We start from the raw sequence: 537,017 nt of genomic DNA, 5'->3' as shown, positions 1-537,017 counted from the left end.
AACACCAATTTGTTACGTGCTCAAAAAAAAATACGGTTCCTATAGCCTATACAGACAGGTAGTATCTGTTATGACTAATAAGTAGTGTATGTATTTATGTAATATTTTATTATATATTTTAATATTTTATTTAACTGTATATTTGTTTATGTATTAATAGTTGTAGCACTCACTGGCGAAACAGTATACTGGAAGAGATCTGTCATGTCCATGGTACTTTATAAATAGATTATTTTATATGTCTTATAAGGCAATAACGAATATATATATAAATATTTTTAATGTAATATAATGTAATAAGTCCATCATGTAATATAATTGACAAAGTTCAACTTGTTTGTGACATTCTTGATTTTTTTATATACAACTTGTATATAAAAAAAAAATAACATATAACATAATAACATATTATACCCACAGTTCATGTCATCATCATCATCATCATCACATCGGAATTATATATTGGTATTTAAATGAATTGACATAAATGCCATACTTTCTAACCCTTCTTTGCATGATTATTTTTATTGGTGTAATAAATCAAGGTTTTCAAAAATAAAGGAAAAATGGTTAAAAAAATAAAATTGACAGCTATGGTTTTTTTTTTCTGCAATGGACATTAAAAAGGTATCCAGACACAATCAACTTAAAGTGAACTTGTTATTTTATATAATTTTTGGGCATTCAATATTATGATGGAAATTTCCACCATTACGCAAAGAAGAGTTAATTATTTGAAACATGCGTCAACTACGCGTACAAAATATACCGTATGCAAACAAGCTAACAGCGTTTGAACGCATCATGTGTTATGAACCTTATTATTTGTGTTGTAGGAAGTTACGATCAATAAAGTTAAACAATAGCATACGAATGATTGAATAAGTTAACATAATTACATAATTACTTTTTCGGAAACTGTCGACGGACCTAGGCAAACGATTTATCAGTACTACAAGTAGATTGTATGATAATTTTTAAAAATTATTATTTCGGAATAAGTTACTGTTTTATAACCAATTTTTTTTGTACTTGACAGAAATAGTAAATAATTTATTTACATTATAGATAGATAGATAGATACTCTTTATTGTTTCCTCCAAAGATTACAATAGTAAACTTATTATAAATATAAATAATTACAAGAAATGATCATAATGAGAAAACAATGAGCGACCTTATCGCTAAGAGTGATCTCTTTCAGGCAACCTTTGGATGGAGAGGAGTTATTATAAACACATTATTTACAGAATTTAGTTATTTAAAAAATAAAATAGATGCGGTTGGTGTTTTTTTGTGACTGTTTCTATAATTTTGATTATGTATGTATGATTATTTACCTTATGATAATTTGACTTTTGTAACATTTTGTGTACGGAATCCTAAAAATGCTTTATTTATTTATTTATAGGATCACCAACATAAGATACAGCTAAACATTCCAATACAATACACTGGCAGATTAGATCTAACTGTTCTTACATTTATAGGCAACCACAGCGTGCCTCGTGTTTGATAAACATTAAAATAGAATTAAATTATTAAATGTCATTAAACGAATAGAAATACTAACAATATGAATAATAATATAATTATAAATAATGGAAATTGTAATTTAACTGTTTTTTAATTATAAATAAATATAATGTAATGGACTTTAACCGCCCCATTTGAGAGTAGATTCATAATTTTACTTAACTATAGGACATTATCATTCCTATCTTTATTGTCAATGGTACTGCTCACGTCTATAGGCGACGGTTACCACTTTCCATCAGGTAGGCTGTCAGCTTGTTTGCCATTCTAAGTTGTAAGTTGTTGCTTGGCCTTTTTACAGCTTAAACAATTTCAATGAAATTTGGTATACGCATATAGAGAAGGATATAGGCGATTTTCTATACCGGTCAGTGAACAAAGCCGCGAATAAAAGCTAGTATAAAATATAAATGCTTCGAAAGTCCCTATTGCTAGTAGTAGTTATGAAAGGATCAACTTTAGAAGCGTAGAACTTTTCAATTTACTGAACTGACAGTATTGAATATTGAAATGTTATAATCAACGGTTGGGGAGAGCCCTCGCGGCTTAGAATCTCTTCTGTAAATTTGTCTGGCTTTAGGTACGGGAATACCATAGAAATATGGCGTACTATGTGGCCCATTGTTTTCTCATTGTGATTGTTTCTTGTAATTGTTTATATTTATAATAAGTTTACTATTGTAATCGTTTGGAGGAAACAAAGAGTATCTATCTATTCATTTATTTATATTTATATTAAAATATAATATAATAGATGTACAACTGGTATTGTGAAGAGAATAAACCTTACTATTATAAAAAAAAAATATCGATTTCTCGTGACAATTACTTTTCCATCTTAGTCTTATAAATTGTAGCCTTTTAATTAGATATCTTTTAGTTATCTATCTATCTATCTATCTATCTATCAGTATTGAAAATAATGATTTAGACAAATGGGGTATCGGGTTCGTTTCTTGGTCGAGTAAATAATTTTGTATTATATATGTAATAATTCTAGATAAAAATACGTTAGATTTTTGAGGAAAAGAAAACACATTTTTCACCCACAATTGTAAATAACTTTTCGTCATCATAATATCAGCCTTTAACTACCCAATGCTGAACAAAAGGCTTCCCCTTGGTGGGTTTTGACCATTTACAATTACATCGTATCACATCATTAATCAGGCTGTATGCTTCTTTCGTGGTACAAAAGTATAATAGTGGAACAAAACCTTAAGTTGTAATGTAAATATTTCACAGGCGCGTCACAGTGGAAACTTGAGTGTATAAATCGTGAAACCACTATTAAATTGTCGAGATAAGTGACCAAGTTGACTCCCTTTGTTTGGCGATACGATCGCGACGTGGCGTTAAGTAACTCTCGCTTGGAACTTAAAAGGAATGTGCGGGGCGCTCTTCTAACTGTGAAGTTGCTCACTTTACTACGAGTATGGACCTCGTTATTTATCTAGTTTCAGTTTCTAATGTATTTGATGTTAGCTCATTCACATTACGTTAAGTACACTCAACGCTACATTGTATTTTACTACATCATCTTATATATTATAAAAATCACTTTCCGTTTAAATTTAATCTTGCCGGTTACTCTCGAACTGACGTTTACATTTAGTAATATTAGTAAGTAGGTAGATAATTCCAATTAAAAGTTAGTTAATAACCATGTGGTCCCGGCATAGAATAGGCCACCCCTTCCTTTCCCGTATTAGTCGTAAGAACCGAGTAAGGAAGGATAAGGGATGGGTAGCAGCGTACCTCTTAAACGTCTCTAAAGCCTGTCGGCGTTTGCTAAATCGTCTGCCAAGCATGGCAACTACTGGCAAAATCATATAATCATGATGATGATGCCACCATAATTATACAAGAATGCAGTAACTGCGTCTGCAAAGGTCGTGGATTTCTCCGCAGTATGTATTAGTACATTAAAATATACATTTACATATTCACATTATTATATCTATGTATCTCTCTATATGCATTTAAAAAACGAACAGTTCCTAGCCAGTTTGCCTCCAGTCGAATTGTTTATAAATACTCTTCGCCATCCAAAGGTTGCCTGGAAGAGATCGCTCTTAGCGATAAGACCGCCCATTGTTTTTTTTATTTTTTTTTGTTTTCTTAATGTAATATTTTCTTGTTTGTATCTATAATAAGTTTACTGTTATAATCTTATGGAGGAAACAATAAAGAGTATCTATATATCTTTATTGAATTAAATTGACATGGAATATTATATTGAGCCGTGAAAGTTTCAATGGGCTCCGAGCTGATCGTTGAGCTCACAATATTTACTTTGTATATCAGTTATTTATTCCTAACAGTCGAGTATCGGATTGTTTCCACTTTTGTAAACAAGCCCAAGACGAGGGAACTTGGAACGAAAGTTTATTTGCAATTAATTTTCACTCTTTCAATTCGCGACGAGCAGGTCCGAATTGAAAGCAAACTTCTATCTCTTAATATACACGTTTGAAATGAACGTAGCTGCTCGCGACGACGGTATAATCTGCTTCGGATTTATTAATTTTTACCACAGGACTGTTGGAATTTAATTTTGTGATTAGAAAAATTGATTCATTGGGAATTAATTAAAGAAAAGCCAGAGTGTTCATTCATTTGCTTTTTGCTAAAAATTTAAGCGAATTCCTAAAGTGGACGGTACGCGATTACGTCGTCCCTTCTCAACCGATTTTACTAATTCTTTTATGTAATCAATAGGGTTTTACTTCTACATTAGACTCATAAATCTACAATTAAAGCCGCCGTATAACTAAATATAAATTACTCTATATGCAAACATGCCATTTTTAATTCTACATTCAGATATTTATTTTATGTGTTTATTTATTTTTGACTATATTATAAACAAAAATACTAGTATCATAATATGTATGTATGGAATCCTAAAATTATACAAACGTTTTTTTTTTTTTATTTTATCATTTAGCGATATGTTTGCTCACGATTGAAGTAGATTTTTTATTTAACACGGCTAGTCTCTCGCGAATTTATTCGCTTAAATTAAAATACAATTATCGCATGTGTTAATTTAGGATTTTGTTTAACTGTATATTAAATTTCATTCAAAACCGTTCAACCGGTTTGTTTTTCGGGTGTTCGCGGCCTAGTTCCTGTTTTAAAGCAACTTCACAAAGGAAAAGGTTCTCATTTCGCTTTTAATATTTTGTTTGCACGTTACGCGATGTATTCTACAATTCCAAACAATTGTTAATTGTATTCACAATTTTATCACGATTGCTATATATCTTATCTGCAGAGCAAAATACAATCTGTTGCGGGGAAATATAAATTTATAGCTATACAACCCTATATATATTCTTAATTCAAATATTTTATGCCGCGTAGGTCCCGGCATAGAACGGACCATCCGTTCCTTTCCTGTGGGTGTCTTTTTTTATATGGTTTGCCAATAGCGAGGACGGGATGTCTTAAATACTGTACCAGTATTTAAAACATCCCGTCCTCGCTATTGGGTTCGGGTGGCGGAATGCCTATACAAGAGGGTACTTGGTGGACGTAATTTAGACACAATATTTGAGGAGTATTAGGAAGATAAATGAACGGCCGGATTCTGCAACAAATGAGTATGTGGTCGGCCTCTGAACTGGCGACCTCTGCTGTCTACCGGTCCCCAATTCGAAGAGGCGACTAAGGGAGCATTTGGTGGAGAGATGAGCAGTAGCATCCGCCTTAAAACTTCTGTAAAAGCCTAACTGCGGTCGCCAACCCGCCTGCCAAACGTCTGCCAAGCAACTACTGCCAAAATTCTCCTTTTGGGGAAGGCTAATGTTCAGCAGTGGACAGTTATTGGCTGAAATAATAAAAAAAAAATTCCTTATCCTTATAATATCTCGTCTTTCATCGGTATACTATCTCGTTTATCATCGGTATGCTAAATTAATTTTAAAATAAGAACAGCAATTAGTTTTGTCACAATCAGAGTTAGAATTTTTTACCGATCACAATGTACTTGTTAGCCGTAAAAAACCGTATCTAGAACGCGAACGTGGCGGACGAAAAAATGGCGCGATCAACGATACTCGTAAAGTTTCCCACTTGAAAAATCTCACCTTGCAATGACGGGATGATAGCCGTGACGGCGCGTCGCCCACTCCGCCGTAACGGATGGCGTATCGTTACCCGTACGCGGACCGCTCACGCGCGCATCATTATCCACGTATCGGTATATCCTTAACCTTTGAGTGGGCATCGTTATATTGACAGATGCGATCATTTGTCTGCAACATCCCAGAGCGTCGACTTAGCGTTGTAACTTTTTATTTTTGATGCAAAACTATAAATCTTTGATATAGGAGAGGATTGTTCCGGTTTCGATTCGTGACAGTTTACTTTTATGGGCGCCGGCCCCTTTTATTGTTAGGGTCCTATGCGGTGGGTATGGAACCTTTCTTTTGGCATATTTATTTATTCTTCATGGACTATGTTACAAAACAATATTAGGTACAAAAGGCGGACTTAATGTTATATACTCGTAGCATTCTCTGCCAGTTAAAAACTGAAACGTAATTAGGCGATGAAAGAAATGTTAAAATGGTACATTGACTACCTATTTATTATCATACTATTTTTAATATATATTATAGTAGTAATTATCCAATTCCATGTGATTAAAAAAGGTGAAGTTCCTCTTATATTTTTAACCCTTTTTTGCATAATGATGGAAATCTCCATCATAACATTGAATACCCAAAAATGACATAAAAGAAAAAGTAAACTTTAAGTTGATCGTGTATGGATACCTTTTTAATGTCCATTGCAGAAAAAAACGTAGATATCAAATTAATTTTTAAACCATTTTTCCTTTAATTTTGAACATGATTTATATCATCTCGATTTATTTCACCAATAAAAAAAAATCATGCAAAGAAGGGTTAAATCAAACAACAAATTTTGATACAAGTTTTACTGTTCTTTAGATATTTACTTATGGATGGTTTGTACGAATAGATTCTAATTAAATTTTTGCGTCAGCCCCAGCTTAAATACACGTATTTTCAATCTGAATTTAATAATAATTTAATAATTTTTTATGTCATAAATAAATGGTTATAATACTCAATATTAATAACTTAATTTTAATAATAAAGATCTTAAAACAACACCAATATCTAGTTGCGATTGCCAACCCTCCTGTGCCAAGCGTGGCAACTATTGTCAAAACCCCCCTTATAGGGAAATTTTATGTCCCGTAGTGTATAGGAAACGGAATATATATAGTATATTCATACTGTTTAACTATGAAGATAAAAACAAAATATAGCTAGGAACTTTGATAATATATCAGATATCACTCTTGGTTACTTTTTTATTGCTTATTGCAGTTTTGCTGGACGAATAGTCACTATTTCTTTCTTTCATAAATTGAGTTATACAAACGTATGATTGTTATTCAAATTTCAAATAACACAAAACAAGGGAAATGTAATTAAGAAATTAATATACAATATTATGAAAGGAAATTTAATTAAGTAGTTTAATGAAATCAGTGTATTTTGTTATAAAAAGATTGAACGCCTTCATTGAGGGATCCTGCCTTTTTATAAATTACAATATTGTGTTCAAATTTACATATATATCGTTTATCTATCATCCATCTCTTAGATAAGGTTACCTTTTATATTTTTTTGGTACTAACAACGCTTGTTCTTTAAGACTGATAGTCTACCTAATAGTAAGCGGTTACCGTAGCCTATGAACGCCTGCAATACCAGAGGTATTACGCACTCGTTGCCGACCCTGAAGAAACTTACCTCTTTACCCCCCTTTTGAAGAACTCCATGCTGTAGTCTCTTGGGAAAACCTCAACAGTTGTGTATAAACACGAACAGTTTATAACAAGTGATTACTATGGTCCAACGAATGCAACATAAGTATCATTCTGCATTTTATCAACCTTTATGATATGAAGTTTCACGGTGAAAGTGTCATATTCTATCCTTACGTTCAGCGATGACCAATGGAGAGTTTGTAATGATGATTCCATCCATACACATACACAAGAATAGCATTCAAACAAACTGTTTGATAGTAAAGAGAGATGAGATAATTTAATTAATTTATTTATTTTTTGGAAAACGTACAGCTGAATTACAGTGAATACATAATCAAATTTATATCTATGTTAAGCCATGAATCGTTTTCACATTTGCGTAATGACACAATTGATCGGTTTTTATATATACACATACATACACACGCATATATACACATCTATAATATAATAATTAAAAAGTTATAAATTTTAATGAGACACCTTTTAGCTTAATAAAATAAATAATGTCCATGATAATTCAAGATTATTTTTTTTATTAATTTTTTTACAGTTTTTTTTTTTTAATTTCATTCCATTTTTTCTGTATGCGATGAAAATTAACATATGTATCTATTTTAAAAATACAGTAAATTAATGATAGAAGTGCGATAATGTAATGGATTGTTTTACATTCAAATATGGAATGGAATTATTCAAAATTGCCGTACCTAATAGGTATGTAGCTGAAATGTTTATTGCTTGAATGCCTGAATGTGACAGAAAGTCACCTCTGATTACCCCTCTTCTAATGGTATCTGTTATTTATTTATTTAGATTAAAATATCAAATGATAGCAAATGCAATGGACACATGCAATGAAAAAAAAAAAAAAGAAATTTTATTCATATTTCTTTTTTTTTATTACTATTTTTACTAACGAATTTCACGACTGCCTCTTGACCATAACAGAATATCAGTGTTTTGCTCTTTTGAGAGCAAAGCAATAAGTTGAAGAAAAAAATTGTTGTTTTATATATTTCGCTTTCTTGTTTTTCATTCCTTTATCTCTTTTTACTGTGTATGTCTGTATTCTGTGTATATTTGTATTATTATTTGTGTGCTGTAAGTAATGCAAATAAATTATCTATCTATGTATGTATCTACCCCGTTAGTGTTCATTATTAGTCAAGAAGTTTGTTTTTCTATCCGTTGTCTACTTTTGAAGCCGTGTGTATAGTTCATTGCGAACCAATTTACTTGTATATTGCTTTATATACGAGTATATTAGTTGCCTTTTTTTATACAACTTAGAATGGAAAACAAGCTGACGGCCCACCTGATGGAAAGTGGTAACCGTCGCCTATAGACACGAGCAGTACCATGGACATAACAGAGTATACTGTTTCGCCCATGATACCCCCCATGCGTTGCCATTCCTGAGGACTCGGGTGTTATTCCTCTGTACCCAGTAAATTCACGCCATATCCCACCTTTCATACCGAAACACAGCCATGCAAACACAACTGCTTCACGGTTGTAACACGAACGGGACAGAGGTACCCAAGCAATCGACTTTTGTACAAAGTCTCCCTCTGGTGCCTGAAGAAAACAGGCTATAGCGAAAAGTTAGTTAATCATTCATGTAACACTGTACATCTTATTTAAGTTACACACCGTATGCAATATTGTCCTGAAACTTTACCGTACAAATACATACACGTTCATTGCTCTGTACAAATCTAATTATAACTTATGCGGTACTCTGAATTGCATTTCTGTTTATTAGTTAAATATCAGTGTGCTATAGTTGCAAAGCAGACCCGCTTATAGGTCCAAAGTGGAACGGAATATTACTAAATAGAGAGACAGGAATGCTCATGTAATAAAAACTTATACAACTTCTGTATGGGATGTGGTAAGAAAAGAAATTCATGAGATAAGACATTATTCTATGAATAGCGAGTATCCATAAAAGAATCCAGTGATAAGAGTCACTTGTTAAAAATAACCTGTCATCAGATACGCTATCATACTAATTGCATGATCCTTAAGCTTGTTACCTAGGTGGCTCATACCGTGTGTAATAGAACACCAAACTAAATACCTAAGGTCTCATTTCAGAATATGAAAATCTGCGACATGCGACAATGTTATAAATTGGATAGATAGATAGATAGATACTCTTTATTGTTTCCTCCAAAAGATTACAATAGTAAACTTTTTATAATTATAAACAATTACAAAAATGATCATAGTGAGTAAACAATGGGCGATCTTATCGCTTGAAGCGATCTCTTCCAGGTACCTTTGGATGGAGAGGAGTAGTTATAAATAGTTTGATCGGAGGCACAATGAATATCTTTTCCTGAGGAATAAACAAATCGATTGAAATGCATAGTGTTACTTGTTAGTATGTATCTTTTATAAAATCGTCATTTCAAGTAATTAGTTAGGATTAGATTAAGGATAAGCTGAAGTTGCAATAGGCTGGTCGCATAACTCGAAGAACCAACAATCGATGGGGAAAAAAGGTTCTCGAGTGGCGAACGTATACGGACAAACGCATTGTAGGACGACCACCCACTAGATAGAGTGACGACCTGAAATGCATTGCAGGGATTATCAGTGGATGCAGGTGGCTCAGCATCGTTCTTTATGGCAATATGGAAATACAGACTAAATTCGACTAACCATAATAAATTAAAATATCAAATTTATTCTAAAGTATTCAAAAAGATTATTAAACTAACCAAACGTGCACAAAACAACTATGACATAAAAACATCAGATAATAAAGCTAAAACAACATGGAAAATTATTAACAATTCTAAATTCAATATACCTAAAGATTTTATCCGGACAATAAAAATAAACAATGAATACGTTAGTAACCCTAAAAATATAGCAAATCATTTCAACAATTACTTTATCGACAGAATTAATCGTACGACTAACTGTGGAAAAAATATAACTGCAAAGCTCCATCATAGAACACATTCTATGTTTATGGCCCCAAGTACACCCCAAGATATAAAAAAAATCATAAGAAACTTAAAAAATACAAACAGTGTTGGATATGATGGTTTTTTAACTAAAATTATTAAAGAGGTAAATGAACATATATGCGCTCATTTAAGCTATATTATAAATTTAAGTATACAGACAGGCATTTTCCCCCAGCAACTAAAAAAGACCACAGTTAAACCTCTTTACAAAAGGGATGATAAAGAGGTAATGGAATCTTATAGACCCATAGCACTGATATCTATATTTTCAAAAATATTTGAAAAATACCTATATACTGAAATTAATGCCTACTTAGAGAAAAATAACATTATCTGTAATGAACAAAAGGGTTTTCGAAAAAATAAAACTATAAATATGGCGATTTATGATTTTTTGGAAAAAGTTATGTCCGAAATTGATAAAACCTCACCTGTTTGTTCTATATATTGCGATATGACACAAGCATTTGATCATGTAGACCACAGCATCCTAATACGTAAACTCGAGGCATATGGGATAAGGGGTAATATCCTTAATTTGATAAAATCATATTTATCAGGTCGACAACAAATTACAGAAGTGACAAGATTAAATTGGAAAACAAAAAAGCAACAAACGTTTACATCAAAACAGCGCACTGTAACATTTGGTGTACCCCAAGGTAGTGTGCTGGGTCCCCTTCTTTTCCTAATATATATTAATGACTTGCCTAACTTTGTTGACCAACCTATGACGTTATTCGCTGACGATAGTACAGTTACTGTAAATTGTAATGATATTAATTTATATGAATATATTATAAATAAATCTCTGACATCAATAATTGCTTGGTTAAAAAATAATAATTTGGTAATTAATTTAAAAAAGACTAATATTATGCACTTTAATCAAAGAACACAATCTAAATCTAATATTAAAATAATATATGAAAATAATATTATAAATGAAGTTGACACGGCTAAATTTCTCGGTCTAAATATTGACAAAAAACTAAACTGGAAAACTCATATAGACGAAATAAACAAAAAAATATCTAGCCTGGCATATCTACTCTACAAGCTGTCTAGGACCGTAAACAATAACGTGCTACTTACAGCTTATCATGGTTTAGTAGAATCGATATTAAGATATGGCATTATTTTCTGGGGTAATTCAACAAATAAAGATATGGCTTTTAAGATGCAAAAAAGATGTATAAGATCCATGTTTGGATTGAATGTCACAGATAGCTGTAAGCCATTATTTACTAAACATAATATCCTCACTCTTCCGTCCTTATATATATTTGAAATGGCCTTATTTGTGAAGTTAAATCCAATCTTATTTCCACGTCTATCTGATAAAAATTATCGAAATAGACGTAATAAAAATCTATTATGTATACATCCAGCCAAAACCACTTTATTGCAAAAAAGCATTATATGTATGGCCCCAAAAATTTATAATAAAATTCCAGATGTATATAAAAATTTAAACACAAACTTATTCCGGAAAAAACTGAAAATGCTACTGATTGACAAATGTTATTATAATATTGACGAATTTTTAAATGACAACCTTTAATATGTTTCTCTTTCGACTTTTGCTATTGACATTGTAATTCCATTTGACTTTTTATTTAGTTTATATATAATCTTCACAAAATATTAATATGTTTTGTAAGGCATGGATAGATAGGGGGCATGGATTTGCTTTGTAAGGCACTTGAAATTGCCACTGTCCTTGAAATAATATTTTGCACGCTAATGTTAGCAAAACATGTTAGGACTATACAAATCCTACAATGAACAACAAGTATGTCTTTGCACTTACTATGTACACATGTTTGCAAATAAATTTATCTTTATCTTTATCTTTATCTTTAATATATATTTTTTTTATACAACTTAGAATGGCAAACAAGCTGACGCCCACCTGATGGAAAGTGGTAACCGTCGCCTATAGACATGAGCAGTACTATGGACATAACACAGTATACTCTTTCGCCCATGATATGGGGGAGGCTTATGACTAGCAGTGGACGGATAATGGCTGAAATGATGATGATGATGAAGTATTAGTTAAAAAATACGATTTGAATGGTCGATCCGGTGGCAGTTGAACCCGCATCTCTGTGCTTTTCAGGCCGTACATATATGTCCTAGATAGAACGCAAAAGGAATACTATCAGTCGCTAAATCTTTCAACCACTTTTTCAAACGGATAGCAGAGATTTCTCTGCTATCTGTTTAACCCGCATCGGTGCGTTCGAATGTCATCGATCGAACTGTCGGAAGATAAATTTTTCAATATATTTTTTTGAATTCCCAAAAGAGACTTACGTATTTTACAATATGTTCAAAGATGTTTTTGAGTATTCTATATTTAATGTAGGCAATTCATATAATAAAACTACAACTAGACGGTAGCTGTATATAACAGATATTTAAAAATATGAGAGAGTTTTTGTTCATCTGCTTCTATGTGTTTAAATTCTCCAAGAAAACCTTAGGAGTTTGACGATATTCATAGAAAAAACAGTTAAAAACAGACAAAAATCGATAAAATAACCAAATCAATTCAAGTTCGCATATGTCTCTTAAATTATAACACTTTAGGATTAATAACAAAAAGAAGTTTTAGATACTAGAGCATAGAATAGGAAAATAGTTGAATGACCTAATAAAAACACTAACAAGATTTATAAAACAGCAAAAAATATCAACATAGAGAGAAATCAAAGCAAAACTCGCTTTGAAGTTTGATTTGGCTATATTTTAATTGACATTTAGACACTATGTGTATTTGTTTCAGCATTACGCGAAAATTATTGCATCAAATTGAATGCAGTCTACAGAGGAACACAATCCTGAAAGACTCATTTAAAATCTTATAACATGTCATCTAGAAGTAATCACGTAGTTACAAAACCCATTGGTACAAATTTGCGAGAAAAATCTATTTCAAATATATATTGACATTTATAGTTTACTACCAGGAGACTTTGTATAAAAATCGTCTACTTGAGCACCTCTGTCCCATTCGTGTTTCTACCGTGAAGCAGTTGTGTTTGCATGACTGTGTTTCGGTTTGAAGGATGGGATATGGGAATGTAATTACGGGGTACAGAGGCATAACACCTTAGTCTTCAGAAATGGCAATGCATGAAAAATATCATGGAGGACACAGTCTGTTTATGTACATGGTACTGTTCATGTCTATAGGCAACGATTACTACTTTCCATCAGGTGAGCTATCAGCTTGTTTGTCATTTTATGATGAATAAATAAAAATTAATGCCTATTTAATACAATAACGTACAGTTTGATAAACAATAAAAAGAACTTAATCAAAAGCCTCCAATAATATGATAGTTTTATGCAAAACATGCATTATACATAATAGATATGACAATAATACCTCAAGGCTCCATTACCTACCCTGTGGGTAAATCCATAGAGCTACGACGTCGTTACGTAAGTAGACGAATCCAACAAAATGCTTTGCGATTAAATATGGCGTTATAGCATTAACCGATATCACGCGGTTAAATTAAGAGAACCGCTTGTTATCCTACTATCTTACTACTTTTAATAATATTATACCAAAATTGTAAATATGAAAGTTTCAACGTGTGTTCAGGCATGGCTCTGTACCGTTCTTTATGACAGTCTATAAAGAGCCCGTAGGAAGCCATATGTTAATGGTAATTAATGTCTGAAATGATGGTATAAATTAAAAAATAATAAAAAACATATAACAGTAGTGACTGTAATGGGTATACAAAATTATTTTTATTCATTTATATATATTTATTTTTTTGTAAAATTTTTTGTCAATCTCTCGGTTGGCTTTTGACTTTTGGCCATAACAGAATATCAGTGTTTTGCACTTTTGAGGGCAAAGCAATAAACTTAGTTGTAATCATTTTGTGTTACTGTGGTACATTCACGAAAAATTATGTTACCTCTTTTATGCATTTTCCTTTTTTTTTTTATATGTATTCTTTTATTTCTTTTTTTTTTAGTATGTACCAATATCTTTTGTTATTTACGTGCTGTAAGTGATACAAATAAATTAAATATCTATCTATCTACATGTATAAGTACATTATAATATAATACACTTGTATTACTTTCACAGATAATTAATATATCTTCGATTATGCTTTAATATCGAGAAACCGCTAAAGTTACAAAATATTCTTACTAGCTAATATGTATTATAAATATGAAAGTGAGTTTATTTTTTTTGAAAGTGAGTTTTGTTTGTTGCCTCTTAGAATTGTTCTGCTGAACATATTATTATGGAATTTAGTGTACATATGGTATTCCAGACTCCACCAAACACTACTAATAAACAAAATGTATTTATTTATTTATTTCTTATTGTATTCCAAAATATAATTTGTAGATAACATTTCAATTATGGACCCTGTTGGGCACAGCAAGTACGAGAGAGGAGGACAACACTTCTTTCACTTTAGAAATAGTCTAAGGATCTGTTACAATATTATCCAGTCATTGATATTGTATCACGATAGCTACGTATTTTCTTATTATTATTATTATTATTCATTATTTAAGTATCGGTGTGTATCCATTCATATCGTAATTGTTATTAGTATTGTAATGTATACTCTGTATTGTCGCAGCGGCAGCGGTCTGCAGCGTCCCTCTTAAAACATCTCTTAAGTCTAACTGCAGGTTTTTTTTAATGGGTGAAAATGGTATGGTAACCCCGCCTGCGCTAACGGGATACGCTGGCGGAGCACCAGTGATAGATGACTGATGAGGATGAAAGCAGGTCAGTTAGCTCATCGTGATGAATTCGACTAGAATTAACCACGATGGTTTCCAGGCGGAACCGCGAGGAGATCGACCTGATAGGGTATACTACTAGCAATGGGTTCATTAGACCCCATTACTAACAATCCCTTCCCCCGTAGTCTAACTGCAGTTGTCAATCCGCCTACCATGTGTACTTACTACTGGTAAAATCCCCTAAGGGGAGGCTTATGTTCAGCAGTGGACAGTTAAAGGCCGATATGACTATGATACTATGTATTACAATAAAAAAAAAACATTAATCTGTATTATTGTACAAGTTCAAGTTATATTATTCACATTCATAACACATAAATCCATTTTGGGCCCACCTTTTTAATAAACGGCCTAAATTACCCAGCAGGTAGGTTTTTATTCATAATTATTTTCTTATTAGTTGCACAGAGGCCGCCACCTGTGCCGGACGGCTTACTCTTGATCATTTTGATACATCTGTACGAGTTTTATTACGTTTTTAAGGACAGAAAATATGGCGAGGCGTACCTGTTGTTTGGTAATTTAACGTAAACAACGGTGTGTCGTGATATAAACGTTCAGGTTAATAAATAATTAGGGCAGGTTTGCAAGACCTCGTCTAGCTCGTAACGGAAAAGTTAATTTTTTGACGATTTTCAAGGGAAGGGAGATCTGTTTTGTTTTGTTTGTACTAGATCACCCGGTAAATTTCGTATTACCTACAATGCCATCTATTAAAAGTATTATAAAATTATCTATTTTTAATTCTTCAGCTGAAGTTTAGAGACTTCTCAAGTTCGTTCTCTTTTAAACCTTCCCCTGTATTATTTTTCTTTGCGAACAATAAATACATATTTAATTCAATAAAGTCGTTTTGGAGTTTTAGTGAGATTAACGAATAGCGATTGATTATTTAATAATAATTAAAAAAGATTTGTATAATTGATCATACCAGAGGGAGACTTTGTACAAAAGTTGATTGCTTGGGTACCTCTGTCCCATTCGTGTTTCAACCGTGAAGCAGTTGTATTTGCATGGCTGTGTTTCGCTTTGAAGGGTGGGATATGGCGTGAATTTACAGGGTACAGAGGAATAACACCAGAGTCCTCAGGAATGGCAACGCATGGAGGGTATCATGGGCGAAACAGTATACTCTGTTATGTCCATGGTACTGCTCATGTCTATAGGCGACGGTTACCACTTTCCATCAGGTGGACCGTCAGCTTGTTTGCCATTCTAAGTTGTATAAAAAAAAATACAATGAGACATTCATTGTATTTCACTGTGACGAATTGTGAAGAGAAAATAAATCTATTTATTATTTATAGACTTCTATAAAATAACATGTAGTCTAATCAAATGTTTTTAATGCAACTTAGAATAGCAAATACTCTGACTGTGCATATAATAAAAAAATATGCATGGCTGTAGAAATTAATAGTACCATGGGCGTTACAGAAGATACTGTGTCATCCATGATAAGTTGTCGTTCCAAAGAAATAATACCCTGTAATTTCACTACCATACAACTGAAACCGCAATACAGCCATACAAGCTAAGCTGTTTCATAGCATAAATGTGAATGGTATAGAGGTACCTATACAGCCAATTTTCGTATTCAGTATTCTTCTGGTTAATTTTAATTGATTTACACAAAACCGCATGCAATTAAATTGCAGGTAGCAAATTCATTCTTTGGTTCTCGCCCTGCTGCACCTAATTGACTATTTTGGTAATGTTGCTTTGCTTTATATTGCTTTTGTTTTGTTATTATATATTAAGCTAATAGGTGTCTCATCAAAATTTTTTACTTTTTAATTATTATAGATGTGTGTATATATGCGTGTGTATGTATATGTATATGTGTGTATATGTATATATTTTGCACATGTAAAAACCGATCAATTGTGTCATTACGCAAATGTGAAAACGATTCATGGCTTAACATAGATATAAATTTGATTATATATTGACTGTAATTCAGCTGTACGTTTTCCAAAAATAAATAAATAAATCTATTTCTGACCATAAATAAAGATACATCGACAGCCATGTAGGTAGGTACATTACTCTTTTCACGTAAATCACACTCGAATGTCTTTCTTCCAATTGGAACTGTTAATCTTAAGACCCACGTCTTAGAATAAATTGTAGGTCTGTCTTGAACTGTGATCCCGTAGTTTCCTTGCTTATTTCTAATGCCATAAATTATTTCGAACATTGCTAATTACAATTTTATGGAATGGTTCGACGATATAAATATATTATATATTAATTTGAGAGCCAAGTGTGGCAAATAATGTAGCAGAAACTGTTTGTTCTTCAAAGGATGTAAATGGAATAATAACCTTGCCTACTGTCTTGGTATACATTGATGGAGCAAAAGTGAGGGCTGTTTGGTGAGGACGAAAGCAAATCAGTTGGCCCAGTAATGGGGTGCTAGTTCCCGTTACATCCATTTAAGGATTATTATCATGCATTTAACTCTTCAATATGATGTCTACAGTCACCTTTCACCATCGTTTCGCCATCGGTTAAGAATGGATTATTTCCATTTACCAGAGGGAGACTTTGTACAAAAGTCGATTGCTTGGACCTCTGTCCCATTCGTGTTTCAACCGTGAAGCAGTTCTGTTTGCATGGCTGTATTTCGGTTTGAAGGGTCGGTTATGGCGTGAATTTACTGGGTACAGAGGAATAATACCTGAGTCCTTAGGAATGGCAACGTATAGGGGTATTATGGGCGAAATAGTATACTCTGTTATGTCCATGGTACTGCTCATGTCAATAGGCGACGGTTACCACTTTCCATCAGGTGGGCCGTCAGCTTGATTGCCATTCTAAGTTGTATAAAAAAAACCGCACATCTTAGAATCTGAAAAGTCACGTACAGTGCAGTTTAAGACGAGCTTCCTCCCGCGAATACTCAGGTTGTGGAATGATCTTCCTGCCGAGGCTTTACCTAGAGACCACAGCATGAGGTTCTTCATAAAGGCCATATAAGGTTTCTTAAGAGTCGGCAATGCGCATGTGACATCCATGGTGTTACAGGCGTCCATAGGTTAACGATAACTCCGTTTACCATCAGACGGGCCGTATGTTTGTTTGCCACCATAGTAGTATAAAAAAAGGCAAACCGAGTCCACTTCTCTACTTATTCTAAGATGTTTAAAGTTTCGTAATTAAAGGTAAAATCAACATAAACAGAGAAACTGTTAACCCCAATAGGGGTTTGGGGGGAAAGTGATTGTTAGTAATGGAGACCGAGAATCCCTTTGCTAGCAATATACCCAACCAGGTCGACCTCCTCGCGGTTCTTCCTGGAAACTATCATGGTTAATTCCTAATGAATTCATCATGATGGGCTAACTGGCCTGTTTTCATTCTCATCTATCACCCTTCACTGGTGCTCCGCCAGCGTATCCCGTTAGCGCAGGCGGAGTTACCATTCCATTTTCACTCATAAAAAAAAAAAACCAATAGGGGGAGGATTATATTCTTTGACCAATGTCAGTTGTGTTTTACAAACAAATAACTGGAACAAAGTACTATATGTACTGTTATATACTTTGTGTACTTTATTATGTACATTGTTTTTAAAATAGACCCGGAAAAACATTTATAAATATTTATTAGAAATGCTAAATAAATTAAACTAACACAACACTTACGTATTCTAAATTATACTACAATGGAATTGATGGTTTTTTTTTTTTTAATAAATATTAATGAGCGGGTATCCCAAATTTATGCATATTTGTTTATATACGTTTTACAAAAGAAAGGGCCGATTTTAAACCGATTTTCGTATTTCAATTTGCAAGCTTGTAGGTTCGATACTATAACGCGCTTTTGATATAGCTATGTATTTCCAAAATAAGTCCGTTCCTATCTCTAATGAGTATTGTGATCCTTGGTTCAGATGTTGTCAGCATAGTAGAGTTCTACGGCCAACTTAAAGACAGGTCAAACTCACTTCCAAACATCGGAGATATTAATGTAAAGCGGAGCAGAACCCCGAAACAAAGACGAGTTTTTTTTTATACAACTTAGAATGGCAAACAAGCTGACGGCCCACCTGACGGAAAGTGGTAACCGTCGCCTATTGACATGAGCAAGTACCATGGACATAACAGAGTATACCGTTTCGCCCATGATACCTCCCATGCGTTGCCATTCCTGAGGACTCAGGTGTTATTCCTCTGTACCCTGTAAATTTACGCCATATTCCACCCTTCAAACCGAAACACAGCCATGCAAACACAGCTGCTTCACGGTTGAAACACGAATGGGACAGAGGTACCCAAGCAATCGACTTTTGTACAAAGTCTCCCTCTGGTAAAACAAGTACGAGTAAGAGGGACGCTGCTGTTCATTTCTTGTCTTTCACGATTCAAGGTGAGTAAGTTCTATCTATTGTGAAAATTTGTACAGCATTGCGTTAAGTACTCTCAAAAAAAATGTATATATATATATATATATATATATATATATATATATATAAACATCATTGATATATTTAGTAGTAGCCTGCCAAAGAAGTTAGAAGCGGCTCAGAACTATCTTGAGTGTGGTTAAATACACTTAATAATTCTTTGTATGTTTTCTTTAAAGGATGATAATGGAATGGTAACCCCGCCTTCGCTATCGCTATACACAGGCGGGGCACCAGTGAATGATGATAGGTGAGGATGAAGTAGGTCAGTTAGCCCATCGTGACGAATTCAACAAGAATTGTTCACGATGGTTTCCAGAGGGAACCACGTGGAGGTCGACCTAATAAGGCATATTGCTAACAATGGGGCTGTCAAACTCCATTGCTAACAATCCCTTTCCCCCAACTTTGTATGTTAGCACACTAGATTTATAACATTGTTTTGGCTTTTGCTGTTATAATGTTGTAATTATTTTTAATGAATAAATAAATAAAAATTTAGATGAAATGAAAAGCTTGTACTTTTGGAAGTCGCTTAATAAAATAACAACGGATTACAGTATATCATGGAAAATGTATTCAGGGTTCCGTCGGTATATGTACTATAATTAAATTATTGATTGATAATAACAAATTATAGAATACACTTTAATACATATGTAACTAATATATATAGGGGTCATTAATAAAAACGCTGTACAGCGGATCTCTCAGGTACTCTTGTATTGAATTCGCTTGAACTTCAACAGATGGCGTGGTAACTATAAAAAATTTTCCTCGCGTATCACTCAGATGGAGTTTATTAAAATGCCAATAATACCCGATAGAACAATAATGACACTTGACAGATAGTTCTGCATTTTCAATCGAATCGGTTTTATTTTTTTAATGTTCCTTACTTCATAACTCCGTCAGTTGTAAACCGATTTGGAAAATTCTTTTTTTTTATCTTTTTTTTTATACTACTGAGGTGGCAAACAAGCGTACGGCCCACCTGATGGTAAGTGGTTACCGTAGCCTATGAACACCTGCAATACCAGGGGTATTATGCGCGCGTTGTCGACTCTGAAGAAACCTCTTTACCCCCCTTTTGAAGAACCCCATGCTGTAGTCTCTTGGGAAAACCTCGCCAGGGAGCACATTCCACAACCTGAGTGTTCGTGGAAGGAAACATCTCTGAAACAGTACGCGACAGTACGCGACTATTGAGGCTGTAGGACATGAGGATGAACTCCTTGTCGATGGCGAGCCGTACGATGGTAGAAAGTGGTATTCTGTGATACTCTCCATACTCTGTGTTTCCATTACCATATCCCACACTTTAGACTGTGTAGGCACTTCACCCTACAAACACGAATGGAACAGATGTACCCATGCCGACGAAGTTTACACAAATACTCTCTCTGGTTAATAATGTAAAGCAGACTTGTTTTCCTACTGCGAAACGGTATTCGTTGTACGGAATCCTAGATAATTAAGAATTACATAGTTATGTTACCCATTATTTAAGTTGAATATGCAATGAGCTTGTTATTTGGCCTATGAATTATTTAATTGTAGTGATAGTATAATTTTATTGTAATGTGTGTTAATTTAAACTAACTAACTTCTGTTACGTAGATATTTTTTGAATAAACTTTGGATTTTGTGAATGTTTGAACGTTTTATGAGTCTATCTATCTATCCTATTTAAGAGCTGCGCTCTTGTCGGTGGAGCACTTGCCACTCACTACGATTTTCAGTGAGTCTCTTCACCTCTTGATACGACACGACACCAACTCCTTCCTTGATCTGCCTGATGTAACTATATCTCGGTCTCCCTCTTCCCCTCCTTCCTTCTATCTATCCTTCTATTATAATGTTCATAAGTTCGTCGTGTCGTATCAAGTGTCCCAACATTTTCCCCTTCTATCCTCAATAGTTCTTATAATATGTCTCTTTTTCTAAACCCTAAGCAGGACCTCCTCATTACTAATTCGATCTTTCCACCTAATTTTCTCCATCCTTCTCCAGCACCACATTTCAAAGGCTCTAAGTTTATCCATTTCCCTCTGAGTTAATGTCCACGTTTCACATCCATACAAAACTATACTCCAGATACAGGTCTTGATAAGCTGCTTTCTGATATCTTTTGTTATCTTAGCTTATAAAACGCGTTTTTTTGTTTTATGAATACACGTACAAATTGAATTTTCAAAATTCTCAATTTAAATAATACTGATGGAATAGAAGCTCATTTTTCAGCGTAAGTAGACGCTGGGTCTCATAGAATGAAAAAAGTGGAGGTTTTCAATTTATCTATATTTTTTTTTACAAGATTACGTTGCTATGTCTGAACCGATATTGATATATTTTTGGAAATCGATAGCTTTTTTTTTATACAACTTAGATTGGCAAACAAGCTGACCGCCCACCTGATGAAAAATGCTAACAATCGCCTATAGACATGAGCAGTACCATGAACATAACAGAGTATACTGTTTTGTCCATGATACCCCCATGCGTTGCCATTTCTAAGGACTCAGATTGTGATGGTCCCCCCCTTTTGCACCCCTTATAATAATAACCCTCTAAACTAACCTACACATGGAAAACCTACAAAGCCTAAGAAAAGCCTACGAAGGCTTAACCTAATGAAATCTATGAAAATCTAATGAAAACTTACCCTAAAGAATGGCCTAACACCCTCAATATAACCCCATACCTATATTGCCTTATACACCCCAAACACCCTATGAATCATATAAACCCTTACAATAAACACTTAATATTGAACAGATCTTATAGTAGAACACTTGATCATCTCGCCAAATAAATAAATGTGTGATCGTCTAGTAATGTAGGACCCGTTGTGTGTGTAATAACCAAAAGGTTCTTTAATTGGTATATGATAGGAGTTAAATAATGAAGATGATTGATAAATCTTTAAGGATTAAGAATAATTAATGAATTATACTCATAATTCATGTAACTAGGAAGTTATGTTAATTTAATAGTAAATTACAGAATAACTGTAATAATAAAAAAAAATGGGGGAGCGGTCGGGCCACTCACACGCCCGGACCAGTGGAAGACTTTCCAACTATCTATAACTCTTCCTCCTAAAAGGTAGGGAAGGGTATTTATTAATGCACTCTGATGGTAATAAGGGAATGAGTATTCTCAGTTCCAAACCAAACATAAGTACATTTACTTCAACATTACAGTGGCTCCACCAGCCCCACGATGCTTCCAGTATAAATTAGTGTTTGCCAGAGGCAAACGGATCGGAACTGAAATCCCAGGATCACTCCGACACGAGAGCTTACTCATGGGCGATGACCCTTTCAGTCCTATATGGCGACATAGAGATCACCCACTAACAGTACGAAACTGTTTCCCAGCGTCACCCTGTTACGAGCTTACTCAATGGGGGTTTCCCTTCGGCTCCACAAGAGATCAGACCAAGAAGCGAGATCACCCAGACACCAGAACCTACTTTGATGGGACATAACCCTTCGGCCCTATAATGTGACATTAGAGATCACCTGTGAAGACAGTCCGATAGAGATGAAGATTTGTGTGATAGGGGATACCTTCCACACCCTGGAATTGGCCAAGCCATATAATGTTGATAATTGCTATATCATAACATAGCATTGTCAATTTAATATTATTTACTTAATACCAAGAATACTCAAGGTTCAAGTTACATCTGTTGATTAGGCCAGAGCCTAAGAACGAGTAGTCCAACCCATAGGTCGAGAGCTACTAAAAGTAATGAGTGCTATTGAATGAATTATAAGTCCAGTCAATTATATATAATATTATTGTTGATTAACCACATTGTGAATTAACCAATTATTTATTCAGAGAGATATATCTAAAGGAACTATAAGTCCTTTAAAAGACACTGATTAATCACAAGTTAACAACGTCTCGTGAAATAACCAGTTGGGTTTTCTATAAGTTTGAGGACACTAAGTCCAACAAGCTATTATTGTGTTGAGAGTAATAGAGATCTTTTGTAATGTTTGTAGAGGTTTGATTAATCACATTGCGAAATAATCAGATTAAATAATTATGTAGCTTTATAGAAAGGACTATAAGTCCTAATTGGTTGTTGACGTAAGTACTGATAAATTACACATTAAAGTGCCAGGTCAATTATTATATATAGGTATATAGGAAGGACAATAAGTCCTATTTGTGTATGTTGTAGTAGTAGAAGAAATATATTGAATAATTATAATGTGAAAGATATAGATTAAATATATATTTGTATAAAAAGGACAGTAAGTCCCATACAATTATTGTAGCTGTACTATAGTTACACTATATCTACTTCCTTTTAGTGTCTTAGTAAACCTATTTACTAAGAGGATTTCTCAGATAAACAAGTGTTTTAGTGTTTAAATCATCATGATTAAATCCCTAAGAAATTAGGTCTTTAAATAATTATCATATCATTTAAGTGAAATTTTTCATATAAATAATTCCAATATTTCCCCTACAGTTATTATAAAATAACAGAAAATTATATAAATTTTCTATAGACTTAGATATAGAATCATAACGTGTATAATCTCCTTTTGTTTGACATTTGTCACATTAATGACGTATTGAATGACGTATTGATGTATTGAATTGAATTTTGATTATCTATCACAACTGTCAACGTAACAAATACTAGCAAGTTTGTTTATTTGTATTTGTTTAATATAATTAAATATAAAATCATCATATATCAACCGTAATATACAACTACATTATCAGTGACATAAATAATCATGGTTTACACCAGAAATAATTAATAGTATCCAGTAATGCTGCAGTTTTATATTTATATCAGTAGCCAAGCTTACTTTCAAATTCAAGAATGAACAGAAGATTAGAAGTTTAACATTCTTATTGCAATTGTACTTGCAATAATATATACATACAGTACTAATTATCAAGAACATTCCTCAAATACATGTGTGGTGAAGATTTCCCAATATGCTATCTATTTGATTCCTAACCTCTAATGTAAATTTATTAAAGAAGTGAATAATCAGTGTTAGTGTTTGCTTTATTAATATTTAAAGTAATTGTCCTAACTTGATATTAATAGGATAATATCTCCTTGGATACAGTCCGACATAAACATATAACTCAATAATTAAATTTATAAAATACTAATATTATATTTTACTACTTGTATATCTCCATACTATTCCCATAAAATATTCAAAACATGTATATTAAATATAAATCCAGTAAATATTCACTAATATTAACCCTGTCTGAACTTGTCTAGTCAATATAACATGAACAAACAACACACATACAAACCTTATCGCCAGGACAACTTCCTTTCTAAATATGAGTAAAATACATAGCTTCACAAGTGTCATACAGTACCAATTTTATACTGAACCTCATACCTAGTTAAGAGTAACTATAGTCAGAGAATCTTTTATTAATTTTATTACCATTAGGAAATAAATCCACACCTATAATATCAGCATAATTAAATATTATTAGTAATCAGTAACACACACAGAATTGTTATTATCAGCTTGCTTACTACAACAAAATCAATATTAAAGTTTATAATAAATCAAGAAAAAATATCTATTTAAACAATACAGGCTTGTTTACCATAAACACCCCACAGTCACATGAATTTATCTAGTAACACAATTAATAATGTATTAAAAGTATTACATTCACATAATATCACTTGCAACAGTTAAGCTGTCTCTTTGTACATCTGGTGTAAAACAAATCCCCACATGTAGTCATGGATAATCAAATATAGACTAAGAATCATTAATCTGGTCGACCGAGTAATGGTATAAAAACATTTCACCATGAAGCGTTAAGTATGAACAGATATTCCAACCCAACACTGTAATAGTGTAATAAATACAAATATTTCATCATCATCATCGTCTCAACCATCACCAATCCACGACTGAACACAGGCAATTTCCACCGACTGACACAAGGAACGGCCCCACAATACACATAAAACAGTCACTCCAACCAATGGAGGTAGCCCACACCGCACTTGCACACACAGAGTCGCCACTCAATAACATCTCTGTCTCATCAATGGTTGTTTCCCCAGCAATGAGACCAGACCACAGCCACCTCAGTCTATTTATCCTCAATAAATAAATAATTTATAGTAACTAGATATGAATCTAGTTAGTATTATAATAGTTTAATAGCTGATTTAATAAGTATTTTCCAAAACTGGACAATTAGAACATTGAATCAAATTGATGAAGTTCTATCAAACGACCATATAATTGAATTTTGTATATAAGTAGAATAACGTAAGTACGTAAATTATATTGATGTAAAATTTGTTCAAATGTGATTGCATTTAACGATATACGCATTACCTAAAGGTATATGGACTCGACTAAATACGTATTTTAATAGTTGTTGGGAAAAATATTAAGTATAGACTTTGCCTGTGATCACAGTCAAAAATCTAACTACGTAGTAATAAATGGAACAAGCTCACCGGATTCTCCAGTCTTCTATTGATTAATTTCACACACTTAATCCACAGTGATACACTAAGATCTCAAACCCCTTCATCGAACCAGTCCCTCCTAGATCTATATCCTAGTTATTTTTTTATTTTATTGCGCAGTTCCTTAAAACACGACTCCTGCGCCATTTTTTTTTTCTCTTTTTTTTTCTGCGCAATTCCTAAAAAGCAACTCCCGCGCGCCCGCCGATCTGCCGGCTCTCCTTTTTTTTTTTTCTCTCTATTCTTTCTCTAATAACGTCATAGATTATGTCACCGAAGGGTAGATATTTCAATAATCAGATTTAGCCTATTATTCGAACTGAACTTTTCTTTAAATTCAATTTAATTATATGTTAACGTATTTTGGTATTTTATATTAAATTGATTATCGAATTTATAAAACTTTAAAGGCTCTCATAAACCTTATTAAACTGTGTTGTATGCATCCTTTTTTACATCTGATGATAAAAGGTAAACTATAATTTAGTTATATATAAAATATAATATATTTTTGTTTAATTTATTAAATTTTCTTGTGACATCCACTACACTTTGGAAACACATCAAAGGAGTTTCCTTTCTGTGTCAATATTTCATACATGGTAACGTCTTCTCTGTACGCTATTGTGAACCTTGACTTTAAAGTTTGTTTATATTAAATAGCTCAGTTTTCGTAGCGGTCACCCATAGGAACCCCTGTTTCTTTTATGTACTTATGGTATTAAACCTATTGTACTATAGGCGAACCGTCACATCCGGCCCCCTAATTATCAAGGAGTTTACCGGATTGATAATTATAACAAGATAAGTTTATTGTTACAATTTTTTTTTCCAACCCTAAAAATGTACTTCACATATGTGTATATAATTTAACTTTACAGAGCTTAAGATCATCATTTAAATTTTTCATTGATTCATCGATACTAGCCTAACACTCTGACATTCTTAAGACTCAAAACAATAAAAGTATTAAAAAGATCTTTAAACCCGAAGTTATGTGTTGTTGAATGTTATGTGTATGAATAGCCTTAAAATTTCTACTCAATATATTAATAATTAAGCATAATATTTATTTATGAATAGATTTGTAAATAATTATTTATAATTAATTTGCATACGCTGTAATGATAGAGTGAATCCATTAAATTTTATAATTAAAATTTTTATACTCGTTTATTTATATGTAATAAATTCAATGCATGTAATTACAATGTCATAAACAGCATAAATGAATACAATCCTAAATGTGTGTAAAGGAGTCTATAAAACCTAAATGTATGAAAAGCCTAAGTATGTGAGGAGTCTAAATGTATAAAACCTAAATATGTGAAGAGCTTCAAGTAAAGAACCTAATAGATACGTTATTTGTATCAGTAAATTTAGATAAAGTATCTATTTAAAAGATACGAGTTAAAACATCTAAATGGAAGTTCATAATTAAAAGCTTAAATGTATGAGTATAACATATCAACAAGCGAAAGAGCCTAAGTAAAAAACCTAAAGCGAAATGAAGTGAAATAATTTAAGCATTAAAATGTAATAAATGCAAAAAGGAATCCTAAAATAATTGTCTAAGTGTAAATAAATGATTAGATAAAATCCCAAGTTAATTAAATATTAAAATGAAGATGTTCAAATAAATTTGTTAAAATAAATTTAAACAATACGAATAAAACTTTATGAAGCGTCTAAGTAACCACAAATACATATTTCATCTAAGAAATAACCTAGTGTTCATTGAATAAAAAAAATAATAGTCCCTAACAAAATTCAAATAAATTTAATTTTTATTTATTAATTTTAATCATAGAAGTAAAGCTTATATAAATAATAATTTATCACCACCGGCCCCCCTGTCTGACAAATTTTGCACGGCCCCCCAATTTTAAGACTCCTATAAATATGTTGCATAAAATAATACAAACGGCCCCATAGTTTAAAACTCTTATTATAAGAAATTCCTTTAATATACTTAAATTACCAATGACTATTTCTTAATACTCTCAGAAATAACATGATCAATAAGTTTTATAATAAAATATTATGTAACCACATTAGATAGGTAGATAGACACCCCCCATCGCCTCCCCCAAAAGATCACAATAGCAAACCTAACATAAATACAAACAACTACATTAGATACATCAATTAATTTATTTTGTACAATAAATTATTATTTCAAAAGATACAGATGTCTTGTGTTATGTGCAACTACAAAGAACTAAATAACTAAGTGTGCAAAATCTAAGTATGTAAAATACTTAGGCATGTAAAGAGTGTACTTGAATAAATAACCTACAAAATCTCCCTCTGATATAAGTATAAGGTTTTTTTTTTTTTTTATAAAATGTCTAATTCGAAATAAGTGAATAATCAAATAGAATCTGAAATATAATTGTAAAATGCAATAAATAAATTATGTGAAGAACCCTAAATAATATATTTATAATAGCATCCTAATTAATTGTTGGAATTAAATTTAACAATATGAAAACCTTTAATAAAATTTTCATATTTAGATAATTAAATAAGGTAACTAAAGGCCCTAACTAACCCTAATGGTATTTTATGAAACGTCTAACTCTCAATTTGAAATCCCTATAAAACATTGTATAAGCTATTTAAACATCCTAAATTAAAATTAAATCATAATTATTTAATTTTTTTTTTTTATATATAATCAATGTCACTGCATCATAACATTAATTCATCTTAAATTATTTCTTTGATAATAAAATGAAATTAATCAATTTTTTGTATAAGTTATTATAGCATAATTATTGTCTATAAAATTAATATAATGTTAAATTAATAGTTCAGTAAGTATTGAGAATTAATGAAGCAAAAGAATAATAAATGTGTCCTGTAGCATAAAATTAGATCAATGTGAACTGAATATAACCTAGTAAGCTATCCTCACTACTATTGTTATGTACCTATTAGTGTAATACTTAATATTATTTACTCAATTGATATAGAGTAAAATAAAATATAAACCAAATCATGTAAATTTGTTGTATAATTGACTCCAATAGGTAACCACTAAATGAATTTGATAAATTAAATCCTAAGAACATGAGATAACAGTAAAATAGGCTATTTACCTATAGACATAGAAATCATGAAATTAGGTCCAAATCCTAGATCTATGACGGTATAATTATTTAGTCATAATCATCAAAGTTGGTTTTGAGTTATACTATTAGCAGATATTACTGTTTAACTTTATACTCCTTCATATTTTAATAACCAATCCCTGAAGTCACAAGCTCCAATTGTGACCAAGTGTTCTTATTGATCTGATATGTAAATAGCCATGAACCAATTATATCCTGGTCACGGCACCAATTGTGATGGTCCCCCCCTTTGCACCCCTTATAATAATAACCCTCTAAACTAACCTACACATGGAAAACCTACAAAGCCTAAGAAAAGCCTACGAAGGCTTAACCTAATGAAATCTATGAAAATCTAATGAAAACTTACCCTAAAGAATGGCCTAACACCCTCAATATAACCCCATACCTATATTGCCTTATACACCCCAAACACCCTATGAATCATATAAACCCTTACAATAAACACTTAATATTGAACAGATCTTATAGTAGAACACTTGATCATCTCGCCAAATAAATAAATGTGTGATCGTCTAGTAATGTAGGACCTGTTGTGTGTGTAATAACCAAAAGGTTCTTTAATTGGTATATGATAGGAGTTAAATAATGAAGATGATTGATAAATCTTTAAGGATTAAGAATAATTAATGAATTATACTCATAATTCATGTAACTAGGAAGTTATGTTAATTTAATAGTAAATTACAGAATAACTGTAATAATAAAAAAAAATGGGGAGCGGTCGGGCCCTCACACGCCCGGACCAGTGGAAGACTTTCCAACTATCTATAACTCTTCCTCCTAAAAGGTAGGGAAGGGTATTTATTAATGCACTCTGATGGTAATAAGGGAATGAGTATTCTCAGTTCCAAACCAAACATAAGTACATTTACTTCAACATTACAGTGGCTCCACCAGCCCCACGATGCTTCCAGTATAAATTAGTGTTTGCCAGAGGCAAACGGATCGGAACTGAAATCCCAGGATCACTCCGACACGAGAGCTTACTCATGGGCGATGACCCTTTCAGTCCTATATGGCGACATGGAGATCACCCACTAACAGTACGAAACTGTTTCCCAGCGTCACCCTGTTACGAGCTTACTCAATGGGGGTTTCCCTTCGGCTCCACAAGAGATCAGACCAAGAAGCGAGATCACCCAGACACCAGAACCTACTTTGATGGGACATAACTCTTCGGCCCTATAATGTGACATTAGAGATCACCTGTGAAGACAGTCCGATAGAGATGAAGATTTGTGTGATAGGGGATACCTTCCACACCCTGGAATTGGCCAAGCCATATAATGTTGATAATTGCTATATCATAACATAGCATTGTCAATTTAATATTATTTACTTAATACCAAGAATACTCAAGGTTCAAGTTACATCTGTTGATTAGGCCAGAGCCTAAGAACGAGTAGTCCAACCTATAGGTCGAGAGCTACTAAAAGTAATGAGTGCTATTGAATGAATTATAAGTCCAGTCAATTATATATAATATTATTGTTGATTAACCACATTGTGAATTAACCAATTATTTATTCAGAGAGATATATCTAAAGGAACTATAAGTCCTTTAAAAGACACTGATTAATCACAAGTTAACAACGTCTCGTGAAATAACCAGTTGGGTTTTCTATAAGTTTGAGGACACTAAGTCCAACAAGCTATTATTGTGTTGAGAGTAATAGAGATCTTTTGTAATGTTTGTAGAGGTTTGATTAATCACATTGCGAAATAATCAGATTAAATAATTATGTAGCTTTATAGAAAGGACTATAAGTCCTAATTGGTTGTTGACGTAAGTACTGATAAATTACACATTAAAGTGCCAGGTCAATTATTATATATAGGTATATAGGAAGGACAATAAGTCCTATTTGTGTATGTTGTAGTAGTAGAAGAAATATATTGAATAATTATAATGTGAAAGATATAGATTAAATATATATTTGTATAAAAAGGACAGTAAGTCCCATACAATTATTGTAGCTGTACTATAGTTACACTATATCTACTTCCTTTTAGTGTCTTAGTAAACCTATTTACTAAGAGGATTTCTCAGATAAACAAGTGTTTTAGTGTTTAAATCATCATGATTAAATCCCTAAGAAATTAGGTCTTTAAATAATTATCATATCATTTAAGTGAAATTTTTCATATAAATAATTCCAATATTTCCCCTACAGTTATTATAAAATAACAGAAAATTATATAAATTTTCTATAGACTTAGATATAGAATCATAACGTGTATAATCTCCTTTTGTTTGACATTTGTCACATTAATGACGTATTGAATGACGTATTGATGTATTGAATTGAATTTTGATTATCTATCACAACTGTCAACGTAACAAATACTAGCAAGTTTGTTTATTTGTATTTGTTTAATATAATTAAATATAAAATCATCATATATCAACCGTAATATACAACTACATTATCAGTGACATAAATAATCATGGTTTACACCAGAAATAATTAATAGTATCCAGTAATGCTGCAGTTTTATATTTATATCAGTAGCCAAGCTTACTTTCAAATTCAAGAATGAACAGAAGATTAGAAGTTTAACATTCTTATTGCAATTGTACTTGCAATAATATATACATACAGTACTAATTATCAAGAACATTCCTCAAATACATGTGTGGTGAAGATTTCCCAATATGCTATCTATTTGATTCCTAACCTCTAATGTAAATTTATTAAAGAAGTGAATAATCAGTGTTAGTGTTTGCTTTATTAATATTTAAAGTAATTGTCCTAACTTGATATTAATAGGATAATATCTCCTTGGATACAGTCCGACATAAACATATAACTCAATAATTAAATTTATAAAATACTAATATTATATTTTACTACTTGTATATCTCCATACTATTCCCATAAAATATTCAAAACATGTATATTAAATATAAATCCAGTAAATATTCACTAATATTAACCCTGTCTGAACTTGTCTAGTCAATATAACATGAACAAACAACACACATACAAACCTTATCGCCAGGACAACTTCCTTTCTAAATATGAGTAAAATACATAGCTTCACAAGTGTCATACAGTACCAATTTTATACTGAACCTCATACCTAGTTAAGAGTAACTATAGTCAGAGAATCTTTTATTAATTTTATTACCATTAGGAAATAAATCCACACCTATAATATCAGCATAATTAAATATTATTAGTAATCAGTAACACACACAGAATTGTTATTATCAGCTTGCTTACTACAACAAAATCAATATTAAAGTTTATAATAAATCAAGAAAAAATATCTATTTAAACAATACAGGCTTGTTTACCATAAACACCCCACAGTCACATGAATTTATCTAGTAACACAATTAATAATGTATTAAAAGTATTACATTCACATAATATCACTTGCAACAGTTAAGCTGTCTCTTTGTACATCTGGTGTAAAACAAATCCCCACATGTAGTCATGGATAATCAAATATAGACTAAGAATCATTAATCTGGTCGACCGAGTAATGGTATAAAAACATTTCACCATGAAGCGTTAAGTATGAACAGATATTCCAACCCAACACTGTAATAGTGTAATAAATACAAATATTTCATCATCATCATCGTCTCAACCATCACCAATCCACGACTGAACACAGGCAATTTCCACCGACTGACACAAGGAACGGCCCCACAATACACATAAAACAGTCACTCCAACCAATGGAGGTAGCCCACACCGCACTTGCACACACAGAGTCGCCACTCAATAACATCTCTGTCTCATCAATGGTTGTTTCCCCAGCAATGAGACCAGACCACAGCCACCTCAGTCTATTTATCCTCAATAAATAAATAATTTATAGTAACTAGATATGAATCTAGTTAGTATTATAATAGTTTAATAGCTGATTTAATAAGTATTTTCCAAAACTGGACAATTAGAACATTGAATCAAATTGATGAAGTTCTATCAAACGACCATATAATTGAATTTTGTATATAAGTAGAATAACGTAAGTACGTAAATTATATTGATGTAAAATTTGTTCAAATGTGATTGCATTTAACGATATACGCATTACCTAAAGGTATATGGACTCGACTAAATACGTATTTTAATAGTTGTTGGGAAAAATATTAAGTATAGACTTTGCCTGTGATCACAGTCAAAAATCTAACTACGTAGTAATAAATGGAACAAGCTCACCGGATTCTCCAGTCTTCTATTGATTAATTTCACACACTTAATCCACAGTGATACACTAAGATCTCAAACCCCTTCATCGAACCAGTCCCTCCTAGATCTATATCCTAGTTATTTTTTTATTTTATTGCGCAGTTCCTTAAAACACGACTCCTGCGCCATTTTTTTTTCTCTTTTTTTTTCTTTTTTTTTTTTTTTTTTTTTTGCGCAATTCCTAAAAAGCGACTCCCGCGCGCCCGCCGATCTGCCGGCTCTCCTTTTTTTTTTCTCTCTATTCTTTCTCTAATAACGTCATAGATTATGTCACCGAAGGGTAGATATTTCAATAATCAGATTTAGCCTATTATTCGAACTGAACTTTTCTTTAAATTCAATTTAATTATATGTTAACGTATTTTGGTATTTTATATTAAATTGATTATCGAATTTATAAAACTTTAAAGGCTCTCATAAACCTTATTAAACTGTGTTGTATGCATCCTTTTTTACATCTGATGATAAAAGGTAAACTATAATTTAGTTATATATAAAATATAATATATTTTTGTTTAATTTATTAAATTTTCTTGTGACATCCACTACACTTTGGAAACACATCAAAGGAGTTTCCTTTCTGTGTCAATATTTCATACATGGTAACGTCTTCTGTACGCTATTGTGAACCTTGACTTTAAAGTTTGTTTATATTAAATAGCTCAGTTTTCGTAGCGGTCACCCATAGGAACCCCTGTTTCTTTTATGTACTTATGGTATTAAACCTATTGTACTATAGGCGAACCGTCACAAGATGTTATTCCTCTGTACCCTGTAAATTCACTGTCATATCCCACCCTTTAAACCGAAACACAGCCATGCAAACACAACTGCTTCACGGTTGAAACACGAATGGGACAGAGGTACCCAAGCAATCGATTTTTGTACAAAGTCTCCCTCTGTTTACCGTGTTGGTCCTATATTAATTCTGTGACAACTGAACACACTAATTTCATTTGCATAGCAAAGTCTACTAGCAGACACATACTTGCACTAAATTAAAATAGTTTTGGTTTAATTTATTTTATTCCTGTTTTTGGAGTTCTTTTTATTTTTATAAAATAGTAAGTTTTTTTTTTATGTATAAGGTTTCTAAGTGTTAGAATAAGACTGCATAGTCATAGTTGTACTACATAATACACAATGTACTACATACATTTACATAGGGGGGAAAGGGATTGATAGTAATGGAGACTGAGAATCCCATTGCTAGCAATATACCCAACCTGGTCGACCTCCTCGCGGTTCCCCCTGGAAACTATCATGGTTAATTCCCGATGAATTCATCATGATGGGCTAACTGGCCTGTTTTCATCCTCATCAGTCATCTATCACTGGTGCCCCGCCAGTGTATACCGATAGCGCAGGCGGGGTTATCATTTCATTATCATCTATTAAAAAAAAAATACATTTACATAATATATTTGTGTCTAATAAATAAGAAAATAAATAATTTCTTTAGTGCATGTTTATATGTGTGGCAACATTAGCACAAAGAAAATGTACAATTATTATTGTTTATCACTTCAGCCGTTAATTACCCACTGCTTAGCAGATGAGTTAGCAACCGCTGCTTTAGAGATGTTTTAAGAGGGACGCTGCTGTCCAACTCTCCGCCTTTCCTGAGTCGCCTTTTACGACACCCACAGGATAGAAGCCCTATTCTATACCAGGAATATATGTTTTTTTTTATAGGTGAAAATGAAATGGCAGCCCCGCCTGCGCTAACGGTATATGCTGGCGGAGCACCAGTGAAGGGTGATCGATGAGAATGAAAACAGGCCAGTTAGCCCGTCATGATAAACTCATCAGGAATTAACCGTGATAGTTTCCAGGGGGAACCGCGAGGAGGTCGACCTGGTTGGGTATATTGCTAACAATGGGATTCTTAATCTACATTACTAACAATCCCTTTCCCCCAGCACAGTCATAATTAACATCACACTTTTAAAAAAAAGCATTAAATACACCAATGCAAGTGAAGCAAATTTCAAAATAAACAATTATACAAGATATAACCAGAGGGAGACTGTATAAAAATATATTTTTTTAAGAAAATCCGAGCAGTCGTCCAATCATCACAGTTCAAAAAGAAGAACGAAGGACACTATCAAATACTTGTAACATATAGAACTAGTAATATCACGGAGCTCGTTTAACTTTGTCGCAGTAGAGTAAAAAAAATCAACACTAATAGCAGGATAGTCTAATAAAATTTCACTCGTTACCCGCTAACAAAGTTAGACCGAGCGAACTTCACTTGGCCTGCAACTATTCCGCGTTAAATTCCGTGATATATTAACGTTCTTGATGAATACAGCTCGTTATCCGGTAGTTAGACTACACACTCATTGTTCCCATTGCATAAGTTGCATTATGCAAATTTTAATATGCATGCACGTAATGGCTCAAATAAAGTGTTTATCTATCTATCTATCACTTAATAATTTATTATTCTGTCTCTTTATTATTACCAGAGGAAGACTTTGTACAAAAGTCGTTTGCTTGGGCACGTCTACCTTATTCGTGTTTCAACCGTAAAGCAATTGTGTTTGCATGGCTGTGTTTCGGTTTGAAGGGTGAAATATGGCGTGAGTTTACAGGGTACAGGGGAATAACAACTGAGTCCTCAGGAATGGCAACGCATGAGGGGTTTCATGGGCGAAACAGTATACTCTGTTATGTCCATGGTACTGCTTAATGGTTACCACTTTCCATCAGGTGGGCCGTCAACTTGTTTGCCATTCTAAGTTGCATAAAAAAAAATTACAATTGTAAACAAGTTGACGGAACAAACGATGGCAATTTTTATAGTTAGGTTTTTTTTTATTTCTTCTTCTTATTTTTTGATTCAATTGATTTTTATTATTTAATTCATTAATTTATTGGATATCTATATTTTATCTTGATTTTTTTTTAGTAGTTTAAGTACGTCAGTTAAATTTTGAATGTCATGCTCGCCTTTAATAGATACTTGTATCTGATCTTCTTTTGTATAAATTAATAAATAAATAAAATTAAAATAAATAAAATAACTTAGTAATTATCGCATCGCATGAATATTTTCAATCGGATGTGTCTACGAAACATCTTGTCGTATATTGATATGTGTGTATTTACAATTGGATTAACATTTTTCTGTTGTAAAGTGCACTTCACCGTTTGTGTTGCGACTTCTTCATGGAAATATTATATTGTCTATATTAATATAAAGGTAGTAAAGCATAGTATAAGTATTTGTATAATATTATTATACAATATAATTAAATGTACTGGTTATTACTAATATTATAATTCCCCATATTACTAAAGGAGGTTGGGACTGTGGCCCCTTAACACAGGTTATTATATTAACCTATTTAGGAGCCCAGTTCTAAAACCATAACTTCTGCACTCTTATAAAATTATAATATTAATATTAGTTAAGAAACTTCAGTTCTGTTTTTTACAAATAAATCTCATTTCATTTCATTGTGTTCCACAAAAAGAGAAAATCTATAAATACTGAACAGATTTCGATAAAAATTTTATAGAACTATTTAAATAAATAGAATCAAATAAAAATATTTTTCGAAATTGGTTTACAACTGACGGAGTTATGAGATAATGAACGTAAAAAAAAACACATCCAAATTGTATTTAATTTTCTTCTTTTTGAAGTCAGTAGATATGTGTCTATATTAATATATAATATGATATAGACACATAAATAAACAATAATAAAATTTTATAGTTTTAAATACAAATACATTTTAGTGCATGTATAGATAACGTAACGTCTAGAGCACAGATCAGTTGCAGGCATTTGATACTTGGCACCAGCATTTAGATCGCCCACCGTCAGATCACGTAGGAGTGGAGAGATAAAATGGCTGTAAAACAACTAAAGATAAAAGGATATAAATGCGGTTGCAGCAAACTGTTAAACGATTGCAGTGACTTATTCATGCAGTGAATGATTCAGAGGTTTATTGGACTAGCCAGCTAATATATGTGTGACAATTACTCAAGATCTTTATAGAGCACGGTCTACCAGATGGTAATTAAAAACTGCTTCATACAGACAAGATAGATATTATAATAGCATGCCATTATAAATAATAAACATAAATAAATATAAATAGCATGAATTTACAGGGTACAGAGGAATAACACCTGAGTCCTCAGGAATGGCAACGCATGCGGGGTATCATGGGCGAAACAGTATACTCCGTTATGTCCATGGTACTGCTCATGTTTATATGGGACGGTTATCACTTTCCATTTGGTGAACCGACAGTTCGTTTGCCATTCTAGGCGACGGTCACCACTTTCATTCAGGTGTGTTTTTCTAATAAAAAAAATTAATAAAAAAAAATTAGACTAATATAAATTGTTATATTAATTATTAAATAAAATAAAAAAATATATTAATTAATTTTAATTTTATCATAAACGATATGGCGGTTTTTTGCGAAAATAAATCTTTCGTGAGTTTGTAACATCGACTCGTGTGCAATGCAACAAACGTACATCTTGGCAAACATTTATCATTTTTGAATTTGGATTCCGCTTCACTACTGTTACCTACACATACGAGTACAATAAATCACTAAGACATTAACTCCAAGCACTTAATTAGCTAGATCCGTGTCATGCAGGAACATAATTTTGTCATAGACTAGAAACAGCAGATGATGCTTTATTATAATTATTATAATATTATTAAAATACATTAATACTGTTTTACCATAATGTTATAATTTAAATATTCTATTTAAAGATCTAAGTCTATGGTTATGTCACTTATGAAAAACATTTATCCTTTCTTTAGAATGGAACGATATCTTTATCATCGTGTAATATCTTGGTTATTGAATGTATCTCTTTCAGTTTTTGTTAAGTTTCTTTTGATTTAGGATAAACGAAGATGTATTTGCTTTGTCTACAATCACAGTTCGTCTCACGCATGTATGCAAGGTTTGGTGTAGTTAATTAAATAACACTTTCTGTTTTTATTTCATGCAGTACTACTACTGCTCATGTGTAGGTGTCGCCCTCTATAGTCGATCGAAAAACAAAGATGCGACGGGATATTGACTATATATATAAGCGACTAAAAAAAACCGAAAGAATGCAAGAGTGAATCGGCAGAGATACCAATTGAATGTGTTATTGTGTCGTGTTTTCAAAAAGAAATAAATTAAATATTAAAATTAATACAGGTTCACCTAGTGCGGGGTCCAATGTACTCGCGTTGTAAATTTCTTGTATTTAATTAATAAATAAATAAAATAAATAAAAATTAAAATATTATAAAATTTATCATACTCAATACATCATGTCATGATGGTATCTCAACAATACAACACTTTCATTATACCTTGTACTTTATTGACATATATTGAAAAGTTTCAATTTGACCATCTGATCATGTTACTTGATATATGAACTATTACGGAGTAGAGACAAACCCGGAGTGTTAATCTGTTGCAAGGAGTGAACAACAGAGGGAGATTAGTAGCTACATTGTTATGTAAATCACGGAGCTATTATGTCCATAATGACATTATTGTTTGGATGAATTACTACTCGTAATGCCAGAAGTTATATTACATTATTATTGTAGTGTCTGCTACCTCGTCTACGTAACGGAGACTTGTTGGTTGAAACAAAAGTAGTTTATGCTGCCGTGTTATGTACATCTATATTAATAATCATTATCATAATAGCCTTTAACTGTTCATTACTGTACATAAGGCCAGAGGGAGACCAGTTTTTGTACAAAAGTCGATTGCTTAGATACCTCTGTCCCATTCATGTTTCAACTGTTAAGCAGTTGTGTTTGCATGACTGTGTTTCGGTTTGAAGGGCGGGATATGGGGTGAATTTACAGGGTACAGAGGAATAACATCTGAGTCCTCAGGAATGGCAACGCATGGGCATGGGCGAAACGTCAAGGTACTACTCATGTCTATGGGCGACGGTTACCACTTTCCAACAGGTGGGCCGTCAGCTTGTTTGCTATTCTAAGTTGTATAAAAAAAAATTAAAAAAGGTTCCACCTTGGGAGTTTCGCCAGTAATTGCTATGTTTGGCAATCGAGTTGATAACCGCAGTTAAGCTTTTAATAATGCTTTAAAGGGTTCTGTGCATAATATACGCATACGAAGTTTCTTCAAATGAAAAGAAAATCAATTATATAAGAGTAGATTTTTTTGATTGAAGATATGTTAATCAACTTATTTTTTTTATACAACTTAGAATGGCAAACAAGCTGACGGCCCACCTGATGGAAAGTGGTAACCGTCGCCTATAGACATGAGCAGTACCATGGACATAACAGAGTATACTCATTCGCCCATGATACCCCCTATGCGTTGCCATTCCTGAGGACTCAGCTGTTATTCCTTTGTACTCTGTAAATTCACGCTATATCCCACCCTTTAAACCGAAACGCAACCATGCAAACACAACATATTTATAAAATATAAATTGACAAATACTGACAGATTGACAATCTTCTCCTTTTTAAAGTAGGTCAAAATAAGACAAACACCTAACAAACTTCATCGAAAAAAGCGAAGCGCAAAGTGCGATGACTAGATTAATAAAAGCGTCTTAAAATATTGCAAGGTACACTTGTAATTTATTCCGCTGGCCGCAAAGTTCTATAAAACATTTTGATGGACGTTTATTAATTTCGGTCGGAACCTTTTCCGACAATATTTTAATTTTATCACAACGGTTTCAAATGAGAATTCTATTGCGATTGCTGGGGGACATATTTTTTAAAATAAATCCATCAGATAAGCTCGTTATTGGATAAAAGGGTTTACTAACTTGTAACTTCTGGAGTAATATGTAACACGAATGGCCAACAGGTTGACTGCAGTGTACGTGTCCAGCGCGGAGTTATTTATTTATTCCATTTATTTATTTTTTATTAACCGCATATTTTTATAGATGATATTGGAATGGTAACCCCGCCTGTGCTATCGGGATACGCTGGCGGAGCAGTGAGGATGAAAAGGCAGGTCAGTTAGTCCATCGTGACGAATTCCACTAGAATTAACCACGACGATTTCCAGGGGTCACCGCGTGGAGGTCGACCTGATAGGGTGTATTGCTAGCAGTGCGTCAATTAGACCCCATTACCAACATTCCCTTTTTCTTCTATTGACCACTATACAAAATATGTTTGATAAAAAAAAGCGGACTCAATGCTCTATAGCATTCTCTTCCAGTCAACTTTCGTAAAAATAGAAATGTAAAATTATGGAGAGAAAAAATTGAAAATTGTTACAGATATATTTTTATATATTTATATTTATTTTTATTTATATATTGGCTCATAAAATATCATCATCATCACTTCAGCCCATATCCGTTCACTGCTGGACGTAAGCCTTCCCCATAGACTGCCATAAAGAATAGTCCTGAGCCATCTGCATTCACTGATTCTCTGCAATGCATTTCAGGTCGTCACTCCATCTAGTGGGGGGGGGGGGGGGGGGGTCGTCCTACACTGCGTTTGTCACTCGGTCGTCACTCAAGAACCTTTCTTCCCCATAGATTTACGGTTTTTCGAGCTATGTGACCAGCCCATTGTCACTTCAGCTTGCTTATCCTTCAGGGTATGTCGGTTATTCGGTTTCTTTTGCGGATATTCTCATTTCAGATTTTATCGCGCAAAGAGACTCAAAATATATAATATATATAATATAAGAAACATCAATAAAAAATATTGGACTAAGAATTTCTAGGTACGTAGGTCTCTGATGTGAATTAACGGAGGAGCCTTTGATGTCCTCCGAAGAAAGAAGCAACGATAACTTTATTGTTTTTATTATTTATATACTTTATTGCGGACGCTAGTCAACCAGAGGAAGATTTTGTACAAAAGTTGTTTGCTTGGGTACATCTGTCCCATTCGTGTTTCAATCGTAAAACAGTTGTCTTTGCATAGATGTGTTTCGGTTTGAAGGGCGTGATATTGCAGTGAAACTTCAGCGTCAGCTTGTTTGCTATTTTAAGTTGCATAAAAAAAATAGTTTTTAATTTACTTACAGTTAATCATAATTTATAAATTTTTACGAAAACTAATTCACACAGAGTTATTAATACAAACACTAAAAATTTGCTAGTTAAGACAATATGTTCAGAGCACATTTTTAACTAATAAATTTATTATTATAATAAAAAAGAGCTTGTTTTATGAATCCTATAACAAGAATAAAGGTCTAGCTAGATATGGCACTGATGTATTTTTCTTTGTGAGCTATTACCTCTGAAACGTACCTTTCTTCACTTCAAACCCGGAATTTTGAGTAGGGTTGTCACAGATTTATACACAATTAATAAATTATATACAATAGCAATAATGAAGAACTGCTCGAGCGATTTTGTGCAAATAAACCATCTACTAAATAGTCCGAAAGCCTAAACATTTGATTTGGTTAGATGAGCCCGTTATTGAGTTATAAAATTACAAGGAAAAGTGGCATTAATTTATATATATATATATATATATATATATATATATATATATATATATATATATATATATATATATATATATATATATATACCCATACCTAGTACATATACGAATATATAAAACAAAATATAAATTGACATTTAAATCGATCAAAGTCAAAATAAGACGAAAATATATATATGGAGATAGACATAGTCATTTTATTTCGTTCAATGAACATATGCCGTTAATTTGTGACAACCCTACGCGCAATTTATACAGTTCCTTAAGCACCAGAGGAAAATCTGAAGTGTAAATTAACATTATTACGGAATATTGTAGTTTGACGGTGTTATTTTATTACATTACTGCTTTAACTTTCCCAGTTAATCACGAGCAATACATATATTAGTCACGTGGTAACGTGATTTTTGTTATATCCAATTGTTATTCTATTGAACGTGCTCAGTTATAAGTTTATAAGTGCTCTTATCTTATTATGAAGAAATAAATAAACTTGTGTTTAGTTACAGTAAGTAGTCTTTACTTTTATTAAATTAACTATTTAGGGGCTTATTGAACTACTAGCTGCGACCGTGACTTTATTCGCGCGATTGGTAAAAAATAAATACAAATACAAAAAAACTTTATTTTGTTTGAAAAGTGGTATAAAGGATGGTACATAATATTTAAATATTGTTTCACACTTTTTACCATAATCTGGCATACTAAATTTATTTAATTGTCCTACTATACTATGCTACGGACACAAAACAAAACTGAACGTCACAGTTTTATTTATATCGTCATATTATATAAATGTCAACATATTTACAAAAATTAATAATAAAAAACGTTCAATGATACATGGTAATTTGAAAATATATGTTAAATGTAAAAAAAACATGTACGTACCTATTTATACTATAAGATAGTCAGTTTAAAAAAAACCTTTCCCTAATATAGAAATCCTGTGGGAACAACTATTCGAAATAACTGGTTCTTAACAAAAAAGACAGCTACATACAGCTATAAAATCCTGATTAGACCTGTACAGCTTGTACTCTGCAATCCAGGGCGACTGCAACAAATTGTAACGTCTCTCCGTGGAAGGCAAAAAGATTATACAAAAATTGAATTGCAGGAGCGTAAAACATTCAGATCTGGAGCAGACTGCGTATAAATCCGGGGCTGCACCCTTGTCACGCGTCGAGATAAGTGACCGAACTTCTTTGCCGAGTTCCACCGTTCCTTTCTATCTACACAATGATCTCGTAAATTTTTCTAATCTTTCAACTATTCGTTTTATTTTTATACGGCTGCTCTCGACTGTCGTAAATTGAACGGGATTGAAATTTCTTAACGTTTTAACTATGAAAATATAAACGTTAATTAAGCGTTATTTTATTAACTTAATTTCTATTATGCCTACGATACCAGAGGGTGACTTAGTACAAAATCGTTTGCTTGGACACCTCTGTCCTATTCGCGTTTCAACCGTGAAGCAGTTGTGTTTGCATGGCTGTGTTTCGGTTTGAAGGGTGGGATATGGCAGTGAATTTATCGGGTACAGAGGAATAATATCTGAGTCCTCAGGAATGCAAACGCATGGGCGAAACAGTATACTCTGTTATGTCCATGTTACTGCTCATGTCTATAGGCGACGGTTACCACTTTCCATCAGGTGGGCCGTCAGCTTGTTTGTCATTGTAGGTTGCATAAAAAAAACATTGTTCATATTTTATTTAACAAAGTGTTATTTTGAGGAAGTTTAAAGTACTAATTAGTGGATTAGAATTAATTTGTTTAACTTCGATATTATACATTAGTACATGTGTGTCCGCCAACACTCGAAGATTCGACATGGCATACACTCAACAAATAGACACCTCACCTGTTATTACATGTCCTTTATTGCAACAACAATGGTTAGGCACTCACAAAAGAGCTTTGCACCGCTTCATGAACGAACACAGAAATTGAATCAGCTCGTACAGCATGGTGACTTAGCTTGGTCAAAGCTTTATAACTTTGGCTTGTGAGCATTTTTCACCATGTTTTATTAATTTGTTTTTAGATTAGATTTTTTTACAACCTATTTCCTTAGCTTGCCTTTATCCCGTTGAGTGTAATAAAGTTTTCCAAGTTACAGACCATTTACATTGTGTTCCTTATCTTAGCTTAACAAGGAGAGGGAGATTTTGTACAAAAGTCGTCTGCTTGGGTACTTTTGTCCTGCTCATGTTACTGTCGTGGATGACCTGTTTTAATAGCTATGGTCCGATTTAAATTTGGGATATGGTAGTGCAAAAACAGGACATGAAGGCATAAGATCTTACTCTCCAGGAATAGCAACGCATAAGGTACCAGGATTACTAACAACCGATAATAAGTAATGAAATATAGCAACCTCAGCGGTCAGGTCGATCTCCAAAGGGCCCTCCTGAATTCTAAATAACTTTGGATAATTACGTCTCGATGGCATTGACCAATTGAGCTGACTTTTCCTTAACTATAATCAGTCACTAATCCTCCGGCAGTAATACCAGCGTAGCGTAAGGAACTTTACTTATTTTTCAACTAGATGGCGTTACATAATGATAGGACGAAAGTCGATTGTTTGGGTACCTCTGTCCCATTCGTGTTGCAACCGTGAAGCTGTGTTTCGGTTTGAAGGGTGAGATATTGCGTGAATTTACTGGGCACAGAGGAATAACACCTGAGTCCTCAGGAATGGCAACGCATGGGGGGTATCATGGGCGAAACAGTATACTCTGTTATGTCCATGGTACCGCTCATGTCTATAGGCGACGATTACCACTTTCCATCAGGTGGGCCGTCAGCTTGTTTGCCATTCAAAGTTGTATAAAAAAAATCTGCTCCAATATTCTCAACAATTCAATGTCTAATCTCGAAAATTTGTAGGTAATTTATACGTTTGCTTAGATATAAAATGATACATTATCGTATCTGATACACACAGGAACCGTTATTCAACATCATAATATTTATTAAAGCAGGTGTCACTGATATAAAAGAATAAAGTGCTAGTAACTTAGCAAAAGTTATAAATCTAACCCTTTTCATGGGAGATGGAACCTTTGCTAAGAGAGCAACGTGCCGGCCATACTTAGCAGCTCAATACGTAAGGTCAACTTCAGAATGTACCCGCAGCTATGATCAAAAGGTTAGTATTATATTTTTAATTATGCAAGTAAGGTACTTTACTAATAGTATTAATATTATAATATTTTTTTATGCAACTTAGAATGGCAAACAAGCTGACGGGCCACCTGACAGAAAGTGGTAATCGTCGCTTATAGACATGAGCAGTATCATGGATATAACAGAGTTTTTTTATAACAGAGTATACTATTTCTGTTTCCACGCGAGAACATGCCACAACTACATGTGGCATGATCTCGCGTGGGGAAACCGATCAAATTATTTGTATTGGCTAAAGACGGACTGACCAAAAATATTGTACACTCCATTGCGCTGAGAGATTAATTTTTGTTTATTTTTTAATTGCCACAAATATTAGTAGAAATATAAAAAAAAAATATTATCGATGTATAGATAGCTATCAAGAATTGTAATTTAATATGTATTTGTTATTTTGAATATTTTATTAACATAAATAAAGTATACTTTAATTGCCTACAATGCTTCATTCCTTTTTCAATTATAATTACGTCCTAACACACTTATAAAAAAATGTTTATGGCAAAACAACATTTTGCAGGATCAGCTAGTGTATATATAGTTTCTTTCCAGTTCTTGTCAACCGTAAAATACTTGACGAGTTGGATGATAGAAAAAAACTATATAAACGTGTGTAAGTGACTAAGAAATATCCTTTATGAATAGATCCTTTCGATTTAATTGGTATTTCCTATTAGCGGAGAATTAATTGGAATATATTTTTGTCGGCCAGATTCCGATCCCCGACCTTTGCGGTCTAAAGTCTACCTAGTATATCGCTGGGCTGCCATATTCTCCTACTATACTAGTGATATAAATATTTCACATTTACAACGAGTATGTATTTCCTGTATGACATAGGCTTATCTGATACCTACTTTGTTATAAATTATGGGGGAAGCAACTGTAAATTTGCATCGCAGCGCTATTACATTGCAAATTCTGTGTATTATATGCCTTATCGCATAGGGAAATGCATGCTAGTGCCATGCGTCCGACGAAAATGTAAAAATATGACACGTTTATAAATTTATTAACAAGTATTAGCTATGCCCGCAACTTTGTTCGCAAGATCGGTATCAACGTGTTTGAAAGGTGGTATATGGCAGTGAAATTGTAGGGTACTAAATCGTACCTACTGGGGGGAAAGGGATTGTTAGTAATGGAGATTGAGAATCCCATTGCTAGCAATATACCCAACCAGGTCGACCTCCTCGCGGTTCCCCCTGGAAACTATCATGGTTAATTCCTGACGAATTCATCATGATGGACTAACTGGCCTGTTTTCAATCTCATCTATCACCCTTCACTGGTGCTCCGCCAGCGTATACCGTTAGCGCAGGCGGGGTTACCATACCATTTTAACCCATCAAAAAAATCGTACCTACTTGTACAACAATTAGTCTATTACCCTAAGGTTGTTTTGAAAAGATTGCTCTCAGCAATAAGACCGCCTTACTGTACTCATACGACTGTATCGTTACATTTATTAATTGTCTTGCTTATTTCCTATATTATATAATGCAAATAAAATATACTTATTCATTCATAATATGTGATGATTTTACTATAATAGATAGACTGTCTAATCCATGTATCAAATCTCACAGTCTGTTCGTATGTCAAAACATCATAATTACTTCTGCTGCACAAACTGGAACTTTATAAATTAATTTCTGATAAACTTTATTTACCATTTCACCAAAAATGGTAACATAAACTTGTTCGTTTGCAGCAGCAAGCCATGAAGTTGACAATTACAGTTTCTAATTAAAGTTAACCGTATCTAATTTAACTTTTGGCAAACTGTACAATTCCTTATACGTAAAATTCTACGCACGCAGTGCATCTTACTAACATAACAACTAACATAACTAGACCATCTGTAAATGGGAGATATTTGAGAAAAAATATATATAAAAGTTGGCTGTATGGTTTCAGCATAGAATAGGCCACCCCTTGCTTTCCCACGGGTGTCGTAAAGGTCGATTAAGGGACAGAGAGGAATAGGCAGCAGCGTCCCTCTTAAAACTTCTCTAAAGTTTGACTGCGGTTGCCAATCCGCCTGCCAAGCGTGGCAACTTATTGTAAAATCCCCCCAAGGGGAGGGGGGCTTATTTTCAGCAGTGGACAATTAAGGGCTGATATGATGATGATGATATATGAGAGTTCTTAATAAGACTAAGAAGACACAGAAAAAATGTCTAAAAAATATTTTTTCAATTTTCAGACTTTTTCCTGTCTGTTTGTTTCTCTATTTGTCATAAAAACTACAGTCCCGCATTGAATGTGGTTCACAGATGTGTTCCTGAAGGTCTAATTTCAAATATATATATATACGTCATCGAGAAGTAGTCGTTGTCATTGGGTTTCTACTTCTGAAATCCACCCGGACGAATAACGTACAAAAGGTCTATATGGACTGTAATTTAATATATGTTTAATTGTATATTCACTTATAAAATTGTTTATCTTGACTGACTACCAACACAGAACTAAAACAATTATAAAAATAAAGTGTCAATAAAAAGCTGAAATTTGGAAAATAGATTTATTTTAGAAAGAAATAAAGAAATATTTTTATTCAAGCAAATTTTGAATTTTAAATATTTTTGAACAGTATTTTTTTTTTCATTGCCGCCCATTTAAAATTTGAACATCCACATTTCTTTATTTAAGAGTTTCCTCTTGTCGGTACAACTAATTCATGCATCTTCCTCCAGCCAGCTCTATCCCAGGCCATATCTTTGACCTTCCTATACCACATTTCCTTTATCTGTCCCATGTAGTTATTCCTCGATCTTTCTCTTTTGCCACCTATCTTTCCTTTCCCTATGCTCATAAACATCCATTAAAAAACGATTTTTGAAAAAGCTTAGAAGAAGAACGTCGTAAGGAAACGGTTAGTGTTGATTATTAATCCTGAGTCCTCAGGAATGGCAACGCGTGGAGGGTATCATGGGTGAAACAGTATACTCTGTTATGTCCATGGTACTGCTCATGTCTATAGGTGACGGTTAACACTTTTCATCAGGTTGGTCGTCAGCTTGTTTGCCATTCTAAGTTGTATAAAAAAAATTTAATAATTATTACTGTAGCTTCGATTCATACACAAATATAGCTGGTGAACTCGCGATAAATACTGACTTTGAATGTGTTCACGGCTCGTAACAGTTAAATTGGAAATTACTGAACGGGCGGCTGTGCAGCAGAGATTAACCAGAACTAAAGCGGCATGTCTTAATAGGACGGTTTATGGTCGGCCCGGCGGCGGCGCTGCTGCGCGCTGCAGTAAAATAGGATTTAATCTTTTTACACGACCGTTTACACGGTTGGCATTTTTTCTCCTAAACGACAATAATGCAACGCCAAATAAATATATACAAGCTTTTCCCCGCGAGTTCCTCTGTGAGACCAAGCGAGGATAAATATTAATTTATGTAATTCTCCATTTACAAGTATCCTCCAAATGCAGTATGTGTATACCAAAGATCTTAACTATTGGTTGAACTATCAAGACTCTAAAAGGTAAAAAATAAACACACTATTATGTATATATATATATATATATATATATATATATATATATATATATATATATATATTGAACCTTACCTGCACATTTATAATATTAGTAAGTATTAGGATCTTAACGCCAAGCCCTTGCGGGGAAGGCAGAAAGAGCCAAGTGACACCACGATGTTACAAATATGAACTGCCAACGTTACCCCGCAATTTCTGCACGGTCGCATCGTATATAATTATTACATAAATACAATATATTATTTTAATGACCAACTTTTCTATGACAATGCCATATTATTATTTCCATTAAATACATAGCATTTTTTCTTTAATCTGCGGACTGCAATTGTAATGGTGTGTGTAGAAAGCTCACGAATGCTTGCTAGAGTTAATTATCGCGTAAACCTCTGTGGCCGTGTGAAGGCATTAATTACCACGTGAACCTCTGTGACCTTATGGTCCCGGTATAGAATAAGCCACCCTTTCTTTTCCCGTAGGTGTTGTAAAGGTCTAAGGGACGGCGAGGGATGGGCAGCAGCGTACCTCTTAAAACATCTCTAAAGTTTAACTGCGGTTGCCAATCCGCTAAACGTGGCAACTACTGGTAAAACCCCCCAAGGGGGAGGCTTATATTCAGCAGTAGACGGTTAAGATATATACACGTTACTATATTGTATTGTATTTATTGTATTACAAACGACTTGATACAAAATCTTGCACTAATAATTCCAAGCATTTATTTATTTATTTAAGGAACACCAACAGCATATTGCATTATAACATATAGGTATAACAAACATCAATTACAATACAATATTAATGCACATGCCTATTATAGGTATTCACAGCATTCACTTTAACATAATTATACAGTGTAAGCATTCTCATTCTATGAGCAAAACAAATGTTGTGTTTTTGCTTACATCCAGTGTGAACTGTCATTTATTAGCGTCGTATCCAATATGCAAATGTGTGATCGTAAACAACTCATATAAATCACGTTAAAGACACATTATCTTGAATAAAATATCAGTGGCGCATGCATTATCAGGGCGGGGGCATTTGTATTTTTTTCAACCAAACTCAAATAGGAACAACTTCACAATGCTACTGTATATTTTGTATATATTTCCAGCACGTTATCTTCGCCAATTCTGAATTGGTTTGAATTCCATTTGTATAATTATTTTTTAATCTAAGAGTACTATCGTTTCATTCTAGTTCGCACTGATGCTGATATGTATTGTCTTGGAAAACCAATCTTAAATTAATTTGTTATGACATAATTAGAGAAATATTTTTTCTCTTCCATGAATTGTGTTATTTTAAGAAAAAAGTTTAGCAAGAGGTGGCCATTTCTATGCTTTGTGGTTCAGGCATAGAATTAGCCACCTCTTCCTTTCCCGTGAGTGTCGTAAGAGGCGACTAAGGGAACTTAATGATCAAAAGATGGGCAGCAGCGTCCTTCTTTAAACATCATCAAAATCTGTTTTCAATTCACCTGCCAAGCATGGAAACTACTGGAAAAGCTCCCCAATGAAGGTAGGCTTATATTCATCACTAGAAATTTAACAATTGACATGATGATAATGAATAAAAAAATCTTTCTAATGATATCAATAACTGATATGATTTTTAAAACTTATACATATACATATATATATAACGGAAGTTTTACTAACTTACTGTGTTTGTTGCTCACACACACACACACACACACACACACACACACACATATATATATATATATATACGCTATGACGCAAATTGTTGTTGTTCTTGATAACAAAAACAACTCAAAATTTACGAAGTATAAAAGTAAATGAAAATCAGTCCTAAAATGTACAAATAAAGCCCATTAGTATAATAGCTAATTTGGACTAGTAGGTCAATTTTAAAATTTTGAGTACCAGTTTTGATTTTGCAAAGATAATAAAAATATTTTTCAATTGTTTCTATTGCAATATGTGCGAACTAATGATATGAAAAACTATTACAAATTTGAAATTGGCAGCATTAGTAGTTACCGTGATATAACTCTGTGACAGACAGACGGACAGATATAATCACACCGTAAGAGATCTTAGTACCTTGTTGATACGGAACCTTACATCTTTTAGGGTTATTAGGCTTATTAGGGAATTGTTTCTTATAGATACTCTATGTACACAGGGGGGAGGGGGCAAGGGTTTGTTAGTAGGTAATAGATTTGAACAACCCCATTGCTAGCAATATACCCTATCGGGTCGACCTCCACGCGGTTACACCTGGAAAATATCATGGTTAATTATAACCAAATTCTCATGATGGGTCGACTGACCTGCTTCATCGTCACCTATCATCCCTCACTGGTGCACCGCCAGCGTATACCGATAACGCAGGCGGGGTTACCATTCCATTTTCACAAATTAAAAAAAAATACACATTTGTGTATGTAACTATAAATATCAACCATGTATATGGTGTCCAGGCTATGGTGTATGGTCACGCTTTATATTTCTATACATTTTCTATGCAACTTTGAATGGCAAACAAGCTGACGGCTCACCTGATGGATAATGGTAACCGTCGTCTATAGACATGAGTACCATGGACATTACAGAGTATACTGGGGGAAAGGAATTGTTAGCAATGGAGTTTGACAGCCCTATTGCTAGCAATATACCCTATTAGGTCCACGTGGACCCCCTGGAAACTATCGTGCACAATTCTTGTTGAATTCATCACGATGGGCTAACTGACCTGCTTCATCCTCACCTATCATCTCTTACTGGTGCCCCTCCAGTGTATACCGATAGCGCGGACGGGGTTACCATTCCATTATCACCTATTAAAAAAAAAAACAGAGTATACTGTTTCGCCCACGATACCTCCATGCGTTGCTATTCCTGAGGACTCAGGTGTTATTCCTCTGTAAATCACTCCAGTAAATTCACTGCCACATCCCACCCTTCAAACCGAAACACAGCCATGCAAACACAACTGCTTCAACAATTGTATTGTCAAATCACCAAAGCACAGTTATACCATTTTACAAACGTCCGCCGAGCATTGTTCGTTCTTACAAAAAGTTATTGTTACGCTTATAAAAACAAAAACAAAAAAAAAATACACCCGCGAGATATTTTAATCGGCTATCAACACGATTAACAGAGTCTGTTTGTTCCATTATTTTTTTTTTTTTTTTTCAAGGGAAAATAAAGAGGATTAGTCGGTGGGTAAATTAATTAATAAAGAGCAAAACAATGGCCTGGACCCGCTGGGAGGCTGTATATTAAATACACAATAGGAACGGAATGTGCAGTGAGCTGGAATAATGCGACCGTCCCGCCACCTGTGTGTGCTGGTTTCCTTTTTTCAGCACTGCAAACGAAGCTACGTGCTGTCTGTATGTAGGTATTAACTTATATTTATTCTCCAATATATCATAATTGCCGTGTGGGTATGTTTATGTTATTTATTTATTTATACTTTTGCACACATTCAAATGTGTCTACAGGGCGTACTTAATGTCTGATAGCATTTTCTACCAGTCAATGGTTAAGCTAAACAAAGAGAAAATGATTTTATTTAATTTGGTGAATTGATTTAATTTTTTTTTATTAATTTTTTTATGTTATAGAGCTTTACTCGCATGAATTAGGTTAAAAATTATGTTTAATCAAAATATGATCTATCTATATAATTAATTGTATCTAAAGTAATTCAGCCGATTAAACGTAATTAAACAACAAACATATTTACAAGCTTTTACATTAAGGCTTTGTTCACGGTATCGTTAGTACATCGCATTTTCGTCTTTTTCTATGATAATTAACATGACAGTGCTGCTTTAATCTACTCGTGACCACGGCTCGTGGTATCTGGTCGAAACGTCGAGACAATTCAGGTAAATTATTACCATCACCATTTTAGCCATTAACTGTTAACTGTTGAACATAGGCCTCTCCCATAAAGGGAGGGGGGGAGTTGGCAGTAGTTTCTACGCTTGCCTGGCAGGTTGGCAGTTAGTTTTTTTTTAATGGATAAAAATGGAATGGTAACCCCGCACGCGCTATCGGTGTACGTTGGCGAGACACCAGTGAGAGATGATAGGTGAAGATAAAGCAGGTCAGTTGACCCGTCGTGACGAATTCTTCAAAAATTAACCACGTTGGTTTCCAGAAGGAACAACGTAAAAGTCGATCTGTTAGGTATATTGCTAGTAATGGATCTGTTAGATCTCATACAATCCCTGTCCCCCCACCGTAGTTAGGTTTTGATGATGTTATAGGAGAAATGCTATTGCCCATTTCTCGACCATTAACTTCCCTTAATCGCCTCTTACGAGACCCACGGGGAAAAAAAGGAAAAGTAGTACATTCTATGCCGGGATCACGCGGCAAGTATACATAGTTTACCTAAATGACCGCGTAATTCCCATAACAATTAAAAACATAGATGCTTTATTATTAATGACTGTGCCCCATAAAAAACCACCTTTAAATATGAAAAGACCAGTTATTTTATTCTAAAAGTGAACTACTAAATAAACTTCTGTACTGATTTTGATAAAATATCTATGATACCAATTTGTAAATGTATCCTTTTACATAAAAAAAGGATTTTTCCAAATCGGATTTGAACTTACGGAGTTATGACGTAACAAACATTGAACCGAATTAAGAACTTTCATCTTTTTCAACTCAGTTGATTAACCATGTTACTTGAAACTCTAAAAGTTAATATTTACAATGGATATTTTAATATAATATTGATATTTTAAGGAAACACGAAAGCCAACGAACCTATTAACGTATTTCCTGATAAGTATAATATTTGGTCGTCTAGTGTTTACTCATTTGACCCCAACTGGTTGCCAGTACCGGAATATAGCCTTAGAGAGCCATGGACTATAAAACATAATTACGGAAAGGGTACGCAATATAAGAAGGGTCGCTTTATGAAGTCACTTAATTTGTGTAAGTAACTAATTTCGTGCTCCCTATTAAGAAATTTGGTACTGACACATAACTAAGTCTATAATGCACGTGTGTATATACGCAAGATCAGTGTCGCGATGGGAGAGACAGAACTATTACGATTTCTTGTAATTGTTCTTGTTTATGTGGTATCGACCGCTAACTGTTCACTGCTGGACATAGCCTCCCACATAAGAGAGATTTTTATTAATTTATTTATTATTTTTAAGGGAAGGTTACTAACTATTTAACTATACATGACTGATATAATTAATAAACAAACAAAGGGTACTTCTGTCTCATTCGTGTTTCTACCGTGAAGCAGTTGTGTTTGCATGGCTGTGTTTCGGTTTGAAGGGTGGGATATGGCGTGAATTTACAGTGTACAGAGGAATAACATTTGAGTCCTCAGGAATGGCAACGCATGGGGGGTATCATGGGCGAAACAGTATACTCTGTTATGTCCATGGTCATGTCTATAGGCGACGGTTACCACTTTCCATCAGGTGGGCCGTCAGTTTGTTTGCTATTCTAAGTTGTATAAAAAAAATCATAAACAAGTTCAGGATACTGTTGCCAATCCCTTGTATTCTACAATGTATAAGAACGAAGCTGCCTTTTTACGCAAGAGTGTGTCAAAATATTAAAATTATGCACTTTAATAATTCAAATACATTGCGATCTTTAAGATTACATGTTTCTTGGATAGTGTCAAATTGCCACTTGCATTTACCCTTTCCGATCCCTCAAAATCGTATCAACATTATTCAATTACATTATGCAAATAAAGAAATGCAAATTGGCAGCCCAACCCTTCAGTTTTGGTTTCCAGGAAAATACCTATTTGTTTGACCGAAGTTTATCATTCGGTAGGCAAACAACCCGAGGCTAGGTGTATTACATTTATTACTGGCGACCCACTTACATTCTGGACTATTAGGCATTGGCCGGATATATAGGTCATTTCGTCATAGTCGTAGAATACTGACGGATATGTATATTTAATCTTTATCTGATCCGACAGTATTCTACAACTATGACGATTTATTCTTCTTTTTAAACAAGTTAAAAAAAGCAGGTTCTTTATTTCACATATTTTTAAGTCACTTGAAAGAAGAGTAAGTTCTTAGTTTATGTTTGTATGTGTATTTATCACATTATGCGCTATTTTTAACATTAACTAGTTGTATTACCGTGGTTCCGGCATAGAATAAGCCACCCCTTCCTTTCCCGTGGGTGTCGTGAAAGGTGACTAAGAGAAGGCGAGGCTTAGTCAGCAGTATCCGCCGTAAAACATCTCCAAAGTCTAACTGCGGTTGCTAATCCGCCTGCCAAGCGTGGCAACTACCGGTAAAATTCCCCAAGAGGAGGCTTATGTTGCAGTGGACAATTAAAGGCGTATATGATGATATCCATCTTGAGACTACACTTACGTAAATTAGTACATAAAATACAGTCTTATTTGCTAAATAAGTAATAATACCTTGGGTACCTTTGTCCCATTCGTGTTTCTACCGTGAAGCAGTTGTGTTAAAACTGAGTTCCTCAAAAAACTGGGTTCAGTCGTGGCAAGACCAGTAATTTTAAAAACTAGACTACTGAATAATTTTTGATAAAATTTCTATGGAATCAGTCAAAAAATATATTAACGGGACGGGACGGAACGGGACGGGATGGGACGGGACGGGACGGGGCGGGACGGGACGGAACGGAATGGATATTTATTGTGAGCTGTATATTATAATTTTTCGTAAGATGTTATTAATGTCCTAAAGGGAAACAGCCTACCCATACATCGGGCATACAATACAATTAATTACATAACATTATTTTACAATCATAAAATTAAATCGTCAATAAAGTTGAAAATTAAATAAAGCACGTCAATCGACAGTCACAAACTAACTCATGGTCACCATTAGAATACATTAATTAAATTATTTATTAATGTCAATATAAAAAAAAATGTCAAAAAGCAAAGAATTCATTCAAATTGTAAAAAGAATTTTCAAGTAGCTACTTTATTTTTGCCGAATTAAGAACTTTCTTCTTTTTAGAAGTCAGTTAAAAAGATATAAATGAGTGAAAGTGTAACGTTATCTAACGGACTGTTCTGATTTCCTATTAAAGATACATAGATATTTGTCTTCATCCTTCAAAAACTACTTAAAAAAAGTATTGGGAACTTTTTGGAAATTGCACAAATATAATAAATCTTAATAATCAGTAAGGAGTGATTAGAAACAGAAGAGACATTACCATAAATCCAGTAACGAGAACCTGTTTACCGTGACTCACTCACGATTCTGTGAGTGTGTTTGCATTCGTTGTGAATCAAAACACATATACGTTATCCCAACTAAAATGTGTGACCACATTTCGTGTACTGCCATAAGGACATTTACACAACAGGACTTCTTTTATATTTTGAAGCGACTTCTAAAACGTGAAGAGCCTTAATTAATCAATAATTCTTTGTACAAAAATCGATATGAGGTGAATATAGACATCGATTTCATATATAATTTGTGATAATTGAAAGAGAGACTGAATTAAACAGATTTATTTACACAGCAAGCAATGATTTGTTGAACAATTATACATTTACAATTTAATTTTCATCATTTGTTAATTTTATTTATTTAGTTGAAAGACCAACAGCTTTTTCAAAAATAACAGTATAATATGAAACAGATAGACAATAATAGTATAATATGAAACAGATAGACAATAATAGGTATACATGCATAGTTATTATATATAAAACAAACGTATATCTCAATCGCAAAATTTTCTTTGATTGTCTTTAAATCTAAGAACACTAGTATAATTACAAAAATGCTTTACAGCATCTTATGTTGGTGACCCCATAAATAAATAAATAAAATATTTCTAAATAGGTACAATGTATCTATCGTTCACTTCGTCGTATAGCGGTACATTTTATTAAAACAAGTTTAAAAGTAAATAGTTTTTACCTACGACTTTGTCTGATTTACTGGGATATTTCCATTGTCTGGTATAAAAATAATCTATGACCTTCTCCTTTCCATATTGTAAGTATTTATTAGATTAAGGCGAAACTAGGTGACAAAAAAATTGACGTTGGATGTTAATTACATTTTTACGCAATAACTACTGAACAGATTTGAATAAAATTAGGTACACGAGTAGGTTAGTTAATCATTCCATTTTAATCCATCAATAAAAAAAATATTATCGTCACGCTGTCGAATCGTCACCGCATTCATAAATCGATCCCTTTTCCCCGGAGCCAAGTGTGGAAAATAGAAAGAGTGCGATAAATAAAACCGCTTCCCAAAGCTAATTGGAAAAGCCGACATATAAATCAGTGGGTACTCTAACTCCTGATGCCAAACACCGAATACAATTGCCGGACTAAATGGCCGGCGCGCCAGTTGGCGGGAACAAGGATTCTGAATTTAAAAGAACCAATAATGTTGCAATAGCTACTTTTTAATGTTTTTTTTTAATACTGAGTGTTACATTTGTGAGTTGGCGGTTACGTTTATCAATAATTAAAATATATAAAGAATAATTTAAATTTTGTTTCATAAAAAAATTGCTTGACAAAAATCGTGACAATATTAATGTTGACTCAGAATTCGAATTCGAAATTTTTAGAACATGTGAATGATATGTGACATGTTGTCTCACTGGAACATTCAAAATATAATATGAAATTGTGTTCTACAAAATAAACCGTCAATTGTGACAATATTACTTATTTTCATTTAAAAACTAAACTACAAAACTAGTTTTGATAAACTAATCAATAAAAAAGATTTTATAAATTGATTTACAGCTGAGAGACGGAGAAACTTTGTACAAAAGTCGTTTGCTTCGGTACCTCTGTTCCATTCGTGTTTCAACTGTAAAGCAGTTGTGCTTGCATGGCTGTATTTCGGTTTGAAGGGCGTGAATTTACAGGGCACAGAGTAATAACACCTGAGTCCTCAGGAATGGCAACGCATGAGGGGTATCATGGGCGAAACAGTATACTCTATTATGTCCATAGTACTTCTCATGTCTATAGGCGACGGTTACCACTTTCCATCAGGTGGGCCGTCAGCTTATTTGCCATTCTAAGTTGTCTAAATAAAAATGAAAAGCCTTCACGCCTTTCCAAATAGCAACTTGATAAAATAAAACAAGTTAACAACTTCTTATAAATAATACACCCACGTACACTCCACAAGGAAGTAACGAAGGTAACCTTATTCTACGTAATAAATAAATAAATTAGCCAAGCCATTTACGGGACTCGGTCGGATGACCACAAAGTTACGCTCAGGACACATTTGGGGTGAATATACGAAAGTTAGGGTCAGATCGTTACATAATAATACTGGCCACTGTGATGGCGGAAACGAGCACACTAATGGACAGTGCCTTCTTATGTGTTACATCCAAATATATATGTATATATATTTTTATATTTACAATGATGGACTTTATTTTTATCACATAATAAACAAAAATGTGACTCTCCACAAGTTAAATGCTTGTTTGTTTATTACATTATATATTTATTTATATTATTTATTTATTCGTAGGAAAACCAGGGCTACAATAGAGCAAAAAGATACAGTTTAAGATCACAAAATAAGCCACTAATAGTTTTTCACAAGTAGCAATAATATAAATACAAGGCTCTGCACACAAATATATATATATATATATATATATATATATATATATATATATATATATATATATATATATACATATATATATGTGTGTGTGTGTGCGTGCGAGTGCGAGTGCGCGTGCGCGTGCGCGTGCGTGTGCGCGTGCGTGTGTGTGTGTATATATATATATGTTTATTAAACAAGTCTGTGATGGTATGTAACTGCCGGCGCCCATAGTCACTCGCAACATTAGACAAACTTTTTTTTAAATGGGTGATAATGGAATGATAAACCCGCCTGCACTATCGGTATACGCTGTACCATGAATGAAGCACCAGTAAGAAATGATAGATGAGGAGCTATTTGTAAAATTTGATTCGACAATAAAAATTAATTTGTTATAAAATTAGTTAAATGATATTTCTTTTATACCACTGGGATGGAAAATAAGCATACGGCCCACTTAATGGTAAGTGGTTACCGTAGCCTATGAACACCTGCAATACCAGAGGTATTATGTGTGCGTTGCCGGCCCTGAAGTAACCTCTTTACCCCCTTTTGGAGAACCCCATGCTGTGGGCTCTTGGAAAAACCTCGGCGAGGAGCTAATACCATAATTTGAGTGTATATATATATATATATATATATATATATATATATATATATATATATATATATATATATATATATATATATATAAATTATAGCAATAATACTAGAATCGACCTATTTATTAAGTGTAAAAAATATTATTAAAATTGGTTTAGAATTAGCGAAGGTATCGCTTCACGTACACACAAAAATCACCTCAGTTTGAGGTTGCTGAAGAAGTGCTTACATAGAGAACTAGTTTTTTTTTATACAACTTAGAATAGCAAACAAGCTGACGGCCCACCTGATGGAAAGTGGTAACCGTCGCCTATAGACATGAGCAGTACCATGGACATAACAGAGTATACTGTTTCGCCCATGATACCCCCATGCGTTGCCATTCCTGAGGACTCAGGTGTTATTCCTCTGTACCCAGTAAATTCACGCCATATCCCACCCATCAAACCGAAACACAGCCATGCAAACACAACTGCTTCAAGGTTGAAACACGAATGGGACAGAGGTACCCAAGCAATCGACTTTTGTACAAAGTCTCCCTCTATTTTATATTGTCCTATATTTATTGCTTTTTAGGGCAATGGTTTGAATTTCATAGAAGTTAATACGTCATACCGCCATCTGATGACGAGTTACAACAAAGTGAATAGCGGAAAAACCTCTCCATCAAAAATAATATACATATTATATATAATGTGGCAAATTTAAAGGTGATCGATCAAATTATATCGAAGTCATATCAATCTTAAAGATTTATTTATACCAACATGCAAATTTATTGAAAATGCTTATATATATATCAAAGCTTTGATTGAAGTGTGACCTCGGGATTATATGTATATCAACTTTTGAAAACTGTTGAAGTTTTTAAAATGCATACATGAATTATATAAGCATACATAAAAATATATATATCCATTTAAAAAAAAATCAACAATTTTCAAGTTAACTCACTCTATTAAAAACCAGCCAGTAATGAAATTTAAAAGGTCGTTAACCAAAATACTATGAGAATATAATATATATAATATTGATGAATTTAAAATTGATATTTATTGATTATTGATGAAATTAATCTTTATGCTTATATATATCGCTAAGTCCAAATCTGATTTTTTTAAATTATAATGCCTTCCCTACATTATATATCTCTAATTTTAATTATATATTATATAAATTGGAAGACTCTCTGACAAAAACAAAATATCTATAGATTTTATACGCTCTTTATGTATATGCATTATAATTTGTGATACTGAAATAAATTTTGATATTCAGTATTTGCGATTAACATTAAAAAGTGCTTTGACAGCGAACTGATACGTGAATCATGCAAGAAATTTTTATTACGTGTCCACTAAATGTTTTGTAAGTCATTTCTGATAACTAAGATAATATGCCTACGTACTTTGTATGCTATACTTTTTCGAAAACAAGTTTTTCTAAAAATTTCAAACAAACTGTGCAACGTATTCTGTGATTAAAGGTCGCTGTTATATTTTTTTTAATTAATCATAATTAAAAAAATTGTTTCATTATTTTTGAAAATTGATAAATAATTCACCACCACCATTCAAGGAAAGTTAATAGAGATTTTAAAATAAATATAAGACTTTGGAATGCATGGTGAGCTTTTTAAAAATGTTACCAAAGATAACTGCTTAAGTTTATCGCAATAAGGCAACTTTCATAATGGCCCTATTAAAAATCTTTTAAAGTAATATCCAGCAGAAAACAGTTTTATATCTCCCAGTGGCTCTATGAATGAACTGTGCGAGTATGTACCTACATTACTAGTACTAGTTTAATATAAAGTAAGTGCTGTTATCATCCTTACGCTATGACATGTAGCAGTTTTAATGTTGCAAGTTTTATGGCTGTTTGGTCACGTTTCTGATTATGTACACCGTCAAATCCACGTCAAGTTACAAGTTAAGTAATCTTTTACCTGTATTTAATTATATTACAACTCTCTATTTTATAAGTGTCATAAAAAAGTGATTTAATCCTAATAAGTTAGATGGGAAAGGTTTGTTAGTAACGCGGACTACCAATACCATTGCTAGCAATATACTCTGTCATGACCTTCATGTGATCCCCCTTGGAAACTATCGTGCTGAATTCTAGGTGTATTCATCACGATGGACTAACTGATCTGCCTTTTCATTCTTACCAAATCACCCCTCAATGGTGTCCCGCCAACGTATACCGTTAGCGCAGGCGGGGCAACCATTTGATTATCATCTTTTAAAAAAACTGACCTGCTTTATCATTCTCTCCTTCAATGTTGTTCCGCCAACGTAATCGCTAGCGCGAGCGGGGTACCATTCCATTCATTTATTTATATATATACGTATATATACAAGTATATATATATATATATATATATATATATATAAATTGAAACATTCAAATTTCATATTTTTGTTTACACATATTTTAAATACACTACACAATCGGGACTTAACGCGATGTAAAAGCCTTTACCGGTAAATAATACCTACATACATACATGCTTATATAAAGAAACAATAAATAATAAAGATTGTGTATTTAAAATATCAACAGACTGTTTATTATTATCAGGTTAATTTGTTTGTTTATTTACATTTTCATTTAATTTTTTTGAAACAAACTATATACATATTAATCATTGTCTTCGCGTTGTTTTCCATTCTGAACGTTAAAATGTTTTCTTGTTAAGATCTACCGAAGTTCCAATCTATTACAATATCCATTAGACATAGGAAGTTGCCGGTAAATAATAAATTTAATTCAACATTTAAATTTACTTACTTTGTTATAAAAAACATCGTAATTAAAAAACCAATATATTCATACATCTTCTAAATATTATTTGTTAAAAAGTTTACTATTCTAGGAAAGGTTACGATATTTTATAAATAAAGCGTTTACAGTAAGGTACTCTATCCAAATATTTTTAATACAGTTAAAACATAAAGAAACATTGCACAAAATTCCACTCGTGTTACAATTGACAATTAAAAATAAGGCTAACTAAACACAACGTAGAAGATTGGACCACATTCAGTTTTCATCTTTTTTTGTATTTTATTTTTATTTGATATACCAGATTAATAAAAATGTAATAGAATAATTTAAAATTATGTCTCTTAAAAAAGTTATCCAGTTATTTTAATTTAAAAACTAAACCACTGAACCAATTTTGATAAAATATCTATGCAACTGTAAGTATATCTCTTTAGTTTTTCAAGGCGCTTTCTGCCACGCACAACCATTCTTTGGAATCAACTTCCAGCAGCAGTATTTCCGAACCGATACGACAACATAACCTTCAAGAAAAGAGCATATTCCTTTTTAAAAGGCCGGCAGCACACCTGCAATGCCGTAGGTGTTGTGGATGACCATGGGCGGCGGTAGTCACTTATCACCAGGTGAGCCGCATGATCGTTTACCCCCTGTGTTGTAAAAAAAAATATGTTTTTAGATAAAAAATCCAAATCGGTTTACAACTGACGGTGTTATGAGGTAACGAACATAAAAAATACAACCGAAATGAGAGCGTTCTTCTTTTAAAATCGGTTGAAAATATAAAGAGATTTCACTAGTGTCAGCGACACACCACTTAAGAGTACATAGCTGTTGTGACAAATGGGCATGATAGTTTAATTACTGGGGCGTCATAACGCTTTAGTGGTCAGGAATGGCAACGTATGAAAGGCAGTTGTATAATTTTATGCCTGTTTAGTATACGATCTAGCGAAATATATTAATACTAGCGGCCCGTCCCGGCTTCGCACAGGTGGACATTTTTACAACATTTTAAAAAGTGATTATTGTGACATAACGATAATAGTTGGACATATAGTATCACAAAGTTTTTTGTAGTTATTGATATTTTCTTCAATATTGTGCAACATACTTTTGTTCTATCACCAATAGTCTCCGCAGCGCATGCGACAAAAGATATTTTATAGCATTTTTTTACATCTTCAGTTACGTTAGTAAAGTTTTAGTAAGGATCCCTAATCTTTTCTAGCAATAAATATAGCCTGTTACTTAGGGTAAATGTAGCTTTCTAATGGTGAAATAATTTTTGAAAATGGCAAAGTAGTTTTTAAGTTTATTCAATACAAACATACATACACACAAAAATAGATAATAAGGAAAATGCCGTGTGTGACTCGGCATAGAATGGGCCAACCCTTCCTTTCCTGTGAGTGTCGTATGAGGCGACTAAGGGAGGGCGAGGGATGGGCAACAGCGTCCTTCTTAAAACATTTCCAAAGTCCTAACTGCGGTTGTCAACCCGTCTGCCAACCGCGGCAACTACTGGCAAAACTCCCGTTATTAGGAAGCCTTATGTCCAGCAGTGGACAATTAACGGTTGGAATAATAGTAAGGAAAATATGTTCACTGATTTCATACTAAATACATTGGTAATAACTTTGAACGCAATCCTCTTGCACTTCCAGTGGATATATCCCGAATAAGCGGATTAAATCAAGTTTCAAACAGTTTGTGTTCCACTTACTCACTGAATTTACTTGTTAGTTGACAGATTCGGTGCAGTTATTACATTAACTTCAATTCAAACTATACTTTGTACTCTTAAAATAGGCAATTTAGAACATGCTCAGACTTTGTACAAAGATATTTATTTATTTATTTATTTATAGCAAGGCAACAGATTACAAATTAATACATTTATAAAATAAATATAACATAAAACGGCATTAAATTTGCACTCCAACAACTGCTCTGCATAACATTCGATATTATATACATTAAAAGAATGACGGCTATAAATTTAAAGTAACAAATTGGCAGCCTTAATGTAACATTGCAAGGATTGTTGGAAGATATCAAGGTCCTTGCATATCGGTATATAAAATAATTTTTGTATTCTTTTATTACCTGTACGAAATGAAACAAGGCTCAACAATGTGCTACTGTCCCATTTATAATTTATTATTTTATAAAGAGTAATGAAGTCAGACATAGATCTTCTATTTATAAGAGAATTAATGTTAAAATGATTAAGTCTTAATTCATACGAATGAAGTTTCCTTCTCAGACCAAACTTAGTGCTCAAGAATCTAACAAAGCGTTTTTGAATTGCTTCTATTCTGTCAATGTGGTTCTGATAAAAAGGAGACCATATCTACATGATTACCTCTGTGTCTAATTTGCGTTTCAGCTGTGAAGCAGTTATAGTTGCATGGCTATGTTACATGTATCACACATCTTCATATTTAGAACTAATAGAATATTTCATCGTGCCTCCGATCAAATTGTTTATAATTACTCCTCTCCATCCAAAGGTTGTCTGGAAGAGATCGATTTTAGCGATAAGGTCGCCCATTGTTTTCTCATTGTGATTATTTCTTGTAATTATTTGTATCTATTATAATAAGTTTACTATTGTAATATTTTGGAGGAAACAATAAAGAGTATCTATCTATCTATATTTCGATTCTATGTGTGGCATATGGTAGTGAAATTACAGGGTAGAGAGGCGTAATATATTAGTTCTCAGGCGTATAGGCGTAGAGAGCAATTTTGCCTATAATGCTGTTCATGGATAAAGTATATATATATATATATATATATATATATATATATATATATATATATATATATATATATATATATATATATATATATATATATATATATATATATATATATATACGTTTTCGTATTAGTATGCCGACTCTATAATAACTATAAAAAAAACAAATAAACTATCATTAGATTTTCATCATCATCATCATTTCAGCCACTATTCGTCCATTGCTGAACATAGACCTCCCTCATAGACTGCCACAAGGAACGGTCCTGAGCCACCTGCATCCATTGACTCCCTGGTCTAGGTCGTCACTCTATCTAGCAGGAAGTTATCCTACACTGCCTTTTCCCTACGGATTTGCCACTCAAGAACCATTATTCCCCATCGGTTGTCGGTTCTTTGAGCTATGTGACCAGCATAAGCTTGCTTGTCCTTCGTATAATGTAAAATTCTTCGTGAAACTTTATCGAATATCTAAAGAATAATATCTGAAGAATGTTACACAATTTGTGACAGAATTTAAAAAAATGCCCAGTAAAATACTGGGCATTTTTTTAAATTCTGTCTTCATTACAAACTTGCTCGAACTTCAACGAAGATGAGGAAAAAGAAATAAGCTGAATTATGTTTTTTTTTTAAGATTAGCAACATATTTAGTGACAAATTTTTATTTGTAGGAATTTTCTAACATCTCTGTAGCATTCACAAACAAACAAAATCCCAGTCCTGAACGAGAGACAGCGACAACAATGCACCGAAGTGGGCACCACATTACTGAACCGTCACGACCACGAATGAATTCTCATGCCTTGAAATAAAAAGTCCCAATTTCATCTCCCAATAACTCATCGAATATTGCCTGAACAGATTTTTATTTCTTTCTAAAACGAGAACTGTTTGAAAAGGAAGAAAACATTCCAGGAAATGGATATGAATAGGGGTAAGGGCCTTTGAAAAATTAATTTTGGTTTGATTGGATTTGGATGAGACCCGCAACTCAACGGAGTCTCAGTTCTTTAATAGAAGATGGTTTTTTTATACAACTTAGAATGGCAAACAAGCTGACGGCCCACCTGATGGAAAGTGGTAACGTCACCTATAGACATGAGCAGTACCATGGACATAACAGAGTATACTGTTTCGCCCATGATACCCCCATGCGTTGCCATTCCTGAGGACTCAGGTGTTATTCCTCTGTACCCAGTAAATTCACGCCATATCCCACCCATCAAACCGAAACACAGCTATGCAAACACAACTGCTTCACGGTTGAAACACAAATGGGACAGAGGTACCCAAGCAATCGACTTTTGTACAAAGTCTCCCTCTGATAATATCTATATATGTATTATTAATGTTAAGGAATTGAACTGAAATGCAAAAATAACATACGAGTAATTAGGTATTCATTAAATTTGTTATTAAACATATATTCAAGTACATTCATAACTTTATCTTGTTGTACGTAATATTATGTAATATTATAGATATACATTATGAATGTGTACTGCATATAGCAAGGAGCATATGTTTCGAAACTTGTTCTCGCTTCAACAAGAATATTGGAAAATATACGGCGGAGTTTTAATGGATGTGGCAACATGTGGTTCGCCCCGAGCGGAACTGAATTAAGATGGCCAAATATAAATGCAGTTAAAGTTAACAATATAATTTGAACCATTTGATCCAGTATCACGACAACATAGAGGGTTTTTTTTTAAAAGATGAAAATGGAATGGTAACCGCGTCCGCGCTATCGGTATACACTGACGTGGCACCAGTGGAAGATGACAGGTGAAAATGAATATAGGTCAGTTGGCCCATCACGATGAATTCGACAAGAATTAACCATGATGATAACAGGGGGAACCGCGTGAAGATCGACCTGAGAGAGTATATTGCCAGCAATGTGCCTATTAGACCTCATTGCTAGCAATCCCTTTATAATGAGGTACGACAGGTGAGGAAGTTACTGATAATTAACCACATTGGTTTCCAGGGAAACTGCGTGGAATCCGGCATAACTAAATATGACTAAACAAATATAATAAAAGGAAAGATTTGTTTTTCTTTTTTTATATTTGTTTCATAATAAAAACTGTTAACTGTTCACTGCTGAATATTGGTTTCCCAATAAGGGAAGTTTTGCCAGTAGTTGCTACGTTTAGCAGGCGAGTTTGCAACCGCAGTTAGGTTTTTTAGAGATGTTCTAAGAGGGACGCTTCTGCTCGTTCCTAGACCATTAAGTTCTCTTAATCGCCAAAAGATATATGTTAGTAAAAAATATAGGGTACAGAAATACAACACCTTAATCGTCAGGAATAGCGAAGCATCATCATCATCATCATTTTAGCCATTGTCCGTCCACTGCTGGACATAAGCCTACAACATAGACTGTCATAAAGAACGGTCCTGAGTCACTTGCATTCACTGACTCCCTGCAATGGATAATTTAAAAAAAATACTTAACTCATTTAAAAAAATTCTATGAACTATAGAAAATTGCACTCACAGCGAATGAAACGGGCTGTAATTAAATAAAAGAAATTTTTTACTTCAACCCGCGCGAAACCGGGACGGGTCACTAGTATATTATATTTCTGGCAACAGGGTAGGTACTGTTACTAACAATGATACTTCTCCATTTTGTTCTACGCCAAAGAGCTGATAATAATTTTATACATACTTATATAAGAAAGAGGTTTGTTTAAATCGAAGCATTTGGCGTTCCATTGTTTCTGCCTACCCTAATGGGAGAGAGGCGTGACAGATATGTATGTATGTATGTACATACTTATATAAACAGAAATTTATTTATTTACTTGGTTTATGTTATACCTTGTGAGATTATCTAGTTTTTATACGTATAATAAATAAATAAAATAAATCAAATCACAATTCGACGAAAAAGAAAATAATAATACCCATACAAACAAAACAGTAATTTTTTGAATGCGTCTTACATACTCGTGCCCGCTAGCTGCATGGCAGTGCTTGCTATTGCTTTGTTATGTACGTGTATATATGTGTGCGTGTGTGTGTATGTGTGTGTGTGTAGCATTGTCTGGGTGTCTTGGAAAGGTCTAGATTATTAGGATTCCGGGAAAACAGATGCTGAGAGAGATTTTTGCTCTATATATGTATGTATGAAAAGAAAGAAGAAGGTGCAATAAATGTAACTGTAATGTTATATAACATATAGAAGTCTCAATATAGTTAATATAGTGTCTATCAAGTTTTAATTACAATTAAAACTATTTAGTAGTTTTTGCGTTAAAGACTAACAAACAAACATCCAATCTAAACATCCATGCAAACTTTTACATTTATAATACAGGTAGGATATGTCAATATATACATTTTTTAAGTGAAAACTTCATTAGGCGCGTTGTGCATTTTTTGAGATGGGGAAAAGCCATTGTATTTACGACAATGTTACCGTTACCGTAACCGCACCTTTGATAATTCAAAATATACACATGTAGGGGAGAAAGGTACTGTTAGCATTGGAATGTGACAGCTCCATTGCTAACAATATGCCCCATTAGCTCGACCTCTACGTGGTTCCCCCTGGAAATCATCGTGACTAATTTATAATTGAATTCACCACGATGGGCTAAGTGACTTGCTTTTTCATCCTCACCAATCATCTGGTGCCCCGCCGGTGTATATCGATAGTGCGGATGAGGTTTCCATTCCATTAGCATCCATTTAAAATAAACCACAGTATGCTTTATACTTGTGAACCATTATTATTTTATTGACAATTGAGTGTACCGTTAAAGTGGCAAGAGGTAACAAACGAACATATATTCATAGTATGTTAATGCTTGAGGTTGTTGGTACTGGGGGACGGGGGGGGGAGGATTCATAATTAATTAAAGTGAGACAACTTGTGCATACGTTTATATGTACAAGTCTTAGATTACATAGAAAGCACCTCAAACATGGGTCAACTTTTTAATTTGACAATTAGCTGATAAAAAGTTCAAACTGAAACACAGCCATGCAAACACAACTGCTTAACGGTTGAAACACGAATGGGGCAGAGGTACTCAAGCAAACGACTTTAGTACAAAGTCTCCCTCTGTTGATTTTTTAAATGCAATGTGAACCGAGATCTTAACCTCAATCAATCACTATAAAAAACCGGCAGCAGACCTGCAATGCTGCCGGTGTTGTGGGTGATCATGGGCGGCGGTAGTCACTTACCATCAGGTGAGCCGCATGCTCGTTTGCCCCCTGCGTTGTAAAAAAAAATATAAACATATACAACACGTGTATATTACATATATATATGATGGAGAAGAATAAAGATTACTTTTACCTCGGTCAGTAAACATATCGCGGTCACGCGGACAAAGTCGCAGGTGAAAGCTAGTTACAAACATAACAAAATTAGACACATTACGTATAAGACTGTCTCATAATAATTATATTATAGCCCTGTTTCCTATTACAATTTCATCTAACTTTTTCGTTGTAGGCGGTGCGCCGCCGTAGATTAGGACGGCTCCGTGATGTTCACCCAAGAAAGTTATCTCGTTAGACGAACTGGTCAACAGCGTACACCGGATAGTTTAATAAGTAGAGATTATTGAGTTGGTGTTTTATGGGACTGTACGCAGTACTCACCGCGTATGGAACTGGCGGAGAAACGTTACAAACTTAGATTATATAGATAGAGCATCGAACCTCAAGAACGGGTGAACTTTTTCTCAGCTAATTGTGAAATTAGTCGACTCGTTTTTATCAGTGTTGTATATTGAATATATATTTATTAATTTAGCAAATTTAATGAAAATCTAATTACTCGTATGTTATTTTTGCATTTCAGTTCAATTCCTTAACATTAATAATACATATATAGGTTTTACCAGAGGGAGACTTTGCACAAAAGTCGATTGCTTGGCTACCTCTGTCCCATTCGTGTTTCAACCGTGAAGCAGTTGTGTTTTCATGGCTGTGTTTCGGTTTTATATGTAACTAAAACTAATATTATGTTTATGCTATTACTTTTTTTTTTTTACAACACAGGGGGCAAACGAGCATGCGGCTCACCTGATGGTAAGTGACTACCGCCGCCCATGATCACCCACAACACCAGCGGCATTGCAGGTGTGCTGCCGGCCTTTTAAAAAGGAATATACTCTTTTCTTGAAGGTTATGTTGTCGTATCGGTTCGGAAATACTGCTGCTGGAAGTTGATTCCTAAGAATGGTTGTGCGTGGAAGAAAGTGCCTTGAAAAACGCACGGTGGAAGACCGCCACTCGTCCAGATGATTGGGATGAAACTTTAGTTTGTGGCGGGTTGTACGGTGGTGAAAATCAGCAGCAGGTATCAATCCGAACAATTCCTCAGAACACTCCCCATGATAAATTCGGTAGAAGATCCACAGAGATGCAACATCTCTGCGCAGTTTCAGTGGGTCAAGTCGGACAGTAAGGCGTTGACTATCGATACTTAAATAACAGTTAAAGTTTTAGCAATTTTTACTGTACAAAAATAAACAATTTTTGGTTTTTGAAGACAATCTAATACTCTTTTATTCTTTTTATTTTTCTTTAGGAATCTTAAAGTTGAAAGAAATTTTCTATTACGAACTCACTTTTTGGTGGCCGTATAGTAAACTAACGAATGAGGAAGTCCTGAAAATAGTGAACGAGAAAAGAAAATTAATTAAAACAATAGAGATTAGAAAAGGCTGGGCCACCTTATACGACATGAAAATTTTTTAAGAGCATAGTAGAAGAAAAAATAGAAGACAAAAGAGGAAGAAGAAGACCGAGGAATAACTACATGGAACAGATAAAAGAAACACTAGGTGTAATATCGTATAGGGAAGTCAAGGATATGGCCTGGGATAGAACTGGCTGGAAGAAGATGCATGAATTAGTTGCACTGACAAGAAGAAACTTTTAATATATAATCCCGGCATAGAATGTGGCCGATTCTTTTCCATGGGTATCTTAAGTGGCGACTAAGAGAACTTTAAGTCGAGCAATGAGCTACAGCGTTATTTTTAAAACATCACCAAAAGCTTAACTGCAGTTGCCAACACGTCTGCCAAGCTTGTCAATTATTGACAATATCCCCCTTTTGAGGGAGGGCTATGTCCAGCAGTGGATAGTAAACAGTTGATGTAATCATAATAATAATAGTATTAAGTGAACAGAATAGATAAATAATAATAAAAAACACACACATATACACATAGAGGGAGAGACAGAGAGAGGGAGAGAAAGACACACGAAATTATATATTTTAGAAAATAAAGAAAAAAAGGAAATATCTTTTAATTTTTATTAATTTATATTTTGAATGTAAATATGCTTTAAATAATTGACTCTTTGAATGCGGTATTACAGAAGCATTATAAACATACAAGAACCGTCAATTGACTCGTTGACTACGACTTGACATTATAAACAAAAACGTGAAAATCTATTATTTCAACCATAATTACTAGAAAATCCAGAACTGTCACAAGCACGCATTCACGTTATACGAACACAAATAATGTATCTAATTTTGTACGTACGTATCTAATAAATTTTAGCCTCGTCTGTGTCCTAGCATTTACAGTCTGCTAGTACGTGAGTGCATTATACTACGTCCATGGGTCCGATGCAATAATCATCTATGGGATAAGACCAGTAACTTCGTAATGAGACCAGCGAATCACAAATGGAATGGGACTGAATAATATAATAAATATAAAAGTGAGTTTGTTTGTTGATTCATAACGTGTTAACATTTTGAAGAGTGTGCTCAAGAACTCTATGACCTGATTCCTCTTTCACTCTTTCGACATAGGACTAACAGACGGGGCGAGAGCGTCCACGTTTACGTCGTAGACATACCACTTAATATTACATGTTGAGGGGAAAGATATTGTTTGTAATACGGTCTTATGAAACCATTGCTAGCAATATATCTTATCAGGTCGACCTCCACGCGGTTCCCCCTGGAAACCATCGTGGTTAATTTTAGTGGAATTGGTCACGATGGGCTAACTGACCTGCTTTTATCCTCATCTATCATCTCTCACTGGTGCCCCGCCAGCGAATACCGATAGCGCGGGCGGGGTTTAATTCCATTATCACCCATTGAAAATAAAAAAATTACATATTATTAGTAATACATATGTACGAAGCGCTTTGCGTTTTCTTTCATCATACATATAGGCCAAGGAACAGAACTTTCTTTCTGCTTATGTTTTTCAATACAAATATGATCTGCATTAATTTAAAATAAATTTGAATAGGCTATTCGGGGGCTCGCGAGCCCTATCTTAGACCACATTATCGCTTTCCATCAGGCGAGATCGTGATCAATCGCGGGACCCTTTTCAATAGTAAAAAAATAACAAATCGTATAAGTAGCGGGTATAAGTTAACAGTTTTTCACAATTATCATTACTACTAATAGTTATAATTGGATGAATTAACTTTATATAAAATCAACATTCTATATGTAGCACTGAAAAATTTGCTGAACTAATATTATACTATGTAATGAGGGTTGAGCGCTGTTGTCTGAGATACAGGTTTTATAACCTAGTTCAGACACAGATGTTTAAACTGATCCAAATGTACAAATGATTTCGTACCTACTTTTACTGTAATTTCCAGTGTTGAGTTTGTTACAATCATGGTTATGCAATAAAGTTATTTTTATTATAAGTTATACATTTTTTCTTCACACGTTGTATTGAAATAAATAAATAAATGAATGAATTAATATAATTTTGTTTTTAGAAAACTACTGTTCAAATATCTTCAAATATCACAAAATTTGTGAATTTTAAAAAGCAAGCTAAATGCAAAGCCGCGAGACGAAACTAGTGTTATTATAATAAATCAAATATAACCCACTAGTGTGTGCCGAATACGAGATTAAACGTGGAAACACATTTGTGTCACATAAGGTAAACACCAGGTATACGAGAGGTGTAGGTAAGCTAGTTAGTCAATTTTGTTGACTAATGCCAATAAACATACATAGGTCGATGACCATGACATGATAACCACAGATGGTGTAGTCAGAGCTATTTATCGTTACCATTGCCGTGAGTTTAACATTTGACGTGACATTATTTCGCTGTGCATAAAATCTAGTGTTGCCGGATTAATCCTAGAAAACTCTATCAGTCAAAATATAATGATCAAAATCGAATAACAATTATTAAAGATGTCGTAATTATATAAAACAACAAATATAGCAATATAATATAAATTAATAGAATTAAGAACCTCATTATTTTTACTATCTATCTTTCCTATTTAAGTGCTGCGCTCTTGTCGGTGGAGCTCTTGCCACTCACTACGATTTTCAGCGAGTCTCTTCACCTCTTGATACGACACGACACCAACTCCTTCCTTGATCTGCCTGATGTAACTATGTTTTGGTCTCTCTCTCCTCTTCCTTCTTTCTATCTTACCTTCTATTATAATGTTCATAAGTTCGTCGTGTCGTATCAAGTGTCCCAACATTTTTCCCCTTCTGTCCTCAATAGTTCTAATAATTTGTCTTTTTTCCTTAACCCTAAGCAGGACCTCCTCATTGCTAATTCGATTTATTATTTTTACAATCGGTTAAAAATTACAAAGGAAGAATAAAAAGAAGAAAAACTCAGCGTGAGATCGTGGGCCATATTATAATAGTTTAATATAAAAGTAATTGATTATTTCTTAAGTTATTTAAGCAATCATATTCTAAACAGGTACATTATACTCAAGGCAAAGACGCAGGACATACCTAGTATTAATTAAACAGTAAATACAAATACCAATTCATGTCCATGATGTATTTATAATACAAAATGTACTTCACTCGCCTCCTCTCTACACTTGACAATTTGTAAATACAACACGTATATGCAAGTTCGACAATAGACTTTAGGTAAATGTAATAAGTTTCAAATCAAATGTAATGCACAGTATACACAGTATATCAAAAACATATCGAAACCCAAAGACGTTCAGTGTAGCATCATGAATTAGTGCTGCTCCTAATCGATTGTTGGATATCGAATCAGGTGATGGGAACAGACTACGCAATGTTCGATGAAGTGTTAACGACTGATAGGTGGGATTTGTTCGACGACAGATCAATTGGGGTTAGAGTGAAATTAAATGTTTGTTGTTGACGAAATTATTATTGTACTGTTGAAATACAATTAGTTTAAATATGGGGGTAATATTATAGATTAACCCATAGTTTTCTTAGTTAATAATCCTAATAATCCACACCTGCATTATTTTGCTTTCCTAGTACTTTACATGGAATTAACTAGATACTAGGAATAGAACAGATCGGATATAATAAATACGGTACCATTTACATCAAAAGTACTGATAATTCCATCGCCTTCATTATTCATTGTACAACACCTTTTACTCGTATATGAAAAAATATAATAAATCCATTCTTAATCAATTGAGAAACAGATATCAAATTGGTGAACAACATGTTAATTAATGTAATATTTCCTATATGTCATGAGATTGTACGCTAGCTATACTCACGTATTATGAAATTCACGACGTCCAGTCACATTATTTAGTTCCGAGTTAATTGCTCTAGCAGTGTTTGTGTTTAGCAGTGATAAAATACAGTTTTCAGAAAAACCCTTTCCACTGCGATTTTAAGATGCCCTTTCTGTTACATTTCCAGCACCACGGTTCCTTCTTACGATAAGAAGTCTGCTTTGTATTTGACTCATCTTCCTCGTTTCACATTGTTCGTTTCTGATATACTCAGAAATGGAGTGTTCTTCGTGCGAGAAAGCAAGTAGTCGCTTGATTCACCGCGAGTTGTCCAACGTTTATCTTATAATAATTTAGTATTAAAAATAATATCTATTTTAAAAATTTCAGTGGCAACAGTCAGTATTAAGACTCCAACAATCCTCTGTTGGGCCTATATATACTTTATTGAGACTGATGCAGGTTTTGAAAAATATCTAAAATTACAACACACTATGGGTTACCCATTTCACCAAAAAGTTTTAAATTACTTTTTTTGAGATTATCATTATTTTAATAGAGTATGTGGTTCAAACGTTACCGTTTATGTTACATTAAGGAGAATTCCAGAAAAGATTTTTAATTCGTCTTGTATTTATTTATATATTACGTGTCTAATTACATTATGTTCTTAATTATTCTTTCTCAAATCGGTTTTCTATTGTTATTTTTCTTTTTACACATTTTATAGTAATTCACAAAATATCGCGGACAAAACAATGCGATAAAGTCAGTGTAATAGATGTGTGTTTAACAAATACGGACTTAAACACAGAAGTGTCGCGACATATTTACGACATATAAACGAACATTAGGATTGTGTTAATACTACTTTCCTATCACAGGAATTTTAGAAAATTTAGTTATTTAGTTTTGTGCTTACGCTGATTCTTTGAATCCAATATGGGATTCGTTTGGTATTTGAATTCATTATGGCAGGAGGTGAGTTTATCGCCGTATCTAGAATTAATTTGATTTATCAACTGTATTTTGTATTATTGGATTGTTTAAAATCCATATAAATTGACATATAAAGTTTTGTATATCATTTTGTGTTAATATATAATAAACCCGTTCAATTTACTCTCATTTAACCAATTGTAATGAAATTTGACAAATGTGTATTGTTCTCTCTAAATTGAATTTTTAACCTGATAGGAAAAGATGGAGCCGGTAGGTGGTAGTGGGGGTCAAAATAACGTACTGGGTTAACTAGTACTTACATTATTACATTATGTACCTACTTGATGTTCTCGCGACAACATTTGCGCGTCGAAATTTTGTATTTTCTCATGAAAGTCAGGCTTTTTATCTCACAATCATTAATTCTTCTCTAATCTACTTGCCAGAAAAATACAATAAAATTATATATAAGAAGTGACTCTTATGAATTAAAAGTAACTGGTTCAGCTAATGTTGCGAGTGTCCCAGTGCAAGAAGTACAGCTATACAGCGCTGGTCTTCAGCCAGGGACTGGGACCAGGGACAAGAGAGGGACTTTTAACAAAATACAATAAAATATAAACAGGTGCAACTGCATTTTATACATATACATATTATACATCATAAATCACAAACCATCTAAATTATGTAACAACATTAAAGGATTATTGGTTTGTTATAATGACGGTAAAATTTTCATGCAAATAATAATATTAATGACTGTATTCCACGTCCATATGGGTTAGTTTTATTAAACTAGGATATTGTTTATCTATGTACTAAATATCATAGAAATCTATTAATGCGTTTGAGCCTGGAATATAATAAACTTGACCATTAAATGAAATTATAATCCGCTCAGTCATTTAAGCGTAATTAAGTAATAAATATATAAACTTTTATAATAATATTATGTATATATTTTTATGTATTATAATTATATGTATTTGCAAAATTATATTTTTTAGTTGTTTAGTATTCATGGTACTAGATCTACTCAGTTCGGAACTAGATGGCGTTGTATAGTAATATTTATTTATATTAGTAAAATAAATTAACGGTGCGCGAGTCCGAATGTTTTTGTTATTCGAATAATTAGTAATTACTAATTTCATAATTCGACTACTCAATTAGTAATATACTGATTTTCGTATTCGAATGATTTTTCTAATTAGTAACAATTAATTCTATTTTATATACTTTTAATACTACCAAAGTTCGTTCTCTGTTATCCACTAATACAACAATAGGTATAGGTGATACATGAGTGACGACTAAAAAAAAATCCATACCCAACTGCATTCATTTCCAATACACATACTAAAAATAAGCAATTATTTATATTCCCTTCCAATATGCGTCTATAATTATTAATTATAATAATACAATTATCTTTTATTATTATTACAATAATCGAAATTTTGTACCTTTTATTACATATAAATTGGTAACACTCTTGCTCATCCAAAAAAAAAGACATGTTATATCCGTGGTACTATTCATGTCTATAGGCAATGGTTACCACTTTCAATCAGGTGGGCCGTCAGTTTGTTTGCCATTCTAAGTTGTATAAAAACATTCTAATGATCGGCTCCATTCAACTATGTTCATGCCATCTCGTACATCAACAACTATTAATGAAATAAATTAGTAACCAAATGATATTAGTAGTCGGACGACATTAGTAGTCGATTAAATACAATTAATAGTCGAACTATTTGAAAATCATTCGAATAATCCAAATGATTTGCTCAGTCGAATAATTAGTAGTCGGATTAGTAAAGTCGCGCATCACTAGAATAAACCTGCTGACATACGGGATAGTCCTTCCATTACTTCCTTCAAGACAAGACTGAAATCACATCTTTTAATCAATTGTACATAATAATTCTATGCACTTATACATATGCCATATTATTATCTATTTACTTATTTATTTATATATTTATTCACAAAGTGTTTGTTGTATTTACATTATTTTCACCGGTACCTTTCCTGCACTGGATTACTCAAATTAAATTATTTTCTCTCTTACTACACTGGGTTGGCTGGAAGAGATCTCTTTCAGAGATAAGTCCTCCCTTGCTAACAAGTTGTTAAACTAATCGTTGCAAAGTGCAAAAAAGAATATAATAAATTCATTAGTAAAATTGTTAAAATATCGATATCTCCGCAGGCACGTCACTAATTATAAGGCACTCAACATCGTGCGATCGTACAATTCCCGCATATCTTGATTGTGCTCTTAAATACTCAAGCATACATTGATTCTGTTAATTTTTATTCATGTTGTTTACATGTTCATTTATATACTTCCATTCTTATATTGTGATAACATATATTCCCAGGGGGAAAGGGATTGTTAGCAATGGAGGCTGAGAATCCCATTGCTAGCAATATACCCAACCAGGTCGACCTCCTCGCGGTTCCTCCTGGAAACTATCATGGTTAATTCCTAGTTCATCATGATGGGCTAACTGGCCTGTTTTCATTCTCATCTATCACCCTTCACTGGTGCTCCGCCAGCGTATCCCGTTAGCGCAGGCGGGGTTACGATTCCATTTTCACCCATCAAAAAAAAACATATATTCCCGGTATAGATTAGGGCTTCTATCCCGTGGGTGTCGTAAGAGGCGACTAAGGAAAGGCGAGGGATGGGCAGCAGCGGCCCTCTTAAAACATCTCCAAAGCCTAACTGCGGCTGCTAACTCGTCTGCTAACCGTGCAACTACTGACAAAACTCCCCGTATCGGGAAGGCTTGTTTAGCAATGGGCAATTAACGGCTGAAGTGATAAACAATAATAATTGTACATTTTCTTTGTGCTAATGTTGCCACACATATAAAAATGCACTAAAGAATTTTTTTTTATTCATTAAACACAAATATATTATGTATTCTGTAGTACAATTTTGAACTAAATAGAAGTATGTCTTCGAAGAATTTGAACTTACGCCATTTTCAAAGTAAATATATTTGTAACTTTATTACTACGTAAATTGATAATGATAATAACATAACGGAATAATTAACAGATATTATTAAAAAAAATTTTTACAAATATATTGATGTATTGTACCTTGTATTGAACGAGTTTCATAAACTTTAAAAAAGAGTTTTAGACTTGTGAATTCATATAACGCTTTATTTAATGATGTTAATATTATTAATGAACGCCCAAGCACTTTTAAAAAGCTAATCTCTAAAAGATTCACTTAATTTTTAACTGTTCTTGTTTGCTTCAGCTATTTGCATTATATTTGAATTGAAACTGTGGTAAACAGCGTCAGTGGCAAATTTATTCAATGTTTCCTTTGATTACTATTATGTATTATTTTTTAATTTGTCACTGTTAGTTTTCCCAAATAAATGAAAAAAAAATATTTGTAAAACTAAATTTGTAACGCAACATTAATTAAATAAAAACTAATTAAAAGTACATACATTTACTTTCAATAACACTACTTTAGTCCACAAACAATAATTACAGCAAATAATAATAATTACTTAATATTAACAATAATAAATTTACTACAGTAATCTTATAAAAAAAAAACAATATCTGTCTATCTACAGTAAATTTAATCATAATCAGATTACTATAGATACTCGGTAGTTGTCGATGCGAATTAATCGAGCGCGTGCCATACTGTCATTAGAGAATCACACGTGGCGGTCACGCCGGTGTGGGCAGCCGCCGCCACTCGCCCGCCGACTAGCCAGCTAACACGGCAATAAATTAAAACCAGTTACTATTAACCTTGTACGTTTAAAGTGTTAACAATTATAATCGTAAATACGTCAAGGAAGTCTCATTTTCATATCCTGGAACACCTTCGCCTGACAAGATTCCCCAACATTTGGGCCTTCGCGCCGGATATTGTGGACTTTCATTTGGACGAATCGTGACATATTGTATTTTGGATCTTCAATTTAGGTTTGTGGATTTAGAACCTCCCAAGATCCCGCTGATTCAAGCGCAAAATCTCAGGGAAAATCAGGGAAGAATCATTATTTTACGTTCATTTAAAACTACCTACTTAAATACCTACATCAGAAACCAGTGACACTAGTGAAAGTTATTCAATGACAGGCGTTACTGTGCTAGCACAACATTAGTCACAGGCGCAGTCAAATCAACAATCAACGTTAATATTGCCGAGAAAATACGAAGCAGCGCAGTGATAATCATTATAATACATAATTATCAATATTTGTACTAAGAAGGTTAAAGAAGAAGTTAATATTATAAAAAGAAAGATCAAGAATCGAGAACAGTCTGGAGAGGTGTAACATTGTGAGTTCGTTCCATATTATTTTGCATATACCCCCAATATCAGTTTATTATTAATTAAATTTCATTTTTATACCACTGAGGTGGCTAACAAGCATACAGCCCACCTGATGGTAAACGGTTACCGTAGCCTATGAATGCCTGCAATACCAGGGGCATTACACGCGTGTTGCCGACTCTGAAGAAACCTCCTTACCCCCAGTTTGAAGAACCCCGCGCTGTAGTCTCTTGGGAATTAAATTTATTTATAAATTAAAATTATATTAAACCTATTTAATAAGATCATTCCATTTCATAAATCATTGTTATTAATTATATTTCGATTTTATTTAGTTTAAGCCAATAAAAATATGTAACATACATTCTATTTTATATCCTTTAGGTACATGTAAATTTTATAAATCCTTATAGATTTCTTAATTAATCTTTAGACATTCACGTTAGACATTAGTTTAGACATGATCATTGACAATTTTGTTAGATTTATTAATATTTTTTTTGATAACATTTCAGTTCAACGCGCAAGCGTGGATCTACACACCTATCCCGGCGTACCGTATCAGCCGGCGTCCACGTGATCGCTGCAACTGAGGCGGCTTCCAGTCAGCTGTTCTTGCGGATCGCTTGCTACCTATCCACCTGCTAGTTCTGCACTGCACGCTTACATTTAAGTAATTTCTCATTATTTTCTCAATGCAATGCATTTGTATATATATCGAAACATTATTTATATCTACGCGCACAAATTTTAAGGATTCTTTATGCACACAATACTACGTATCATTTTGCTATATTCGTAAATTGTTACATTTAGTTCTCACATTTTAAAATAATTTAGGTATTAAGGCGCACATATTTTTATGGTTTAGCGTACCATATCATCATCATCATCACATCGACTGTTAACTGTCCACTGCTGTATATACTCCTTCCCCTATGGCAGGTTTTGCCAATAGTGGCAACGTTTAGCTTGCTATCGGCAACCGTTAGGCTTTGGTTATGTTTTAAGAGGGATGCTACTGCTCATTCCTCTACTATTTAATTTAATGGACTAAGGGTAATCGCCTTTTACGACACCCACGAAAGAAAGAAAGGGGAAGACTATATATATACATATATATTATTATTTCAACCGATAATTGTCCACTACTGGACATAAGCCTTCCCCATCTAATACTTTATACCTAATATTGTAAATCACTACAATATTGGGTGTTTAATTCCTATTCTAAACTATATTTGGGTTTTAAGATGCACATATTTTTATGCTTTAGCACAAAATGTGAATAACCTACACAATCATTTTTTATTCTACATTCTATATTAAGTGTATTTATTTTCCACATAATGGCTACATTGACTGACTTACGAAGGAAACGTGGCTTATATAAAGCAAAGCTAAACAATTTATTTCTATTTAAATTATTGCCTCTGAAAAACCCAGTAAAGCACAACTTAGTGAGTTTAACATTAGGTACTTTAAAATTGAAGAGTGTTTTAATGAATTTGATTCCTTACAAATTGAAATAGAAGCCTTTATGTATATTTCAGGACTTGATCGCAAAAAGGAATACCTGTACTGCGAAATCTTCGAGAACAAAACTTCACGTCAGTTGGCAAGACACACGAGTTGGTCAGCAGGTTTTCTTTAGCACAAAGCGTGAACGATGAATCACCGCCTTCGGTATCTGGTAATGCTTCAGGTAGGACAAGCTTATCTTTACCTACAATGTTATTACCTACGTATTCCGGCTGGACCGACAGCTGGTTACAGTATCACGATACTTACGTTTCGCTTATTCATTGTAACAATAATATAATTAAATAAATAAATTCCATTACTTGCGAGCATCGCTTAATTAGCTAAAATGTTACGACTCACAACATATTCAATATGAATTGCACTCGAAAGATTAAATGGTGAGTCCATTCATATTACAAAGCATTCTACCGTAATCATATGCTCACACGTTAAATCTTACATCACAAACGTTGATTGTTTTATCATAGAAATAATACAAATGTTAAGTAATGTAATAGTACAGTTTACTGCCACTTTATTAACTACATGGACCATCAACGTTAGTTGGAAAGATTTTTTTAATTACAATCGGTCACTTTGCCTTCAAAATTTACTATATTCTTATATTCGCATATGGGGTCTAGCTGACTCATTGCACGTCGACCCACGCTCAACCACTCTTTGGAATCAACTTCCAGCAGCAGTATTTTCGAAACGATACGACATTATAACCTTTAAGAAAAGAGCATATTCCTTTTTAAAAGGCCGGCAGCACACCTGCAATGCCGTTGGTGTTGTGGGTGATCATGGGCGGCGGTACTCACTTACCATCAGGTGAGCCGCATGCTCCCTGTGTTGTAAAAAAAAAACGACCATTAGGATCTGTTGTGCTTTAAAATTTACTAACAAAGAAAACGTATTTTGTGGTTGCAAATACCATTAAACCGATCACTGGATGTATTCAGTGATTTCCATGAACAAGTATTGAATAGGTTTTTATCACTGGCCTGCTCAAGCACACCTCACACATTTTTGCCAAAACATGGTTAGCCTGAAAGGAAAATGGAATGTAAATTTGTACACAAATTAAGTGCTTTTTTTTACAAGTATACAAATTTTAGTTAAGTTGTAGCAGTTTGTCACAGTAGCTGACATTTATTTATAATAGCGAAGAGGTTACAGGCACCCTAACAGAAGTATATCCCAGTATCTTAATTGCTTTAGGGAATGTGATGGAAGATGAAGGAATAATGTTTTTCCCGACTGTGGTTAATAAATCCATGACTTTTCAGTTAAAATCTGGGTGCCATTATTCAAAAACGGATTATCGGAAAATATATTTGCATATATATATATATATTTTGTTCCTTTTTGAAAGCCACTTAAACTCAGAGATTCTGGCCACTATTCCTAAAACTGGGAAATTGCAAAAAAAAGATGTCAATTTTCCGACGATAATTGGGGATAGGAATCCTGGTCATAAACAGAGGACTCAACTTCTTATTAACAGGTACTAATAATAAGATCGAAGTAATAAAATTTATAAATGACGGATGCTCTTATCGGATCTTCGTTATCAAAATACGGAGAGTATAATAAAATTCATATATCCGAGCCTGGATAAAAACGAGTGCTAAACAAAGTCAACGGATAAAGAAGATCTCAAGTGCATCGAAGTTTCTATCTCCTGGTGAAACTGGCATGTCCCTTTACTTGTCAAACAAGGGAATAGGGGCGAGGAGGACATTGGAGAACCAAGCGAACATTAGCTCAACCCACGCGTCTTCAAACGAAACAACACTAATCCAAGACACGAAAGTCAGTACCTCGTCGTTCCTAAATTAAGTACACGTAGATAGACTAACAAATAACTAATAAATTAGTTCTTAAGTGGATTAACAACGGTATAGGCATCCCTTTCAAATAACTCTTTACTCAAACATATGTACCCACTTCATCACCGCCGAACTCAGATAAACGTAATTTGGCATTAGCTATGAACAATCTTTTAAAATTAGTGGCCATATCAGATTTTTTTTAATGGGTGAAAATGGAATGGTAACCCCGCCTGCGCTAACGGGATACGCTGGCGGAGCACCAGTGAAGGGTGATTGGTGAGAATGAAAACAGGCCAGTTAGCCCATCATGATGAATTCATCAGGAATTAACCATGATAGTTTCCAGGGGGAACTGCGAGGAGGTCGACCTGGTTGGGTATATTGCAAGCAATGGGATTCTCAGTCCCCATTACTAACAATCCCTTCCCCCCCCCCCCCGGCCATATCAGTTTGCAAGTTCAGATAGCTAGTTCATTTCTAAAATATTCTTAGCTCCAAGACTTAATAATGAAAATAGATTTATTGTAAACCTCAAATCCCTAAATAGTTACGTAGTCGAGTCACGTTGTAAAATGGAAGACTACAGAACTGCTTCCGAATTAAAATTAAAGATTGTATCCGTATAGAAAGACAGTTATCTCGCTACGATAGAATTTAAGTAAGCATATTTATTAATACCAGTAAATATCGACTTCCGTATATATTTACGCTTTCAATATTGAAGACTTAATTTCACAGTTAATCACTTATAAATTTACCGCCACACATACAGCTTACGCTGGAGCGCAGCGAGAATCTCGGAGCGACGTTCCTGAAACGAAATACTCCCACTCCCCCCTTTGATGCTATAAAACTGATCTTGACTCCACTATCCGACAACACTAGGATACAATATAATGTAAGTTATCAACTCTGGTGGTAATTCTATCAGGTCTATCATGTAGATTTCTCCCAGGATTCAATTATAAATAACATTTTTGACTTGTGTGTTTTATTTTCTCTTTTTTCTTTCCCTATTATTAACAAATAATATCAATTTACTAAACGTCTTCTTAAAGAAACGTATAAACCAAAACCTTGTAACCAGAGGGAGACTTTGTACAAAAGTCGATTGCTTGGGTACCTCTGTCCCATTCGTGTTTCAACCGTGAAGCAGTTGTGTTTGCATGGCTGTGTTTCGGTTTGAAGGGTGGTATATAGCGTGAATTTACTGGGTACCGAAGAATAACACCTGAGTCCTCAGTAATGGCAACGCATGGGGGGTATCATGGGCGAAACAGTATACTCTGTTATGTCCATGGTACTGCTCATGTCTATAGGCGACGGTTACCACTTTCCATCAGGTGGGCCGTCAGCTTGTTTGCCATTCTAAGTAGTATAAAAAAAAACCCTAAACGTTCCCATACATGAGAACCTCAGTTTATGCCAAATTTTATATTAGAATGATACCTCCATACTGATACTGAATTATGCAAACTTTCAAAAAACTTAGTTACATTATTGATCCTTTATACTGGATAATGAATTCCAACTTTATCATTAATTAAATTATATAATATTCAGACTCTATGTTACTTTAATAGTCAAAAAATGACCATAAAGAACATTATTAAATCATTAGCCTCGGGGCGGGAACAACTAGATTTCTTTCTACCGTTTTTCGATAATTTACAAATTTGCCCAGTTACCGCAATATTAAATTGTTTGACATACAAAATGCTTAAGCAGTGGTGACGATCAACGCTTGATGCTGATCTTTAAAAGTCTTTTCAGAGCTGCCACCTCCCAAATCATTAGCAGATTTTTTTTAATGATAGATAATGAAATGATAATCCCGCCTGCGCTATCGATATACGCTGGCGGAGCACCAGTCAGGGATGATAGGTGACGATGAAGCAAGCCAGTTAGCCCATCGTGACCAATTCAACAAGAATTAGCCACGATGGTGTCCAGGGGGAATCACGTGGTTGACCTTGATGGATATTGTTAGCAATGGGGCTATCAAACCATATTACTAACAATCCCTTTCCCCCAACCATTAGCAGATGGATAAAGTCTGTGTTTTCGGAGGGCGGAGAGGAAATATCGGTTTTCACTGTTCACAGTACGCGTCATTCAATCAGACTACATCCAGGGCTAGTGCCTCAGGAGTATGCGTCTCCATAATACGTAGGGCTGTGGGATATACATATTATAGAACATATATATTTGCGGTTAATGTTTTTTTAAATGTTCTTATAGATATCTAGTCTATAAATTAATATTAAATATAAAGCACGTGGAAGCGAAGTGTGAAATCTCTCGATACAAACAATTATCTTATTACATTGTTTAATTATTTACATAAAAACAACAAAGAACATAATTACAAACACACACATATATATATATATATATATATATATATATATATATATATATATATATATATATACTATATTTTTGTTCAAAGAAATATAACACGTAAACTCTTTATAATCTTGAAATCAATAATGCAAAAATTACGTTCGAAGAATAATAAATTTTGTGAGATTAAAAAAAATATATATTTGGTAACTAATTATGTAAAATATGTATTCGGATATTATAGTAAAATTTGGATTTTAAACTAAAAATTGAAATTAAAAAATATATCAGAATCTACTTGGGTAAAAATCGTTTCAGGTCGATATTCTGCCGTTATATTATTAATTTATTAAATTTATTAAATTTTTCCTATAACATCCGTTAACACAGAATTTAATTAAAAAACAAATTAACATATCTTCTTTTACGACACACAAGTTAAACGTGCGTGTAGTTTATTTGAACTACACGTATATCGAATCGTCGACGAAACAAGCACATCCTTATTTGTTAACTGCACTGTCCCCCTTTGATCCTAAATCTCATTAAGCCTATCACATAAATTTTATTTCGGGGGTTAAGCTCTGAGTAGATTACGGATAGACTCATTACATTGTTTAGATGATGCTGATAGTGCTTTAAAGTAGCAAGTTGAACGCCGTTTGAATTTTAGGGACCTATTTATAAGGGTGCAGGCAAAATTGAAATGTTGTTTATTCACTGTTATCTGAGATCCGGGTTTTAACACTCGTAAATAAGCTTTATTTATAGTACCATATATAGTGCGACCCGTGATTGGGACGAGATAAGAAAAATCTGTTTAAATGGACTTGTTTACATGGTTACAACAGACATACTATTATTTGACTTTAATTATTAATGGGAAAATTTGTAATGAAAGATATTTGAATGTAGGTACCTGTCTCTATTAATGGGAAAATATTTATATTTTTTCCATTTATGTATTTTTTTAAATTATATTTGATTACTAGCGGTTCGTCCCGGCGTCGCACGGGTGGACATTTTTACATTTTAAAAAGTGGCCATTAAGGCTGCACACGCGATGGAAGCTTAAAAATGGAGTAACTGCTCCCATTTTCCCAACATTTCCCTTCACTGCTCTGCTCCTATTGATCGTAGTGTGATGAAAAGTGTACTATAAAAGTATACCTGCCCAGGAGTATGAAGAATAATTGTATTAAGTTTCGTTGAAATCCGTCGAGTAGTTTTCGTTTCTATAACGAACATACAGACAGACAGACAAAAGTTTTACTGATTGCATTTTTGGCATCAGTATCGATCACTAAACACCCCCTGATAGTTATTTTGGAAATATATTTCATGTACAGAATTGACCTCTCTACAGATTTATTATAAGTATAGATATATAATAGCTGTGTAGGGGCATCCCTTCTTGCGGACTATGAGTCCCATTGCTAGCAATATGCCCCATAAGGTCCTGTCGGGTCGACCTCCACGTGGTTCTCCCCCCTGGAAACCATCGTGCTAAATTCCTGGTGTATTCATCACGATGGGCTACTTGACCTGCCATTTCATTCTCACTTATCACCCCTCACTGGTGTCCCGCCAGTGTATACCGTTAGCGTAGGTGGGGTAACCATTCCATTATCACCAATAAAAAAAAAAATCTTCTTTTCCCATGGGTGTCATAAGAAGCGGCTAAGGGAACTTACAGTCGAGGGATCGTCTCTAAATAAAAAAGTAAAAAAAAAAGTAATATTATTTTTTATACAATTTAGAATGACAAACAAGCTGACAGCGCACCTGATGGAAAGTGGTAACCATCATATATATATGTCTATTCTTAAGGTAGCTAGTATGTTAATACAGATAGACAATTTCCTGTTATAAACATATATATGTGAGAAGTAGGGAATCGGTTCAATAAACAATGTTTCAACGATAATTTTGATATAACTTCATCTCCGACCATCCTTTGTTTTATTTTTATATTTAATATGCATACAATATATATTCAAGTATCCTTTGTTTATATTAGGGTTGTCATTATCAAATTATGGAAACCAGGATTTGAATGGTTTTTCATGTACAGAACGTAAACAGGTCAAGATAATGATAATTACATTTTATTATTAATATTTACATTTTATTATTAAAATTAATGTAAATAATGAAAAAAGAATACAATTTCTTTGTTAATTATCATATTTTTCATCACTTTAACTAATATTATAATAAAGATAGGTTTGGTATTTTGTTTGTAATGGGTAAATCCAAAAAATATTGGTTAAATATTTTTTGGATTTATATATTTTGACATTTTGAAAATTCTTATTGGCTATATGTTATGTAAAAAAAACCCGTTCGCTGCCGGTTGGATTGTTAGTAATGCATAAAGAGTGACATATTATAGATCGTATGCAATCAAAAGGATATTTTCTATAATAGTTCTTTAAACAAAATTAATTTAGAAAATACTAGTTAACAGATATACCTATATATATGTATTATACCTGTGGTCAGGGATACCCCAGGATACTCTAAACACATGGACGTACAAGTATAATAGAAAAACATGACAGGTGGCAACCCTACTTACACGGAGTGTATGCAAGCGATGCGAACACTTTCAGTTCATTTATTCCGAATAATTCCGCTATCTGGACCGTTTTGTCTACTACAGCTAATACCAAAATCCCTTAAAATCTTCCCATCCCTCGAATAAAATTTATGGGCCCTGCTTAATTTGTTGCCACCACTATTAGACGAATTTGCGCACTTGACAGGGGTGGATGTGGGGCTAGATCTGTTTGAATACAAATTGAGATACTACTCTTTATTATGCATGATTCTGTTAGCTCAGATTTACTTACTAAAGGTTAGAATAATTATGAACTATTATTCACAAGTACAGGCTCTCTTAAGTATTCTATTCATCTTAGAATAATGTTAGCTACTTAATAATACCAATATTGGTTTGATTGTAATTTGTATTAAAAACTTTTAAATGTATTCAAAAATCAAAGTGATTACTTAAGTTTTCAAAGTCTAAGTAAACTCAAGTTATTTCTAAACAAATGTAATTAACTCAGTAATAGACTACTTAAATGATAAAAAAAATATGAAATATAATATGTGTCCACTTTGTTGCAGCCTTTATAATATTATAATAAATTTATATAACTATTTAAGTAATATGTATTACTAGCGACCCGCCCCGGCTTCGCACGGGTGCAATGCCGCACCGCTATGACCCAGCATTTTAAATCTGCAATATCTTCGAAAATATTCACTTAAATTACATGCTGTGAAGGGCCATATTGATCTATATTAAATGGACAATGTATTTAAGGTACTTTATTCGATAAAAAATAATGCTGTATTGCTTAAAATCACTTTGTAAATAAGCCATTTTTTTCTGTAAAATGTAAAGGATAAAAAATTTTTATTGTGGGTTATCCTTAAGAGATAGACATATACCATCGCAGACTTTTTTGTTAACCTTTTTAAGGTATACAATACTGTAGTACATTATTTTGATTTATCTCGTGGGGTTCAGCCAGCGTTTGCAACGTAAGCGCAAAAAATGTGTTTATTTACGACATCACATTAGAAACCTCTAAATTTACCAGTGCTTCTATACAATAATATGCATGTATTATACATATAAACCTTCCTCTTGAATAATTCTATCAATAAAAATAAACCGCTTCAACATCCATTGGGTAGTTTTAAAGATTTAAGCATACATAGGGACGGACAGACAGCGACAGCGATTTTGTTTTATACTATGTAGTGATTTAGAAAAAAGTGACAAAATATTTTTGCTATATGAGTAAGAGATCGCTTTTAGCGATAAGGTCACCCATTGGTTTCTCATTGTGATTATATTGTAATCTTTTGGAGGAAACAATAAAGAGTATCTAACTATCGTCATCATCTTACCCTTATCCCAATCATTTGGGGTCGGCGTAATATGTTTTTATCCATATTACAAAAAGATTTGGTTTTTAGTTTTACGACCAGCCACCTGCCTGACGTCAACCCTCTTTGGGAATTATTTATTTATTTATTTATTCTTTATTGTACACAAAAAAAATTACAACATATAATATATATATAAAATAAAAATGTACAACAGTCGAGCTTAACTCTGTAAGAGTTCTCTTCCAGCAAACCCTGAGCGGAAAGGAGCATTAATTATTAGCGGGCAGTATTACGATGATATAATTTTTATTTTTTATATAATAAGTGTTAATATTTGCACGCCCACAGTGTGGTCGAAAAAGATTGGACTATAATTCCCTTCTATTGTAACACCTATAAAAATGTACCTTATTTCAGCAAATAAATAAAGTCTAATTCTAAACTGTAAAGATATTGAGATGCTAACAAAGACATTATGGGATTTTAAATTTTGTAAATATGTTCTGGAACTAATTTGTTGTTTTCTCTTTTAAAAGAGATTGTTTTCATATATTGTGATCATATAAATCACAGATATATTATAAATAATATATATAAAAATATTGTAAACATACTATACCAAGCTGCTACTAATACTTACATAAATAATATTAATTTAAATATGTGTAACAAAATGGGTGATAAACGTACTTTGGCAGGTTGGAATAGGCATGTGAGCGAGGCTCATTTGAGTGCCAGGCGACATTTTAGTGAGTGGTTATTCTTTGGAAAACCTTCCAGTGGGCCATTCTATGAACGTATGATCGAGTCACGTAAGATATTTAAGGGTAGACTGAGATGGTGTCAGCGCCATCAGGAACAAATCAGAATGGACCAAATAGCCACGCATCACTCTGGAGGTGACTTTAAGAGATTCTGGAAAGCCACCAACAAGCTGAATGTTAAGCCTGGCACTCCGGTGAGTGTTGATGGCGCTTCCAGGCCTGCACATATTGCTAAAATATTTAAGGAACATTTTACAGTGCACTCGCCTTTGGGACCATCGTCTCGGGGGGTCTCTCATCGTCTCAATGTTAGTGGTCAATATACAGTGTCAACGAAAATTGTAACCAAAGACATTGAGTATGCAATTAATAAAATGAAGAAAGGTAAATCACCGGGGCACGACCACCTCAGCATTGAGCACCTGAGACATGCTGGCTCTCATCTTCCACGGGTACTCGCAATGTTATTCAATGTATGTGTGAGTCACTCGTATTTGCCTCCAGATTTGATGTCGACTCTGGTGATACCCATTGTCAAGAGCAAGACGGGAGATATGTCAGATAAATCAAATTATAGACCCATTTCCTTGGCAACTATTATAGCCAAGGTGTTTGATAGTGTGCTGAACTATTACTTACATAATCATATAAACCTTCATGACGGACAGTTTGGTTTTCGGCCCGGATTGTCTACCGAGACTGCTATATTTAGTTTAAAGCACACTGTCAAATATTATACTGACAGACAGACTCCAGTTTATGCCTGTTTTCTAGATCTCTCGAAAGCTTTCGATATGGTGTCGTATGACGTTTTATGGCAGAAATTAAATGATACCGGGCTGCCTCCAGAGTTGATTTCGGTTTTTAAATATTGGTACCTTGAACAGGAGAATCGTGTGAGATGGGCAGATGAGCTCTCGGAGTCATACAGACTGGAGAGTGGGGTGAGACAGGGAGGGTTAAGCTCACCTTTACTTTTTAACCTATACATGGATTCACTGATCGAGCGACTCAGTGGCATGCGCGTTGGCTGTTACGTGGACGGCGTTTGTGTTAATAACCTCAGCTATGCTGATGACATGGTGTTGCTGGCTCCCTCGGTCAGTGCATTAAGAAAACTGCTCGCTGTGTGCGAGTCGTATGCTATTTCACACGGTTTGATATACAATGTAAAGAAAACTGAGTACATGGTCTTTAAGGCGGGTACCAGGTGTCCAACATATATACCTCCTATTATGTTGGATAGTGTTCCAATTAGAAGAGTGCATCAATTTAAATACCTTGGTCACCTGGTGACCACCAGCCTTAGAGACGATGTAGATATGGAGAGGGAGCGTAGGGCTTTGTCGGTCCGAGCCAATATGTTGTCTCGCCGATTTGCGCGATGTACAGATGCAGTAAAAATAACACTATTTAAAGCGTATTGTACATCGTTGTATTCGGCGAGTCAGTGGTTCCAGTATACTCGGGGGGCCTGCAATGCCTTGCGTATCCAATTTAATAATAGTTTCAGGTTACTGTTGCGGCTTCCGCGCTTCTGTAGCGCCTCAGCGATGTTTGCCGACGCTCGCACAGATAGTTTTGACGCAGTCTGGCGAAAAAAGACAGCTTCGTTTTTACGTCGAATACGCGGGAGTAGCAACAGTATCCTGAACATGTTTGTTAATAAATTGGATAGTCCTCTCGTGAAAATGCTCTCCGAGAGGACTAGATCATTATTAGTAATTAAGTATTAACATAGTTTTTAAGTACACTTACTAACAAGAATGGATCCCAGTTGTCTGGAAATAAATAAATAAATAAAAATAAATTTACTTTAACTGTTACTTCCATTCTCTTCGCAGAGTTTCTTGTGGATTTTTCTCAGTAGATAATAATTCGATCCTAGTAGTAGAATCATAACATTTTAAGATTATGTTTCACAGAAAGCCGAATTAAATTCTGGCAAAAAAATTGAATTAATAACTAAATTACTGAACCGATTTTGATAAATTTTCTATGAGCCTAACCGAAAATAATTCTTTTTAATTAAAAAAAATCAAAATCGGTTTATAACTGACCTAGTTATAGAGTAATAAAGATAATTCTATCAAAAAGGGGGAAGGGATTTTTAGTAATGGGAGAATTAGTCCCTATTGCTATCAATATACCCTATCAGGTCGACCTCCACGCGGTTCCCCCTGGAAACAATCGTGACTAATTTATCATTGAATTCATCACGATAGGCTGACTTGCTTTTTCATACCCACCAATCATCTGGTGTATACCGATAATAAAGGCGGGGTTACCATTCCATTATCATCCATTAAAAAATATAATCGAATATGGTAAAAATATAATCGAATTGAAGATAAGATAAACATATATTTATTTAACAAAGTATGTTTGTATTAGCACAGAACTTATCATTGCTTCCTACACTAGGCTGAGCCTGTCCTGTAGGAAGCAGAACTCGTGTTATCACATACATGCATATAGATATTAAACATAGGCTTTTTAGCAGTACTCACAATTGTGTAACTAATTTGTATAATGCAATCATTTCATTTGGGGAGAAGGGATTGTTAATAATGGAGACTGAGAATCCCATTGCTAGCAATATACCCAACCAGGTCGACCTCCTCGCGGTTCCCCTTGGATACTATCATGGTTAATTCCTGATGAATTCATCATGATGGGCTAACTGGCCTGTTTTCATTCTCATCTATCACCCTTCACTGGTGCTCCGCCAGCGTATCCCGTTAGCGCAGGCGGGGTTACCATACCATTTTCACCCATCAAAAAAAAATCATTTCACTTAGATTTCACTACCAATACACATGTAGGGATAAGTATTATGATTGTGCGTGTGTGCATGCGTGTGTTTGTTTTTGTGTGTGTTTCTCTCTGTGTGTGTCTATTTAATAAATATTTATTTAATAAACATGTCTATTTAAACATCATAAATAGAATATTTTTATAACATTCTCTGATCTGGAAGAAGGCATTACTGATGGGATTCTCAGTGGGAAGACTCTGTGCTCGATTTCGTGGAACTTACCGACTTAGTAGAGATTGCATTGACTCTTGTGAAGTTTAAGCCAAACAACAATATGGCTTGTTGTACTTCGGTTTGAGTGTTGTTGTTCGCTCCTTTTCTAAGTATGCACGCCTTAATACCCGCCATCGCTTTGTACGGTTTCGTATTTACATAATTAGACATAAATAAAACAACATTATATAAAAAATTACACTTAATTTATTCATACAAAACACCTTGTCCAAATATCCTATACAACTTTTTTTTTTTATTAAATAATTATCAATATATGCATGAGGTGAACAAATTTAAGCCGAATTACGATTATTTGTGAAAATTTATTAATTTAAAAGCGTTGTGGTTTATTTTTTTTTCTACTCTTCTTTATAGTATATATCTCTTTCGCAGAAAGTTCATAAATTCAAATCTGACTGAGAATCATTATACAGAAATCATTAGTAGGTATATAGTTATACAGTTAGCGGTAACTTACATATGTAAAAAACATATGTAAGTTACCGCTAACACATTTTTATATCTGTCCTTTTTCTGTAATCTCGTTCGTGAATTTAAATTTCTACCGTCACGTAAATGGGCTTACATGTTTGTCCTGGTTTATAGAATATAGAGACATAATACAAGTACTTTACAAGCATGTACGGTAACGTAAGGATTAATAGGCATTATAATGTCAGTGCAAGCGATAGTGTCCACTATGATTAACGTATTTAAGATTACTATTGCGAGAAATGGGGCGTATAAACTTTTAAGATATATCTTTAAGCTTAGCGTGACAATAGTGAGGAGGGCAGAGTCCATTCCTGCTCACTCTCTTCAAATTCACTAACAGTTATGCATAGTTATATGGTTATAGCTATCACCATGCCCTTCCATCACCATTTTCCTATTCCTTTCATCTTCCCGTTTTTCCCGTTATTACTATGCTGGCCACGTGGCTCGGTACAGGGAATTATTTTGAGTTTTCCTTGTTTGCCACTAGTATTTAGTGTTTTGTTCCCTTAGTAACTTGTTACAATATTCTGGCAATAAAAAGTTGAGTTGACACATTTTTATCATACAAGCCAGACAAATTTACAAAATGTTTTCAAATTTTAATATGAACATTAAAATATTACAATGATTTGATTATTAACATGTAAAAAAGTATAATTCAGTAAAGTACAGAGTTATTTTGTATCTTGAAATATAGATGTTATATATGTAAACTGTAAATATACATATATATTCATAAAACCCATTATATATCTAAAATTTTTCAATAAATTATTTCTAACAATCAAAAATTATTAATTGCACTAAAATAATAAATTAATCCCTACATATTTATTATACATTTCTTTGATATTAATCAGTCGTAATAAAATATTTATTAATATATTAAAAAAAAAGTTATTTGAAAATATAATATTTTAATTCTAAACCCATTTTTCTTTATTCTATTTGGGTATATCAGAAGATTTTATGACAGTAGGTTATACAGTATGAAAAAACCTTTGTTCTGTTCGGGGTTCTATAACGGGTTACATTTCAATGCCCCGCAGGGATTTACATGTGCAACAACAATGATGTATGTATGTACTAACACGCTGTGTATATACAAAAGGCATAAATCATAATGCAATTTAAATGGTAATTTTATGAGATGAATTTAATTTACAACATTAATCTACGTAATATTAATATTACGATAATTTACGACATTTATATGATAATTATAATCACAATTTTCTTTGCATAAACATTTAAGTGCTCATTAATTTATTACATTACAATTCAAATACACACTAGTGGCTTAAAGTCTGTAGTTTAAATTTAATCACTATTTTCACCAAATTGACTACACAAATGTGCACAAAACGGGAACGTAAAACAATAGAATCGTTACTATTTTAATTGATCTGGCAGAGTTCATCTCTTGGTGTCTATTTGTTTTAATTTTATTCTGCAATGGCATCACTGGATCCATCACAATTTGTGGCACTTCTGTGGTTTTCGTAACTTCTCTGGGGCAGGGTAAGTTCTCCGGTGGTATTGTAAAGAAAGTTCTGGTCAAAGGTAACTTAGTCGGTGATTTTCTATCTGAATATTTGGCCTTGTGAGAATTTTCTCTCTCGGAGATATTTATATATTGAGATACTGAGATATTTATCTTGTCGTCTGCCTGTGATATCCCGTGATGGCGATCTCTTTTATATTCTATGACGTGGAACATTTTGCTGTAAGCGGTGCTGACTACAGTTGGATCCATGTTACACGTCACATTATCCAGCGCCAGTATTGTATTTTGACTTTGTGTTTCATTGCGCAGTGTGTGTATCCATTTCATTCTGCAGTCGCATACAAAATTGTTATCTGTGGAAATAATAAAAATATAATTACAAATAGAGGTACTTATAAACAATGCCCCTATTAGTACTCTGTTTTACTTTATAAATGATGTGTCATTGATACATGTAAGAAAGACTCTGTTTTCCGCACTTAGCCTCTCATTTGGGCCGTTGTGCGTGTTCATTGATACATTAGATTTAAGATATTTGAATTTAGAATGTATAATCATAGATGTCAATATACAATATTTTGCTCCTGATGCATAGCAAAAAGTTACACTTCCAATTATTATGATATCAGGCAATGTAAAACCTATACTGGAAATGATTGTTGCAGCCTTGTCTGTTGCAAAAATACTCGTTATTATCAAAACACGTTTAGAATTAGCGTAATTGCGTAAAATAGCCACAAGAAAATGACTGAGAATCTGTTGTATTGGACAACGTTAAAAAGCTAGATTACAAGATTTAGGAAAGGACATTTTCCCAGATGATTAAACTAAATTCATAAGTTATTCTAAAATCAACGGTTTATACAACACTTTATACTTCTATTCACCTCAACTTTACGACTGTTTTACTCTTGGGATGAATAAAAGAACAAACTTCTCGAGTGTATTAAAGATAATAATGACGTATCTATATCAACACGTTTAATATTCAACGTGCGTTTTAAACTTGTCAAAGTATATACAGGGAGGTATTAAATATTCATTATTACCTTGGAGCAACAAATTACTGTTCTGTGACTTTAAGTTGTCCAATATGGGTTTGATGTTGTCTAAAGTTAATGTGTATAGTTCATTGGAACGTAAATCCAGAGAGATTAAACCCCTCACGCCCGCAAATAAACCAGACGGTAAGGTGACTAATTTATTATCATCCAGTGATAACTTTCTGAGTTGTGACAGGCCATCGAAAGCCCTTTCCGAGACGTACTTTAAATAGTTTTTGCCTAGTAATAATTCTTGTAGATTCCACAACTCCGCAAATGTGAATTCAGTCAAATTATGAATGTGGTTTTGTCTGAGATCCAATTTCCGCAAGTTGGCCAGCCCATCAAAGGTGTGGCGATTCATACGGAATATATTATTTCTATTCAAAAATAAATCTAGCAATTTGTACAAGTACTGAAATGCACCATCTGCTATCGATGATATGTTGTTCTTAGTGAAAATAATTTTCTGTAGCTCGGGCAAATCGTAAAACACCTCTGTGCCAATCTCCGTAATCGTATTATCTTCTAGATTTATTAGAGTTAGATTCGGCAAATGAGCAAACGCGTGCTGGTGAAAAGTTTCTATTTCATTTTGAGGCAATATTATTTCAGTTAAATTTGTTAAATTATTGAAAGCGTACGGAGTGATGTCAGTGATTGCTGCATATCTAATTGTAAGAGATCTAAGATCTTTTAAGTAGTGCAATGCTTTCGACGGTATATAGTTCAATGTGCCATCGACTCGGATGCTGAATGATAACGTTTTTAATGCTGGTTGAGAGGCAAAACTTTGCCAGATAACATCGTCCTTTAAAATACCACTATTAAATACCCAGCATTCTGCTTTCGTCGCATTCTTCAGTTCTCTGGAATTTTCACAGTAGCAATGAACTTTAGACTCGCGATCTGTGACGTCGCATATATTCTTTCGAAAGCCGCCAGTTTTATCTCTGAATCGGCGTTTGTTACTTTCCTTTGCTAGAACTTTAATTGACATTTCGTTCATTAGAGCCAAAGTTATAAGGACGAATATTATTTTTGTGATTTTCTCCTCCATTGTAATTCAATCTGAAACAAAGAAACGAAAATAAGGTTAAAACAAAGAATTGGAATATGTCAATATTGTGTATAATGTGAAATTTGATTTTTTAAATAATCAATATATTGAAACTGAACAACTTTTCTTAAGGTTTGTTCCTTGGGAAAAGTTGTTCCGTTCTATAAGTCGCAAATCGATTACGTGACCGCGCAATTTGTATAGAAGTTTTATAAATTATTTTTATATTAATATTTTGTCCTTTGAAAGCTGTTCTATTTTATGAGACACCATCGCTGAAGTTCAAATCATACGGCGTTGCGGCTAGCATACATAAAGCTTCAAAAGCTTTTCAATTAAAGTACAGTATTTTATGGAAAAGTAATTTTTGAGTCAATCGAGAGCCTTAGTTACTACTCATAAGATCCAGACGTCGTAAGTTCAAATGAATACAATTTCTTGTTATATTAATAACATTTCTTTGTATACAAACTTTACGACTATGTTAAAATACCCGGAGATGGCGGTAGACTTGTTTCCTGATACATTACTCGGTAAATATGGGTGAAACAATCAACTAATGTCTCTAACATTGAAAATATACTTATGAGTATGTTTTACACCTACTTAGTAGTGCATTAAAATAGTACTAATAATAGTACCATTGTCCAAAGATACCGAGGAATAACTACATGGGACAGATAAAGGAAACACTAGGTGTCATGTCGTATAGGGAGATCAAGGATATGACCTGGGATAGAGCTGGCTGGAAGAAGATGCATGAATTAGTTGCACCGACAAGAGGAAACTCTTAAATGAAAAGAAAAAGTCCAAAGATACTTGCAATATCAAGAACATTACGAGCAAAAAGCTATTGATTTTGAAGAAACCTTTTTTTAAGAACTCCATGCTTGATGTAAAATTACGCTCTCGTTATGTATTATTCCTCCATAAATAGGTTTTGCTAGTAGTTGTTATTCTTGGCAGGCTGGTTGGCAACCGCAGCGAGGTGTTGGATGTTTAAAGAGAGACGTTTCTATCCATCCCTCAATCATGAGGTTCCCTTAGTCTCTTACAACACTCACAGGAAAGGAAGAGATACCCTATTCTATGGCGGGACCACACAGCAATTATTATTATGAAAAATTATACATCTGCAATATCCAGGAAGTTCTTTAATTTACAATACTAACGATTACTGTAAGTATGAACACTCGTTTGGGACAACATTTGCGTTCAAATGTTTAAAGTTGTAGCTGGAATTAGCATGGTATAATGATCTTTATTTGTTATATAGATAAGCTTTCCTACCGTAGTCGTTACAGATAATGCGACGTCGAAAGCGCCAGTTAGTTCTAGTTAGTGACTTCAAAAAGAAGTGATCCTTAAATCATCATAATTAGGAGAGGAGGGGAGAGGGAAGGGATTGTTAATAATGCGGACTGCCAGTCACACTGCTAGCAATATACCCTGTTAGGTCGATCTCCACGTGGTCCCTCCCTGGAAATCTTTGTGCTGAATTCCTTGTATATTCATTACGACGGGTTAACTGACCTGCATTTTAATCCTCACCTATCATCCCTTACTGGTGCTCCGCCAGCGTATATCATTAATGCAGGCGAGGTTACCATTCCCTTATTATACATTAAAAAAAAGAAAACAAAAATATATTTTTTTTGTGATTGTGGTCCGCAATTACTTTTTTAGCGACGGTTTTAGGCGACGGTTACCACTTACCATCAGGTGGGCCGTCAGCTTGTTTGCCATTCTAAGTTGTATAAAAAAATAAAATTAATAAGTTTATTATAATATTATTTAATCATTAAATTTGTTTCACAATAGATACATATTTTCTGTATTATTATTATTAATTATCAGTATTTACTCCCGCGCTAGTCCTATTATGCATTGAAATAGTTACAAATAATCTGTTTCTTTTTCTACTACCTAAATATTGAATTATCTATGACCTTTAGGAAAACTATCAAAAATACATACACTACATTAGTATCTTTTGTATACCTAATAGTAATAAAGTTAATTTATTTAACAATTATAAATAAACCCTATATCCAAATACGTGTAACAATGTAGAGGCATAGTCATATTTCACTAAAGACAAGTAACCCGAACTCTTGGTCTCATATAAAATTATACAGTTGTATAAATAATTAAATAGCATTAATTATGTCGAGTCACATTCACTTAGCTCTCAGTCGGATTACGTGCGTTGTGGCGACAGAGCTTTTGAATGTAATATATACGAAATGAACAGCTAAGCATAAGCAACGAGTAATCTAAATGAGATCTGAATAATTAACAAGTCCAATAATTTGAAATGGTTTGCGTGAAATTTAATTATTGTCTATTTTACGTCCTTATTTGGGTGATAGAATCCGAGATGAGGTTATTCGTAGAAGAACTAAATGTCAGCGGTCTTAGCTAAGATTAAATAATAATAAACCAGCCATGAAGTTCGAAGAGACGATAATTTGATAGGAAATGTAGGTTCTCTAGTGAGGACTTTGTACAAAAGTCGATTGCTTGGGTACCTCTGTCTCATTCGTGTTTCAACCGTGAAGCAGTTGTGTTTGCATGGCTGTGTTTCGGTTTGAAGGGTGGGATATGGCGTGAATTTACTAGGTACAGAGGAATAACACCTGAGTCCTCAGGAATGGCAACGCATGGGGGGTATCATGGGCGAAACAGTATACTCTGTTATGTCCATGGCACTGCTCATGTGGCGATGATTACCACTTTCCATCAGGTATGCCGTAAATTTGTTTGCCATTCTAAATTGTATAAAAAAAGACCTTTTACTGATAAACGCAATGTAGTAGCCACTGTACTGTATGTATTTCAGGGATGTATGTGGGTCAATAATAATAAATGCACATAATCACACTAATATCTTGATCCTCAAACTAGGATCCCCTGTGTTATGAGGAACCAGGGAACAGACAATAAAATAATAATATATAATATCATATCTACAGGTAAACAACATTCAGGATCAAATTTATCACTAATTCAGAAAAGTTCGTTTACTAAAGTGATCCGACCAGGATTCCAATCCAGGGCTCCATTTGTGCAAAGCAACGTGTCCGCTACTACGCTATGCAGGTCATCATGGATGCAGATAATTCAGAATCGTTCATTTTGGCAGTCTACGGGGGAAGAAGCAATGAATAATTAACTAACTGAAATGAGAATGATGATGGCCCTATCTTTGAATTTGCTTAGTAAGAAACTCTAATATGGTGTATGCTTCTCTTACACAATATGCTCGGCAAAAAAAAAAAAACAGCTACTCTGATATGTTACAGATAAGTAATATTCATTGCTATGCAGACGACAGTACAGGAGATACATTATATACCGGTCATGCAAGGATCTCGCGGGCACATACCGATGAGTGCCGGAATAGACTTGTGTCTGAAATCGAAACTTCACTCCATCAAGTTTCGATCTGGGGTGAACAAAATCTTGTCCAATTTAACCCCAAAAAGACACAAGTCTGCGCGTTTACCGCAAAAAAGACGCCGTTTGTCGTATCTCCTCACTTTCAGGGCACTTCCCTTGATAAAAAGTCGAGTCTAGGAATTCTGGGCGTTGATATATCTTGCGACGTCCAGTTTTGCGGTCATCTGGAGGAGAAGGCTAAGATAGCTTCCAAGAAGTTAGGAGTGCTCAATAGGGTGAGACGATATTTCATGCCAGAACACCGCCTGAAATTATATAAAGCCCAAGTCAGGCCGCATATGGAATACTGTTCTCACCTGTGGGCAGGAGCGCCACAGTACCAACTCCTTCCGTTAGACCGCATTCAAAGTCGGGCGGCTCGAATTATCGATAGTCAACGCCTTACTGTCCGACTTGATCCACTGAAGCTGCGCAGAGATGTTGCATCTCTGTGCATCTTCTACCGAATTTATCATGGGGAGTGTTCTGAGGAATTGTTCGGATTGATACCTGCTGCTGATTTTCACCACCGTACAACCCGCCACAAACTAAAGTTTCATCCCAATCATCTGGACGAGTGGCGGTCTTCCACCGTGCGTTTTTCAAGGCACTTTCTTCCACGCACAACCATTCTTTGGAATCAACTTCCAGCAGCAGTATTTCCGAACCGATACGACAACATAACCTTCAAGAAAAGAGTATATTCCTTTTTAAAAGGCCGGCAGCACACCTGCAATGCCGCTGGTGTTGTGGGTGATCATGGGCGGCGGTAGTCACTTACCATCAGGTGAGCCGCATGCTCGTTTGCCCCCTGTGTTGTAAAAAAAAAAAAAAAAAAAAAAAAGATTATAATTAAAGTACCGATGATTGACGAGATGTTTCGCGTACACGTTCGATTGAAAACATTCGAATTTAGAATGCAGAAACGCAAACACGATTTTGCTTCGCAACGGCCAGTATTTTCTACGCAAAGGAAAACGGCAGCTTCAATCGTCACAGAATGAATACGAAACCAACGCGGTAGTAAACTCTTTCAATTGCTACAAGTCACTGCTTTATGTAACATGGAATAGCAAATAAGCTGGCGCTCTTCCTGTATGTAACACCTATTGACATGAGTAGCAGTATACACATTACAGACTATACCATGATATTCCTTATGCGTTACTGTTCTGAGTTTTTTTTTTTTTGTGGATGGTAAAGGAATGGTAACCCCGTCTGCGTCAACGGTATACGCTGGCGGAGCACCAATGAGGGATGATAGGTGAAAATAAAAAAGCAGGTCAGTTAGGCTATCGTGATGAATACATCTAGAATTCAGCACGATGGTTTCCAGGGGGCACCACGAGGAAGACATATTGCTAGCAATGGGGGTACTAATCGCTATGACTAACAATCCCTCCCTTCTCCCCCCTATTCTGAGTATTAAGATATTATTCCATCACACTCTGTAATTTAACTACCATATTCCATATTTCGAACCAAAATACAGCTATGTAATCACAAATCTTAGCAACCGAAACACGAGTTGGACAAAAGTACCCAAGCAGATATTTTTTGTACGTAATTTTATTCTGGTATCTTCATTACTTAAAAATAATTATAGTACCTTAGATCAAATAGATTGTTTAATGGGTCAATTTTTAGTCCACTAAATTGACATTTCATTATCTCAATTTGACACATACTTTTATAAGCCAAAACAAAACGCGCCATCTTTTTAGTGTTGCAAGTAATTGAATTAAAAATTTCCCGCATCAGGTTGATTAATAAATCTTAATTGGAAACTATTTTTTTTTTGATATAATTTAAATATACATATTGCTTATAATTAAACATAAATGCAATCAGTTGTTATTAATGATTTTAAAACGAAAACAATTTTGACGTCTGTAATTGGATTATTTCCACATCAAAGTAATCAGCAACGATAAGCATCATTACAAATCTTTATGCAATATTCAACTTGCCCTAGTTCATATTTTTATATTATTTTTAATTTTTTAATTTAACTTTATAATGTAATTTCTCCCAAGTACTGAGTAATAAATTTACATTATGGTAACCCTATTCACGCACACATGCAAAGCATTTGTATGGCGAGTAACACTACCTATATAATCTAAGACTAGTACCCACTCCATATACCACTTTAATTCACAGATACAAAGTAAGTTACACCGCCTCTACTACAAACTTCTGACGGGCTTTGAAATTCAAATTTCCGAATGCATGTTTCATAACGTTGCTTATCTGGATTCCCTTTTCATAAGTCATCTGAATTCTGTTTTACAAATCGTCATAAGATTTTAAGCCTCCATTTTGAATTACCTGATACCTCGTAATGGTTATGAATATTCATGTCAGCGAATGAAATATATTTAATTATTTATTGACAAGCCAATTTAAGTAGACACAAGTAGCTGTAAATTATACACACGAGATGAACTACTATTGTACGAATGATTTCCATTAGAGGATTATAAGCTTAATTGTAATTACATTAAAGATCAAAGAATAACAATCGTAAAGAAATTAGGTTGTATAAAAATATTTGAATTTAGAATGCGGTATTATGAATTTACAAGTATATAATAGATTACTATTGATTGACAATTGTTGGCTAGTAGAGAACGCTTATATAGTTAAATTTGCTTTATTTACTACATTTTATTACTCAATAAATACTTTTTATTTCATTAAATATGTTTTGTTTAATTCCGCTACCATTATTATATGTGTAACTGCCAACGCTCGAAGATGGGCCATCACTATTACTAGCAGAAGTTCCACAATCCTCAATATTAGCTATCAATCTCCAACTACCATTTCATTCACGCACATTTTGTTACACGTGCTTCACTTCTAAAAGAGGCTTTTTATCGATAGAACAGTCGTAAAACGATGTACCCTTACAAGTTGACTTTAAATGTTTTACAGGCACCCAGTGAAAGCAGGTAACTCAGAACCGGTTTTTTTTATGACAGCCTATTGAGAAGACCAATGCTCGGTACCGTGTAGTCCTGGAATAGAATGGGCTATCCTTTCCTTTCCCGTGGATATCAAATCGAGGAGACTTAGAGAATATAACAATCGAGGGATAGGTAGGAGCGTATCTCTTAAAAAATCACCAAGGATTAACTGCGGTTTCAACTACTAGCAAAATCCCCGTTATAGGTCAGAGGGGTCTATCATGAAATGTTTTTCGAAATTTTGGAGCCAAACGAAACACAAATTTGATGTTAAAATTACGTAATACATGTCGTTTGGAAGTATTAAAAATGTTAAAATATTGTTCCTTTGGACTTTTATGATAGGATGTATGACGATCGAAATGTTAAACTCCATTTGTTGGTCCGATTTTGGTATAAACAAAAACACGAAATTGAGTCCGAAATTTCGGAATTTCATTTCATGGTAGACCCGCTGTGTTTAACGGTAGACAGTCAACGGCTTATATAATAATAAAATATATAAATGCTTAGCAGTAAATAAATTATCATTCTATTCTTATTATATTTTTTTTATACAACTTAGAATGGCAAACAAGCCCACCTGATGGAAAGTGGTAACCGTCGCCTATAGACATGAGCAGTACCATGGACATAACAGAGTATGCTGTTTCGCCCATGATACCCCCCATGCGTTGCCATTCCTGAGGACTCAGGTGTTATTCCTGTATACCCTGGAAATTCACGCCATATCCCACCCTTCAAACCGAAACACAGCCATGCAAACACAACTGCTTCACGGTTGAAACACGAATAGGACAGAGGTACCCAAGCAATCGATTTTTGTACAAAGTCTCCCTCTGGTGGGTCTATATCTTTGTACAACTACATTCAATTATTAAATCCGAAATTAACAGAGCTAATATCCCAACGATTGACTGATAATCACAACTGCTTACTGGCTACTATCTATTACGAGACACGTTTTGTAATACCGAAAAGATTGGACGTTGAATATTGCTGTCACGTAACGACCATGTAACCTGGTGTTATCACTTCGGTGTGATCCATTTTCTCGGGAAACGTGGCGAGACACTGATACACGAATTAGGACGCACATCCGAAAATAAATCCGACACAGCGATCCCTTGACTTTTCATACTTCCTACTTCGTACTAGGTGTTTCGTGAACCCTTTATTTCGCCTTACCTTGAGAATGTACGGTAATATTTTGTTAGTGGATTTTCATGCTCACATGATCAAGAAGTTTCAAGTTTCTTACCTCTGTCTTTTATCGTCTTAAGTCTCTATTCTGCGTGAATATGATCAAATTTTAGGATGGATCTCTTAGGATCTGGAAAATTATTGCTAATTTTTATTGAAGTCCGACTTGCCTTTTGAGCACTTTTTCTGTTAATTTTGAATATCTACATCTTTTTTAACCTTAATAGAATGCTACGTGTTACTATATAGTATAAAACAAAGTCGCTGTTGCTATCTGACCGTCCCTATGTATGCTTAAATCTTTAAAACTACGCAACGGATTTTAAAGCGGTTTTTTTTAATAGATAGAGTGATTAAAAAAGAAGGACTATATGTATAATATATGCATAATATTGTAGAGAATATACCATTACCATCAGGTGGGTCGTATGCTTGTTTGCCACCTCAGTGATATAAAAAAATTAGAACATTAATATGTATTACGCGAATGTATATTACAATGTAAACGTGTTTATAAAATTTGTATGGGAATCGCGCCATCTATCCAACACAATTAGAACTGTGAGAACAAATCGCGCTTTATTCGTGGCCGCAGAAAAACCTCCAACGCGTTATAAATAAAAGCTAGGTGTCGGACGCTCCACATTTTGTTATGTTATATGGGAAACACTTTTACAGAAGGTATCAAAAACTGAGGTTCTTCAAAAGGGGGGTAAAGAGGTTTCTTCAGGGTCGGCAACGCGCGCGTAATACCTCTGGTATTGCAGGCGTTCATAGGCTACGGTAACTGCTTACCATCAGGTGGGCTGTATACTTGTTTGCCACCTCAATGTGGTATAAAAAAAAAAACAACTTTGCAAACTCTTAAAATATATATAACATATATTTACTATAATGTCCTCGCAGTATACATATGTCTACTTTTCCCTAAAAGAAGGCAATAATTGTAAAACTAAAGAAAAAAATGTACAAAAAAAAATAGCGGGAGAAAGGTTATGTAACAATTTGTTTTACATTTCAAATTCATAAGTAAATTAAAAGTAACACAGTCTCTTTAGTAAATGTACGATTATTTTACATAGCAATTACACGGCGAAATAAAAATTAATTAAATACTTACCCAGAACGTATTTTAATTTACTGGGTACAGAGAATTAACACCTGAGTCCTCAGGAATGGCAACGCATGGGGGGTATCATGGGCGAAACAGTATACTCTGTTATGTCCATGGTACTGCTCATGTCTATAGGCGACGGTTACCATTTTCCATCAGGTGAGCCGTCAGCTTGTTTGCCATTCTAAGTTGTATAAAAAAATAAAAAAAAAAACTAAAACATGCGACCTGCACCGGCATCGCACGAGTAACAACTGCTTCACGGTAGAAACACGAATGGGACAGAGGTACCCAGGCAAATTATTTTTGTTCAGTTTTCCTCTGGTAAGTTATAACAATTATTTAAATACTACTACAATATACCTATAAAATAAAATACTTTGTGTGTCAATTTAAAAATTTCTAACTCATTCTTCGATGATTGAAAACACCCGTAACAAACCAAATTAAAAACATAAAAACGACATATACACATAACAGAATAATCTCTACGTACGAGTATTACTATCGATGCCGGCTATGAAGCTACTTGAATAAAGTCAATAAATATTTCTGGAACCAACCCGCGGGCTCTCCCTACCGAATAAAAAAAGAATTATGTGAACCGTGAGCGAAATCTCGGCGACAACTATGTAAAAATCAGTGTATAAAAATATAGCTTTCTGAGTTTTGGAAACAATATGGTTATAGTTAGGTACTGAAATTTCTAACCGACTTCAAAAAAGGTTAACGTTCTCAATTCGCTCGTATGTTCTTTTAATGTTTGTTAACTCATAACTCCGTCATTTATAAATCGCTTTAGAAAATTATATTTTTTATCTGAATCAGATCTCGTGGAAATGTTATCAAAGACAGCTGAATAGTTTGGTTTTTAAACCAAAATAAATGATTTTTCCATTTGATAAAGTTTTTTTTTTCTTTCTATGAATGAATAAACTAACAAACGCAAGAATGAATATACCTGAACGCCGTTTGAGGCAATTTCAAATGTTATTTACATTTATGTACTTAATTTAAGAATGGCTAGAATAGTTAAAAACAAGTGGTTAAGTGAATTTAGTAGAAAAAGTGTACTAAAATATAGTAGGTAATTTTAAAAAATATATAGTTGCCAACATAGGTTCATTATTTTATAACGTTGAATGATAAATTATTCAACTTCCAGGGATCGACAATGACAATTATAACCATATGTATATAATTTTAATATATAATATGTAAATAATGTTAAAAATAATGTTACAGTTTAAATAAATAAATATTAGATAAAAATAAATAAAAATAATAATAATGCTATAGTGGAACATTTACTGTTCATGCGGCTAGACTATGGAACTCTCTTCTACTGCAGATTCGCGAAAGTCAATTGCTAAATGTTTTCAAAAGCAAATTAACAGAGCTTCTTCTGTCCTTATAAACTTATATTTATTTATTTATTTATTTATTTATTTATAGCAAGGCAACAGATTACAAATTAATACATTTATAAAATAAATATTACATAAAACGACATTAAATTTGCACTCCAACAACTGCTCTGCATAACATTCGATATTATATACATTAAAAGAATGACGGCTATAAATTTAAAGTAACAAATTGGCAGCCTTAATGTAACATTGCAAGGATTGTTGGAAGATATCAAGGTCCTTGCATACATTGTTATATTTTATGCACACGCGGATAATTGAATTGTGATACGATACATTATTATTACAAATCGGTATATAAAATAATTTTTGTATTCTTTTATTACCTGTACGAAATTATGTAGGTATATATACGTATTTTGTATTAGTCATTAGTCATTTATTCAAAAAACAATGTACATTGTGTCTGAAATAAGGGATAAACATACAAAAATCATTACATTAATCTGAATATTACAACCATCCAATAACTATAATAATAACAATAAATTATAATAAATAAATTCTGTAATAAACAATGTCAACTTCATCGTAATATTATATACATATGTCAAATTCATTTTTAATTATTTACATTAATCAACAGTACAGAAGTCGTGTACGGAGTAGTAACATTACTCCAGTAAAAGGGATCGTAATTTAATCTTAAAAGAAATGAGACTTTGTATAATATTTAACTGGACAGGTAATTTATTAAATAACACTACTGATGACGTGTACCATGTTTGACAATGTCCAGACGGGGCACGAAGTTAGTATTAACACCCTTCCTCCTAGTACTACCTAGTATATATATATATATATATATTTTTTATTATTATATATATGTATTTTGATTTCAGTTATATGAGTTACTCTGTATATATAATAACATATTTATTATTTCTTAATAGAAACAACTATACTGTTCCCTCCTATTATTGTACGCACACTGCCCGCTGGTAATTACTGCTCCTTTCCACTCAGGGTTTGCTGGAAGAGAACTCTTACAGAGTTAAGCTCGCCTGTTGTACATCTTCATTTAATATATATTATATGATTGTATTTTAATGTGTACAATAAAGTATAAATAAATAACTTTAAACAAGATAAGATAAGAAAAAACAAGTATTTCCGAACCGATACGACAACATAACCTTCAAGAAAAGAGCATATTCCTTTTTAAAAGGCCGGCAGCACACCTGCAATGCCGTAGGTGTTGTGGGTGACCATGGGCGGCGGTAGTCACTTACCATCAGGTGAGCCGCATGCTCGTTTGGCAAACGAGCATGCGGCTCACCTGATGCCGCATGTGTGCCGCATGTTGTAAAAAAAAAAAAAAAAGATTTATATAACGTATCTTAGGATACATTGCAATAATAATTATGTCACTTAATTAGTAATAATTAAGATAGTAATATTACTTTATTACTATTACCTATACTGTGGTAATATATACTAAGATTAAATACGAGATATAGGACACAAACTGAATATTGCTAGCAAATTACGTCGACTGACACAATGCGGTCAGAAGTACACGCCGCTGGCAACGCAAGCAATGCCAGATGCCAGACACTATACTTCACATAGAACAACTACATAGATGTGCTTCATTATGAAACGACATATTTATTATTTAGAGTTTAATAGTGTTTTCTCAAACATGCTTGGAAATATGAGCATTATTTTAACAATCTTCTTCGAGATAAATCAAAATTGCCGTACTGGCCAGATACATGCGGGCAGCGGCCGGCAAAAGTTGTATGAAAACCCATTTCTGTCGTGTTTTGCGGCCAGATAAATTACTATGTAAACTCATATCTGTCCTGTAATTTAAAAATGGAATGACCTTTTAGGTACGTTGAAACATGGCTACCAAGGAGGTAACTAATAAAAAGTTTTATTTAAATTTCGAACGGGCTTGCAAATAGAAAGCTGTTTATTGAAAAACAAACAAAGGAACATTATGGCGCGTGAAAAATTAATATTGTTCGTTATTCGTCATTGAACTTAAAAAGTAAAATTGTGTTTTGGATTTCCGCGCATTGTTTGAGAAAAGTACTATACAAGCCTTGGCCACAACTAGCCATTGATGGACTCACGTATAAGTGCCTCGGCTACGCCTCGGCCCACATTTGCACGTTCATCCATCAATGACTCAGTTGCTAGCCGCTGCAGTAATGTACTATATTTACTTAGTTTTATTTTATAATACAACACTAGGGATATATCGTCATGTGGTCTTTGCATAGTATAGGCCACATCTTATTTTCCCGTGGGTGTCGTAAGAGGTGACTAAGGGAACCTAATGACCTAAGGAAGGGCAGTAGCGTTCCTCTTAAAACATCACCAAAGCCTAACTTCGATTGCCAAACCGTCTGCTAAGCGTGGCAACTGCTGGCAAAACCTCCCAAGAGGGAGGCTTATGTTCAGCAGTGGACAGTTAAAGGCTGATATGATGACGATGATTATAATGATATATTGATATTATATTGATTGCAGTTAAAACCCCTTCTTTTCCCATGGGTGTCGTAAGAAGTGACTAAGGGAGGGCGAAGGATAGCCAGCAGGAGCGTCCCTCTTAAAACATCACCAAGGCTAACTGCGGTTGCTAGGGGGAAAGGGATTGTTAGTAATGGAGACTGAGAATCCCATTGCTAGCAATATACCCAACCAGGTCGACCTCCTCGCGGTGCCCCCTGGAAACTATCATGGTTAATTCCTGATGAACTCATCATGATGGGCTAACTGGCCTTTTTTCATTCTCATCTATCATCCTTTACTGGTGCTCCGCCAGCGTATCCCGTTAGCGCAGCGTTACCATACCATTTTCACTCATCAAAAAAAAACTGCGGTTGCCAGTCTGTCTGCTAAGCAACTGTAAGCAAAACCTCCCAATATGGAGAGGTCTATGTCCAACAGTGGACAGATAAAGGCTAATATGATGATTATCACATATAGAAAGTATTTGGCTTTAATTAAAAAGAAAAAATTCATTATACATTTTTTTTTATTATTATTGTAAGGGCTTTTACCTTCTTCAGGTATATCAGTCCTATCGTACCCTGAATTGATTTCTCAACAAAACTTTATGTTATACGATTTGAAAGTCAAACATAATTATATATGAATTACGAATTAAATGAAATAACATTTAAGAATACTACACTAATTCAAATACATATTAATTAATTCCATTTGTACTAATTATTATATATTTCAATTAGTACTACATAATTAATATATAATTTTAACGAAACTTTGGTGACACACAGGTATTTATTATCCTACACTAACTATTTTTATTTAGCATATTGTTCAAAGATACTTGAGGCATTCGAAATGTGGACATGGAGGAGAATGGAAAGGATAAGCTGGACAGAAAAACTAACGAACGAGGAAGTCCTAAAAAAAGTAAACGAGAAGAGAACATTGATTAAAATAATAAAGAATAGAAGAGGCAAAGTGCTCGGCCGCCTTATATGACATGACGATTTTTTTAACAGCATAATAGAAGGAAAGATAGAGGGCAAAAGAGGAAGAGGAAGACCGAGGATTAACTACATGGGACAGATAAAGGAAACACTAGGCGTCATGTCGTATAGGGAGATAAAGGATATGGACTGGGATAGAGCTGGCTGGAGGAAGATGCATGAATTAGTTGCACCGATAAGAGGAAATTCTTAAATGAAAAATAATAAAATAAATAGCATATTGTTTGAGAAATAATTCTTCTAAGAAGCAATTACAGTGGTACCCTGCATTTTGGTTGTACTTTGTTAAGAGAGGGACTGGCTGAGAACCAGCGCTGTGCAGCTGTTCACATTGCGCTGGGACACTCACAGCATCAGCTGAGCCGGTTCCTTTTGGCCTAGTATGGGACACTTCTTGTATATGTATTTTCTATATTTTATATTGCGATTGTGTGTTTACTGGCAATAAACGTTTTCTGTTCTATTCTGTTCTATTCTATTTGCTCGTTACTTCGTAGGTACGCGTGGATTTTAGAAATAGTTAAACTAATGAAAAAAAACACTTCTAGATATTTTTTTTTATACAACTTAGAATGGTAAACAAGCTGACGATCCACCTGATGGAAAGTGGTAACCGTCGCCTATAGATATGAGCAGTACCATGAACATAACAGAGTGTACTGTTTCGCCCATGATACCCCCCATGCGTTGCCATTCCTGAGGACTCAGGTGTTATTCCTCTGTACCCAGTAAATTCACGCCATATCCCACCCTTCAAACCGAAACACAGCCATGCAAACACAACTGCTTTACGGTTGAAACACGAATGGAACAGAGGTAGCCAAGCAATCGACTTTTGTACAAAGTCTCCCTCGGGTGATGGTAATCAGCATAGTAACTAAACATTTAAATGGAACATTCTAGACGTAGACGTCCATTCTTTTGTGCTTATATTGTGAATCCGATGAATACCAGTAAATTTAACTTCAAATATAAATTTAATTAAAATTCATTGCCTTATAAATAATTCATTAATCATATTTAAAATCATAAGCAGATGAATGTTAAGTAAAACGTTTTAGAAACTGAATGCTTCAGTTAAAGTAAGAAAATAATTAATAAAACCAAACCATACCGTCACCCGCAGCTTTGTCTGTGTAAATTTGAAAAAAGTATTCTATACAAGAATCTTACTACTATAATAAAATTGTAGTATTGCATGGCTGTGTTTCGGTTTGAAGGGTGGGATATGGCGTGAATTTACTGGATACAGAGGAATAACACCTGAGTCCTCAGGAATGGTAAAGCATGGGGGGTATTATGGGCGAAACAGTATACTCTGTTATGTCCATGGTACTGCTCATGTCTATAGGCGACGGTTACCACTTTCCATCAGGTGGGCCGTCAACATGTTTGCCATTCTAAGTTGTATAAAAAAAATGCTGAATTTGTACTGATAATAAAAATAATAATATATCATTTCATCATCATCATCATCATCATCATTGATTGGTAATTAGGTCTTCTCTAATTGTATAATTGTTACTTAGTATACATTGACGCTTATCTGTGAGAGCTGTATACACATTTATTTGATGTGTTCATATGGCTTTAAGCTTGGTAGTGAGGAATGAGATGTTTTTGTTCAAGTAAACTTAGATTTAAGTATTTTTGAATAGTAATTTTTCACTTTTTACTTACTTATAACATTGTGCATTGTCTGCTTAATTGTTGTGAGCATATTGTTGGTGTGTCTTTTATAAATAAATAAATAAAATCATATCAGCCGTCATTGTGCTCTGCTGAACATAGGCTTTCCACTGTTAGAGACTTTTGCCAGTAGTTGCCATGCTTGGCAGGCAAGTTGGCAACCGCAGTAACCTTCTGGTGATGTTTTAATAGGGACGCTGTCGCCTATCCCTCAATTAAGTTCCTTTAGTCGCCTCTTACAACAGCCACGGAAAAAAGAGAAAAAAAATTATAATTACTACTGAAAATATTGTCGTGTGGTCCCGGCATAGAATAGACCAGGGGTGGTCTATTCTATGCCGGGACCGGGACTGTGCTTTCCCGTAAGTGTCGTAAGAGGCGACGAAGAGAGAGCGAGAGAAATGCAGCAGCGTCCCTCTTAAAACACCTCCAATTCACTTGCCAAATATGGCAACTTCTGGCAAAACCTACTTTGAGCTTATATTCAACAGTAGAGAGTTAAAAACTGATGACTGAAAATATTACACAACGCCATCTAGTTACAAACTGGAAAGAGTTTGTTCTACCTAATAGACAAATCTACATACAAATTTCAGATGTAAATATCTATATATGTTTATATATTATTATGAATATATGTCATACTCGTACGTTCATATATAGCTATGTTAACATAGTTTGAAAATGATTTTTTCTCAAACATGCTTGGAAATGTGAGCATTATTTTGACAATCTTCTTCAAGATAAATCAAAATTGCCGTACTGGCCAGATACATGCGGGCAGCGGCCGGCAAAAGTTGTATGAAAATCCATATCTGTCGTGTTTTGCGGCCAGATAAATTACTATGTAAACTCATATCTGTCCTGTAATTTAAAAATTGAATGACCTTTTACTTCGAATCATGGCTACCAAGGAGGTAACTAATACAAGGTTTTATTTAAATTTCGAACTGGCTTGCAAATAGAAAACTGTTTATTGAAAAAAAAAAAACAAGGGAACATTATGGCGCGTGAAAAATTATTATTGTTCGTTATTCGTCATTGAATTTAAAAAGTAAAATTGTGTTTTTGATTTCCGCGCATCGTTTGAGAAAAGTACTATACAAGCCTTGGCCATAACTAGGCATTGATGGACTCACGTATTTGTGCCTCGGTTACACCTCGGCTCACATTTGTACGTTCGTCCATCAATGCCTCAGTTGCTGGCCGCTGCTGTAATGTATTATTAGTAACTATTTATTTATATTAGTGTGAAAATTTCCTGCTAGATTAGTAAAATATTATATTTTTTGCCTTACCACGATCGACTGGACTATTAGTCACGATCGGGGATGGTCAATCAGTCGGTCGCGATCAACCGGTTGGCCATCCCTGATCTATAAGTAAGTGAGAGCAGTTATTTCTAAGTGAGTCAAGTTTATGATCCTCCAAAAACAATCTAACCATTTAACCGCTCCAATTGGATTTACCTTACAAATATTTTCGTGCATGTAGCGGCCATGTTATTTTTATCCGACCGAGAACCTATGTTTGCTTGTTCTTTAAAGCCCCATATCTCAAAATAAAAAATGGATCCCTTATAGGATTACTTTGTTGTCCGTCTCTATGTCCATTTGTCAAGACCCTTTTTCTCAGGAATGGAGTGGAGGTATCAAGCTGATATTACTATCAAATACTCAATTCTGCAACGTGATTGTCGTCACTCCATCTCGCCGGAGATAGTGTGGAGTGACCTACAATATGTTTGCTTGCCCAAGATTTTTATCCTTTTCTCCCATCGGTTATCGATTAGGAATAACTTACATGGTATTTTGTAATTTATTCATTCCATTCGTGTTTCTGCCATGAAGCAGTTTTGTTTGCACAACTGTGTTTCGGTTTGAAGAGGGTACAGTGACAACACCTTAATCTTCAAAATGGTAACGCATGAGGTGTATCATGGGCGACATAGTGTACTCTATTATGTCCATGGTACTGTTCATGTCTATAAGCGACGGTTAGCACTTTCAGTTTCTTTGCCATTTTAAGTAACATAAAAATAATCCCTGTAAAGTAATTGAACGTGTGCGAGATGTCAGTATTACAGACAGTTCCAAAAAGTCAGAATCTAGCTTCGATTGCCGCGGGCTCCGGAAGGGATCCTTGTGATTTTAGGATCCACCCTCGATGGTCGACCACGCCCCTGTAGAGTACACTAATTTATGGGTTTAAACAGAAAAAAGAAACCCTATAAAAAGGCTTTTAAAAATGTAAAACCAAGCGAGGCATTTGTTTAAATAAATTAACAATAATAATGGTAATGAAGTCTCAGGTTCGTTTCCTCTTTACGTCGATACAGGAAACTTTTCTAAATTTTTTAGAATGTAAATATTTTTGGTTTGGTATTCCGATCAAATGTTTGCGGTCTGGTATCACAAAATAGAGTTTTTCTAGTTTGAGTACTAGGTAATTAGACTTGTGTGGTATATACTTATATCACCTTCTTCATCATCATCATCATCATAATCATATCAATCTTTAACTGTCCACTGCTGAACATAATCATCCCCTTAGGGGGTTTTTCCAGTAGTTTCTTTACTTGACTGGCGGATTGGCAAACGCAGTTAGGCTTTAGAGTTATTAGAGCTGCTGCCCATTCCTCGCTATCCTTTACTCGCCTCTTACGACACCCGCGGGATAGGAAGGGGTGGCCTATTCTATGCCGGGATCACAAGGCCATCATCATCATATCAGCCACTAACTGTCCACTGCTGAACATAACCTTCCCTCATAGACTGCTTTTGCCATTGAGAGGTATTATCAGTAATTGCCACATCTGGCAGGCGGGTTGGTAACCATAGTTAATCTTTGGTGACGTTTAAAGATGAAAATTAAAATTTAAAAAATTATAATGATGCTGCCCGTTCTTTGACCATTATGTATTCTCAGCCGTTTCTTACGACACATTCGGGAAAGAAAGAGGTGGTCCACTCTATGCCGGGACCACATAGCGATATACACTTATATATTCATAAAAAATAAAAAAAAAATTAACTTAGCTTTTCATCCCTGATGTTGTGAAATTAACATGGGTTCAGCTTTGAATATGGAATATATTTGCTTAAATAACAAGGAATAAAAACATCGCCTTCAATTCTAAGCAAATTTCAGATGAATTATTATATAATATCTTTGGAGCAAATATATTGATAAATGAATTGTTTTATATATTACATTAAAAAAATATATATTCTTTATTGCATTAAAACACTTTACACTTAATTTGTTACTGTAGTAACAACAATAAGTTAATAACAATGTTAGCAAAGGCGAACTTATCTCTAAAAGAGATTTCTTCCAGTCAACCTAGCGCAGTGGCATAGGAAGTAGTAAATATATCAATTTAAAACTTATAAATTTTATATCAAGGTAGCATTAACCGTCATATAATTAGTCTTAAATCGACACGGGAGGAATTTCTTATATTGCAAAAAGAATAATCATAATCAGTTAAAAATGATGAAGAAATTTTATAACATAACCCCAAAAGACAGACATATTGAGAACTTCTGCTTTTCGGAAGTTACGAAGACTGTTATAAATATATAAAATCAACAAAGGATCGCTTTAAAAAAAATAAAAATTGTTGGCACGCGTATGGCGTGGCAGTGCCAAAGAGGACAGGAGCTCGTTTAAGGCAATCATGCTTGAATATCCATCAAAAACTTATTATACTTCAGTCGCGAAAACTGTAGCTTTTGGCATGTCCTGATGCCAAATCTATAACATAAGTGCGATGTGGGAACGTACTTCAAAGCTTATTTTTACCGACTTCAAGAAACGAAACGATTCAAAATTTTCCTATGGTATCTACCATAGGGAAACTTTGTATCGGTTATGTATGTTTTTTTTTTTACAACACAGGGGCCAAAAGTGCATGTGGCTCACCTGGTAAGTGACTACCACCGCCCATGATCACCCACAACACTAACGGCATTTTAAGTGTGCTGCCGGCCCTTTTAAAAAGGAATATGCTCTTTTCTTGAAGGTTATAACGTCGTATCAATTTGGAAATACTGCTGCTGGAAGTTAATTCCAAAGAGTGGTTGTGCGTGGAAGAAAGTGCCTTGAAAAACGCACGGTGGAAGATCGCCACTCGTCCAGATGGTTGGGATGAAATTTTAGTTTATGGCGGGTTGTTCGGTGGTGAAAATCAGTAGCAGGTATATTCTAATTTATCTTCACACCAGGTACCTTGCGGTGTAAATCGAGAGAATTAAATACCAAAGAATTTTCTTCCTTGCTTCACCTGGTTTCTTATTTCATGCACACGCAAATTAAAAAAAGATACTGCTAAAATTAGGGACTTATTTTTCGCAGTTTGGATGGCGAACGGTTAACACTAGGGTCTGAGAAGCGATCTAATAATTTGTCGGTAGATGCCTCGTTTAGAGGTAAAACACGTGTTGAGACAAACGTGCGCAAACAAAATGGCTGTCGGAGATTGATAGCTAATACACGTATGGAAGGTTGTGGAACTTCTGGTAGTAATAGTGGTGGCCAATCTTTGAGTGTTGGCAATCACACACATACTAATGGTAGCGGAATTAAACAAAATAACCAATACATAGCATATCCAATCTAGATCTTTCTTTTGTATAATACATCTGTTTCGTCATACGCGTACATCCATTCAATATTCTTTCTATATGCCCGAAACAACGTTGCATATCCTTTTTTCATTTAATGTATTCCGTAACATTCGTTTTCCATCAGTCGTGGGCCGTCGGCTTGTTTACCATTATATTTTATTTATTTTATATTATATTTATATATTTATTTTATTATTTTTACTAGCATTTATCCATGACTTTGTCTGCTTAACGAGGATAACGTAAACCAAGATGAATATTAATATATGTTAGTGATTAGTTAAGCCGATAAGGCACTGAAATGACAAAGAAACTCGATTATATTTTTAATAATTAACCATTGGGAGACTTTGTACAAAAGTCGATTGCTTTGGTACCTCTGTCCCATTCGTGTTTCAACCGTGAAGCAGTTGTGTTTGCATGACTGTGTTTCGGTTTGAAGGGTGAGATATGGTGTGAATTTACAAGATACAGAGAAATAATACCTGAGTCGTCAGGAATGGTAACGCGTGGGGGGTATCATTTATTTATTTGAAAATTACTCACCACACTTACAGTTTTCCAAAACGTGTAGTGAGCCATAGGTTTATTTTACAAACTTACAAATTTTGTACAACATTTTAAAAATATATTTATTTTGTCATTAAATATGTCAGTATCTGGTTGCTGAACAATCAGAGAATTGAGCAGAGAAATAGCTTGATAAGTAGAAGCAAACTGAGCGGTACAAGTGCGAACCGGCGGTGCCGATAGTAGTCGATCATCATGGGCGAAACAGTACACTCTGTTATGTCCATGGTACTGCTCATGTCTATAGGCGACGGTTACCACTTTCCGTTAGGTGGGTCGTCAGCTTGTTTACCATTCTAAGTTGCATAATAAAAAATTAAAATTGATCAGAATTATAAGCGATCGAGTAAGACGAAGTAAATAAATAATTTCTACAAATAATATTCTTATATTATTTCTATTAATCAAATAAAACTGCCAATTAATACATTAATACACGCAAAGTATTCTTAATGCCGAACTATTTAAGAACGCTCCCAAGTGAAAGCTTTGAGTACTTTCAATGGAAATGTTTGATTAAATTTCCATTAACATTTTCTTTACTTTGTGGCTAATTTGGTCCTGTGTTGGATATAACTTTTTGAGCGGCATATTGATGTACTTGACCTTTTAAATGATTTTAACAAGAAATAATATTCAAATTGAGCATATTTGTAAACAACTTCAATAATTTAAGATTGAGTTCTTACAAAAACATCTTACAATTGTGGCAACATCGGTTATTTTGTTTCCAGTATTAATATACTGAACTGATCCTAATAAAAATTTCTAAATTGTTTCGCATTTAATAATTATTTCTATTAAAATTTAGTTAAAAAAACATTTTTTAAAACCAGTTTAAAAGTGATGAAGTTATGAGGTAACAAACAGAGAAAATACAACCTATTCGAGAATCTTTTTTTTTTTAAGTCGTTTGAAAAACAGAAAGTTTTTACTTTGCCTTAATTATTAATTACAATAATAATTATTATTAAAGTTTTAAATTCGTCTGAATTTTGTGTGAGTATATATCTCTTATAAATATTTTCATAGTAATTTTATATTATAAATTAATATAAAATTGTCATCAAGTATTACCGTTTTAGATCATCATCATCATTTCAGCCATTATTTCGTCCACTGCTGGACATAAGCCTGCCCCATAGATTGTTTTAGATATTTTATTATAAATCCTAGGTAACATACCAAAAATACTTTATATGTTCTCATGGCAAAATATCAGTAGGTTTATGTGTTTCCTATGCTTAATTCTGGGCTAAACAATGTTACAATAATAATAAATAATTCTTTATTATTTTCATATTTTATAAATTATTAGAATTACAATTATATTTGGGCCTTTCAACATACACGCAATACAATGGTTAATATAGAAAGAATCCAGTCTACTTGCTAACATGGCTAGAACGCTACCTAACATGCCCAGTAGTGTTCATTATTATGACAGACCTAAAATAATATAAACGAGAAAATGTCCTTGGGCTTGATATTTTCAATAAAACCTCTATCACGAAACGCCCTTAAAGAACAAAAGAAAATGTCACACAAACAAATTTCCAGCTAGCGCGCATTTATCACATTCGTATGAAGGGAAGTAGTGGCCGCGGGCGGCATCAGAATCCCTTATTTATATCCACTAAATCATCCGGAACAGAAATTCAATCAGGCACCCGAGGTGCGAAACGGGCATTTTTTCTGGTGGTCCATTTACCGGTGGAGCGGTAGTTTGCAAATATATTTTATCGGCCCGATGTATGGGATAACAATGGATAAATTATTATAGTAACCAATAATTATTTTGCGAATGAAAATGTTTCGAAGCGGGCAGTTGAGATTACTTTTGCTGGTTTTGCTGATTACTTTTGCGTGATCACTTAAGGTCACAAAAAATATAGTAATATTTATTTATTTAATTGTAATGCATTTTTATAGCTATATATTATTATTTACCAAATTCGAAATTGACATGCATATCTATTGTTTCCTTTTAGCTTGCCTTCACGGCCCTACTCTTCTAAGTTCCTTTGACTATTATACATATATTTCCTGGTTTCCTTTGTCGATCAAATATTTTGAATAACTTTTGGTTGTATTTTGTTAAAAGAGGGACCGGCTGAAAACCAGCACTGTGCAGCTGTTCACATTGCGTTGTGACACTCACAGCATCCGCTGAGCCGGTTCCTTTTGGCCTGGTATGGGACACTTCTTGTATATGTATTTTCTATATTTTATATTGCGATAGTGTGTTTACTGACAATAAATGTTTTCTGTTTTGTTCTATTCTAATGCACCGTGAAACTATGTACATATCACAGATTTAATACCGGTCTGTGTTCTCTATCAGTCAACTATTGAGCAAACCGAAAAATAAGTAGGCAGTAAAATTATTGAATCAAAGGTATATATATATATATATATATATATATATATATATATATATATATATATATATATATATATATATATATATATATATATATATATTATAGTTATACTTCTGTAATAATCTTTAATTAATAATTGGCAAGTATCTAATCGTGAGTATTCGTTAATAAATTGGATATAAGTAAATTTTATTTTCCTGTAAATATAATTTAAGTTTAGAAGTTTGAGTACTTTCAATAAGTACAAGAACTTTCGTAGAAGCTATTATTCTGAAGACACGAGATTGTAAAAGATTACTCACTCCTTTACTAATAGATAGAACTTTAATTTTTTAAATAATTTTCATATAAATATAAAGATAGATAGATAGATACTCTTTATTATTTCCTCCAAAAGATTACAATAGTCAACTATAATTATAAATATAAACAATTACAAGAAATAATCACAATGAGAAAACAATGGGCGACTTTATCGCTAGAAGCAATCTTTTCCAGGCAACCTTTGGATGGAGAGGAGTAATTATAAACAGTTTGATCGAATTGAATATAAAGACTATAAATACAATAGTATCTTAAGATTATTAATAGAACGCAACTCGGAGTCTGTCTGGAGATCGAACAATATTATGTGTTGAGACCCCAGAGTACGACAGTTTTTCATAGTCAGTCAGTCGTATTGATGGTAATAGAGTTAAACAATATATTTCTAGTCAACTAAGCAGTGAAACATTCTTTTACCGAATAAGGCATTATTTTGCCTAAACTTCCATATTAGCCGTTAATTTCCGACCGTTATTTAGTCCACTCATGTTTTGCGACATGTTTTTTTTTTATACAACTTTGAATTTTCTTTTTATACAACTTAGAATGGCAAACAAGCTGACGGTCTACCTGATGGAAAGTGGTAACCGTAACCTATAGACATGAGCAGTACCATGAACATAATAGAGTATATTGTTTCACCCATGATACCCCCCATGCGTTGCCATTCCTGAGGACTCAGATGTTATTCCTCTGTACCCTGTAAATTCACGCCATATCCCACCCTTCAAACCGAAACACAGCCATGCAAACACAACTGCTTCACGGTTGAAACACGAATAGGATAGAGGTACTCAAGTAATCGACTTTTGTACAAAGTCTCCCTCTGAATGGCAAATAAACTGACGGCCCACCTGATGTAATGTGGTACATGTGATTCACCTTGGCGTCCAAACTGCAAATGACTCATTGTTGGCCGCGTATTATTACCCTTTTAGAAGTGGAGGGATGGGGGGGGGGGCAAGGGATATTATCTTGCAATAAATCATTGCAACACTTCAGTGTAAATGATATTATTTTCACAATAATGATAACGGAATTAAACAAAATAATTCTAATCAACTGAACAGTGATACATTCTTTAATTTTTTTTGTTAATCTTCAAAATCATGATACGAAAATACACACGATACGTACAATGAATAAAAAACCAAATAACACTGGCGTGTAAGCGAAGAATAGAAATCCGCTAAGTTAGGAAAAAAACTGCGTGGGACGAGACGTGATTGGATTGGTAGCGAGGCTACACATGCGGCCGGTCGATGAACGCACGATGGGTAACCTGATGCTGGAACAAATATAGGTACGAGATGAAACTGGGGGTGACGCATACTAAATAGAGGGGAGGGATATTAGCAATAATAGAAATAAGTGTCCTTTTTTTATATACCACTGATGTGGCAAACAAGCGGTTACCGTAGCCTATGAACGCCTGCAATACCAGAGGTATTACGCGCGCGTTACCGACCCTGAAGAAACCTCTTTAACCCCCTTTTGAAGACCCCATGCTGTAGTCTGTTCGGAAAATCTCGGCAGAGAGCTCATTCCAATATCTGAGTGTTTAAAGTATATTGTTAGTAATAGGGTCACTAATCCCCATTTCTAACAATCCCTTTCCCCCCCATATCGTGTAGTTATTAACTTATTGTTAAACTAACTAGCTTGCTTGTAAATACCTATTTAGACTAGGAAATTTCCAGAAATTCCTTTCTGATGTAGGCGATCATTATGAACGGGTTTATTAAATTCTTACGGAAGCGAGCTGGAACGTCTAATATTGTAATCTATTTAAGCGGTGCCGAAGGATTTTTCTGTACCCAATTACAAGCTGGCAGTTATTTTTAATATATCCTTACTAGCGATTTGGCCCACCTTCGCACTGGTCTATTATATTTTTTAAAATAACGTATAACCTATGTTACTAAGTCATTAGTAGTTACTATGTCAGACAAGACAGACTTAGCCATACACGTCATATAGCATGCATAAATCACTATCAATTCATTGTTAAATTGAATGTAAAAATAACTGCTTTATATAAACTATTAGGCAAACAGTTACCTGTACTAGCAAGTACAGGTAACTGTTTGCCTAGTACTCTACAAATGTTACTCAAAAACTGACACAGACCACACATTTGCGGTATAAAAAAAAAACCTCGAAGATATTTTGTTCAATTTAATGAACAATGCAAGTTTCAAAGATGTTGTTACACTTTTTTTCATACATACATACACTTGTGTCTTATTAGGGTAAGCAGAAACAATAGAACGCTAAATGCTTCGATTCAAAGAAGCCGCTTTCGTTTCCTCCTTTTCATCAAACTTTTTATAATTTTTTCTTAATTTTTTCTAAAATCAGCTTATACTAGACATGAATAAATAATTATTTTGCGCAGACAATAAATCTACTATTATTTTAATATATAAAACATATTATCTTTAAAAAAAACATGTTTTATACCGTAAAATATTGTTCTTCTCGATTGAATCTGAACATGTTTTTCAAAGAAATATTGGTGGAAAAGGACAAAAATTGTTACATTTCTTCATGAAAACTTGAAAATTTTTGGCTTTTTCAAATTTCATTCATCCTTATCAACTCTAACACTTTTAAAGGGCTGAAGTTTAACCGTTTTATGTAACGCATATTTTAATATTTATTTGTATAGATTTTCCTTTTTAATATATTAGCGGATAAGCTTTTGCTCACGTCTTCTGTACGTGCGGATTTCGAACAAATAAAGTAAGCTACTTAGATGGAGTATCATGATAAAACACACTACAAATTTTAAGTTTGACCTTCAAGAATACAACTGAAATCCGAGTTCAAATTTTGCAGTAGTTTTTATTATAATAATAATAATTATTATTTAATCAGACAACATAAGACCCATTTTGTTAGTTATAAATTACTTAACCTATGTTAGTAAATGAGCGGTCATAACACTCTTGCATTGATAACTTGTCCCACCCAATATTTTAGGATGGGACAGTCCATTTTATCAGCAATTGTCTTCAGGACACTGTTTGAGCTAACACGCACCCTACCCAACAGCGAAACCATTCGTTTGCGCCGTATTGCGTAAAAATCATCCGTACGCTCTCGTGCAAACGTACTGCAGTGACTAGGTAGCCCCAACAGTGCCCTGAAGGCATTATTATATTGGACTCGAAGAGCATTGTAAGTTTTTTGGATTATAGTTGACCCAAAAGCAACTCGTGTAGAACACCTGATAAAAATCTTTAAACAGGATTATTTTAATTTGTTTTGTATATGGACTTGAAACAAATATATGTACAGTGGATAGGCAGAAAAGTTAAAAAAAAATTGATTTGCCTTCAATTGCTCTTTTTAAGATTCCTAATATAGTTTTTTCTTAAATCTTTTTTATGTACCGTCTTAATCTAGTTAGGATTTTATTATATAGATATATACTAGATTAGTAACAGCAAACGGTATACTCGTACTTACAAAACGTTTTTACCACTTTCAGCATTAAAATACTGAAATTAATCGCGTCGCCTTTCAATTTCATTGACTTCCAGATACACTTTTTCTTTCATTTTGCTTTTTCTCATTCAATAAATCCTTTAGTTCGCCTTCCCGTCACAGTCAGTTCAAACATTAATAAGTTTATTGAATGGAAAGAAAATTCAATTCTTTATTTTATTTATAAGCTTCATAATTTTCTTGTAAATGTTCAGACTCTGTTTTAAATAATTAAAACTCTATAACCAATTTAATTACTTAAAATTATTTATAAAACAAACGAGCATGCGGCTCACCTGATGGTAAGTGACTACCGCCGCCCATGATCACTCACAACACCAGAGACATTGCAGGTGTGCTGACAAAAATTAAATTTATCATTATGACAAATTAAACGTGCTCAAAGTTGATGAGGTTCACTTCATCACCATTGCTTCATTATTTTAATATATATTTTAAATTTCATCTTAGGCAGTTCCTAAGTCAATAACAAGATTCGGCAGTCAGATAATTGCAGAATTCTTTTTTTTTTTGTTGTGTCCTCACTACAGGCGGACTAGAGAAAGAAAATTGAAGAGAAGGCAATAACAGATAACACATAGAGAACCATGGATATTACAGTATATTAAGTGAGTTATGGTGCCGTCTTTGTCTATACACGATGGTAACCAGGTGGGTCGCCAGTTTGTTTGCTATCGAGAGAAGAATAAAATAAAAAAAGAGAAAAATATTTCTTTTTATAAGGCCGACAGTACGTCCGCAATTCTGGTGTTGCGAGTCATGGGTGGCGGTAGTCACTTACCATCAGGTGAGCCGCATGCTCATTTGCCCCCAGTGTTACAAAGAAAAATAAAAGAGAACTAGTGCAATAAACAGTTTTATTTGCTGTATTTACGCGAAACCGCCGTCTGAGAAGGAAACCTGTACGTTTCGAATTTTCCAGTAAGAAGGCTGACCCATGGGGGCCGTCAAAACTGTTTACGAGTGGGTTAAGTAAGGCGCCGGTGAAATAGTTTCATTTTACCCCAGCCTGTGACTACAACGACGAGACTGTAATAATCCTACGTCTTGCAGGATACTTATTGTAATACTTGGATGTACAAGACTAGAAATTTGTGCAAAAAGACTAGTTTGATAAGGAAATTAATTATCCCGCTGCTCCTGATTATCTAAAAGACCGATTCTTGTTTCTCAGTGAGGCTAATGATCATACTTTACGCAGTGTCAATAACCTCCGACTCAAATTTCCCACTCATTCTTCTTCCTTTTATTCTAAATCCTTCACTGTTCAGGCAGTTCGCCTATGGAACTCACTACCTGCCTCTATTCGGTGCGCTCAAACTGTTACTAGCTTCAAAACCTCTGTTAAATCTTACTACCTCTCACTTTAATACTATTTTCCTGTGTTCTCTCTTCGTTTTCCTTCGTCATTTTTTTTCTATTGTATGTGTGCTGTTAAGTATGTGTATGTTATGTATATATTTAATTGTGTATATATTTAAACAACCGCAGTTAAGCTTTGGTAATATTTTAGAAGGGACACTGCTACCTGCTCCTTTGCTTTTAAATTTGCTTAGTCGCCTTTTACAACAGCCACTGGAAGTGTTTACAGTATTACATATAAATTGTATATTAAGTTTACATATTTTTTAATGATGGCAAGTTTATAATCAGCTGCGCCATCTATATCCTTTTACAGTGGCGGCTATAATTAATATATCCACTGTTAATTTTTTTTATGCAACTTAGAATGGCAAACAAGCTGACGGCCCACCTGATGGAAAGTAGTAACCGTCGCCTATAGACATGAGCAGTACCATGGACACAACAAAGTATACTGTTTTGCCCATAATACCACCCATGCGTTGCCATTCCTGAGAACTCAGGTGTTATTCCTCTGTACCCAGTAAATTCACGCTATATCCCACCCTTCAAACCGAAACATAGCCATGCAAACACAACTGTTTCACGGTAGAAACACGAATGGGACAGAGGTACCCAAGCAATCGACTTTTGTACAAAGTCTCTCTCTGGTGAATTTATATACATAATGTCTAGCATTGTACATATTCACTGTAAAATCGATACTTCCGCACTTTAGGAAACCTGTCGTCTACAGGAGATCTTTTTACAAAGAGCGTTTCAACAACCTTAATAGCAGTGAAATATTTTTCCTTAATAATTTATTTTCTCGTCTATCACCACCGATTAGAGATGAAGTTTGTTTATGTTATGTGTTATAACACAGTGGCTCCCCCGCTGAAATAAATTGGCTGTAAGCGTTCCTGTTGTAAACCAATTTAGATTATTTTTTTCACAAATGATATCATGTACTTCCGTGTTTTTTTTATGGATGATAATAGAATGGCAACACCGCCTGCGATAACGGTATACGCTGGCGGGCACCGGTGACAGATGATAGGTGAGGATGAAAAGGCAGACTAGTAAGCCCATCGTGATGGAATTATATCTGGAATTCAGCACGGTGGTTTCTACGCAGATATCGACTTTACAGGATATACCGCAGGTTGGGTTCATTATCACTTATTAAAAAAAATCTACTTATTAACATGATTCCGTGTCCTAATCCTTATAAATATTATAAATGTGGGTGTGAGTTTGTTAAATTAAAGCGCATTAATGGCTTAACGAATCACTATGAAATTTGACATACACCTACTATATGGAACCTATACCTTATAGGTTACTTTTTATCCAGGTGAGTAAACATATCCCGGTCACACGGGGAGGGGGAGAAGGGATTGTTAGTAATGCGAACTACCAGACCCATTGCTAACAATATACCCTATCAGGTTGACCACGCGATGCCCCCTGGAAACCATCGTGATGAATTCTAGGTGTATACATCACGATGAGCTAATTGACCTGCCTTTTCATTCTCACCAGCATATACTGTTAGCCCGGCCGGCTTTACCATTCTATTATAATCCATTAAAAAAAAATCCCGGTCACACGGGTGAAATCGCGGTGTAAAAGGTAGTTTTAAATATTTTGAATCTACAAATCAACTCATGTTTAGTCGCGATTTATTAAAAAAAAATGTATTTGCTCATTTTTAAATATTTACATTCAACATTTGGAGGGTTATAGAGTTACTTGAATAAAAAAAAAAAAGACCAACAAATAACACTGATAAAATACCTGAACAAAACGCCGATGGATATACGCATTTTTCAACGAAAACTATTAGGGGAAATTGAAAAATAAACGAATACAAAAATTGCGTGCTGGAGTGCATTTTAATTATGACAATGCACCTGTGCATCACTCTGATATTGCAAGCGTTGTTTATTGAACGGTTGGTTGGAAAAGCGGATGCCTTTATAAAAACGGACAGAGGTGACTGACAATTCTTCTTTGACATCCACTAACAAACCATTTTTAGGGTTGCGTTCCAAAAACATACAACGGCTTCTATATACCATGTATTTTGTCTATATTTCTTATTTTTTTTATTTTTTTTTTTTTCAATTAAATTACGCGGCTCCCTTTTGGCCACAACAGAATATCGGTATTTTGCGATTTTTAGGGCAAAGCGATAAGCTGAGTTGTGACCATTTAGTGTTACTGTGGCACACGCATGAAGGGGAAAAATTGCTACTAATTTTATGTCTATTGTTGAGCTGAGGTAACAAACAAGCATACGGTCCACTCGATGTTAAGTGGTTACCGTAGCCTATGAACGCCTGCAATACCAGGGGCATTACGCGCGCTTTACAGACCCTGAAAAAACCTCTTTACCCTTTTTGAAGAACAGTATACTGCATTCTTTTGAGAAAATCTCGACAGACTCATTTTTATTTACATATAAGCTTATTTAGGGGGCTAAATAAGTATGTTATTTTAGGTACAGTACATTTAAATAACCACAAATATTGTTAACTGAGATTTTAAAGAGTAACTGTTGGGTTTCTTGCCAGTTCTACTCAGCAAATAACAAATTTCAAACCCAGCAATAGAATCATAAAAGGTGAACAAGTATATTAGAAGAAAGATGATGAATTAGAATTAAATAACCTACAATAATACTTTTTTCTAATGTTTCAGGATTATATTGCATCCCAGTATTCGCAGTGTAAAGGAAGTTTCACGATTTCACTCACGGGACTCATCAAGTCCTAGCAATTTGGTAATTTCAACGTGTCTGGTAATAAAAACTTTTCGCACGGTAGCGGTGCTTTTGCGTGGGATGTTTCGAAAAAACTATTTCTATGAATGTTCCTTATTGTAGTATGCCTCATATGGAGTTTGTATGTTTTTTTATATGTATATTTTACGGCTCTGGATACAAGTCCTTTTGAGCCTCTTCTTTAAAGTTTAAAATGTCAAATTTTGTCACTCATGCTGACAAGTTGACATTTTTTGACAGAATTGACAATTGATAATCACTAATTAATTATTAATATGCTAACATCAGTGCTGCCAGGTGGGATACTTTTGTTGCAATTTTGGGTTAAAATGTTTATGTTCACGACATTTTGAAAAAATTTAATGGTAGGAGAAAATTTTGGTAATTTTTTTATTGTTTGGATATTTATAAAATGTATAGTTGTATATAGATTAAATATTATATAGTTATTGTCAATGAGGCAAACCAGGTGAGCAGAAGAGCGAGTTCGTTATTGGGTAAAAGTGAAAGAAAATGTATCAGCTTGGAAAAAAAAATTTGACGTTTGGGTAAATTTATAAAATTTTTCGGTGTTTTTAATATGAATATTAAATATTAAAATAATCCTACTACTATTATAAATTTAAAAGTTCAACTGTATGTTTAGATGGATGAATGTTCGTTACTCTTTAAGGAAAAAACTACTAAACGAATTTAAATGAAATTTGGTATTTTTTTTTTATACAACTTAGAATGGCAAACAAGCTGACGGCCCACCTGATGGAAAGTGGTAACCGTCGCCTATAGACATGAGCAGTACCATGGACAAAACAGAGTATACTGTTTCGCCCATGATACCCCCCATGCGTTACCATTCCTGAGGACTCAGGTGGTATTCCTCTGTACCCAGTAAATTCACGACATATCCCACCCTTCAAACCGAAACACAGCCATGCAAACACAACTGCTTCATGGATAAGTTAGGATATAACATTGCGTATGAGATACTATATGTAATGATTAGTAAATAAATATAAACAAAATAGTAGTGATAATGAAATAACGTTTGACTGACGACGCATATTTTTTTTTATACTAAGTGTTTAAATATAAAACTTTTGGACGAGTGCACATAAGTCTTACAGTATAAAATTTACTATATAAATTATTAATATAAATTTAAAGGCAGAGATAAAAAAAAACAAGTTACTCTATGTTTATCATACTAATTGTAAGATATTTTTATCTGGATGTTGTTATTCTAAGAGCGATTTTAGTAAATACATTATTGAATCTATTTACCAAATAATATTATATTATATTGAGTAAAACATCCTCAGTTTACGATATCCCATCAAATTCGAGAACGTAAGCCTGTAAGCTCTGATTTCCCAAACCCTAATAAATAAACATGAGTGAAGAATTGACCAAATCGTGCGTATTCTGATAAAATACGTTAAGTAAATTTATTCGATAAAATTGTCCATCTATAGAGCATGTCATAAAAATAAACGTGACGCCGGGGAAAAAGGCTAGCGTGCAGTATTGAGTTTGGATGCCATCCAAATACTGTAGTCCGAGTGTTGCTCGCTCAGCTGAAATCAATTTTATAGGCGATGTAGGTTATTACAGTAATACATAATATATTGTACGTGCTTCTTGGATGACCTTTATTTTTAGACTATTTAAGATAAACATAAAAATTGGTAGAAATTAAAAAATTTAATAAATTATTTATTAATAATGTCACGCTCAAGTAATTTTGTAACTGGATGTGTTTATGGATTATTTAATTGAATTTTGATGTAGGGGGGAAAGGGATTGTTAGTAATGAGATGTTATAGCCCCATTGCTAGCAATATACCCTTTTCAGGTCGACCTCCATGCAGTTCCCCCTGAAAATCATCATGGTCAATTCTTGTCGAATTCGTCATGGCGGGCCAGCTGACCTGCATTCCTTCTCACCTATCTTCTTCCACTGGTGCCTCGTCGGTGTATAACGATAGCGCGGGCGGGGCAACCATCCTATTCACCTATTAAAAAAAATTTTGATACTGATATTTTTTTTATACCACTGAGGTGGCAAACAAGCATACGACCCACCTGATGTTAAACAGTTACGGTTACCTATGAACGCCTGTAATACCAGGTGCATTTCGCGTGCATTATCGACCCTGAAGAAACCTCTTTATCCTTTTTCTGATGAACCCCATGCTGTAGTCTCATTATCATTATTCTAAATACTTTATATTCTAGTTTATACAAAATAGATGTGAGTTACAGTTAGTATAGTAATATCTATACTAGCAATTCGCCCTGGCGTTCCACGGACGTCAAATAGGACGTAATAATAATAATAGTTCTTATTTAACAATCTTTCTTACAATATATAGAGTTACAGAGGAATAACACCTGAGTTCTCAGGAATGGCAACGCATGGGGGGTACCCCCCATGCGTATAAAAGTCGATTGCTTGGGTACCTCTGTCCCATTCGTGTTTCAACCGAGAAGCAGTTGTGTTTGCATGGCTGTGTTTCAGTTTGAAGGGTGGGATATGGCGTGAATTTACTGGGTACAGAGGAATAACACCTGAGTCCTCAGGAATGGCAACGCTTGGGGGGTATCATGGGCAAGACATTACACTCTGTTATGTGCATGGTACTGCTCATGTCTATTACTATAAAAAAAATTGTTTAAAGTGTTTGTACGTGAAGATTGTCTTACTGTCTAGCATGGGACTCCCTTTGAATTCGCCATTGAATGCGATTCTGCGCATACATGCGAAAAATATTGTACATACAAACATTCAAAGCGAAAAAGGTTATACAGGCTATACAGGTATAAATAACAGTAAATCTCATATAAAAATCCTTTCCGAAGTAAACGAAGACTCAAACATATTCAAAGGAATAACACCTGAGTCCTCAGGAATGGCAACGCATGGGGGGTATCATGAGCGAAACAGTATACTGTGTTATGTCCATGGTACTGCTCATGTCTATTGGCGACGGTTACCACTTTCCATCAGGTGGGCCGTCAGCTTATTTGCCCTTCTAAGTTGTATAAAAAAGTAATGTAAGTTTAAAGCATTATTCACATTAAATCCTCTTTATGGTTTGTTCATGAGATCTAATTCGCAATCGGATGGAGGGAATGGGATTATTAGTAATGGAGATTGAAAATCCCATTGCTGGCAATATACCTAACTAGGTCGACCTCCTCGCGGTTCTCCCTGGAAATTATCGTGGTTAATTCCTGATGCCTGTTTTCATACTCATCTATCACCCTTTACTGGTGCTCCGCCAGCGTATCCCGTTCGCGCAGGCGGGGTTACCATACCATTTTCACCCATCAAAGAATTCACTATCGGAACGCGAATATTTTTTTGTGACAAGAGCAAATCTTTTGTTTTCAAATAGATACATCGTTTTTCCATTAATAAAAGGTTGTTTTAATTTAACAGCTATCAAACGCGTTTTTATTACAATCATGGATTTTTAAACATTTTTCACTGGAGTTTTATTAAATTTATATGTTTTTAGAGAGATTCTATAGAATTGATTTAAAGTTTAAAACAGACAAATAATAGAATATATATTTATGGAGATAATATATTTGTAGACGTTACATTATATATTTTAATGCTATCAAAAACATAAAATAGAAAAAAATACAAAGTCTCACAACGCAGTTTTTCCACTACAAAAAGTTGTGACGTGACACGTACAACCAAGTTATATTCGCATATGGGGTCAGCTAAGCCGTTGCACGTCGACCCATCGGGATCTTTTGTGCTTCCCCCTGCCTTATACCATCATTTTATAGATCCTATGTGTTACCTTAATATCTTGCGGTTTTAAAATATCTGTAGTCCCCTAGTTCTGGATAAGCCGTTCCCAGTAGACTCATACGCATGCTTGCCAACGGATCGCAGTTGCACATCAAGTGTTCCATGGATTCCATTTTTTCACCGCACAGTCTGCATAGTGTTTTCGAAGATAAACCCATCTTGTATAGTATATGACTTACTGACATATGTCTTTTTTTTTATACAACTTAGAATGGCAAACAAGCTGACGGCCCACCTGATGGAAAGTGGTAACTGTCGCCTATAAACATGAGCAATACTATGAACATAACAGAGTATACTGTTACGCCCATGATACCTCCATGCGTTGCCATTCCTGAGGACTCAGGTGTTATTCCTCTGTACCCAGTAAATTCACGCCATATTCCACCCTTCAAACCGAAACACAGCCATGCAAACACATATGAAACCCAAAAAAAATTATTATAATATGTATTATTTTAATAATTATGCCAAGTACAATATAATTTCCTTTATGCCAAGTTTTTTACGAGACAGTAGATATGTCCTTTAATTACGTTGTCAAATCAGTGAAATAAAGATATAAATATTAATTAAAAAAAAAAAAAAAAGATAAGGTTTAAATATTAAGATATATTTATAAGAGTTTTTAGCAAAATTAGTACTCACTTAGCGTTAAATAAATGCTTACAAGATAAAAAAGGAAAACCATCAACAAAGTGCTTGTAAATAATTCATTTGATGCACGCACACCTAAATTTTAATTCACATCAACCGAGTAAGCGGCCCCGTCCGTGAGAAGCGCTGTCATAAGCAACGCGCCCAAAAGATCCCTCGAGATTATTGGGGGAAAATTGTGCTCCGTCGATGATCACACTTCGATGGAAGTGGCCACGATAAACGTGTTTGGCTGGAATTTAGATTCGATTTTTAAATTACGTGATTTTTATTCTTTTTTTTTATAATGAAAATAAATGGCTGTAGTCCTAATTATAATGCATTGTATAGTTCTAAATTAACCAGAGCTTATATTATAGATAATAAATATTAATATAAATGTATCCATATAAAAAAGAAAACACAATACATAGAAAAATGAAAATTGTCAATAATAGTGTTTGTTTTTGTGGCACGTCCAAATAAAAAAAACATGCATTTTTTATACAACTTAGAATGGCAAACAAGCTTGCGGCCCACCTGATGAAAAATGGTAACTATACTATTATACTAATAACTTTTCAAATCTCAGTCGGTAAATCAATCTTTAAAATTATAGAAATATATGAAAAATCTAATTCCTATTTCTAGTTTAATGTCATATTCTAAACAATTTATGTATAAAAAAAAAAATAATTGGGAATTACAAACTTCATATGAACGTAATGTGTTTTAAAATTATATTTTTCTAATATATGTACATAATAATCAACATCTTCCTACCCTTATCCCAATCATTTGTGGTCGGCATAATATGGTTTTATCCATATTACAAAAAGACTTGATTTTTAGTTTTACGACCGGCCACCTGCCTGACGTCAATCCTCTTTGTACATAATAATATAATTATAATTTACATATAATTAAAAATAAAAAGAAAAAAATGTGACTCTTAGAAAAGAGATTTAGAAAATTTGTGAATTTTAAAATATTACTTTTAAAAACGGCTGTTAAATGTCGTCTAAATATTTATCATATCTAGACAGGTTTCTATTTCTATAACGGCCGTAGGTTACCCCTTAAGGCTCAAATAAAGGTCATGTTTTATGAATATGGCAGGATGCGTATCGGCATTTCAAGAGCTTGATTGGAAAGTTCACTCCGCGTGTACACAATAATATATATATTATTACCACTATAATGTACAGGTCTTACTGTTATAAATTTTACGCAGGAATTGTAAATATTAGGTACTCGTTTTTTTTCTGGCTTTAAACAGTAATTGCGTGGTCTAAATTTACTTATTTATTCATTAGTACAAATATGGATGGATGAAAGAAGAATTACGAAAGAGATTTATGGAGCAAGAATGAATGGAGATGTCGGTAGGGGCCGCCCTAGATGGACGTATGTTGACCAAATAGGCGACGTGCTGATGAAGGGCCAAATTAAAAGTACCCGTAACCGGCGAGCGTGTATGAAAAGATTGATGAATGTGGAAGAAGCGAAAGAGGTTTGTTTGAATCGAAGCATTTGGCGTTCCATTGTTTCTGCCTACCCTAATGGGAGACAGGCGTGACAGATATGTATGTATGTATGTACAAATATGTGTACATGGCGGACTTAATGCTAAAAGCATTCTCTCTCAGTCAACCATAGGGAAGTGTCAGAATACTCGAATGTGGTACTAGTAATTATTGATATACATACATACTAAAATTACATATATAAACGAATAAATATATATATAAATAACAAATATACTTACACATATATGACATATACTATATTATACACGAAATTGAGAATAATATAAAGTACTTACTGCTCAGATAAAGTAAAAAAAGTAAAATTTACTGGCGTGTAGGGTTGCTAATTCTAAAAAGAAATATGGAATACCCTTTATAGTACACTAGCGGCCCGTTCCGGCTTCGCACGGGTGGACATTTTTACAACATTTTAATAAAGTGATTATTGTGACATAACGATAATAGCTGGACATACATATAGTATCGCAAAGTTTTTTGATAGATAAAGAAGATAAAACCAAAAGATAGCAAAATAGTAACTTTTAGAAATTGTGTCTCTCTGTCTGACATCACGTAAAAACTGCTGTACTAAATTAGAACAATTTTCACATTCGTGTTTCTGAATATGTAACTTAAAAACTCATGTATGGTTTATGCGTTTTTCAAGGCACTTTCTCCCACGCACAACCACTCTTTGGAATCAACTGCCAGCAGCAGTATTTCCGAACCGATACGACAACATAACCTTCAAGAAAAGAGCATATTCCTTTTTAAAAGGCCGGCAGCACACCTGCAAAGCCGTAGGTGTTGTGGGTGATCATGGGCGACGGTAGTCACTTACCACCAGGTGAGCCGCATGCTCGTTTGCCCCCTGTGTTGTAAAAAAAAATATCTTAATACACCATTTATAAGCAGTGTATTTTATTATTTTTTTCTATTTCTGAAATTGAATACGAAACATAGTTATTAAATAAATTCTTTCGATCAATATCCCCTTTCGTGTAGCCATATTATCATTTTGTTTCAGATGATTTCGAAAGAACCATTTTGTATGATTTATATGTTTAAATTTTAACATTTTATTTTGTGACAAAAAGTACTTACTTTTATGAACCCATTACCTGTATTGGTGGACAATGGAAAAAGCTTTACGAGAGATTAATTACTATTGAGGGCGAGCGTAAATTTACACACATTTTACATGAATAATACAACATCCATCAGAGTAAAAGGTCATACAAAACGAGCATAACATTTCGATTTTAAACGACTACCAAAAGGACAAGTTTCTGAATGCATTTGTACTTTTTTTTTTATACGACTTAGAATGGCAAACAAGCTGACGGCCCACCTGATGGAAAGTAGTTACCGTCGCCTATAGACATGAGCACTAACTACCATGGATATAAGAGATACTATTTCGCCCGTGATACCACCCCATGCGCTGCCATTCCTGAGGACTCAAATGTTATTCCTCTGTGGGATATGGTGTACATTCACGCCTTATTCCACCCTTTAAACCGAAACACAGCCATGCAAACACAACTGCTTCACGGTAGAAACACGAATGGGACAGAGGTACTCAAGCAATCGACTTTTGTACAAAGTCTCCCTCTGGTATATTTTCTGTGCATTTTTGTATTGGTATTTATACTTATACTTATATTTTATAAGGGTAATAAATATTTTTTCGTTTTTCTTTTTTATTTGCAGACCATAATGTGTCTTGTTATTGACTCTGACTAGTAAACAATATTTTAAGCCACATTAATGATATCTATCCATCTATCTGGCTATATATCTCAGAGATAATGCTCGTAAACGAAAAAAGGATCTAAAGAAATATGGAGAAAATAAAAATATCCAAGTAGAAAAGACGTAAGTACGTATCTTTTAAAAAATGACCTGAGATTTTTCTATAAAACCAACCGACTTCAACATTAATAAAATTACTGTCTCACGAGATGAAAGCAGTTCATTTAGATAAAAAAAAAAAACATTTTTAAATTCGGTTCGCAAAAGGAACAAAAATACAGTCTAATTAAAATATATACAAAACAAAAAATCAATTCTTTATCTATATAATTTTAAATGTTCGTGTGATCCCAGCATAGAATAGGCCACCACTTTTTAGCCTGTGAGTGTCGTAAGAGGCGACTAAGGGAAGGCGAGGGATGGATAGCAGCGTCCCTCTTAAAACATCTCTAAAGCCTAACTGCGGTTGCCAATCCAACTGCCATGCAACTACAAACAAACTACTGGCAAAACCCTCCAAAGAGTAGGCTTATGTTCAGCAATACCAGAGAGAAACTTTGTACAAAAGTCGATTGCTTGGATACCTCTGTCCCAATCGTGTTTCTACCGTGAAGCAGTTGTGTTTGCATGGCTGTGTTTCGGTTTGAAGGGTGGGATATGGCGTGAATTTACTGGGTACAGAGGAATAACACCTGAGTCCTCAGGAATAGCAACGCATGGGGGCGAAAGAGTATACTCTGTTAAGTCCATGGTACTGCTCATGTCTATAGGCGACGGTTACCACTTCCCATCAGGTGAACCGTCAGTTTGTTTGCCATTCTAAATTGTATAAAAAAATAACAATTTTAAATGGAATCTCTATTAATGATACAAAAACAATATACTGGCTGACATTGTTGCATTTTATTATGATCGAGCGTCCCTTTTAGATCCGCAAATTACTTGAAAAAGACTGTGCATATATTTTTGTTTGCAACAAGCCATCATTGTAATGTAATGTTTAATTATGACTAGTTTAAATAATGTGGACACGGTATTACAAATTACAAATGCGTAAGACTTTAATCCTCAGGAATTAAATCGCGCGAGGTGTACCATGGGTATTAAAACATATTTCGTTACGTCCATGGTATTTGAGTGAACTGGCAACTTATTTGTTATTCTAAGATTTTTTTTTATACAACTTAGAATGGCAAACAAGCTGACGGCCCACCTGATGAAAAGTGGTAACCGTCGCCTATAGACATGAGCAGTACCATGGACATAACAGAGTATACTGTTTCGCCAATGATACCCCCCATGCGTTGCCATTCCTGAGGGCTCAGGTGTTATTCCTCTGTACCCAGTAAATTCACGCCATATCCCACCCTTCAAATCGAAACACAGCCATGCAAACACAACTGCTTCACGGTTGAAACACTAATGGGACAGAGGTACCCAAGCAATCGACTTTTGTACAAAGTCTCCCTCTGGTAAAGATTACTTTATGTTGTATGTAATGAATGAACACGTTTTTTTTTCTATACCATTAAGATGGAAAACAAGTATACAGTCCATTTGATGGTCACTGTAGCCTATCGACGTTACACTCTGGGTGTTGCATACGTTGCCTACTCTGAAGAAACCTTAATACACTCTTTTTGAAGAAGCCCATACATAGTCTGTAAGGAAAATTATAATTGATAAATAAATTGAACATGCGATGTTCAATTTATTCAACAATCAATTTGAAAATCGAACACGAAAATTAATTAGCATCAATTATAAATATTAGAAGGCACGTTTACTTTATAAAAAAAATTTATTATGCATACTGATTTTGTTTTTGGTTTTTTTTTTTTTAATCTTTTGTACATGTATCGTTTTTTATCTTTTTTCACTTTGCTTTTGTATCTTTTGCTGTTTGTGTGCTGTAAGTGATGCAAATAAATTATCTATCTATCTATCTATCTATATACTTTATTTCCTCTAAACATACGTAGAATGACAGCTATTCGAACGTGAAATGCAAATTAATAATATGAATAGGCTACGAGCAATCTCGTTAAAAGCCGTCGTCAAAGACTAGTGTGTACAGACGCCGTGATGTTCCGTAATGCATTAAATTCTGATTTCAGGCTAAGGAAGTGGCGCAGGTGCAGTAAAACGGTGTATATATGTCAAGTTAATAAATTTAATTTATTTTTTTAATATAAAACGCTCTTTTTTCATTCTAAGCGCTCTGTATATTGTAGCCTTAATAGTGTTGCCAGATTGAGTGTTTTTTCGCAATTTTCGGTAAATTTACCGAAAATTGAGAGATATGAGAATATGAGAATATGAGAAATTTTAGAGTAATAATAAAAGAAAAGTGAAATCATCGGAAATGTTATTTTAAACTATTAAATTAGGATTTTTAAATTAGAATTGAGAATTAATTATTGAAAAAATGTATTGTTTTTATTGTTCCTGTTAATCTTACCATATAATTTCCCTCATTTACTTAGTAATAAATGTTTTTTTAATTATGGTAACCCTATTCACACAACGTGAATAAAAAAGATAATTTCTTTATAGCAAAACATTTCAATGGAGATACTCTATCTATATAATTTAAGGTCATTATTTAAAAAAATAAAAGCAGTAATATTTCTGTAAGAGCTATAATAGAAACTAAACAATGACGTTTAGAATTTTTGTCCATCTGTCTGTCAATCAAATAGTAAAAATTCAGAAGACCTTTCACATTAGCGTTTTCGAAATATTTTTTATGTATAGATATTTTATTATAAGTATTTATAGTAAGTTGAAATGGCAATGGGCTGGTCACATAGCTCGAAGGACGGATGGGGAAGAAAGGTTCTTGAGTGGTGACCACGTACGGGAAAACGCAGTGTAGGACGACCCCCCACTAGATGGAGGGACGACCTGAAATGCGTAGCAGGGAGCCGTTGGAATGCAGGTAGCTCAGTACCGTTCTTTACGGCAGTCTATGAGGGAGGCTTATGTCCAGCAGTGGACAGACTGAACTGATGACTGAAATGATGATGACGATGATGATTTATAGATTGTATATTAAAATGTATATTATTTCTTTCTTTCTTAATTCAGTTTCAACCTGGAGAGGGAGACTTTGTACAAAAGTCGATTGCTTGGGTACCTCTGTTCCATTCGTGTTACAACCGTGAAGCAGTTGTGTTTGCATGGCTGTGTTTCGGTTTGAAGGGTGCGATATGGCGTGAATTTACTGGGTACGAAGGAATAACACCTAAATCCTCAGGAATGGCAACGCATGGGGGGTATCATGGGCGAAACAGTATACTCTGTTATGTCCATGGTACTGCTCATGTCTACAGGCGACCGTTACCACTTTCCATCAGGTGGGCCGTCAGCTTGTTTGCCATTCTAAGTTGTATAAAAAAAAATCCTTAAGTTCACCACTTGACCTAATACAAAACGGTAGTGTTATATTCCGTTTCCTTCCAACGTACACACTCATATAGCAGGCAGTCATTTACGGCGAAACCCTCGTAACCCTTCCATTTACAGACTCCTAAAAACATACTTGTACTTACATTACAGCTAGCTAAGAGGCCTCTGCAAAACATGCCACGCGCAACGTTTCAAGTGCCTGGATTCAAGATATTTATAGTGCTAGCTAAATTATACGATATACAGGTATTTATTGACTCTACTTATCTATATAACGAGGCCATCGATATGTAAAGTCGATTGCTTGGGTACCTCTGTCCCATTCGTGTTTCTACCGTGAAGCAGTTGTGTTTGCATGGCTGTGTTTCGGTTTGAAGGGTGGAATTTACAAGCGTGAATTTACAGGGTACAGAGGAATAACACCTGAATCCTCAGTAATGGCAACGCATGGGGGTTATCATGGGCGAAACAGTACACTCTGTTATGTGCATGGTACTACTCATGTCTATAGGCGACGGTTACCACTTTCCATCAGGTGGGCCGTCAGCTTGTTTGCTATTCTAAGTTGTATAAAAAAAAATTGTTTCAACGTGACATGATGCAGGAGTAACGTCTTCGCATATTACAATTTTTTTTTTACTGATTTTGAAACAAAAAGTTAAAAAACGTCTTCATAGGAAGCTAGCGTAGTTCCCAGTGCAATGTAGATCCTTCAAGAATGTTTAATAGTGTAGTTCAAATTCAAATAATCTTTACTCAAATAGGCTTGTTTACGCACTTTTAAACCGTCATTTTTTCTTGTAATCTGCGGGGTTCAGAAGGTTATTATCTGTTGAGAAGAGCCCGCAAGAAACTCAATACAACATTTACATATATTTAATAGCTTAATTAAATAAAGAGAAAATCAAATATTTATATTATATATAAGAGCATATACAATTATTTAAATGTATTATATCTAAAATTATATGGTAATTAAAAAGCCCCTACATGATCGACTAACACCGTGCACGTATGTCATTCGAATTAGTAAATCGAAACATTATCAGTTAGAATCGAATTCACGAATCGAATTCAATACGATTGCAAACCACTTGACTATGACATTCTCGCATACGTAAATGACGTATGTAAATTAATCTTTTTCGCTTTAATTTTCCCAAATTACGGCGCAGGAATACCGTGTTCAATAATTGGATTTATTTATTTACAGCACGAAATCGTTAAAATAAAATGTCATCGTGACGTATGCATTTTTTTTTACATTTGCCAGTTGGGTGTACTCATATTAATATCGGGCCACGTAGATAGTTTTACAAATGCTAATAAATACTGGCCACTTATAATTTATTTAAGCGTAGACCTCTTTAAAATAAAAAAAAGCATTATATGAGCGTTCCAATTTCATTTTTCACATTTTTTACGCGCTAAATTGAAATACCGTGTCTCATTCAAAAATGGATCTCTGTCGGGAACATTTTGGCGCTATGATTACTTTTTTTATAATTGTCAATACCACCTAAAACGAGATGCGTCCTTTGATAGATTTCAAATTATACTTTATTTATAAAAATAATCCTAACCATGTGCAGTGTACCAATGTACACCTATTACTATTTTGTTATTTTTCAATCGAATTCATTTTTCAAGATTTGTATAAAAAACCTTGGCAGCAGCAGCAGATAAATATGAGGTCATTATACCATTACATTTAGATAGATACTCTTTATTGTTTCCTCCATAAGATTACAATAGTAAACTTATTATAAGTACAAATAATTACAAGAAAATATTACTGGAGGCACGAAACTCGTGTTCGTTTTTTAAATACATATAGAAATATGCATATGTATAATAATGTGAATATATAAATGTATATTTTAAGTATATATATATATATATATATATATATCTAAAATAAAAATAGAGTAAGTATGCCAATCAGGCACAAATTACGAGTATGATAACTTGCTCGGATGGAAACCCTTAATTTCTGTTTTATAACTTAGTAGGTACACTAAAGTATGTATATGGTAGAAGTTGGTAGACTATTCCCTAATCTTGCACCATTTAAGCAGAGGGACACTTTGTATAAACGTTATTTTCAGACATTTTCCTGTTTTTTTTTTGTAATAGACGATAATGGAATGGTAACCCCGCCTGCGCTAGCGGTATACACTGGCGGTGTACCAGTGGGGGATGATAGATGAGAATGAAAAAGACAGATCAGTTAGCCCGTCGTAATGAAAACATTTGGAATTCAGTACGATGGTTTCCAGAGGGGACTACGGGGAGGTCGATCTTGTTGGGTATTGTGCTAATGGTATAGGTGTCTTAGTCTGCATTACTAACAATCCCTTCCCCCCGACATTCTTTTACTGTGCAGCAGCTGTGCTTACATAGTTGTATTTCAGTTTGAAGGGTGGGATATGGCGTGAATTTACAGGGTACAGAGGAATAATACCTGAGTCCACAGGAATGACAACGCATGGGGGGTATCATTGGCGAAGCAGTATACTCTGTTATGTCCATGGTACTATTTATGTCTATAGGCGACGGTTACCACTTTCCATCAGGTGGGCCGTCAGCTTGTTTGACATTCTAAGTTGTATAAAAAAATATTAAAGTATGAATACAAAATATTAATACATATATACAAAAATAACCTATTCCTTCACCACAAGCATATTATAGAGATATTCTCTTTACAGAATTCGGCTTATACTTTACGAGTTATTTTAGAATAAGTACCGCAGACATTTCATAGCTAGTTGTAAAGGCAAAAGCGAATTCTGTGCTAGGTATTAATGTGGTATTATTTACTAACCTTAACGAGCGGCTTCACCCACGTCAATTAGTACATAAAGTATCCTATGTGCTAAGTTGGGATATAACCTACTCGTGTACCAAATTTCATTTTATTACGTTCAGTAGGTTTTGTGTGAAAGAGCAATAAACTTCCATCTATCCATAGTTACATTCTTTCGTGTTTATTTTATTAATATAATAAGTAAAAAGCCATGTGTATTAAGTAATATATCATAAAACATATTTTTTTTTATGCAACTTAGAATGGCAAACAAGCTGACGGCCCACCTGATGGACAGTGGTAATATATATATATATATATATATATATATATAGACTTTGTACAAAAGTCGATTGCTTGGGTACCTCTGTCCCATTCGTGTTTCTTCCGTGAAGCAGCAGCGGCTGGTGTAACTTGGTCGTCAAGTTAATCGCGTTAATTCCTGCCTCTTATAAATGATTAGCACTGCATAAATATAAAATCAATACAAAAATAACAACTATAGTTATTAAACTTTATTTTTATTTTAGCTCGACATGAAATGGTCACACCACATCATCCTGAGTAAACATAGAGACAAGTTCACGAATACGATCTTCCGAAAAGAGCATTATTTACTCTCAACGGTTTACCACACTATGCCGGGTCGCTAAGTGCTTTTCGCACTACTTTTTCAGTATTAGATGTTATAGAATGAAAGAAACACGCCTCAGGAGAAACCATTCCATTCTTACAGAACTGTTCGTGTAAGAGTTAGCAAATAATTTGTATACGAACGCGAACATTCAACCGTGTATGGATGTAGTCACTGGCCATCCTCCTGACGCGATATGGAGAGGGGAAGGTGGAATAAAAAAATAAAATACTTCTGAGCAGTTCCTATGTAATAGGTAGAGCTAAACCTCTACGTAACTGTAAATATTTTAGAGTTTTGCTCACCTGAGAGACTCCACGATACAAACAGCTCATCTCTGCAGAACATCGAAAGTGTGTAAGAGGTACAGAGTAGACCCATCCTAGAGTTCTGAGCAGTACTCCATACATAACTTTACTTGTGCTTTATACTTTTACTTGCGTACTAGTTAAAATATCACTATTAATTCTATTCAATCTAACGTGAAATTACATGAAAAAGTAAACAAACAAAACTTAAAAAATAAAAATTCATTGCAGCCTTTTTATGTAAGAATTAATTATGAACATAAGATTGTATTATTTGGAAAGAGCTTTGTTGTATAATAAATTTCTAGACACGTTTATGTTATTACTTTTTTTAAATGTTTCTTTTTATAAGTTTAAAAATTATATGTACCTACACTGTAACTTTATCGTCAGGGGTACACATAATAATATACTATTTCGTTTAATAATTATACCTGTATTTCATTTTAAGTAAACTTGTATATTTTTATGAGAACAATAAATTATTTAAACTTAAAATAAACCCGATATCGATTGTATAAAGGATTGTTAAAATCGATACAGAATTGGCGACGTGACTTAGCTACAAAAATTTACCAATGAATTCTGAACCTTTTGGGTCTCACATTACGCATAGCCATAGATCAATTTGCAATAATCATATTTGGTTGATACAATAAAAATAATACCTTTTCCCATACACACAATGGCAAAATTTTATTCTAGCCAATCATGGCCGGGATGCCACGTACCTGCTATAAATTATGCAGCTTCAACTTTCCTTCGTGATTTTTTCGCCGCGATGTGATAGGGTGATTTTCTTTCACAAATCATAAAAATTGCACGGGCAATATACATATTTTGTGTGTAGTATTATTGCCTGCATTATTTATTCCCTTATTACGCATATAGATGTGTATAGGTACTTGCTGAGGCTGGAAAAAGATCTGTTATCCCATCCCATTTCATTTCATCATAAGCATTGTATTCGAATATATGCAAGAATTCGAAATTTTATAATAGCAAAAAAGATTTTTTTCCTAGAGATTATAGTATAGGGTACTTCAAAAAGGGTATATTAAGGTTTCAGGATCAGCAACGCGCACCTGGTGTTATAGAGGTCTATAGGCTACAGTGACCGTTTACCATCAGACGGGTTATATGTTTGTTTGTTACATTTGTGGTATAAAAAAATTGTAGTTACACTATTCGAAATGGCATTTTCAACATTAATATATCTATAGATATTAATAACAATAGATTGTTGCAACTTTTGATCAACTAAACTAATTTTCATTAATTAAAGTTATTATAAGACTCTAATAATTTTCCTATATAATAATAATAATAATAAATAATAAATTTATTTCTTTATACAAAGGTAGTTAGTTACATTACAGGGTATATATATACAGGGTATAACTATATGTAGTTTACTATCGTTCTTTAATTTATTTATTTATTTCGATGATTTGCGACTACAAACATATGAACAGATATGAATTTTAAAAAGTATTAAAATATACTCGTATATTAGACTGTATGTATACCATAGCTTTTACCTGCTACTTGATCCGCATGACCGGAGTATGTTTACTAACCAAGATAAAAAGTTACCTATGTCCTTTTCTATCTTAAGTAAGAATAAGTTAATATGATATTATAGTACATGTATTCCAAATTTCGTAAAGACACTGAGAGGTAACAAACTAACAAACACACTTTCATGTTTATTATATTGCAACGAATTTAACGTCTTGTTGGTCTCTTCTTTTATATATATATATATATATATATATATATATATATATATATATATATATATATATATATATATATATATATATATTATATTTATATAAGCAAATTTTAAATTCGTATTCTGGTATATGTATTAAATTCATCAAAGTACCTCGTGCTGCATTCGCAAGTAAACGCTGTGTCCCCATATAACCCGCCTACAGCTCTGTCGAGATGTAAAGGGCTATCCTTGCGTCTAACTTCAAATAAATCTTGCCTCCAAGGGTAATCCTCAAAGAGGCACACCTGTAATGTTCCCGGGTAGGCAATAATTTTCCCCGGAGCGACCAACAACGGCCGTCAAATTGGCTTATCTCCTTTGTAGAGCGGCCGATTCAAATTGGATACGATATCAATAGCGGTTCCTTTCTGATTAATTTGATTCGTGAGGTTTTTGTTACAATAATATAAGGTTTGATATTAATTTTTATTATTGACACCATAAATACATTGGCGTCTTTATGATAGTGCTTATTTAACAGGCTTATTACGGTGCGGTGGACTGTGAAGAGGCGATGAAATGATGTAGACACGGAATTTAGTAGCGAAATAAATGTATTAAACAGCAAGCAAGGAACAGAACAAAATAATATGATATATGTCAAAAAATATAAAATATAAATTACAAATAATAAGAACATTCTAAAAGTAAATGTATATATAAAAGTATATTAATGTCTAAAGAGTTGGCATCGGCCGGTCGCCAATAAATCTTATATTTTTTCTTTTAAAATACAAGGGGTAAACGAGCATGCGGCTTATCTGATGGTAAGTGACTACCGCCTCCCATGATCTCCCACAACATCAACGGCATTGCAGGTATGCTGCCGGCCTTTTATAAAGGATATATATATGATACTCTTTATTGAACCAACACAATTGTTATAGCACAACACACTCTGTCCACGTGGACTGGTGTTTGAAGATTACAATACAATAAATGCCATTTATAAATCCAACCAATCCACTACTTTTTTAGGTATCACGTTAGATAAACACTTAAATTGGAAGAAACACGTTGATAATGTTTGTGAAAATATTAATAAATTTGTATTTGCATTGTATAAATTGCGCCAGATTGCAACCATACAGACTGTTCTTAGTGCATATCATGGATTTGTTTCATCGGCTACCAGAGGGAGACTTTGTACAAAAGTCGATTGCTTGGGTACCTCTGTCCCATTCGTGTTTCAACCGTTAAGCAGTAGTGTTTGCATGGCTGTGTTTCGGTTTAAAGGGTGGGATATGGCGTGAATTTACTGGGTACAGAGGATTAACATCTGAGTCCTCAGGAATGGCAACGCATGGGGGGTATCGGCACTTAGTTATGGTTTGATTGTTTGGGGGAATTCGCCTGACATAGAAAGAGTCCTCAAAGCCCAAAAAAAAATGTATAAAGGCTATTAGCAATGTGAGGTGCCGGGAATCTTGTAGGCCATTATTTCAAAAATTAGGAATCCTTCCCCTGACTTGCATGTATATATTTGCTATATGTACTTTTATTAAGCAATACCCTGAATTATTTAATACATACGGACAACTCAAAGAAGGCATTAGATCACACAGAAAAAATGAACTCGTGATACCAAAAAGAAATTTGACCTTGTACCAAAAGAATGTTTCATTTATGGCCCAAAAAATATATAATAAACTTCCTTCAGATCTTTTAGACCTTCCATAGAAAATATTTAAGAAACGGCTTCATCTATGGCTTCTGGATAAGGTCTTTTACAGTATGAGAGAATATTATGCCTACACTTCCCAAAAATAACATAATTATTGATAATATAAATGCTTAAGACTTGACATAAATTTTCTATTGACATAACATATGGAATGTAATTTGTATTTAATTAATAATAATAATGCAATTGTTAATTTTATTTGAAGATATTGAATATGTACCTACACACATTTATTGATTTGACTTGATAATTGTTTGAGAATTGTTTTTTCTTTTTTTTATTATTCTATAATCTTAATAATCACTAAGTTAAATTTGTATCCCTATTTAAGCAATAACTTAGATTTGCACGCCTACAATTTTAAGGCAATTAAACAGATGCCAAAAAGTTCTGTCACATGGCTTTTATAATGTCAAATGTCTGTTTAAAGCAAATAAATATTTCATTTCATTTCATTAAAAAATATATTCCTTTAAAAAAATTAATGTTACCAGAATAATTTTTTTTTTAATATTAAAATTTTTATGTTCTGTATTGAACAGATAGGTTATATTATATTGATATTTTTCCCCATAAGAGTATCCCATATCTTTTATTATTATTACCACAGTGGCCAAATGGTTTAATACAGGATTTCATTATTATTGTTACTTTTTTTATACAACTTAAAATGGCAAACAAGCTGACGGCCCACCTGATGGAAAGTGGTACCATCGCCTATAGACATGAGCAGCACCATGGACAACTGTTTCGCCCATGATACCCCCCATGCGTTGCCATTCCTGAGGACTCAGATGTTATTCCTCAGTGCCCTGTAAATTCACGTCATATCCCATCCTTCAAACCGAAACACAGCCACGCAAACATAACTGCTTTACGGTTGAAACATGAATGGGACAGAGGTACAAAAGCAAACGACTTTTGTATAAAGTCTCCCTCTGGTATTATAACTACTTTATACCACTGAGGTGGCAAACAAGCCTACGATCCACTTGAAGGTAAGCGGTTATCGTAGCCCATGAATACCTGCAATACTAAGGGCATTACTCATTGATTTAACCCGGAACAAACCTCTATCTCTTTTTTGAAGAACTCTCTGTAGTCTCTTGGAAAAACCTCGACAGGGAGCTCATGCTGTAACTTAAGCGAATTCGTGGAAGAAAACACGCTGTTTAATTCTTAAATTTCTAATAGAATCAAAATGGTAAGGTAACTACGCCTGCAGTATTGGTATACGCTACCGGGATACAAGCGAAAGACGAAGGTGAGGTAAGGTAAGGTCAGGATTTGACTACAATAGTTTCTAGGAAGGATCACGTGGCAGTCAACCTGACAAAATATGTTTTTTTTTAATGGGTGATAATGGAATGGTAACTCCGCCTGCGCTAGCGGTATACACTGGCGAGGCACCAGTGAATAATGATAGATGAGGATGAAGTAGGTCAGTTAGCCGATCGTGACGAATTCAACTAGAATTGTTCACGATGGTTCCCAGGGGGAACCACGTGGAGGTCGATCTAGTAGGGCATATTGCTAGCAATGGGGTTGTCAAATTACATTGCTAAGAATCCCTTTCCCCCTGACTAAATGTGTTAGCATCGGATTGTCCATCTTCACTACTTACAATCGACACGGATTTTATAGAATCATGAACTGCATAAAATATGCTGAAACGCTGAAGGTATCTCTCATGTATTACCAGTCTGAAAACTAAGGTTTTTATTTTTTAACATAGAGGGTAGGTTAGGTTAGGTCAATCATCTTATTGTAGATTCAACGTAGCTGTAAATACCTCGATAGAAGGCCGTACGTAGTGACATGAACCGGCAGTGCCTTTTATGGACACGCTCAATTTAACAACCGGCTGAGTGAATGCATTCACTCGTCCGAGCAACAGTAGCTATGCAACGCTGGTTAAGAACGTCCATACTGAAGCTTTCCGAAGCGTAGCCATATTGACAGTAACTGTCAATTTTCAAAAACAAATTAAATATTTTTGTTTTTTTTTTCTTATTGTTTATTTTATCATTTTATTTATTTATTAGTACTAAATGTGTACAATAGTGTACATAGCGAACTTAATGCTAAAATCATTCTCTTCCAGTCAACCATAGAGAAGTGTCAGAATACTCGAATGCGGTACTAAAAATTATTGATATACATACATACTAAAATTACATATATAAACGAATATATATATAACAAATATACTTACACATATATGACATATACCATACACGAAATTGAGAATAATATAAAGTACTCACTACTCGGATAAATTAAAAAAGTGAGCGTGAACGTTTTTTGAAAGACGGTTTATTATTATATTTATAAAGGTATTATTTGAATGAATGAATGAATAATTTTTATTTGCTTGAATACAAGTTATTAAATTAGAGGTATTTAATATTAAAAACAGTATCTCTGTATTCAACCGTGCGGTGCGATATTTAATTTGGAACTTGTACTTAAAATTTTATATTAAAATAGTCTTCAAGTGAGTAAAAATTGAAAAGTACTCTAATAGAGTACTCTAATTTTATTTTATAAATAAAAGTTTAACTAGATTTATTTTGTGACCCCTCAATAACTTTCTATTTTTGTCTAATAATTAACTGATAGGGAATGCAATACAGTATTTTTATTTTGAGATAAAAAATGGATAAATAAATCAGCAATGAATTTGTTAGTCTTATTATAATTTTCCTTCTGTACTGTTTCAGATGTTTTTAAATACTTTTTATTCACCGACATTACATTGACATTCATTTAGTTGTTATTGGAAATTGACAGATTATCTGTTAATTTTCAATAATATTTTTTGTTTTATACAACTTAGAATGGCAAACAAGCTGACGGCCCACCTGATGGAAAGTGGTAACCGTCACCTATAGACATGAACAGTACCATGGACATAACATAATCGTAATAATAATATTAAAAGTATTAGCTTTTTACAACGACTAAGTTATATACTTAGATTCTACAGATAGTATATCAAATATCAAAAACAAAACAAAATTTAGTCAACTGATATGACGTTTGGCTAACTAAATTATCCTACTTTTTTTAAATAAGCTTTTTTCAATGTTGCAAGCAAAAACAATAAGCTCGCTCCTGTCACGACGAATTCAAATAAGCTCGGGAAATATGGCTTATACAGTATTACCATATGTAATTTTAATAGCAATAGAAAATTCTATGCCTTGTGATTCCGGCATAGAATGGAACACCCCTTCCTCTATCGTGGGTCGAAGAATGGTCAGCAGCGTCTCTCTTAAAATATACCGCCTGTCAAGTGTGCCAACTACTGGCCCCCTTCAAGGGGTAAGTCTACGTTCAGCAATAGACAGACGGCTGTTATGATCATGAATAGAAATAGCAAAATATTTATTCGGTATTTCACATAAGAATACAAAATGGCGACATCACTGTCATAATTCTACAATTTTATACTCATGATTCTTGTATTGTTCTTTTTAAAACAATTGCGCTCCAGCCTCTTGTATTGTTATTTAGACAATCATCTTTTACCCCAAGTTATACGACGGTGGCTTTATGAGAAAAATACGCTCAAGACAGCATTCTTTACGAGTATTTTCTTTCTTTTTTTTACTTCCCTATTTGCCTACTAAAGGGTATTTTTCGGTAAAACTTCAAATATTTTTTATTTGTATATTAAATGTATATGATATAATAATAATAATTCCAAAACAGATTTTTTTTCAATTCAATAAAAATTTAAACCTATAATTAATCTGTATAGCTTAGGAGTAAATTTTATTAATAAGGGTATTATTAAGGGTAATATTAAAAGGCCGGCAACACACCTGCAATGCCGTTAATGTTGTGTGTGATCATGGGCGGCAGTAGTCACTTACCACCAGGTGAGACGCATGCTCGTTTGCCCCCTGTGTTGTAAAAAAAAATTACAAAAATTAATTTCATCGTAACATTCGTTACACTGCTGGACATAAGCCTTCCATAAAAATCAGTATACAATTGGGCAATTAGTGTAAACATATATATATATATATATATATATATATATATATATATATATATATATATATATATATATATATATATATATATATATATATATATATATACACTCTTTAGAATCAACTTCCAGCAGCAGTATTTCCGATACGACATCATAACCTTCAAGAAAAGAGCATATTTCTTTTTAAAAGACTGGCAGCACACCTGCAATGCCTCTGGTGTTGTGGGTGATCATGGGCGGCGATAGTCACTTACCACCAGGTGAGCCGCATGCTCGTTTGCCCTCTGTGTTGTAAAAAAAGAAAATATGTATAAGAACTTTAAGTCTTTTTGGTATTTACTTATTGAATTTTATTTCGATGCGTTTTACATTTTTTTTTATATAAGAAAACATTTTTTTTTCGGAAATGTATCTTGTTTTCAGTAAACATTGTACATTTTTATAATTATAGTTCAGACCTAAGTATTACAGACACGAAATATACTTGCTTGATATATTTTTTGTTTCTTTTTTCACCGCATTTGGAAAGCAATCTCCGCGCAAAATGCCAAAGCAAGACGGGCGAGAAATCCGTCTTCGGAGCAGAGCACGCTCAAATAAAATTAAGATTTGCAAATTGTACAGACGTGCATAGCTCGAAATAATAAATGGAATAAAAAACCTTTAAAAGAGTAAGTAATAAAAATGAATCCGACGCTTTCTTGAGCGGAGTTATAGGACTGGTTCACGAGTATGACGTACGAGCAAGTCTTCTACTTACGTTGGGAATGAAGAATGAATGAGTATACTTTATTTACATTATACAATATAGGAAATAAATAAGGCAATTAATAAATACAACGATACATTTGTATAAGTACAGTAATGTTTTTATAGATTATTTATTAGATAGGTTTTTTTTTTAATTGATTAAAATGAAAATAATGCAACTACGTATACCAATGCTACCTATACGCTCTTAATTCACCCGAACAAAGCCACGGGTTATAGCTAGCTATTTCAATAATTCCACCATGTTCCTTATTCAGATACATGAATATTATCACTGAATTTTGTGTCGTATTCTTGTCACTAATACAGTGTAGTAAGACGGAATTAGACTACACGGGTAAGAATTAGTCAAGCAACGATAGAATTTTTTTTTTACAACACAGCGGGCAAACGAGCATGTGGCTCACCTGATGGTAAGTGACTACCGCCGCCCATGATCACTCACAACACCTATAGCATTGCAGGTGTGCTGCCGGCCTTTTAAAAAGGAATATACTCTTTTTTTGAAGGTTATGTTGTCGTATCGGTTCGGAAATACTGCTGCTGGAAGTTGATTCCAAAGAATGGTTGTGCGTGGAGGAAAGTGCCTTGAAAAACACACGGTTGGAGACCGCCACTCGTCCAGATGATTGGGATGAAACTTTAGTTTGTGGCGGTAAAAACAAATAATTTCTGAAAAACTAAAATAGTTGAAAGATTATGGAAAGAATAATGAATATTTGAAATACTCTGCACTTCAAGATAAGTGACAAGATGTTTCACACTACAAACCGAAACACAGCCATGCAAACACAACTTCATGGTAGAAACCAGAGATACCAAAACAAACGACTTTTGTACAAAGTCCCAGAGTGAGACTTAAGTCTGGCACAGTAGTTTATTATAAGATTATTGATTCAATTGCATCGGGGTATTTATTTATTTATTTATTTTGGGAAATTTGATAATAACTACGCCTAATAGTTAATATTTACAAGTACAAAGAAACTTACTTTTTTATAACATAAAAGGTCTACATTTGGTAAATAGAGACGCATGGAGAATTCGCCCGCGTAGTCTAACTTCACCATATCGACTATCGTATCGTATAACCAACAAAACACGCGAGCATGTTTATGGACATAACTTTTTATATTATAACTAAGCCGATTGCGATATAATTTTCCCGTTTACGACGCAGTAAGAAGTTTGTTTATGTTCCATACACGACGGATCATTGGTCCATAAATATACTCGAGCGCTCATGTTGATACTAATAGCATACTAATGCGTTAATCGAAAATAAACATATTCTGCGGGTCTACCATGAAATGAAATATCGAAATTTCGGACTCAATTTCGTGTTTTTGTTTATACCAAAATCGGACCAATTAATGGAGTTTAACATTTCGTTCGTCATACATCCTATGATAAAAGATATTATTATATTATTATGACCATTATTATTACCACATTTCGAGCAAATGAATAAATTATAAATTATAGATATAAATAAAAGTCCAAAGAAACAATATATTAATATTTATATTTCCAAACGGCTTGTATTGTGTAATTTTAACATTAAATTTGTGTTTCGTTTGGCTCCGAAATTTCGGAAAACATTTCATGGTAGGCCCTCTGATCTAACAATCCGACTCGACTTCGCACGAGTGGACAGCATTATACGAAAATATAATTTATTAAATATATTTTTTTATAAAATATAAAATATAATTTTGAAATAATTAATAATTTAATTTATTTCATAAATGTTTGTATGTGTACTCTAATTATATGTTTATCACATTAAATAATTAAATATATTTATTTATGTCAGTAAATAATGTAATATTTAGTATATAAATTAAATATTTTTTTAATGAGACATCTTTTCTTTGCTCAATTATTTTATACATTTCCAAACTAAAATAGTGGCATTATTGAACAACAAGTATTTTTTTACGAATGCATTTCGATGCGTATTATGAAAAAAATGTTTATTGAAAAATACATAAATTTAAATTTATTTAAATAAAGCTATTTCTTTCTTTCTTTGTCATGACCCAAATCGCTGTTATTTTAGGGTACGTTTTTTAATTATACAACTAATTATATTAGGGGCTAATTAAATTTAATCGCAATTATTGTTGTTAGATGCATTTAATTTATGTTATAACATAACTTTTTTTTTGTACGTTTAAAACATAATCCTTATAACTCATATAGAATGGATTAAAGGGTTTTCTGAAAGGGTAAGATTTTCAATATACCGGTTCGCTTCAACATGAAGTTTACTCCTTTGATTTTTCAAGAGGAAATAATTTTATTTATAGCTTTTTATAACTCTCACTGCTGTAAACAACCAATCATATTTATCTTAAATACCTTTTTTTTTCTATTTTAAAAAGAATAAATGAAGAAAAAATTGTTTAATTACTTATTTCGTTTTTATACTATAAAGGTGGCAACAAGCATACGGCCCGTCTGATGGTAAACGATTACTGTAGCCTATGGACGCCTGCAACACTAGGACTGTTACGTGCACGTTGTCGACCCTGAAGAAACCTTGATATGCCCCCTATATTTTACTTAGACTTACCAGAGGGAGACTATGTACAAAAGTCGTTTGCTTAGGTACCTCTGTCTCATTCGTATTTCAACCGTAAAGTAGTTGTGTTTGCATGGCTGTGTTTCGGTTTGAAGGGTGGGATATGGCGTTAATTTACAGAGTACAGAGGAATAACACCTAAGTCCTCAGGAATGGCAATGCATGGGGAGTATCTTGGGCGAAACAGTATACTATGTTATGTCCATGGTACTGCTCATGTCTATAGGCAACGGTTACCACTTTCCATCAGGTGGGCCGTTAGCTTGTTTGCCATTCTAATTTGTATAAAAAAAAATCTATTGAATATCTGCAATGGGGGGGGGGAAGGATTGTTAGTAATGGAGACTGATAATCCCATTGCTAGCAATATACCTAATCAGGCCGACCTCCTCGCGGTTCTCCCTGGACACTATCATGGTTAATTCCTGATGAATTCATCATGATGGGCTAACTGGCCTGTTTTCATTCTCATCAATCACCCTTCACTGGTGCTCCGCCAGCGTATCCCGTTAGCGCAGGCGGGGTAACCATTCCATAATTATTAAACAAAAAAAAAAATTTGCAATGCATTTGAGGTAATCTCACCATTTAGTGGGTGTTGTTCCACACTGTATTTGCCTGTATAGAGTCGTCACTCAACAACCTTTCTAGCGTATTGCTTGTCGATCTTTAGACGTATTTAATTAGAATATTAGACTGGAAGTAACAAATTATGTACATTTAAATATAAAATAAAGGATTATTATTTTTATTTCCATCCCTCATGCGTTGTTATTTCTGAAGACAAACGTCGTATTGTTAACATACACACACGCTTTTTGCGAAATATTTTATACTCGTAATAACGTTAAAAATATCACAAACAAAACGTAAAGGAATGTAACATTTATTTCTCTAGAAAAATATTATGTGTACCTCTGAAAGTACACTAAAGGAATAGTCCGAAGACAACGGTTTACAATGTTCTCACAGAATAAAGCCGGTTGACGTAGGTTAAGGTACTTGACAAGTAGCGTCCGAATTGCGCCGCTGGGGACGGAAGGGTGTTTATGTAAATACTATCTAATAGTGAAAATCAAAGGATACCGCCGCATTTTGGGGTGTGTGTTCCGGTAAAACTGTATTTTGAGTCAAATTGGTTTTGCCCAGTACGCAGTACATAATATAACATTATTGGGAAGGACTTTGAAATCGATCGACGTATGTTTGTTATATAATTGCAAAACTGTAGGTATTTGAACTATTATGTGTGTTGTGGCAATGGGCTGGTCACATAGCTCGAAGAATTGACAATCGATGGGGAAGAAAGGTTCTTAAGTGGCGAACCTAAATGCATTGCATGGAGTCAGTGGATGACAATCTATGGGGGATGCTTATGTCCAGCAGTGGACGGATAATGGCTGAAATGATGATGATGATGAAGTGTATTTTTTTTCTATACAACTTAGAATAGCAAACAAGCTGACGGCCCACCTGATGGAAAGTGGTAACCGTCGCCTATAGACATGAGCAGTATCATGGACATAACAGAGTATACTGTTTCGCCCATGATACCCCCCATGCGTTGCCATTCCTAAGGACTCGTTATTCCTCTGTACCCTGTAAATTCACTGGTATCTCACCCTTCAAACCGAAACATAGCCATGCAAACACAACTGCTTCACGGTAGAAACACAAATGTAATAAAGGTGTATGTAAACGACTTTTGTACAAAGTTTCCCTCTGGTATATGCTGTATAAGAGTCACAAGTTAGGTCGGTTAATCCATCGTGACGAATTCACTAGGAATTAACAATGATTATTTATCTTTATTGGTTTGGTCATTTGGAGAGGATAGATGAAAGAAGAATTAAGAAAGAGATTTATCGAGCAAGAATGAATGGAGATGTCAGTAGGGGCCGCCCTAGACGGACGTATGTCGACCAAATAGGTGACGTGCTGAAGAAGGGCCAAATTAAAAGTACCCGTAACCGGCGAGCGTGTATGAAAAGATTGATGAATGTGGAAGAAGCGAAAGAGGTTTGTTTGAATCGAAGCATTTGGCGTTCTATTGTTTCTGCCTACCCTAAGACGGGCGTGACAGATATGTATGTATGTATGTATATTTATCATTACAATTCGCTATCAGAGCACTTTCAATTTTTTTTTTAAATTACCAGATATTTCTGACATTGCCTCATTCAATAAAGTTCAAAGAACTGTCTTAATGTGAAATTGCTAGAAGACTTCAATGGAACTAAATGAGCAGAAATAGGTATGCAATATATCAAATGACTTGTTTCATTCAATAAGACGATGATAGCAATCAGCACCTAACTTGTTTCTTCATTTTATTTCATTTATTCCAAGTCGTGTTGAAAAATTTAGACATTTTCCCCTCTAATTATAGTTATTTTTGGATACAATGCAGAGTTTTAAGTTTAATTTACAAACAAGTAACATAAAACTCTATCATAATATACAAGTAAGCCTCTTTATAACATAGTCACTACAAAGTTTCGTGGCATCGTTAAGTACAGGGAAAATGAGAGACGAGTAGCAAGCCTGTAGTTACACTTTGTTTTCTTTTCTTTTTTTAAAGATGGCGTGAAGGACGGTGACAGGTCTCTCCGAGTTATGAAGGGCTGGGGAGAATTCTACGTTTTTGTTTACTGAAAGTACATTTTCCTTTCGCGCTTATGGCGTCAGGAAAAATGTGTAATCTTCATTTCATTGGTAAATTTTTCTCCAATATTCGACACGAACGTTGTTCATTTTGGTAATTTCTTCTAACAATATATATTATAATGAATAATTGTAATAAAGAGGAAACTTGACGCAGTATAATTAAAATCGAATCGATAACTTTAGTGATTCTGAAATTCTAAGAAAAACGGTTTGAAATATGACAATAAACTTTTAAACTTGGCATAATTTGGAACAGTAAAATGCGGCCTGTTTAGTAAATATACGAAAAGACAGATGAATTTTGAGTATTCTGACACCTCCCTATGGTTGACTGGGAGAGAATGCTTTTAGCATTAAGTCCGCCATGTATACATATTTGTACTAATGAATAAATAAATAAAATAAATATTTTTTTCCATATGCATATAATTTGATTATTTAAATGACGGATATAGACTTTTATAGAAGGATTATGACTATACGGTCCTATAAAATACGAATCTGGTATCCATATTTTTTAATTCCAATTTTAAATTGACAAATTGAGGAAGGTTTTTGCTAAGTATTCTTTTATCTCCTTTTTTTTATAAGTCTATTTATGTCTGATGTCATTTGTAAATTGTAAATAATGCAAATAAATTATATATCCTATAAAATTATATTTATATATCTAAGATTTGATGTTGGTTACTCAGAACGTATACAAACATTATTCTAAGTACTTATCTAAATATTAGAGCAAATATTGAGTTTAAAAAACTAATAATTATAATAGAAAAAGTCTCGAATATGCTAACGAATCTATAGGAGCCGCAATAAGACTCTGATTAACGCATGCAATACCGCCGACTGCCAACCTCCATAAAACGAAGCTTAAAAGCGCTTCCACTTGAGCTAGTTGCCGGAGCGTGAAATCGTCTTAACGGATCCCGGCGACGGCACCACCTGATCTTAAAATATACCCGCCATTGGAATTAAAGCACGGAATTACAAGAGTATAATATAATTATTGTGCCAGATATTTTTACGCTTATTAGAATCCTTAATTCGTTTAAAAGTATTTAACACTAGCGGCCCGTCCAGGCTTCGCACGGGTGGATATTTTTACAACATTTTAAAAAGTGGTTATTGTGACATAACGATGTAAGTTGAACATATATATTGCGAAGTTTTTTGTAGTTATTGACTGACAGTTCTAAACCGATTTTGAATTTTTTTTTATCTAACAAATTGGTTCCATGGAAATTGCATCAAAGTCGATTTAGCAGTTTGGTTTTTAAATTAAAACAACTAGTTTTATCACACTTGAAGTTGTTTTTTTAGACACAATCTTTAATTATATACATTCCTGTAGAATCTGAGTACCTCATAAGATAAATTTCAATTAATTTTTCCAGGGATTTTTTTTTCCTGAGAAGAACATAAAATCTTTTTATCCATCCATTATCTCGTTATTAGGGATTTCATATCTTCATCTTTATGCAGTAAATTGATTAGTCTTAATTTTGATTCTAAGAATTAGGTTCACTTGAGGTCTTTCGCGATATTTGGCAACTTGGTCTAAAACTGCCTTTCTGCTTGCTGTTCTTACCTACTACTCGATGAAGTTAGTAACAAGTGCTCCAACTTCTGATATGGTTGGTGGATGAATAAGTGAATCTTTTGTTTCACAAAATTGACCCCAATAGCTATATATGAAAGAAAAGATTTATACGCACATGTTGACCTTCATAATCATTTTGTATAATGTTATTGTAAAAATTCTCCTACCTACATTTATCATGTACCTACCTCGATATATCTTAAGTGACAAATATTAAACTCAGCGGTTATGTAGTCACTGTGGGTTTGGTTTGGCACAAAGCCAAAGGCTTGAATTAGAACAACCATATATCAGGGAAGAATTCTAAAAGCAAGAAGGTGGGAAGAATGATTTAGATGCCCAAGTTGGCCGGTTAACGATCCTGTGCTTACTTACTTTTTCAAAATGTTTATATAAAAATACACATACATTTTAACCAGTTTCAGAGAGGAGGAAATTCTTAACCGGACTCTGTTCCTCGAATCTATTTCCTTGAGCAAATTATGCGATATTGTTAGCTGAGTCCATTACCTTTTTAAACTAAATTAATTAAGAAATCGCTCATAGCAATAAAAAAGCGAGTTTAGTTTTGAATTAAAAAAAAATGTATTTAGCCAAACGTTTTTTTTTTTTTACAACACAGGGGGCAAACGAGCATGCGGCTCATCTGATGGTAAGTGACTACCGCCGCCCATGGTCACCCACAACACCTACGGCATTGCAGGTGTGCTGCCGGCCTTTTAAAAAGGAATATGCTCTTTTCTTGAAGGTTATGTTGTCGTATCGGTTCGGAAATACTGCTGCTGGAAGTTGATTCCAAAGAGTGGTTGTGCGTGGAAGAAAGTGCCTTGAAAAACGCACGGTGGAGGACCGCCACTCGTCCAGATGGTTGGGATGAAATTTAAGTTTATGGCGGGTTGTACGATGGTGAAAATCTGCAGCGTCTAATTAGCTGTCAAAATTTGCCACAATTTTGATGTTCCCTGTCTATATATAAAGTAAGGCTAAATTGGACTCACTGATAATATCTCAACAACGTTGTACAGCTCTGTAATTGGACAAATTTGAAATATTAAACAGATTGTTAACAGCGTCCATAGTTCAGACTCGGGTCGATTCGAAACTGTTTGGATGTTCGCAATGAACTTAGATTGGATTTTGGCTTGTTATCTGCATGGAAACGATTCGACCTGTATTTGGCAGTTATGTAATAGGATGCTGCATTAACATTTATTGACCACAATGATATTCTCGTTAAAAATACTACTGTGGCATGTTTCAAACTTCTCTGTTTCCCTGTATTTTAAACTTGCTTCAAAAAGAAAGGAATTCATAATAAGCTTGTATTTTTTTTTATACAACTTAGAATGGCAAACAAGCTGACGGCCCACCTGATGGGAAGTGGTAACCGTCTCCTATAGACATGAGCAGTATCATGGACATAACAGAGTGTACTGTTTCGCCCATGATACCCCCCATATGTTGCCATTTTCTGTTTGTTACCTCATAACTCCATCAATTGTAAACCGATTTGGGAAATTATTCTCATCTGAAAGATTATACTTATATATTGGCCTCATAGAAATTTTATCAAATTCGGTTTAGTAGTTTAATTTTTAAATCACAATAATTGTTAATAATTTTTTTGTCAATCATTTTCCTTTATATCTATTGCTTGATTGTATGAAATGCTCATGAACATACTAAACACATTCGCTTAGTTCCCATTAATAAACCATAGGTTGTTTCTTAGAAGCACTTTTTTTTACAAATTTTAATTAAATTTGGTACACAGGTAGGTTATGTACCTTTTATATTAGAATATGAAATACTGAGATACATATAACATTTTTAATAAATTTGAAACTTATTAAAAACACTTATTGAACAAAGATTATTACAATCTAATCGTACATAGTAAGTGCAAAGACATATTTGTTGTTCATTGTAGGATTTGTATAGTCCTAACATGTTTTGCTAACATTAGCGTGCAAAATATTATTTCAAGGACAGTGGCAATTTCATGTGCCTTACAAAGCAAATCCATGCTGCATGTAAACTTGACAAATGCAACATCTTATCTACAATATTTTAGGCAAATGAATTTCATTCTATTTAATATAATAACATATTGTATGCATTTTGAAACATATTTATTATAGAGATAAATGATTCTTCAAATTTCATATTATGTTTATGACGGGTTTTTCGTATTTTTTTTGATGAGTGAAAATGGTATGGTTACCCCGCCTGCGCTAACGGGATACGCTGGCGGAGCACCAGTAAAGGGTGATAGATGAGAATGAAAACAGGCCAGTTAGCCCATCATTATGAATTCATCAGGAATTAACCATAATAGTTTCCAGTGGGAACCGCGAGGAGGTCAACCTGGTTGGGTATATTGCTAGCAATGGGATTCTGAGTCTTCATTACTAACAATCCCTTTTCCCCCCGGGTTTTTCGTATTAGATACATATATGTTGGGCAACGTGCACGTGACACCCCTAGTGTTGCAGACGTCCATACGCTGCAGTGACCGTTTACCATCAGATAAGTTGTACGTTTGACACCTTCGTGGCATAAAAATAAATAAAAAAAAAAACTATATTGTAAAGAGCTTTAGAAAATAGATCTGCTAGTTTCACTAGACGTAATAAAAAAGGCAAATTGGCTAAATGTTTATTTCTTTTCACAGAGTCTTAGTTACATTGTTTCCGTTATTTATGTGAGGTCAACAGCGCCACTATAAATAGGTATATACCCAAAAAACATCCGATAAACTACACACAACCTTTCCAGCCATTTTCCTTATATCGCATGATGTCAAAACTTTCTTCTTGCCTATGTTTTTGTTGTGAGCACTGAGCCGAGAAAGATATACCGGTTTTATTTCCCATCCGTACCTGCGGATAACCGGGAAACTTTCAGTTTTGGTCAAAAGAAAAAAAAAATGCTATCTACTTGGGAATAAACTATAACAAGTTGAACTAAGTTTTTAGGGTCTCTCGGTTCTCATATCAAGTGTAACAAAGTCTAATATATACATTTACAGGTGACTTGGAAAATTAGCATACTTGTAATATTATGATTCTGGAAAATTTAATTAAATACTTGTACTCGTAGCTTCTGCCCAGAATTTAGAAATAGGTTGCCACTTCCAGATAGTGTATCTCTATGTGTATATATATATATATATATATATATATATATATATATATATATATATATATATATATATATATATATATATATATATATATGTACTATGTCTAAAATTCAAGGTCATTAAAAAACCTGTCCGTGATCGACTAACACTATTTTATTTTATACAACTTAGAATGGCAAACAAGCTGACGGCCCACCTGATGGAAAGTGGTAACCGTCGCCTATAGATATGAGCAGTAGCATGCACATAACAGAGTATACTGTTTCGCCCATGATAGCCCCCATGCGTTGCCATTCCTGAGGACTCAGGTGTTATTCCTCCGTACCAAGTAAATTCACGCTATATCCCACCCTTCAAACCGAAACACAGCCATGCAAACATAACTGCTTTACGGTTGAAACACGAATGGGACAGAGGTACCCAAGCAATTGACTTTTGTACAAAGTCTCCCTCTGGTGCTTATAAATATGCTTTTCAATAGACTTTAAAAAGGAAATTATCAAATCGGTTGTATTTTTTTATGTTTATTACCTTATAACTTCGTCAGTTTTAAAACGGATTTTTTTTATTTAGAAAGTATAAACTTGCAGAGAAATTTTTGTAAAAATCGTGATGAATACACCTGGGATTCAGCACGATGTTTCCCAAGGGGGACCACGTGGAGGTCGACCTGACAGGGTATATTGCTAGCAATGGGATTAGTAGCCCGCATTACTAACAATCTCTTTTCCCCAAGCAGGTTAGTTGGCCCATCGCGACGAATTCAACAAGAATTAACCATGATAGTTTCCAAGATAAACCACGTTGAGGTCGAGTGGAAACACTAGGTTGATAGAACTACACAAGAGGACTACATTCGCTTGCCTCTATATTATTGCTTATAGACAATTGAATAAAAATACCAAATGGTAAACATTCGTATATTTTGTAATATACGATATGAGATAGGAATGGGACGAAATAAGACAGTTTATCTTTCCTGCTTCACTACTCACAATAATGTTGGCGAAACATTGACAGCGCCCGACGCGAGGGACACATGGATGGATATTGGATGTAACTGACACTTTAGGTGAACACTTAGCATATTTACTTGATACATAAGTATATATAAAGGTAGTACAACATAGCTGTACGAGTATATGTCGAAATGTATAAAGGATGGAAAAGTAATAACATTATTTATTTAGAAACAAACATATTCATATGAAGAAAATATGAAAATGTTGTGGTGTATTTTGATATGTCACAATAAATAAAAATCAATCATAATAAAAAAAACACGAGAGGGAGACTTTGTACAAAAGTCGATTGCTTAGGTACCTTTGTCCCATTCGCGTTTCAACCGTGAAGCAGTTGTGTTTGCATGGCTGTGTTTCGGTTTGAAGGGTGGGATATTGCGTGAATTTACTGGGTACGGAGGAATAACACCTGAGTCTTTAGGAATGACAACGCATGAGGGGTATTATGGGCGAAATAGTATACTCTGTTATGTCCATGGTATTGCTCATGTCTATAGGCGACGGTTACCACTTTCCATCAGGTGGGCCGTCAGCTTGTTTGCCATTGTAAGTTGTATAAAAAAAAACACGGAATACAAAAAGTGACAAAACATTATTGCTGTATGTATGTGTAATTCTGATGAGATTATTTTTATTTTTTTTGTATAACAAGTTTTAATATTTGCAAGCCTACAGTGTCTCAAAATAAGATTGGACTGTATTTTTTATCTGATGTGACACCTATAAAAATGTACCTTATTCTAGCAAAAAAATTAAATCTTATTCTAAATTTAATATATTATATAACAACGTCAGCAAGCAAATGTACCAAAATAGTTTATTTATTTATATTATTGTAAATTTATAAGAAACTTATATAATAATTTAATTTGAGTAAATAAAAAATGAAATGCTATTTATTTATTTATTATATCACTATCATATGGATTCATACTACATAGTCAAATATGTAACAAATTGACACATGTATCTTTTAAGCATTGTAATGGGTGCGAGAGAGATAGACATCCTATTAATACAGTTTTTATCACTAAGAAAATCTTTTACGTGATAGCAGGCCTTATTTTGTAGAAGCGTTTTTAATTATCTAACATTTTTACTAGGGGGGAAAGGGATTGTTAGTAATGGGATTTGATTTAGGAATACACCCTATCAGGTCGACCTCCACGCGGTTCCCTTGGAAACTACCGTGATTAATTCTGGTGGAATTCGTCACTATAGACTAACTGATCTGCTTTTTCATCCTCACCTATCATCCCGCACTGGTGCCCCGCCAGCGTATACCGTTAACGCAGGCGGGGTTACCATCCCATTATATAAAACAACACATTAAAAAACATACCTATTTTCAAACTTATTTAATTTCTTTTTTTTTTTGTATATGACGGTAGTTTATTATACATAATTTTTTTTTAATGGATGATAATGGAATGGTAACCCCACCCGCGCTATCGGTATACACCGACGAGGCACCAGTGAAGAATGATAGGTGAGGATGAAGCAGGTCAGTTAGCCCATCGTGGCGAATTCAACAAGAATTGTTCACGATGGTTTCCAGGGGGAACCACGTGGAGGCCGACCTAATATACATTAATATTGACATTGATATTTGACATTGATTGAATCACTGTTCATTGATAAATGCATCTCACCTGACGAGAAGTGGAGATATTTTTCTATTTTTTTTAATATATCTGAGAATCCAATTAAGTATTTTATGGAAAGTGGATACAACTTTACTTGTGAGATCTATTTATCCTTATCTTTACTAATATTATCGACGTAAAAGTTAGTTTATTTGCTTGTTTGTTACCTTATAGTGCTTTAACGCGCTTAACCAGCCATTGTATAATTTGGTATAATATTTGGTATAAATTTTGATAGAATATAGGCTATTTTTTGTCAAAGTCAGTCAGTAAAAGCAAAAAAGTATTCTGGTCATGCAAATTAAGTCGCGGGTAAAAGTGCGTATTACACAATTTCCAATATTTTACATATACAATTCGATTCAATCATTTATTGCTATTTCATATTCTAACAATATAGATCTCAAATTATTAAAGGTAAAAAATCAACATGAACTCTGGAAGGGCACAACAATCACATTAATAAATAATACATGACTTTAACACAAAATAACGCAAAATAAATAAAACATTATTACATTAAAACAAAACAAATATGTACAAATACAATTAAGTTTTCTCATTGAAAAATTCCTGCAGTATATATAACTTTTTATAATTACATATTTTTTTTAAAGCTATTTAAACTTTTCAATGTCATTTAGATTTTTTAAGTTTATTGGCATTTTATTGTATTTTTTACTGACATTGTATATTTCGAAAAATAAATAAATAAATCTTTCTAATGGACATAATTATTATTTAAATAAACTAAGGTAGTTACAAGTTAAGTATAAACATGATAACTCACACCATGACCTATTTACAACTGCATAATGTTAACTCATTCCATATAGAAAAAAGAATCGAGTGTTAAAATTGTAATAATATCGGGCCAAGCTTTTAGGAACAATGAATCCACAATCAAACGCACAGGTAAAAGCTTTAAAGTTAAAAAAGGGGAGGTATTTTTATTGGAAGTTAATAATGGCTAACATGGCCCACTCGTGACGTATAGTGCTGGTCGACTACAATACTGTATGGGGCAACATGAAACGATCACATGAACAGAAAAATGGCTCCATACGTAGATGAAAATTGCCGATGCATATGAACGTATCTATTCCATGCTGCATTCTCGTTAGGTCGATCATTCCATTCGTTACAAGCTAAAGTACGTATTTTGCGAATTGTTTGCGATAGCTGAAAATTGTAATATATTTGCTGTCAATCTTTTTTTTTTTAATTTTTTTATACAACTTAGAATGGCAAACAAGCTGACGGCCCACCTGATGGAGAGTGGTAACCGTCGCCTATAGACATGAGCAGTACCATGGACATAACAGAGTATACTGTTTCGCCCATGATACCCCCCATGCGTTGCCATTCCTGAGGACTCAGGTGTTATTCCTCTGTACCCAGTAAATTCACGCCATATCCCACCCTTCAAACCGAAACACAGCCATGCAAACACAACTGCTTCACGGTTGAAACACGAATGTTTATTTAGCAACCTACTTCAAAAAGAAGCAAGTTCTCAATTTCATTGTATTTTTTTAAGCTTGCTACTTCATAACTTCGTCAGTTAGGACATCTTACTATTGCTTGTTGATCACTTATAGTGCAATTCAAATATGCATTTAAGACATATAACGATTACGATGCATTTGCGCTACGAGATACTTTAAAAATTAGCAAATGATTTTTTTTATGCAACTTAGAATGGCAATCAAACTGATGGAAAAAGGTAACCGTCGCCTATAGACATGAGCAGAGTACTATGAACATAACAGAGTATACTGTTTCACCCATAATATCCCCCATGCGTTGCCATTCCTGAAAACTCATGTAATATTCCTCTGTACCCTGTAAATTCACGCCATATCCCATCCTTCAAACCGAAACACAGCCATGCAAACACAACTGCTTCACGGTTGAAACACGCATGGGACAGAGGTACCCAAGCAATCGACTTTTGTACAAAGTCTCCCTCTGGTAAATATAATAATAGACAAATTGTATAACGGAAAATAAAACCCTAAAAGCAACAGAAGATTATTATAATAAGAGAATACATTTTTGATACAAATTGTTAATAATCAAAATTGATTAATTCTTGTCCATTATAAATAACAGCTATATTACATCTATTATTGTTATTACACGATACCATAATTAGCATCTATTGTTATTGATTCAATCTACAAATTACTCCTGTATAGTAGAACAATTGGATCCAATTAGATGTAACAAAACAGAGCTTACGCCAGTACACTGTATACAGACTGAAAACAATTACAGCGTTCAAAACACATTTACAAATGTCGAATCGTTATCAGCTATTTAGGTTAATTTGCTGCCATCTATTATCGATTATCGTTATTAGTATAGAAAATTATGTTTTTTTTTTTATGGATGATAATGGAATGGTAACCCCACCCGCGCTATCGGTATACACCGGCGGGGCACCAGTGAAGAATAAGATAGGTGAGGATGAAGTAGATCAGTTAGCCCATCGTGACGAATTCAACAAGAATTGTTCACGATGGTTTCCAGGGGAACCACGTGGAGGTCGACCTAATAAGGCATATTGCTAGCAATGGGGCTGTCAAACTCCATTCCTAACAATCCCTTTCCCCCCTAGAAAATCATGTTAGAAATGACTAGATAAAAATTATCAAGCAAATGAAGACTTTTGTTGCGTTAAGTGTTATTCAGTCCAAGGTTCACATTTAGCGTTGCCATATTAAATATCTTTTTTTAGCAATTTTGGCTAAAATATTTTATATACGCGAAATTTTTAAAGAAATTTTTAGAAAAATTTTCGTGGAAAAGTGAAATTGAAATGGCGAACTTTGTATATTTTTTTCGATAGATTTGGTATTCATTTATTGAATTACAGAATATGCCAGTAAAGGTGCTGGAATGATATGAAGACAGCATAGAGAACGAAAACAGTTTTATTTCTGTCATCCACGTAATGGTTAAATGATAAAATATACTAAAAATGCAAACAAGTTTAAATAATAAGTTGTGAAAACAAAGGAAATCATATTAAGGTGTAAGAGATTGCTTTTAGCGATAAAGTCGCCTTTTGTATATGCACATTCTGTATATACACTCCTTGTACACATCTCTATTGCGCGTGATTTTTTTTACAACACAGGGGGCGAACGAGCATGCGGCTCGCCTGATGGTAAGTGACTCTCGCCGCCCATGATCACCCACAACACCAACGGCATTGCATGTGTGCTGCCGGCCTTTTAAAAAGGAATATGCTCTTTTCTTGAAGGTTATGTTATCGTATCGGTTCGGAAATACTGGTGCTAGAAGTTAATTCCAAATAAATAGATTATTATTGTTGTAATTATGTTAAATTTAATAATCATATTTATGTAAAGGGGACACGTAGCGCCATCTGCTATCGTTTTGAGAATAACTATAACTCTGCGCACGCCATATTGTATTATGCTCTCTGATTTCCTCTGTCACTTGCGTCGCATGTCTAGAATATATAAAATATAAGAAATATTAAAAGTTCTCGTCTATTTTTCCATCCATCCATCTCAACAATTATTATTATTAATTTGAAAAAAAAACCAATTGGAATTTAGATAGAAATAAAAATATGCATCTGGCGACCCTGTCCTTATCACTGATTGATTAGTGTTTTATTATTTTCCGTTACTGTTAGTACGCTTGCGTTTATAAACATTTGATATTGAAAACTGACTATTACTAAGTTACTAACTAACTAAATAAGTATTATGACCTTTCTTAATAGTTATCAATCTTTGGCTGATTTAATTTAAGAATAAAAAATAGTTTAAATAATTCTGATGGACGAACCAAAAAATTGGCAGCTTAATTTATTTCATTATCAATACAAAATAATTCTGACAAATAACAACAGTCTTTTAGACTATATTTGTTGCTTTGATTCTACTGCGGATTTCCAATCTGATCATTTCCAATTCTGACGCAGTACATTTTGCCTAATAAAAAAAAGCTACTTCAATCGTGAACAAACAAAACATTTTTATACAACAATTATGTATCGTCGATATCTCACATTGTACATATGTGAATTTAGAACGTGGGAACGCGTGTTTATATACATATATAAATGTATAGCAACAAGCAGTTATTGTTCTATAAATTTGGCAACTTAGATCGTTTCAAAATAAACATGGAATTAAACGCTATTAATTTTAAAAAGAAGTATGAAAATAAGTTCAAAATTAGAGACATAGCTGCGTCTTAAATAATTTAAAATCGTGTTTCACAAAAAAATACTTCATTTGTGGCAAAAACTAAATTTAAAAACTAAGCTACTATATATCTATCTATCGTATTTAAGAGCTGCGCTCTTGTCGGTGGAGCTCTTGCCACTCACTACGATTTTCAGCGAGTCTCTTCACCTCTTGATACGACACGACACCGACTCCTTCCTTGATCTGTCTGATGTAACTATGTCTTGGTCTCCCTCTTCCCCTTTTTCCTTCTATCTTACCTTCTATCCTTAGCTACTAAACTGACAAAATTTTAATAGAAGCATTTTGTCTTTATTTTGTACTTTTTAGATAAAAAAATAATTTTCTAAATCGGTTTATAACTAATGGAATTATGGGGCGACAAATATACAAAAAAAAAAAAAATATAACCGAATTGAAAAAATCAAGAAGCAGCTTAAAAATACGCTCCAAAACTGCTAGCAGCATTTGTTAGTCTAACAAACTAACTAAATATTTCTATTTGAATAGCAAACTCAATTACTGGCACGTCGTTATTAAGTTTACCCCTTATGTTTTATGTAAACAAATACATAACGCGCAGCTTCACCTACTTTTCGAAGTTGTATCGATCTGAACTTTGCGAATCCAACTTGGTTGGTGTGTTTGTAAAACTACGCCACATCTTTCAATCACAAAACACCGCAAAGTTTAAAGACGCATCTTTACTTAACTGTAATATATTACGCACTAGTTTCTACCCGCGACGTCGTTTGCTTAACTAGGGTTTATTGATTGACTGAAATAAACTTACATTACTTCCTTCAAGAAAAGAAGTGGCCATTTTTAACTAATAATACTTAATACTATGCACTTTCTTATATATGTATTGTATATGTATTTATATTATCTTTTGTACATATACATATTTACAATTTCTTATATTTATTAGTATACTATTTAGTTCTTTAGTTCTTTATTGTACACAAAAATACTATTTATTTTAAATTTCCATTCGTGTTTCAACCGTGAAGCAATTGTGTTTGCATGGCTGTGTTTCGGTTTGAAGGGTAGGATATGGCGTGAATTTACAGGGTACAGAGGAATAACACCTGAGTCCTCAGGAATGGCAACGCATGGGGGGTATCATGGGCGAAACAGTATACTCTGTTATGTCCATGGTACTGCTCATGTCTATAGGCGACGGTTACCACTTTCCATCAAGTGGGCCGTCAGCTTGTTTGCCATTCTAAGTTGTATAAAGAAAAAAAAAATTACGTTAAGTTCTTAATTTTCTTGTACCTTTCCTGCACCAGATTACCTGATAATAATTTTCTCTCTCACTACATTGGGTTGACTGGAAGTGATCTCATTTAGAGATAAGCCCTCCCTTGCTGACAAGTTGTTAAACTAATCGTTGAATCTTTTTTTACAAGTGCAATAAAGAATATATCGAATATAATCTTATATATAAAATTCTCGTGTCACGGTGTTTGTTACCAAACTCCTCCGAAACGGCTTTACCGATTTTTATGAAATTTTGTGTGCATATTGGGTAGGTCTGAGAATCGGCCAACATCTATTTTTCATACCCGTCGATGATAAGGGTGACCCACCCTAATTTTTTTTTTTTGACATTTTTTATTTATTTTTATTTTATTATAACTAAGCATTGAAAAATACATATAACTTTATCTTTTCTATTTTCATCGTTTTACGATCAACCCCTATATTTCAATTGCGATTTTTATATTTCGCAATAAGTGGTAAAACAACGTTTACGGGGTCAGCTAGTATATATATATATATATATTTTTGTTTGAATCGAAGCATTTGGCGTTCCATTGTTTCTGCCTACTCTAATGGGAGACAGGCGTGACAGATATGTATGTATGTGTGTATAAAGAATATATATGAAATTAAGTCAAAGTCCTTTTCTATTCCAAAGAATGAAATGCCAAAATACCAAACTGCATGACAATTGGTTAAGCCTTTAAAGCGCTAAGAGTTAATAAACAAACTCACTTTTACGCAATATAAAGAACTACTAAGGATTCCAGAAATAAGAGCTCATTTGGAAAAAAATGGGGAAATACACGTTACTGTTGTAAAGCTTTTTTAAGCCATTTTAAGTAAAAAAAATTTGTTGATAGACGTTGACACGTTGGAAGTCATTTCGCGAATTAAGCGCGTAAAAGCACGATAATATATTTTGATATCTTTAATGTTTAAAAAGAAAGGTAAAGTTTTATAAAATTATATATATATATATATATATATATATATATATATATATATATATATATAAATGTCTATATATATATATTATATATATATATATATATATATAGACATTTATTTAGATATATTAAGACATTTGAATTATAGTATATATACATTTATATATATATATATACGAGGTCTGTCCGGAAAGTTCGTATAAAAGTGTTCTGGAATGCGAGAAAGAGGAGTGGGGAGGCCAGGTAAGCGCAGGACCCCTTCCTTATGTCCCTAACAATGCTTCAGTTCTGGTCTGACCGCCGTGCGGTGCGAACTGGCTTGTCACGCCATCTGTGAAGTTACCTCTTAACGAAACCCCGTCGGCATGGAGCCCGCTTCCGTTGAAGAGCAGCGCGTCGTAATCAAGTTTCTCTCGAAACTCGGCAAGAATGGCCGTGAAATTTTTGCCGATCTCAGAACAGTTTATGGGGATGATGCTGTGAAGGAACCAACCGTCCACAAGTGGCTAAAAAGATTCAGAGAGGGCCGAGACAATGTTGATTGTTTTTTTCGATGTTCGGGGGATTGTCCATCAAGAATTCGTCCCTCCAGGCCAGACAGTTGATGGAAAATTCTACGTCGATGTGCTCAGACGCCTCAAAGCTCGTGTGGCACGAGTTCGTCCAGAATTGGCGCGAGAGGGGCGTTGGATTCTTCACCACGACAATGCCCCTGCCCACACCTCTCTTGTTGTCCGTGAGTTTTTGAGTAAAAATTCCATTACGGTGACCGAACACCCCCCTATTCGCCGGATTTGGCCCCGTGTGACTTCTTCTTGTTCCCAAAAACCAAATTGGTACTTCGGGGGCGGCATTTGGGGGACATAAATGAGATAAAAAAAGCTACGACGGGGCAGCTGAGAAACCTACAACCAGAGGACTTTCAAGGAGCCTTCTCACAGTGGAAACGGCGTTGGCACAAGTGCATTATGTCACAGGGGGAGTACTTTGAAGGGGATAAAATTGATTTACCTGAATAATTGTAAAATAAAATTTTTAAAAAACTTTTATACGTACTTTCCGGACAAACCTCGTATATATATATATAATTATGAAATTTAATTCCTGGTTAGTTGGTTTCTACTATGTAGCCTCGGCATCGTAAGAGGCGACGAAGCAAATTAATGGTAAAATTAACTACGGTTGTCAATCCGCCAGTCAAGTGTGGCGACTACTGGAAAAACTTCAATTACCAGAAACGATGATAATGGTATGACTTCCTGTTTGGTTCGGAAAGTATGGGATTTGGACTCCAAGTCATATGATATATTTTATGAATGATTATGAAAACGAATATTTGATTGATGAAGCAAACGATAATTTAATGTCAGAAATAAGATGTTATGTTACATTAGTACTCATATTTTCACTTTACAAAATAAAAATAGAATTACGTGTAGGATAGGGGTACCCACGTAGTCAATTTTTAGGGTTCAGTAACAAAAAGTTATAAAGGAACCCCTATGGTTCAACTTTGTCCGTCGATCAGTCTATCACTGTGCTATATCGCAGCAAGTACCAATGCTATCGATTCGAAATTTGAATTAGTTATACATATTGTTGGCCCACATATACTGCAATGGAAATAAATGAAAAAAAAATGTTCTTACTGGGGATACAAAAAAGGTACCCAAAATTTTAAAATTGACTTTTGTCATTGATCGCCAATTTTCAAATTATAACATGAAACGGCTATATTCGTACATTTGTATGATTTGGGTGCTGAAAGCTTGACACTAGGCTCCGAGCAGCGATCTATTAATTTGCCTGTAGATGCCTCGTTTGGGGTAAAACACGTGTCGCAAAACGTGCGCGAACAAAATGGCAGTCCAAGATTGATGGCTAATGCGAAAGGTTGTGAAACTTCCGGTAATAATAGTGGTGGTCAATCTTCGAGTGTTGGCAGTCACACACATACTAATAGTAGCGGAATTAAACGATTTTTTTTTGTTCAACTTAGAATGGCAAACAAGTTGACGGTCCACCTGATGGAAAGTGGTAACCGTCGCCTATAGACATGAGCAGTACCATGGACATAACAGAGTATACTGTCTTGCCCATGATACCCCCAAGCGTTGCCATTCCTGAGGACTCAGGTGTTATTCCTCTGTACCCAATAAATTCACACCATATCACACCCTTCAAACCGAAACACAGCCATGCAAACACAACTTCTTCACGGTTGAAACACGAATGGGACTGAGGTACCCAAGCAATCGACTTTTGTACAGTCTCCCTCTGGTATAATATAATGGAAATAATTCTAATCAAATAACCAATGATATGGACTTCCGCAAGATAACACCTAATTTAATAAAATATTCATTTCTTAGTTTTTTACTTATAATAGAAATAGTGAGAAAAAAGCCCTTTCCCCTTATCTTAGAAATTTTAGAAGACAAAATTTGAAAAATTAAAAGTATTTGTTAATATTAAACGAAAAAAAAAATCTCAAACTAGCATTATTTTTGAGAAATCAAAAAGCCCTTAAAACTAAAATAAGACATTCGAATTAAAGTATCAATAACTGTAAGGTATCTATTTTGTATGGGATTTGTAATAAAGCTCCTTTTATCTCAATCATGTGAAACCTTCGTGTGTGTGAGTTCAACTCCCACCTGACCTTTTATTTTTATAAAATCTCTCTTTTTTTTATACCACTGAGGTGGCAAACAAGCATACGGCCCACCTGATGGTAAGTGGTTACCGTAGCCTATGAACACCTGCAATACCAGAGGTATTACGCGTGCGTTGCCGACCCTGAAGAAACCTCTTTACCCCCCTTTTGAAGAACCCCACGCTGTAGTCTCTTGGGAAAACCTCGGCAGGAAGCTCATTCCACAACCTGAATGTTCGTGGGAGGAAACATCTCTGAAACCGCGCAGTACGCGACCATTGAGGCTGTAGGACATGAGGATGAACTCCCTGCCGATGGCGAGCCGTACGATGGTAGAAAGTGGCTGTGGGCATCATATTGAACAATTCCTCTGAGCACAATCCATTGTACAGGCGGTAGAACACGCAGAGTGAGTAAAAGTATAAAATTGCAAACATATTAAAGTTCCTTTAAATTGCTTTTATATATTAAAAAATATGTTTTAATAAATTGAAAATGACTTACACTATCTCATTATAAGGTAGTCTATATTTTTTCTTTAGCTTTCATTCAATGAACATGTTTTCTATAATTATGATGAGAATGTATTAAAAAAAAATCAATCTACTAAATTCAGATAAAATATTGTCGTGTGGTCCCGAAGTAGAATAGACCACCTTTCCTTTCCTTTCCTTTCCCGTGAGTGTAGTAAGAGGCGACTAAGGGAACTTAATGATCGACAGAAGGGTAGCTGTGTTTCTCTTAAAACATCACTAATCGCAGTAGCCAACCTGTCTGTCAAGCAACTACTAACGGAACCTCCCAATAGGTCTCATCTATGTTCAGCCTTGAACAGTTGACGGTTAATATGATGATGATGATGAGATAAATATTTAGAAATAATAGGATCTTCATCGTGCCTGTGATCAAACTGTTTATAATCACTCCTCTCCATCCAAAGGTTGCCTGGAAGAGATCGCTCTTAGCGATAAGGTCGCCCATTGTTTTCTCACTGTGATTATTTCTTGTTATTATTTATATTTATAATAAGTTTACTATTGTAATCTTTTGGAGGAAACAATAAAGAGTATCTATCTATCTATCTAAAATATGTCTTTGAGCAGTTACATCAAAATGTGATATTATAAAAAAAAAAATCATATTTACTTCTATACTAATATCAAAAACAGAGTAGTGAGTTTGTTTGTTAACCTAATTATAATTGTTTTTGGTGCCTTAATTATTTAGACAATCGTCAAGTAATTTGGCATACACGTAATATTTAATATGGAAAAAGATATAGGCTACTTCTTACTCTAGTCAAAATACTCCAGTCACGCAAACGAAGTAGCGATATAAAACTAGTATCTAATAAAAATATTAAATTATAACATTTGGAAGAGTCTGCAGTAATTAAATTCTTAATAAACAATATTACAAACATTGTAAGTTTGTTTGTTTGTCTCTCGGCGCCCCAACGGCTCAACCAATCGTAATGAAATTTAGTATAATGTTTGGGGTGGCGTAAGAGGGCTTATGTTTAACAATGGGCGAAGAGTAGCTTAAACGACGATAGAGATGGAAGATGCTATTGAAATCAGTTTGTATGTGTATTTTAGTTGAAACTAGAGATCTGTTCCGGTTTCACACGGATATAGAATTAGACAGACAGATATATAAATGATAAGAAAATCCAAAACAAAGTGTGCGGTTTATAAGAAGTAAACGAAGAGGTAGACAGGTGTAGACTGTAATTTTCTTTAATACTATTTAGAGATAAACTTACATTGTTGTTTTTTTTTTCCTGTTTGTAGAATATTCGAATTAATATTTTTTTTTATACAACTTAGAATGGCAAACAAGCTGACGGCCCACCTGATGGAAAGTGGTAACCGTCGCCTATAGACATGAGCAGTACCATGGACATAACAGAGTTTACTGTTTCGCCCATGATACTACACATGCGTTGCCATTCCAGAGGACTCGGGTGTTATTCCTCTGTACCCAGTAAATTCACGCCATATCCCACCCTTCAAACCGAAACACAGCCATGCAAACACAGCTGCTTCACGGTTGAAACACGAATGGGACAGAGGTACCCAAGCAATCGACTTTTGTACAAAGTCTCCCTCTGGTAAAATAATGTCGTGTTTTATACGATGTTGCGGTCTTTAAAGAAGGTATGGGGAATATGTTGTTCTTACTGATTCTGTAAAGGTCCTTCTGAAAACTGAAACAGAGCAAAATAGAAAAAATCGGGAGAGTACTAGGAGGAAGGATGTCAGTACTAACTTTGTGCCCCGTCTGGACATTGTCAAACACGGTACACGTCATCAGGCAGTAGTGTTATTTAATAAATTACCTGTCCAGTCAAAAATTATACAAAGACTCAATTCTTTTAAGATTAAATTACGATCCCTTTTACTGGAGTAATGTTACTACTCCGTACACGACTTCTGTACTGTTGATTAATGTAAATAATTAAAAATAAATTTGACATATGTATATAATATTACGATGAAGTTGACATTGTTTATTACAGAATTTATTTATTATAATTTATTGTTATTATTATAGTTATTGGATGGTTGTAATATTCAGATTAATGTAATGATTTTTGTATGTTTATCCCTTATTTCAGACACAATGTACATTGTTTTTTGAATAAGTGACTAATGACTATGGATACCGATCCGATATATATATATTGGGTTTCTCTGGACATTGATGGTGGGAAAAAGGTCATCACCCCATTTGAATATTGCATATATCGATCAGATTTCAATTTTCGAATACCTTAAAACACTGTTATCCAATATTATTTTTTGGATAACAAACTTTTAACATATGTATATGTATATGTATACACAAATATATATATTGCTATATATTGCCCAACCCTACTTTACTTTAAAGGCGATCTCGAACCTTGAATATCTAAAATGTAATCTGGTTTTCTTACATCAATGTTTTTTTCTTCAATACACGGGATAATGTTTTAACGCCAAGCGATTGTGAGCTCTAAAATTATGTGTGCAATAAACACTTTCGTTTGTAACTTTCATAATAATTTCAGTACGGCGTCATTAACTAGTTCATGTCTAAAGTGTTGCTATTATTATAAAGTTAGCTGTATAACCCTTTATATCGGTAAATTTATGTGGTAATAATATAAAGCAATAATGTCATTTCATAATCTTAAAAGGGGCAAAGGATAGTCGCTGTAATAGAGTAGGAAAAGTTACCTTCTATATAATATAACTACTGAATTTAGCGCCCTCTGGTGTGAAAAGTTTTTATGTCACAAAGCAAGTGATAATAATTTTTAAATTATTCAATAATAAATTAGAAACATTCAAAGATTTAGGCTGAGATTCGATTTAAGGACCATCGGACCACAATTAAACGTTAAAAAGCTCTCACTGCTTGCTAATAATTTTTTACTACTACAATATAATAAATATGAAAGTGTGTTTGCTTGCCTGCTGATCTGCGTTTTAATAAGTTTAAAACTGTTATTAAAAAAAAAAAACACTTATTGAACAAAACACACTAAACGATTACTTGAATGACAAAAGTACATGGTATTAGTCGATCATGCACTGGCTTTTAACGACCATGTAATTTTAGACATAATAGACATAATGTTAACAGAGATTTAAAAGAGTAATTGAGTCTCTTGTGGGCTCTTATCAACAGATAACAACCTTCCGAACCCTGTAGTAGATTAAAAAAAAATTGACGATTTAAAAGTGTTTGTAAAAAAGTCTTTTTGAATAAAGCTAGTTTGAATTTGGAAAATCGTTGGTTTCTTACCTTATATAATAAAAAATAACGGTCGATATCATCATCAACATATAAAAGTATAAAATATTCAAACTTTTTAGGAAGACACTTAAAAATTTTAATGCACGAAATGCCGCTCGTGACACAGCCGTGAATCGCGCTCATGAATAAGGGCTGATGTAGAGTTCGAAACTGGACGAACATCCCTAATCTTAAAAGATGAGTAAACTCAACATTAATAATAACTATACAGTATAACTCACGATAGTTATTATTTGACAGTAGTGTTCATATTGCTTACCTTTGTGTTAAATCAGTAGTTTAATTCATTTGCACCGAAGGTGGGTGTTGCAACGGTAAGTTCCTCCATTCCTGAAACAAAATATATCTAATTATTATTAATAAATATATTCCGCGGCTTTAAGTTAATAAATTAGTATTTTTTTAATGGATGATAGTGGAATGGTAACCCTGAAAGCGCTATCGGTATACACTGGCAGAGTCTTGTCTATAGGCGACGGTTACACCCTTTCTATCAGGCGGTAAAAAGATTTGGATTTGATTGTTTGCAAAAAAATATATATATTCCTTTATAACGAATATAATTACAAAAAAAAAATATTTTAAAAGTTTATGTTCTTTTTTAACAATATTCCTCACAATCTTAAGGTTGCAAATAAACAATAATAATAAATATATTTTGCAATAAACAATGTCAACTTCATTGTATTATAATATATGTGTCAAATTTATTTTGAATTATTTACATTAATCAACAGTACAGAAATCGTGTACGGAGTAGTAACATTACTCCAGTAAAAGGGATCGTAATTTAGTCTTAAAAGAATTGAGTCTGTATAATTTTTAACTGGACAGGTAATTTATTAAATAACACTAATGCCTGATGACTTGTACCGTGTTTGACAATGTCCAGACGGGGCACAGAATTAATACTGACATCTTTTCTCCTAATATATACGAATATATGAATGAAACCTATTAAAAGTATAGCAGATACAGTAAGTAACGCAGTTCATCTAATCATGGGCGTGGTTCATCAATCGACGGTCGACAAATAATCATATTTGCTCGAACTCTTGACTCTTGAACTCGAAACTTGAATGAATGAAGATTTAGATCGCATCGCTGCATGGTCTAATAATAATGCTCTTGTTCTTAATCCTTTAAAATCAAAATATATGGTAATTGGCTCGAAAAATCAAATTGAGAAGGCATCGAACAATAATCTAGTTGTAAAGATCGGTGATACAAATATTGAACATGTTTGCGAGGCAAAGAACCTTGGTGTGCTTTTTGACAGTAATTTGCGTTTTGAAAACCATGTGTTGGGTTTGGTCCGGAATTGCTTTTATCGACTTAAAATATTATACAAGATACGAAATTTGTTGTCAGAAAGATCACGAATTACACTCTGTGAATCTCTTGTGTTATCCAGATTAAATTATGGTGATCTGGTCTACGGGCCTCGTCTCCTTTCTTCATCTCGTCGAATGATACAGAGGATTCAGAATGCGTGCTGTCGCTTTTGCTTTGTTGTTTCACCTCGTAGTCACATTACACCATATTTGAATGAAGCATCTATGTTGAACATGGACTCACGTAGACGATTGCACCTTGCTGTACTTATGTTTGATCTTCTGAAATTTAAATCCCCTGAATATCTATATAAAAAACTCAAATTTCCGACTTTCAACAATTATTATGGATGTAATGTGTCTCGATCAACGCGGCCCCCGTTGGCGGTTCATAACCATAGGACAGTCGCTTTTACCGGATGTTTTCGCCACCAGGCGACTAAATGCTGGAATAACATACCCCCTCCAATGAGACTAGCTGCATCCAAATCAATTTTTAAAAAATTGATAAAGCAACATTTATTAAATAAGCAAAAATTTGGATTAGTCGCCTGGTAGCGACTGCTTTTAACATAATTACTGTGGCGAATTATTATTTATATATGTTAAATATTATGTTTAATTAATTAATGAAATATATTATATTATTTATGCATCATCTATATAAGTATGTGTCTATATAATATAATTTTACCTTTTGCTATTAAATTGGTTACACAGGTTATACTCTGGGTTTGTTGCACGCGTCCGTGTAGCCTTGCTTCAGGTTGCAGCTGAAAATCAGTGCTTTGCTTTTAAGCAAAAGTATCACTGAGCTGTAGCCTTTTTGGGTCACTGCGACACACTTGGTGAAAACATATCTCCAATATTAATTTTATGTTTTATATGTTGTTTTATATTTGAAAAATGTAAATAATCAAATTGTATCATTTTATTCATTAATTTACGTGTGTTAAATGGCTCAAATAAAGTGTTTATCTATCTATCTATCTATCTAACTCAAATTTCCCAGGTGCATCTAAAACCGCGTCAAAACGTACCGATAAACGACGAGATATTACGTAAATATTGTCATCCTATTCTGATCCTCTGATGGATATAACCCCCGCCCCCCTCAATGGCTTTAAATGAAACGGTGCACTGCTTTTTACCATCCACTTTCTTCCTACTGTCTAGCGAAGATTATCATCAATCGATCCAGGGGCGGAAGGGATTTTAGTAATACGGACAATCCAATCCCATTGCTAGAAATATACCATGTCAGGACTCCACGTGGTCCCCCTTGGAGACTTACCAAAGGGAGACTTTGTACAAAAGTCGATTGCTTGGGTACCTCTGTCTCATTCATGTTTCAACCGTGAAGCAGTTGTGTTTGCATGGCTGTGTTTCGGTTTGAAGGATGGGATATGGCGTGAATTTACTGGGTACAGAGGAATAACACCTGAGTCCTCAGGAATGGCAACGCATGGGGAGTATCGTGGGCGAAACACTATACTCTGTTATGTCTATGGTACTGCTCATGTCTATAGGCGACGGTTACCATTTTCCATCAGATGGGTCGTCAGCTTGTTTGCCATTCTAAGTCGTATAAAAAAAAATCGTGTTGAATTACAGGTGTATTCATATCATCCCTCACTGGTGCCCCGCCAGTGTATACCGTTAGCGCAGACGAGGTTACAATTCCATTATTATCCATTAAAAAACAGACCATCGGCCCATACAGCGCTTTCCTGTACGCAGAAAATTAAATTAAAAATATTCTAATTCAAAACAGGGAATTGTGTTTACAAGTAGACTTTGTTTCACAACAAACAGGCTTTTGCTCTGTAAAGACAAACAGCTGTTTTAATCGTCGCTAAATTAATATAAGACTAGCACGGTAGTAAACCTTATTGTAAAAAATAACCATTAAAAACAGTCACGAATAGGCAAATACATAATACAGTATAGCAATAAAAAATACGGACGAATCGAGAAACTCGTCTTTTAAAAATTGCTGGATAAAAAATCTCTTATTAATTAATTATTGGCTGCGTTTCTTTCCGCGTGATTTCTTTTGATTTACCTTCTTCTCTGTGCCAATTACCATGTAAGATATATACCAAATTTGATTCAGGCTTAAGGTGACAACAGGTAACAAATAAACAAACTAACTTTTACATTCTTCTAATATAAAATATGTAGAAATTTGTGAAGTCGGTAGGGCCGCCCTAGACGGACGTATGTTGACCAAATAGGCGACGTGCTGAAGAACGGCCAAATTAAAAGTACCCGTAACCGGCGAACGTGTATGAAAAGATTGATGAATGTGGAAGAAGCGAAAGAAGTTTGTTTGAATCGAAGCATTTGGCGTTCCATTGTTTCTGCCTACCCTAATGGGAGACAGGCGTGACAGATATGTATGTATGTATGTAAGTTTGTGAAGATGTTTGTATATCTCTTTCTTCTCTATACTCAATCACGTATAAACGCCTGGAAAATAAAAAAAATGGTTATATCTTAACAAATAGGATACTTTATGTATTTATCAGAGGGAGACTTCGTAGAAAAGTCGTTTGCTTGGATACCTTTGTACCATTCGTGTTTCAACCGTGAAGCAGTTGTGTTTGCATGGCTGTGTTTCGGGGTATAAAAGGTGGGATATGGCAGTATATATAAACTCTATAAATAATTTACTAAACAGTGCCTACACTATACTAGGCTCGCTGGCCTGTTTCGTACTAGTCAGCGAGTGGCTAATTAAGTTAATCCATATTTATTGCCATTTACAGTCCGGTTCTTGTACAATTTTATCATTTAGGTACTCGAAAGTTAAAATACATTATATAAATAGTTTATAGTATTCGTAAAAATAATTATGAAAGCTATTCCAAGCGTGGTATTTGAACATTAGTTTTTTTTTCGGTCGTGTTTATCATCGCTCACTAATTCACGTGAGCGAGTGACGAGGGTTGCCGCGCACTACTTATGAGTTTGCACTAGAGGGCTCATACGTCACGTCCCTGACTGCTACTGACAGTTTTCTCATTTTTAGTTCTCATTTTGTTAGATTTGCTATCTGTATATTTCCGAATGCTCACTAATATTGTGAACTAGTTGTTCGCCCCGTCTTCGCACTGTTGTATCGATAATTAAAATGTAACCAAATGTCCCCTTTCACTTATTCACTCACTTTTAATATGGAGATATTTTTAACACAAAATTTCCACTTTTTCAAATCATATTTAAGCTCCTTTTTCATACAAATTTTGGTCTGACGAGGCAATCATAATAATGTAAAAAGAATCACCCAAACAAGTGCATTCGTTCTGAAGCGACACATACTTTCGGTATTTGATTTCTATTTATGTAGATCATGATCATCAACATTTGATCCATTATCCGTCCACTACTGGACATAGGCTTCCCTCATAGACTGCCATAAAGAACGGTCCTGAGTCACCTGCATCTACTGACTACCTGCATTGCATTTAAAGGCGTCACTATACGGAGTCGCCACTCAAGAACCTTTCTTCCCCCATATGTTGTTGTTTTTCGAGCTATGTAACCAGCCTTTTGACACTTCAGTTTGTATTGTTATTTATATAGATATGAAACTGAGTTTATTTGATAACTCTTAGCAGTTTAACGGTTTATTTTGGATGAATAAGTGCATATGATACTTTTATTGATCGCTCAATATAACCCAGTTATGCAAACGAAGCCGCAGGTAAAAAATAATGTCGAATACATAGTTGTATTTGTAAATAATTTATATTTCAAAACGAAAAAGAGAATTGGACATTGTTTATTTTATCGCATTCAAATATGTAAATACAACATTTGGAATTACATGAATTCGGCTCTATTTTTTACTCAAAATTAATTTTATTGAATATGATTTGGTTTCATGGAAAATGTATGTGACAGTTAATGAATCTAAAGCGTTCTATGAAATTTAATTTTATATATAAAACAATGTATTCAAATAATACTAGAGAGAGGTCTGTGCACGCTCGTAGACCTCTGTCTCACCTATTTCTTTTGACAAGTAGCTTGCATGTATATGGTATGAATATTTATTATTGAAGGGTGAGATATTTCAGTGAATTTACAGGGTACAGAGGAATAACACCTGAGTCCTCACGATTGGCAACGCATGGGAGGTATCATGGGCGAAACAGTATACTCTGTTATGTTGATGGTACTGCTCATGTCTATAGGCGACGATTACCACTTTCCATCAGGTGGGCCATCAGCTTGTTTGCCATTCTAAGTAGCATAAAAAAAATGTTTTCTCATTGTGATTATTTACTGCAATTATTTATATCTATAATATGTTTATTATTGTAATCTTTTGGAGGAAGCAATAAGAGTATCTATCTACCTATCATTGTTTTAGGTTTTTTTTTCAATGGGTGATGATGGAACAGTAATCTCGCCTGCGCTATCGGTATACGCTGGCGGGGCACCAGTGAGAGATGATAGGTGACGATGAGAGCAGGCCAGTTAGCCCACCGTGACAAATAGTAGAATTAACTATGATAACTAGAATTAACCACGATGGTTTCCAGAGGGAACCACGTGGAGGTCGACCTAATAGGGTGTATTGCTGGCAATGGGTCAATTAGACCCTGTTATTAACAATCTCTTTTTCCCCCCATTGTTTCAGGTCTGATTATTGAATGTAGACACAGTTAATCTATGTCATACAAGCAGTCTATGCATGAGTATTAATACTCAAAACCATATGGGGAATGTGAATTATAAAAAGATAAAAAAGATTTTTAATCAATCAGGTCGACCTCCATGCGGTTCCATGCTGGTAACTATCTTGGTCAATTCTTTGTGAATTCATCACTATGAGTCAAGTGACCCTTTTTTATAATATAGGGGGTAAACGAGTATGCGGCTCGCCTGATGGTAAGTGATTACCGCCACCCTTAGGTTAAATAAATTGCAGTTGTGTTGGAGGCCTTTTAGGAAGTATTGTATTGTAAAATCTTTATTGTACATAATTTATATTGGATACATTAAAATATTTAATATATAAAGGCTCTATTCTTGAAGGTTTTGATATCAAAACTGTAGGCGCCTAACTCTACATGGATTCATCATTCCATTATCACTCATTAAAAAAAAATTCAAACATACGGTAAATTTCTATTAACACATAAGAAAATTTTCATAATATAATTTTAATTTATTATTTTTTATAACTCCAGAGTCTATAACACACAATCATGGGTAATACAGTGTATACCGTGTCGTCCACGGTGCTGTCAATGTTTATAAGTAATGGTTACCGCTTTCCATTAGTTGATGAGCCAGCTAAGTTTCATCAAAAATGCGCGAGAAATGTTTCCGGTGCAACAAGCGTAGACAGGCTGCGACGACGAGTCTATCTAGCAAGCTGTATTATTGTTGAAAAATAAAATAAAACAATATAATAATATAAAGTGCATGTGTAATAAAATGTGCCCTACTTGTACATTTTCTGCATAAAGAGTGTATTTTTATTTTTCAAGAGAGAGAGAGTACTTTAGAGCTCTCTTCATCTAAAAATGGAACGCACGAGTGTTGACATAAAACAAAAGATGGGATAGAACAATGTACCTCCTAAGTTATTACACAGTTAAACATTTCGAATACGACGCTAAGTATATTGCTTAACAATATTTCTGCATACTGCCATGTATGCAAAAATGTTGCATGTTGTTCAGTTACATAAACAACGTTGAACATGTCATCAAAATTATAAGCTTTTTTATGCAAAATGGAATGCTAAAAAATGTGACGTTCCATATCCAAGTAAAGTGGTAACTGTCATCTATAGACATGAATAGTACCATAGGCATAACAGAATATACTGTCTCACCCATGATACTCTATATTTTTTTATCGATGTAACTTAGAATGGCAAACAAGCTGACGGCCCACCTGATGGAAAGTGGTATCTGTCGCCTATAGACATGAGCAGTGCCATGGACATAACAGAGTATACTGGTTCGCCCATGATACCCCCCATGCGTTGCAATTCCTGAGCACTAAGGTGTTATATCTTTGTCTCCTATAATTTCATGACTATTGCCCAGCCTTGCCAATCGAACCACAGCCATGAAAACACAACTGCTTCACGACTGAAACACTGAGACAGAGGTATCCAAGTAGATGACTTTTTTACACAGTCTCTCTTTGGTTAGGTTAAAGAAAGAACAAAAAATATATATACAATACATCGCTTGAAGGTATATATTAAGGAGACTAACTATCTAATCGTAATAGCAATAATTATTTACAATAAAAAAGAAATTAAGTAAGAACAAAAGCTCTAGAAATGGTAAATAACTATGTCATATTATGATCCATAATATACGTATATCTAGTTATATCAACCGCTAATCGTCCATCGCCGAACATCAACTTTCCCTATAAGGAGAGTTTTGCCATAGTTGCCACGATTGGCAGACGAGTTGACAACTGCAGTTAGGCTTTTAATGATATTTTAAGACTAGCGCTGCTGCCTGTTCCTTGACCATTAAGTTCCCTTAGTCGCCTCTTAAGACACATACGGGAAAGTAAGGTGTAGCCAATTCTATACCGGAACCACATGGTAATATTACTGTATTCTATAAAATATCTGGTTAATCGATAATATTTAAAAATAATTCTATTATTTTGTTTAATTCCGCAACCATTAGTAAACAAAATAATTCTAATCTACTAACCAGTGATATTTTTTTTATACAACTTAGAATAGCAAACAAGCTGACGGCTCACCTGATGGAAAGTGGTAACCGTCGCCTATAGACATGAGCAGTATCATGGGCATAACAGAGTGTACTGTTTCGCTCATGATACTCCCATGCGTTGCCATTCCTGAGGACTTGTAGAATTCCACAAAAAATACAACTAGTTCAGTAAAATATACTTATATTATATTAAAACATGTCCATTTATTAGTTTTAATTTTGTATCTAATTACAAAAGGGCGGGGAGTCTGATATAATCTCATTAAATCTGATTAGCAAATAGATATAAGCATAGTTGTATAGCGGGAGTAACATGGGAGACAAAGCGACCATTTTGAGCAAAGTTTCTCACTGATAAAACCATTCTAGGGGAAAGGGACTACTAGTAATGGAGTCTAACAGGCCTATTGGTAACAATATGCCCTATATTGCTAGCAATAGGGCTCCATAGGTTCACCTCTACGCGATTCCCCCTGGAAACCATCGTAGTTCATTCTTGTAGAATTCGTTACGATGGGCTAACGGACCTGCTTTCATCTCTCACTGGTGCCCTGCCAGCATATACCGATAGCACAGACGGGATCACCATTCTATTATCATTCATAAAAAATGCTATTTCAGTATTTTATTCTCTCTGACCGCTGGATTAATGTTATTTTGTTTAATTCCGCTAACATTAATTTAAGCGAGACAACAAATAAGTGCTAAGAATTGGTGCTAAGAATTGATCCCCATTTGTAAAGGTTCAACGCTCCCTTATTAGTTAGTGGAGAATCTCCCTTCTTTAGTATCAATATTGCGATACGTGGTTTGCTTTTAAATGATATCACAATCCATTCACGTTCAGAAGCATTTTATAGACCACTGGTCGTTGTAACTACATTTTTTTTTATACAACTTATCATGGATATAACAGAGTATACTGTTTCGCCCATGATACCCCTCCATGCGTTGCCATTCCTGAGGACTCAAATGTTATTACTCTATACCCAGTAAATTCACGCCAAGATATTGATCAACCGAAAGCTGCGGAAGACGTCCAATAAAAAATAGCATTCACTCTCTTGCACATTGTCATACTTTCTAGAATAAGAGTTTATTTTTAGAACTGTTTATTATTATTCATTTTTTTTACGTATTGCAGATACATCTCAATTTACAAATTCTCAATGCGAGCATAAACCGCATTGGAAATGACTGAAGACGCTTCCTTCACTAATTGGACGGCGCAGCCTGTCAAAGGTCTCTCTCTACCACGATGTCGTTGCAAAAGGCATTGTTATCTAAAAATATCATCATTATTATTGACAATGTTATTTGAGGAACATTAAAAGTGAAATGAATTGAAATCGTGAACTTTAATGTCGTAATTCAATATTAAAAATAACAGGACAAGAATGCTACGTAATAATATTACTAGCGAAGTGCTCCGACATTGCACAGTAATTTATTTATATATACAAAGTTAAATGATATGAAATAAGTTTATTTGTATGTATGTGGTACTATTTTGGTACTTGTTTAATTACCTTAAGCGATATAGACATACATGCAAATATTTATGTTCTATAAAAAATTAAAAATAAAAATATGATACAAGTTTTTTTTTTTTTTTTTCTACAGCAAAGAATGGCAAACAAGCTGACGGCCCACCTGATGGAAAGTGGTAACAGTCACCTATAGAGCAGTACCATGGACATAACAGAGTATACTGTATACCTATGATACCCTCTATGCGTTGCCATTACTGAGGACTCAGGTGTTATTCCTCTGTACCCTGTAAATTCACGCCATATTCCACCCTTCAAACCGAAACATAGCCATGCAAACATAACTGCTTCACATTAGAAACACGAATGGGACAGAGGTGTCCAAGCAATCGACTTTTGTACAAAGTCTCCCTCTGGTAACTTTCTGTAAAAATATGTAAATGTCCTTTATTAAAGTCCGTTGCATGGTTTTGAAGAAGTAAACGGAGAAACAGACAGACGCAAGCAATGACCTTTTGACTATAAAATTATAACGAGAACATATTAGAATTTTTGTTTTTAATGGATAAACACAAAAAATACTTGATCGGCTGTAAAAGTTCATTCACCCATACTACTACTTTCAAAAAACCGCGCGAAGCCAGGTCAAGTAGCCAGCATACTTATATATTACATATTACACTTTCTGTTTGCACTGACTATATAAATATATATCATAATAAAGTGGCCGTATGGTCCCGACATAAAATAGGACACCCCTTTCTCTCCCGTGAGTGTCGCAAGAGGCGACTAAGGGAGAGCAAGGGATGGGCAGCAGCGTCCCTCTTAAAACATCTCTAAAGCCTAACCGCGGTTGCTAATCCGCCTGCAAAGCGTGGTAACTACTGGCAGAACCCCTGAGGGAGAAGCTTATGTTCATCAGCGGATGGTTAAGGACTGGCATCAGGATGATAATATCATATAAAGAATAAATAGTTAACAGTTTATACAGAAATTTATATATCTTAAACTCCTTAGGAATAGGGATCAAATTTCTAAAACAAAATCACAATAACACGAGCAAAAAAATTAAAAGCGATAACAATTTATACAAACATATTGGACAGGAGGACGCGTTAAATTTCCGCTGGGGTCATTCTGTCCCAAAACCCTAAACCTTTGACCCTGCTGACGGAATATTTAGAGTGTAGGCTCTCGTTTCTTTTGCATGTACATATATATATTTTTAACTACGTAATATGAGGAGTGTTTGGATTATGAATAATGAAATTTATATACGTAATTATATATTCTTTATTGCACTTGTAAGTTACATATAAAATAATCTATTTATAAAAGTTGTGAGTAAGGGTGGACTTATCTCTGACAGAGACCTCTTCCAGTCAACCCAGTACAGTAAGAAAGCATTTCGTTAGCGGGCAGCTGAAGTGCTACATGGATACTACTATTAATACATAAACAAATATACAGTTAAATAAAATATTACATAAATACATAAATTTTTAGTAAGCGTTACAAATTTACCAATACATTAGGTTTTTGGTTTGTTCTTGTTTTGTGTGTTACTGTGTGAGTCGCATGCTATTTTGATTAAATTATTCCTTTCTTGCTTTCATCATCAAAAACAAAAAATTGATAGATAGATACTCTTTATTCTTATTGATTACATTTTGTTTTCTCCAAAAGATTATAATAGTAAACTTATTATAAATATAAACAATTGCAAGAAATAAAATAAAAAATAATCAAAATTTTATTTACACCATAAAAATAAACATTAAAAATGTAATTTTGCTTAATTTGTTACCGCCCTACGTAACTCTGTGGCAGTACAGTGAAAAAAGTCCAGTTCTGAACTCGCAACTACCTCATTGAGCAGACGTAGCGCCCTCTTGAGTGGCGCTTGTTCAGCATGGAATGTTCTGTTGCATGGTAGGGCAAATAATGCGTGATTATGTAATTATGCTTTGTTTTATACAACTTAGAATGGCAAACAAGTTGATGGACCACCTGATGGAAAGTGGTAACTGTCGCCTATAGATATGAGCAGTACCATGGACATAACAGAGTATACTGTTTCGCCCATGATACCCCCCATGCGTTGTTATTTCTGAGGATTTAGGTGTTATACCTCTGTACTCTGTAAATTCACTGCCATATCCCACCCTTCAAACCGAAACACAGACACGCAAAAACAACTGTTTCACGGTTGAAATATGAATGGGATATACCTATATCCCATTCATATTTCAACCTATGTATATGGGTACCTACCCAAGCAAACAACTTTGTACAAAGTCTCCCTCTGGTCTTGTAACTTACATTATTCGTTGATAGTACAGCATTCTAAAGGTGAAAGAATTTTTAAAATGAATTGTATAGTTTTTTAGCTTATGTATTAAAAATAAACAATAAAATCTTTTCTTTTTATAATATTAATATACTCGTAGATCAAATGTATTGATATTGAATATCATTGTAAAATAATGACATGATTATTAGATCAAATTTAGAATAAATTACTTTATTAATGCATTTATAAATATTATTTGCAAAGGTGGACTTATCTCTGACGGAGATCTCTTGCAATCAATCCAGTACAGTATTATCTTACCAATATTATGAATGTGAAGCTTTACATACCTACTCTTTTCATTAGATTAGTATCTACGATAATATTATCACAATAGTATGTCTCAGATTACATAAACAAGCGTGGAATTTTTACATAAAACAAAGTCAAGTCCTCAGGGATACATTGGACAAAAGTCGTCCGCTTGATCACCTCTGTCCCACTCATGCTTTCTTTTGCTTTAAAGTAGCGGTGCTTATGTAATTGTGTTTCGAACTGAAAAATATGTCTACAAAATTACGACCTCTTATATTGCTTTTGGTAAGGGTCCCAGGTTTGCTTCTTGGTCGGGTCAATTTAGGAAATGAAATCTTCTTAGTTGGCTCGCATCTGGTTTGTTTTGCTTCGTGTCCCGTGATGTTCGTTGTTTGAAATTTATTGCAGACGTTTATAGCATAATGGTAACCGCTTATCAAGTGGGCCGTATGCTTGTTTGCCACTTCAGTAGTATAAAAAAAAAATCATAACAACGACTGCCCTAACTTGAGGACTAGACGTGGTGGTGTGATACTTATTTTTATTATTGCGTGAAATTGAAACAGTTTCTGTATAGTATACCTTTAAAACTAATTATTATAGTTAAAATAACCAATAATAAAGGGAAGAAAAAATAGTCCATCTTGCTGGAGTCGCCTCAACTGTTGCTATATATGCCCACCTCCAACGTGATGCATATATACAACGCTTATTTTCAGGCGTCCTCTTCACTTATTTAACTTCAGCAATTCGTGCGGGTCGCCAATACTTACTTTTCGAATAAAATACATAAAAAATAAATTGAAACCAAAGATTAAACAAAAATAACAAAATCCAAATACAAAATTTATCATAATCAACAGTGACAGTGTAATATAATGAGAATTAATTCCCGATATTAAAAGAATAAATAAATGCAATGAAATTAGAGGGAAAGGGATTTTTAGTAATGGGCCCCATGGGTATATGGTATAATTAACAGCCCCATTGCTAGCAATATACCCTACCAGGTCAACCTCCATACGTTCCCCCTGGAAACCATCGTGGTTAATTCTTGTGGAATTTGTCACGAAGAGCTAATTGACTTGCTTTCATTCTTTCACTGGTGCCCCGCCAACATATACTGATAGCGTAGGTGGGGATACCATTCCATTCTCACCCATTAAAATAATACAATGAAATTAGAATGTCCGTATACGAATGTACAAATCGGATGGACTGCCAGTATATTAACTGTGGTCGTATAATAATTGAATACCGCGTAAGTATCCCCGCAAATAGGTTTTATTGCGACCGCAGAGATATAAAACATGCCGCTATTAACCGACGACGTGTCAACAACAAAGTTTTACTGTCATGTAAACGGTCGAGCCGTCCGGCGTCCGCGCGACCCGAGCGACGGACTTACAGCGTGACAGCCGTCACACGTTGCGGTCTACCAGAATGTTTTCCATCCTACACCAAGATAGAGTTTTCAAGTTTTTAAATGTAGATTGTATATTTTAAACGATTTTTAAGTTGTACTTTTTTTGTTACACGATATTTTTAATTGACTTTAAAAAGATGGAGGTTTGTTTGTTTTTTAAACGGTTTTATTTAGCTCGACCTGTACGGTATTTATTTATTTGGGTCAAAATTAGAAATTGGAATTTAAGCACCTTCCCGTTGTCAGATTGATCTGAAATTTGGTACACACATTTAATTCAGATGACAATACAATATAATAAAATCAATAACATTATAAATCTAAGATGGCCGCCGATACAAAATGGCGGATTACATATTTTTCCTTAACCCCCGCAATATGGGTATCAAATGAAAGGGCTACACTAGTAAAACACGATGATTATGTCAAAATTTAAAATTCAAGATGGACGCCGTTCCAATATGGCGGACTAGGTACATATTTTTCCACAACCACCACAATATGGGTATCAAATAATAGGACTACACTGAGACACCCAGACACTAGACACTCGGACACTAGACACTCAGACGCTAGACCCTCAGACACTAGACACTCAGACACTCAGACCCTAGACACACAGACACTAGACACTCGGATACAAGACACTCAGACACTAGACACTCGGACACTAGACACTCAGACACTAGACACTCGACATTCGACACTCGACACTCGACACTCGACACTCAGACACTCGACACTCAGACACTAGACACTAGACACTAGACACTCGTCACTAGACACTCGACACTCGACACTCGACACTCGATACTCGACACTCGACACTCGACACTCGACACTCGACACTCAGACACTAAACACTAGACACTAGACACTAGACACTAGACACTAGACACTCAGACACTCGACACTCAGACACTAGACACTCGACACTCGACACTCGACACTCAGATACTAAACACTAGACACTAGACACTCAGACATCCAGACACTAGACACTCAGACACTCGGATACAAGACACTCAGACACTAGACTCTCAGACACTTGACACTCAGACACCCAGACACTAGACACTCTGACACTCGACACTCGACACTTGACACTCAAATACTAAACACTAGATACTAGACACTCCGACACTCGACACTCGACACTCGACACTCGACACTCAGACACTAAAAACTAGACACTAGACACTCAGACACTCGACACTCAGACACTAGACACTCGACACTCGACACTCGACACTCAGATACTAAACACTAGACACTAGACACTCAGACATCCAGACACTAGATACTCAGACACTGGACACTCGGATACAAGACACTCAGACACTAGACTCTCAGACACTTGACACTCAAACACCCAGACACTAGACACTCTGACACTCGACACTCGACACTCAGACACTAAACACCAGACACTAGACACTCAGACACTCGACACTCGACGACACTCGACACTCGACACTCGACACTCGACACTCGACACCCGACACTCGACACTAGACACTCGACACTCGACACTAAACACTAGATACTAGACACTAGACACTCAGACACTCGACACTCAAATACTAAACACTAGATACTAGACACTCGACACTCGACACTCAAATACTAAACACTAGACACTAGATACTCCGACACTCGGATATAAGGCACTCAGACACTAGACTCTCAGACACTTGACACTCAGACACCCAGACACTAGACACTCAGACACTAGACACTCAGACACTAGACACTCAGACACTAGACACTCGAAACTCGACACTCGACACTCGACACTTAGACACAAGACACTCAGACACTCGACACTCAGACACTAGACACTCAGACACTAGACTCTCAGACACTTGACACTCAGACACCCAGACACTAGACACTCTGACACTAGACACTCGACACTCGATACTCGACACTCGACACTCGACACTCAGACACTCAGATACTAGACACTCAGACACTCGACACTAGACACTCAGACACTCAGACACTCAGACACTAGACACTCAGACACTCGACACTAGACACTCAGACACTCAGACACTCAGACACTCAGACACTAGACACTCAGACACTAGACACTCAGACACTAGACACTCAGACACTAGACACTCAGACACTAGACACTAGACACTAGACACTCGACACTCGACGTCACTCGACACTCGACACTCGACACTCGACACTCGACACCCGACACTCGACACTCGACACTCGACAATCAGACACTAAACACTAGACACTAGACACTCAGACACTCGACACTCAGACACTAGACACTCGACACTCGACACTTGACACTCAAATACTAAACACTAGATACTAGATACTCCGACACTCGGATATAAGACACTCAGACACTAGACTCTCAGAAACTTGACACTCAGACACCCAGACACTAGACACTCAGACACTAGACACTCGAAACTCGACACTCGACACTTGACACTCGACACTCGACACTCGACACTCGACACTCGACACTCGACACTCGACACTCGACACTTAGACACTCGACACTTAGACACTAGACACTCAGACACCCAGACACTAGACACTCAGACACTAGACACTCAGACACTAGACACTCGGATACAAGACACTCAGACACTAGACTCTCAGACACTTGACACTCAGACACCCAGACGTTAGACACTCAGACACTAGACACTCGACACTCAACACTCGACACTTGACACTCGACACTCGACACTCGACACTTAGACACTAGACACTCAGACACCCAGACACTAGACACTCAGACACTAGACCCTCGGATACAAGACACTCAGACACTAGACTCTCAGACACTTGACACTCAGACACCCAGACACTAGACACTCTGACACTAGACACTCGACACTCGATACTCGACACTCGACACTCGACACTCAGACACTCAGATACTAGACACTCAGACACTCGACACTAGACACTCAGACACTCAGACACTCAGACACTCAGACACTAGACACTCAGACACTCGACACTAGACACTCAGACACTCAGACACTCAGACACTCAGACACTAGACACTCAGACACTAGACACTCAGACACTAGACACTCAGACACTAGACACTAGACACTAGACACTCGACACTCGACACTCGACACTCGACACTCGACAGTCGACACTCGACACTCGACACTCGACACTCAGACACTAGACACTAGACACTCAGACACTCGACACTCAGACACTAGACACTCGACACTCGACACTCGACACTCAGATACTAAACACTAGACACTAGACACTCAGACACTGGACACTCGGATACAAGACACTCAGACACTAGACTCTCAGACACTTGACACTCAGACACCTTTTTGGCCTCAGTTCCGTCGAACCCAAATGTACGAAACAGATATATCATCAGTTTTAATTGACTTTGGCACAGACGGCATGCACGTTATTTACCCTAAAGCCATACAGTTTCCAGCAAAATTCAATTATGGTACGGCTGAAAAAAGGATGTTGCCCTTAGTTTTGTCATGAGCATTCACCGTCCATAAAATGCAGGGCAGCACCGTCGACCATGCAGTAGTATATTTGGGCTCAAAATGGTTTGAGGAAGGACAAGCATACGTGGCTCTAAGTCGAGTCAAGTCTCTGGAAGGGCTATGTATTGAGGAATTAGATTGTACTAAATTATCAGGTAAGAAACCATGTAATAATGATGCACTGAATGAATTAAATAAAATGAGGAATATTCGGTAAACAATTTCACTAAATACTAAAAACAAGAAAATAAAAATCGGTAAAAAAACTTTTAAGTTAAACGGTTTTATTTTATGTGCACTGAAAACTACAAAATAAATAAATAGTTACTTACCTATCAACCTACGTAGGTGATCTCGGTCATTAATATCTCTGATGGTAGTGGTTGTCATAACATGAACCATGTCAGCGGCCGAAAGGCAGTTCATGAGAGAACACTAACACCAGGGTTTGCTTGGTAGGTAAACTAAGCAGCCCGCACTATAACAAGTAGGTATTTTGACCTTCTAGTTCAGAAATATTTTAGTACTAGGCAGAATAGCTTTTAGGCATATTAGACTAAAATAAAAACGTGGGGCCCCTCTGAAATCATACCTATAGCAGAGCATATCTTATACTTTGGTAGATCATGAGCTCGGCGTTCGCTGGTGAAGCCGTAACGGCTGGTTATTGATGGTCAAAACCTCCAGTTACGATTATAGTAAGTCGATCCAGCGGACCCTGGACTCCGGAGCTATGAGGTTTCGAATGCGACCGGGATAAACCGCTAGGATGATGATGATGACGATTATAATAAGTCGATGCAATCCACACTTAGTATAGTAGAAAGTAATACAGAAATAGTTAATGGGCCCCACGAGGTAATGAGGTAACCTCATAACTCTGTCAGTTGTAAACCGACTTAGAATTTTTTATTTTAAAATTATATATTTAAGAATTAATCCCATGAAATTTTATATAAGCATTTTTGTATATTAGTAGTAATATTTTTATAAATCTCCACCCAGTTTGGTTGTATGATTGAAATTTTTTTTATTTTTTTATTGAGAAACTTTATATATAATACTAAATATGAATGTCGATATTGTTTGGAAAAAAGTTTGTATACAATTCTTTCTTTGCACAATAATTGTTAAAGTTTCATTATCATATTTTATTTACTCTGAGGAATTGTTCGGATTACGGAGGACGCCATAAACTAAAGTTTCATCCCAATCATCTGGACGAGTGGCGGTCTTCCACCGTGTGTTTCTCAAGGCACTTTCTTCCACGCACAACCATTCTTTGGAATCAACTTCCAGCAGCAGTATTTCCGAACCGATACGACAACATAACCTTCAAGAAAAGAGTATATTCCTTTTTAAAAGGCAGGCAGCACACATGCAATGCCGCTGGTATTGTGGGTGATCATGGGCGGCGGTAGTCACTTACCATCAGGTGAGCCGCATGCTCGTTTGCCCCTGCGTTGCAAAAAAAAAAATATTGTCCACTGCTGAATAAAGCCTACCCTCATAAACTACTATAAGTAACATCCCTGTGCCTTTTGAATCCACTGACTGTTACACAGTTTCGGTTAATCCAGTGCAGAATCGTCCTACACAACTTTTGTTTATACTAGGCCGTCACTCACGGTCCTTTCTTCTTATACCTACATACGAGCCCAACTATATTTATTCCGGTTGTATATAGTTTATCTAAATCGAATGATCTCTTTTTACTTGTTTCTGATGGTGAAGCGGTCTGTGCGTTGAATTTATGGCGGCCATTACGATGACGTCACCGTAGGCGGTGTGTAGAACAAATGACTTTTGTTACGGACTGCAACGTCGAGTTATTAAGCTGCGATAGTCGATCGGTATTAGGTATAGAAAAAATATAGGTTTTAACCTGTTCATTAGCAAAGAATGATGGAAATAAGTGTTTTTTTCTTTTACAATTTTATGTATTCACAAAACTTTCGGTTACTTTTTTCAGTGTTAAGGTTTGACAACCACTGCAGATGTGAATACGAATTCAAATCATCTTTATTCAAATAGACTTGTTTACAAGCACTTTTGATTTTTTTTTTTTTTATATAGTACAGCAGTACAGTATCTCCGATTACAGAGAGAGAGAGATAGAGAAATATTTTTATTCTGGAAAGAAAAAATCAACTAAGTAAATAGCGGTAGGGGTAAAAGAACGTTTGCCAAGTCATCTAGTATTTTATAAAAGTTTGTAAATTTTAAAAGTAACGTAACATAATATATTTCAACATAAATTTCATTCCAACCATCTGGACCAGTGGCGGTCTACATTCTTCCACATACAACCACTCTTTGGAATCAACTTCCAGCAGCAGTATTTCCGAACCGATACGACAACATAACCTTCAAGAAAAGACTATGTACGAGTATATTCCTTTTTAAAAGGCCGGCAGCACACCTACAATGCCGTAGGTGTTGTGGGTGATCATGGGCGGCGGTAGTCACTTACCATCAGGTGAGCCGCATGCTCGTTTGCCTCCTGTGCTGTAAAAAATAGTATAAATAAAAAAAAATTAAGATATACTTATTATATATATATATAATAAGTATATCTTAATTTATATATATATATATATATATATATATATATATATATATATATATATATATATATATATATATATATATATATATATATATATATATATATTCTCCGTATATTTTCGATTAATTCGGTTAATTCTAGACCTATTTTTGTAATTCTTTTTACAATTTACAAAGTTTATTAGTCCTATTTTAATCGTGTCACAATGGAAGCTGCTGCCTTTAAGCGAAGTAAAATTAAATTCGACGTATCCACACATCTGCATAGTTAAGCTCTCTTTTCGAATGGTCGCGATTTTTGTCACATGACACTTCGATCTAAATTGATTTTTTTAAATCTAGCGCTTCTATAAATCATCTCGTTTATCGATTTATTCGTTTCTTTTTCAAATATTACTTGTTAATATATTATTGGTTCTGGCATAGTATTGGCCACCCCTTCCTTTCCCGTGGGTGTCGTAAGAGACGATTAAGGGAACTTAATGGTCGAGGCATTCCTTATAAAACACCACCAAAGTCCGGGGGGAAAGGGGTTGTTAGCAATGGAGTTTGACAGCCGTATTGCTAGCAATATTAAATATTAGCTTAATAATATCAGTAATATAATCATAATATATCAGGTCAACCTCCACGTGGTTCCCCCTGGAAACCATTGTGAACAATTCTTGTTGAATTCGTCACGATAGGCTAACTGGCCTGCTTCATCCTCACCTATCATCTTTCACTGGTGCCCCGTCGGTGTATACCGATGGCGCGGGTGGGGTTACCATTCCATTATCACCCATTAAAAAACCTTCAGTTCCTATAAGTACATGTTATGTTACTCTGCATGTATCGTCTTTGTAAATTTAACAATGTTTGCTGAAAAAACCATTATTATTATATTTGTCTTTCAAATTTCTCAGCTTTTAGCGTTGGTAAATATACTACACTTTTTTTTTTATACAACTTAGAATGGCAAATAAACTGACGGCCCACCTGATGGAAAATGGTAACCGTCGCCTATAGATATGAGCAGTACCATGGACATAACAGAGTATACTGTTTCGCCCATGATACCCCCCTGCGTTGCAATTCCTGAGGACTCAGGTGTTATTCCTCTGTACCCTGTAAATTCACGCCGTATCCCACCCTTCAAACCGAAACATAGCCATGCAAACACAACAGCTTTACGGTTGAAACACGAATAGGACAGAGGTACCCAAGCAAACGACTTTTGTACAAAGTCTCCCTCTGGCACATTTACGTGTACGTGACCGAGTAATTTTTATTATAATATTTTATTTAATTACAAAGTTATTATTATTATACTGTGCTACTAAATATCTTAAATTACAAATTTACAAAGCAACACGAAAATTTATTCATGAACAACTGTTCTCGAAACTTGCACCCGAAGCGCTGTGCATTCGGAATTTTAGATATCGCGAGAGGCGTACATTGTACTTCCGTGCGGAAAGTTCGAGATGTAACCATCGGGGTTGTTGTCTTATATTTACGTATCTACATAGGTACGAGCAATTTTACTTTTTCCTTTAAATAGCCTTTAGAAATTTGAATGAGTGTGTTTGTTTCCTTTTAGCGCCTTAATGTCTTAGCCAATCATTATTAAATATACATGTAAAATATATGATGGAGAAGGATATAGGCTACTTTTCACTCCGATTAGTGTATATATATATATATGTGTGTTTTTGAGGAGAAAAGAGTTTGAAGCGTAACCAGTGTTATGCTTCAATTACATTCTTCACGACTCTGGAACGCGCTTCCTGATGCCATTAAGAGACTATCGACTAAACCGTCTTTCAAAAAAAAACGTTCACGCTCACTTTTTTACTTTATCCGAGCAGTAAGTGCTTTATATTATTCTCAATTTCGTGTATAATGTAGTATATGTTATATATGTGTAAGTATATTTGTTATTTATATATATTTATTCGTTTATATATGTAATTTTAGTATGTATGTATATCTTTATTTAATAATTTAATAATTAGTAGTACCGCATTCGAGTATTCTGACACTTCTCTATGGTTGACTGGGCGTAATCATAAAGTTAACAAAGGCGAAGTTATCTCTAAAATAGATTTCTTCCAGTTAGCTTAACATAGTTAGTTAACTTAACGGTGGAAGACCGCCACTCGTCCAGATGATTGGGATGAAACTTTAGTTTGTGGCGGGTTGTACGGTGGTGAAAATCAGCAGCAGGTATCAATCCGAACAATTCCTCAGAACACTCCCCATGATAAATTCGGTAGAAGATGCACAGAGATGCAACATCTCTGCGCAGTTTCAGTGGATCAAGTCGGACAGTAAGGCGTTGACAATCGATAATTCGAGACGCCCGACTTTGAATGCGGTCTAACGGAAGGAGTTGGTACTGTGGCGCTCCTGCCCACAGGTGAGAACAGTATTCCATATGCGGCCTGACTTGGGCTTTATATAATTTCAGGCGGTGTTCTGGCATGAAATATCGTCTCACCCTATTGAGCACTCCTAACTTTTTGGAAGCTATCTTAGCCTTCTCCTCCAGATGACCGCAAAACTGGACGTCGCAAGATATATCAACGCCCAGAATTCCTAGACTCGACTTTTTATCAAGGGAAGTGCCCTGAAAATGAGGAGATACGACAATCGGCGTCTTTTTTGCGGTAAACGCGCAGACTTTTGTCTTTTTGGGGTTAAATTGGACAAGATTTTGTTCACCCCAGATCGAAACTTGATGGAGTGAAGTTTCGATTTCAGACACAAGTCTATTCCGGCACTCATCGGTATTTGCCCGCGAGATCTTTGCATGACCGGTGTATAATGTATCTCCTGTACTGTCGTCTGCATAGCAATGAATATTACTTATCTGTAACATATCATTGATATGCAGAAGAAACAGAGTCGGAGATAGTACACAGCCTTGCGGGACACCAGCATTCAAAGGTTTTAAATCAGAGCATGCTCCGTCGACTACGACCTTAATGCTACGTTCCTTGAGAAAACTGGCGACCCAAATGCACAGTCTCGCAGGCAACCCAAATGAAGGTAGCTTTGAAAGCAGCGCTCTATGCCATATATATGTTAAGTACAACATAAATATATATAATAGAATACAATGATGACAGTCTTCTAATCAATAATATTCAAACGAAATTGGAATAGAATGATTTTAATCTTTTATAACATATAATATATCCCGGTCGAGCGGAGACAGTGGGGAGTAAAATTAATGAATTGTATATATAGATTGAAACAGAATTCATATCTAGAGTTCCATACAAAAAGGAATAATGGTCCATCAATCTGTCACAGCACTGTATTTCAGGAGCTACTAATGCTATAGATTTGAAAGTTCGAATATTTTTTGATATTATTGGATTAGAATTTTTTTTTACAACACAGGGGGCAAACGAGCATGCGGCTCACCTGATGGTAAGTGACTACCGCCGCCCATGATCACCCACAACACCAGCGGCATTGCAGGTGTGCTGCCGGCCTTTTAAAAAGGAATATACTCTTTACTTGAAGATTATGTTGTCGTATCGGTTCGGAAATACTGCTGCTGGAAGTTGATTCCAAAGAATGGTTGTGCGTGGAAGAAAGTGCCTTGAAAAACGCATTACAATTACAATGACTATACTATATTATTATTTCTAACAATAATAATTATTTATTTATTCAGACAACGTAAGGCCGATCCTGTTATTTACAACTTTACTTAACCTATGTTAGTAAATGAGCGGTCATGACATTCTCACATTGATAACCTATCCCACCCAATATTTTAGGATGGGACAGTCCATTTTACTGGCAATTGTCTTCAAGACACTGTTTGAGCTAACACGCACCCTGTCCAACAGCGAAACAATTCGTTTGCGCCGTATTGCGTAAAAATCATCCGTACGCTCTCGTGCAAACATAGGACGCACTGTAGTGACGGGGTAACCCCAATAGTTACTTACCATCAGGTGAGTCGCATGCTCGTTTGCCCCCTGTGTTGTAAAAAAAAAAAAAAAATAGCGCATTATTATGAAGGCATTATTTTGAACTCGAAAAACATTATAAGTTTTTCGATTTTTATAATTTTTTTTTTTATTAGTCAATTCAGAATGTGGTCTAATAAAAATAGATCGAAGACGTTAAATATTATAGTAGGCTACAAAGACCTATTTTCGCTACAATATTAATGACTGAAAATTTAATTATGATAAACGGATTATTGGGTTGAGCTGTTTAAGCATAATTCATATTTATTTTATATTTAGACACTCAGCAATTTTATTAATTGTAAATTGTTGTTGAAATATTATTAAAATATGAAAATATCCAATATGTAATTACTGCCAAATCGAAAACCGTTTTCAAATTAAATTCATACTATGCCAGTGTTCAAAATCATTTTTATTACGTATTATTATATGATAGTGTGACAATTTAGGTGCATTTTTTTATACAACTTAGAATGGCAAATTAGCTGACAGCCACCCGATGGAAACTAGTAACCGTCACCTATAGACACGAGTAGTACCATGGACATAACAGAGTATACTGTTTCGCCCACGATACCCTCCATGCGTTGCCATTCCTGAGGACTAAGGAATTTAAAAGTGACGAACTTGAGTGGTGTTGGACAGAAAATTTTGAAAGGAAATGGGGAAGATCTTTTCTTTTTATAGGATGATAATGGCATGGTAACCTCACCTGCGTTACCGGTATACGCTGGTGAGGTACCAGTGAGAGATGACAGAAGCAGATGAAAGCAAATCCGTTACTCTATCGTGACGAATTCAACTAGTTTTTTATCATGATGGTTTCTCGGCGGAACCACGTGGAGGTCGACCTGAAGAAGACCTTTGCCCAGCAGTGGGATAATATAATTTAACAATATATGTAGAATAGTACATATAATTTTGCGGAAGTCCATAATTATTGTTGGCTAGTTGAGTAAAATTATTACTAATCGATGATTAATACTAAGTTCCTAGCTTCGATCAATTAATTGCCTGACATCTCGTATAGAGGCGGAACACGTGTCGCAATATGGGTGTACAGTTAATAACGGTCAGAGATTGATGACTAATATGGAAGGTTATTAGAGACATGTTGGTAGTCGCATGCATACTAACTGTAGCGGAATTAAACATTGTTTTAAGTAGCTAACTAAATCTATACAAAAGTATAATATATATATTATAGGTAAGGTATGAATTACGACGATGTTTACACACACACAAACACAAACACAAACACATACACACACACACACACACACACACACACACACACACACACACACACACACACACACGCAGGCACGCACGCATGCACGCACGCACGCACGCACGCACGCACACACACACACGCGCGCGCGTTTATTGGTCATGAAGTCATATTGTAAAAATAACTGCTTTGTATAAACTTATAGATAAACAGTTATCTGTACTATTAGAAAGCCTATTTTATTTCTGTAAGTATGTACTCGTATTTGGTAACACAATTCCCGCTTCCTACACGACAGACTCAGCCTAGTGTGAGAAGCAATGTTAAACTTTGTGCTTATACAAACATACTATGATAATAAATACAATTTTACTTTTACTTTAATGTTTTACTTCAAATAAAAATTATTAAACACATTGCGTTGTGTAATAGTTCAAAAATAGTCCAACTCAAATTCATTATTTCGTATTTCTCATTATTTATAAGTCCTATTTTGTTCTGTAAGTCAAACTTGGCGGAAAAGGGGGAAAGTTTGCTTGCTTGGAAACAGAAAATTTTATATTTGAGATAATCTTGTTTTATAATTCATTGATAATTTGTAGTAGGTACGAAAATCTTTAGAATTAAACTTATTGTCGCTTTATCGAAGTTAAATTTTTCCTGAAATTATCTAAAATTATGAAAAAAAGAATATATATATACACATATATATATATATATATATAGGTATACTTTTGCAGCTGGTTCTTAATGCGAGAACCAGGGAAAACTGAGTACTGTAGACCTATATCATTACATATATCTCCTGCTTCATCCACTTGAATAAATCTTCTAAGTTAAGTCCCTAAATTACAGGTAATTTAGAGACGGTTCGTTGTCATAAATTACTAATAGCCTAGGTAAATGGCCGAAAGAAGCTGGAAACAAATTTGTGGCAATAATTTGTATATATTCTGGCTTCTAGCTCGAAGTTTTTATTATCATTATTATGATAAAGTTACAGCCATAATCGAAGATTGTGTTTACGTAAATTAGAATAAAAAATACTTAGTCTTTGTTCATTCTGGATAATTTTTAATATTCATTTCTGTAGTAAAGAAGATATTTTATATTAGGCCAGTTATTATACAGTACTTAGAAAAATTCATGATTATAAGGAATTTATCAGAAAAATAAAATAATATTATTTTAATAAATAGTTCAAGGGCATAAATATGATTTTGTGATTTCGGATACATTTTAGATTTGTTACATTACATGGCACGTGTTCAAAAATGAAAACAATAAATATAATAAAAATATATAATATAAAATAAATATAACATAAAATATATAAAGTTATTTACTTTAAACTTTTACATTTCAATAATACTATCGAGACTTAACGCGACGCAATTGCTAGTAAATAATACTTACATACTTGACTTTTATAGCCGAAATTTCGAACAAAAATAAAATAGTCAATAAAAAACAGTTATACATACATACATGCATATCCGTCACGCCTGTCTCCCATTAGGGTAGGCAGAAACAATGGAACGCCAAATGCTTCGATTCAAACAAACCTCTTTCGCTTCTTCCACATTCATCAATCTTTTCATATACGATCGCCGGTTACGGGTACTTTTAATTTGACCCTAAAATTAGTTATGTAAGTAGTATTTACGATTTTAGATATATAATATATTTGAATTCAATACGTCCTCTCTTAAAACATTAATATGTCGTTTAGCTAGAAATAAATTAAGAATTGAACATCTATTTTTTTGCACAATATTATGAGTTGAAGGAATCTAGTTCATAAACATTTGCAATAACCTCCTTTTTTTTATACAACTGAACATAGGCCTTCCCTTTATAGGGTATAACCAGTAATACGCTTGACAGACGGGTTGGCAACCACAGTTTGATGCGTTGACATCAACGCGAACAGGCGTTGATGTTTTAAAGGGACGCTGCTGCTCATCTCTCGAACTTTACACATTACATTAATTACGTTAACTTCCCTTAATCGCCATTTATGACACGAGAAAGAAAGGAGCGTCCCATTCATACCTACTTTCTATTTCCAAAAAAACCTACCAGTTACAGCAAAGTTATAATATTGGTATATATACAATAACCACTTTTATAAAATGTTGCAAAAATGTCCACGCGTGGGAAGCCGGGGCGGGCCGCTAGTGTGTTATAATTAAAAAAAAAAGTTGATATCAATTGGATAATAATATATATATATTCCAGTAAATAGTTATATGATTATACCAATCATATTATATGTATCCAACGTGAGCACAATATCATATTCAGTTGTCGATGGTAACATTAGCGTTTCGTACTAGGTATCTCGGCGAGTAAGATCGTAAAAGTTTTACAGCTTTACAGTATTACAGGAAAATTGAATTACATCCGTATGTTTGCGCAGCACTTTCCTGATATTTAATTTGGGAATTCGAACGATGGGCATTAGAGAAATTATCAGAACCTAATGTATTACAGCAGTATCTAGAACAATTCTGAATTTATAGACTAGCGCACGGAATCGATAATGCAAAGACTCTAAAAGATACATTAGTGGCGACTTCGTACAAATATATACTGTAGGTTGACTTTTCACTTTTAACTTTTAGACTTAGTCGCTGTATGTTTTATAGTTTACAAAAGACGGGAATAAACTTGTTTATTTAGATAAAATATGATAACTTACCTAAATTATCTCGACGTTTCGAACATGTTACACGGGCCGTGGTCACGAGTAGACTGACGTAGCGCCGTTATGTCTTTGTTTCCGAGGCAGTTTTTTCTTCTACCCACTCATTGTCGTACATTACACTAACTGTATCGCTATATTGAGGGTTTTTTTTAATGGGTGATAATGGTATGGTAACCCCGTCTGCGCTATTGGTATACACTGGCGGGACACCAGTGAGGGATGACAGATGAAGATAAAAGTAGGTCAGTAAGCCTATCCTGACGAATAAACTAGAATTAGTCACAATGGTTTCCAGGGGGAACCACGTGGAGATCGACCAGACAAGGTATATTGCTAGTAATAGGGCTATTTGACCCCATTACTAACAACCCCTTTCCCCCCTATTATATTGAGGGTTTCTGCACGTAACACTGACGGTATCTTTATTCAATGCATTAACCGACTGCACGCTATTGCGAGGTAATGCCTTTTGTATCACTATTTGGGTAAATTAGTAAGGTAAGGTATTAAATATAATTCTAGTTTCAAGCGTGCTATATAGATCTGGAAGTGAGAAAATGGAATCTATGAAACACTTGATATTCCAATATGATACGTTGAAAAGTACATATATGAGGTTATTGGTATGAATGTACTGTGTACAGAGGAATAACACCAGAGTCCTCAGGAATGGCAACGCATGGAGGGTATCATGGGCGAAACAGTATACTCTGTTATGTCCATGGTACTGTTCAATTCTATAGGCGACGGTTACCACTTTCCATCAGATGGGCCGTCAGCTTGTTTGCCATTCTAAGTTGTATAAAAAAAAAATTGGTACACTGGTAGGTTATATCCTAACTTAGCATATAGGATACTTAATGATATCATAAATGTAAGTATAAAATATAATATAATTGTAATTCAGTATGAATTAGAATTCATTATTCAACGAGCATCTGGCTAATTGAAGATTTGACTCTTCCCACACGAATTATCACCCTCATGCTGGAGTTCTATCACTAATAAAGGTATAAAATTTATTGCTTTTCCTTTTCTGTGGGCGTCCAAGTAATCTTGAGCCGTTATGGTTCACATGTTAAAGTATCAAGTGCGTTATATTTATACTACACAATATGACACGGTGAACTTCGTATCACCTACAACGCCGTTTATTTTTTTATTATAATATTTATATATATAATATTATTAATAATTTTAATACTAATACTAAAAGTATTCTTTTTTTTTTATACAACTTAGAATGGCAAACAAGCTGACGGCCCACCTGATGGAAAGTAGTAACCGTCGCCTATAGAATTGAACAGTACCATGGACATAACAGAGTATACTGTTTCGCCCATGATACCCCATGCGTTACCATTTCTGAGGACTCAGGTGTTATTCCTCTGTACCCAGTAAATTCACGCCATATCCTACCCTTCAAACCGAAACACAGCCATGCAAACAACTGCTTCACGGTTGAAACACGAATATAACAGAGGTACCCAAGCAATCGACTTTTGTACAAAGTCTCCCTCTGATTTCCAGGGGGACATTAGAGGAACAAGAGGGAAGCAATGGGTCAGTTAGACCTCATTACTACCAATCCCTTTCCTGCCCGTATGATCATATTGGGTTAGTCTAGGTCTCTCCCATTATTTATATCCACATTCTACTGTGCAAATGTGGATGGATGTAAATAATAACGGAATTATCTGTTTTACATTTATCTACAAAGAAAAGAAAAACAAAAAGTATGAATAGATTTTTCTAGAAATACAAAATAAAGCTTAATACAGATATTTATCATTGTTCACATGGTCACAAACAAGTCGCTGAGTAGGTCAGTAATAAATTGCGGTCATTACACACGGTCTCCACTAAGAGGGCCGTGGAAGTCGCGTGCTCTACTTGATTTCAGCTACGGGATGAGCAGTTGTGAATGAATGTGTCTCGCTCGATCTCTCATATTTTACGACCGCGAATTATAGCTACGTGTTGGCACGACAATTACTATGTACACACTTTTATTAGCAGTTTGAGGGTGACATTCTTTAATATTAATGTTAATTATATATGTTTATTTATTTATTTAGATAAATAACTTTATTGATCCAAAGAAATTGATTAAATAGTAGTTACATTTGCGATATAGCTAGGTTACAATCCAATTACATTATGTGCACAGCTCGATTAATTCGTGTAAACACAAGCACATAAAAAAAGAAAAAAAAAAACATAAAATGCTATATAAATATATAAGAGATAAAACTATAAAAAACGATTCCATTTGTCCAATCATATTTTACAAAACTGAGAACATGTTTTTTTCTAAAGATTTTAAAGGAAAATTTTGAAAATTTTAGAAATTTTTATACCGAATATGTCGAAGCCAATATAAGTAATTACAAGACGGTAGTCTTTTAAATTTTTATACAATATATTAGATAATATAGTTAATATTCTAGTATTTTCCATGGCGTTATATTATCTAAGAATACCATCATTTTTTTTATGTCTATATGTGTGACAATTTCATTCTTATTCCAAACATATGTGGGGTGTGAATAAAGCATATTTTGTTTTCTTTTATGGAAAATATTCGCGTGAATGTGGACATAAAGTATCCTATTACACTTAATGTAATCTATGTACTAATATAATAAAGTTAAAGACTTTGTTTGTTTCAATGAGAAAATCTCTGGAACTGTCAATTAGATTTAAAAAAAAAATCTTTTCGTATTTGAAAACTCATTGAAGAAGGAAGGCTATTATACAATATGTATATATATATATATATATATATATATATATATCTTTTCATTTAAGAGTTTCCTCTTGTTGGTGCAACTAATTCATGCATCTTCCTCCAGCCAGCTCTATCCCAGGCCATATCCTTTATTTCCCTATACGACATGACGCCTAGTGTTTCCTTTATCTGTCTTTATTTGTATATATATATATATATACAAATAAATATATGTCAAGATAAAAATTGCTCTTTAAGTCTTAAGTAGAAGTGAGTTCAAGTATGCAATTGATAGTTAATGTGAAGAATAGATTACTGCACCAGACAAAGGCAAGGCAAATTGACCTCTCTACAGATTTATTATAAGGATTATCTATACTTATAATAAATCTGTAGAGAGGTCAATTCTGTACATGAAATATATTTCCAAAATAACTATCAGCGGGTGATTAGTGATCGATACTGATGCCAAAAATGCAATCAGTAAAATTTTTGTCTGTCTGTTTGTATGTTTGTTATAGAAACAAAAACTACTTGACGGATTTTAACAAAATTTGGTACAATTATTCTTTATACTGTTGGGCAGGTATAGTATACTTTTCATCACGCTACGATCAATAGGAGCAGAGCGGTGAAGGGAAATGTTAAAAATGTGCACCCCTGCGACGCCAGGACGGGCCGCTAGTTAACGAATAAATCCCGATAATATTTTTGTAGTAAAACCCTTAAATTAAAAAAGTATAGAAGACCATTGTGACTTGTCTGTTAAAGTTATTAATACACGTTCCTGCTCCATATTTAGATGGTACTTTTAGTACATGCATTCAACATCATCATCATATCAGCCTTTAACTGTCCACTGCTGGACATAAGCCTTCTCCAGAGAGGAGTTTTAGTAGTTGCCACGCGTGGCAGGCGGATTAGCAACCGCAGTTAGGTTTTAGAGATGTTTTAAGAGGAACGCTGCTACTCTTCTCTCGACTGTTAAGTTACTTTAGACACAAATAATTTCGACTCTTATGACACTTACGAGAAAGGAAATGACGGCCTATTTTATGGCAAGACCTACACGGCAATAGATACATTGATAATAATGTTTTCCTAATGTAATAAAATATGTCAAACTCGATTTTTCTAATAAATATATCGATGACGTTATTTTTTTCCAATTAAAAATGCAACTCAGTAAACTAATTCTACTATATTCGTATTTACAGATAACAATATAAATTACAAATAGTAATCAGCCATTAAAATGCGAACTGCTGAACTAAACCGCCAACTCACCTATTTGTACCCGTTAACTAATTCTACTATAATCGTATTTACAGATAATAATATAAATTACAAATAGTAATCAGCCATTAAAATGCGAACTGCTGAACTAAACCGCCAACTCACCTATTTATACCCGTTAACTAATTCTACTATAATCGTATTTACAGATAATAATATAAATTACAAATAGTAATCAGCCATTAAAATGCGAACTGCTGAACTAAACCGCCAACTCACCTATTTGTACCCGTTAACTAATTCTACAATATTCGTATTTACAGATAATAATATAAATTACAAATAGTAATCAGCCATTAAAATGCGAATTGCTGAACTAAACCGCCAACTCACCTATTTGTACCCGTTAAAGGAATCACCGGCTATTATGCTGTCTTAACGGCACACTTTTGTATTGGAGCGGCAATAATACTGTCGTTTGTTATTTTATTGGTGGCATTTGTCTTCTTTAGTGTTGGGATTAGTGTCGCCAATAAACGATTTGCGATGTAACAACGGCACGGTTTGTTGTGTGATCAATTTGTTTGTTCACATATCAATTACACGTGTGATTGATTGGTTATGATATTGTTTTCATAATTCGATCACAACTAGAATTTTTTTTGCAATTCTTTTTTTTCAACTTCAAATCATTTGGGGGGGCAGGGTTTTTAGTAATGCGGATTATCAGTCCCATTGCTAACAATATAACCTAACAGGTCGACCTCCCCGTGGTCCCCCTTGGAAACCATCGTGCTGATTTCCAAGTGTAGATATTCATCACGATAGACTAACTGACCTGCTTTTTCATCCTTCACTGCTGCCCCGTCGGCGTATATCGTTAGCGCAGGTGGGGTTACCATTCCATTATCATTCATTAAAAAAAAATATAATTTATTGCTCAAATATGGGTGCATACATTAGATGAAAATATTTTTTATAACTCCATTATTCCACATTCTATTATACGGGCATGTACATTATATAATTTTTTTACATGACAAATAAACATTTAGTTGATATAAACAATTATTAGTTAGTCGATTAGAATTATTTTGTTTAATTCCGCTTCCGCTTAGTATGTGTGCCTACCTTTATTAGTAGAAGTTCTAAGATCTTCCATATTAGTCATCAATTTCCGACCGTTATTCAATCCATACACATATTGTGATACGAGTTTAACTTCACTATTATTTTCTAATGGTTAGTAAAGATTCAGTAATGGTAATCTATTGTGTTTTATACTAATAGTAGCGGAATTAAACAAAATAATTCTAATCGACTAACTAATTACATGGATTTCCACAAAACAAAACCTAATTTAGTAAAATGGTTACAGTTACCTATAGACGTTCGAAGCACTGTAGACATCATAGTATGCTGTATGTATAGTTTCTGAGAACAAGTTGTTATCGCATCCGCAAAAGAACCAAAATAACTGACATAGCCTGAAAGATACGCAAGTTGAAGTGGCAATGGGCTGGTCACATAGCTCGAAGAACCAACAACCGATGAGGAAGAAAGGTTCTTGAATGGCGACCACGTACGGGTAAACGCAGTGTAGACCCCATTACTATCAATATGCCCTATTAGGTCGACCTCCACGTGGTTCCTCCTGGAAACCATCGTGAACAATTCTTGTTGAATTCGTCACGATGGGTTAACTGACCTGCTTCATCCTCACTTATCATCCCTCATTGGTGCCCCGCCAGTGTATACCGATAGCGCGGGTGGGGTTACCATTCCATTATCACCCATTAAAAAAACGCAGTGTAGGACGACCCCCCACTAGATGGAGAGAAGACCTGAATTGCGTTGCAGGGAGTCAGTGGATGAAGGTGGCTCAGGACCGTTTTTTATGGCAGTCTATGGGGGAGGCTTATATCCAGCAGTGAACGGAAAATGGCTGAAATGAAAAACAAAAGTTGTTATATTTTAGTATAGTGTAATTTCACAACTTAGGGTCTTTCAAACGTAGCGTGGAAAAGCACTTAGTAAGTCGGCATAACGCGGCCAACTGTTGAGAGTGGAACTTTATTCGGTTGGTCATATTCCACCATGTTGTCTCTATGTTTGGTCAGGATGGTGTAGCCACTTGTGGAGCTACAATAAAATAAAGCCAGTAGTTAAACATAAGAAACAAGGTTTTACATATATTTATCACTAGCTTTTACCTGCGAATTTGACATTACCCGGATATATTCACTGACCGGGACATAAAATAGGCTATGTCGATCTCCATACCGTATAGTACGTTTATACTAAATTTTATAGTCATTGATTAAGCCGTTAAAGCGTTGAAAGACAACAAACAAGCACATTTTTGCATATCCTTTTTAAAAGGCCGGCAGCACACCTGCAATGCCATAGGTGTTGTGGGTGACCATGGGCGGCGGCAGTCACTTACCATCAGGTGAGCCGCATGCTCGTTTGCCCCCTGTGTTGTAAAATATATATATATATATATATATATATATATAAAATGATAGTAAGTATAGCAGGATTAGTAAGTATTAGTATTACACTAATAGGGTCTCGTCAAAATATAGTAGTTTCCAGAAATCTCGCTGCCGCCTTCAACGCTCTAATCTAATTAACAGATGTGTCCTTCAGAATGTGTTGCGTTTCATTAATCATTCCGCTGCAGTGTTAATCAACCCTTGTCTAGCGTGCTGTGTCCCGAACGTACCCAGATTAATATCTGTGAGGATATCATTGGAATAGTTGGGAGTTCATTAAGTTTTTGGCAGTGGGAATGGGCATTTGAAAGGTTAAAGGTTAAATTACAATCATAACCGTTTTCAAAAAGAGATGATTCTTGCTTTGACTAAAATTTAATATTTGTGTCGAAATTTTATTTGTCATTTCTAAACCAGTTTTGATTGTTAATTTTTAAACATAAGTTTTAGAATTAGTGTCATACAAATAAGATCGATATCAAAGTAATTTTGTTCAAGAATTAACATCGTAAAATATTAGATTTCAGTAAATGACTTCAAAAAATAAAAAAAAAAAATATTAAATAGTATTATTTGTCAGTCTATCTGTCTTTACGTTTCTTTCTCTGTAGTAATTTCTTTCTAAAATGGCTTTGATAAACATTCTTGGATATAATAAACAACCTGAAGGCACACGACATCTTCAGATATCTGTCTTCAGATATGTCTTTATGTTTTGTCAATTATAAAATTCAAAATTCAAAATTCAAAAATCATTTATTCATGTAGGACATTTTAGCCGCCTATGAACGTCAAACCTCCATATTATAACTTTATTTTTTTCCCTACCGTCCAGTTCGGTATATAGATCCAATTGAGAAGAACTGGCAAGAAACTCAATTGAATTACTTTTTTTTTAAAGCCAGTTTATTTACAATGTATATTTATATAGGTGTCTATGTCTAACATTAAATGAAAATTCAGTGCATGAACAACTATTGCCATGCACACTCGTCATTCAAGTAATCGTTTAGTGAGTAATAGGCTTTGCTCAGTAAATATGATTTAACAGATGTTTTGAATTTATTTAAGGGTAATTCCAACATATCCTTTGGTATCTTATTGTAAATTTTTATACCTATTCCCATAAAAGACCTATTAATTTTTTCTAAACGATACTTGGGGACAGCAAGTTTGTCTTTAAATCTAGTATTAATATTATGAATATTGCTGTTTTTTGGAAATAAGTCAAGATATCTATACAAACATATATATATATATATATATATATACAAATATATATATATATATATATATACAAACTCTCCAACTACCCATAAATATACATCATCCATTTCTAATTCTGCATAATTAAAAAGATGAAGGTATTAATTATAAATATCTCGTCATCATCAATGTTTTCTATACGTTCTCGATACATATTAATAATCCTAATGAGGAATTGAAGATGACAGAATCATTATGGATCCGTAATTATATTATTCCCAGAATCTATATTCTATAGATTAGTTATTCAATTAACACTGTATATCTTATATATGTTACTAAAGCTATATGTATGAAGTATATATTTATTTATTTTATTTATTTATTTATTATTGCATTCCATAATAATTAATCAATATATAATACATAATTAGTACATAAGGTTTCAATTATGGACCCTGTTGGGCACAGCAAGTAGGAGAGAGGAGGACAACACTTTTTTCACTTTCGAAATAGTGTATCACGATAGGTACGTATTTTCTTATTATTATTATTCATTATTTAAGTATTGGTGTGTATCTATCTATAAAATAAAATATGTAATAATTATGACACAAGAAGAAGCAAGAAGATAGGAAAAATACTTAAGAGATACTCTGAGAAGTATGTGGTATTACATTAAAGGATAGAGTGAGAAACTGTGATAAGAGAGAAGTGTGGGCTGAAAGACGATGTAGTGACAAAAATCGAAATAAGAATGTTGCATTGGTTTGACTATTTGGAAAGTATGGATAAAAGAAGAATTAGGAAAGAGATTTATATTTTTAAAATATAAAAGATTTCGTAAAAACAAAAAAAAAATTGAATATTTTTTTATACAAATTAGAATGGCAAACAAGATGACGGCCCACCCAATGGAAATTGGTAACCGTCGCCTATAGACATGAGCAGTACCGTGGACATAACAGAGTATACTGTTTCGCCCATGATACCCTCCACGCGTTGCCATTCCTGAGGACTCAGATGTTATTCTTCTGTACCCTGTAAATTCACTGTCATATATCACCTTAGCATATTATCACATTGTTCACTAAGCACAAATGTTCTTTTGCCAATGTATATGTATTTAAGCAAATAAATTCTTTTGTAAATGTATTTAAGCAAATAAAGCGACGTGTTGAAAAAGAGCCAATATAAAAGTACCCGTAACTGGCGAGCGTGTATGAAAAGATTGATGAATATGGAGGAAGCGAAGAAGTTCTGTTTGAATCGAAGCATTAGGCGTTCCATTGTTTCTGTCTACACCAATGGAAGACAGGTGTGACAGATATGTATATATATATACATGTAACAGTGACACTCCAAGCCAAAGATAAGTCGTAAATATAAATAAATGTTCCTATTTACTTGAGAGACCTTCTTAATCTAATAAAAACCTCCCAAATCACATTAGGAGCGAGACAAATTCTGTGTACATGTAAAATATGTTTATAGCTTTAAGCTCTTAGTTCCCTTCCATATAAGGTATAATTTTTGTTCAATTCGATTTTTGCACTTTTATAATTTATCATAGTATGCCATAATATTGTACAATTTCGTCGTAATACACATTGCAAATAATAAGGTAAATAATGATTCAAAATTAAAACAGAAAAAAACTGTCCAAAAATCGTACGTGATTTTTTTTTTTACCTTTATTTCACAGCTTTATAATTTTGACATAAGTAGTAATCAGGTAATGTTAAAATTAAATATTAAAAAAGTTTAATAATATATGAATATTTAATTATTATTGTTGTGTGATCCCCATATCGATATTTTTTTAAAGGAAACTCAAGTCCCTTTAGAGTGGAGCCCAATGTGCGTTGCTTACGGGATACATTGCCCCAGCATAGATTCTTTTAATGGGTGAAAATCGAATGGTAACCTCGCCTGTGCTATCTATATATACTGGCGGGGTACCAGTAAGTGATGATAGGTGAAAATGAAGTAGATCAGTTAGTCCGTATGTAACTCATTCAACAAAAATTAGCCACGTTGGTTTCCAGGGAAAACCACATGAAGGTCGACCTAATAAGGCGTATTGCTAGCAATTGGGCTATTAAAACCCATTACTAACAATCCCCTCCCCCCATCCCTCTCGGCATAGATTAGGCCGTCCCATATTGACTAATTCGGATAAAGTGTAGTCAATGCCATATCTATTCCAAATACAACCAATATATAATTTGGTGTTACTCGTGCCAAAGTAACAATTACATTGGGATTTATTATTTTTTTTAAAGACATTCTTTCGGAACAAATCTCAATTTCCGGGTGTAAATGATCTATCTATATTAGGTAAGTAAAAATAGATACCTACATAAAAAAATTATAAACACAATTCGTTGTTAAACAAAGCTTTAATTTCACTTTTCGTATTTAGATTTCGTTAAACTAAACAATTTCCTGGTAATATGGACTACCCATCAATAATATGAATGGAAATCATGAAAAGAACACAAACGGAGTGAAATTGTAACTGATTTAAGAAGAATGGTATCATTTAATGATGCACGGTAGCGACGAATCCACCATACAGTCGAGTTCAGAAGAATATAATTAGATTTTGAAGGGTCGAAGGTTATGACTTCCTTCCCCATATGAATAATGAATAATTTACGTTTATTTTTTTTTAACTTGTTTATAATGGGCCATATTTTCATCGTATCGGGCTATGAATGTTTTTAACTTTGAAGTAACGATGTTCCGGCGTCTTTTTACAGTAATTGAGGTATTTTTAACAAAAAAAAAGTCTTCCAAAAACATCAGCTTCTTAATTCGTTTCTTTTTTTTTGCTATGTTTATTCAAGTCCCATAGTGTTTTAATGGATGAAAATGGAATGGTTACCTCGCCTAGTATTAGTATACACTGGCACCATCCCTATCTTTTTCACCTGCTTCATCATCATTTATGATGAAGCTGGCCCATCGTGACGAATTCAACAATAAATCAACCACGATGGTTTCCAGGAACCGCGTGGAGGTCGACCTCGTAGGGTATATTGTTAACAATGGGATTCTTAATTTCCATTACTAACAATCCCTTCTCCCTTTAGTCCTAAATTGTTTTCGCCATTAAGAAGTTATTTTTGCAAGACTATGTAGATGTGGTAGCGAAATTATAGAGTATGCAGGCACAGTATTTTAGTTCTCAGGAATGGCAATGAATGTGGGATTGTGTAGACGTCACAGTGTATTCTGTGCTGTCCTATAAGTTATCACATCGGCATGGCTCTATCGTTTGTGTTTACGTCTAAAACAAAAAAGAAATGTTCTGTTAATCTTTCTCGTAGAAATTTATATTGCAATAAAAGCCAGAACTCGTCTTAATCTTGGAAAATAAGGCCATACAAAGTGAAATAGTAAACCTAAATCTCACCAAATTCTTTCCCCTAATTTCCTTCTGGTATGTCTATGAAGGCACTTCGGCGTACATAGAGGAAGAAAAAATAAAGATATTACGAAAGGAAATGGCAGGTCATAAATAAGGTCAAGTGTTGATCTCGGCGCCTCCAACTTCAGATGTACTTATGAACAATATATAGCATAGAAATACTAACGATGCCCGCGACTTCGTGCGAGTGCAACATATTGAGTGACAAGGACAAAAAGTAGCCTATGTCCTTCTCTGTATCAGGTATTGTGTGTGATATTTTTCATCAAAATAAGCTACCATATTACACTCGAACTATTAACTAGCTTATCTTATCACTTCGTTCGTATGACCAATATAAAAACAGTATATATAACTATATTTATCTCTATAGATAGTGAATAAATGTAATATGTATATATTGTACATTATGTATCCCAAACTGCCCTTCTAAATTATATCAAATTGGCGCAGACCATTCATGCTTTCAAAACTGTAACGAAAAGATTTTACTTATACAATTTATAGTTGACTTACTTATATGACTTATACATTTATATATGCATGTATGTATATATATATAATTTTTTTAGACACTTTCTCCTTTTTAGACATATCCTTTAAAGGAAAAATTCCTTTAAAGGATATGTCTGCTTATGCACATTTTGTTATATAAGTGAATGTATAAAAATATATATAAAAAAATTTCATTGACAAGGTCTAACGGTCTGCTATACTGCATGTATTATCATTCCTAAAGAGCAAAGTTTTTGACCTGCATACCCTGTAATTTTAGTGTTATAAGACATCCTTCATGCCGAAATGTGGCCATACCAGCTGCTTGGTGACAAAACACCATTGAAACAAAATGTACCAGTTCAGACAATTTATATATCAACTCACCGTCTGGTATTATAAATAACCGTGACCCATAACTGTATACTATTTAATTATAGAGAATAAAAGTAAAATTAACAAGACTTTATTCAGCTTTAACCTTGAATAATTAAAGGATCGAAACAGATTACACTGAGCTATGAATTTAACAGTCTTTTAATGTGTTTAAGATGTTTTCATTTATGTTTAAAATTTATATTTATAACTTTTAAATTGGGAAAACGAAAGAATATTAATGAAGATGTATTATAAGTATAAGATTTGTATTGTATACAAATTTATATAAGTGTAATTTAAATAGGCTTTTCAACTTATAATCTACAATTTCAACAATTTACAATAAATTCACTAAAAGTTGTTTTATAAGTTCAGATTTTCAAAGAGGCTTATTGACTTTAAAACTTTTGCTTGTTGTTATTATATCTATTCGCAGGGTGTCATATTTCAATTGATTTTAAAAAAAGAAAATGTCAATTTGATATGTTTTTGTTTTTATTAATATTCATTTCATTTTCATTTAAGAGTTTCCTCTTGTCGGTGCAACTAATTCATGCATCTTCCTCCAGCCAGCTCTATCCCAGGCCATATCCTTTATCTCCCTATACGACATGACGCCTAGTGTTTCCTTGATCTGTCCCATGTAGTTAATCCTCGGTCTTCCTCTTCCTCTTTTGCCCTCTATCTATTAATATTATACATTCAATATATTGTTATGCCAGTTGTAAACTTATTTCAAAGGTAATAATAATCCTTGTATGGTATCAGCCATTAACTGCCCACAGCTGAACATAAGCCTCCGCTATAAGGGAGGTTTTGGCAGTAGTCATCACGCATGGCAAGCAAGTTCGTAACAGCAGTTAATCTTTGGTGATGTTTACAAGGGACGCTGTTGACCATCCCAAGACCATGGAGTTCACTTAGTCACCTCTTACGACTCCCAGGGGAAAGGAAGGGGTGACCCATTCTATGCTGGAGTCACATGACAATCTTAGTAATATCTCGTAATAATTAAAGTCAATTTACTTAAATAATGCATAAATTAATATTCGGTGGTATTTACTATATTTATTGGGATAGCTATTTCCAGAAGTAGTATTTCCGAACCGATACGACATCATAACCTTCAAGAAAAGAGCATATTCCTTTTCAAAAGGCCGGCAGCATACCTGCAAATGCCGCTAGTGCTGTGGGTGATCATGGACGGCGATAGTCACTTACCATCAGGTGAGCCGCATGCTCGTTTGCCCCCTGTGTTGTAAAAGAAATATATAGAGTATTTTATATGTTCTATAGCTATTTCCTGCAGCTTTACCTAAATGAATCAATATAAAGTTCCATTAAATTATATGTATACTAACAATTCTGAATTGAACAATGATATATTTTCTAATTGTATTCTTTTTATGCAACTTAGAATGGCAAACAAGCTGATGGCCCACCTGATGAAAGGACTGTTTCGCCCATGATACCCCCCTATGTGTTGCCATTCCTGAGGACTCAGGTGGTATTCCTCTGAACCCTGTAAATTCACGCCATATCCCACCCTTCAAACCGAAACAGCCATGCAAACACAACTGCTTTACGTTTGAAACACGAATGTAACAGAGGTACCCAAGCAAACGACTTTTGTACAAAGTCTCCCTCTGGTAATTCTAATTGAGTCATTTTCTGTTTAATAAAAATAAAAGCAAAATGCTATATTTATGGTAGTATTAGCTTTTACCCACGACTTCGTCCGCATGACCAGGAATTGTTTATTGACCAGGACAAAAAGTAGCCTATATTCTTCTTCATACCATGTAGTATCATCATCATTTACGCCATTATCCGTCCACTGCTGGACATACGCCCCCATACACTGCCATAAATAACGATCCTGAGTCGCCTGCATCCACTGACTCTCTGCGATGCATTTCAGGTAGTCACTCCATCTAGTAGGGGACCGTCTTACACTGCGTTTGCCCATATAGTATGTTCATACCAAATTTCTTAGTGATTTGTTAAACTGTTAAGACGCTACAATGTAACAAACTCACGTTCACATACAAAATATTAGTAAGGAGTCGTTTACGTCTTTTATGGAGTCAACTAAATTCAGTAAGAGTCATGAATCATATAAATAGGCATACGGCCATAAACGGGCTATATAATAACTCCAATATCCATGAGGCTGAACTATTATACTTATATATCCACCATTTCACGTCACACACCATAAAAATGACTCCATTGTTTGGTGAGAAGTGACAAAAAAGTATACACATAATAAACATTCGCGCAAACATTTCCAAATGCCGACGCGAAAAATATATTTCTTTTGTGAAAGAGATAAGAATAACATCGTAACATTGTTCTTTTATCATATAAGAGTGTTTCCAGTAGACGTTTCGTTGTGGAATGTGCAAATAAACAACTAGCTGTAGCATCCGACTTTGTATATACGTCTCCGAAGCTCTACTTCGAGATAAAGGTCTTGTAATAGTGGTATTGAAGTTATTCACACATATTTAAATGTTTCTAAGCATCTTTCGAAAGTACAAAGACGTCATTTTTTAAAAAAAATTTCTCCTCATCTTAATTTTTTTTATACAACTTAGAATGGCAATCAAGCCCATGGGCCACCTGATGGGAAGTGGTAACCGTCGCCTATGAGCAGTACCATAGACATAAAAGAGTATACTGTTTCGTCCATGATACCCCCCATGCGTTACCATTCCTGAGGACTCAGGTGTTATTCCTCTGTACCCTGTACATTCACGCCATATCCCACCCTTCAAACCGAAACACAGCCATGCAAACACAACTGCTTCATGAAAGAAACACGAATGGAAATAATTACTAACATAAATATATAATTAAAGATTCATCACCATCAATTCAGCCGTTATCCGTCCACTGCTGGACATAGGCCTCCCCCATAGACTGCTATAAAGAACGGTCCTGAGCTTCCTGCATTCACTGACTCCCTGCAATGCGTTTGAAGTCGTCGCTCCATCTAATGGCGGGTCGTCCTACACTAAGTTTGTTTACACAGGATCGCCACTCAAGGGCCTTTTTCCCCATCCATTGTCTGTTCTTCGAGCTACGTGACCAGCCCATTACCACTTCAGCTTGCTTATCCTTCAGAATGTGTCGGTCACTTTGGTTTTTCTATGGGTGTCCTCATTTCATATTTTATCACACAAAGAAACTTCGTGCATAGTCCTCTCCACAGTTCGTTGAGTAATTTAGCAACTTGAAGTTCGAAGCTTATTATACCATAGACCTCAGGAATGGTGACAGGAGATATAACAAATAAGTGCTTTATATGATAATAAGCATAATGCAGAAAGTTTACTAATATCGTTAGTAATTCAAGTATTTGGAATAGGATATACTTAAACAGCGACGAGATGCAGTGAAGTTACTTCATATGGTGCCATAAGATCATAGTGGTCAGGAATGGTAATGAACGAGGAATACCATGGGTATCATATGTATTTTGCGCCTACCATGCTACTGTTCGTGTCCTTGGTCAACGGTTATTACTTTCTGTCAGGTATGTCGGTTTTTTTGCCATTCAGAATATCATGAAAAGTTAAAGAGAGATTTGTATGATTCATATATTTTGAATCTTTTTTTTTTATATAACGTAGAATGGCAAACAAACTGACGGCCCAACTGATGGAAAGTTGTAACCGTCACCTATAGACATGAGCGGTGCCATGGACATAACAGAGTATACTGTTTCGCCCATGATACACCCCATGCGTTGCCATTCCTGAGGACTCAGATGTTATTCCTCTATACCCTGTAGATTCACACCATATCCCACCCTTCAAACCGAAACACAGCCATGCAAACATGAATGCGATGAATGGGACAGAGGTACCCAAGCAGTCGACTTTTGTACAAAGTCTCCCTTTGGTTCTGCATATTACATAAATAATTACAGCACGTAAGTAGGTATTTACAACCAACTTAAAAATAATGAGGTTCTCAGTTAGATCATATTTTTTGTGTGTTTGTTACCTTGTAACTTCGTCAATTATAAATCGATTTCGAAAATATTTTTTTTTAATTAAAAAGATATATTTATAGATATTTCTTTTTAAAATTTTATCAAATGGTTTAATAGTTTAGTTTTTAAATCAATATAACAAATTTTGGTACAACTAAAGTCAGTTTTTACTGAAGAATACAAACGTAATGATGTTTATAAATTAGACATTAATATATATATAATAGTTGAAAAAAAAAACATTGAGTTTTACATATTAATTTCGACAGAATCATTAGACTAGAATTCATTCAATACGAATATCAAGAATTATTACATTATAATGAAGTGAAATTCAGAGATATTATTTTAAAAGGAATAATATTTTTAAATATATACAATATTATTTTGGTTGTTGGTCTGTATACAGGATAAAATTGAAAACACAATGTACTATTCAACGTTTTCCTCAAACAGTTATTGTGGGTTCCAAAAGGAAAATCTTATAGAAAAGAAGGGTTCCAAATTCGACTGAATTTTTTTAATTATTCGTGCGACATTTGCGTGCATTTATATATATATATATATATATATATATATATATAGATATAGTTACATGTTACTACTCCTGTATTACTTTACATATTTATTCGGTGACCACCGATTTAGTTGAAGTTCTACATACATACATATCTGTCACGCCTGTCTCCCATTAGGGTAGGCAGAAACAATGGAACGCCAAATGCTTCGATTCAAACAAACCTCTTTCGCTTCTTCCACATTCATTGAAGTTCTTTTCCTTGCAAAACAATATCTACTTGTAACAGACACACAAGTCTACATTCAAATATTTTACAATTTTACAATTAGAGTCGCTATTTTTTTTTCAAAGCATAATCCACTTGTATTAAGGATATTTTCCTTCATCAAAAGGACTAATAAATCACAATTCTGTAAGAAGGAAAAAAAATTACTAAGATAAATTTACAAAAAGAGCACCGTTATCAAAGTCTTATAATTAAACGGAACGTATACGTTTACAGACAGAAGAGAACAGCCTTAGCTGTAGGCGGCGCAATAACATACAAAAAAATTAGATTACATTGCAAAAACATAAATTACTCGTGCTCCCCCTGAACACAGTCGGTTTACAAGAATACCTCGTCATATACAGGGCGGTTACTTCCAATAATATTTTCCTTCTGTATCAACTCTCTCTACGAGTTCCAACCAAACCATTAAATGCCACCTTATTCTTTTTTTTATACAGCTTAGAATGACAAACGAGCTGACGGCCCACCTGATGGAAAGTGATAACCGTCGCCTATAGACATGAGCAGTGCCATGGACATAACAGAGTATACTGTTTCGCCCATGATACGCCCCATGCGTTGCCATTCCTGAGGACTCAGGTGTTATTGCTCTGTACCCTGTAAATTCACGCCGAAATTCCTTCCATTTGTTTCCACTATAGAAAAAAATCAAATCTCTAACGTGGAAGAGATAATTTTAATAAATTATCTAGAGATTTCGATTTAGATTTATTTAATTCTAGGATAGAATTCGCTAGACGTGTGCTGAGACAGTGGTTCTTTGATGGTTCATCTTTAAGCTTGTAACATCAACATTTTATTTTGCAAAACTACCTACCTAATAATGTATGTAGTACCATAATGGTGTTATTCTAAGTTTAATTCAGTCGATTGTAAGTACTCGCGATGTCATCTGCATTAGTTAAATCATGTTTCTACTTGTGTAAACCTGTAATTGGTTTCTTACTTGTGTGTATGTATGTTTGTAATGAATAAACACAAAAACTACTTTGCCGATTTCAAAAATTCTTTCACCATTAGAAAGCTACATTCATCCTGAGTAACATAGGCTATATTCATTGTTAGAAAAGGTTAGGGGTCCTTACTAAAACTTTAGTAACGTAACTGAAGATGTAAAAAAATGCTATAAAATATCTTTTGTCGAGTGTGCTGCGGAAACTGTTGATGATCAACAGAAACAAAAGTATGTTCTACAATATTGAAGAAAATATCAATAACTATAAAAAACTTCGCGATACTATATGTCCAACTATTATCGTTATGCCACAATAACCACTTTTTAAAATGTTGTAAAAAAGTCCACCCGTGCGAAGCCGGGACGGGCCGCTAGTGTTTAATAAAAAAAAAATAGATTATAATTGTATGAATATTTTTCGGAATATTTTTCCTAAAACTGAAAAGATTTTGAACAGTCAACATAAGTTTTGATCAAGTTTACATTTGTGTAGACGGAGAATCGTGCCAAGAAACGATCACCCAACTGTGGTTTGAATGGCGCGTTGTTTTCTTTCATATTGTACAGAAATAGGAAACTATAGTAAAATTAGAATAATATATCTAGGGGCAGAGTCGCGGGCAAAGATAGTAGTAGCAGCAATAGTTAAGAATTGTCGGAAACGACATATATGTATATACATATTATATTATATTTTATTACACTTTAAAAAAAATACAGCGATTAGTTGAACAACTTGTTAGCAAGGGTGGACTTATCTCTGAAAGAGATCTCTTCCAGCCAATGCAGTGAGAGAGAAAATGATCAGCGGGTAATCTAGTGCAGGAAAGGTACAGAGAAAAAAGTTTACAAGTTTAGTAGAATACAAATATAATAAACATATACAATAAATATGTTAAAATTATAAACTTCTCGTTATAAATATAGATAAAAAATTAACATAAGTATTAAATAATGCTAATACGCTATGGATAATAGAGGATTTACCAGAAGGAAACTTTGTACAAAAGTCGTTTGCTTGGGCACCCCTGTACTATTCGTATCTCTACCGTGAAGCAGTTGTGTTTGCATGGCTGTGTTTCCGTTTGAAGAGTGGAATATAATAGTGAATTTACAGGGTACAGAGGAATAACACCTGAGTCCTCAGGAATGACAACGCATGGGGGGTATCATGGGCGAAACAGTATACTCTGTTATGTCCATGGTACTGCTCATGTCTATAGGCGACGGTTACCACTTTCCATCAGGTGGGCCGTCGGCTTGTTTGCCATTCTAAGTTGTATATAAAAAAACTGACATTAATAATTCTAAATAAATAAATATTAATATTTTATTATTAGTATTGTGAAATACTAAACGTCACTGTTGAAGCACTGGAGAATAAATCATTTAATCAATCATTCGCATCAATGCAGCACATGTGAATGACACACATTTTAATGCGACACACGTAAGGTGGAAGTAAGTGCATAATATAGAAATACGTTTATTTATATTATTCTAGCTAAAGAGACTCTACTACTAACTCACTAAACGATTACTTGAATGACGAGTGTGCATGGCAATAGTTGTTCATGCACTGAATTTTCATTTAATGTTAGACATAGACACCTATATAAATATACATTGTAAATAAACTGGCTTTAAAAAAAAAAGTAATTCAATTGAGTTTCTTGCCAGTTCTTCTCAATTGGATCTATATACCGAACTGGACGGTAGGGAAAAAAATAAAATTATAATGTAAAAATTTGACGTTCATAAGCGGCTAAAATGTCCTACATGAATAAATGATTTTTGAATTTTGAATTTTGAATTTTGAGAGTTTTTTTTTTTTGTTATAGTATTTATTATTGTGCAATTCTCTTCCCATGCTTCTGTGAGAGTCGATCCCTAAGTATTTTTAATACCTTATATATTATTATGATTTTTCCAACTCTCTCGGTTCTCTCTCTCACTATTATATCCACTGCCTTTATTTTGTTTATTTTTTTAAATTAATTATTTACAAATGATTTTCCAGAAAATTAATATTTATTAATGTGTTCATATTTAATCTCGAGTCAATTTAAAAGATGAAGATTCTTAATTCTATTTTATATTGTTTTGGTATCATTAATTATATGTTCTTTTTTTTAATTATTAAAAGAAGTAAGAAAACATTTATTCATAGAATCCTTCGACTCACACAATCGCAAAAATAAACATAATTTTCAACATATTATGTGACTTTTTAGACTTTATACAGACAAAAAATATGGAAAACAACTACTGTTCACACATTTTATAGCAGAACAAAGTTACTGTTGTCTTGTTTGAATCATAAAAACATATCTTGCGAAGTGTTGGCAAAGTTCAGCGTTGACTGCTTTGGTTAAGTTATAAAACTCCACTTTTGAAGTTTACTTAACTCACCACGATCTTTTGTTTTTCTTTTTGTTATAATACTTTTATATACTTATACAAACATAAAACATTTGACTGTTTACAATACGTTAAGACATCGCGTAACGAAAAATATGGCAGAGGAGAAAAATGTACAGTTTTTTTTATACAACTTAGAATGGCTACCACTTTCCATCAGGTGGACCGTCAGCTTGTTTAGTTGACGGTCCACCTGATGGAAAGTGGTAGCCGTCGCCTATAGACATGAGCATATGACATGACCATGGACATAACAGAGTATACTGTTTCGCCCATGATACCTCCCATGCGTTGCCATTCCTGAGGACTCAGATGTATACTCTATACCCTGTAAATTACCACCACCATATCCCACCCTTCATACCGAAACACAGCCATGCAAATATAGCTGCTTTAGGTTGAAACACGAATAGGACAGAGGTACCCAAGCAATCGAGTTTTGTACAAAGTCTCCCCAACCAAAAAGTTTCATTAGTAGAATACTATCATGAATGGACAGTTTGATTTATTTTCCTTCCCATTGTAAATAACCAGTATTAGATATAAACTGCTGGATACATATAATTTTTGAATAAGTCACCCGTTCCTTTCCCGTGAATGTCGTTGCGATTAAGGGAGGACGAGGGCTGGGCAGCAGCGTCCTTCTTGAAACATCTCCAATCCGCCTGCTAAGTGTGGCAACTACTGGCGATACTTATCAAGGCTTACCTTCAACAGTGAACAGTTAGAAACTGTTATGATAACGATGATGGTACTTCTACCGGTACGTCGTATTTTAAAACCAATTCAATATTTTTCTATCATATTTCAAATTCAAGAATAGATATACAAAATTGTGCTCTCCATAGAACATGGTGACGTGATTGTTTGAGTAATAGAAGAAATAATACAAGTAATACAAATTAGCTTTAATTTATTATTGTATTAAAAACATATTACGTCGACCTCAAATAATAATTGGGATTAGGGTAGGAAGATAATCATGGCTATGATGTTTGTATGAATGCCATAAATATTATAATAGTGTTTTTTTTTTGTACCACTGAGGTGGCAAACAAGCATACGGCCCACCTGATGGTAAGCGGTTACCGTAGCCTATGAACGCCTGCAATACCAGAGGTATTACGCGCGCGTTGCCGACACTGAAGACACCTCTTTACCCCCCTTTTGAAGTACCCCATGCTGTAGTCTCTTGGGAAAACCTCGGCAGGGAGCTCATTTCTTAACCTGAGTGTTAGTGGGAGAAAATATGTACAATAAATAGTCTAACATATCACTCAGTATTTAATAAACTATATTATATAGGTTTTTGATAATAAAAACAAATTAATTTTTACTTAAATTTATTATATTAAAACATTTTTTTTATATTTTATTTATTTATTTTTATGTTGTTATTACTTATAATCTATGTATATGTAAGTGTTATGGTTTATTGACACAAATTTTCATTCATTCATTCATTCAAAACACTGTAAGAATAATAAAATAAATTAAATGTATTTAACGTCTGAGCCTTCATCGTCACTGTTAGAAATTGATAAACCAGAGAGAATAAAAAAGTTATGTCATAGATACAAAGTGTTGTCTAGTTTTAAACTAAGCAATGCTGAATGGATAACTGCTATACAAGTGATAGGTAATATTATTTTTTTAGTGTGAAAATATATACATATTTATTTATTTATTTAAATTTCAATTCATAATTATATAATATGTAAGCGTCAACCATAAGACAAGCAGAAAAAGTAGGCGGTGTATTTACTACTAAAATATATTATATATATATATTTTTTATTATATATATATATATATATATATATATATATATATATATATATATATATAAGCTACTCTTTATCGTGGTCAGTAAATATATCGCAGTCACGCAGAATTAGTATACATTGGAGATAAAACCCATCAGAATGTGAAATAGTGTTATATAAGTATACGCCCACACCATCAAAACCAAACAATAAAGTGGCAAACAAATAAAATGACCCATAGATTTTCAATATACCTACAAACGTACAATAAATCGTACAAATATGACGTGGAAACATCACGTGGAAAGTCGTACATCATAAAATGTACAAAGGTAACAAAGGGTTCAAGCACAATGAAAAGAATGTAACGACAATGCTAAGTTTATCTTAACAACAAAATTACCCGCGAAGGAACCTACTTAGTTAGAGGGGAAGTGACGACTTTGTTTTATGAGTCCGCTATTGTTTGGCGGCATGAGACTTTTTGGGGATGAACCCCGAAACAATGGGCTCACGCGTGAGTACTGAATGTCGGACATAAATTGGTCACGTCAACCGCAATTGGCAAGATTGCAACTGTTTTTACGCAGCTGAAATTTGGGACTATGCGGAGTGATGGGGCAATTATGGGCATACATACTTCTCGAGTTGTATATCGAAAACGTATAGAAGACTAAAGACACAAAGATAGCAAACAAGCATACAGCCCTTCTGATGGTAAACGGTCACTGTAGTCTATGGTCGCCTGCAATACCAGGGGCATTACGCGCACGTTGCCGACTATATATCCCGGTTATACAGACGGAGTCGCGGGTAAAAGCAATGTAATACATAGCAGAATAACATTACCTGGTCTTAGGAAGAGACCCTATCCATCTAAAGTCAGTACTGACATAATAATGTAGTGTAATATAATAGAACCTCGAGAACTCGAACTTCGAAGGAAATGTGGAAAATATTTATTATTACACAAGGAACAAACTAGCATACGGCTCACCTGATGGTAAGTGACTATGGCCGCCCATAAGCAACCGCAACACCAGAGAAAATGCAGGTCCGCAGCCGGCCTTTTAAAAAAGAATATGCTCAACTCTTCAAGGTTATTTAAGTCTCGAATTAAAAAGCAGTAAGTGATTTTGGTCACTAAAAGTTCAACTTAGAAAGACACAATTTCTAAATATTATTATTATTCAGGTTGTAAATTCATAGTTAAAATAATAACGGTTTTATTAAACCACTTAGCAGATTGCAGTATTTTAATAAAGATTTTATTGCATTAAGTTCTGGGAGTGGAAAATAAAATGTTATTATATTTACAGCTTCGAGTTGAGAGGTTGCTTTTTAAAATTCATGTTACCCAGTATAAATGTATACTTTTATTACCTGAAATGTTTTGGGATACAGCGGAAGAGAATGACCAATTTATTTTCTACCTACTGCGAGTTTCCACTTAATGAGGTTCAAGTTATCCAAGTTCTATTGTACATATAATTAGTTTTTGCCCGCGACTTCTTCCACGTACCCGGAACGAATCATCATTGTCATTTCAGCCGTTATCCGTCCACTGCTGGACATACGCCTCCCCCATAGACTGCCATGAAGAACGGTCCTGAGCCCCCTGAATCCACTGACTCACGCACCACGGCAATGCATTTCAAGTCGTCATTCCATCTAGTGGGGGTCGTCCTACACTGCTGTGCTGCCGGCCTTTTAAAAAGGAATATGCTCTTTTCTTAAAGGTTATGATGTCGTATCGGTTCGGAAATATTGCTGCTGGAAGTTGATTCCAAAGAGTAGTTGTGCGTGGAAGACAGTGTATATTTCATGACGATTGATTAAGACGTTAAGGCTCCAAACGGTAACAAATAAACTAACTCACTGTCACATTTATTTATTTATTTATTATTTACTTGAAACATGAGATACATGGTGTTCAAAAAAGCATAATTACATATTTTGCCACACATAGGCATGTAAATATTTAAAACTAGTTTTATTTCCAATGTTTTATTATGTTCTTTCAGTATGCCATATTCTATATATCAGTAAATTGATTAGGTTATTGTTCGTGTTTCAACCGTAAAGCAGTTGTATTTGCATGGCTGTGTTTCGGTTTGAAGGGTGGGATATGGCGTGAATTTACTGGGTACTGATATCACTCTGATAACACCTGAGTCCTCAGGAATGGCAACGCGTGGGGATATCATGAGCGAAACAGTATACTCTGTTATGTCCATGGTACTGCTCATGTCTATAGGTGACGGTTACTACTTTCCATTAGGTAGGCCGTCAACTTGTTTGCCATTCTAAGTTGTATAAAAAAAAAAAAATATTTCACTGTACATATATTAAAGTCAGAAAGGAAAAAATGTTAAGACACTTGATACGACACGACAAACTTATGAACATTAAAATAAAAGGTAAGATAGATGAAAGGAGGGGAAAAGACCAAAACATAGTTACATCAGGCAGATCAAGGAAGGAGTTGGTGTCGTGTCGTATCAAGAGGTGAAGAGACTCGCTGAAAATCGTAGTGAGTGGCAAGAGCTCCACCGACAAGAGCGCAGCTCTTAAATACGATAGATAGATACGTTATCATATTATTGGTTAAATTATATTGGGTATTGTTAATGAACCAATACTGTATTTTTTACATTTATAATATTACTTTTTTTTTACAACGCAGGGGGCAAACGAGCATGCGGCTCACCTGATGGTAAGTGAGTACCGCCGCCCATGATCACCCACAACACCAGCGGCATTGCAGGTGTGCTGCCGGACTTTTAAAAAGGAATATACTCTTTTCTTGAAGGATATGTTGTCGTATCGGTTCGGAAATACTGCTGCTGGAAGTTGTATCCAAAGAATGGTTGTGCTACTAAGGGTATTGTAAATATATTTTTATAGTACAAACTTTGGGGCGTAATATAATAACTCTTGTGTTCAACAGAATACTTTTAATGCTTCAATAGATCTAATAAAATTACAAAAATATTTTTTTTTTATTGTATAAACAAAAATAGATCAAAGCGAGAGTGTCTGAATGGTTTAAATAGAATCGAAGTTTAGATACTCATATTAGTTGTGGATATTTATTTTTATTTTTCCTTTTTTTTTGTATTTAATATATAAAATAAAATAAACTTTATCTTCCTCAACCCCATATTGATAGCTTTTTTATTTTTTTATCAATTAATGAAAGAAATGTTTTTCAAAAAAGGGGTAAAGAGGTTTCTTCACGGTTGGCAACGTCCTCTAATGCCCTTGGTGTTGTAGTTGTTTATAGACTACGGTAACTGATTATTATCAGGTAGGCCGTATGCTTGTTTGCTACCTAAGCGGTATAAAAAAAAGTTGAATTAAAATTAATACATTAGAACAATTTTTTTCATTGTAAGAAATCAAGAATTCATCAGAGGGAGACTTTATACAAAACTCGTTTCCTTGGGTACCTCTGTCCCATTCGTGTTACTGTCGTGAAGTAGTTGTTTGCATTGCTGTTTCGGTTTTAAAGATGGGAATGAAATTGCAGGTGGGTAAAAGTGAAATGACAGGGTACAGAGGTATAACACCTTAGTCTTCAGGAATGGTAACACATGAGAGTATCATGGGTGATACAGTAATATAAATTCTGTTATGCCCATGGTACTGTACATGTCTACAGACGACGATTACCACCTTCCATAAGGAGGACTATCAGGTTATTTGCCATTCTAAGTTGCATGAAAAATAAAGTCAAAAATACAATAGACTTAAATTTTCTGTATTTGCTCGACATCTAACAGCGTCATTATGGTATGTTGGCGATTATAGATTATAGACCTATGTCTCTTTGGTGTATATGTTCAATTTCATCGGTAGAACTCTCCATTCAAATTTTGTTTGATCCTTTTTTTTATATATTTTTTTTTATACAACTTAGAATGGCAAACAAGCTGACGGCCCACCTGATGGAAAGTGGTAACCGTCGCCTATAGACATGAGCAGTACCATGGACATAAAAGAGTATACTATTTCGCCCATGATACCCCCATGCGTTGCCATTCCTAAGGACTCAGGTGTATTCTTCCGTACTCAGTAAATACACGCCATATCCCACACTTCAAACCGAAACACAGCCATGCAAACACAACTGTTTTACGGTTGAAACACGAATCGTACACAGAGGTACCCAAGCAATCAACTTTTGTACAAAGTCTCCCTCTGGTAAATTTATTTGTATACCTACAGCGATGACACGAGATTTTTCTTTAAACCGCCGTGTACGAAGCATGTTTTTGTTTAAAATTTCATCTCAATTAATGATTTCTCAAACTAATTGCCTACCTGCGTAAAGCCAGTTAGAAAAACAAGGTCGCTACGCTAACGAAGATTAATTGTTCCCGGCGAAATTGTTTTTTAATTGGGTATTTAAATGTTCATGTTGGGTATAAATGATTTCTTAATGCACACCGCCGGGAGAAATTGTGTTTATATTAAATCAACAAAAATCTTTTGATGTCGTGTGTAGTAAACGATGTGGAAAAACAACCAAAATGAAGTGATAATGAGGCTTGTCTTCCCATAATTTACAGAGGGAGTCTGATTAAACAAAAGTAGTGTGTAGAGTGTGATTATTACTGCCCCATTCGTGTCTCTGCTGTGTAGCAGCTATGTTTGCATAGTTGTGTTTCGGTTTGAAGGGTGAATACGAGTATGGCTGTGAAATTACAAGATACAGAGGCATAACACCTTAGTCCTATTTGAAGTATCTTTTTTAATAATCGTAACATTTTTAATAAACTTATTTCCATTTTTTATATATACAATGGTAATTTATTATAAACTATTACTGATATTGAATAAAGAACAAGTACTAAATTATACTTGAGACGATGCGACCTAAAGTACCGTACTTCACCCTGAAATACTTCCGGATGCAGTCGAAACGATTGTCGGGTACAACACACATAGTTTATAAATTTTCCATTACACATATGTATGTTTTATTTCAAAGACAAAATAGATATTGTTTTATATATTTAAAATATTATAATTTACCTGAATTATTTCCACGTTTCAACCATGTTACACGGGCCGTGGTCGCGAGTAGATTGCGGTGTTATGTCTCCTTGTTATGTCTTCTTCTACCCACTCATTGTCGTACATTATTATTAAGTACATTTAAATGACACATTTAAATCTACTCAATTGGAAACAATTTCTTACCATCGGTTAACGGTTATTCGATTATATATATATATATAACCTGTGGCTCACTATAGTACACGTTTTGGGATACTGTAAGTGTAGTGATTTATTTATAAATAAATAAAATAAAGTGAATAAAAAGCTATAATAATAAATAATAATGTAATAAATAAATATACATAAAATACACATAGTATATTTAAAAAAATGCCGTTATATATATAGACAAAAATAATAATGGATAAATGGACATAATGGATTGGAAAAATAATGGAATGAACATATTGTCGACTGAGTGTATACAGAAAATAAAAAAAGAAAGTAAAAGAACTATTTCGTTTCTTTATTTATGAGAATTAATCAAGCACAATATTGCTATTTCTCTTGATACTCTATTACATTATGCAAATGTTTCAACCGAACTAATATTAACTTTTTCAATTACTCGAATACTTAATATTTATAGATAACGCCTACCGAGCTAATCGAATCTTAATTGTAAAATATTGAATAAAAGTTTACTTTTTTTTATACAACTTAGAATGGCAAACAAGCTGACGGTCCACCTGATGGAAAGTGGTCACCGTCGCCTATAGACATGAGCAGTACTATGGACATAACAGAGTATACTGTTTCGTCCATGCGTTGCCATTCCTGAGGACTCAGGTGTTATTCCTCTGTACCCAGTAAATTCACGTCATATCCCACCCTTCAAACCGAAACACAGCGATCCAAACACAACTACTTCACGGTTGAAACACGAATGGGACAGAGGTACCCAAGCAATCGACTTTTGTACAAAGTCTCCCAAAATTACTACTTAATATTATTACTTTTTAAATAAGGTAATAAAGTAGGTACTATTCCAACTATTGCCCAGTAAGATGGCATGAATTTTGTTATGTCAGCAATGACAAAAACTTTCCAAAAGGACGAAATACTCAATTTATTTATTGACCTTTAATACACTTTCTAAGTGTATTCACTTATAAAGTAAATTACTTAGAAAGTGTATTAAAGGAGTTGATACTTGACCTTCCAATAACCCATAGACACGAATTTGTGTGCAGGTATTTTTTTTTATTATTATTATTTATACTTTATAGATAGATACTCTTTATTATTTCCTCCAAAAGGTGACAATAGTAAACTTATTATAAATATAAACAATTACAAGAAATAATCACAATGAGAAAACAATGGGCGACCTTATCGCTAAAAACGGTCTCTTCCAGACAACCTTTGGATGTAGAGGAGTAATTATAAACAGTTTGATCGGAGGCACGATGAAATTCTATTATTTCTTAATATAGAGATGTGATATATGTAATAATGTAAAATATATATCCCTACTCATTATATACACTTATATACTATTATATATATACACACATACATAAACATACACACATATACATACATACATACATACATGTATATAAGCATCTACCAGATCACTACGTGTAGAATAATTTCCCACTAGATGGAGTGACGACATCAAATGCAATGCAGGGTGTCAGTGAATGCAGCGGGCTCAAAACCGTTCCTTGCAGCAGTCTATTGGAGAGGCCTATGTTCATCAGTGGACAGGTGATGGCCAGAATGATGAATGATAACCTCGTCGCCAATTCCAAATCCGTTTGGATTAATTTTGTTATTGTAAAAAGAGTTATGCAAATCGGCTTAGAATTGGCGACATAGTCGTAGAAAATACAATGACCTACCATATCTGATAGAAAGTAATAACTGTCGTCTACGAACATTGTAGTATAATTTGTAATGCCCTTGATACCCCTTGTGCGTTACCTTTCTATGGGGCTATTATGTTATACCTCTATACAAGTAATGCGACTACCAAAAACCCATGCACCCTTTGTCCTTTTGTAGGAAAGGTTTAAGAAATATTAAATATTATGGAGAAAGTTGTTCGCTATGATGAATATTAGAGTTATATCTCGGCCTATTATATACATAACGTTATCAAAACATGAATTATCCAATTGTGAATGTATTATAAGGTACACAGTATGCCACTTTACGTATTTAGATAATGAAACTGAGACGTAGAATTATTATATAAATGTGATATACTTGAAGTATACGTAAGGTTATGGAATGAGCGAGGATTTTCCAAGAGACTACAGAATGGGATTCTTAAAAGAGAGATAAAGAGGTTCCTTCAGAGTCGCTAACGCACGTTATGCCCTTGGTATTAAAAACGTTCATAGGTTACGGTACCTAACCGTTTACCATCGGGGGGAAAGGGATTGTTAGCAATGGAGTTCGACATTGCTAGCAATATGCCCTATCAGGTCGACCTCCACGTGGTTCCTCCTAGAAACCATCGTGAACAATTCTTGTTGAATTCGTCACGATGGGCTAACTGACCCGCTTCATCCTCATCTATCATCCCTCACTGGTGCCCCGCCGGTGTATACCAATAGCGCGGGTGGGGTTACCATTCCATTATCACCTATTAAAAAAAACCGCTTACCATCAGGAAGGTCGTATGATTGTTTGCCAACTGAGTGGTATAAAAAAAAATACGTAAGTTTGTTTGTTGGTGTCATAACGGTTTTACCAATCATTATGAAATTTATACAATATGTTACAAGAATATAGTCTATTTTTTTTATCTTGGCAAGTGAATATATATCGAGGATAAAAGCAAGCTTCAGTATAATTTGAAATATTTTTGATTTAACAATCTTAGGGTTCCTTGTTACTTGATTATTTAAACGATTTTGCATTTACCTGGAGTTTCCAACAGAATCTCCTTTGCTTATGGTTGGTAAAAATTACCTGTAATAAAATAAATTTAGATATTAGACAATGAATTGAAAAACATCCAAAAATCTTGTTTTCATCCGACAAAAAGAAGTTTCTCAATTCGGTTGTTTTTTTTTTTTGTTTTAAGGCTTAGGAGAGATTTTGCCTCACTCTGCGTGTTCTACCGCCTGTACAACGGATTGTACTCAGAGGAATTGTTCAATATGATGCCCACAGCCACTTTCTACCATCGTACGGCTCGCCATCGACAGGGAGTTCATTCTCATGTCCTACAGCCTCATTGGTCGCGTACTGCGCGGTTTCAGAGATGTTTCCTCCCACGAACACTCAGGTTGTGGAATGAACGCCCTGCCGAGGTTTTCCCAAGAGACTACAGCATGGGGTTTTTCAAAAGGGGGGTAAAGAGGTTTCTGCAGGGTCGGCAACACGCGCGTAATACCTCTGGTATTGCAGGTGTTCATAGGCTATGGTAACCGCTTACCATCAGGTATGCTTGTTTGCCACCTCAGTGGTATAAAAAAAAGATAATGTAGCTTTCTAAAGGTGAAAGTTTATCCGTTATAAACAAATAAACAATCAAATTTTTGGTATATATATAATTATTTTTGTTTAATTGTATTACAATTTATTTCGGAATAGTATCTATTTTCCACGGTATCGAAGACAAACCATCTTATTCAGCGAAAAGTCCGATCCAACCTTACTTATTCTAAATACAATTCAATAGACAGGAAACTTATTATTATTTTTTATACCACTGAGGTGGCAAACAAGCATACGGCCCACCTGATGGTAAGCGGTTACCGTAGCCTATGAACGCCTGCAATACCAGAGGTATTACGCGCGCGTTGCCGACCCTGCCGTTTTGCTTTTGTTTTGTTGCCGGTTTCTTCAAGTTCGGCAACGCACACGTAATACCTCTGGTATTGCAGGTGTTCATAGGCTACGGTAACCACTTACCATCCGGTGGACGTATGCTTGATTGCCACCTCAGTGGTATAAAAAAAAATTATAGCTGTTACTTGTAAACCGAATTGGATATTTTTTTTTTTTTTATTTTAAAGAATATACTTACAGATACAGTCTTATAAAAAATTTATCAAAATCCGTAGTTTACTTTTTAAATCAGAATAACTAGCTCTGTCCCATTCGTGTTTCTACCGTGAAGCAGTTGTGTTTGCATGGCTGTGTTGCGGTTTGAAGGGTGGGATATGGCGTGAATTTACATAGTACAGAGGAATAACACCTGAGTCCTCAGGAATGGCAAAGCATGGGGGGTATTATGGGCAAAACAGTATACTCTGTTATGTACATGGTACTGCTCATGTCTATAGGCGACGATTACCACTTTCCATCAGGTGGGCCGTCAGCTTGTTTGCCGTTCTAAGTTGTATAAAAAAAAAGTTTAATTGTTATTATCTTTACTAATAATATTAACAATTTCCGTTTGTTTGTTCATAACATTTTGGCTCTATAATCGTTTAACCAATCTATAATATCAATACATCTTTTTGATGTCGATGGGAGACATCAACGCCCTTTCTTTTGCTGTTGGCCGTAAAAGAATATCATTGTTCCTCGAAATTAATTAAAAATCGCATCATTCATTTTTCGTCAGTGGCATTTTTATTAATATAACACAATATCAATTTCCAATGCGCCGCCATAGTGATTCATCAAAACCAATGAGAGATGATTGATGGGTCTTTTAAACAAATCAGCCTTTCTACTTGGCCTCGTTCAATTTTCCTTTATTTATATCTCTTTTAAAGAGTACCACAAAAAAAATGGCTAACGGTAATCCATAGTTTTTTTTTTTATAAGTGATAATGGAATGGTAACCCCATCCGCGCTAACGGTATACACCGGCGGGGCACCAGTGAAGGATGACAGGTGAGGATGAAGCAGGTCAGTTAGCCCATCGTGACGAATTCGACAAGAATTGTTCACGATGGCTTCCAGGGGGAACCACGTGGAGGTCGACCTAATAGGGCAAATTGCTAACAATGCGGCTGACAAACTCCATTGCTAACAATCCCTTTCCCCCTATGTACCTGTGTTAGGTACGACTGTATTTTGATTTGAAAGTTCTATCCATCATCAACATCATCAAACATCCATTAAAAAAAAAACCTGGACACGTCATACAGCGCCATCTAGTCCCGAACTAAGTATTTGTACAACAAATATCAGCCAACTGAGAGAAATATACTTTTTTTTTGTAAATACATACACACACATACATACATATATATATATATATATATACAAAACATCCAGACTAATATAAAAACAGATATGCTCTGAACACAAATGTTTGTTTGTATTATATTTCTTTCATTAATAACTAAATTTTAGCCGCAACTTCGTCCACGTGACCGGGATATATCACCGGGATAAAAAGTAACCTTTGTCCTTCTCCAGTCCTCCGTCTACTGCGTGTATATCAAATTTCATTACAATTAGTAAAGTAACATAGATACCGAAAGGTAAACAACAAACAAACTAACAAGCTCAGTCTCGTATTTATAATAATTATAAAGGTTTTTCGCATCTCAGTCATAATACAGTTCTAATAAAAGTAAACAAATATCAACTAGTCCTAAATAACCTTATTTATGTAATATTTTTTATTTTTTATTTTTTTATGCAACTTAGAATAACAAATAAACGGACTGCCCACCTGATGGAAGTGGTAACCGTCGCCTATAGACATGAGCAGTACCATGGACATAATAGAGTATACTGTTTCGCCCATGATACCCCCCATGCGTTGCCATTCCTGAGGACTCAGGTGTTATTCCTCTGTACCCTCTCTCCACCCTTCAAACCGAAACACAGCCATGCAAACACAACTGCTTCACGGTAGAAACACGAATGAGGCAGCGATGCCCAAGCAAACTACTTCTGTACAAAGTCTGGTAAAACGTCAATAAAACTTAACTGCAGTTGCTAAAATCGTCTGCCAAACGTGACAACTACCGGTAAAATCCTCCATATCTATATAATAGTAGATGATTAACGGCTGATATAATGATGTTTTTCTTTTTTTTTTAGGAGTCTGATATTTTATACATGTATAATATCCATGTGTTTTACCATACAAATTTTCAGACAAAAAAATAAAGTTGATCTATTTTTAGTGAAGCATTTGTAGAGAGATACTCCATCTAACTGTTATTAATCTAAGAGAAACATTAAGAATCCACCAGAGCAATTTATCTACGGTAAAGTAGGACGAGGACAAATCAAGCAAAACAGCAATTAGTTAATGAAGAAAGCACCCAAAAATCAATCAAAGTATTTTATATTATTGTATTATTTTTATCTTCAAACTTTACTTTTACTTACTTAATTTTAACTACACCTTTTTAACAGTCAGGCAGTATGACCAACGGATGAGATATGGCAGTTTATGTGGTATATCTATAAATGATCATAATTCATCATTTTAGCCATGTATCCATCCACTTCTGGGTACATGCCTTCCCCAATACTTTCCGACATGTGTGATTATCTGCTTTTTGCACTTGGAGCTACGCAATATTGACCTTTTCATTGGGGAGTTTTTTTAATGGGTGAAAATGGAATGGTAACCCCATGGTAACCGCATGGAACCCGTGCAAGATGATAGGTGAGTATGAATGCAGATCACTTGGCCTACCATAATGAATTGGACAAGAATTAACCATGATGGTTACAAGGGGGAACTGCGTGGAGGTCGACCTGAGAGGTTATATTGCTAGCAATGGGGCTATTAGACCTCATTACTAATAATCTCTTTCCCCCCTTTCATTGGGGAGTTTATGCCCATAAGTCACCACGCTGGTCAAGGGAATTGATGACTGAAATTTTTCGAAGAATTTTAAAAGGACTTTTAAAGGAGTTCGAGGAATAGGGCGTCCCTGCGTGGGAGGGTTTAGGATACGATAGCGACAGCTGTGATTCCCAGGAGCGCGGACCCGTGTTCAACGGAAAGATTAGCCCACTGAAGGAATCTATTAACTTATTAAGCAATGTCTAATTGGAGGAGCTAATCTTCTCCAATTTGTGACGGATCATAAAATATTCTACCATACGAATATCAAATATTCCGTAGGCATTTCGATCGAATAGTGGACTATCAGGCAAAAGTGTGCAATCGACGCGAGGCGAGAAAACTTGTCGAATTAAATTTTTTTTACATACAGAAAATTCTTAATACATCTGTATTATTATTGTTTAATAAAACAAACATAGGAGGTATAGGGGGAAAGGAATTGTCAGTAATGGAGACTGAGAATCCCATTGCTAGCAATATAACCAGCCAGGTCGACCTCCTCGCGGTTCTCCCTGGAAACTATCATGGTTAATTCCTGGTGAATTCATCATGATGGGCTAACTGGCCTGTTTTCATTCTCATCTATCACCCTTCACTGGTGCTCCGCCAGCGTATCCCGTTAGCGCAGGCGGGGCTACCACACTATTTTCACCAATAAAAAAAAGTATAGGTGGTATTGGTATTAATTTTCTTTAAAAATAAAGTCGCTTTTTTCACATCAAGTTATTTAAAACAAGCTGTTTTCTGTGACGTTCATCCACGAGAGAAGTATATAAAGTATTCTAAGTGCTTAGCTAGAATACAATCTACCCATGTACCAAATTTCATTCAACCCCTTTCGGTAGTTTTTGCGTGAAAGAGTAACAAACATCTATCCATCATTACAAACTTTCACATCTATAAAACTAGCTATATCTCGCGGCTTCACCTGCATAAATCAATATAAAAGTCTTCTATGTACTTAGCTACAATATAACCTACTCGTGTACCAAATTTCATTCAAACCTATTCATTATTTTTGGGTGAACGAGTAACAGAGATCCATTCATCCACTGTTACAGATTTGCAGATTTATAATATAAATAAATAGAATTCCAAGTTGGGGGGAAAGGGGTTGTTAGGGATGGGGTCTAACAACCCCATTGCTAACAATATTACTAATCAGGTCGACCTCCACATGGCTCCCCCTGGAAACCATCGTGATTACTCCTTATGGAATTCTTCACGATGGGCTAACTGACCTGTTTTCAGCCTCATCTATCATCTCTCACTGGTGCCCCGCCAGCGTATATCATTAGCGTAGGCGGAGTTACCATTTCATTATCACCCATTAAAAAAAATGGAATTCCAAAATATTTTCACATGACAATATTTGACGACTATTATGACCACAACTTTATCACATGATAAAGTTGTGGCCGGTATGCAAATTATGCCATATTCCATATCAATTATACAAAATTGCATAAGTTCGTTGACCCTGAAGGTTCGTTGAAGTGACAAATGGCAATAAATAAACGTTCAAATTTAGCATTAAGTGACAGACGCCGCTCTTCTACGCGTATACTCGTATTTCCAATTTTGAACAAGCGTATACATTTCGCCTTTTATTATATCTCTGTCTGCACGCATCAGGCCTAACGACGTAACCCGTGATGACGTCATTACAGAATTATTTACATAATCGTTTCCTCTTTCGGATGTCGGAATTGAATAGCTAAATTAAATCTCGCCTCCACTGCAATAGAGTTCAAATTTCTTAACAAACGTTTCGTGTTTGCAAAATACATAATTCAATTTCAAATTATTTTCATTGCCAAATGTCTCTTATAGAGATAGTAGAGTAATATTCCGAAATGAATTATAATGAGGCTACTTACAGGAATACTATTATGTTATTGAAATATTTGTAAAGGAAAGTACGCATTTATAATTTTTAAATGTTTCTTTTTTTTATACAACTTAGAATGGCAAACAGGCTGACGGCTCACCTGATGGAAAGTGGTAACCGTCGCCTATAGACATGAGCAGTACCATGGACATAACAAAGTATACTGTTTCGCCCATGATACCCCTCATGCGTTGCCCTTGCCATTCGTGAGGGCTCAGGTGTTATTCCTCTGTACCCTGTAAATTCACGCCATATCCCACCCTTCAAACCGAAACACAGCAATGCAACCACAACTGCTTCACGGTAGAAACACGAATGGGACAGAGGTACCCAAGCAATCGACTTTTGTACAAAGTCTCCCTCTGGTAAAGACATTTCAACCGACAAAAAAACAGGAGGTTATCATTTCGGTTTTATTTAATTAATGTTTGTTACCTCATAACTTGGTCACATGCGAAACGATTTGGAAAAATCTTTTTTTTTATCTGAAAGGATTTACTTAAAGATTTTTTTCATATAATTTTTTTCAAAATCGATTGAGTAATTTAATTTTTAAATAAAATTAAATGATATTGCTTTTTGTTTCGTTGATTGTAAAGGTCGACTGGTAGAGAATGTTACTAGCATTAAATCCGCCTTTTATACCTTATTTTATTTTGGCCAATAAAGTTATTAAAATAAATAAATAAATTGCTATAGTTAAAAACGGTTTTTTTTTCATAGAACACAAATTAATTCAAAGATCAATACGTCGGTTATGATTTAACTAGCTTTCACCCGTGAATTCGTCTACGTGACCGGGATATGTCCTTCTCCATTAGATATACCAAATGTACATGAATTTCATAGAGATTGGTTAAACCCTTGAAACGCTAAAAGGTAACAAATAAACTCATTTTCACGTTCAGTATTCCGCGATTTCGCCTGTGTCAATTAATACATAAAATATTCTATATGCTAAGTTTTTTTATTAATGGATGATAATGGAATGGTAATCCCACCCGCGCTATCAGTATACACCGGCGGGGTACCGGTGAAGGATGATAGATGAGGATGAAGTAGGTCAGTTAGCCCATCGTGATGAATTCAACAAGAATTGTTCACGATGGTTTCCAGGGGGAACCACGTGGAGGTTGACCTAATAAGGCATATTGCTAGCAATGGGGCTGTCAAACTCCATTACTAACAATCTCTTTTCCCCCTATATGCTAAGTTAGGATGTGTTCCAAATTTCATTTATGTCCGTTCAGTAGTTTTTACGAGACACAGAAACAAACAATTATCTATCTATCGTTGCAAACCTTCGAATTAATGGGAGGAAAGGGATTGTTAGTAATGGAGACTAAGAACACCATTGCTAGCAATATACCTAACTAAAACGACCTCCTCGCGGTTCCTCCTGGAAACTATCATGGTTAATTCCTGATAAATTCATCATGATGGGCCAACTGGCCTGTTTTCATTCTCATCTATCACCATTCACTGGTGCCCCGCCAGCGTATCCCGTTAGCGTAGGCGGGGTTACCATACCATTATCATCCATTGAAAAAAAAAAACCTTTTAAATAATAATATTAATAGAATAGTAAGAATGCCAAAAGAACTTTAGTTCTTTGCACCAGAGAATCAATGCACAAAGATTTTTGCAAGGGATCTTTCTCACATAGTCATTTATTTAATATATATTTATTTCCTTGTACGTCACTTGGCATAGAATAGGTATTCCATGATACAGATATATTATAAGTACATAAGATATGTACCCCATGGAGGCACCATTATTTTACCATCCAGTAGCTAGTTTGCGTGTTCTCTTCCAGTTTGAAGGGTGAAATGTGGCAGTGAAGGGTATTTTTATGGATGAAAATGGAATAGTTACCCCGCCTGTGCTATTATTTTTTCCTGGCTGCTTAGAGGTAAAGAATTATAAATGAGGATGTAATTAATTTAGTTGGCCTATCATTATCATTTATTTATTATTTATTTATTAATTGGAAACAGCTTACAATTTTTAGCTTAAAACAACAACAACTGATCTATACAAAAAGCCAATAACAGGTTTTCACTAACTTAGCGATATAAATTTGTCGTGGCTACAGTAATTGTAAAAATTAGAAGGAAATAAAAATAAAAAACTACACTATAGTACATCATAACAATAGTTGTTGTGTGTGTGTGCGTGCGTGCGTGTGTGCCTGTTAAATTACTAAAAATTAACCACAAATGACTAAATAACCTGTCTTTGTCCTCATTGCTTCATCATCCACTATTGTCCCGCCATTGTATACCGTTAGCATAAGCAGGTGCGTCATTCCATTTCCAGCCATTAAAAATGATTCCTACCTCATACACCATCCCACATTGATCCCTACCACTGAACGAAAAATGACTAAGCCGCGTGGCCCCGGCATAAAATATATGACCCTTTTCTTTCTCATGTATGTCATAAGAGCCAACTAAGGAAACTTATTGGTCAAGAGATGAGCATCAGTATTCCCTTTTTAAATATCACCAAAGCCTAGCTGCGGTTGCCAACCTGCCTGCCAAGTATAGCAATCACTTGCAATACCCCAAAGGGAATGATGATGATGATAACTTTACCAGTGTAAACTTATAATATAGTTATATATTTGATAAAACTTAACTAAATTAACTTAATTAAGTTAATTAAGAGCATTTCGAATGATCTAAATAGCTATAAATTGATTCCTAATAATATACTGACGAAATATTATTACATTGAAATTATATATCTTGTTGTATATACAAATGTATAACTATATTATGTAAATAATGCTTAGAGCGTAAGATTCTAGGAAACGGATTGAGTTCTCACAACATATTCAGTACTAAGTATTCCCATAAAGTTGGTCTGATATTTGACTAAATTTACATTAATATGAGTATTGCCGTGGGCTAATACAAATAGGTAGAATGAATGAGACAAGATATGTAGGTAAGCTTGTAGGCCTTTGGCATTTCGTCCTCTCTGTCTACCTCGTTAGACACTGAGAATGATGACAGATGGATTAATGGGATAGTTAGTCCTTCCATACTTCCTTTAAGAACAGATTGAAATTACACTTTTTAACTAATATTACATAATAATATTATGCACTTATTATATATATATATATATATATATATATATATATATATATATATATATATATATATATATATATATATATATATGGGTAAAAGACAGATTTTTTTATATATTTTATTTTTTACGGTATTTAATATTAGGTACAAAACAGAAGTATAAGACAGACAATGGGATAGGAGTCCTCAAAGTTAGTTTGCTATACAGTAATATATATATATATATATATCGCCTATATTCCTTGTATTCCTTTTTACGTGTACCTTTCCTGTATTAGATTACCCGGTAATTATTTTCTCTCTCACTGCATTGGGTTGGCTGGAAGAGATCTCTTTCAGAGATAAGCCCACCTTTGCTAACAAGTTGTTAAACTAATCGCTGTATCTTTTGTTCAAACACAATAAAGAATATATATTAATTAAACAGTATAGACAGAGTATATGCATACCGTCATATGGCCCATCAACTCCTTTGCTATTCTATGCTGCATAAAGTAAGCCACGAATTAATAAAAAAATACAAAAAAAAAACACATAAATATGTAGCATAGGATGAATTCTAATAAAGAATCAAGAATTTATAAGTTAGTATTGTAATTCAATCAATCAATCAATCAATCATCTTTATTCATATACGAGTACATCTGTTACAGATTCTTATGATACGTCAATCTATAATTATAATAATTACTATATAAAATAATATTGATTTAAAAAAAATTACAACAGTTACATTTACAATACAATTCACATTAATACAAAATTCAAATCCATGCAGTTTTGTCATTTAAATAGTCATTTAATATATTTAATTGATTTAATTACAATACTAACTTCTAAATTCTTGATTCTTAGTAGAATCACTTCTTCTTCTAATTAGAATCACTACGGTATAAGAAATACTTTACTTGAACATGACAAAATTAATATACGACCAAAAACAGAGTCATCATAGGAGCCATTAACTGTCCACTGCTGAACATAGGCTTCCCCCATAGACATAAATCCGCAGGTTTGCTAGGTGTAAAAAACAAGTAAAAATAAGCCTGTTTAAATCTTTTTGTCAGGAATCTATACGAGTAGCTTGTAGGTCAACTGTAATCCAAAAAAACTTACAATGCCCTTCGAGTTCAATATAATAATGCCTTCAGGGCACTGTTGGGGCTACCTCGTCGCTGTAGTGCGTCACACATGTTTGCACGAGAGCGTACGGATGATTTTTACGCAATACGGCGCAAACGAATTGTTTCGCTGTTGGACAGGGTGCGTGTTAGCTCAAACAGTGTCCTGAAGACAATTGCTTATAAAATGGACTGTCCCATCCTAAAATATTGGGTGGGACAGGTTATCAATACAAGAGCGTTATGACCGCTCATTTACTAACATAGGTTAATATAATAGTAATTTATAACTAACAAAATGGGCCTTATGTAGTCTGATTAAATAAATATTTTTATTAATATTATAGACTGCCGTAAAGAACGATTCTGAGTCATCCAGCTAACCTATAACCCACGATGAACAATTACTATCATTATGAGGTAACGATATGGTTGGATGTGAATGGATGGATGGATAAGATGGATAAGATACTACAGTTATATCTAAGTATCACAATTTCGCGAGAACTGAGCTCCCTTTGTAAAGTGTCAAAGAGCGAATACTGAAAAAGGAATATTTTGCATAAACCGAAAAGCATAGCTTGTTCTCTTGGGGATTTACAGGGAAATCTATGTTTGCACAGCCACGTCTTGTATCATTATATTTTTCTTTGAATATTTTGCAAAATAATGCGTCTCGGGAATACCTACTCAATCAGTCAACCGTTTGCTTATTCAATACATTATTTGGAGACGTTACGTGGTTACTGGCTTGTGTTAAAGCCCTCGAGACATGTGCTATGAATGGTACTAAATCTTTTTGTATCATATACTTTATTATTTCAGCCCTTATTGTCCACAACTGGACATAGGCCTCTCTCAATCGTAGACTGCCTTAAAAAATGGTCCTAAACCACCAGTTTTCATAGACTCCGTGCTAAAATTTAAAATTCATTGCAAATTTTTTGTATAAAATATATTTAATTTTTGCTTCCTATTAAGTACTAAGTACATATCTACTAAGTGAAAGTAGACACGAGTCTCTATCAATAAAAGAAATATATAGCCAAGTGACTTCGAATTCGACTATTAATTTGTATTTTTTGCTCAGTAAAAACAAAGATTCAATCGTGAAAAAACATTTTTTTATCACTGAGGTGGTAATATAAAGTATACGGCCCATCTGATGGTAAGCGATTACCGTAACCTATGAACGCTTTTAACACCACAGGCATTACGCTCGCGTTGAACCGACCCTGAAGAAACCTCTTTACCCCTTTTACGAAGAACCCTATATTGTAGTCTCTTGGGAAAACCTTGATAAGGAGCTCATTTCATAACCTGAACGTACCTGTCAAGAAGCATCACTGAAAAAATTCAGGTTTGTATAAAAAGAAACTTATATGATGTAACGGCCATCTTATAGCTCATTGTAGCGGCAGCCATTTGGAAATTAAGTGTATAAAGTATTAAATAAGTTATTTTTTTATATAAATTTCTTAATTTATTGTATATCCAGTCACAATATACTTTACTGTTACCAAATATAGTCACCTATAACTAATTATTATACCTATTATCATTATTTTTTAAATTCTACAAAAAATCACATCTCCTCTCTTAATGAGAGGAGATGGCAAACTAACCCACGGCAGAAGCACAGTCAGCCGGGTTCAGGGCCCCAGGAAGAGAAACCGGCGTACAATGCGGGCAGAATCTAAGAGCACTGCTTTCTGTATCTTTCCCGGGAGTGAGCCGCCTTGGAATCCTAACCGTCTGAGATGTTATTTCAGACTGGTTGGGATAAGACCGTTCACCGACAAAACGATTGGAATGATTTCGGTGGACGTCACCGTGGACCGAAATGTGGGGGATATTTCGGTCACCTCGTGAGCCAGGTCGAGACATTTTCTCTTTTTCTCGGTTTCGGCTTTCACGAGGTTCTCGTCATGCGGTATGGTGACATCCACCAAAAACACCCTCGAGAGTGCCCGATCCATCACCACGATATTATATTATTATTTATTTTGTTCATAACCAAAAATAATGATATATTTTCACGTTTCACATTTCACATTTTTATTTTACAAGTAAATTTACTGGATGAACCAATTTTGATACTTGCACACTCTTTATAGCAGACATAGAAATCAACCGTAACGAATGCACACATATTAAAATTTGTTCATAACTATTGACGTAATCACACGAAAAATTAATTAAAAACAAAACGCGTAAAAAGTATATGAAAAGATTTAACAAGCTCACTAGCACACATTCCCCACAGCGCTGTAAACTTTCTCGAGATACAGCGTCGGAATGTATCTCTTTCCGGAATATGTTGTACGTGTATTTGTGAACTCTTTGTCTTTGTCGAGTATTTCTTTATTTATTCGCCTCTAGGAAGATTTAATATATTAGCAAGCAATATATATATAATATATATTTTGGTGATATACATAATATATATATCACCAGACGGACGTACCAGATGGCAACGTATGGGGGGTATCATGGGCGAAACATTCGCCCATAATACCCCCCATGCGTTGTCATTCCTGAGGACTCAGGTGTTATTCCTCTGTACCCTGTAAATTAACTGCTATATCCCACCTTTCAAACCGAAACACAGCCATGCAAACACAACTGCTTTACGGTTGAAAGACGAATGAGACAGAGGTGGCCAAGCAAATGACTTTTGTACAAAGTCTCCCTCTGGTATCTATATATTAAAATTGTGTCCTACAAAAAAATCCAATTTCAATTGTGCCATAACTAGTTATTAAGATTAAAAAACTGATTTTAATCAAATTTCTATAATATATAAGTATGTTCTTTCGTATAAAAAATATTTTTTCAAATCGGTTTGCGTGAATTTACTGGGTACAGAGGAATAACACCTAAGTCCTCAGAAATGGCAACGCATGGGGAGTATCATGGGCGAAACAGTATACTCTGTTATGTCCATGGTACTGCTCATGTCTATAGGCGACGGTTACTACTTTCCATTAGGTGGGTCGTCAGCTTGTTTGCCCTTCTAAGTTGTATAAAAAAAACTGATGGAGTTATGAAGTAACAAACATAAAAAAACAGCCGAATTGAGAAAACCCTTCTTTTTGAAATCGGTTGAAAACAAAATAGCGTTTACCTGCTTTCAAAGTCCACGTAAACGTAAACGCAGGCAATATCTAGTAGATTCATAAATACTATGATTTTAGATTGATCAATACGCCCCTTCCGTTACACTTATGTATATATACCTAATGGCCTGATTGTTCGTCCTTCCGTCCGTTCATTCGCCGACAATAAACCAATGTGGACGTGAATATTCTCATGAGGAAATACATTTTTTTCTACATTACCGGAAATACTAATATATTGAAATACAATATTCTATTAATTTGTACCTCACATTATTTTCTATTTTATTAATTACATCAAAGGTCAGTCGTCGTATAGTATAGGCTACCCGTGGGTGTCGTAAAAATCAACTAAGGTAAGGCGAGGGATAGGCAGCAACGTCCCTATTAAAACATCACCAAATTTTAACTGCGGTTGCCAATGCTCCTGCCTAGCGTGACAAGTACTGACAAATCCCCCCCCCCCCCCTCAGTGGGAGGTTTATATTCAGCAATTGGCAGTTAAAGACTGATATTTGGATGTTTAGAGTTTGCGATATTTGTTACTAAATCTCACTTAAACAGCTGCAAACTTTAACACCTTACGTATAATTATAACTAATAAGAATTCCTTACCAAATAATACCATAATGACGCAGACCGTCCATGCCTTAAACATGCCTCTAACAAAAAGATTTTACAATACAAAGTTTAGTTCATCATATGGTTTATAGTTATTCTGTTTATACCTTATATATATATATATATATATATATATATATATATATATATATATATATATATATATATATATTGGTACTCACTACATGACTATTAATACATTTTTTATCATATTGACTTTTTACAAAAGTCGTTTGCTTGAATACCTTTGTCCCATTCGTGTTTCTACCGTGAAGCAGTGACGTGAATTTACTGGGTACAGAGGAATAACACCTGTGTCCTCAGTAATGATAACGCATGGGGGGTATCTTGGGCGAACCAGTATACTCTGTTATGTCCATGGCACTGCTCCTGTCTATAGGCGACGGTTACCACTTTCCATCAGGTGGGCCGTCAGCTTGTTTGCCATTCTCAGTAGTATAAAAAAAAAAATAGGCCATATATTCACCATATTTGTTTAATTTAAACGCCTTATAAATCACGGAGGTGTATTGATTTCACATTAACTTCATTATTAACAAAGTTTGTTTATTTTGGGGAAACATTATTTTGGATAAAAATAGACACAGATGCTTGGTTCACCGATGTGTTCAATACTTTATGTATTTACACCCTTTACATTTCCGCGAAATAAATTTAATTTATATAATAATAAAGTCCAATATAATTAATTTCCAATTTAAAGTTTTTCACCATTACTGACACTCAAAATTTTATGTTAAAATCTAAAAACGAACATCAAAGAATATTTAATCATTATTAATATTATAAATTTAAAGGGATGTTTTTTTTTAATGGGTGATAATGGAATGGTTACCTCGCCTGTGCTGTCGGTATACACTAGCGAGGTACCAGTGATGGATGATAAATGAGGATGAAGTAGGTCAGCACCATCGTGACGAATTCAACAAGAATTGTTCACGTGAAGATCGACGTAATAGGGCATATTGCTAGCAATGGGGCTGTCAAACTCCATTGCTAATAATCCCTTTCCCCCTTTAAAGGGGTGTTTATTTGTTTGTTATCTCTTAGCGTTTTTATGGCTTACTTTATCCGTGCAGTAAGTACTTTATATTATTCTAAATTTCGTGTATAATACAGCATATGTCATATATGTGTATATTAGTTATTTATATATATATTTATTCGTTTATATATATAATTTTAGTATGTATGTATATCAATAATTACTAGTACCGCATTCGAGTATTCTGACACTTCCCTATGGTTGACTGGGAGAGAATGCTTTTAGCCTTAAGTCTGCCATGTACACATATATGTACTAATGAAAGAATAAATAAATAAATAAGACATTTGGTACGCACGTACTATATGGAATGGAGAAGAATATACGCTACTTCTTATCGAGGTCATGCAGCTAAAAATACCATATATACATAAAGCTAGTAAGTAAATAAATATTGCAGTTTGGTCTTGACATAGATTAAGCTAAGGGAACTTAATGATGGAGGGATAGGTAGCAGTCCCTGGTAAAACATCACCAAAAGCCTAACTGCAGTTGCCAGGCAACCAGGAATATCCTTACAGATTAAAAGAAAATTTTTTAAATCAATTTTACAAGTGACGGTATTATGAAGTCATGATTCATCATTTCAGCCATTATCCGTCCACTGCAGGACATAAGTCTTCCCCATAGACTGCCATAAAGAACGGTCCAGAGCCACCTACATTTACTGACTCCCTGCAATACATTTCAGCTCGTCACTCCATCTAGTTAGGGGTCGTTCTGCACTGCGTTTATCTGTACGCGGTCGCCACTCAAGATCCTTTCTTCCACATCAGTTGTCGGTTATGTGGTATATCAGTTATGTGGTAACAAACATAAAAATAAACACAGTCGAATTCCAAACCTCTTTCTTATGGGGGGAAAGTGATTTTTAGTAATGAGGTCTAATAGCCTCATTGCTAGCAATATACCCTCTCAGGTCGACCTCCACGCGGTTCCCTCTTGTAACCATAATGGTTAATTCTTGTCGAATTAATCATGGTGGGCCAACTGACTTACATTCATTCTCACCTATCATCTTCCACTGGTGCCTCGTCGGTGAATACCGATAGCGCAAGCGGGGTTACCATTTTCGCGGTTCTCCCTGGAAACTATCATGGTTAATTCCTGGTGAATTCATCATGATGGGCTAACTGGCCTGTTTTCATTCTCATCTATCACACTTCACTGGTGCTCCGCCAGCATATCCCGTTAGCGCAGACGGGGTTACCATACCATTTTCACCCATAAAAAAAAAACACCTCTATCTTACCGAAGTTGGCTGTAAATTGCGTCAATCAACCCCGACAACCGCAAGTAATCTAAAAAGTCTTACACAAAACGTTGATTAAAATAATGACGGTACCGTTTAATATGCAAAACAAAACACACTTACGGCGCGGCCCTGCAATTAACGCTAACAACTTACGTTTAATGCTCACGGTCTAATTGCTCGTGTAAATATTGTACATCTGCAAATTTGTCTCTTCTTCTTAACATCAACAAAACGTCTTAATCTTGAGCCTAGCTATTCGTCAAGCGGAACGGGTTAAATGTATGCGTATAGTTAGCATTTGTCATTGTAAAGTACAATTTATGTTTTTGTTTATACAAGTGAGAAAGAGAATTAATCAAAAGTTTTACTTATAAATAATTACAAATACGTCTTTATTGTTTAATTTTTTTTTTATTTTTTTTTATAGAACTTAGAATGGCAAACAAGCTGACGGCCCACCTGATAGAAAGTGGTAACCCTCGCCTATAGACATGAGCAATACCGTGGACATAACAGAGTATACTGTTTCGCCCATGATACCCCCTATGCGTTGCCATTCCTGAGGACTCAGGTGTTATTCCTCTGTACCCAGTAAATTCACGCCATATCCCACCCTTCAAACCGAAACACAGCCATGTAAACAACTGCTTCACGGTAGAAATATGAATGGGACAGAGGTGCCCAAGCAATCGACTTTTGTACAAAGTCTCCCTCTGGTCTGGTCTATTGTGGATCACAGGTCAAATTGAGGTATTACATCAGTTAAATAGTATCTCCATGTCCCGTTATATAAGCGTACAATATATGGAACAATTTGGAACTTTAATTGTTGATTCAAAAATTAGTAAATGCTTTAGGTGTCCATGATTTAAGGTATTCCACAAGTAAGAAAAACACGTATTTTGATTTGAAAACTAAACTATTTTTTTTTTTATTTCTATGGAACAAATCTCAAATTATATATTTTCAGATAAAAACATATTTTTTTCATATCGATTTATAAATGACAGAGTTCTGAGGTAACTATATATCAATAATTCAATGTGTCAGTGTTTTTCTAGAACCACCCTCACTGTTATAACTTTTTTATGGAAAAAGCTATTATTATGTAGGGTACTAACACATAACCTATCATCAGTAAATCTGGGGGAAAGGGATTGTTAGTAATGGTGTCTAACTGGCCCATTGCCAGCAATACACCCATATCAGGTCGACCTCCACACGGTTCCCCCTGGAAACCATCCTAGTTAATTCTAGCAGAATTGCTCACGAGAGGCTAACTGACCTGCTTTCATCATCACCTATCATCCCTTACTGGTGCTCCGCCAGCGTATACCGATAGCGCAGGCGGGGTGACCATTCCATTATCACCCATTAAAAAAAAACCTATCATCAGTTGTAATACGCCATTCACAATAAAAAAACCATGATTGATTTGTGTTATTCCTTATTTGATATACAACAGTGATAAACCTAAAAAAATTACAATCGATTTGAAAACCTACTTTCTTAAAATCGGTTGACTACATTTTCTTTCATAAAAAAGGTGACTAGATCTGGAAAAAAAATCAAAAAAATATCAGAACCAATTTGAAGATAAACTAATATATATGTTATTTTTTTTAATGGATGATAATGGTACGGTACACCCCACCTGCACTATCAGTACCTACCTGTTGAGTCACCAGTGAGTAGGTGAGGATGAAAGCAGCTGAATCGACTCATAGTGACCATAGAAGCAATGAAGTACGATGACCGTAGGATCAAGCAGCGCATGAAGTTAGCGCAAGTGTGACGTATTGGTCTCGGGATGGTTTGTGGGATCATCGGCTGTAGTGTTCGCACAGTATACCTACAGTGCGAGCATTGTAGCGGACGCACCATACTAATGTTGTTATAGAATATGGTTTTATTTGGTTTTTTAAAAAAAAAGAAAATTTTTACTAATTTTATGCATTCTGATTTTGTTTTTGGTTTTTTTTTTTTAATCTTTTGTACATGTATCGTTTTTTATCTTTTTTCACTTTGCTTTTGTGTCTTTTGCTGTTTGTGTGCTGTAAGTGATGCAAATAAATTTTTAAAGAAAGAAAGAAAAATTTGCTTAACGGATACTTATGTTTTACGCTGTGAACAACTATAATTGGCTAATATGTAGTAAATGTAATTTAATACGTATTCAATTTTGTAAAAAGCTGTTGTTATCCCAAATAAAATAAATAAATAATTAGAGCATTAACCAAGATGATTACCAGGGGGAACCGCGTGGAAGTCGTCCTGATAGAGTATAATGCTAGCAATGCAACCACTAGTTCCAACTACTAACAATCCTCTCAAATACATGTTTTAGACATACTAATCGATTGCAAAAACAAAAAAAATTAAATAAAGTAACACATGAAAAAAAGCATATTTTTTTTATAACACTGAGATGGCAAACAAGCATACGGCCCACTTGATGGTAAGTGGTTACCGTAGCCTATGAACACCTGCAATACCAGAGGTATTACGCGTGCGTTACCGACCCTGAAGAAACCTCTTTACCTCCCTTTTGAAGAACCCCATGCTAAAATTAGGAAAATTAAGTGCCTTCGTCTTACTACACAATAGTATAACAGTATTATAGACTTTAATACTATTTAGAAAAGCGTGAATTGATATTATTAGAGTAATAATTGTTAATTACTTTGATTCAATTAACACTGTTACCGCTTCCGGCACACCACTTGCCGGATATTAGACACGGCAGAGGGCGCCAGATAGCGACACAATAACCCCAATTACTCTGCAAGGACGCATCGTAATCGTTTTAATGGAGTTACCAGTCAATATCGGTATTTTAATCTAAATAAGTGTGTATTTAAAACTACGAGTATGTATGAGATCGCAAATACGAATTAAAAGAAGACACAATGCGTCGAAAAACTGACAACCGATGGAGAAGAAAGGTTCTAGAGTAACGACCCCCCCACTATATGAGATGACGACCTCAGCTGCATTTTTTTTTTATGGGTAAAAATGTTATGGTAACCCCGCCTGCGCTAACGGGATACGCTGGCGGAGCACCAGTGAAGGGTGATAGATGAGAATGAAAACAGGCCAGTTAGCCCATCATGATGAATTCACCAGGAATTAACCATGATAGTTTCCAGGGAGAACCGCGAGGAGGTCGACCTGGTTGGGTATAACCTCAGCTGCAATGCAGGGTGTCAGTGGGTGCAGGTGGCACAGGACCGTTCCTTATGGCAGTCTATGGGGGAGGTTTATGCTCAGCAGAGGACGGATAATGGCGGAAATGATGAAGATGACTGAGTTTTACGTGCTAGATTCTTGGACAGCTCAAAAGACAGCAGCAGCGAAGACGAGAGTTCTTCAGACATCGACAACTACAAGGGATACAGCCACTCTTCTCTGACTGCACCATTATCTCTTGCTAAAGCTATCGCAATGTGAGATGTGGCACTCTGACGCAAAGCACTGTAGGCTCCTTGAAGAAGACTTCTGGGTAAAGTCAGAAATGATAAACATAGTAAGTTTAGGAAATTCCCATTGAACGTGTATATAGACAAGTGTATATAAATAAAAAAAAAAAAACATTCGTTCTTGGTACATTACTATAGAAAAAAAATCAGATCAGTACAAAAAAATAATCATGGGAAGGTTAGGTGGTTAAAATGATTATACTTAAGAGGTTCTTAAAGTTGAATACGCTATTCGTGGGCCCGCGATCCCCATATTAGACCAAATCATCGTTTTCCATCAGGTGAGATTGTGAACAATTGCGGAACCATTCAATAGTAAAAAAAAGTTTGTGACGAAAGTAAATAACCAAATTTTCAAGACCTTTCACTCTAGTTTTATTACAGTTCTTTACTTATACAATCCAAGAGAAGAATTAAATTTAAATATTAAGTAAGAATAATTCAAATTGGTGATACAAAATTAAGATTCATGAAAGTAATATAATTCAAAACTATATCTATTCAGTCCAGATTTGACATATCGAGTATGAAGACAATTATCGAGACATTTCCTTTAATTTATCTTCCTGTCGAAAAAACATAGGACCTAAAACAGAAAATCCCGTCGCAAGCACAAAAAAGTCTTTCCTAATCTAAAACTTTAACTGATAAAGTGATCCAGAAGTTTATTTGCAGAAGTCCTGAAAAAGTTCAACTTTCCTAGAATGTACTTGAAGGTATTGTCTAGAAAACAAGATATGTACAGAAATAGATGTGACAACACAACTTTACAGTGTAATTCGCTTGTAAGTTATTGATCCCAAAAGAGCCTATTCGAAGTCTAAAAATAACTATTTAGAGTATCTATTGTACATACGTAAAAACTTGAATATTTTTTTCATAAATTTGTATTTAAATTAAGCTATTGTTTATAAAAATAGTTTCAAATTCCATAAATTTAATATGGGTTAAACAAGCAAACTATGTCGATATCTTAAAGATATCGCACACAAAAAATACTATTCAATTGACAAACTCCTTTTGGAATAAAAGCTTACAGAATGGCAAAAACAGGATCACGTATGGGTTTTCTCAAAAGAGTTGAGAACGGAATGAAAATATACGATAAAATTGCTCCCTAATTAGCTTTGGAAATAATGCATGCTAATTTTTTTTATAGATAGTAATTGAAATACGCCCTCTATTCTTTTTGGCAAATAAATATTATTTCAAATTTCACATCTATACCAGAATGGCGGAAAATAGTAAGAAATGGCGAGCAGTCTTAAGATGATTGAAATCAGCTCCTTACTCCACTATGCATTGACCACGACCACGGTAAAAATAGCATAACGAATAAGAAGTTATAAGAAGACGTCATCTATACGCCTCCGGGTCCGTGTCTTGAGCTATTATGTGTGGAACGGAATCATTCAATGGAAATCTCTGGATAAATTTTCATTAAATGATAAGACAATTGCTTCGTACCCAATTTAGTTCTTACGATATCACTTATTTTGATGTATTTCAACACATTTAACTCGGCCCATTTGCAGATTCATATTTTTGATACAATTTTACAAATATTATCACTTAGGTTGAATTTTTTTGTTACACCACGAAGTTCGCAAATAAACATATAGCGTTTCTAATGGTAAATAGTTACTATAGTCTATGGACGCCTGCAACATTAGATGAGTCACGTGGGCGTTACCCAACCTGTAGAAACTTTAATACGCCCTTTTCGAAGAATTCCATACTGTAGCCTCTAGGAACATCCTCTACAGGGACCTTATTTCACAATCTGAGTGTGACAGTAGTTGTCTTTGTGGTTATTTGATTAAAATTATTTTGTTTAATTCCGCTATCGTATATACAGATTAATGTTAGCGGAATTAAACAAAATAATTCTAATCAACCGTGATAGCTAACAGTGATATGGACTTCCGCAAGATAATATCTAGTTCAGTGAAATAGTCGTCTTTTTAACCTTGTTTCTCCGTTTCCGCTGTGAAAAATATGTTCTCGTATTTTGAATGATAATTATTATTATGATAATTCGATGATATTAAATGTACCTACATCAGTCCTTGTTAATATTATCGTCAGAAATGGAATTTATTTATTTATTTTATACTTTATTGCACCAAATAAAAAAAACAACAAATTCAGTAAATATTAATAAGAAGTGATACAAAAGGCGGCCTTATCACTAAGCAATCTCTTCCAGACAACCTTCGGGTAGAGGACATTGAGAAAAAGACAAAGGGTAGGTGGCGCACTATTAAATAGATATTATCGTATATATATATATATATACATATACATACATAAACATATTTAATAGCATACATACTACAGAAGAGAATGACGAAGGAAAATGAAGAGAGAACACAGAAAAATAGTGCTATAGGGAGAGGATTTAACAGGGGTTTTGAAACTAGTGAGAGTTTGAGCGCACCGAATAGAGACAGGTAGTGGTATTTATTTATTTGTGACCTTATAGCACCTCGACGGCTTAACTACTCACTATGTAACTTAGTATATATGTACTATGTGGAATAAAAAAGTACATAGGCTAGCTTTTATCTCGCTCAGTGAATATATTCCGGTCACGCGGTTGAAGTCGTTGGTAGATGCTAGTAACATCATGAATCGAACTGAAATGATCTCAAATATTCAATACTGGTGTAATGTGGTGTATATTTTAACATTATATTCTTTATTAATATTTTTTAATCTATCTATCTATCCTATTTAAGAGCTGCGCTCTTGTCGGTGGAGCTCTTGCCACTCACTACGATTTTCTGCGAGTCTCTTCACCTCTTGATACGACACGACACCAACTCCTTTCTTGATCTGCCTGATGTAACTATGTCTTGGTCTCCCTCTTCCCCTCCTTCCTCCTACCTTACCTTCTATTATAATGTTCATAAGTTCGTCGTGTCGTATCAAGAGTCCCATCATTTTTTCCCTTCTGACCTCAATAGTTCTTATAATTTGTCTCATTTCCTTAACGCTAACTTTTTAATATTATTGCTAAATTTTACTTATAACTTAGTGCTTGTGAATGGGATATATTAATTAATCAAGATAAAAAGTATTCTATTTCCTTTTATAATGAAAGAGGAAATACTACGTGAACACCAAATTTCATGGTTATTGATCGAGCCATTGAAACCAAGAACAAACAAACTCATAAGTAAACAATATAAGTTAATATGGTCTCCTTCCTGCCACGTGGGTGTCGTAAGAGACGACTAATAGAATTTAATGGTAATCTTACAACATCAACAAAGCTTAACTGCAGATGCCAAAATGCCAACCTATCTGTTAAGCATGGCATGGCAACTACTGGCTTTCCCCCCCTCCCCGCCCCTCTTAGAGATGACCTATGTCCAGCAGTTAACGGTTTATATGATATAAAAAAATCTAAATAATGAAGTTGTGTCAAGAAGTAATAACACAAATAGTGAATTATAAATTAAACCACTCACATTTATAAAGATTTTTGCAAATAAAGAATCCTACTGATAAAAGAAAGAAAAACATTCAAATTAATTTAATCGATGTAAAAACAAAAGTGAACGTCGCTTAACAACAAGACGTCTGAGACAAGACAATCGCTCAAGTGGCCTATTTAGGTGTCCGTGGCAGTCGGCGGACGGGCTAATCGGCTGAACTTGTAGGGTTGACGCACCGTCCGCACTTTGTCGCCGTGATTGATCGGCCCTTGTGCCGGGGACCGACAGATTTTAGGTACAGATCACTCGTAAGCCTTGTACAGAAATCTCCGTCTTATCACTGATCTCGGATCTAATCTTGGCAACTACGTAAAGATTTTAGCTATACTTGTTGTACTTACTTGTGCGTATAATTCTTATTAGTTATTTTATAATATAAAATATTGTGAATTTGTTTTGTATGGAGTAAGATTTTTCATCGCCGTGTAGGCATAGAATAGACATCTGCAATTCCAGGAGCGATACGCATGCTTTACCGATTCTAAAGGAATTTCTTTATTCCTTTTTTGAAGAACCTCATGCTGTAGTCTCTTGGAGACACCTAACTTGTTGTGGCTTCTATTGATCTTATTAAGAGCTTTCAATTATTTTTTCTTAATTTTTTTTTACAACTGGACATCGCAAGATATATCAACGCCCAGAATTCCTAGACTCGACTTTTTATCAAGGGAAGTGCCCTGAAAGTGAGGAGATAATAATACTATATATATATATATATATATATAAATATATATATATATATATATATATATATACTACCAATGGCGTTTTTTTTTTGCGGTGAACGCGCAGACTTAAATAAATATGTCCTATGTACAGCCAATGTCTAGTTACATTTTTATTATATAAGTATGATTAATGATCACTTGAAAAGAATAATCTCATCACTATCAAGATTGTCATATCACGCCCAATTTATACAGTTATATCTTCACGCCCAATTACCGTTTATGATCGAGAAGTTTAATAAGTAAAATAAAAAACCAAATATTAGCAATGCACTGATATATAATTTATAATTTTATTCCAAAAGAATTAACTTCAATCATCACAAAGTAACTTTTGGATCATCACGGTTGTTAACCACTGCGATTTTAATTAATGTTTTATACATACATACATACATATCTGTCACGCCTGTCTCCCATTAGGGTAGGCAGAAACAATGGAACGCCAAATGCTTCGATTCAAACAAACCTCTTTCGCTTCTTCCACATTCATCAATCTTGTCATACACGCTCGCCGGTTACGGGTACTTTTAATTCGGCCCTTCTTTAGCACGTCGCCTATTTGGTCGACATACGTCCGTCTAGGGCGGCCGTATGTCGACCAAATAGGCGACATACGGCCATACATACATACATTAATGTTTTATATATATAATTAATAATGTTTAATACCCTATGATGGTGAAACATAACTCACTACACTTCTATGACATCAAACTTATAATTATACATATGTTTGTGCAAATAAATGATTGATTGATGCAAATGCGGCTAATAAATTATATATTTATACAGATGATATTTATATTATCGATTATATAATTATATACCTACTGTTCACACACCCATGAATCGTGCATTGCACTTGATTAGAGATATGCTCACTCAGTACGAAAACATAGACATTTCTGCTGATAAACTAGAAAAATTGGTTGACGCAGCTTATAGATTCATGGATTCTCTATGACATATCTCAAATTCAAATTCAATTCAAATTCAAAAATCATTTATTCATGTAGGACATTTTAGCCGCTTATGAACGTCAAATTTTTACATTATAATTTTATTTTTTTCCCTACCGTCCAGTTCGGTATATAGATCCAATTGAGAAGAACTGGCAAGAAACTCAATTGAATTACTTTTTTTTTTTTTTTTTTTTTTTTTTTTTTTTAAATCTCTCTAATGTCTATATTGACATTTAGTTTGAAATATATTTTGACATTGTATTATATATGATTAACGTTTTCCTGTTTATCATTATGATTTTAGTTACAGAATTGGTATTTTATGTAAATTAAAATATAATATTAATCTTTTATAATTAATTATTAATGTTAAATATTGTAAATAATATGGCATGTACAAAAATTTTAATTGTTTGTAGTGTGTTGGAGTTCTTTTATTTTTATACCACTGAGGTGGCAAACAAGCATACGGCCCACCTGATGGTAAGCGGTTACCGTAGCCTATGAACGCCTGCAATACCAGAGGTATTACGCGCGCGTGCCGACTCTGAAGAAACAATTCGATCATTTGTAGACTGCAAGTAACAATAAATAAATAAATCTATGAATGAGATGAAGAAAAAATCCATCTGGTATTTTCAACGTCATATTTTATTTGAATTGACAAGTTATATATTATTTTTCTATAGAAAAAATTATAACTGGCCAGTACAATATTGTTACAATATAAAAGGAGTTTATTCATTTGTACTAAATCGAATCTGCAATAATGAGAATAAACTCTACCAATCGCAAAAAAATATAATTGCTACAAATAGGTAATGCAGTCACAATACGATACAGTAGATAGATAAACACTTTATTTGAGCCATTTATGACACACGTAAATTAACAAATGAGTTCATACAATCAGATTATTTACACTTTTTTAAATATAAAATAAAAGATAAAGTATGGAAATATGTTTTCACCAAGTATGTAGCAGTGACCCAAATAGGCTACAACTCAGTGATAGTTTTGCCTAAAAGCAAAGTCAAGTGGTAGTCTTATAAAGGGAATAGAGACAAACTTTAGTCTTCAAGAATGGTGAGACATGAGTGGTACCACAGATTTTAGCATTTATTCTATAATATCCGTGGTTCATCATGTCTGTAGGTGACGGTTACCACTTTTCATCAAGAAACACGTTACCCTGTTTACTATTGCAAGTTGTATAAAAAGATATTAAAAAAAAAATGAGTCGAGCACTTCCTTCTTTCCGAAGTCGCTTAAAAATACATTCGATTATTTGTTACTGTTTTTAATGTATAAATCTGTAATACCAATAAAAAAGAAGTTCAGTACTGTTATTGTTTTACAAGCACAGTTTAGCACAACAACAAAACAAGGCCAGGGCTGTCAACATTGATAAATTATTGATAAGGAAAATTGACAGCAGCGCAAATAAAATTTTATTCCCGCCTTTTAATTTATTTGTTCGTTTTTACAACTTGTTTACTTGTGTCATTTAACAAAAGTTTGACGGAAGTGCAAACTTTAATACTGTTATAAGTATTGAAATCTTTGCCTGTATAGCCGACTCTGACTAGGAATGAGAAAAGATGATTTCATTCGATACCGAGTCCAGGAATATTTTATTATATATTTTTTTATCCATGTGTTATTTTGTGGAAATCCGTATCACGAGTTAGTTGATTAGAATTATTTTGTTTAATTCCGCTACCATTAGTATGCGTGCGACTGCCAACACTAGAAGATTGACTACTATCATTATTGCCATAAGTTCTACAACCTTCCATATTAGCCATCAATCTCCGACTGCTATTCTGTTCACGCACGTTTTTCGCCTGTAAACAAGACATCTTCAGGCAAATTAATATATCGCTGTTGGGAGTCTAATGTTAAATTATAATGGGCAGAAATATTTTCTCAGTCAGAGTTGTCTTTTCTAACATAGACAGCCCTATAATAAAAGTTACTTTCATTTACATTAAAGATCAGTAGGGATAGGAAGAGCCTATTTGGAAGTATAATATAGCGGCGTAGATTCTTAAAGGAGTAATTTTTATAAAATCATCTATTCTTTTCAGTCTATGTTTCTGTGATCTATTGATATCATAGCCAATTCTACGCCAATTTCGTTTACGTTGCTTCCGTAATGGTTTTATCATAGTGTTGGTCTAATTGAAGTCGCAGCATAATATTTTTACTAATTGCAAATTCTTAGTTTCAACCTACTTCAAAAAGATACTTGTAGATTGGTCCCATAGAAATTTTATCAAAATCGATTTAGTAGTTTAGTTTCTAGATCAAAGTAACTGGTTTTATCACAATTGAAGTCAACTTTTTTTGTGGGATACATAAGCATCACTTTGGTATAGGGCTTATATTAATTATATTAAGTTAGAAATCTATTCTATCTAAATTATGTAGTATCAAATAAAGTTAAAATTTCTATCCCTTTCTAATCATTCTTTTCATTCTATCTTTGTCTAAACCACGAAATGATTAAATATTTTCTACAATATTCCTGTTATACACACACACACACACACGCACGCACGCACGCACGCACGCACGCACGCACGCACGCACGCACGCACGCACGCACGCACGCACGCACGCACGCACGCACGCACGCACGCACGCACTCACGCACGCACGCACGCACGCACGCACGCACGCACGCACGCACGCACGCACGCACGCACGCACGCACGCACGCACGCACCCACCCACGCACGCACGCACGCACGTTCACACGCGCGCGCGCACACACACACACATACACACACACACACACACACACACACACATACACACATCCACAAGCGCGCGCGCGCACGCACACATGCATTCATACTACACATATAGCTCAATGTCTTGTGAATTCTGAGTTACTTATTGAATAAAACAATAATACACACAAACAAATATCCCCTAAATAGTTCACGAGAGCTTTATTAATGTTTTTAAGAGATATCCCGTCCTTAACCTAATTATTCTCTTGCCTTAACCATGTTCACAGTCTAGTTTTGGCAACGTGCCCGGTTGCAATGCACCTTTGAAGCGATAAGATATAAATAAAGCTGTCTTCTTGTACAACCCCCATAGTGTTATATATTAGTGCTCCCCGCTGGAATAGGAATACAATTTAGACACTACTGTATATATAAGTATATGTATGACCTATTTTTTTACTACTTACCAAGGGGAGAGGTTTTTGATTCGACTGTATTTTGTTGGCACAGGGAGGGGGTATGTTTGGGGGTTATAGTGCTAATTGGCCAATTGTATACAGGTTTTTCATTTATGTTTTTTTTAACGATTAATTCATTCCATACAGAGTTAATTTGATCTAATAAACAGAATTCATATATTTTATACGTAAAAAGTTTCCCGTGTCCTATTCAGTTTGTGGTAGTTAAAATAACAGTTTCTGTTTGCGGGCAACATTATTGCGTGTTGATTTTTCATTTTATGGAGTATAGTCTACTTATATCATAACATCGCTTTTTGTATAAAAATATTCACGACCATAGTCCCTTTGTACAAAAGTCGATTACTTGGGTACCTCTGTCCCATTCGTGTTTTAACCGTGAAGCAGCTGTGTTTGCATGGCTGTGTTTCTGTTTGAAGGGTGGGATATGGCATGTATTTACAGGGTATAGAGGAATAACACCTGAGTCCTCAGGAATGGCAACGCATGGGGGTTATCATGGGTGAAACAGTATACTCTGTTATGTCCATGGTACTGCTTATGTCTATAGGCGATGGTTACCACTTTCCATCAGGTGGACCGTCAGCTTGTTTGCCATTCTAAGTTGTATAAAAAGAAAATAGGACAATTTGAGACCTTTGTCAAAATTATTGCCAGTTTTTAATGATAATAATACTTTTATTCAAGGAAACTCAATTACAAGTATTTTTGAATAGTCATTTTTTATGATTTTACCACCCATTTACTATTATTAAAGGGTTAGTTTGAAATTTAAATTGTAACACAAAGTTTTGCACTCATTAGATTCGAACTGATGACTTTTACGAACTACTTCTATAAGTATGATTAGTAAACTGAGTCATGATATAAAAAGAAAATAAAAACATTATCTATTCGTTTATGGAAATTTCGCCATTCATCGATATGTTGTTTGCAGATCAAAAAGTATTATATTTAATTTAAAATGTTTTTTTCTTAGAATGGCAAACAAGCTGACGGCACAACTGATGGAAAATTGAATTAATTCATCTTGCGGGGAAGTTCACGTCACTGGTTATTTGATTAGAATTATTTTGTTTAATTCCGCTAACATTAGTATGTGTGTGACTGCCAACACTAGAAGATTGACTGCTACTATAAACTGTGAAAAGAACCGAATGCTTACCACTAGATTCTAAGCAGTGATCTAATTTTCTTGACCATGCCTCGTTTAGAGGCATAACACGTTTTGCAAAATGTGCGTGAACACAATAGTAGTTGGAAATCATATGGATGTAATATGGAAGACTGTTGTAATTTTGGTAGTAATAGTAGTAGTCAATTTTCGAATAGTAGTCACACACATACCATTAGGGTAGTAGAATTAAACAAAATAATTCTAACCGAATAACCAGCGATGGAAAGTTATAACCGTCACTTATAGATATGAACTTAATATCAATACGATAAAGTTTATTTTCTATTCCAGTAAACACGTTCATAAGTTATTGATGCACGAAAGTGTAAGTATATTATTATAATATTATAGTACAAATTGTTATTGAAGTTAATAGTTGAAAATCAATGCGTTGTTTGTTGTGCTGGCACACTTCAATTAACCCAGATTAATACGATGAATTTCATTTTGCTTAATTAATAGCCGAGCTCCGCCGAGGGAGGAGTTGATACTCGCTGCTTCATAATTATGGTTTATTATCTTTGAATAATCATAGGGGTGTCAAAACGCTACGTCTGAATAGTAGGTGATAATTGATTACAAAGTAGATATCACAGAGATGTTACAGACAATGTTATTAATGAATCCGACCTAGTATTGACAGACTAGATGTATAACTGGGTCTATTGGATTGATGTAGAGATTTACACTAAGAAATATGTTTACGAATATTATAATATAAATATTAAAATGACTTCGTTTATAACCTTTTAACGTTTTTACTTAATCACTGACCCATTGTTTTCTCATTGTGATTATTTCTTGTAATTATTTATAATTATAATAAGTTTACTATTGTAATCTTTTGGAGGAAACAATAAAGAGTATCTATCTATCTATCTATCACTATGAGTTACTATATACTTACTATATAGGATGAAGGACATAGACTTCCTTTTATTTCGGTCAGTGAACATATCCCAGTAATGCGGACGAATTTCCGAGTAGAAACTACTAGATTTTACTCACGAATTCTACTACAAATCTTTGCTAATAATATAAATGGGAAAGTGAATTTCTTTATTTGTTACTTTATAGCGCCTTAACGGATTAACCAAGCACTATGAAGTTTGTTATACCTACACATACCTTATGGGCTGGAGAAGAATATAGGTAGGTCACTTTTATTTCGGTCACTTTTTAAACTCGCGAGTAAAAGCTAGTAATGTAATAACTTCCAATCTAATAAAATATTTTTGTAAATACTTACTTTTTATATCTACATAAAAAATTAATAACCGAGTACAAAAATACATAATGTTCCATTCATCATTTACATAAATAATAATTATTTCTTGTAATTGTTTATATCTTTTTATTTGGGTGGACTGAAAGACGATGTAGTGACAAAAATCGAAAAAGAAACGTTGCGTTGGTTTGGTCATTTGGAGAGGATGGATGAAAGAAGAATTACGAAAGAGATTTATCGAGCAAGAATGAATGGAGATGTCGGTAGGGGCCGCCCTAGACGGATGTATGTTGACCAAATAGGCGACGTGCTGAAGGAGGGCCAAATTAAAAATACCCGTAACCGGCGAGCGTGTATGAAAAGATTGATGAATGTGAAAGAAGCGAAAGAGGTTTGTTTGAATCGAAGCATTTGGCGTTCCATTGTTTCTGCCTACCCTAATGGGAGACAGGCGTGACAGATGTATGTTTATATCTAGAATAAATTTACTAACTTTTGTAATCTTTTGGAGGAAACAATAAAGAGTATCTATCTATCTATCTATAAATAATGTTCACTATTTAATAATTATTATGAAACAGGTAACTAATTGATCCTTCCATACTTTTTAAATTCCAATACACTCGGCGAAATGTGGGCATAACATTTATCATAAGGGCAAAAGGCAAAATGTCGACGATACACCAGCAATTTCTCTGATATTGCGAATGCCTATGGGCGGCAGTAATCACTTACCATGTGACCTACCTATATGCTTGATTACTCTCTGTCATAAAAAAAGGCAACAAACGCCTTTGCCTATGGGGTAGTTTAACCGATTATTGCTAGAGAGTGCATATTTTTTTAGACAACAAGCTGTGTTCGCGACGTCGTCTGCATGTAAAACACGAGTATATTCTACCAATATTTTACTACATAATTGCAATTATACAATGTTGGTTCATGGAAGTTACTTAAGAAAAAATAATATGAGGGGTCTTAATAAGACTAATAGATGTCAAAACAAAATTTTTTTAGAGATTTTATCTGTCAGTCTGTTTATGTCTCTCTGTCCGTCTATATATTTATTCCAACGTCTTACTTATGCTAAAAAAAGAATAACAAAGTGCAATGAAATTAAAAGCTCTTCATTTTTTAAATACTTACCATCCATTTCTTTTTTAATGAAACTTAGTTGGTAAACAAGCTGACATGTAATACCAAAAAGAAAGTTTGTACAAAAGTCGTTTGCTTAGGTATATCACCTCTATCCCATTTGTGTTTCAACGGTGAAGCAGTTGTATTTGAATGGCTGTGTTTCGGTTTAAAGGGTGGGATATAGCAGTGAATTTACAGGGTACAAAGGAATAACATCTGAATCCTGAGGAATGGCAATGCACGAGGAGAATCATGGGCGAAACAGTATATTCTGTTATGTCTATGACGCTGCTCATATCTATAAGCGACGGTTACCACTTTCCATCAGGTTGGCCGTCAGCTTGTTTGCCTTTCTAAGTTGCATAAAAAAATATCGATCAAATTAATAAAAAAAGTTAAATACAAAAAAATATGATAATTATATTTAAACGGAAAAAGAAAAAAATTATAATTTCATCACTGACTTATCTCCTTAAGGTGAACTTAATTCGTGACATATTCTCCACTCGTTGTAACAAATTAACTTAGAAAAACGATCATCACTCGACAATTGTCGAGTTTTAATGCCCTTAAAATCTACTTTACTGTAATTTCGGGTCTCCATTAAGAAGTTTAGAAATGTCTTGACAATTCTTCGTTTCTATTGCATTAATGTGAGTTTAAATTACTCTTTAAATGTCGTTACACGAAACTCTAATCAGTAGGTCAAGAGTGTTGTAAAATATCGTTAATATTTCGTGTAGACGAATGAATAAGTGAACGAAAGATTTTTTTTTTATTTTTTTTTTACTATTTTTATTTTTCAAATAACACAATTAACATGGAAAGGTTTTGCTGGAAGAAATCTCTTATTAGAGATAAGGTCGCCTTTGTACATTATGTTTATAATGAATTGTAATTAACAGTATGTTTTGTGTACAATAAAGAATAAAGAAAGAATAAAAAAAAAGATGTATATTAAATGCACGAATTTATTTAATGGATTAGCGAAAGGTTTTTTTTATTCACATTTAATCGGATTTTTTAAAAATGTAGTGTAAATAGACAAATTTAAAACTTTCGCATTGTTGACACTTATTTTAAACATCGACAGAAGAAAAATAGGTAGGTATGTAAAAACTACTTACCTGTAATCTTTTCATGGCGTTAAGTCCCAAAAGTGTGTTTTTAAATATGGTGATAGCAATAAACGAATGTAACAACTGCTAAACTTGTTTATTTTACATATTTCCATAGCAGTATGTCATATGGAGTACTGTTGTAGGTTAAAGCAGCTGATGTAGATACAATATTTATTTTACAAAAAAGGGCTGTTTTTATACAACTTAGAATGGCAAACAAGCTGACGGTTCACCTGATGGAAAGTGATAACCGTCGCTTATAGACATGAGCAGTACCATGGACATAACAGAGTATACCGTTTAGCCCATGATACTCCCCATGCGTTGCCATTCCTGAGGACTCAGGTGTTATTTCTCTGTACCCTTCAAACCGAAACACAGCCATGTAAACACAACTGCTTCACGGTAGAAACACGAATGGGACAGAGGTACTCAAGCAATCGATTTTTGTACAAAGTCTCCCTCTGGTGAATGAGTTCAAGTTAAAAATAATCCATTTCTAGGTTGAAAAAAAAAAGTTCTCAACGTAAATTTTTAGTAGGGTCTACTTATTTTCTTCTTTGATTTTGCATGAAAGAAGGAATGAAACGCAAGGAATTTATGTATCAAATTAGTAGATTTGATAAATTAATGAATCAATCAAGTTTAAGTTACATGTCCAAACAATACTCAAGAAAACAAGCTAACCCTTTGCTTTCAAAAGGTTTCAATCCAAATTACATTATGCCCCAATAGCAGTGGAATCAAAAACTTAAACGGCCGATGCTTAATGGAAAATGATGCAGTGGTTCCATTGAGAAGGCGCCCGCCCGTCACGAGCACGCCGTGATGAATGGATCCGGAACTGTGCGAGGATCCATGAAGGCGGATTTAGACTTTACACGAACAAAGAACAGCGGCGAGCGAGAGGCCAGGGGAATGTTTTTTTATTAGGTGAAAATGGAATGGTAACTGCGTTTGTGCTATCGATATATGGTGACGAGGCGCCAGTGAGAGATGATGAATGAGAATAAAAACAGTTCAATTAGCCCATCGTGATGATTTCTATAGGAATTAACCACGATAATTTTTTTTATTTTTTTATGCAACTCAGAATGGCAAACAAGCTGACGGCCCACCTGATGGAAAGTGGTAACCTTCGCCTAGAGACATGAGCAGTACCATGGACATAACAGAGTATACTGTTTCGTTCATGATACTTTCCATGCGTTCCCTGATCAGATGGGTTAAAAACCGGTACACAATTCAATCTTATCAAATGTACAAAGAAAACACAAAAACCAGAGAAAGACTTTGTACAAAAGTCGTTTGCTTGGGTACCTCTGTCCCATTCGTGTTTCAACCGTAAAGCAGTTGTGTTTGCATGGCTGCGTTTTGGTTTGAAGGGTGGGATAGGGCGTGAATTTACAGGGTACAGAGGAATAATACCTGAGTCCTCAGGAATGGTAACGCATGGCTGGTATAATGGGCGATACAGTATACTCTGTTATGTCCATGGCACTGCTCATGTCTATAGGCGACGGTTACCACTTTCCATCAGGTGGGCCGTCAGTTTGTTTGCCATTCTAAGTTGTATAAAAAATATAACATTATAAAAAAAATTACAGTATACTGAAATGCTGGCTTGACGATATAAATTTAATATGTAACTAATTTAATAACTTCCCTACAATGTAACATAAATTATATTTATCGATGTATTAATTATAATATGTATGAATCAATACCAGCAACTCGCTGATACCTAGATAAACCCTGCGAGCTTTTTGGGTACGGCACATAATTGTACTGTGTACGAAATAAATATATTGAATAAATATTTATCAAAAAAAAAGAAAGAAAAATACGATTTGCATAACTCGCCGAGTTTGATAGACCTCTCGCGCCTAGGGCGTTGTGTTAATGGACTAAAACGTTTTACATTGCCGGGTTATACTTGTACAAAGCAAATCTTTTATGATTCGCGTACAGCGATGTTTTTAATCTCACGGTACATAGAACCAAGTGAGATTTTAGTATAAAAACTAGCTAGAATTATAATGAAACTAATTATTTCTCACGGCTTTAACTGTGTGAATCTGTATATAAAATATGTGTTAAGATATAATCTCGTTATCCCCGGTAATAAAAAAAATTAACCTTAAGTGAGTAACAAATATCTTACTTAATAAATAACTTAATATATAACTTGCTGATAATGTACCTTCCTATAAGCGAAATAATTTTTAAAACCGTTTGAGTAGGAAAGGATAAATTTCACAAATTTTTATATTATGGCAAAGTAAATGTCTTCGCCTTTTTCACCTCGTGTAAGATTTCACGTCAGTTTGAAAGGAGAAAAAAAATCGAAATAAACGTCTATACTAAAGCATCGAATTTGAATGAAAAATTTAAGACATAGAGTGATAAACGCAAATAAAGCAGCGGTAAAGAATAACTGGAAAATATTCTGTCATGCAAAAAATATACTATAAAAATAACTTTTTTTTTTTTAATTTTTTTATACAACTTAGAATGGCAAACAAGCTGACGGCCCACCTGATGGAAAGTGGTAACCGTCGCCTATACACATGAACAATATCATGGACATAACAGAGTAAACTGTTTCGCCCATGATACCCCCCCATAATAACTGATGTTTAAGTATAAATAATAATATACTAACTCGCCCTGTATATAATTTAAGTAAGAACTTAATTAGTAGCATAATTTTGAATGTTAGAAGTCGACTGAATCTTGTTATTGAGGATTATTCCAAGAAATACAGTGGAATCTATAAAATTAAGAGGTGCGTTATTAAATTTTATAATAGAACTTCAGATAGAATTCTCGCCTTATCTAAATCCGCCTTCACGAGCGGCCTTTGATGGATGGAACGTGAACATTTCGGGCCATTCATTCATATCGTTATTAGTTCGAGTAAGTTATTGTACCGTCACTGGCGATGAATTAATTCGGTTATTCCTTGTTGCTATCTATTTTTTCCTCAAGTCCATGACTGGGCTTGGGTATTCAATTAAGATCTATTAATATGTATTAACATTTTTGTTTTTAGAGTAACAGTTGACTGTAGATGAAGCATTTTTGTTTACTTTTCTGTTTTTTTTTTATACATTTTTATATTAATTTTTTTTATACCACTGAGGTGGCAAACAAGCATACGGCCCACCTGATGGTAAGTGCCTATAAACACCTGCAATACCAGAGGCATTACGCGTGCGTTGCCGACCCTGAAAAAACCTCTTTACCCCCCTTTTGAAGAACCCCATACTATAGTCACTTGGGAAAACGTCGGCAGGAAGCTCATTCCACAACCTGAGTGTTCGTGGGAGGAAACATCTCTGAAACCGCGCAGTACGCGACCATTGAGGCTGTAGGACATGAAGATGAACTTCCTGTCGATGGCGAGCCGTACAATGGTAGAAAGTGGCTGTGGGCATCATATTGAACAATTTCTCTGAGCACAATCCATTGTTCAAGCGGTAGAACACGCAAAGTGAGGCAAAATCTCTCCTAAGATTCATGCCATCATATCATCATTAACTGCCCACTGCTGAATATAGGCTTGGGGGTTTTGCCAGTAGTTGCTACTTTTAGCAAGCAAATTGGCAACCACAGTTAAATTTTAATGATATTTTAAGAGGAGATTTTTATATTACTGACATGAAAGTAATATTTCTTTAAACACAATAGGCACTAAACTATTAACGTCTCGGAACTCGAGAAAAAGGGTCACCCAAGATAGTGACTTCTTTAAACTGAATTGAAATGAATCGCTAAATGTGTTGCCAAGCGGACGCTCGAGAATGCTTAGACCAACAATGTTATTTTTTCGTTTCCGTATGTTTTTCGATGTTTAAGGTTTTTATGAAGAGAAAGATTGTCCGGAAAATCGGCAAATCCCATTTTTCTTTTTCCCATACACAACGTTCTTAGCTGCCAATACAAATAAATGCTTTCGACAGTGCGTCTGCCGGGCCAGCTACAATGTATTAATTTAATTTGTTATCTATGTTCTCCATCATCAGAGCGTTACTGACATCAGCAGAGGGAGACTTTGTACAAAAGTCGATTGCTTGGGTACCTCTGTCCCATTCGTGTTTCAACCGTGAAGCAGTTGTGTTTGTATGACTGTGTTTCGGTTTGAAGGGTGGGATATGGCGTGAATTTACTGGGTACAGAGGAATAACACCTGAGTCCTCAGGAATGGCAATGCATAGGAGGTATCATGGGCGAAACAGTATACTCTGTTACGTCCATGGTACTGCTCACGTCTATAGGCGACGGTTACCACTTTCCATCAGGTGGGCCGTCAGCTTGTTTGCCATTTTAAGTTGTATAAAAAAAATTGAAAATTTTTTACGCAATTTAGAATGGCAAACAAGCAGACGGCCCTCATGGCCATAAATAGAAGAATGGATACAACAGAATATATTCTGTCTTCAAAATAACCGACATGGCAGAAACATGAATGGGACAGAGGTGCCCAAGCAGACAATTTTTGTGCCATTTCTCCCTCTTGTATTTAAATTGATACAAATTTTTGACAAAAGGATTAATGATTGAAACAAGAATTGCTACAATGATTACAAATAAACCAAATTCTTCATGTAGAAAAAATAAAAATTTATTATAAAATATGTAATTACATAAATAAAAAACCCACAAAAAACCGACTTCAGTTATTACAAAACTAGTATCCGTAAGTATATCCTTTCAGATAAAAAAAAAATCAATTTTCCAAATCGGTTTACAACTAACAGAGTCATGAGGTTACATAAAAATAAAACAAATGGAAAAATTCCTTCTACTTGAAGTCGGTTGAAAATGCTAATAATCACGAAAATGGAAGGGGTGGCCTATTCTATGCCAGTAATACAAGACAAGGATCGTCAACTTATTTGCTATTCTTAATTATTACTTAATTATCTAAGTTTAAAATGTAATAATGAAATAGAAATTTTATTAATTTTATTCTAACACTATTTTAATATATTTATAAACACTTAAGATAAAATATGTGTAAACTCATTAGTAAAATAATTCTAACGTATAATTAATGATCTTTCAAAGATTCTCAGAAATAATGAATCCCTCCGAAGTTGATATTAATGATTATAAAATATTTACAAATTCAAATAGGTATCAAAACTTTAAGTTAATGGATTATTATCCTTTTAAAATAAATTTATAATTCACGATATTTTTTTCTTTAAGTATTCAAGAAAAGATTATTCTATTATCCATTCCAATTTAATTAAGAAGTATTGTTAAAAATCTGATCCCTCTTAATTATCCTTCTAGAGTCTATAATGAATTTGTAAGTTTGTGAAGGTTTTAAAATTTTAGTCAATACAGATTGTAATTAAATGTTATTTGGTGCGTAGTTTGATAATATTTTTCGAAATACACGATAAGTGTTCGCTGTGATATTTATTATTAAAGTAATTTATTTATTTATTTATAAAATAATAAAATAAAACAGATCAGCAGATCTACTCTTGAGTCCAACATCGATATCAATCCAATTTATTGCCAATGACAATTTTGTAGTGCCCTCAAAATTAAACATACAAACATCTTTACAAACTTTTATATTTATAGTACTAGTTTCAGTTATCAGCTTAGTCATTATCCGTCTATTATTGGACATAGGTCTCCCCCATAGACCGCCATAAAGAACGGTCCTGAGCCACCTTCATCCACTGACTTCCTGCAGTGCATTTTCATAAGAACCTCATTTCTTAACAATTTTTTGATTTTTTATTACATCATACAGTAATATATAAACAAATAAATAAATAATACATTTTGACATTTATATTATACTATTAATATTATTAATAATGTAAAAGTTAGATTATTTGCTAGTTAGTAGATTTTACCTGCTACTTCATCCTCGTGACCGGGATGTATTCACTGACCAGGATATAAAGTATTCTATGTCCTTCTTTATCCTATATCATTCTGTCTCATATATAGTGTTAGGTATATATTATATTTAATATGTAAAAAAATTTAAAATTAAATCATTTTAATTTATGTTTTCAATATTTGCACGCTTGACCTAAGTAGATTTTGTAAGGTACCTTTTTAATTTATAAGATCAAATGTTTTATACCCAAAATCATTGCAAATAAAGTTATATTGTTATTATTATTAATAATGATTGATTAAACTATTAAAGCGCTAACAGGTAACTAAAAAACTTACTATTAGATTATAATAATAATAAAAATATAGTTATAGTTCGTGATAGTCATTTTATTCATTCATATTTTTTGTCATAAATTTTATTGTAATTTAAAAACAGGCAACAGCTGTGTTATTTGCCTGTTCTTCTCAGTTGAAACTGCATTCCGAACTGGGTGATAGATTCATAAAAAAATGTCGATTCAAGAATGCTTCTTATAGTTTATTTAATTAAAAAATATTAATCCGATAAAAAAAAATATATATCTAATAATATTACAATAATTCTATCTCACCTATTCCTTTTCTTTTATCATATTGCAATGCTTTTGTAGCTGTGATTCAGTTTGAAGGGTGAGATTATGGCGGTGAAATGTCGGTACTGAGTAATGTTGCCAAGACCTTTATGTGATAAGGGTTGACAATGCGTGAATGGCATTTCTTGTTGTTGCACGAGTCCTAACATTATACTCCCAGTCGTCAATAACCTTAATTTTTTTTATCACAACCGTATGCTTGTTTGTAACTTTAATTATAAACTATGTCAAGTAATCCAAATTCTCAAAAGCCCAATTATTTTTATACAAATAGAGTTTTTTACAAGCATATTTAATAACGTTTAATATGTTGACATAATTAACTATATATATATATATATATATATATATATATATATATATATATATATATATATATATATATATATATATATATATATATATATATATATATATATATATATATATATATATATATATATATATATATATATATATATATATATATATATATTGTGAAGTTAACAAGAAGAAGAATAACATTACATGCCTGTAGTTTCACATAAAATAACAAAAAAACTACGTTACATACCACATCCATTCACTCAGCATTCTTTTTACCTGAAAATTATATTATTATTGAGTATTATAATAATGTTTATAAAAAATAAATACAAATTGTATCAAAAACAAAAATAGGTTCGGATTACAAGTAGATTTTACTACGCAAAGTGGTAGTTCAATCGTGATAAAATTTTATGGGTTCAATATAGGAGTAAGCCCTATCGAATGCAAAAGGAATTACCAAAATCGGTTCAGAAATAGTGAAGATATTCTATAGTAAAACATACACAAGTATTTTACAAGGAGTCGCTTAAAGTATTTAGCAATAAAAACATTTGGGATATTGCATTTAGTTATAATAGTATATTTAGTATTAATATAGGTAGTACAAGTATTTTAATTAACATATAAATTGTTTTTACAATTTTATATTTACATAATTTCTGTTCAACTCTCCGAACACGGAAATCACCAATAACAAACTAAATTATACCAAGTAAAGGCGATAGGCCCCTTCCTTTCCCATGGGTGTTGTAAGAGGCGATTAAGGGAACTTAATGGTCGAGGGGTATGCAACAGCATCCCTCTTAAAACACCACCAAAGCCTAATGGCGGTTGGCAACCCGCTTGCCAAGCATTTCAAATACTAGCAAAAATTAATAATAAAACGAACTTACCTGTACGTGATGTTTTATTATAAATATGCGGGCTGCTCAATTCGAAGCGACTAATACAATAAAATATTGAAATAATTAAAAAAAATAATTAAAAAAAAATAATATAGCATTAACAGCTTAATTAAAAAAAATAAGAGAAAGACCTATGTTCAGCAGTGGACAGTTAACATTATCTTTGGAAGATGATAAGGCTCGACCGCTGCCATGTTGGATTCTAGTATGTTCGATGTATGATAACCGTGTCGAGTTTAGTGTTCTTTTTTTTTATACAACTTAGAATGGCAAACAAGCTGACGGCCCACCTGATGGAAAGTGGTAACCGTCACCTATAGATATGAGCAGTACCATGGACATAACAGAGTATACTGTTTCGCCCATGATACCCCCCATGCGTTGCCATTCCTGAGGGCTCAGGTATTATTCCTCTGTACCTAGTAAATTCACGCAATATCCCACCCTTCAAACCGAAACACAGCAGTGTTCATCACAAGAGTCGACAAATGTTTCTAACCATTCCAGCTAGGGGAAAAGGAATTGTTACTGATGGATTCTAACAGGCCCTTTGCTAAGAATATACCCTAACAGGCCGACTTCCGCGCGGTTACTCCTAGAAACTATCGTGATTGATTCTTGTTGAATTCTTCACGATGGGTCTACTGGCTTGCCTTCACCCTCATCTATCATCTATCACTGGTGCCCCGATAGTGTATACCTATAGCGCAGGTAATGTTACCATTCCATTTACACCCATTAAAAAAGCCAAGCCCAGATTATGTTTATTTTTTAACTACATATCGGTATAACTTGATAACGGGTATTTTATCAACTTAGTTCGTTGCTTCCCATTATCAAGTTAAATATATCCCATTATTGTTTTTTAATTTTATTATATGTAAAGTATGTATAAAATTGTTTATTATAGCTTGTTAAATAATACGTGTGTATTAACAAGGTCTCTCACTAGACACTGCAAACTAAACAAGCATAAGGCCCAACTACGTGCAAGTTTATGCCCAAAAAGTGTTTGCAGATTGTGTCACAATGAGGAAGAAACGCCGCAGCACTGAATGTGTGGCTGTAGCCCACTCATACATTAACGATATATCTCCTTTGGAAAACACACTCTGTACCCTGAGGAGATAAAAAACGTCGCTACAAAAACATCTTAAAATTACTATCGTCGATAGGAATTAGCAGCGAACTTTAATAAATGGGCGAGCACAAAAGATCATGGAAAGGTCGCAATGTCACAGGCTTTTCTGCCTGAAAAACCCCGCCATTCAATTATAATAATAGCTCGTTACTTATCTTTTATCACTTATAACATTCGTATTCATGAAATTAATTTCCCAAAACTGCACAACATTCCCCAAGGAACTAGGGGTCGGAATTCACGGAAGAACGAGATGAAAAGGGTGAAGTCGTGGACAGCAGTTGCCATAATATACAGTTATACAAATTTCCAAATGAATAATTACGATAAATCACTTTGAAATCCAATGAAAACACACTTGAATATAAATAATCAATAGACGTTAATTTGCGATACCCTTCCAAATTAGGGTAAGGTATCAAAGCAAGCCCGCCAATAATTTGTTGGAAAATTCATTAATCCCCTATAAACAAAATCATTTTCTTTACCTAAACGAGCTCTATAGATGGGTTTTATTAAAATGACGGGCCGAATACGTCGACGTTTCTAATACCTGTCTAGGATTAAAGGGAAAACGAGCCGAATGGTCAAGTTGTAAAGTTATAATTGAGTTTAGTCACATTTGGTCTATTAGACATGCCAGAGTGTATTTATTTTTATAAAAAATAATAATTCCAAGAAGGAGATTGTCAATTTGGATATTTTTGTTGTAATGTAGTAAATATAGACACTCACTCATTTGCTCCACTCTTTCATCTTAGGATAGAAAGAGGTATATTTATTTGTATGTATTTTTTTTTAATGGATGATAATGTAATGGTAATCCCACCCGCGCTATCGGTATACACCGGCGGGGCACCAGTGAAGGATGATAGGTGAGGATGAAGCAGGTCAGTTAGCCCATCGTGACGAATTCAACAAGAATTGTTCACGATGGTTTCCAGGGGGAACCACGTGGAGGTCGACCTAATGGGGCATATTGCCAGCAATGGGGCAGTCAAACTCCATTGGTAACAACCCCTTTCCCCTCATGTATGAGTAGGTTAAAATGTATTATATATTGACATTTTATTTAGAAATGAACAGGACTTCATTATGTCCCCGCACAAACTGTTTAAAATTACTTCTCTCTATTCAAGAGTTGTCTGGAAGAGATTGCTTTTAGCAGTAAAGCCACGTATTGTTCTCTTAGTTTAATCTCATTTTGTATTTTTATTTTGGAAATTTTACTAAGGTTACTATTATAATCTTTTAGAAGAAACAATAAAGAGTATCTATTTATTTATATCCATCCATCCATTCATCAGATGTAAAAAAAATACGCATGAATAGAGAATTTTGTTTAAATATACAGGGTGCAAGGGAAAGGTTGACCAAGAGAGAAACAGCCGATTCTAAAATGAATGGTCTGAATCAGATTACAGATTATTTTCCCACCGAAAACGCACCACAGTTATATAATTAACGATTCTTAGTTTCGACGCCGCGCAATAGATTTGAAATTTTACGATCCCCACGACGCGTGATACCTACACCGCGCGGTGATGCTTATTCGTAGGTAGTTTTGTATACTTGTGTATATCCGCGAATCCGCGCATCGTGGTAAGATTTTAATACGAATATTAAAGAAATTTTTTTGGTATTTCACTATAAAATACTATTATTTCTTTATATTATAACACAATATCATAGATTACATGATTTTAAATAAAAACAAGACAGGAATAAAAATGAAAAATTCCGGGAAGAATGCCCACTGATTTTCAGTTCTGAATAATGCTCTGAATTAATTATTTTCAGTTTTTCCAACATGTCCCTCATACCCTGTATATCCTTTACTTATTCGCTTCGAAATTATTCCAATAGTATCTACACATTTTGAACGATATGATAATTTTTATGTAATGAAATGTTTTATTCATGGGCGTGCACAATGAAAGATTACTTTCACGGACGGCTTACTTTTCTGCGCCGTTTGCTATTTATTTTATTAATGTCCAAGATAAACACGATGCAATATTTCACGCGAATTGAAATTTAACTTAAAATAGGAGATAAAATAATATATTCTTGGAATTATTGCGCAGCGTCGTCTAATTCCAAACTAAACACTTCTGTTATGGATACTAGACGTGGGACAGACAGCTTATTTCCATTCTAATTAGCCCACATCCGTCCACTGCTGGGCATAAAGCTGTCCTGTCCCCTAGACAAGGTAATAAATGAATCATATATATCATTAGAATAGTTTCGGTTAGTGCTCCTAGTAATGAGCTAGTGCTAACAATTCTATCAATTAGATTCGTTTACACTTTGTCCTGGGGGAGAGATTATGCTGATCCCGTCCATTACTTCACGATAGATAAATAAGTGGGACAGAAGTAGCAAAATAGATGGCTTCTGTACAATGTCTCTGGATATGTTTGTTTTTTATACCATGAAGATGGCAAGCACATATAGTCCATCTGATAGTAAACGATCACCATAGCCTGTAACACTAGGGAAGAAGAAACTTTTTTTTTTTTTATACAACTTAGAATGGCAAACAAGCTGACGGCCCACCTGATGGAAAGTGGTAACTGTCGCCTATAGACATGAGCAGTACTATGGAAATAACAGAGTATACTGTTTCGCCCATAATACCCCCCATGCGTTGCCATTCATGAGGACTCAGGTGTTATTCCTCTGTACCTAGTAAATTCACGCCATATCCCACCCTTCAAACTGAAACACAGCCATGCAAACACAACTGCTTCACGGTAGAAATACTAATGTGACAGAGGTACCCAAGCAATCGTCTTTTGTACAAAGTCTCCCTCTGGTAAACACATACTTTTTGAAAAATCCCATACTATAGTCTCTAGGAAAAACTTAACACAACGCACATAGTACATTACTATCTGTGTTGTGAATTTAATTAACTTAAATATCAACATTCAAAAACATTTACATCTTAATAACGCAAAAGTTCATAATGATTGTATTTACTCGCGTATTTATCTTCGGGATTGTCCGTCTGTAATGTTGTTTGTATGTTTAAACATTAGTTTGGATGTTAATTACTTTTAAGTTTACAGTTAAACAATAATTTTTAATCACTAATGAAAAAGCCTTCTTTGAATCGAAGTATTTGGCGTTCCATTGTTGCTGCCTTAATGGGAGACAGGTGTGACAGATATGTACGATACGTTAATGATGTATACATTAATGTGTAGGCATAGGATACCTTCATAAAGGTATAGTCGCGGAGTATACTTAGTGCCATGTGGTCCCGGCATAGAATAGGCCATCCCTTCCTTTCCAGTGGGTGTCGTAAGAGGCGACTAAGAGAGGACGAGGGATGAGCAGCAGCGTCCCTCTTAAAACATCTCCAAAGCCTAACTGCAGTTGTCAAAACCGCCTGCCAATCGTGGCAACTAGTGGAAAAACCTCCCAAACAGAAGGCTTGTGTTTAGCAGTGGACAGTAAACGCTGATATGATGATGGCGATATCTAGTTAATAAAATGTAAAAATTTATAAAAATGGATGTATGTTATACATAACTACTCTCCATCCAAAGGTTGCTTAGAAGAGATCGCTTTTAACGATAAGGTCGCCCATTGTTTTCTCACTATAATTATTTCTTGTAATTGTTTGTATTTATAATAACTTTACTATTGTAACCTTTTGAAGGAGATAATAAAGAGTATCTATTTACGTTTGTTGTCTTACGCTGAAATGATTCAAATAATATTTCATATGCACTATACCCTTATTATAAATATTAAGTACTTAATATTATTCTCAATTTCGTGTATAATATAGTATATGTCATAGATATATGGGGGTATCATGGGCGAAACAGTGTACTCTGTTATGCCAATGGTACTCATGTCTACTCGTATAGGTGACGGTTACCACTTTACATCAGGTGGGCCATCAGCTTGTTTACCATTCTAAATTGAATAAAAAAAAAAGATATGTGAGTATATTTGGTATTTATATTATATATATATATATATATATATATATATATATATATATATATATATATCTATTCGTTTATATAAATAATTTTAGTATGTATGTATATCAATAATCACTAGTACCGCATTCGAGTATTCTGACACTTCCCTATGGTTGACTGGGAGAGAATGCTTTTAGCATTAAGTCCGCCATGTACACATATTTGTACTAATTATTAAATAAATCATAATATAATCAACAAATTATAACGTTCCGTGAACTTTCTCTCTCTGAGGTTCTGACATTGACAAACTGCTGTATTAGTAATCCCGACGGAGAGCCGACCGAACATAATTAATTAAATGCATTGACTGTTCCACACCAATGATCTGTACCAACACGCCTAACACAAATAGATTTTGTCAGTGATAAAAAAACAGCGAATTCGCGATACGATAAAACATTAGATTTAAAAAATTTGTTACATTATTGAGTTGAGTTGTTTCTCGCTTTGCCAAATAGTTGACTGATAGAGAACACCGTCTGGTGTTAAGTCCGCCATATGTACATTGAGTTTTACTGTGCATTAAATTAAATATATAAATATTTGAATTCAGAACGCGGAATTGTTTTTTTTTTCTTTTTATCGATATGAATTTTGTAATTATTATTTTATCTATTTGCATTTTTGTTGTAAACTCAACTTTTGTTTGAAAAAAAGCCACAGTTGAGTTTCTTGCCCGCTTTCAGCTTAAATTGCGTTCCCAATTCTGGGTGGTAGATTAATAAAACACTGACAATTAAAAAATTCTTATAATTGAGGTGACTCCATTAAAAAACATTTTTATTTACTAATTTATTTACTCAATATATTTGAATTTAGAATTCGGAATTACTTCGCAACTAACAGTATTTTGCTTTTAACAGAAAACTAATAGTTTCAATTGTCACAAAATTAATATAGGGCCAACAAGGGAGGTAGTATTGTACTAATATCAATGAAATGTAGGGCGGCTATTATATTAAATTCAATAAATTTTATTTTGAATATTATATTTAGATTATCATGCTAATATCCTTAATATTAATTTCGGAAAATATCACGAGACATTCATTTCTTTTCTTTCAATTTATAGCCAGTTTGATTTGTAAATTGAGAACATTTTTTTTTTTATCTAAACTTTATTGACTAATAAAATGGGGTAAATAAGGAATTTAATTCTACAAGCATTCTCTGTTAGTCAACTTTTAGAAATGTGTACTCGAATGCGGTTTAAACAATAACATAAACATATTAAAATTTAATTATTGGAGACTTTCTTAATAAAATATTGCCAGTCTGCGAAACTCAACAAGTTTACAAATCGATATATCCAAGTCCGGATACTGGTTCATGACACCGTTGAGTAGAGTCAATGTCAGTGGGAAAGGAGCCTGTGAGTTTGATAAAAATAATATTATATATATATATATATATATATATATATATACAAGTTTTGTTTTTGTTGGATGATTTATGGTAATGAAAACAACCGGAGGCGTCGTATGGAACAGATTGGTTATTAATAATGAATCAGCACCTGTCCATAAATTCTCGATTTAATGACGCAAATACTTTATCTTAATACATTATAAGAGGGGGGGGGGGCATAATACAGCAACAAAAAAGAAAGGCCTTAAAAAATCCTCTGCTTGGATACTTCTGTCCCACCCTTGCGTTTCTACCGCTAAACACCAGTGCCTTTGCAGGTTTTTATTTCAGTTTAAATATGAAATAGTAATTAATTTTACTGAAAGTATATTTCTTTAAAGATACCAATTATACTACTTTCGTCTTGTATAATAAAAATTATATAATTATTTATTTTATATTTATACCTTATTATACACAAAGATTACATAGTTATAAATTATTTAGAATACAGATGTACAGCATATTTATATATGTAATATAATAAGTTTATAAAAAATATTTTTAATTAATTTGTAAGTATAAAATCAATAATTAATAGACCAAAGAAAAAAGTAACGAAATTTGCATAAAACACATATTTTACTAAAATACATGTTAACATTCATAAGTCCATATTGATGATTATTTAAACAGAAATATTTTATTTAATTCCGCTATCATTAGTATGTATGCGACTGCTAACTCTCGTAGATCGAACACCACTATTACTACCAGAAGTTCTACAATCTTCCATATTAGTTCTCAATCTCCGACTGCTATTTCGTCCATGCACGTTTTGCGAGACGTGTTCCACTTCTAAACGAGGCATCATAGTTTGTTTAGGGATAATTCTAGTCAAATAATCTGAAGAAATATAAATATATTATGCATATAAAAATACAAAAAAAATATATTTTCTTGTGTAAAGTAATCACTGTTTTCGCCCTGTTGCCACTTCTCTTCTCTATAATATATTTGTTGCCATATTCTATATTCTGTATGATTTTCAGACCCCATCTTATTTTCGTTTACAGGCCCGTGACAGACAGATAAACATCGTTGACTCAACAATACGCTTTCACGAATCCTAAAAAAACTTTCCGACCTCATGTGAGTGGAACTTGCTATTTATATATTTACACTACACTTTCAGTTTGTTGGGAAGTCCCTTTTACTCGTAAGAGGGCGCGTCGAGACTGACACTGGCCCGTGAGAAATAAACGGGTAAAGTAAATAAATTATTTCTAAATATCATAGATTTTTTTTTTAATATTATTTAAAAATAGAAAACAGAATTCATTATTGTGTGATTAAAATAAATAATGTTATGTAATTTTTTTTTATACAATATATATATATATATATATATATATATATATATATATATATATATATATATATATATATATCTTTACAAGGGATTTTTCTTAGGTTACGTTGAAAGAAATAGATTTGACGCCTGCAAACCTAAATGGCGCGTTCAGCAGACGTCATAATATCTAAGCAAATTTTGTATAGTAGACCGGTGTAACGAGGGATATATGGTGGGAATGAAAAATCGTGTTTGTTAGTGTTACGTCACGGGACGTTACGGGTTCCGTACATCGCACACTCGGTCGGGTAATATGTTGTTTTTTACGAAAAATCTCCCACAAATAAATCGCGACAGAGAAAGTTATTGCCCTTATGTGGCTTTGTATTCCTCTAAGGGCTGGCGATAATATCTCGAAGGATGCTCCCGACGTGCCGACTGTCCTTTTGTTTTTATATTTGCAATAAATAGCACAATATATTTCTAATAATATTTAGTTCTTTTGTGCAGAAGATCTTATTAGTTTTATGACGATAAAAAAGTATGCCGCTTATGAAGAATTATTCGGATTAACAGCTGCTGAATTTTTACCATTGTACAACTCGCATAGTTACTGCTCATGTTTATAGGCGACGGTTACTACTTTCCACCAGGTGGGCCGTCGGCTTGTTTTATTTTATACAACTTAGAATGACAAACAAGCTGACGGCCCACCTAATGGACAGTGGTAACCGTCGCTTATAGACATGAGCAGTACCATGGACATAACAGAGTATACTGTTTCGCCCATGATACTTCCCCCCCCCCCATGCGTTGCCATTCCTGAGGACTCAGGTGTTATTCCTCCGTACCCAGTAAATTCATGCCATATCCCACCCTTCAAACCGAAACACAGCCATGCAAACACAACTGCTTCACGGTTGAAACCCGAATGGGACAGAGGTACCCAAGCAATCGACTTTTGTACAAAGTCTCAGTTGCATAAATCACGATGATAGTCATATCAAGTAAGTTCACTCCGCAAATGTTAACAAATGCCTGTGACACTCCTGTGGTCATATTTATTAATGTTTTATTTATTTTAATTTAATTATTATTGCATCCCAAAATGTGATTAGTAGATAACATTTCAACTTCAATTATGCACCCTGTTGAGCACAGCAAGTACGAGAGAGGATGACAACCCTTTTTTTCACTTTAGAGATAGCTCAAGAATCTGTTACAATATTATCCAGTCATTGATATTGTATCACGATAGCTACGTATTTTCTTTATTATTGTTATTCATTATTTAAGTATTGGTGTGTATCTATACATACTGTAATTGTTATTAGTATTATATAGTTATTTAATATATTCTGTAGTTTATAATTATTCATATTCATATTTTAGAAGTTTTAGTTTATTTTTAGTAAAGTTCCAAATTGAGCAGAGCATGTACTATGTGCACATAGTACATGCTGGGCTCAATTTGGAATTAGACAATTAAAATTTATTAAATAATCCATCTAAATGTTATGAAACTTCTTATTTATCTTTCTTTTGTTTTTTTTTTCTGTTTTAATTTTTCATTCCAAATTAATGTTATGTTTATTTCGTTGTTGCAACCGAATGCCTTTGTTACAGTCGTATTTATTGTAGGATCACGCTGTGTACACATGTTGTGGCAAGTTTATCTGAACAATACATTAGTGTACTTGCAAGTTATGTTTCAAGTTTGTATTTGTAAACTTCTGTTATGTGCCTTAAATAAATAAAATAATATGGCAGTGATGCTTCTATGTAATATTAATATATTATATAGTTATTAATTAGTTTGAGTTACTTATATGCGTAATAGTTATTCTATGTTAAAATATATTTAGTTATATTTTTATTTATCTATACTCTGTTATTAATTATATAGCTACAAATAATTTATAACGTATCGTATTATTTTTGCATCATATATATATATAGACACTTTTTCCTTTCGGATTCTCAAAGTTTACTGGAAGAAATCTCTTTAAGGAATAAGTCGGCCTGTGTACATTTTTGTTTAAACCTAATATCTATACTATAAATTAATGTACAAAAGAGTATAAATAAATATTATCGAGTGATATTTATTATTAGTTTTTATTATTATTATTTTTATTATATAATATGTTAACTTGTAGATGTACCAGGAACTTCTAGTCCAATTTGCGGAAATTTCCTAATAATTCGGCATGTATTAAGGATTACAACATTCTGTAATTGACGGTAAATATTGGGTGGTAACTTTAGGATATTTATCGACTGATGCAATTGTTTCGGTATCACACCTGTCGTGGAGATTACGATCCGTCTACCTATCGTTACTTTTTATTTTTATATTAATATATATCCCCAGTACACGAATATATACAAAAAAAAAACTAATCTCATTCGAAATATATCGCATCAAAAGGGAAATAATATCATAAAATAATCATCAAAAGAAATAAACCAGAAGTACGCGAGAGTCTGAAACAACGCGCATGTAAAACTTGGATAAAGAATTTTCTTATATTACATATACCACTGTGATGTTCTCCTAAACTTGGCTCATATATCATTTTTGTGAGTTTCTTATTCCCCCACCAGAGTCTCGCGAGATAACTTGCCTCCTAACTATATTATTACCATTAAATAGGGAATCATATCTATATATATCTCATAGCAGATTTATTATGAGCACGACTTTAATAACATAATAATAAATAGCTTTTACCTGCGACTTCGCCCGCGTGACCGAGATGAAAAGTTACCTATGTACTTTTCCATCCCATACAGTTTGTGTATACCAAATTTCATAGCGATTGGTTAAGCCGTTAAGGCGCTATAAGGTATTGTGCATAGCGCGTCAACAAGCAAGAATAATAATTTACCATCGGCGTTTACTAGAGGGAGACTTTATACAAAAGTCCTCTACGTGGAAACCCCTGTCCTAGCCGTGTTTCTACTGGAAAGCAGCTGTGTTTTGGTTTGTAGGGTGGATAATGACAGCGAAATTACAAGGTATGGAGGTATAATACTATAATTATGGGGGGAAAGGGATTGTTAGTAATGGAGACTGAGAATCCCATTGCTAACAATATACCCAACCAGGTCGACCTCCTCGTAGTCCCCCTGGAAACTATTACGGTTAATTTCTGATGAATTTATCATGATGGGCTAACTGTCCTGTTTTCATTCTCATCGATCACCCTTCACTGGTGCTCCGCCAGCGTATCCCATTAACGCAGGCGGGGCTACCATACATTTTCACCCATCAAAAAAAAATACTATAATTATCAAGAATAACTGCGCATGAGAAGTACTATGGGTACCATAGAGCATTCTGTGACGTTCATGGTGCAGACGTGAACACATGTCTGTAGTTTCCCATCAGGTGAGGATCCAGTGATGGTCATTTAATAAATATTTTCACTGTTTGTCTTTATAAGAGTTATCATTTTCAAGTTTTTTGTCGCGAATTGGGAACCTCATATTTTTCTTGGTTATTTTAATATTTCTAACTATGGAAAGTAATTTAAAAATGTTGTTAACAATTATTCTATACTAGTGGCCCGCTCCGGCATCGCATAGTGTCTTTGACATTTAAATACAGTCAATTTTACTCTTATAATGTTTTTGTATGCAAAATATTTTTTTATAATCTCTAAAATATTTGTTGAATTGACCCATCACAGAGTCAAAATAATATCTTTTCTATTCATAATATTAGTTTAAATTCCATCTTTATTTTATCGTTAAAAAGTAGTTAAATAAACGTCAACAACAAGCGTTCAGGCATTGGTTCTCCGACGGATAAATCCGGTAGGAGAGCTACAGGTACTAAAATATTTGAAAATATTTTAAGTTAAGGTCACGATAAGAGTGACCAAAATTACGTCTTTTCGTAGTCAATATAGCTTTTTTCCAAAAACTGCTATTGTAATTATTATGTAAAAATAGTATAAGAGATGGGCAACAGCGTTATAAAGCCCGCCTGCCAAACGTGCAATTACAGGCAAAAACCTTCTTATAGAGAAGGCCTATGTCTAATAGACGGTTAACAACGGCTGATATGATGAGTATAACACAAACACGAGAGTGAAATTTTTCAGTCAAAAAAATAAATATCAAAATCGGTCCACGATTTTTTAATAACTTATAAATATACTTATAAATATAAATATTGCATAACTTACAAATCATAACAAATGCATACGTCAAAATGAGTATATTTGTTTCCGATTGTCTGTTTTCACTTTAATGGCTCAAAAAATTATCACGTAATTAAATACACATATACTTTTTTTATGCAACTTAGAATTGCAAAGAAGCTGACGGCTCACTTGATGGAAAGTGGTAACCGTCGCCTATAGACATGAGCAGTACCATGGACATAACAGTGTATGCTGTTACGCCCATGATACCCCCCATGCGTTGCCATTCCTGAGGGCTTAGGTGTTAATCCTCTGTACCCTGTAAATTCACTGCCATATCTCACCCTTCAAACTGAAACACAGCCATGCAAACACAACTGCATCACGGTTGAAACACGAATGGGACAGAGGACAGACATATACTATTTACGATAAAGAAGAAAATATACTGCTTTTGTCCGAGGCAATGAATACATCCCTCTCAAGCAGACGATGTCGCGCGTAAAAAATAGTAAAAGAAATCAAAGAAAAATTAAAGATGCTTTTATCGAGGGGCCCTAAAAAGCTACATAAGAAATCCAATCTAATTTCGAGCCACTTCTTTGAAGTCGGTTAAAATGCTTGCGCAACAGCATTTTCTTATTCAATTTCCGCATTACTTTAAAATAAGTACCATTTCCAAAATAGCTTTTAAGAATCCTTTCTTATGTCGAGCGGTACTCCCAAATTTAATTCCCGAAATATACATATTTTATGTGACCCCATAAATTAATGTAAACGTAAAATTTAGAATTTAGCAGAACACGACAGGCGAGACCATGCTTATTTAAACAAGACTTGTACGGAACCCATTTAACTTGAATTGTTTACCTTTAAATTTGAAAATGTCGTCACACGCACTCCGTCTCAGTGTTTCATTCTGTAAGTACGTACACTTACAATATTAAATACGTAAACACGAACAGATTCCGTAACGAGAAGTTCTCAAGACCTTCAGTTAATTAGCTCCAAAAGAATGATACATAAAGCGCCAGTCACACTGAGAGATAGCTAGCGAGCTAAGCTAAGCTGAGCTAAACTGAGCTAAACTGAGCTAAACTGAGCTAAGCTGAGCTAAGCTGAGCTAAGCTGAGCTAAGCTGAGCTAACTTTATTTTTAACATGGCGAAATCTGTCACAAAGTTCACTTGCCTCGAGAAAACTATGAGTACTGCTGGACTCCTAGCAGCTAAAACTCTATAGCAATGTCTACTTAAAATAGTACCAGGCACACGGATTTCCGTAAGAACTGAGCTAACTTTTTTACATGAGGAAATCCAGCATGGAGACTCAATTATCTCAAAGGAGTCGTGTGAGTATTGCCAAATTGCCATCGGAAAAAATCTCATGTTATCGCTTACTGCGCCATATGCTTAGGGAGTTTTGTTTGGATTCTGCCACGATCCCAGCGACGGTACTCTGTTGAGTACACAGTCTTCGACATAATGTTTAATACCTGGCCCTGATTTCGACGAAGAGTACAAATAAGAATGGAGTGCAACCATCCGCGTGGTCCAACACCAGCCCTGATAAGAACTGAACTAACCTTACTTCGTTTAGTGGGAGAAAAGGGATTGTTATTAATGTGAACTAATGGCCCCATTGCTAGTAAGCCCTGTTAGATCGACCTCCACGCGGTTCCTCCTGGAAACCATATTGATTAATACTTTTTGCAATCATCACGATGAGCTAACTGACCTGCTTTCATGCTCATCTATCATCCCTCACTGGTGCCGTGCCAGTGTATACCATTTTATTACCATTCATTAGAAAAAAGCATCGTTTAGTTTAGCATACGCAGTTGTGGTATTTTTTCACGTTTCCATTCACACTACGAGAACTAACAACTAAGTACCTAAGTAATCTGAACATATTTAAGGCAAAGGCTTAAAGGCTTGCGATTTCTATCTTAGACATCATCATTACTTTAGCATTAGCTAAGCTGAGGCTTAGCGCTCAATGTGGTCTGGGCTTTACTTTATTTCATACATATCCTACTACTGTAAAAGTTTGTAAAGATGTTTGCATGTTTAAATACTTCGATATTTGTTACTGAATCTCTCTTAAACGGCTTAAATTAATGGATGGATTTGTCAGAATTACCAGAGGGAGATTTTGTACAAAAGTCGTTTGCTTCGGCACCTCTGACCCATTTGTGTTTCTACCGTGAAGCAGTTGTGTTTGCATGGCTGTGTTTCGGTTTGACGGGTGGGATATGGTAGTGAATTTACCTGAGTCCTCAGGAATGGCAACACATGGGGTGTATCACGGGCGAAACAGTATACTCTATCGTGTTCATGCTACTGTTCATGTCTATAGGCGACGATTACCACTTTCCATCAAGTGGTCCGTCAGCTTGTTTGCCATTCTATGTTGCATAAAAAAGTCCCAAAGTAATGGAGTACGAATGATGATATCCGCAGAAAAACGAAAAGGATCGATATAGCATCAAAAATGAATAGACTAGAATGTGGCATAGGCCGGCGTACAATTGATGGGAAAGATTTTTTTTTAATACCAAGGCTTTATAAACAAACATAATATAGGACGATACTTACTATATGAAGAGGAGATCTCCAAAGCTTTACATGGAGTAAGTTAACTCAAACTTATATATTTTTTTTAAATATTACAACAGGACCCGTTCGATGGTACATAGTTTAGCCTATGGATTCCTGCTACATCAGAAAATATCACGCGCGCATTTCCGACCCTTAAGAAACCTTATTACGCCCTTTTTGAGGAACCCCTTGCTGTAGTCCCCAGGGAAAACTTCCTCAGAAAGGTCATTCCATAACCTGAGCGTTTGCAGGAGGAAGTTCATAAATAAAAAAGTTATATCAATCTAAAGAATCACACATAAAACGCTATAAAACAACCGATCAATTAAATTGACTCAAACATTATGAAGGTATTAGGTACGTAATTATCAATTAAGTATATAATACCATATAAAACCAAATTCATGAAGAGTTCCAATAGGAATGATATACGGGAACTATATTTTTCTTTCACCTTCTCAAAGGTTGACTGTAAAAGATCCCTTTATGGGATATGTCCGCCATTAAAACTTCGAATATATCTAATATAAATTATGTACAATACAGATTTAACAATACAATATATAGTTGGAAGCGGGCAACGTCGCGGAAAAGGGCTAGTAAACAATAGTTCCCTAGATACATTCGATTGAAAATATATTTCTAGAATTAAATTTTGCTCGCCAATAAGCAGATATCTGCTGCTTAGAGAAAAAAAACGCCCGCTTCGATCTTTACAAAATTAATACGGGAATAAATCCCTAACGGTTGCAAAAAGAATTAATTTCGGATTATATCACGCAGCAAAACTCCGATAAATACGTACGTATTGGGTATGGGCTATTCATTTACTGGCGTTCAATAAAATCCCTTTAACTCATTAATCGAAATAAAATATAACAGACATTCGAACGGTTACAAAGTTTCACGTTTACAATATTAGAAGGACTTACGCAGTCCTTACTGCATAAGTCCTTGGTCGAGGGATGGGTCCCCTTTAAAACGTCACCAAAACCTTATTGCGGTTACCAACCTACTTACCAAGCGTGACAACTATTGTCAAAACCTCCCAAAAATAAGGCCTATGTCCAGCAGTGGACAGTTAACAACTGTATTATCATAATAGTCATATTTTGAAAATCTTATGGTGAGATCGAGTCACAAATATTGAAGTAAATTAAAGTAGACAGAGAGATACTCTTTATTGTTTCCTCCAAAAGATTGCAATAGTAAAATTATTATACACGTAAATATAAACAATTACAAGAAATAATCACAATGAGAAAACAATGGGCGACCTTATCGCTAAAAGCGATCTCTGCCAGACAACCTTTGGATGGAGAGGAGTAATTATAAACAGTTTGATCGGAGGCACGATGAAATTCTATTATTTCTTAATATAGAGATGTGATATATGTAATAATGTAAAATATATATTCATACTCATTATATATATATATATACACACATACATATAGACTGGTTAAAAAAGAAAGAAACTTATGAACATTGCTAAATGTTGGAAAATGTTGTACTTCGGTCACGTCATAAGGAATGAAAAAAAAACAGAATACTCCAGCTAATCATCTAAGGTAAGATTGCTGCTAAAAAAATGTTGGAGGTGGCCCTCCTGGCTGAAGAACCTGCGAGAGTTTCTTTATTTTGCAATAAACATGGTTACATTAGACATTCAGTTGTATATACTTCGAGATACATATTTCGCCAAAATACTGGTATGCAAAATTTATTACCACCACGTGTCAACCAGAGGGAGACTGTATAAAAGTCTTTTGCTTGGGTACCTCTGTTCCATTCGTGTTTCTACCGTGAAGCAGTTGTGTTTGCATGGCCGTGTTTCGGTTTGAAGGGTGGGATATGGCGTGAATTTACTGGGTACAGAGGAATAACACCTGAGTTCTCAGGAATGGCAACGCATGGGGGTTATCATGGGCGAAACAGTATACTCCGTTATGTTCATGGTACTGCTCATGTCTATAGGCGACGGTTACCACTTTCCATCAGGTGGGCAGTTAGCTTGTTTGCCATTCTAAGTTGTATAAAAAAAAATACTAATTGGATAAACTATCAAACTCACTTCGAAATTTATAATATTAGTAAAAATTTTAGATAGTATAGTCTCTATGAGTTAAAAGCCGGCAAAACAGTCCCACACAATAGACGAAACTTCTAAAAGGAAAAAAAAAAAAAAACTAGTTCCAATCTACTTAAAAATATACTCCATCTGAAACACGTTATGCCATTACATTCTATTGTACTCACTCGCAGTCCATTGACTGAGGAAAACTTCTTTTTTTTTCGTGAAAGCAACGTGTTTTCTTCTCTCTAACAGTTGGAATAAATTTGATAAAACTCCGAGACAACGTTAGCCGTAGTTTGCACGTGAAAAATACGTAAACACATATTACGTACAGACATTGGATTATTTTAAATCTAATATTTCTTGTTTTTTTTTTAGCACATATTTTTGTTTTATAAATAGTAAATAAACAAATATTTATGTATATATCATACTATTTATGTATATTCAAAAATGTTTTATATATTTTTTAATTTAATATAATACATTTTTTTTACAACACAGGGGGCAAACGAGCATGCGGCTCACCTGATGGCAAGTGACTATATATATATATATGTATGTATTGTATGTGATTTATGTATGTATATTCTTTGTAAGTATAATTTTCTATATGTTTATATGTTTATTTATCATAAATTGGCGTTGTCTCTCAAAATATTTACTTAATTTACAATTTTTTAAATCTATGCACTGCTATTTACTCTTTCTGTTTAGCGTAAGGGTTGACAGGTAAAGAATGCCATCAGGCATTAAGTCCGCCCTGTAGATATATTTTAATGTAAGCAAAAGCATAAATAAATAAATAAAATATTTTTATTTTCAAAATTCTTTCACTTATCAGCGAGTAACATAGGTTACATATTAAAAAAAAATGGACTTTCCTACGAATAACACAATTATGTAATCTGTTACTAAAATGAAACTAAACTAAAACTATTAAAACTAATATAAAATACAAAATTATCTTACTAAGTCAGGGTGGATCATCATCCTCATTATTTCATCCATTATCCGTCCACTGCTGGACATAAGCCTCCCCCATAGATTGCCATAAGGAACAATCCTTGCCACTTGCATCCACTGACTCCCTGCAATGCATTTGAGGTCGTCACTCCAACTAGTGGGAGGTCGCCACTCAAGAACTTTTCTTCCCCATCGGTATTTTTTAATGGATGATAATGGAATGGTAACTCCACCCGCGCTATCGGTATACACCGGTGGGGCACCAGTGAAGGATGATAGATGAGAATGAAGTAGGTCAGTTAGCCCATCGTGACGAATTCAACAAGAATTGTTCACGATGGTTTCCAGGGGGAACCACGTGGAGGTCAACCTAATAAGAGATATTGCTAGTAATGGGGCTATTAAACTCCATTGTTAACAATCCCTTTCCCCCCCTTCCCCATCGGTTGTCGGTTCTTCGAGCTATGTAACCAGCCCATTTCCACTTCAAGTTGCTTATACTTCGAACTATGTAGGTTTGGTTCTTTTGAGGATATCCTCGTTTCGGATTCTATCACGCAGTGAGACAGGATGGATCGCTAGCATAAATATAAAAAGAAATAATAAAAATTGTTTAAAATAAAGAAAAAGCCATTTTAATCGCAACAAGGAAGACCGTTAAACGCCGAGATATTTCGTAGACATATTAGATTAAAAATGTTTTAACTTTAGAATGCAGAGTCATGTCTATTGTTGATATAAAAATATTATTTGAATCGTTTTCTTTGTGGAACACAAGAGATTGTATATATATATATATATATATATATATATATATATATATATATATATATATATATATATATATATATATATTATAGAAGACTATAAAATATGTCTTAATTAATTTTATACTAAGATTTTTCGTTAAAAAAAATCCACTTATTTCTATATTGGTATTCCTCTCTTCTAATCTCGTAAGGAATATCGCAATACAATATGTCATCATATCAGCCTTTAACTGTCTGTTGAACGTAAGCCTCTCCTTAAGGGGTTTTGCCAGTAGCTGCTTGCAAACCACGTGGCAACTGCCACGTTTGGCAGGTGAATTGGCAAGTACAGTTAGGCTGTAGAGATGTTTTAAAAAGAATGCTACTGCCCGCTCTCCCTTAGTCGCCTCCTACGACACTCCCAAAGATAGGGTGGCCTATTCTATGCCGGGACCACTCGGCCAATACGATATATATATATATATATATATATATATATATATATATATATATATATATATATATATATATATATATATATATATATATATATATATATATATACAGATACAGCAATAAGTTAAATAACCTGTTAGCAAGGGTGGGCTTATCTCTTCCAGCCAACCCAATGCAGTGAGAGAGAAAATAATTAACAGGTAATCAAGTGCAGGAAAGGTACATGTAAAAAGGTACACAAATAAAATAAACATACATAAATTGTAAATAAATAAATACAATATATACACATATACAACACATATAATTGTAAGTGTATAGTATTATTATGTATTATAGTTAAGAGGTGAGATTTCAGTCTTTTCTTTAAGGAAGTAATGAAGGACATATCCTGTATGTTAGAAGGTAGCCTGTTCCACAGTTGCGCATATACAAGGTATATTAACTAGATACTGTTACAATTCTGCAACATTGTTATTCATAAGTTCTATTCTATTTATCCACTTCTGTTGGCTTCATTGGATAAATTTATTTATTCATACCGTTTCAAGATATTTCTCACGAGATTTTCAGTACGGAGAACTCAATATTGGAACTTTGATTAGGTGAAATTGATACCTGAACCGTTTTTAGTAACTGTAACCTGCGTCTTAACTCTTTATTCATAAAAACGTCAAATCGTACGTAAAGTTATTTTAGTTATTGAACCGTTTTGTCTGTTTGTCAGTGTATTAGTTTAAATAGGTAAATGGGAGGTGCCGTGGGCGAAACAGTATACTCTGTTATGTCCATGTTACTGCTCATGTCTATAGGCGACGGTTACCACTTTCCATCAGGTGGGTCGTCAGCTTGTTTGCCATTCGAAGTTGCATAAAAAAAGACGTTTATAGGAACTTCGGGTTTTTATGAATGAGGTCCTTTTATACAATAATTACAATAATTCATATAGTAATAGAATTGTGTGGTGCAATGGGATGGTTAGTAATGCAAACTACCAGTCCCATTGCTAGTAATACATTCTGTAAGGTCGACCTCCACGTGGTCCCCCCTGGAAGCCATCACTGGAAACAATTCCAAGTAAATTTATCACGATGGACCAACTGGCCTGCCTTTTAATTCTCACCTATTCTATCTCCCATTGGTGCCTCATCAGCGTAAACCGTTAGCGCAAGAGGCGACACTGTTGCATTATCGTTCATTAAAAAAACAGGTCTATGTAAAAAAATACTTATTTATTTATTTGCACCAAAAACATAAAAATAAACAATGGCATATAAACAATTCAACTAAAATACAGTAGCATGGAGTACAGATTAAAATATACATATGAAGGTACAAAAGGCGGTAATATTAATAATATGAATAGTATTTACGTAAATAAGTACAAGTACTTATTTACTTAAATACTAGCACTTTATCCTAGCTTTTGTTATTGTAATTTTCTGTGTACAATAAAGTATAAAAATATATCTGCACATAGGAGATGAAGAAGAGCATTGAGAAGCCAAAACAATATTTTTAAAATTTTAAGCCTCTTTTTTACAACACAGGGGGCAAACGAGCATGTAACTCATCTGATGGTAAATGACTACCGCCGCCCATGATCACACACAACGCCAACAAGCCTCCCCTTATGTTCAGCAGTGGACACTTAAAGGCTGGTATAATGCTGATGATGAAACACCTTTAAATATTTCAACAATATTTACATTAATTACAATTTACATATATGCTAAAACAGTACAAATGTATAATAAATAATTTACGTATACGAACTATCCGAACAAACTTTGCACAACCATTATTACAAGTACAAACGAAATAATTATGAAATTCATAACTTAAATAACTATGTTATTACAGTGTATCCATTTAGTTATTTAATAAAGCTTTAAAGGCTTAAAAACTATATGAGAGACAGACAGTATCAATTTCTCTTTATGTAACATATTTCTGACGGTAAACCTCATTGTACATCTGTTTTGGCAGCGTAGTAGACCAGATCGATGGGCCTTATAATATGGTTGAACATAACAATGGCTGATTCAACCGTCATACTCGTGAACGGCTTGCTTCTAGTAAGGCCTGGTCTAATCAAGAATACTGTGAATGATTGCATTTATTATTGTTATTGAAAGAATGACTTTTCCAGGCAGAAAAACCAGTGACCATGATCTTTTGTGCTCGCCCTTTTTTTAAAGTTCGCTGTTAATTCCTATAAATGATAGGAATTTTAAGATAAATTTTTGTAACGACGTTTTTGATCTCCTCAGGATATAGAGTGTTTTTTAAAGGAGATATATCGTTTATATATAAGTGGGCTACAGCCACAAATTGTGACAAAATATGTAAACTTGTACAAACAACAAAAACCCTGTAACTAATTGGTTTTAATAAAGTTATAAATGTTTTGGCGAAGTGATGGGCCAGGCCGTTGTACTACCTATAATATAATTGAATACAACGATTACTGATTCATCCGTCATACTCGTGAACGGGTGCTTCTAGTAAAGGCTGGTCAGTTCAAGAATGCTGCGATTGATTGTAGCTGTATAGGTTTTTATTTTCTATTTTTTTTATCAATACAAAGCATGTAATAGTAATTCTATACATTCGTTTTTTTTGCTATTTTTTTTGTTGTAAACTAAATTTTTATTTGAAAAAATGCTGTGTTTCTGGCCCATTCTTCTTAGCTGAAATTTCATTCCGAACTAAGCGGTAGATTTATAAAAAAATACTATTAAAAAATGCTTATTACTGAGTTTATTTGAATAAAAAATACTTACTATTGTTATTGATTCGAGAGCTGAGTTATGTCAATTAAATCAATTCAGCTATCAAACAATTAAACGAGATAAAGTCACAAAAGACGACTGTTTTATACAACAATAGTATATTGTAATGTTAATAATCTTGTGAAAAAGCTAAATTACTCGTACGAAAAGAAAAATAAAACGGAAAAAGGAAAATAAAAACAATATAACATATGAAAATGGTGCCAAATATTGTTTTTTTATTTTTTTTTTATACAACTTAGAATGGCAAATAAGCTGACGGCCCATCTAATGGAAAGTGGTAACCGTCGCCTATAGACATGAGCAGTACCATGGACATAACAGAGTATACTCTTTCGCCCTTGATACCTCACATGCGTTGCCATTCCTGAGGATTCAGGTGTTATTCCTCTGTACCCATTAAATTCACGACATATCCCCCCCTTCAAACTGAAACACAGCCATGCAAACACAACTGCTTCACTGTTGAAACACGAATGGGACAGTGGTACCCAAGCAAACGACTTTTGTACAAAGTCTCCCTCTGGTTTTTCGTGCATCAAAGCGATACTTCAGTGTACAGAGTATGTTCTATAGGAAATTTAATGGCATCGCTTAATACGGGTTTGAATTAACTCGAATGCGAGCACTCAGACCTGTGCAAGTCAAGCCTCATTTTGGTTATTTCTTACATACTGTTACAATATAGGTTATTAATTTAGAAGGAAGAAAAAAAAAAACTATAATATATTAGTTTTTTTGTTTTAAAATTCTCTATCGTAAGTATTTAGCAAATTTTTTTTTATTATATTAAAGAAGATTTGTAAAAGAGAAAACTTTTTAAAAAATCGTACATAAAAGTGACAATTTTGGTTTAAAAAATAGTGAAGATTTAGTCTCTGTTCCTTTATTAGTACACCCGTCGTAAACCTGGGCGGGCAGCTTGTTAATAATAATTAGTGATATTATTCGTGCATTGTCGAGTAAATTGTTGAAATTATGTCGTGCAAGTTTAAATAATTCACCCGGAGACAAGGGAAATTTATTATAATTTACGAAACGTAAAATTACACAGAAGCAACTCATTACACGACACCAGACGCCTAGAAAACATATTAATTACTAGCCTGTAACTGATTTGGCCCATTTGTGTAGACCAGTGCTTTTCAAAGTGTGGGTCGCGACCCCTTGGGGGGTCCCCGAGCCTCTACAAGGGGATCGCGGAAAGTGTGAACAGTGAACAATCAACAGTTCCGTAAATATATCAATCAATAATATATAATGAAATATCTATAACAGACATCGATTACATGTATTATCATGTATTACCAGAGGGAGACTTTGTACAAAAGTCGATTGCTTGGGTACCTCTGTCCCATTCGTGTTTCAACCGTAAAGCAGTTGTGTTTGTATAGCTGTGTTTCGGTTTGAAGGGTGGGATATGGCGTGAATTTACTGGGTACAGAGGAATAACATCTGAGTCCTCAGGAATGGCAACGCATGGGGGGTATCATGGGTGAAACAGTATACTCTGTTATGTCCATGGTACTGCTCATGTCTATAGGCCACGGTTACCACTTTTCATCAGGTGGACCGTCAGCTTGTTTGCCATTCTAAGTTGTATAAAAAAAATGTATGTTTTAGATACTTTATTATGTATTATTTGTTTTATTTTATCGATACCTAACTGTGAATATAAATACAACTGTATGGATTTCATAATTGTATTATAATAAAATTCATACACATTCGAAACCGTGGGGGATAGGGGGTCGCAAGATATTTTTACATAATAAGGGGGTCGCGTCGTGAAAAAGATTGAAAAACACTGGTGTAGACAATTTTATACAAATTACTGTGATATAATAACACGTAAAGACATATAACTGTGACATTTATATAAACGAAGTGAAATTTCAGGGTACGGAATCGTAACAACTTAACCCTCGAATGACAACGCATAAGGGGTTGTTAAAGGCGTCACAGTGTATTTCGTGATATTTATACAATTGTTCGCGTCTAAACGAGATGGTTATATTTTCATAAAATGGGCTGTTAGCTTATTTGTCATTCTTAGTTGTATAAAAAGCAACATCTTTGTCAATTTGATACCGATTTTGATTATACTTTCTAAACGGAAGGGGTTTTATGCATAAATATGTTTTTACTGATACCTGTACAAAATCCTAGATTTAACTAAAACTAGACTTAAAAAAAAAAAAAGAATTTTTCAATTTTTTTGGATTCTTTTGTTTGTAACCTTATAACTCTGTCAGAACTAAACTGATTTGGATTTTTTTTTATCTAAAAGAATATACTTACAGTTTGGTCTCATAGAAATTTTATCAAAATCGGTTTAGTATTTTAGTTTTTAAATTAAAACAACTGATATTGTCAGAATTGAATTCAGTATTTTGTTTTGTGGAATACGATCTTATGTATATGCAACTTAAAATGGCAAACAAGCTGACGGTCCACCTGATGGAAAGTGGTAACCGTCGCCTATAGACATGAGCAGTACCGTGAATATCATACAGTATACTGTATGAATAAATTAATGAGTATATTTGCATTATACAATATAGGGAATAAGCAAGACAACTAATAAATGTAACGATACAATTGTATAAGTACAGTAAGGCGGTCTTATTGCTGAGAGCAATCTTTTCAAGACAACCTTAAGGTAAATGGACTAATTGTTGTACAAGTAGGTATGATAGTGCTGTATAATTAAAAAAGTAGAAATTGTCAAATTAAAAAATATTTTTTTAATTATATACAATATAAAGAAAGGAAGGAAATGGATAAACTTAAAGTCTTTAAAATGTGGTGCTAGAGAAGGATGGACAAAATTAGCTGGAGGGATCGAATTAGCAATGAGGAGGTCCTACTTAGGGTTAAGGAAAAAAGACAAATTATTAGAACTTTTGAGGACAGAAGAGGAAAAATGTTGGGACACTTGATACGACATGACAAACTTATGAACATTATAATAGAAAGTAAGATAGAAGGAAGAAGGGGAAGAGGGAGACCGAGGCATAGTTACATCAGGCAGATCAAGGAAGGAGTTGGTGTCGTGTCGTATCAAGAGGTGAAGAGACTCGCTGAAAATCGTAGTGAGTGGCAAGAGTTCTATCGCAGCTCTTAAATAGGATAGATAAATAGATACAATATATAACCCTATACATATATGGTAAATATGTACCTAATACTAGTAATACTGTAATGCCCATGGTATCCCTGATACGTTGAAAATTACTAAGCACCATTGTGTTATACCAACTTACCCTGTAATTTCACAGTCTTTTCACCTTTAATTATGAATTATCTGTCTTAAAATCTATCTACGTTTCCTTATTTAAAAATCCACGCGCACGCACTCACGGTCATAAGCTAGTACGTAATACAATACATTCATAAATCGTCTAATCTCGTCGAGTTGCTGAGGAAAAAGGATTTTAAGGATTAGTACAAAAATTCTATTCGTACGCCACTTCGGTGGGCCCGTACAATGTTTCCCGTTGGAAATTAGGGCGGACAAATCCTTGAGGGATTTTTTAATTCCTGCCTCTTCCAACCAGATTAGTCCAGCGTAGCTATTTCCAAATGTAATGAGATATTCTCCCGTGTCAAATTGTTGTACGCTAATCTAAGAGCTGATCGTAATTATATATTTAAAAGTATTAAGATGCATCGTTATTTCTTATTGATATTATAAATTTGAATGTGAGTTTGTTTGTTTGTTACCTTTTAGCGCTTTAATGGCTGAATCAACTAATACGAAACTAATGAATGAAATTTTGTAATAAAATATACAATAATAAATATGTATATACAAGATAATACTCATGGCTTTGTACACGCTACGTCGTTTTCTCCCCTTTAAGATGATTTTATTAGCGGATGAAAAAACAAAATGTTTGTTCCAAATTTTTAGATATAGTAGTATTGACTATGTGTTACAACTATATTATATTATATTATATTATATATATATATATATATATATATATATATATATATATATATATATATATATATATATATATATATAAAACACAACCTCTATATGTTTATTATCACAGTATTATAAGTATTTAGTAGTATTTTATATTTATATTTGTTATTTTTTTAACATCTTGTTCACAGCTATAATGCACTAGATTACACGCTAAACATTTCCTCTCTATTTCTATCTCACTGTATTACGTTAGCTGGGAAAGATCTCTTTCAAATGAGAGGCCACCCTTTTGAATAAGATCTAAACCCATTCGCTGCATATCTTTTTTATAAGTGAAATAAAGAATTTATAAAAAAATCCTGAATTTTTTTATTTCTGCAATTTACATCTTTTAGATAACAAGTACTTATCTGTCTACACTGTCTACTAACATAACCTGGTGGGTAAGCACATTGCGGATTTCAAACTATACTTAAAGTTAGTTAAATAGAAGCAGTGAAATGCAAGCCGCATGCTTGCTCGAATCATATACTTAGTTTGCGTTCTGTGAAGTGTACTTTAGAGGGATTGGACGTTTATGACGTGCCACATTTTGTAATGTAAATAATTAAAGATTTAAATAAGTATATATACAAGCATACCCATATATTTACGTATGTACATCTTTCTTTGTTATTTGGATAAAATAACTAAATTACTGTTATACATTTATTTATATCACACTACACATACTCGTACACCCACGCATACATTTAACCCTCTTTACAATTGGTGACCATGCATTTGTATTATTTAATCATTGCTGTCAATATCTGAACTGTAGCAACATGGATTTTAATTATTTTATATATCAATTAACCTAACTTTATGGACACTCACTATTATATATGGTTTCTTTCATACATGTGCTTATATTACTTGCATGCACCCACTCTAACTTGCCTGCCTCGCTTTGGAATCAAATTTTTTTGTTTGTATAAATAAAATCTGTTATTGGCTGTATTCATAAGAGACTTAGCATGTAAGTTATTTTTTAAGAGCTGTGGATTTTTGTATAAAATAAAAACAAAATAAAAAATAATTATAAAGTACTTCTGAAATAATTAATACACGCCGTGGCAAGTAGTGATTAAGCCAACACTACGTGTATATACCTGAACTATTCTTTCTTTATTCCTTATTGTACACAAAAGGTTATTGAAATAGTAAAAACAAACATAAAAGTTCTTTTTTTTATACAACTTAGAATGGCAAACAAGCTAACGGCCCACCTGATAGAAAGTGGTAACCGTCGCCTATACACATGAGCAGTACCATGGACATAACAGAGTATACTGTTTCGCCCATGATACCCCCCATGCGTTGCCATTCCTGAGGACTCAGGTGTTGTTCCTCTGTACCCTGTAAATTCACGCCATATCCCACCTTTCAAACCGAAACACAACCATGCAAATACAACTGCTTCACGGTTGAAACACGAATGGGACAGAGGTACCCAAGCAAACGACTTTTGTACAAAGTCTCCCTCTAGTAAAGTTGGTCAGTTGTGACAAAACCAGTTAATTTGATTTAAAAATTAAACTACTGAAATATATTTGATAAAATTTCCACGGGACTAATTCGGAAGTTTATCCTTTCCAAATCGGTTTAGAACCGGCGGAGTTATGAGGTAACAAACTTAAAACATCGCCGTGTGTACCCCGGCGTAGAATGGGCCGCCCCCACTTTTCCTGTAGGTGTCGTAAGCGACTAAGGAAGGGCGAGAGATGGGCAGCAGCGTCCCTCTTAAAATATCTCTAAAAACCTAACTGTAGTTGACAACTCGCCTACCAAGTATGGTAGCTACTGGCAAATCTCTTTTTTTTTATTAATTTATTTATTTATAGCAAGGCAACAGATTACAAATTAATACATTTATAAAATAAATATTACATAAAACGGCATTAAATTTGCACTCCAATAACTGCTCTGCATAACGTTCGATGGAAAAGGATTTTATGGGAAATTATGGGAAAGGATTATGTCCAGCAGTGGACAGTTAACGGCTTAAATAATAATAATTAAAAAGAAACATGAATATAATATAAATAAATTAAGAATTTCTTTTTGTCATTATCAAAATCGGTTGAGTAATATAGTTTTTAAAACAAAATAACAGATTTTTCTACAATTAAAGCCTTTTTTTGTAGAAAATAATCATTTTAGATGTATACTTTTAAGTCGTTAAGCATGTAAGTTATATTGCAAAAGGGCGCTGTATATATTAATATATTTTATTGTATTGTAAAATCTTTATTGTATATTGGATACATTAAAGTGGTTTAACATATAATAACGGATTTATCCCATACAAAAGTCTCTTGACAACCTTTGCGAAGCTGAAAGAAAACTATAGTGTACTCGTATTGTGAATTGTGAGACCAAGAAAATATAGACTCGAAATAAAACCTTACATAAAAAAACGTGAAAATCATACTTTCAAGTTTTGAGAGATTTTTGTTTCTTCTGAACTTCGAAACTGTGAACAGTAATCCAATGTGTTGTTCGGATGTCAGTAAATCTCTGTCGGTAAATCTTTCTACCAGTAGATATGTATTTAGATGTTGTGTCTTTTTAATATTATTTTTTATACAACTTAGAATGACAAACAAACCGACGGCCCACCTGATGGATAGTGGTAACCGTTAACTATAGATATAAGCAGTACAATGGACATAACAGAGTATACTGTTTCGCCCATGGTACCCCCCATGTGTTGACATTCCTGAGGACTCAGATGTGGTGTTATTCCTCTAGAGAAACTAATGTGTTCCGATCCTTGTAATTGAGCGGCCAATTCATTGCTATGCCTATTCGATCTGGATTGATATTTTTTGCTGAATATCTCGATTTCCTGTATTGTAAAATCTTTATTGCATTAAAATTTATATTGGATGCGTTAAAAGATTTAATATCCTATTATACCGTTTTCAGTTTTAAGAGATGAAAATAGAATGGTAACTTCACATTCGCTATTGATATCTACTGACGGGATACCAGGAAGTGATGATAGGCGAGGATGAAGGCAGGTTAGTTCATTTACTAAAATCTGTAAAGTCTGTAATTGAAGCCAATGTGGCAGGATTTTTTTTTTGTTGGATGAAAATGGATTGGTAACCCCGCCCGCGCTAACGGGATACGTTGCCAGAGCACCAGTGAAGGGTGATCGATGAGAATGAAAACAGGCCAGTTAACATGATGAATTCATCATGAAGAATCAATCATGATAGTTTCCAGAGGGAACCGCGTGGTGGTCGACCTGGTTAGGTATATTGCCAACAATGGGATTTTTAGTCTCCATTACTAACAATCCCTTTCCCCCCTAATGTGACAGGATTGTCTATCGACTCTTACTTAGTTTCTACTTAAGCAGTGACAAAATTTGATTGTTTGTTTGAAATTGTTGTTACTGTATGTTTTAGTGCAATAGTTTATTATATAGTGCAATAATAGACAGCTTGGACATATAGTATATGATATAGGTGCAGAGGCGTCTACTACCCATCGCTCAAGTTGTTAGTTTTTTTTTTAATTAGTGATAATGGAACGTTAGCTCTGCTTGCATTATCAATACACGTTCGCGGGGCACCAGTGACGGATGATAGGTGAGAATGAAAATGCGTCAATTGGCCTGTCGTGATAAATTCAACAAGAATTGATTACGATGGTTTCCAGGGGAATCCGCGTGAATTTTGATCTAACAAGGTATATTAGAGGGAAAGGGATTGTAAGTAATGGGATCTTAAAGCTCTTTTGCTAGCAATGTACACTATCAGTGCAATAAAGAATATATATAAAATTCGTGTACCATTTGAGCAGGATAAAAAAATAGCCAAAATCCTTTTCAATACTAACTTTCACAGTAATTGATTGATAAGTACCTAATTAAGATTGAAAAAAAATAAACTCACTTTTATATATATAATACTACCAAATATACTAACAAATTTCGATACGATATCTATACTAATACAAGTTACCAATACGAATTCCTTTCAAAGCCAGTGAATTACTCCCTCTATGCAAAACAGCCCGAACGGGGCCCCCTACCCGCCAGCGTTCACATCACTACTATTCCCATAATATTACTAATTCTGAACACACCGCGTGTTACGTTTATTTAACTGTGTTCTGTGAGCTAGTCAAGCGTGTAACTTAATTTTATACATGATACATACAGCGTTCACAGTTATTAAACGTTATATTAAACGTTGATATCTACCATTATCATTTTAGCTGTAAATTGTCTATAACGAACTGTAAGCTCCTCCCATAGACATAAGGAACCCATAAGGAATGGTCCAATGTCTTCTGCGTCTATTGACTCTCTACAATATGTTTGACACTATTGCACCATTTACTGGGTAGTCATCCAGTGTGTACTCGTGTATATATATATATATATATATATATATATATATATATATATATATATATATATATATTATTTACCAGAGGGAGACTTTATATAAAAGTCGTTTGCTTGGGCACCTCTGTTCCATTCAACCGTGAAGCAGTTGTGTTGGCTGTGTTTCAGTTTGAAGGGTGGAATATAGCAGTGAATTTACTGGGTACAGAGGAATAACACCTGAGTCCTCGGGAATGGCAACGCATGGGAGGTATCACGGGCGAAACAGTATACTCTGTTGCTCATGTCTATAGGCGACGGTTACCGTTTTCCATCAGGTGGGCCGTCAGATTGTTCGCTATTTTAAGTTTTATAAAAATAAAGTTGTCAGTAATACTGAATTTAGTTAGTATGATCATTTTACAATTTCACATTACCGACCGTGTGTCGCCATATTAAAATTAAACATAAGTGAACGCTTTTCTGTTGATAATAACTTGCACAACCCGGCACGGCTTGAATAATATCTACAATAGTTTGCACAAATACAATTATGCGAAAACTTTGGAATTTATCGAGCATGTTATATGTTCATATAGTATACATAGACATATTCGTGTGTGAACATTATCATAGTATAAAGAATAAGCAGTGGCCCAAAATGGCTCGCATATTTATTGGACAACTGGTAAGAGACAGATCTTTATGACTGTGGTATTACTATATTAATAAACTAGTTATCCTCTTTAGTTCCATACGATTTTTTTTTTATTTATAAAATATAGTGTATATTACTCGCCGTTAGCTTTCTATATGTGATTTTTTTTTTATTAATTATGTTTTTTGAGCTAGAAACGAACAAAAAATAGTGATTTATATATGACCTGTATTATACAAACTTATAGAACATTTAGTTCAGGCATAGAATAGACCATTTCTTCCTTTCCCGTGAGTGTCGTAAGAGGCCACTAAGGGGGGAAAGGGATTATTAGTAATCGGATCTAACTGACCCATTGCTAAGAATGCACCTTATCAGTTCGACCTCTACGCGGTTCCCTCTGGAAACCATTGTGATTGCTTCTAATGAAGTTTCGTTACGATGGGTCAACTGACCTGCTTTCATCGTCACCTATCATCTCTGACTGGTGCCCTGACAGCGTATACCAATAGCGCGGACGGGATTACCATGTCATTGTCATCCTCTAAAAAAAGAGATCACCAAGGAAACTTAATAGTCAAGGGAAGGGCAGCAGCGTCTCTCTTAAAATATTCCCAAGACCTAACTGTGGTTGCCAATCCGTCTGCCAAGCATGGAAACTACTAACAAAACTCTCCTTTTAGAAGAAGCCTACGTTCAGCAATGTTTTTTTTTTTATACAACTTTGAATGGCAAACAAGCTGACGGCTCACTTGATGGAAAGTGGTAACCGTCACCTATAGACATGAGCAGTACCATGGAAATAACAGAGTATACTGTTTCGCCCATGATACCCCCCATGCGTTGCCATTCCTGAGGACTCAGCTGTTATTCCTCTGTACCCAGTAAATTCACGCCATATCCTACCCTTCAAACTGAAACACAGCCATGCAAACACAGCTGCTTCACGGTTGAAACACGAATGGGACAGAGGTAGCCAAGCAATCGACTTTTGTACAAAGTCTCCCTCAGTCTAAATGACTGATCTGATGATGGCGAAGTTGTTAATAAAGTTCACTACATTGCATAAATTTAGCCCATATTTCGCCTCTTGTATTGCCCATTATTTTCATACGTGTTATTTTCACATTTAATCTTGTTATCATAGGTATATTCGCTTCTTACTTTTCTTTCTAGCTTATCATTTCTATTCCCTTCTATCCTTACATTCCAAAAGTCAGAAACATCTTTATTTCATTGTGTCATTGACTTTGACTCTTGTACAAAGTTGCCCTCTGGTAAAAAAAAAAAATATTCATACTTTTTGCAACAAAATATCAAAGAGAATATTATATTTGTAGTAGTCGCTCTAAATAGATTTCCTGTTCAGAATGATTATAAAATATAATATACTGTTAGCAAACGCATATCAATTATATAGAAGCGTAATTTTCATATAAAGGGAATTTTAATGCGATTAATATTGATACGATTCATTTATTCTATTTATTTTAAATAATACAACAAATTTAGTTATTTGTGAACAATTGTCTATAACATATATATAATAAGTATCACACACTACACTTTGCTGTGTGGTCCCGGCATAGAATAAGCTATCCCTTCTTTTCCCGTGGGTGTCGTAAACGATGACTAAAGGAGTTCGAGGGACGGGCAGCAGTGTCCCTCTTAAAACATTTATCATGGGGAGTGCTCTGAGGAATTGTTTGGATTGATACCTGCTGCTGATTTTCATCAACGTACAACCCGCCATAAACTAAAATTTCATCCCAACCATCTGGACGAGTGGCGGTCCTCCTACGTGCGTTTTTCAAGGCACTTTCTTCCACGCACAACCACTCTTTGGAATCAACTTCCAGCAGCAGTATTTCCGAACCGATACGACAACATAACCTTCAAGAAAAGAGCATATTCCTTTTTAAAAGGCCGGCAGCACACCTGCAATGCCATTAGTGTTGTGGGTGATCATGGGCGGCGGTAGTCACTTACCACCAGGTGAGCCGCATGCTCGTTTGCCCCCTGTGTTGTAAAAAAGAAACATCTCCAAAGCCTAACTGTGGTTGCCAATCCGCCTGCCAAGCGTGGTAACTACTGAAAAAACTCCTCCTAAAACCTCTTACTCTCGAGGCTTATGTTCAGCAGTGGACAGTTAAAGGCTGATATGATGACGATGACGATGATCACACACTAACATTGTCTTGCCTTTCAACAAGGACTCTGTGTTATAAGGAAACGGGCTCTGATGCAGATAGAAAAGTTCGCAGTTTTGGCGCCGTATGGTTAATGAGTAAGCGATCTAATAATTTGTAAATTGTAACCAAAAGATTGAAATAATAAAGAATAGAAGAGGCAAAATGCTGGGCCACCTTATACGACATGACGATTTTTTTAAGAGCATAATAGAAGGAAAGATAGGGGGCAAAAGAGGAAGAGGAAGACCGAGGAATAACTACATGGGACAGATAAAGGAAACACTAGGCGTCATGTCGTATAGGGAGATAAAGGATATGGCCTGGGATATAGCTGGCTGGAGGAAGATGCATGAATTATTTGCATCGACAAGAGGAAACTCTTAAATGAAAAGAGAACCAAAAGATATGGACATTTTTAAATACAATGTCTTTTATGATAACAGAATATCGATGAAAGACAAGATATTGATAATCGTATAGATACATTAGATTACAACGAATAGATTAGAAATTCGATTCCCAGTCGAGTTAATTTAGGAAACAGACTTTTTCTAAGTAGCTCGCGTTTGAGTGTTTCAGTTGTGTATCTAAATATTCGTTGTTTGTTTGTTTGTAACACTTTATTGTATAGAATAAATTATAGAATACAGAGTTGTTAAGAAAAGAATGAGTACAATGGCGGACTTATCCTATAAAAAGGATTTTATCCAGTCAACTGTACAGTTTCTCATAACACGATATATCTTTGCTCGAAAGCTAAGCGATATGTGATCTTGTACAACTTATTGCTATTATTTGAGTTTACAAAAAAAAAGTAATTTTAACATACTTATCAAAGATGACATGTTTCGTAGAGAAATATTTAGATTAATAGAGCAAATTCACGGTTTTTTTTCATTCAACTTAGAATGGCAAACAAGCTGACGGTCCACCTGATGGAAAGTGGTAGCCGTCGCCTATAGACATGAGCAGTATCATGGACATAACAGAGTATACTGTTTCGCCCATGATACCCCCTATGCGTTGCTATTCCTGAGGACTCAGATGTTATTCCTCTGTACCCTGTAAATTCACGCCATATCCCACCCTTCAAACCGAAACACAGCTATGCAAACACAACTTCTTTACAGTTGAAACCCAAGCAAACGACTTCTGTACTCGTACTTTTGCACTTAGATTTCGCTTCGCAATAAGCAATATTTTTAAAGAGTAGCTTTAACCATCATAAAATTATTGTGAAACTAACACGAGAGGAAAGCCTATCGATTTAAAAATGATTTGTCAAATTTGTAATAATTTGAAATCATTCAATCTCAGTCGTGAACTGAACTCTCGCGTTACCAATTCCGTAACACATTACATTGAATTTGAATTGCAATATTAAGTTATAATACATCAAACGACCCACCAGCTTGCCATCGTTTCGCGCTATCGTCTTAATACGTTCGGTACGCAAATTAATTCTTAAGTGGTTGTTTACGCGTGTACAAAATTTGCTCGCTTTGATCATTAATATAATTATTTTTGATATGAAACTCCTAGGATATAAGTAAGGGGTTTATTACATCTTCAAATATACATATGTATTTAACATATAAAAATATTTACCGTGTGGTCCCGGCATAGAATAGGCCACTCCTTTTTTTCCCGTGGATGTCGTAAGAGGTGACTAAGGGAACTGAATAGTCGAGGAATGGGCAGCAACGTCCTTTTTAGAACATCACCAAAGCCCAACTGTGGTTTTTTTAACGGATGATGAATGGTATGGCAACCCGGCGTGTTATACGCTGGCAGGGCACCATTCAGCACGATGGTTTCCGGGGGCGGAGGGCATATAACTAGCAATGAGATTGGTAGTCCGCATTACTAACAATCCCCTCCCCTCTATCTAACTGCGGCTTCCAATCTACTTGGCAACGGTGAAAACTATTGGCAAAACCCGCCTTTTAAAGACGCCTATATTCAGTAGTATGTTCAATAGGTGATGATGATGATGATTTTTTTTATACAACTTAGAATGGCAAACAAGCTGACGGCCCACCTGATGGAAAGTGGTAACCGTCGCCTATAGATATGAACAGTACCATGGACATAACAGAGTATACTGGTTCGCCCATGATACCCCCTATGCGTTGCTATTCCTAAGGACTCAGGTGTTATACCTCTGTACCCAGTAAATTCACGCCATATCCCACCCTTCAAACCGAAACACAGCCATGCAAACACAACTGCTTCACGGTTGAAACACGAATGGGACAGTGGTACCCAAGCAATCGACTTTTGTACAAAGTCTCCCTCTAGCATTACTAACAATCCCTTCCCCTTTACCTAACTGCGGCTTCTAATCCACTTGCCAACCATGAAAACTATTGGCAAAACCCTACTTTTGTTCAGCAGTATATTCAGTAAGTGATGATGATGATGATGATATGAAAATACACAATATACTAGAGGAAGACTTTATCTAGAAGCCATCTACATGAGTGACTCTATCTCACCTTTTTTCTGTTTCTGGCATTAAAAAGTTGTGCTTCCATAACTATGTTATAGTTTGAAGGGATTGTCCATTGCTGAACATAAGCTTCTCCCTTGAAAGGGTTTTACCAGTAGTTGCCACGCTTGGCAGGCGGATTGGCATTCGCAGTTTAACGATGTTTTAAGAAGGACGCTGCTGGCCATCCCTCACCCTCCTTTGGTCGCCTCTTACAACATCCATCGATAAGGAAGGGGTGGTTTATTCCATACCAGGACCTCACGGGATTGACGGGATATATTGCTGTGAAATTTCAGTGTATGAGGTAATAACACCATAGCCCTTAGAAATGGCAACACATAAAATTTAACACGTACTTTATATTTACATACAAACAAAGACAATTCAATAAAAACTATTTTTTTATAATTTTCTCCTCTAGGTACCTATATTTACTTATACACTAAAACATATATAGTGTATAGGTAGTATTTCTATTGGAAAACTTCCTTTATGTCTACTTATCTAATTGGTACTACCAAAGTTATCTTTGAAAACACAGATTAGTTTCAGCAAATTCGATTAACTTAATTAGAGGATAACAATTCTAATCACGGAATCTGTATAATTCGTATTAATTAAATTCCCTGTAATACCTGTTCCGGTGATCACTGTAGCGAGACTCTATTGAAATTTGCACTGAAATTTGTAATATCGAAAATTGATTCACGTGTGACTACGTGTGTTTTGGGTTTCATACCTTGAAATTGTTTTTTTATACAACTTAGAATGGCTGACAAGCCTACGACCCGACTGATGGAAAGTGGTAATTGTTGACTACAGACATGAAGGGTGTCATTATATTACATTAGTTAAACCGCAGTGGGTTTCAGAGATGTTTTCTCCCAAGAACGCTCAGGTTATGGAATGAGCTCCCAATCAAGGTTTTTCCAAGAGACTACAGCATGGGGCTTCTCAAAAAAGGGGTAAAGAGGTTTCTTCAGTGTCGGCAACGCGGCGTAATGCCCGTGATATTGAAGGCCTTCATAGGCTACGGTAACCGCTTATCATCAGATGGGCCGTATGCTTGTTTGCCACCTCAGCCTGTACTACCAGGGGCAATGCGTTCGTAACGCATTGTCGACCCTGATGAAACCTCTTTATCTCTTTTTTGAAGAACCCCATGCTATAGTCTTTTGGAAAAATCTCGACAGGGACCTCATTTCATAATTTGAGCATTCGTGGGAGGAACAGCGCTGTACGCGACCATTTAGGCTCTAAGTTATTCTCTGAGCACAGTTCATTGTACAAGCGGTATAACACGCAGAGTGAGGCAAAATCTCTATTAAGACTTAAAGGCTCGTACTGCTTGCAAGCCTGAGGTCATCGACAATCCTCATAGCTCGTCGTTGTACTAAGTCGAAGGGTTCTAAGTGCACCCGCCCATAAGGGACAGCAATATTCGGTGGGGCCGGATTTGTGATTTATAGAGTATCCATCGTTGATCTGGCGTAATGTATTGGTTTTGCTTTATTAAGCACACCGAGTTTTTTGGATGCCAGCTTCACCTTATTTTTGAGGTGGCCACGGTACTATGCGTCAACTATGCGTCACTAGACATGTCGACACCAAGCATCCCAATGCTTTTAAAGATGTTAAGAGAGATACTCTGGAATTATGAAGCCACAGCAAGCAAGCTTGTGTCTAAACTACTTCAAATTGGAGTAAGTTTTGTCGTTCCCAATCAAAGACCCTAGCTAACGTTTTCTTGTTTTCGGAAACAAGCTGTTCACGATTGTCCTCCATGATGAGACGAGGGACATTGGTACGACCCGTAAACTTGATACGCCAATAATGTGAAGAAAAAATTTGCAGCCAAAATTATAATTTTCTCTTTTTGAAGAACATTATGTATATATATTGTTATTATTATAAAAATGTATTTACGTCTGTGTCTACATATTTTCATCAATCATTTTTTTTTAATTTAACTTACAACGTTATGACGCTCAGGGGCACGAGTTTGCTCGTGATCTGTGTGCATTTTTTATTATTTTTTCTACGGCTTCGTTATACAATCAAGTTATTAGAAAAAATATTTTTTTTAGCTTTAACTAAAAAATGTTTTCTTTCAATTCGAATGGCATGCACCGTTCCCACCATTTGTCCTTGTCAACTAATAAAAGACGCTATTGAAATAAGTCCTCATTCAAACCAAAAATGGATATTTCTGGATGCCTGGTCGCCGCTTCGCAGCGTTTCATCCACAGTCAATGTTGAAGATCTCGAGTTGAACATATTAACATTGTAAGCACTGGATGTACACGATGGATTTACAACACAGTCAGTGACAATAACACGACAGGCAAAGAGCTCAGCTGTTCATACCCGAAGATTTCCGAACGTCATCTTTCTTATTTATAACAGTATTGTGAACGCCTACAGCTCGCGCTCAGCATGTCAAAGCGCGCAGTTAAGCCCACGCCCACGTCACAGCCTCTCATGATTAAGGGTCCCAAATTCCCGTAACTAGTCGAGCTATCTCAACTTAATAATACACAAGTTAAATTGTTAGTTATTACATTTTTTTTACAACACAGGGGGCAAACGGATATGCGGCTCATCTGATGGTTAGTGACTACCGCTGCCCATGATCACTCACAACACCAACGGCATTGCAGGTGTGCTGCCGGCCTTTTAAAAAAATAATATGCTCTTTTCTTGAAGATTATGATGTCGTATCGGTTCGGAAATACGGCTGCTGGAAGATGATTCCAAAGAGTGGTTGTGCGTGGGAGAAAGTGTGAAAAAAAACGCACGGTGGAAGACCGCCACTCGTCCAGATGGTTGGGATGAAACTTTAGTTTATGGCATTAGACATAAAATGTATAATTACGAAAGTACTTATGAAATAAAGTACTATTCTTTGTTTTTTTATTTTAACTGTAACTCTATCTACCCTATTGGATTATGTCGGCGGGGAACCAGAGGGATAATGGGCGAGGATATAATCAGATTAGTTTTTGTATCGAAAGAGTTTATCAGAAATTAATAAATAGCACTGAATCCACTGTCTCATTTATAAATATGAGGGTTTATTAGTAACGCGGACTAGTGGCCTCATTGCCAGCAATATAACCTAGCGGATCGACCTCCACACAGTTCGCCCTAGAAACCATAATACAAAAAAAAAATACTCCACTACATTTCTCTTAGTACAGTCGTCGTAGTGTTTATGTATGTACACTATTGTCCCAGATTTTTGTTATAAATAAAATAATAATTTATGAAAATTATATTTGCATGTTTAATCTTTTTTTTTTCTTTTATACAATATAACATGCATGTTAACTTGATCATAATATTTGTATATCCCTTAATGGAAGATTTTCCTTGTTATTTTATTCAGGCATTTCAACCTATTACTTTAACACGGAGTAAATAACATTTCAGAAAACATCATTTCGAATTCAGTATTATTTTTGTTACAATTATTTTTAGTAACTACTCTAGTACTATTTAGTATGCTACTAATGTTACTAATAACATATATCTTAAATATCTTATACTCTTGATTTCTTTTTTTTTATTCAACTAGACTGCCAAACAAGCTGACGGTCTACCTGATGGAAAGTGGTAAACGTCGCCTATAGACATGAACAGTACCATGGACATAACAGAGTATACTGCTTCGCCCATGATACTCCTCATGCGTTGCCATTCCTGAGGACTCAGGTGTTATTCCTCTGTACCCAGGAAATTCACGCCATATCCCACCCTTCAAACCGAAACACAGCCATGCAAATACAACTGCTTCATGGTTGAAACGCGAATGGGACAGAGGTACCCAAGCAATCGACTTTTGTACAAAGTCTCCCTCCTTCTTTCGCGTGACCGAGATATGTTCACTGACCAGGACAAATGTAGCCTATATCTTTCTCCATCCCTTATATATTTAAATTTACCACAGGGACACTTTGTACAAAAGTCGTTTGTTTGCGTACCTGCGTCCAATTCGTGTTACTACCGTGAAGCAGTTGTGTTTGCATGGCTGTGTTTCAGTTTAAAGAGTGTGATACGGCAGTGAAATGGGAACAGAGGAATAACAACTTAGTCAGAGGGTATCAAGAGTGGAATAGTATGCTCTGTTATGTCCATGGTACTGCTCATGTCTATAGGCGACAGTTACCACTTTCCATCAGGTGGGCTGTCAGCTTGTTTGCTATTCTAAGATGTAAAAAAAATAACATTTATATAAATATTTCAGTTTTTATTGCCAATCGCGCTTAAACAGCTAAACAAATTTGAATGAAATTCGATACATAAACAGTCCATATCCCCAATTATCATATAATGCCTTTTGCCCTAATTCACGCTGGTACTTCTAAATACAAGATTATGAAACAAACTTTTTGAAAAGCACCCAAAAAGTCTACCGGTATGATGACGTTTTTCAGCTTCATGATTAATGGCCGCCGTTCGCGTGTTTTTTGTATGCGAAATCTTCCCTGAGAGGCCGTGGAAGGTACGACTTTTTTGCTTCTGTGGACTTTTCTTCACTTCTTAATTACATAAATGAAGTGCCAACTTAAAAAGTTCCGAATAAGTATTAAAGAGTGGGACGAGAAGTGTAGAACGTTCACGCGGTTAAGCCATCGAATGATGGAAGCGATCGAGATAACACGTAAAATGTACGTGCCATATAAACAATAGATCTTCAATCTCGAACACACGCACACACGGAGATTTATACATAGATATACACACACTCTCTCTTTCTTTAACACACACACATACACACACGCGCACACACACACATACACACACGCACATACACACACGTGTACACTCACACACGTGTATACACATACACATGCTCACGCATGTGTATGTGTATTTGTATGAGCAATAATGAAGTTCTATCAAGAATGAACTAATAAAAACCAACACGGAATTATATAAATCCAGTGCAAAAAAAGGTCGGTTAAGAATTGGCGATATACATAAAACAGAACATAACATAAAAAAGTAGACAAATTGGAAATTTCCTGCTCCCTTTGGAAGTAATTCAAAACCCATTGCTACTGATACGCTTTTTGAGTATAATAATTATATTTATAATGAAATAATTACCTTATCTCCCCCATTCTGCATGTTATTAACTGATCCGCTTACAGAATTATAATTATTTCAATTAATTAAACCGGTACACGTTATAATGTCACAAAATCTGAATGTTAAATTTTGTAAGTTATTCTTTTAAATTACAGTTCCTTTGTGGAGAAAGAAAAAAACTATAGGCTCGAAACAGAATCTACTCATAATCTGTTTCAATAAAATTTAATAAAAAAGTGATCAAGTGCTGTATAAATTATCAAAAATGCACTCTCTAAATGAAATTAGTAACAAATTGAGACATTCAATCACTATTGGCTCATCTGTAAATGAAATTAGTAACAAATTGAGACATTCAATCACTATTGGCTCATCTCTAAATGAAATTAGTAACAAATTGAAACATTCAATAACTATTGGCTCATCTCTAAATGAAATTAGTAACAAATTGAGACATTCAATCACTATTAGCTCATCTCTAAATGAAATTAGTAACAAATTATGACATTCAATCACTATTATCCCATCTCTAAATGAAATTAGTAACAAATCGGAACATTTATCACTAGAGTATTTATAATCATGTCAATTATTCATTTGTTAATATTATTATTAAATTCTATTGAAACCAATTGTAGTAAATACACAATTCTGCATTGTATTTTTTTTTAATCTAACGCGTCTACAAAATGTCTTGTTGTTCAACGATATGGTTTTTCTTTTGTTGCACCCCTTGTTCCTATGAGGAATAAAAGACACGTTGTACGATGTAATCATGACTATATTTCGTATAAATATCTCCCGTGAAAAGGAAATCTAATAAGTAATGGTTGTTGACATTTCATATGAGCTGGATATTTTCTTTTTCCAGTTGTTATGATTAATTTACTGGTAATAATATATATTGAGGTATCCACCGTCGTTATATATTCAAAATGTTATCGTATAATAAAGATATGATAATGAAATCGAAAAATGTAAAGAAATATGTGTCGAAATAGTACATTACTGCAGCGGCCAGCAACTGAGGCATTGATGGACGAACGTGCAAATGTGGGCCGAGGCGTAGCCGAGGCACACATACGTGAGTCCATCAATGTCTAGTTGTGGCCAAGGCTTGTATAGTACTTTTCTCAAACAATGCGCGGAAATCAAATCACAATTTTACTTTTTACGTTCAATGACCAATACCAAACAATAATAATTTTTCACGCGCCATAATGTTCTTTTGTTTTTTTTTTCAATAAACAGCTTTCTATTTGCAAGCCAGTTGCCAGCCAGAGAAAAAAATATTTTATCAAACATGCTTGGAAATGTGAGCATTTTACTTCGAAACATGGCTACCAAGGAGGTAACTAATACAAGGTTTTATTTAAATTTCGAACTGGCTTGCAAATAGAAAGCTGTTTATTGAAAAAAAAAACAAAGGAACATTATGGCGCGTGAAAAATTATTATTGCTTGTTATTCGTCATTGAACGTAAAAAATAAAATTGTGATTTGATTTCCGCGCATTGTTTGAGAAAAGTACTATACAAGTCTTGGCCACAACTAGACATTGATGGACTCACGTATGTATGCCTTGGCTACGCCTCAGCCCACATTTGCACGATCGTCCATCAATGCCTCAGTTGCTGGCCGCTGCAGTAATGTACTATTTTTCTACTTTAGAAATTCACGTGTAAGAAGCAGCGGGCAAAAAGCTAGTTTACAATATTGGTGTTACACTCCATTGAGGAGGCATTTACGGTACATATGTAGAAACATACCTTAGAATTGGTCGCGTACAATACAAATTCTGAGAAGCTTCCTCGCACAAACACTCGAATTATACAGTCAATTGAAATGACTACTAGCGAAACTAAATTACATTCAAAGAAACATGAGTTAACGTGCAATAAAAAAATATGAACCTCTTTTTAGGGTTCCATACCAAATAAGTATATAGGGACCCACATAATGCAATTTTGTAAATTCGCCCGTTTGTCACAGCATATCGCAGATACTACTAATGCAGTCGATTTGAAATTTGCAACAGTTTTACATATTGTTAGCCTGCACATATTGTAAAAATAGTAACTAAAAATATTTTTTATTTTTTTGTTAGAGTATTTATTTAGAATTAACAAAATTTTTCAAAGAAGAAGAAGAGATCGCTCTTAGCGATAAGGTCGCCCATTGTTTTCTCATTATGATTATTTCTTGTAATTATTTATATTTATAATCTTTTGGAGGAAACAATAAATCTATCTATCTATCTATAAAAAAGTACTCAATTTTTTATTAATTATCTACTAGACTTGTCTAGTATGAACGAGCCTCATTTCTATATTTTGAAATTGATTTTTATGCTGTACAATTTTCTAGTTATGATAAAAAATGTGGAAAATAAACCGTCCCCCGTCTTCCTTATCACTGAAATTCGTGAAGCGAAAAAGCTGAAATAATTACAATTTATAAAAATATATGTAAATTTTACGAGAAAAATAAAGTATGTTACTAACTAGCACCGTTTCTGAGAAATTATCAGAAGACCTCTAAAAACAAACTTAATTATTTGCCCATTTTTTAACCACAATTATGGCACAAAATAAGAAATTATGATATAAATGAATACGAACAGGGTAGAAGCAAAATTATTAGCACCGTTTTAAAAGTGTTTTAAATATATAAGTATTATAATATAAATATATAAGTAACGACTAATTATATAATAGTATAGATTGGTTAATTTTCTGCCAAAAAACCAAAATAACCGACATAGCCCAAAGGATAAGCATGCTGAAGTGGCAATGGGCTGGTCGCATAGCTCGAAGAACCGACAACCGATGGGGAAGAAAGATTCTTGAGTGGTAACTACGTACGGGAAATGCAGTGTAAATATGACCCCCCACTAGATGGAATGGTGACCTAAAATGCATTGCAGCGAGTCAGTGGATGCAGGTGGCTCACGACCGTTCCTTATGGCGGTCTATGGGGAAGACCTATGTCCAGCAGTGGACGGATACTGGCCAAAATAATGATGATGATAGATTAAAGCTTTTCATTGTTGTAATACTACACAAAAGATCTTAAACGAATACATAATAATTCAGAACAACAAACAATATTTGAAAATGGAAATAATTTTATCGTTTCTTTTTGTTGCCAGCCAGAGAAAAAAATATTTTATCAAACATGCTTGGAAATGTGAGCATTTTACTTCGAAACATGGCTACCAAGGAGGTAACTAATACAAGGTTTTATTTAAATTTCGAACTGGCTTGCAAATAGAAAGCTGTTTATTGAAAAAAAAACAAAGGAACATTATGGCGCGTGAAAAATTATTATTGCTTGTTATTCGTCATTGAACGTAAAAAATAAAATTGTGATTTGATTTCCGCGCATTGTTTGAGAAAAGTACTATACAAGTCTTGGCCACAACTAGACATTGATGGACTCACGTATGTATGCCTTGGCTACGCCTCAGCCCACATTTGCACGATCGTCCATCAATGCCTCAGTTGCTGGCCGCTGCAGTAATGTACTATTTTTCTACTTTAGAAATTCACGTGTAAGAAGCAGCGGGCAAAAAGCTAGTTTACAATATTGGTGTTACACTCCATTGAGGAGGCATTTACGGTACATATGTAGAAACATACCTTAGAATTGGTCGCGTACAATACAAATTCTGAGAAGCTTCCTCGCACAAACACTCGAATTATACAGTCAATTGAAATGACTACTAGCGAAACTAAATTACATTCAAAGAAACATGAGTTAACGTGCAATAAAAAAATATGAACCTCTTTTTAGGGTTCCATACCAAATAAGTATATAGGGACCCACATAATGCAATTTTGTAAATTCGCCCGTTTGTCACAGCATATCGCAGATACTACTAATGCAGTCGATTTGAAATTTGCAACAGTTTTACATATTGTTAGCCTGCACATATTGTAAAAATAGTAACTAAAAATATTTTTTATTTTTTTGTTAGAGTATTTATTTAGAATTAACAAAATTTTTCAAAGAAGAAGAAGAGATCGCTCTTAGCGATAAGGTCGCCCATTGTTTTCTCATTATGATTATTTCTTGTAATTATTTATATTTATAATCTTTTGGAGGAAACAATAAATCTATCTATCTATCTATAAAAAAGTACTCAATTTTTTATTAATTATCTACTAGACTTGTCTAGTATGAACGAGCCTCATTTCTATATTTTGAAATTGATTTTTATGCTGTACAATTTTCTAGTTATGATAAAAAATGTGGAAAATAAACCGTCCCCCGTCTTCCTTATCACTGAAATTCGTGAAGCGAAAAAGCTGAAATAATTACAATTTATAAAAATATATGTAAATTTTACGAGAAAAATAAAGTATGTTACTAACTAGCACCGTTTCTGAGAAATTATCAGAAGACCTCTAAAAACAAACTTAATTATTTGCCCATTTTTTAACCACAATTATGGCACAAAATAAGAAATTATGATATAAATGAATACGAACAGGGTAGAAGCAAAATTATTAGCACCGTTTTAAAAGTGTTTTAAATATATAAGTATTATAATATAAATATATAAGTAACGACTAATTATATAATAGTATAGATTGGTTAATTTTCTGCCAAAAAACCAAAATAACCGACATAGCCCAAAGGATAAGCATGCTGAAGTGGCAATGGGCTGGTCGCATAGCTCGAAGAACCGACAACCGATGGGGAAGAAAGATTCTTGAGTGGTAACTACGTACGGGAAATGCAGTGTAAATATGACCCCCCACTAGATGGAATGGTGACCTAAAATGCATTGCAGCGAGTCAGTGGATGCAGGTGGCTCACGACCGTTCCTTATGGCGGTCTATGGGGAAGACCTATGTCCAGCAGTGGACGGATACTGGCCAAAATAATGATGATGATAGATTAAAGCTTTTCATTGTTGTAATACTACACAAAAGATCTTAAACGAATACATAATAATTCAGAACAACAAACAATATTTGAAAATGGAAATAATTTTATCGTTTCTTTGAAGAAAATATACTGATCAGTATTCAGTTCTCTCTGCCTACCCGACAAAGGAACTGGCGTGAAGACAGAATCAATTGGAGGCACAATTGTAAACACAGATGTGAATTAGGCCAAACGTATTTGTGCAACATACAAGTTGTTTACGTTAACCTATTCGACTATAATTTCAATTAACCCTTTGTTCGGTTCAGACTAAACACATTATACATTAGAATCCCTTTGATTTGAAATAGAAAACAGGAAATTGACACGTTCTGTTATCTTCGCCGGTAAACATGACTAGGGAGCTAGAACGGCCACCTCGGCCCCTTCATACAATATTTCCAGACTGGAAGGAAGTTGTCAGCTTGGCTAATTCTATTCTACTCGTGTTCCTGCCGTGAAGCTACGGTGTTCACATGACTGTAATTTCAAATTGGACGATTGGATTTGCCAGTAACATTACAAAGTATGAAGGTGAAATACCATAGTCCTTGGGAATAGCAATACATAAGCTGCACCATAGATATCATAGTGATCTCCATAGTTCTGTTTATATCTTCGACGATTACCACTTTCCATTAGACGGGCCGTCAGCTTGTTTGCCATATCATTTTTATTTGCCATTAAAAAAATTTCACAATCACTTTGCCACCAAAATATTCTTAAAAAATATTTTGGTGGCAAAGTGGGCCGAATTATTGAGTTCCCATAAATATGATTGAGCTCGGTGACGGTTGGCTCATCCGTCATACTCGTGAACGGGTGCTGCCTGTAGGGACTGATCACAGCAACTGAATTATTTTATGTTTTTTTTCTAATTATATCTTAAGTTTTAAGACCTAATACTGCTTAGTAGCTTGTATTCACACAAATTCATAAATCATATAAATAAAGTTTTTGAAAAAATTTAACCAGCTGAGTTTCTTGCCCGTTCTCTTTGTCTGAAAATGTATTCTAAACGGACAATTGAATAAAAATATGTCCCCCTTTCTTTCTTCTTTCATTAATGTCACATTCAAAAGTCTTGCAATATTCGAATTGTTACTTTTCAAAAACAACATTCAATGTAAGTGTTGAAAGCTGTTTGTTTCACGTAATCGATAATAATAAAAGAAGTTTACCTTTTTTTTTACACCACATGACGTTTTGTTTCTTTGTACACTACATTCACGCAACACTACACATACAAATAATACACACTTTTACACTAATTATTTGTTGAACTCTCAGTAATGCGACATTTCAATAAGTATCTCCAAATATTTTATTAATGTATTTTTTTCTATTTAATTTAACCTACCCTCCAAAAATGAGCACAATATTGTCTGGTATACAAATTGGTAACCTATAATTGGCTAATTTATAGAGTAAACATTATATTTTTAATTATTCTAGATATAGCTGTCGCCTATAGACATGAGCAGTACCATGGACATAACAGAGTATACTGTTTCGCCCATGATACCCCCCATGCGTTGCCATTCCTGAGGACTCGGGTGTTATTCCTCTGTACCCAGTAAATTCACGCCATATCCCACCCGGTCAAACCGAAACACAGCCATGCAAACACAACTGCTTCACGGTTGAAACACGAATGGGACAGAGGTACCCAAGCAATCGACTTTTGTACAAAGTCTCCCCGTGGTGACGGTTACCACTTTCCATCCGATGGGCCGTCATCCTGTTTGCCATTCTAAGTTGCATTATAAATATATATATATATATATATATATATATATATATATATATAACTATAAATTAGATAGATAGTAGATAGATAAATAAACACTTCTTTTAAGTCATTTATGACACACTGTCTATGTCACTATGTAAATTTACAGCTAAATCCATACAATCAAATAAGTTACATATTTATAAGAATAAAACACAAAAGATAAAAATACAAAAATGTGTTTTCACCAGTGTGTAGCTGTGATCCAAATACATAACCGTAAAACCATCCATTCTTTTCTCAAATTAAAACAAACACATTTAAAAAAATAAATTATACAAGAATTGTGAACCTCGTTTGGAAGTCTGTTAAAAATATGTAAAAAAAAAAATCAAAAGACACTGCATGCCGTCTTCGATTCTACAATGGAGTATAATTTTCGTATAATATTAAAACACTTTCATCCGTCGATGCTCAGCGAAATCTTAGGATTTGGTTCAGAGATGGAAATTGGGAACGACACGATGCTCGTTCGAGCGCAAGTGTCGTTTTAGCATTGGTCCAGACTATTGGAAGTTCAGTTAGTCGAGTTGTAACTGTGTGAATTATTTAATTCAATGCTTATTTTTAGTATACTGCCACAGAGTTACGCTGTGCGGTAACAAACTACGCAGTATTAAATAACTAATTGTCATCGTTAGTAATCCTACTATAGACTGTAATAAAGTTGGTGAGGACACGCGGATAGAGGTTTGTTAGTCTTTTACGCAAAAGCTACTGAACGGATTTGTATGAAATTTAATACACCATTACGTTATGTTTTACAGGTTATTTTATACACTAATTCATGCAGGCTAAAGTATTATATACGTCAGTTTATTTGTTTATTTACTACCTATTAATTCTTCGACAAATTAACCAATCTTAGACAAATATCCCATATCCCAATGGGGTAATCCCAACATAGAACTGACCACCCATTCCTTTTCCCTAAGTATCGTAAGAGGCGACTAAGGGAACTTAATGTTCATGGGATTGGCAGCGACGTCCCTTTTAATACATCGCCAAAAACCTGTGCTTTTCAACCCGTCTACCAAACAAAGCAACTATTGTTAAAATTCTCCTTATAGGAAAGGACCTATGTCCAGCAGTGGACAGTTAATCGCTGATGATGATGATGATGCATACATTATAAGAACTTGTTAAGGTATAATATCATCTAAGTAGCCAATTTGCATAAACAAAATTCTCTTTATAAATAAAAATTGCCAAGAAGATGGCTCAACATTCACAGGGGAGGCACGGCCAAAGCGCCGCATTTCTCTACAAGTACGTTTTCACCATAAAAGTGAATAACGAACGATACCTAACCTTCTAAAGTGTTGAAAGAAAGTTATATTTATGTTTTATTTTAGTTAAAATAAAAACTCTTTGTTGCAAGTTTTTTTTTTTTTTTAGTTAATATTACATAATGACTAGAAGCTTGAATATGTAAGAGCTTCAATTTAGTTCGGAACTAGTCGGTTATACCGGAATTTAAAATATTTATTTATTTATTTATTTATTCATTAGTACAAATATGTGTACATGGCGGACTTAATGCTAAAAGCATTCTCTCCCAGTCAACCATAGGGAAGTGTCAGAATACTCGAATGCGGTACTACTAATTATTGATATACATACGTACTAAAATTACAAATATAAACGAATAAATATATATAAATAACAAATATACTTACACATATATGACATATACTATATTATACACGGAATTGAGAATAATATAAAGTACTTACTGCTCGGATAAAAATAAAAAGTGTGCGTTAACGCTTTTTTTGAAAGACGGTTTAGTCGGTAGTCTCTTAATGGCATCAGGAAGCGCGTTCCAGAGTCGTGAAGAATATGAGTTAACCCGATTAAAATAGCTATAACATAGTATAACTCACAGTAGTCATTATCAATAAAATGAAGAATAATAAATAAGAATTATTTATGTGCAACATGGAATAGCATTCAAGCTGACGGGCCATCTTATGGAAAGAATCATATATAAATATATACATATTAATGGTACTTTTTATTCTAAATCTTGCAGACAAAACCACGAGATGCAACTAGTATATATAATACTGTCCTCATTAATATTATAAACTAGCTGATGCCTGCGACTTTGTCAGCGTCGTATTTGATATTCCTTCGATTAACATTTTTAACGCCCTTATTGTAATGAACTACGTCTGGGAATACTGAATCAAAATTAACAAATAATATGTCGTTCTCACTTTCTGCTTTAGGTCAATACGACTTAAGTAGATTGTGCGCAAAACTGTATTAGTTATTATAGTTTTTTTTTTACTATCCCACGGGATATCTTTAATGAAAGTGACTTTGTTTGTTAGCTTATAGCGTCTTTACGGCTTAACCAATCACTATGAAATTCAGTATATACGTACTATATGAGAAGGACAAGGATATAAGCCACTTTGTATCTGTATCAATAAACATATTCCGGTCATGCGGACGAAGTTGCCGGTAAAAGCTAGCACATAAATAACAGATAAGCAATTGGTTTTATACCGAAGAGAAAATGATGTAATTAGGAAATACCATATACACGAGTACGTATCATGGCTCAATTCAGCATTCTTAGTACACGTATAATTTCATGGAATTCGAGTAAAATAAAGAACTAAAGAAACAAAATAATGCCGAGTAAAAATAGGGGTTTTTTTTTACGAAGATAAACAAAAGACCAATTTTGTCGGCGCAACAGGCGGATGTGTTTGAACAGACGGTTATTACGAGGTCTTGAGAGAATAAATTCTTGTGAAGATTAAGTTAAGGTACGAGAAGATCAAATATGATACGGTTTCAACATAATTGTATGAGAAAGGGTGATCTTGGGATGGATTCGAAGCTAATAACGAGTTCAAAAAAAGCATATATAAATAGAATTCGATGCTAATTATTTTAGTAGTTATAATAATGGATGGATAGATGGGTATTTATTACTCTTTGAGGCAAAAACTAGTGAACGGATTTGAATGAAATCAGGTTATATCTTGATTCAATATATATGATACTTTATACCTATATGATTATCTTTCCGATGTCTCCCAGAGGGAGACTTTGTAAAAAAGTCGATTGCTCGGGTACCTCTGTCCCATTCGTGTTTCAACCGTGAAGCAGTTGTGTTTGCATGGCTGTGTTTCGGTTTGAAGGGTGGGATATGGCGTGAATTTACTGGGTCCAGAGGTACACCTGAGTCCTCAGGAATGGCAACACAAGGGGGGTATCATGAGCGAAACAGTATACTCTGTTATGTCCATGGTACTGCTCATGTCTATAGGTGACGGTTACCACTTTCCATTAGGTAGGCCGTCAACTTGTTTGCCATTCTAAATTGTATAAAAAAAAATTCACGTGAGTGAAGCCATGGGATGTAGTTAGCGCATAAATATATTTAAAAATGTAATTTTTGCTTCTTCTTAGCATACAGAACTCAGCAGTAAAGTTATAAAAAATTTTACTATTTAAAATAGTTTGTACAAAATTATATTTGAATAAAAATTCTATCGTATTCATAAACATAACACAGGTATACGAGATGGATAAATCGAGAGAGATATACAAGGTGGGCCGTCAGCTTGTTTGCCATTCTAAGTTGCATAAAAAGGAACTTTCGCGTTGTTTACACATATTTTAAATACACAATCGGCACTTGATTCGTTGTGCAATCCACGTGGAAACGTCAGCAATAAAGAAGCAAGTATGTAGGTAGGTACTATTTACCTGCAAAGGTTTTTTTATCCCGTCAAGTCCCAACTTCTAGTCGTCCTGTGAAGTCCCGAAGTCTAGAAGTTCGAAGTCCCGACTTCTAAAATCCCGAGAAGTCCCGAAGTCTAGAAGTTCGAAGTCCCGACGTCTAAATTAAATTATTCGTATTCAATTATATTGTGCTCTCTCTATACCTAATAACGCGGAATACGTAGAGAATTTGCGTATTCGATATTTAATAAATAAATCTCAAACGCCAATCTGTCGCTGCGGGAACGATAATAAAGTACAGCTCGCAATCCTATTTAAATTATCGTCTATAAATCACTTGAGACTGTGTAGCAATATCATATACATGGTAGACGTCCCGAGTTGAATACCAAATTATTAGCTTCCCTTTTAGAGGGGATCCTTAATTCATTTGTATTTTTTTTTCTTTTTCCACGTTTCGCGATTACGACGCCCATTTAGAACTTTTTCTTCATCTTAGCCTCAATCTCGGATATACATAGGCTCAACTGTCTTAGTATTTCTGTTTCACTTTGCTCAATCTTTGGTATCTTCCTTAAATAAAACATTGGCATGCATGTCTTCTTTCACGACGTCCAGCCAGTGTATCTTGACCGGCTCAGAGGTCTAGTACTGTTTCTTTTTAGATCTACATCTATGACTAACATAATTTGCTGGTTTCCGCATATCAGATAACTCACGTATACCGAGGATGCCGCGAATGTATTCATTACGGACGCGATAAGCACGCGTAACTCCACAATTTTAACACAAAGTAGCATTTTTATCTCAAAAATATAGGTACATATCTTGTATATGTCGTGAAAGTATAGACTATACCTCGCTACCATACATAAGCATAGGTCATATACTGATCTTGTAAAGTAAGCTCTTCAGTTTATCTTGCATTTTTTGCCACTTTTGAATTAATTTTGATAATTATTCTGCAATTAAAAGGTTTTACACTTCTATTGTTGTAACAGTTATTACTGTCCACTGCTGAACATAGCCTCCCCCAGTCAGGGGATTGCCAGTAGTTGCCACGTTTGGCAGGCGGATTGGCAACCGCAGTTATACTTTTGGTGACGTTTTAAGAGAGACGCTACTGCCCATTCCTCCACGATAAGCTCCTTTAATTACCTCTTACAATACCCACGAGAAAGGAAAGGGTGACCTATTCTATATTGGAACCTACACAGCCCATACACTTCTATTGATCCCATGTTAATTTTATAAACATTAAAGCTGATGTTTTCCTTTGCTAACCTTCACAAAGAAAAAAAAAAACAATCATCTTTTATTGCAAAAAAAAAATCTACTTGTAGACACGATTCCGCATTATAAATTAAAATATTTTCAATCGTCACACTCGTTAGGTTGTTTGTAAGAGATCGCTTTTAGTGATAAGGCTGCCTTTTGTATAAAATATATAAGTATATATATTTAATATATAAATTTATTTTATGCATAATAGAAGAGTTTATTTCCAATGAAATATTTTCCCGTTCATTGGTGAATGTTGATCTCGACTGAAGACGTACTTTTTATTTTGAAGCTAAATATATTTATCTAAATTTAATGACCTTCTTATCACGTATCACGTTGCTCTGTATTGCTTTATATACCAGAGGGAGACTTTGTACAAAAGTTGATTGCTTGGGTACCTCTGTCCCATTCGTGTTTCAACCGTAAAACAGTTGTGTTTGCATGGCTGTGTTTCGGTTTGAAGGGTAGGATACGGCAGTGAATTTACAGGGTACAGAGGAATAACACCCGAGTCGTCGGGAATGGCAACACATGCTATCATGGGCGAAACAGTATACTCTGTTATATCCATGGTACTGCTATGTCTATAGGCGACAGTTACCACTTTCAATCAGGTGAGCGTTTGCCATTCTAAGTTGTATAAAAAAATAATATCATACATTGGTTATATTTTTTTTTTATTTCTATTACAGTATTTATTCGTGTATTAATACTTTCCTGGGTAATCATATTTGGAAACTGTAAAGCTCACATAATCAAAATGGCTCCCAGTAATTGAGGAAATGTTACGGTCAGGTGCGTGGAAGAAAGAAAGTGCAGATTCAGGGCGTTGACCCGATAGATTGATTCAATTAGAACTACCACCACATAGAATATTCAGTCAGCGATCCGTATGGTCCAAAACAGGGAGTACTGTAGTGTATTCATTCGAAATAATATTTATTTATTTATTCTTTATTGCATAATGAAACTTTGTACAAACGGCGAGCTTAATGCCATGTGGCATTCTCTACTAGCTAATCATTAGGTAAAAACAGAAAGCGTATGAAGGATTATATGGTGGCCATGATTCTCAACCTTGAAGAATGGTTTGAGAAGAGAAAAAATTACAGCCCAATTTGAAAAACAGTTTCAGTCGAGGAGACTTGACAAGAGTTTCAATTGTTGTTCTTTTGAAACAAAAGTTGAGTTCACAAAATTTTATGTATCTATAAATTACTAAATAAAATTCATGGAAAAAACATACAAAATTGAATAAAAATTTGTGAGTCACAGTCAATTAAAAAAGGCCAATCCTTGCAAGTAATATTCATACACGAGTATTTTTTATGCAACTTACACACACAAGCTAACAGCCCACCTGATGGAAAGTGGTAACCGTCACCTATAGACATGAGCAGTACCATGGACTTAACAGAATATACTGTTTTGCCCATGATACTCCCCCATACGTTGCTATTCCTGAGGACTCAGGTGTTATTCCTCTGTACTTTGTAAATTCACTGCCATATCGCACCATTCAAACCGAAACACAGCCATTCAAACACAACTGCTTCATGGTAGAAACACAAATGGGACAGAGGTACCCTAACAAACGACTTTTGTACAAAGTCTCCCTCTGGTATGGCTGATAAACCAGCCATAATTATGTACAGTCGTACCAACGATATTCTATTCTTAAATTTGTCTAACGAATTCAAAATTCGAAACGAGCTTAACGATCTCAACAAAGTGGAAAAAAATCTAAAAATATTTACAAGAAAAACAACCGCAGAAGTTTACCGCCAAAAAAATTATATTATCGTTATAAAATCACCTAATCATGTTTTTTAATTGGCTTCAGAGAGGAGAACATTCTCGATTCGGATCTATTTTAAGCGGCTTCCAAAAAGTGTGGGTTCTTATCTTAATTCGCTTGTATTTTTGTTCTAACTTATTTTTTTTGTAATCAGTAAGGCTGATTTCCGTATTAATCTCATATTAATTATAATATCTCAATAAATGTTTTGAAGCAAACTCTTTTTATGGTATACAATTCTGCGTTCTAAATTCAAATATTTCAATGTAATGTATTTGTATGTAAGAAATATATATAATACCAGAGGGACACTTTGTACAATAGTCGATTGCTTGGGTACCTCTGTCCCATTCGCGTTTTTACCGTGAAGCAGCTGTGTTTGCGTGGCTGTGTTTCGGTTTGAAGAGTGGGATATGGCAGTGAATTTATAAAGTATAGAGGAATAACACCTGAGTCCTCAGTAATGGCAACGCATGGGGGGTATCACGGGCGAAACAATATACTCTGTTATGTCCGTGGTACTGCTCACGTCTATAGATGACCGTTACCACTTTCCATCAAGTGGGCCGTCAGGTTGTTTGCTATTCTAAGTTGTATAAAAAAATACACTTTACTGAATTAATGTGTTATCTTGCGGAAGTCCATGTCACTGTTTATTTGCTAACTCTTGCTAAAAAATATATTCCTTTGAGAATAATAAGTATCAAATGAGTATTTCACAGTATTTTTAGTATACTTATCATATATTTTTTTTTAAATTTGTCGCGGTTTTGAGGGAACACGACTCGCTGGTCAGACTCTATCTTGCGGAAATCCATACCACTGGTTGTTTAATTAGAATTATTTTGTTTAATTCCGCTACCATTTGTATGTGTGTGACTGCCAACACTCGAGGACTGATTACTACTATTATTACTAGAAGTACCACAACCTTCCATATCAGCCATCAATCTGTGACTGCAATTTCGTTCACGTATGTCTTGCAACACGTGTTTTACTTCTAAACGAGGTACCTTCGTCTACTGCACTTCCTTTAGAGGCAATAATTATTAAATATAATAATGACAATTAATTAAATAAAAATATTTTTTATTTAGCAACAAATTGTTATTTATATTTGTAATTTTATATGGCAACACAAACATTTTATTCCGCAATAATCGCCAGCAGAATTCGGGCAATGTTCACCATTCTCAATTATACTCGTATGAAAAGTAAAAGGTCCCTTTAATTACATTACGGCATCCGGACCATGTGGCCTGTTATGCTTACACGACGCTTATAAACGACATATACACGTATACATACAAACAGACTGGATAAACATAAAAACATATATGTTGATCATGTGTTTATTTTTCTTTAATTACAAAAAAATATGTACAAAAAATGAACTTGTTCATCTATAAGATAAATGACAATAAATGTATAAAATATTTCAAATTTCGAACGCGAAATAGAATGTATACTTTGATTATTACTTAGACAAATGCTTCACCAAAAACAGCGTGCGTGCGTGCATGTGCATGCGTGCGTGCGTGCGTGTGCGTGCGTGCGTGCGTGCGTGTGCATGCGTGCGTGCGTGTGCGTGTGAGTATGTGTGCGGTCACGTGCGCGTGCGCGTGCGCGTGAAATTATATTGTAAGGTTAAACTAAAAAATAAAAATGTTGGAAAATATTTAAAAATATATTTAAAATAACAAAAGAATATGATTCATAATGGCGCTTATCTCTACTGAACACTTTGGTTAATATCTGAGTAGACATAAATTATTACTTTGTTTTTAAAATATTAAAAATGGCCGCTAATTATTATTTGTAATTTGTAACTAGGACGAACATACAATACAATAAAAACAAAGTACAAATATTTATACAATAGAAGGAGAAATAATTCTCAATTCAAATAAAAAAAATCGACTATGTTATTAATCCAATTATTTTCATAACTAAAAAAGGCACGTTTGATTTTTGTTTGTTTTAATTAAATTTGTCAAATTTTATCAACCAAACATCAAATTAACTGACAAAATTTTAACCTCTTTTTGACATTCGTTGCTTTGACAATATAATCTAAGAGAGGGGACATAGATTATACCCAACCAGGTCGACCTCCACGCGGTTCCCCCTGGAAACTATTATGATTAGTTCCTGATGAATTCATCATGATGGGCTAACTGGCCTGTTTTCATTCTCATCTATCACCCTTCACTGGTGCTCCGCCAGCGTATCCCGTTAGCGCAGGCGGGATTACCATACCATTTTCACCCATCAAAAAAAAAGAAATAAGACTAATAATTCGATTTTATAACATAAAACAGTTATATACTTGGTAAGTTAAAGTGGAAGCTTTGAATGGTATAAAATGACTATGGGATCAACATATACCTATCGATAATGGAAAAAAATTTAAAAAATTAGTTCAGATTTTTGTGACCTATACATACAAAAAATGAAAAAAAAGACTCTTCTTTTGATAGGTACTTAAAAGGAACTTGTACTTATCCATATTATAAATTCCATGGTTATGGACTAAGGTTGTGTTAATTTTAAAGTTTAAACTCGCAAAATTATACTCCTGCGAGCCTGCTTATAAAATACAATTTAGAATTTTATAATTTTATTTAATATTTTCTCTTTACACATTATCAGTAACACGGAACGGTAAACAAGCTGACGGCCCGCCTAATGGAAAATAGTAATAATGCATTATACATGTAAACAGTGGCATGTTTATTACAGAATGCACTGTGACACCCATGGTACCCCTAATGCGTTGTCATACTTTAGAACTAAGATATACGTACGTGAGAGCTAATTTAATTACTTATTACTCCAAAGATAACAAGCAACGTGAAAAAGCTATTTAAAATTAATTAGATAATGATAATGATTTTTATATAAACATTTTCAGACGACATTTTTTATATAAATTTTATATTTATATACAACAAAATTATATATATATATATATATATATATATATATATATATATACATATATATTATATATATATATTAATCTAATTAATTTGGGGCCAACTCAATAGTTAATAATAATATTAAACAATAATAGGTTATCTGAAAGAGATTGCTTAGCGACAAGGCCGCCTTTTGTATCACTTCTCAATTAAAATTAACTGTATTTATTAATTTTATATAAATGGTGCAATAAAGTGTAAACAAAATATTAAATAATACACAATAACATTATATATTTACAATATTTCTAATTATTTTTGGGTTATTTTATTTTATCTGCTGTTCTAATTTATTATCATTGGAATTATGGTTGTATATCCCATATATGTATATATACATACAAATACCTACATATTTATTTATTTATTATACATCCATAAATAAACATATATGTATGTAATACTTATACATATATAATATTTATACATATTTTATTAGTAAATGCCCCGCCTACTTAATTTTCTGCTCGCCTCATGGGTGACTGGTAAAGAACGCCATTATGTGCTAAGTCCGCCATATATATATATATATATATATATATTGCACTAAAACATACAGTAACAACAATAAGTGCAAAGTTATGTACACTTACTTATATAACTGTGCATTGAAGTTTAAATAAATAAATAAATATTTTGATAATTTACTTAATCGATTATCCGAAATATAAAAATTCCTATTAAAATCCACGTGTACAAAGTCGAATACAAACTTAATAAGGGCTCATCATAACTATAACAACTCTTGCGGATCCAATTTTCTATTCCAACTTTTCGGTGTTTCTTTATTAAAGCAGTACTTCATCTTAAACTCTGAACATTAATATTCTTTAGCCCTTTAATATATTCAGTTCCGTAAATAAATTTACTCTCTAAATAAGTTAAAAGTTCTAAAACAGTAATAAAGGCCTAAAGATCCCAAAGTTTGGGCATTTAAACACTTATAAAGTTTCAACATATTGTTATTCGTTAGAGGTGTACCGCCAAATTGATATTATTGTGTTTAAATTTAAGAATTTATTTTCAAAATAACATATGTATTTATTTAACACTTTATTGCAACAATATCGAATTGTTGGAGGATTTTCAATGTATAGTATAGAACTGCCGTATTACGTGAATTTACAGGGTACAGAGGAATAACACCTGAGTACTCAGGAATGGCAACGCATGGGGGGTATCATGGGCGAAACAGTATACTCTGTTATGTTCATGGTATTGCTCATGTCTATAGGCGAAGGTTACCACTTTCCATCGGGTGGAACGTCAGCTTGTTTGCCATTCTGAGTTGTATAAAAAAAAAATTATAGTTTGGCCGTGTGGTCCCAGCATAGAATAGGCCACCCCTTCCTTTCCTGTGGGTGTCGTAAGAGGCAACTAAGGGAGGACGAGAGATGTGCAGCAGAGTCTCTCTTAGAACATCTCTAAAGCCTAACTGCAGTTGCCGATCCGCCTGCCAAGCGTGGCAATTACTGGCAAAACCCCTCCAAGGGGGAGGTTTTGTTCAGCAGTGGACTATTATAGTATTTTTATTTTATTAGAGTAAATTTAAAATTAATACCTATTTATATGCATTTAAAATACAAATAAAATAAAATCAATTTATTAATTTGAAGTAAATTATGTGCTACGAAACATTAAAACCTGATTATTCATTGCTATTAAATCTTCCATATTTTTTTACATAAATTTAATATATTATATATACTAACTAAACCGACTCCCTTAGTCAGTTCAGTTGGTATACAGTATATTGTTATAACTTATTTACGTTTACAATTAAATTACCCGCCATAAACTAAAATTTCATCCCAACCATCTGGACGAGTGGCGGTCCTCCACCGTGCGTTTTTCAAGGCGCTTTCTCCCACGCACAACCACTCTTTGGAATCAACTTCCAGCAGCAGTATTTCCGAACCGATACAACAACATAACCTTCAAGAAAAGAGCATATTCCTTTTTAAAAGGCCGGCAGCACACCTGCAATGCCGTTGGTGTTGCGGGTGACCATGGGCGGCGGTAGTCACTTACCATCAGGTGAGCCGCATGCTCGTTTGCCCCCTGTGTTGTAAAAAAAAAAAAAAGATAACAACATAAAATAGTAATATTAGTAATTGTTAATAAATATTATGGCATTTAATTAATACAATAAAATAATTAGTATTTTTAATTAAAAACTACCTTGATGAGTAAAAACCTACGCTGTAGCTTTAAATATTGATGTGTTAATTTTCCTATCTGTTTTAAATCTCAAATCCTATATTAAACCATGACCAAGAAATAACTTATTAACAAATGGACAAAACCATTTATATAATCACTGTATAAAAAAAAACCATCTCGTTTTATAAACGTTTCTGTGATTAATTTCTCCATATACTAATTATTTCATCAGGCGATCGCAAAGTTCCATCTCGCAAATGTAATTAAGGTGGAAAAATATACAGACGTTTAAAAAATTAGGCTTTAATTTCGAGCCATTTGCCAGCCAGCGCCTCTGGACATTTGTCACTCACCGCGTACAGAAATGAGGAATGAAAAGGGCCCTGTCTTCGGTAATAATAAGCGCTCCTCGTCAGCAGACCTTTTTGTTGGGCTTCAACAAATTAGCCCTTTTGTTTCAGTTCGGTTTGATATTCGAAAAGATTCGCTGAAATGGTCGTTGACTTTAAGGGATTAAGGAAAGGTTGATTTTCAATTAGATATCGTTGCAATTCTTGTTATTGTTACTAACTTTGGTTATTACGTGTACAAATTCGATTGTTTTGTTTTGAATATTATTAAGATCTTTGCTTCAGTATTTTACATCTAAATGGAAGTGTTTTATGTATCTGTTATTATTGAATATCTGTATTCTTGCACTTTCTTACATGTATACTTTTTTTTATTTAAACTCATATTATAAACTGGAGACTGAGAATTCCATTGTTAGCAATATGGGTATATACCAGGTCGACCTCCTCGCGGTTCCTCCTGGAAATTATCATGATTAATTCCTGATGAATTCATCATGATGGGCTAACTGGCGTGTTTTCATTCTCATCTGTCACCCTTCACTGGTGCTCCGCCAGCGTATCCCGTTAGCACAGGCGGGGTTACCATTCCATTTTCACACATCAAAAAAAAAATCAAATAACCAGTGATACTATAGTAATAAACAGTGATTATTTTGCGATCCACGCAAAATAATACCTAGTTAAGTAAAATACATAATGATTAAATTCAAAAAATCTATTAACCAATTTTACAAAATCTTTCACAAAGCTACATTATCAGCTAGTAATACAAGCTATATTTTAATTCCAAAAATAATATATTTACCCGTTTGTAAATAAATTTATTATCTCATTTAAATAAATATAAATTTTTAATAAATTATTATTTTCGTATATAAATAATGAATTTAAATTACTAACAAGAATTTTACACAAGCGTACTAAATAACCAATTTCGTCGTACATGGATTTACAAAATTTGAACCGTTTAATGTATGTATTTACTTCGGTATTTTGTGGTAAACTTGAATTACGACGATGCTGAGGTATCTACTAGGAAAAGTAACATTATTTGATATTAAATTTATGTATTAATATGAAATATTTTAGCATTATTATTGTCATGGGAATATGTTGAATAACTTAGCGACTCTTTCATCGTATATATTTTGATTTTTTAAGAGATATATAATACCTAACGGTTGTCTGGAAGAGATTGCTTTAGTTATAAGAGGGTTTTTTGTACTTCATAAGTTATATAATATATATATATATATATATATATATATATCTCTTTTTCTTTTTAATGTTTATCATTTATTTTGTATTGTTATTGTTTCAATTTATTTAAAAAAATCATTAAAAATGTAATAAAATTTAGATATAGATATTTATAAATTAAGGTAGCTAGAATTTTCAATGACATCAATTTATATTTATATTTTAAACAGAGCAACATCATAAATTATATATATATATATATATATATATATATATATATATATATATATATATATATATATATATATATATATATATATATATATATATAGTAAATGAATATATAATATACTGCATTTGTAGGTATCCGCGATCTTGACTGCATGTCAAGGATGTGTTGGTTACCTGTGATAAGATGCTATACTATGTCCTTAAGATTTACTATACGTGTTTTTTTTTTTTATACAAATTATAATGGCAAACAAGCTGACGGCCCACCTGATGGAAAGTGGTAACCGTCGCCTATAGACATGAGCGGTACCATGGGCATAACAGAGTATACTGTTTCGCTCATGATATCCCCCATGCGTTACCATTTTTGAGGACTCGTCTCCTTGATGATCCTTTTAAATTACCATCCTTTTAAAACAATACCAAAGCCTAACAACCGTTGTCAAACAACCGGACTATAACTGAAAAAAACGAAACAACTGGAATTAAATACACCTTATTTACTTTAATGATCCTACTCAATTTTTGTATTTGCCTCATGGTTGACTGATAGAGAATACCGTTAGGTGTTAAGTCCGCCATATGTACACTTACATATATTGGTCCATTGAAGTTTAAATAAATAAATAATTTATACAATAATTAATTAATCAAATAAACCAATAAAAAATTTTTGTGTACTTTATACTATACAATTTGATATTCAAAACACATCTCACATGTCTGCCACATGTGAGATGTCACATTTACCATTAGCAGTAGCACGCGAAAAATACTTCTGACTATCCCAACACGTATTACAACCGTAAGAATACATTTTCATTTCAACTTTTATTTTCCTTTCGACTATTACCTTACATAATATTTTTCGTTCACAATGACACATCAGTATATTTATCTCTTTTATTAGTTGTTCTCCTTGCAAGTCACGACGTGATATGATATTATTTATTGAAACTAACAACGTCTGACGGAGTGGCCAAGATTTATCGTTTTAATTTCTTTCTCTCTGGATTTTTTTTGCGTCCAAACAAGGTCAATATAGCCGGTGTTGAATAAATAATGTCGCAAATGAGTTTCTCCTCGAGTGTACAGGGAATAGAGCGTTGTTGTTGGCGTAATGAATAGAGAAACATTTTATTTTATAAGGAATATTTTCAATATTAATAAAATTAGCAATTTTTAATAGACTTTATAGCCGTGTACGTCTCGTTATAGAGTAAGCTACCCCTTTCTTTCCCGCGGGTGTCGTAAGAGGCGACTAAGGGAGAGCGAGGGATGGGCAGCAGCGTCCCTCTTAAAACATCTCTAAAAGCCTAACTGCGGTTGCCAACCCGCCTGAAAAGCATGGCAACTACTGGCAAAACCTTCCTTATGGGGGAGACTATGTTCAACAATGGACAGTTAATGGGTAAAATAATAATAATAAATTCTTGATAAATTTAAACATAACGAAAAGCTCCACCATAGTCTACCATTCCTCATTGATATCTCGTCAACGTAAACCAAAGCGCGGGTAGGATTACAATTCTCTTTACATCCATTGAAAATACACCTTTCGTAGTGTGACTGAGAATATATTTAAATAACCGAAATGCGGTTTCGATTCACGCCATATCGAAATGTCAAAAATTACATTTTATTATTCATTATTCTAGTCAACAATGTTCTTGTCCAGCAAAGTAACTTATGGCCAAAAACTCTTCATTGAAAAGGACCAGAGGGAGATTTTATACAAAAGTCGTTTGCTTGGGCATCTCTATCCCATTCATGTTTCTACCGTGAAGCAGTTGTGTTTGTATGGATGTATTACAGTTTGAAGAGTGGAATATATCAGTGAAGTATCTGTTATGTCCATGGTACTGCTCATGTCTATAGGCAACGGTTACTACTTTCCATCAGGTGGGCCGTCAGCTTGTTTGCCATTCTAACCTGTATAAAAAAAAAATACAGGGTACAGAGGAATAACACCTCCTCAGGAACTCATCAACTCTCAACAGGAACAATCCTCAGGAATGGCAACGTATGAGGGTATCGTGGGCGAAACAGTATACTTCGTTATGCCCATGGTACTGCTTGGGCATGTTTATAGGCGACAGTTACCACTTTCCATCAGGTGGGCCGTCAGCTTGTTTGCACTTTATAACTTGCATAAAAAATTAAATTAAATTAATATTAGAAGGCATTGGGGAAGACCTATATCTAGATATAGACTAGTGGATAGATAGATATACGACAGTTACCACTTTCCATCAGGTGGGCCGTTAGCTTGTTTGCCATTCTAAGTTGTATAAAAAAATACAGGCAGAAATGATGGTGATGATTTATTAACACTTAATCGAATTAAAACGTCCATGCTCACTTTTTTACTTTATCCAAGCAGTACTTTAAATTATTCTCAATTTCGTGTATAATGTAGTATATATCATATATGTGTAAGTATATTTGTTATTCATATATATTTATTCGTTTATATAAATAATGTTAGTATGTATGTATATCAATAATTACTAGTACCGCACTCGAATATTCTAACACTTCCCTATGGTTGACTGGGAGAGAATGCTTTTAGCATTAAGTCCGCCATGTACACATATTTGTACTAATGAATGAATAAATAAATAAATAATCAAATCAATACTGATAAATAAAATACATACTTCACAACTAGATATACTAAATATGGCGGATTATAACGCGTATTATTAAGGACTTATATAAAAAAAAAGAAATACTAGCTCATACATAATTTATGGCGACAAAGCAACAGAGCTTGTAGCGTTAGTACGAGAAATATGAAATTTGATAGATATGTTCTGCTAAACGAATAGCCTAGACTCTCTTTGTGTGACTATAATATTGTAATCTGAAGGGTAAGGTATTACCCTTCAAACTGTAATAGTAGTACACACATTGCCGTTGATGCCTTTGTGTCAAAGACATAAAGACGTCTTTTGTGATATAGATTGCATATATCACCCGTTCATAACATATATATATAGGCTATATATAAAATATATTATTAAAAATAGATTTTTATTTATGTGATATATTTTTTTCCTTTCTTTATACAATTTTGAAATAGCAAACAAGCTGACGGCCCACCTGATGGAAAGTGGTAACCGTCGCCTATACACATAAGCAGTACCATGGACATAACAGAGTATACTGTTTCGCCCATGATACCCCCATGCGTTGCCATTCCTGAGGACTCAGATGTTATTCCTCTGTACCCAGTAAATTCACGCCATATCCCACCCTTCAAACCGAAACACAGCCATGCAAACACAACTGCTTCACGATAGAAACACGAATGGGACAGAGGTACCCAAGCAATCGACTTTTGTACAAAGTCCTGAGTTAGTTTTCGGTCTACATGTTTATTTTATAGTACCATGACGTAGAGCTTTGCTTCTACAACCAAAACAATTCTAACGAAATTCCGTTTATTAAAATCTATCAAATTGTATACTATGCGTCAATAATCCAAGTAGCCAAAGACAAGTGGACTTAAAGCCAAAAAGTCTTAATCGTTAAGATTTTGGTCTACATGCTTATTTTATGGTACCATCACGTAAAATATTGCTTCTATAAGCGAAACAATTCTAACGAAATTCCGTTTATTAAAATCTATCAACCTGTATGTGTCAATTCAAAATTCAAAATTCAAATTCAAAATTCAAAAAATCATTTATTCATGTAGGACATTTTAGCCGCTTATGAACGTCAAATTTTTACATTATAATTTTATATTTACCCTACCGTCCAGTTTGGTATATAGATCCAATTGAGAAGAACTGGCAAGAAACTCAATTGAATAACTTTTTTTTTTTAAAGCCAGTTTATTTACAATGTATATTTATATAGGTGTCTATGTCTAACATTAAATGAAAATTCAGTGCATGAACAACTATTGCCATGCACACTCGTCATTCAAGTAATCGTTTAGTGAGTAATAGGCTTTGCTCAGTAAATATGATTTAACAGATATTTTGAATTTATTTAAGGGTAATTCCAACATATCCTTTGGTATCTTATTGTAAATTTTTATACCTATTCCCATAAAAGACCTATTAACTTTTTCTAAACGATACTTGGGGACAGCAAGTTTGTCTTTAAATCTAGTATTAATATTATGAATATTGCTGTTTTTTGGAAATAAGTCAAGATTTTTATGAACATATAGAATATTTGAATATATAAATTGAGAAGCAACGGTGAGAATATTTGCCTCTTTGAATTTCTCTCTTAATGAGTCACGACTCTTCATACAGTAGATCGCTCGAACGGCACGTTTTTGTAATATGAATATATTCTTAATATCTGCCGCTTTTCCCCATAGTAATATTCCATAAGAGAGTAAACTATGAAAATAACTAAAATAGACTAATCTAGCAGTATCAGTATCAGTGTACTGTCTAACTTTACGCACGGCAAAAGCTGCTGAACTTAGTTTCGCTGCAAGGCTTTGAATTTGTGCACCCCATTGTGTTTTATTATCTAGTGTGATTCCTAGAAAGACAGTAGATTCTATAAATTCGAGAGATTCGTCATTTAATTTAATATTGCAATTAGTATTAAAACTTTTAGATAGAGAGAAATTAACACATTTTGTTTTTTTAGCGTTTAACATAAGATTGTTAGTTGTAAACCAGTGCAGGAGACGCCGCAAAGCACTATTTACATCGTCATAATTATTAGTCATTCTATTAACTTTAAAAATCAATGAAGTATCGTCTGCAAACAATACTATGCCGCATCTATCCTGCATGGCATATGGGAGATCATTAATGTAAACTAGGAATAAAAATGGACCGAGAATAGATCCTTGAGGTACACCCATTTGCACAAGTGACCCGTCAGACGTAGCGTTGCTAATCTTCACTTTCTGTATTCTATCAGATAGATAAGATTTTATTAAATTTAAAGCATTGTCTTTGACGCCATAAAAAGCAAGTTTTTTTAGCAATGTATTATGATCAACGCAATCAAAAGCCTTAGAAAGGTCACAAAAAACACCTATCACATCCATTTTAGTTTCCCATGCAGCAAACACGTGTCTAAGCAACTCTGCACCTGCGTCTGTAGTTGAACGACCTTTGGAAAAACCGAATTGACTATTGTGGATTAAATTATTTAAATTGAAATAACTGACAAGTTGCATAAGGATTATTTTTTCAAAAATTTTACTGAGTGCTGGGAGTATAGATATAGGTCTATAATTTATTGGGTCACTCCTATCTCCAGATTTAAAAAGCGGTATGATTTTACTAATTTTCATTATGTTAGGAAATTTACCTTCATCTATACATTTATTGAAAATAAAAGCAAGAGAGGGCGCAATAATTTCCATTACACTATCCAGTATTTTAACAGATATACCCCATAGATCCTCTGTTTTTTTATTATTAAGTTGTTTGAATATTTTCATTATTTCTACTGATAATGTATGTCTAAAGTTAAATACAGCTGATGACTTGCTAACATTGTCTGTTAGTAAAGTTTCAGCAGCAGACGGGGAAGATTTTAGAGCCTGTGTCGTAATTAATGGAATATTAGTAAAATAAGATTCGAATGTATGCGCGACCTCTGTGTCGGAATTTACCAATTTGTTATTAATATTTAAAGCTATTTTGCTATTTTGAAAATTAACTTTTCCAGTTTCGCTATTTATTACTTTCCAAGTGGCTTTTATTTTATCTTTAGATTTAGTTATTATTTTACCTAAATAGAGAGACTTAGCTGTATGACAAACCTTTTTAAATATTTTCGAATAAGATTTTACATGTTCATGAAATAAGGGATCGGATATATAGCTTCGTTTTTCGTAAAGTTCGTAAAGATTAGCCCTAGACTTATAAATACCAAACGTGGCCCAGTCACAAAACTTTGATTTTACACTAGTTGAAAATGTTTTTCACTGCTAGCTTCATGTTCAATTAAATTAAAAATATGTTCACATACAATGTCCGGGTCATATTGAGGTACTATGACACTAGATATTTTATGTTCAATTTTATTTTTAAAACGTGCCAAATTCTTTTGTGTTATTTGTCTGCATGTAATTGTTTGAGTCCCTTTGGATCCCTTAGTTTCAATTATAACTTTTTGTCCGTAATGATCAGATCCAAGACAGTCGAAATTCATTTTCACCTTTACTTCACAATTACAAAAAACATTATCTATACAAGTGGCAGAATTTCCTGCGACCCTAGTGGGTTCTAAAAAAAGATTGTGCAAATTAAATGATTTAAATAAGTTAATCAATCTTAAGCTTATTGAGCATTCCGATAATAAATCAACATTAAAATCGCCACATACAAATAATGTTTTATTCCTCCGTGCGACTCGTCTCAATGCTTCCTCCATAGCCAGTTCAAAAGAATCAAAACAAGCCGATGGCGGACGATAAACGCAAATTATTATACAAGTAACTAATTCTACGCAAGATAGTTCAATTGTTTGCTCAATAGAAATATTTACAATGTCTTGACGGTTTTTATATTCTACATCATTTTTTAAAATAATAATTGACCCGCCATGAATGGCATTGTTCCTAGCAAAAAAACTAGCTATATTATAATGTTCAAAAGGACAAATTATTTCATATTGTTTAAGCCAATGTTCTGTCAGACATAACACCCGTACATTGTTAGATTCTAAGAAAAGACTTAATTCTAATTCTTTGCTGGAGAAGCCACGAATATTTTGATGAATAATGACCATATCCTGTGGCTTAACCAATGTCGTAGATGTTAGTTTAAATTAACACATGTCACATTATTAGTATAATTACTAATATTACTAATTAAACCCGTTATACTACTTATAATGGGATCATAAATGTTATACGCTAGTAAACTAGCAATAGTCTTTTTTTGTTTTTTTAGGAAGATAAAAATTACCTCCCGTCATATAATAATTTGTAACAAATTTGTTACTTTCAAAATAAAATATATCATTACAATGATATGTCATCGAATAAATTAAATTATTTATACTATAAATGAACTTATTCTGTTCATTAGTCAGGGATTGAGAGTAGGGAAATGCGCATAATAATATTTTACCTATACCAAGCTCCACTATATTATATAATGATTTTATTAAATTAACTATATCAGATTTACGCATATGCAAACAATTCCCTAACGCTATTACTAGGGTCGTGTGAATATCATATTTTTCATTTACTATATTTTTTATAATCTTATATATACCTGATCCTGGAAAACAATTATTTATTACTTGTTGCGAGAGGCAGTTCGATAATAAACTACCTAAATCCTTGCCAAATTCATCTGAATAAACAATTGTTCTCCTGATGGTTTCATGTACAGTGCTGCATTTATTTACTTTTGTACTGTTTCGTGTGGGTAAACATGAAACGTCTGGCCCCGTGACGGATGAGATATCAATGTTCAACTGATTATGGTGGGACGGTTGGATATAGTTATCAGACTCTGGTGAATTACAGTGACATCTATATCAATGATCCAAATATAACAGTACAGGATGTGATTAAAAATTAATATTAATTAATTAAGTGGACGCCATTAGCACTTTGTAGGCCCGCGCCACATTTAGTATATCTACGGTCGCCGATCTTTCGTATGAATAACTACGAATACGATACATCAGAACAGCTACGCCTACATGCAGTGCACCGTTGCCGATCTTCCGCGCCGATCTTCCGTCGACGGAAGATCGGCATGCCGATAACTGCTTTGTTCTGTCTTACTTAAAGCTTATAAATAGCTATTTCTATAGAGCCTATTTTAAACTAACACTGGGATTTAACAATTGACAGAAAACGTATTACTGAATTTAAATTTGCCTGCTACGTTTAGCCGCCGATCTTTAGTGGCCAAAGATATGTTAAATGTGGCATTAGTCTACAACATTGTTCTACTAGGTAAAACTGGATATATTTTTTTGTCAAAGCGCGTATAATTGACAATTTTTTTGCAACTTAGAATGGTAAACATTCTGATAGTCCATCTTATGAACAGTGACAACTGTCATCTATAGACATAAACAGTACCATGGTCATAACAGAGTATACTGTTTCGCCCATAATACCACCCATGCGTGCCATTCCTGAGAACTCAGGTGTTATTCCTCTGTACCCTGTAAATTCACTACCATATCTCACCCTTTAAACCAAAACACAGCCAGACAAACACAACAACTTCACTGCAGAAACACGAATGGAACAGAAGTACCCAAGCAGACAACTTATAATTAAAATGCTAAATAATAAATAACAAACAAACGCCTAAAAACATTTTTCGCTTTCCGTCAACAGTCGTATAAAAACAAAAAGGAATCATGATTAAAATAAATGAAATTGAATTAACATCGATACGCGCCTACATAACGAGATACAGTTTATCGATTTAATTAAAAAAAAAACGGAATGGATATCTGATTAATCATTTAATTTATCTTTAATTATATCCAAATAGCACATCCCTTTTGTATACATATCTCCTAATGTATATAGGCAAACCTTGTAACCATAATAGGGTCAAAACCTGATAATGGATCGAGCCTCCCTAGTGACCTTCTACGTCAATGCGAATTATACAAATAGGGAAAGAGATAAATAAAGGTGCCTTCTGATATAATTGGAAACCTTGCTACGTTACAGTGTAGAAAAATGAAAGGGATAAATGGATTACTACTGTTTATTCATTTATTTAAATAACTTTTTTCACTAAAAGAAAATATGTTACAAAAGATGGACTTAATGCTAGTACCATTCTCTACTAGACAACCTTTGGGATGAAAACTGAATCACAAACGCGGTACTTCATTATTGAAATAGGTAAAGAGAATAACAACTTATAATGTATACCTATTAAGAATACGGATTACCAGTCCCATTGCTAACAATATACCTTGTCAGTTCGACCTCGATGTGGTCCCTCCTGGGAACCATCGTCTTGAATTCCAAGTGTATTGGGCATCACGATGGGCTAACTGACCTGCCTATTCATTCTCGCGTATCATCCCTCACTGATGCCCCGCCAGTGTACACCGTTAGCGTAGACGGTGTTACTGTTCCATTCTTAATTACTGTATTTTGTCTGATTCTGTCTAACAATACACATAAAAACATACTAACAATAGATTCCCATATATATACTCCCATTTTAATACCATTTTATTTGCATTACTGTCGAAGTATTTTTTTTTTTTTACTCAAAAAAAGTATTTTTAATCTCTAATTAGACTACTGTTTTCTTTTACACTACGTCAACATTTTTTTATTGCTAACCCACAAGTCGCTGGCTGTGAGGGCAATCGCGTATATTTGAACTCAAGAACGCGTATGAAATATTCTGTTCACTTCAGATACTCTGACGGAAGGGTTAGGCGTAGATTTATATTTTTCCAAATCTCCGATGGAATTCAGCTACACTTCAAAGATGTCATATATTGCGGAATATATTGGCTGTAAATGAGCATAATCTGTAGTGGAGGGGTTAGGAGGGGGGGGAGAGATATTACATATGTATTCTTTTTGTTTTCTATATTTGTGTAACATATTTGGATACGGTACTGCTCATGTCTATAGGCGACGGTTATCACTTTCCATCAGGTGGGCCGTCAGCTTGTTTGCCATTCTAAGTTGTATAAAAAAAAAAAAAAAACTAAAACAATAAAATTGCTATTTAACTGAACAATGTGAACAACTGTGAAAATCATAGCTTGTGATTTTTCATTAGTGAAATCACTACTTTATAATAAAAAATAATTTCATTAAATGATAACGAATTAAAAATAGCGATCAATTTTATTTAGTTTTTTTTTTTTATACAACTTAGAATGGCAAACAAGCAGACGGCCCACCTGATGGAAAGTGGTAACCGTTGCCTATAGACACGAGCAGTACCATGGATATAACAGAATATATTGTTTCGCCCATGATACCCCCCATGCGTTGCCATTCCTGAGGACTCAGGTGTTATTCCTCTGTACCCTGTAAATTCACGCCATATCCCACACTTCAAACCGAAACACAGCCATGCAAACACAACTGCTTAACGGTTGAAACACGAATGGGACAGAGGTACCCAAACAAATAGTTACATAGTTGTACCATAATAATCTTAAATTAACAAATAAGGTCACCTTTTATTAATTTATACAAGTAAAGCCGTCGACAATATTAGTTTCAGCACAGGTGTATTTGTAAATAGTCATGACTCGGTCACCTACTCTCCCCAACCTCATCCATTCTCCTTTCAATCGTAGTGGAAACCTAATTTTATGAAAGGACAATCTCTTATCGAGTTTGAACGGAATAATGACAGTATCCCAATTTCTCCCACCTCCCTCGTTAATAAAATAAAAGGGATTTAAGGAAAAAAGGGGCTTGAGATTATTTTATAAGGGTGGATTAATGCGTTAGTTGTTGACGTCTTATGGGAAAATTGTCGGCTCTCCGAGACATTTCGACGGCGACCCTTCGATTAGAGTTCGATTCGTCTGCCAAATGCAGTTAAGTTAATAGATTTCATGCGTGGCTTATTTTTACCCTCCTTACGGCGATTGGGAGGGCCACAACTAGTTTATATATAGGTGCTGTTATCTTACGACATCTTTTTAATACTAGCGTACCGCCCCGACTTTGCACGGGAAAATTGTGTAGAGATATCTCTAATGTTTTCGTAAATAAAATAGAAGTCATGTTACTTGGTGATAATATAGCTTTCTTTAGCTAGAAGTATTTTATACATACTTTTATACAAAGTCTCACTCTAGTGTATTCTCAACCTACTTAAAAAAGAAGAAGTTATTTCTTTTATATTTTTTTAATGGGTAATAATGGAATGGTAACCCAACCCGCGCTATCGGTATATACCGGCGGGGCACCAGTGAAGGATGATAGGTGAGGATGAAGCAGGTCACTTGGCCCATCGTGACGAATTCAATAAGAATTGTTCACGATGGTTTCCAGGGGGAACCACGTGGAGGTCGACCTAATAGGGCATATTGCTAACAATGGGGCTGTCAAACTCCATTGCTAACAATCCCTTTCCCCCTTTCTTTTATATTTGTAACTTCATAACTCCATCAGTTGTAAACCGATTTGGTTTTTTCTTTTATCTAAAAGGATATACTTACAGATTGGTCAGTTCAATGGTTTAGTTTTGAAATCAAAACAATATTAAAATCTATTACATAAATATTTTTTGTGTCTATCCATTACAAATAATAAAATTAAATCCTTGTTATTTATAATATTAGTTTAGCTTTGTACAGGAGGAGAAATAGACTCGACTAATTGTTCTTTCCAAAAAGACAAATATTTAGTATATTTAGTAGTAAATTAGTTTATATAGTTTTTTACAAATTATTTATATATGCGATACTGTTTTTTATCCAAATGCTAAAAGTGCACTACAATAAAGCACAATATTCGTTCTCCCTCTCTCTCTCTCTCTCTATCTTCCTCTCTCTCTCCCTCTCTCCCTCTCCATCTCTCTCTCTCTCTATCTTCCTCTCTCTCCCTCTCTCTCTCCCTCTCTCTCTCTATCTTCCTCTCTCTCCCTCTCTCTCTCCCTCTCTCTCTCTATCTTCCTCTCCCTCTCTCCCTCTCTCTCTCTCTATCTTCCTCTCTCTCTCCCTCTCTCCCTCTCTCTCTCTCTGTCTTCCTCTCTCTATCTTCCTCTCTTTCTCTCTCCCTCTCTCTATCTTCCTCTCTTTCTCTCTCCCTCTCTCTCTATCTTCCTCTCTCTCTCTCTCTCTATACCTGATAATATAGCTTATTGTAGTTATATTAGCCATTGAACGTCCACTGCTGAATATAGCCTCCTCCATAAGGGGAGTTTTGCCAGTAGTTGCCATGCTTGGCAGGAAAGTTGGCAATCGCAGTTTAGCTTTTGTTGATGTATTAAAAGAGACGCTGCAGCCCATCCCTCCACCATAAGCTTCCTTAGTCGCCTCTTACGATACCCACGGGAAAGGAAGGGGTGGCCTATTCTTTGCCGGGGCAGGAAAGATTTAGCTTACTATAGATGAAAGAATTTTCAAAATTGGTTAAGCAGTTTTTAAGTTTACCTGTTATAAACAAACATATAAAAAATCAAGTCTTTCATCTTTATAGTATTAGTATAAATAACTCCAAGATTATATACGTTAGTACTAAAAAGGTAGTATGTACGTATTTTGTATATGAAGAGATGTTTTATGTTTATGTATATATGTATTATTATATACAGATATGTATGTATTTTGAATTTAATTATGAGTTACATTGTATATATGTCAATATATTTATTGTCTCTTAATAGAAGCAACCATACTGTTTCCTCCTTTCCACTCAGGGTTTGCTGGAAGAGAACTCTTACAGAGTTAAGCTCGCCTCTTGTACATCTTTATTTTATATATATTATGTTTATAATTTTTGTGTACAATAAGAAATAAATAAATAATATAAATTATAAGTATAGATAGATAAACACTTTATTTGAGCCATTTCTGATACATGTAAATTAACAAATGAGTTCATACAATCAAATTAATTACACTTTTTTTTAAATAAAACAAAAGATAAAATACGGAAATATGTTTCCGCCATGTGCGTCGCAGTGACCCAAATAGGCTACAGCTCAGTGATGATATTGCTTAAAAGCAAAGCACTGATTTTCAGCTGCAGTCTGAAGTTAGGCTACACGGACGCATGCAACGAACCCAGAGTGTAACCCTGTGTGATCAAATTAACAGCCAAATATATTTATATTGTTTATCAGTATTCATATATATATATATATGTGTGTGTGGGTGTGTATAGTGCTGATATGAGCATTTGGCATTCTATTGTTTCTGTCTAGCCCAACTGAAGACAGGCGTGACAGATATGTATGTGTGTATATATATATATATATATATATATATATATATATATATATATATATATATATATATATATATATATATATATATATATATATATATTATATATTTCGTTATTGTATTTGTACATTACATATAAAATAATGTATTTATAAATGTTGTGAGCAAGGGTGGACTTATCTCTATAGAATATATATAATACAATATAATAGAATAGAAAATATTTATTTATTTATTTATTTGCTTTCTATATTTTATATTGTATAAATAGAAAATACATATACAAGAAGTGTCCCATACCAGGTCAAAAGGAATGGGCTCAGCTGATGCTGTGAGTGTCCCAGCGCAATGTGTACAGCTTCACAGCGCTGGTTCTCAGCCAGTCCCAGATTTAACCCTACAAACATTTTCAACACTCGTTGTTTAACTATACGAATGCCAATTTAACTTTATAATATGCAATAAACTTTTATACATTTTGAATTTTATTATAGTTTATGTAATGTTTCCTCGCAAATTGGACAAAGGCAACTATAAAAGTCTCGGCTTAAATACCAAATAACGGACTCTTACAGTTAAAAAGGACTCGGCTGGCGCCCCGTACTTTTGGGATTACTTCGGAAGCACTCGACTTTGCTTCGTCCCTTCAATATTACTCGGTCGTCAATTGCTTTATTTCCGGCCTCGACAGTAATGTAGTATTTCTTTCGAAAAAATGGCCGCAGAGAATCGACCGTTTTTGTTTGTACATTAACTAACATTTTATATATTCCTTATTGCATTTGGTATTGCATATAAAAAGGGACAGCGATTAGTTGAACAACTTGTTAGCAAGGGTGGACTTATCTCTGAAAGAGATCTCTTTCAGCCAATGCAGTGAGAGAGAAAATGATAAGCGGGTAATATAGTGCAGGAAAGGTACACGTAAAAAGGTGTACAAGGTAAATAGAATACAAGTAAAACAAACAAACAACCAGAGGGAGACTTTGTACAAAAGTCGATTGCTTGCACCTCTGTCTCATTCCATGTCCCATCCCTATGCGTTGCCGTCCTCAGGAATAGCAATGCATAGGGGTATCATGGGCGAAACAGTATACTCTATTATGTCCATGGTACTGCTCATGTCTATAGGCGACGGTTACCACTTTCCATCAGGTGGGCCGTCAGCTTGTTTGCCACTCTACGTTGTATAAAAAAAACATAGAATACTTTGTATACTGATTCACACGGGCCAAGTCACGGAATACAGCTAATACAGATCGTTTTTATAAAAAAAAATATAAATATCCTAACACTATTTTATTTCTCTTGGTATTACAGTATATTTTTGAAAGAACGGCGAATATACGTGTTAAAATATTTTTTGTCTAAAGAAAACAAACCTTTTTATAGATATTTTATGTACAGAACTCTCGGCGAGTGAGTTCAACTCACAACTGGCCGGTTTTTTATTATTCTATCTACTATGATAGGAGGAAATGAGGAATATTGAACACATATTTACATATATCAGGAGAAATAAAAAAAAATAACGTATTTTGTGGTAGTCTTTTTTCATATATGTATAAAATATCATCTAAAATTTAAAAAAAATTAAAAAAAAAATAGTTTCTTCTACTAAATCAGACTAACAGAGACAAAATTTTTCTTGTCGTTTTGACTCTTTGTTTAAAAATAATAAACAGGCTCACTGGTAGAATAGTCCTTTAAAAGGATGGTACTGGCTTCGAGATCACCCTATACACATACATACATATATGTATATATCTACCTACGCACTAAAAGATAACTCTCTTGCAGTAGGCAATAAAAAATATCGTCGACTATTTCATATAGCTTTGAAGTTCCGAAACAAAAACATAATATATGAAGGGATAAATGAGCAATAACTCAGTGACACTGGTACTCCGGTATCAGGAACAGAAGGCCTTAGTTTTAGGTAGGGTTGCCATCTCTAAAATTTGGCAACCAGGAATTTTTCATCCTCTATGTTTCATCTTGTATGTTTATTTCGTAATCACTTGAGAGCTGCTGCATCAAACTGAATGCAGTTTTTACAGTTACATTACTGAAAGTCTAACTTCAAAACAGGTATATGTTTTATCTCCACATATCATCTACAAGTGGTATATTTACTTACAGTTTTTTACTTTAGAAATCCACGTGTACGAAGTAGCGGGCATAAAGCTAGTTTGTTAGGGGGAAAAGGATTGTTAGCAATGGAGTTTGACAGACCCATTGCTAGCAATATACCTTATTAGGTTGACCTCCACGTGGTTCCCCCTGGAAACCATCGTGAACAATTCTTGTTGAATTCGTCACGATGGGCTAACTGACCTACTTCAACCTCATCTATCATCCTTCACTGGTGCTTTTACCATTCCATTATCACCCATTAAAAAATATGTCATGATTTCGTATAATGGATATAATCCATTTAAAAAAAAAAGCTAGTTTATTGGTGTTCCACTCCATTGAGGAGGCGTTCATATTACGAGTATATACATCAGAATTGTATGGTCGCGTACAATACAAATTCTGAGAAGCTTTCGCATACAAACACTCGAATTATACAGTCAATTGAAATGACTACTAGCGAAACTAAATTACATTCAAAGAAACATGAGTTGACGTACAATGACAAAAAAAATATGAAACTCTTTTTAGGGTTCCGTACCAAAATGGTACAGAGAAACCCTTATGCGGCTTTGTCCGTATGTCCGTTAATCACAGCGTTATATCTCAACAATATACGAAGAGAAAGACTACGGATCCCAACCGTTCATACCCGATGATTTCCGAACGCCATCTTTCTTATCTGTGACGGTGCCGCGAGCGCCTACAGCTCGCGCTCGCAGCACGGCCGCTCATTATTAATGATCACGAATTGATGCCGAAACTAGTCGAGCTTTCTCGTTCTATTTATACGGAAGTTAAACCGGTAGTTATAAAATTTAAAAAATTGTTACTAACAAAGTGGACTAAACTGTAGTCTGAGATAAATTATTATTATTAGTTTTAGTTTCTGTTTCTTATTTTCGGAATTATTATTTAAATAATTAAAAAATATTTTAAATTCATTTTATTTATTTATTATATTTTGTGATACATAGTTAACAGTACATAATAATGGATGGTAAAACAAAATAAGTCCTCTTTGATCAACCTTATCTATCGAAGTAAACAATTTATATATATATATATATATATATATATATATATATATATATATATATATATATATATATATATATATATATATTATATATATTTGAATAGTCACCATTTTATACTCTAGTTCATTTTATAGTCTCTGGTCACTACGAGTGGCGAAATTTTTTCTGTGGTTTTTCGACTTACCTTCCTTTTAGGATAAAATATTCAATTTCTCTGTTACAGTACTATCTTAAGATGCCAATGGTTTCGATAACACCATGTATAACGAGCCGTCATCCACGCCGAGATTTCTTATAGAGTTCTAAAGGAATGGTGTTAAAGGATTTCCCCAAAGTCGGCAACGGGAACGCAATACCCCTGGCATTACAGGGGTCCGTTTACTATAATAACCGCTTACCAACGGATTGAATGCTTGTCTTCTATCTATCTATACTTATATTAGAAATGGAAAAGGGAATCTGTTTGTTTGTTACTACTTAGCGCCTTAAACGCTCAACGGTAATATTTTTTTATGCAAATTAGAATGGCAAACAAGCTGACTGCCTACCTAATGGAAAGTGGTAACCGTCGCATATAGACATGAGCAGTACCATGGACATAACATATAACTGTTTCGCCCATGATACCCCCCATGCGTTGTCATTCCTGAGGACTCAAGTGTTATTTCTCTGTATTCTGTAAATTCACTGCCTTATCCCACCCATCAAACCGAAACGCAGCCATGCAAACACAACTGTTTCGCGGTTGAAACACGAATGGGTCATTTTGGTATACAAATAGTTCATATTTATATTAACCAATGTAATTTTGACAGTTTTTTATTATTAAAAGATTAGTAAACATACATTATATTTAAATATAATAACTACCAGTTTAAATTAAGTGTAATTAGAATGAAAAAGCTCAACTAGTTTCGGAATCAACTCGTGACCCTTAATCATGAGCGACAGTGACGCGAGCACGAACCTGACTGCGTGCCTTGGCCCCTGAACGCGAGCTGTAGACGCTTGCGGCATATTTAACAATTTTCCGTCACATAAAGGCAAGTCATATTTATATTTATAATTTTTAAGTTTATAAAATAAATAACAATAATAAAGACAACATTATGTTAAATTCAAGTTATAAAATTGGAAATGTCAGACACCAGAGGGAGACTTTGTACAAAAGTTGTTTAATTGCGTACCTCTGTCCCATTCGTGTTTCTACCGTGAAGCAGTTTTATTTGCATGGCAGTGTTTCGATTTGAAGGGTGCGATATGGCAGTGTTCATATTTTGAAATTTTACTTATATATGTATCGATAACAGCAGTACATGGTAAAGCCGTCAGACATATGACTTGTTCCATTTGTAATTCAATATAGTATTTTGTACTTAATAAATAATTTTGTTAGAAAGCACTTTATCTCACTCTGCGTGTTTTACCGCTTATACAACGGACTGTACTCAGAGGAATTGTTCAGTATGATACCCATGTCTACCTTCTACCGTCGTACAGCTCACCATTGAAAGGGAGTTCACCCTTATACCTTAGAGCCTAGATGGTCGCGTACAGCGCGGTTTCAGAGATATTTCCTCACACGAACGCTCAGGTTATGTAATAAACTTCCTGTCGAGGTTTTTCCAAGAGACTACAGCATGGAGTTTTTTAAAAAAGATATGAAAATAGGTTAAAATTGTTTATGCATTTGTTAGCTTGCTTCTTAAGAAAGGCTATTCGATGTCTCAATACAATCGGGGGCGAAGCTATAGGTATCTTGTAAAATATATTGGCATATATAATAAGATTATAATGATTTTTTAATTAAATAGTAAATAATCATGTATACACCATTTTATAGATCATTAACATCATCATATTAACTACTCACTACATTATACCACACTTGGCAAGAGGGTTGGCAACCATAGTTAGGGTTTGGTGGTGTTTTAAGGAACACGCTTGTACCCATCTCTCGATCATTAATTTCTCTTAGTCATCTCTTACGAAATCCACGGGAAATAAAGTGATGGCCCATTCTATGCCGAAGCCACATGGCGTTAATTATATGTATATTACTGCAACATTCAGCAGCAGCGATGGGATTACATAAGAAATTATACGTACAATAAGATTAGAGAATTAGATAGATAGATACATACTCTTTATTGTTTCCTCCAAAAGATTACAATAGTAAACTTATTATAAATGTAAACAATTACAAGAAATAATCACAATGAGAAAACAATGGGCGACCTTATCGCTAAGAGCGATCTCTTCTAGGCAACCTTTGGATGTTAATCTCTCCCTGCTTATCCCATAATGTAATATAATAAATAAGTAATTTATTTAAATAGATTAATTAATTTTTTTAAATAATGTTTTTTCGCTACCACTACCCTCAAACACTTTCGATTTTTACCTAATGCTTAGTTGGTAGAGAATGTCATATGACATTCGGGTCGCCATTTGTACAAATTTTATTGTTCAATTAAAATATTTATGTGTGTAGGTGTATTATTATGTATTTATGTAGTAATTTTATTTTACTTTTTATGTATTATTATTATTAACACATGTAGGCGTATACAGTTATTTCTTATTGTATTATATGTACAGATTTAACTAGATAATTATTGAGTTTATATTTAGCTGTGCAGTTTTTACCCTTGAATATTCTATAGTTTTCTTTCAGCTTCTCAAAGGTTGACTGTAAGAGATCCCTTTATGCAATAAGTCCGCCATTAAATCTTTTAATGTCCAATGTAAATTATGTACAATAAAGATTTTACAATACAATACAGTAAAGAATAAATAAATAAGTATTAATCGCAAAGAGGAGAAGCCCAAATCGAAACACAACAACAGAATTAATGTAAACAACTTGCCCTAAAAGGAATTGCTACATTCTAAAAATATTTTGTTCAACTTCTCATACTAAATCGTTCATCGCTGCGTAGTCGACCCGCGTGGCCTGTATGGAAATTTAAATAAATATTTTGAATTTTCGAATTTGTTCTTTGAGGAAAAAAGAAAAATCATCACTGGATGGTATGGCATGTTTTATACCTTTACAACTAATCATGTATACATAGTAAATTATTTAAAAATAATCTATAGATATATACCAGTAGTTTCCCGCGGCGTTTCCCGCTTCTATGTAGTTTCCGTAATATGTATATTGACTCAATTGAAACTCTTTATGAATCCGATCTTATATTGTAATATAATATTTAAATGATAATCACGTACCTAATACCTTCATAAAGTTTCAGCCAATACAACTGATCGGTTATTTTATAACATTTTATGTGTGATTCTTTAGATTGATTGATTTCATGTAACTTTTTTTATTTATCAATCGATTGAAATAAAATAAATATTAAATGTTAAGTGAAGTAAAGTGCAACGCATTAGTGAAAATCACGTTCAAATTGTTTAAGCGGTTTCTGAGACTAGCATGCGCAAACATACAGACAAACAGATAAAAATTCTTTTAGTTTTTGGTTCTATTGAGTCCCTTAATAATTATTTTTCTTATATATCTTCCATGTACAGACAGCGAACAGTTACAAATCGTATTTAATGTATTGATAAAAGAGAATGAATCTATAGTCCTGAAATTTTGCAAGTAGGTTCTTTAATAATTAAACTGAATACCTGAAGGAAAAATTCTTAATTCGTCTGTTTTTTATGTATATGCATCGCTTTTTCTTTTTCCCCTTTACTACATAATCCTGGAAATCAGTAATGGAAAAACCATTTCTAAATGGCGTATCCAGGGAAAATACATCATCAGTAAACATCAGTTTCTAAGCTAGATCTTCAGGGATACAATTTAATTTAATTCTGTGCAGCAGTTATTGTGTAATTCCGTAACAAATATACAGACATACATATAGACTAAATTTATAAAAAATATTATTTTAACATCTTATTAAGATCCAAAATCTTCCATGCACAGACGTCATCTGGCTACAATTTTATTATATTAGCAAGATGACATGCTCGCCGTATGCTTCTAAAACGGTTATTATTATTCTTTCTGAATTACTATTTTTTTTACTCTTATGTAAATATTTTAGTAAATACTATAACAAATTAACGTTACTGATGTCCCAAATATTTATATAGTTTAATCTAATTTTCTAATCGTTTACATCTAAATTTAATTATTTTAGCAAATAGTTTGATACCTTACAAATTTTTCAATTAGCTCATTGTTAATATGTAAAAACACAAAGCTGTTTATATATATATTATTATGTATAAACATGACTAAGTGTATGAGTAGATTTCAACAACATTGACTATATCCTATACCTAATATGCCTAACCACTCTCTGTATTACGTCCCACCAAATAATTATCGTATAAGTTAAAATCGGTAATATAACGTTCATATCAGGTTAATTAGATAGGTAGGGATCTCCCTACCTAATAATCGACTAACTTCGGTCTTTGAGAGTCAAGGACCGGAGAAGAAAATCTAATATATTTACGTCTCATACTTCATATGCTTTCACAACCCTTATATAATATACATGCAAAATATTTCTTGTGAGACTAAACTTCCTATTTAGACTAGATTAGATTATAGAAGCTTAACTTATTCAGATTCGTCAATGTGCACGTAAAAATCTTGGTCCTGTAAGCGTCCATAGGCTACAATGACTCTTTACTTCTTTTTTTGCAAAAAATAAAATTATACTAGATATATTTCTTCAAGGTCGGCAACGCGCACGTGACAATCTTGGTGCTGCAAGCGTCTATAGGCTACAGTGACCCTTTACTATTAGACAGTCTATATGCTTGTTTACCACTTTCTCAGTGTAAAGAAAGAAAACTCTAATATGCATTTCATGTAACTATAGTAATAATGCACATTTGTATGGCTTCACTTAATTTACATTTTTAAACAAAAAAACTTGAAGATAGAGACAAAAATTGAAAATTAGTTCATAGGAATATCAAAATTTTGTATTATTTATTTCATGTTTATAATGTTATGTATAGAAGTATTAAATTTACAAGACCTATATTACCGAATACGTTAAATGCGTTCTAAGAAGATGTAAATCAACAAATTTTTTTTCGATAATTTTTGTTATAGAAAACTAAATAAAATCTACTCTGTTTTCTTTATATAAACAATTAACATTTATTGTTAACTTGTTAATCAAAAAATCCCCCAAAATGAACACATTCAACCCCAGCAAAACAAACATTTACTTATGCATCGCGAAAAATGTAAAATAACATTCATCACAAACAAATACTAATACAGTTATCCTACACAAATAAAACACAGCCTTACTTACCTTTATAAATCGTGACAATACGAGCAAAATATTCCCTCAGCCACTGTAAAGTATTTCACAAACACAAAACATCCCCGATGATTACTTAGTCGTCGATATATTCGGAATTCGAGTTCGCGACCGTACGCGACCGGATCGTGCGGCAAACGATGCAAGACTAACTTAGTATAAGCACAGGAAACATAGTACCTACCAAGCTTTTGTCTGTCTCTATCGATAGAGCCACCCCTAGCTCAGTTTCGCGGACACTGCCATCTGGCGAACAAACTTGTACATTAAGTTTAGCATTTCCAAATGTCCGTATTAGCTTTTAAGGAATTAAAAAGTTTTAGGAAATGAGTAAGATAGATATGGAGGTAACTTTACGTTGCTATTTAATAAAATGTTTCGTCTTGGGAGTTGCACGGGAGAGTTTTCCTGTTAAATTGTTCATTCAAAATGTAGACGGAATAAGGGGAATATTATTATTAACCGACTTAAGAAAAGGCGACTCTCGATTTGACCGTTTATTTATTAAGTATTGAGCGATAATTCAATGGTGGAAAATTTTGTTGTACACAGTTTGATTTTTAAAAGAGACCTATTTTAACTTTTTATTAATATTCTGTTTTTATATAGAAAAAAAATATTGACATAAAATTAACCTCATTGGCACAAGAGACCACAGGACGCGGCGCGGCATTTTCCATGTTGTTTAACAAAAGTAAATAAATTTTAAAATATTCCTTGTCTTTTAAAATAATGAATGCAAGCCGTGGCAAGCAGTAATTAAGCCAACACTAGTATATACCTGGACTATTTGCATGAGATAAAAATTGTAATCATAGTTGAAGTCTTGCTGCTCGCTCTTACAAAGAAATAAAATAAAAATCTTGTTTCATGGTAGACGTATGCAGATATCTCGTATAGGTATTATAAAGTTTAAATCAAGTAAAGAATATTAACTGCAGATATTTATTTATTTATTTAAACTTTAATGCACAGTAAAATTCTATGTACATTTGGCGGACTTAACACCGGACGGTGTTCTCTACCAGTCAACCATTGGGCAAACCGAGAAATACGTGGGCGGTGCATTTTTGAATAGAGAAAAAAAATAAAGCAATAATTGATATATTCATATAATATAAACATACATATAAAATATTAAATAAATAAATATATACATACATTAAATATAACTACATAAAACAATTAACAACTGCAATAAAAGAGCAAATACCAGAGGGAGACTTTGTACAAAAGTCGTTTGCTTAGGTACCTCTGTCCCATTCGTGTTTCAACCGTGAAGCAGTTGTGTTTGCATGGCTGTGTTTCGGTTTGAAGGGTGGGATATGGCGTAAATTTACAGGGTACAGAGGAATAACATCTGAGTCCTCAGGAATGGCAACGCATGAGGGGTTTCATGGGTGAAACAGTATACTCTGTTATGTCCATGGTACTGCTCATGTCTATAGGCGTTGGTTACCACTTTCCATCAGGTGGGCCGTTAGCTTGTTTTCCATTATAAATAGTAATCTATGACTCAAACAGAGTAACCAGCAGAAGAAGCTTAAACAGAAAGTGATTTTTCTATGAAATAGGTACGCAATTTGTGTTTAAAAGCTAGCTTTATGTTAGAACATCCATTGCTGAAGATAGGTTAGGTTAGGTTAGAAGGTAGGCCAGTAATTACCGCAAACTGCAGTTAGACTTTGGTGGTGTTTTAAGACAGATGCTGCTGTCGATCCTTCGACCATTAAGTTTCCTTAGTCGCCTCTTACGACACCCACGGGAGAAGAAGCCTATTCTATGCCATGCACCATACGGACTTTATTCTATTTACTTAGAGTAAATGCCACCTAATTACCGTTATGGTATATCTATATCCTTCGCTTGTGAAGCAGATGTCAGCATTCTATTTATGTTAGCAAAGTAAAAGCTAATTAAATGTCTGACACATAAGGAAAACCTTGACTGTCACTGTGCAATATTAATAATATATATATAATGGTTATGGCGTTTTCGTATTCAGAAGGTATTATCATTATTATTACAACACAGGGGGCAAACGAGCATGCGGCTCACCTGATGGTAAGTGACTATCGCCGCCCATGATCACCCACAATACAAGGGGTATTGCAGGTGTGCATGTTTTTTTATGCAACTTAGAATGACAATTGACGGCCCACCTGATGGAAAGTGATAACCGTCGCCTATAGACATGAGCAGTACCATGGACATAACAGAATATACTGTTTCGCCCATGATACCCCCCATGCGTTGCCATGCTTGAGGACTCAAGATTTATTATGTTTAGTTATTTTAATTCATGACTGTACTTTTTATATTATTTTATTGACATAATAAGATGTACATGAGTATGGTCGATACTGTGATGTCATTTTTTTTTACATTTATTTATTTTAAAATTAAATTTTTAAAAATCATTGATAAACAGATAAATGATACACATATAAATAAATATTTTTTTTGTAATTCAAAAAATACTTTTTTCATTATTATTCCAAATAATATTTTTATGAAATATACTTTAAAGTACTTAGTAACTTCTGAGGTGAATTTGCTTACCAAACTATAAAGTTAGAATAGATCGGAACACTTTATTTACTTTGAATAGGCGATAACAAAATTCTTACAGAATAAGTAAACAGTTCGGTTAAAAATATAGCTTTTTAAGTAAAAAAAGATGTCGTTTTTTATATTTAGAACAGTAAACAGCAGTGAACGCTGGTGGGGCACCAGTGAGAGGTGAGGATAAAAGCAGGTCGGTTAATCCATCGTGACAAATTCACAAGAATTAACCACAATTCCGTATGGTCACTACATAAAACAGGCTACGCGTTCCTTTCCCGTGGGTGTCGTAAGAGTCGACTAAAGGAGGGCGAGGGATGGGCAACCGCATCCGTCTTAAAACCTCTCCAAAGTCTAACTGCGGTTACCGATCCGCCTGCCAAGCGTGGCAACTACTGGCAAAACCCCCAAGGGGGAGACTTATGTTTAGCAGTGGACAGTTAAAGATTGATATGATGAACTGCAATTCCAGGGGAAACCGTGTGTAGGTCGACCTGATAGGGTATATTGCTAGCAATAGAGCTATTAGATCCAATTATTAATAATATTTTTTTCTTTGATGAGAAATGGTAACCGTCATACAAGAACAGAACCGAGACATCGAGAATACAATGTGATAACCTCCATAAATGACAGAGAAGACTGAGGATTGAGAACTGAGTTATTATACCACTGTTCTCTGAATTTTCACTATTCTTAAACCGAAACGCTGCCCTGAAAGCAAAGCTGCTTCGCGGGAGAAACATTAAAGTTCCGAAATGAGTTTTTTTATACTACTTAGAATGGCAAACAAGGTTGCGGCCCACCTGATGGAAAGTGGTAACTGTCGCCTATAGACATGAGCAGTACCGTGGACATAACAGAGTATACTGTTTCACCCATGATACCCTCCATGCGTTGCCATTCCTAAGGACTTGGTAAGGTGTCACCTTAACAACTTTGGTAAGGTGTTTCTAACACGGATGGAACAGAGGTGTCCAAGCAATCGACTTTTGTACAAAGTCTCCCTCTGGTAAGTAATATTTTTTTCTCAAATTGTATAGGTGTATTATACAGTTTAAAATAAAGAGCGAAAGAATTTTACAAATTAGAAAACAAACTTCAATAGCTAAATAAAACATCAGTTCTACAATGTTGGAGTATCCTTCAAAATAAATTGAACTCCATTCATTTTTAAGTCGCAACAAGATGGCAACGGTTTAAAACGATTCGATGGTCAATTACTTTAAAAAGCCTCTACAAAAGAGCTATAACATCCCCTCGCAATCATCCCCGTGGGTGAAATTTCTGGTCTTCCTTAAAGAAAGGGGCCGTGCTGGCTGACTTTTGTTGTTGGGTTTGAGATTTCGAAATTCAAATTTATCTTTTCTATTTACCAGCCTTCAAAATTTACAGAAGAAAATTTATACGTTACTATCAGTTGATGATACTTTTAAAAACTGCTTATACGTAACTATAGTAGATGTAAAAGAAATATATAAATATGTATAGTCGATAATTTAAATATTGTCAAAAATTAATTTCGATCTACATATAAAAACTGAACTGTCAAACTTTAAAATCATTCAACTAAATTTTTATTGTAAGTGGTATATTCATTTATTTTAACATCCATTGTATAAGTAGGTAGGTATTATATTTATTCATAGTATATGTATTTATGTAATATTTTATTATGTATCCTAATATTTTATTTAACTGTATATTTGTTTATGTACTCTAAATATTAATAGTTGTAGCACTTCAGCTACCCGTTGACAAAATGTTTTCTAACTGCATTGGGTTGACCGGAAGAGATCTCTGTCAGAGATAAGTTCACTCTTGTTCACAATATTTATAAATGCATTAACAATGTAATTTACGAGTGCAATAAAGAATATAATATAATAATAATAAAATTTTATTGTTAAAAGTTTCATAAGCATACATTATATTTTAATATAAGTCGCGCTCGTGATCGTGCCACAGTCTCTCATGACTAAAGATCACGAATTGTTCCCGAAACTAGTTCAGATTTTCCTATCTAATTACACGTAAGTTAAACTGGCGGTTGTTACATTAAAATAAAAATATCAAAATTGGTATAAGAACAAGACGAAAGAAAATCTTGTTTTTTTTATGCAAACAAGCATACAGCCCGTCGGTTGGTAAACGGAAAACGCCTAGTAGTTATTAATGCCTGCAACATTAGGAGTATCACGTGCATGTCGCCAACCCTAAAGAAACCTTAATACATCCTTTTTGAAGAATCCCATACTATGGTATCTAGGGAAAACCTCGACAGGGAGCTCATTCCACAGCTTATACGTTTGCGGGAAAAAATCCTTCGAAATCGCACTATACGAGTATGTGACCATTTCGATTGAATTTCCTGACGATGGCGAGAGGTGCGATGATAAAAAGTGGTTGTGAGCATCATTTTAAATAATTTCTCAGAATACAATCCGTTATAAAATCGGTAGAACACACAAGGGAGGCAAAGTCTTGCCTAAGACTTAAGGGCTCGATACCGCCTGTGAGCTTGGGATCGTTGACTATTCTCATAGCTCATATATGTATGTATAAAAGCTAAATTAAGAATTTCAACCGTTTTTAAAAGTCAGTTAAATCCTTTTTAAAAGCTAATTATGTCTATACTTCAATTTCTAATTTTTTTTATACAACTTAGAATGGCAAACAAGCTGACGGCCCACCTGATGGAAAGTGGTAACCGTCGTCTACAGACATGAGCAGTACCATGGACATAACATAGTGTTATGTACATGGTACTGTTTCGCCCATGATATCCCCCGTGCGTTGCCATTCCTGAGGACTCAGGTGTTATTACCCGTGCGAAGTCGGGCCGTGTGACTAGTCATTTATAAATAGACATCTGTTTAATCACTTTTAATGAATGAATGAATGAATGAGTATACATTATTTGCATTATACAATATAGGAAATAAGCAAGACAATTTACAAACACAACGATACAATTGTATAAGTACGGTAAGGCGGTCTTATTGCTGAGAGCAATCTTTTCAAGACAACCTTAAGGTTGTTAAATCATCGTTCCACTACCCTCGATGTTTGAAATCGAATTCCCGATACAATACTGGGCTCTCTCAAATCGTTCACTAATCAAGTATTCATTGCTTCCAATCCAAAATACAAAATGGACGAGCGCGACTTTTTTAATATTCATCACATTTCATACAATCTTTGGACTAGAAAGCTTTCCGAGGTAACAAGGCAACGAAATAAAATAGCGAATATTGCGCATTTAAAAATGAATCCTGACAAATGGGCAGCAGCCTGTTTGAAAACGCAGAGAATTACAAATTTTCCATCAGGGAGCATTTTCCCTCAAAAGGACGTTCTATGGACGAATTTAAGGAGTCACTAGTGTATTTTATATATATAATGGTGTACTTGTATAAATTTGGTATTAGAATGTTGTGTTTCACATTTTACTTGAATACAGAAAATCGTAAAGGAGAATTATATTTTTATGTACTTGCCGTGTGTTCCAGAGAATGGATCCCCCCCCCCCTTCTCTTTGCCGTGAGTCTCGTAAGTTTTTTTTGATGGTTGAAAATGGTATGGTAACTCCGTCTATTCTAACGAGATACGCTGGCCGAGCACCAGTGTAGGGTGATAGATGAGAATGAAAACAAGCCAGTTAGCCCATCATGATGAATTCATCAGGAATTAACCATGATAGTTTCCAGGGGGAACCGCGAGGAGGTCAACCTAGTTGGGTATATTGTTAGCAATGGGATTCTCAGTCTCCATTACTAACAATCCCTTTCCCCCCAAGTCTTGTAAGTTTACGTTTAAAAAAAAACCACTTTAAACATTATTATTTAGTTAAAGGTTAGGTACCTATATCCAATAAATAGTATAATAATACAGAACCCTAAAAAGGTGATAGTATCAATCAAGTCCGAACTCTTACAAAAAAAATATATATTCCTTCGAGAATAATGAATTTTCTCTATTCAATAATGCACCGCCTACGTATTTCTCAGTTTGCCCAATGGTTGACTGGTAGAGAACACCGTCCGTAGTTAAGTCCGCCAAATGTACATAGAATTTTACTGTGCATTAAAGTTTAAATAAATAAATAATGATACATGTATCAAATGAGTATTTCGCAGTATTTTCAGTATTCTTATCATATATATTTTTTTTAAATTTGTCGCGGTTTTGAGGGAACACGACTCGCTGGTCGGACCCTATCTTGCGGAAGTCTATATCACTGGTTGTTTAATTAGATTTATTTTGTTTAATTCCGCTACCATTAGTATGTGTGTGACTGCCAACACTCGGAGATTGACTGCTACTATAACTAGCAGAAGATCTAATATATAGCCATCAATTTCCGACTGTCATTTTGTTCACGCACGGTGCGACAAGTGTTTCAACTTTAACCGAAGCATCTTCGGGCAAACTATTAGATCGCTGCTTAGAGCCTATACTAGACTTAACCAGGGGGGAAAGGAATTGTTAGCAATGGAGTTTGACAGCCCCATTGCTAGCAATATGCCTTATAAGATCGACCTCCACGTGATTCCCTGTGGAAACCATCGTGAACAATTCTTGTTGAATTCGTCACGATGGGCTAACTGACCTACTTCATCCTCACCTATCATCCTTCACTGGTGCCCCGCCGGTGTATACCGATAGCGCGGGTGGGACTACCATTTGATTATTATCCATTAAAAAAACTAGTCTTAACCATTTGACATCTAAACTATGAATAATAAAGTTTTATTTCACCAAAAAGGAAACATACTTTCTCTAAAGACTCATTGTCTCAGCGTCCCAGTCCTCTAGCACGTAAAAAAGATTACCGTCCATTTTTTGACGTAATGTTTCGCTTCAAAAGTTTCTTTGCCGTCGGCGACAATTATATTTTTTTGCGAATCTTTACATTGTTTGATGGTTCCCTATTAAAAGTTTACGGGAAACTTAGCTCCCTTTGTATAAAGTCACATAATATGTCACGAACAGTGGATGGAAGTTAAGTAATAAACGATAGTTGATGTGACACAGTATAAAAAAACACTAGAGGGAGACGTTGTATCAAAATTTGTCTATTGTATTTGGATTCATCTATTTTTTTAGATTTTCCTAAAAAAAGTAGATGAATAAAAACAAACCACAAACATTGCAGGGCAGAGTGCAGTTGGGATAATTGCTTGCCGAGCGAACTCGTTGCGCGCGCGCATTATAGTGCAAATATATTACACAATTTTGTGTTGGACAAATCAAATAAAGAACTATTCCATGCTATATCTGTATATATGTATGTGTGTATATGTTGCAGTCGAAACTCTTAACCACTCAAAAGTACTATTAACTAGCAAAATGACTTAAAAGTACTTTTGACCGTATGCTTTAGTCAATAATACTTTCGAAAAAGCTGAACTGGTTAAAAATACTTTTGACTAAGTGGTTTTGACTGGTTGTATCAGTCAAAACTAACCTAACCTAATTTACTTAGTTTGTGATATAATGCGTTGCCGACCCTGAAGAAACCTCTTTACTCCCCCTTTTGAAGAACCCCATGCTGTAGTCTATAAGTGACGGGCACCATATACCATCAAGTTAGCCATCAGCTTGATTGTCCCATTCGCGATTTTACAAAAAAACAGAAAAACTAAAATACAATTTCATGCACTGATAAAACTTTCATCATATGAAATAGTGAACAATGCTTATCAATACATTGGAAAAAAGGTACAAATCCGCTGTCAGTTCGAAACTAGAAAATGGCCCGCGGTGTTGAACTCGTCGAGTGATCCCTCGGTCGACGACAGGATCGCATAGTCAGCAGGCTATCGCAATACATATGTACCGGTAACCTCAACTCATATAGGACATGTGGGATGAAATCAATAAGTAATTATGATATCGGGTAAAACATGTTTTTTTATCAATATATATAGGGGGGAAGGGATTATTAGTACTGGGGATTAGCAACCCTATTACTAACAATATACCGTATCAGGTCGACCTCCTCGCGGTTCCCCTGGAAACCATAGTGACTGGTACATTGTTGAATTTGTCACGGTGGCCTAAAATTGTGTCAAATTTTAAAGCGATTGGTTAAGGTGTAAAGATAATCTTTATACTAGTAATATTATTTTCTCCAACATGCTTGAAAATGTGAGCATTATTTTGACAATCTTCTTCGAGATAAATCAAAATTGCCGTACTGGCCAGATACATGCGGGCGGCGGCCGGTAAAAGTTGTATGAAAATCCATATCTGTCGTGTTTTGCGGCCAGATAAATTACTATGTAAACTCATATCTGTCCTGTAATTTAAAAATGGAATGACCTTTTACTTCGAAACATCGCTACCAAGGAGGTAACTAATACAAGGTTTTATTTAAATTTCGAACTGGCTTGCAATTAGAAAGCTGTTTATTGAAAAAAAAAAACAAAGGAACATTATGGCGTGCGAAAAATTATTATTGTTCGTTATTCGTTATTGCACTTAAAAAGTAAAATTGTGTTTTTGATTTCCGCGCATTGTTTGAGAAAAGTACTATACAAGTATTGGCCACAACTAGGCATTGATGGACTCTCCATCAATGCCTCAGTTGCTGGCCGCTGCAATAATGTACTATTAGTGTTTATATTTTTGCGAGACAAGGCGCGTCTCTGTTTTTTAAAATTTTAAAGTCTAATAATACTCACTACTTCCTATGCCGCAGTGTTAGGTTGACTCGAAGAAGTCTCTTTTAGAGATAAGTTCGCCTTTGCTTACTTTGTTACTAATTTATTATTATTACTGTATATTGCTTTGTAATCACATTATACTATTCTATAGACGCATTCAATTTGAAATATTTGAATTTAGAATACGAAATCGCATGACATGTGTATTTATATCCACAAAGAGAACTAGTGATTTCGATATTTAAAAATAAATAAAAAAAAAGTGTAAACAATTACCACGGTAGATTAAACATGATATGTAAATTCGGTTTTAGTTTTTAAATGACATCCTAAAAAAATTCTTAATTGTGAAATGTTACACAGTTATGTTGTAATTAAACAATTTATTTTTATTTCTTTTATTTATTCATTTCTTGACTGCCTAAGACATAGGCCTCCTTCATAAGCGGGTCTTTTTTTAATGGGTGCTAATAGTATGGTAACCCCGCCTGTGCTATCGGTATACACTGATGGGGCACCAGTGATAGATGACGGATGAGGATGAAAGCAGATCAGTTAGCCCATCCTGACGAATTCAACTAGAATTAACCACGATGGTTTCCAGGGGGGCCACGTGGAGGTCGACCTGACAGGGTATACTGCTAGTAATGGGGCTATTTGATCCCATTACTAACAATCCCTTTCCCCACCATGGGTTTTGCCAATAGTTGTCATACTTAGCAAGCAGCCGCAGCAACCGCAGTCAGTAACGTAGTAGCTTTGGTGACGTTTTGAAAGGGGCAGCCCATCCCTCGACCATTATGTTCCCTTAGTCGCATATTACGACACCTATGGGAAGGGTTGGCACATTCTATGCCAGGACCACACGGTGATTTTTCAATCGACCTCCTTGCGTTCTTTGCGACGATTGAATCTACAATTTTTATTTTACCAAGAAAAAAGTTGCTTATTGCGGTATCTTTATGTAAACACTCAATATTTACATGTAGGGTATCAACAAAACGAGAAGTTGTGGGGTATCCACGAAACATCTCGTCGTTTATCGGCCCATTCGCACTTTAGGTCGCCTTTTTTGAGAGACTCTATATTTTTGTATTTATTCAAGCCTTTTCGTCAGATATAGAACTAGTCAAATAGTACTTTCACTATAAGACGAGTGCTTACTCCACTATTTGAAGTTTTCTGTGATATAACGTTTTAACTTACCGTCCAGTGGTCACGGCTTCGGTTCCCGAATCATACAAATATTTGTGTTCATAAGTATGATTATTTGTATTAATCGGGGTGTTTTTTTTTATATGTATAAAATTTATGTATTGCCGTGATTTTGGGGGGACACTACTCACTGGTCAGACTCGTATCTTGCGGAAATCCATATCTTTTAATTTCAAGTTGTTTAATTAGAATTATTATGTTTAAATCCGCTACCATTAGTATGTATGCGACTGCTAACTCTCGTAGATCGAACACCACTATTACTACCAGAAGTTACACAACCTTCCATATTAGCCATCAATTTCCATCTACCATTTTGTTCACGCACGTTTTGCGACAAGTGTTCCACCTCTAACCGAGGCATCTTGGGGCATAAGTAAGTGTATGTAGTCGAATGAGATTAGTAGCCGAATAAAGAAAATTTGTAGTTACCAGACCACAAATTATTTTTAGACTATTTGTTTCACCAGAGGGAGACTTTGTACAATAGTTGATTGCTTGGGTACCTCTGTCCCATTCGTGTTTCAACCGTGAAGCAGTTGTGTTTCGGTTTAAATGGTGGGATATGGCGTGAATTTACTAGGTACAGAGGAATAACATCTGAGTCCTCAGGAATGGCAACGCATGGGGGGTATCATGGGCGAAACAGTATACTCTGTTATGTCCATGGTACTGCTCATCTCTATAGGTGACGGTTACCACTTTCCATCAGGTGGGCCGTCAGCTTGTTTGCCATTCTAAGTTGCATAAAAAAAACTGTTAAGGCGCTATAAAGTAACAAACAAACATACTTTCATATTTTTAATACTATATGATAAATTATATTATACTATATACTTGCTTTATAGTAAGATTATTTTACTATAACACAAGTATACCTAGTTGTTTAATGTAAAACAATTACCATTAATTCGTTAACAATAAGTTTAATGAAGTTTAAAATTAGTATACAATCTGTGATAGGTGATATGTTTGTGACATAGCGAATAATGATATGTAAAAGCTGAACTGACATTGTAAATACATTATTGAAATTGTAAATTTTACGTAAATGACAATTGTTACAAATCCATTGATTTGTTGAATACGTTAACAATTAATAATTAATGCATTAGAGGATTATTGTAATTATTATAATTTCATTGTAATTAAAGCTTATTGATGGACGTATTGGCGGTGTTACTGATGATTCTTCACTTCGTGTTTCTACCGTGAAGCAGTTGTGTTTGCATGGCTGTGTTTCGGTTAGAAGGGTGGGATATGGCGTGAATTTAATGGGTACAGAGGAATAACATCCGAGTCCTCAGGAGTGGCAACGCATGGGGAGTATCATGGGCGAAACAGTACACTCTGTTATGTCCATGGTACTGCTCACGTCTATAGGCGACGGTTACCACTTTCTATCTGGTGGGCCGTCAGCTTGTTTGCCATTCTAAGTTGTATAAAAAAAACTTCTAACCGAAACACAGCCATGCAACACAACTGTTGCACGGTAGAAACACGAATGGGACAGAGGTACTCAAGCAAACGATTTTTATACAAAGTTTCCCTCTAGCTTTAGATTATACTAGCAAGTATATTTATTTCTGTGTTCCTAATCACCGATACACTTTATCCCAATACTGAAGTCCATCAAAACATTGGCACCAATAAATTTATCCTGCGACGACGGAGAACAAGTCGTCGCATGCCCGGCTCCACGCGGGGCCGTCAAATTTGAATTGTAAATGTGCGCCTACTTGAATTGGGAAACGATAGATAGAATAGCGGTATCTAATCAGTAAAGTACAAAATGTTTGTTGGTAAAATCTATTTCGTCTTAAGTGTGGACTTCTTTTTGTCCTATTATCTATTAGGTATATACTAGCAACACGCCCCGGCTTTTTTTTTACAACACGGGGGGCAAACGAGCATTCGGCTCACCTGATGGTAAGTGACTATCGCCGCCCATGATCACCCACAACACCAGCGGCATTTCAGGTGTGCTGCCGGCCTTTTAAAAAGGAATATACTCTTTTCTTGAAGGTTATGTTGTCGTATCGGTTCGGAAATAATGCTGCTGGAAGTTGATTCCAAAGAATGGTTGTGCGTGGAAGAAAGTGCCTTGAAAAACGCACGGTGGATGACCGCCACTCGTTTAGATGATTGGGATGAAACTTTAGTTTGTGGCGGGTTGTACGGTGGTGAAAATCAGCAGCAGGTGTCAATCCGAACAATTCCTCAGAGCACTCCCCATGATAAATTCGGTAGAAGATGCACAGAGATGCAACATCCCTGCGCAGTTTCAGTGGGTCAAGTCGGACAGTAACGGATGTAACTGTAAATATGTGTAAAACTAAAAATCTAAATAACATACCGACTGTTAATCGACAGTATTCCCTAAATGACATTTATAGGGTGGAAGGGATTTTTAATAATGGGAAGGTCAGTCCCCATTGCTATCAATATACCCTGTCAGGTCGACCTCCACGTGGTTCCCCCTTGAAACCATCGTGGCTGATTCTAGTTCAATTCGTCAGGATGGGCTAACTGACCTACTTTCATCCTCATCAGTCACCTCTCACTGGTGCCCCGCCATTGCATACCGTAAGCGCAGACGGGGTTACCATACCATTATCACCCATTAAGACTAAAACAATCGTTATAAAATTTAGTATACGTGTTTTTTGGGATAGAAAAAGACATTCTCTTTTTGTCCCTTTCAGTGAACGATATCTTGGTAAAGCGGATAAAGTCACGGGTAAACCTAGTATTCTAATATTATAAATGTAAAAATGAGTTTATTTGTTACATTATAACGCCTAAACAGCTTAACAAATCACTATGAAATTTTGTATACACATACTATATGGGATGTAAAAAGCTATAGACTAATTTAATTCTGAAAAATAAACATACACATATCTCGATCACGTGGAAGAAGCCGCGGATAAAAGTAAGTATATTATACATATAAAGGAATTATAATGAAGTTCTCCGTTACCTCTACTCAGCACATCTACTCGCCAACAATACAAAGGGGCGCCTACAGAACATTCACGAACGGAACTACTCCGCCTTATTATATATGGAATCGATTCCTTTGTCAAATAAGAATTCGCCCCTTGATAGCTTTATACAGCTTCTTGAATTCAATGGAAGTGCTTATCAAATTCGATGGTTCGATTTATATATATATATATATATATATATATATATATATATATATATATATATATATATATATATATATATATATATATATATATATAAGATTAGCAAGGAATTTTACCAGGAACAGTTAATATACTCATATAGTAATATGTTTTTTTTTATTTTTTTATACAACTTAGAATTGCAAACGAGCTGACGGCCCATCTGATAGAAAGCGGTAACCGTCGCCTATAGACATGAGCAGTACCATGGACATAACAGAGTATACTGTTTCGCCCATGATACCCCCTATGCGTTGCCATTCCTGAGGACTCAGGTGTTATTCCTCTGTACCCAGTAAATTCACGCCATATCCCACCCTTCAAACCGAAACACTGCCATGCAAACATAACTGCTTCACGGTTGAAACACGAATGGAAAAGAGGTACCCGAGCATTCGACTTTTGTACAAAGTCTCCCTCCGGTGAAAGTAACCCTGGCACGTGGACGAAGTCACGTACATAAACTAGTACATAATAAAAAATATAAACTTAGTAAGATACTTTATTTGTTTCAGAAACAAAGTACAAATTCAAAGAAATTCATTAATTCTATTGTAAAAAGGGCTACCTTCATGGACACAATTAACAAGAAATTTTGAAAATAATAAAAATTTTGGGGAAGTTCCTCGTATTCGTAATTTGCTTATTATTTGTAGCTAAAACATAGGAAGACTAAGCATGTTTCAATAAAATATATAATAATATATATTTTCTTAGAATTTTTAATGACTTGCCCATATTTGTTTGTAGAAAAAAAAAAAGCAACGGAACGGCTAAATTGATTTCGTAAAGACGGAAAATAATATTTAATCCTTTATCATTGGCCTAATCTAGATTATTAGAGAGTTGGCTGTGTTTTAATTTAATTTTTTTTATGCTACTTAGAATGATAAACAAGCTAACGGCCCACCTGATGGAAAGTGGTAACCGTCGCCTATATACATAAGCAGTACCATGGACATAACAGAATATACTATTTCACCCATGATACCCCCCATGCGTTGCCATTCCTGAGAACTCAGGTGTTATTCCTCTGTACCCTGTAAATTACTTTGTAATGTAGTTTCCTATATATGAAATAATTTTTACAATATGTTAAGTATACTTTCCTAGTTTATTCATATCGAACTAAAGATCAAATTGTTTCTCTTCTTAATATTAATTTAGTGTTCTCCGAGGAATAATGGGAAAAAGGTTCCCGTCAGCGAAGCCGCGTGAAACAGCCAAAAAACTTTACTAAATTGGCACGTTTTGCTGTATCGAATCAGGCCTTGCCTAGCCTTGTTCACTAGCTGTTCCAGTTTGAGCTAGTTCTAGACTTCCAGACATCAATAAGTCGCTACGATTATCGGATTAATTCTTAGCCGACTTAAAAGAAGGAGGTTCCAATTCGACTATATTTTTAAGAAGGTAAATGGTAAAATATTCAATTATATTGCAGAATATAGTGTACCATTATTATTGTTATTCCAGCTGTTGTAAATGTCCACTGTTGAACATAAGCATTCCTTATAAAGGAAAGTTTTGCCAGTAGTCGCCACGATTGGCAAGCGTGTTGGCAACCGCTTCTGTTTAGCAATACATAGTTAAGAACTGATACGAGTATGATGATGATTATTGGAGATGTCGGAAAAAATCAAGCCATGTGGGAGCTTTCATTCTAAATGCTGCTAATTCCGTTTGAGACATAACAAGACAATGTATGGTGGGATTTTTTCTCTTTTACAACTGTACAAAAAAGTACGCAATAACTTAACTATCTTATTTGTGATGATGTAGCTTAAATTTTTTTTAATGAACGATATCGGAATGGTATCTTCTTCTGTGCTAACGGAATACACTGGCGGGGCCAGTGGTGGATGATAGGTGAGAATGAAAAAGCAGGTCAGTCACCCCATCGCGATGAATACACCTGGAATTCTGCACAATGATTTCCAGGGGGGACCACGTGGAAGTCGACCTGACAGGGTATATTGCTAGCAATGGAATTGGTAGTCTACAATACTAACAAATCTCTCTCCCCTTCCAAGATAACTTACTGTATTCATCTAATCCATACTCGACAGGTAGGAAAGAGATTGTAAGTAATGGGGTCTAAGTGACCCATTACGGGGGGAAAGGGATTGTTAGTACTGGAGACAAAGAATCCCATTGCTAACAACATACCCAGCCAGGTCGATCTCCTCGTGGTTCTCCCTGGAAACTATCATGGTTAATTCCTGATGAATTCATCATGATGGGCTAACTGGCCTGTTTTCATTCTCATCGATCACCCTTCACTGGTGCCCCGCCAGCGTATCCCGTTAGCGCAAGCGGGATACCCATTCCATTTTCACCCATCAAAAAAAATTCATAATCAATGTAATAAGCTGATGCAAAAAATGTAAGTATATATGTTCTACTACCTGTACGAAGCCGGGGAAGGTGACTAGTTCCACTATAAAACCGGATATTTTGCTTGTCTATAGACATAGTTACCAGAGGGAGACTTTGTACAAAAGTCGATTGCTTGGGTACTTCTCTCCCATTCGTGTTTCTACCGTGAAGTAGTTGTGTTTGCATGTCTTTGTTTCAGTTTGAACGGTGAGATATGGCGTGAATTTACTGAATACAGAGGAATAACACCTGAGTCCTCAAGAATGGCCACACACGGGGGGTATCATGGGCGAAACAGTATACTCTGTTATGTCCATGCTACTGCTCATGTCTATAGGCGACGGTTACCACTTTCCATCAGGCGGGCCGTCAGCTTGTTTGCCATTCTAAGTTGTATATAAAAAAAAACAGTTATTAATGGCTTAGATTTTGTCCTGTCTTATTGGATATCCAATCGCAAAATCAACAGCTTTATCATATAAACTATGTTAATAAAGTTACTGTCAGTGGAATTAATAAAATTTTGCCTTGTTAGCACTAGCGGTAAGATCTAGGTCGTCGGTTTATACATACTGTAAATATATATCGTATGACGCATATACCGGAAACAGTATGATAGTGTGTGGACTCAAAGACGATGTAGTGACAAAAATCGAAAGAGGAATGTTACGTTGGTTTGGTCATTTGGAGAGGATGGATGAAAGAAGAATTACGAAAGAGATTTATCGAGCAAGAATGAATGGAGATAGCGGTAGGGGCCGCCCTAGACGGACGTATGTTGACCGAATAGGCGACGTGCTGAAGAAGAGCTAAATTAAAAGTACCCGTAACCGGGGAGCGTGTATGAAAAGATTGATGAATGTGGATGAAGCGAAAGAGGTTTGTTTGAATCGAAGAATTTGGCGTTCCATTGTTTCTGCCTACCCTAATGGGAGACAGGCGTGACAGATATGTATGTATGTATGTAAAATGATGGTAACATATTAAAACTGATATATTTATAATTTTAAAAAGGTGTCGTAAGAATCGAATAACATACATCATGACCTTCAAGAAAAGAGCATATTCCCTTTTAAAAGGCCGGCAGCACACCTGCAATGCTGTTGGTGTTGTGGGTAATCATGGGCGACGGCAGTCACTTACCATCAGGTGAGCCGCATGCTCGTTTGCCTCTGTATTGTAAAAAAAGGATGGCGTGATATAGACAGCAGCGTCCCTCTTAAAACATCACTGACTGCTGTTGTCAACCCATCTGCCAAGCGTGGCAACTACTGGCAAAGCCCTCCAAGGAGGAGGTTTATGTTCAGGAGTGGACAGTAAAAGGCTCTAATGATGAATTTAAAAAAAATGTTCGAGGAATGGGCAGCAACGTCTCTCTTAAAATATCACGTAAAGGTTGCCTGGAAGAGATCGCTTTCAGCGATAGGGTCGCCCATTGTTTTCTCACTGTGATCATTTCTTGTAATTGTTTATATTTATAATAAGTTTACTATTGTAATCTTTTGGAGGAAACAATAAAGAGTATCTATCTATCTATATTCACCATCAATAGATAAGTCACTTTCACATTTATAATTAACTAAAAGTCATTTTCAAATAATTTCTATTTACTATAATGTACAATAAATAAATATATATAATGTACTATAAATATATACTACAAATAGACTTGTTTGTAAGTAGTTTGAAATTGTCATTTTTTACAAGCCTGCAGCTGGCTTCGAAAAGTTGTTATCTGTTGAGAAGAGCCCGCAAGAAACTCGACAGTTACTCTTTGAAATCTCTGTTAACATTATGTGTATTTACTTAAATGTACTGTCTAAAATGACATGGTCGTTAAACCACGTGCATGATCGACTAACACTATGCACATTTGTCATTCAAGTAATCGTTTAGTGAGTAGTAGGCTTTGTTCAATAAGTGTTTTTGATAACAATTTTAAATTTATTAACTAGCCAAACTCCGCAATTTCAACTTCGTGAAACATTATATAAAATATCCCATAATGTTAGTTAAGATATAACCTTTTCATATATCAAATTTAATTCACTTTCAATCACTAGTTATTGCGTAAAAAAGTAACAAACATCATTTATTTATTTATTAGTACAAATATGTGAACATGGCGGACTTAATGCTAAAAGCATTCTCTCCCAGTCAACCATAGGGAAGTGTCAGAATACTCGAATGCGGTACTACTAATTATTGATATACATACATACTAAAATTACATATATAAACTGACGCACAACGGCCCAAATGAGAGGCTAAATGCGGAAAACAGAGTCTTTCTTACATTACTTACATATATAAACGAATAAATATATATGAATAACAAATACTTTCTTATACTTACACATATATCATATATACTATATTATACAGGAATTTGGGAATAATATAAAGCACTTCCTGCTCGGATAAAGATAAAAAGTGAGCGTGAACGCTTTTTTTGAAAGACGGTTTAGTCATACATACATATCATACATTTATAAAAATAGTAGTATTGAAAGATTAAACACTTAATACTTAAGTACAAAACTAAATACCAAATTTGTTCAAAATTAAACAAGTCTCAATAATAAATCAACATTTTAATGTATATAAATATATATACATACAATAGAATCATTATAATTTTATGCCTAAGACAATTTATCAGAATCAAACCGACAATTGGACGGAAAGCCGTATCAACAAACAATTGGCGCCGGCGCCCCGTTACAACGCTTCTATAATTTCACCATCCCCACGAATAAATTATCACTCACAATAGAAACAAATTCATGCTAAATTAATATCATAAATTCATTTAAAGGGCTATTGAATAAAGATAGCAAAACAGTAGAATAGGCAATGGCAACAAACCGAAACGTTACCTAAATAAACCAGTCTTCAGCGCGAGCTATGTGAATGAACACAAATCCCGGCTTTAATAATAGTAAAGTACCCTTATTCTATTTTATCTACATTATATTACGAACAAGTGCTAAAGTTAAAGCTACGGATTTTATTAGAACACAGCATTTTTTAATGTAATACAAATTCATATGACACTATTCTGGATTGAACTACAGTTTGCCACTGTGATAAATTATCGTACGCTACCCTGAATGGTAAAATAGACAATTCGATTTAATACAGAGGAATAACACCCGAGTTCTCAGGAATGGCAACGCATGGGGGGTATCATGGGCGAAACAGTATACTCTGTTATGTCCATGGTACTGCTCATGTCTATAGGCGACGGTTAGCACTTTACATCAGGTGGGCAGTCAGCTTGTATGCCATTCTAAGTTGAATAAAAAAAAATTAAACCATTTAAACTTCAAAAAATAGTGATTAAGTTTGAGAACAGATTAGTATGAAATAAAACCTATTTATTGCTAAAACAATTTATATATAGTATTAATAATTATTTCCGTGTGGTAGAAAAGGCTACCTTTTCCTATAGGTTTAAAGATGAACCATCACAAGGTCGACCTCACTGGTATTCTACTGTCAGTGGGGCTGGTAAACCCCATTTCTAGCAATCTACTCCTATTTAACATAACTTTTAACATATTAATTATTGTGATGAATTATTTATACTGTATGTTTAATTAATAAATGAAATATATTATTTATGCATCATTTTTATTTTTGCATTATTTACCAGAGGGAGACTTTGTACAAAAGTCGATTGCTTGGGTACCTCTGTTCCATTCGTGTTTCAACCGTGAAGCAGTTGTGTTTGCATGGCTGTGTTTCGGTTTGAAGGGTGGGATATGGCGTGAATTTACTGGGTACAGAGGAATAACACCTGAGTCCTCAGGAATGAACCAAAAATCACTTTACATCAGGTGGGCCGTCAGCTTGTTTGCCATTCTAAGTTGTATAAAAAAAATTATGTAAGTATGTATCTATATAATACAATTTTACCTTTGGCTGTTAAATTGGCTACACAGGTTACACTCTGGGTTTGTTGTACGCGTCCGTGTAGCCTAACTTCAGGCTGCAGCTGAAACTCAGTGCTTTGCTTTTAAGCAATACCATCACTGAGCTGTAGCCTGTAGCGTATTTGGGTCACTGCGACACACTTGGTAAAAACATATTTCCATACTTTATCTTTTGTTTTATATTTAAAAAAAAATGTAAATAATCTGATTGTATAAACTCATTTGTTAATTTATGCGTGTCATAAATGACTCAAATAAAGTGTTTATCTATCTATCTATTTATGCTACTGATTTATCTACACTGTGGTTTCAATTATAAGACAAAGTGATTAACGAATATAATACTTATGACCTGCGCAGATAAAAGAGTATACTGTTCGTGGAGAAACTTCCTGAAGAAACTTTCTTTGTGGAGAAGACGAGGCAAATATGCGTAATTGTCTCGTCTTATGATTCCTAGGCCTTTATGTTTGCCCAGAGACAAAGCTCGGCGTAAATTTTAGACCGGTCATAATAAAACCTCGAAATTACATGCTACAACGCACACATGGTGGGCAATGTAGCATACAATTTTAGGGCACACACTGAGATAAATTGTGTCCATCACATGACCAGGGCTTTATGATTGTCCTACTTACAATTTTTAATGCAAAAATTATATATGGATGAATATTTGTTAACTCTTTCATGCAAAAACTACTAAACAGATTTGAATGAAACATTCTTAGATTATATAGATAGTGTCTCCATAGAAATGTTACGCGAAAAGCGGCTTAACTTTTAACATACAATTTTGCGTGATAAATAGTTAGGAGTGATTCCTTTATAACTTCTATATTTATTTTGTTTTATATTTTCTGCATTTTTTAATGCGTAAACACTTATTTTATTTATTAAATAATACGTCAAGATACATTTTATACGTAAATATATATGTATAATACTGATAAAAAAAACGAATCAGCTAATTTGACAATCTAAGGAATTTTATTACATGGATAGCATTACATATTATTCTGGATTAGAATAGGGTATTTAATAGCCAGTTTCACGCGAGTAAAGTCGAAGGAAATAGCTAGTGATTTCATATCAGCCGTTTCATGTGCGGTCCAGATACTTAATTACGTAATAAATAGTCTGTCATTTGTAAACTTCCAAAACTTTTCGATATAATCCACTATGATATTTAGAATACACCTGAGCTCGCGAATAACAATTTTTTTTTATTTAGACTAATTTAAAACACTGTCTATCTAAACAGAGTTTAACAAAACTGTGTCTAAGTAATAAATCATCGTTTACTCGGTGCTTATTTGTAATTATTTAAAGTTTATTCATAATTTTATGTGCCAAAGCTTTAGATATATTACACTGATATTTATTACTTTAAACAACTTTCATTTTTAATAAAAATAGAATAATATAAAAAGAATTCATTTCACCATCGCACATCCCGCCATAAACTAAAATTTCATCCCAACCATCTGGACGAGTGGCGGTCCTCCATCGTGCGTTTTTCAAGGCACTTTCTCCCACGCACAACCACTCTTTGGAATCAACTTCCAGCAGCAGTATTTCCGAACCGATACGACAACATAACCTTAAAAAAAAGAGCATATTCCTTTTTAAAAGGCCGGCAGCACACCTGCAATGCCGTAGGTGTTGTGGGTGATCATGGGCGGCGGTAGTCACTTTCCATCAGGTGGACCGTCAGCTTGTTTGCCATTGTCACTTGTTTGCCACCTAAGTTGTATGTAAAAAAAAGAATCACGGCAGCCCTGAACCAGCAACCTAAGTGTGAGATGACGTACGTGATGAAAGTCAATATTCCACCGTAATTCCTTTATATAACACTACCTACATATCTGATGTTTATTATTGCCAACGTTCGCACTCGCTTCGCATTATGTACCAAAAATAAATTTAAATATCTTTTTTATTCTTTACGTTTAAAATGAAATGAATTTTTGCCGTCCACGATAACAACGTTGCTATATTTAAGCACATTTTGTTAACAGTTGTACAACAAAACGGCACGTTTTAACCTATTTCAAAAAGAAGAGATTTTTTTATTTATCTATGTAATTATATATTTACCTGTATAGTTGTTAATGTGTAAGTTAAATCATTTTTTGTTTTTTTTTTATAGGTGATAATGAAATAGTAACCCATCCCGTACTATCGGTCACCAGGCGAGGTACACCGGCGGGGCACCAGTCAAGGATGATAGAAGAGAATGAAGCAGGTCAGTTAGCCCATCGTGACGAATTCAACGAGAATTGTTCACGACGGTTTCCAGGGGGAACTACGTGGAGGTTGACCTGTAGGGTATATTGCTAGCAATGGGACTGTCTAACTCCATTGCTAACCTCTCCCTGCTCCATTCCTTCCCCCCCATCATTTTTTGTTGTATAAATTATATTGTGTTTACATACTTGTTTGTCTGTGTGTTTATGTTTTGATCGTGCTGTGTACGCATATTTTTGGAAGGTTAGCTTGAACAAAATATTATTGTCCTGTATAAATTAATGTAACGTTATTAATTGCCTGTTATGTGTACCTATTGAAATAAAATAAAATATTACCTACCTAAAATTTTTCTTTATTTATAATATTATAAACCGATTTTAATAGATATAATAGTAATATTACAATAGTAAACTTATTATAAATACAAACAATTACAAGAAATAATCACAATGAGAAAACAATGGGCGGCCTTATCGCTGAGAGCGAGGCAACCTCAGAATGAAAAAGAGTAATTGTAAACAGTTTGACTGGAGGCACGAAACTCTGTTCGTTTTTTAAATACATATAGAGGTATGCATACATACTTCTTTGATAATTGTTTTGTCAGTCTATATGGATTACGCCAGTGTTGGACTCATAATTTTTAAATTTACTTGTAAACACAATGGTGTACTAAACTAAATTGAAACATAATGTTTTATTAGCCGTGTGATTCCGACAGAAAATGAGCCACCACTGCCTTTCCCCTAGGTGTTGTAAGAGGCGATTACTGATCGAGGGATAGACAGCAGTGTCCGTCTTAAAATATCACCAAAAGTCTACTTGCGGTTGCCAACCCGCCTGCCAAGCATGGCGACTACTGACAAAGACCGTCGAGAGGTAGGCTTATGTTCAGCAATAGGCAGTTAACGGTTAATTCATTTTATAATGTGAATAGTAGTATTTGCGATAGAATTTACTTAATTTCTATACCTCTAAGTGCTTTTCTATTCCACAAGAGGCATAAGCCAGAGGGAGACTTTGTACACAAGTCGATTGCTTGGGTACCTCTGTCCCATTCGTGTTTCAACCGTGAAGCAGTTGTGTTTGCATGGCTGTGTTTCAGTTTGGCGCGTGGGATATGGCGTGAATTTACTGGGTACAGAGGAATAACACCTGACTCCTCAGGAATGGCAACGCATGGGGGGTATCATGGGCGAAACAATATACTCTGTTATGTGCATGGTACTGCTCATGTCTATAGGCGACGGTTACCACTTTCCATCAGGTGGGCCGTCAGCTTGTTTGCCATTCTAAGTTGTATAAAAAAATGAAAAGAGTAGTTGCGCATTAAAAAAAAGTGCAGTAGTATACTTTATAAGACAAAATAAATATAGAAATTATAAAGGAATCACTCCTAACTATTTATCACGCAAAATTGTATGTTAAAAGTTAAGCCGCTTTTCGCGTAACATTTCTATGGAGACACTATCTATATAATCTAAGAAAGTTTCATTCAAATCTGTTTAGTAGTTTTTGCATGAAAGAGTTAACAAATATTCGTCCATATATAATTTTTGCATTAAAAATGAAAATTTATAGGTCATTAATTAAAACCAGATAATTGTATGTGATCATACAATTATCCACATTCAACATTTCCATACAAAACGTTGTAACTCGGCCAGACAACGAGTCATACACAAGTTAAATGGATGTTAAAGTTATTACGTAGGTATCTCGAGTTGAATCAAGAGAGAATTGGTCCATCGCGGCGTCATTTGCAATTCAAATTCGGCCATTTTCAATTTACAATCAACAGAATAAAATTAATTCAATAGGCAACGAGGCCTTTAAAGAATGTTTCTGGAATTAACACAAAGAAGGTATTATGCGGAATGAATGAATTTTAATGGGATTTGATTTAGTGGCAAGGAGTTGAAGAGCGACATGGGTTTGTGGGGAAATGATTTGGTTTGCGAATAAATTACTTTTCTCTCTTTCTCTCACACACACACTTTCTGTTGTTAATTAACATTTTTTTCTTTCTTAATGAAACAATATTTGAGTGTTTATTCAGTGACTTTAAAAAGGGAGGATGATTTTTTAATTCGAGACGAATTTTTTGTGTATATTGCATTATGTTTCATTGTGTTATATTGTGTATTTAGTAAATTATATTGTATTTGTGTATTACAAACAGATTTAAATAATTGTTTTTGATACTAATAGGAATTTCTCTCGTATTTATTTTACATTTATATAATATTTAAATGACTTCAAAAAGGAGATTTTAAATTCGGTTTAATTTTTATGTTTACTATCACAAAACCATTTTGATTTTTTTTTTATCTGAAAGTACATACTTACAGATTTGTCCTATAAAAAATTAATTAAAAATTAAGCAAAATTAGTACAGGTTTCACCACAATTATAGTTGTTTTTTTTTTGTGAAAACACAATCTTCTTCCAAATCAAAATCCTAATTGTTTTGGTTTTTTTTTTTATACAACTTAGAATGGCAAACAAGCTGACGGCCCACCTGATGGAAAGTGGTAACCGTCGCCTATACACATGAGCAGTACCATGGACATAACAGAGTACACTGTTTCACCCATGATACCCCCCGTGCGTTGTCATTCCTGAGGACTCAGGTGTTATTCCTCTGTACCCAGTAAATTCACGCCATATCCCATCCTTCAAACCGAAACACAGCCATGCAAACACAACTGCTTCACGGGTGAAACACGAATGGTGCAAAAACTATTTTTGTAGACACATAATCCCTCGTTCCGGAATTCATTATTTTTCATTCTAGTCTATGAAACATTACTTTCTTTGTTGTATGAGTATTTTAGCACGATTCAAATTAAAAATTTTTTTGCTAAACCAAACTTAAATTTAGGCGTGAATTTACAGGGTACAGAGGAATAACACCTGAGTCCTCAGGAATGGCAACGCATGGTGGGTATAATGGGCGAAACAGTATACTCTGTTATGTCCATGGTACTGCTCATGTCTATAGGCGACGGTTACCACTTTCCATCAGGTGGGCCGTCAGCTTGTTTGCCATATTAAGTTGTATAAAAAAATCTAAATTGTGTCACTTCTCTTTCTTTGAAATACAAAACAACAAACATCTAATAGTAAACATGATACATTATCAATTTCAGAGCTTAAATAATCCCTTTTAGTAAAGCTTTCAGTGGTCACCGACGGTATTCCTTGGAGTTAACCCGTTTCAAAGTTAACACATGAAATTTGATAGCCCACTTACTTCTTTTTTGTTAGGGTCCCCTATTATGTTACAAGTGAAAATGTTTAACGTTGACTTGTAGTTAATTCTTGTTAGAAACAAAGCAGACACTTAACATTTTTAAATGTAATATATATATAATATACGTTCTTTTTTTTAATTTTATGATGCTGTCATTGTAAGGTGTGATAATTTATTCAGAGTTTGTTCTTTTCGGTTTTGGTTGTAATTTTTTGTGTATTTGTTGTAATGTTTTATGTATTTATTGTAATGTTTTATGTATGTGTTGTAATGTATTATGTACTTGTTGATAAGCGTGTTGAGTCTCCCATCCGAGAAATAGGTATTGGCGATCCGCACGCATGCTAAAGGTAAAGGAGTTAAGGGGCCGCCTGAAAATCAGCGCTATATAGGTACATCTCGCTGGAGCTGTACATATATAGCAACAGCTGAGGCGGCTCCTATTACCAGCAACATTAATTGTTCTTTTTTCTTTTTGTTGTTTTAATTTTTTATTTTCATAATAATGGTAATAAAGGTCATCTATCTATCTATCTATCTATATATATAAGCCTTTTGTTTAAAAGTATCGTCATTATATCAATCATCATCATTAACTGTCCACTGCTGAACAAAAACCTACCCCTTGGGGGAATTTACGACACCTGCAGGAAAGGAAGGGGTGACCTATTCTATATTCGATTTCGTTGTGTTACAATTAAAAAATTAACTGGGAATTACTTCCACTATGCTGTGAAATGACCTCACGCGTGTTTGTAGTCTGTTTGCAGCTTGCAAAGAACAAATCTTGTATATTGAATTGAAAATAAAATCTTTTGATGGCATTTAAAAATTAAATTGACTTATTGCATGGCAATATTGTATGGGAGTGCATACTCCCTCATTTGGTTAGTTGATTACAATTATTTTATTTCATTCCGCTAGCTGTGTATGCGACTGCCAAACTTCACATGTTTGATAAACACGAATGGGAATGATATGGGAAAGAAATGAAATGAAATGAAATGAAATATTTATTTGCTTTAAACAGACATTTGACATTATAAGGGCCATGTGACAAAACTTTTTGGCATCTGTTTAGTTGCCTTCAAATTGTAGGCGTGCAAATCTAATTTAATTATTATTAAGATTATAGAGTAATAAAAAAAAAATCTCAAACAATTATCAAGTCAATAAATGTGTATAGGTACATATTCAATATCGTCTATTCAATATAGTATGGAGAAGAGATATTTCTTTTTTATCCCTACCAATAAACTTATTCCGGTCACGCAGACGAAGGCGCAGGTAAAGGCTAGTATAATATAAAATATTTATTTTATATTATACTAGCCTGGCTATATATATATATATATATATATATATATATATATATATATATATATATATATATATATATATATATATATATATGTTCAAAATAAAACCTTAATCCCTTTGTAATAAAACAAAGATTGTTTACAATATTAGAGTCCGTCATTATTATTTTTCTCCCACCTTAGATTAACGAAAAAAAAAGTACTGACAGAATGGAGGCGTGTGCGCGGACGCTTGCTCCTGTAAAACAAATGTAATTTGTGTGTTTCAAACTGTATGTGCCCTGAAGAACCTGTAAGAATTTGTGTGTGCGTGCGTATAGGAGTTGAGGAAGGACTGCCGATCACCTACAGCAGGAAAACTCACGAAGCCGATGCCAGGTTAGTCCTGCTCGTATATATATTGTATTATCTACTGGTAAATTTAATATCTATTGGTAGAGTGGCTTCCTTCTAAGTCCGACCGTATAGTTGAAATGTATTGCAAATGGCAGCATTTAAATTTATAAAAGCTGGATATTTCTACCAAGCGCCAACTCACCCACGTGTGCTGTATTTGTAGAAACGTTTAGTAAAATCGATCTCTGTATATTGAAATTTGGATCAGGAGATCGGTGTGTGTGTGAACGACAGTTCCGATGGCAGCCGACGTACAATTTTAAAGCCAGATATGTTTGTATTTAAAGAAAAAAAACTAGAATCAAATGTTACTGGCCATTACAGTATGGAAATTATACCCACGGCTTACAGATATATATATATATATATATATTTTTATACAACTTAGAATAGCAAACAAGCTGACGGTCCAACTGATGGAAAAAGGTAACCGTCACCTATAGACATGAGCAGTACCATGGACATAACAGAGTATACTGTTTCGCCTATGATACCCCTCATGCGTTGCTATTCCCGACGACTCGGGTGTTATTCCTCTGTACCCTGTAAATTCACTGCCGTATCCTACCCTTCAAACCGAAACACAGCCATGCAAACACAACTGCTTCACGGTAGAAACACGAATGGGACAGAGGTACCCAAGCAAACGACTTTTGTCCTCTGATATCTATATAAAAATACACAATTCCACATTTTAAATTTAAATATTTCCAATGTAACATTTTTACAATTATTTTTTTTTGTATTAATTTCATGATTAAAATTGTGTTCTACAAAAAAAGAGAAAAATTGTCAAAGGTGGTGAAAACAGTAATTTGAATTTAAAAACTAAACTACTAAAGCAATTTTAATTAAATTTGTATGAAACTAATCTGTAAGTATATCATTTTAAATAAGAACAGTATTTTTCAAATCGGTTTATAACTAAGAGTTATGAGATAACATAAAATAAAATATTACAACCAAATTGTGAATCATTTTATATATATTTATTCGTTTATATATGTAATTTTAGTATGTATGTATATTAATAATTACTAGTACCGCATTTGAGTATTCTGACACTTCCATATGGTTGACTGGGAGAGAATGCTTTTAGCATTAAGGTCGCCATGTACACATATTTGTACTAATGAATAAATAAATAAATAAATTGTGAATCACCATCTTTTTTGAATCTTTTGATTAAATTATTAGAATGAATGTCTCTGTTTACTAAAGGTGAATAATATATAACATTACCCATATTTTTATTTTATGGGTTAAAATGAAACGGTAACCCCGCCTGAGCTAACGGTATCCGCTAGCGAGGCACCAGTGAGGATAGAAAGGCAGGTCAGTTAGCCCATCATGACGAATTCAACGGTAAATTAATCACGATAGAGTCTAGGGGGAGTCGCGTGGAGGTCGATCTGATATGTTGTATTGGAAGCAATGAGGACTAACCTGCCCATTACTAACAATCCTTTACCCCCTACCCGTATATTTAATTTCAATATTTATATTCTGATCCAATAACGAATATGTTAAAGGACTTTTATCCAAAAAATTATTAATTATTATTATGTATACTAAAATTATAAAGAGGAAAGGTTTGATTTATTTATTCACTAGTACAAATATGTGTACATGGCGGACTTAATGCTAAAAGCATTCTCTCCCAGTCAACCATAGGGAAGTGTCAGAATACTCGAATGCGGCACTAGTAATTATTGATATACATATACATAAACAAGTAAATATATATATAAATAACAAATATACTTACACATATATAAGATATACTATATTATAAACGAAGATGAGAATAGTTTTATTGTAAATCTAGACCTAAATTAGATTAAATAACTTAATTATTTACAACTAATTTTGTTTTTGTATGAAAACTTACACTAACTGGTTCGGAGTGCCTCCCATAATGTTTAGCAGCGAAAAGCTTCGAACAAAAATCATTTGTACAAATTTGACCAACTCGTGATTCTGCCACTAAGCAACTGCACTTATATTACTATGACAGTGAAATTACAATGCGACAAATTTTTTTATACCACTGAGGTAGCAAACAAGCGTACAACCCATCTGATAGTAAGCGGTTATCGTAGCCTATGGACGCCTGCAGTACTAGGGGCATTACGCGCGTATCGAATTAAAAATTATAATATTATTTATAATATATATAATGTTACTGTAGGGTAATCATGTCTTCACGAAGCACTTCGTTTTAACTTGTTGCTTTCGTAAAACTGGCTTAGTATTTTAATTTAATTTATATTTGTAAACCACCGTGTCTTGGTAATCTCATATGGACTCCCGCGATACAGGTTCTCCTAGTGCGGGGTCCAATGTACTCGCTGTTGTAATTTTTTTTTGTATTTAATAAATAAATAAATAAACAAAATAAAATAAATAATCTGTTTATATAATAATCTAACTATGTAATTCTAACTTTACATGGTATATAAGATATAATCTTTAGAAATATAAAAGTTATAAGCCTCTTAGTAATAAATAGAAATGAAGCACAAGTTCACTTAGTCCATTTAATCTAGATATCATACTATTAAATCATATATTTACTTATTTTACTTTGTATTTGATATATAATAAATTATATAACATAAATACCCAACTTCTGTTAATCCATTGATACTTATTTAACTATAGCTTCTTTAAAACTTCCATCAACAATAATTGTGATATATTTTATATAATGACCACGTGGTTCACTATACTTGGTCACTCTTGATACGGCAGGGAGCTCCGCTCTGTTCAACGGTTGGACAAGAAGTGTCTCCCCACCCAAGTAACAATCTTTTATATCTACAGGACATATAAAATTAATGTAGAACCTAAATGGTAGCAAATCCTATTGATTTAGTATTAACAAAAATACCGCGTGTGCTACACTGAAAAAAATAAAAAATAAAAAACGGCGCACTGGGAAATTTTGTAGACCGCAAAAATAAATAAATACATTTTATATGGCATTTTTGGGTACAACTTTGACATGAAATAGTATACGTCCCACTGTGTCCCCGGAAATACCGGAAAAGAACACCCTTCGGCTAAAATTCTTTCGCCATGAATGAAGAAGGTGTTTTTATTGAAGGGCCTTGGACAGCATAAAAAAAAACATGAAAAAATAAAACATCTTATAAAGTATTCGAGACCAATATTGTTAATTGATGACATGCTGGAGTCCTGAGTGCTATTTACGTTTTTCCCCGAAATAAACATTTCTTTTTTATATTTTCTTAAAGAATATAATTTTACCATATTTAGAAAAAATTGCACAAAGGTCGTCTAGTTGGGTATCTCTGTCCCACTCGTGTTTCTAGCATGAAACAGCTGCACTTGTATGACTATATTTTGATTTGAAGAGTGTGATACAGGAGTAAAATTGTGGCATAACACCTTAGGTATGGCGATGCATCAAGAATATTATGAGTGCTACATACTAAAATATACACTTTGAACTATTGTACCGAATAAAAAAAAATTAAAAGTATATTAAAGTTCAAAAATATAAACACAGCAATAATTATCGCTAACAATTTACTTTAATCGAAGCACGTCCAAAATGAAATGACCGCATGAATGACATAACAACATGCTTGTACTGTCAACACTGAAATAAGTTTCATTTTGACAGCACAATCCCCATCTTAAAAAACAAAAGTTTGAATTTGACACAAAATGATCCGCCATTTATTGATTTCATTTGTTACAAAAAATGTGATAAATGAAGAACCGCTCGACCGATAAACCATCTACTAAATAGTCCGAACAAAGCTTAAACATTTGGTTTGGATAGGTGAGCCCGTTCTTGAGTTATAAAATTATAACGAAAAGTGGCATTAATTATATATATATATATATATATATATATATATATATATATATATATATATATATATATATATATATATATATATATATATATATATATATTAAGGATGATAAGGGAATGGTAACCCCGTCTGCGCTAACGGTATACGCTGGCGGGGCACCAGTGAGGGATGATAGGTGAGACTTAAAAGGCCAGTCAGTTAACCCATCGTCATGAATACACCTAGAATTGATCACGTTGGCTTCCAAGAGGGACCACGTGGAGGTCAACCTGACAAGGTATATTGCTAGCAATAGGACGGCTGGCACAATCCGCCTTACTAACAATCGCTTCTCCCCCTATCTATTATACTATAACAGTTTAGTCTGTACACGCAAATAAATATAAATAAATAAAAATCACGAAACAAAAACGACATAGTAAGTAAAATTTCCTTTTAAAAATTATGAAAATTTTTTCTTCATTTGTAGACACAAAATGTCATCGTTGACAGAGTAAATAAATGGAACACTGAAAAGAGGATAAAATATCAATTGCAATAAATTCTAGTGAAACAATAATGTTTTAACTCAACCATATTGATCTAGATGGAGCATAGTGTTAGAATTTTTTGTTTTTAGTTTTTAATTTAAAGTTTTAGAACTCCCTTCTTGCAAGACCCACTTTTTTGGAAACTCTTTCACATTTCGTGCTGCACAACTGTGGCACAGGCTACCTGCTGACATACGGGATAGTCCTTCTATTACTTCCTTCAAGAGAAGACTGAAATCACATCTTTTAGTCAATTGTACATGATAATTCTATGCACTTATACATATGTACATATATTTATCTATTTACGTATTTATTTATATATTTATTCACAATAGTCTTTGTTGTATTTACATTATTTTCACTGGTACCTTTCCTGCACTGGATTACCCAAATTAAATTATTTTCTCTCTTACTACACTGGGTTGGCTGGAAGAGATCTCTTTCAGAGATAAGTCCTCCCTTGCTAACAAGTTGTTAAACTAATCGTCGCATATATTGTTAAAGTGCAATAAAGAATATATAAGTGAAAAATCGCCTCAAAAACAGATAACTAACTATATGTTAACGCATCACTTATCACAATAAGAGTTCTATTGTTTAATCCTTTATTAGTGTATATAAATATCTGAAAGCACGAATCAATGATTAATATAAATATATATAAATAAATAGAACTACTAATAATCTATAAAAAGTTTAAACAATTACCCCCGAATATGTTAAATTCGAAATCAATTAAAAAAACACAAATGTTCAAAGTAGTAAATTGATCGTACTTGACGCTACATGTCGTAAAAGAGTTTACTTAACTATTGTACTTTCTTTTTCTTTACTGTATTTCTTTACTTATTTAAGTACAAACTGCTCACTTCAGTTACAGATTATAGATTATAGTTAGAAGACTTTGTACAAAAGTCGTTTTCTTGTGTACCTCTGTCCCATTCGTGTTTCAACCGTGAAGCAGTTGTGTTTACATGGCTGTGTTTCGGCTTGAAGGGTGGGATATGGCGTGTATTTACAGAGGAATAACACTTGAGTCCTCAGGAATGGCAACGCATGGGGAGTATCATGGGCGAAACAGTATACTCTGTTATGTGCATGGTACTGCTAATGTCTATAGGCGACGGTTACCACCTACCATCAGGTAGGCCATCAGCTTGTTTACCAACAGAAGTTTACAAAAAAATAAACTTAAAACATAACTTGCAAGTACATCAATATACTGTTCAGGTAAATACGACTGTAACAAAACAAAGAAAGTAACAATTATACGTTAAAATTTCAACAATAATTTGTTATAAAAAAATAAAACAAATAAAAAAACAAAAAAAGGTAAATAAAAAACAAAACAAAACTTAAATGATGGGAAGGAATCGTCTGCTTTGCCATTAAATAGTACCTACTCGTACATACGAAAGAAACCGTGAAAAAAAAACAAATTTTGAAATAATGTTTGGCTGTTGTCATCGAAATATTTGTAGCGCCATTCTCTATCTAGATACTATTTAATCTAGATTTCATGGTAGTTCTTCGACAGCAACAAATTCCATAGTATCGGTATTTCCAGTTCAATAATTCTGAAAAAAATTTAATATGAAATATTATCAAAGAATTCTTCTCACTTTTCCCGTTTCTGGGTCACTTGGATTGCGTTTTATTTCTTTTATCGTGCTGGATATCAGCGGATAAATGTAATTTTAGCAAATTGACATATATCAATGTGAAAATAAGGGTACGGCACGAGTTTCGCCCTCCCTATGTCCGGGCTTGCTTTAATCGATTTATTTTTGGTGCGTATTTCCAAATTTTTGTGTCACTCAACGTGAAAAACAATTTTTTTTGTCTCTCTCTCTCTCTTGATTCGCCTGTATTCTATTTATGTACTAGTGATCCGGCCCCACTTTGCACGAATAAATAGAATTTTCGATAACAACATATATACATATATAGCTCATGTTACTCCCTAATATATATTTATTTATTTATTTATTTAAAGGAAAACCAACAACATATTGTATTATAACACATACAACAAACATTAAATACAATACAATATTAATGCACATGCCTGTTATAGGTATTCACAGCATTCACTTTAACATAGTTATACAGTGCGAGGAAATGAAGTAACAATTATAATGAATTAAATAACACTAGACTACAAATGTTTTACAATAAATGTTGCGTTATTAGTTATAGAAATATACATATATACATAGAAATATATATATACTCTAATATATAAAATTCTCGTGTCACGGTGTTTGTTACCAAACTCCTCCGAAACGGCTTTACCGATTTTTATGAAATTTTGTGTGCATATTGGGTAGGCCTGAGAATCGGCCAACATCTATTTTTAATACCCCTCAATGATAAGGGTGACCCACCCCTAAAAAAGTTGTTTTTTATTTTTTTGACAAATTTTTTTATTTTAGTTTTAATATGATTTAGCATTGAAAGATACATACAACTTTAAATTTTCATCGTTTTACGATCAACCCCTGTATTTTAATCGTGATTTTTATATTTCGCAATAAGTAGTAAAACAACGTTTACGGGGTCTAACATAATATATATATATATAATGTTAGAGTTACTTATTCTTAGATTATTGTGTTTCAGCAATTTATTCCTGTAGGAATTCGAATTATCATTGCATTATATCGATTTCAGGAGATTTTAAATTTGGCATTCATTTTTTTTACAACACAGGGGGCAAACGAGCATGCGCCTCACCAGATAGTAAGTGACTACCGCCGTCCATGATCACCTACAACACTAACGGCATTGCAGGTGTGCTGCCGGCCTTTCATTGTATAACGTACATTAATAAATTACATATATAAAATTGATTTATTTTAGATCGTGATAATGGACATATATCCAGTATACTCTGTTATGTCTGATATATATGTATTCTTGCTCACGTCTATAGGCGACGGTTACCTTTTACCATCAGGTGGGCCGTCAGCTTGTTTGCTCTTCTAGGTTGCATAAAAAAAATATGTTGTTTAAATTAATGAATATAATTTATTCCGCATATCATATCGTCAAATTATAATATCAATAACATGCATGAAAACAAAAAAGCTTAAGACCAAACCAAATAAACTGCAAAATTTGAAGATAATTTTGCAGTTTATTTGGTTTGGTTATAAGTTCTTGGTATTCCGTTAGCAAAGTCTAATTGTCTCCCAACAATTAGGGAAACGTTATTGTTTACGAAAAAATATGCTCTTTTACCTTTAATAAACCATATTTTTAAAATAAGCTAAGTAGTTTTTGAGTTTATAGACTACAAACAAACAATCAAATATCTCCTCTCTATATGATTAGCGTAGATATGCGTGTTACCTTTTTATATGCGTTGCCAATTCTATATTTATTTTTGTAATCCTTTTTCAATTGGTACAGTTAATTCAGTTTATTATTATAAATAAATAAATATAATAAATATATACGGACAAATCACACAGATTGAGCTAGCCCCAAAGTAAGTTCGAGACTTGTGTTATGGGATACTAACTCAACGATACTGTATTTATAATAGATATAGTATATTTATAATAGGTATAGTATGTAGATGGAGGTCGGGGCGGAGATAGCAGTGGCAAAAGACAGTGGCAAGACGAGATGCTGTGACGCAAAACGCTATATCTCTCTCTCTTCGTCCACTTCATTACTGAAGGTCGTGTCCTTGAAAGGTACTGTAAAAGGTGTGGTATAAAATAACCGATCAGTTGAATTAGCTGAAACTTTTTTATTATAACTATTAAATTTTGAAAATTCTGTCCACTCGTGCGAAGCCGGATCGGATCGCTAGTCTTACATATGTTTACTTTTCCGAGAAGACAGCTGTATATTTTTATACATAACTAGATTAAAATCCCATAGCTACAGCGTATTCCCCTGAGAATTTTTATAGTAAATCCTTATTAATATTTATGAATATGAATGTGCGTTTGTTTGTATGTCTATTAGCGCTTTCACGGTTTAATTAATTAGTATAAAATTTTGTATGTATGGTGTGGAAAAGGATATTACAGATTACGCTTTTCCCGGTTACGCGGACAAAGTCGCGGGTAAAAGCTAGTGAAATATAATATACTATGAAAAATCAATATAGTTAACATTACTCCGCTTTACCCGCTGACATTGATGCTCCTTTCCACATTGGGTGTTGCTGGAAGAGAACTCTTTCAGAATTAAGCTCGCCTTTGTACATTTACTTACCTCTGTCATATAATATTTTTAAGTACAGGGCTGGGAATAGGCAGCAGCGTCCCTCTAAAATATTTCTAAAAGCCTAACCTTTTTTTTTTTTATACAACTTAAAATGGAAAACAAGCTGACGGCCCACCTGATGGAAAGTGGTAACCGTCGCCTATAGACATGAGCAGTACCATGGACATAACAGAGTATACTGTTTTGCCCATGATACCCCCCATGCGTTGCCATTCCTGAGGACTCAGTTGTTATTCCTCTGTACCCAGTAATTTTACGCCATATCCCACCCTTCAAACCGAAATACAGCCATGCAAACACAACTGCTTCACGGTTGAAACACGAATGGGACAGAGGTACCCAAGCAATCGACTTTTGTACAAAGTCTGCCTCTGGTACCCTATGAATACCTGCAATACCTCAGATATTGCAGGTATTCATAGGCTACGGTAACCACTTACCATCAAGTGGGCTTTATGCTTGTTTGCCACCTCAGTGGTATAAAAATATCATTGTTTTGGGTTCTATTCCGTTCATAAAGACTATAATAGTTTTTTTTTATATATATATATATATATATATATATATATATATATATATATATTTTTTTATATATATATATATATATATCTTTCATGTACAGATAGAGACCGGTTACGATTTTATTATACATACGTATTGATGATATGTCAGCGTCAATATCCCAAGGCTAACAGACACCCCGTAAATATTAGTTGCACCGGATCTAAGATAATTATATTTACCATAAAGCTCCGGGCATAGATAAAATTACCACCGCTACTAAATTGGATTGGCCAACGTCAATTTTAGCAAGAGACCCTTCTAACTACGAGTACACGTCAATTTTATTAAGCCATATGTTTTAAGCGAGTTCCAAAATTAACTCTTCCTTTTTTTCGTCTAATCCTTTTTAGAATTTATACAAGTTTTTTTTAACCTGCAATAGAGGGGGGAAAGGGATTGTTAGCAATGGAGTTTGACAGTCCCATTGCTAGCAATATGCCTTATTAGGTCCACCTCCACGTAGTTCCCCCTGGAAACCATCGTGAACAATTCATGACAGACGGGAAGCGACTTTGTTTTATACTATATAGTGATTCTATCTAATCTTTCTACAAATATGCTGTTTTAGCATAACAATAGTCATTATTGTTTAATATTTGCTTTAAAATATAATTAATTTTAATAACTCTTAATGAAAAGGTAACCCAATTTTGTTGCAGCTATCACAGCAACACTCTCTAAATAAAATTAGTAACAAATCGATATGTCCAATCGATTAATTATTCTCTGATTTGTATTACTAATGTACATTAGTAGACTGTCTCGTGATCGGGTTTAAAATATATCAACGCCCAGAATTCCTAGACTCGACTTTTTATCAAGGGAAGTGCCCTGAAAGTGAGGAGATACGACAAACGGCGTCTTTTTTGCGGTAAACGCGCAGACTTGTGTCTTTTTGGGATTAAATTGGACAAGATTTTGTTCACCCCAGATCGAAACTTGATGGAGTGAAGTTTCGATTTCAGACACAAGTCTATTCCGACACTCATCGGTATTTGCCCGCGAGATCTTTGCATGACCGGTGTATAATGTATCTCCTGTACTGTCGTCTGCATAGCAATGAATATTACTTATCTGTAACATATCATTGATATGCAGAAGAAACAGAGTCGGAAATAGTACACAGCCTTGCGGGACACCAGCATTCAAAGGTTTTAAATCAGAGCATGCTCCGTCGACTACGACCTTAATGCTACGTTCCTTGAGAAAACTGGCGACCCAAATGCACAGTCTCGCAGGCAACCCAAATGAAAGTAGCTTTGAAAGCAGCGCTCTATACCACACCCGATCAAAGGCCTTCGCAATATCCAGACTAACTGCTAAGGCCTCTCCTTTACTCTCGATTGCTACTGCCCATCGGTGTGTTAAGTAAGCTAAAAGATCACCGGCCGAACGTCCCTGTCGAAAGCCGTACTGACGATCACAGATCAGTTGGTGCTCTTCTTGGTACTGGAGCAGTTGACGGTTAGTGATGGATTCCATAACCTTCGAGAATAAGGAAGTGATAGCTATGGGCCTATAGTTAGCTGGATCTGAGCGATCTCCCTTTTTAGGGATCGGATGCACCAGAGCAGTCTTCCAAAACTTTGGGACTATGCCCGATAAGTAGCTAAGCCGAAAAAGACGCGTAAGAACCGGAGCCAACTCTGGTGCGCACGTCCTAAGCTCAATTGGAGGAATACCATCGGGCCCACTCGACTTATGGATTTCGAGGGAGAAAATGTACCCTGTAAATTCACGCCACATCCCACCCTTCAAACCGAAACACAGCCATGCAAACACGACTGCTACACGGTAGAAACACGAATGGGACAGAGGTACCCAAGCAATCGACTTTTGTACAAAGTCTCCCTCTGGTCAAAGTCTCTCTCTCTCCCCACTAGATGGAGTGACGATCTCAAATGCAGGGAGTCAATGAATGCAGGTGGCTCAGGACCGTTCCTTGTGGCAGTCTATCAGGGAGGTCTATGTTCAGCAATGGACGAATAGTGGCTGAAATGATGATGATGATGAAACAGTCTTCACTATACGTAGCGTACACAATAATACTTCTGCGAAATTTCTAGTTTACAATTTCAATATTTATATTTTTCTAAGTATTTCTCCTATCACAAGATCCTTTGTGAAAGATCATCCCAGAAACACGTTCTAATTTCCTTTGGTGATATTTCCATTCAGGCGACAATTCGAGAAATATTTCTTGTACAATGAAAAAGCACTCCGCAATAATACAGCACTTTATATGCAGACAACACCTAACGACTCGATAATTGAGTGTCAACGACTACCAACAGTCAATTACGATTTCCTTCGTATTCGGACCAGAGAAGAACAATAAAAAAAACGTTCCTATAAAATTATACGGTGCCATCAAATATTGATTGAGCCAATCGACTCGGGTTTTTAATAACTGCCGCCGAAGCCCGGCGTTGCTTTGACGTAATCCGTAGGAAGTACGAATGTCAATCAATTACTAAGAAACGACTGTCGTCTGTTTAAGTGTCCGATAAAACTTAAAATGAGACTTTCGGAGAAACGGCCCTCGAAGATCCTACGTTGGAGCGCTGGGAGAGCTCCAGTTAAATTGGATAGAGCGAAATAAATTTCTTTCAAGCATTTTTTTCTTTCTTGTCTTAGACGAATATATTTGAAGTAACTTTAAGACGTCACTAGTACTTATTCTGATTATACGAAATCACATGTTGATGGGCCGGAATTAATAATAATCTTTATTCTGTACCATTCTACCAACGCTAAATAGTATTTGAGTATATGTGGGTATAGTAAATATAAAATTTCATGGCAATTTGTTAAGCCAAAAGTCACCAAGAAGTATCAAATAAACTTAATTTCACAGATTTTTTATGCAACTTAGAATGGCTAACAAGCTGACGGCCCAGCTGATGGAAAGTGGCAACCGTCGCCTATAGACATGAGCAGTACCATAGACGTATACTGCATACATAACAGAGTATACTGTTTCGCCCATGATACCCCCCATGCGTTGCCATTCCTGAGGACTCAGGTGTTATTTCTCTGTACCCAGTAAATTCACTGCAATATCTCACCTCGTAAACCAAAATACAGGCATGCAAATACAACTGCTTTACTTATAATATTAGTACGTAGTATATTTATATTATTTGAAATCATAAATACAGTTTCGTGTCTCTAGTCACACTGTTTATAATTACTCCTTTCCATCCAGAAGCTTTACAATTATCACAATTTGAAAGGCTTTTAGCGATAAGGCCGCCCATTGTTTTCTCAATGCAATATTGTCATGTAATTGTTTGTATCTATAATAAGTTTACTATTGTAATCTTATGGAGGGAACAAAAAAGAGTGTCTATCTATGTTATGTTGTTTAAATTTGAAAATGTTTATATAGGTACCTGAATAATATTCTAATATAATACCTCTATATGTATTAGTATACATTTCATAATATACAGCACAGACAATAACCGCTCAGCTTCCCCGATATTTGTGTGGTGGGAGAAAATTACTTTTCTTTCTCATTTCACACAATCCTACGTAGAATGCCTGCGAGCAAATCTGTCTGATTGAATGCTGTATGAAATGGTATTTCAATCAATTTCGTTTTTCTATTTGATTAAATTTTAATCTACATTTCATTGAATATTGCCCGCCTGCAGTTACGCCTCTATTGCAGTATTGGATTTATTTGCCACTTTGTGGCGTTAGTTAAGGTGATAGGCGAACGATGTTACAAATGTGATTGGTTTATTTCGTTGTACGCACTCACGGAGGAAGTCTAGAGTAACATATTACATACTGCTGTCGAGTAACGTCAAGTTTGTTTTTTTAAACAACTTGGAATGGCAAACAAGCTGACGGCTCACCTGATGGAAAGTGGAGCAGTACCGTAGACAACAGAGTATATTGTTTCGCCCATGATACCCCCCATGCGTTGCTATTCCTGAGGACTCAGGTGTTATTCCTCTGTACCCTCTAAATTCACTGCCATATCCCACCCTACAAACTGAAACACACACCTACACTGTGTTTGCTCGTATAGGGTCGCTACTAAAGAACATTTATTTTTCCAAATTTATCTATTTCATTACAATTCTATTTAAAAACAAAGTCACTGATCGCGTCTGTCTGTTTCTCCACTTCTAAATCACTGTCATGTAAATATTATACATTTATATTTATCTATTTTAAATCCTAATGTGAACCCGTACGAAGCCGGGGCGGGTTGCTAGTAAGAAACAAAGACCTGTTTCACTACTCCAATGTTTCACGAGTAAATAAACCATTTTTTGTCCTTCCGCCGTTGGTTTCAACATTAAATAATTCATTAATTAATTAGCCGCCCGGTCTGACGCTGGTCTGCGTATTTTTTACATACTTAAAACTCTCATTTCAGCTACAATTTGTTAAACAATTTTGTTAAAATCACATCGTAAATAGTAATTATGATTATGGGGAAAAAGGAATATAAACAGGGCGTGTCGGATAAAAACGAGGTTCGCATTTATAATTTTTTTTTTGTTTGTATATTATACGATATCCTTGTATACGTATATTGTAAATGTGAAAGTGAGTTTGTTTATTTGTTACATCTAAGCAACTGAAAGGCTTAACGATGAAATTGAAAAAAATATAATAAACTTCCTTAATCTATAATTTATTTATTTTTAAATGGCATTGTGTGTGTGTATATATATATATATATATATATATATATATATATATATATATATATATATATATATATATATATATATATATATATATATATATATACATAGTTGGAATGAGTCACCCGGCGTTTTTTTAATGGGTGATAATGGAATGGTAACCCCACCCGCGCTATCGGTATACACCGGCAGGGCACCAGTGAAGGTAGATAGGTGAGGATGAAGCAGGTTAGTTAGCCCATCGTGACGAATTCAACAAGAATTGTTCACAACGGTTTCCAGGGGAATTCACGTGGAGGTCGACCTAATGGGGCTGACAAACTCCATTGCTTTCCCCCAGTCATCCGGCATTGCTATCTCATTCTATCTCACGGACTCACTAGCGATGTCGATTCCATCAACAAATTCGCTTGCCACTTGTCTAGAGGCCCTGGACTTTACACGATGGGTAAATTAGGTACGCAGGTACTATTTACCAGTAATTCCGTCGCATTAAGTCCCAGTGTATTTAAAATATATGTCAACATTGCGAACGTTTATAAAATTAACCATTGCTATTACGCAGTCACAAAAGCTACATAAGAACTAGAATAATACGCGTCTGCATGCAGCAAGCAATTTCATTACTATACTTCCCATCCTTCAGACCATAACACATGCAAACTCAGCCGAATTGTATCTTTTTTTTTATACAACTTAGAATGGCAAACAAATTGACGGTCCGGTTGATAATAATAAGTTAAAATACAAAGTAAAGATTAAATGTAAATATTTGACTAAAATACGGCCTTCTTATCCATACAATAGTAATTCAAACTATGAATAAAAAAATTGCACCGTTGGTCTCTCATTGATATTATATTTTTTGAAAATAGATCGATATTAAGAGTTCTAGAAAGAGTATTAAAGTTGTTACTAGCTCACCAAAGCAACGAATTTTGTCTATAATTCGATGACACTAGTGGGACAATGAAAATAGAATTATGCCTTCTAGACTTAATTGGTAGATTTAGTTTATTTCTTTATCTTTCTTATTTTCTTTCTTTCTTTATTTCTGTCTTTCTTCCTTTCTGTTTCTTACAATGTTAGGCTGTAAAATGAGTCTGTTTTTTTCTGCCAATCGCAATATATATTCACGGCGTATACTTTCATGGAATAAAGTGAAGTAAAATGTTTCTAAGCTCGATCGTTAAAAGTTGGATGATCGACGGTATGGAGAGGTAAATTGCTCTTCAACTTTTAATAGCACTTTTTCAGCATTTCTGAGGTTAAGCAATATTGTGTAACAACAATACAGTGTGCCTATATAAAATGGTACGATTTTCAGAGGAGAAACAATATTAAGGTTAATTATTTGTATGAATTTTTATAAACTAAAGTCAGGCTTAGATTAGATAGATAGAGTGTATGTATCCATACAAAAATCCTCGCCAAAAATAAGTCAGCTTTTTTATCCATTGCATTTTACCAGAGGGAGAATTTGTATAAAATTCGTTTGCTGTCCCATTTCGGCTCTGTCCCATTCGTGTTTCTGCCGTGAGGCAGTTGTGTTTGCATGGTTGTTTCGCTTAGAATGGTGGGATATGGTAGTGAATTTACAGGGTACAGAGGAATAACACCTGAGTCCTCAGGAATGGCAACGCTTGAGGGGTAAGGGCAAATCAGTATACTCTGTTATGTCCTTGGTAACTGCTCATGTCTATAGGCGACGGTTACCACTTTCCATCAGGTGGGCCATCAGCTTGTTTGCCATTCTAAGTAGCATAAAAAATGTACATGCAAATGTAATGTTAAAATCACTGAAAAAGGTCCCTATTTTAATGAATATGTGTATATTTATTTGCAAGCCATATGGCTTACATAAATACATATATATATTTATATCAGAAAAAATAGTCTACAATTCAATTTTAAAAAAATCAACCTTTTTTGGGAAATTTTAACCAATTATTTGAAGCATTGAAAAAATGGCGCGCTTTGTTTTGGTTTAAAAAAGAAATATAAAAATAGCTGTCCAAATTCAGTTAAAATGACATTTATGTAGCTGAGCCAGTGTTGACCTTTTTCTGATATTCGATGCTCTATCTATGTAATTTAAGGGTACAGAGAACTTCAAGAATTTGTCCTTTTTTAAAGGCCGCTAGCCAACAAGTCATCGGCGATTTTTTCTGCGTTTCTAGTTTCTAGTATTTGCAATGAAATTTTTGCACTTTATTTCGCAACATACTTCACTTTCAGTTACACGGCACCAAAATTGAAAACTCAAGCGATCCTTATGGTGAATATGAAATACCAAATGTAAATGACTCGTAGATCCGTTTGTAAAATTCGAATTTGGCTTTCCAGAATAATGCTATTGATCAGCCGCATGCTCATTTATTAGTAATTACTTAGTATATTGTATGTATATATTACATTAGTACGTGTGCGTGCATGCGTACGTGTATGCGCGCGCGCGCTCGCGTGCGTGTGCGTGTGCGTGTGCGTGTGCGTGTGCGTGTGCGTGTATGTGTTTGTGTTTATGTGTGTAGATATGAGTCTGTGTGTGTAGATATACATACTTATATTTATAATGATAATAAATGATTCTTGCTTTCATATTTCATATGACACCGACAATTTGCTTCCATAGATAAGTTTTATATGAAATTGAATGGCATACAAACCTACTTATAAAAAAAATACATTTAAAAATTACTTATAAAAAATTGTAGAATTTAGTAAAAATATTTAAATTTTTTACTCAAGCACACTTAAACGGCTAAACGAATTCAAATGAAATTGGTACGGAGTTAGGTTATATCCTAATCAAACGCATACGAGACTTCATGAACTGATTCATGTAGATGAATTTTATTTATTTATTTATTTATGAAGCCACAAAACAGCTAGTCAACAATCACCAGAACTAAGTGACTATTCGTACAACTTATAGTTATAACAGCAGAAAATCAGTAGACCTCCTGATTTGTGGATTCGTTTGACATCCTAAACAAACTAGTGGATTGTACAGTAAACAGACACGCTACAGAGAGCCTGTTAGTTTTGTCTCAAAATAACAATAGCTCGCTTGTACGATGCAAAAGTTGGCATGTTTGTCCTTCCTTATATCGAATCTTATATTCTATTAAATGTTTTATTATTTTCAACTTTGTCATATAGTTTTAAAATATATTTGAGTATAACTTTTTATTGTCAACAAATGAAATGAAATTTATTTGCCAAAAACATTGTACATAGATAAGATGTTGCAATTTACAAGTTTACGAGATGCCCATTATTTTTCGACACATCAAATGACATGCAGTTATTAACTACTGAATTTTTTTTTTTATACCACTGAGGTGGCATACAAGCATACGGCCCACCTGATGGTAAGTGGTTACCGTAGCCTATGAACACCTGCAATACCGAAGGTATTACGTGTGCGTTGCCGACCCTGAAGAAACCTCTTTACTCACCTTTTGAAGAACCCCATGCTGTAGTCTCTTGGGAAAACCTCGGCAGGGAGCTCATTCCACAACCTGAGTGTTCGTGGAAGGAAACATCTCTGAAACCGCGCAGTACGTGACCATTGAGGCTGTAGGACATGAGGATAAACTCCCTGTCGATGGCGAGCCATTATAACATTATATTACAATGCAATTATTTCTTTTAGATCTCACCACGAATACACATGTATGAATAAGTATTAAGAATGTGTGTGTGTGCATGCGTGTGTGTGTGTGTGGTGTATGTGGTGTGTGTGTGTGTGTGTTTGTGTGTGTGTTTGTATGTATGTAAACAGTATTTTAGTATAATAATCTCTCTCTCTCTCTCTCTCTGTGTGTGTGTGTGTGTGTGTGTGTGTGTGTGTGTGTGTGTGTGTGTGTGTGTTGTTGTGTGTGTGTTTGTATGTATAATAATAATATTTTTAGTATAATAATAATAACTTCACTAGTACATACTTAATTGTAACTTCCAAAACTGAAGTTTACCGTCAAAGTTGGAATTATCTGTGTTTATTATGCTAATACTAGACTATTAATAATTCAGTCTTACTCTTTGATGTAAATGTCTAATCTTTGAATCCGATAACTACTATAAATATTATAAACTCAAAACTTGTGATTAACTGAAATTATGGCAATATTAAAGAAAATTTTAAATGATTCAATACAGTAATACGAAAGATCATTCTTATAGTGAAATTTAGATAATGATCAGATACCGCGTTCTATCAAAAGGAGCTAGTTTCTTGAGAGCGAGATAGTCCAAGAATGAGGCAAGGTATTTGTTTATTTAACTTTTTATTTATTTTATTTTAATATTACATTTGGAATCGACATCTACAATCTAGAATATTTATAACTGTACTCTGCTAATCCCTCGACTGTCCTGCGAAGGACTTGATGTGCAATAAAGCCTATCGAGTCGGTAAACATGATGTTGTACGATATATTTACTCCCACCTATTAATAAAAGGGAGAGGGGGCGAATCGTTAGTAATTACTAATGAGTATAATACTTTTTGCTAGCAATATACCATTGCTAGTAATTTCAAGTTGACGACTACGCGGTTCCACTTGAGAACCAACCATTGTGATTAATTCGAAGTGAATTCGCCATAGTGGACCACCTGACCTGGCTTGCTAGCAATATGCCCAGCCAGGTCCACCTCCACGCGGCTCTCCCTGGAAACTATCATGGTTAATTCCTGATGAATTCATCATGATGGGCTAACTGGCCTGTTTTCATTCTCATCTATCACCCTTCACTGGTGCTCCGCCAGCGTATCCCGTTAGCACAGGCGAGGTTACTACTCCATTGTCACCTGTAAAAAAAAACTAACCTGGCTTTATCTTCATCCATTTTCACTCACTAATACTCCGCCAGCGTATACCAATAGCACGGACAGAATTACCATCCTATTCATCATCATCATCATCATATCGGCCTTTAACTGTCCAATAATAAATAAATGAATAAAGCGAAATATGTACTCGTATATAAGAATAGAGGCCCATTCTACGCAACTCTCTGCTTAACTCCCAAGGGAGTTAGCGTGAAGATAGATTAATGTTAACGTACAAACGATCTTTTATCTAACTTCCGAAGGAGACAGCTATATTGTTTTACCGTGTTTTTTTTTTAATGGATGATAATGGAATGGTAACCCCACCCGCGCTATCGGTATACACCGGCGGAGCACCAGTGAAGGATGATAGATGAGGATGAAGTAGGTCAGTTAGCCCATCGTGACGAATTCAACAATGGTTTCACTATGGTTTCCAGGGGGAACCACGTGGAGGTCGACCTAATAAGGCATATTGCTAGCAATGGAGCTGTCAAACTCCATTGCTAACAATCCCATTCGCTCCTCTTTTACCGTGTTTGTGTATGTCGGAATCTTTGACGTGACGTATTTCTAATTTATGTTAAAACTTGAGTGCTCCTGGCCACAATTTCAACTGGCATTAAGTGTCGAGTATAAAACAGAATAAAGTATTAACATTTACTATAGTACTCATTATTGCTGCAATAGGAATTGCTAGCGTATTATTTCTTTGCGTACGAAAAATAGTCGATTGTCGTATTTTCTTTAATAATAAAGCAATTTCCGAACGAATGGGAGGAGAGTGTTTTTTTTTTCATCGAAATAGAAATGAGGCAACATATTAATAAAATGCTTTAGAGTAATCCAGTCACGTATAATATGACATAGGAAATGCCCAGCTTAGCAAATGTCAGCGTGATCGAATCTCGTACCTTTTATATTGGTTTATCAAGATTTGCTGATTGTAACCGTCTATGATACTAAGAGTTATCGAGGAAAAACGAAATTTTTGTAAAACAACACACTATTAGAAATTTTCGTCACTATAAGACAATAAGATGTATACAAAATATTTTTTTTTAAGTATTTTTTTTATACAACTTAGAATGGCAAACAAGCTGACGGCCCACCTGATGGAAAGTGGTAACCGTCGCCTATAGACATGAGCAGTACCATGGACATAACAGAGTATACTGTTTCGCCCATGATACCACCCATGCGTTGCCATTCCTGAGGACTCAGGTGTTATTCCTCTGTACCCTGTAAATTCACGCCATAACCCATCCTTCAAACCGAAACATAGCCATGCAAACACAACCTTAAAGGCCGACAACACACTTGCACCTCTGACAAATGCTCACGGGCAGTGGTAGTCACTTGCCATCAGGTGAGTTGCTCCCTCGTTTGACCCCTGTGTTATAAAAAAAGTCTTTCTATCAGTTTCGATTTAGATTTCCCAAATATATAATTATACATTAAAAATAAATGGACGTGTAAATTTTTTTTTTATCTAATGTGTGCACCTATATTCGTGCAATAAATGATTTGATTTACCAGAGGGAGACTTTGTACAAAAGTCGATTGCTACCTCTGTCCCATTTCTACCGTGAAGCAGCTGTGTTTGCATGGCTTTGTTTCGGTTTGAAGGGTGGGATATGGCGTAAATTTACTGGGTACAGAGGAAAAATACCTGAGTCCTCCGGAATGGCAACGCATGAGGGGTATCATGGGCGAAACAGTATACTCTTTTATGTCCATGATATTGCTCATGTATATAGGCGACGGTTACCATTTTCTATCAGGTGGACCGTCAGCTTGTTTGCCATTCTAAGTTGTATAAAAAAAAATTTGGATTTGAATTTTTAAATAACATAAATAGTTGGTTTTCAACAGAAGTGATAAGATTGGCACATACACGCATAAGTCAAACAATACTTAACCGCCATTAAATTTAACGCATCATTCATTTCCTACAAAATTGCAGAATAAATATGATTTCACGGTAAATTGGCGCCCTTTTGCCAATATAATTGAATTCGCCATGCAAATTTATTGCCAGCTTCAAAATGTATGCGAGCATGTTACATTTTGAGTGTAAGAAGGCCTTTAAATTTTGTACTCTTAAAAATGAATCATCGATATTGTATTAAGAAATATTCGAAGTCAATTTTATGCGACTTTCAAAAGAGTTAAGTCAATTTTGAAACGACTTCTAAAAGGCTTATTTTGTAGATAGATAGATAATTTGTTTACATTACTTACAGCACACAAATTACAATACAAACATACACATAATACACAGTAAAAGAGATAAAAGAATGAAAAACACAAAAAAGGAACAAAAAAAAAAACAAAAAGCAAAACATATAACACAATAATTTCCTTTTTTTCATGCGTGTGCCATAGTAATACAAAATGGTCACAACACAGTTTATTGCTTTGCCCTTAAAAGAGCAAAACACTGATATTCTGTTGTGGCCAAGAGTCAGTCGCAAAATTCCTTATTAAAAATAATAATAAAAAGAAATATTGTAATTGTATGTAATTGTATACCGATTTTGAGAATTCTTTATGCAGTCATCATTGTCATCAATCAAGTCATCAGGAAAGGAAGGGGTGGCCCATTCTACGCCACTACCAGAAGGCAATTTTATGTAATCGTGTCATTTTATTTAATTTGTTTTTCAAACCAAAATACAGCTTGTTCTAGAGCAAAATTTATATGTATATATTATTCCATGTCATAAACTTAAGTATCTATATTTTTTTATATATACAACTTTGAATGGCAAACAAGCTGACGGCCCACCTGTTGGAAAGTGGTAACCGTCGCCTATAGACATGAGCAGTACCATGGACATAACAGACTATACTGTTTCGCCCATGATACCCCCCATGCGTTGCCATTTCTGAGGCCTCAGATGTTATTCCTCTGTACCCAGTAAATTCACGCCATATCCCACCCTTCAAACCAAAACACAGCCATGCAAACACAACTGCTTCACGGTTGAAACACGATTTTGGAATAAGACCGCCTGTGTACCTAGTGTTCTTATCTTTTATGCATCAAATTATTAATTATATGATGCAATTTATTTACTTTAATTAAGTTGTATATATTCTTTAAAAATATCTAAATAATAATAGAAATGTGTATCGAAATCCGTTGCAGTTTAGGAGCAGTAAACATAAAAAAGATGGTCGCGGATATTGACTTGGTTCGTAAAATATACAAGTACCGTGTATAATATAGTATATGTCATATATGTGTAAGTATATTTGTTATTCAAATATATTTATTCGTTTATATATGTGATTTTAGTATGTATGTATATCAATAATTACTAGTACCGCATTCGAGTATTCTGATACTTCCCTATGGTTGACTGGGAGAGAATGCTTTTAGCATTATAAGTCCGCCATGTACACATGTTTGTACTAATGAATAAATAAATAAATAAAATATAAAATATACTGTAATGTCTCGATTCGTGGCGGTGTGGTGGGCCAGGTCTTTAAGCTACCGATATTATATGGTTGAATACAAAAATGAATGGCTCATCCGTCATACTCGTGAACGGATGCTTCTAGTAAGAACTGATTTGTTTAAGAATACTGTGATTGATTGTAGTTTTTTTTTTTAACAATATAAATTTGTGATAGGCGTTTTATTCATATTATTGTTGTAAATTTAAATTTTACAAGTATTTGAATAAAACAACAGCTGAGTTTCTTGCCCTTTCTTCACAGCCGAACTGCATTCCAAACTCTGCAGTAGATTCATAAATTAATGATAATTCAAAAATGCTTTTAAATAAATTTACTTCGATTAAAAACAATCTTTTTTTTTTCAACACAAGCTGCAACCGAGCATCATCCATCACCTGATGGTAAGTGACTACCGCCGCCCATGGTCACCCACAACACCTACGGCATTGCAGGTGTGCTGCCGACCTTTTATTATTTTATTTTATTTTTTAAAAAAAGAAAGCCTTAAATACTTTAAATACTTTTTTTTAAATCAGCATTTTTTTTTTTTAATAACGTATATAATAAAGGTTAACGAAATTAGCTCATCGCTTGTACCAAACTCGATCGGCGACAAAAACAAATGTGAAAAACAGCTATTTCAGCATCAATTATTTCTATTCGCCAGTTTCTAAGTAGTGTACTGTTAGTAAGAAAAAATGGGACAGGAAAAACTTTCGACTTTTCGATAAACAGCTCCCAAAGAAAAATACTGTTTATGGGACTATGGAAAAGATAAAAGTTATTGGAAAAACTTTGTAAAAAATACAGTTTATTTTCTTGTATTAATATTTTTTTGCGGTTATCGTTTTATTGGTTGAGATTTGTGTAATTCGCTTGCTTAGATGAATCTATCTTACTTATTATACATGTTTTGACATAGAGTAAACATAAAACATAACCAGAGGGAGACTTTGTACAAAAGTCGATTACTTGGGCACCTCTGTCCCATTCGTGTTTCTACCGTGAAGCAGTTGTGTTTGCATGGCTGTGTTTCGGTTCGAAGGGTGGGATATGGCGTGAATTTACAGGGTACAGAGACATAACACCTGAGACCTCAGGAATGGCAACGCATGGGGGGCATCATGGACGAAACAGTATACTCTGTTATGTCCATGGTACGGCTCATGTCTATAGGCGATGGTTACCACTTTCCATCAGGTGAGCCGGCAGCTTGTTTGCCATTCTAAGTTGTATAAAAAAAAAACAGATAAAATATAATATCTAAATGGGCTGACACTTCCGTGAATTCAATAATAATAGTAACCTTGACAGGGGAAGATACTGTAGTGGAACGTGCGTCTCGCTTACTCAGTCGTTTCTTGTATTTCGTAAAATTATTTTTAAAATGCAAAATTGTAGGATTGTCAAAAATTTTCTATCGATAAGCGAAATCTAAAGGGAAGGGTGTATTTATTTATTTTATGTTATTTATTTATATACTTTTGTACATTCACTTTTAATATAGATATTAGATCATACCAAAATGTAGGCGGACTTATCCCTTAAAGGGATTTCTTCCAGTTAACCTTGCAAACCCGAAAGGAGAAAGTATTTATAGTAAGGTTTGTGTATAAAGCATAACATATAAGGTGCAGGTGTGTATATATATATATATATATACACACCTACATAAATAAGAATATATATACATATATATACACATACACACACATATAAAAAATATACTATATTATAGACGAAAATGAGAATAATATATAGTAATTTTACGCGCGATTTCGTCCGTTTGGTCGTGATATTGTTCACTTATCGAGTTATATGTGTATAATAAATATCAGAGAGATCATTCAATGCACTAAGAAGTAACAAACAAACAAACACACTTTCACATTAATAATATTAGCAAGGATTACTTCCATCTTTATCATTATTAGGTCTGTATTTAATTATTAAATATTTAATATTTATTTAACAGAATTAACATAGTTTAGAGAGCTCTTATTGTAAACGGTCATTATAAGAGAATAGAATAGAAATAGCCCGTATTCAAATAGATTTGTTTGCAAGCTTTTTTAAATCGTCGATTTTTATGAGTGCTGGGTTCGGGATATTGTCATTTACTGAGAAGAACCCGCAAGAAACTTAACAGTCACTTTTTTCAAATTAATATTGTACTATGTACAGCGACGATATTTTTTTTTTATACAACTTAGAATGTCAAGCAATTTGACGGCCTACCTGATGGAGAGTGGTAACCGTCGCCTATAGACATGAGCAGTACCATGGACACAACAGAGTATACTGTTTCGCCCATGATATCCCCCCATGCATTGCCATTCCTGAGGACTCAGGTGTTATTCCTCAGTACCCAGTAAATTCACGCCATATCCCACCCTTCAAACCGAAACACAGCCATGCAAATTAGCATTAAATTAGCATTAAATTCTATTTATATGTATATATTAAATGGAAAATAAACAAGCAACATGAGCACACCAGTCTTCATAAGCATGACGGACCCATTCACGAGTATGACGGCCGAGCCAGTCATCATTGCGCTCAACTATATTTTAAAGATTACTTATTCACCTATATAGAATATTAAGTTTATTTTTATTTATTTGTTTAACAATTTATTGCATTTATAAGTCGAATGCTTGGGTACCTCTGTCCCATTCGTGTTTCAACCGTGAAGCAATTGTGTTTGCATGACTGTGTTTCGGTTTATTAGCTTATTTGCCATTCTAAGTTGTATGAAAAAAAACAATATTACATGAATTAATGAATGATTTTGAATTGGTACAGTACAATAGGAGGTCTTATTGCTAAGCAATCTCTTCCAGACAACCTTTGGGTAGAAGTACTTAAAAAACGAAAGGTGATATGTTAAAAAAAAACTAATAGATTCTGAATCGTAATCATGCAGCATACTTTGAACTGACGTTATTTTATAGACTGTGATATAAGTACATTATTTCGTACAGTTTCGTTTCGCCACTAAATGTTTCTATCTTGAGCTGACCCTTCTGACCCATTGACCTTTCCGTCCCGAATAAATCTTAAATATGACTCAAATATGACCGTTCTCGCACCGCTTGGTTCGTATTATTTGCGCATGTACAAGCGCCATCTGTTTACGCAGTAGTGACAGCTACGTATTATGTTGTTTTTATATTTATTTTGGTGATGTGTTTTTTTTCTTATACAACTTAGAATGGCAAACAAGCTGACGGCCCACCTGATGGAAAGTGGCAACCGTCGCCTATAGACATGAGCAGTACCGTGGACATAACAGAGTATACTGTTTCGCCCATTATACCCCCCATGCGTTGCTATTCCTGAGGACTCAGGTGTTATTCCTCTGTGTGTGTTTTAAAAGTATATGGCTAATACAATGGCCAGACCTATAATTTTTTCAAGTCGTTTCCTTGAGTGCCTCTGTCTCACTCTTGTTTCTAACTGTTCTTGCAGCTAGCTGTGTTTTGGTTTGGAATTTGGGATGTGGGAGTGAAACTACAGTGTACAGAGGCAGAAAACCTTGGTTCCCAGAAATGGGGACACATATATCATTAGCATTACAGTGCATTCTTTGATGTCTCTTTTTATCAGATGGGCCGTCTGCTTGCTTTTCTGTTTCATTCAATAGAAGTCAAATATATATATATATATGAAGAACGGCTAGCCCTTTTTTTCCGGTTACCACTTTGAATCAGGCAAGCCGTCAGCTTATTTACCATTCCATCACATACAAAACGACCGTAATTAACTAATTTACAATTTGGCTATGAAACTTCACGCTTGTCTAGTACTTACTACACCCTTCCATACTAATTAAATTTTGAATCACCAAACTCTGAACATCCTGTTGAAACCGTATTCTTACATCAGTAAGGAATATAATCGTATAGCATAATTATTTTTCGTCTTCTGGTTACTAAGGTAATATCGACTCTAATACGTAGAATTCAGAGGTGACATTAAATTGCTTGTGCCACTTCCATTTTTGTCTCGAAGTGTTTGACCGTTGACAGATGGCGACACGGAGAAGCCCTTTCTTGCTTTGTTTCCCTCCTATTCGTAACTGAATATAAAAGTTGCCTTACAAGGAGAGATAATAGTTTTTGTTTTGAGTAAAGTAATACATATTAGGTTGCTTAAGTTACAGGAGGATTCCGTCTATTAATGTTCATGAGAACTTTCTTATGGACTTGGTAGAGATAGTACTGATGTTCTAAATTCAAATTATATCTCATGTAATAGACCTTACTACCTTGGTCGTGTCATCAGTTCTTAACCATCCACTGCTTAACTTATATATATCTCCCTCTGGTAATGTATATATAATATAACGGATACAACAGATTAGTATTAAGCATGCATCATCGTTCAAGCGTAGCAATTAGCGTATATTATTGGATTTTCGCCAGAAATACTACGACATGCGATGAGATGGAGACTTAGTTGCTAGTCGCTGTCGTAATTTTATTTTCCTCTTATTTGTTTTCTTTTTTTTTTACAACACAGAAGGCAAACGAGCATGCGGTTCACCTGATGGTAAGTGACTACCGCCGCCCATGATCAACCACAACACCAGCGGTATTGCAGGTGTTCTGCCGACCTTTTAAAAGGGAATATGCTCTTTTCTTGAAGGTTATGTTGTCGTATCGGTTCGGAAATACTGCTGCTGGAAATTGATTCCAAAGAGTGGTTGTGCGTGGAAGAAAGTGCCATGAAAAACGCACGGTGTAAGACCGCCACTCGTCCAGATGGTTGGGATGAAACTTTAGTTTTTGGCGGGTTGTACGGTGGTGAAAATCAGCAGCTTCTTCTATTATCTTCTACTTTGTTATCATATTATATTACTTAATATTTCTTTAGACTTTTCCCACATAAAACAGTTTAGAAAGTATGTTTTTTTTTTATTATTATATTTTTATTGTTTCAGCCGTTTACTTTCCGCTGCTGAATATTATGCCTTCTCCATAAGGGGAGTTTTGCGATTAGTTGCCACGCTTAGCAGATGGGTTAGCAACCGCAGTTTTTTTTTAATGGGTGATAATGGAATGGTAACCCCACCCGCGCTATCGGTATACACCAGCGGGGCACCAGTGAAGAATGATAGGTGAGAATGAAGTAGGTCAGTTAGCCCATCGTGACGAATTCAACAAGAATTATTCACAATGGTTTCCAGGAGGAACCACGTCAACCTAATAGGGCATATTGCTAGCAATGGGCCTGTCCAACTTCATTGCTAACAATCCCTTTGCCTCCAGCAAGTGTAGTTAGGCTTTTAACGATGTTTTAAGAGGGATGCTGCTGCCCATCCCTCCACCATATGCTCCCTTAGTCGTCTCTTACGACACCCACGGGAAAAGGTTGGTCTATCCTAATCCGGGACTTACACGGCTTAGAAAATATGTATTATGAAATTGTGTTTGTTAAAGAAATTTCCAATTCACAGGCTACAGTGTACCTATCAACCAGGCAAATCGACAGAAACAGCACTACATTATGTAGTAAGTCGGGTAGAGGCTGCATTAGAGAGGAAGGAAGCGTGTATTGCCGCCTTTGTGGACATAGAAGGAGCGTTTGATCGCATGACGTTCAACGCATCAAGAAATCATGGCATTCCTGTCTGACTTTGTAGGTGGGTATGCTTAAAGGCAAAACTATAGAACCAGAGTTATTAAGGGCAAAAATAAAAGCCACTATTACTACAAAAAATATCGAGTAAGTCCCTTATTCTTAAAATCCCTCCTCATACTATAGTGGATCATTTACTGTTCATGCGGCTCGACTATGGAACTTTCTTCCACTGCATATTCGTGAAAGTCAATCGCTGAATATATTCAAGAGCAGATTAAAAGAGCATCTTCTATACTCATAAACTTATTATGTCTATGTATGTATATGTACGTATTTTGTATTTGAAGAGATATTTTTTATATACAGACATGTATGTATTTTGATTTTAATGATATGACTTACTTTGTATATATGTCAAAATATTTATTATTTCTTAATAGAAACAACTATACTGTTTCTATCTCTTATTGTACGCACACTGCCCGCTGGTAATTAATGCTCCTTTCCACTCAGGGTTTTCTGGAAGAGAACTCTTACAGAGTTAAGCTCGCCTGTTGTACATCTTTATTTTATATATATTATTTATTTGTGATTTTTTTGTGTACAATAAAGAATAAATAAATAAATAAAAATATTCCCAAGGACGGATGGATCGAGAATGGAATGATAACTTCGCTTACGCTATCGGTTTACGATAGTGGGACACCAGTGAGAAATGATAAATGAGGATGAATGCAAGTCAGTTGACCCATCGTGACGAATTTAATAAGAAGTTATCACGATCAGGGGGAACCACATGGAAGTCAATCTGATAGGGTATATTGCTAGTAATACCCCTTTACTGGGGGAAAAAGATTGTTCGTAATGGGGTCTAATAGCCCCATTGCTAGCAATATACTCTCTCAGGCCGACCTCCACGCGTTTCCCCTGGAAACCATCATGTTTAATTCTTGTCGAATTCATCATGGTGGGCCAACTGACCTGTATTCGTTTTCACCTATCATCTTCCACTGGTGCCTGGTCGGTGTATACCCGCCTGTGCTATGGGTGGGGTTGCCATTTCATTATCACCCATTAAAAAAATACCACATTACTAACAGTTTCTTCGCCTCTTCTTTTTAGAAGAGGTGAAGAAACTGTATATGAGTATTATAATCGTCAAAGAGCACGCTTTATCCAATACATTTTTATTGGGGGGAAAGGGATTGTTAGTAATGGAGACTAAGAATCCCATTGCTAGCAATATACCTCCAGGTCGACCTCCTCGCGATTCTCCCTGGAAACTATCATGGTTATTTCCTGATGAATTCATCATGATGGGCTAACTGGCCTGTTTTCATTCTCATCTATCACCCTTCACTGGTGCCCCGCCAGCGTATACCGTTAGCGCAGGCGGGGTTACCATACCATTTTCACCCATCAAAAAAAATACATTTTTATTTCTAAAAAGTATATTTGAATTTTCAATATTAGAACTAGGAAAAATAGCAGCGGATGAATATGTCTGTCCGATACAGACATCGGGGTAACATGTTTTGGGGAATTATTAGATATTGGCAACGAATAGAAATTTGTAACGTATATATATATATATATATATATATATATATATATATATATATATATATATATATATATATATATATATATATATATATATATATACATGAATATATATAGATACATATCTGTCATCCTTTTTTTTTTTTAATTAATTTATTTGAATTCATAATATTACTGTCTCCCGTTGTGGGTTAACACCGACAGAAACAATAGAATAAGTAGGTGTTGCAAATGCTCATACTTGATATATATTATATATATATATATATATATATATATATATATATATATATATATATATAAATACATAAAATATAACTATAACAAACAACAAACTGTTTTAAAAAAGTAAATAAAACAATTTATTATTATAATTACGATCTAATTATTTTGTTATTTATTATTCTCTTTATGTAACTTCTTTATTTATTTACTCTCTTTTATTCAGTAAATAAACAATCGTTAAGTATGTTTATACTATTGATACTGTATCTATAGTGCACAGCAGAGACAGTGTTAGGTACTTGTTTATATAGACTCACAGTTTTCGCGGTGCTTCGCGTATTGTACTTTTTGTTAAATCGAATTTTCCATGAGTTAAAAGCTCACTAGATTGGTTTCCATCCTACCTATGTAACACAGGATTGGGAGCGATGAATTGGACTATATTAATTTGGTTTTTTTTTTAAACCATCTCTAACCTGGTGTTGTTTATGGATTAGAAATAATCTAAAAATATATCTCATAATTTCATCCATATATTTTTATGCATTATTTATTTATATTTATTGACCACATTACAAAAAAATGTCTGGTACAAAAGTCGGACTTAATACTATATAGCATTCTCTCCCAGTCAACCTTTGGCTAAACAGAAATTTTATTATGCGGTGAAAAAAATTATAACATGCATTACTCGATGTTAAAAAGTAACTGTGGCCTATAGATTGCTGTTTCTGGTAACTATTCTATACTATGCCTCCGTATCCTGTAACTTCACTGCCATATACAACCACGTAGGTCCCGGCATAGAATAGGCCGCCCATTCCTTTCTCGTGGGTGTCGTAAGAGATGATTAAAGAAGCTTATGGTGGAGGGATTAGCAGCAGTGTTTCTTTTAAAATATCATTGAAAGCTAAACTGCGGTTGCCAACCCGCCTGCCAAGCGGGGTTACTAATGAAACCCATCCCCCTTATCACTTTCAAACCCAAGATTTTTTTCTTTCAGATTAAATATATTTTCGTGTTTTGGAGCCAAGCCATCTTGCCGGCACGCACGAGACTACTGGATATGTGGATATGTATGGATGGAAGGATACCTTTGCCCCACTCATATGTATTTCTATCACTAATACGCTGGAATCCGCTAAAGAATGGGATATAGCATACAGCTATTTTATAAAGATAGCTTTTATAATTAAACTAAATTATATTTAAATGCATCCAACCGGTTAATTGTGGTTGAGTAACATAAATAGCAATAACTGAATTTAAAAATAACCTGTTATATATTACTACCTATAACATAACTTATAAATAATCTATATAGATTTGCTAACTTTAACATTTATAATATCAATCGATTTAAATACAATTAATTAAGTCGTAAATAAAATATAAAAAATTAAACTGGGAGAATTCAATAGATTTTTAATTTACGACTGTGCTCATCTGACTGGCCACAAATTATATTTCGCGCTTCCCCCTACGTTATTCCACTTTATCGTAGTGGAAAAACGGGCCTACCGTCCCATTTTTGTTAATTCCACGCAACAGGGCATTGTAATTATATTAAAAATTTTAATTTGATACACCCCAAAATATACCCGATGGGTGAAATAATAATCGAAATCTACAGATTAGAGATGGCCGCGACCGCTACGTTTAATAAATTATCGCTATACGTTATTTTTCTTCATTTCATAAATGACATCTGTGAAATATCGCATGTAGTGATTTTTGCTCGTAATAATCGAACGCTCAGGTTATGAAATGAGCTCCCTGCCGAGGTTTTCTCAAGAGACTACAGCATGGGGTTCTTCAAAAGGGGGGTAAAGAGGTTTCTTCAAGGCAACGCGCGCGTAATTCCTCTAGTATTGCAGGCGTTCATAGGCTACGGTAACCGCTCACCGTATGCTTGTTTGCCACCTCAGTGGTATAAAAAAAAATCTAACACATTTGATATTGAAAATACTTTTTTAATCGCTCAGTCCAATTGACTCGTGAATGCTCAATTGATTTCATTATAAACGATATGCCGCCGATTGTATACGATTAAATCCGAGCGTAATTACTATCTGTGATTTTTCAGGTATACCTACTTGTATTCAAATCAAAATCATCTTCATACAAAGAAACTTATTTACAAGCACTTTTAAATCGTCACTTTTTTATCCCTTTTAGACCTGAACGATACGGTCGCGAGTTGTAAGTTTCAAAAATTCTAAAACCGCGCGCAATTAACTTTTACGCACGAAGCTGAAATAACATGATAGTGAGATTCTAAACCAGCCAATAAGAAATCATTTTAGCGGTTAGGTGGTGCAGTAGTCTCGTGCGTGCCGGCAAGATGGCTTGGCTCCAAAACACGAAAATATATTTAATCTAAAAAAAAAATCTTGGGTCTGCAAGGTTATGAATGCAGAGTTCGGAAAGTTGTTATCTGTTGAGAAGAGCCCGCAAGAAACTCGACAGTTACTCTTTTAAATCTCTTTAACATTATTTGTATATACTTATTCAAACGTAATATGTCTAAAATTAACGTTAGAAATGTTTGTTAAAATATCGTGCATAATCGACTAACACCATGCACGTTTGTCATTCGAGTAATCGTTTAGTAGCTAATGGGTTTTGTTTTAAAATTGTTTATTTAATAACATTTTTAAATTTACTAAAATGTAGATCCAAAATAACCTTTGATATCTTATTATAACATTTAATATCCATTCCCATAACTATTAACTTTTTCTAAACGATGCTTTTACTAAAAAGTAACAGGCGCATCGCATCGTACGATTTGCATTTCATATGATATTTCAATTGCTACTTGTGAAATATTCCAAGCCCACCGCAAATTCGAGGAGTTATTGTCCATTTCGAACGGACGAGTTCGTAATCAAACGATCAAATTGGGTAATCAAACCATTCAAGCAATATTCCTACAAGCTTTTCCTGAAACAACTCCGTGCATACGGGAACGGGTATGGCAATCAAATATACTGCCCGCTTGGCTGCGAATAGTAAACAATAACTATGGACGCCTTCAATATTAGCCAAAATATGGAGTCCCAGTACTTAAATACCAATAAAACTTTCATGTATTGTTTCAAAAGAAACAAATTCACCGCATACAGTCCAAACTGGTCAGTTATTTGCCATTTTAATGAAAGAGAACAACTATTTTTTATTATTAACTATTATTATTATTATATTGTAAGTTATGGGACAAAAGTAGAAGTTTACGACCTTCATATATAGACACGCCTACATACTTACGCACATACACACACACACACACACACACTGGAAGTTTACGACCTTCCTATATAGACACGCCCACATGCTTACGCACATACACACACACACACACACACATATATAGACACACACACACACACACACACACACACACACACACACACACACACACACACAACTGGAAGTTTACGACCTTCCTATATAGACACGCCCACATGCTTACGCACACACACATACACACACACGCACACACGCATAAGCACACGCACAAGCCCATACAAACACCTACGCATATCCAAACTCACATTTAATGTCACATATTTAAATTAACCCTGTTCGCCACACTATAGATGTTTAATTTCTTGCTTTGACTTCCACGTTTTTTTTTATACAACTTAGAATGGCAAACAAGCTGACGGCCCACCTGATGGAAAGTGGTAACCGTCGCATATAGACATGAGCAGTACCATGGACATAACAGAGTATACTGTTTCGCCCATGATACCCCCCATGCGTTGCCATTCCTGAGGACTCAGGTGTTATTCCTCTGTACCCAGTAAATTCACGCCATATCCCATCCTTCAAACTGAAACACAGCCATGCAAACACAACTGCTTCTCGGTTGAAACACGAATGGGACAGAGGTAGCCGAGCAATCGACTTTTGTACAAAGTCTCCCTCTGGTAAAAAGTGACAAGCTTTGCCTAGTGTGGGGTCATAGCTATATTGTACCATAGGCGAATTTTGTTTAAGATAATAAAGTTTATTATAATTTTCTATTAATATGTACAATCCAATCCCTTTTTGTCCCTAACTCTTAATATCTGATGTGCAAATCAGACCATTCCATCTATTAGCAAAACAACGTCATAAGTATTCTGTCTTCAATAATAAACAAAAGATTTTGCCCTAACGAATCAGAATGGCCCCCAATTTGCAGTAATGTCCGCCGATCCCGGAGTGGTCCGATCGGAATTGCAAATATACTAGTAAATTTGCAAAGAATACACGAAAATTATACGGGACCAGTACGGGGCGGGCTTTATTCCTTTAACGCGGGAGGGACCCTGGTCGTTTTACTAGGAATTTATTTGTTGCGATTTCTGCTTTGATAATTAAAGATTGACACTTTAAAAAATAAAATGTCACGTATTCGCAATTCATCCATATTGACCACCCTATGTGTCCCTCCCCCCCCCCCTCTCTGGAGCCCAAGGAGCTGAATTCCAAACGCAATTATTTCGATGAGCAGACTTGCCTTTTTCATTCTCACCTATCACTCCTCGCTGGTGCCCCGCCAGCGTATACCGTTAGCGCATGCGGGGTTACCATTCCATTATCATCCATTAGAAGAAAAGAGCAATGAAGGAGAACAACAGAGGTTTCCCCAAGAGCCTACAGCATGGGGTTCTTCAAAACGGGATAAAGAGGTTTCTTCAGGGTTGGCAACGCGCGCGTAATACATCTAGTATTGCAGGTGTTCATAGGCTACGGTAACCACTTACCATCTGGTGGGCCGTATGCTTGTTTGCTACCTCAGTGGTATAAAAAAAAACATACGATTATTAAGCACTTTCTATCCACTTCAATCATTCTAGTTGCATAGACAAAGTCGCGTGTATAAACTAGGAAAAAATGGATTATAATGAATGAAGAGGGAAGCTGCGGTAATACAAACATGCCATAGCTCAATGTAGGTTTTTGCACAGACAGCAATACACAGATTATCAGTTATTATCCGAGTGTATGGCAAATTCAGAATATGTATTCAGAATCGAAGGCAGTATATCAAATAAATGTACTCACTTCCTCTGTTCTATGTCTGTGAGTCTTTGTTTTTACTTACAATGTAATGTTACTGAGAAAAACCTCATAATCATATCACTGTCCACTGTTAAACATAAGCCTCCTTCTTGGAAGGTTTTGCCAGTAGTTGCCATGCTTGGCAGGCGGTTTGGCAACCGCAGTTAGCTTTTAAAGATATAGTTTTTTTCCAGACAAATTGAAGGAGCGCAAACACGACAGATTTCCTATAGCGGTCATTATTAAACCAGCTCTTTTATACTATTTTTGCTTTTTATACAACTTAGAATGGCAAACAAGCTGACGGCCTACCTGATGGAAAGTGGTAACCGTCGCCTATAGACATGAGCAGTACTATGGACATAACGGAGTATATTGTTTCGCCCATGATACCCCCCATGCGTTGCCATTCCTGAGGACTCAGGTGTTATTCCTCTGTACCCTGTAAATCCACGCCATATCCCATCCTTTAAACCGAAACACAATCATGCAAACACAACTGCTTCATGGTAGTAAATGGAATGGGACACAGGTACCCAAGCAAACGACTTTAGTACAAAGTCTTTTGTCAAAATTAATAGTATTTACACAAAATATGAATATATATATATATATATATATATATATATATATATATATATATATATATATATATATATATATATATATAAACACATAAATACATAATATATCACTGTAACATATAATTAACTTTATAAGAAGAGTGAAGAAAACTATTTAAGACTCGGTCAAATTAACCAGCAAGAATAAGTTTAAAAAAGTGAGAAAAGATACGATGAAGTTAGTAAAATGGCCTTTAGTAAGCAAGGGCGCTATTTATGCTTAAAAGTATATTTCCATAACTAATAACGCAATTTTTAAAACATTTGTAGTCTAGTGTTATTTAATTCATTATAATTGTTACTTCATTTCCTCGCACTGTATAACTATGTTAAAGTGAATGCTGTGAATACCTATAATAGGCATGTGCATTAATATTGTATTGTATTTAATGTTTGTTATATGTGTTATAATGGGGGAAAAGGGATTGTTAGCAATGGAGTTTGACAGCCCCATTGCTAGCAATATCAGGTCGACCTTCACGTGATTCCCCCTGGAAACCATCGTGAGCAATTCTTGTTGAATTCGTCACGATGGGCTAACTGGCCTGCTTCATCGTCACCTATTATCTTTTACTGGTGCCCCACCGGTGTATACCGATAGCGCGGGTGGGGTTACCATTTCATTATCACCCATAAAAAAAAAATGTGTTATAATGCAATATGCTGTTTGTGTTCCTTTAAATTAATAAATAAATAAATAAAAGTCATTTTTTTGTGGATAAATCTTATGTCATTCGTAGTTTATATCCGTATATAATGCGGATATTATGCGAATATTGCTAATTTCTAGTCGATTTTGATATTTCTTTTTAACTGTCGATCAATGTACTTACATGTAAAGTTGGGAAGAGAGAAGTTTTTGATAATATGGTAGTTAATCCCCTTTGCTAGCAATATACCCTTTCAGGTCGACCTTCACGCGGTTCCCTCTGGAAACCATTGTGAATAATCCCTATTGAATCTATCACAATGGGCTAACTGAGCCTGCTTTCAAAGACACCTATCACCCCTGATGCCCTGCCAGCGTATACTGATAGCGTAAACCGGGATACCATTCCATCATCATCCATTATTGTTACATTATCGCATGCAACACGGTTTCTGGGATGTTTTCTCCTACGAACACTCAGGTTATGGAATGAGATCCGAGACTTTCCCAAGAGTCTACAGCATGGGGTTATTCAAAAGGGGGGTGAAGAGGTTTCTTCAGGGTGGGCAACGCACGCGTAATACCTCTGGTATTGCAGGCGTCCATAGGCTACGGTAACCACTTACCATCTGGTGGACCATATGCTTGTTTGCCACCTCAGTGTTATAAAAAAAAATATATACGATTATTATGCACTTTCTATCCACTTCAATCATTCTATTTGCATAGACAAAGTCGCGTGTATAAACTAGGAAAAAATAGATTATATTAAATGAAGAGGGAAGCTGCGGTAATACAAACAGGCCATAGCTCAATGTAGGTATTGCAGGCGTCCATAGGTTATAGTAACCGCTTACCATCAGGTGGGCCGTATGCTTGTTTGCCACCTTAGTGGTATGAAAAAAAAAACATATAAACTGAATCTATTTTCCAGTACAATTGACTATATAAATAGGATATTGAATAAACAAAATGGTAAAATAAAAACTGAATTTGACACGAGTACTACAAACGGCTCTAACTCCATACAAAATGTTTTGTATTATTGACCTGAATTATTGTAGTCGATTTGTAGGCAGAAACAAATTTGTCAACTATATCTCTAACTAGTACTTAAAGTAAATGATAGAACATTTGTCAAAAGTGTAAGGGCTCCTTCGCACGACGCGGCGGCGCGGCGACAGGGATACCAGTATTTTTTTTAATGGGTGATAGTGAAATAGCAGAGGGATTTACCAGAGGGAGAATTTGTACAAAAGTCGATTGCTTGGGTACCTCTGTCCTATTCGTGTTTCAACCGAGAAGCAGTTGTGTTTGCATGACTGTGTTTCAGTTTGAAGGGTGGGATATGGCGTGAATTTACAGGGTACAGAGGAATAACATCTGAGTCCTCAGGAATGGCAACGCATGGAGGGCATCATGGGCGAAACAGTATACTCTGTTATGTCCATGGTGCTGCTCATGTCTATAGACGACGGTTACCACTTTCCATCAGGTGGACCGTTAGCTTGTTTACCATTCTAAGTTGTATAAAAAAAAAGCAAATTCGCCTGCGCTATTGGTATACACTGGGGAGGTATCAGTGATAGATGATAGATGACGATGAAAAGCCAGGTCAATTAGCTCATCGTGACGAATTCAACGATAAACTAATCACGATAGTTTCCAGGGAAAACCGCGTGGAGGTCGACCTGATATGGTGCGACAGAGATGTTGTATCACGACATTAAATACATTTACAATTTATATCAAAAAGAAGAAGGTTATAGAATTCAGTTGTATTTTTTATGTTTATTACCTCATAACTTTGTCAGTTATAAACGGATTTTGAAAAATCTATTTTTATTTAAAAGGATATACTAACAGTTTGATCCCTTGAAAGTTTTATCAAAATCGTTTCAGCTGTTTAGTTTTAAATTAAAATAACTGGTTTTCGTATTGAAGTTAGGTTTATCTATGTAATATAATTTTAAATTATAGAAACATAAGTACAGGGAGAGAATGCTTTTAGCATTAAGTCCGCCATGTACACATATTTGTACTAATGAATAAATAATAAAAAATATAGAGTAGAAACAAAATGTTCGTTCACTGGATTTTACCTAAGTCACACGCATAAGTAAGTAGCACATTGTTAAAATCTTTTAATTTTATATATAAATTAAGATTTTTATTCACAAAAAAAATCTGCTTCTGTCATGATCGAAACTAACATAGAAGTAAACACTACCAATTTCAAAAACAATTACAGAAATCAGTGCCGAATTAGCGAAATTACACCGTAACATCTACAAAAGAAACTATTTAGTCGAATCGAGAACCCTTTGCATTTTCAAATCTATTGAAAATTCTATTACAAATACATTAAAGGCTTAATAAATTTATAAACTAATCAACTATATTTGATATATTTCACATTCATTTAGTGAGATAATTGTACGTTGTGTTTGCACAGTGTCTTTTCACTCGAACCCCGAAAATGGCGGAGTGCACCGCGCGGCGCCGTGTGTGGGAGCCCTAATCGACCTCCATTTTATTATACTCGTATATCCAAAAAATATAAGTCGAAAAACTAATGAAATTACTTATAAGAAGTTATAATATGGATTCATCATTCCATTATATTAATAACAGACTACAATAGTAACTTCTCTCTTTAACAAGAAATGATCTAGTTTATTAGAGCTGTAATAATACTGGCTATATAATAAGGCTTTACCTGGATAAATTAGATTTTTTTTTTATACAACTTAGAATGGCAAACAAGCTGACGGCCCACCTGATTGAAAGTGGTAACCGTCGCCTATAGACATGAGCAGTAGCATAGACAACAAAGTATACTGTTTCGCCCATGATACAGCCCATGCGTACCGACTAAACCGTCTTTCAAAAAAAGCGTTCACGTTCACTTTTTTACTTTATCCGAGCAGTAAGTGCTTTATGTTATTCTCAATTTCGTGTATAATATAGTATATATCATATGTGTGTAAGTATATTTGTTATTCATATATATTTATTCGTTTATATACATATGTAATTTTAGTATGTATGCATATCAATAATTACTAGTGCCGCATTCGAGTATTCTGACACTTCCCTATGGTTGACTGGGAGAGAATGCTTTTAGCATTAAGTCCGCCATGTACACATATATGTACTAATGAATAAATAAAAAAATAAATAAATGCGTTGCCATTCCTGAGGACTCAGGAGTTATTACTCTGTACCCTGTAAATTCACGCCATATCCCACCCTTCAAACCGAAATACAGCTATGCTAACACAACTGCTCGGGGGGAAAAGGATTGCTAGCAATTGAGATAAAAAATCCCATTGCTAGCAATATACCTAACCAGGTCGACCTCCACGCGGTTCCCCCTGGAAACTGTCATGATTAATTCTTCATGATGAAATCATCATGATAGGCTAACTGGCCTGTTTTCATTCTCATCTATCACCCTACTGGTACTCCGCCAGCGTATCCGTTAGCGCAGGCCGGGTTACCATACCATTTTCACCCATCAAAAAAAAACAACTGTTCTACCACATCATTCATCAGCATCAATTCAGCTATTATCTATCCACTATTGGACATAGGCCTCCCCCATAGACTGTCTTAAGGAACCGTCCTGAGCCACCTGCATCCACTGACTCCCTACAAAGCATTGAGGTCGTAACTTCATCTAGTGGGGAGTCGTCCTACACTACGTTGCCCGTACGTGGTCGCCACTTAAGAAACATTCTTCCCCATCAATTATCGGTTCTTCGAGCTATGTGACCTAACAAAACATGTCTATGAAAGTGAAAACATTTCATAGATACATCAGATGTGTCTACAAGTACGTATACTCTGTTATGTTCATAGCATTGTTCATGTCTATAGGTATGCTTTCTATTTTCTATCAGGTGGACCAGCTTTCTAGCCATTCTGAGTTCCATAAAAAAAAATTAAATTTTACTTCGTTACAAGAACTCTTAGTTCTTGTAACCTATCACGAAATATTTTCTGAAATTTCGGAGCCAAACGAAACAGAAATTTGATGTTAAAATTACATAATACATGCCGTTTGGAAATGTTTAAAATGTTAAAATATTGTTCCTTTGGACTTTTATGATAGGATGTATGACGAACGAGATGTTAAACTCCATTTATTGGTCTGATTTTGGTATAAACAAAAACACGACATTGAGTCCGAAATTTCGGAATTTCATCTCATGGTAGACCCGCTGATTTTAATCTACTAAGGAAAATGATGGCAAAATGATCATGCATAAATAAATTAATAAAAAAAAAAGAATCGTTAATATTATTTAATGGGATTATTTTACCCATGTTTAATATAATTAAACCTTAAAAACAACTTTTTAGCCTAAGTAACATGGGTCGTAGAATAACAAAAAAAAATGAACCACCCATGTTTATATGACAAACCCAGCTGTCATATTCGTATTAGTATAGGAAGCTATCAAAACTTTTTCCATAAATCATTTGACTGAACATTAGTTTAAAACTATAGGTCGCGGCTTCGAGCCCCGCATAATACAAATATGTGCATGCATGCGAAACATTTGTTTGTATTTTTTTTTATAATATTATGTATGTATTTACATTTATCGTCGTTATAGAATTTTACCGCCATGTGGTTCCGGCATAGAAGAAGCCACCACTTATTTTCCCGTGGGTATAATAAGAGGCGAGTAAGGGAGGGCGAAGGATGGGCAGCAACGTCCCTCATAAAACATCTCCAAAGTCTAACTGCGGTTGCCAACCCGCCCGGCACTGGCATACGTTTTTTTTTTTTACTTTCATTAAAAAAATACAAGCGAAATAATATTTTGAAAGGGTCTTATAAAATTGTTTAAAAATATACGGGGCCTTAAAAATAATGAGGTTTCTACTTTTATCGCTAAGTTACGCTAATGCCTAATGAATAAGGATCTAAAGGATGTAAAAAAAAATTAGATAAATATATAACTATTTTAAAAACGTCAGTTACTAGATATTGATGGTAACCGTCAGTAAACGCCCACACATTTTGTAACCTTTCACAATAATCGCTGTGCAAGACTTCCGATGCGGTAAACGTCATACATTTCACAGGAAATTGGGGAGACGAGAGATTTTACTTAATCAACCGTATGCCAATGGAACTGTACGCATTCGGAGCTCTATAATGGGCTCTTTTACCCTTTAACAATTTGTATTATGAATACGTCATTTTTTATGCTTTACTCAATGTTCAAAATTTACCTTTTTACATACAATGACAATTGTAGTTTTTTATAAAAAAGAAAATTGATAAACAATTGAAATAAAATATATATATATATATATATATATATATATATATATATATATATATATATATATATATATATATATATATATATATATATATAATACATCAAGTCAACAGACGGCATTTTCACTTACTCACTCAGCAGGGGGAACCACGTGGAGATCGACTCAACAGGGTATATTGCTAGTAATGGGGCTATTTGACCCTTTTACTAACAATCCCTTTCCCCCCTATTCTACCGTTTGTATTACAGATTCTGTGCTGAGGAATTATTTCAAATGATGCCCACAGTCAGCTTTTATAATCGCACCGCTCGTCATCGACAGGGAATTCATTCTCACACGCTTGAACTTAAATGTTCACGTACGGTGTGGTTTCAAAGAAATTTTCCCCTGCGAACACTCAGCCTGTGGAATAAACTCCTTGTCCAGGGTTTCCCTAGAGACTACAGTATGAGATTCTTCAAAAAGGGTACATTAAGGTATCTTCAGCTCTCTCGCCGATTTCATGCCGAAACTTCTTTACTCCTCTTTTAAAGAACCCCTTGTTGTAGTCTATTGGGAAAACTTCGGTAGGGAGTTCATTCCATAACCTGAGTGTCTGAGAAAACATCTCTGAAACCGCGTTATACGCGACTATTTAGAGTGTAGGATATGAGAGTGCACTCCCTGTCAATGGCGAGCCCTATAAAGGTAGAAAATGGCTGTGGGCATCATATTGAACAATTCCTCTGAGCACAATCCATTGTACAGGCGGTAGAACAGGCAGAGTGAGGCAAAATCTCTCCTAAGACTTAATATAAGTTTTACAAATAAAAAAGCACATTTTATTCGATCATCTTGTTTTTTAACACAAAATGAGTCGTAGGGAGAGAAAGAGAGCATGGAGTATAGAACTGTCAAAATAGATACAGAATTATCACCAACTTTTTTTTTCTTTTGGTAACTTTTTTTTCTTTCTAATTCATTTAAATTGTACGTCTGTACTCATTATCATACTGTATATAGGTACTTGTAACAAAAAATATTCGTAGGTCTGTGCCTACACCTACGCAGATCATTCTTGAGTGTTGTGAAATGTGAATAAAAAGAAAGTTGATTGAAAATGTCACAATACAAATAATCTCGTCAAATCGTTTCGAAAACAGAAAATATTTAAGTCACTCCAAACAAAGAAAACTCTCATAGTGACGGACAGTGTTAATGTTTTATTAACATCGATTGTGATTCGAATAAGTCATACGATTATTATTTTTGTCTTATTATTATTATTTATATAGGTAGGTATATACAATTACTCATCACTAATATTTAAAAAATATAGTCTATCTATTATATACACATCTTACATCTACGTGCTATAAATATCAAAAAGAAGTACTTAAAAAAATATTGAAATATAAAAAATTTTCTTGAGATCGATTATTAAATCACCATAATTAAAATATTTATAATAATAATAGCATAGCAGAGCAATAAATATTTGATATTTAAATGTTAAAGTACAATATATAAATAAAAATTAACTTAAAAATAATTGAAATTAATTTTCTATTTTGAATATATATATATATATATATATATATATATATATATATATATATATCTATATCTGTACCTCCAATCAAATTGTTTATAATTATTCCTCTCCATCGTATAATTGTTTATATGTGTATATAAACAATTACGTAATAAGTTTACTATTGCAATCTTTTGGAGGAAACAATAAAGAGTATTTATATATATAGCCAAATGTTGTTAATATGGAAGAGAGTTTGTAAAGATATTTGGAGAATAATAGTACAGGACACATTGTCAAAATAATTATCAAAATCGTACACATACAAAAAAAAAATATAATATTTTTTTAGATAAAGGGCAGTTGTAACTATTACAAAATAAACCCGTCACGGAACCCATTGTAAATGAAATTATCAAATACATTAACATAAAAAAGTGTAGAGAAAACGAGCCTTCTTCATTTGAAAGTGAATTAATAAGAAAAACAAAAAATTGGAATTGTTAAAACAAAGGGGAAAACGAGATTTGCGCTTTCAAACCTTCCAATACAAAATCGACCCATTGTTAGTGGAACAATAAAACGGAGTAATCGCTACCCACCGCTATTTAATATTCAAGGGAAAATTATGTAAATACATCTAAATAGAAGAATTCACTTCATAACTTTATGATTTTTTAATAAAATTTCTTTAAGTTCCTTTTTGTAACAGATGTTACTCTTAATTAGGTATTACTACTTATAACTTGCAGCTCTGTCTGTCTAGATATCTGTAGAGGAATAACACCTGAGTCTTCAGGAATGGCAACGCATGGGGGGTATCATGGGCGAAACAGTATACTCTGTTATATCCATGGTACTGCTCATGTCTATAGGCGACGTTTACCACTTTCCATCAGATGGGCCGTCAGCTTGTTTGCCATTCTAAGTTGTATAAAAAAAACGACTTTTGTACAAAGTATCCGCCTGGTACCCTACAAGTTTGGTACACAAATAGTATAGAATACTTAATTTTATCCTCACAACTTCATGTTTATTATATTACTAGCGTATTAGAATCCAACGTAGCAGAGGATGAAACGAAAAGATATAATTATTAAAATCTCTCGTATTAGTTACAATTTGTTACGGTAAAAGAATTTATTAAAAATAATTCAAAACTTCCGTGAAAATACAATCTGAGAAGCAAGGAATGCTTGTTAAACGAGCAAACCCATTAAATATAATACAAGAATATTATACACAGATATCTTACTTGAAGATTACTCAGTATCAGGAAATAATATTAGATTTCCTCAGTCCGTGTGGTCCCGACGTACCACCACTCCTTCCTTACCCTTATTGTAAGAGGCGACTAAGGGGGGGGGGGGGGGAGGAATAGGCAACAGCGTCCCTCTTTAAGCATCACCAAAGCCTGACTGCAGTTGGTAATCCGTCTACCAAGCGTGACAACTACTGGCAAAACCCCCCAAGGGAGAGGCTTATGTATAACAGTGGACTGTTTTTTTATGGGTGAAAATGTTATGGTAACCCCGCCTGCGCTAACGGGATACGCTGGCGGAGCACCAGTGAAGGGTGATAGATGAGAATGAAAACAGGCCAGTTAGCCCATCATGATGAATTCATCAGGAATTAACCATGATAGTTTCCAGTGGGAACCGCGAGGAGGTCGACCTGGTTGGGTATATTGCTAGCAATGGGATTCTCAGTCTCCATTACTAACAATCCCTTTCCCCCAACAGTGGACTGTTAAAGGCTGATACGATGGTGAACGCCTTATATCATAAGAGCTACTATGGGTGACACAGTATATTTTGTGCTATCTATTTCTATAGGCAACGGTTACTATACTTCATTAGGTCAACTATCAGCACGTTCTAAGTAGCAAAAAGGCGGTCTCAAGAAGTTACTAAGTAGGCAGATTCTCCACGTGACAGTATCATTAAGACTTTTTAAAAAAATTTTCTAGAAAACAGATGATGAATTTCGATGAACGAGGAAGCACATCTTTCTTTCAGTAATGGTATAACATGAAATGTGTTAAACGACATAAGCTGACCTATTTTAGCTATCAATTTCCTTACAAAATATAAAATGTACGGCTGGTTTTAAAACAAAACTGAAGAACTATTATTTGAGCAAGTTGTCATCTTCTTAATGTGTTTATATGTCCGGTTAGCATACTTATTACTTGCATACTTTTCGTGAACAGTATTTATATATTTTTATGTATTTGTGTAGGCGTTTATGTCCATGTATGTATATGTATTTGTATATGTATAATATGTATATATATATGTATATGTGTGTGTAGGTGTATGTGTATAAATATAATAATGAGTAGGGATAATATTTATATTATTATATGTATCACATCTCCCATATTTAGAACTAACAAAATTTTTCATCGTGCCTCCCACCAAACTGTTTATAATTACTCCTCTCCATCCAAAGGTTGCCTGGAAGAGATCGCTCTTAGCGATAAGGTCGCCCATTGTTTTCTCATTGTGATTATTTCTTGTAATTATTTATATTTATAATAAGTTTACTATTGTAATCTTTTGGAGGAAACAATAAAGAGTATCTATCTATCTATCTATTTTTAAAAACTAAACATATATGCAAGGGAATTGTTAGTAATTCGCTATTAAGTAAGACATATGATGAAAATGACGATTTATTATTAGTAGTATCTTAGGTTATGACTGCCATATTACAATAACTCATCCATTCCATACACTCGCAAATTAGTCAAGATTTCATTTACAAAATATTATTTGGACAAATTAAATTATTATTGTATTAGTACCTTAAGTTTTACTATTTCTTTTTTATATATGTTTTGTTTCATTATGCCGTATAGGGAGGAGCACTGCTTATCCTAAAGTACAGGATTTACCTATTTAGGGAGCAGGGTTTTCACCTATATTTAAAAATGTTCGTAACATTTATTTTGAAATAAACTTATTATTATTATGGTTGGGAAAGTCAATCAGAACGTCGCCTAGAATCTTACCAGAGGAAGACTTTGTACAAAAGTCGTTTGCTTGGGCACCTCTGTCCCATTCGTGTTTCTACTGTGAAGCAGTTGTGTTTGCATGGCTGTGTTTCAGTTTGAAGGGTGAGATATGGCAGTGAATTTACTGGGTACAGTGGAATAACACCTGAGTCCTCAGGAATAGCAACGCATGGGGAGTATCATGGACGAAACAGTATACTCTGTTATGTCCATGGTACTGCTCATGTCTATAGGCGACTGTTACCACTTTCCATCAGGTGGGCTGTTAACTTGTTTGCCATTCTAAGTTGCAGAAAAAAAATATTTAAAAGCGAATGATTTTTACTGTACCCAATCAGCTTTGGAGTCGGTATCCGTCCAATTATTTCAATTTACAAGCGACTAATGATCTCTGATATCGATATCATTGATATGGGAACGCTGATTTTGTCAGTCAGTAATAACCACAACCCCCGGATATTATGACTAGGTAGCTTGAATATCAATTTGATCAAAGCGCTCAAAAAAGAAATTATGGCATATACTTTGATACATTAATATTACATTCAGTTTTTCTAAGATAATACATCCACGAGGAAACAGACGTGAATTTGTTCTTTTTTTTTTATACAACTTATGTAGAATGGCAAAGAAGCTAATGGAAAGTGGTAACCGTCGCCTATAGACATGAGCAGTACCATGGACATAACAGAGTATACTGTTTCGCCCATGATACCCCCGTGCGTTGCCATTCCTGAGGACTCAGATGTTATTCCTCTGTACCTTGTAAATTCACGCCATATCCAACCCTTCAAACCGAAACACAGCCATGCAAACACAACTGCTTCACGGTTGAAACACGAATGGGACAGAGGTACCTAAGCAATCGATTTTTGTACAAAGTCTCCCTCTGGTAATTCTTATCCCAGCACATGCTGAGGGATAAGTACTTGAGGTCTTCTCGGTAATATAATTGCTCGGGGATCGTTTTCCTATAGGATATCCCATCCCACCCCATCAGCCATTAACTAGCCACTGCTGAACATAAGCTTCCCCCATAAGGGGGATTTGGGCAGTAGTTGTCATGTTTGGCTGACAAATTAGCAACCGCAGTTAGTTTTTGATGATGTTTTAAAAGGGATTCTACTGTCCATCCCTCGGACTTTAAGGTCCTTTAGTCGCCTTTTTCTGTAGTATATCTGATAGCTTTTACCAAGATACCTTTCACTGATATACATTATATCATTGCACCACATAGACATGGAGAAACAGTATGCTTCCCATAACTATGTAAAAAATACATACATACATGTCTGTCACGCCTGTCTCCCATTAGGGTAGGCAGAAACAATGGAACTCCAAATGCTTCGATTCAAACAAACCTCTTTCGCTTCTTCCACATTCATCAATCTTTCTGTAAAAAAATAACAATTGCCGAATATACGTAAGTGCATCACTTGAGAACGGCTGCATTTATTAGTCTAATATTTTTAAATTGGGGAAGAAGGTTGTTAGTAATGGGGACGTTAATCCCCATTGCTAGCAATATACCTAACCAGGCCGACCTCCACGCTGTCCCATTGGAAACCATCGTGATTAATTATTGTTAGATTCATCGCGATGCGCCTACTTACTGATCTGACTTCATCCTCACCTATTATCCCTCACTGGTACCCCGCCAACGTATTTTGACGACGCGAGCGGAGTTGCCATTTCATTATCATTCATTTAAAAAAAAAACTTATTTAATTCTGCTTGGAATTATATGAAAAATCGTACGAAAATGAAAATTTTGGTTTAAAAAATGTCTATATAAAAAAGTGAGTAAAAGAGAAAACAGTAAAGTAATTAATAAAGTTGACAGTTTAACATTCAGTTGTTTATTTATTTATTTACTTATTTATATATTAGTACAAATATGTGTACAAGGCGGACTTATAATGCTAAAAGCATTCTCTCCCAGTCAACCATAGGGAAGTGTCAGAATACTCAAATGCGGTACTACTAGTTATTGATATACATACATACTAAAATTACATATATAAATGAATAAATATATATAAATAACAAATATACTTACACATATATGATGTATACTATATTATACACGAAATTGAGAATAATATAAAACACTTACTGCTCGGATAAAGTAAAAAAGTGAGTTGTTCATTGTATCTAGTCGTATTTTCTTTAACTGTAACTAAAAGATAGGAACTTATATATATATTAAAAAAAAATTATATCTTTATTTAGTACACTAATTTTGATTAAACATCATACAAGAAAGAACTATTTTAAATGCACAATAAGTCTGTGGATATATAAACAGATAAAACCGATAAAACTAAACAGTATTTTATTGCTCAAGTTTACCGGTTCGGGCCGTTAACATTCCCAATAATTGAGGGTAACTGGGGTGAAGTCGTTTGTTTGGATTCTGTTGACAATTCTGGTATACGAAGTAATAAAAACATGGTCTCGCTACCGGGCTACTTATTTGTACAGTTTTACAATTATATATCTAGTTTTAGGGTTAACATTATTGTATCATTCATTTTTCATTCTTTTCTTCGTAGCCAGTCGGCAGAGGGAGACTTTGTACAAAAGTCGATTGCTTGAGTACCTCTGTCCCGTTCGTGTTTCTACCGTGAAGCAGTTGTGTTTGCATGAAAGTGTTTCGGTTCGAAGGCTGTGATATGACGTGAATTTACAGGGTACAGAGGAATAACATCTGAGTCCTCAGGAATGGCAACGCATGGGGGGTATCATGGGCGAAATAGTATACTCTGTTATGTCCATGGTACTGCTCATGTCTATAGGCGACGGTTACCACTTTCCATCAGGTGGGCCGTCAGCTTGTTTGCCATTCTAAATTGTATAAAAAAAAAGACAAGTCAGCAATAAGACACGTGATTTTATTTCACCATATTTATTTTAATGGATCATAGTGGAATGAATTATACGCCGCTCACTTCGGTCCAGTCGTCTCAAATTTAAATCCAGTCTAAGTCTCATTAGATTTCTCTAGATAGATAGACAGATACTCTTTATTGTTTTCTCCAAAAGATTACAATATTATTATAAATACAAACAGTTTCAAGAAAAGATTACACCGGGAAAACAGTGGACGGCCTTATTGTTAAAAGCGATCTCTTCCAAGCAACCTTTGGATGGAGAGGAGCAATTATAAACAGTTTGATCGGAGGCACAATTATTCACATTTCCATATATTGCTACATTTTAAATGTTACATTTATCTTCAATATTTATGCTATAAAGAACAGTCCAGAGAGATCAGCATCCATCATCTGAAGGGAAAAAAATTGAAATTTGTATTATTGCTTATTTTATACACACTTGCGAGACATCAATAGGTGGTGATAGATAGGACAAAATCAGGTTGAATAGGCTCTCCAAGAATTAATGTCAACGACAGGGAGTTCATCCTCATATCCTACAGCCTCAACGGTCGCGTATAGCGCGGTTTCGGAGATGTTTCCTCCCACGAACACTCAGGTTATGGAATGAGCTCCCCGCCGAGGTTTTCCCAAGAGCCTACAGCATGGGATTCGCCAAAAGGGGGGTAAAGAGGTTTCTTCAGGGTCGGCAACGCACGCGTAATACCTCTGGTATTGCAGGTGTTTATAGGCTACGGTAATCACTTACCATCAGGTGGGCCGTATGCTTGTTTGCCACCTCAGTGGTATAGAAAAAGAACAGTTTCTTGCCAGAGGAAATCACGTGGAAGTCTACTTGACATGCTAGCAAGAGGATAACTATATTTTATGTATTTACTAGCTGACCCCGTAAACATTATTTTACCACTTATTACAAAATATAAAAAACACAATTAAAATACAGGGGTTGATCGTAAAACGATGAAAATTTGAGGTTGTATGTATTTTTCAATGCTAAATCATAATAAAATAAAAATAGAAAAAATTGACAAAAAATAAAAATTTGGGGAGGGTCACCCTTATCATTGAGGGGTATGAAAAATAGATGTTGGCCGATTCTCAGATCTACCCAATATGCACACAAAATTTCTTAAAAATCGGTAAAGCCGTTTCGGAGGAGTTTGGTAACAAACACCGTGACACGAGAATTTTATATATAAGATATTATTGTTTTTAACAATCCTTTTTCTCACTTAAATTCTTTAGAATTCGTTCCTAAATGTATAACTAAATGAGGGCTACTGTCCATATACGCATAAAGTTTTATTTACTAATTACGAGTACATTTTCTTATATCTTATTCTTTGTTTCCCATTTTAACTATTACCTTGGAAATGAAAAGTTTTTTTATGATATATACAATGGCAAACGAACTGACGGTCTATTTGATGGATGGATAGTAATCGACACCTTTAGACATGTATCACTGGAATGTCCATGGTACCCCGTATGCGTTACCATTCCTGAGGATTATGGTAATATATCTCTATATCCTGTAAATTCACTGCCATACTCTACTCTTCAAATTGAAGTTTGAATAATGAAAAATAAATTTGGCAGTAAAATTAGAGGGTAGAAATTAGAGGAGAGACATGGTTGTATTCAAAGACAATTCAAGCACAAATGCTTCATAGTAGAGACGCGTGTGGAACAGAGAAGAAGTGGTGGTACAAATAAGGTAAAGTTAATTTTAACCATTATATTTTTACAAACAATTTACTCCCCACAACGTGATGTAGCGGAGACCATTTATTTTATAAAACCCTTTCAATATTTCATCATAAAAAAAACCGCTCCATTATCTGATTCTAAGCACTTCACAAACGCAATGAAAATAAAACGCAAATATAAAGGCCATTTGAATTTATCGTTAGTGAGAGAGAGAGAAAGTCACACGCACTTCACAAACAAGGTTATAAATAAAAAGCACCCATCGCGCCGGCCAGATTACGTAACGCTTCATAAATCTCATTGTGGCCGAGCCACAATACGGCGGTGGCTCGTCGACAAAATGGCCGCGGCGAGTGCAAGTTGTCCCCGCGAGTCGACGAAATTTGTGTGGTGTATTGACGGCAAATACAGATTTATAGACACAACATTAGGATTTTTGATGGCGAACAAAGAAAGACGTGCAGTTGATTTGCAGTTTTAAATTTTATAATTAATTGATTTCATTAATACTAAAACTGCAATTTACTCAACGGGTTATGGAGAGAGCTATGCTCGGAGTTTCTTTAGGTAATAAAATCCGAAACAAGGATATCCGCAAAAGAACCGAAGTAATCGACATAGCCAGAAGGATCAACTAGCTGAAGTAGCAATGGGCTGGTCACATAGCTCGGAAAACCGATAACCGATAGGGAAGGAAGGTTCTTGAGTGGCAACCCCGTACAGACAAACGCAGTGTAGGACAACCCCCTACTAAATGGAGTGACGACCTCAAATACATTGCAGGGAGTTAGTGAATGCAAGTGACTCGGGGCCGTCCCTCATGACAGTCTATGGGGTGGCCTATATCCACCAGTGTACCGATAATGGCTGAAATGATAATAATGACTCCTGAAACAGTTTAAATATATTTTTCTTCATATAACATAGAAGGCCAACGAGCATGTAGCTCACCTGATGATAAGTGACTAATGCCACCCATGAACACTTGCAATACTAGAGGAATTTTAAGTATGCTGCCGTCTTTTTAAAAAGAAATATGCTCTGTTCTTGAAGGTTTCCTTTCTAATACTGTACTAATATTATAAATGTGAAAGCGAGTTCGTTACCTCTAAGCATATATCACGGTTTAGCTAAGCATAAAATATAAAATTTAGTTTACATATACTATATGGGATTGAGAAGAACTTATCTTTTTTTTAACGTAGAGAAATCTTCGAAAGACTATCCCACCTGCCAGAGAGAGGTCTGAAGGGGCGTGTGGGATTTTTACCCACTACTACCTCACGACGTACCTCGAGACACAATTGCCGGATCCTAGAGTTCCTTAATATACACTACCCAAACAGAAGGACGTACCTAGGCTAATTTTATCCCGGTCAATGAACATTCTATTCTATTCTATTCTATTCTATTCATATCAATTTGTGTACCATGTGTATTTATACGATTTAATAGAATGTAATTAATTTCATTTTGTTTATATTCTTTGTTTAAAAATTGCCACAATATTGTACACCGCTCTACCCGCTGACATCGATGCTCCTTTCCACTTTGGGTTAGCTGGAAAAAAACTCTATTGGAGTTAAACTCGCCTTTGTACATTTGATTACCTCTGTTATATTCATATAAATAACTGGTGTGTACAATAAAGAATTAAATATAAAAAGAAAAAAAAATATTGTAAAAATAATGAAGAAAATCAATATTCAAAAATGGAGAAAATATTGCATAATACAATTACTCACAAAAATTACATACGAATTGAAATTCTTCAATCAATCAATAATAATCTATCTATACAAACTATGTATTTAATAATTCTCATATTGGAAATCGTTTAAAAATTACACTTAAATATATTTTTAAATATCTACACTATTATACGACGCAACACGTTATTATTCTAGGTACGAAATTATAGCCGCATTCCGCTCCACGTCACTCGGTAGTGTTCACCCTTCTCACGCCACATTACCCCCGGCGGGTACTATTCGATAATATTCTCATTTTATTTTATTAAACCCCCAACCCCTCAGTTTCCGAACCGGCGCTCCATTTTCATGCCGCCTTAGTCGAAATTTTGACACATAATTTGCTGATTTAATGAACTATACACTCCGCGAGGAATACGCTCTATTGTCATCCGGTTATCGCTTTTGATCTTCAAATTTTGTATTCGTAAACCGAGTGAGGTATCTGCGGAATTGCTGTTTTAATAGGCGTATTTTAATGCGATTAAGGAACGAGTGATATTTTACTGATCTTCGAAATGTTATTAGTTTTTAAGTGATTGCCTAAAAGAGGGATAGAGCTTACTTCCATGTCGGTCTATTATTTTGGAACGATTTAAGCTGTCTTTTTTTTTTTTGTAGACCAAAAATTTATTTATTTAACTCTTTATTGCACCAAAAACATAAAAATATACAATGACAATTAGAAAATTCAAGTGAACTACTATTCAAATTACCTATTTTGTGCCTAAAAACAAGGTAATACAAAATCTTTGCTTTTTGCCTACCTACTTTTTGGGGACACATTTTGTGTTCTTAATTTAAAATATTTTCAATTTCATATAGATTAATAGATAGGAAGTTATTTTTTTCCAACACAGGGGGTAAACGAGCACGCGGCTCACCTGGTGGTAAGTGACTACCGCTGCCCATGATCACCCGCAATACCAACGACATTGCAGGTGTGCTGCCGGCCTTTTAAAAAGGAATATGCTCTTTTCTTGAATGTTATGTTGTCGTATCGGTTCGGAAACACTACTGCTGCGGAAATACGTTTAAAAAATAATACAGTCCATTGCTGAACGTGGTTTCCCACATATTTTACCAGAGGGAGACTTTGTACAAAAGTCGATTGCTTGGGTACCTCTATCCTATTCGTGTTTCTATCGTGAAGCAGTTGTGTTCGCATGGCTGTGTTTCGGTTTGAAGGGTGGGATATGGCAGTGAATTTACTGGGTACAGAGGAATAACACCTGAGTCCTCAGGAATGGCAACGCATAGGAGGTATCATGGGCAAAAAAGTATACTCTGTTATGTCCATGATACTGCTCATGTCTATAGGCGACGGTTACCACTTTCCATCAGGTGGGCCGTCAGCTTGTTTGCTATTATAAGTTGTATAAAAAAAATAAATTATGAAGTGCTGTCCCACGCCACTTTTATACAGCGACTCTCTATTGTTTTTTTTGAGATCGACACCCAATTTCTTTAGAAGTCAACCAACGCTTGTTTGAACTGAAGAAAAACTTGAACAAAGGAATTTATAAGTATAATCCAATTAATAGAATAAATACGAAAGTTTGTAACGATGGCTGGATGGATGCTTGTTACTCTTTCACGCAAAAACTACTGAACGGATTTGAATGGAATTTGATACAAGGGTAGGTTTTTTTTTTACAACGCAGGGGGCAAACGTGCATGCAGCTCACCTGATGGTAAGTGACTACCGCCGCCCATGATCACCCACAACACCAGCGGCATTGCAGGTGTGCTGCCGGCCTTTTAAAAAGGAATATACTCTTTTCTTGAAAGTTAAGTTGTCGTATAGGTTTTCTTTTTTTAATGGATGATAATGAAATGGTAACCCCGCCTGCGCTAACGGTATACGCTGGCGGGGCACTAGTGAGGGATGATAGGTGAGGATGAAAAAGCAGGTCAAGTAAGCCCATCGTGAAGAATTCAACGATACATTAATCATGATAGTTTTCAGGAGAAACCGCGTGGAGGTCGACCTGATAGGGTATATTGATAGAAATGAGGACTAACTTCCCTATTACTAACAATCCCTTCCCCCCACACGGGTATGTTAGCACATCCTAACTTAGCACACAGAATAGTTTATATACTTATTCACGAGGGCGAAACCGTGGAATTCAACTAGTTATATAATATTATTGTAATATCTATAGAAATTGTTAATAGTCATATTCTTCTAACTCATGGTTAATAACAGAAGCTTTTCCAAATGGAGTTTTTTTTTTTTAATGGATGATAATAGAATGGTAACGCCGCCTGCGCTATCGATATACACTGACGGGGCACCAGTGAGGGATGATAGGTAAGGATGAAGCAGGTCAGTTAGCCCACCGTGACGAATCTAACAATAAATCAATCACGATGGTTTCCAGGGGGAACCACGAGGAGGTCGACCTGACAGGGTATATTGCTAGCAATGGAGCTACTAATCCCTATTATTAACAGTCCCTTCACCCCACCTTCCAAATGGAGTATATATAACGTACGTATGGCGTAACTTAAGTAATCAGGGATAACATAGTTATGGTGGGGGAAAGGGATTGTTAGTAATGGGGTCTAAATGACCCATTTCCTCAACAAACTCTCACCAGAGGGAGACTTAGTACAAAAGTCGTTTGTTTGGACACCGCTGTCCCATTCGTGTTTCTACCGTGAAGCAGTTGTATTTGCATGGCTGTGTTTCGGTTCGAAGGTTGGGATATGGCAGTAAATTTACAGGGTCCAGAGGAATAACACCTGCATCCTCAGAAATAGCAACGCATGGGAGGTATCATGAGCAAAACAGTATACTCTATTATAGCCATGGTACTGCTCATGTCTATACGCGACGGTTACTACTTTCCATCAGGTGGGGTCGTCAGCTTGTTTGCCATTCTAAGTTGCATAAAAAAATCTAAGTTTTAGAAACCATATTTCTATACTATGCACTGAGGCATTCAGAACCCTTGGATTTTTGTTGTGACAATCACAACAATTAGACTGTACATAGGCCATCAAAATGTTGTATAACGCCATCGTTTGCAGTTATAAAAACATTACTGGGCGATATATTCATAAAAAAAAATACTATTCAAAAATTCTTATACAAGAATTAAGTTTACATAGTCAGAAAGTGTCTCACTTTGACTTTGTACAAAAGTCGTTTGCTTGAGTACCTCTGTCCTATTCGTGTTTCTGCCGTGAAACAGTTATGTTTGCATGGCTGTGTTTCAGTTTAAAGGCAATAAAATTACAGGGTACAGAGGCAAAGGCACCATAATCCTCAGGAATGGTAACGCATGAAGGGGGACACAGTACACTCAGTTGTGTCCATGGTACCGTTCATGTCTATAGGCGACGGTTACAATTTCCCATCAGGTGGCCGTCAGCTTGTTTGCTATACTAAGTTGTAGAAAAAAAAAATAATAAATATCCACTTAATTCAAATAATTTGGTATTATCATTTTTATTTCTGATTTCACGTAATTTAATAGGATATTTTAAATTGCATATAAAATATGGAAAAAAATATTGTTATTTATTTATTAATTTATTATAATAAGTGTTATTTTCCAAAGTTTAATACATCAGACTCATAGGACATGTATATACAACGAAATATGAAAACTCTAAAAATATACCTAGCTGAATACAAATAAAAATAATCGAAAAATATAAAAATAATTCTAGAAACAATCATATTCCTCTTAGAAGTCGGTAATCTTTTTTAAATAATACCAACACATCCATCCGACGTATACCTTACAGCGGTAATGCCAACATAATAAAATGTAATACGATTCTAAACAACTGTTCCAAGGCAAGGGTTAACCTCTAAATAATAAACCTTTAGTTGCGCGGTCATGGGATGTCACTTAAGGGAAACTAAAAGGGTTAATGTTTTCCTTCCCTTACAAGGGTATAAAGGGACAGAGGGAAGGTCAGTTAGACGTTTTTAGTGCTGCAAATTATGTCTTGCGAAATATAGTTCTTTTTTTTTCTATACTAATTTTAGAAAGAGAAAAAATTTTATATGTAATGGATAAAATCAAAAACTACACAACCAATTTAAAAAATTCTTTCACCTATAGAAAGGTACATTGTCAGCGAGTAATATAGGTTACATCTCGTCATAGTCGTCCAATACTGACGGATATATATCACTGCATAATATAAAACAAAGTCGCTGTCGCTGTCTGTCCGTCCCTATGTATGCTTAAATCTTTAAAACTGCGCAACGGATTTTGAAGCGGTTTTTTTTAATAGATAGAGTGATTCAAGAGGAAGGTTTATATGTATATATAGTATGTATGTATAGTACATGCATAATATTGTAGAAAAACACTGATAAATGTAGAGATTTCTTATGTGACATGATGTAATGAGTACCCGCGCGAAGTCGGGCCGGGTCGCTAGTATTTAGTATTTGTCAGATCCGCCAGTATTCTACGACTATGATGATATTAATTTCGAAATTCCTCTTTACCCAAGCAAATGCCACCTACATAACAATTTAAACGAGTTTTTATATTTATTTATTTTATTTAAACTTTATTGTACATACAAATAATACATAAAAATGTGACAGAGTTAAGCAAAAGCTGACGGCGCACCTGATGAAAGGTGATAACTGTTGCCTATAGACATTAGTAGATGGAGATTGATAACGATAAACGTTTAACTATTAGACCCATTTTAATAAAGTTTCTATGGAACCAATCTGTAAGTATATCCTTTCAGATAAAAAGATTTTTCCAAATTGGTTTACAATTGACAAAATTATGTTACATAATAATTTAGTAATAGAAAAAAAAATACAAACGAATTGAGAGAAAAAAAAATCAGTTCTAATTAAATATATCAGAAGGAGACTTTGTACAAAAGTCGTTTGCTTGACCACCTCTGTCCTATTCGTGATTCTACCGTGAAGCAGTTGTGTTTGCATGGCTGTGTTTCGATTTGAAGAGTGGACTATTGCAGTGAATTGACAGGGTACAAAAGAATAACACCCGAGTACTCAGGAACAGCAACGCATAGGGGGTGTCATGGGCGAAACAGTATACTCTGTTATGTCCATGGTACTGCTCATGTCTATAGGCGACGGTTACCACTTTCCATCAGGTGGGCCGTCAGCTTGTTTGCCATTCTAAGTAGCAAAAATACTAATAACAACATATTCAACCATAATATTTTAAGGAATCCAATAACTCACTGTATATAATTGGTTAGCACAAATCAGCGAGTCTACCATGAAATGAAATTCCGGAATTTCGGATTCAATTTCGTGTTTTTGTTTATATCAAAATCAGACCAATAAATGGAGTTTAACATTTCGTTCGTCATACATCCTATCATAAAAGTGCAAAGGAACAATATTTTAACATTTTTAATATTTCCAAACGGCATGTACGAGTATTATGTAATTTTAACATCAAATATCTGTTTCGTTTGGCTCCGAAATTTCGGAAAACATTTCGTGGTAGGCCCTCAGGTCGTACCAATCGATAATTACATATCTGTCATTATTAGTAACCACATCAAACCAATTCTTTCCGGTTGAAGTCATGCGGCGAGTCACAGTAATTGACTAGTGTCGAATATTAAGCCTTAAATTTTATATACGATTATTATACATCATCGTTATGTTACCTTTAAACGTCCACTGCTGAACATAAGCCTCCCGCTTGGGCTTTGGCAGTAGTTGCCACGCTTGACAGGCGGATTAGCAATTTTTTTTTTTCTTTTAATGGATGATAATGAAATGGTAACCCCACCCGCGCTAATGGTATACACTAGCGAGACACCAGTAAAGTATGATAGGTGAGGATGAAGCAAGTCAGTTAGCACATCGTGACGAATTCAACAAGAATTGTTCACGATGGTTTCCAGGGGGAACCACGCGGAGGTCGACCTAATAGGGCAAATTGCTAACAATGGGGCTGTCAAACTCCATTGCTAACAATCCCTTTCCCCCCGCAAGTTAGGTTTTAGAGATGTTTTAAAAAGGACGCTGCTGCTCATCCCTCGCCCTCCCTTAGTCGCCTCTTACGAATGCCACGGGAAAGGAAGGGGTAGCCTATTCTATGCCAGGAACATTGGAACGACCAGGACCACATGCAGACAGTACCATTGTCTTTAACCAATCTAGAAATAGTTATAAATTTATATACCTAAACCTACCAAATGAAACCGATTTCTACAAGTGTTAAATTTTGATTGGTAGTTCTAAATAAAAAGTAATAAATAAATCTTAAAGAAACAGAGAAAATAACATTTTTAGATATCAAATACAATGAAAACGACATCTGTCAACGGACTGTGTTACTACGAGTACAGTGTAGACAGATTTGTCACAAAACTATTTGTGATAGTATTGTAAAAACATCCGTTACCACGAGATGTCGCTAGGAGTAAGTTTAGTTGACTCTGCCTGTTATGGTTTTTTATGGGACAGAGCAGCTAGAGTCGAAACAAAATCTAGGTTTTGGTATTCGATTCTATCCATCTCTTCATCTCACTTCCATTCCTTTACATGTTTTGTCGTTGACGAAAAATGGACAGCAGTCCCTCTTAAAACATCACCAAAGCCTAACTGCGGTTGTCAACCCGCCTGCCAAGCGTGGCAACTACTAAAACCTCCCTTATATTAGTATTATTATAAGTATTTTTAAGAGTAGACTTAAAAAGCATCTTCTATCTCTATGAACATATATTTATTTTTCTATATATGTAGGTATATTGATGTATATGTGTATGTGTGTGTAAGTTACCAGAGGGAGACTTTGTACGAAAGTCGATTGCGTGGGTACCTCTGTCCCATTCGTATTTCAACCGTGAAGCAGTTGTGTTTGCATGGCTGTGTTTCGGTTTGAAGGGTGGGATATGGCGTGAATTTACTGGGTACAGAGGAATAACACCTGAGTCCTCAGGAATGGCAACGCATGGGGGGTATCATGGGCGAAACAGTATACTCTGTTATGTCCATGGTACTGCTCATGTCTATAGGCGACGGTTACCACTTTCCATCAGGTGGGCCGTCAGCTTGTTTGCCATTTTAAGTTGTATAAAAAAAAAAAAAAAAAATATGCATAGATGTAAGTATATGTGTATTTGTACGATAAAATGTAATTAATTTAATTTTGTCTGTTTAAAAATTGTACACTGCTGTATCCGCTGACATTGATGCTCCTCTCCACTTTGGGTGTTGCTGGAAGAGAACTCAATCAGAGTTAAGCTCGCCTTTGTACTTTTGTTTACCTCTGTTATATTCTTATAACTAGTGTGTACAGTAAAGTATTGAATAAATAAATAGATGGCTATAGGGTTTTATCTCCAGTATTAGGGTTTTATTATTAGTCCAGTATTAGTCCTAAAAAGAGTGAACGAGAAGAGAACATTGATTGAAATAATAAAGAATAGAAGAGGCAAAATGCTAGGCCACCTTATACGACATGACGATTTTTTTAAGAGCATAATAGAAGGAAAGATAGAGGGCAAAAGAGGAAGAGGAAGACCGAGGAATAACTACATGGGACAGATAAAGGAAACACTAGGCGTCATATCGTATAGGGAGATAAAGGATACGGCCTGGGATAGAGCTGGCTGGAGGAAGATGCATGAATTAGTTGCACCGACAAGAGGAAACTCTTAAATGAAAAGAGATTAGGGTTTTATCTTCACTGATATACTGGTAGTGAAATAGAAAACTTCATTCGGATGATTGAGTTATCATCCGAATGAAGTCCTAGTTTAAAAGTCATCGTCATCATATCAGCGTGATATTTTTTTGTCTACAGAAGAATACGTAATGTATTTGTCAATAAAAAAAAAACTTACTCTATGGTCAAGTGGTCACACTTTATACGAAATAAATGTAGAAATTCATGTACTATTTTTAATAATAGCCACTTTCTACCATCGTACGGCTCGCCATCGACAGGGAGTTCATTCTCGTGTCCTACAGCCTCAATGGTCGCGTACTGCGCGGTTTCAGAGATGTTTCCTCCCACGAACACTCAGGTTGTGGAATGAGCTCCCTGCCGAGGTTTTCCCAAGAGACTACAGCATGGGGTTCTTCAAAAGGGGGGTAAAGAGGTTTCTTCAGGGTCGGCAACGCACGCGTAATACCTCTGGTATTGCAGGTGTTCATAGGCTACGGTAACCACTTACCATCAGGTTGGCCGTATGCTTGTTTGCCACCTCAGTGGTATAAAAAAAAATATCAAAATCGATTCACAATCAACGAAGATCTGTATGACTTAACTCCAATAGAACTAAAGATGTCTTCTTTTTGCTGTCACTTAAAAGTGTATGTCGTTAGTTTTTTTTTTTTTTTTTTGTAACATAGAATGCTGATGATCCACCTAAGAAAAAATTATAAATGTCAATGAGATCACAGTATATACTGGGTTATCCAACGTGCCCCTCAAATATTGCTATTTCTATATACATTATTCCACTGTACCTTGTAATTTCACTGTCAAATAAGCACAGCTGGGATGGCAAATACGAATAGAATATAGGTGTCCAAGAAGATAACTCTTATTCACAGTTTGTCTGTGATAAGTAAAGACCAAAAATAACTCTTGAGTTGCTTTGAAAAGAGTTATTTTTGTGTGAGCTTTCTTATTATTTGTTTGTTGACTCGACTCCCAATCTCCTTTATAAATCATTTTGAAAATGCATAAAATACTTGGTCACAACAGAATATCAGTGTTTTGCTCTTCAGAGGGCAAAGCAATAAACTGAGTTGTGACCATTTTGTGTTGCTATGGCACACGCATGAATAAAGGAAATTGTTGTTTTATATATCTTGCTTTTTGATTTTTTTTTTGTTGCTTTTTTGTTTTTCATTATTTTATCTCTTTTGCTGTGTATGTCTGTATTATGTGTATATTTGTATTGTTATTTGTGTGCTGTAAGTAATGCAGATAAATTATCTATCTGTCTAAAATATATTTAACTAAACACCGGTCAAGGGTAAGCTATAAATAACTAATTAGGAATAATTAATAGCTTTTTCTCATATTTTCAACCATAAGTAAAAACTACGTATCATAAAAATAAATAAAAATCAATTTTATAATGTACAAATGAAGCCCTTTCATATGATATCCCACTTGGCCTTGTAAGTCAATTTTAAAATTTTGAGTATCCGTTTTGGACCCCTAACAAGAAAATAGAAATACTTTTTCAATTATTTCTATTACCATATATGTGAGCTATATATAATTATTCCAAATTTCAAGTTGATGACTGTATCAGACGGATGAACGGATAAAGTCAAACCATTCCTTGATACTTTTTTGGTACGAAGCTCTAAAAATCAGCAGGCACAAATCTGTAGTAACTGCAATGTAAACTAAAAATACAAAATTATATAAAAGTTTATTTCAATATTTACAATCTTTTTACTTAAAATTAATACAATTCGATCCAATAAATTACAATGTTAGATCGATACTCTTAAGTTATAAAAAGTATAGATAAAAAATGCGATCTGGAGATAAATGGTTCGAGTGACGAAAAAAATATATTAAAGTCTGTATTTGTAAAAAACAAATTAACAAGTTAATTTTAAGCTCAAATATTTTTTATTATTATACTAATTGTAATATAGCTTTTTCTTCATTGTTAACCTAATGAAACTGTTTTAACTAATACTTATTAAGTAAATCGATTCCATCAAACTATAACATGTGTTATATGTAATTTTATCACAATATAAATTCAGTAGACTTTCCTCAGCTTTCATTGCCGAGGATATCATTCTGAAATTATATAAATATAATTACCTTAATAATTCTAATAAAATGTTTAAACACTAACATCCCTGTTTTACAAAAGAATCGGATACAAGTATTTGATTAAATTGATTAAATGCTTAATATGTCTCTATTGAAAGAAACTATATCAAGGATTAATTTATATAAAATGGTTAAATATTTTCTCGGTGAGTATCAGACTGTTTTATTCTAAATTAATTCCCGTTTGTAAAGTCACTTGTGCGGTTTCGCTCCAGTGCCGGCACTTGTTTCAAGATACCTTTTCAAATTGTCGGATGTTGTTTGCAAAATACTTAATCCAAGCTTGTACTTAAATTCAATGAATCTCTTCAACAAAGACAGGAAGCCACCTTGTTGGCTTGGCGGAGGATACGTTACTAATTCAGGAGTATCTTTACACTTCTCTGTCGTGGATTCAGTTACTGGGGACGGGGAAGGTGGCATTGTTGACGTGGTCTCCGATTTCAAGTCGGTAGTAGTCTCTGTCATTATATTTCTAAATTGAGTTGTTGTTTCAAAAGGTGTCTCTGATTTTGGAGTTGGAATACTCTTCTCAGTAACGTCTGTCAAATGTGAATACACTTCGTACACTCTAAAATTTTTCGTTGTTGAATCCAATTCATTCGACACATCGGATTCGGTCGTAGACTTTTCTGGTTTACTACCTATCGGTACTGTTGACACGCTTTCAACTATTTCAGATTTCACAGTAGTCGGTGTGTCAGTTGTCTTTTCTTCTTTTGTAGAATCTGCGGTTACAGCAAAAACAGTGAATACATCTTTTGAATCTGGTTGAGTTGTTACAGTATTATCAGTGGGCTGTGGATCGGATAGTTCCTCTAACTTATTCAAATAATTATAGTTATCATAAATTTCATTGCTAATGAAAATATCTTTATGTGAATTTTTTGCTTCTTTTAAAAGCTGTTCGATGGAACCTGTTATACTGCTTCTACTATACGCAGTATGTCTTCTTCTTCTTCGAAGTCCTCGCGGCCCATGTTCAGGAACTACCGCAGGAGTGGCTGAATCAACAGAATCTACTAATTCCTTAGGTACATTGCCAACTACGAATTTATTATCAATTATTCCACTATCATTATTATCATTTTCAGTATATTTATTTTGATCTGAATCCGCAGTATTACTATTTGAATCTAATTCCATGGACGTTGATGGATATGTCATATGTTGACCTTCGTAGGGATACACAGGTCTAAAGTCTGTATCATCATTTGGTTTGATACCATAGACAACGGAATTTGACATTTCACTTCCATATGGATATCCTCCTGATGAAGCAGATTGAGATGAAGCATAAACGGGTTCTACAGCAGGATAAGATGTAGATGGTTTATCATATACGTATTTATTTTCAGTGGTATAAACATTTCTAGTTTCGTATTGATGAGGGTTAGGGTTATAGTTTATTGGTTTAGGATATGCAGCTCCATGTGCTATTCCAGTTTTTTGTTGAGGATATCGAACATTATAGTTAGGTTCATAATTAGCTGCTACGTGACGATATCTTATATCTTGTTCTTTTTTCATTGCGTATCTGTTGTTGTGAACAGTTTGAGCAGCATAAGGATTTAGTTTTTGTTTAGAATGAGATGGCATTCCAGCAAGAACTGTTCCCAGCATTTCTTCTTCTGCTTGTCCATTACCTTCACTTGCATATTCTTCGTCATTATTTTTATATAAATCGTCTTTTTTGTCGACTTCAAAAGTTCTTCTAACTGGTGTACTGAATGGATAAAAGAAATAACTAGCTAAGCCAACTAAACTAGCAAGACCAATAACTCCTACTCCCACTGATGGCATAACTTCTCTAGATAGATAGTTATAAAGTTGAGTAGTAAGAGGACCATCTTTATTAGGTTTCTTTGCGGGTTTCGCGGATTTTGTCTTATTAGTTTTCGTTTCACTTACTTTAGTATCACTTTCAATTTTAGACGGACTGGGCTTCTTTTTCTTTGTCTTATTTTTCTTTCTATTTGAACTACGTTTAGGTTTCTTAGTTGTAGTTGCAGGGGTGCTAATCTCTAATTCAATTTCTTGTTCTTTTGGTTCCATTGGTAATAAAGCCGATTCATGATCAATTGGTGATAATGTAGTGCTGACCTTCTGTTTATTTTTATTTTTCTTTTTATTTGGTTTCGATGTAATTTTTACTACAGGTGAAATAGTAGTTGGACTTTTAGTAACACTTTCCTTTTTAATAGTTGTAATTTCGGTTGTTGTGGGTACTGTAGTTGTACTTACTATCGGAGTCCGTTGAGTAGAAGGATTTCTATTTTTCTCTACGTTTGACAAAACTGTATCTTTAATTTTATTGTACACATTTTCATTTATTGCTGAGCCACCAGCTACCAAATCAGATTTGTTAGTACTCCCAATAATAGGGCGTTTTACTGAAAGTTTATTATTTTGTGGTCGTTGTTTGTTTTTATTTTTTGTATTTGACGGTTTTTGTTTTTTAATATTCTCTTCAAGTTTTGAAGGTTCAGTGGAAGAAGTAAGATTGTCTTTACTATTATGATTACTAAGGAGTATCCATGTAGAAATTCCTTCATTTGATGTAGAAGATTCGCTTATTTTATTTTCAGTTTCTAAGTCCTCCATTGTTACTGGAACTGCAATACCAGCATGACCATTTTCTATTGATTCTTCTGCATCCTCATTTCTTGTTTTGATTTTCTGTTTGTGAATAACTTGACTCTTTAATTTTGATGGTGTTCTATTATCTGAAAGCATAGGCTCATCACCAGTTTTATTAGAAGGTTTATCCAGTAATTGATTTGCAACAAGTTTTATGGACTCGCCAATAGCCGGACCTTTGGTCTTGACGTCTCTCGCGGAATTTTTGTCCAAAGATACTGGTGTAGATGTCTCTGTCTTCGGAGGCTCTGTTTCATTTGGTACACTGGAATTCCTGGAAAAAGAAATACCAATAATTATTTCAAGAGTCTATTATTAGAACCTCAAGAAAGTCCACCTTCATATCGTGTACTTTACGATATATTTCTAATGATAACGAATTAATAAATTATTCTTTCACTTAATAGATTTTTTTCCACAAAAAAGAAAACACTGATTTTAATTATGGCAAAAGCACTTGATTTTGATTTAAGAACCAAACTGCTGAACCGACTTTGGTAATATTTCTTTAAGATCAATCTAAAAGTATAAAATTTATTTTCTAATAAAAAAATGAACTGTTTCGCCCATGATACCCCAATGTGTTGCCATTCCTGAGGACTCAGGTGTTATTCCTCTGTACCCTGTAAATTCACTGCCATATCCCACCCTTCAAACCGAAACACAGTCATGCAAACACAACTGCTTCACGGTTGAAACACGAATGGAACAAAGGAATGTCAAGAAAAGGAATGCTTCAATAAAAGGATATTTAAGGGAATTGAAACAACTACTAACTTAATTAATACCTGACTACAAGCACTGAATTAACCTGTGTCCTGACATACTTTCTTAATTAAATTCATGCAAATTTTGCAACTCGTTACATGCAGTTGCATAGCTTTGTATGAGTCATGAAAAGTCATATAATTTACCTACACAACAGACTAATTTATTACACTGAGGATAGGAATTGAATATATAATATAAACATTATATTAATATATACTTGTATACTATGATGAAATTTTTCAAAAAAGTAGTAAAAAAGCGAGGTCTGCTTCACGTGCGTAACGCCCCAGGTATTGCAGGTGTTCATAGGCTACGGTAACCATTTACATTCAGATAACCTTTATTTTTATTTGCCACCTCAACAAACAATAAATATATCGTAAATCATCATTATAATAGGTATTAGATAACTATTGGTCAAACATACATACATACATATCTGTCACGCCTGTCTCCCATTAGGGTAGACAGACAAAATGGAGTATTAGTCAAACTTCATTTTGTAAATACATATGTTAAATAATAACAAACTATTTTAAATAGACAATCAGGATTTAATACGATGTAAAAGCCTTTACAGTCCTGTTGTGACCGCAACGTGGTACAATCCAAGTTGAAACGTCGGTAATAAAGAAGCAGGTATACATACATACATACATATCTGTCACGCCTGTCTTCCATTAGGGTAGGCAGAAACAATGGAACGCCAAATGCTTCGATTCAAACAAACCTCTTTCGCTTCTTCCACATTCATCAATCTTGTCATACACGCTCGTCGGTTACGGGTACTTTTAATTTGGCCCTTTTCAGCCCTTCTTCAGCACGTCGCCTATTTGGTCGACATACGTCCGTCTAGGGCGGCCCCTACCGACATCTCCATTCATTCTTGCTCGATAAATCTCTTTCGTAATTCTTCTTTCATCCATCCTCTCCAAATGACCAAACCAACGCAACATTCCTTTTTCGATTTTGGTCAGGTATGTAGCTTCTATTTACCTATAAAGGCTTTTACATCGTGTTAATACCCAATTGTATATTTAAAAAATGTGTAAACAACGCGAAAGTTTATAATTAACTAGTAACAGAATAATTAAAAATTAGACTATTATTTGATCAAGAATATAAACGCAATGCAATAATATTTAATATAAATAATTGTACTTGTACTATGCCAGTACTAAACTATTAACCATCAGAAGGGGAGTCGGACGTCAGGCCACCTAACTACGACACTATCAAGGATAAATAATGAAAACATCAGAACAAATGAAATCTTCTTATTTGGGATATTTATTTTAGTTAAATCTAATGTATCTATACAGAAGTGTCTAATATATCTATACAAATAAGTTTCCTTATTAAAATGAAATGATTAAAATAATTATTAATAATATTCAAATAAATTAAATTAAATTAACTTAATGCTATATTTACATAAAAACTATATAAACAAAATATGAAATAAATTGATTACTGGGTATTAATATTTGTACAGCGATACAATGATAATTTTATAAACGATATATTTACAATACCCACATACTTACTATAAAATCTGAAATTAATATTGTATTAAATTAAAATATAAATATACAAAATGTTGAATGAAACGTTTACAATGGAATATATTTAAATAGTTAAAGATAAAAAAAAATCTTTTAGATCACTGCCAGCTGGTAGGGTACCTTTTTTTTATACAACTTAGAATGGCAAACAAGCTGACAGCCCACCTGATGAAAAGTGGTAACCGTCGTCTATAGACATGAGCAGTACCATGGACATAACAGAGTATACAGTTTCGCCCTTGATACCCCCCCATGAGTTGCCATTCCTGAGAACTCAGGTGTTATTCCTCTGTACCCTATAAATTAAAGAAACTCTAAGAGACTTGCTGCATTTCCACGCTGAGTAGCTATGGAAATGCGTTGACCAAAGTATAGGCCAGCCTTCTGGTCGCCATAGGATTCTACCAGCCGGCGTGAAATCTCTTTGAAAAGATTCATGGCCTCAAGGCCCCACGGACCCAGAGTTTCAACTACAAACGCCGCAAATATATATCCATTTCCAAGGGATGAATGAATATTTACGGCGCTTGATAGTCTACTGGTGTGTTGCGGCGGGACCAGCCATCTTGGATGTACTTGGAAGGTGAGACGGCGCCACCGTGTCCACGAGGGTGAAGTCCCATACAAGCGGACGTCCCATCGTCCAAGGTACCAAGGACAAATGTTAAATTGCTTTAAATTATTAAATATAGTTTGTACTCTACTAACGAAGTAAAATAATTAATCATTGAATTGGAAAGAAACATTATAGAAAGGAATTATTCAAAGACATTGATATTTTTAAATGCTGAAATGTTCAAACAATTTTATAGTGCTATACATTTCACACTTGTATGAGACAGTCTTACAATAATGGTCGCTAGATCTTTTTAAAAAAAAATATGCTACTTAGAAAGGCAAACAAGCTGACAGCCCACCCGATGGACAGTGGTAACCTATAGACATGAACAGGTACCATGGACATAACAAAGTATACTGTCTCGCCTATGATACACCTCATGCATTGCCATTCCTGAGAACTCAGGTGTATACCTCACATATCTTACAGATTACAGAGGATGTAAGAATAATCTAAGAAGCAAAATGTCGGTTAACATCACCGATGGGGTTTGTGATAAAAGATTTTATTCATACTCTATTAAGTGATTGCCAACCTGCCTGCCAAACGTGGCAACTACTGGTAAAAATCTCCAGAAGGTGAGTTTTCACATTTTTTTTTATTTAAACATAAACAAGAAGGTTTGCGTTCACCAGTGGACAGTTAACGAGTGATATGGTAATGAAGTGACTGCTACTATATTACTATACAAGTTATTAAAAAATTACTACTAATTACTAATATTGCATTTTTTTAACTTAATCTAAATACGACTATATATTACACAATAACATAACAATATTAATATAACAAGCTCCTCAAATGTTCGTTTATACAAAAACAAAACAAAATGACGACATGCATGTTGTATATTTTTAATAAAAAAAAAAATTAAAACATGAAATTAATTAATATATAATACATCCATACATTAATTATATTATTTTCCTAAATTTTACATTATTATAACAATAATTTTACTTCGTATTAACAAAGAAAAATGATCTTAATTCTTTTTTACCATCAAAAAAATGTCTTAGAAAAAAGAGGAAATAAAAGGGAATAATTCGAATTTTTACAAACACGCCTTGCTTGTACTGTCTTATGCCTTTGGCTTTTTCGTTGAAATACACTTCTGTTACCTTAAAATGTAAATCCGGTAAATTGTACTAATTGGCATTCTGAAAGTACTTCGATTCAGCATATAAACATACAAAATCCTTTGAACTTTTCGTAACGCGTTTTTAACAAAAATAGATACACAAACATAATGTATCTATGTATATTTTTATGTGCAAGATACAATTATAAAATGACAAAACATAATACAGAGTGAAGATGAAATCATTAGCATACTTTTGAAGAAATCTTCCTGTCTGAAGTTCTGTCAGTAAAACGGAATATTTTTCCCAAAGAAACGTATGTCGAAATATAACAAACACTTTAGGTCCCATTCGTAAACGTTGGACATGCTATTTTAGTATTCAAACTGAAATTTTTGTATCCATTTTCTGCTTTGTATTTTTTTTTAACAATACATTATCTTATACCCGTGTAATAAGGTCATATTTTTTTATATAAACAAAATCAACAACAACCTACATTTTTTTAATTTATCAATCGCCTTTTCTGTTACTTCCCATTAAAATTTTACTGATTTTTTTTTTTGTAAGTTTTACGCTTTATTCCACTAGCATAAAGCGCAAAAATATTAAAAATTTATATTATGTATTTTCTAAATTATAATTGACTTCATTCATAGTCTTGCAAAATGCTTTATAGAGTATATTTTGATAATCCTGCATTGAGAATTTAATACCTAACTTAGGGAATTTAACTTGTAACCCATTTTTGTACGAGCAAGAATCGAAACTAGTCGAGTATTCTCGACTAAAATACATATAAGTTAATCCGTGTGTTCTTATATTAAAATAAAACGTGCACTTACGAAACCGTCAAGATTAAAGTCTAACCTACTTGATTCTTATTGTCCAAGTTTCACGTTTTTTTCGTTTATTTTTCCGATAATTTGGATTAGTTTTTTTATTTCTCGACCTATCGTTCAATATTCGAATTGTACTTTTCATTAGTTCCTTTAATTTGAAAAATAATGTTGGCTTTATTGAACTCTCAGCATTTTCATCTTCTCTGCTATTCCAAGGATATCTGTTTGACCAAATTCTATCATTTTCAAAGGTATGTAAACTCCATGTTTTCAATTCATTATCCCAATACCAATGAGGATGATAGACATGTTCTACCTTATTAGCTTCTCTTCCAGAAAAGGCCCAAGGTGCAAACAAAGCAGCTACACCAGATGTTCCGGCGAAAATAAACATAACTGGTGACAAAAGTATGGAAAATAAACCGAAAGTAAAAGGGTTTACTGTTGCTAACCAATTGAAGGCATTAATTGCAGGTCTAAAAAAATGCAAAATAGAATAAAATGGACTGAAAATATCATCATCATCATAACTCGGTTTTGCCGGCTTATGAATAGCTGCCGCTTGATTTGAAGCTGAACCGATAGGTTCTGATAGCTCTGATTGTTCTGCAAGATCAGAATTGTAATTAGTTAATGATTGCTCTTCAATAGATGCACTTTCCGTTTGTTCCTGATTTTCCTCAGAATCGTAGACAGAATGCCCTTCTTCATCACCTGATTCGTCTTCAAAGGGAATATCAAATCCAGCTGGAAATAAACCATCTCCTTCTTCTTCTTCTTCTTCTGATTCAATAACAACGTTTTTATTTATTACATTTGTATTAACCGCGATATTTAAATCTGGACAAGCCTCTTTTGCTTGCCCTTGAAATGTATTATTCAATGTAAGGAATATAGTAGGGCATTCGTCAGGCGAAGCACTATATTCTTCTGGTCTAATAATTATTCTATCTGTGTAAGCGTTTGTTGGTTGAAATGTTGAAACTTCGAAATCATTGTCACCATAATTTGGATAATTGTGGTTAGGATTTTGATGTTTTATAGGTTTTTTTACTGAGAAAGGCTTTTGTGTTGTCGTTTTAATGTGATATGAATGAACATTATTAATTGGTGTATGCCATGGTGTAGGATTACCTAAATTAGTAATGACAGGTGTCGGTGTTGGTGTTGTAAATACGTATGAGGGCCTAACATTGTTAGAGTACGTAGGAGAAGCGAATTGATAGGGAGACATTGTAGTAGTTTGGTAATATCTGTCAGTTACATAAATGTTATCAGAGTAAATATGAACGCCATTATTTTGTGACGTAGAAGAAGTAGCAGAAATTGATGCAAATGGGTAGGGGTGCATTGTAGTCGTTGAAAAATATTTATCAGTGACATAAATATTGTCAGAGTAAATATGTACGTCATTATGTGGTGGCTTTGGTTTATTCTTTTTATAAATTATGTTGTACAGTTTTGTGACGTCTTGTAGATGAAATACTTTTTCGGCAACTTCAGTCGATTGTTCATGAGAGTTTTTAATATTACCATTATTTTCTTCTGATGTCGTCATTTCATATGTAAAATCTAAATCGTCAAGTTTCGCGTTATCGGTCCATTTTGTTATAACTCTTCGAATAGGCGATTTTTTGCCACCTTGAGAATTTAATTCTAAACCTTTGTTATTTTGTGATTCTACTTTATGTGTCCCTTTATTCTTCTTTTTAATATTAAGCCTAGGATTATTTGTGTAAACAGCTGAAATTAAACGACGTTTTCTAGTATTTTTTGTTGTTGGTTCGATTATATCTATGTAATCTACATTTGAATTACTATTTTTAGTTGTACTATCACTGGATTTCAAATATTTATTGTTTACATTATTACTTTGCATAAAATTTACATGACTAGTAACTACAGGCAACTTATGACTATCTAAATTTAAATTTTTATTACTATATCTGTACCTTATTGGGTTTTCTGTTGATTTGTTTGTTTCAACACTAGTAATAGGACTATGGACATTGGGTGATTGTGAAAGCACTTCTTGAGGTCGCGAATACACAAACGAACAGAATGCTACAATTAAAACTAAAGTCCACTTTGTACACACACTTTTCCGTCGCGCCATGTTGGATAACCCGAAATTGGTCTGTAACAAAAAAAAGTATATAAGCAAATATGAAATATAAAACAAAAGTATGTTATTATAACATATAAAAATAGTATTGATTTAATACAATATGATACTTTTTAAAATGCCGTGTGATTTCCACATAGAATAGATCTTTTCCCGTGGGTAAAAGAGACGCAACTGAGGGAGAGCGAGAGATGGATAGCAGCATCCCTCTTAAAACATTTCCAAACCGTAACTGCGGTTGCCAATATGCCTGCCAAGCTTGGAAACTACTGGCAAAACCCGCCTAAAGGTGAGGGTTATGTTCAGCAATTTTAAAGACTGATATGATGACGATGATGATACATTTTATTATAATAAAAATAATCATTATCAAGCCAAAAACAATGAAATAAGGATAATTTACTATAGACAATCGAAGTGATCGATATAGTTCGCAGAATAAATAACATAAAGTGACAAGTAGCCAGTCATACAGCTATATTGATAATCAATGGGAAACAATGGTTTTCAAATAGCGATCTCGTATAGTTATAAGCGATATAAAACGACCTCCTACCAAACAGATCGACAACCATAGATATACTCCAAGAAGTCAGTGAATGCAGGTTGTTCAGAATCCTTCTTATAATATCTATAGAGATTTACATTCAATAGTAAACAATCAGCGACTGAAATGATTAATTTGTAACAAGACCCTACAAATTTAATAGTTAAATTTATTAAGTCACTAACTGAAGCCTGCGACTTTGTTTACGTACAACTGAGTTTCACATCCATTAATTTTTTTTCTTTATACAACTTAGAATGGCAAATAGACTGACGGTCCACCTGATGAAAAGTAGTAACCGTCGCCCATAGATATGAGCAGTACCATGGACATAACAGAGTATGCTGTTTCGCCCATAATACTCCCCATGCGTTGCTATTCCTGAGGACTCAGGTGTTATTCCTCTGTACCCTGTCAATTCACTGCCGTATCCCACCCTTCTGAAAACCAAAACACAGCCATTCAAACACAACTGCTTTACGGTAGAAACACGAATGGGACAGAGGTACCCAAGCAAACGACTTTTGTACAAAGTCTACTTCTGGTAATTGTCTAATGATTGATTCCCTATACAAACTTATTATACACCTTTTTCAATTTTTATTTCCACAACCAAAAGTAAACTGTGTCCTTCTCTATAGCTCAATCTATCTCTTTATCAATATTCATCAAAACTGAATCAATAGTTTAGGCGTATAGAAGTAACAGAGAGATAGACATAGTCACTTTCGCATTTAAAATATGGGTATAAAGTAAAACAGTTCAATTTGAATAAAGACTGTTTCTATTCTATTCACAGATCACAGAGTAATAACTTTCAGGAAAACTTCTTTATTATCTGTGTTAATATTAAACAAGACAAGCCGTCAGAAGACAGTCCGTCACAAACAGCTATAACCGGTAAAGTATTGAACGAGTTAAAATGGATCCGTTAGCCCATCGTTAACCTCACATATGAAGCGAGGAGACCGTTACGAAACTTGATTTCATTGGATTCACTTGAGGAAGTTATAATTTTAAGGACTGTTGTTCGCGGAATTTTTATACATAAGTTTGTATTTAGTCATCCATGTAATAATGTGTCATCGCTCCTGCGATAGCTGCAAAGTTCCTATAAAAATATACTAGGTGTATAGATTTGTACTGACATAGTTTACTTAAAACGTAACTAGATGGCGTTGTATAATTCTCATCATCATTCGTTGTATAAATCCAAAATATTCATTAGTTTCTTATTACGTTTATGTTTCCCATTAAATGCCTATTCCCATAAAATACCTAGAACCTCAATAGAAGAATCCCGTGATCACTTGTAAGTATATACTTTTGACCATATATTCTAACCACAATAATCCCATTAAAATACAATGAAACATAAATGAAACTGTAAATATTTTTCAATTGCTACTTTACCATATATTACCATAAACCGCAGCATGCTTCATAAAAAATCTTATGTTTGAACAAAGAAAATAATAAATTTTAAATTGATGACACACGCTATTAGTCACAGGTACTGCTCATGTATATAGGCGACGGTTACCACTTTCCATCAGGTGAGCCGTCAGCTCGTTTGCCATGCTAAGTTGTATAAAAAAAAAAATCCTCATGGCTGTAATACTCAAAAAACTCAACTGTCTATCATAAATATATGTTTAAAATTATATACAGGTTCAAATTGTAATAAAAATAATTAGCTTTCTTTTAATAAAAAAATAAATAAAATATTATCTACTATCTTAGTCGATATATATATATATATATATATATATATATATATATATATATATATATATATATATATATATATATATATATATATATATATATATATATATATATATTATATAAGTTAACAAACAATAATACAATATATAATTATAATAAGATTACATTTAAATGTGATTAATAGTACTACCAACAACGTTAACTACAGATTGCTATATAAAGAAACAAAGTATATAAACATGCAAATATTGGCGAGAAGTGGAGCCGACCATTATATCTATCAATTAAGTTAAATTATAAATAACATTGACACAACCACGTCACCGGTACCAATTATACAAAACAACCAAAAAAAAAGTTATTTAAATATACACATGTATTTTATAATTTACTAATTATGTGCGCGCATTACTAAATTCCTGAGAGAGGGAGGAGGTTACTTATTGTTTAGCTACCATTTTTTTTAAATACATCCGAGGGACCTTTAAAGTACGCGAAATACAGCAGAAAATGCGAGAAAGTCGCTTACGTTGGTACTAGCATGTGATACACCGGGGTGAACTACTTGTAATGAGACAGGTGATAGCCATTGCCGAAGGTAAAAGAAGCACCCACCACCGACCACTTGGGCTCGAACCATCCAACAGGGCTTGAAACTGCCGTTGACGCAAAACCGTCAAGAATGCCGCAAAAGTATAAGGAGGGCTGACCCCAAATAAGGAAATAGCCTAATTGACTGATAGAATGACAGTATGCACCGATATATCTCTAGTAATGTTCGGGGTGAATAAGTGTGATCAGATAGCGTCAAACTTTGCTCGTCTTCTTTTATTTCTGTCTACTGTGCCATATTTTATTTATTGCACATTTACATATTTATCTTAGCATTATATCTTTATAGATGTAACCGAGTTACGACTATGTAAGTCTCCCACTTTGTACAGTGGTCGTTTGCTTGGGCACCTCTGTACCAATCGTGTTTCTATCGTGAAGCAGTCGTGTTTGCATGGATGTGTTTCTGTTTGAAGGGTGGGATATGGCAGTGAGTTTACAAGGTACAGAAGTAACACCTGAGTCCTCAGGAATAGTAACGCTTGGGGGATATCATGGGCGAAACAGTATACTTTGTTACGCCTATGGTACTGCTCATGTCTATAGGCGACGGTTACCACTTTCCATCAAGTGGGCCGTCAGCTTACTTGCCATTGTAAGTTGCATAAAAAAAATTATAAAAATATACTCTATAGTACATTACTACAGCGGCCAGCAACTGAGGCATTGATGGATGAATGTGCAAATGTGGGCCGAGGCGTTGCCGAGGCACACATACGTGAGTCCATCAATACCTAGTTGTGGCCAAGGCTTGTATAGTACTTTTCTCAAACAATGCGCGGAAATCAAAAACACAATTTTACTTTTTAAGTTCAATGACGAATAACGAACAATAATATTTTTTCGAGCGCCATAATGTTCCTTTGGTTTTTTTTCAATAAACAGCTTTCTATTTGAAAGCCAGTTCGAAATTTAAATAAAACCTTTTATTAGTTACCTCCTTGGTAAGTCCTCCATGTTTCGAAGTAAAAGGTCATTCCATTTTTAAATTACAGGACAGATATGAGTTTACATAGTAATTTATCTGGCCGCAAAACACGACAGATATGGATTTTCATACAACTTTTGCCGGCCGCTACTCGCATGTATCTGGCCAGTACGGAAATTTTGATTTATCTCGAAGAAGATTGTCAAAATAATACTCACATTTCCAAGCATGTTTGAGTAAAAATAATTTTTGTATCAATAGAACTGCTAACAAACCGCTCACCTAATGGAAAATGGTAGAAATCGTCTATAACTATGAGTGGTCATATATCAGTCATGCATTACCGTCGCTGAAGTGCACGGTGTTACATCAGGGGGGAAGGGATTGTCAGTAATGGTGCCGGTAATAGCTTAATTACTAGCAATATTCTCTATCAGGTCAACCATCACGTGGTTCCCTCTGGAAACCATCGTGGCTAATTCTTATCGAATTCGTCATGACAGTCCAATGAACCTGCACTTATTCTCACAGATCACACTCACTGATTCGCCGCCAGCGCATAAGGATAGCACATAGCATAGGCGGAATTACCTTTCCGTTTTCACCCATAAAAAAGATGTTATGCCTGTAACTTCACTGCCACATCTCTCTCAAACAATAACACGCTTTCATCACAAACTGCTTGGTATTTTTTAATAGATGATGATGGAATGGTAACCCCGCCTGCGCTAACGGTATACACTGGCGGGGCACCAGTGAGAGATGATAGGTGACGATGAAAGCAGGTCACTTAGTCCATCGTGATAAATTCCACTAGAATTAACTACGATAGTTTCCAGGGGGAACCACGTGGAGTCGACCTGATATGAGTGCTGGCAATGGGTCAGTTAGACTCCATTACTAACAGTCCTTTTCCCCCCAACTGCTTGGTATTAGATAAATATACATTGACAGGACACGAAGGCCTAATACCGAAGACATAACACCTTGCTCCTCAAGAATGACCATGCATGAAGAATAGCATAAGGATCACAGCGTTTATTTTCTGTCGCCAATGACGTTATTCTTGTTTACTAACTGGCATACGAGTACATCTTGGAATGGCAAACAAACTGACAGTCGACTTGATGGAAAGTAGATATCGGCTCCTATCTACACATAAACGGCACCGCATACATCTCAATATATTCTGTGAATTTATTTATATTGTACTAGCGGCCCGTCCCGGCTTCGCACTGCGCACGGGTGGACATTTTTACAACATTTCAAAAAGTGGTTATTGTGACATAACGATAATAGTTGGACATATAGTATCCGGAAGTTTTTTGTAGTTATTGATATTTTCTTCAATGTTATTAATGTTAGTAATGGAATTTTTGCCCCATTGCTAGCAATATGCCCTATTAGGTCGACCTTCACGCGGTTCCCCCTGGAAACCACTGTGACTAATTTATCGTTGAATTCGTCACGATGGGCTAACTGACATGCCTTTTCATCCTCACCTATCATCCCTCACTGGTGCCCCGCCAGTGTATACCGATAGCGCAGGCGAGGTCACCATTTCATTATCATCTATAAAAAAAAACTTTATCATCTCTCGGTCACCACACAAACTGTCATAAACATTTAATATAACCTATTCATCTATTATTTGTATGGTAGAATGAGACAACACGACATGTAGGTGAATAACCTTGCGACCATGACCACCACACAACACGAATTTGACGGAGTATCACTGACCCCAATGCCAGAAACCGGTTTTTGTTTTCCATCCCGTTACTGTGACGCCCGTTAGCAATTCGGGCTACTTAATGTCAAAACAAAACCCTAAACCGAGTCGCCAAGCCACCACAGAGCCATTATAGATACTATAGTGTCCTTACAAATATTATAAGTGCGAAATTTTGTTTGTTTGTTACCTCTTAACGTTATTTATTTATGTATTTTTTTTTTAATTTATAAAGATCAAAGGATTTAATTTATCTATAAAATAAATTTATACATGATACCTATCTAAATAAATGTTTAATTAATTAATTAATATAAATAAATTATTAATTATAAATTACTAATTATTATTTTATTTATATTTATTAATTATTAGTATTTATTTATTTATTTACTCTTTATTGCACGACTTAAAAAATAATACAAAAATAAATATATAATATATTATTAGTAATATACAGTTTTAAAAGTACTTAGGTATAAGAGTAGGTAATATTAATCAATTATTGGGATAAAAAATTAATATATACATAATTATAATTCAAAATTAAAAACGATATGACAATCTAATAAATGAATATAATTTACCAGAGGGAGACTTTGTACAAAAGTCGGTTGCTTGGGTACCTCTGTCCCATTCGTGTTTCAACCGTGAAGCAGTTGTGTTTGCATGGCTGTGTTTCAGTTTGAAGGGTGGGATATGGCGTGAATTTACAGGGTACAGAGTAATAACACCTGAGTCCTCAGGAATGGCAACGCATGGGGGTATCATGGGCGAAACAGTATACTCTGTTATGTCAATGGTACTGCTCATATCTATAGGCGACGGTTACCCCTTTCCATCAGGTGGGCCGTTAGCTTGTTTGCCATTCTAAGTTGTATAAAAAAAAGGTTCCAGGTCCTGAGGTCCTGACTAATTCATTCGCTGGCATCGTCGCCAAGCCCCTTTGTCGTTTATATGTTTATGTACTCGTAAATATGTATTTTATAACCATTTTATTCTTGCCACACTGCATACTAAATTCGCGTTTTTTCCAAATGTCGTTTTCGAGGGAATGTGACTTTATGTGAGGTATTTTTTACGCATGAATACTTTTCATGTTGCATATAATAAAGTGAATAAAATAAAAATAAAACTCAGGACAACCAAACCGCAAAGTGAAAGTTAAGTGTAAGTGAAGTATGATAAAGTTAGGATCAAGTTATCGACATTGTGACAATGATTCATTTTTTTAAATAAAGGGTTTACTTCCATGTGAACCCATAAAATTAAATGGTGGCTCTTAATTTGATCAGATTCTTTACATTAACCTAACATTTGTGATACGTTTGTTAAATTTAAATCATTTCCTTTATCACGCCATATCTCACCCTTCAAACCGAAACACAGCCATGCAAACAACTACTTCACGGAAGAAACACGAATGGGATAGAGGTACCCATGCAATCGCCTTTTGTATAAAAAAAAAAAGATGATTTGAATTTGAATATTCTTTAGGGAGGGAGAGGATTGGGATCTAACATCTCCATTGCTAGCAAAATATACCCCAGCAAGTCGACCTGGAAACCATAACGGTTAATTTGGATGGAATATAGACACGATTAAATAGCTGGCTTATCATATTTCCGCATATGGGATCAGCTAAGCCGTTGCACGTCGACACATCGGAATCTTTTGTGCTTCCCCCTAAGTAATTGGCTTACATCGTCACCTATCATCTCTCACCGGTACCCTGCCAGCGTATACCGATAGCGCTAAATCTATTCGTTGAGAAGTTCTCGGAAAAACTTCACTTGAAGAAATGTGTTTCCACCTGATATACTGTTTTCGCGGAAAGGCAAAGGAGGAGTGAGGAATTTATCCTGCTCTTCGCTACTGAAGCACAAGAATGGGCCAGAGACTGAATCCTACACGACTACTAACAAAACCCCCCAAGGGGGAGATTTATGTTCAGCAGTGGACGGTTAAAGGCTGATATGATGACGATGATGATGACATTTATAGACCATATTATCCCTGTGTTAGATTAGTGCGGTAATTAAAAACTAACTTGCTAATTAATTAAAAAAAAAGCTATAGTTTTACCACAGGTTTTTTTTAGAGACTCAGAATCCCATTGCTAGCAATATACCCAACCAGGTCAACCTCCTCGCGGTTCCCCCTGGAAACTATCATGGTTAATTCCTGATGAATTCATCATGATGGGCTAACTGGCCTGTTTTCATTCTCATCTATCACCCTTCACTGGTGCTCCGCCAGCGTATCCCGTTAGCGCAGGCGGGGTTACCATACCATTTTCACCCATAAAAAAAACCCCTTCCAATGATTATTAACGGTCAAGTACAATGACATCAACGTCTTAAGTAACAAGCGATTTTCAACTTAAAATATTGTACTTATTAGTCTTTGTCTCCAGTTTTTAAATTCGAAATTAGAATTAAAAAAATTTACTTCATTTAAAAAGAAATTTGCAATTAACCAATAGGAGCGTATAAATCCTATCGATTGTTAAAGTGATACGCAAAAATCGATACGAGCTGGCAAGCAATCGTGCAACGTGAACTTCCATATAAAACCGATGACATTATTTTTGAAGTTACATTGATTGTGATGATTATGAATGAATGATCATCATGTGATCCCGGCACAGAATGGGCCACCCCTTCCTTTCCCGTGGGCAAAATTCCATTATCTAGAATATGATTATTCCATTCAAATCTTATTATGATTTAGTTTCTTTCATACATACACTTACATTATTTACATACACAAACTAATTTATTACTTACTTAATTTATTACATACTTATTTATATATACTAACTTGCCTACCTTGCTGTAGAATTATATTATATATATAATCTATTTATGTAATTTGTTTATTTATTTACTTTTTATTGCATCACTTAAAGAATAATACAAAGATAAGATATTATTAGTAAGATATAGTTTTAAAAGTACTTAAACTTACTTACATTCTAACTTGCCTGCCTTGCTTTAGAATTATAATATCCGTTTATATAATTAAAATCCGTTATTGGCTATATTTATAAGAGACTTAGCATGTACCATAAGTTATTTTTTAAAAAGTTATGAATTTTTGTATTAAATAAATAAATCTGTTCAGCGACGAATATCCAAATATCCAACAGATTTGTACATCGATAATATTTATAGAAAATAGTATTCTAGCCTTTCTTAAATTAGTTACTAATTATTATTACAATAGTTACATTTTTAAAATCGCTTTCGCTTGTAACTTAAATTGACAGATTAGCTTTTGCTTGCACTATAATGATTATTCCGTTCGCGTGCGTATCGGAATGCGTTCTCATTTCCACTTCTGTCCTTGTTCTTTAGTAAAATTCTAATTAATTTACCATTATATAAAAAAAAAAAATATTTAGTTGAGACAAAAACCCTTACGATTATTAAATAATGTCACAATAAAATATTTTAAAAGAAAAGTCAATTTTTTTTTTATAGATCAGTATTAGATTTAATTTGGATGGTATATATATGTACAAGAGCGCAAAGCTGCAGACAAACTGCAATGCAGTTTCGCGGCACTAAGAAAATACATATATTGTCTATGTAACTGTTTACTTGAAATAAATAAAAAAAAAACAGAGGGCGACAGTCTCGTAAGTAGTTTCTTTTTAATGAATGATAATGGAATGGCAACCTCCCCTGCGCGGGGGGGAAGGGATTGTTAGTGATGGAGACTGAGAACCCCATTGCTAGCAATATACCCAACCAGGCCGACCTCCTCGCGGTTCCCCCTGGAAACTATCATGGTTAATTCCTGATGAATTCATCATGATGGGCTAACTGGCCTGTTTTCGTTCTCATCTATCACCCTTCACTGGTGCTCCGCCAGCGTATCCCGTTAGCGCAGGCGGGGTTACCATACCATTTTCACCCATAAAAAAAAACCTCGCCTGCGCTAACGGTATACACCAGCGAGACACCAGTGAGGGATGATAGGTGCGGATGAAAAGGCAGGTCGGTTAGCCCACCGTGATGAATACGTGTGGAATTCAGCACGATGGTTTCCAGAGGGGACCACGTAGAGGTTCACCTGACAGGACATATTGCTAGCAATGGGAATGGTAATCCGCATTGTTAACAATCTCTTCCCCCCACCCCCCACACACACACACAAGTAGTATTACTATTAACAGCAGTATTCATATACTACCATTGCCATATGGTCCCGGCATAGAATGGGCCACCCCTTCCTTTCCCGTAGGTGTCGTAAGAAGTGACCTTAATGGTGAAGGGATGAGTAGCAGCGTCCCTCTTAAAACATCACCAAAACCAATTGCCGTTGCCAACCAACCTGCTAAGAGTGGTAACTACTGGCAAAAGTCACAAATAGAGGGAGTCGTATGGTATATGTCATATGGTATGGTATAGAATTTTGATAGCAAGACCAATCCTTCTTTTATGGCCAGTATTTAGTAGCGGACTATTTATACAACTTAGAATGGCAAACAAACTGACGGCCCACCTTATGGAAAGTGGTAACCGTCGCCTATAGATAGGAGTAGTACTATGAATATAACAGATACTGTTTCGCCCATGATACCCCCCATGCGTTGCCATTCCTGAGGACTCAGATGTTATTCCTCTGTACCCAGTAAATTCACGCCATATCCCACCCTTCAAACCGAAACACAGCTATGCAAACAACTGCTTCACGGAAGAAACACGAATGGGATAGAGGTACCCAAGCAATCGCCTTTCATACAAAGTCTCCCTCTAGTGACATAACATTTGCAACACTTCACAATGATCGATAAACGACGATAAGGTATTCCTTACATTGCTATTATATTATTACATAATAATCGGCAGTAGTACAAAACAGTGCAAGAGTTTCAGTTATGTGCAACTTAAAAATCTAAAATTATAGTCTGTGACATCAAACAGCAATAGAGTAATTGACGGTTGAAACGTATATCAATTTGTATGCAATAGCATTAGTCCATCGCGGAAACAGTTTTCACTTTATGTCACTTTACGCTTCGTGACGTTCCTGTTACACGATTATAACCGCATGTACGCTCCGATCACTTGTACTAGTCAATTTACTGGGTACAGAGGAATAACACCTGAGTCCTCGGGAATGGCAACGCATGGTGTGTATCATGGGTGAAACAGTATACTCTGTTATGTCCATGGTACTGCTCATGTCTATAGGCGACGGTTACCACTTTCCATTAGGTGGACGGTCAGCTTGTTTGCCATTCTAAGTTACATAAAAAAAATGTGATCGTAATTTGTAACAGACTAGACAAATTTGACATGTGCACTTTTTTTTAATGCGTGATAATGAAATAAGCTGGCGGGGCACCAGTGAGAGGCCCGTCTTGGCGAATTCCACTAGAATTAACCACGATGGTTTCCAAGGGGAACCACGTGGAACTCGACCTGATAGGGTGTATTGCTATCCATTGCCGGATCAGCTAGACCCTATTACTAACAATCCTTTCCCCTAATGGCATCTATATTAGACATTTACAAAATATTGTATTTTACCCTAAGGTAATAAAGGAATTACATAGAAGGAGTGATAAAATTGTCAATTCATAGCAGGCCAGTGTATAGAAAATGTTATACGGCCGTATAACCCTACCATATTCAGATACAAACTGCTTGCATACTTTTTACATAAACTTTGTCGAATATATAATCTAGTAATCTAAAATTTATCTGTACACTAGCCTGCTATAAAATGACAACTGATGGTGTATCTTTCGTCCTCTTTTTACTAACAATATTTGCATACGAAGAAAAGAGACAACCGTATGATTTACAGTTTTTATTTTATCATTCCTTCTATGTAATTCCTAGTTCTTAGATTTTACAAAGCGTGTTTTATTTATAAACTAGCTAATGTGACACGTAGTTTTATTAACTACCGCCATCTACCGGTTCCATTTATTCCTATCGAGATAAAAAACTATTTTATCTCAAACAAAAAATCTATATTATGTAAGTATGGGAAAAACTTTAAAGTCCCATTGCTAGCAATATGCCCTATTAGGTCGACCTCCACGTGGTTCCCCCTGGAAACCATCGTGAGCAATTCTTGTTGAATTCGTCACGATGGGCAAACTGACGTACTTCATCTTCACCTATCATCCTTCACTGGTGCCCCGCCGGTGTATACCGATAGCGCGGGTTGGGTTACCATTCCATTATCACGCATTAAAAAGAAACGCCCCGTAGAAACCAACTTTTTTATATCTTTATGCAATCTACAATAGTATGACAAATAAGCTGACGCCCACCTGATGGAAAGTGCCAATCGCTGTTTATCTCTTTCAGACCCAAGATTTTTTTCTTTCAGATTATATATATGTTCATGTTTTGGAGCCAAGCCATCTTGCTGGCACGCACGAGACTACTGCACCACGTAACCGCTGAAATAATTTCTTATTGGCTGGTTTAGGATCTCACTATCATGTTATTTCAGCTTCATGCGTAAAAATGAATTGCGCGCGGTTTTAGAATTTTTTAAAGTTACAACTCACGCCCGTATCGTTCAGGTCTGAAAGGGTTATGAACATTAACAACACCACGGATACAAAACACCATTATCTATGGTGTCCCACCATGGTTTTTCTTCCTGAGGACATGGTGTTATACCTTCGTACAATGTCAAAATCTATGTCGCATTGTACGTATTCGAACCTATCAAAGTCCCGTTGTGTCGATTCCGTGTTCGCTCTTTGACACAGTTAACCATAGACAACATATTTTTTGTGTCACAACCGACTTACAATTTGAAAGGATTGTTTTGATTTCATTGTTTAAAGAGTTTAAATGTGGAACGAAGATTCTTGTATGGTCAGATTTTGAAACTCCTTACACTGTATGGACCAGATGTATTATTCTTAATCCATGGCTTTAATATCGGTCTTCTATAAAACCGAACTATCAATAAATAAACAAAAAATGGCAACCAACCAACCAAAAAGAAAACTAAAATATTTTTTTTTGATGGGTGAAAATGGTATGGTAACCCCGCCTGCGCTAACGGGATACGCTGGCGGAGCACCAGTGAAGGGTGATAGATGAGAATGAAAACAGGCCAGTTAGCCCATCATGATGAATTCATCAGGAATTAACCATGATAGTTTCCAGGGAGAGCCGCGAGGAGGTCGACCTGGTTGGGTATATGGCTAGCAATAGGATTCTCAGTCTCTATTACTAACAATCCCTTTCCCCCCAAACTAAAACAATCGAATTAATAAATTCGTCTTAACTTATACTTAACTTACATTATTAAGCACCTATCACTTATTTCTTTTCGTGTGGTTCCGGCAAAGAATAGGCCGTCCCTTTCTTTCGTGGGTTTTCGTGGGTGTCGTAAGAAGCGACTAAGAGAACTTATGGTCGAGGGATTGGCAACAACATCCTTTTTAAAACATCTCTAAAGCCTGACTGCCGTTGCCAATCCGCCTGTCAAGCGTGGCAACTACTGGCAAAACCCCCCAAGGGGAGAGGCTTATATTAAAAAGACGTTTAAAAAGACGAATTTATACGCTTGTCCTTGGTTAAGTTATTTGAAAATAAAATATTATGAACACAAAGGAACACAAATAATTATCAGATTTCCAAATTTATTAAATCAAATTTACACTAAAGAATTCGTTCATTTAAATTTCATTATAGTTAAAGACAGAGTCTTATTCAAAATGGACGGCTGAGTACTTGAGACGCAAAATTTATCTTTCAGATATGCTTTCATCTCTTGTTGAAAGCAGCTATAGAACATATACAGATATACAAGGACTGTGCATAGCGAAAGTCGACTCAGTTTATCTAGAATCTAGGTATCGGGACACACTACACCTGACCGGCTACACCATAGAATTATTAACGTTAATAAACGATAGACAGTACCGTGAAAGCGCTCTCAGTTATATTTATATTTGTTTATATTTTTGAAAGGAAAACTTGTTTAGGCGTATTAGGCGTTTTTTGAGATGGGGAAAAACCATTGAACTCGTCACACTGTAACCGCAACCGACACCTTTAAAAATAACAAAAAAAAACACGTAATTTTTCAAGTTTTCACTTCTGTTGGCACTCCGGGAGTGCCACTAGTTTTTTATACCACAATGCTGGCAAATAAGTATACAGCACGTTTGATAGGAAAGGGTCATTGTAGCCTATGGACGCCTACATATTTTTATAAGACAAGGGTCAAATGAGCATATGGCCTAACTGATGGTAAGATAACGTCGTCACCCAAAGCACTAGCAACACTTTTAGGAAGAAATATGCCCTTTTTTGGAGGTTACGATAATCATTACATTATCTATTTGTATTAATCTTATTAGAATTATTATTAAACAATAAAGTAGTTTAAAAATTAAAATACATTTAAAAAAAACTACTCGATCGATTTTGATAAAATTCGTATGGGAATCTAAACAGTTTAGAATTAAGGGAGATATGAGGTAATAAGTAGAAAAAATTATACCTCCTTCAGTTGTATGAGGTCGTTTGAAATGTAAAAATAGCCATTCTATTACGTAACATAAGTGTAGCGGCTCCTACATTTGTATAGAACAAAAATTAATTTATATATTATAGTATTTTGTTAAATTAACGATCAAATAAATTATTTCAATACACTCACACATGTAAATACTCTTAAATATATATTTATTTTTCTTATTATTTATAGGTGGATAACTGCGATATCTCTCTTTTATACTAAACATGCAAATAGTATTCGTACGTACGTAGTTAGTTTTATTTTTAGTTATTTTTTTATGTTAAAGTTTATTTTTTTTTAGTTGGAGAAAATTAGCTGGAGGGATCGAATTAGCAATGAGGAGGTCCTGCTTGGGGTTAAGGAAAAAAGACAAATTATTAGAACTATTGACGGCAGAAGGGGAAAATGTTGGGACACTTGATACGACACGACGAACTTATGAACATTATAATAGAAGGTAAGATAGAAGGAAGAAGGGGGAGAGGGAGACCGAGACATAGTTACATCAAGCAGATCAAGGAAGGAGTTGGTGTCGTGTCGTATTATGTGGTGAAGAGACTCGCTGCAAATCGTAGTGAGTGGCAAGAGCTCCACCGACAAGAGCGCAGCTCTTAAATAGGATAGACAGATAGAAAGTTTATTAATCGAGCACGTGGTTCACCTAATAATGATTAATCGCTTACCATCTAGTAAATATTAACAACACCACAGGAGTTTATTGTGCGTCAATACCCTAGTTTGACTAAGTTAAATTTACATCAAACCATATATCTAATATGATTATTATTAATAGAATAGACACACAGTCAGTTCTGTGTGTCAGTCTGTGGGGACTCCTATGTAAACTAGTTGATACTAAATCGCTGAAATTATAATAATGGGATACACTTGCCCCAAAGGAATTTAATAATTTCAATTAATATCCATTAAAGATAAATCGTTTGTGATTACGAGTATATTTTTTATTTATTTATTTATTTAAGGAACACCAACAGCATATTGCATTATAACATATAGGTATAACAAACATTAAATATAATACAGTATTAATGCACATACCTATTATAGGTATTCACAGCATTCACTTTAACATAGTTATACAGTGCGAGGAAATGAAGTAAATAATAAAAACAAACATGTAACCCAAGTTGTGAGCAATATCAGAAAATACGATTATGAGTGAATTGAATTAAAAAATATTAAAAAAAAAATATTCAACACTCTGATATTTATTTAAATATAATTATATTCAATCAAAAAAAGAAGAATAAAACTCTGTCAATCAAAATTCAAAATAATTCGTATTTATAACGAAAAGTTGTTTATTTATTTATTTATTTATTTAACACTTTATTGCACCAACATTATAAGATTTGTTGTACAATTTTCGACAAGTATAATTGTAGTACAAAAGGCGGTCTTATTGCTAAGCAATCTCTTTCAGACAACCTTTGGGTAGAAGGAATTAATGCATAAATAGGTAGGTGGCATTAAAAAATGGAATAATTTAGATTCTTAAATAATATGAACATGTAGAAAAATTATAATGATTTAATTATTTTTTATTTTTTTTAATTCTGTATCTTATTTTAAATTTATAATAAAATTTCAAGTAATTGTGTGTTTTTAACATAAATATTTTTCTTCTATTTTGTAATATACATTAAAAAAAAATGTATAAAAGAGAAAAATAAATAGAAATAATAATGCAAATATTAATCAAAATATTGAACGCTAGGTATTTTATTTACACTTTATCATAGGCGAAACAGTATACTCTGTTATGTCCATGGTACTACTCATGTCTATAGGCGACGGTTACCACTTTAATAGTTTCTGAATGAAAAAGTAACAAATATCATTCCATTGTAACAAATTTTCGCATTTTTATAATTATTCGTGATTATAATAGGATGATGATGATGATGATGATAAAATACAAACAAAATCTATTTTAATTGTTACTCTATTGTTACTTAATAAGAGATACTAAATGTTTTAAACTCTATGCTTTCTCTTGTAACGTGGAGAATTTGCGAGCGCGTGCGCTGCCGATCTAATCTACTGGTCAATTACTTTTTAAATGATCAGGATAGTATTTACGTCATATTATTACAATATTTTAAATGACTTTTAAAAGAAAAATTTCTCAGTTTTTTTGTATTTTAATTTTTTTTTTTTTGTTAAGCGTTTACATCGCAAAATCTAACTTTGACATCATTTCTTTTTAAATAGAATCCAATTCTTAAGATAATTCAAAAATACGAAATTTAAATTTAAAAATATAAATTCTAAAAATCGAATTTTTAGAATTTATATTTTTTAACTATATATATATATATATATATATATATATATATATATATATATATATATATATATATATATATATATATATATATATATATATAGCAATATCAGTCGATGTTGGTTTTATAATAATAAAAGTCATTACGGTGTAGTCTGAGCATAGAATGTACCACCCCATCCTATCAGGTGAGTGTCGTAAACAGCCCCTAAGGTAACCTTATAATAATCGAGGGACGGGCGACAGCATCCCTTTTTAAAGATCACCAAAAGTGAAAACTGGAGTTGCCAGTTCACTTGCCAAGTGTGGTAACTAATGACAAAACTCCTCGTATCAGGAAATCTGTGTTCATCAGTCGGCCGATTTGATGATGACAAGAGAAATGACTGTTTTTTTTTTACATAGCAAATTGTACCTATTTTTTTATTTATTTATTCATACTTTATTGCACCAAGTAAAAAGAGAAATAACAAATACAGTAAATATTAATGAGAAGTGATACAAAAGGCGGCCTTATCGCTAAGCAATCTCTTATAAAAATAGTATAAATAATTTCTGTAAATTAACATAATATAATTTAACAAATTATCAAAGGAAATAAGAATCAACACTTAAAAATTAGAGCTGGCTAGGGGAATCGAATCGTTTTTCTGTTTTGATTATGTATTGTGTTACGTCCTTGAACATTTCAGTTATAGCCGAGGGATCAGTTTTCTATACCCATAAACCAATATTCCGCCCGTTTCCGCTAAATTTACTTTGAATTAGTAATATAATAACTGCAAAAAACATTTTGAAAATGGACCCTTTTGATTTTTTTCTTATAATTCGAAGTTAGTATTAAATTTCATGAAGGTCAAATGACCGGTCTAATTGTTAAAACAATTGCCACAACATTTAGCATACATATTCATTCTATAACACATTCTATAGTTTCCATCCAGCTTCTCGAAGGTTGACTGTAAGATATTTTTTTTATGTAACTTATAATGGCAAACAAGCTGACGGCCCACCTGATGGAAAGTGGTAACCGTCCCCTATAGACATGAGTAGTATCATGGAAATAACAGAGTATACTGTTTCGCCCAGGATACTCCCCATGTGTTGCCATACCTGAGGACTCAAGTGTTATTCCTCTGTACCCTGTAAATTCACTGCCATATACTACCCTTCAAACCGAAACACAGCCATGTAAACACAACTGCGTCACGGTAGAAACACGAATGTGACTGAGGTGCTCATACAAAGTTCCCTCTGATAAAATAACGATAATATTGTTTATAATTTTCAACCGCCTTCAAAAAGTAGAAGGATCTGAATTAGGTCGTATTTTTATGTTTGTTACCTAATTACTCGGTCAGTTTAAAAACCGACTTGGATTTTTTTTCTGAAAGGATATATTATACATACAAATTGGTTCCATAGAAATTTTAGAAAAATCTATTTGGTAGTTTAGTTTTTGGATCAAAATAACTGGTATTTATCACAATTTAAATCGATTTTTTTTTTATAGAACGCAATCTTTAATTATTAAAATTTATCTAAGATAAAATATATTATCACAACAATTATGGCCAACAAATTAAATTTTAGATAATTCTATTAGATTTCCGGTAATTTTTTTTCTGTTGTAGTAGGCAGCATCGCTAACGGGAACACAAAAAATCGCGTTATGTAGATTACTGATCGGTATTAACTGTACTTTGCGCGTTGCATCGTTGTCTGAGCTTTTAATGGATATGTAACTCCATTTATACACGTAACTGACAACATAAAATGAGCTTAGTGGATTAATTTAAAACGTTTTTTTATTATATTTTCAATTAGAATGTAAACAATGAAAGCCTAAAATAAATATGGATTTTTATGTAACGAAATTGGGGAAATGGAGCTTTTATTGGCCACTATAATCCCATAAATACTTTTACAGTAAGCTTGAAAACAATTTTAATTTTAACTAAACAAATATACAATGTTTCGAAAAAATAAAAAAAAAATCCTATCAATTTAAAAATAATCTTTTTTAACTTTACGATTCAAAAATGAATACCACCGTCAATATAACAAAATTAATATTATAAGACCATAATAAAATAAAAATCTATAAATAAAAAATAAATCATTAAAATCGGTTCACAATCAAAGAAGACACTTTGAACCATAGTCAAATCGAGACCTTCTATTTTTGTAGTTGTTAAAAAGAAAATAAAAACAAACAGTTAAAATATCACAGACTCACCACAAACGTGATGATACACAATACTCGCGCGTCTAGAGCTGATCACAACACTGTACTGGATGGTAGGTGGTTGAAGTCAGCTAACGGGACATCGTACCACTTTGGTGCACTTGCCAGCATGCGACGCCTCTCTAAGGCCCATCGCGCATTGCGATACTCGACAGACACGGTTTGCAGTCGATGCGACTGAATTCTTACTCGTAACTCGCAGTTGAAAGCAAATGTTACGTTTCTAACAAGTAGACAAGTCAAAACTCCTATTTAGTATTTAATTAAAATAATTTTTGAAAGTTTTTGACATTACTATTGAACGGGTAAAAGGTTTATTTTTACTAAAAATTAAGTAGTTTTCACAACTTTTGACATTAGAATTGTCATATTAGTACCTACATTTGTTTTGTGTACATTTTATTTATTTATTTATTTTACAGTTTATTGTACGAACTAAAAAATATTAAATACATTAAATATTAATGAGAAGTGACAAAAGGTGGCCTCATCGCTAAGCAATCTCTTCCAGACAACCTTTGGGTAAAGGATATTGAGATAAAGACAAACGTTACGTTTTGTGTTTATTTCATTTTTTTGTGTCATATTTTGTACTTCTTACAATTAAAACAAATCTAACAACATTCCATTTATCAAAATAATAAAATTAAGGCTTTTAAGATATAACTATGTACGTTTTTAGTATATAAGTACATAAAATACATAGAAACAAATACGGATAAAGTCACGGATCAAAACCAGTACCTATTTCAAAATTAATTTCATGCAAAAATCCCATTTAAAGAGATTCACTGGTAACTTAACACGCTATCAACTAATATGGCGCGTGTAGATTATCGGCAGTGAAGTGTGCGAATTGCCTTTCTTTTTATAAGGTATACATACTCCGCGTTTCCAAACTCGTATACTACTAGTCGTTCTTAAGTATCATAATGTGCGAGAGGTCTTAGTATGACAGGTGGGGAACTAATGTCTTTATCCATTGAACTTAAAAGGAAAAGGTTGTTTCGAATAAATACCGGTTAATAAAGCTTATTGTTTACTTCAAATACCGATAATGAAAGTTAATTTAATTGTAAATAGATTTCGAAAATTGTCAATGTAGATTTTTAAAAGAGGGGGAGGAGGGGTACCTACTACTAATATTACGAATATGAAAATTTGTAAGGACGTTTTGATGTTTATAACTCCATCACGTTATAAACTATAATAACAGTTTACCATCAGACAGGCCGTATGCTTGTTTACCACCTTCGTGGTGTAAAAAAAAAAGTTGAAAGAATCTAACAGAAATTGTACACACGAGTAGGTTATATTTATTTATTTTTATTTAAATAACTTCATTGACCGAAATAAGTTACAAAAGGCGGACTTTGTGCTAGTAGCATTCTCTACCAGTCAACCTTTGAGATGAACAGTGAATCACCAACGTGGTACATCATTATATCCTATCTTAACGTATTTTATGTACTGTTTCACGCAGACAAAGTCGCGAAATATAACCAGTTGTTAATAATGTGAACTAGCACTTCATAGTTAAGCAATATACCTTGATCTCGTGGTCCTTTTCGAAAACCACCATCATTAATTTCTGATGCGTAATATTTTTTTTTATACAACTTAGAATGGCAAACAAGCTGACGGCCCACTTGATGGAAAGTGGTAACGGTCGCCTATAGACATGAGCAGTACCATGGACATAACAGAGTATACTGTTTCGCCCATGATTTTTTTTTTTTTTTATACCACTGTGGTGGCAAACAAGCATACGGCCCACCTGATGGTAAGCGGTTACCGTAGCCTATGAACGCCTGCAATACCAGAGGTATTACGCGCGCGTTGCCGACCCTGAAGAAACCTCTTTACCCCCTTTTGAAGAACCCCATGCTGTAGTCTCTCGGGAAAACCTCGGCAGGGAGCTCATTCCATAACCTGAGTGTTCGTGGGAGAAAGCATCTCTGAAACCGCGTTGTACGCGACCATTTAGGCTGTAAGGTATGAGGGTGAACTCCCTGTCGATACCCCCCATGCGTTGCCATTCCTGAGGACTCAGGTGTTATTCCTCTGTACCCAGTAAATTCACGCCATATCTCACCCTTCAAACCGAAACACAGCCATGCAAACACAACTGCTTCACGGTTGAAACACGAATGGGACAGAGGTACCCAAGCAATCGACTTTTATACAAAGTCTCCCTCTGGTTTATTATACCTGAATATGTTTTTACTGATACCTGTTCAAAATTCTAAACTTAACTAAAGTAGTCTTCAAAAAAAGGAAGTTTTAAATTCATTTGTTATTTTTTTATGCAACTTAGAATGGCAAACAAGCTGACGGCCCACCTGATGGAAAGTGGTAACCTAACTGGTAATCCACCAACGTAATCCAATAACGACGACGGAGTTATTATTTCTTTGCATCCAAAGCGAAAGAAAAAAAGAAAACTTTATAAGAATGTGGCGTAGAATGGCACTCCTTAGTAAGTAGCTAAGCATAAAGAGACTTTTTCCTTTCATCTGAACCTTTAATATAAGGAGACATCAAACGGTGAGGGAAAACGAAATGTAATAGGATCCCATCAAATTTTTAATCGTATAGTAAATGAAATGGGGAAAAGAACTGATTAAGTAATGGCTGTGTCCCGTGGCTTTACGCGGGTACTTTAGAATATAGAGTAATAAACGTATTTAGAAACATTAACATTTACTCATACAACAATGATAGGATTATTAAAATTTCGGTCACAGAATGAAAAAAGCCTACCCCTTAATAACATAAAATATAAAAAAGGCCAAGTCTAACATCGCATTTCTTCTACCTACTACAAAAGTTGATAAAATAAATAAATTTATTTATTCAAGTAAACTTAAATTTAGGCACTTATGAATAGTCAATCTTTCATTATCGCCCATTCGAAACACAATTTCAGAAGAAGATGAAAGAAGCGGCTAAGGGAGGGCAAGGGATAGCCAGCAGGAGCGTCCCTTTTAAAACATCTCCAAGTCCTAACTACGGTTGCCAACTCGCCCACCAAGCATGGTAACTACTGACAAAACCCCCAAAGGGAAGACCTATGTTCAACTATAAATTACTGAGACAAAGTTTAAAGTTCGGTTCCATATTTAAAAATGAAAAATAAGTAAAATCGTAATGTAAATGAGAAATTGTATCGGGTAACGTTATGTAAGATCCGACTAATGTTTTTTTTTAACTTTAAATATTTAAACGTCTCATTTCCTAGATAGCAGTATAGTCATAACTTACTTCGTTTTAGCGCCATCTGGTACGACATAGAGAAACCACTAAGAACTGCGCCATCTATTGACCCATTTAATAATTCACTTCGTGTTATGTGTCACAAGCTTTCACCAGCTTTTACTAGGGGTCGTAGTGCCTCATAAAATTATAAATATCTACTTAGATAATTATGTATGTACCTACTTATAAACTAAACATGAGTAATATGAATACTAATCCGATATCTATATTTTTTTAATGGATGATAATGGAATGGTAACCCCACCCGCGCTATCGGTATACACCGGCGGGGCACCAGTGAGGGATGATAGGTGAGGATGAAGTAGGTCAGTTAGCCCATCGTGACGAATTCAACAAGAATTGTTCACGATGGTTCCAGGGGGAACCACATGATCGACCTAATAAGGCATTTTGCTAGCAATGGGGCTGTCAAACTCCATTGCTAACAATCCTTTTCCCCCTTATATCTATATATTGGGTTCCTCTGGATGGAGGAAGGTTTCCCACTGATTTCGATATCGCCCATATCGGTCGGATATCTATTTCCGAATATGTTAAAAATCTGTTATCCAATATTTGTTTAGATAACAGAATATATAAATATTACAACTAAATTTTTTATAGATATTGCCATATCGTCATAGTCGTAGAATACTGACGGATCTGACAAAGATTACATATATAGATCCGTCAGTATTCTACGACTATGACGATATATTTCTCACTACTATTATAAACAAAGTATTCAATTAACTATATGACTGATATCGTGACCGTATCTTCTATTAAATATCATCAAATCAGCCTTTAACCGTCCACTCCTGAACATAAGCCTCCCCCTTGGGGGGTTGGCCAGTAGTTGCCACGTTGCCACCACGCAGGCGAATTTTTTTTATGGGTGAAAATAGTATGGCAACCCCGCCTGCGCTAACGGGATACGCTGGCGGAGCACCAGTGAAGGGTGATAGATGAGAATGAAAACAGGCCAGTTAACCCATCATGATTAATCCATCAGGAATTAACCATGATAGTTTCCAGGAAGAACCGAGAGGATGTCGACCTGGTTGGGTATATTGCTAGCAATGAGATTCTCAGTCTCCGTTACTAACAATCCCTTTCCCTCTGGCAGGCGGATTGAAAACCGCATATATAATTTAGAGATATTTTAAGGGGGACGCTGCTGCCCATCCCTCGCCCTCCCTTAGTCGGTTCTTACGGCTAAGGAAGAGCAAGCAAATACCAGAGGGAGACTTTGTACAAAAGTCGATTGCTTGGGCACCTCTGTCCCATTCGTGTTTCAACCGTGAAGCAGTTGTGTTTGCATGACTGTGTTTCGGTTTGAAGGGTGGGATATGGCGTGAATTTACTGGGTACAGAGGAATAACACCTGAGTCCTCAGGAATGGCAACGCATGGGGGGTATCATGGGTGAAACAGTATAGTCTGCTATGTCCATGGTACTGCTCATGTCTATAGGCGACGGTTACCACTTTCCATCAGGTGGGCCGTCAGCTTGTTTGTCATTCTAAGTTGCATAAAAAAAAAAAAAAAAAAAAAAAAGCAAATACTTCATCTTTTTCTGCATTTCTCTATACTCTAATGTTACACAATCTTCAAAAGTACTAAGCCAAATACAACAGGTCATTAGAACTCCCAAATACAACGCACCATTGCTATATTCTGAACCGATTTTGATAATTCTTTTTGTAAGCGATGTTTATTTCTGTATTGGCTACATATTATATTATTTTACTACACAACCTTATATCTTTTGATCCATAATGATAAATAAAAATACCTTAAATTGGCACAAAATTAATATAAGAGTTATATATATTATATGTGATTATATGTGTATATATATATATATATATGTATATGTAAGTATATGTGCATGTTTATAGGGTTTATGTATTTTATGTAATTTATAATGTGTAGTTTGTATTATTCTTTAAATGTATTTATACAATGTACGCAGATCGTATGACTGTCTATTTTTATTTTTAAAATAACATATAATTTACATGAAAAGGTTTGCTGGAAGAAATCTCTTATTAGAGATAATCTTGCCTTTGTACATTATGTTTCAAATGAATTGTGGTCAACATTATATTTTGTGTACAATAAAAAATAAACAAATAAATAATATTAATAATAAAAAGCATCTATCTATTAAAAAATATAAGGAAATCGGTCCAGAATTTGCCAATTAATCGCATAACATATAAAAAAAATCAAACGAAATGAGAACTGCCTTTTGAAATCGTTTAAAACTAAAAGTGTCATACATTATCATACATTTTTTCGTCTATTACATCGTAATGATAAAATCATGCCGTACCGTATCGTGCTATGTTAACTATAAAATCATAGGTCGTAATAAGTTTACAAGAAAGTAAATAAAACGTTAAAGGAACACTTTCCCACAACCGGTTCTGTAGCTATGGCTAGACTAGATAAACAGACACGGATCGGACTTGCTGCCCGATATTACACTAAGCACGTTGTTGGCACAATAGCATAGCATAGACAAAGTTTCGATTGTGAACACTATAAATATGGTAAATTTCATGGTAACAATGCACAGTTGCGTCCGAAGACATTTCGACCATTAGATATTGTACATAAGAGTTCCTCGCCTTAATATATAATTTATTTATTTATTTATTTAATAAGGTTCACCTACAACTTATACATTTTAAATGCTACTCAATCAATAACACAATAAAAAATAAGTTTACCTAATGTAAAATTCGTTTACAGGCGAACACCATATGTACTATTATAATTTATTTATTTATTTATTCACTAGCGGCCCGTCCCGACGTCGCACGGGTGGACATTTTTACATTTTAAAAAGTGGCCATTAAGGCTGCACACGCGACGGAAGTTTAAAAATAGAGTAATTTCTCCCCTTTTCCCAACATTTCCCTCCACTGCTCTGCTCCTATTGATCGTAGCGCGATGAAAAGTATACTATAACCTGCCCAGGAGTATGAAGAATAATTGTACAAAGTTTCGTTGAAATCCGTCGAGTAGTTTTTGTTTCTATAACGAACATACAGACAGACAGACAAAAATTTTACTGATTGCATTTTTGGCATCAGTATCGATCACTAATCACCCCCCTGATATTTATTTTGGATATATATTTCATGTACAGAATTGACCTCTCTACAGATTTATTATAAGTATAGATTAAAAATAATTACAACATTATAACAGCAAAAGCTAAATCAATGTTATAAACCTAGTGTGCTATCATACAAAGTTATAAGAAATGTATTTAACCAGACTCTAGATATTTCTAAGCCGCTTCTAATATCTTTGGCAGGCTACTACTAAATATATCAATTTATAATATTTAATAATTACTAACAACTACAATATCTGAACAATAAATAGATTAAGAGCTTGTGTCTAAGATTTTCCTTAATAATTAGTTATATCAGCTGTTACCATAATGAACATTGTGTTACACAAAAAGAAAACCAACTTCAGATGTGACAAAATCTGTTATTTTAAAAACTAAAAGGTCTGAACGGTAGCGACATTGATTTTATTTAATTTATATATCAACCAACCGACTTCATGGACACTCATTGCTATAGTTTCTTTCACACACGCCCACTCTAACTTGCCTACCTTGCTTTAGACTTATAATTTTCTTTTATAAAATTAGAATCCGTTATTGGCTGTTCTAAAATAGATTTGGCATGTAAATAATTTTTTAAAAGAGCTACGGATTTTTGTATCCAATAAATAAATAAAACACATTTGGATAACATTTCTATGGAGCCAATTTGTAATTTTCCAAATCGGTTTACAACTGACGGAGTTTTGTAATAATAAACATAAAAAAATAGAAACGAATTTAGATCCTTCTTTTTCTTTGAAGACGGTTGAAAATTCTGTATCTTAGAAACTGCTAGATCGATAATAATAAAACTTTAAAAATGTGTATGTACAACTTTAGTGATAGGACAGTTTTTAACTCGATAAAAAAAAATAGGCCCAGTACTGGGACAAAATTTCATGTATCGTGTCAACTAGTACACCTATAATGTTTATCAGTTTATATCATCGAAAGTGCTAGAAGATTTGTCAAGGGAGCTTAGATATACATAAATCAACGAGTTATCAAGTAAACAGCTGCCCACACTAAGCCAAAACGCTATTTTAATAAGCCCTTTTTTATTTGTAGAAAAAACAAAGAAAGGAAATAAACGTTAAAAAGACAATAACCGTTATAGAAAACAGTTCTACGAATTTTTCTGTTGTTTAAAGTTTAAAATATGAAATTTGATAATATAATCTCGGGATATTGATTAGTAATCAATCTCGCATGATAAGAAGATCGATAAGAAGATCGTTAAGAAGATCATATTTACAAATAAAAGGGTAACATGTCTTCTACCAAAACTCTTCAATACAGAACTGAAACTTAATGAAGAAGTTAAGTACCTTGGCATTATACTATACAATAAATTGCTTTGAAACAAACATCTTGTCTATTAACTAAACAAAGGCACAGTTGCATTCTACCTGTGGAAAAAGATGCTAGGAAATAAATGGGATCTTACACCAAAAATAACTCTATGGTTGTACAGAGCTGTGATAAGACCAATAATGGTGTATGGTGCGCTGGTTTGGTGGCCGAGGACAAAACTAACGACTACTACTGCCAAACTAAAAAGCTTCCAGAGACTGGCTTGTTCTACTGTCAGCAGCTGCATGAAAACAACTCCTACAACAGCAATAGAGGTGGCCCTCAACTTAACACCTCTAGCTTTGACGCCGAAGAAACGGCTGATCACGTAATCCTGGAATGTGAAGCTGTAGCCCCTCAACGTTTAGAAACCCTGAAAACGATGAGGTCGCTCTTTTGGGCCTAAGAAAATCCCAGAAAGCTTCTGTGCTTCTGGACGGAGCTGGGCTGGCTGTACTAGTCACGACTCAAGGTACAACGATCCAAATGAGAGGCTAAACGCGGAAAAGAGAGTCCAATTTACATTATATTACATGAAAATCATTAATAGTTTAGTAAAAACTATCAAAAATTCGAAAAAGTTACTAAATGGATTAGCTGTACTAGCCACGACTCATACGCACAACGGCCCTAATGAGAGGCTAAACGCGGAAAAGAGAGTCCAATTTACATTATATTACATTACATTACATGAAGATAATTAAAAATTTAAAAAAAATCAAAAATTCGAAAATGTTACTAAATAATGCGTACTATAAATTAATAATCTTATTATATTTGTTATCCAAAAGAACAAAGAAAACAAAAGCACTGTTAAATTATTTATATCATGACACGGGCATCGATAAAGTTATGGGAAACGTGAGTCATAGTAAGCGAAAGTGTAAGAGATCTTGCTTAGACTACAGTGAGTTCATGAAGACAATAACGTGAGAACTAAGCAAGAGCGATACGTAATTGAATATAATGAAAATTCGCATACGTATTTTTGAAATCTTCCGTCTGATACAACAATACAATACCAGTATATCTTATACTTAATGTTAGTTGTATGCAAATTTAACAAAACGAACAATTGTTTGTTAAATGTCTTGTAATTTGTAGTCGTATAATTGAAACCATGGATATAGATCTTAAAAATAAATTAATTGATCATGACAAAGAGAAATAAACCATAGTAACGTGTATATAAGAACAAAATAATAAATGGATAAGCAAGTTGTACATGTAATTAGGGATTCCAACTTTTTCCCCAAGACATAAAGCATGTTTAGGTCTGAGAAGAATATCAAACAGTATTTTAGAAAAATGAACAGTATTTCATTTATTTAATTTTTCAAATAATTATAATAAATAGACGATGAGTCGACGTGCAACGGCTTAGCTGACCCCATACGCGAATAAAAGACAAGTTAAAGATAACATTGATTCCCTTGTAAATGTCAAAATATACGCTAGAAACGACCGTATATTTTTATTACGTAAACAACAAAGATTTTTTTTTCACAACTTTATGGAAGTGTATAGTTGATTATTAGTTATTAATTTCTGTTTAATACCTCCGCGCATTCCTGAGGAAAAGACTGTTAACAGACGAACTAATAGAGTGACATCAAAATTACCCTATAGTATTCCATTTTCCCTTTTGACGTATGTGATTCTAGAAGTTCACGCACAGTGATCTGGAAATATACGACGCGCCCAAAAACTACAATGAGAAAGGTTCAAACTTGTCGCCGTACCGATGAGTCCATTCACTAGCCCTTTGCGTAATTCCCTTTTTATCACAATGACAAAAAAGAACCGACACGGAGAAGTGATCAGAAAGTGAAAACATGTTGGATTGATGGGAAAATGATTTGCTTTGTACATTCCGAAAATGCAATGCACGTCATTATACAATTATGTTTCATTTATAGAATACGTCACTACGGTAACAATGAGAAAATTGCTGTATTACAAATTACTATTATTAGTTATTTATTAAGCGACTGCATAGAGGAGGAATTTCTAAACTCGTCTGTATTTTTTAACTGTAGATTATGTAACGGCTTTGCTAATTTCGATAATTTATTTTCATTTAAACTTTAATGCACTGGGAGACTTTGTACAAAAGTCGTTTGCTTGAGTACCTCTCTCCCATTAGTGTTTCTATCGTGAAGTAGTTGTGTTTGCATGGCTGTGTTTCGGTTTAAAGGATGGAATATGGCAGTGAATTTACAGGGTACAGAGAAATAACAACTGAGTTCCTAGGAATGGCAACGCTTGGGGGGTGTCATGGTCGAAACAGTATACTCTGTTATGTCCATGGTACTGCTCATGTCTATAGGCGACGGTTACCTTTTTCCATCAGGTGGGCCGTCAGCTTGTTTGCCAGTCTAAGTTGTATAAAATAAATGTACAGTGAAATTGTATGTACATTTGATGAATTTAACAGCGGACATTGTTTTCCATCAGTTAACCATTGGACAAATAGAGAAATAAGTAGGCAGTGCATTTATTAATTTAGAAAACATAATTCTCTTTGCATTAGTTAAGGTTCATTCCCCTATTGATTCCATAAAATATTTTTAAATCGCACTTTTAGTTGCTGGACATAATTTATTACTAATTGTAATAAAATCGTTAGATAATCAAATACTACCACGTTGATTTAACTCTAAAGTTCTACCTGTAAATCTGCCAAGACATCCAGTTCAAAAATAGAAAAATCATTGAAAAATTTAACTGCCTTTGTAAAGTTATTTATTGTTACTAAAACACATCCTACTTCTCTATTTAAAACCTAGGTATTAATTCTAATTGGCTTATCAAAAATACATTCCGGAGAATCTATAAAATATCTATATGTACCTCACAGTATCTGTTTAATTAAATATAATAACTCTGTCTCGTATCTCACGTCGGTCGTGTATTTCCTAGTTCGTGTAAGTACAACATGCGACTAGATTACATCTCCTACTTTCACAACATGTAAATACTTTTCTTTGAACATTGCATTAATATTATTATTTATAGCAAGTAATGCTACACTTAAATTCTTATCCAGTCCTTGTAAATATAAGAAAGTGGATTATATTGCGTTCATTTATATGATTTCGCTTGTTAATTTAGATCAACATTTACAAGTTACTTTTAAGTCGGAAACTTGCTATGCAAATTAACTGAAATTTAATACACATAATACACGATGACAATTAATTGTGGTTTTGAACTAATCTGATGATGAAAGAAGGAGACTTTGTACACAAGTCATTTGCTTAAGTACCTCTGTCCCATTCGTGTTTCAACCGTAAAGCAGTTGTGTTTGCATGGCTGTGTTTCGGTTTGCAGGGTGGGATATGACAGTGAATTTACAGGGTACAGAGGAATAACATCTGAGTCCTCGAGAATGGCAACGCATGGGGGGGGGGGGTATCATGGGCAAAACAGTATACTCTGCTATGTCCATATTACTGTTCATGTCTACAGGCAACGGTTACCACTTTGCATCAGGTGGGTCGTCAGCTTGTTTGCCATTCTAAGTTGTATAAAAAAATAGATGGTTAAATAACAATATTCTATTGAAATGAGTAAAATAAAACAATAGATATATTAATTCATTGTAATTTAGTAATATGTACTTCCAACCAATTTATACTCATTTATTTCAACGTGTAGGTCGCTCTCTTCAAAATCATTAGAGATCATCAGAGGATCAATATAAAAGCCTGTTTCTGAGAACTTTATATTTTGAATCTTGTAATCTTTATAATTCGATTTTTGATTCTATAAGTGTATTATATGTGTTGATACTTTTCTGCTTGACGTTTTATATCAGATAAGACGACAACTAATTTAAAAAAAATAGAAATCAGTTTAAATTTATAAAATTTTAAATCGTGTAAGTTTATAATTATTAATAATGTAAATTAAGTCACTAATAATGTTGAATTTCATAAATACACATTATATTTTAACTGTAACAGTAACCGGACTAACAAAAAAAAGGGTCAGCCAATTCACTCATTTTAACAATTAAATTATTATACTTATTTTTGTACTTATTTTTTTTTTTTTTGATAATTAAACCAAAATTACCGTTCTTAAAAAAAACGTAGGTACATATGTGAACAAAAAAATAAACAAAACACCACAATGATTTTACTAACAGTTCCATATTGTACGAATAAACGTGACTCCTAAGAACATTAACAGACAACAATGGCTCATCGCCCTAATCTATTTTCCATACAACAAAATCATCACAAGGTTTGATTCGACTATTCACAAAAGACGGAGTTTCAACCACAATGAGCAACTTTCTGTCTAATAATAATATGGCCCATGCATGATATTATGGAAAAGTGCTGCACAATTACATAATACAAATGCTTAGTCATATTGAACCGACTTGCACGATTAAAGCACGTACTTTTACTTATTAAAGTATGTAGAAAATTATCTAAAAGTGTAGACCAGATAAAGGTCGTGATGTAATATTTTCGTGCTTTGAATAAAAATCAACTCTGACAACGTAATACCAAAACAGCCAGCTAATGATGACTTACTGATATTTCAGCACGATCATATTAAATTACTTGATAAAATATTTAAATTTGCTTATACAGTTTGACTTGGATATGAGTGCACGTAATATATTTAAATTGGAAAGTAAATATTTATAAGAAATTAAAATAAATTACACATATAATTATTATAAATTTAGCAAAACAAATTTCTAGATGTTCTGATTTTGACGATTTTGATGTTCAGTCAGAACTATATTAAATTACTTGTCAGTTATTAGACTAATTATGATGAATTATATGTAAATAAATGTTTGATTAATCAATCGATAATGGAGATCGTAACGTAGTTCATTAGTAAGATATTTTAAAAAAATCTTATATTGGTTTAAAAACTTATAAATAAATAAAAAATGGAACATACCAGTAAAATACATTTGTTCAGCCTGTCTTGCTATCTTCGAACCCCAATGAATCAATTTTCTCCGCTGCCACTCGTGTTTTTGTCAAAACATTGAGCCATATTGGTCTTGTTTCGCTTTCTTTTATGCCACAACTTCGTTACTCGCTCACGAACTATGAAATTACCTCATAAAAACTTTTTGTACATCCCAATTATTACTCACGTCTCCATGTTAATGCTGAATGATTTCTTATTTAACCTTTACAAAGGTTACGTTATTTTCTTATTGCAAAGTTACATTTGCTTTTTTTGAGGTTTCTCCTCACCAATATAACCTTTATTGCCTTCGATTACTGCACAAAATATCGCATTTTCATCAGCAACTTCTATTTCATTGTGTTCCAATGAAGATAGTTCTACTTAAATTACGGATACCACTTTTCCTTTCCTTTAACCTCCACATATATCTTCGCAGATAACAGTCTATTTCATCTCAATACGCAACAATGTTATTTGTGGATTGTAATCAACATGTTAGGCTTCCAATTTTAGTGGTAGTGACTTTTACAAATTAGTGCAAATTTATTTAAATCAAATATCCATAGGTAATAAAATTGATGTAGTAATTGTACATTACTTTGTTTTAAAATAAACTTACAATTCATAGATATATATTTTGCAATAGATCTGATTATGATCTATTTTTTATTGTATTCATTTTAAATAATATTTTTAAAAAACTTATTTGAACATTTACGTTATATCTTTCTTGTATAATAAATGTTTTTTATTAGAATTTCCTTCACAATGTCTCAAAAGTATCCCTATACTTGTTCTATCTGTACATATTCATTGGTTGCCATTTATCATAATTACCATCTATTCCAATTTCAATTAATCTTCATCACAATCAAGTGATTATAAAATGTTTGATACAAAACAAAATTTAACGATTGTTTCGTAATTACTTTTACGGATTTCCTTTGTTTTATCGTTTGATCTTCAAACTCGTCCACGACTGGAACGTTATGTATTGCACTGTGAGCTTAACAAGTTGCAAGTTTGTTAATTTCCTTAACCAACTCGTAATGATTTGCACTTTCCACTTCTTCACAATGGTAGGTGATATTAGCTGAAACAACACAAAGATCATTTTAACAAGACATTGATGAATCTTTGTAGGTATCAATGAAGTTTGTTATTATATTTGGACAATGCTAAATTTATACAAAAAGTGGACTAACTATGATAATCGGACTGGCGAATAATGGACGGTAATTTGTTTTGGTTGTATGTACAAGTATATCCGGATATTTGATACGTTATATTATAATTTTTTTTTATACAACTTAGAATGGCAAACAAGCCGATGACCTACCTGATGGAAAGTGGTAACCGTCGCCCATAGACATGAGCAGTACCATGGACATAACAGTACACACGCATACTGTTTCGCCCATGATACCCCCCATGCGTTGCCATTCCTGAGGACTCAGGTGTTATTCCTCTGTACCCAGTAAATTCACGCCATATCCCACACTTCAAACCGAAACACAGCCATGCAAATACAACTGCTTCACGGTTGAAACACGAGTGGGACAGAGGTACCCAAGCAATCGACTTTTGTACAAAGTCTTTCTCTGGTTTAATTTAAATAGCATGATACATTTTTATAAGTAGGGTGTCGTATGAATTGGTTTTAATCGTAATAAAACGGCAGTCATTTTTTTTTTTAATCTACTGAGAATTCGGAAAGTTGTTACCTGTTGAGAAGAGTCCGCAAGAAACTCGACTGTTTTAAATCTCTGTTAACATTATGTGTTTTTAAATAAATATACTATGTCTAAAATTACTTGGTCGTTAAAAACCCATGCATGATCGACTAATACCATTCCCATTTATCATTGAAGTAATCGTTTAGTATGACTTAATAGGCTTTGTTCCATAAGTGTTTTTAATAATAGTTTAAAATTTATTAAAAGGCAGATCCAAAATATACTTTGGTATTTTATTATAACATTTAATGCCCATTCCCATAAAAGAGCTATTAACTTTTTCTAAACGATACTTTGGAACAGCAAGATTAAATTTGTAGTCATGCCATGTAAGAGATACTAGCAACCAGACCCGGCTTCGGACGGGTAAATAAAATCAAATACAGCCTACGTTTATTTATTATTTACTGATAAGGTAGCTCTCTATAGAAAATAGAGAATATTTTAGTTTAATCGTAACAAAAAAGTAAAACAACAAAAAAAAAACACAAAGAAATCAGTAGCAATTCTTATATTCATAATGGCGCAGTAGTTTTACCAATCAATACAACAATTCTCAATATTAGCTAAGTGTAAAGTGTAATATTGGAATGCACTTAATGCATGCGATACGTACCACCTAAATGATCATTTGTTTGCATGAAAAGTCATGTAAATATGCATAATGTATGGACAAACTTATACGGTTACATTTCATTGCACAAAAAAGTGAATAAATTATATCATTGTATAGCCAATTAATTAAAGTGTTTATTACCGACAAGTGTCAATGTTCACTGATCCACGGCCATATAACTAGTCTGGTCATAAATACTGTTACATAAAAACTTTTCCTTTTTTTTTCAACTTTTTAATTATTTTGAATTTGGAACACATTTATTATTTTAAAATCTTCTTTCGATTTCGCGCCATGTCACATATTTTTTCGTGTTCTTTATCAAATTACGATATGGAATAGGGTGTCAAAGAAAATAGGATTGCAGTGATCGCCTTGCACAAAGTGGGTATGGAGCCGTCGGTCATATTCCAGACACTTCAAAAGCTTGGTATCAACCGTATGTTCGTATATCGTACTTTCAACAGATACAACAACACTTCCTCTGTCGAAGACCAGAAAATATCGAGGCGGCCGCGTGCTGCTAGAACTACAAAGACTGTTAATGCTGTTAAAACCAGAATTCGTCAAAACCCCATTAGGAAGCAAAAATCGTTTTTTTTATACAACTTAGAATGGCAAACAAGCTGACAGCCCACCTGATGGAAAGTGGTAACCGTTGCCTATAGACATGAGTAGTACTATGGACATGACAGAGTATACAGTATCGCCCATGATACCCCCCATGCGTTGCCATTCCTGAGGACTCAGGTGTTATTCCTCTATACCCAGTAAATTCACGCCATATCCCACCCTTCAAACCGAAACACAGCCATGCAAACAACTGATTCACGGTTGAAACACGAATGGGACAGAGGTACCCAAGCAATCGACTTTTGTAACTGACAGAACCGACAGAAATGTAATCATTTGGTGAAATATACATTTACATACAGGATCTTTTATTATATATCTAAAGCAAGTTTAAAAAGTATACAAAAAGGCACGTAAATGAATTATCATTTAATCGACTGAAAACACACGAGGTAATAATATATGGCATGGTATACAGTAGTCCGTATGCAAAAGCTTTAAGATATTCAGCTATGGAGCGGACTATGCTTGGAGTCTCTTTGCGTGATAGAAACCTAAATGAGGATATCCGCAAAAGAATCAAAATGGCCGATATAGCCGAAGGATAAGTAAGCTGAAGTGGCAATGGGCTGATCACATAGCTCGAAGAACCGACAACCGATGGGGGACGAAAGGTTTTTAAGTGGCGATACGGTAGTATGGACAAACGCGGTATAGGACGACCCCTCCCCCACTAGATGGATCTCAAATGCATTGCAGGGAGTCAGTGGACTGCAGGTGACTCAGACCCGATATTTATGGCAGTCTATATGGGAAGCCTATGTTTAACAGTGAACAGATAACAACAGATAATACATACATTACATACATCACGCCTGTCTCCCATTAGGGTAGGCAGAAACAATGGAACGCCAACTGCTTCGATTCAAACAAACCTCTTTCGCTTCTTCCACATTCATCAATCTTTTCATACACGCTCGCCGGTTACGGGTACTTTTAATTTGGTCCTTCTTCAGCACGTCGCCTATTTGGTCGACATACGTCCGTCTAGGGCGGCACCTATCGACGTCTCCATTCATTCTTGCTGCATAAATCTCTTTCGTAATTCTTCTTTCATCCATCCTCTCCAAATGACCAAACCAACGACAGATAATATGGAAACTTTTTAGATATTGTAATTTTAAAACTATAATTTTATTTGATACTTTCGACTATCTTGGTCTTTGTCGTTTAAATATGAGAAAATATTTGTCTGTCACAATAAAATTGTTTACTTAGACATACAAAGAGTAATATAAAAAATGTGGGAGGTGATTATACATAGAAGTGTTATTTTGATAAAATTTTACTTTCTAGACGTTCATTTGTAAAAAGCAATAATAATGTCTAATGTTACTGAATTACTAGTTATATCCCGTGACTTCAGCCGTTATTGGATGTGTTTTATGCGACTTAGAATGGCAAACAAGCTGACGGCCCACCTGATGGGAAGTGGTAACCGTCGTCTATAGACATGAGCAGTAGCGTGGACATAACAGAGTATACTGTTTCGTTAAAAGGCAAAAAAAAAACGAGGGTAATGTTTTTTCGTTATAATATGTATGTATGTATGTCCGGCCGGATCTTTGGCGTTGAACCACGGAATACGTAATTAATTTATCTATGCCCAATTTTGCTTTTCGACGCACGGTTAACGCATGAAATTTTCGAACCAATTTCTGATTGCATTCCGACGTCGAAACCGTGTGTACGATGTATCGGTTTTTTTGTCATACGCTTGGAGTAGCCCACATTTGGACTTATCTCTCCAATTTTTTTCCACGTGACACGGACTACGGCCTGCCAATGCTTAGGCTTTAGCTGTAGAATATGGGATGATATATAGTACATTATATTATGGTCAAAATGATTCATGTATGATCGTAAATATCGAATACCTCCTAAGGGGGGGGGGGGAATACATGGGGAAAAGCATCCCCATTACTAACAATCGACATAACCTTCAAAAAAAGAGCATATTCCTTTTTAAAAGGCCGGCAACACACCTGTAATGCCGTTGGTGTTGTGAGTGATCATGGGCGGCGGTAGTCACTTACCATCAGGTGAGCCGCCTGCTCGTTTGCCCCCCGTATTGTAAAAAAAAACTTTTCACCCCATTTAGAAGTATCACATCAGCTGGCAGAAACCTATGGCAACCAGAAGTCTGGCCTGTATGTAATTTTGTCCAGCATTTCCATATATACAGCGGGACAATGCGGCTAGCATCTTGGGTATCTTATCAGTCGGCAGTGGTCTCAAAGAAATTTATTGTCTAAAAAAAAACACATTAAAACCGGTCGATTGTTTATTACAACACCTTCTTTTGTTTAGTACAAGTGTTTTTCTAACAATAATCATCATTATTCTTTCAATTTTTAACTGTCCACTGCTAAACATAAGCACCTTGCCAGTAGTTGCCATACTAGGCAGGCGAGTTGGCAACTGCAGTTTTTTTTTAATGGATGATAATGGAATAGTAACCCCACCCGCGCTATCGGTATACACCGGCGGGGCACCAGTGAAGAATGATAGGTGAGGATGAAGCAGGTCAGTTAGCCCATCGTGACGAATTCAACAAGAATTGTTCACAATGGTTTCCAGGGGAAATCACGTAGAGGTCGACCTAATAAGGAATATTACTAGCAATGGGGATATCAAACTCCATTGCTAACAATCCTTTCCCCCCCGGCAACTGCAGTTAAGCTTTAGAGATGTTTTAAGAGGGACGCTGCTGCCCATCCCTAGTCCTCTCTTAGTCGACTCTTAGTACACCCACGCGAAAGGAAGGGGTGGCCTATTCTATGCCGGGACCACACGGCGTCTACACAGACCTCAAAGAATTTTTTATCTAAAAAAAGACATTAAAATCGGTAGATTATTTATTATAGCACCTTTTTTGTTATCACACTGTTATCCTTGAACAGATTTTGTATGACCGCCATACACTTGCTTTATTTCCGATTAATACATAAAACAACAAGAAGCAAATGCCTCCGCCTTGTTAACTTTCATCCAAACAATACAGACACACAACGTCGCGCACATCGAGGGCAATAAACGCACGACTTACACAAAATTCGGGTCGACAGTAACCATTTGGAAATGATTTCGAGAAATGTCGCCTGTCACGATATTGGATCGATTAATATCCGCTCTCATAATAAATATATCCGCGATAAGTTATAGATAGATACTCGTATCTGATCGGTTCATAATCTTTAACCGTGTACAGGAAAGGAAGTGATTATTTGGTGTTTTTTTTTTTTTTTATTTATTCTTTATTGCACAATAAAACTTTGTACAGGTGGCGAGCTTAATACCATATGGCATTCTCTACCAGCTAACCATTGGGTAAAAACAGAAAGCGTATGAAGGGCAGATGTGGTGAAAAATATGTGACATAATTATAGCAACATACTAAAATAATTATACATAATGATACATAAGAAATACACATATAACACATAAATACTTCTTATATTAATAATAAATTAAGTAGTTACACTAATATATATGAAATATATACACACATACATACATATACATATATATACACATGAATTTCTTTTTCAATTGACTTTTTTTTTATACTACTTAGATTGGCAAACAAGCTGACAGCCCACCTGATGGAAAGTAGTAACCGTCGCCTATAGACATGAGCAGTACCATGGACATAACAGAGTATACTGTTACGCCCATGACACTTCCCATGCGTTGCCATTCCTGAGGGCTCAAGTGTTATTCCTCTGTACCCTGTAAATTCACGCCATATCCCACCCTTCAAATTGAAACACAGCCTTGCAAACACAACTGCTTCACGGTAAAAACACGAATGGGGCAGAGGTACCCAAGCAATCGACTTTTGTACAAAGTCTCCCTCTGGTGTGTGTATGTAATGCAAAAATGATTGCGAATAAAGAAGTAGGGAAGAGAAAAATATATTATCGACCCCAAATACTAATTTGGATCAGGGTAGGAAGGTGACGATGATGAATCGTATATAAACATTAAACGTGCACGAGAAAGGAAAGAATTATGAGTCTTCATTTTTCATTTAATATAAAGTTACATTTATTTTGATTATATCTAATCGGTATATAATTTTTAAACATCTACTAAAATGGCAAGAAATTCTTAAGAATTCATTTTTATATATATATTAAAAGTTCATATATACATATATATGAACTTTTTTTGTTATATATGATCGGTTTTTAGACATTAAATGTACAAGAAAGGAGAAATAATAATAATTTATTCAGCTACAAGGCATACAAATGTTAATGACAACTTTATATATTAAATAAAGAAATTCTGTGGTAGCAACTAAAAACCCCTCATTCAGCTTAAGCTGCAGCGTGTTGCTGTAACGCTGTATTTCAGTGGGACCACCACTTGATAAGTAGCATTCGAGAAACAGGATTAAATATTTAATATACTATTAAATAGACGTTATAAATGATTGTTTCTGGTATTTAAATTTTAAATTATTTCAAAAAGATACGAATATACAGTACACAAAAATAATATTACCTATTAATCTATCTTCTTCTATCTTCTATACTTATAATAAAAGAGATAGAGAGAGAGGTAGAGAGGTCAATTTTGTACATGAAATATATTTCCAAACTAACTATCAGGGGGTGATTAGTGATCGATGCTGATGCCAAAAATGCAATCAGTAAAATTTTTGTCTGTCTCTCTGTATGTTCGTTATAGAAACAAAAACTACTCGACGGATTTTAACGAAACTTGGTACAATTATTCTTCATACTCCTGGGCAGGTTATAGTATACTTTTCATCACGCTACGATCAATAGGAGCAGAGCAGTGAAGGAAAATGTGTCTGTTACATCAAAACCACTGAACCGTGAGGAAGGACATGGGCTACTTATTTTACGAAAAACGACGGAAACGCGGACTAAGTCGCGGGCAACAGCTAGTATATAATAAATTCACATAATAATAAATATCCTAATATTGGATCCCTATTTACTCTTAAAGCTTAGAAGTCTTTAAATTCACATTTAGATCGTACAGAAGTGATTGTCACTTGCTTCATGCTCCATGGGCACGGAAAGCCGTCGTCCGGTTAACCACGTAACCACGCAGAGGCCTCCGTGTGCAACGAAAGTGGCCAAGAAACCACTGACACCAGAGGGCAGTACCCTTACACGAATTGGAAACTACCGATTTGTTCTTGGAAAACATTGATCGGAATAATTTAGGACACTGTAATCTTCAACAGACTCTGAGCATTAATAGTTGTAGCACTTCAGCTGCCCGCTAACAACATGTTTTCTAACTGCATTGGGTTGACTGGAAGAGATCTCTGTCAGAAATAAGTCCACCCTTGCTCACAATATTTATACATGCATTAACAATGCAATTTACAAGTGCAATAAAGAGTATAATATAGCCTTTCCCTAAGTGGGCGATAACGCCCCCTTGTGGGCGCTGCAGGCCTAAAGGAGGGCGGTAAGAGACCCAGAAAAAAAATGGGGGCGTTGGAGGCTGACTTATCTAAGTTCATCCTTACCATCACATCATCATGTCTCACTAAAATGTCTATCCAAAAATGCTTAAATTTAAGTTTACTAGAATAAAAATATTTCTTTCCACCTTCTTTCTCTGATGCCCCATTAGCGTATACCTGTCTGTTTGTACATTTGTTTCGCCATCACGCAAAAACTATTAAACCAAATTGAATATGGCTTCCTCAGTTGTATTACTAAAGGTTTAACTTAAAATCTAGTTTATATTTTATCATAACACGTTATCTAAAAATTTCCCAATTTACAATCTATAGTTTTCCCAAGAGACTACAGCGTGGGGTTCTTAAAAAAATTAACAAAGAGGTTTCCTCAGGGTCAGAAACGCGCGCGTAATACCCTGGTATTGCAGGCGTTCATACGCTACGGTAATCGCTTACTATCAAGTGGGCCGTATGCTTGTTTACCACCTTTTTTTTACAACACAGAGGGCAAACGAGCATGCGGCTCACCTAATGGTAAGTCACTACCGCCGCCCATGATCACTCACAACACCAACGGCATTGCAGGTGTGCTGCCGGCCTTTTAAAAAAGAATATGCTCTTTACTTGAAGGTTTTGTTGTCGTATCACGTTTTTTACAATACAGAGGGCAAACGAGCATGCGGCTCACCTAATGGTAAATGACTACCGCCGCCCATGATCACCCACAACACCAACGGCATTGCAGATGTGCCGCCGGCCTTTTAAAAAGGAATATGTTCTTTTCTTAAAGTTATGTTGTCGTATCGGTTCGGAAACACTGCTGCTGGAAGTCGATTCCAAAGAGTGGTTGTACCTCAATAGTATAAAGAAAACTAAGTTGCTGGTAAAAGCTGGTTGCATTGTAAAATCTTACATTATAATAATAAACTTTTATATTATAATTTACGTCGTTTGTAACGGTTTTCTGTCAATTATATCACTGTACTTACACAATAGGTAGTTTAACATAAATTCTTGACAGTCACCATGACTTTTTGGAATGAATTGCAAATTTGTTCAATAACAATGGAAATTATGGCTTCCAGACTTTCACTGCACATCTGTAGGCATGGTGCATAGACTATTATGCACGACGCAGGGGCCATGGGGACGACAGTGCTTTCCCTGATCGACAATGGTGATTGTACTTATGGCTTTCGTGTTCTTTATGGAACGTATAATGCTAAAATTATCCAAAACATTTGATGAACATGTGAGTCCGCATTCTAATTTCAAATTCTTTAAAATTCTTACAGAATTTTGTCTATGAATCGTCTCTTCGACCATCGATGTTTTTTGCACACTGTTTAATAATTTATTCGTTTATTAATTTCAAAATTAGAGTACTTAGATTACCTACTATTTCCGTTACTGTCGTTTTTTTTTGCTAAGGAAACTTTTGTAAATAAATAGGGTATACAACCGTATTAGTCACATATAACTGTGCCACAATTAAACCGAATCTTTTGTTTTGGATTATCATCTTAATTTATTAATAGTTCTTTATATTTTAGAAAATTTTATTCTGATCCTTTTTAAGGTTTATTTAAGGTCAAAATATTTCTATTAATATTTATAATAAATGTGAAAGTTTGTAACGATGGATAAAATTTTATTAACAAAATTCTATTTATTTAACTATAAACTTAAATTTTTATAAAACATATTTTGAAAAAGCACAGTATATAAACACAGTATATTTTATTTAAAACAAACTCTTTTTAAAGAGTTTGTTTCTCTTACAATTTTTTTTTTTTATATTTGTTAATAATATTCTTTCAAGAAACTGGCAACCCTAAAGCAGATAGCTAGTGCGGATACATTGCATCTAAGAATTATATAACTTACATTAATGCAAATAAAACCTCGAAATAGCATATATATATATATTATTCATAGACAATCACCACTTAATACGACATATCATAAAGTAAAATCTGCATACAGAAGATTCGTTACATATCGTTAGCCCGGTATAATTGGACAGCGATACGATCATCCGACGATATTATATCGTTTCTAACATTTTTACATATCGTACAAGCCAATTATGTACGGTACTTTGTGAAATCTGACTGCCATTTATTGGAATTCCTACTAAAATTACTATGTTTAGAATGGCAATTTCTACTAAATAATAAAAAGGGCTGCATTAGTTACAGTATTTTAAAATGGCAATTGATTCTTTACTCTCTAAATAATTAAAGATTGTATGCAACAAAAAACCGATTTAAATTTTTTTTTATACAACTTAAAATGGCAAACAAGCTAACGGCCCACCTGATGGAAAGTGGTAACCGTCGCCTAATAATATGAGCAGTACCATGGACACAACAGAGTATACTGTTTCACCCATGATACCCCCCATGCGTTGCCATTCCTGAGGACTCAGGTGTTATTCCTCTGTATCCAGTAAAAACACGCCATATCCCACACTTCAAACGTTCTCTCGGCTCTTGATAAATCTATCATCGTACGGCTCGCCATCGACAGGAAATTCACGCAGCCTAAATGGTAGCGTACAACGCGGTTTCAGAGATGTTTTCTTCCACGAACACTCAGATTATGGAATGAGCTTCCTGCCGAGGTTTTCCCAAGAGACTACAGCATGGGGCTCTTCAAAAGGGGGGTAAAGAGATCTCTTCAGGGTCGGCAACGAGCGCGTAATACCTCAGGTATTGCAGGCGTTCATAGGCTACGATAATCGCTTACCATCAGGTGGGCCGTATGCTTGTTTGCCACCTCAGTGGTGTAAAAAAAAGACCAAAGTGGGCACAAATTTATCATGGTAAAAAAAATATCAAAATCAGCTTCCTCATTATCGTATCAGCTTTTAGCCGTCCACTGCTGAACATAAGCCTCCCCTTGGGGGATTTTGCCCGTAACCGTCACATTTGGCAGGCGGATTGGCAACCGCAGTCAGGCTTTAGAGGTGTTTTCAGAGGGACGCTGCTGCCCATCGCTCGCCCTCTCTTAATCGCCTCTTTTGACACCCACGGGAAAAAAAGGGTGGCCTATTCTATGCCAGGTTCCATACAGCGCCAAAATCAGCTTAGAGTCAACCAATATATCGCGTAAACATACTAACGATATAATATAAATGTGAAAAGAGTCTGTTTGTTCATTATCACTGGGTGCGTAAAAGGCTCAATCGATTTTTTTTTTAATCTACGTTTAATTTGGGATTTTTGTTTTTTAACATGTCAATCCCATAAAATCTAAACATGTTATCTACTATTATAATTATGACTAAACAATACTACTTACTAATTCACTTAAGCACAAAGCAATTTTGATAGTAGGAGAATGCATTATGCTCTGAACAATACCCATATCAAATTTATTAATATGTTTATGATATGTTAATCAATAGGTGCTGCACATCTTCAACTTTTCCACAGACATTGCAATTTGGTGAATTTTCTTTTTTCATTAAATATGCTTATATCTTGATGGATAGTGACCAGAGGGCCTACCATGAAATGTTTTCCGAAATTTCGGAGCCAAACGAAACACAAATTTGATGTTGAAATTATATAATACATGCCGTTTGGAAATATTAAAAATGTTAAAATACTGTTCCTTTGGACTTTTATGATAGGATGTATGACGAACGAAATGTTAAACTCCATTTATTGGACCGATTTTGGTATAAACAAAAACACGAAATTGAGTCCGAAATTTCGGAATTTCATTTCACGGTAGACCCGCTGATCTGATTCTTAAAATTCACTTAATTTTATTTATATGTAATTTACTGTCTAAAAACCAAGGTATCAGAAGAGGCTCACATTGAATTTCAATCGATTTTATAGGATGTCTTTTTTTATTACCACAAATGTGGCAAACAAGCATACAGCCCGTCTGATGGTAAACGGTCACTGTAGCCTATGGACGCCTGCAACACTAGGGGTGTCACGTGCGCGCTGCTGACCCTGAAGAAAACTTAATATACCCTTTTTGAAGAACCCCACACTGTAGTCTCTACTGTACTCTCCCATACTGTACCTCATGTTACTAATATAATAAAAATTTAATTAGATAATGTTTGTACATGAGAAAAATTTAAGAAAAAATATATGAGTATTCTGACACTTCCCTATGGTTGACTGGGAGAGAATGCTTTTAGCATTAAGTCCGCCATGTACACATATTTGTACTAATGAATAAATAAATAAAAATATGAGGTTCCTTAATAAGAGAAGTAGAAGTCAAAATGATCATTTTTATCAGAGGGAGACTTTGTACAAAAGTCGATTGCTTGGGTACCTCTGTCCCATTCGTGTTTTTACCGTGAAGCAGCTGTGTTTGTATGGCTGTGTTTCGGTTTGAAGGGTGGGATATGGCATGAATTTACAGGGTACAGAGGAATAACACCTGAGTCCTCAGGAATGGCAACGCATGGGGGGTATCATGGGCGAAACAGTATACTCTGTTATGTCCATGGTACTGCTCATGTGTATAGGCGACGGTTACCACTTTCCATCAGGTGGGCCGTCAGCTTGTTTGCCATTCTAAGTTGTATAAAAAAAATACCGTACAAAATGAACCAAAAAGTATGACCTACTGTGGATTTTATTTTATTTTTTTCTAAGACAATAATGATGTTTGTAAAAGCGATGCAGTCTCATGTGACTGAATTCTGATGGTAATCTTATAATAATAGCAACAGGCTCGTTTCAGTAATTACTCCGCCACAGTTTACCGGCACGGTTTACATTAAGTTTAACATTTCGTCTAACTCTTTAGTGGTGTAACTTTATTTTCAAAGTTTACTCCGTTAAAAATTAAAATTTTCAAAATACATACATACATACATATCTGTCACGCCTGTATCCCATTAGGGTAGGCAGAAACAATGGAATTTGAATTTTCAAAATATTATGTTTATATGCCGTTGTGTTAGGTTGACTGAAGGAAATCTCTCTTAGAGATCCGCCTTTGCTAACATTGTTGTTAACTTCTTGTTGTTACTGTATGTTTTAGTGCAATAAAGAATGTATATATATATGTGTATTAATATTATATTAATATAAAATATTTATTTATATATTTTTACGCTTGACTTGATCTTAATTTTAATTTATTTATATATCACGATTTTCATTGATATTTTTATTAATTTGGTTGCATAGATTTTTTTTTTCTATCTTCACACGAATACTGATCTAATACGATTTCAACTTTAGTCATAGACAGAAAACTCTTAATTAATTTTTACGCGTAGTTTACATATACGTGTACGAAAATATTTCATTATTGCATTTTAATTTTGTATTCAAATAAATTTCTTTAGACAAGCAGTAAACTAAATAACACTTAATGTAAGGAAGTAAAGAAGAAACTGAATATAAAATTTCTTATTTACATTTCGGACACTTATATTAATCTTCAATAGTATCTGTATTGTATTTTAATAGATTTTCTCAACCAAAACTTATTTTTTTTTATAAAACTTATTTTATAAATTTAATTAAGTATTTCTAAACTGTAATAAGTAAAAATAATAAAAAATACGTATATGTACTCACAATTTAAAATTCCAACAGCACTTATAAAAAAAAAAAAACAAACAACTGTGACATTCACAACACAATATTTTTGCAAAAAAAAAAAAGCAGTAACGAGTGCACCTCTCCGTCAACGACAGCGTAATGGTTAAAACTGCGCACGAGCACAAAGTACGGAGTGTTTTAACGGATACCACATTCTAAATTGGACTCTATTTGTTACTGGTTAAATCGTATTTCAATATCCCCACCACTGATTCGTGTTTTGATGTAAAAGTAATACGATATATATTTTTTTTTTATTACATTACAAAATATTGACCCTTCAATCGCCGCATAGGTAGTTCGTTGATTTAATTATTTTTCACTATAGGTACATGTGCGTTCGAAAAAAATATTTGTATTGAAGCTTGTATGGGTGATTGGTTTGTTTACAATGCTGTTTTCTCCTTTTCGATTTTTTTGTTATTTTACTTTTATTGTTATTACGTTACGAACGAATTACAATCATTTTTGTGTCATGTAATAGTTTAAGCGATACTAAAATAGGGAGATTCTCGATTCGTCTGGATTTTTTATGCGTATCACTTAATACATGATGTTTCGTCTCATATTATTTATTGTTTTTTTCTCCACGTATTTAGTTCATTTAATAAATTATTATTACTACTCGTAGTTATTTTTAACCTCTGTCTAGGTGTCGTCGTATAATTGTACTAAATAATTTTTTCTTTATTTATTTCCTTTATTCTACACAAAATATAATGTTGACCAGAATTCATTTTAGACGTAATGTACAAAGGCAAGCTTATCTCTAATAAGAAATTTCTTCCAGCAAACCTTTTCATGTAAAATGGATGTTATTTAAAAAAAAATAAAAATAGGCAGTCATACGATCTGCGTACATTGTATAAACACTAAGAGACACACACACAAGAATAATACAAATTGCACATTATAAATTATACAAAATACATAAACCCTGTAAACGTAGAAATATTGGAATAAATAAATACATAAAAAACATATACATATACACACACACATATATATATATATATATATATATATATATATATATATATATATATATATATATATATATATATATATATATATATATATATATATATATATATACATATACATAATACGTCAGCATAATAATAAGTAATACTCCCTTATATTTCTTTTCGTGCAATTCTAAGCCTATTTTAATAATTCTCTTTGCAATTACTTTAGAATTAGGTTTACCATACTTCAAGTTCCTCTAGATTTCATTTATTGGTATCTTATTAATATTGTTGTAATACTGCTTCAGACTCGAGTGGCCGTGTGATCCCGGCATAGAATAAGCCACCCCTTCCTTTCTCGTGGGTGTCGTAATAGACGACAAGGGAGAGCGAGGGATGGGCAGCAGCGTCCCTCTTAAAACATCTCTAAAGCCTGACTGCGGTTGCCAATCCGCTTGCCAAGCATGGCAACTACTAGTTATGTTCAGCAGTCAACAGTTACACGCTAATATGATGATGATGACTTCCTCGGATTTTGCTTCAACTCCATTCATAGATAGTTATGTCTTAGGTATTTCTGTTGTTAAGTATGCCATGAAAATAAAATGGTAATCCCGCTTCCGCTATCGGGATGCACTTGTTGGATAGCTAGAGGATACCGAGCAAAAATGTAGATAGGACAGTAACAAATTCATCAGTAATTAACCACATTGGTTTCCAGGACAAAGATCCTGATCCTCACCTATCATCTCTCACTGGTGCCCCGTCAGCGTATACTAATAGCGCAGGCTGGTTGCCACTCCAATTTGTACATATTGTGTACTACAAAAAAAACCAACTTCAATAATAATAGAAAAAACAAATTTGTTTCAAAAACAATTGAATTGATTTTGACGAAAATTATATAGAACTAATCTGGAAATATATCCTTTAAGATTTTTTTAAATCGGTTTATAGCAGACGTGGTTATGAGGGGACATAAAAAAAACAAATACCACCGAATATAAACCTTCTCCGTTTTTGAAGTCATTTGAAAGATACTCTCGTTCTCTTATTCATAAAAACGTCAAACTTCTCGTAAACCTATTTTGGTTATAGAAGTGTTTATGCCTTTTTCTTTCTTACTAAATTCCCAGTTTTAAAGAAAGTGACAGAACGCTCTAATAGCTAATATAGACTTGTAGGGGGGAAAGGGATTGTTATTAATGAGGTCTAATAGCCCCGTTGCTAGCAATTGACCCTATCAGGTTCCCCTGGAAACCATCGTGAACAATTCTTATTGAATTCGTCACGGTAGGCTAACTGACCTGCCTTTTCATTCTCACCTATCATCCTTCACTGATATTGTATACCAATAGTACAGGCGGGGGTTACCATTCCATTATCAGCCATTAAAAAAAAAAACTCACCTGAGTTTCAGCCTAGATAGTGCTAGTTGATATAACTATGTAATTTATTGTCTTTCACTAATATTATTCATATACATTTCAAAATCAACTTATCTGAGATCAAGCCAATTTCGTATTTAATGTGGGAAGATGCCATTGTATGGTGTTTGGAATGGATTATGTGAATTTGCAAGTATGATCTCTGTATATTATGATGTGTACATACAATTTTGTATCTTATTACTTTATATATAAGTTTCAATTTAAATATATCTGCTTGCACGACATTATGAATTTGATCGATGCATAAAACAATAGTATGGCGCATTATATTACAATTAGTGCGTATTAAATTTAAATAAATAAGTGAGCATGCATAATTTCAATATAACGTAGCAGTAACTATTGCATACAATTGGACTTAAAATATAAATAGAATAAATGCATAGAAAGAAATGCGTGCCAAGTGTGAGTTGGACTCACACACTGGAGGCTCCTTATACCAAATAATTGGGGGGAAAGAGATTGTTAGTAATGGAGACTGAGAATCCTATTGCTAGCAATATGCCCAACCAGGTCGACCTCCTCGCGGTTCCCCCTGGAAACTATCATGATTAATTCCAGATGAATTCATCATGATGGGCTAACTGGCCTGTTTTCATCCTCATCGATCACCATTCATTGGTGCCCCGCCAGCGTATTCCGTTAGCGCAGGCGGGGTTACCATTCCATTTTCATCTAATAAAAAAAAATATACCAAATATTTGGAGGTTAAGAGATTGTTAGTAATGGGATTTGATTATTTGGTATAATGATAATAAGTAATAATGGAATGGTAACGCCCTGGAAATCCCTGGCGGAGTTTTTTTTTTTTTATACCACTGAGGTGGCAAACAAGCATACGGCTCCCCTGATGGTAAGTGGTTACCGTAGCCTATGAACACCTGCAATACCAGAGGTATTACGCGTGCGTTGCCGACCCTGAAGAACCCTCTTTACTCCCCCTTTTGAAGAACCCCATGCTGTAGTCTCTTGGGATAACCTCGGCAGGGAGCTCATTCCACAACCTGAGTGTTCGTGGGAGGAAACATCTCTGAAACCGCGCAGTACGCGACCATTGAGGCTGTAGGACATGAGGATGAACTCCCTGTCGATGGCGACCCGTACGATGGTAGAGAGTGGTGTGTTGCTAGCAATAGGACCCTCAGTCTCCATTACTAACAGTCCCTTCCCCCCTGGTCTGGATAAGTTATGACACGTTTGTTTACAAATATCTCAGTCTATTCCGTACTTGTTTTGTTTTTCAAAACTATCTAAGAGTATGTACGATAAGTAAGTGATTAAAAATGTATGAAATGTCGAAACGAAAGTGTTATTTATTAACAGCGGGTGATAAATTAAATTTATAATTGGATTATGATAGTGAAAAGTCGCGTGATACACTGTGTATAGAATTTAAATGATCTTCAATTTTTTATCATTATTTCAGCCAATATCTGCTCATTGCTGGACATAAGTCTCCCCCATAGACTGCCATAAAGATCGGGCCTGAGCTACCTGCATCCACTGACTCCCCGCAATGCACTTCAGGTCGTCACTCCATTTAGTGGGGGTTTTTTTTAAGTTCATTTTGGGTGAAAATGAAATGGTTACACCCCCTGCGCTAACGGGATACGCTTGCGGAGCACCAGTGAAGGGTGATAGATGAGAATGAAAACAGGCCCGTTAGCCCATCATGATGAATTCATCAGGAATTAACAATGATAGTTTCCAGGGAGAACCGCGAGGAGGTCGACCTGGTTGGGTATATTGCTAGCAATGGGATTCTTAGTCTCCATTACTAACAATCCCTTTCCCCTCTCTAGTGGGGGGTTGTCCTCCACTGCGTTTACCTGTACGTGGTAGCCACTCAAGAACCTTTCTTTCCCATCGGTTGTCGGTTCTTCGAGCTATGTGACCAGCCCATTGTCACTTCAGCTTGCGTATCCTTAACTCTTTATAAAATATAAATATAAAGTAAGAGGAAAACGGACACGACCAGCAGAGTATCCTTGAAAAATGTCTTTTTTTTTTAATGGATGATAATGGAATGGTAACCCCACCCGCGCTATCAGTATACACCGGCGGGGCACCAGTGAAGGATGATAGGTGAGGATGAAGTAGGTCAGTTAGCCCATCGTGACGAATTCAACAAGAATTGTTCACGATGGTTTCCAGGGGGAACCACGTGGAGGTCGACCTAATAAGGCATATTGCTAGCAATGGGGTTGTCAAACACCATTCTTAACAATCCCTTTCTTTCAAGTCTTTACACTTGAATAGAACAGGTACGAAGTAAAAATACTCCAGTCGGCATCTCTCTATAAATAAGACAACTGTCTATAAACCTGCCTATTTAGGGTACTAGATAAATGAGAAGCCTCTTTAAGCGATAAAAATACTAGGCCTCTATACCCTGTAATTATATTGCCATAATCATCTGACCCCTCAAATTTCAATTTGAAGAGTCAACACAGCATTACGGCAGAAACATAAATGTGACAATGGCACCCATGCAAAATACAGACGACTGTTGTACAAAGTGCCCTTTTTTTTAATTTGTCTGTCAACAATATTAGAAAATATCCCAGAAAATGATGATGAAAATATTACCAGAGGAAGACTTTGTATAAAAGTCAATTGCTTGGGTACCTCTGTCCCATTCGTGTTTCTACCGTGAAGCAGTTGTATTTGCATGGCTGTGTTTCGGATTGAAGGAAAAACTACAATTGTCACTGTATGTAAAAAGGTTCATTTTGAACATCCTTATAAATCATAGCGTTATATTTTATTAAGGCTTATGTTCTATATTTTAATTTTTTTTTATACAACTTAGAATGGCAAACAAGCTGACGGCCCACCTGATGGAAAGTGATAACCGCCGCCTATAGACTTGAGCAGTATCATGAACATAACATAGTATACTGTTTCGCCCATGATACCTCCCATGCATTGCCATTCCTGAGGACTCAGGTGTTATTCCTCTGTACCCTGTAAATTCACGCCATATCCCACCCTTCAAACCGAAACACAGCCATGCAAACACAACTGCTTCACGGTAGAAACACGAATAGGACAGAGGTACCCAAGCAATCGACTTTTGTACAAAGTCTCCCTCTGGTAAATATAATTAGTACTATCGTATATGTACATACATACAGAGTTTAACATAGGCTTTTTAGTAATACTTGTAATTTATCTATATTTAAGAATATAGATAAGACAAATTAATTATATAAATAAAACTTAGTTTCTTAACGGTGTTATCCATCAATGCTGAATTAGTCAGAAGTTTAAGTTGGCATACAATTGCCTCTTAGTTTTAAGCGTGTACCAGACTCGAATTCATGATCTTCGAGGTTTATAAATCGAGGTAGCATACTATTGGGCCACGGTACTCTCTCTTTTATAGCACTTTTAACAGCTTATTTTATTTATTTTATATTTATTGATCAATAAAGATTGATTCGATTGAAAAATTGAATTAATCATCACCTAATAATGATCTATAATGCCTGATTTGCATTTTAAAGCCAGTGACGTGAAATTTGTTGCATCGCATTAATAAAATAAAAAAAAAAAATAAAACTCTCTATTAGTTGATTTTTTTAAAGATAAAAGAAAGGCTCTTAATTCATATATAATATTTTTTTCTTGTGACTTAGGTATACTATGCAATTATGTCTAAAATTCCAAAACCGATATTTATTATTCTTTTTTTAATCTGTAGGACAAATTCTTACGTTCCATATGAATTTTGTGACGGTTGTAGCTACAGTTTTTATTGACCTAGAAAAAAAAACTGCGTGTGCTTGGTAGCAAAATTATTTTGAAGACACACGAGTCCAAGTTCTACATTTAAATATTTTTAAAAATCATATGTTTAGGAACATGTTAAAAGTTTTTAATGATTTGATGACCGGTTTCTTTGACAAAAAGTTTTTTGAAAGCTAAAGATTATGATTTTTTTTTCATACCACTGAGGTGGAAAACAAGCATACGGCCCACCTGATGGTAAGTGGTTACCGAAGCCTATGAACACCTGCAATACCAGAGGTATTACGCGCGCGTTGCCGACCCTGAAGAAACCTCTTTACCCCCCCTTTTGAAGAACCTAATGCTGTAGTCTCTTGGGATAACCTCGGTAGGGAACTCATTCTACAACCTGAGTGTTCATGGGAGGAAACGTCTCTGAAACCGCGCAGTACGCGACCATTGAGGCTGTAGGACATAAGGATGAACTCCCTGTGAATTTTGTTTTGACAAACATTTTATAACCAACTAACTTTTACTCGCGACTTCATCCGTATGAGATAGATATGTTCACTAACGGGAATAAAAACTGTTATATTTTTCTCCACCCCATATACATACACCATATTTCATAGTGATTCGTTTAGTAGATAGGAGGTAACAAACAAACAAACTCACTTTCATATTTACAATATTAGTAAGGATTGGGAATCAAGTTCAGTTAACTTTGTGGTTCGTTCCCCAGCACGAGTTCAAATCCCAGCCTCCATTTGCATTCCGTGCAGCCAGCGGACGAGGTTTGAATATATTGTAAAAGTATACGCTTTCTACCGCTTAATTTGTGTCAATTTGACTCCTTGGTCACTGGTAACTAGGTAAGTATCCTGTTTTTAAATAAATAAATCGATATTTAGAAATAACAAATATTTCTCGTAATTTGTTTGCCATAAAATATTATATAAAAGTGTTTCTAATTTTGAATTCTTTTATTAACAATAAAAAATCGCGAAGAAATTCGGCGACAAATAATGTAAAATTGGGGGGAAAGGGATTGTTAGTAATGAAGACTGAGAATCCCATTGCTAGCAATATACCCAACCAGGTCGACCTCCTCGCGGTTTTAGAAACTATAATGGTTATTTCCTGATGAATTCATCGTGACGGACTAACTGGCCTGTTTTCATTCTCATCTATCACCCTTCACTGGTGCTCCGCCAGCGTATCCTGTTAGCGCAGGCGGGGTTACCATACCATTTTCACTCATAAAAAAAAATGTAAAATTAAAATGTATACCACTATAATATTCAAACAGATAAAAATATATCAATATTATATGAATTAATTATGGGTAGGTATACTTGAACATACGATATTTTCATCCTTATTTGAGAAAAGAAAGTCGGGAATTAACAACTAATATAGGAATAATTTTTATTCATATCTTAGCTACGTTTGCTAGTTAATACCACAGATAAGATAATACTATTAAATACCTATCGTTGATCTTTTTTTTAAATATTAATTTAATGATCAGCGACCTCTAGTATTTAGAACGTGAACTTCGTCTATTGCCTTGAGCAGCAATATCTACTGTGTACTGCGCGAAAGTTGCACTTCTATGTTCTACTTTCTTTCCATATACTTCCGATAGATGTCAGTAATAATTAAATTTGATTAGAAAATATAAAAACCCATAAAAATTTATAATTAAATATGTATCTAATTATATCATTGGCCTCTGAAACTATTAAGATTTAATAATGAAAAAAAAATAACTGTTTAATTAAAAGTAATTAATTTATCAGTGAGTGAAGTCGTATGTTTTTATTTTTATCCTATAATTTATTTTTGGCCAAATTTTAATTTTAATCAAATTAAAATTTGAATAAAATTAAAATTTGAATAATTAAAATGTGCATTAATTTGCATATAGAGAAATTTTGAATAAAAATACAAAGAACTTTATTCATAATTTTACTAAGTAATAATATAATTAATACGGAACCGAACATTTACTTAACAAGTCCTCCCCCTTGACGCCGAGCGGAATTAGAACTTTTACCTTAATATTTCGGCTCTTCCCCTTTTTAAATTAAAGTTTATTAGGGGGATTTAATTAAATTATTTATATTAATATTACAATTTATTGTTCGGCTAATGGAGTTCAAAATCCTTTGTATCAAAATATTGGCATGTTTTGTATTTAAATGTAATAAGGTAGTTACATTTTGCTTTTATTTTTGTTATGAGTGTATATTTTTATTATGTACTAGCTTTTTCATATATATATTCTTTATTGCACTAAAACATACAGTAACAACAATAAGTTAATAACAATGTTAGCAAAGGCGAACTTATCTCTAAAAGAGAGCCTATGTTATTCGTTGATTCTAGGTGAAAGAATTTTTTTAATTATTACAGTAGTTTTTGAGTTTATTTACATTATATTTAAAAAAAAAAAAATACGCCTACCAAACGTGGCGTTTACTAGCAAAAACTCCTTTATGGGGTATAGTTAACAGTAGTGGATAATTAATAGCTAATACAACAATATTAGGGGGAAAGGGATTGTTAGTAATGGAGACTGAGAATCACATTGCTAGCAATATACCCAACCAGGTCGACCTCCATGCGGCTCTCCCTGGAAACTATCATGGTTAATTCCTGATGAATTCATCATGATGGGTTAACTGGCCTGTTTTCATTTTCATTTATCACCTTTCACTGGTGCTCCGCCAGCGTATCCCGTTAGCGCAGGCGGGGTAACCATTCCATTTTCACCCAGCAAAAAAATATACAAAAAATTAAATCATTCCTTTTTAATAATTTTAATACGGAAAAAGAAGGAACTATTATATAAACCTACATATTTATTCTTTAATTCTTTCTACCCAAAGGTTGTCTGGAAGATATTGCTTAGCAATAAGACCGCCTTTTGTACTACACTATACTTATTGGAAATTGTTCAACATTTTTTTTTATACAACATGGAATGGCAAACAAGCTGACGGCCCACCTGATGGAAAGTGGTAACCCTCGCCTATAGACATGAGCATAACAGAGTATACTGTTGCGCCCATGATACCCCCCATGCGTTGCCATTCCTGAGGACTAAGGTGTTATTCCTCTGTACCCTATAAATTCACGCCATATCCCACTCTTCAAACAGAAACTGTTAAATTGATGCAATAAAGTGTTAAATAAATAAAATAAATAAATGTATTGATGCAATCTCTACCACCAATACACATAGATCTTGAACAATATATATTGCAAATTAAATTGGCAAGCCGACATCAATATTGGTAAGGCACCGGATTGATAAAATTGGCACTTGACAAGTCATCAATCTGCCTGTTAGTGGCTCAATTAATTTCTATAATTGATTCGGTGCTGCGATCCCTTTTTTTTATTTCACCGTCGACATTTTTTTAATGAATGTTTTTGAGAATGCTTTCAAATTGATTTTATTTTTGTGCAGCTTGAAAGGGCAAACGTTCTGGAGGCCTGTCTGCCTGATAAATGATAACCGCACCCTATAGACTGATACCTCTATAGACTGCAGTGTAGGACGACTTCCCACTAGATGGAGTGACGACCTCAAATACATTGCAGGGAGTCAGTGGATGCAGGTGGCTTAGGATCGTTCTTTATGACAGTCTATGGGGGAGGCCTATGTCCAGCAGTGGGCATAGGTCTTAGCAACATAAGCACATAGGCAGCAGTAATTATGATATTTTTTTTTATACAAATAAGATATACGCCTATGATAGCTGCGTTGCCAGTCATCTAGAAGTGTTCTAATTAGTGGTTCCTACTTCTGAAATGTATAGGTACATAGTAGCGTAAGAGAGTCGATTGCTTGGGTACCTCTGTCCCATTCGTGTTTCAACCGTGAAGCAGTTGTGTTTGCATGGCTGTGTTTCGGTTTGAAGGGTGGGGTTTGAAGGAAGGTGGCGTGAATTTACTGGGTACAGAGGAATAACACCCGAGTCCTCAGGAATGGCAACGCATGGGGGGTATCATGGGCGGAACAGTACACTCTGTTATGTCCATGGTACTGCTCATGTGTATAGGCGACGGTTACCACGTTCCATCAGGTGGGCCGTCAGCTTGTTTGCCATTCTAAGTTGTATAAAAAAAAAACACAACGAATTGACTTCGTCATTTTTTTTACTGCAAATCCCTTAAAAGTATGAACTACAGTTATATCACACGATTTCCACTTGGCTGAACTGCATTGATGTTTTCCTCAGGAAGGAAAGCCTGGCGCAACCCATTTCAAAGAGTGACGTTATCTATTTAGTGGCCATTGTTTTGTTCTTTAGACACCATAAAAACCCGAGCAACCCTTTCAGCAACTCAGTGTATTTCATTTGAAAGGGCACTTGGCTCTTATTTGATAAGGTTTGACAAATTATTGTGTACGTGGGAAGCATAATGAAAAATACAATAAATACACTTTCCAATCGTCAAAATGGCGGATCTCAATATGTCGGTAATGTTTTTTAGGGTTCCGTACCAAAAAATGTGGTGCTGGAAAAGGATAGAGGAAATTAACTAGAAAGATCGAATTAGTAATAAGTAGGTCTTACTTAGGGTTTAGGAAAAGAGACAAATTATAAGAACTATTGAAGTCAGATAGGGAAAAAATGTTAGGACATTTTACACGACACGACGAACTTATAAACATTATAATAGAAGGTAAGATAGAAGGAAGGAGGGGAAGAGGGAGACCAAGGCAATAGTTACATCAGGCAGATCAAGGAAGGAGTTGGTGTCGTGTCGTATTAAGAGGTGAAGAGACTCGCTGAAAATCGTAGTGAGTGGCAAGAGGAAATGAAAATAATGTAATCAAAAAAGGTATTAAAAAACCCTTATGGTGCAACTTTGTCCGTTCGTCTGTCACAGCATATCTCAGCATCTACTAATGCTATTGATTTGAAATTTGAAACAATTTTACATATCATTGGCCCACATATATTGCAATGAAAATCATTGAAAAACATTTTTATTTTCTTTGCTAGTGTGTCCAAAAGAAAGTAATTAAAATATCAAAATTGATGTACTAGTGCAGCAACTGCAGTTAGGCTTTGGAGTCGTTTGGACGCTGCTACCCATCCCTCGACCTCCCTTAGTCGCCTCTTACGACACCCACGGGAAAGAAAGAAAGAAAGAAAATGCCGGGACCACATGGTAAAACGTGAAGCCTCTCATTTTAGTTATTAACCTATTATAGTTATTAAACTGTTTTGTCTTTTTCTTGCGTACTAAATTCTCAATATGAATAAAAGAGACAAAACAATGTAATATTTAAAGTAGGTTGGTAGGAGGTTTTAGTTTTTATCAATAAGGGGAGGAATTTTTAGTTTATTAAAAAATCACGTAAATAAATAAAACCGGTAATACCTTAATACGTAAAGTTTCATCCCAACCATCTGGACAAGTGGCGATCTTCCACCGTGCGTTTTTCAAGGCACTTTCATTCACGCATAAGCACTCTTTGGAATCAATTTCCAGCAGCTACTGCTTAAGCTTACATCATAAGCTTTTCAAGAAAAGAATATATTCCCTTTTAAAAGGCCGGCAGCACACCTGCAATGCCGTTGGTGTAGTGGATGATCATGGGCGGCGGTAGTCACTTACCATCAGGTGAGCCGCATGCTCCTTTACTCCCTGTGTTCTAAGAAAAAAAACGTGTAATAAGGTCGAGAAAGTTTGACTACTTTCGGGATCAATTCGTGATCCTTAGTCACGAGCAACTGTGATGCATGTCAGACTCACGTTTGGTAGTTGTTACATTAAAATATTCAGCGATGTTAATTAATTGTCGAGATAATTTAAGGATTTTGGTCTAACTGTGCATCAGATTCCAATCAAATTCGTTCGGCCATTTAAGAGTAAGACATACAATTATTTAAAAAAAATATATATATATATATATTTACCGCATTACGCAGCACGATAAACCGATTTTTTTTTGATGGGTGAAAATGGCTTAGCAACCCCGCCTGCGCTAACGGGATACGCTGGCGGAGCACCAGTGAAGGGTGATAGGTGAGAATGAAAACAGGCCAGTTAGTCCATCATGATGAATTCATCAGGAATTAACCATGATAGTTTCCAGGGGAAACCGCGAGGAGGTCGACCTGGTTGGGTATATTGCTAGCAATGGGATTCTCAGTCTCCATTACTAACAATCCCTTTCCCCCCGATAAATCGATTAGACACTGTATCTTCAGCTTCATCGGATGTTTTTCGTACAGTGTTGACATGCAAATTAATTATGACAACATGCGCCGGTTCGCACATGTTACGAATTTGAACGTTAACACATTAATAATAAATTACAAAATTATTTATATGTACGTCGAAATGGGGTAGGTGACTATTGTAGCGCATATATGAATGTACGCTTTGATACTTTGGGTTACGGTCCAAAGTGACTGACTTATAAGACCACCAATGAAAGTCGGATCCCCGGTCTGTGTATTCGCTCTCGAATAATCGATATCTGACGTCTGGTGTCCCCGCCCCCCCGCTCAGGTGGTTGCCCCTCCCTCGTCCAAGAATAGTGTGAGGTTTCGTCGACACCGGATAAAAAAAATTAGTTTTTTTTTATTTTAATATTTTTTTTATACTACTTAGAATGGCAAACAAGCTGACGGCCCACCTGATGGAAAGTGGTAACCGTCGATTATAGACTTGAGCAGTACCATAGACATAACAGAGTATATCTGTTATGTCCATACTGTATACTGTTTCGCCCATGATACCCCCATACATTGCCATTCCTGAGGTCTCAGGTGTTATCCCTGTGTGCCTTATGTGTTTACACCGGCGAGTGATGGTTAACAAATGCCCATCGTGAAGAATTCACTGGAAATTAATCTTTTTCGTAGGAACTACGTAGATGGGGGGAACGGATTGTTAGTAATTGGGTCTAACAGTCTCATTGCTAGCAATATATGATAGGGTATCAGGTCGACTTCCACGCGGTTCTGCCTGGAAGCCATCATGGTTAATTCTTGTGGAATTCATCACGATGGGCTAACTGGTTACCACTTCCCATCAGGTGAGCCGTCAGCTTATTTCCATGTTAAATTGTATATAAAAAAAGAGATACGCATTGTGTCTTTGTTCTCGTAGTCTGGATTTAGTTAATGCTATTATTAATTAAACTTGACGTTGCATTATTGACATGAACTATATTGTCTGTGTGTAATTATATTCGCATGATAGTTCAGTTAATTCAAAGAGTAAAGGTACACCGTACCGTTCAGTCGCACTAATGAAACTCACATTTAATTCCGCAACAGTCGGACGACAAACAAGCTGTCGCATGAATGGAACGCGTTCTGTAATTGGGTTTTGTCTCGAGACTGCATTGTCTCTTCAAATTCACATTCACAATACAACACACGCAATGCAGAATTCGTAATTAATTGAAAACAATTATATAAATCTAACATTCACTAATATAATTGTATAAGTTTCGCTCATTGTATATGTAGGTATGTGGAGTAAATAATTGAAGGAGGAAAAGGAGATAGGTAAATGTTAAGGGACTATTTATCTGAATATATTTATGATCGTACATATGTTACGTAAACGTTAATAAAGTCTGTTCAGTTTCTAATAAGTGTATAAAAAAATATTTATAAAATATAATTACCGAATTTTATTGGTATTATAAATGTGAACTTTTGTAACCCCGAGGAACACAGATTTGAATGAAATTTGGTATAAAGATAGGTTATACCCTAACTTGAAATATAGGATACTTTATATATATGAAAAAAATATATATAATGATTTATTTATTAGTATACAAATGAGTTTAAAAAATAATTAAATTTTCAATTCATCTATTTGTTTTGTGACTGTTTTACGCGATTGCTTTTCTATTCTGATCGTATTTTGATTTTTTTGCAATCAATACACTTTATTTCGGTGTCGTTCAGCATTCTTAATTCAAATATTTTACTTAAAAAAATATATAATCGTGATTTTGGAATCATTGCTTTTCATTTTTATGTCACTTCTGTTTTTTTTTTTTTCTTTATTTTTAATATTCATTGTTAATTTTGGATTTATATTTATATCTTTTTAATGATTTTCGTCACTGTATTTTCTTTTCTAGTTTCTTCATATATAGATGCTCTGAAATTCACACATCGTTTGCAGCATCTGTCCGGAGATACAGTTAAGAGGTAATATAAAAATATAAATATAACTGGCCAATTGGGCTGTAAAACTCCTTCATTGCAAATAGGCCGTAAAGAATGCCGGATGGTAGGTACAACTGACTCTCGGCAGATTATTGCAGAATGGCAAGTCCTCTTCACATTATTTGTCTCTAAGAGGACAATAGTACCTAAACACTTATAAGTCTGCAATTTATTGCTTAGTAAGGAAAAATGGTTTCTTTAGAGGTCACAAAATTGGTAAGTAATTCATCTTTATTAATAGGATTTTTTTTTAACTAAATCATATTTATTCGCTTGCTTTATGGTAAAATAAGATGTTACATATACATAGGCACAAAACATGCAGCACCCCGTAGTGGTATGCAAATATTAAACTGTATTTAGTCTTTACATTGTATTACAATTATAAAGTACAAACGTTTTCCAAATTACAGTATTCTTTATGTCAAATTATCATATAAAATTATGGTTTATATTTTAAGTAATCTTAAATACATTACATCTTTTAATACATACATTGTTTTGTCATTTAAATATTCAATAACTGCATAATAGTAATGGGATCAAACAACTCCATTGCTAGAAATATACTTTATCAAGTAGACCACCACGAAGTCTCCCTTAGAAACCGTCGTAGTTATTTCTGTCGTTATCATCACGATAGGCCAACTGACCTGTTTTCATCCTCACCTACCATCTGTCACTAGTGTCTTGCCAGCATTACCGAGAGCGTAAGCGGGTTAAGTATTCAATTTTCACACATTAAAACAATTCCATTCGACTGCAATAAATTATGAAAATTATTTCAGAAATGATGACGAAATGGCGTAACATACTCGCAAATGATCAGGGGAATTGAGTACATCCTTTATTTTGAAGTCAATTTCTACAAAAAAAGTACACCAACTTCATACATACATACATATCTGTTACGCTTGTCTCCCATTAGGGTAGACAGAAACAATTGAACGTCAAACGTTTCGATTCAATTACACCAACTGCAACCTAGTCAAAATCAGTTATTTCTATTTAAAACTAAACTACCAAACTATTTAAATAAAATTTGAGACTAATTTAAAAGAAATTACTAATCTAAATACTTTGAGATATAAAAGAATTTTACAGATCGGTTTATAAATGACGAAATTCTGAGATGTCAAACTTAAAAAAAACTTACAACCGAATTGAGGACCTCTTTTTTCTCCTTTTTGAAGTCGGTTAAAGATATACTCGCCTAGAGCTATGTGCTAACAACATACTACTAATAATAATAAATTGTAATACGCTGAGTATAAATATTATGCAAAGCTGACGACACAGTGTATGATCTTAAAACAATTAGCGATGCTTCAGTAAACAATAATTACATTACGTTAATATCACAACTAGTTATTCATGTAAGATTTTAATTCACTAATAAACAACTATTAGAAACGTGATAGAGACTACGGATTGATCGACCTATCGAATCTATCTTTAGTAAACAGGGATTACAAACGTGATAGAGACTACGGATTGATCGACTTATCGAATTTATCATTAGTAAACAGGGATTACAAACGTGATAGAGACTACGGATTGATCGACTTATCGAATTTATCATTAGTAAACAAGGATTACAAACGTGATAGAGACTACGGATTGATCGACCTATCGAATCTATCTTTAGTAAACAGGGATTACAATTGTGATAGAGACTACGGATTGATCGACCTATCGAATCTATCTTTAGTAAACAGGGATTACAAACGTGATAGAGACTACGGATTGATCGACCTATCGAATCTATCTTTAGTAAACAGAGATTACAAACGTGATAGCGACTACGGATTGATCGACCTATCGAATCTATCTTTAGTAAACAGGGATTACAAACGTGATAGAGCATACGAATTGATCGACTTATCGAATTTATCATTAGTAAACAAGGATTACAAACGTGATAGACTACGGATTGATCGACCTATCGAATCTATCTTTAGTAAACAGTGATTACAAACGTAATAGAGACTAAGGATTAAACGACCTATCGAATCTATCTGTAGTAAACAGAGATTACAGACGTGATAGAGACTACGGATTAATCGAACTATCGAATCTATCATTAGTAAAAAGTAACTACAAACGTGACAGACTACGGATTGATCGACCTATCAAATCTATCATTAGTAAATAGCTATTACAAACGCGATAGAGGCTACGAATTGATCAACTTGTCGAATCTATACTCGAATATTATAAAGCAGAAATCGTTTGTTTGAATGATTCTAATGCTAATCTCTGGAACTAAGAGACGAATCTGAAAAATCCTTTTTGCATTTCGTACCTAGCTAATTTCTTAAGAAAGATTATGTAACCTCACGATACGCCCATGGACGAAGCTACGGGACGCAATTAGTGAAATATACAGTCGTATATAGCCTATGAATATCTATAAAACAGAAGAAACCTTTTTTCTCTTGTAAAAGGAACTCAGGAACTCTGAAAAAGCTGGTCTAGAAGACATTGTTTTAGCAATTAGACTGTAAATTTTGTGCTTTATTAGTTAAATATATATTAGTTTTTCGTATCATTATTCTATGTTGCTATAAACAGTAAATAAACCTTCGAGAAGAAGTTCATTCTATAACATATCTATTCGCGGAAAGAAGATACGGGAGCGAGCAAAATTAGAAGGCGACCGTGGTCATTAAGTTAAATAATTCCTTAGAATATGGTCCCTACAGTACCACAAATTGTTTGTAACTTTTGCATCGTTGACTGTAATCTCATAGTACGTTATAAAAAAGGTTAAACTTTAGCAATTTAACAATAGATTTTTGGAATTTTACCAAAATAATTTGTATTTAAATAGGTAAACTTAATTATAAATTACATTTTTGAATACTCATCTTTTATAAATGTTGACAAATACCAAATTAAGGTATTAAATAAACAATATGCAACGATTTAGAGAAAAGGCGTATAACTCTGTTCCAAAGTTCTTAGTTGTTTTAAAGATTTTATTTTTATTGTATTTTTATACTTCTTTATTTTTACAATTGTCTTGGCTCTTTTTCGCTGTCGTGGTCTGTCTTCCGTAGTTTTCTTTATTATAGTTATTTTCCTTTAAATATAGTCCATATTTTTTTAATGGATGATAATGGAATGGTAACCCCACCCGCGCTATCGGTATACACCGGTGGGGCACCAGTGAAGGATGAGAGGTGAGTATGGAGCAGGTCAGTTAGCCCATCGTGACGAATTCAACAAGAATTGTTCACGATGGTTTCCAGGGGGAACAACGTGGAGGTCGACCTAATAAGGCATATTGCTAGCAATGGGGCTGTCAAACTCCATTGCTAACAATCCCTTTCCCCCCAACAGTCTATATTATCGCCCACAAACTTTTCTCAGATTTTGTTTTAAAAGTCATATCTCTTTATTCTATAATCTATGGCAGATCTCCCCTAGGCTCTAGGCTATCCCCAGACAGCATTCGTATAAGAGAGGGTAGTTTTACAACGCACAGGGGAAAACTTTTCGTGCCAGGCTCCTGTATTTCTGTTAGCCTTTATTTTGGGGTTGCAGCGCTATTATATTAAGATGGCCACTGAAATTGGTGATAAATTGTACAAATAAAACTGCTATAGGAAAATGCTATGTACCTCATCCCTTTTTTTCTATCCAACTTAAAATGGCAAATAAGCTGACGGCCCACCTGATGGATAGTGGAAACTATCGCCTATAGACATGAGCAGTACATGGGCATAACAGAGTATACTGTTTCATCCACGATACCCCCCATGCGTAGCCATTCCTGAGGACTCAGGTGTTATTTCCCTTTATCCTGTAAATTCACGCCATATCCCACCCTTCAAACGGAAACACAGCCATGCAAACACAACTGCTTCACGGTAGAAACACGAATGGGACAGAGGTAGCCAAGCAAACGACTTTTGTACAAAGTCTCTCTCTAGTTCAACCCTAATAATAATTTTAAGTTTTCCATATAAGATATAGATCTCTTCAAGAAGATCTCTTCTATATATCATATATAGGTAAATAATATTAAAGACCGATAAGGTTGGTTTTTTTTATACAACTTAGAATGGCAAACATGCTGACGGCCCACCTGATGTATAGTAGTAACCGTCGCCTATAGACATAACTGTACACACACATACTGTTTCGCCCATGATACCCCTCATGCGTTGCCATTCCTGAGGACTCAGGTGTTATTCCTCTGTACCCTGTAAATTCACGCCATATCCCACCCTTCAAACGGAAATGTTATGTCCATGGTACTGCTTATGTCTAAAAAACACAGCCATGCAAACACAACTGCTTCACGGTTGAAAAACGAATGGGACAGAGGTACCCAAGCAAACGACTTTTGTACAAAGTCTACGTACTGACAATCAATGAAGAGGAAGTCCTCAAATGGTGACCTTGTATTGGCAAACTTAGTGCAGTCGACCCCCAGTCAGATGAATCCATGACCTTACATGCAGCGAATATTCATATTCTACGTAACTATCTATTATGGTGTCGTATTTTTTTAGTGGATAAAAAGGCCATTATAGGTAACTCCGCCAGCGCTATCGGTATACATTGGCGGGGCACCAGTGAGAGGTGATAGCTGAGGATGAAAAGGCAGGTTAGTTAGCCCTTTGTGATGAATTCAACGATAAATTAGTCACGATAGTTTCCAGGGGGAACCGTGTGGAGGTCGACCTGATAGGGTATATTGATAGCAATAGAGATTGACCTCCCCATTACTAACAATTCCTTCCCTCCTATGGGGTCGTATTATCTACGGTATCTAATAAACACGTCGTATGATACCTACACATTATCTCGCCATTTTTAACGAATGAAGTGGCTTGTTTTTTGTGCAGAAATGGCTATATATCATAATTCTGATACATATAAAAAAAAAAAAACAATGTGTATAAAAATAAACTCTCATGTTACTATCGAAGGAAAGTCATATTTTCCCATGATAATTCCCCAAGATACGTGTTTCATTTCAATTTCTTATGAAATATTAATGCATCGTTCCCGTGTAAAAAGCATTCTCCCGATGTGATCACTTATTTAAATTCTCTCGAACACAATTACGGCCAAAGGAGGGCCTTATTTGTAAATAATAAATTGGATTCTAATCGAATTCTAATGTAGCATAGTTTCTACGGTTTACTGGGTTTTACTTAGGGAAATTTATAGGCAAGAATTCGGGTATTTCGGTCCAATCGATTCGCGATATTTTTCAATGGAACTCTGGAAATGAACTACAAGAATTGTTTTAAGATATAAAAATCAATATGTTCCGAGAGGTACCCACCTTATACCTCCGACGAGCCCTACTATGTTTTTTATTATTATTATTTTAAGGGCTTTTACCTTCTTTAGGTATATCAGTCCTATCGTACCCTGAACTGATTGCTCAAACAAAACTTCATCTACTTTCCCTAGACGCGGAAAGAGAAGAATTAATGGGCGTCAATAATTTACAGAGATGTTTAAAAATTTCTGGTTTAAGTTCAGCTAACGTAGATTGAATAAGACCAACATTAAATTTATTTAAGTTAAAGTGGCGCAATATTGAATTTCAGTATGACTAAACTTTTATAATTATGTTTGAATGTAAAATATATGTCCGCGTGACACCCCTCCCCGTTTATCATCAGACGGATCGTATGTTTGTTTGTCACTATAGTAGTATAAAAAAAGGTCTTCGCCTTTACTAATATTATACATGTGAAAGTATATTTGTTTATTAACCTCTTAGTACGTTAATAGCTTAACCAAAAAATTAAAAATTTGGTATAGACATACTATACAGAAAAAAAAAAAACTTAGGCTACTTTTATCCGGATCAGTGATCATATCCCGGTTACAGGGGGGAAAGGGATTGATAGTAATGTAGACTGAGAATCCCATTGCTAGCAATATACCCAACCAGGTCGACCTCCTCGCGGTTCCCCCTGGAAACTATCATGGTTAATTCCTGATGAATTCATCATGATGGACTAACTGGCCTGTTTTCATTCTCACCTATCACCCTTCACTGGTGCCCCGCCAGCGTATCCCGTTAGCGCAGGCGGGGTTACCATACCATTTTCACCCATCAAAAAAAAATCCCAGTTACATGAACAAAGTCGCGGGCAAAAACTTGTATATTATAACACACGTATCCTATTAAGCTTTTCAAATTGCCACCAAATTGGAAATATAGATTGTATATGTATTTACAATACATAGTATATTGGCTTGTACATCGCTGAGCGTATTTATGTACCTACTATGTATAATTTATTTTTCCAGGAAAACAGAGATACTCGTATAACAAGTATAAACAAACATCGTGTCAGAACGAACCGTCGCAACGATCATAAAGAATGTTTCCATTTATTCATTTGATTCATGTCGATTAGTATCAATAGAGATAATAAATTACTTATAATGTTATCAATTTATTTATTTTATTTATTTATTTATTTATTTATAACAACAAACAGTCATTTACAAAATAATTAAGACAACATACTATACAGTTTTAGAACAATACACCTTACAGTGCCAATAACAGTATTTTAAAAACATAAAGATATTATTTGCCAGAGGGAGACTTTGTACAAAAGTCGATTGCTTGGGTACCTCTGCCCCATTCGTGTTTCAACCGTGAAGTAGTTGTGTTTGCATGGATCTGTTTCGGTTTGAAGGGTGGGATATGGTGTGAATTTACAAGGCACAGAGGAATAACACCTGAGCCCTCAGGAATGGCAACGCATAAGGGGTATCATGGGCGAAACAGTATACTGTTATTTCCATGGTACTGCTCATGTCTATAGGCGACGGTTACCACTTTCCATCAGGTGGGCCGTTAGCTTGTTTGCTTTCTAAGTTGTATAAAAAAAAATATGAAGTCCCATGGAAACACACATGAAAATTTTGCAACAAATCCAAGGCACTAATATATATAAGTATCAAAGATGATGAAGAAGAAACAAGAAGCGCCGATTTAATTTAAACCAATCTTGACTAGATAATTCTAGTGATGTGAATGAAAATGTCTAACTAAATAAATATATATAGATGTAGGGTATAAAGTTACTTATTATTGTAATATAGGTATGGAATATGGCCTATATATAACTAATAAAAGGTTTTATTTAAATTTCGAACTGGCTTGCAAATAGAAAGCTGTTTATTGAAAAAAAAAACAAAGGAACATTATGGCGCGTGAAAAATTATTATTGTTCTTTATTCGTCATTGAACTTAAAAAGTAAAATTGTGTCTTTGATTTCCGCGCATTGTTTGAGAAAAGTACTATACAAACCTTGGCCACGACTAGGCATTGATGGACTCACGTATGTGTGCCTCGGCTACGCCTTGGCCTACATTTGCACGTTCGTCTATCAATGCCTCAGTTGCTGACCGCTGCAGTAATGTATTATTTTAAATAGGTTTTATTAAGTTTTATCTTTAACTGTAGAGTTTTTACCCTCGAACATTCTATAATTTTCTTTTAGCTTCTCAAAGGTTGACTGTAAAAGATCTCTCTATGGGATGACGCCATTGTATTTAAAATCTTTTGAATGTATCCAATGTAAAGCAAGCACAATATAGATTTTAAAATGTAAATTTGAAAAATAGAAGAGTTAAATGGCTCTTATCATGGACAGGGCATGATGATAAGAAGACAAATAGAGTAAGAAAGTGACAAGATGGTTGTTGCGGCTCCATTTGTATATCAAACTGATCAGCCAATCGCAGCTCCTGTAAATCGTGTGATACTATTTCGATGCTAGCCGTTGTTCCTTATTGGCCCATCGCCCCGGTCCATTAAATTTTATAACGCATCATCATTCGAACAAACGCATTAAGAGGGAATGCATCATTTTTTCACTCTAAAACAAATTAACCCAAAAACTAGTCAAAACACATACAGACTAGTACAATGGTATCCCAGGGAAGGCAGACCCCAGAAAAGATGGGATAATGATATTAGGGAAATATCAGGAGTAACGTAGGACAGAGTAACTGAAGGAAGATGAGAATGGAAACAGTTAGGCGAACTGGCCGCACAGAAAAGAATTTAGAATAAAAGGAATAATTATTAAATTAAATTAATTAATTCCAATTTATTGACACAATCATAATTAACTTAATAGATATATAATACATTAATTATGCATTATCACGGATCTTGACTATCCTATATAAGATTGCGGTCGTGACCATATTTTTTTTTATTGCCCCATAAATTTTCAAAATTATCCCCTTAAAATTAAGTATACTTTGTGGCAGTGATGGCGAAGTAATTGTGAAGATTGCTAAAAGCAATTTAGCATCACTCTCAGGGATTAAATGAAATCTCACTGGATTCTAGCTTTAACATTGTCTTCTTTTATCTACTGTAGAAGTCGCTATTTATTTATTTGTTACAGAAAAATCGAGATTTAATTAAATAAAAATAATAACAAAATAAACAATATAGTAAAATAAAATTAAATAAACAAAAATAATTCTAATAATAATGTCTAATAAAGTCCGCACAGCTGAACATTTTACTCCCGTTAAAAGGGAGATATTACATATGACTCATATATAAATAACGTTAATATTTTATTGTTAAAATTTTCGTAAACACATAATTTATATTCTTATATAATAAATATAAGTTTAATTTGCGTTTAAATCGAAAATTCTCAACTAGTTTCGGAATCAATTCGTAATCAAAAATGGTCTTATTACTATGGTAATCTCTTACAGATAATACCATACTAGTTCATGGAAAACATACAGAAATGGGTAGGTGGTGCAAGTAAGTATTACATAACTTGCATACTATGGCTGGAAAGGAATGACTTGTAATGGGAGTCTAAAAGCCCCATTGCCAGCAAAAATTTTTGGGTTAATCTAAGTGTAGTTCTCCCTGAAAGTCATTCTTGTAGAACTCGTCACTGACCTGATTTTATTCTACTATCATTGTTTTTTTTTTCTTTTAATTTTATGTTCTTTTTTTTTATATATATAAATGTTGTGTGTAGTTTCGTTGTTATAATTCTTAATGTTTTTGTTTTTTTAACCCCTGTGTGGGTGTAGTCGCATATTTCTGTAGGATAAAATTTCTTTGTTTCTTTCTTTCTTTTTTTCTTTCTTTCCTTCTTTCCTTCTTTCTTTCTTCTTTCTTTCTATCATCTTCATAATTGCTTTTCGATCTAATTACACGTAAGGTAAACCGGTAGTTATTATATTAAAATAATAATATTATAATAATTGGGATAAGGATAGGAAGATAGTGGATTTCAAAATAATAACAAAGAAGCCACTTACCAGTAGATACAGTATACATTTGACACACTATTACGAAAATAATCGCTTCTCATCATTTAAGCCATTATCCGTCCACTGCTGGACATAAACCTCCCCCATAGTCTGCCATAAGGAACGGTCCTGTGCCACCTGCATCCACTGACTCCCTGCAATGCATAAAATAGCGGAGCCGCCGAGGAATGACTGTCATTTCCTTATGGTCTTTACCATTGAGAGGTTTTGTCAGTAGTTGCCATGCTTGTCAGGCAGGTTGGCAACTGCAATTAGGCCTTTGGTGATGTTTTATGAGGGACGCTGCTTTCCATCCCTCGATTATAAGTTCCCTTAGTCGCCTCATACGACACCCACGTGAAAAGAAGGGGTGGACTATTCTATGCCGGGACCTACACCTAATATAATTGCTTATGGACAATTTAATAATTACTATTTTGATATAAATTGCATAAAATTGTATTATAATAAAATATAATATAATTAAATTCACCAGAGGGAGACTTTGTACAATAGTCGATTGCTTGGGTACCTCTGTCCCATTCGTGTTTCACCCGTGAAGCAATTGAGTTTGCATGGCTCTGTTTCGGTTTGAAGGGTGGGATATGGCGTGAATTTACTGGGTACAGAGGAATAACACCTGAGTCCTCAGGAATGGCAACGCATGGGGGGTATCATGGGCGAAACAGTATACTCTGTTATGTCCATGGTACCGCTCGTGTCTATAGGCGACGGTTCCCACTTTCCATCAGGTGGGCCGTCAGCTCGTTTGCCATTCTAAGATGCATAAAAAAACTTAAACAGCAAATTTTTATTTCTCTCTTTATTTCTTGTGTTCTTTTATTTATATTTTTAATTAATTCATTTATGTTAAATAAACAAATTTAAAATAAACAAATTGATAAATGCAAGAAAGTGATAAACATAAACGATACAATTAAAATGCAAAATTTAATTATATTATTTCAAAATAAAGCGCAATATTGCCCGCCGACGTTTCTTAATTAATTTCTCTCGAGTTATTCTTGAGCAATAAAATGTATCTAACCAAAGTATATGGAAAACTCTGCCGCAGACTTACTCTACTGTAATAATATAGGCATTTTAAACATGTCAGGTAATAAAGTTGAAAGTCGCTTCGCGTTTGTTGTAAGCACATGAATTATTTAGACAGGACAGTTATTTAGCGGCGTGTGAAGGAAAATTTACTATTTATAGCCACGCTACAGGTGTCTTGATAGGTTAAAGATTACTTGAACATAACACGTGACTTTGTGTAAAATATTACTATTACCAATACTAATTAAAATATTACTATTATTATTTCGTATGAGGGTTTTTATGGATGAAAATGGAATGGTAACCCCGCCTCCGCTATCGGTATACGCTGGCGGGGCACCAGTGATGGTGCCCCGCCAGCGTATGTGTTATCATGACGAATTCCACTAGAATTAACCATGACGATTTCCAGAGGAAACCACGTGGAGGTCGACCTGATACGGTGTATTACTGGCAATGGGTCAGTTAGACCCCATTGCTAACAATCCCTTCCCCTCAATAAAGCATGTTAGGCGAAGAAATCAGTCGGCCCATACTGACAAATTCGTTAAAATATCGTTACGATTTTTAGAGGGATCAAACATGTTGTTATGAGTGAGAACTGGGAACTAATTACTAATAAGGGAGGGATTGTTAGTAATGAAGTGTAATAGTCTACGGGTCTACCATGAAATGAAATTCCGAAATTTCGGACTCAATTTCGTGTTTTTGTTTATACCAAAATCGGACCAATAAATGGAGTTTAACATTTCGTTCGTCATACATCCTATCATAAAAGTCCAAAGGAATAAATATTTTAACATTTTTAATATTTCCAAACGGCATGTATTATGTAATTCTAACATTAAATTTCTGTTTCATTTGGCTCCGAAATTTCGGAAAACATTTCATGGTAGGCCCTCTGCTTACAATATACCCTTTCAGGTCGACCTCCACGACTCACCCTGGAAACTATTGTAATTCATTCCGGTGCCCCGCCATCGCATATCAATAGCGCTGGCAGTTACCACTCTATATTCATGCATAAAAAAACTAATTACTAACAATACTAGCCACTGTTATGGGGGGGGGAAGAGATTGTTAGTAATGAGGGTCTAACAGTCCTATTGCTAGCAATATACCAAGTCGTTTAATACATATTTACAATTAACAAAATGAATAAATTAATTACTATTCTTTGATATAATAACTATTAAGAAATAGCAAACTCAAGTGGCAATGGGCTGGTCACATAGCTCGAAGAATCGACAACTGATAGGGAAGAAAGGTTCTTGAGTGACGACCTCGTACGGGCAAACGCTGTGTAGGATGATTCCCCACTATGTGGAGTGATAAAATCAAATGCATTTCAGGGAGTCAGTGGAGGCAGGTGGCTCAGGACCGTTCCTTATGGCAGTCTATGGGGGAGGGTTATGTTCAGCAGAGGACGGATAATGGCGGAAATAATGACGATGATGAATTTTTGTTTTTGGGTACAGAGGAATAACACCTGAGTCATCAGGAATGGCAACGCATGGGCGGTATCATGGGCGAAACAGTATACTATGTTATGTTCATGGTACTGCTCATGTCTATAGGCGACGGTTACCACTTTCCATCAAGTGGACCGTCAAACTTGTTTGCCATTCTAAGTTATATAAAAAAAAATATTCTTAAATGTCAATTTTGTCATATCAATGTTCCAATTATAGAAATAGTTTACCTATATTACTATGTGTATTAAGAGAAGACGGAGAATATCTACAAATTTACAGGTCTATATTCACGAATAACTTCCAACCGTTTCGTACCTGGAATGTGGCAATATTTCTACGGCAAGCAAAATGTAATTAATCAAAAAGTTCTAAAACCGAGCCCCCACCTACCTGCTTGTGTCTACCAAGCGTTATATTAATCCTTTGATGGTACATTTAAAAGGTTTAACCTTTTCATTAGTAACTGAAAATGGTAGATGTTGGTTAAAAAATAACTTTTTAATTTGATTCCATCAAAGTCTAATAAAGATTATTGATTACAAAATGAATCATCACAATCGATTCAAAATTGGCCAAGATAGGGCCTAATTACATATAAAAAATATATTTAAATGAGCCATTTTTCTTAAAAAAGGTCTTTAATAAAAAGTATTAAAAATGATGGAAAGATTTGAAAGAGCCAGTATATGAATTCCCAAAATCCTGCTTCCTGAACTACTAGAACATTCTAAGTTAGTTAGACCTATTATATAAAATACCAGCGGCCTGGTACGTGCTTCGCTATGTATAAAGTGATGTTTAAAAATATAAACACAAAGCAATAATTATCGCTGACAATTTGCTTTAATCGAAGCACGTCCAAAATGAAATGACCGCATGAATGACATAACAACATGCTTGTACTGTCAACACGGAAAAACAGTTTCAATTCGACAGCACAATCCCCATCTTAAAAAAGTTTGAATTTGACACAAAATGATCCGCCATTTATTAAATTTATTTACTAGAAAAAATGTGATAAATGAAGAACCGCTCGATCGATTTTGTACAAACTTCCATCTACTAAATAGTCCGAACAAAGCTTAAACATTTGGTTTGGATAGGTGAGCCCGTTCTTGAGTTATAAAATTAGAACGAAAAGTGGCATTAATTTTTATATATCTAGATGTAAATTTCCAGACAAACTAAATCCATTCATTAAATTCTACTATTATTATGTGAAAGTTTGTATAGATGTTTGTATGTACGAATATGTCATACAAACAGCTGAATAAATCAAATGAAATTTGGTATACGGAAAGGCCATAACCTAGACTTGACTATTCTCGTGCTTCCATCTTGTTCCCTCATTTTTCTAGAGCGAAACTGCGCTTTCAACTCCCCTGTGGCTTTTCATTGAATGCATATTTCCTGTCTTTGATTTTATATGTCGATATTTCCAATATTATTTTCACATTGAATCAACATTTTATATATTCCAATTGGTAAAATAAAGACACTTATTACAAGGATACTGTTCAAAATGAACATTTATATTTTATCTTTATATTTTACCAGAGGGAGACTTTGTACAAAATTCGTTCGCTTGGGCACCTCTGCCCTATTCGTGTTTCTACCGTGAAGCAGTTGTGTTTGCATGGCTGTGTTTCGGTTTGAAGAGTGGGATGGCGTGAATTTACTGGGTACAGAGGAATAACACCTGAGTCCTCAGGTATGACAACGTAGGGGGGTATCATGGGCGAAAGAGTATACTCTGTTGTGTCCATGGTACTGCTCACATCTATAGGCGACGGTTACCACTTTCCATCAGGTGGGCCGTCAGCTTGTTTGCCATTCTAAGTTGCATAAAAAAATATTGGACAATTATAGTTTTTTATAAAAAGAAATTTAAAAATAAATAAATAGTAAAAAAAAATATAATTATATCTCGTCAACAGAAGATAATTCCGGTACAGACGGTACTTAAAATATACATTTATATATTCACATTATTATACGTATGCATATCTCTATATGTATTTAGAAACAAACAAGAATTTCGTGCCTCCAGTCACACTGTTTATAATTACTCCTCTCCATCCAAAGGTTGCTTGGAAGAGATCGCTGTTAGCGATAATGCCGCCCATTGTTTTTTTAGTGTAATATTTTCTTGTAATTGTTTGTAACACGTGGAGGTCGACTTGATAGGGTATTTGCTAGTAATGGGGCTATTTGACTCCATTCTTAACAATCTTTTTTCTCCAATGGGATGTAGCTAGGATCTTTGTTGTAAAGAATATCAAAACGTAAGAATGGCGGCATCTATTTGTATCAATGCTGAATATTTGTATCAATGTGTATAGTCTATAATTCAATATTGTCTATGTACGAGACCATGCTTATCTGTGGTTATAAAAAATCTTTTCTTGTTCGTAACCACTCAACCAACTCGTTTTATTCGGGGGGAAAGGAATTGTTAGTAATGGAGACTGAGAATCCCATTGCTAGCAATATACCCAACCAGGCCGACCTCCTCGCGGTTCCCCCTGGAAACTATCATGGTTAATTCCTGATGAATTCATGATGATGGGCTAACTGGCCTGTTTTCATTCTCATCTATCACCCTTCACTGGTGCTCCGCCAGCGTATCCCGTTAGCGCGGGTGGGGTTACCATACCATTTTCACCCATTAAAAAAAAAACTCGTTTCATTATAATATTATTGTTGATAGTCGATTGCGATCAATTAGTGATGCCCCTGAGGACTTTGGAATACTTCCACTGACCACTTCTAGACGATATATCAAGATGAAACTGAGACTAAATTTTACATTACATTTTCAGAAACACAGCTGTGAAAACCGTATTCAATTTGGTGCAGATGCCAGAACAATTATGTATACAGACAAATAGACATAATTTCTAAAAATTATTATTCTAGGCATCTAGTAATCTTATTAAAATGCATCATATTTTTTTTTTCTTCATGTGCAGACAAAGTACAGTTACAATTTTATTATATTAATAAGATTTTGTACACAGATGAATCAAATTCTAGATAATTACTAGGTACTCGTGTGAGGCGCCTTCTTGTGTCAGGAGTTTCTTGTTCGCCTTCATTACGGCCTCTGACGTGACTTACTGAATGACAGTTTTACGTGCCTCCTGCCTGCCTAGTAAAATACGACACAAAGATAGGAACTTTCGAATTACTCAAAGATGGACGTTCATTCAGAGATCAAGATCGGGATTCTACTTTGGGACCCCGAATCGCAGTCAAGTCTTGACTAAGTTATTAAACAAAATAATAGAATTATTTTGTTTAATTCCGCTACCATTAGTATGCGTGCTACTGCTAACACTCATAGATATATGAGTGTTGGCAGTATTACTACTATTATTGTTATCACAATTCCTATAATCTTCCATATTATCCATAAATCTCCGACCACTATTCAGTCTACGCACATTTTATGACACGTGTTTCAAGTCTAAATAAGGTATCTTCAGGCAGATTATTATGTAGATATGTTTGGAGCCTAGTGTTGACCGTTCGGTGCCCAAACTGCGAATGCGAACTATATGTACTTACGCAAAATATTTTTTTGTTAATTCCTATTTTTGTTTGCTTTGTGTGGAGTGCCTTTTAACTATATTGTTGATACTTGTGAACAGCTATTAGTGGTTTGGTTTGTGATCCTAAACTGTATCTATTTGCTCTGGTGTAGCCCTTTTTTTTCCTGCGAATAAATAAATAAACAAATAGAATACCACCTAGTTTAGTAAAATGATATATTCCAAATTATTACAAATCCTTAACATGATTAACGCAAATAAAGCTCCAGACGACAGTCAGTCACAACGAGAACTGTATTTATTACTCGCAACTCGTGCCTCCATTCCCGTTCTGAAAGGGGTTAATGATTGGCAAAACATTTTTCTTACAGAACAAAGCACTTATTGGGGTAAACGGTCCAATAGTCATTCCCTAATTGTCGTGTCCCGAATGTCAGATGTAGGAGGCGATATTAATTTTGGGCCCGCAAGAGTTCCGGAGGGTGGCGAACAATTGAGCCGTTACACAATGTTATTGTTGTTTTTCCGGTGCTACGTTTTCAGATTTTATTTGTGTATTACAGTGGAATAGTTATTGGGAAATTACTTTTTTCTCTCTTTCTTTTTTTTTTTGTATAATATCCAAAAAGATGAAGCTCTTGATTCGTATGTAGTTTTTCATGTGTCATTTGATAATAGTCGATTTGAGAGAACCATATAAAAATGTGGCTATTGTTAAAAGTTTCGTTTTATCGATTTATCTTAGGTGTAATTTTTTTTAGTTAGGTGAAAATGAAATGGTAACCCCGCTTGCGCTAACGGTATACGCTTAGCGGGGCACCAGTGAAGGGTGACCAATGAAAATGAAAATAGGCCAGTTAGCCCATCATGATGAATTCATCAGGAATTAACCATGATTAATTCCTGTTTCCAGGGGAAACCGCGTCAACCTAGTTAGGTATATTGCTAGCAATTGGATTCTCAATCTCCATTACTAACAATCCCTTTCGGGGGGAAAGTTCTTACATATAATTAAATCAAAAAAGTTCGACTAGTTTTGGAATTAACTAGTGATCAAAAATGGTCTTATCGCTATTATAATCTCTTAGAGGTAACCTTTGGTTCATGAAATCAAAAATGGGTAGGTGGCGAAAGAGTAGATTAATAATTATAACATGCATTAAATACAAAACCTGCATTATCAAAAATATTAAATACATATTATTTACAATGATTTATAATATAAGTATGTATAGAAGTTGTATACAACTTCTATAATATCGCGGGAAAGGGATTGCTCTTAATGGGAATCTAACAGTCCCATTGCTAGCAATATTTTTAAGTACGTACAGTTCCCCCCCCTGGAAACCATTTTAGTTAATTCTTGTAGAACTCGTCACTGACCTGATTTTATCCTCTTATCACCTTTCACTGGTGCCCCATCAGCGTAGATTAGTTTCGATAGTGCAGGCGGAGTTATCATTCCATTTTCACTCAATAAAAAAAAATTAAATTACGCATATTAAAAATTTGCTAATCAAATGGGATACGGCATATAAAGCCTTTAATGAATGGAAACAGGAGACGGTAATGAGGCAAGTACCAACGTCCAGGTCATCTCAGTGTAGGCACTTAATCAAGCGTCACTATTTCCGCAAACGGGCATTATTTAGCATGACTGATAGTCCGACCCGCTTAATAAATCTCCCGGGCCTGCACCGTATCCTGAAAAATGTATAAACATAACGCGTTACCCTTAAAAGACCCTTATTTTTTACGGGTCAAAGTCTGCTATCTAAAATGATGAATATCTGTAGGCATTATCCTTAAAACGGAAACCGTGTAAGTGAGAAAATATATATTTTTAAATATTTTATTAAGAAATACGTTCATTTTAACTTGCCTTGAAACAAAAACGATATTGGATATGTACTTATTTGACTTATAATTTTTAATCACGACTTCATGCGTATGAACTTTCTAAATTAGAAAACCAACGAAAACAGACCACTTATATAGATAATGTATCAAGACAAAATATATTCTTCAGACTTTAAGTTTGATCTTTAGAAACTTTGAAAATTATATTCAAACATGACATAAACAAATACACAGACAAAAAGTAAAAAAAAAAAAGAATTTTGATAATCCGCCCACTATTGACCGTCAATTTATTTGGCATTTCAAATTGCATCAAGACAAAATAGTAAAGTCCCGGCGAAACCTATTAGCCAATAAATGTATTTTACTGAACTAGAATATTGTTATATTGCGGAATTCCATATCACTAGAATTATTTTGTTTAATTCCGCTACCATTAGTATGCGTGTGCGACTGCCAACAATAGAAGATTGACTACTATTATTATTACCACAAGTTCCACAACCTTTCATATTAGCCATCAAGTTTTGCAACACGTGTTTCAACACTAAACGAAACATCTTTAGGCAAAATGATAAATTTAGTAATAATTTTGGAAGGTTGTAGAACTTGTGGTAATAATAACAGTTATAAATTATCGGGTATTGGCAGTCGCACGCATACTAATGGTAGCGGAATTAAACAAAATAATTCTAATTAACTAAACAGTGTTAAATGCATTCTCTCTTAATTTCGCTTACATATAAATCAGGAGTCGCTCAGACATAAACTAAACAAGCGACAGTGGACTTAATAGCTTTTATAAACAAGCACGATAAATAAAGAATGTTCAGATTGATGAAATTTTGACGAACTTCGAGAGACGAATAGCGATCGGCTATGGATCTTTAGAGGCAACAAAAGGAAACAGGGAGTTTATAAACAACATAATTATGGTCCGCTTCGATAGATCTTAATAAAAACATAAGAAAATTAATAATTTGTATATTGTTGTTGTTGTATTAACCATCAAATGTCCACTACTGGATATAGCCTCTTCCATGAAGGTGATTTTGCCAGTTGTTTTGGCATAGAATGAGCCACACCTTTTATTCCGTGGGTGTCGTAAGAGGCGACTAAGGGAACTCAATAGTCGAGTGATGGGTAGCAGCATATCTCTTAAAACATCAATAAAAGCCTAACTGCGGTTGCCAAACTGCTTGCCAAGCGTGGCAACTACTAGCAAAACCTCCCTTATGAGGGAAGCCTATTTTTAGCAGTGGACAGTTAATGTCTGATATGATGAATACCAATAGAATGCATAAAATAAGCCTAAATGAAACCTAATATAGAATATCAGATAACTGATTTCTATAAATAACTCTGTAGATATTCAATATACCGATTTGGGAAAACAAACTTGATCAATACTAAGACAATATTTGATATTAGGTGCTATATTATATTATTCTCGTTTCCGATTCCCCATCGAATAGTAATACAAGCTGTACCGGATTATTGTACCCGGTTCAAATATCAGACACTTTTTATTTACAATTCGTAAAAGAATTTTCGGGTTAGTACCTATCTAATACTTTTATTGAGGGGGGAGGGATTGTTAATAATAGAGACTAAGGGCCACATCGCTAGCAATATACCCAACCAGGTCGACCTCCACGTGCCCCCCCCCCCTATCCATCGTGCTAAATGCCAAGTGTATTCGTCACGATGGATTAACGGACCTGTCTTTTCATCTATCATCACTCATTGGTGCTCCGCCAATGTATACCGTTAGCGCAGGCGGGGTTACCATTCCATTATCATCCATTAAAAAAAAAACTTTAATTGAATTGAGCATAGAATTGTTAGTAATAGGGTAATAACACAATTATGATACCGTATACGATAACTGTGCCTGCGATATCGGTATACCCTGGCAAGGTACCAATGAAGGATGAATGATAGGTGAAGGTCAGGTGACAAATACACCAGGAATTTACCACATTGTTTTCCAAACGGGACCGCGTAAACAAAGGTTGTCTGTAAAAGATTGTCCTAGCGATAAGTTCACCTTTTATACCTTTATATGTTTTAATTTGTAATTTATGTACTGTAACTGTATTTAACTTGAAATGTTTAATTGCAATCTGGTGCGTTATAGAGGTAAATAAATAAATAAATTGTTAGCAATGTAAACATATTAATTATTTTACCCCTCCCCTCCCACATTCTACAATCTAAACTAATATTATAAAGATGAAGAGATTGATTTTTTATGATTATTTGTAATGGATAAACTCAAAAACTACATTATCGATTTAAAAACATATTCTCCTATAGTACAGTGAATAATATAGAATATATTTTATTTTAAAAAAATTGTGCAAATCCGGAGCAGAGCTATAGTAATAAAGTCAAACCCAACTATTTGCGACCTTTACCGACAGAAGTTGTAATGTTAGCCCCGGATCCAGTGACAACAGTGATTCAACTGTCAAACTGTAACTGAGATGGGACATGGTAAAGGTCCCTCGGGAATCCCAGAAGCACGCACTAGTGACAGGACGAGATGCCACCGGATGTTTTTTAAATTAAATAAAATAGAAGACTGCCGTTTGTTTTTATATTCAACTAGCTTTGTTTGCATTTTTTTACATCGTTTAGAGATAAAACACGTATCGCAAAACGTGCGTGATAAAAATAGCATTCGGAGTTTGATGACTAATATAGGTTATGGAACTTTTGGTAGTAATTAGCGGTGGTCAATCTTCGAGTGTTGGCAGTCGCACACTTACTAACGTTAGCGGAATTAAACTAAATTATTCTAATCAAACAACTTGTGATATGGACTTTTACAAGATAACACCTAGTTCAAGGGGGAAAAAGGATTGTTAGCAATGGAGTTTGACAGCCCCATTGCTAGCAATATACCTTATTAGGTCGACCTCCACGTGGTTCCCCCTGGAAACCATCGTGAACAATTCTTGTTGAATTCGTCACGATGGGCTAACTGACCTGTTTCATCCTTGCCTATCATCCTTCACTGGTGCCCCGCCGGTGTATACCGATAGCGCGGGTGGGGTTACCATTCCATTATCATCCATTAAAAAAAAAACCAAGTTCAGTAAAATGTTTAATAGTAGAACATGGTTATAAAAATGCTCTTTTTATAATTGAAAAATAAAATATAATCTTTATATATATATATATATATATATATATATATATAGATTAGCATACTAAACAGCATAATAGGCCACCATATTTCTTTATGATCACGCCATAACGATGCAGAATAGAGACGCGCCTATTGTACTCCGATACGGTTACGGGATCTTCATCTATATATAGACAGTTACAGATAAACACACGAGAATTTTTATTGGAACGTTACGTGAAAAGAATAAAATCAAGTGATACTAGTATTGGTTAAGAATCGATTAGGGAATAATCGATTTATTTCAACATCAACGTGACAGCCTTTAACTTTCCACTGGTGTTACGTATGCTTATGGAAAAAGAAGAAAAATAATGTAAATATTATTATAATTTAATAATTATAATTAAATATAATAAAACTCTTATTAATATAAAAGTTTTATTATATTTAATTATATTACCAGAGGGAGACTTTGTACAAAAGTCGATTGCTTGGGTACCTCTGTCCTATTCGTGTTTCAACCGTGAAGCAGTTGTGTTTGCATGGCTGTGTTTCGGTTTGAAGGGTGGGATATGGCGTGAATTTACTGGGTACAGAGGAATAACACCCGAGTCCTCTGGAATGGCAACGCACGGGGGTATCATGGGCGAAACAGTATACTCTGTTATGTCTATGGTACTGCTCATGTGTATAGGCGACGGTTACCACTTTCCATCAGGTGGGCCGTCAGCTTGTTTGCCATTCTACGTTGTATAAAAAAAAAATACTATTAATATAGTCAATAATAGATAGATCACTCCTTTTTTGTTCCTTCTAAAAGATTATATTTGAAAACTTATTACAAAAATTAGTAGATAAAGTAAATATATTACCAATTCATCATTATCATTTTTGATAACTGTCCAATATAGGTCTTCTCCTGTTGGCGGTGGCTTTGTCAGTAGTTGCCACGCTTGGCAGGCGGGTTTTTTGTAACCCCGCCCGCGCTATCGGTATACACTGGCGGAGCACCAGTGAGGGATGACAGATGAGAATGAAAGCAGGCCAGTTAGCCCATCATGACGAATTCAACTCGAATTAACCACGATGGTTTCCAGGGGGAACCACGTGGAGGTCGACCTGACAGGGTATATTGCTAGTAATGGTAGGGCTATTTGACCCCATCACTAACAATCCGTTTCCGCTCTAGGAAGGTGGGTTGGCAACCGCAGTTAGGCCTTGACGATGCTGTCCATCCCTCGACTATTATTTTCCCTTAGTCGTATCTTACGACACCCACGGGATAGGAAGTGGTGGCCCATTCTATGCCAGGACAACATGCTAATGATATATAGACATAGTTAAAAAATAAACATAAGTTTTAAAAATTATATTAGCATATACTGCTAAAAACATGGGTTAAATTTTTTCCCAAATTCGGGCAAACATAAAGTCGAATTTCGTACCTCGTCCAATTTGAAGTGGGCCGAAAAATTATCAAACCGATTCACAGTATTTCAAAATAACGACATTTACGAATAGTCAACGAGTGGGAAATTTCCTAAAGCCGATAAAGCTAAATTCAATTTGAAAGCGGCGTTGGAGGCTATTTCGAGATGAATGGAATCCCTTCGGCTCCGATGAAGCAAAGTCTGTAAAGCGACATAGGCTTCGTAAGGAGATTACGGGTAGTTCGCGCGATGAGTCGCCACCTAGCGGCTGGTAGCGACTTGTGCATATTATAATTGCTCTATTGAGTCGGTAAATGTCGTTTTGCTTCACACCACCACATCAAACTATTGTAACTACATATATACAACATTTCATTAAAATTAGCTTTATCAGAGGAACCAGAGGGAGACTTTGTACAAAAGTCGTTTGCTTGTGCACCTCTGTCCCAGTCGTGTTTCTATCGTGAAGCAGTTATGTTTGCATGGTTGTGTTTTGGATTGAAGAGTGGG

At 34.5% G+C, this 537,017-nt stretch overlaps 2 protein-coding genes and 1 long non-coding RNA gene across 8 annotated transcripts; 1 reads left to right on the top strand and 2 right to left on the bottom strand.

Moving 5' to 3' along the window:
• Nucleotides 1-78,518: 78,518 nt before the first annotated feature.
• On the top strand, nt 78,519-83,484 carry LOC116413212 (uncharacterized). Of its 5 annotated transcripts, XR_008252576.1 has the most exons (5): nt 78,519-79,146; nt 79,657-79,814; nt 80,695-80,846; nt 82,176-82,483; nt 83,276-83,484. It is a non-coding gene; the product is annotated as an uncharacterized LOC116413212 (long non-coding RNA). The 5 variants fall into 5 exon arrangements; XR_008252578.1 differs by lacking the exon at nt 82,176-82,483; XR_008252575.1 differs by having other exon boundaries at nt 82,176-83,484.
• Nucleotides 83,485-92,730: 9,246 nt separating this feature from the next.
• LOC113514056 (connectin-like) lies at nt 92,731-356,413 on the bottom strand. Its single transcript, XM_052892627.1, has 4 exons — nt 356,271-356,413; nt 176,536-176,606; nt 95,611-96,675; nt 92,731-94,914 (listed from the first exon to the last, which is right to left on the bottom strand). Exons 3-4 carry the CDS (start codon nt 96,662-96,664, stop codon nt 94,400-94,402), a joined length of 1,569 nt encoding a protein of 522 aa, XP_052748587.1. The 5' UTR covers nt 96,665-96,675; nt 176,536-176,606; nt 356,271-356,413; the 3' UTR covers nt 92,731-94,399.
• An 88,512-nt stretch (nt 356,414-444,925) lies between these two features.
• Nucleotides 444,926-500,405, bottom strand: LOC113514148 (uncharacterized). Of its 2 annotated transcripts, XM_052892626.1 has the most exons (4): nt 500,293-500,405; nt 486,265-487,375; nt 454,794-454,978; nt 444,926-448,236 (listed from the first exon to the last, which is right to left on the bottom strand). In XM_052892626.1, exons 3-4 carry the CDS (start codon nt 454,955-454,957, stop codon nt 445,515-445,517), a joined length of 2,886 nt encoding a protein of 961 aa, XP_052748586.1. In that variant the 5' UTR covers nt 454,958-454,978; nt 486,265-487,375; nt 500,293-500,405; the 3' UTR covers nt 444,926-445,514. The 2 variants fall into 2 exon arrangements, with proteins under 2 accessions (XP_052748586.1, XP_031766855.2); XM_031910995.2 differs by lacking the exons at nt 486,265-487,375; nt 500,293-500,405 and adding an exon at nt 473,578-473,711 and having other exon boundaries at nt 444,927-448,236.
• Nucleotides 500,406-537,017: the final 36,612 nt, after the last annotated feature.

Source organism: Galleria mellonella, unplaced genomic scaffold (assembly GCF_026898425.1).
Source record: "Galleria mellonella isolate WM207_F2 unplaced genomic scaffold, CSIRO_AGI_GalMel_v1 utg1634, whole genome shotgun sequence".
Taxonomy (NCBI): Eukaryota; Metazoa; Arthropoda; class Insecta; order Lepidoptera; family Pyralidae; genus Galleria; species Galleria mellonella.
The sequence above is the reverse complement of the archived record's forward strand: the minus strand, read 5'-3'. Positions and strand labels throughout refer to the sequence as shown.

What these genes read in the sequence shown, in the direction of transcription:
- LOC113514056 (XM_052892627.1), bottom strand. Translation starts at nt 96,664, where the DNA reads ATGGAGGAGAAAATCACAAAAATAATATTCGTCCTTATAACTTTGGCT. An exon ending in CAGTAATTTGTTGCTCCAAG is followed by an intron (nt 94,915 to 95,610) that starts GTAATAATGAAT and finishes TTATTTCCACAG; the next exon opens with ATAACAATTTTGTATGCGAC.
- LOC113514148 (XM_052892626.1), bottom strand. Translation starts at nt 454,957, where the DNA reads ATGGCGCGACGGAAAAGTGTGTGTACAAAGTGGACTTTAGTTTTAATT. An exon ending in TCAACAGAAAACCCAATAAG is followed by an intron (nt 448,237 to 454,793) that starts GTACAGATATAG and finishes TTCTTTTTCCAG; the next exon opens with GAATTCCAGTGTACCAAATG.